The sequence below is a fragment of the Dromaius novaehollandiae genome, chromosome Z (genome assembly GCF_036370855.1).
Source record: "Dromaius novaehollandiae isolate bDroNov1 chromosome Z, bDroNov1.hap1, whole genome shotgun sequence".
Classification (NCBI taxonomy): Eukaryota; Metazoa; Chordata; class Aves; order Casuariiformes; family Dromaiidae; genus Dromaius; species Dromaius novaehollandiae.
In genome coordinates, this window is record NC_088132.1 from 60,942,182 (window position 1) to 61,487,841 (window position 545,660).

The 545,660-nt window shown below is 36.6% G+C and overlaps 9 protein-coding genes and 3 long non-coding RNA genes across 32 annotated transcripts; 7 read left to right on the top strand and 5 right to left on the bottom strand.

The window, feature by feature from the left end:
• Positions 1-15,645: 15,645 nt before the first annotated feature.
• LOC135324729 (neurolysin, mitochondrial-like) lies at positions 15,646-55,284 on the bottom strand. Its single transcript, XM_064501588.1, has 13 exons — positions 55,095-55,284; positions 43,005-43,261; positions 40,388-40,536; positions 34,182-34,289; positions 32,605-32,707; positions 31,710-31,870; positions 30,137-30,272; positions 26,641-27,007; positions 25,045-25,246; positions 21,810-21,996; positions 20,263-20,391; positions 19,631-19,767; positions 15,646-16,150 (listed from the first exon to the last, which is right to left on the bottom strand). Exons 1-13 carry the CDS (start codon positions 55,124-55,126, stop codon positions 16,016-16,018), a joined length of 2,103 nt encoding a protein of 700 aa, XP_064357658.1. The 5' UTR covers positions 55,127-55,284; the 3' UTR covers positions 15,646-16,015.
• LOC112987085 (small glutamine rich tetratricopeptide repeat co-chaperone beta) lies at positions 55,236-102,285 on the top strand. Of its 6 annotated transcripts, none has more exons than XM_064501597.1 (11): positions 55,236-55,419; positions 56,596-56,718; positions 62,036-62,139; positions 62,931-63,000; positions 66,803-66,902; positions 69,359-69,463; positions 72,147-72,285; positions 72,374-72,436; positions 74,474-74,511; positions 74,740-74,823; positions 101,666-102,285. In XM_064501597.1, the coding sequence occupies exons 2-11, from the start codon at positions 56,619-56,621 to the stop codon at positions 101,799-101,801; spliced, it is 939 nt and encodes a 312-aa protein (XP_064357667.1). In that variant the 5' UTR covers positions 55,236-55,419; positions 56,596-56,618; the 3' UTR covers positions 101,802-102,285. The 6 variants fall into 6 exon arrangements, with proteins under 6 accessions (XP_064357667.1, XP_064357668.1, XP_064357670.1 ...); XM_064501598.1 differs by lacking the exon at positions 101,666-102,285 and adding an exon at positions 76,301-79,931 and having other exon boundaries at positions 56,591-56,718; XM_064501600.1 differs by lacking the exon at positions 101,666-102,285 and adding an exon at positions 77,644-79,931 and having other exon boundaries at positions 56,591-56,718.
• LOC135323477 (trafficking protein particle complex subunit 13-like) lies at positions 81,097-106,116 on the bottom strand. Of its 4 annotated transcripts, none has more exons than XM_064501592.1 (13): positions 105,845-106,116; positions 98,993-99,061; positions 97,948-98,047; positions 96,972-97,056; positions 96,135-96,262; positions 95,888-95,960; positions 92,440-92,484; positions 89,839-89,856; positions 87,539-87,672; positions 86,058-86,256; positions 82,590-82,690; positions 81,525-81,675; positions 81,097-81,422 (listed from the first exon to the last, which is right to left on the bottom strand). In XM_064501592.1, the coding sequence occupies exons 1-13, from the start codon at positions 105,888-105,890 to the stop codon at positions 81,315-81,317; spliced, it is 1,257 nt and encodes a 418-aa protein (XP_064357662.1). In that variant the 5' UTR covers positions 105,891-106,116; the 3' UTR covers positions 81,097-81,314. The 4 variants fall into 4 exon arrangements, with proteins under 4 accessions (XP_064357662.1, XP_064357663.1, XP_064357664.1 ...); XM_064501593.1 differs by having other exon boundaries at positions 81,525-81,672; positions 105,845-106,115; XM_064501594.1 differs by lacking the exon at positions 89,839-89,856.
• LOC135324734 (uncharacterized) lies at positions 90,329-91,488 on the top strand. Its single transcript, XR_010386017.1, has 2 exons — positions 90,329-90,555; positions 91,239-91,488. It is a non-coding gene; the product is annotated as an uncharacterized LOC135324734 (long non-coding RNA).
• A 247-nt stretch (positions 106,117-106,363) lies between the features above and the next one.
• LOC112987035 (E3 ubiquitin-protein ligase TRIM23) lies at positions 106,364-137,535 on the top strand. Of its 3 annotated transcripts, XM_064501590.1 has the most exons (12): positions 106,364-106,519; positions 107,420-107,582; positions 116,717-116,838; positions 117,772-118,050; positions 118,645-118,827; positions 119,501-119,716; positions 120,754-120,888; positions 125,083-125,212; positions 125,326-125,436; positions 126,908-127,032; positions 127,374-127,576; positions 137,228-137,535. In XM_064501590.1, exons 1-11 carry the CDS (start codon positions 106,418-106,420, stop codon positions 127,551-127,553), a joined length of 1,746 nt encoding a protein of 581 aa, XP_064357660.1. In that variant the 5' UTR covers positions 106,364-106,417; the 3' UTR covers positions 127,554-127,576; positions 137,228-137,535. The 3 variants fall into 3 exon arrangements, with proteins under 3 accessions (XP_064357660.1, XP_025962475.1, XP_064357661.1); XM_026106690.2 differs by lacking the exon at positions 137,228-137,535 and having other exon boundaries at positions 127,374-130,265; XM_064501591.1 differs by lacking the exons at positions 126,908-127,032; positions 127,374-127,576.
• LOC135324730 (peptidylprolyl isomerase domain and WD repeat-containing protein 1) lies at positions 132,446-146,417 on the bottom strand. Its single transcript, XM_064501589.1, has 11 exons — positions 146,270-146,417; positions 144,990-145,092; positions 144,255-144,355; positions 142,843-142,963; positions 140,392-140,839; positions 139,653-139,843; positions 138,971-139,160; positions 137,388-137,569; positions 134,648-134,729; positions 133,875-134,057; positions 132,446-132,801 (listed from the first exon to the last, which is right to left on the bottom strand). Exons 1-11 carry the CDS (start codon positions 146,415-146,417, stop codon positions 132,658-132,660), a joined length of 1,893 nt encoding a protein of 630 aa, XP_064357659.1. The 3' UTR covers positions 132,446-132,657.
• A 30-nt stretch (positions 146,418-146,447) lies between these two features.
• LOC135324731 (centromere protein K-like) lies at positions 146,448-171,284 on the top strand. 2 transcript variants are annotated; one of them, XM_064501602.1, is made up of 10 exons: positions 146,448-146,582; positions 149,278-149,412; positions 151,705-151,761; positions 154,370-154,442; positions 159,946-159,992; positions 161,415-161,497; positions 161,607-161,705; positions 161,997-162,132; positions 166,548-166,601; positions 169,681-171,284. In XM_064501602.1, the coding sequence occupies exons 1-10, from the start codon at positions 146,580-146,582 to the stop codon at positions 169,837-169,839; spliced, it is 846 nt and encodes a 281-aa protein (XP_064357672.1). In that variant the 5' UTR covers positions 146,448-146,579; the 3' UTR covers positions 169,840-171,284. The 2 variants fall into 2 exon arrangements, with proteins under 2 accessions (XP_064357672.1, XP_064357673.1); XM_064501603.1 differs by lacking the exon at positions 146,448-146,582 and adding an exon at positions 146,595-146,824.
• On the bottom strand, positions 151,831-196,739 carry LOC135324732 (uncharacterized). The gene is made up of 5 exons (XR_010386015.1): positions 196,495-196,739; positions 160,652-160,762; positions 159,006-159,086; positions 158,672-158,921; positions 151,831-154,204 (listed from the first exon to the last, which is right to left on the bottom strand). It is a non-coding gene; the product is annotated as an uncharacterized LOC135324732 (long non-coding RNA).
• Positions 196,740-197,201: 462 nt separating this feature from the next.
• Positions 197,202-361,086, top strand: LOC135325065 (A disintegrin and metalloproteinase with thrombospondin motifs 6). 9 transcript variants are annotated; one of them, XM_064502513.1, is made up of 26 exons: positions 197,202-197,331; positions 197,660-197,806; positions 202,905-203,285; positions 204,064-204,428; positions 211,927-212,095; positions 217,919-218,136; positions 218,687-218,770; positions 219,275-219,420; positions 261,772-261,815; positions 265,293-265,398; positions 276,751-276,897; positions 286,248-286,389; positions 297,307-297,414; positions 303,524-303,669; positions 305,958-306,021; positions 315,491-315,593; positions 316,739-316,872; positions 318,968-319,091; positions 320,426-320,506; positions 325,237-325,400; positions 327,333-327,471; positions 338,108-338,237; positions 343,051-343,255; positions 350,171-350,347; positions 351,635-351,791; positions 358,769-361,086. In XM_064502513.1, exons 3-26 carry the CDS (start codon positions 203,189-203,191, stop codon positions 358,876-358,878), a joined length of 3,360 nt encoding a protein of 1,119 aa, XP_064358583.1. In that variant the 5' UTR covers positions 197,202-197,331; positions 197,660-197,806; positions 202,905-203,188; the 3' UTR covers positions 358,879-361,086. The 9 variants fall into 9 exon arrangements, with proteins under 9 accessions (XP_064358583.1, XP_064358584.1, XP_064358582.1 ...); XM_064502514.1 differs by having other exon boundaries at positions 197,717-197,806; XM_064502512.1 differs by having other exon boundaries at positions 197,202-197,806.
• Positions 361,087-405,473: 44,387 nt separating this feature from the next.
• Positions 405,474-517,470, bottom strand: LOC112987038 (CWC27 spliceosome associated cyclophilin). Of its 2 annotated transcripts, XM_026106693.2 has the most exons (14): positions 517,306-517,470; positions 516,486-516,582; positions 514,736-514,848; positions 513,281-513,424; positions 512,573-512,671; positions 512,255-512,358; positions 511,149-511,218; positions 508,089-508,168; positions 505,401-505,434; positions 503,186-503,361; positions 443,540-443,637; positions 426,916-427,025; positions 423,684-423,787; positions 405,474-405,892 (listed from the first exon to the last, which is right to left on the bottom strand). In XM_026106693.2, exons 1-14 carry the CDS (start codon positions 517,345-517,347, stop codon positions 405,730-405,732), a joined length of 1,434 nt encoding a protein of 477 aa, XP_025962478.1. In that variant the 5' UTR covers positions 517,348-517,470; the 3' UTR covers positions 405,474-405,729. The 2 variants fall into 2 exon arrangements, with proteins under 2 accessions (XP_025962478.1, XP_064358363.1); XM_064502293.1 differs by lacking the exon at positions 423,684-423,787.
• A 149-nt stretch (positions 517,471-517,619) lies between these two features.
• Positions 517,620-525,377, top strand: LOC112987039 (protein SREK1IP1). Its single transcript, XM_026106695.2, has 5 exons — positions 517,620-517,762; positions 519,078-519,125; positions 520,785-520,925; positions 523,492-523,570; positions 525,010-525,377. Exons 1-5 carry the CDS (start codon positions 517,750-517,752, stop codon positions 525,197-525,199), a joined length of 471 nt encoding a protein of 156 aa, XP_025962480.2. The 5' UTR covers positions 517,620-517,749; the 3' UTR covers positions 525,200-525,377.
• Positions 525,378-536,510: 11,133 nt separating this feature from the next.
• LOC135324939 (uncharacterized) lies at positions 536,511-540,229 on the top strand. The gene is made up of 3 exons (XR_010386163.1): positions 536,511-536,576; positions 537,870-537,929; positions 540,160-540,229. It is a non-coding gene; the product is annotated as an uncharacterized LOC135324939 (long non-coding RNA).
• Positions 540,230-545,660: the final 5,431 nt, after the last annotated feature.

A 545,660-nucleotide genomic window follows, 5' to 3' on the forward strand; every position in this document is an offset into this window, starting at 1 on the left:
TATTCAGCAGAAAGGAGATGCCTTTCAGAAAGTCAGGGCAAGTTATGCATATTTTGTAGTAGAGCTCTTTATTCACTAGGGGATTTTTACAGTCTCTAAATACATATTAAAAAATGCAATGAAGAACCCACAGACATTAATTTCCCCTGTTGAGCTCCTCTTTCAGAGCCTCATGAGATCTCAGCAACTGTGGGCTACATATGTGCAGGGCAAGACAACAGAGGTGAGCTCCAGGCAGAGCCATCTGAAACTATGCTGTGTTGCTGGAGATGTCTTGTGTAAGTGAACAGTCCTACTTGCTACCACGTAAATGCCCTCCTGCCTTTAAGCTATGTATTGTTATACTGCTGTTTCTCATGCATCTGGATTTTCAGGACTCTTTAAGACAACAAGTAATTTTCTCAGGGAGCTAGAACATCGCTTCTGTTACTCAGTGCAGGAACTTCTCTTAGAGGCACTGAAATCCAAAGGGTTCATTTTACTCAGCATTGTTGTTATTCTTTGTAGAAATACAGTTGGAAGGAAAGATTATATCATCCAGATGCATTTGTCATAGTCTGTCTCCCTATCTACCACTGTTAAGTGTTTTCAAATGAATGTGAGGGTTAGGCTAAGTTCTTCCATTCAGGGCAAAACATTGCTGTGGGTGGAACACTCCTCTGCTTTCATGATGACGACGCACCTAACAGGCTGGACAGCTTCCTTCCAATAGAAGGCCCTTGAGACATTTGCACACTTGATGTGCACATTTTATCATAGCTAGTTTCAGAGAAGGCTGAGGGTTTTTTCCCCACAAAGACAGGCAGTACGAGAGTGCTGAAGACCTCCAAGCAGAAGGTGCTGGAGGGAACTGTCATGCCACATGACTCCAGAAGGAGGTGCTGTAGATCCTGGGGACTGTTTTACCCCTACACTCAGCTTGAACAATCTCTAAAGGACTGTATATGCAACATATGCTCTGAGAAGCTTCCAAGATTCCTGGGCTCCGTAACTGCTACCCTGAGCCCTCCTGAACACTTCTCCTTCCCCAGAAAAATAGGACAGCCAAAGTGCTCAGCAACAGCTTTACTTTCTTCAAAGTGTATCATCAAATTTCTCCAATAACATCACTTATTTTAAAATAAGTTAAACACATACAAAAAACATGCACTGATTTTTGCTTTAACCAAGTGACTGTCTTTGGCAGTAAGAGGGTTACAGTTGATAAAGAGGTTGCTGCAACCATGGTGTATTTTGTAGGCCAGCAGAGCTACACCAGACTGAGTTCCAAGGCAAGCACTCAAAGAGCCAGGAGGTGCTATAATTAAGGTATATAAGGTTAGGAGGTGCATAATTACATTCAACCATAATTACACCCACTGGTGCAAGTGCTTTATGATATAGTCTTCAATTACATGACCACCTCCTTTCTTCTTTTCCCTATGGGATCTTCGTCTGTGTCAGGACTGTCCTCATGGCACAGTGCTGCAGAATTTCCCAAGTTGCCATTAAACATGTTTAGGATATTGGAAAGAGCAGTAGCATTTGCATTGCACTCCATCCAGGACAACAACCTCTGTGTGAAATCCAGCTGGCGATAGAGAAGTCTGAGGCATGACAAGTCTTAAGGTTCACAACTTAAAATGTTCTCATGCAGATTTGCAAAAATTTACAGATTTGTATCTGTATGCAGGCTTGCAACCCTCTATTATAAACCTCTGCTGATAGGCAGCATCTTTATGAGCTGCTTTCTGAACTATAGGATAGAAAGCCACTTACCGGAACTGAAATTTTTTACTCAAAAGGCCTTATCCAGCTTCTATTTCTGAATAAAATTTTCATTGACTTAAACAGGAGAAGGATCATGTCTCTGGTACCTCTGCTGTCCCAGCAAAGCACTGTTCAATTCAGCCAAGCCAACAGGAGAAACTCTGCAAGAGTTACACTTAACTTATTTTGCAATTCATACCACAAATACATGCACACAGCATGACAAACTGAAAGGCTATTACTGCTGCTTACACAGAAAAAATGAGCTGTTTTTTCAGAGATACCTGGCAAATCTTTGTGTGAATACTGTACAGAAGAATGGAGCACTTATCTTTTACAGACACTCGTATGTCAGCACCATGAAGTAATAATATTTATATTGTGAGCAGCTAATAGCAATCTTTCATAATTGCTTCTCATTAACATCTCCATACTTTTGAAGCACAGTAGAATCATACTTTCAGTGATACTTCTGAAATAACTAACACAATAGCAATGCAGAAATGTAGATATTAATAATCTTAGGCTGTTTGTCTGAAGCAAGTGTAAATAATCTATATAGCAATTACACTAGTGATGCTAAAACACAGTCCCAAGTGACAAGCTAATCTAAGTCTGATTTTTAAAAAGACACCATTAAACTATCAATCTCTTTATCATGTAACACTAGACAACTACTAAACCATAGGATTGGTCTACAGTATAAGTGTACTTGAAAATTCAATAAGATTAAGTTAACTGGATGAAGGATGTGAAAATCTTGTTTTGGTTTACATGGCAGTATAAGTATTTGGCTCCTGAAATCTGAAGAAATGAAAAAACAAATTCAAAATATACATCTGCCTATCAAACAAACATGCTGTACACAAAAGGAGGTACAGACTTACTAAGGAAGTCCAAACAAGAAGAGACCACAGATTTCAGAATTAATTGGTTTTTAATTTGCTATGACCAACTTAGAAACCATCCTATAAAATAATTCTGTGAGGATACTTGCCTCCTGCAGTAGACTATTTGGCATGGCCTTCTTATTCAGTACCACAAGTTCCATCAATAAAATCTTAGCAAGATTATTGGCAGCAGGAACGGAACTACTTCTACCCTCATTTAATCACACTGGGCAACACAGATCTGTTATGACTCAGTGCCCCTGGAACAACTGGAGAAGGTTATCTGATGTATTACGTTACACCAGGATAAATAAGATTAAAGATCTTATATATCTGGAAACAAAACAAGTGTTTTAATAAAGCGATATTCCCTTCCTCTGCTCTCCCACGGCAATAAATATTTTTTAACCTCAATCTCGTACTAATATCCTGTTCATAAAAACACACAACTATAGGTTTTGCTACTAATATCTCATTTACTCTAGTTCATACTACTGGAGGCATCTTTTCATGTTTCCACTTTTAAAAGTTAAACATCATGCTGCAGTCATAAAATCACACTCAGTCAATCAGATTTTACTATCAAGGAGGGATTAACTGTATCACCTCTAAAGCTGCAGATTACATTCACTTTACTGTTTACTCCTATAATTACTACCCACTCAAGTGTCACCCTGCTTTTAGTTTCAACACATCTTGCAATGAAGCACACATTGTGATCATTTGGGAAGCTGCTTTCCTGCCCTTGGCATTAAATATGATGCTCCCTTTTTAGTGTGTGACATCTACATTTGCATCTGTCAGCCTGACAGCCTTCGAGCCACATCTCCAAGTACTGCACGTAGACAAGAAGCCACATGGATACCTACCATACAAATTTCTTGCAGCAGCAGCCTGGTCAGTAATCGCTCTCACCAATAATTGTCAACTCTGGCTTTGTGGGTTTGTTTCTGGGAGACAGTTTAGGCTTCTTCATTCAATCTTGAGCATAGAATTGTTTGACGTAACTGTCTTGAGAGCTTTCTTAACTGAGAAACAGTATCTAGAGATCTTTTAGGTTTTTTTTTTTTTTTTTTTTTTTTACAGCACCATCCACAGTGCAGGATTCCAAGGCTAACTGACAACCTGGAGACAGTACTAACCCATATCAGTTAAATAATATGGGGGCTAAAGTAAATCTAGCCCTTATGCAAAACACAATATATTCTCTTTTCAAAGTCAACCACTAAGTTACCTTAGCAGATACTTAAATATTTATTACCCTCACAGTTCATATATTCTGTCAATGCAAGCTGACTAGACAGCTCAGGTAACATAGCTCCACTGCCTTTCAGCAGAGCTGTGTCAGTGAGTCTCAGGTGGAGATCATCCCACACAACAGCCACCTGAAAACACATCTGATACATATTTAATTAAACCTTAACACCAAGTCTGACCATTCTTTTTATGGTCTTCTGCTTTTCATGAAAAGGAATATTTCTGTGAGCATTTCAGTGGAAAGTCTTAGGGAATTTTTCAACAGCTGACTAAATTCTGAACAAAACAAAAATATTAGATGAAATAAAAATATCATAAAAATCATTTTGTTGAGTTGAAATACAGTTTCAATTAAAAATATATGCCAAAATCAAAAATGTTAAAACACTTTAACCAGTACCAACTCTGACTGCCAAACCATACCAAGAAAACTCTTTCCCCCACTTGCTCTTACAAATTATTTTCTTACACTTAGAAGTTACTCTCTACATGCAGTAAATTGCAGGTTGGGCTTGTAGACCTGCCTGCAATTTAGGTTGCCCAGTACTTCCTATTATAATAACTTGTTTTCAATTGCTTTTAAATTTGCCAAACTGTAAGTCTTTGATCTAAAATTCTTTCTGCACGCCAGATACGCTTCCCAGGCTGGTTTTGAGGAAATGAGGAAAATTCCAGCTGAATTATTTTGGATGCTTCTGAAATCAAAGCAAGTTATTATTTTATTTCAATAATTAAAAATATTTAGGATCCATGTTTTAGAGCAAAGATCTGAAATCTGGCAGAGTGACTTTTGGTTTGAAAATGCCCTTTTCGCTGTTCTCATGAAAATACACCTACATTTATCCAGGTTATATGCCTCTGAAAACATGCAGTTCACACATCTTTAGTAGCAACTTGCTGCAATTATATACCTGAAAGTCTCTGAAATCCCTTGAAATGCTCGAGTCTCCCACAGCTCTTACAGTTGGCTCAGCTGCAAATGAGCCATTTCTCCCAAGTAACTGTGTTCCCTCCAGGCCACAACCACAGGGTTGAAGCTGGGCAGCCTATGATAACAGCTGCTAACCAGTTCAGGCTACTGCGAGATAAACCAGCAGAACCGAGAAAGTGCAGCTTGTCCCTCATGTGCCCTCAGCCACCCATTTCCTGGCAACAGATTAAGGTGGCAGGAGGGAGCTACCCAGTTCAAACGCAGACGGAACAAACTGCAAGGGAACTGACTGAACAATTCTTCTAGATCTTAAATCTAAAACGCAGATTGTGAGCTACAGTGAGTTGTTGTACATAAATCAGTGTTGTAGAAAAGATTATCCAGATAGTATCTCATTATTTCCTTCATGTTCTCAATGGACTGTGCATGTATAATTAAAAACAAAATGTACTTTGTGCCCCGTGTTTCATAATGTAACTTAATCGTGTCCTTGTGAAATGTATTTGAAACAGATATTATTTCTTTCCATGCCAGGGACATTTTTTTCCAAAACTGCTGATGTTTTATTCCGTTTGTGTGGCAGTCACTGGCACCGGCACCAGCACCTAGGATCTGTGGAACTAACAGCATTAGTGTCTGTAAGGCCCAGTCTAAAGGGCCCCAACTCTCTTAACACAGGCTCATCAGCCTCTTTATTATAAGAAAATTCCGTGCCAAAAGCAACATTAATGAATTACAAGGCTTAGAAATTAAGGCTCTTTAATCCGCAAAGCATTTGCTCAAGGGCTTGTTGAATAGGGGTGGACTTGAACACATGTTGGTGTGTGTGCTGAATCGGGCAGACAGCATGCAAAGTAAATCATGCTTTTCATAGCAATTCCTTTTTGGCCATTTCAGTCACCAAATTGTAATAGTCACGACCAAAGAATCTGAAATATTGCTGCCTCCCCTTACAAAAATTACCCTGAAGTTTTATATGCCTCTGTGTTTAATAAATACTAAATACTGACCCTTAATTTTTTATTTTTGAATATAAAATATTTGATACATTCATATTTGTGACTTGTGGTGGAGAGTTACGACTATATAATTCTTCCAGTGAAGGGCAGTTTTACTGTCGTTACCAGTCTCTCCCTATGCAATTATAGATCTCTTGTATTCCTACCACACATCTTCCACTTTTCGGTCTGAAAATCATTCCCTCTTTTTAAAAATTAAATCGTTCAGAGCACTGAAATACAGGTTCTCTAAAGAAAATGGGGATGCTACAATCCCCAATATGTATGGCACAAACAGGCAGGCATTCTTGCTTACATCTGCAACTCTGAGAGACTCATTGCTTGACACTTGTCAAAATACTCACTTTCTCCAGGTCTCATTTTTCTTACATACGAAAAGGGATACTATTATGCATTTTGTAAAATGCTTTAAGATAAAAAATTGTCAGTAAGAGGGAGATTAAAATTTTTATATAGTGTCAGGCAAGTTACCATAGCTTAATTTTCCAGCTCAGTTGAGCTCAGTTACTCATTCTCTGAAAATCATCTTTACTTAAATAACTAAACGTGGGCTCTGTAATTTAACATAAATTGTAAAACTGTAGCCATGAAATGCTGTTAATAAAACATGACTTACACATATAGGAGTTATACTTTGTGCTCAAGGAAAAGTCAGTTGGTTATTTAGACCAGCCTCTCCTTTACTGCCAGCAGAATGAACACACTACTTACAAATGTCAAACGTTTCAAGGTGGAAATAGCTACAGCACAGGTAAAGAAGCTCCACAGGGGCAAAACTGTTACCAGAATACAAGGCATTGCCAGTACCAGTGAGACGACATGCAGGGAACATGTAACCTTCAGGCTCAACCTGCATTTGCAGTTTAAGATTCAGATTCCTTAACAACAATCTGATTAAAAGTGAATACAGAAATATTACTTTAAACTATTCTCCATTCTGAAGGCTCTTTTAGATGTTTTGAAGACAAAACAAAGGACTCATATTTTCAAAGGTGCGCTGTTGCTTACACTAAGGTATCAGTTTGCAAGTCATGTACAGAAACAGTTTTCAAACACAGAAGGAACCATTTAAGAATTCTTAGCCTGAACTCATGATACTATCCAATCATTCATAAAATTATGTACAACACCCAAATCTATTTAAAAGTCAAAAGTAAAATGATACTCTCATACTTTCTTTTAAAACAAAGCAATTCATTTTCATTACATCTATATAAGAAAAGTCTTCTATTTTCTTAGAGATCTTGTTGATTTGTATCCCTGACATACCAGCAGTGTTTTACAATAAATAATGACTTTATTTGTATGTAAAAAACCTCACAACCTCCCTCAAAGTTTTTCCTTTGAAGGTAAGCAGCCTAAATCAGAAGACAGAAAAGCCAATATAAAGTGTGTAATGCCTCAAAATTAGGTATCACGATACCAGTTAGATGCTGAGCTTCTGGGATAACATCCTGAGTGAGACACTAGAAATAACGATGGAGAAATTTATGTTCCTACAACTAAAATTTTCATTCTGAAAACTCCCATTCTGCTGCTGTCTAAAATTTCATATGTCCCTTATTTTTTTTTATGTTAAATTCTAACTATTTATCATAATGCTTCTGAACAAACCCCAAAGTGCCTTCTTTTTAATGAAATCGGCAGTATCTTTAAACTTTTGATGCAGCTTTCCCGTTTAATGAAATGAATGTATCACATAATTAAATGACAGGAATATTATATCAGCACCTGAAACATCTTTGGTTATCTTGAGAAAATCATCTAGAGAGTATCACTACTTTTGCCATGGATGTTGGCCAGCAAAAATAATTAAAAAGTTTCAATATCAATTTTTAATATTTTAGGAACTTTCTTGATAACTAAACAGCTTCTATTCCAATAGAAACATTATGGATTTATTTGCCAATTCATTCTGCAGTGGCATAAGTCATACCTGTGTAGCTTGCAAAACAGAACTGAGACCATATTAATCAAACATCTGCATGAGGCACAATCTTTATTCTTGAAGGTTTCCCCAGTCCAGAAAGCACTTGAAAAGGCTTGAGTTGGCTCTTTTCCTCTCTTCCTTTTCAGACAGGCAGTCTCAATCCCTGCTTTGGGTATGGACTGACCACCAAAGAAAAAAAATTGAAAACAATGCTACTCTTTCACCTAATAAGGATTAGCTATCACCTTATCAGCTTTGGACAACAACAAGAAATAGCTTCTGCTGCAGAACAAATCTGTCTCTTGGAGTCTAGTTAGATATATTCTAATTTCTGGGTGCTCAGAAAGATAATATACAATACAGCAAAGGTAATCACCACTAGTCCAACCTGGGCAAGGCCTGGTTTTATTAATGTTTCATGCAGTATCTGGTTTTATAAAGTTGATTGTATTTCAGATCTTCTGCCGAATTTTGGCTGCAACTTATTTTGGAGGTTGAGCCGTGGCTGGCTTTTAGCAAATAAAGGGTTTAGTAAAAGAATAGAGAGAAATATAAATTACTCGATTCTTTGCCAAGTGCATTCTCCTAAGTTTAAAGCATATGTTTCAGATAATGCATTGACTGAATTTCTGAAGAGAACAACACTTTAATGGAAAGGAAAGGAGAGGGAGAAGACCAGTTTTTGGCCTGGTAGTGACTGAAATCAGGAAGTATTAGCTCTGCAAAAAGACATCATCTGTTAAAGCTTAACTGAAGTCTGGAAATCAGAAGAGGACAACTCAATGAAGAAAACACAACTAACCTTGGCTAGTTAAAAAGACTATTTGTAACAATAACTTGGGAATATTACTTACCACTTTCTACTTCTACAGAGAAGAATACTGCCTTCTGCAACACAAAAACCAAAGCATGAAGTTACCCTTTATCACATGGAGAAACATTTGTCTGCTCAGCTTCCTTATAAAAGTTTGTAGGTCTCACAATTATGCATTTAAAGGAAACCATCTCAGGTTTAAAATTTCCCTTAATTTAGAAGTAAGCTCTACATTTGCTTTTACTTTCAGTAAGTGCTTTAGAAGGCTAGAACTCCTCAGCAGTGAATTACATTGGATAGTTTTACATTGCTGCCCTACAGAAAAATGCAACAATTTTTTTTTTGCTAAGGTAAGATTTATGGAATTGTAGTATTTTAAAGGGAAAAGGCCTGTGAGATCAAACTGATCTGCACTTCATTGGCCACCTCATTTTACCCAGTTATTCTAGATAAAGTCTAATAAATGTTTGATGAAAGCACATGTTCTAGTGGGTCTTTCACATGTCTTGATTTGAAGACATTAAGAGCTGACAACTCTAGCATTTTTCTGAGCGTTTTGTTGCAATGATTAATCTCATTCACTATTAAAAATGATGTTTCCTTTTCTCTTTGAATTGACTGGCCTCGGCCTCCGTCTGATATTCTCCTACTAAAGAACCTTTTAATATATAATAATACCTAGAGACTATAATTAAGTCATCACAGAATCTTTTTTTCTTTTCTGCTAAGCTGAATAGATAAAGCTTTCTAAGTCTCTCTTTGAATGTTGTTTTCTCCAGCTCTCAATAAGTTCTGTGGCTCTGGATCAAACAGAAGGTTGATCTGAACAGTATCCCATCTCCAACAGCAGCTAAAAGCAGATGCCTAAGAGGAATAAGCAAACAGGGCTAGCATATATGATATTTCCTTCTATACTCTTCTGATCACCCTCTACTTCTTGGGGACTTCCTGAATCGGGGGTATTTAGTTACCCCCCATGGATTTCTTTTCCAAGACTGGAACTTGTTGAGTCTTATTCTGAAAATACATAAACTTCTGGCATCTACAGCAGTCTTGGTAAGGATTTCCACAGCTTAACTATATGTTACATACAGAGCCACCTATGAACTCCTAACTACCTTCACTTAAAAATATGAGCACCAAAACCACATGCAATTGCTGTGCCCATTTTACCACTGCTATACACAGAAGTAGTATCAATAACCTGCTCTTATGCAATACTCTTGCACTCATCCATCACGAGATTGTTTTAACCATTTTTCCCATAATCTCATAACAATTTGCATCAAACTGACTACTATAACCAGCCTTTAGATACTTTCAAAAGGCTGTACCTTTTAGAATACAGTCCACCAAGCTGTAGTCATGGCCTGTATTTTTAGTTATCAGATGTGTAACTTTGTCCATGTTACAGAAATTTTTAGATTTAATGCCTCAAGCTCTCAAACAATACAGAGAACTCTGTGTGACTGCTTTTCTGGGTTATTTGAAGATTTTATCACCAGTGATGTTACATTATTTTCAGATATCTGAGTAAAGTATTGAATTCTGCCAGGTCTTCTACTGATCCCTGAGGAACTTAGATCACTGTAGACTGTGTAGACCCTGTTCAATGATAATTTTAAACCAACAAGTACTCTCTGAGAACAGTTAGCTAGCTCTTAATCCGTTAAACATATTCTCTATTGATACCACATAGTGTTATTTTGAAAGAAAACACATAACACTAAGTCAAATAGCCCTTACATCAGCCTTTCTACAATCACCTTTGTCAGGCTTGTAATGACTGTAAATGATTAAATCGGACTTATCTGACAAAAGTCGTTTTCCGTAAAACTACTTACACTGAATTAATTATGCTCATCATTTAATTCTTCAGCAGAAGAACAATATTTATTTTCCCATTGATTTGCTGAAGACTGATTTCAGTCTCTCTGACCAATAGTCACCTACTTGCCCTTTTGGAACAACAGAACTCATTAGCACTGTTCTACTACAATGGCATATACCTGGTAACCCCAAATTAACAGCAGTGTGTGTGTGGGGAACCTACCAATTCTTGTAGGTTTGTAGAGTGCAAGTTATTCAATCCTACTCATTTAAAAATGTTTATTCTTAGTGGATATTGCTTAATATCCTCCTCACTTCATAATGGACTGGAAAGTACCCGATTGTTCTCATATGGTATGCTTACATCATGCTGCTTCTTTCGAAATGCAGAACAGAAACACTAAATGAAGAATTGTCTTTTTTGTCATTAACAATATTAGCATTTCCATCTAGCACAGGGTCTGTAAGACAAAAGAGATTTCCTTGATTCTTACTATATTAACTTCTACATCTTATTGACCATAAACCTTTCATTCTTAGTTTTCTTCTTGATGCCCTTACCTTTATCATTTTTTGACACTTTACAATTCCTCATGTTATATCTATTTCCTACTCCTGACCCCCCATTTCTGTTTCATTTATTTCTAATAGTTGTTTTACTGATAAACAGATTGGTTCTTAGGCAGAACTGTTCTCTTTTAAAGTTGTGAAACTGTGGGGTTTTTTGGCCATTTAATTTTGAAAGTCCTACCACTTCTCATTCACACTTTTTCTTCCAATTAATTTTACTCATTGGCCTCCTTAGCAATGAAATATTTCGCCCTTTTAATCCATCGGCAGTATAGTGTGAGCAAGTATTGGTTGAGTCTGTTCTGTTAATCAATACTGAACAAAATTAGGTCATGATTATTGGTTTCTAGGCAACCACCAACTTCTAATCCAGTAATTAATTTGTCTTTATCTATCCTAATCAGATCTAAAATAGATTATTTGTTGCTTGGTGCCATTTCTTTTCTATCATCTATACTTTTTACACTTGCCAATGATGATTAGGTATATGGGACTGCCAGCCCCATAAACTGAATTTCCCCCATAACATCACATTTTTTATTTCTACAATGGGAAAATATTATTTAACATATATTCATAAAGTAAAAGATGGTTAAAAAAGAAATAATATCCAGATGCCAGGAAGAAGCAGAAGTATTCAAGCAATATGCTGTGCATAATCTCATGTTTCTTGACATGTTAATGAAAAGATAAGGATCTATAGCTATCCAGAGATAAATATGAGCATGTGTTGTTTTTAATTTGTAAAGTAATAAAAAGCATTCAGTAGCTTTTCATAAATCAGTATGCACAGAGATACTGTCTTTTTTCCTTGCTATTTTTAACCCTGACATTCACCCCAACTCTTCTACAGCCATTGTGAAAATACCCCACTTCAACTTCATCCTTCCACCTACTGCTTTCCTCCCTTTTCCTTTGGCATGAGCTACCACATAACCTTACTCCTGACATCTAACCTCTCTAATCCTTCCAGTAACTGGTTCAGTCCTCCACACCTCCAGACATGCAACTCCCACTCACCCCATCCCCAGCTGCCAGCTCTGTCCTTACCACTCCCGGTGCAACCAACTCCGTGCTTTTGGAAAACCCCTCCAAGAATCTCCATTTAACTCAACTGCTACCCACATTTTCAAATGCATTTGGAAATGGTTTCATTTTTCAGAGGGGAAACATAACTTGACCTTGTGATTCATTTCTTGCAGTAATTTTACTTCTCCGATACCAAATAACTGTAAGCATTAGAATTACTTGCTGCCTGATAATCTATTAAAACAGTGTTTAATACAATGGTGTGAAAAACAAGATCAGCAGTTGGCTGACCCTGATTACTGATTAAAATGAGCAAGGTTTTGGTTCCTCTCCCCCAAAATGCACATTATATTACACACTAATATACAACAGAACTATCTGCACAGGAAAACTAATTGTAATAGCATTAGAAGCTCAAGTGTCAGAGCAAATATTCCATTTGATCTCTACAAACACGGACTCTAAGCCTTACAGTTCCCTTTACTGAGTCAGCATATTAACTGAGTCTCCAAGGCTCAGAGAAGTTCAAGACTTTCTTCAGTTACAACAAAATTTAAACCTTTCCTTCAGCCTTTTTACCATTCAGGTTGGGCCATATGGCTTGCAAGCAATCCAGAGGCAGCCTACATGCTGGACCTACATCAGCTGACCAGCAGTAGGGACTGCTGAGACCATCATCTAGCCATCTCATGCCCAACTCATTCCATCTTTTGCAGTGGAGAAGCAGAATGCCTGGAAAGCCATTAGCTGTTAACCACTTCCTGAGTTACCCCTCTGTTGAGTCTCCAATTTTATCCTTTGCCTTTCATTTGAAGCTTTTGTTGTGAAGTCAGCCAAAGTCCAATTTGAGTTTCTGGTGCAGGAAAAAATTAATCCTAAATACAATGGAATTATAAAGAAATAATATATTAACTTGAGAAGGCAACAGTTTGCTCCAGACTAAGATTACAAATTAAAACAACTTTTTCATTTCTTTATTACAGTGAACATAAAGTTGGGTTGGAATAAATAGAAGTTTTAGAAGTTTTGAATTTGAATTGAAGCATGGGTTTAGAAACTCTGAAATAGGCTGCTTTTGCCAGGTACCTACCTTTCAGCATGTTTGAACGAGTATGATTGTTTCTGTGCAGTGTCAAGGCAATTAGCTCTTGTTTCTAAAACATAAGATTATGATAACGTTTCCCTATTTTCTTGGGGGATTTTATTTCACAGCCTTGGAACAGTGTCAGAATAAGCTTGTTTCCTGTATAGACAAGCTTCATGCCTACAATGGAAAGTTTCACTGCAAGAACAGAAAAGATGTCTTTATCCTGGTTATCTTTTTCATTCCAAGATCATGTCTTTGCAATAAGAAATGAGAACTCCAAGAAGCTGATATAAAAATCAGCAGACAAGTTTGATGTGTTACCACATAAGATGTTTCAGAAGAACCTCACAATGTTACCTGTTAACCTTCTGCCTTGAGTGCAGTTTTAGGCATAGATTATCTGGCTTAGTTACTGTCTGATGCAGATTGAGGGAGCTGGCTTTGATAAAAACTAATGGCAAAAAATGCTTTCTATTCTTTGGGACAAGTATAGATCATAATACACATCTGTGGGGCACAACATGGTTTACGTTTCACTTCTCCCTACACACAAGGATATCCAGCTGATGACAATGAAAGTCTATACATTCATGTAGGCATTTTCACATACATATACATATAATACTAGGCATTTTCCTGCAGTTTATCTCAGTTACAATTTACTGCATAACATGCATACTCTGAAGAGCTGAAAAAGGAAGAGCCAGTCAATTAAATTATAATCGTTACCATCAGTACTGTCCTAAGCCTAACTTTTAAATATTATCATGACATAATTTTGTTTACGATTACTGCATTTGCAATTATCTAGTTTAACCTGAGACTTCTGGTTTATGCAGAGAAAGGTCTCCCTCATGTGGAAATCTGCCTAGCAGCTGTAAAAGAAATACTACATTTTGCTTCTTAATAAAACTTCCATTGCTTAGATTTGAAGATTCATTTCTGGAAAGTACTGCTTAGCAGCTTTATGCAACATTTTAGTTCATCAAAACTACCATCATGGTATGAATAGAAAAAAACTCTTTGACAAGACAGGATCACAATAATTTAAATAGCTGTTTAAAAAGAAAGCAAGCAAAATACTTCCAAATCCAGTCAGAATGTAACAGAAATTAATGTAGGCTTTTAATGTAGCTTTTATGATAATCTTGCATCCATTCTGTACAAAGAATCAGTCTCCTGACCTTTTCTCTATAGTTGTTCTTTTGAATACTTACTGTTCAAGAGGTTCTCACTTATGTGACTTTCATACATCATATTTTCATGATCCCAACACAACTGGGTTATAAAAATGTAACTGACTGTGAGAGTTAGAATTCATTTACTTATGTTCTGTGATAAAACTAAATAGTTTATACATTTTGGCTATAAACTTCTAAAGTTTCCTCACATTTGTAACCAGTGTAGTTCGAAAATAAGTCCTGTCAAATTTTCCATTTTGGAACAAAAACTCAAGTGGAAATGAATACAATCTTTTTCTTCCCCCTCTCAGTTGAAATGCCTTAAATAAAAAAAAAAGTTTCAACTTAAGATTCACAGGGTTTTTTTCCCTGAAACACAGAGATTTGACCTCAAGTGAATGCTTTTGGTTTTCTTCCACTAGAAAAAGAGGAAGAAGTCTTTTGAGTTGACCAGGCACATTTTCTCATTTTGTGGTTGAACCAACAAATAAAATACCAACCATATTTACAGCTATGGCTGAAATGTCTAAGAAATGCTAACTGGTAACCAAATGAAAGTTTTGTTCATATGAACGTTGTAATACCAAAACAAGGTATGATATCTGAAGACAGAAATAGTGCACTTGGATCAGCAGTTTTATTTGGGATGTAGAATTGGCTTGTAAGACATTTCTGCTGATCTTTCAGAAAAGCTGCAAAATAACTCCTGGGTTACTTTCACACTCAAACAGCTGAAATCATGAAATCTCTGAACCTTTTTTTTTGACATCTCTGCACACCACACTGGATAGGACCAGTAAAAATCCTGGACTGACTTTTACCATTCACACAGAGGAGTTATTCTTCCTCTTCTCCTTTATACGTATGTGCGCGTGTGCACACGTGTGTGTGCATGCATATTTTTTTCAAAATACTTCACAAATCAACTGAAACCATTATAATTGTTCAAGTATGACTTGTTAGCAATTGTCACCATTGGTATAATTTGGAAAACAAAGATCTGACTAGTGATCATCAACAAAAAAAAAAAAAGTAGTGGGAGAACTGCCAGGCTCATAGATTTTGCCTGTTTCTCCTCAATGAAGGGAATAAAAGGGTAGTTCACATTAGTCTTATTTTTTGTTTTTAGTTATATAGTATAATTTCATAAACAATACAATAATTTAACATGCATCAGAACGAAATATAAAGGTATCACACAAATATCTCAGCTGTAAAGCTGTTTGGGAGAAGGCTCTCAGTCTTGAAATTTGTCGGGAAGCTAGACTGAGCCCAAATCACGATGAAAGCAAATGCACCTTCTCTCCCACACACACATTTGTAAGCCATCAATACCACAGAAGAATAGAGAATAAAAATGCATCTATTTCTTTTATTGCTGGTAGTGCCCTTCCTCCTTCTCCCCCCAAGTTTAAAATTCAATCACAAGACACAGTTTAAATGCATCTATTAAAAGAGAGAGAGGGCAGCAACTCCCCATATTGATTATTTCATAACAATTCACAAATAAATTACCATCCAAATTTATCAGCTTCTGCACATCTCAGAATTTTTTCCAATGTGTTGAATTTTGTAGCCCTTTGCAATTAAAAAGTCACATTATTTTTACAATTAAAAAAAATGATCGAAATGTGACCCAAGTGACCTAGAATGATACATAAGGTGTGAAATACACTGACATTTCCAGCTCATTTCATAATCATATGCCATTACAAAGGAACCATAGTTTTACTGAACGTACAATCCCTTACTCAATAGGAAAGCTCTCTGGCTTGGTTTACGCTCCAAGAAATTTTGAAGCATATCCATCCCATCCAAAGATCCTCCAGGTTTCAAAATAAGGTTTCTGTATTTCATCCCAGCCTGATAAAAGGTAAAACAGAATGTTAGTATTTCTCATCTTGCAAATTGCCTCTTCTCTGTATTTGTTGTGTATCTAAAAACCTACAGAAGATAAAACAGCTTCTCTCCTTCCAGATGCACTTAAAACCAAATCCAGAATATACCACAAGTATAATTGAGATTCGTTGGAAGGCTCAAGACAGCAGAAGTTTAACCTATTCTCTAAGAGGAATACTTTTTCTTGTGGTTCTACAGTTTTGGAAGTTATAATCACATAATGTGCCCAGTTTCTGGCAGATGTTCCAGGTGTAGCTCACACCCACAATCTCCACACAATCTTCAGTAATGGATTATCCCCCTGACTGACAGCCAGCAAAAGGGAACCTAACATCCATACTCTTTTAATAATTTCATAGTTTCTCTGCTGTCTCTTTGGACAACAGATGATAGTTCTTCTATATATAGCACTGTGGAATAACATGGCACATATACACATATTATATGTGTAAACATATCTAACTTCCCTATCAAAGTATCTTAAAGTAATGGAAACTCAACTCATATTTTACATTTACAGGAAGAAACATTACTTTAGAAGGAATGAGTGTCTTTAAAAAGAATGAATCAAGAGCTTCTGAGACAACAGTAAAATATAGGGGCCTTCTTAACAAGTCATACTTCAAAGAATGTACCTGAAGTATTTTGGGCCTCTAAGACATGAATATCAATGAGAAAATATTATTTTGCAGACAGAAGTCCTAAATACTTTTATTTTTTACATTGAAGAAAACAAAGTTTTTCTTTTTAGCCTTTGTATATATACCTATATACTTCTTCCACCTCAAAGGTATGAGATTATAGGACTACACAGCTTCCTGATAGCTGTACTGCAAAACAAGTGTAGGTCCTTTTAACTAATGGACTTCCAAGACTTAATTGCATTTCTAGTTGCATCATCGCAATGAACAGCTGGAAAAACTAAAATGAAACAAAAAATCACTTCAGCATTGCTTATATTTTGCTGATTGCATCAGCTGCCTGAACGTTAGCACAGATGAAGAAACTGTTCCTTTTAATTATCTGAGTAAAACTGAATCTTTGGTGTCGGTAAAACAAGTTCTTCTCCACAGAGACAGCACATCACCCAGTTCTAGGGAGACCAGAGACAACTTCAGACAATGCACTTGAATTGAGGAGTTTGACAGCTGAGGAAGCTACAGAGTTAAGTGTTTGCTAAAGAGTTGTTATAGATACAACCTCAAACTAGTTTCTATATCTGTTGCTCAAAACAGGAAGAGAGGTTTTATTCTAACAGGAAGAGGTAAGCCAAATTTCTAAAAACCTTAGTCATGATACCATAACTGTTTTCCTTTCCTGCTGTTCTGAAAACTAGTCTAAATCTAAATACAATGAAATATGAATAAACAGAAAAAACATACTGGTATCTAGTATTTTTTACAAAAAATTACTTGTGCCATCATACTGGTATCTAGTATTTGTTTATAAAAGATTATTTGACCCATCTTGGGGAACTGTATTGTGCTTAAAGGGAATGGAAGTAAAAGATAACTGATTGGAGAAGATTGTATTGCTCTGAAGAGGGACCTACATGAGCACCCAAGCAGAGAGCAAGGGAGAGAGAGAGAGTGTGTCTGTCTGTCTGTGTGTCTGTCTGCATGTGTGTGAAAGACAGACAGACACACACATACACATGGTATACACACTAGAATAACCATTTTTCTTCCTCACTTCTTAGCTGGGACAGCAGGCTTCACATTAAAAGAGGCACCAGTAGCCTTTTAGCTGAAGCACAGTAAACATCCACTTGCTCCTAGCATGATTAAATTATTCTCAAAGCCTCCCATACAAAGACAAAGAAAGAAAACAAAAACCTACAGAAAATCAGAATAAAGGGCACTTTAATCCCTAGGGAGAAGTAAAGGTCACAGAGCAATTCTGGAAAATGCAGCTTAGGGTTTTGACTACACGATCATTCAGAAAAGAGTTTTGAGGGAAGGCAGTGAAGATAACAGGAAAAAGGTCTGTGATGACACTGAAGGGGGGTGTGCGCACACGCGTGCGCATGCCAGAACAGAAAAGTGACGCTAAGTCCCACAGGCCCAGCACCAGCACCCTACTCCACCTCTCCCAACTGCAAGCAGCTCAAAAGATATTGTTTAACTCCTCCCAAAATATCTTTTTTTAACATCTGTGTCAACAGCAATTTTTCTTAAAAGTTATTCTGTTCTCTTATTTAACTTGCCATTTCTTCTTTCCTCCTCTATGAATGACAACATTTCTCAAATTACTGGGATACGATAGTTTAGTCTAACAAGCAAGGGTGCTTTACCCTCACATGTGCCTGTCATGAATCCCTCGAACTTCCAAATCAACCTTGACCTCCAAATGTTGTGTCACCTCTACTCAAACTCTTCAATTTGCTTCCTTCCTCATAAAACCCCTTTTCCCACAACACTCATTGGCCTAATCACTACCCCCGGTCATCTGGCTCCTACCCCATCTCCTCTTGGGACTCCTCTCTTTGTCCAGGTCAAGGTTTAATCTTGTTTTGTTTCTAGTAGTTTTGGTTGCTGTGATAAAGAAAGAGAGGAATGAGGGCAAATTCCAGGAGAGGAATAGGGAAGTCAAGCACTTTCTACTCTCTCCTCCACTTCTCCCTGTATACAGTTACTGGATAGAGGGAAGGAAGAGCTAGTGCTGGCTGCTGAACTCCAGAAGATGAGTGAGGGGGGCAGGAACACCAAAAGATCTTTCCCATGATAGAGCTGCAGCATCCCCAGTCACAGGTCTAATACTATAATCTCTGAAAAACACAAAAGATCACCAGAACTGGCAGGGCTACTAAGGACACCACTAACTGACCTTCCTTTCTGCTGGCGGCAAGAAAAGTCAAAGGATTACACGGGGGTAAAGAGACCAGTAAATCTAGAACCCATCAACAATTTAAACTTTGAAAGCCATTTGGGAGAAAAATTAAAGAAGCAAAAAAATAGTGGGTTATGCTGTGCTGTGAAAGAGGAAGCTCAAAATAAATCTAGTTTTCTAAATAATAACTACATAAAAACAGCATACACTTGAGGTACTATTATGGAAATAGAGCACTTTTATCATACAGTTTTCACAGTAGAATAACATGCATCTGCTCTTGCAGTGGAAGAGTATGGGTCTCAGCACAAAATTAAAGGCGGTGGCATTGGTCAACGTAACACAGAAAATATGTATTAAGAGTCATAAAATAATTGTAAATATTTGATCTGATGTAAGAATTACATTAAAATCTAAATGGCTCTTGGAAATTTTCAGATGGTTTTCTAAAGCAACAAAGTTACTTATACACCATCTTGTTTTGTTCTGCTGAATTTGAGAGATGCAGTAGAAGTACTTGAGACATTAAACCTATGGATCATGCTGATTGCAATAAATCTGGTTTTAGAGATAAACCGCAACTGAATTCTTGTGTAAAAATTATTCAGCACCTACCTTTGGATTCATTATTCCCTCTTGTTTAAAGCAGCTATAAAAAATGTCCATGGAAAACACTTCACTCCACAGGTATCCATAGTACTGGCCATCATAACCACCTGCCAGATGTCCAAAAGTAGCTGGCATGCTTGTTCCTTAAAAAGTATATTAACATTAATGTACTTAATTTTTTTGTATAGCTGAAGTACTATATTCAACAAAGAAATTACTGCATTTGATTTAATAATGCATCTGTATCAACTGATCTGATACTTCTAACAAAAGGGTCTAAGTATGCCTCTAGAAGTGTCAACTATACTCCACTGCCTATAAAGGAAACCCTGTTTCCCATTTTAGGCCAGTTATACATCTGATGCAGATGTGACAGAACACTTAATGCAGACCCTGTTCATGTCAAATCACTCCAAAATATAATCTGCAAAAGGTTAAGTTTTACATTTACCTTCACCTTCCTTAGGATGAAGAGATCATTAAGATCATCCCAAGTTTCAAAGTAATCATTTCAGGTCCATGAACCAGATTCTTCTATGAAAACCTTCCCCCAGCCCATGACAAGCATTATCGGAAAAGTAAAGTATGTTCAATCAAAGCATTTGGATATGCCATACAAAAGCTTCATGGTAACATACCTGGGGTTGCAGGTATTCCTAGAATCTCCATGCAGTTTTTGGCATATTCATCTGCTGGGTCAACAAATGGCTTTGTATGGAGTGCCTGATCAACCTTGCTCAAAACAATCTGACGGAGAGTTAAAAGACCTAATTGGATAACAGCATTCAATTAATTACCATCAAAGTAGCTGGAGTTTCTTTAGTGCCTTTTATTCAAGGATCTCAAGTCACAACCTGAATTATTAGAATTTTAATTGCGGAAAAAACTTGGGAGTTGTGTTGTTATTCTCTTTTGAATTCTTCAGTTCCAGAAATTTAGAGAGGCATATTTTTAATGCAGAAATTGCCATTACAAGCACCATCTTTTCCTTATTTTCCTCATGGATTAAAATCAAATTAAAGTAGACACTTTAAAATAAAATTTCACTATTTAAAATGATGCTCTCAGTTGTCCTCATTTTCAGTATAGCATTTAATTCAAGCCTCCACAGATGGTGGTAGCATATCAAAGGCTATTACCTGAGACGCTTCAAAAAGCAGCAACTACTGCTGCTGCTGCTGCTTTAGGCTCTGCGTTTTGAAGAAGCTACAAGATATGAACCTTTGCCCAGACAAGATGCTTATGCAGCCACAATGCCTGTACAAGCCAGCAAGAACAGGCACTTCTCATTTCAGGACAGGGAAGCAGAATGAGGCAAACTGCTGTGGGCTGATGAGATAAATTGTACCATAAATGGGTAGGACTATGAGTTTAGGGAAGTCTCGACTATAGGGTCAGAGGAGTGAGAGTGACAGAATAATAATGGGATGAGGGGAAATGGCATGGGATTACAGTCTTGGTGTGGAGATACAGGTAAGGTGGTATGGGATGTGGAAAGAGAATGGAATTGGGACCTTAGGCTGGGGAGGCGGTGTATCTATCTACAGGAAGGTGGGAAACATGGACTTAGGGTTCTGATTCAGAAAGTTAGGGTGTTTATGAGCAGTGTTATGCATGCTCAGTAAACTTGCAAACTTCCATGTCTGTGAAGTGTCATGGGCAAATGAAAGGCAGCAGGCACATGCAGAAAATCTCATGCTTCTGTACTAGTGCACAGTGTCTGCACTGGGCTACCAGAAAACCGAAAAAACAAAGGGGGGAAAAAAGAAAAAAAAGAAAAAGTAACACCCCTGTTCCACCAATCTTACATGAGCAAAGTTGCTGGGTGTTTAAGGAAAAAAAATCACACAGAGAGAAATAGAAAAGTATGTTAGCCCTGTGGATAGCCTGGAAAACCAGAGCTGCTACCATTCCTACATGTAGCAGGATCTGTCATCACAGCCTTTACTAATGGTTGTACACAGGCTAATAAATTCAGGAATTATTCATCCAATGAACTGAACTTCTTTTATTGTAGGGCACACTTAATTCTTCACGGCACTGACAGTGATAATATACACACAGAAGAAGTGTAATTGGCCTGTTATGTTTTACAAAGGATATTATCTTGACCATTTCCTACCAATTTTTATATATCTATATATACACAGTTATACACTGGGGGAGGAAGAGGGGAGAAAGATACCTGTATTAGCCAGTCTAGAGGCAGCAAGTTTCTCAAGGAGAGTGTCTGCAACATGGCTCTCATCTTTGTAATGTCTTGACATTTGTTGTAGTGGTTCTTTTTCCCATACCCAGTTCTCAAACATTTGTGAAGGTACCTCTACAAAGTCTGTTTCCACATTAGTTCCACTAAACCTAGCAAAATCAGTCTAGAAGAGAAAGTCATTGTATTAAATGAAAATAGAATAGGATTTCTAGCAGGATATAAACTTTCAGATGCCAAAACTTCAGTGTTAATCACAACAGAAGGAATCATTTCAAAAGGTCAATAATAAGAAAAAAATACTGAACTTTGAAGAAAAGAGGACACAAATTCAGATATTTAGGCTATTACCAAACAACAAAATGGATTATTCAATGATTATTTAGTGCATTCTCCATCAGTGTGAAATGACACTTCCATTTTTCTTAATAATAACCCTTTCACCTCTTGGGCTATGACAGCAATATGAATGTTTTAGTGCTGTCTTATGACAATGATATAAATTGTTACAGAACTTTGTTATATTACCTCATCAAAGTAAAAAATAAACTCCAATTATACACCAAAAACTGTTTATTGTATTACAGGTCTAATGCACTGATTCAAAGATTTTACTTGATCAACTTAACCTGTTCAGCTCCAAAAACTTTCTTCATTCACAAAGTGTGTGGGGTGTGTGTGTGTGTATATATATCTGAGGGAGAGGGAGAGAATAACACACTGCACAGTTTTTTGAACCAGTGATACATGGCCTAAAATAAATGAATCCTGGCAGCTTTAGGGATGAAAGGTCTCCAAATCTGATATTCAGTCACTGATACGACAATCTTCCTTCTGTAAGCTAATCACATCAGAGCTTTTAAAAGGCCCCCCAGATACTAATTTTGAAGAAAAATTTTGTGCAGTTAAAAATCTTTATAAGATTATGTTCTGAAATAAATTGGTCACTTTTGAAAGCCAGATGTTCAAATACAAACAGAAATTATTTGGTCTCACTCTAGACTTGTCTTCTAATAGCTTCCACCCCCTCCTGCCAACCCAATTTTTATTTTTTTCCCCTTCCCAGTAACTTTCTAACAAAAAATTTCAGGTGCTAAAATAAAAAAAAAATCCCAGTTAATCAAATGCCCTCTGAAAGAGCTGTAAATCTTGACTTTATTTTCTTGAAGGGCTACCAAAAAATCATGTATCATATAGGATACCCACTGAACTGGCAGCTATGCCACATGCATCTCGCTCCATCTCATGAGCAGCAGAAAGGCAAAAAAACATTTGACTTGTTAGTCACCCAAATTCTTGGCTGGAACAGGTTGCCCCTTATTATTATTCTTGCTGAATCCCAGGTAGGAAGAAAAGCTAGGAAGAAACAGCTGGGAAGCAATGGTGATAGAAACGGCTAGAGGAAAAGACAGGAGGAATGCAAGTGTGTCTTGGCCTCCAGATATACTCATCCACCTATCCATAACTGCACCATGCTAACCATAAAAATTAAGATGTTTGTTTCAGGCACTTGAACAGCTCCCCTTCCCCAATGTCATAAACAGATCTCTGCCTTGCCCTGGTATCTCACTTCCCAGCAGCTCCCACTGCCTTACAAGGAGTACCATTCTCCAAAAGCTGACCTTCATCTGCTGCTCACACATTCCCACCTAGTTAGATCCCCCCCATACCCTGGAGGACCCATCCTTAAATGTCAAGTTTTAACACATAAAAAAAAACAAACCAAACCACAACAAAAATACGTATGAAACGAGACACTGTTTGGCACACACTAATTCGAGAGAGGACAGGATGTGCTTATGTGGGGCAGGGAAGTTATTTGCAGATGTGTTTATTAGTCCATTAAATGCTTTACATGAAATACAGCAGCACCAAGCATGGCGCTTACACACACAGAGACCATTTCAGCAGTGAGACAGGCAGTTGAAAGCAGGCCTCCCTGACCTGTTTGCAATTCCACAGCAAGTGAAGAAATACCTAAGTTATTGGAGGTGATGGCTGGGCTGCCCTGAAGAGCAACACATACGTGTTTTCGTTGGCTACCTAAATTCTGTGGTCAATTTTGCACGAAAGCTGAATGTGTCACATTTATCAAGAGCTTCTAGGTAGTTGAGGAAAGAGAACAGAATTTATTTTTTAATTTCTGAGCTCTGAAATGACTGTTTTGGGGTGAAGATGATCAAACTATCATTACATTCCTATCCTTGAAATAATGCAAAATTATATAAAGAATTCTAGCTTTTTGCTCTGAACTTCGATTGAGCATTATTTATTTAACTCCAGATTTAACATAGGATTTCCATGGCCCTATTTCTTTACCCTTTGGTCCCAGTGTCTAGGATCCAGGTCAAGAATTAAAATCTAGTTAATTAATCTAGTAATTAAAATTTTATGATTTGGTACTTTTTTATAAAGGAGATCACAGCAGCACCAAACAAAGGCTGGACTTGTGTATAATGATGCAAATATACAGTTTTGGTGAAAGAATATTGAAACTTGTCTTCTTCTCTGAAACATAAAATTGTCATTAGGGCTATAATAAATTTATTATCGTCTGGCAGAATCAATCTTAAATGTAAGTAAAAATGAAAACAGGAAATTTAAAACTTTTTTGAGGTCTTGATATGAAATCTGCAGCCTAGCTTCAGTTCTTCCTGCCAACAGTGAAAATCCCAAGTGTCAGATGGGAGAGCAGAAAATAAGATGGCTCAGGCAAGACCTGTTTTATGCTCTTCATATCAAGAACGATAACTCAAAAGGAGTACTAAATGCCAAAATGCTTCATGTGAAGGCATAACTATCCAGATTCACGAATCATTTGCATTCCTGCAGACAGCAGCCTTTTTGTTTGTTTGTTTGCTTCTGCCAAGTATGTAGCACATGACTAGGAACAATAAAAAGCCTTCCAAGAGCTGTAACAGGAGCCACCACTGAGCACCTTCTTTACCTTATACATGGTTCCATTCACTAGTCACAGGTATTCTCAAGTACAAATGCAAAAGGGTATGCTCTTATGAAACTTTTTCAGAAGCAATATTTACTGCTGTAGTTTTAAATGAAAATTAAAAACAAAACCAAGCTTCCACTTTGAAGAATTACCAAAAAATGCACACATACTTTACTGAAATTAGAAACCACCAAAATAGACTTATACCTTGCTTTGAGACAGTGGGGAAAGAAATAGGTCTTACACTGGAATAGAAACATCACTAACCTGTGCACATATCTGATGCATTACATGACCAAATTCATGGAAGTAAGTCTTCACTTCATCATGTCGCAGCAATGATGGGCAATCTGATGCTGGTTGTGTAAAGTTGGTTACCAGAGCAGCCACAGACATCATCCTGTTGCCATCAGAGAGAAGGCAGCCAGGCTGGAGACCAAAGCATGCTGCATGCCCATACTTTCCCTCTCTGTACAAGAAAATACATCAGGAACTGTCTTTAAACTATAGCCTGCTCACCAGAACACCGTAAGCCTGCTCACCAGAACAAGAAGCCTATTCAAGGACAGGGATGGTGATGTCGCTTTAAAGGTTTACATGAAGAAACAAGACCTTTTCACTAGAATGATCACATATCATGCTAAGAATACACAGGGGAAAAACAGTATTTAAATCACATCAGTTTAAGATTGACAGCAGCATTTACAAGCATTTGATTTTTATTTGGATATCAGAAGTATATACACTTCTGAAGTCAATTCTATTTTTGAACTACTCATGAACACTGTAACAAGAAGGACTAGGTTCCACCCTCTGAAGCAGTAGCTTTTCTTTTATTACAGGACATAAAAGAATAGAGTTTGCTGCATTTTCAGTGAGATCCAAAAGTTTAAAGAGAAATGATGTGGAAATTCTTACTACTAAAACTGAGTAGTTAAGTCAGAAAAATCCTATTAACAAATATCTTCAGCAATTCATGGGTGATATGGAGAAAAGGGAGAGCAGACTAACAGGTGAAGAAGAAAACCAGCACCTGTCTTAAAAGACCAATTTATGTACTTTTATACCAACCAAGCTAATTTCCTTTTACCCAGAGAAGCCTTATACCATTTTATATTTAAAAAGGTATCAATCAGTTTATAAATTGCTAAAGAAACAGCCAACAAGGTCTAGCTGAGAACAAATCACGTCAAATCAGTCCAGTCTCCTCCTTTGACAGAGCACAGATGATTCTGATAGCTAAAGAAGAGCTATAGAGATGAACCTGGAAGGACGTTTCAAGGTTTGTTCAACAAGAATCTCTTCTTGGCCCCAACCTATTTGATATTTTCTTTAGCAATCTGGACAATAGGGTACAAAATACACCTATAAAGTTTACAGATGAACAGAGAGAAGCTAGAAACACTTGGCAGACTGGACTATAATTAATCTGAACAGACTGAAGTAATGATTCAACACAAATGAAAGTAACAAAGTTAAACAAGGTATTACAATTAGGAGAAAAGTCAGAGACAAAAGGATGGACAACTGGCTAGAGAGCAATATTACAGAAAATGAACAGAGTTATAATGCTTCATAAACTGAGTCTGAGCAAGGAATGCAGTATTACATAACAAAAATAAAGAATCAACTATTTTACTCAGCAAAACTGAGGCCTCAGCTTAAAAATTCTGTGATATTACACTCTAAGGAAGCGTAAACAAACTGAAAACAGTCCAGAAGACAACTTAATGAACACAGTAAACAGCCTTGCCAGTGGGACAAGTATTTACTTCCAATTGCATCTAATTTCCACCCACTCCAGCAACCTGCTCAGAACAATTCCATTTTAAACACCTAAGTAAAATAGTAAGTCATAATTACCTGGGGTAAAGGTCCAAATAGAACTGCCCTAAAGTCTCTCCTGTTGAATTGTCCTTTACGGTATAAAGAGAGACACTGTCATGCCAAACATGAGCACTCTCTACTTGCTCAAATACAAGTCCAAGCAGCTCCTGGTAGATATTCAGTAAGCCTTCTGTAACAGCCTCAATTGGGAAGTATTCCTTCAGCTTCTCTTGATCTATGGAGTACTTCAGCTCTTGTGTTTTGTTCATATAATAATGTAGATCCCAGGCATTGATTCTTCCATCATAATCAAAGCTTCTTTCTTTACACTCCTTTTTCTTCAAATCTAAAATGAATTTTCTTTCTTCCTCAGCCAATGGCTTTAGCTTCTTACTCAAATCATCTAAAACAAAGATTGTCTTTAAATCAACTTGTTTGTTCCTTAGTAATATGTATTCCTACAAAATGCGTTCAGATTTACACTGTATAACTTTAAGCATGTGTCCCAAAAGTGGATGCTGGAGTTTTCCATTTGTTGATTAACAGCAAGCCAACTGTCTGCTTTCTGCCTCAACAAGTTTTAGTTGTAGGCATGCTCCAAATAGCACAGGAATGCACACAGGCCTAGCAGTGCTGGGAAGGGTTTTGGTAAGTTCAGACTTTTTCAAAGACATCAGAAATGTAAAGTGACACTTTGGCTTAAAACCTTTGATTCTACTTCATGTAATCTCAGTTCTCTTGATGTGCTTCTGCAGAAGCAACTCAAGACTGCAATTACTGTTAGTTCCTGGAAATGTAAAACAAAATTCAACCACTACTTTTTCTTCCAGGACCTTTCAAAGTGGCTTCTGATCTAGTCCCAGCTGAAGTGCTATAAAAGAACAAGTAACTGAAGAGTTCTTGCCTATACTATAGCTAGCTTCTGGACTAGCAAAGCCACAGGAAACTAATTCTCATAATCCCAGTGTTTCCAGCATAGCTCTTCTTGGACAAGAAAGGGTCACAGCACTATGAAAGCCCTACATTAGATACAAAATACTTAAGCTTACTGAAGCATCCATAAAGTTCATACTATACCTACCTTCTATGCTGAGTATTTTCGAATGGCCAAACACTTTTCTTTTTCCTTAAGAATTCAGACTGATGTTCAATATTTGTATTCGGAGTACAAACTTCAGATATTACCATCCTATTTCTAGGTAGGCTATAAAACACTATATGCATTTACATGACTAATAAATGCTGACAGTTTATAGCTTACATGCATAAGACAGAATGCTTTTTCTCCTAGTCATAAGAACATAAGATCAACTTATGAACATCAATTTAAAACATAAATATATATGAAAAAGCACAGCAAATGACTTTCATATCAAAAGAACTAAATCAAAGCTGATGATTAATTTGATGAACATTCTCCTTTTACAATAATTACCGTGAAACATGATCCTTGTGAATATAAAAATATATGAGCTTATATTGTAAAAAATTAGAGTAACAACAATTGCTATTAAGTTTTGAATTGTGTCAGTTTCAAAACAAATGAAACAGCACATTGTTGTAGAAGCCCACTTAGAACAATAAAAAAATATACTGGGTAGAAAAAAGTTCAACCTATTTTGAATGCATTTAAAATCAGGTAATTCTAACATTTCAATTATAAATGAAAACTAAAAATAAGTTCATTGACAAATATACAGATAAATGGCACTGCCAAACCAGCAGCCAAACTCACACCATATGAGACATGACAGAATTACAGCTGAAGATGGAGACATATTTGAACTTCTTGACTGCTGTGCAAACACAGAATGCCACCACTACCAAACACACCTTATTGCTGCACTAAATAATTTTTTGGGTGTTTATTTTTATGAAATATAAATACATGATTCTCTTGGTTAAAAAGACTAAGCAGTCTTAGGACATGCTAATAAAGAAACATTAATTATTATGTGGAACTGCAAAATTCCAGGAAGTTAAACTTAACTCTATGCACGTGAATTGACCCAATGAAGTCAACAGGATGACTACACACAAAGCCATGAACTGTGCAGTTCAAAATTTTCAAAATCTCTCTCTTTTCAGATCAAATTCCATTACAGGGCCTTTATCTTCAAAAAGGATTCAGGTCATTCCAGATTTTTTTTTCCAGCTTGTGGAGATCGCATCATCAAAAACCCCCAAAGATCTAAACTGAGAAAACACTCAGATGTTGTTTTAAAAAAAGAAAGGTTAAAATAATTTTACCTTACTACAGTATAAAAGAAAAATCATATGAATGTGGAGAAGGCTGTTCTGTTACAGTGACTTCAGGACTAGTTATATGTAAAAGATAGCTTTTACAGAAGCACATTTTTTTTAAAGCATCAAGTAACATGTGCTGTTTTTCGTATTGCAAAGAGCTTTTGCTTTACTATTCTTTCTCCAAATTGAAATAACTGAAAAAAATTAGAGCAGTGTAGCTGTCAAATTGATTCTGAAGTACTTATTTTCAGAAGTCTTTTTTGCCTTGAATAGAGAGGAAACTCAATAAACTGCGTTCATTAACTAAGCATTCTGCATTACAATTATATAGATGCCGAGCACATATCTGCTTTCTATTAACCTCTCAGTCAGCTCAGGAGTTCACCTGCTAGGATGTAAGATGCTCAGCAACATCAGTTCAGGTATAACTACCTCATTCATCTACTTACATATAGATATTTAAAAACAGCTAGGAGTTATACATCTTTTAAAATATCACAGAATGCACAGGTGTCACAACAATCATACCCAGGCACATAAGTCATCACAGCATAAGTAACTATTCTAGCCCCACAGTCCTCTGTCACTCATCAAAAGATCATGCATGGCCACTTCACTTTTAAATAATGGATGCAAGTACTCTGTAAAAATTTCTCCGCCCTACAAAAGCATCCATCAGAAGCAGCTGTTGTGGAAAAAATCATTGAGCTGCATTGATCAGAATTCCTTTGTACCTCTAACAAAAGTTTCATTCTCTTGTAACCAGAACAGAAAACACTTGCATAGAAAGGCAAATACAGAAGTGGATTACTAAAAAGGGCACTCTGTGCCTTAATGAGTTATAAGCTGCTCCTCTAAAACCTTTTATGACATGAGAATTATCTTTTCTCTTGGAGCAGACTTGCATCTTTTATTATACTTAATGCGGTTCTATCAGTGTACAGAAAGAGATGCTAAGGCTGCAGACACAAAAAACCTGCAGCTAACTTAAGGGAATAAAAAGCTGCAACTGTGACACAGCCTCTTGAACCTATGCTTATGCTGCACATGTTATTCTGCTTCCAAATTAGGATAACTGCATTTTGGGGCAGAGAAAGACATAGCAGTTTATCTGTACTGGCTGCCCCAAAGCAGTTATTTTATGCCAGAACAGAGGCAACAGAGAGCTCCTTTTCTATCTGAAAATGATGCATGCTGTGACCCAATTATGGATTTAAATTAATCTTGGCTGAGAAGTCATGTTGCCACTCTAAAATAAAAGTATTATTTATAAATAAAAACAAACCTAAGAAGGCTGTTACGTTTTCTGTGCTCTTCGCAGTGTTCACTTCCAAGACAAAGTTGGCATGAGTATTATATCCAAGAAGCTCTGCTACTTTTGCCCTTAGTGGAAGCAACTGCTGAAGAATTTGGGTGTTCTCCTAAAATAGAAAAAAAGGCAATTTTGTGAACTCAAACCAGCCAATGCACGTTATGAAAACAATTATCTGAATAACATCTGTAATCATAAAGAACAGCAAATATTTAAAATGAAACACATTAAGACTTACATATATAAAAATATAAGTTTAGCTTGATTCTTGTAATTTTTTGTTGCAGCATTTGATTACAGACAGCTAAAAATCTCATTTTCTAATCAGTCTGGGTCATTATTCTCCCCATTACAATAAATTTATTTCAATTCAATTAAAAGATATACAGTTTCCTTTTAAGGAAATATTTGAGTGTTACAAAGAGTTGATTTCCTTTCTCAATCATTTAAACACATGAAAGATAACAGGGATACAACTTCGAGGAGGCTTAAATTGCTAGTTCCTGCTGAAGACAGACTGCAAAGACTAACGGTAAGGACAGACTACTAGGCCAACACGCAAAGCTTGTTTGCAAGTTTCCTTATTTTGTTCACTCTGACAACAGCAGTCAGAGTGAGAAGGGATAACATTCATCTGAAACACAAAAAACTCAAGCCCTGGCCTAAATGTAGAGGAGGGTCCCTTAGAAGCTGAAAATATAGCTGTGTTATTCTCCGTTTTCTGGAAAAGCATGATTTCACTGGGAAAAACCTTTTTACAAGGTACGTGTAGAACACTAGGTTTGAAGATGGTCCCACAGCTTTAACAGCATATCCCTTTAAATGTGCTAGCTTTCGAACACAGTGTTCAGTTCTTGGTGCCATATTATCTTATCTTGTACTCTTCACATTTCCCAGCACTTTAAGTATAAAAGCTCAACTCTGCCATTGTTCTCTAACGAATGGTTGGTACAATTGCTTGAATGACACTTCTTCTATCCTTTCTACTCTTTTCATTATTTTGTGCCTATCTGGGTGTCTGCTCTCATCAGTTTCAAACAAATTATTTGTGAAATGATTTCTCCTCTTTATAAGACATGTTTCCAGCTATTTTTCAGATAATTAAATGACTTTTTTTTTTTTTTTTTTAAAAAAACAGCATTTATTTCACATTTCACCTGCATTTCATAATTAAAATGTGCACTCAAACAACCCCTTTCATTCTAAAGAATCCCACTTCAGAAGCTACACTCAGAAAGCCTCCTCTGGGAGGAAAGTGCCAACAAGTAGCTGCAGATTACATTGTAGGGAAATCTGGCAACAGAACAAGATCCTACTTCTGTTAACAGCACCAGTGAAACTTTGACACACACACGCAGATCATCAGCTCCTACAGTCTTCATCCATAACAATAAACTGGAACGAGGAAACGTTAAAGACTGCACTGACAGGTTTTGATTTAGTAGTGCTAGACGATATATAGAGCTCAAACCTAACACTTGAACAGCTAGCTCCATTTTTCAACTCTGTCATTACCCTGTGGTAGAACAGTTGATATATGAGGTACCTCTTTGCATCTTGTGTTAAAGGCAGATTCCAATTTTCTCCTGGTTTCTGAAATGCAGCACTTCTTCATGACAGGAAAATAGTGGGGATACTTCAAAGTTATTTTATACTTGTCTTCCACAGTCTTCTCTAAACTCTTAATAAAGTCATCGGGAAGGCCTTCTGTGGAACATAATTTAATAAACCATGTTCACCAGAATTAGCTACCCCCCTCTCATTTTGTGAGATTAATGCATTTGTTTTGCTACAACTCAATTTAACATCAGGAGTCTCCACAGAAAAACAACTCTTCTTTTTACAACTATTTGCCAATACTTATTCAAATCAAAACCAAGCAAAATGAAAATTGGTAACATTTTACTTGTGAGCAAAAGAGAAATAAATGTAGGGCTAGATTAAAATTGAATATGGCTTTTAAAATATCTTCTCTAGTGTTATTAAAGAACATTTTATACTGTGCCCCTCAGATAATGAATCCCCAAGTCCCCTATCACATGAAATTTTTAAACCAGCATTTAAATGATTGAAGTAGCTTAACTATCTTGTAGGATAGAAAAGTTTTTCAGATAATTGTAATGAACAAAATACACACTGGGTTGCCTGATGGCAGAGAACAGACAAAAAGAGGCAGAGAAAAGTAAAGTTATGAAAAAAAGCAGGCCAGATACACTAAATTTATGCAAGGCAAACAGTCCAGGAAGCCGTAGTCTATGAAGAACTTAACTCTACAAAGGGTAATTCTGAACTAACCTTGGGGAAGGATTAACAAGGAAATAGAGAAGACTGGAATGCAGCCAGGATTCCATTTTATCTAACTATCACTCAGTGGGCCAAGAAAGATTACTCTAATACAACTGGAGAACTGAAGAAATGAAAAAAGCAAGTGTACTACTCACCAAGTTCTTGCTTAGAAAATACAAGAAATGTGTTTTCTTCATTCAGGTTTTTGTTAAAATCTATACACAGCTCACTCAATTTTTTCTTCATTGTCTTTATTTCCTAAATCAAATATAAACTGAAACTTACTCGAAAAACAAACTTTGAATGCTTGGCAATTACTAACCTACACATGAATAGCATTTCACTTTTTCTAGCAAGGTTCAGGCTCACTTTTACCTTTTTATTTTCTTGTGGTCCTGAGCAATACTGCTGCCAATGAATCCCGGGCGGGGCTACCATTCCAATAACATTTCAAAACATTTCAAAAAATTCAACTCAGAGGGTACTGACCATGTTAAAAACTTCTCTGAATAGCATTATGTGCCTTCATTTAGTTATTTTCTCATATTTGAAAAGCCTAATTTTGAATATAAAAATATCCACTAAAATCAAGGGGAATCGAGGGAATAAAAAGCATGCAACCAGTTGAAAAGCACTCCTTTGGGATTGTGAATGTAAGACTAAAGGAGGAGAATAGAGCCATGGTGTAGAAGAGCATTCCAAAAATCTTTTCTAAATCCTTTCACTTCTCTGAAACATTTTCTCATATATCTTACAGCATGTCTCTGCCCTTTACTGTCAAGTTCACGTAAACAGTATTTACCAGTAACAACACTACACAAATACAAATTTGGCATAGACTATCATTAGTCAAGATTTTACTTAAATGTAATTCATCTATTGTCTGCTTACAGAGCATTTAAAAGTTCTTCTAGAAGAATCAGCTGCCTTTACGGAATGTAAATACATATAAGACAATGGTCCCACTAACTGAAGGATGTGCATGACGAATGATTGTTTTCAGCAAAGGGAAATCTATTCAAGAGTCATAAATCTAGACTGTTACATAACAGGCCAGAATTTAAGGAGAATTATTTCAGCATCTCAAATGCGAAAACTTTACTTCATGATTTTCAGCTTTAATATGCTTGAGCAAATCCTCCCTTCATGGGGCCAAGATTCTCAGTGCTGCCTGAGCTCCCTTGAAGCTACCTCAAGTTTGTTATCCAAAATCACTAGCATCTTTGAAAATCTTGGACTTACAACGTTGGCTAATATTTGAAATTAAAATAGCTGTGTCTTTGCAATGATCATGACATACACACTTTGAAGCCTGGACTCACAGTTCGCATTTTTGCAAGGCCTCTTGGTTAAGAATCCAAGAAGCTCTTGGTTAAGAGGCCTCTTGGTTAGGAATCCAAGGAATTCAGTAATTTAGGTGTCTTCTCTGATCAGAAGATATAGCAAACTTCTTCCAGATAGTCCTTCAGATTAAAAGAAACCTAAGACAGGCGACACCTTCTCTATCCACTGAGTACTGTGGGAATCTAACTAACTTAAAAACCTTTAAATGATTGAAGTTTAGAGGATGGATGTGGGACTAAGAACAGACAGTTAAGATTAGAGCAGTAATTAAGCAAGCTCCAAAAGAACTAAGTTCAAATATGTGCTTAATAGTTTAGTTACACAACCATAATTTCATCCTTTCAACAATTTTTTCACTTTGCTTTACAATCTAAGAACCCATACTTACATTCTGCACTTCTTTAGGAAGATGGAGTCCATTCCTTTTTCCCATTTGAACTGATTTCTCTAGATATCGCTTTGTTTCAGGCTTTACATTTGCAAGATTGCAGGTTTGCTGAAATGACATTAGAGGATAATGGAAATTTCTTTCACAACACGGTGTGAGAAACATACCTACCAAAAGAATGGTCTGAACAGACCTGTTCTTTAGAACAGCACTACAGAAACAGTGCAGCATCCTGGATTTTAGTGTTTTTAAAAAGTTACCCTATAAAATAATATTCTTTCATTGATGTAAAAAAGTTGTAAAGCAATTTTCTTGTTTCTGACTGTGATATCTAGTAAAAGAACAGAAGCATTTACATGCTGTCATAATGACAAGTCCTTTATGTTTGTAGTACAGTGCACTTAAGCTCTTTCTGTAGCTTTCTTACAACATCATTAACTTGCAGAAGTGCCATAAGGAAACACGGTTTCAGGGCTCACTGCAAGTATCAGATGAGATAAAATTCAAGCATACAAATCTTCACCTTTCAGAACAAATCATTGACAACAAATAATCAGTATTTCTAAGGCTGGTTGTGCCATTATGAAGATTCTTGAACGATCATTTTCTAAAGCAACTGACATTAAAAGACAAGATACTGGTTGCAACAGACCACTAAAACAATCCTGTGAGAGTCTAACTTAAAAAGAAACATCCATTCAAACCAACTGGACCATAACAACTTAATTCGGAAACTTACCACTGTTGTCCTAAATTGAAAATAATGCTCTAACTATTTTAACTTCACCTTCCACCATCATAAAGTGAAAATTTTAAAAAGGTACGAGTTATAGCACTTGTTAAAAAAGATGTATTTTAAAGTTCACCTTAAATGTTGGAAGCTGTTGGAATCAGCTCTGACTTGTCTTAACAACCCTCTCATCAACTTACCTACTTACAATTAATTCTTGACTGGCATCTCTGAAAAGTAAGGATGTTGAAACATGCAAATTTTATTAGAGTTACACAACCGTCAACTAATGACCTGTCAGTGCAAATTATCTCTCCCTTAAACAGAGAGGATGAGCGACAAGAACCCAATTGTACCCTAGAAGAAAATAAAAAATAATAACAACTCTGAAACAAGTATTTTTCCAACTCTGATTTAAAAAGAATTCACACAATCACAACACATAAATGATGCCCACTCTTGCCAGCGCCTCACTGGTGTGATCAAATCTATTAGTGAAGTGTAACAAAGGTTCTGACAACAGAATGAATGCAATCACATAGATATTCCATAATTTACAACAAAGTCTGATGTAATGTCCAGCCAAAGCAGACAGCCTGAGTGAGTACAGAAGTACGATGACGACAGCTGATGACAAATTTATCCTATTTTTTTCTGAAAAAGAAAAAAAATTAGATATGTATTTAACACACAGCTAATACTAAAGTGGCTTCTTACCACCTCCTTTTTTGATGAAAGCTGATACACTGCCATTCTGTAGGCTGGGAGCCAAAAGTATCTACTGACAAGAAACACAGGATAAGCTCAGTGGGACTGCGACCACTGAAAAGCAAAGTTCAAAATACAAGTGACTGAATAATCACACAGAGACTGACCTGTTCTCTCAAAACCTCAAGTGGTCAACTGGAACAGGCAGAAGAAAACTGCTCAGGTGCTAATACAGTTTAGTAGAGACTGAGGAAAACCAGCCACTCCCTATTTTAAACAGTATTTCTGTGATCATAACCACTGGTATTGTCCTATTCTTCAGCAGTGTTCCTCAGTGGCAAGATCTCCTATGTATAGGTGTAAATATAGATGTATATATATAGCCTATATATAGATGTATAGGATAAAAGATTAGTGGAGATGGGTTTTTAGAATCATGGAAGAATTTAGAATGAGTTCAGCTTTCTTTTTGCTCTTCAAGGAAAATAGTTACAAGTCTTCACTCCTGCTCAACATGCAGTGAGGAAGGGCAGAAGTTCAGAACTGCTAAGCATTAGTACAATTGGGCACAATACACCTATGCACAAGAATTTTTCAGTCCAATTAAAAAAGTACTGACAACAATCATTTCACTTTGTGGGAAACCAACTCTTCTAAAGCATTAGGCAGATTTAACTTAGTTTACTGATAATACCATAGTCAAATGATGAAGAATACCTTTTCTTTTTAATATTATCTGTTTACAGGTAATTCTTTTAAAGATTACTTTTTTTTAGAGTTGGATGAGAAAACTAGTGTAGGTCACCACACAGCCGAAGTCAATAATGTACGAGTACTGCGGTTACACGGTGCACTCTTCACCGCGGCTATAATTTTTTTGCAGCTCTGGGCCTCTGCTGTTTTGCTCTCCTAAAGTGATGTAAAAAGATATATCCTTCCTTTCGGGAGGAACCTGTCTCCTCCCCAAGTCAAATCTCACATTTTCAAGCCTTATTTGTGATAAATGCGTAAGATAAACCATACAGAATACTTCCCAACACAAAGAAATAATAGGAATGCTATTATCCTCTTCCCTGCGACTCTCAGACTTCCTATTCTGCTTCCGGCAAAGAGTACACCCTGCTATTCTGCAGCTTGATAAAGTTCATATGCTACCAAGCACTACGTCTAGGATTCTCAAGTAATGCTGTGATATTGAGTAAAACAGTATTTGATATTTGAAATAATTAGAATTTTGATGTATCATTTTTCCACTAGGCAACTCACAATTCCCTTTTTTTTTTCTGGGCTAAGATTGATATGATAGGAAAAGCGTGACTTCAACATGATAGAGGTGAAAAATGTAGATACTGTCATTGCATTAACATTTTTATTGTGCTGTGTTGCAAGGCTCAGAAACAGAAAGGGTCTGAAAAAATGTGAGTCATCTGATCTCTAAAGAGACACTTCTTTTATTGAAGTAACAACTAAGGAGAGAAGATTGTGAAAAGTCTGAGTTACTCAGGTCTTGTGAGGGATTCCCCCACCCTCATCAGACATATTTGAAAATGGAACTGTCACGCTCCCGAACATCTCTTGGGCCTGAACCCAGTAGACACTTTAGGCAGAAGGAGGGGATTCATAAATACTAATTGTAAGCCCTTACAGCCAGTGAACATTGGCTCCTTCTAGAGCTAAGAAAGAGAAAGAGATTCTTTTGAAAGAAAGGAGAAAGCTAATTTAGGGTTCTTCCTCCTCCTCCTGATTACTGTGCATCTCTGCATACACTTTACAAGGCAGCAATATCAAGTAGCTTCTAGTCTTAACAGTAGCCTTTGGGAAGCTTATCTCCATCACAGACATGCTTGAGGCAAGGACAGCCACATTCAAGAGGACTAGTCAGGACTTTAAGGATGAGCAACTGTATAAACTCTCACAGGCAGAGGAACTAAGCGTGCTCTGCAGTCATCTTGTGTCTGTTCAGGATGCTCCATGCCATTCACTGTTCCTTTGATGAACAACAACTGCAACAGAAGTGCTAATTGTGAGTATACTACTACACATGAAATTTTGGAACTTCACAGAATTTTTAAATGGTCATGGCTGATGATTTTAAATACCATTTATATTTGTTTTTGAACAACTATGCTACCCCATTCCATGAAGAAGTCTTGAGGCAGAGTAAGAAGTGAAACCTACTTAGAATATCAGGAAGAAAAACCGCAGCAGCAGCTGTTTACATCAGGCCGAGTTTCCTAAGGGCGTGTGGGTGGAGAAGACTGGCAACATTCTTAAACAAGCCTCTGCTAGCCAACATGTGCAGATGTTAGGAGTGAAAACATTTAAAAGGATAGTTGCACTACCAAATTCACTTTTATTCAAAATTTCAGACCCCAAAGTAAAAGTTTCCTGAAGAATAAGATTTGGAACACATTCAATAACAAACCTAAGTGGCATTTTTCCCTCAATGTGTTGGGAAAATAAAAAAACCACATTATTTCCACATTTTTAAATATGTCACACACTTTCCACCATGAACTATTCTTAAATAAAGCAGAATTCAAGAAGAATCATGAACAGTTAATAACTTTTATAGGTTTAGTCCTGGATAAAGGGAGCAAAAATGTTTAAGATGTCACTGAGAGCTAGGAGATTTAGTCATCATGTAGTGGATTATCTCTACTATAAATAAGCTCCGAGTGTGAGGGGCCTCATTCCCTTTATTGTATTGTAATCTGCCCCTCCCCCTCCAAGACCGTGAAACTGAACTCATGTATCCCAACTATTACATCCTCAACAAGGCTACAAAAAAACCCCTGATTTAATCAAAATGTTTTACTGGTTTGTTTAAAATGATAAAATGACTTCAACAGAACATCTCTGTTTGTGGAGGACCCTTTTTCATCTGCTCCTGGCACCTGACATTTCAACTAAGAGTTTCTAACAGGAGAAGATGAATTAGGCAAGAATTTTGTATTATGATCAGAAAGTAGCAAGACTCGCTTGGTCTTGCACTGTTGGCAATTTCACATCTGCCTTCCTATAGCAAAAAGTGTTACTACTTTCTTAGCTATTATGAAGTTGATGAATGCTCAGATCTTAGTGCAGGTCATACCTCTGGAAAGCTAAGACTAAAACATGCCTGCATGCTGCAGTTCAGCCAGAAAAAGATACCTAAAAAAATTAAATGAAGATTTAAGTAACAATTGTAATTGTTATAAAAGACAGATATTACTGCAAAGGAAAATGAAGTACGAAAGCATCAAATAAAAATATAAAAAATTAAGAGAAAGTAATACTGCTGAATAATAGCAATTGGTTTTCACTACTAGAACTACTTTCACTACCAGTACTATTAGAGATTCCTCTAAGTTAAAAAATAGATAGATACACAGATATTACAGATTATCTCTAACTTTATCTGTGTACTGGGGGGGGGGAAATCACAGCAAGTAATAAATGCATATCAAAATTTAATGAATAGCAACAGATTAGGGGGGAAAAAAACCCTCAACATAAGGCACTATTTCTCAACATACATCAAAAGGTCTTCAAAACGAGACTATGAAATACCTACACGTACGTGTAAACGATACTCAGTTAGAGGAAAACACTTGAAAATGCACCTAGAAGACACAGCAATAGAAGACAGTGGTATTGGAAGGTACTTTTATACGATGCTGCAAACATAACTCTGGCTCCCAGTCAACATTGCAAAAAGCACAATGACTCCAAGAAATAGTGCTCCAATGTATTATTAGCACCACAAGAAGTTTAAAAGTAGGTGAGATGGAAGGGAAGATTCACATTTGGAGCATGGACAGATGCAGGTGCTTCAGGTGTTCACATTAAATAGTTTCTGGGCATTATTTTTAAATTACCCTTCTGAAAAATGATAATTAAATGTTAGTAGATGCATTTGGGGGGGGGGGAACAAAACAAAAACAAAAACAAAACCCCCAAAACAAACATTCTTTCTGTTTGAGCAACAAAATAAGCAGTACAGGTGAAGAATACAACATCCAAGCAGGTGCTCAGTTTAGAAGGGAAACTATGCAACAAAAATGCAAAGGGATAGAAACTTGTTCAAACAGTAAACATATCTTTCAATTTAGTTTTAGTATTATTTTGAGGCTTAAGCAACACGTAAGAAGGAGTATACAACGTGGCTGCCTTATAAACAGCAGATCGGAACAGAAGACTGTGGAGGTCACTCCCAGTTGTATGTTACTAGCAATAACTTTTATAACTTAAAATTTTAAATTCTCAACAACTTCAGAGATAAAGCACAACCTTGGATTCAAATTCAAAAGCAGCACAAGCCAATCAAAATAGAGATTGCTATACTGCCCCTTTCTTTCCTTCTCCACTTGGTGATGCTCCGGGCAAACCAGTTCAGGAAGCTTAGCCAGCAGAAAACAATTCACTTTATTTTTCCTACTGGGTTTCCTTCTGCTGGTCTAGCTTCCTGAACCAGCTCACTGGAAGATTAGACAAATGTCAAAGCTATTTCAATGGAGAGAGAAGGAAACACACACCTAGAGATGGGAGGCAAACAGCAGGAACACCAGCCTAGGGCAGCTTAAGTTTCTGAGGAACTGCAGTCCCCACTTGGATAGCTGTGTCTCCCTGGAAAGATTTGACTGGTACAGGAACGGGTGAAGCAAATGCAGTGATGCGTGTTTTGAAAAACATAGCACATACTAACTTGTTTAGATAAATTCTTTTCACTGCTGGAATTTTATCTACATTTCCACAAGTTATGCACAGTAATGTCCTTGTGATTTACCTGCAAATAAACAATCTTCTGAAATATGTCTTCTCTCATGCTCATCTCCACATCGAAATTAGAAAGCTTTTTATCAGCTTCTGTGCTTGCTAAGCGCACCTCTTTGTCAGGCGACACATGCTGGGGAAAATCCAGCATGCTTCTTTCCACTGTTTAAATAAAAAGCGATGACACTTTAAGGATAAGGAACCTGTACTTACAAATGAACTGTTCTAGTAATTTCCCCTCTCTCCAATATTAATAGAACATAAGAAACAAGTACCCAAAGAAACCTGAAGCTTCAGATCAGCCCTGAAGCTAGTGAAGTGATTACAGCTAAAGTAAAAATGAATTGGTAAAGGGATAAAACTGCATACCATTATAACAAACTAGTATTTTACAGAAACCGTCCATTACCAAAGTCTAATTGTTTCATCCTTGTGATACTTCTAGGAAGTCAACTGAAATGTATATAAATGTGATCTATGATTTTTGAACCATTTGTAAGCAGAGAAGACTGATACTGTTTCATAGCTGGCACAGATGCTTCCCTTTCAGTATTTAAACTGAAAAGCTCTGAATCTTTCAAACATGCCCATCTGTCCTGAAATTTTTTTTACATTGGCATGACAGAACAGTGTCAAACAGTGCCCTCTCTTTCCTTATTTATTTAAGGGGAAACAATAAGGCAACTGCAAAGGATGCTGTCTATGTATTTTGAACTTCTAGAGGTCAGAAGCTGAGTTAGACTATTGTTTTTAAATGTACTTTTGAGATCAGATGAATCCTTATTTTGCAAAGGCATATTGCATCTTTATGACACTGAATAGAGGTGCTAAAATAAGAACAAATTGCCATGATGAGCTGAATTAAGTTATTTCAAGCCAATTATAATTTAATTTTTTGCCCCTCAAAGCAAAAAAAAGAAACTTAGAGTAATAATAATCCTACGATGAAGTTGTAAAGCACTGTAATTTTAGGTAACCTATGCTTTTTTTTTTTTTTTTTTTTTTAAATCAAACACTGAGATCTTCTCAGATATTCCGTTTAGAAACCTATGGAATGCAAGCATGGGCGAACAGTTCTTCTTGAAGTCCACAGGAAACTTTTTTCCTCATGTCATCAAGCCAAGATGGTTCAAAATGATGAAGTGAGTTTTGGCAGCTTTCAAGTGAAACGTAAGGTCTGTTGCAATCTGTGTCTTTTCTGATAATGAGTTCCAATTACCGGGGTAGCACTCTCACTTTCATGTGCATGTGAAAGGGCCATGCGGGACTTAAATTTGAGGTTCTAATGGAAGTCTGCTGTGGTGGTAATATGTCCTTATCATATACCATGGGGTGTTTCAGAGTTAAGTAATGCTAACTTCACATACAGCTTTGAAGATTAGCATTAAAAGATTAGATATGACCTACTATTGCAATGGCATGTAGAGAAGAAAGCACACTTGGAAGATGTAATCTGGATGGTTATGTGGCCACTGATGGCCACTATTTTCTGAATCAAAGAGATTTTCTTTATAATTTAAAGCAGGAAGTTTTTTACTTTGGTGTAAAGGCTTGCAAATAATTGTACCAAATTCACTGGTACATTTAAAATCGAATCTAAGAGGAAGCTGCTTGGATGAAGATTATTCAGTCTTCCTGCCAGCAACAACTCCAGTCAGAATTACAGTTCGGGCACAAACTAATATTACATACAGTACAGCCATTTGTGCTGCAGGCCGCTCATTTTTGCAAGGTGAAGACTCAGAGCTTGAAGCCAAGGTGCTTGCTTACAACACTTCCGTTGCCACCATGGATTTTTGAAAGATTTAGGAGAACCTGACATTTTGTTAGAGATGCTACTTTTTTGGGAGCCATGCAGAATGACAGGGTTTTTTTTTTTTCCTCTCCAAACAAAGGCACCACAATCACATTTTTATGTTTCTATTTCACCTGACTGACAAAAGTTAACTGAATGACCTGTGTTCATCCATTAAACTCCATTTATATGCTGGCATGTCCTAATAATTCATTCAAAACGATCTAGACATGAGTACCTTTCCCTAGTTTCTTCAAGTACTTGCAAGCCATAATATAATAGTGAGCAGGTAAAGAATGCTCTTAAAAAAGAGAATATAAAAATTCCTCCATACTCATCCATGACCTTTTCTCCATTAAGAATTTACTAAACTTTCCATTATTCAATTTGGCTTGCTTTTCTCAGTCAGATTCTACAGTGTCTGCAGAAATGTACTCAGAATGTATTGAATGTATTATATGTATCACAGACACTGTAGTTTATGCAGCTGCACATTGTCCCCTAGTGGTTGTACACAGTAGAGCTTCACATGCAAAAAGAAAACAGGTGCCCAGTGCAGTTCTCTGGATGTGTCAAAAAGATCAGCACATCAGTTTTACTAATCCTAAATTTTGCCTCTACAATAACGTAGCAGAATTTTACGTATGATCAAATTACATATTGTTGAGACTCCCAGAAAAATGGCAATGACTGTAGGACCCTTATGAGACCTCTACATATTCTACACAAGAGCAGCATGGATCAGAATTGTAAAGTGGTAACAATCGTTCCTCAATGTTTTTTAATGGGCGGACAAAATGTGCTAAGTAAAGAATCACATAAAAGGCACACTAACCTGCATATTCCACTTCTATATCTGCCAAAGCCTGTACAGTATTCTCATGTGTTACTTCTTCAGCACTAAGCATCCCAACACTGTCATATACATGCTTTGTCTTCCTGATCAGTTCTTCTGTTCTTGTTCTGATTTGCTCTGGTGACAGGTCCCATCTCAGGAGGTTTTGGTGTGAGGCAATGTAGGAAGAGGCTTTGACCTGGCTAGTAATTTCGGCTCCTAACGTCATCCTCAATATAAGCCGTGGCCCAACAGCCCTGAAAGTATAAAAATGATTTTTGCATACCGAGATTCTAGTTCAAAAGGTAGTTTATAATAAATTAAAAACAGGTAACAGACTTAATAATTAAAAGATATTTTTAGAAGCAAGATGGAAGTCCTTTCTAGAGCCACTGTTTGGCCAGCAGGACCATACACAGCTTTTACCCTTATCAAATAAATCTCATTCTAAAATAAATCAGAGGTCTCTCTTTTACCTGTTCCATCCAGAGGATAACAAACTACCATCTAATATATTTGCAGACAAACATAAAACCTTTGATATTTATGAAAACAGACAGATCTGAGTTACTATTCAGTCTAAGAAAATCATAATCACTGAAACGCTACAAAAACAGAGTTATTTTGCATTTTTGAAGTAAAGAATAAAAACCACACAGTAATTTGTAGATTATAAAAACCAAGAACTGCACACAATACATACACAAGAAAAAAAATAGTTTGCTAGTGTTCATTGGAACAAATAATTTTATATTTGTACTGAATGTTTGCTGCGTAATGGACCATGGGAGGAAAAGCTGCAGTTGTTACTCCCTTGAAAATTTACTCCTTTAACCATTGCAGATTTTATACAGATAGTTTCACTCTATTGCCAGAAAAGAGAGAAAAGGTTATTGTAATTTATATACTAATAATCCTGGTTATATAAATCACCTATATTTCAGCCTTAGTTAGACAGAAGGGTTGTCTTAGTTCTGCTGCTGTGCAAGCAAAGGCTGTCCTTTCACTAATCTTTATGAATATATATATACACACATATACACACACACATATAGTTAAAAAAAAAAAAAAAAAAAAAAGCAACCCAGCTGTTTTTCAGGTATTTGAAGGAGGAAATCCCAATATTAAAAAAAAATGTACCTGATTTTCTTTCAGTTCACTGAAATACCAGAAGAAAGAAAATGCTAGACATAAAATTATATCAACTTTCCTCTGCTTGCATTTTTCCCCAGGATTTCATATCTTTTTCTCCTTTCAGTGTATTTCAGTTACTTATTCTGTCTTTTCTTACCATTTCTCCCATACATTATCCTGTCTTCTCTTTTCCAGCCTTTTCCCCACTCTTTATCCTGTTTTTTTCCCCATTCATTTTGTGGAGATCATCCACTCAAGAGGTCATGCTTTTCAACCGCTACGCAGTTTCTCTCCGTCCCTGCCATCATCCCTTCAAAGTCTCCACATATAATTGAGGTGATGCAAGATCCTTCTCCCTGGTGATCATCTCACTGCTATATGATTTTGAAAGCTATGGTCTACTTATACGAAGATGCCAGAGCAGAACAGGTACTGAAGCACACCAAGCTGAGACTAGAATACTACCTACAACTTACCAGCCCTTTTCCCCAAACCTTTTTTTTCCATGAAAGGAGGGAGTGATTTGCCTTTTTTCCTGTCACCTCCAGTCCAGACTCGCTCTTCTTCGCTCATCTTTTCTCCCTTCGTATACTTGCTCTGTTCCCTTTTTCCCCCTCCATAACCCCTTCTCCTCTCCATGTTAATCTGTTTTCAGCATCAAAAGAATCTCCAGAATAATGCCGAAGCACACCTGCATTCATCCCCAGCAGCATCAGATGATGATCCCGCTTTGGGGGGAAGTTAGGCAAGTTTTGTCAGTTTAATTTGTGGCTATTTCCAATTCCATTAAAGAAGTGCTCCTAAGCTTCCTGTTATATCCAACCGGTAAACTGCACTCCAAATTTGCATACCCCATTTGAACACAGTTACCATTTTTCGGTCTATAAAGGAAGACAGGGCTGCATACCGTGTACAAGCCTCTGGATTTGCATATACAAAATATGCATAATAAAAGAAACCAGTCCTGAAGCTCTGGGGGTGGAAAAATTAGAGAATAGGACTTGAAAAAAGGTTGTATTTTGGAGGAATGAACCCCAAACCAAAGGTAAGAAGATACTGGCATTGGAAGTACCGGCATCCCCACCTCCCCCTCTGCTCAGACAAACCTCAAATTAGTTGTATGAAGGAGAAGGATATAGACTCAGGCAGCTGGCTGAAGCAGGGCCAACATAAACCCAAATAGTCAAAATGCCCATCTGGAGAACACAATACCACCTCAGTTATATGTAAAATAGTAGCTGACAGTGAAAATAATTTTACAATAATTAAAAGAGAGCTTGCATTTGAGGAGTAAAATTTGCTTGGTAGTGTTTAGTACCACAGAAGGGTCAGCTCGCAGCTTCAGAAAAGCAACAGGGAGATTTTAAACATTTGAGCTGCTAAGAACAACTCTGGCAGAGATTTACTATCCGCCTCCCCATTTCAGTTGCACAAGTTTAAAGAACTGCATGTGTTGGTATGGTAAAGTATGGTAAGTTAAGATCTTCGACTATAGCTAAAAATACATAAGAATACACACAGAGAGCTCACCATTAGAGACATTTACTTAACGTTATTTAATGTTAATTACCTATTTTTGTTAACACTAGCCACTGTGGTTGTATAATTTTATTGCAAAATCAGTCTGGTGTGCACATAAATGCTCAGATAGGTTTTGGCATACAATGCAGGGAGCATACATAAAAGGACAGGCAATTTTGGCCTAAAGGAAAAACAAAGCAAGAGTAAAATGCCACCAATCTGGGAAGGGCTGCATGCAGAGCTTCTGTTTAAAGGCAAGACTCTTTGTTAAAAGTCTCCTCTTCTACATGAGAAATTTTCTAGAAATAGCCTTGCCAAGATTATTTTTATACAAGACAAGACAACATTCCTATTTACATTTAATTATGAGGATTTTTTTCCTCGTTACCACAGTTTCTTCCAATCCTCCTATACCAGTCTAGACAGAATGTTTACTTTTCGCTTCTACAGGCACACAGAAACACCAATGCCCGGCATATTGACAATTTTCAAACTTTGAAAATGAAGCCTGAATAAAGAAAATTCCTTCCACCCTATTCTCTCTCTCCCTGATACCAGCCAAGACCTGAGACTAATGTCTTAGCAGCTTCTCCACTGGACTGCTGAAATTTTGAATCTCCTTTAGAAGTTTATGAGAAATGAAGCTGCTTTCATGAAAACAAAAGGAAGCCTAAAAAGTACGAGCATTCTGAGAACGCCTTTGTCTCCCACTCCAAAACCCACTCATCAGCACCCCAAATGTACAAATCCGTTACACGACAGCACTTCATGAGCTGCTTCCCTCCGGGCTGTGCTATGTCATCTTCCATACATTGTTAATACAGCCCTGGTACAACTTGAGGCCAAACCTCCTCAAGACTAGGTTCAAGGCCTCGGATAATATCAGAAAGGGTGCCAAATTGTGCCAAATTAAGGTGAAAAAATATGATTTCTCTCTGTGTCAAGGTTTCACATATAAATGAAGCAGAAGTACAGGAAAACAAGAACCGGAAAAAAGCAAAGGCTGACAACTATGCTATAGTGCAGCATATGAAGCAGATACAGAAAGTGGTAGGTTGCCTTTGAAAAAGAGTAATTCATTATCTTCACCCGGTATGGTGCTATGTGCTTTAGAAATACAGTAAAGAGCACAGCTCTGTCACTGACCAACAATATATTATCAGAAGCAAACACTGAAACAGTCACAGAACCTACTGTTTATATTAATTTCAGCCTGTCAAACAAGTCTAAAAAATAAAGTTGCACTGATTTCAAGAACTTGAATGCAGGGTCCAGATGGCTCCGGAGCACTGCTTTAAAGTAGCAAAAAAAGACTGGTCCACCTGATTTTATTAATATGTTGGCTAGCTGCATTAAGGAATATACATATAAATTTGATAGCTTCATAAATAATTGCCATAAATGTCAGCAAGTGGTTGTCTATATCTGTTAGAGATGGAAAACTGATATAGAACAGAAATTGTCTATTTTTGAAATGCTGATAGCCTGTGTCCTCCTTCTGAACCAAGGAATCAGTCATTTATGTAGATTAATACAGTTGAGAAAGACCTGTTAGTCTTTCTAACTAACCAATTCACAGTGCAATTACCTTTTTCAAACTGCTTTCAAAAACTACGGCATAACATTTGAAGTAAATCACCACATGTAACCATTTAAAGACAGGTTGTTACACTGCTACCAGTCAATCAGATTATACTTTGTGCCAATGTAACTCACAGCAGACTAATGAAAAGCTACAAGCAAGTACAAATATATGCACAGGTGAAGTCTTGACCATTTGTTTCATGGCTTAGTATTTCATATTCTTTGTCTACATAAAATTGTAAAGAAATAAATTCCCCAAACTTCAAGTACCATACCATAATAAAACTGATAATACTATGCTAATACTTCTCTCTACTATACACTGTAATAATACATTACCATAGTAAAGAAGGCATCTGCTCATGGTTCATCCTCTAATATTGTATTGGGACTAAAATCCTGGTCCTTGAGTTCTCAAAAAAACAATACTTACCATTACCCCCTGAGCAAAGATAATCTCTTTATCTCTTTATTTATAATAATAATATCCTTATATATTTTCCTTGTATTTAATTTAAATATGAACTAAATAACTCACTTTGAGCAACTAACTGTTCTTGTGTTTAGCTTTGATTATATTTATGGTTATCTGTATTCATTGCAGACCTGAAACTGGGCTTCTGTGACCAAAAGCTCATCTACCTTTTCCAATTATACTAGTTAGTGTAATGAAACATACTGCCTCTGTTCACTGACTTTGTCTTGTTTGTTCAGGAAGGAAGGAAGGAAAGAAAGAAACAAAGCCAAATGCAAAATTAATGAATGAGTATAAAGAAACAAGAAAAGAGAGCGTAGCTGAAATAATATAACTGTGTCAAAACTGCTCTGGGACTGTGCTTGCGTTGTTATTAGAAAACTATTGTGGTGAACCATACCCCGAGGGAAACTTTAACTTCTCAGATATAAACTGGAAAATAAATTCTATTAATAATGGTAGGAACCAGATACTTCTGAATATAATAGCAACAGCATTCTTCACCAAACAGTAACTGAACCAACAAGAGGCAATTATTATTTTAGACTCACATTTGGTAAATGGCAGCGACATTACAGAAGAGCCAGACATAACCTTGGACCAAAAATCTGAAGTTGGTTTAGTTTAAATTAGACAAAAGGATAAACAAAAGTAGATCTGTAACTAAAGTTATGTGTATACTGCAGTCACCAAAATCAGGGTAAAATTGTCCTGTGAACTCACTAGTTCGTGCTGTTTCAGACACAACACTCAGATTTTCTGCAGTGCACAACTGTTGACATATCTAAAGAAGCCTGAATTAAGGATAAGCACCACGTACAGCAGCAGGGTTGGCTTACAGCATTCCTCTTCTCTCCTGTTCCTCCCTCTGCTGCTCATTTCTGTCCCTGTCCACCCCTCCACCAAGGATGACAGCATAGCTATCTGCAGGGCCACACTTTGAAAAGTGCCAGAGCAGCATTCAGGTGAAAAATGATGCAAACCAAAAAAAAAGGAGGGAGTGGGATTGCAGGTAATCAGTGGCAACATCCATTTGATGCGTGGCTTCAAAACAGTTGTGCTGGCATAAAGGAAGGACCAAAAAAGTACAAACAGCCATTTAGGCCAGAACTACTGCTAGGAAATGCATGTGAAATGCATGGGTTTAGTCTAGCAAAAGAAGAGATTCAGGACGACTGCTGTCATTAAGTATATATAAGGTTAAACACCAGGAAGTGAAAAGAACTATTGATGCTCAGAGGCAACACTCCAGTAAGAACAAATTAGTATAAACTGGTCAGGAATACTTTTAAGCTAGAATTTAGAGACACATTTGTAACAATCAGAGCAGTGAGGTTCTGAAACAGCTGTCCAATAAGCACCATGGAAATAAAAACTTCCTAACTATTTTTAGTTGGAGTTTGATGAACTTATAAAATGGATGTCACTTGGTTGCCTAAGGTAGCACAAGACTAGACTTGATCTCCCCAGTTGCCCCTTCCAGCGTCTGTGTTCCTGTGAGGTTCTTCACAATTAACTTTATTTACCTTACATTTTTACTATGAATGTTTAACTGGCCTCTGTTAAGAGACTTGCACTGCCTCCACCCCCATATATATATATGTATATTTATGAGTCCTATGGGGTCTAATAGTGTCACCGGAATGACATACAGGGCAGACTGGAACACGTTATGCATCGTGCACTGCGCCATCTATCAATGAGACGTTGGGAAGGAAGAACACCGGAGGCTTTCTTTGGACTTTCAATCTACCGCAAAGCATCTAGAAGCAGCTGTTGCTCACCAAAGCAACAAATTATGGCACTAAGTTTCCAAATCCAAAAGCAGGAATAATGAGCATTTCTGCCAAAAGCAGTGTAAGTTGAATAATAACTTAGAAGTAGCTGCTGAGCTTTTACAATTTTTAAGTAGAAAAGAAAGCTTCTAAGTTACAGACTGCAATCAGGTATAGAGATTGCTATTTTTGCCAGAATGCCAGACAATTTATTTTGCCAACAAATCTACAATTTGATTACTTGTTGCTTCTGGAAAATATAAATTTGATTTGATTTTAGAAAGGAGAGGGACCTTTGTAATACTTTACTAGAGCAATACAGTAACAAACTTAACTACTGCAGATGAGCAAAGCAACCAAATTTACTGGCTGATTTTTAACTCATGCATTAAATATTTTAAACATTTACATAAGTCTGGTTTTGCTTCAGAACAATGTTCCATGATAGGAACGTGCCAAACAATCTTTTTTAACAAGCCACTATGAAAATGAAGCTAAAAGACCACAACCTATGAAACAGAATCAGCAAAGGATAATATTGGCTTTAGAAAATGCAAACACAAAAACCTGCAAGTGTGTTCACAAGATGCTCCTGCTACTGATACTCACTCTATAACATGGTCAAGACTCAAGTCTGCCATCTCATTTAACTCTGATTACATATTGATAACTACAGTTACATCCAAGATGCTTTAATGGCTTTATTAGTTTTCAAATTAATCTTCACCTAAACAGTATCACTTACAATGGCAAGTAAGGTTTTAAGAATAATTAAGATGCTATCTACATATGGATTTTTGGGAAACATACATACAGCCAGGTTTATTGTACTTGCTCATAAATCTGACATGTCCATATAGCCATGCAAAAATCAAAGTATATTGGATTAGACAGAAATACTAGAAAACTATATTCCCTGCTGACATAAAAGGTCTGGGACAATGGCTTCAGGGGTAAAGAGGGAGCCAAAGCAGAAGATTAAAAAAGAAAGAAAAAGAGTCTGGTCTCAGATGACGCAGCACTGATCATTTATTCTTCCAAGCTTTGTGCATATTGAGTTTAAACGAAACACAATCTTATGCTTTTTGCACATTTCCAGAAGTCAAAAAGATGATTCTTATCTTAAAAATTGTATGAAAATGTAAAAATTATTTCAAACACAAAACCACCAAGATACTTTGGCATCTTCTAATTTTTAAATAGTCTGAGGGCAAACAGATATAGAGACATTTCTTTAGCTGCACCTCATATACATGTTGGGGGGGGCATTCCTAATGATATATAAGTAAGAACAGATTTGAAAACCACAATGAACACAAGCAATTTATTTTTCAAATAGCAATTTGCTGTATGAAGCTTTGCAAAAGCTGTTAATTTTAAGAACATGAAGAATGAGATGACCATTTTGATCTTTCTATCTTTTGAAATAGCAGATCTGAGTCAATAAACACTTGCAAGTCTTACGGGCTGCAGTAGAAATAGTGCTGCATGCTGAAAGCCAGCATTATACACGCAAAGAACATATTCAACACGTAACTGCAATCAACTGTCACATGGCCTCAACGTTTTGACTCCACCCAGCGGGCTTGTTAAAAAAAAGTCCCATTATGGCAATATAAAAACAGACAGTTTGCCTCAGGACCAATTATTCCATGCTTGAATAATATGCCATATGTTGGCATTTTCCTGAAAGTAAGACTCAAGTGCCACCAAATATACATAAATAATAGCGGACAGGCATAGTTTAAGTAAAGCTTTATAATGGCCAAGCAACATTTTTTTTTTAACTAAGACCTCCTGCAGAAGTTAAAAAGTATTTCAGAAATAAACCACTGTGAGTATTCAGCAGCCTCTAATATAGCGTAAGATGCACTGTGTTCCATGTTCTCAGAAATGGATTTTAAGACAGAAATTATATATACTAAAATCCGTGTTATCTAAATAACCTATTTTTTTGCTTCAATTTGAAATATATCACCACATCGTTTCAGTTTTGACTCACAGCTTCATATAAGTAATTGTTTATTTTATAGGAAAGCAAGTTTTTGAAAAAATCAAGCAAAGTCAATGGAGGGCTGAGTGACATGGAAAAAAAATAAATAATAATAAAAAAAAGAGACATCCAAGACAGAAGTAGCAAAATACAGATAAATCACTTGAAGGTAATGACAGGGCAGCATTAATTTAGCTGAGCTGAAGGAATGGGACCACAGCCCCAAAATTGAAGCCATCATTTTTTTCCTGCTGGACAAACACATTTGAAGTCCTTGTTACACTTCGCCTCTCATCTCTTTCAACTGTTTGGCTCTTGACAGTGTCTGGAACAGCACATACATGCTTTGAATTCTTGGGCCATTTTCCTTAGAAAAGTACTTGGCTCTGTGTCATGACTGCGTTTGGCACAGACAGATCTCACTATGGCAAAGGATAGCATAGCATATTTAGTACTTCCTAATTTAAAGTTCTGTAACTGCCTTTAGAACCTTTCTTTCTGAAGCTTAATTTTTTGGAAATAAAAGAAAATATAGCACCTTTTAACACTAAATTATTAATTTTGTCAGTTCCCTGCATCTCAGTTCACTGCAAGCTCTACGTTGATTGTATTTCTATAGTAGACATAGTTTTGGTTCTTGGAATCAGTTTGAGCTAGACAGAAAAACCGTAGGTTATAAGAACATGTTAAAATCTTTACTGATAAATTTAATCCCAGCAGTGCTACTTCTATGATCTTATCTGGCAACAAATGTTTACTGGTTCCTCTGATAGAATTAACATCAACAACAGCAAAGTAATTGAAGATGGCACTCTGTGGTAACTGATGGAAAATGCAGACCTTAAGTGGGAACCTATACATGTGTGCAACATGTTATACGTGGCACAAATCTCTAGGCAGTCTCCCACTGTACTTGCATTCTCACTTTTTCTTCCCCCCTAGTCTTTAAAGAAAAGGAATTTGGAAACCAGTCTGACAGACTTTCATAAGAGGAGGTGATTTCCACACAGCTGTCTGGAGCTGACTGTATGGAGGAGTCATGGTACTGTTTCTGCAGAGTGTCTGATCTCCTCCATCTCCACTCCTAAAATTGTGGTACCTATGGGTCTAAAATAAGAGCTCTCTAGGACTACTCAGCTGGGCTTCAAACCCCATCCTGTGAACTGAATCCGTATCACGTCACAGCAAACCTCCATCACTGCACACCTCATTTAAGGCTTGTTAGAAAGACCTGTTCTCTTCCTATTCCTTTTCAGCACTTGCACACAGCTAGGAAGTGAACTACTTAATTTACACAGCATTTGACACAGGAAGTGCTCACTAGGGCTATCTTCTTGTTTGGTTCTACCAGCAGGTGAACCATACAATATACAGTGGAAAAAAATATTGCTTTTAAGGCTCTACAGCTCTCTCAGGTGTTGCTGCAAATAAGCATCTATCACATGACTATCATGGCAGCAACATAAACAACAGGTAACGTGCGTATTATGTAGTGCAAACACCACACACTGTTACCATTAAGATAGCCCAGTACTTGAATGCAATCAGCTAATACATGAATGCTGGTTGACACTAGTTAAGAAAAAATTGGTATTGCTGGACAGAGAAAACTATGGAGGAAGGTTTGTAAACACAGACAATTTTTCTGATTTACAGCCACAGTTAATCAATTCGGCCTGTACCATGCAAATGCCCTTTGACTTCCTGTTGATGTTAAGTCTCATACAGTCAAAGCGAAGAGTAATGCTTTTTGCTATCACTAGTTGTTTGGAAAACTATGTGCCTCCACGGCAGACGATGACCTAGTCTCACTTACTTGCACCTTTCTAAGTCATCGCTCTCCTCTGGAAGACAGTGAATCATACTGGGCCATGATCACTTCAGTGCTTGCAAAAATTCCAACCAGTGCTCAATACTGCAGTGCATCTGCTCAACACCACAAATTACTCAAGCAAATGAAGCCTGTTTTCTGTTCCAGCTTTTGAGTGAACAGTGATTTAATAACATTAAATGCTTCTCAGGCTAGTTCGAGGCTATCTAAAAGATTGTTTCAGCATTATAAGTATGGCCAAGACCTTCACTGAGTTGACACTCCACAGTAGACATAAAAGGTGTCTGTATTAAAGATGGAACTTTCTCAGATGGTATGATGAACACACTCCACCAAATCATATTTCATCCCCCCCCCCCCCAAAAAAAAAGCACTCCCCCTACCCTTACCTTTTCTAAATACATACATGTACCAGAAAAGAGCCTCTTCTACTGAGGGAAGTCCTGACTCACAAATCAAGACCAGTTAATATTGTCTATTAGATTTCCAACCATTTTGGCCAAGATCTTCCGAAGAAACTAAGCTGCTGTGAGACAAGAAGGAAAGTCCTCTTATGGATAGATGATTAAAAGATAGGAAAGAAACAGAGAAATAGCTGTTCATTTTTCTGAAGGGAAATAGGTTCTTTATTCTTTAACATATTTATACCTCATCTAGAAAAAGGTAGGATTAATGAAGTGACAAAACCCACTGATGAGAAGATCAATATTTTTAAATCTTTGAATATTTTTGATTCTAATAGGAATGGTATTTAATTGGAAACAACCCCCTTCCCCAAATCTGCCTATTTTAACCAAAAGAATCAAATCCTGAATGTTGTGTTCAGCATAAGACATGCTGCTTGAAACTTGCTGAAAACTGTCATTTTTAAATGACACTTTAAAAATTGCCTCCCTTTAACACGCCCTGGGCAGAAACAGAACATATCAACATTTCCATGACCATTTGCTTAACTTCTGCAAGTTATGAGGTCACTATCTGGCATTAGAAATAACCCCCTTTTTGTGAGACAACTATTTGGGTACACTCAGATGAAAACTGGCAAAAGAATTACAAATCAGCAACCCGCAGCAATCATTCCCAGGTGTATTTACAACAAAGAAGTGATGACAAAATAAAAGCTATGCTTAACAAAGGAAAGAGTTAAGAAATAGAAAGTTTGCAACCGCGTTTCACCAGCCTCTCCATCCTTCAGACACTTGTTTTCCTGCCGTACCCTGCGGTATCTGACGCCTTCCTCCCAGTTCCTCCAGCGGTGCTAACCCAAGCTCCCCATGTCCCCCGCTCCCCTGCCACCGCCTACGCGCCTGCTTCCGCGCGGCGGCTTTGGGCCCCTTCCCCGCCCGCGCTCAGCGCGGAGGACACCGCGCTCTGCCCCGCACCCGCGCAGCGGGCCGGTACCGCGCCGCCCTTGGCGGGACGGGGAACGCGGCGCGGCCTGCCCGGAGCGCTGCTGGAGACGGGCTCCGCCTCGCTGGGAGCCTCGCTGCTATATATATGTGTATATATATGTATATGTACGTACACACACACACATATATATACACACACATATATACATACGGCCTTAGCCTCGCCCTATTGTCTCTCCTACAGTCAGCCTGACAAAGCGGAGCCGCCGCCGCCGCCGCCGCGCTCCCCTCAGCCCCGCCAGGCCGCGCGGCGCGGCCCCCCGGGGGGGGGGGGGGTGGGCAGCACCTCCCCGCGCCGCGGGCGGCTCTGGGCAGGCACCGGCTGTGAGGCGCCGCCGCCGCCGCCCGCCCGCCGCCGCGCCTACCTGCGAGCCGCGCCCGCGCACAGGGCCAGCATGGGGAGGGAGGGCGGCGCGAGGGGAGGCGGGGACGGACGGACGGGCCGGCGCTGCTGCTGTCACGGCTGCCGCTGCCGGCCCGCGCGGCCCCCGGCACGGCGAGGGCAGCCCCGCGCCGCCCCTCCACTTCCGCCGCCGCCGCCCCACGCCCTTCCCGCCGCGGCCGCGCGCGCGCCTCGCCCGCCCCCCGCCCGTCTCCCCGCCGCGGCCGCGCGCGCGCCCGCCCTCGCGCCACTTGTCTCTGCCACCCGGCGGCGGCGCTGACGGGGACGGCGCTCGCCCCTCTCACACGGTAAGGGGGGCGCCCGCCGCGCCGCGCCCCGCTCCGCTCCCCGCAGCCCCTCGGCCGCGGAGCGCCCGCCGCTGCTGGGGTGGGGGCGGGAGCGGGGGGAGCGGCCGGCGGGCGGGCGCTGGGGCGCCGCGGGGTGCGGGGGTGGTCGCCGCAGGGCCCCGGGGCGGCACCGGCCGGGGGCGGGACCGCGGCCGCGCGGCGGGGAGGGCGGCTCGGGGGCGCTTCCGCCGCCCTGCGCTGCGGAGGGCCGCGGCGGGGCCCCGGGCGGCGGGCGGGCCCCGCGCCCTGCCGGGAGCTGCCCCACGGCGGCGGTTGCGCGGCGGCGGCGCGCGGGGGACTGCGGGGAAGGCGGTGCGGTGCGGTGAGGGCTGGCGCTGGTGCTGGTGCCGCTCTGCGCGGAAAGCGCCGCTTTAATCCCCTCTCTTAGAAAACTGGGTGAAGGTTGTGCTTTAAAAAAAAAAGAAAAAATCGAAGCGGTTTAAGGAAGAAAAGCGAAAGTTGGGAGCTGAAATTTTCCTCAAAGTTATGTAACTCCCGGTTGATACTGGATGCAAATCAGACCGAGCCGGCAGCGTGTCGCTAATCACCAGTGTGCGCTGAGGTCACTGTGTTCCAGTTTTCTGTCCAAAGTGAGCATAAGCCATTCAGCAGCGCGGTGACAGAAAATAGAATAGCTTTTATTGAAGCGTATTTTGTTACCTTAGCAGCAGGGTATTTATCAGCGCAGCTTTTAACTGATTATGACTTGGGCTATTTATCAACGCAGCTTTTTAACTGATTATGACTTGGGCAGGTGTTCCTGCTTCCAAGTGCACATGCCTTAGGAATAAAAACGAAAGCTGTATCTTTCAGAAAAGTAAGTGGCTTAAATTATTCTCAGTGAACTCTCCCACAGGAATGAATCTGAGGAAATCTGTGCTCTTTTGCTGATAATTAGAATAGATGATGATAGGAGTTCCCCACTACCCATAAAATTTAATGGCTAGTTTAAAGGTATCACTTTATTGGGCTTTCTGGTGAAGGGTGTTTTAGTGTGTTGTGTGTACTTTTCAGTGAGGTCATTGGGAGGCTGAAATACTCTAGAAATTCAGGATTGGGCCCAAAGCACATGTCCTGTCATATTCTAAAGCTTTTGTTCATTTTTCAAAATAATAGATTTTATTCTTTTTAGGACAGAGGTAAAATTCATCAATTTCAGAATGTCATCAGTCAAACGCTTGGTTTATGCGGTCATCCATTTCTTGAGAGAACAGAGTCAGATGGATACTTTCACTCCAGATGAACAAGAAAGCTTGGAAGGTGAGTGATAAAGGTGATAATACGTACACATGTGTGCACTATACATACAGACATTAAAATGTTTGGTGTGTATTATGGAAAAAAATAACTGGAATGACCTAGTTGGAACTGCCACCAAATACTATCTGTGAATATGATCAAGACATTAATATTTCTGAGAGTATTAATTCAAAAACATCTCTCTTTTTAAAAATGTTATAAAGTTATGAAATTTGTACTACCTTATTTCTGAGCAACAGATATTTGGAATCACATTAAGGTAGGCAATGCCAAAATATAAGCTATGGGAATGATTCAGATATGTTTGCCCCAACTTTTTGCCATCTGATTCTTGTTTCATTTTACTCTTATGTTTGGTTTCTTTCTGTGAACAACACACAGGAGAAGAGCATTTCTGTCAACAGTGATGTTGGCCGGGGGGAGGAGTAAGGAGTAAAACATGAACAACCATATATTGTTTTTGGTATATGGAAAGAACTCCTGTTTCATACTTAAAAGAATTCCATGTAATTCATGAGGCTAAGAGACAATAAGTTTTTGCAGCACTTTTTCCACATGAATAGCAATTCCAAAGAGCTATAATAATGAATATTTTCAGCATGGTATAGTTTCTATTAACAGAAAACATAGCCATAGAAAGATGGACTTCCGCAAGTATTCCTCTGCCAACAGAATAGGTGAAGACATTCATCCGTTAACCTTTGCAACTTTGTAGTGTCTGTCTTTTTCCTTCCTATTGCTGTCATTCCTTTTCCCTGATTCCTAGAGACTTCTTGGGGACTGGTAATCACAATGTGGAATTAAGCAAAAGAAGAACAAAAAGGTTCTTAATTTCACAATTAACTTTCCATATCATCTGTTTGAAAGACCTGTGCACTGTTTCAAGCAGTCTTTGGTTGTATAACGTAAGAGGAGGAGGAATTGCAATGTGGAATTAAGCAAAAGAAGAACAAAAAGGTTCTTAATTTCACAATTAACTTTCCATATCATCTGTTTGAAAGACCTGTGCACTGTTTCAAGCAGTCTTTGGTTGTATAACGTAAGAGGAGGAGGAATTGGAAGTAAAAGGAGGAAACCTAGGACCAGCAGTGCAATAAGCAATATCCAGGCAGAGGACCATTGAGTTATGTGAAATTTGAGGAATGGGGAGTGGACCTTCCACAAGTACAGAAGCAAGTCCTGCTTCTCAGAGGCATAAACTTTAAAAGATAAGCCTGAAATGGTCTTTCTTTCAGTGTCTATTGGTTTTACAGTGCAGTTGTTCACAAATGTAAGCAAGAAAGAAGCACGTGTAGGATGCTATTGAAAGGATATTCCACAGATTTGGTTTTACATCACAGTCTGGAATATTTGTACATTTGAAAAGTGATAGTCAATTATGAATTTAACCTATATCAGTATTTGATGAGGAATTTCTGTTCAGCTGATGAAAGAAAGCAGTGTTTTTAGAAATTATATGAGAGATGAGGTATATTCCTTTTCATAAAACTGATAAACATCGATGGCTTGTGACTTTAGCTGATTATTTGTCTCAGAGTAGCTTTAGCCAGTGTCTGCACAAAGGAATCAATGATTTTAAGATTCTATTTTCTGAAGAAAAAGACATTATAATACTTCAGTTGTGCATAAATACTGATGTAAAATTTAGCATTTTAATACAGTTATGAAATCCTAATTTTAGAGCTTCATCCTGCCAAAAGTATGGTACCATATGCTGTGTGTTAGAGGATCAGAGGCAGGCATTCTAAATAATTGACTCATTTTAGTTGTGCAAAATATCTTTACTGCATGTGGAATAACTGTAGCCCGAATCTCACTCATTGAAGTGGTCAGTGTCAGGTGAAGACATATAGGATGAAAGAATTTGACTGACATTGTTCATTGTTACCTTATGTACCTTCTTGGTTTCTGTGAAAGGATAAAACACTATGATTAAATATCCGTGCCAAGAGGTAATTTAAATTGTTACCATTCCCCAAGAAACAACAAAAAGAACTAGAACATTACAAACTAAAACTGAGACTTTGTCAAAGTGGAAGTCTAGCATGCATTCAAAATTTATTTATATTGATAACCTGCGTTCTGCAAGTTTGATGTATCAAATGATGTCAATGATAGGATAAATTCCTTATAGGAATTTTGTGCTTACATGATGAGTAGAAGTGCATTAATTTCAGAAAGCAGAGTAACCAGAAGGTAGACTGGAGAAATAATATATTCCCCTACAATCCAGGATCTAGAAGAGATGTGTAGATCTCTGGTGGTTAATTCTCAACTCTGTTGTACGAATTAGCAAATTTACTTTCATGCTGTATTTTAGGCAGTGTATTTAAATGGCAGTTGTTTCCCTTCCCTTTTTACAGCTTCTACATTTTTTATGTCTATAGCACCTATTGCTTTGGGATCAAAGCAGAAACTCCCTAGAAAGTGCACAGGGACGTGATTCTTTCTCTCTTCTGAGATCAATGTACTGCAATGAATTTCCCTAAGGCAGTATATCTAAAACGGTGGGATGTACCCTTCAGGCAAGGGATGCATGTAATTCTTGGGATGGGGAAATGTCATGTGTAAGATGAAGCAAGATGACATTGAGTACTAAAGCAGCTTCAGGAGCCCAATCACTCTTCATTATTCAGTGATCCACAGCCTGCATGTATGCTGTGACGGCCTTGATGTTGCTTGCAGCTTGTGCTTGGACAGCAGAAGATCCTGGAACTGTGTGGCACTGGGGATGCTGAGCTGGGCTCCACCGTAGCCCGTGTGCTTCTGTTTCCAGGTAGCAGGTGTTGGTGTGAGCCCCAGCAGTTCAGAAGGGAGGTGGGTGTCTGCACTGATTGGCAAGGTGGTCAGTACAAGCTTCAGCAGCTACTGAGGCCTCACAAAGTGTGTGTGACAGTGGAAGGAATAGGAGGAACAGACAAATTTGGCTTCTTGAGATCAGACACAGGAAAAATTTTGCATTAATGGCTCAAGTGGTGCAGCAAGTCTTTCCCATCTTTCTGATTACTTCTAGCTTGCACAGCTAGAATTTACAGCACGGTTAACAGTGCCGTACTTTGGCAATGGGATGGTGAGAGACTGGCAGTCTAGTCACTTTAGATGCTTTTCAGACAAAAACAAATCTTCACTCCACTGACTTTACTGGGGCCAGGATTTTACTGTGATATGTGAAAACAGGGTAGTTACTGATCTTTTGACAACCTGAAACATCTTCTGTTTTGAAAAAGTTTGAGCTTTGGCTGTGTTTTTATTTTTACATTGTTGTCTTGCATGTTAACCAGTGATTACTATGCTGTAAAATAGTTCTAACCTACTGATTTGTCCCATAAGGGCTCTTAGTTTTGTTGTACCTGTGATAGAGAGGCTATAAGAAGTCAGAGTGTTCCATTTTTCAGTTAAAGGAGAAAAGTAGGAGTTTACTTTAACAATGAATTATTTCATGGAAATGTCTACCAGTAATAATGGTATATTGAGGACTACTTTGTTTAAGCAAAATCTAATCACTATTGCACTTTGCAAAAATCTCCTTGATGATAGAGAGTTGGTGTCACAGACTTAATGCCTTGAGAAAGAAGGAGGAGGTTATATTTTAAATGTATTCAAAATTAAAAATGAGGTGAGAAATTCAGGAAAGGGGTCACCTTCAGGTGAAAATAAGTTTGAGGGAACGATTTAAGTATATGATGGGTACTGCCTTTCTCTTAAGTCATATGGGAAAAGACTAGATATCTAATTTCAGTTATTTTATGATAGGCTTTATAAGAAGTACTATTAATATATAATTCAGAATTCAGAATAATCAATGCTTACTTTACTATAATTAAATTTTCCTACATATCAGTTTAGTGCCAGGAGACAAAGGAATTTAACCGAGGCCCGTCAGTGTTCTTACGCGGTAATTTAGAACCTGGCAAAATGATAAATTTTTAACACTTATAGATCATAGGAGCAAGTTATATGCATATTTAGTCATGTATTCAATCAGTGTTACATACTATTATCATAAATTTTGTATCATACTTGTCTTTTTCGGAATCACTTCTATTGTATGTGATCAAAGATTAAAAAAAAATCTTCCAGGTTTTACTATTTATTTTGCAAGTATACTTTTTTGCCTTTTTCCCAGATATGACATGGAAAACAGGCTCCTCAGATTTGCCTTTTTCTTGTTAACTTTCAATAATTTTACGTTTTTAATTTTGGGTCAGCATTCAGGTTCACTATAATGCAAATAAGTATTCAAATTATATGTAATTCGAACTAAATTTGAACATTCAGTTTTTAATGATATTTAATTTGAATTTGGGGTTCCTACTCATCTCTAGTTCAGGTTAAAAAGTTGTATCTATAAAATAATATATAACAGAAGATTTATTTTTCTGAATGCAAACCAGGCTTTGTAAAGATTCTTCTCTGTTACTTCTCAGTTTTCAGTCTAGGTGATATATCTTAATGAAAATATGCTACTAGATTCTCCAATTATATCTGTATTTTTCCTATAATCTTAAGATATTATATATACATATATTCTGTTAATTATATGATTATATGTAATAGATATGCTCACATATTTTTACATAGAAGTTGATAAATGGCAATTAAAACTTCACTTAGGCATTTAGCTCCACTTTTTTTTAGAATTGCTCACTTAAGAAAAGTTGTGAATGTACTTATTGCAGGATTGGGAGGGCCATTTAATCCTTTAACAACAGAACATGCGAGAGGATATTGCAAGTATATTTCTTTGTACTATAAAGGCTTGTGATTGACGAAGCATTTTATTAATGAAAAATGGCTTCAAATGAATATATTTTGCTTCAAAAAAGAGAAAAATAGTAAGTATTTGTGTGTATCTTGCATTTATTCTTTACAATAAAGATGAGCCATTTTCTTCTAAGTATTATGTTAGGCCACACAAATGGGTTACAGTTTGGTTGTGGTGTTTGGGGGTGGCGTGTGTGACACACGCATAGTTGTATTATGTATTGTGATGCTTTTGTTAAATACTCATATTTTTATGTAAAAAAACATATCAAATGATTGAGAGAACTGAAATAAAAGCTTTTATCTGATTCAAAAGTAACAACAGAGCTATGTATATTTTATGTAGATTTTGTATAGCTTATACTGTTATCTAGCAAGTCAGTTCTGTGGGGATCAGGTAGCCTCTGTTTATTTCTTGATGTGTTCGAAAGAGCTGCTCTTACTAGCTCAATAAGGAAGTGAATCACAGCTTTATAAATAAATTAATGCAATTACACTTTATTGAAAAATGGGTGACTGACTTTTTTTCCCCTCCCCCCCCCTCCTTTGCAAGTTGCAATTCAGTGTCTGGAGACTGTTTTTAAGATTAACCTGGAAGATACTCATCTTGCACCTCCACAGCATTTGATAGAGATGTTCACAAATTCTTTTCACAAGGTAAGCATTGAATTTAGATTCTAGAGTTACTCTGCCAATATGTGATAAGATTTCATATTATATTCACAACCTAAAGAGCTATGTAGGTCAAAACAATGTGGAAACTTTAGGAAAACATGAAAAAAGTGAAATTACCATAAAAGCTGGCAGAATGAAAATCTTTTGGGATGGTGGGAGGAATTAATTTCAGTCAGGCAAGGACAATTCGGTGTAGAATATTACTAAACAGTGGATGTCTCATTCTCACTGGAAGGATTTTATCCAGTTGCAGTTAAGCATTTTGTCAGTCCCAGAGATAATTGTCTGGAAAGTGCTTGAGGTCATCCACAGTTTTCTGATGCTCCTGATTCCCATGTGGAAATAATTGAGTCATTCAGTTTTAAAAAAGGCCCCATGAACACTAACCTTTAAATGTGAACTTTTAAAATGCAGGCTAGTAATTTACATTATATAGAAGTCCCCAGTAAAGGAAGCACAGGAACCACCAGGTGGCAAAGAAAAGAGTCAGAAGTAAGAAAATCAAGACTTCAGAAACAAATCAATTACCTCTCTTCTCCTTGAATTCCTTAAAATGTGTGGTGAGCTATAAGGTTTCTTTAATAGTGGGGGAAAAAAGCTATCTTTCTCTTTTAAGGATGTTTTAGTTTTTTCACGTTTCCTGTGCACTACAGAAAATCTGGTTAATTGTTGATATAATGGTGGAATAATTCTTCCCAGGATGAAATAATTTTTTTTAATATAATCAGGGCTTATATTTTACTGAAAAAACTTTTTTTTTTTTTAATACACAGAATGACATGCTGCCTCTCTCAGATTCTTTACCAGAAGATGTTGAGAAGGCTGACCAGCTGAAGGATGAAGGTTTGTAATTAAGAAGTAAACATGTTACGCTCTTGTTGGCTTCTGGGGATATTGAGATTTTTGGGTTATCATGGATAGTGATAGCATAGCAGCTGGGCAGCAAATCCCACACCAAATCTTGAGTTTATATTCTTTGTTGACTGTCATATTGTAAGAGGGATAAATGATGTGCTCTATTTGAGATCTAAGAAAATATAGTCTATTCTCTGCCTTGCTGCTTATTGCTCAGGAGATTGCTAAAAACTAATAGATAACACATGAAGTCCTGGTCAACATTCTTGAGTAGTAGAAGCTTTAAAGAATGAACAATTATTGTTCAGCATATTATGGCTTTCTCTGTCCACATAATTTCTATACCATTTTTACCTCGTATTGAAAAGGGTATCTCATATCAAGTGTTATATCCTAGCTGAATATTATAACATTGGTAAGGTTACTGTCAGGTAACTAGCATCGGTATTTCACATGATTTTTAAAGCAAATTTGTATACTTTATAAAAATTGCAGAAAAGACACTTGTTTATTTTCCCTTTGATAAGTTTTACTGCAGTGAACATAAGAAAGACAGCTGTATAAAAGAAGTCTTCACTAATACTGACCAAGACCAAGAAGGAATCCATTTTTTTCCCCCATTTAAAAAAAAAAAAAAGGACATAGAACTGATTACTGATATGAATTGGTATCAGATGGATTGATGCTTTGCAAATCACATTTTTAATGACCTTTTGGATTTCCTGACACTTATCTGGGTTTTATAGGAAAAAAATAAATATGTTTCTACTTGCAAGGCAGGTGTAATCCTCTGAAAAAAATGTCAGGATAATGACTTGGAAAAAATCAGACCATATTTGAGAATGAATCCAGTGTCTCTCTTGTTTTAAAATTGGCCATCTGCAGTCATTATGGATGGCAAAAAGAATGCACAGTCCATTACTGGTTCTAAAAACAAACAAAGAAAAAAACCCACAACCTTTTGCTTACGCTTGTTGTTGAAGTTGGTCATTATCTCTTTACTTCCGAGGATATGAGTTCAAACCAGGTTACTTCACAAGTGAGAAGAAGTAAGAAGTGAGCTGCCTTTTGTGCGTGCTGGCTTTTCATTTTACTGTGTGCTGCTGCCAGCTCATGCAGTGAAGAATACCAGCAGCACTCAGTACAGTTATTGGACTTTCTAGTCCAATCCATAACAATGGATGATCTAAATCAGTGCCTTCTGTCTTGTCATCTGCCAACCTTTGTGGGTTTGTGAACTGGACTAAGAAAATGAAGTTAGTGTATGCTATGTGTTAGTCTTTGTGTGGTGTTATAAAACAATTCATTTCTTTGCTGAAAAATTTGAAGGAGTCTGCTTCAACAAGAGGCCACTTAATGGATCAGCCATTTGAGGCATTACTAAGGAGTTCGGAAGTGCTTAAAATGCTTTGCTTGATTTCCTTTAATAAAATTAGAGCTTCCTGTCCTGTTTTGTAATGCTGCTTTTGTCCTATCAATCCTGATTTTCACACATGTGTTATCTATCACCAGTATCACATTTTCAGTTTTGAGTACTTTTCTGCCCTGGGCTTAGGGAAATGAATTAGATAACTTGTTAAAGTCCATTTGAGCCATATCTTTTATAATTCTGTCACTTCCTGGCTTTTATCTGTGTGATCCCTTACCTGTGAGTAGTAACTTCTTTCACTTTTCTTCCACCAGCTTGCTCCTCCTCTGCTCTCAAATCTGCCTTGTAGAAATTAGCTGATGAACGGTGAAACAAAATTAGATAGCTCAGTTTTCTTTCTTGGTCGTTATTTATGAAAACCAGGAAGTAATATAATCTCCAGACTAGTAAATACTTGATTCTGTTTCCCTAATCCTGTGTATCCCTTGATACTTTGTGTTAATCTAAACTATGTAGAGATTGTGTGTGGGTTTGTGTCATATAACAGTGGGTTGATTCTGAATAGAGTTTCTAGGTATTACCACAGTATACATACTAATAATAGTTAGTATTTTCACTGTAAAAAGAAACATGTTCATTTGTAAAGTAAGACTGTTTCTTTTTTCATTTTAAGAATTCTTGCCTGGCATTAGAATAAAATATTACAGTTGCTTTTCCTTTTGTCCCAAATTGCATAGTCTCAGCAGAAATAGTAGGTCTCTCTACTTTCCTATTTTCCTTTAGCCAAATTCTGAGTTGGAGAGAGCAAGATTGGGACCTATTTATACTAGCTACAACTTAGTCCTGGATCTCAGGTCATCGTTGGTTCAGAGCAGTATCAGAAATTTCAACTTTAGTGGTCATTGATAGCAGTTTTGTTTTACAGAAAAGTTAACTACTGCAATCTTATTGCCGTTGGAATATTAGTTGGGCTAAAGATCAATTGTTATCTTTTAACTTCAGTCTTACAGCTCACAAGAAGATATAGTGTGCAGACCTTTACCTTAAATCAAAGGAAAGATGGACTTCTAAATTATGGTACCAGCACAGTTACATGCTGTGTATATATTGAAGGTATATGTGTGATTACAGTTTCAGTTTACCTTCTCATTGACAGAGAGTGCTGAATATAGTTACAGTCTCTCTTACATCACTCTCGAATTGAGGTAATTTTGTATTGCATTGGTGGTACTTAGTTACCTGAATTTGGTTGTGTTTTTTAAGCTCTCCAATGCTCACAAATAAATGCAAGCATAGTTGTTTTCAGTTAGTACAGAAAACGGTTAGCATCTAGGGCTGCTTGCTCCACAGTCTCTTGCATCAGAAATAGCATGCTGCACTGACTGGAACTTTGAGCCTTTGCTTATGCAATTATTTACATCTGTAGCAACCTGTTGACGCTTCCCTTCTCTTGCTTATTTTGGGAGAGGGATGAAATATTTTGCCAAAACACAAGCAAGTCTGTCACTCTCCTGCCAGTTTATTTCTTGACATTGCTGGAGAGCCAAGGCTTCAAGGGTCTAGAGACCAGGGACAACCTTAGGCTTGGGAACTCAGAACTAGGGCTTCATTTTTCTATTATTTTGGCATGGGGAAAGAAAGAAGCTACCTGCACTGCCCTGTGTCAGAGCAGAAAGAATGCAACTAAGATGTATTTTCTTTTGAATTAACTTACCCCAGAATTTTCTTTCCATAGAACAGGTAAATACATTTCTAGTTTTTCACTGCAGTAGGCTACAAAGGTTACAAAATGGCAAACTTTCTTAAGGACGAGAAATTCTGAGTTTTGATGGTGAGAAATTTTACATCTGAATCATTTTAGGCTGTCTGTGCTATACATGCTCTTCATTATCTTAATGACTAAACTATGTGAGAGCTGCACAGAAGTGGGGCTTATATGCTGCTTGGGTGTTTTGTTTTTGTTTAACATTACCATGTCATATGTGTAGCTAGAGGCAAGTTGTTGGGAGATGTGACAAATGTGACCAAAAGGGATTTAACATATAGCTTACTGTAGTATGAGGTTTGCAAAGGTACTTAGACTGATGAATCTAAATTACGATGGAGGTGTTGTGGTTGAATTGCTTTAGAACCACTTTTCAACAAACTAGTCTTTGCTTAACAGCAGAAACTACCTAGAAAGTGTAAAATAGTAAGATGAGAAGGGGAAAGTTTGTGGTGGACTACCCTGTACATAACAAACTTTTACATACATAGTAGGTACTTTTATTTGCATTATTTCCTGCCAATTCTATTTAAAATAATATATCTTGAAAAAGTGAAGTCATAGCTATCTTATGGATGTTATAGTGTGACTGTTTTGCTTTCATACGTAGCACTGTATCTTTTAACTACTTAAGAGCTTTCTGTACTTTATTTCAGGTAACAATCACATGAAAGAAGAAAATTATGGTGCTGCAGTGGATTGTTATACTAGAGCTATAGAACTGGATCCAAACAATGCAGTCTATTATTGCAACAGGTAAAAACAAAATAATGTACCCCCTCCATTCCTCAGACTTCAGGAACATAATATAAAAGATAAATTATGAAGTAGATCAAAACAACATGAGGCTAAAAATAGCTGCTGCTCAGGAACTAACATGTTAAATTTGTAACAGATCTATCTGAAGATATGAATCTTTATCAGAAATGAACTGACTGAGTCTATCTGTATTAACTAAATGTGTAACATGGACTTTAAAGTAATTCAAAACACTTGAGATCAGGTTTTTGTGAGTTAGAATCTCTATATTAAATTGTGATTCCAAGTCTGTTAGAAGTTAGAGAGTAAGAGCCTCCCCCCGCTCACTGTTCCAGTGGATCATCTGCCATCTCTTTCTCTCACAGTATTGACTTTCCCTGGAAAAAGGATCATTAACATGAGTATAGCATTTGGGGGACTTCAGGCATTGTTTAAATACTTAGCATCTTTATGTAGGACCTGTTGAAAAAGTAACAAGACTATGTTATTGTAGTTTCATAGTGTAATCAGTTCTTCACTGTGCTACTGATAATGGGACCAGATGAAGTCTGGTAGAGCATGTTATCCCAAGAGCCAGGAGCACGCACATTCGGCTTTACTGTGCTGAAGGCCAGTACAGAAACATAAGCAGTATAGCCTATGAACCCTCCTGGAAGTGACCTGTCTCTAGACAGTCAGCGTAGTGTCTCTCTGCTCTATACTGCTCAGTGTGTCTGTTACCAGAAGGACTTACCAACTTGAGTGCAGTTAATCTGGCCTTGTGGCACTGTACCTGAAAAATCCACTGATTGTTCTGTGGATGATTCAGTGTTTAGTGACAAGCATAAAGAGGCAGGGAATTCACAGTTTACTAGTATGACATTAAATATTCAAGACAGTTCAGAATGTAAATCATCTATTTTCCCTGAGAAAACAGATCACATAAGTGATTTTAGGTTTTAAATGGCTATATGTGATTCCAAAGCCTCCCAAAATCAATAGAAGTTTCCTTGTTAGATTGTGCTTAGGCACCAAATCTGTAGTTGCCAAAAGAGAAGATACACTTCACTGTGTGTGCAACAACATCACACGCTAAATGGGTGAGGACCAAAATACATCTTGATGTCAGTGAGCACAGTATTGTACAAAGTTATTTAAAAGAAGGACATGCAGTTGCTTGGAATTTTGAGGGTGATGCAGTGTCCAAATAAACATAGACTTTGTTCTTATGCTAGTTTGGAATCAGTGGAGAGTTACTGCCTTCAACAGTATTGCTTTTTATTCATAGCAGTGGGAAGAAGACAAAGCTGAGATCAAAGTTTTAACTGGCCATATAAATTGCCTGCCAGCATGGATAAACATTTTTGGTTCAAACAAACGCAAGAGTAAGCATTGTCCCTGATTTTATCCATACATGTTCACTGACATCTGTGAAGCTGGACAGGTATTTGAAAGATATAAATAGTCCTATTCGGAAGAGATTTTAATCAGAGAAAACATGCAATTCAGAGGGCATCACAGGAGAAAGGGGGAAATATAATGAGGATTTCTGTCATATTTAGCATCCCTAATGAAAAATACTTCACGCAATGGAAATGGTCATTTTTACTATAGTTCTTTAACTAAGGGGAAAAAAAATTAGAATGTTTTTGAGACCTTTCAAGCTGGGAAAATTTTGAGCATTAATCTGTTCCACTCTCCTATTTAGTTTGGGCAAGTCTTCAATCTTAAAGTATAAATGTCCACAGCATTTAGTTGTGTCTCTCTGGTGTAGAGACACAATTATAATTTAGTAATTCAGAGATTACTAAGAAACGCTATCCTCATTTAGCTGTAAGCATGAGTTGCCTCTAGGGAACAACCATGTTCCTGTAACAGAAATATGGCTTTCAGTGGAAAGTTGCTAGTTCCTTTATAATCATTATCCTGAAGCCAATTTCTGTGAGCAAGTGGAGCAGCCCTTACTGAAAGGAAATTTTAGCAGTTCTGATGTTTCAGAAAGCAGAGAAAAGAGCAGTGAAAAATGAGGGCATCCTTTGAATGTTATGAAATGGCAGTAAAAATATACTTCTTACTGGAAAAGGGCAATTGTATAAAATACTTGTGTTTAAACAATGATTCTATGTAAACATTCTGCTTTGTGAGAGTTTCAGTTCTTATAATAGGTTTTGTGATGTATTTTGTGCATAGTTGTGTGCTGGTTCTAAAACAATTTCTTAGAATTACTTATCCTTTGTGTCCTTAAAGGTGAGCCTGTGTTCTCCAAAACCCTAGTCTAGCAATGCACTTAAGCACATACTTAATTCAGAACATTTGCATATCCCACTGAATTAAAGAGAGCTGAGGCATCTTCTATATAATGAATGAAAAGCCATTAAACATGTCTATAGTTAGTCATGGACTTGTGAATCTCTGAGCTTTTTTTCTTGGTGTTGCTTTTTGACAAAGTTCTCTCCCTTTCCACTTTCTTTTAGGGCCGCTGCTCAAAGTAAGCTCAGCAACTACAGTGAAGCAATAAAGGATTGTGAGAGAGCCATAGCAATAGATCCAAAATACAGCAAAGCATATGGGAGAATGGGGTAAGCTAATACAAATCTGAGTAGACACTGAAGACCAAGTGTAAATCACCATAGATTTTCTGAAATCAGTGGAGCTATGCTGTTTTATTTCAGCTGACAATCTTGGACTGAAAATGTTGCAGTTCTCTGAAAATGATACTATAGGGCTATCAGCTTTAAGCTTTATAGAGGCTGTTGATCTCAGTAATTTCAGATCAGTTTTAGTCAGTTTGCTTTTTTTTGCCTTTTTTTTTCCTTTCCGTTTACAAACTATGCCAATTTAGTTTAGGAAGTCAAGATGTATTTTTTTTTTTACTTCCTACCTTATTATGAGTAATAAGAATTCTATGGTTGCAACAGTGAATCTAGTCTGCTAATGATGCTGTTACAGAACAAAATCCTAAAGGTATTGGGGCTTTAGTGCTAACTGGAGTAGAGACTTAATTTTTCTGTTCAATAACTCTCATGAAGCAGATTTTTTAGAAGGACTGTGCTATATCTCATTAGTAACTTTTCTGAATCATGTCTGAGAGATTAACAGTATTATCCCTTTAGGCGGTGGGTCTGATTAAGTGCTATCTCAAACAATAATGCCAGGAATATTCTCCTGAATTGAGTATCTACTTGAGTGAAGAGCCATTCTGTTTGGAGACATGTAGCTTTGCATTTTCAATAATCAAACACACTGTGAGGGTCTGGGCTGAACACTGCCTTAGACTTTTGGCTTTTGAGGTTATGTCTATACTAATAAATTAAAAAATGCTTGGGATTGTTCTTGGGGGTCAGCTGGCACAAAATGGTCCATGTTCATACTATTAAACTCTGCTAGTTTGCATTATGGAGTGGCTGAATTCAAACTGCCTATTGCTAAATTGCTTTGGCCTGTGTTAACTTCTGAACCACGCCCCGGGATCGTTTGGGATAATGCTAGTTGGCCTGGGACAAAACTGTGTCAGGGACCATTTATCTAAGAGTAAAGATAATTGAATTCTATTACCTGAAAATCTTCCCTGACAGAGTTTATTTTACTAGTACTGCTGTAGCCTGATTGGCTTCTGAGGTGGTCTAACCCATAGTTAATTCACTTTGAAATTTTAGAGACTGTTGAATTAGTTTTGTCTTAACACTTTTTCGTTTTGCTTTATGGAGACATGATCTAGAGATCTCCAGATTTCAGTGGGATGGAGGGAAACCACAGGCTGACTTAATTGGAGATTGGAGGTTATTTTAGAGTTTTGGATGTAAGACCAGTGTGCTTTTTGATATACAGTATAAGTAGGTTCATTCTCAGGGGATCAAGTTTCTCTTGTTTGATAGGCTGATATACTGTTGTTACAATAAAGCATATATTTTGAGCTACAGACTGTTGCTTAACTCAGTAGATGGATATAATAATGTAATTTGCATAAGCTGAATGAGGAAACAGTGCTTGTTTAGTAATATCTAAAAAGAAACAAGTGCAGAAGCCACCATCTCAACAAAAAATCCTGTGAGAAAGTTGTGTTCTCCTACTGCATTACAGAGGTGTATCAGTTTTTCTGAGGATTTGAGAGAAGCTTTGTGTGTCTCAGAAAAAAACAAGTGCCACAGAAGAATGCAGAGACGGGAGCCATGTAGACAGTTAGAGATGCCTCCAGCATGACCCAGAGAGACCACTTGTCTAGTTAGGAGGTGGGCCTGGAACTGTGAACAAAAAAAAAAATTGTTGTCTGCTGTTCTGACTCATACTGTGTTCCACGAAGCAGGATTTTACATATTTTCATTGTAAATAAGAATAATTGCATTTCAGAAATACCTGGTTGTATTTTTCCCCTGATCAGAAACAACTATTTTGGCAAGTCAGTGGGCCAAAAGGGAGAATGTTGTTTGAGAGCAACTATTTTAAGGGAAAAAACATAAAAATTGTATGGGTTCCTTGAGGAGCGCAGTGAGTTTCAAACCATTATTGGCATATCTCATGACAGTTTGCAATCACTGAAAGTAATGATGGGCAAGTAACACACTGAGCTCTCTTGTCTGAGATAAAGACTAATGTCTGTTAGCAGCATATATTTTTTCAAGAGTAGTAGATGATCCATCCTGTGCTTTCCTGAGCTGCTGGAGAAGAATCTTTTTTGAGCCACTAAGCAGGTTTCCTTGGTACAAGGGTTTCTTACAGAGTCTTAATGATGATGATACTATCTCATATAACCATTAGGCAAGCTGTGAAGAGAATCTTGCACTGATTCCCAGACAAAAGATCTGCAGGCTGAAACTTGTGGTTCCAATATTTGGTTCCCTGAAGCTGCAGAACTAATATGAAGAGCATCATTCACCGTACTTACCAGTGTGTCCTTCAGAATGATCTCTTGGATCAAAACAACTGGAGGAAATGTTTAGAGGAATTCAGAGCTCAGGAACAGTCAGAGATGCTGGATCTGGCTTGTGCTCTCAGATTAAATCACAGTATGCCAAAGAGTTTTTAACGAATCTTGCATGTATGTGAAACGGACGATGCAAGATAAGTTCTTCAGGGATCCTCTACTCTGCAAAAATAAATACTTACACTAAGCAGTAGTAGTATGATAGCAAATCTTGCTTTAACTTTGTGCTGAAGATAAAAACTAGTTGTGAGATAGTGTTTTACTTCAAGCAGAAAATGTCAGTATCATTATCTTTTGATGCTGATTTATGTTCCAACCAGGGTTTTTTTGTTTTACATTAGGTTGGCTCTGACCTCAGTGAATAAATATGAAGAAGCAATTACCAGTTACCAAAAAGCACTTGATCTTGATCCAGAAAACGACTCTTATAAGTCAAATTTGAAAATAGCAGAACAGAAACTAAGAGACATGTCCAGTCCTGTAAGTTAGCCCTGCATCTATTTTATTTACAGTGGTTTTAACTGGGATTTTTTAGGTAAATTAATTTTCAAATGTAATTTCTTTTTAGACTGGAACTGGACTGAGTTTTGACATGGCAAGCTTGATAAACAATCCTGCCTTCATTAGTATGGTGAGTGTAGCTTAAGCTTTGCATTGTATTGTTTTTATGACTGAATTTCTAAGACCTGTTGTTCAATAAGACAAGTGATTTTAGTGCTTATTATAATGGGCAATTGTTTCATTATACTGAATTTAAACTTTTCTAAGTGATTTTGCACTCATACCACTAAGTGAAACTTACATCTACTCTAATGCTTGTCTGATTTCCAATTGATCCTATACTACTTATGAACAAAAATATGCATAGATTAGCTGTGTTGTTTTTATAGATGGCATGAATGGCAAAACACTGTCAGCAGCATGATGAAAACATCTGTCTTTGTAGTTCCCCACAAAAGCAGTTGGCAATGAATACAAAAAATTTGCCTCTTAAATGGACTGAAGTTGATTCAGATGCAACCTATCCAAAATGGAAATAACCCAATGCACCTTTTTGTTCTTACCCTTTCAGGTTATCCCTGACTTTCCTAAGTGTGCAAAACTTTGAGATGTGCAGATAATGAATACAAAAGGGCTTTCCTTTACTTCCAGTTACACTGAAAACTTGTGGTTTTCTCCCTCGGTCTTTCTCCATGCATGGCTTTCTTAGCAAAATGTTATGGATTAACTTTGAAGAATGGGATTTGGAAAGAAAAAGATCAAAAAATTTTTGTTCCCTTTGAGAACCCAGTTAAAACTTTACTACCTCTCTGGCACCTCCTATAGGACAGAACATTTCTACCAGTGCTTCAGCATGGAATAGCACTGCATGAGAGAGAGATCAATAGATCTGGTCTAATACTGCATTTCAGATAATAGAGATGGTACACAAGGAAGAAATGAGTGAGTTCTCCAATGGCATTAGTGATTAAATAGCGCTGGAACTCCACGTACCACTTTGCTTGCTTGCCACATGACTTATTTAGTCAGTCTGCATCTGTTTAGAGTCAAAAATGTATTCTTTGATGTGCAGCTATGGGGCAAGATTTTTTTTCTATCATTTCCAGAAGATGCATGACAAAGTAAGTAGAACAGAGGCATTCAGCCAGGAATGAATGTGGGGAGAGGAGGTGGTTGTTTTCTTAATTGACTCACTATCTGACCTTGAAAATTACTTTTGGCCACCATTTTGTGCCCAAACTTAGATCAGAGTTGTTGTTGATGCTAGAGAGAACGAAAGCTGAATTTGTATTTTATATTCAACTGTAGACTAAAGAAAACAGTCAATTTACTTTGGAGAGGTTTCATGGAAATATATTTTGATCAATAAAATAGTGTATATGTTTTTTTTACATTTGACAAGATCAGTGAATGAGTAGATACTCCATTGTGCCTGTTAGTCTTGTGTTCATACAGCCATTGATTTCTGTAGGAATTACAATATTAACTTTAAAGCATTGTCTGGTTTATTCTGTAGTATCTGTCCCTATGCACTCTTACCCTATGGTAAATACAGTGTAATTTTTGAGGTATCTTATTAATGAGAAATTTAATAGCTTTGTGCTTACTACAAAGTAAGAAAATATCTAAGTTACTGCAGAAGAAATAAGTTACCACAAAACCATGATACAAAGTAAATCCACAACCTGGTTTACTCTGCAGTATTTTGTTCATGTGGCCATAGCCTTAACAGCTTGTACCCCCCTAGTAAAAATAGCTGTAAAACTAATTTATATAATCTGGGAACCAATAAAACATAGACCTTTCTCAATAAAGCCCAATAGGAAACCTTAGACCCTAGAAGTCTTTTAAGTTAATTTTTTGGGTTTAGGGTACTGGGTTTTTGTGTTTCATGTCTTAATGTTCTGTTTTTCATGTCTGGCTCCGAATAAATGTAATAAATTGTAATTGGTATTTGTTGTCTAAAGTATAACAAATTGTGTCAGAGCTTCATATCCTAGAAATACTTTCCTGTAATGATTTTTTTACTCAGGATTGTCTGTCTCTATGCACATAAACTTAGCTTAAACATAAGATGCACCTTGTGTGGGTTTTTTTTCCACATCTTCCTCAATGATACCTAAGTAGTAAATGTATTATAATTTCAGCTATATGTTGTCTGTTCTAGGCAGCAAGCTTAATGCAGAATCCTCAAGTTCAACAGCTGTAAGTATTAATACGGATTATCATTGAAACAAATGTCTTTAGGGGGTTGAATTAACAGAGGAAAAAGTGGATAGTGCTGTCTTTCTGAAAATGTAATTTTATTTTTGTGTACTGTAAGTAGAACTACTGCAGTTTCTTCCTCTTGCATCTTATTTCCTTCTAGCAGTTTATTGCTTACTCTAAAGGTCCTTACATACCCCAATGCCAACCCTGTGCTACCTGTTCCAGGATGTCGGGGATGATGTCAAATGCCATTGGTGGGCCTGCTGCAGGTGTTGGTGGCCTGTCGGATTTGTCCAGCCTGATCCATGCGTAAGTGTTTTGAATCATAGTTTTAACTATATTACATTTTTTTTAGAAGCAGCATTTTATGGCATCTATTTAAAAGAGTTGATGTCAAGCCAATTATACTGTGGACTCTCCCCATTGTATGTCTAATTATTATTAAAACTGAGAAGTCCAAGACTTACTTTCTACTATCTTGTTTGCTTGCTTTGTACATTACAATGTCGATAGCAGAACTGTGCACTCAGTTTCACTTTGTTTTTCATGCACTGTTTACTTTCTAAATGCCACTCACTAAAAATGCTACTTTAAACCTTTATGTGCTTCTGCATCTTACTTTCAAATTGCATTGATCAAATTACTACCTAGTATCCCAGACACTATTTTGAAAAGCTACAAGTTACTGAGCACAGATTGCAACACGTTCCAAAGTTGACTTCTGACTGACAGTGCTCTGGCATCCTTACACTGAGAGTGGGAGGGCTGCTGTTTCAGGGAACTCAGTATCTAATGAGGAGAGGAGTGGCTTTTACAAAAGCCAGGACCCAGCTCATTTATAATATGATAATGATAATCCATCTGGAACACAGTGCACAAAAACATCTGCAATTTGCTTATATGGCAAGTCCTCTTAACAGGTATGCAGTTTTACTTTAAGTTTTGCTCTTCCAGGGCAAAAGTAATTTATAATTCACATTACGGGAATGAATCCACCCCCACCAAACCAAGCACTGTTGTGACAAAAATCGTCTGCTATGCATTTCTCTCTAAAAATGGTGGCTTTCCTTCAACCTGCACTGTGCTTTAGAGGTGTCTTGATAACATCTGCTACTTGAGCAAAATGCAGGAGTTGCAGAGAATCCCTTGCCAGGCTATTCAGGAAGTAATGGATTCTACTTAATGGATTCTACTGGCTTTTCCTAATAAACTAGTGTCATGCTTATCTTTTACATAGACTTAATTTCACCTATTCATTTTAATTGTTGTAGAGGTGGATCTGTCCTTACTGCAGTCTTATGAGACACATAGGTGGAATGCTTTTCACTAATCACCTTCTGCCCACAAGCACAAGTTGGCAGCAGCATACTTTACCTCTGCAAAAGCTCATAAAAGGTTTCCCTGTAGCTAGAAGAGTATTTTCCTTAAACAACTATAATGGAGCCCCTTGAAAAGAAGGGAGCAAATGACTGGAGCAGTTTTGCTAAATTTTAGTCTTAGCAAATAAGGTAATACTTCTTCCTCAGTGTTACCAACTACAAGTAATAGTCCTAAAGAATGAAAATGAAGACCTGATGATGATCTTGTTTGGAGAGCTTTTGACTAGATAAAGCCAAAATACCACAAATGTCATCTTAGTATATAGTAATAATCTTTAGTTGTTATCTTTAGTCTTAGCTTTCTTATAATGCAGCTTTCAGTTACATTAGGATATCCTATTTTCTTACAAATGTTGCTTGTCAGGTTTTTTTTCACCTGCTGTTTTACATAAAACTGTTCAACACAGGGGGCAGCAGTTTGCACAACAGATACAGCAGCAGAATCCCGAGCTCATAGAGCAACTGAGAAATCATGTCCGGAGCAGATCATTCAGTGGCAGCACTGAAGAGCATTCCTGACTTAAAGGAGGCATATAAATGGGAATGGTATATAACCCCAAAATGCATACCATAGTTAGTAGCAAAAGCACTATTGTAACTCTTCTGCTTGAATAGAAGACAGAAAATTCTTTGTGCGTGTTCTGCAAACGAGAATAAATCTGTTAAACAGATCTATTGCACATAACTTGGAACATATCGTTTAGGTATAGTTACTCCTCTGAAAATTAATACACTAGATAGATGGAGTGGTTTATTAAAATCCCAACATACATGTCATTTTCAGTATGTGCATCAGATTGATCTCCAGGGCTTTTGAGTGAAGGAGTTTTGTGCTGGACTGATAAGCTTGCATAATAGCTTAAGTCTAAAATCCTAGTGTAAAAGGCATATTATTCTGATAGTGAAAATTTTTATGGTTGTATTTCCTGCCAAATGTGCTATTGAAACAATACGTTAATCAGCCTTTCTGATGTACATCTGACATGCCCCATATAACAAGCATAAATAAGTGTTGGAATATAGAGTGTAAAAATTAATGCTTGGAAAGCTTGTTTCTTCAAGACCTTGGCGGGGCTGAAAACAGTAACATGAAACACTTTCCAACTTCATTTGGCAGGAGGGAGGGAGATGATTGCATACAGAGGAGTACCACAAACTGTACAGAAAGAGAAGATACTAATCTTAAGCAGGATAATGCACAGAAACCAAAAGGGAACTTGCTTGGGAAAAGGGAGGAGTGTTGAAGTTCTAGGATTTTCTACTGCCATGTATACATTTAAATCATTATGGTAGCCCTGGAGGTCAGCATTATGGCACTATTTGCATAGGCATGGCAAGCTGTATTACATTTTATATGTATGCAGTATTTAACATAAGCTTAAAATCTTTAACTGTAATGAGCTAAAACTTGTCCCATGACTGTACAAATAATTAGTATTGAAAATTTATCCCAGAACTGCCTTAGAAAGAATGATTCTCTATATAATCTCATGTGATGAATCACTGGCTTAAAAAAATTAAGAACTTTTAAAGTTTCATTATACACATGTATCTTAAGTGATGGTTATGTGGCCAAGTTAAAGCTTTTCCAGTCTTTGGTGTTTCTGTCTCCACCCTGGCGTTTCTTGCTTGCCTAATCTTACTCTTTCAGATACTACTGCTTTCCTGTATTTTTATTTCTTTGCCTGTTTTTATTCTACTTGCTGTTCACATTGCTTTCTGCTGCAAGGTATGTTTGTTTTCACTTCAGGGAGATTCTCAACATGCACAATTTTCTTTTTGTATATCAAAACTAATTTGAGGAGCCTGCTTTGATTCCTAAGACAAAGTGACCTCTGCTGTCTGGCCAGCCTGAAAGAAGTATGGAGAGGAATGACAGTAGAGACTCCCAAATGGAGAAATACACAGAAACCCCTGGCATCATACATTTTATCTGATTCATCTTGCAGTCAAAAAAGAACATACAGAGTAGAAGCAAATGCAAAATTTGAGGCTAAGAAGTCAGGCACTTGACTCTAAGAGATGCTAGTTTCTGCAGCTATTAAAACAGGAAAAAAAATGGAACTGGATTAAGGGGGAAAACAAGAAAAACAGGAAATCCATAATAACATCTGTTGAATAAAGATTTAAATCTTAATAAAATGACTTAAACAACTTTAAGACACTTTATTCAATAGTTTGCCTAAACTATTAAATTCTCATTAAAATGCTGCTTTTTTTTACTCTCTATAGAAATTGCTGTAGCTGCATTTTTGATGCTGTAGAAATAGTTATGCATTTCTAAGTAACAACTGACTTCACTTATCATGACAAAGAAGAGACTCCCTCAACCTAATCCTTTTTCAGAGGTAGTTCAAACTCTGTATATAATCTCTTCAGGATAACTGGTACTCGAAAAGTTAATTCAGTTTCAGCCTGTTCAGTAACACTCAACAGACAGGTTACCCTTTATAAGAACGAACTGTGGAGGCTGTAAGTGAGCTACAACTGTTGTATAAACATAGCTTGGAGGAGCATGTTCTGTCAGGAGAGAGCAGCAGCATGCCTATCAATCACACATGCATCCTGTTAAATTTCATTTTTTCCTCTTCTCATTTATATTTTCAACTGCTTAAAGTGAATTCTAACTTGGATAAGGGGAACCAATGAACACAGGGTGGACTGGACGGTACTTGAGCTATCGCACTCAATTTACCCTTGCTTTCTGAAAGTAATCTTCATGTAGTTAGTTATCTTTCTGCTTCAAACCAGCAGAAGCATCAAGAACCCCTTGATAGTTCCTTAAGAATTGCAAAATATGAGACTAAACAACTGTCTCTAGAGATTGCTCTGTCTTCAGTAAATATACTTTTTCCTCCTTTGATTGTTATTGTTCATATATACAGCCTTATTAGCTTCATGGATTTATGGGAGAACTGTCCCCAAGGTAAAATGGAAATATTGGTTAATTATGCTGCAAACTACTCTTGAGATCATCTTTACAAAATGGTAATTTCCATTTCACATACTATAATATTGTCAAATTTACTTTTTACTCCAGTAAAGATTATACGTAACCAGAATATTTACCACAACTTTGATGGCATTAGCTAACCCTTTAGGAATGTGCTACGACTAACACAGTACTTAACTTGTAAACATCCTGTTTTCAGTATATTAACAGAAAGGGCTTTATAGCCTGAATTAAGAAAAAAAAAGGAAATAAAACCCTAGTAACAGTGGCTGTCATTACATGCTTTTCCATCTGAAGCCAGAAACAGAGGGATCATTTACACTAAAATCTATTTTGCCTTGAATAGGCTAGTTTGTTTCACAAAGTCATGCAATATGTCTTAATCACAGGGTGAGGAAGGAATCTTTTCCTGTGTAATAACTGCACCTTATTTTGCACTAAAGTTTTTCATTGTGGTAGATCAAGTGGTAAACAACAATCCAATTGAACACTGTTTTAATTTGAGGCCAACTGCAGTTTATCATTTAACTGAATAAATAAGCATTTAAACCTTTTTGTATTGTTACTGTTCTATCAGCAATTAAGTGTGATAATTGTTTAGAGAAGAAAATGTTTTGCACTCATGAATTGTAAACTCCTGTAACTAGCTTGCATGGAAATATATTCTTCTAACTGTACCTAATCAGAAAAACGTCTAATTAAATATTCAGCATAGAAATAGTTTCAGTTGTACTTTTGGTTTTGTAATAATTAAAAAGTTAACTTCTCCATAGTCAAGGGTGCAATTGGTTTTATTTATAAAAACTTATGTTAACTGTAATTAATTCCTATAATTTTTGCATAGCAGTTTGCCTGAAAAAATCACTCATTCATACTGAGAAAGAATTTGTCTGTAACTTCTGATGGAAACTTCCCACACTGCTTGAGGGCTACAGATAGTCATAAGTGATACTGGCAAAATGCAGTTTGCCTGCCATTTCTGTCTCTCTCCTACCTCTTACTACCATATGGTTATATCTCCTTTAACTTGTGTCATTTAACTTGAAAACAGATTATAAATAAAGTTATTTACATTTTTTTGTGTGGATAGTTGTGGTTTTGCTCTGTTCTAGTCTGTTGGTGTTGGTTCTTTAATACCTGCTTATGTTGGTTGCTATGCATTTTATTAGGTATGCAGGATATAGTTTTAGATCTTGTTTTCTTTTTGTTTCATATGGGCACATTCCCTTTATCTATCCAATTTTTATTTATCCAATATTTTAAAAATGGGTTCTACACTTAATTTTCCCAGATTAAAAAAAAAAAATCTCTAAATACTTTCAAAACTAAGGTTGCTAAATGCCAATAGGGCAGCTGAAAAATTTGACAGGCCAATGAGTAGAATCTTTATTACTGGATGTTTGTAAATGCTACTTAACAGTGACCAACTTTTCTAGTTTTCTGTATTAAGTGGCTACCTTCGGGTCAAAATATTTCAGTCTTTTGTCAAAACAAAGCTAGGGCAAAGTACATTTCTGTGCTTAATTGAGTCCTGAATTCCTTCCTGCATTTGCTTTAGGGAAGAAACCTGATCTAAGGCAGATACATAGGGTTTTTCCCTCCATGTTGCCCTCAAGGAAATGCCTCCAACGCCTCTGGAGTAGGAGGACCAGTTTGCCCCACACCTCAGTTTAACAATTAAAAATATATGAATTCTAGTACTTTCTTGAATACTTGTGAATAGTGTGCCCTTTTACAGCATGCCCTATTATCCTAAGGATGCACAACTCACATGAAGTTTCTTCACTTACCCTGTGCACAAGACTGCACCTAATTGGGACAGATTTGCTGTATTACCCTTTCCCAGTGACTGAGCCACAGTCAGCAAGAGCTTTGGTCAGTACGCTGCTTTCTTGCTACGAGCATCGCAACAGTGCCAGCGCCAGCTGCTATACCTCTCTCAGCTCATGCCTTCATGCTGCTCTAGTCCTCATGGCTATGCATGTACCATGCAAATACCCTGACACTCCAGCTGCTCAGAAGTCTTCTTTAGGAGACAGGATTCTAGGAACTTGTCTGTGAAAGGTCAGTTCCTTCAACTGAAACAGTTCTGTCAGACCCACAACTTAGTTTTTAAATGTTTGAGTAATTTAAAAATATTTAAAATGACTAACAAAAGTAACACAAAGTACTACTATCTCAGAGAAATTGCATGTGAATATCTTTCTGCCTCCAAGGTGACATTAATGCAATATAACTTACCAGAGCTGCTCTTTTTTCAAAGGCTTTATTTTCAATAGATAAAATGTAAACATCTTTTTAAAAGATTTTAAAACATTCCAAAAATACTCAGAGAAATTAAATAAACATGCTTATGTTTATGGTTATATCAGGGCTTTGTTTTTACGTGTTTTAATATGGTTCGGCTGCAAAACCATAGCGGGTTGGTCCAAAAAAGGCCAGCAGAAGTATTTATAGAACTTTTTTCTTCAGCTTTCTTTTTTGACTTCTGAAGAAATTACACAGACTTGTGCAATGTCATCATACTCGTATGTTCTCTTCAAAAATGTGTCTGTAAGTCTTAAGCCAGAGACACTCTAGAAAGGAAACATCATATGTTTATAAAAGTCATTATTAAAAGGAATTACTAAGTTTATAAAATGGGTATTCTATAACAAAGCTGTGTTATGAAGACTTACTTGCAGTCCCTGCACTGAAGACAATAACGTAAGTGCAAGATGGAGGGATGAACTTGGGTGTAGCTTTCCAAGCTGCCTTCCTGAAACTCCACACCAGTGGATGGAGTTAGTATTGCACATCTCTAAAACCAGATCCATAGTCCTTTCACTGCTAGAGGAAATTGGAAAAACAGTAATAAACCGGGGGGGGGGGAGGGGGGAGGAGGAGGGTTAAGCATTCAAGGACTGCAGACATAAAACAGCTTGATTATTACTCAAGTTATTGTTAATCAAGCATTTATAATTAATTTGTAAGTGAAAGAAGGCAAATAAAAATTATTGTGATATACAGTAATTCAGTTGGACACAGTTTCATCCAATACATGAGTGTTCTCGTCATGGATTTAACTACACTGGTTAGCATAATACTGCTCATATTTTGGATAGGCTACAAGAGTTTCACAAGAAGCAAAGGTATACCAAATACTCTACCTTTAGTCCCTGGCTTCAAATACTATTTATAATTACATTACTTAAATTTCACTCTACAATCCTTTTATAAAGGACTATTGTAGCTCAAAATACAGATAAAGATGTTACAAAAGGCTACCTAGACAATGTTTAGCAGGTATTCTAGCAGTGCTGCAGAATTAGCAGTAAGGTCAGAATAGATAAAAATGGCATCATTTATTCTTACAAAGTTAGTTGGAATTTAAAACAGATATATAGCCACTAATTTTGTTTAAGAATTAAGATGATTTGTGATTTAAGTGTAGGGTGCATCTTACGTGATACTGCAGCCAATTCTATGAACTTCCAACTACGTATTTTTGTGGTTTCCTAAGCCAAACGGTATTGGCAGAGAATGAGGGAAGAACTTTTAAAAATCACTTTACTCCAAAAGATATCATTTTTCTCCGTAAGTTCTAAAAAGATTTACTCCAAAAATCATCAGGTTGATGTTGCTACAACTCATAGTAAACAGCAGGTTTGAGTTGTTTCAGGAGAAAGCATTGAAAAATTAAACAAAATAGCCACAACTTACCTGCTCAGGAAAAAAGCACAAGAGTCACCTGACATCATTACCTGCAATTTGTTATTTTACATGTAATGTCAAAAGGTTCTTCCAAATTTACAGTGTCTGGTATTGTCTCCAGAGAAAGCCTTACATCGCCATAACCAGGAGCCTGAGAAGGTACAAGAATGCATACTTCTCAAATGCTGGCCAACAAAGTTGGAAGTTTTTACTACTGAAGTTTTTGTTTATTGCAACAACCCTAGTATAAGAGGAATTTGAAGAAAGAAGATTGACTCTTCACGCTTTTGATCTGTACTCAGATCACAGCAGTGCTCCATCCACTACTGAATATCATCATCTTGATAGGTTCAACAGTTCATTAGGCAAAGATAATCTGTGTGGGGAACAATATGCTCTTTCTTACTAAGTTTTCCAGATAGTCCAAGTTCTTAAAAGTTTGCATACCCACAAATGGTGCCTGGAAAGATCAAATTTCATTCTAAGAGCTGTCTATTAAAGATAGTACATGGATAACAATTTTCCTGCATTAGTCCACCATTGTTCCACATTCTTAGGAACGGCACTGTTCCTAAGAAATAATTGTTCATTCTCCTTGCCATTTCCATCCTCCAAGCCTCTGCCTAAATAGTTGTTAATTGCCACCTGTTAAAATGGTGCATGATATGAACACTTGTCAACTATCAACTTGTGTCAAGAGCCAAACACATTTCATATGGTTTACTAACAAACCTATGATAAAAAGCTCTAGTTACTACTCACACTGATTCAAGCCAGTAAACTGCAGATAAAAAGCTTTACATTTTCAATATCCACAAATGATAGATCAGAAGGAAAAAAACAGGGAAAATCTGCCTGCCTGACAAGGCTTAATTGTGGGATATACTGAAATTCTGTTGATGGAAGGGTGCTGTAGGAAAAGTTACATTTACAACCTGCTTAAAAAGGTTTCCCCTAAGGAAGCACAAAGCCAGTGACTGACAAGTTGGAAACAGTTTTCACTTATACACACTTCATTGCAAGGCAATCTTAACTTGGACACTAGAGGGATGTCAAACTGATTAGAAGAGGGATTTCACACCAGCAGAGCAACATAACTTTAGAGACTTGCAAAAAAGATGTCTAACTATTCAGCACTGGAAAAGGACAAATATTTTCAGCTGTATTAGATGACAGGAAGGAATCTACTGGAAAAACTAATATCCAGTTCTCTAAACAAGAGGTATCTTGCCTTATACTTCTACATTGAGAGAGATTAAGAAAAAATACAATAAAAGCAGTATTTTATAGAATAATTTAGCAGCAATTGGCAAAATCAAGATCAGAGCAGATGAGAAAATACAGATGAGAAAGACGAGATATACTAGAACAGTACATCTCTGTTGGCCTTAACAATGAGACACAGTGGAAGAATAGATGGCTAGGGGAAAGCCTTATAATGGAGCAACAATGAGGAAGGACAGCCTCAGTAGTATAACAGGGCACAAAGCCAGCTGTTCTAGGAGAAGCTGTTAGAGGGATGAGATCACCACCTCTCCTACAGCTGCATTCAGCAAAAAATTGTTACAAGGTAAACGTGGCAAAGTCAAGGAAATTTTGACAAAATGGAATGCCATGCACTGGTGATAGTTTATCCTCCCTAATTCACTTAGACTACATCTACATTAACAAGTAATGCAGGAGGCAATCTGTACAGCAAAACAGTTGATGCTCATGACCTGCCATCCGTTCCATGTGTGTTCTGGGGTTTTTACTTTGGACTAGCTGTAGTCTAGTCCTAAGCTTAATGCCCATTCACGGGGGGAGCACCCTCAGCATGCTGTGGACATAAGACCATCTAGTTTAATGTCATCCAGAAAGAAAGTCGTTTGTGAATTCCAAGACCGCTCCACAAAGCAAACCAAAGCATGGTAAGTAGAGATGATCCAATTTTTTGTTTCAAAAGTGCATTCCTGATCTGAACCCAAATGGTGATGTAGAGGCATAGTATACGTAAAATTCTGGGCCTACTGAGGGAAACCGGTCATAGAACTAGTAAGTGGATTAGAAAAAAAATCATGGTAGGTGAAAAGAGACTAGAAATGAAATAATGGGATAGCACTTAAAATATCAGAAGAGGGAGCTGCATTGCATTTCAAAGGAAAAGAACAATTCTATGCTGCTTTTTCAAAGGTAGGTGTTGCTCAAAGTACAAAATATATCTCATAGCTCTCAGTTAATCACTAGCACGCAGCAATGATGGGTGAGTAAATAAAACTAATACTGGAATGTGAAGTTTACTAATCACCACTGGATTTCAAGTACAATTCTCAAAGGTTCAACAAGAAGGGATTCAGAATGAGAGAATACTGACTTAGGGAGAGAAAATCTGTCTTAAGAGGGATGATAGAAAAGGTCAGTTGGAAATGAGTTTTAAGTACCAGAAGTTTTAAGTAACAGAAGTACTTGAATTTAAAAAAAGGCCAATTTCTCATCTGATGTGGTTATAAAGAGATGCCTGCCATCTAAATTAAAAACAAAGAAATTTTAGTGACTTAGCTGTGAATCTCCATGATCCAAAATTTCCTTGCCTGGTTCCAACTTCATGTGATTGATTTCCCTACAGAATTGCTCAATTTATTAGATGATCTGGAGGGAGGAGAGTGAGTGAGAGAAAGAGAGCAAGAATGAGCAGAGAGAGCGTGCGCGAGAGAGGACCTGATTGCAAGTTTTGTAAACTAACATGCAATCATCAAAACAGTTTTTACTTCTTTCCTCTCTTCCATCATCATCAACTCAAAAGATGGTGTGAGTCAAGTTTAGGCATGAAAGTAGACAGGTTGGGCAGGTGACTTAAGCGACCCAGACAACAGTTACAACTTACAATCTATGAACAATTTATAAACCAACCAGAAGAGAATAGATTGAACTGAAAACTGTGGATCTGAAAGATAAATCGTATTGTACTATACATAAATATTGTTATTCAAAGAAGCTCATATAAGTATGTATGAATTAGGGAGCAGAGTTCTGTGTCAACAGCTGGCATACTTAAAGAAGCTCTTTTGTCAGTGCTCTTTAGTTTGCTCCCAGATGACATTGAACAAGTTAATTTTACTCTAACCAATGTATTTTGTTACATGGATTTCTTGACTCTGGCACTCATGCGTACAATCTATTAAGTAATGTCGTTCAGAGCTGTGAAAAAAGAAAAAGGCATGTTATGTGCCAGAAAAATAAATCCTCAAGAAAGCCCCCCAAAATGTTGCCATTCACACCATCAAAAGGGATAAGAATCTTTTTGTTCAGCTACACTCTGTCAGAATACTGTTTTGTCACATTTCACACAGCAAGTGTGTACTCAGTATCTGTATTAAATAACTTCCTCAAATTTGCACAAAGTATAAAGGCATGTGAACTCGAGATAAGATCCAGAAAGTAAGCAGCCTGGACTTCTCCTCCAAGTCATTATTCAATTGTTCATTTAGTTACCTTAAAACAGAGACTAACTTAAATGGATGTCTAAGTTAAAGACTTACCATTCTTTGCAGCTGGCTAGTTTGCAACCTTCCTCGTTCACCCAGATTTGTTTTCCATACAATGTCTAGTTTCCCAATCACTGTTACACCTTTTATTACTCCAGCTTTCTCTGCAAATTCCTGCTTTGGCTTTAGGCAGTATAAATATTGACGTGTGTCCATAGGCTGTAAATAAGTCCTTGAGCCAAAAGTAGACGCTCTTAAAAAAAAAAAAAAAGTGCCTTGATTTAAAGTTATTTTTAAGAGGACTTAAAAAGAATCCAACCTCTCTCCCCATCCCTCTACAGTTTTACTACATTTGTGATATTTTATTCACAATAAAACACATTTTATATTTCTGTGCTTTCACAACAGAAAACAACTCTAGAATTTACGTAGAATACTTGAACTGTAATGCCTGTAAAGGAGCATGTTTAGATCACAGCAAGACAGCTGACCCAACTGAAGTAGAAAGAACTGAAGTAAAAATCAGCTTTGCTGAATTATAGTTTATTATCTAACATCTTAGCATTTGGAAAACAGTGCTGGTAATTTTGAGAAGACAATTTAATCTCATTAGTCAAGGTCTGCATACAGCTCTGAAAAAAGTAAAGAAAATATAATTTAGAATAGTATATTTAGATACTGATTTATTTGCAATTCAAAGCACAGCTACAAAGTTTTTGCCTTCAAGAGTAACCGTTCACCCAGTATCTTCAGCAACCCTTAGTTTGGGGCTTTTTTCCACCACATTATTCTTTAATCTCCTCTTCACCATTCTCGCCAGCCTTGATAAGGCCTTTTCAGTGGCTTAGATTCCACACTGTGGCAGCGATCACCTAGTGGAATTTGATCACCAGTGCCAAAAGGCATCTTATACATTGCATTTATTAATTCTCAATATACAATACCAACTCATTCTAAATCTCTCTAAATACTTCTGCTATGCAAAATGCTGTTTGGTTCCTCCCCAGTAAATCTCAGAGAATCTCTTAATTTATTTCACTGTGTGACAAATTTTTATATTCTAAGATCCTGTAAGGGCACTTCACTGATCCACCCTGACTGCTGGCTTGCTGGGTCTTAATTAGAACAACTGAAAATTGGCAAGAGGCTCTTAGAAGGAAGTATGGACAAGTCAGATGGGTCCTGTAAGGACAAATAGGTATAAACGAACAAGTCAGAAACAGGCGTGGGCTAAATTTTATAAAAGTAGTATGTTTTCAATACATCCATGTTATCAATTACTTGAGGATTAAGCTGAGGATTTCTCTACTAAATAGACTTTAGACAAAGTTTTAATAGAAATTTCTATAAAAAGAAAATGGTAACAACTTTTCCAGCTGAATACATCAACAGGAATTTGATCTTTCTATCAAGCAAAGAGAAGTGCAATCCTACAGTTACAGACAACTCACTAATTTTGATCCTTATATCTCATGAAATCATAATACAAAGAGTTTCAAAGTCAAATATCAACTACTCCCTGAATTTGAACATACCTTTCCCCTGCCGTGTCAACTGTGTTCAGTTCTGCAACGTTGTACATAATAGATGGCTCTAAAGAAACCTTCTCCATAAACATTGGAGAGGTGGTGATATTCTGAATCTGAGCTTCCAGAAACACTTCATCTGTCTGAAAAAACAGAAATGCAGTTTCATGAAAATACAATTAGTATTATTAAAAAGACTAGATTGTTCTATTAAAAAAAATAAATAAAACGTGTGTTTAGTTCATGCCTGCAAATCAAATTACAGTAATTAATGCAGGAAAAAAACCCTTAATCCCAACAATAATTAATAGGAGCAAAAGTGTTAGTCAACAGATATCTTGCAAAACAATGGATGTGGGATAATTTTGCTATGTTCTAGCTACTGCTTTATATAGCTTTAGATTACCACTTCCCAAGACTTTCATCACTTCAATAGCAACTCAAGTTTTATCCAAATTGTTAAGAAAACAAACCCAAATCATAATAGAATAAAGGGTAAAGAATTGCAGTGCACATTAATGACATGCCATGCCAAGTTACTAGTGCATCAAGCTATGGAAAAAATAAAATAAAGGTACGTGTTTGTTGAACTTAAGTATAATAGTTCAGGTACATGCTCTGAGATTCTATTATTATTCTGAAACATCGATGTACTGGCTAAAAAGCAAATCAGCCTCCTCTCTTGCTAGCTGCATCATGCCAATGGTTACCAACACTGTATGCATCCACCCATTTAATTGATGCTCTACATTCAAGATATCCTGTAAGATATATCTGTTAAATGAAACTAATGCCTGAAGATGGTATATAAGGACCAATTCTAGTACATGAAGGAAAGCTACGGAGTGTTTAAACTTTACAAGCTAAAAAAATGAAACTAGAGGTGTTTTTGTCTCCTTGTTTCTGTGGAATTATCTCTAAAATCTCAGGGAGGAGTAATTATTGAAGGCTCAGTCTACTAGAGATACAAGCCCCTGGGGAAATAGAAAAGAAAAACAAAAAAGTACCAACTTAAAAAAGAATGATTTAAGTACCAAATCTGCACCTGCAAGAGAGTTACCAATAAATTAGTATGAACCAGTTTAGGTACTTCATCAGGATAAATCCAAAGAATGTATTTTATGGCGAGGGTGGAAGGAAGCTTACGGTTTCCTTTTAATCGGCGTAAATAAGTGACTTCATTATGCAAATGCAATTACAAATAACAAAGTGGGACAAAATATTCTGAAGTGTTTTACTCTCTAAAGGCCCTGCATTAGAGGCAGAAATACCAAATGGCACTGGAACTATTCATTGTGCCTTTGCAACATGTCACACACTAACTAGACAATAGCATATATACGCTGATGGAAACTTTGCAAGTCAATGGGTTTCGGAAAGACCTTGTATTTGCAGAAGGAGTTGGAAATACCCAACTAAAACACAGCTCTCCTAAATAAAACAGCATGTGTGGTGTTGTGGTGTAATCACTACAATGATTATCTGGCTGTCACTTAAATTGATACTGTTTATATCCCATAAATCCATTGCTTAAAATCTCCATTTACCCACATTTTAGTTGTTTTTAATGCAGCAACCAATAGCAGAAATTTAGGAAGAGCTAATTTGAAAGGGGAAAGAGAAAACAAGCAGCATAATGAAAAAGCAAGTTAGTTTAATATTATTCCCAAATTATTTTAATAACATGATTCAGTACTTTACAAGAATGCAGTTCATTTTAATATAATGCACACCTTAACTTAAAGCAAATCAGACTGCAAAAGTATCATACTAACTCATCAGTTGTTACATGCAGTTAGAAGTTTGAAAGCAGTTTCAGCTAGCAAAAGGAAGATAGAAAACAACTGCTGCTCTCTCCTCAAACCCAATGTCTCCACCAAGTAAATATGAAAAGTCCTGCCACAGCTTACACGAGCAGTCTTGTAGTTAAACCTACATTTCAGCGTTTCAAAAAAAGACAATTTAGAAAAAGATTAACTCAGTTTTCAAATAATAACTTGTAAAATCCCCTTGCCCAGTTAAAAATAAAATGTCTATCTAGTAAAATTTTGGTGAGTTTTTTTTATAGAATGGCCCACACAAATACCAGTTTGAAATAATCAACTTTTAGTTTCAACAATGGGTATTAAAGAAAGAGTTAACCATTTAAATGGTTAGCTGCACATATAAAAGATGGATGAGAAAACATCAGTTCATGATATGCAGAACAAACATTGCTTTTCCATTATGCTTTTAAAATAATGTCAACAATAAGCACGGATAGACAATTAAAAAAGCATACATATTTATAAAAAATAAATAAAAATTACCACAGAACTGAGGTCACTCTAATGGGAAAATAAAAAAGAACACATTAGAGAAATTAGAGTTAAATGTTAAAGAAAAAGGAGGCTAACTTTCAAACAAAATGCATTTCTGCATTTTTTGCACCATCTAAACAAGATAGCATTAGTAAGACAGAAATGTAAATAAAAATGGATGCAAACAAAGATGACAACTACATTTCTAATAAGATACAGCTAGTATTGTTACATGGTTTCACGTTTACCTGAAGCTTTGCTTCAGGTTTTACTAACTGCTGTGGAACCAATCCAAAACAGAGCCTAAGGCACACAAGGTACAGATAAGGTACGGTAGAATAAACTGATCAAAAAAAGCAGTTAGTTTCTGAGCAAGTTCAAAGTTTGTCCTCCGTTTAAATCCATGCAATGGGTTGTATATGAAATGGAAAAACAGTCCTTGTCATTTTACAGACAATTTGAATTATCCATATATAAGGCCTAAAAATAAAAATAATACATCCTATCAAAGCTACAATACTGCAGCTTATGACAAAATTTGGCCTAACATAGTAGGAAAAACTCTTTGTCAAACAGATCCCTCAAAAAGACTAACTGTAATCACAAACTATTTTCTTAACCATCTGCATGTTTGTCTCCCTATGCATGTTTGCAGAAACAGAACCTCGACCGAGCCTTTCCAAGGCCCACTGAAGTCCATGAGAGACTTCTCATAGACTGTGGCAGGTAACTCAATCACAGGATTGCAGGAGCTTAGGGTGACAGGGCATGCATTTGTTGCATAAATTTCAGCGATCAACTTGATTTGGATGGTATTGCAATATGAGCAACAAGCCAGAAGATTAAGGTTCAGCATTACTTCCTTGTCTTAGCAAAAATGAAATAATTTTCTGCTAGAAATAGTAATTCACAGTTTTAGTGACAGACTTTATGGACAGATAGTATCACATCTGTAACATTAATGGGAAGAGCTTAACTGGTTAGTCAATCTTTCAAAACTTCTAGTTAACCAATAACTGATATATACAATTTTTTGTTGCTCCCTTACCCCCCCAGGATAACATTCTTTCTTAACATATAGAACGAAGGTCTCAGTGCTTCTGACAGCAAAGTAATATCACATACAGCACCTAATCAAGGACTTATCACTTTTTGTTTGACTCTTGCAGTCAAGACATATAGCAGCATTATTTATACTTTCAGAAATAAAATCATAATGGTAATATACCAATTTGCTAGGCAAATGAAAACCCCTCAGTTAATATCATCCACAATCTTTAAAAAACATTTTTATTATGTGGATACTATGGTATTAGGAGTCATGCCCTAAGCCTTGATTTTTCCTCCATCTAAATAGATTACATGCTATATATTAAATGTCTTGTAATTTACATGCTATTCATTTGCAGGAGAGGAAAAATCTTCATGGAGAACCTCCCACACAACTCTGGACAAGACAGATCTTGGTGCCTTAGATCCTTATTTGTAGACCAGGAATTATCATGTTATTTCTTCCCTCTACCTCTTTTCTCTATATATACTGTCAGGAAGGGAAAGAAATACATGTTTTGCACTTCAGTGGTCATAATCTTGCATGGGGAACACTACACCTGTGACTGATGAAGCTAAATAATCAGAACAATAAAAAAGATTTTGAGACTTTCTGCTTTTCTGCATGCAATTTCATAGCACGTATACCTGCTTATTTAAGAACAAACAGGATAGAAAAGCATTTGCTACTCAGTTTAACACAAATTATTGTCTGAATTATTCCAACCAAACTACTTAAGCATGCTAATGAAAGTTTCCAAACAAATGGCTAGCAAGCAGTGTAATAGTTAACCATATTTCAGGGGCTGTGAAGTAAGATTAATGCTTGTAACAAAACATTTAAAGTATTTTACAAGTATCAGTCTAAACTTCATACAAACAATACAGAATTTTTAAGTTTCCACTGTCTGTGTCACCTTCAAATAAAACTATCCCTTTAAGTAGTCAAAGACAGATGGTTAAGTAACTCCATATAAATATTTAATGAATATATAAGGTCATTTAATTTTGAAGCACTATGTGCCACTGCCACAAACCTAGACATTCAGTTACTTTACAGAGGGACCACATCTACATCAGAGAAAAATAAAATTTTCCACAGTGTGGCAAATTATCTGCATTGAGTGTAAGTAATCCACCTTACGTCAAGTACTCTTCAATCACCCTAAGAATCAAAGCTATAATTGCAAATATTTGAGTTCATGGGAAAGTAGTAAATATACAAAATTTTCAGTCAATTGCATTAAGGTTCTGACATGTTTGCCTTAGATACCATCTCTTCCCCTCTGTTCATTTATGAAAAAGGACAGTGAAATGGATTTCTGATGTCTAAAACGTATAAGGAAATAAACGATACCACTTTTTCCCCCCCCTCCAATAAATGATACATAACCCACCAACTAATTTTTTTCCTTTGGAGAAGATTATGTTTCTAAGAAACTTTGTATTTAAGAAGCTCTTTGAATTTAACCTAGCAATCATCTAATGCAAAGTAATAAGTTCCAAACAAACAAAAAACACACACCCAAACAAGCTCAAATATAAACAGCTCACACTTACCTCAGCATTGTAGAATTTAGTCTTCACATCTAGCGGTTTTAGAACCTGAATGGAATGAAAAAAGACAGATTTACGGTTGCTTTCTCAGTCATCTTTAGAATAAAAAAAAAAAAGTTTGTTTGTAAGTGCTAGGATATTTACTATAGTGTTTTTTTTTCTTTAGGATCTTAAGCAGGAAAGATGCATAATGGAAGGCATGATAGAATCATCTCACCTAAAAACTCAACACAATTCATACTATATGCTAGCTACTTCTTATCTGCACATACGATTATCTTGCTACTGTCTGAATAGTTTTCATATATCGATAATAACTACTCCTCCACTCAAGTACTCTCCTCCTGTGAAAGCAGACAAATCTAGTGCACTGATTATTAGATCAATGTCTTTAAAATAACAGTACATCATCTAGTTTCCTGAAGTGATCTACACTTGCTTTGAAGAGGGAGCAAGAACCATGAAATATTTACAAGTCCCTCAGTATTTTGCAGCAAACAGCTTGCTTGAGGGCTCTCTAAAAATAAATGAAATAATGAAGTATCGGTTTCACACTATTAGCTTAAGCGACAAACAATTACTAGCATTGACTTTCTTCTCAAAAATGCAGTTATTACAATTGTTAAGGAAAAAAAACCAGAACATTTTAATCCCATAAAATCTGCAAGAGAGAACAATTCTCTGATAAAAAGGCGATAATGAAGTATTGGCTCAGAATCACAGAATGGTTGAGGTTGGAAGGGACCTGTATAGATCATCTCGTCCAACCCCCCTGCTCAAGCAGGATCACCTAGAGCACGTTGCCCAGGATTGTGTCCAGACAGCTTTTGAACGTTTCCAAAGATGGTGACTCCACAGCCTCTCTGGGCAACCTCTTCCAGTGCTCTGGTACTCTCACAGTAAAGAAGTTTTTCCTTCTGTTCAGATGGAACTTGCTGTGTTTCTGTGTGTGCCCGATGCCTCTTGTCCCATCACTGTGCACCACTGAGAAGAGTCTGGCCCCAATCCAAGCTTTTGTATTTTGTGCATAACGCCACTACAGTTAACTCAAAATAGTTAATACATTCAATTGTGAAACGGATATAGATTGATGTAACTGAAAGAAGTCATCTTCTATCATACTTGTCAGGAAGGAAACTTAAATTGTCTTGCTCAAGACATATATCTTGCTTCACACAAGAAAAGTTTTCTGCAGTTTACATGTAAGAAGAGGTCAATCAAGATGCAGCACAAAGTTCTGAGTTGTGAACAAAATTTTTAGCCTGAACAAATCAAAGTTAAAAAGGAGTCCTCATGGAGTTTTTTTCATGGTAATAGACACAATGTTCACATTTTTCAAATAATCATAACTCTCCTTAGTCAGGGTGGGGGGGGAAATCAAAACATGAATTTATTTATATTTTTAAAGTATTTTTTTTTCAGTCAGTTCCTTATTAATTTCCCTAAATTCTGATATTTCAACTTCTTTCCTTTGATCTGATAAATTGAGTCTTTCAATTAATTCCAGTAAATTTCAAATAGCATTCCATTAGAAATCAAATAATTATTGTTAGGTTCACAAATAAACCCTACACAGTATCACTCCTTCTCCATGCAGACATAACAGCGTTAATTATGTAGTTTTGGAACAAAAAGGCACTATTGGCCAATATAAAACTATATATATGGTTGAAAAATGAGCTATTTGAAAACAAACTATAACACCAGTGCAATTTAAAAGACTCTGAAAAACGTAATGGCAAAACATGAGTATCTGTCAAACATAAAAAGCATTTTCTGTTATAAAGTATCTGGTGGCACCTCTATCACTAGAGCAGCCATCAATTCCCATTATAAAGACCCTGTTGAGTTTTTTTGTTCTCAGATTTTCCAGCTTGAGTCTCCATGTCTCATGTTAAACTTTTAAAAATAGGAACCAAAATTGTTCAGCTAAGGATTTGTCTAATAATACTTCAAAGAATACTCATATAATGGTGTTAAAGGATATATATTCATTTTGAGACATTCTTGTGCTTCCTTCTTTGAAGGAAGAGCTTGAAATTTGACAGATAAATGGCCTTAGCTGTTTTGAGTCCTGCCATTAAAGGTACCAATGTTTGTTTGATTAAGTTATAAAACATACAGAAATTAAAATCTGCATGCAGACCTCTGAAAACTTTGTCTGCATAAATGCCCACATCAAATGCAGTAAAGGAGACAAGTCCACAGGCTTGAACAAGGCTCTGGAAAGAACAAGGGAAGGAGAGAAGATAAGAACTGGAAGCCTACAGATGCGTACATCAGAGCAATCCAAGAGAGCCTGGAGGCAACAAAGGGACAGAATACTAAACAGCTGTGGCCAAAAGATGGAGAAATTGAGAACAACAGAAGCTATTTTGCAAGGAGAATAAGACAAAACCCAAAGAAATGAAAAATCAGCTTCAGTAAAGATGAAGAAACATTGCAGACTTTAGAGGAGAGTATGACACAAAAATAGGTAGGGATCATCTCCTAAGATCACATGGAAACATCCTGCTTAATCAGTACCTTCCATTTCAATAGCACAAGCACTAATATTACTCTACTATTCTTTGTCTGTGGCACAGAGCAATTTAAGACTAAAATACTTTTGTCTAAATTTAAAGTAACTAGATTGAATATAAGACTAGAAGAGTAAAACGAAATAATCTGTAACTTGCAAAAGACATGTCTAAATGGCATAATGCTCCTGTACTGCCAGAAACTCCACAAGAGTATCTCAAAATGTATTCGGTAAAATGTGTCCCCTAATCCTTCTTTCTCTGGAAAGGGGTCCACAAGTCTCATCATGTGTCTTAGAAAACAAACATCCACTAAATACATGGCTAAAACATACTCTTTTCTGCTAGAACTAGTCTACAGATAGTGGTAATTTCCTGCTTTCATCAGTTACTCTAATCAAGTCTTGAAATCCTTGTCGTAGAACAAAAGCTTTCAACTCCATCAATCACCCGTATGGCTATTAGTAAGATACAACCCATTAGACTTGTTTTCCTAGTCTCCTTTAAAAAACAAACATAACCATTAAGTTCCATGAAAAAAAAAGTTATACTAAAAGAAAACCAGAATTTCAAAATATTAAAGGTTAAGTGTGTCAAAATCAGAATGGATAATACTTGTTCTGTTTAAAAAAAAAAAAAAAAAGAGGCTGGCTGCTATAAAACTATTTTTCAAAAAAAAATAATTTGCATTGATTTTTCTTTTCCAATCAATGAGAAGAGATTAATATTTACTACTTCTGAAAAGTGCATGGTAATTAGAAATCCTCAGTTCATGTAAAGTTTGAAGCAATACTTCTTTCACTGGTTCAACTTTCAAAGTCAAATACATTTTTACAGAATGTAAAAGCATTTTAGAAGTATCCACTGTTTTAAAAATGCCAGTTTTCCAGACCTACTCACTTATTACAAGCACAAAATGTTCTGTACAATACCTGAAATTTGAAGAACTTTCTGAAGTACATCTTCTCTCCCATCTGTGTAGTGTAACTTACTGCACAAACTAAGCTGAAAGAAAAAGATTTTTAAATAATTTTTGAACTATTTTAGATTCCATGCCTCTATCAAAGTAGAAACAGTTTAGTATTCATGTGCTGCAGTTTCATTTAAGCTTGATTATAGCTCTGCAATGATTTAAAAAATTCACAGAAAAACGCAACTTATAAGATTCAAAAACATTACATGTGTGTTCCTATTTCCTTTACTTCATGATGAATCACATCATCAATACAACAGTCAGGTTTAAGTTCTGCCACTGCAGCACTAGAAGCTGAAAGATTCAAGCGCTGAGAACTTGTCTGAAGATCAGCCTGGGAGTAGAAAAACAAAGCATTGGTTATAAACACAGCTACGTAAAGCACTCTAAAGAAAAACAACTTGTTTTGAAAAGTACTAGATTTCACTGAGGATTTTGTACTCTGTATGCTTTTACACATGTACAACAACTTAGACATGGAACTTGACAAAGCTAAAGACAATTTTAAAAAATATACATAAAGAGTCCAGTCCTTCAACATGCAGCTCACAAAACCTTCACTTACTTTTGAGTAAACAGTGTGAAACATTTGTAAGATTTCTGTTCTCAACATATTATTTCTTCAACAAAAAAGCAAAATCTATGATGCAGTGAAGAAGTCATTTGAAACACAAGTAAAATACAAATCAGTATGTGCTTTACAGAGACTTGCTTTGATGATCTCATTGAAAGTGCAACCAGTAAAGAATACACTCCAATTTGTTTTGGCTGGGGAAGTTCTGCTACACCAATTCTCTACAGAAGCTTTACAGCCTACCCATTTTTTTGATACAATCACAACTTTTTATTTTAAAGTTTAAAGATTTTTATAATCTCTTCTATTTTTATGTCTTTTTGTTTCCAGGGGTATTTTCTGGATTAGAAAAAAATGTGACCGATATTTCCTAAACTCTATGAATCAGTGCTAAATGCACCAGATACTGTCAGAAAACACACTCTATACATTTTTTATAAATCTAGAAAGTAGATGTATTTCCACATACCTTTACCAATATGTCCTTGACAATTTGATTACTATCATTATGTACACTAATGTAACTGGAAAATGTCTCTCCCAGAAATATATTTCTGTGTTTGGGGAAAAAAAAAAAAGGTTTATTTAGGAACAATTATTTTAAACAAAAATAACACAGAACATTCCACTAAAACCTCTTCAAGTTCAATTTCTTTTTATCAATTTTTGAAACTGTTCAGCAGCCTTGTCTATATCAATTACTGGTTCCAGTTCTTAAAACGCTACATAGCGGTAGCCTATAAAGGCCATAGAAGAGGTCTACATAGAAGTCACAGTAAACCCTGCTCAGAGCACACTTAGTTGACATAGTGCTTAAATCACAGGCAAGAGATTCTATTACGGGAATCCCATTTGCTATGATTATGGTATGGCATCAGATATAATGATTTAGAACATTTTTCTCTTTTTTATTTTTCCAGTATCCACAAGCCAATAGAACTCCTCCTAAGAGTCAAATGTGAGAACAGCTTAAGAGATTGCCAGATCAAGTCCTAAGGTATACTGGCAATTTCACATCCATACTTCAAACTTTCAAGAGAAACAATTTCAGAAAAGAACCAACAAATCAAAAAGTTTTACTAAAAGATTCTGAATAGAATAAGAAGATGGCTTTCAGTACCCACTAGACTAACTGGAGTAAGCCTTGTTAGTATGAATTGTGGTTTATAGCACTGTAAAAATTCACCCACAGCCGCAAATTTCTCTCAATTTTCAGTTCCTATTACATTCCCAGTCAAGCTACAGACAACGAACATTATCCAGTATGTTTGTATCTTTATTTCATGCTGTAAATCAAGCCACGAGCTTCTTTTTTCTAAAAACCACTGAGCACTTCACTGTATTACTATGATGTATGTTCATAAAAAAAGTAATAAACATATTACTGTTAAATGAATCCTAAACCTTGTATATTATATGTTGCAGTTCTAATAAGTTGTTCTTACCCAAAATTCTGAGGCAAAGTCAGCATTTCTCCTAGCATCAAAGTTTCTGCTCCATTTACAGTAGAAGGATCATCTTTCATGAGCTGGTTAAATAGATTACCTGTAGAAATATGAAATTGTTAAAATCAAAATATTTCCAAGTCTAGAACCATGTCTACATGTAAGTCATAACATTTAAGCACTTATTACATGTAATGTATTTTAGACATATTTGTTTTGCAATCAATGTATCTAGGCATAAATTAGAGATCTATATGCCTGCTTATAAACTATAATTTACTTTCAGGCATCTGAACCCAATAAAGTACTCTGTACACATGCTGAAGAGCCCAATCCCAAAGGCGTTGCTGAAATTAACATTAAACTTTAAGGGAAATTCTGCTTGTAAGAAGCGCAACAGACAACAGAATTAGTCAGCCCTACTTAAGTTTTCTCCTTACTTGCTTTGCATTGCAACAGAATTCCCTTTCCTTGGTTCATTCCTTGCCTCTTTCTTACACTTGACTTCTAGACTGCATCTATTACTGAGGAACAACCCATGAACTTCTGATTTAACAGCTCTCTATACACCAAATATAAAGTGTATAGCAGTGATTCTTGCAAAATCATTTTCCATAGTCTAAGCTTTAATGCATTGGTTCTAACTATCAAGGCCATTTTTCTCCAGATAGAGATGACTAACTCCAAACTTTTGTTTATGCATTTGTCTATCTTACAGCTGCCATTCACATTAAACCACCTATACGCTCCCCACCATGCCCACATGCTACAGGAATATTGTGTCGTAATCACTCGAACTTTGATGTCATATGTTTACAATATACCAACCAAGTTTTCAAAGCTGTAGGTCAAGAGTTTTAGAGGAGCACCTTGGTACTTTCCTATAGCCATTACCAAAAGAATATTTATTTCATATAATATACTGTCATTTCAGATTACAAACTATGGGAGACCATAAGATTCTTGTGGCAGCTAAGTCACAGATGCTTGGATGGCATAGATCTGCTAATATGTAGACAACGACCAGTTAGTAGAAAAGACATACCTGGCAAATCTCTCTCTTCACAAGTCACCGGAATATTAGTGAATAAAGTAGGCTTGGTTAGCCTCATCACTGCGAAATCAGAAAATAAACCAGAGGTCAATGAAACAAGTATCTTTGGATTTTATTTTAAGTATAATTGTGTCTTGCTCTCCCTTCCACAAAAATAAAGTTTTTTTTAAAAAAAAAGAGAGAGAGAGAGAGAGAAAGACAGAGACAGAGACAGAGACAGAGAGAGAGAGAGAGAGAGAGAGAGAGAGAGAGAGAGAGAGAGAGAGAGAGAGAGAGAGAAGGACCAAACCTCAGCTTGAAAGGGGGTAACACCTCTTTGGATCATCCCATTATTTTCAACCTAAAAAATTTCTCTGCTACTGTGAGATCCAAGAGCACTGGTGATGCCATTGCTCTTTCTGCTTTATTTCCTTGACACACCAGTTTTTACTGCTTTCAATCTAAAACGCTAAAGGTCTTCATCTGTTATAGGGTAGTGTTAACAGTTTCATGGCCTTTTGTAGAAACACACTGGTTTCATCTTTTTGTGGACTCTTCTAGGCTCATGACCAATACGGACCCTGTCAGTCATGCACTCCACGATACATGGCATTCCATTTACCGCCTAATCCCCAGAACATATGCAAGAGAGAGTTACAGGTTTAGGATCCCAGATTTATACAACTGTTTTTTCTTTTAGTCATGATTTTAAAATTAAACCAGCAAAGCAATAACAAAAGACTTGGCAGCCCACTTACAAAAACTATTTTATCAATACTGACAGAATAAAATTGAGATTTTACTCACTATTAAGAAGTCCCTGTTCTAGGAAAGTAGAAGTTGAGAAGGCTATTTTAACTCACAATACTCAAAAATACATGATTTTTATTTATATTGCACATAAGAAATGTTGCTTCCTAAAAGAATTCCTTCCTATTCATGTAAACCAATGCTCCTAATCTTGCATATACCTTCAGAAAAAAGCACTCAAATAAAAGCTGAGCATTTGTGACCTTAGGTGTTGATCCGAATATGTAAAAACCACTGTTTATTCTTTCCTTTGAACTTCTGAAATATAAAAACATATATTTTCTGAAAATGAAGTAAAAAAAACCTTGGGATTTCTCTTGAACACAAGTTAATCAACAGCCTTGTGCTGAACCATGTACTGCACTTTTATCTTTATTGTACTTTTGTGGCATCTTGTATCACGCCAGCATTCGCCATTTCCAATAGCATAAAATAATCAATTGTTTTGATACATTTGTGTGTGATGCAACGGGCAGTAGTAGTTCACAATAACTTACACTACCCTAGAGAAGATCTATGCAAATTTGCTAGCATTGACACTAATCGATCTCAGTTTTCAAGTAAAAGCAAATACATTGTCTTTGTAATGGAGAAAAATTGAAAAACACAACCTCTGAAGGCTTAGAACAATGAAGTAAATAAAAAGCCCCCAAATAAACAGAAACAGAGTAAATACAGCATCAGATTTAACACTGAAATTTGAATAAGAAAGATAATCAATTATATATGCATATGAGCTAAGCATTTCCGGAACACTTCAAAATGAAGTTCTGTGATTTAGCCTGTACGTTGCTGCTACCCAAGACTGTAATAATTTTATAAAGAAAATAAATGTGGTGTTCATTTCTTATTACTCTACAGTGAGGTGCTCCCAACTAGCAGTGCATGTACCATTATTAGCATAAAAGCCAACTGAAAGTGGCAGAAAACTGAAAGCTACCACTGGGAAAGGTGACACCGATCACTGCTGGTATTTGGCAAAATGTTTGTTTACCTCTGCTCTGGGTGCATTAAGCAAACAGAATAGGACTGCAGTACTGACAGCTACCTAATTGTATTCAATTCTACAGTAAGCTCATAAACTAGTACTTGCTAACTCTTTCTAATGAAACTGCTGCTGCTCAAGTTTAATAACATGCCTAAAACAAGGATAACAAGCAATAAACAGCAATAAAAATCATCTCCGCATGAAGTCAAAACATATAAATTAAGTATGTAGAATATCTTTTTATCACTACTGAATTAATATTAGAAAATAGAGTATCTTTGCAGGACTGCCTAGCCTTGTTTAACAAATCTTGCTTTTAAGAACATGGACACAAAATGCAACACTAAATAAAACAAAATCCAGATCATGCTGCATTCTACCCCATTACTTCTTTTTAAATTCCAACTGTAAAAAGTAACTTTGTTACTACTTATCTTTAAGATCAGAAAAACAATTTCAGTGAAATAATCTGTTAATACAGCTTTAAAACTAGTAACGATCCTGAGTTACTCTAGCCAGTGCTTCACTTCAGTTTTGCTAACAGGTAATCTTAAATCTCAAATAAAAACCCTGAATATCAATATAAGACTCCTTGAACATTCAGTCAAAGTTTAGAAACACACTCCAATAATCAAACATGAGCAATATCATAAATTATAAACTGCAAAGTGGTAGGTAATCTCTACAATAAAATATTGTTATTCCAACATAAGAATGTCATACAAATAAAATTGCTAGTTAAAGCCTATGGGGGGCTTATTTAGTTTTCACACAGGGGGATCTCCTGAGGTTATACTTATGTGCACTTCAATTCGATGAAACAGTCTTTCTGACGATTTAACAATCTGAGATTACCCTTTACTCGCTATTTTCCTTTTTCTTTGCAGATGCCACAGACCTTTATCTCCAGCTACACCAGAATTATCTGGAGAGGAGTTAATAGGATCCCCTATGAGAAGTACAGACCCATGCAGTTACATGGATACCAGCTTACTTGCTCCACTGACCTTCCAAACATGGTAGTCAGCGTGGACAGCGTGACCTTGAAACAGTTCTTTCTTTCAGATGACAAAAAGTCATACTGAACTCAGCCCTTCACCAAAATACACATTCAGATCCTCAGAGACCATTGCCTTCTATAACAACAACAAACAGAGGCTTACAGACAGAAGCCTGATTCTTAATTTCCTGACTTGCAGGTGGAAGTTAGTGCTTTCCTCTTTCCCAGTATAATTAGAGGCTCCAACATAGGTCACAGACCAAAGACCAGCAGCCTCCGAAAATATATTAGTACAAAAGTCATAAAATAGAAAACAATAAAGATGTCCACTATTCTAGAGCATTCAACTTCCACTGAAACTTTCATTAATATTTCTGCAAAAATACTAATAACATCATTAAGACAGTGTTTGAATGGAATGGAAAGTATTATTTAATTTTTGTATTTGAAGTTTTTATTTAATGTATTTAATTTTAATTCCTTCATAAAAGAACTACTTCCAGGAAATACTCAGATCTCAGCAATCTTGGTGGAAAAAACAAACAAAAAACCAAAAAATCCACTTTACACTGATAATAACAACCCATTTCAAAACATCTTTTCCTTCTCCTTCTAATTTGAACCAAAACAGCACAGCAAGGAAGTACTTGGCTTGACTGAAAGCATAACTTTTATTAGCCAACACAGCTTGCCATAACAGTCTAGACAACAGACTTTTTTCCCCAGACATCTGATGTAGAGAAAAGCTACATAAATGCAGTTCTAAACCAGACAGAAATATACTAATCTTAATAGAAGCACTCATAAGATTCCCAGACAAATAAAGTTAAATAAAGAAAAACTGTAGCAAAATAATATTAAATAGTTTCCTGCTCTTTAATTCATTGGTTGTTCCAAAGTCTGTATTTTCTAAGCTGCTTAAAAAATTCTAGTACTTCAGACAGCAATATTATTACAGAACTCTATCTTAAAATTATAAGCTAAAAATAATGCCAAATTTATGCACAAGCAAATTCATTTTATCAGTAAGGCTTAGCCTTTCCCTAAGAATATTTCTAACATATTCACAGTATAATATATCACAGAAAATCCATATCTGGCCCACAGATCTTTGGATTGTAGCATTGCAAGATGGCAATTCATTCCGTTTGATGAGCCTATTCAATTTTATCCAGATGTCCTCCAAAGTCTGATTATTACAAATAGACTGTTCGATTGTCCACTTTGCTCTATAAAATACATGCAGCTTCAGTCTTTCCAAATTATTCTGCAGTTCTTGAGACAAAGGAAGAATCTTTTCTTTGATCTTAGCACTAGGGAGAGAGACACTCCAAGACCTTTTCAATTTTTGTTTTCCATTAGATGGTGGTTCTTCTTGATTCTCCAAGTTAACTGGTCTGTGAACAGTTTGAGCTTGGATTAAAGTCTGCCCACGTCTCATGTTAGACTGAAACTCGAGGAGATTTTTTGTGCAGTCATAATCAGGAGATCCTACAATACATTCTGAAGCTGTAGAAAGTTGTTTCAATTCTTCGGCTTCCTCACAAGAGATAACTGGTGGATGCCTTTTCGGTTTGAGGGGAAGTCTGTATAAATCATTTGGAAACCAGGGTGTAAATCTTGGTAACTGACGAATGGGAAACTCCTTCACTGCTGCTTCTGCAAATTTTTGCAGTTTTATTAGATCTGTCTGGTGTGGTCGATAATGCAAGACCACCTCCATGCTTGCACTGCGGGTATCCAGTTATTCTTAGTAAAAGGAACAGTCTCTTGATTAGGATTCTCAAATCTAGACTGAAACACATCTTATTTACAAGAATTTCCTTGCCTCGTGCTGCAAAGACCAGTGGAAAACAGGACCTAAAGCAGAAGTATTATAAAGAATAAGATACTACCAAATTAAGAAACATATTGCTAGGATATTTTGTAAAAAGCAGCATGTTGTAAAAATAAACTAGAGATACGTATCAGAACATTTCTACTTTACCCATGCTGAATATTAGTGACTGTATCCCATCATTGCCAGCATAACTTCAATACAAAGAACATTACCTGTACGCACACAGTTTGCTTGATGCTGTCCCTCTCAAGAGTGTTCCTTTCACTGTCACCACCTCATCCTTGTCATCCACCAAAACCCATCATTATTCTTGTCATATCTTTCTGATGGATATTAAAGTGATTTGTTTTCGCAATTAAGGACAACTCAGCAGTTGTCTCAGATCTCAAATTTTCCATGCTAAGGTAATCACAATTCTCTTCTCCCAAAGATTACTATGCACACATATGGCACTATATTACCAACACGTATATCAAGGTATGAAGTGAAAGTAAAACAATTCATTTAAAATATTACCATCATTAATAAGACACAGAATTACCACTACCTATTATATCAGATTTGCCAATCAAATCTATTTAAAGAAAATAAAGAGGAAAACACTATTTTTCACAGGCTAACCAAGAGAATAGAAAGCAGCTATAAAACATTTGGTGTTACAATGAAAAAGTCCTTCCTGAAACAGTACTGACAAGTAAAACTGTCTTTAAAATCGTACGTTAAAGGGAAAGCGCTATGGACAAACAGCACCTGTGTCTGGTTTTTTTTCTATTTTACATCAGAACTATATATTTAGTTTCACTCTTGAAGCTTTTGAGTCATACATGTAACCATTCTTTTCAAATAACTTAAGAACACATATTTTAAAAATATCAACATTATTTTCTTTCATGGGAAAATTATATTATGTTCCCCCCAACAAACACTACTATAAAACATAACATAAAACACATGCACTCTTTTGCTCTCCATTTTTTTTTCCTCTAAACAAGTCTGCAATCCTGCCAGGCTCCCCACCAGGCACCAGCAATGGACAATAATGTTTAAAACAATAAAACAGTATTGCCTAATCATCATACCATCAAAATTTTGCTTAAAATATACAAAATGCAAAGAAATCCAGATGCCTTTCACTTCTATTTGCAAAATCTAGCCTTGACACTGCACTAAGTTCAATACAAGGCCAAGGGTTCTACTGATGCCTCACAACAGCAAAACAATGATATATCATATTCATTGTAGTGGTGCCTGATGCTGTTTCATGTTCTGGGTTTTTGGTTTTGAGTGCATCTATGTGTGTGTGTGCACACATATATGAAAAAATGCTTGTTATTATCTTTGAATTATGATTAACAGATTTTACTCTAAGAGGCAGACAGCACAAAAACTCTCTCCAGGAGCACTATAAAACTAGTGTATTAACAAAAAATGAATTCTGAAGTCATCTACACATGTGCGCTGCTTTAGAAGACTGAATACTCTCACTGATTTAGAATGTTTGCGTAATTGAAGCTGTAACTATTATTCTTACACAACAAGCTACATTATCTTCAAAACAAGCACTGGTAAAAAAAGGAGAAATAAATACATATATATTTTGACTGAAGTAAGGTGAAAGTAGGCTTTTCAGTACTTTGATTGCTAATTTATTGGTACACACCTGCCAGTAGAAATATCAACTTCTTTACAGAGCTGTCTTGATTTTTGCACTAAATTCCTCAAGGTACCTGACAGGCACCTACATTTTTATTTTCACCTTCGTGACACTCGAATAAAGCCAGCAGCTGTCCATTGAGCAAAGGGTTAAAAGGGCAAAAAGCTCTCTAAACTGGAAAGAAAACCTAAAAAAAGATTTCACTGCAACTGCCGAAACGCTTTTGCGAAATGCAAATAAACCGAAAAACCTCAAGGGCCCGACCAGGCCCGGGGCCTGCCGGGCGCGAGGAAACACCGCTCTGGGAACAGCTTCACCGCCCCCCACTCCGCCCGAGGCCCCTTGTGCCCACGGTGCAGGCCCCCCTCCCCCGGCTGGCCCCGGGCCGAGCCCCCCCGCCCCGCGCCCCGGGCCAGCAGCGAGCCGCCGGCCTGACAGCGCCGCCCGCCCGGCCCGGGCCCGCTCCCGCAGGCGGCGCTGGGAGAGGCACCTCCGCCCCGGCGCCCCGCCGCGGCCCGCGCAGCTCGGAGGGGGGCGGGGGGGGGGAGGGGGACGGGCCGCGCTCTCGGTACCTTTCAGAGCCAGCAGGTGCTCCTGCTTGGGCTGGTTGACGTCCATAGCGCTAGCCGTCAGCCGCCTACAGCAGGGCAGCTAGGCCAAAATCCCTCCGCGGGCGAAACACTCACGACCGGCGGAGACAAAATACATATGTAAAGTCCAGGCGCCGCAAATACTCCTGAACCCGGAAACGGCTGTCCCAAGGTGCAACTCGTCACCAACTGCCGCCAGTAGGGCGGAGGCGGAACTACTGTCCCCAGAATGCATTGCGCGTGCCCCCCCGCCCGCGGCTGCCGATGTCGTGGGTGGGACGGAGAAGTGCGCAGCGCGTTTTCCGAGGAAACCGGCCTCCCAGCCGCAGTGCATGCTGGGATATGCAGTCCTTGAGAAGCACAGGGCTTGGGGGGGTCCGTGCCGCGCGGCATGATGGGAACGGTAGTTCTCTGATGCGAGTCGCCGGAGCCTGGCGCAGACCCGGAGGGGGTAGCGCATGCGCCGTGCCCACGGCCGGAGCGGCGCCTGCGGGGCGGGGCGGGCCCCCGCTGGCCCCTTCCGGCCGGTCGCCGCGTGGCTCCGCCCTCCCCAAGATGGCGGCGCTGGGTGTAAACAAGGTCGCGGCCAGCACCGGACTGGAAGCTAGCCGGGGGCTCGGCGGCAGCAGCCGGGGGCCGGTTGGCGCTGCCGTGAAGGTGAGAACGGCTGCCCCCTGTGTCCCGGCGGCGGCGGCCGCCGCGTCGCTGCCCCTGACGAGAGCAGGGAGAGCGAAGGGGCTCCGGGGCCGCTCTCTGAGGCGGCGGGGCTCTTGCCGGGCAGCGCCCCAGGGCCGCGCCGAGCTGTGGCGGAGGGGGCGGCCGCGTCCCCGCGGGCCTTGCTCTGAGTGGGCTCTGTGGCTGCGGCGGAGGGGGCGGCCGTGCCCTGGTTTCTGGGGGGAAGAGCGGCCGCCTCAGCACGGAGAGCTTCATAGCGGGCCCGAGTAAGGCCTGGCCTCCGTGCAGGCTCTCGGGAAGGCTTTTGAGCAGCTGCGGGTAGGGCTGCACCCTGGCACAACTGTCCTACAGATGGTCGTTTATGTAAATGAGGAACAACCTTACTTTTTCATTAATGATTTAAGATTTTCCTGTGCCTCTTGCTTTTTGTTCCTGCCAACTTGCTACTGGGTTTATAGCCTGATAAATGGCTAGTTTAGTGTGACTGACCTTTTCATTTAGATCAGTTGTGAAAAGAAGTTTTCTTCCCCAGCTGCCTTTCTGCTTTGGAGGGGTCTTTCCCTTCATTTCCTTCTCCTTCTAGGAAATTTCTGCTTACTCATTTGTACTGGATGCCCAATGAATTGTTTGTGTGGCTATGCATTAATTGAACTGGGTAAAAACTAATGCTGATCAGATGGCAGTCCAAGGAGTTGAAATGTTCTGTTCTCTTCTGTTTTGTTGCTGTTGTTTAATGGATAAGTATTTGTGCATATAAAAAAAACTGAGCACCTGTGTGCTGTGATTGCAGGAACTTTCATAAAATGTGTTACATGACTTCTTATATGAAGTTTGGCTCTTTTATCAACTTGAAAACAAATACAGTCTCTTATTAAATTATAGGTTCTTGAGTGTGGAGTCTGTGAAGATGTATTTTCTTTGCAAGGTGACAAAGTTCCCCGGCTGCTTTTGTGTGGCCATACTGTCTGCCATGACTGTCTTACCCGGCTTCCCCTTCATGGTAGAGCAGTTCGTTGTCCTTTTGATCGACAAGTTACAGAACTAGGTAAGAGAATGTAATTCTGAAACTCAAAAAAAAACAAAATCCAGACAAGGATACATTGAAGACTCTTAAGTTATAGGAAAAAAATGTGCAAGAGTTTATTCCTGTATGTGGGCTAGCTATACATTATATGCTGTCAGAGCCTTTACAACTCATACCTTTGATTTTGCTCAAAATTCATGAAAAGGGGGCAGGTAGAGAGAAAAGGAAACAAATAGTGGGTGGTATAGGTGTATAGTGTGCAGGAACCAATAATATAGGTGTGCTAAATGGGTCATTTTTATGTGGTAGTCCTTATTAATGTTACATTTCACTAATGATTAATATTTCAAGTAATGAATGTGGAATGCTCATTTGCTTCAGAGAAGCTCATAACACTGTTAAATGTTAGTAAAATAGATATCCTAGTAAAAGGAGGTTATGAGCTTTTATTTCTTCCTGGAACCTGGGCCTACAAGCTTTATACCTTAGTCTTGTAAACTTGTATTTACAAAGTGACTGGTCCGTTTCAAATTAGTGTTGGAGGGTTCCTGAATGGCTCTTGGGTTCCTGCTGTCCTAAATGCTAAACAAACCAAGCAATTAGTTTCTTTACTGAAGTAGATTTGTCTGGATTAATGGTGAATTGTTATTATTGGCCATTCCTTTCTAACAAATCTATCTTTAAATTGTAAAATACTTCTATATATGAAATGGCATGCCACTATCAGTCAGTTATCAACAGGAATTTCGTTACAGTAGAAGTGTCTCTAGAGAATATTTGAAAGAATAAGACACAGCTTTTATCCATGAGTGGGAGTTTGTTCTAGGCAACAGATGACACATGCTTATAATTCCTTCAGAAGAGAAATTGCCTATTCAGCATATGGTTACCAGAAAACACTTATCAGAAGAATTTATACCAAGGAGAACTTGTTAACAGAACTGGTTGCACTAGCTTTGAATAGCACAGGGGAGGAAAAAATGTTGGAAGAGTTCTCAGAGAGGGCAATTTCTAATGCTATAATCCATGAAAGAAATGTTCAAATACCAGCTTAGCTTGAATAAGCATTTGCTTTGTGTAGAAGAGAGAATCTGCTCAAGTGTAGATCAAACTGAGAATAATATTAGGACAGTCACTGGCATGCTTGCATGAAAACTGAAGTCAGAAGAAGAAATATTGGTCTTGTATGAAAGAGCATTTGCGGGGGTGGGGGGAGGGGAGGAGAGGAGATGGTATGAATGTTGAATGAATGAATGATTGCTGATCTAAAAATGCAGCCAGAACAGTAATAGTTGTTTTACATTTTAGCAATGATTGTACAGCTGCAAGAGATTTCTTGAAATAGGCTTTTAGAAGGGGCTCCAATCCTGCTGCTGTTGTGAAACTCTTCTACATAGGACCACTGCTTATGCCTTATCAACTAAAAGCAGACATTCTATACTGTAGTAGGGAACTTGTCATTTCATATTTTTTATTGTGCATTCTTTTACACCAGCCATCTGAAAGTATACTGTAGTCATTTTTTGTGGCTTACAGGTTTAACAAAATCAAAGCTTTATCGAAACATCAAAAATTTCTTCATCTTATACTGAGGTGTTTCTCATAGAAAAGAAAGTGGAATGTTATTAAACTAGCCTAAGGCCTGATAGGGAGTGGAGGAGAAAAGAAAAGCTTCAGCTTTTGTGTCTCAGATTCTAGACCTACAGGCTAGTTTTAGAACTAGTTGCTCAAAAAAAACCCTATTAAGTGGAAAAACTCACAAAATAGCTTGAAGGTAAAAATGCTTCTCTGGATAAAAATGTTCTGCTTGGTCATCTGGGCCAAGACGGGGTCATAGCCACTGCAAGTCTCACCAGGTCCATGTAAGAAGTGTCTTAAACAGTATTGTTTCCAGCATGTAGAAATGGGGTGTTCTGTGAGTATGTTAAGCTTGTGCATTTGTCATCACCTAATAGTTGCTGTTGTTTGAGTCTGCTGAGATTGCAGCTCTGTTTGTTTGGCTCAGGAAGGGAGCTGGGTGGAAGGCATGGCAACTCTGGGGCTTTTTACAAGGGTTCTCCCCCACTCCATTTGAATGTCAGCCTGTGAGGAAACAAGCTCCATTTCCCCCATTCTTGCATTTGCTGTTCTGCCTTTTAATAGTCTCAGGCAGCTGCTTGATATCTAAATCTAAATCATAGTATTACTGTCAAGAGACTATTCTGTTGAAAGAAAATCTGTATAATCAGGGCATAAAGCTACATGGGCTGAACAAAACTCCTTAAGCAATTAAAATATTCTCTTGTAGGCTGCTTATAGTTGATCACTTCACCTATACTATTCAGCAGGTAAACTTGCTTCTTCTCGTTTGCTCTTATCGTTAAATCACTTAGTACTATATGTATTGAGCTTTCCAAAGGGCATACTCAAGGATCTATGAGAAAGCTGTCTTTTCTCCCTTCTAAAATGGGCACTTGCTTTAAATTCGATGGCCTGTCACTTCTGCACATGTATAACTGGGAAGGCAGGGCAAAGAAGTACTTCGTCAATCTGGATGTTTCTGGAAATATGGAACCTGCAGGTGAGAATTGACAATGCTTTGTCAACTTGTTTAGCAAAAAATTCTAATAGCTCATAGAATCTTGCTTTGAGAGAAAATATTTCACAGTGGATAGGTAGGACTAAAGCCTGTCCAAGCAATTTTACTTTGCTGAGCAGACTAAACATAAATTTTGGAGACTTCTTTAATGTGGTTGCTTGTGACTAATCTTCTGATGGATAATTTTAAATGGATGTGTACATGCTGAAGGTATGTGAACTGTCTAATGGCTATTATCAACTGGATTAGCATTCTTTAGTGAAAAAGATGTAATGGGAAAGCTCTTTTGAATTGGGAATTTTCAAACTTTCAAAGCCCTAAATTCTGTATGATGTCTTTGGTAGTATATTCAGGGAATTTCTGTAAAGTGGTTTCTGTAGGAGAAGAGATTTCTCTTGTAAATATCTTTCCTTGAAGGATTCCGATTTGGGAGAAAAGGATGAATCATCTCTTGCTACCAGGTTTTCCTTCTCCCCTTCCTGCAGGAGGTTAGTTTCTTTCAAAATACATAGACCAGAGAGCACATAGAGAAGGATGTGCTACATGTAGCAGCTTTAGAAACTCAGGCTTTTCACTTTAGCAGAGCAGCTCTTCTAAGGTAACCTTTAGCAGTGTGTTTTTTCTCACCCCCCCCCCCCCCCCCTGGTTCCCTCCCTGCTGCCATCATGTTATAAAGCTGAAACTACTCTCTACCTGGTTGTTATCATTAGAACTTGTTCAATTGGCATCTGCAAGATTTGGCATCCTTCGTGGAACACATCCCATTCATACTGTTTATATCTTACATGTTTTTTTGATAGTGCTCAGGTAAAATGTCAAAACATTGTGCAAGAAGATGTGTCTAAACAACTGAACAAAGCAGAAAGAACAAAGTTATAGCCACAAGTTGTGCTTTTATTCCTTATATTTGTAATCTTTTTCCAGACAAGCTTCATGCTTTTGAAAATGACATATTGCTGGCTGGAGTTGGTCTTCACACAGCTCTGTCACTATCTCATTGCTGGCTGACATACTTCCTGCTCTTCATGTCGTCGTCGTCTTTTGAGAAGAGGCAGTCAGATTGTGTAGTGGTTTTTGTAATGAGCACAAACATTCTCTCTAGGTACAAGGATGAGATCTCTAGGCTCTTCCATACTTGTGACCTAAGCAGAATTTGAACTTAAGTCTACAGAGATTTAACAAGTCTATTTACACACCTTGTCTTTCAGTATTTTTTTAATATAAAATAGATACTTGGTCAGCTGGTTGAAAGTATGCATTTTCAGGATGCGATTTTCTAATGCTTTTTTTGGTGTGAAAAGAAGCAAAGTGGCTGTTTCTCAAAAACATAAACTTTATGGTAGATACCAGTGAAATAAGATGTGACCTTCTATATGACAATGTATGTATCACAGGGTGCTTAGTGATTATGAATTATATTTTAGCAGATTAAAAAGTGAGAAGTATACATGTAAGCTTTGTCTGTTTCTACATCTGTGCCCAAGATTGGCAGTGTGCAGATGATCTCTAGTATGTATTACCAAATCTCTGCATATATAATAAAAAGAGAAGGAGTGTAAAACCAGTGTAATTGTGTTGTTCCTGACAGCTTTAAGTTATGAACTATAAAATAAACAGAGAATAGCTATGAACATACCTTTCTGCTGGTTAAACTTCTGTAAATCAGTTTTGCTTTAACTCTTCTGGCTTGACTTTCTCTCCATGCTAAGCATGGAACAGGAGAAGAATTAGCATAGTTCAAATTGGATGTTATTATGTAAACTGAGGGGAAGACTTAAGGCTATTCTATGTTTTCATAAACATGTTAGCCTATGAAAAATAGTTCTATAAGAAATTCTGTAATGATTGAACAGCTTCTTTCTGTTCATTTTATCTAGAGCTTGGTTTAAAAACTAAGGGAGTTTGTTATAGACCTGTTTGACAAGGAAGTTCATTTTGTCATTATATGTCAATATGGAAATTCTGTTATTAATAGCTACCTGCATACCTATGAGGGCCAAGTAAGTATCGGTAGGTGTTATATTGGTGTGTTGTTGATGTGAATATATTGCATACTGTAGTGACTGAAGTTTGTGCACACAGTCATTCTGCTGTGGGCTGGTGCTGTTCTGAATGCTGTAGAAGGGAGCTGTCTAGTCTATTTTCCGCACTCTGCTCCCTGGGAGTTAGTGTCAGTCATCTAGATGTAGCATTGGCAAATTCAAGTCCTGTTTACAAACTGTTTAAACATAAATTCCAAAAATGGATATTGTACTCAGTATTTATTCAGCTTGTAATGAGAGGTGACTTCCTTCCTTCCTCTGTGACATGAGGAATACTGATCCTGCTAGGAATGCTCGAGCTTTTTAAAAAAACAAACAAATGAAAAACCCACAAAACACTGAGCTCTGAAGTCAGAATATATACAGGCAGAAGACTGTGCAGTGCTAGCTATGAAATTGTGGAAGACCAGAACATAATTTCTGGAAACTTCAACATCTGTGTTAAAGGAATACTTCTTGGTGGTGTGCACTGAACTTATATTGGGTGTGGACAGTGCAATCTCTAGCAGAGAAAGCTTCTGCTGTAGAACTGAGAGCTGAAAAGAGCAAGACCATGCCCTTGCTGTGAACCTTGCTTCAAAGTTACCAGCCAATACCTGGTAGGCCAATATCTAGGGAGAGGTTTGCTAAAATGTCCTTTTGGAAAGCATTCCCCTCCTCCTCTCCCCCATTTTTTTCCCTTTTAATAATTAGTGTTGCTGTATACTGGTTGAGGGTGTTGGAGGGAAGAACAGTTAATCTATGCTACCATTTATAGCTGTAGGAAGAGAGTATCTATCTACCTTTCTGTTCTCTGAACTCTGCCTCTTTCTTGGGTATGAGGCAAACAACTTCTCACTGACAAAATTCAAAACAGAATAATGGAGGCAGTGGTTTGAACTGTGGGAGAATATCTAGAAAAGAAAATTGTCTATACGAAGACTGCAAGCTACACAAAACAATATGGTATGTGGTGTGGATCTGTTGATTCCAGTTTACATCCTCTCTTCAGAGGTGCTGTAGCACTGTTGCCCTCACCGTTACCAGCTATGGTATGCATTTCATGGGACTGCTTGTTCTTCTCCTTGTCAGCAAGACAACTGGCATTAGTGTGTTCCATAGATCTTTCATGCAACTATACATAGCAGTATAGTGCAGCTTCACTCTTTGAAACAGGATGGCAAGAAAAATGTTGGCATACAGTAAAAGCACTTGTGTATGTTTCAAACTAATTTTAAAGATTGAAAGCCAGTCTCTTTTCTTGTTTCTTAGCTCATGAAATAACTTCAGTTTAAGAATTATTCTCTTGAAGATAGGAAAACTTGTGGTGGTTGGCTTTTGTGAACTTTTCTTCGCAAACAATATTATACTTAGCTCTGAAAAGCTTTACCTTTAAGTAGTGAATATCTGAGGAGTATCTGTGTAATTCTACAAAGACCCTTTTTAGCAGGATACCTCTCTGTGTGCTGCAAATCCAGACTCCTGTGGGAGCTGAAGAGCCATTTCCTTAGAGCCATGAAAATGCTGGTGATCATCTTGCTGTGTGTACCAGGCTGAGGACCGATGAAACATGAATATTTGGGATGAAAAAGTTAGTACTTCTGTGTTTTTGGTTCTCATAATTGCCTGCTACTTGTAGTAAATGGTGCCTGGCTCTTCCTTTGGGATACCACTTTCACTGTTACAGTGTATTGAAATCTGTGGTGAGTATGACAAATCTTGGCACTGAAGAAAGACTTCAGATCTGTACAGGATCGGTGAGATGACATTGAATTTCAGAAAGGCGAAGAGGACCTATGGTTAGCAGGCCCCCACAGGGCAACACAATGCAGGAGATATGAATCAACACTTGGGAGAACCAGCTGATTCAGGGGAGAATATATCCTGTAGCCTGGTCTTTGTTTTGGGGAAAACATGTGGGATATAGTTTCTGTGAGTTCATGTCTGATTCTGACTCCTGTCAGAAATGAGATACATGGTCTGAAAACGTCAAGAATTTTTAGAGATTCTTTGGAACCTACCTCTGGCTTCAGTTTTTATTCTGCTAGTCTCTTCTGCCTAGAGTATGAGAGGCAGCTCAGTGCTTTTCTGGATCTGGCATTGTTTTCTAAAATTACATGTTTTCCAGATCATGCTTGAAGCAAAACATAAATTGAATAAAGCAGTTACTTGAGTTTAACACACTGTTTTGTGGGTTTTTTCTTGTTGGTGGTGCGTTTTGTTTTATTTTTTTTTTACATGGGCTTTACTGAATAGCAGAACTGTACTAAAGGCTTGGCTCTCATTGTTAGATTGGTATGTTCACATGAAGTATGGAACAAATATCTGAATCATAGAAGCAGTATGCATATGCAGTTTCATCCAGATAGTGTACTGAACACTAACAGGTAACTGCAGCTCTGTTATCTTGTCTGACAAACACAGGTCAAAAGTTCAAGAGTAAAATATATTAATTTCAGGTCATACAGATTCTGTTTAAATGCAAAAAGATACTTTTGGGTACCTTCTTAGCAAACTATGTACGTAGGTCACTACCCCAGGCACCACTGGTAATATTGTTAATGTTGGACCTTCTGACATTAAACACCTTATTTCACTTCCTGAAATTCGTAGTTTAATGTACACTTTGGCAAGCATCTTACAAAGAGATAAATGAAATGCAGAACCGAAGTTCTTCATGTCTTGCCTTCTTTTCACAAAAGGCTGCCTCACTCAGCACAAAAGAAATTCTTTATCCAAGCATTTGGATGAAGCTTGTGATAAATAATAATAAATTCCATTGGGATAAACTGCAATATATAAGCAATTTTGGATGCAATTAATTTCTTGAGCTTGTCTTCTCAGCTGTGGTTTCAAGAGCCATGGAAAATAATTTGTTACAAAAAATCATAGGCATTTATGGGTTAACTGGGGTAATTGGTAGAAAAACCATGCTTGGAGATCTAGTGTGTATTTGTTTGTATATCCCTGTTCTGTGAATCTTGGTGAACTGGCCATAATAAAATCCCTATGGCAACAGCAAAAAAGTCTTTTGAGTTGATCATAGTGTTGAGGCTGAAGGAAGAGTGTATGCATTTTGTTACATGTCCCTTGCAAATTAGGAGTCATTAAAAGTAATGACATCCTGTACCTGGATTGGCATCTGTTGTTGCTATACATGAATAGCCTTGCTGCTAATACTTAGGACTTAAAACTGGCTCCAAAATATGCAGAGATAGGGGCATTGTTTGGACAGTAAACAACTTCAAAAGCTGACCTGCCCCTGAATTCAGTGACACTCATTCTGGAAATTCATGGTGAATTCAGCACTAAGCTCTCTCTCTCTCTCTTTTGTGTTTTTTTTTTTTTTTTTAAACTCATCTTCCATGTTCTCAGATTGTCCAGCTATAACTTATCTTTTTTTTTTTTTTTCAAAACAACTTAGTTGTGATTTAGCAGTGGTGGTCAGCCTATTGCACTTAAACAAATATAACTCTCTAGATATTGTAAATTCAGGGGAACATCAGATTCTGTATACTCCATCCTTGAAGATGGCAGACTTGCCCCATTTGAGGAATATCTGGTCAACGTACATATATATATATATGTGCCACTTTTCTTTATATAACACACTCTGGGAGAAAGGTCCTAGATGTTTTCTGTATAGGTGCTAAGATAACGATTAAAAACTAATGAGACAATGCTCGAAGATAATCATCTTTGAGGCACTTTTACCCTGCAACAGAGAAGATGTCTTTAAATTTATGGTAATGATGTTTAAAAAAAATCAAGGGATGATATCTTCTTGGAAAAGCAGTCATTAGGGTTCTTGTACATATGCTGAACAACCTATGTCCTTAGCATTTAGTAGCAATCATTGGTATGCAGTTCCATTTTTTTTTTTTTTTTGCTTCTCATGTTATTTCATGTGCCTGGAAGTTAACCTCCTACAAAATGAGGATGATGCAGGAATAGACATGGACTACTGCTTTCCTCTAAGGAGTATGAGATTTCTTTTTCACTATATGTAGTAGTATTATATGTGGGTCCCCCTTTCTGAATATTGTTTTAACTTTTATTCAGGCTTTTACTAGGTTGGGATCTGCGATAGGTGCTGCATCTTGTGATTAAGGGAATGCAAAGTTTGTCAGTGTGAGTTCTTCGCAGCTTCTGTTGGCACAGTAGAAATGTTCACTGTATGTAAGTTTGCAAAATATTAAAGACTGACATACATATTTTGTGTATTCCTTGCAGTCTCTAGTAGGATGCTGTTAGTTATTACAGATTATTTTGCAAGTGGCTTTGCTGATGTTTTTGGAAACTTATGAATAATCATGGTAGCTCTTTAGTAGGGGAAACCTGTGTAAATATTAAATAGTTCCATGGTGGAAAGAAGGAAGAGGATAGAAAGTAGTGTGAACTTCCATAGAGAGAATGGTAGTTATATCTTGTTCCAGTTTTCTCTCTTTAGTATTAGATTGTCAGAATCTTACCTGTGGTTTGTGGAGCTTCTCATGATACCATTTGCTTGGATTTCTTCTCTTCTTCCCCTTAATCTAATTCTTCGTTAAAAATAGGAGATTCTGGTGTTTGGGGCTTGAAAAAGAACTTTGCTTTGTTGGAACTGTTGGAACGACTGCAGAATGGACCTGCTGGGCAGTGTGGGACAACAGAAGAGGCTATTGGCCTATCTGGAGAGGTACTAATTAAAAAGAAAAGTTGATTACTTTGTTTAAAATGTATATTTAGATGGGAGAATTATGTTTTAGCTTAACAAAAATGAAAGCTAGTTCCATATCAAATGTGAAATTATCTTTTATTAATAAAGATGTTTTTTTATTTTCAGTCTCAAGTGTCTGACATTTTAATTACTTGCTTCTGCTTCATTATTGAATTCTATTAAATTCTAATATGCAGTGACTAAAACAGAATAGAAAAAAATCATTACCTAGAAGATATACTTTTTCTCCTTTTTTAAGGTTTTAAACTTTTCCAGAAGGTGTTACTCATTTGAATATTGAATATAACTTTAGAGTTTCTAAAGCTTTTTAGTTCTTCCTGAACGTTTGAAAGCAACTCTTTTTCCTAAGTGTTGCTTTTCTGTAGTCATTTGCTATGACTATATCATGTGTTAGAAAGTACTTCATTATTAAAACTGGCTGATTTAATTATCTCAGTACTAACAACTACTGCACAAAAAGTATCATTGCTTGCCATTCTAGGAGTAGATGGTTGTTTTAAGGGCATATTTGTCTATGGATGTTTTGTCTGTCTGTAACTTTGTGATTATTTTTTCTATAATGCATACATTGGAGGTAGCATCTGGAGCCTGAATTATTTAAGCTTTCAAACCTTTAAAACTTCTACTGAAGTTTGGATTTATGGAATTTCTGGACACCTCTGGAACAATCCATTAGAGTTTACTGTAAAGCAAACAAATTTGTATTTCTTTAGGAATTTGATGAAAATTTAAAAGCAAGCTTTGGAAGTATTCTAAATACTTACTAGTGTGTAACTTTTAAGAAAAGTCTACTTTTTAGGTTTATATTGGTGATAACTTTTCTGACTGCTTCCCAGTTACTGGAATTGGATAATAACCACTTCAGTTTCATCCTTTTTTTGTTGTTGCTAGTGTATCATCCGTTGTGATGAAGACGAAGCCCACGTTGCCTCTGTTTATTGTACTGTCTGTGCCACTCACCTGTGTGCAGACTGTTCCCAGCTTACTCACTCTACCAAGACACTAGCGAAACACAGGCGTGTGCCCCTTGCTGATAAGCCTCACGAGAAGACCATGTGCTCCCAGCACCAAGTGCATGCTATTGAGTTTGTTTGTTTAGAAGAGGGCTGTCAGGCCAGTCCCCTTATGTGTTGCGTCTGCAAAGAATATGGGAAGCATCAAGGTCATAAGGTACTGTTAAGAATCTGTTTATTGTCTTGCCATGGGGTAGCTTACATAAATGATACTTACCAAATTTAAGCGCAGAAGATTATCAGGAAGGGGGGTAGATGTTTGATACATCTTTATGAAAGTAACTTCATACTGTTCATTCCTTTTTCCTTCATTTCAGATTACCGCTATGGTAAAAATACAGGGGGGAAAAAAAGTGTTTCTAATACTGCAATAGGGTTATTTGTACATTAAGATGGAAGGGCCCTTTACCTGATGCAGTTCTGAACCTCACTGTGCTGTCTCACTGGTTCTGATAATTGTTATTCATCAGGCAAATATTAAATTTGCCCAACCTAGTACAGACCAACCACCTCTTTATTTTTTTAGACATGATTATGGAAAATAGGCAAAATTACATTTTTACTTGTGTAATTGCTAGATTGCTATCTTAATATAATCTAATTCATGCATTTTAATTTTCAAATTGTTTTTAAATTCTTACTTGCCTTTCCCTCCCCTTAAATTTATATATATATATATTTATGTAATAAGATGGGATGATTAAGGAACATATTTATGCTTGAACTTTGGTATTTTACTTTCAATTAATAGCATTCTGTCTTGGAACCAGAAGCGAACCAGATTCGTGCATCCATTTTAGACATGGCCCACTGTATAAGAACTTTCACAGAAGAAATCTCAGATTATTCCAGAAAATTAGTTGGAATTGTTCAGCAAATAGAAGGAGGAGAACAAATAGTTGAAGATGGAGTTGGAATGGCCCATACAGAACATGTATGCTTTTTTCTCTCCTGCAAGCATTGTGTATTTGTTTTTGTAGCTGGTTTTGTTTTTTCTTAAGCTTGTTTCAAATGAAGACTTTTCAGAGCAGTAAATTATAACACATATGACTACAATGTGTGTCATTTTAAAGGTGTTCTTTGAGAATTACACATGTTTTGTAAGACAAAAGCCTTAAGTTATCTTTACAAAGTCAATGGGACTTGAACGTACTTAACACTTCTCAATATTGAGGCTTAAGACAGCAGATAGAAGGGGAACTTGTAGTCCACCATGATGTTTTTTCTCTGTGAAAACAGAGATGCAATAGGGAGTTATATGATTGCGAATAGAATATTGAAGTACCATGACAAATGGTCCATCTGTGCTCAGGTACTGTGATATTACTGAGGGTTTTTTTTGTCTTGGTCAGTAGTAATTTTCTTGTAAAGTGTGTGTATGCTCACTCACTTTATGACTAAACTACTTGTTTATCGGAATAACTTCTTGGAGGATCTTGGTCTTGGGGCTGGTAAGACACCCTGTGTAACTGAAGCTTGAAATGTGAGCTAGCCAGTCAGATGTGAATAAAAGTTAAAAGTTGGAATAAAATGCAAAATACTGTACTTCTGGGATCAGCTGTCATCCTTAATCAAATTTTCTCTTGATCTCATGACTAATGCGGTAGGTACCAGGGACTGCAGAGAATGCTCGCTCATGTGTCCGAGCCTATTTTTCTGATCTTCACGAAACCCTTTGTCGTCAGGAGGAAATGGCTCTTAGTGTTGTTGACGCTCATGTGAGAGAGAAGTTGATTTGGCTTAGACAACAGCAAGAAGACATGACCATCCTGTTGTCACAGGTTTCAACAGCTTGCCTTCATTGTGAAAAGACTTTACAGCAGGTAGGCTGGCAAGCTGTAGCTTGGGGGGAGGAGGGGGCAGGAGATGTGGGACTAAATTAAGTTTAGGCTATAAACTAAAAAAAGGATGGTGCTCTGCGTTCTTCTTTCCTTCATAATGTTAAAACAATAATGATACAACATGAAGTACATACAACATATATAAATGAATGATATAACCAGTACAATAGCATCGAGTCCTCCCACTCCTGACAATGCTGTGGCTGCAGCATGATTGTGTAGCCTGGAGTAATGTCTAGTTATTCATGGGGTGAGTGGGAAGAAAGAGATGAAACTGAAGCAAAAAAACTACAGTATTTATGGGAGCCATTTTACAGTTGCTATTACCAGTATAAATGTTTGAAGATAGTTGTTATGTGAAACTGATGAAGAAGAATGTGTTCAGGCTAAATAACTTTCTGTGGGCCTTGCAGTCCAGATAGTTCACTATTTTATTAAACATGCAAAGAAAGTGGCTATTTGATAGTACCAGGTTGATTCATTATTCACTTAGTTTGACAGCAAAAAGTAAATAGTATATGCAGCAAACAGTAAATTGAATGTGACAAATTATTAATGCATTATAAGTATTTTTTAAAAATTTATTTAGTGCTAGTGTCTGGTTACTTAGTCAAATGTACATTTAACTGGCACTATTTGACATTTCCATCATTCGTGCTGGATATTAATCTTCCTTTTGTGTTAAGTGTGTTGCTGCATAGTGCTGTTGTATTCTAGCTGCTGGAATGTTGTATGAATGATATAAATATTATCTGTGTATTTCATTACTCTGTAGTATATCTTATTCCTCAAGGACTAAGAGGTCAAAGAATAACTTTTTAAAAATGGCAGAACTTTTTAGTATTTGCTAGTATTGAGGAAGAATCACATTTGTGCTTTAAATAGTATTTTTTGTAAATGTTAATCTTTAACAAGAATATTTAAGATGCTTTATTTGTAGCCATCATATTTGTTTTGGTTTTGGTTGTATTAAGTGAGTTACTGATGGGAGGGGATACTTTTGTTTTTTGTCTGTTTAGGATGACTGCAGAGTAGTGTTGGCCAAACAGGAAATTACAAGACTACTAGAGACATTACAAAAACAGCAGCAGCAGTTTACAGAACTTGCAGATCACATACAGCTGGATGCTAGCATACCTGTCACTTTTACAAAGGTATTGTTAATCTTGTGAAAATGTACCTATCATTTTATGAAGTTCCAAATGTATCTTAAAAGAAAGCAAGAATAATACATCTTCTTTATGATGCCGTATTTGTTGCAGCAAACAAAGTTCAGCATCAGTTACAGCCGCAGTATCTTACCATATGATGAGTGCCATCTGGCATTTGAGCAACAAAATAACTCTGCTGGCATTAGTGTGAGAAATCAACATTCATTTAATGTTAGCTACATCAGTAGCTTTGGAACATAGCTGCTTTATTTTAAATATTCAGCATAATTGTCATGAATTTTAAACACTTTTCTTTGGAAACATCCCTCCTTTGTTGTGCATTCAAGTCAGATCAGGAACCTACCACTTACAAAAAAAGACAAAGATGTGATGCTGTCCTCATTTTCCACACTTCTGCTGAATGCATATTTCTTGAATATTTCACATCTATTTTAAAAACAAACACCAATATGTGTTCCAGTTCATAACAATCAAGATGATGTATTTCTTTGAATTTATCAAATAGTGATTTGTATTATTGTAGTAGGTTAGTAGTCATTGATAGTTTGGACAGCATTCATCTTCTAAGTAGGTTTTTACTTTATTGCTTCAATGTCATTTCAATAGCACATATGCTTTGAAAGGGTTGAAACTGTTTGGATTTTGGTAATGGTGATTTTCTACCTAACAGAGTACGTAAATTCAAGAATCTGAAGAACAAAAAAAATCTTGTATATTCATTTGCATTGCCTCATTCTGAATGAGGGAAGGAAGGATAGGTTTTATTGTTACTGTGGTGAAACTGAGGTTTTAACTACTGCTGTTGAAGCTTTTCCTGTAGGAAATGGATGCTTTCATGTGGATTCTGTTTCAGTATTGTTAGCATTGCTGTCAACATCTGTGTTCTGGATGGCTTTCTGTTAGAGATTTCATGCTATGACCTTGTGGCAAAAAATTGTTTTAATTTTCTTGTTTCCATTGCTTCTGCAACAAAGTACGTAATTCAGAATTAGCGTATATGTTTTCCATTGTGCAGCTTTTCTCCAGATTCATCATTAATTCATGTTCTTAATTACTATTCTCAGAGTAATTAATAATTAGTGTTCTTAGAAGTGCCTACATCTTGTCTTTCAGCATGCAGTTTACTTTAGCAATGCACGTCTTCCAGCAGCATTGTATCAGAAATTCAGTTTCTGCCAAATAGTTTGTTTTGTAACTTCAGTGTGTTTCAATTTCTGTGTAATAATTGCTTTATCTGCCTCAGGCAGGAAGGTGAAGCTTTCAGTCAACAGATCTAAAATTACAACATTTTCATCTCTGCCCTTCCTTCCCCCATTTGGCAGAGGGAAGAGATAATTGGGTAGAGGAGACCTCTGTCTGCAGACCCTTGGTGAAATATAAGTATGTTGCGTATGTGAAGCAGTATGTGCAGCTTTTGCAAAAGATGAATTACATTCTGCACATTCAAGGAGTTGACTGGTGCTATCTCACAGGCCTGAGACTAGCGTGTTCAAGTGCACTCTTGTGCATGCCCTGTCTCTCTCTTGCTCTCTACATATTGCGTGCCCACTCACTCTCTCACGTGCTCTTGCTCGCGCTTTCAATCTTGCTCTCTACGTATTGCACACCCTCTCTGTGTTTTGCTCTCACTCCCTGGGAACTGTTAATCTGACTCGAAAACCTTGATCAGGAATTTCTGAGCATTTGCAAAGAGAACAGTTGCAGCCAGCTTGGCTACAGTAGGAGATCTGAAATAAGCCCTGGCTCAGGGAACTCAGAAGTCTTTAAATGTCTTTCCACATTTCAGCATTCTTGGGAAAGAAATAGGATGTCTGTTGTTCTCTCTCCTGTGATGGATGGGGATTCTCACCAAGTCACATGAAGCCCAGATTCGAAATTTCAAAAGTGCCAAAGCAAATGTCACTTTTTACAAAAATAGCAGTAGTCATGAAAAAGCAGGGTGATAATAGTGGCTTCAGTTCCTTTTTTACTTTTTGTGTTCCCTTACTTCTGATATGGAACTTAAAGCTCTCCTTCTACATGATGGTCTTTCAGGACGCTGTCATGCTGATGCCCACTGTTCAGGGTATGCAGTGAGGCTTGTTGTACCTGAAGGGTCTGTGTCTGGCAACAAGATCAGATTTCAGGCAGCAGTAAAAAGGGATTTATCTTCAGATCAAAAACTAAACTCTTTGCTCTGTTGCTGAAAGGTCTTTCTCAGGATCTCCCATGTGCTAAAGACTGCATCCATCATAAAAAAGGAAAAGCATTTCAAACGGTACCAGATCAGAGAAACATGAGAATTCTATACCTAGTGAAGGTTGTGGAGTTATGGTTTTAAGACTGGGAAAGAAAAATCCTGTCTGCTGTTCAAAGTGAACAGGTTTTAGCCACACTGTTTCACTGATGGCCTGAAAAACATAAATAGTGCTGTTTCCCCCTTCTAAACATCAAAGGGAAATGCCATGCATAAAGCACTGAAAGGAATAAAAAAATTATCTGGAGACATCTCCAGGAAAATATGCTAAAGGCTTTCAAGGAATAGATTAATATAAAATCTTTCTTTTTCAAATGTTAAGATATTGTTTCTCAGAGATGCTTCTTTATATATGCATTTATGAAAACTTCAACCAAGTAAGGTTGAGATTTCTTCATATACTTAGCTTGTTGGCAAAGAAATGGCTCCTCATCTAGGAAGTGTGATCTTTGTTTGAAGAGAGACATTGCTGTTGTCTTCTGGTCAAATTCTTGATATAGTTTGTAATGAGTAGTGGCTACAGGATGTTGTATCCATGATTAACAATTTTTCATCCTAAATAGTTGTCTATGCATACAGGGAAGGGGGTTAATGATAAGAAAACTATACCTAAGATAGAAAAGAGGACTGATTTCCTCACTGCTAAAGCTAGTATTTTGGATACTGCTAACCCTTACCAATGCCAATCTTATTATTACAATCTCGATGTTATTTGCTTTTGCATTATTGTATTTGCATCTTTTTTTTCCTTTCCAGTTTTCCCCCACTTCCTATCATTTCTCAAGGTCTCTTTACAAGGAATGTCTTTGGATATTGCAGTAGCGTAAGGACACTGAGTTAAGCTGTATTGATTATTTTAGCAGTTTATTACTTGGTCTGTGACAGAGGTGAGCACGGAGTTGAGTCAGATCATGATTGCATACATCTGGCTGTATAAATGGATCCTATACATATGTCTCAGGCCACATGATGTGGATGTTTAGATGTACAGTCACACTGGTGCACATCGGTCTTGGACTAGGAGAGGTTGTAGTATTTTGCACTCAAGAAAGAGTATTTCTAGTGCAAGAAGAAATAAAAAGCTGTATGAGGTAAACGCATAGTTTTTGTGTTGCCCAGCACAATGGCACCCAGAACCTCCAGATCTTGCAAGAAAACAAACGTAATGCTGCAGGGTTCTGGTTTCAACTCTGTTTCATCAGGAAAACATTTCTAAGTACTTGAAAGATATGTTTCTGGGACACATGTTTATGCCATTTGTCTTATGGTTTATTCTTTGCTGCTTTATATTAGTAATGCCACTTGATCATTTTGGCCTCAGCGTGTTCAATACTTCTGGTAGCTTGACAAATTATTAGACTACAAATATGAGTTGATTCTCTGTCCTTGCCACAAAGTGAGACTTAAACATTTTTTTTTTTTTTCAACACTACTTCAAGTTACTGCTTGGTGCTGATAATGTTGCTGTAATGCGCTAAAGGATTGGAAGTGGCTTGAGGTGAAGAGGCATAGCTATGGGGCTTCCTGCTAAAAAATAATTCTGTGGGTTTTAATAGTGCAACAAAAGTTGGTGGAAAAAGCTCCAAAACCAGCAGGGAATTCTCTGGTCAGAGTCCTCACTAATTGCTGTGAACAGCTTGTCATAGGATTTGGTTCAAGAATGATACAAGAATTTGAAATTGTTAAGTACAGGCATACTAGCATGAGAGTGGATGTTTTTGTAAAAGATATGTAATAACTCAGACAGAAGTTACAGATTCATTACAGAAATATTGGATATTGTGGCTTATATTATTGCTGGTGATGACTGGCAGATCATGGTGCCTTCTACCTTTGCAATCCGTGCATTTAATCACTTTACAAATAGCGATGAGACGTTGAGCATCTTAACATGTGTTGAATTTCCTAAACTTGCTCTCATTTTTTCCTTTTTCTTCCAGGACAACAGGGTACATATTGGACCAAAAATGGAGATTCGGGTTGTTACTTTAGGATTGGATGGAGCTGGCAAAACAACTATTTTGTTCAAGTTAAAGCAAGATGAATTCATGCAGCCTATTCCAACAATAGGTTAGTAGCAATGACTTAAATGTAATGATTTTCTGAGTGTTTTTTTCTGTAGAATTTGATTATTTCATGCTCATAGAGAATAAGACTATAAAACTTGAATATTTTTATCTTAGGTTTTAATGTTGAAACAGTAGAATATAAGAATCTGAAGTTTACTATTTGGGATGTAGGAGGAAAGCACAAATTGAGGCCCTTGTGGAAGCATTATTACCTCAATACACAAGGTAAGATTAATACAACTTTAAATCTTTTTGGCTCATCTTAAAATACAAGCTAAAAACCAAAATGGTTTATTGCTAATTTATCTAAAACCATTACTATTAGAAATCATTTATAACCGTAGAAAGTCATCGCTATAAAGCAGCATACAGCTGCTAGATTCATAGCCTGAGATATTTTAATCCAGTTGTTTGTAGTGTATGCTGAATAAAGGTGCATTCTTTATGAATCCATCAGACAGTTCAAGGAGCCAAACAAAATTAGAATCTCTGTTAGCTGACAACAGACAAGGTGTGGCATTCCAGAAGTTCCTATAGTGAGAAGTAATACTTGCCAGGTATAAACTTTAAATAGCACTTGAAATTAAAATACTCAGCCTTTAGGAGTCTCTAGTTGGCAACTTAAAACTTCTACAAACTTCTGACTTGGTACTGTAATGTAATATCTAGTCGTAGACTAGTTTACTAGTAAAATTACTTTATTATGAAAACATAGTTCTGGATGATGCTGACTTGGGAATTTGTGCTGTGCTCCTGTAAATGCTCCATAGTTGTTTTCCAATTTAGAAAGGGGTTCTTCAGGAATTCTTTGAGAATTATCTAGAATACTTCAAAATGACAAACATTAGTTGAAGTATTCTATTTTGTTTATTTCAGCCTTCACTGCAAACTTTAACATTTTATATCTTCCTATCTTTTTATATTTTTAAAAAATTGCATTTGGGGTTTCTGTTGTTGCCTTAACTTCCCTATAAACATCGGTAACATTGAATCATGCCTGCCTTGAGAAGAACCGTAAGCCTGAGGTAAAGTCTAAACAGTTAATTTGGTAGATCCCTGTAGTAAGGTGTCGTTCCCCCGCTTCCTGCACACACACATTGTAAAAGTTGATGAGTTTAAATTCTGTCTTCTAGTTCTGCCTCTCTAACTCTGCAGTCTCTCTGGCATCTTGGTTACCTGCTATAACAGATAGTAAAATCTACTGCTGCTATGTCAAGCACTTCATTAATAGGAGTCCACAAACTTCACTGGCTTGTGCAGTCCTCCTATAAGCATGGATGAGAACAGCAAGGAAACTGCACTGATTTGGCTGAAGCTGTAGCTTGTACAGCCAGTTCAGTGAAATTGGAATAGAGTCATGTGGGCGTTTGAGCATAAATGGATCAGGGAATGGTTTAAACTGAGATATTTAATTTACACAAGGTAAATCTGGTTTTGGACATAAGTAATTAGAGTATCCTAGATTTTGTTAGATGAGGCTAAAAACTTAAGAGATTTTTCCTTTTTATGGTGAAGTCTAGGTTTTATAGAAAATGATAGGTACATAAGGCATTTCTCAGTACTCCTGAAATTGAAACTGCACTGCTGAGACACTTCATTTAGAAGACTATGTTAGAAATAAAATTTGTTAGTTGAAAGCTAACACAATCCACTGTTTATATCTGAGTGTCTAAAATGTCATCTTCTTCTTTCTTAGCGGTGGTGTTTGTTGTTGATAGCAGTCATAGAGATAGGGTCAGCGAAGCACACAGCGAACTTGCAAAATTGTTAACAGAGAAGGAATTGCGGGATGCCTTGCTGTTGATCTTTGCCAATAAGCAGGTACTTGTGGGTTTTTCCTCTCCCAATTACTTTTTTTGTCTTTAGTTTGTGCAACAAAACTCAGACTTTCTGAACCCTCTGTCACAGCAAAATATAGGAATGTGGAAAGGATATAATGTAGATATTTTACCTTATGTTTAAAGCTAGTAAAATAAAGATTCAAAAACCAGTTTCTGTTTTATGATTAAAAAACCAGTAGATTTGTAACTGTTTGATTTGGCTTTCCAGCTTAAAAAGTGTCTACATGACTTGCAGCCATTCTCCATCTGAGCTATCAGTTAAAAATGTCTCAAACATACTACAGAAGAATAACTGAGTTTGTGTGTCTGGTTCTGCTGCAGGATGTAGCAGGTGCGCTTTCAGTGGAAGAAATTACAGAACTGCTGAGCCTCCACAAACTCTGCTGTGGCCGGAGCTGGTATATTCAGGGTTGTGATGCCAGAAGTGGTACAGGACTTTATGAAGGATTGGACTGGCTTTCAAGGCAACTTGTGGCTGCTGGTGTCCTGGATGTGGCTTAGTTTCAGAGCAGTCGCAATTAAAGGTTGTAGTTAATTCTTTTGTTTTGTTCGCACGATTTAGGATGTTGTAGATGGGTCTGCTGTCTGAAGAGGGGACTTTATTTCACTTGGTGGTTACAGAAAAATATAAGCCTTTCATCCTAGATTTGATAATTGGTTCAGTAAATTTGTGCAATTGTTACAGTGTTTTTGAAATCTGTTACGTTTACAAGTAATGTGATGGGCTAGTTACAAGGGTGCCTTGAAATTCTTTCTCGTGAAATTAGGCTGTTGCAATTCTTCCCTGATAAGTACATGCATTGGAATTCATCTGATAATCATGACATGCTCACAATAGCTAATTGATACCAGAAAATTTGAGTGATTTAGAAATACTTCCCCAAGAAACCATTCTAAAGTTCCTCTCAAGCTATTTAGAATAGTCAACTCTGGCTGTTGGTCAGAAACAAATGGTGCTACTCTTAATATCTTAAAAATGCATTCACCTGAAGTTGGCATTGAAAATTACATGTCAATATGCTGCAAGAGAAAAGTATCATTTCCCTCTGCCTCTTATTTATTAGCTAACCTGTTTGTTACCAGAAAGAAAGGGAGCATAATTTATTGAGGGGGAATTGAGAATGGGGAACAGTGTCGCACTGCTAGTGGGCTGTGGCATTGGCTAGTGTGTGCGCTTGGTGTGGTGGGGGAAGAGTTGTTTAAAGTGTGCACATGCTAAATTACTTATGGACAGAATATAGTGATACTGAGGTTGAAGCATTTTGTGTATGCTTAAGGACATAATCTGTCTTTAGAGATTAAATTAGAGATTTAAGTTTTGACTCAAAGTCAAATGAAGCTTAAAATTCCTAAAAAAAAAAAAAAAAAAAAAAGCAGTGTGGTGTAACATCAGTCCAACTATGTACTTTTATGTAGAGGTCACGCTTCCAGAATAAGGTGGTAGACTTAAAATATTGAATAACCTGTAATTAAATAACTGTAAAAGCAGTGTACAACTAATTATAACTCTTACTTAGAACAGCAGATGGTAAAATGTGATGTAAACCTTCCGTATTTAGATTCTGTTCATTCTTACTATGTCTTCTACATGAACTGTCACCAATGCCTCTATTTTTAAAGGTAATTTGTTCGCAAACCCATGAAATATGGATGTAGCACTGTTTAAATTTAGAGAAGGTTGGAGTGACTTACTGATGTCTCCTTTTCTGCTGCGCACACAGTTCAGCTAACTTCTCTGTCTGGTATGCACACCTAGTATAGAATCTTCTGGCCCTTCTTCAGCTGCGCAGCCATTGCCAGCTGAAGAACCCATGCCATGCACCTCTGCACATCGGTAGAGGAGTTGCTGTGAGCATAGCCAATAGATCACAATTGCCTATCACCATTTTTCTTCCGGGGGTGGAGATGAATAGGGAGAATCAGCAGAACTGAGCAGTGTTGTTTCACAGAGTTTTTTGCCACACTGAAAAGCCTGTTTATCTGGCAAGGGCTCTGAACCTCATCTGGAGAAGAAATGTATCCCATCATCTGTGGCTATGACTTTTATTGTACTAGTGTGGATTTTCTGACATTTTCCTACTACATACATTAGGTAAAGCTAAGAATGTTTGAACAAGTAATTTAGTATATTTGCACTTCAAGAGGAAGCAGTTGTGGTAACTACTCCCTCCTAATGACAATTGCTTATAGCTTTCTCTTGTTACTTAAATTTCACAAAAATGGTGTTAAATGCAGCTTCAGATTTAGCAAGTCTAATGACTTGAAGAGCAGCTGAAAAAAACACTAAGCTTTAAAGTAGGTATTTGTGAAATAGGCTTACATGCTTACAGACATGTACAGATACTGAGAACAGGTAGTTACTCTTTCTTTGGAAAACACCTGATAACTTTTATACATAGTTTACAATGGCTGAAGGGTGCTTTGTTGCATCATGCCAACTAAAAATTGTTCCTCTTTCCCAGCCTGCAACTTCTTGCACAGTAGACAGTTGGCTGTTCTGACCTGAGTATTTGCTTGGGCTGTACTGCAGAGCTGTTCCAGATCTAGTTAGTGCTGACTGTCCTTTTATAGCTCTATTTTTAAAATAAGAACAAGTTCTGCTAAGTGTGGTAGATACTTTTCTGGAATACTTCTAACAGAAAAGACATGCATTCTTTAGAAAATCCTGAATCTGAAATTTTGTTTTAGTTGGCTCAAGCTTTGGTTACACAAGCCTCTCAGACTGTTAGCCGTAGTTCTAATTAGAACTTTAAAATGTTCAAGGTGACCAGTTTGCTTTTTTTGTAACAGTACATTTGGGGGCAGAGAAAGATACTGACTCATGCATATTTTTGAATACAAAAGAATTGCTTGTGACACGTGTGGAATGCTACCATTAAAGTGTTTTTAAGTGGAACTTATTTAAGATGACTTCAAGTGACTGTGAAAATAAGTGTTGCGTTTGTCTGTGAACTCTTATGTGTTAACAGGTACACTAAGAGGTTTATTTGTATTATAAGTTAATACTATATATAAACTGCTTCAGTTGTAAATTTAAGCTTGTTTCACCATTTTTATTGAACTTCTAGTTTTTAGTGTACTGACTTACACAATGTGCAACTGAAATATTTCCTCAACTAGAGCTTACTCTACATGGATTATTTAAAAGACTGAACAACTTCTTGTAAGATTTTGACTTAAATGTGAACCCGAGTAAATACAGCATTCAGTGGTGGTGTTGTGGCTTTCTTTAATGAATCTTGGTGCAAAAATAGTAAGTCTAACCGAACTGAAAAATAATGCTTAATCACTTGATATGGCAGTACTGTGTGTTACCTTCAAATTTATTGTGGATAGAGTGGTACTTGAGGGTTTTCTTCTGAAGTGGTTATTGTTCTGATCTCTTGGAATAGATGTGGATGTTATGTAGTGATTTTTGGAAAGAAATGGCTCTTTCAGTGGAAACAGTTGAGCTGCTGCAGTTTAGTTGCCCAGAAAAATTAATCTCTTAATAAAAAATCTAAAACCTTTAAAGAACTAACTTTACTAAATTTTCCCTTTTTTTGATTAGAAGCCATTTAAGAATAGAGATGTTTTGTTTAACTTGCTGTAAACATATTCCTTCTTTATTCCTGAAGATATCCCTTATCTTCACTGAAAATAAGTTTCTTAATGACTGCAGCTTTTGAAGGAATTAATTTGATTAGTATCTTCTTTCAAGGAAATGTTATGAGACAAATGCACCACGACCTACTGGAATGATGTGGCTAGACTTATTTCACTTCCTGAAGCTGTAAACAAAACCTCCCCTTTCATTATGTGAAGATGGAAAATCTGATCTGTGTTCTTATTCCTGAAATGAGTTGTAAGTACTACAAAGTCATTCCCTATCAAGCCTGAATTCTACAATAGGAATCAGGCCTCTACTGGTACCCATGTAATTAGTTATGAGCTGAAAACCTGTGGTCTGGGCATTCCTAACCTTAGAAATAGTTAAATAATGAAAAAGAATGTCCCTTTTACAGCTTCAGCATTACAACTGAATTAATACTCTGCCATTATTTGCAGACCTTTGTAAGAAGAAAAAAAATTGCATAATGGACTATATTCTCCTAAAGTAGTACAGTTTAAGCCTACTAATGCTGTTTACCAGTCTCTTGTTTTGCATTTGGAAAGCAACAGTAAATGCTAATAAATGCTTTTCTGTGAACAAAAACTTGAGTATAGAGAAATATACCTTTTAAAAGCACTTGTGTGTTCCTGGCCAGTTTATTTGCAAGTTTAGCATGCTGTAGCTCCACATTCAGCTGCCTTTGGTTGAAGAAAAATGGGATGTCTTGAACTTGGAAGATCATGAAACCTTCAACAATTCTTTTTCTACTTGTCAAACAAGCAAATTATCTATATTGCTAAATTAACTAACTAGAATCTCCTTTTATGCTGCTGAATGAGTGCTACCATTGTATTTTACTTATGGCTTACTACTTCTAAAACTGCTCCAAGGCTACTTCTGGATGGTTAGGTACTATCATGATTCTTAGTTATATGTGCAGACTTGTAGCAGGGAGTAGAGATCTCCACTGCGAAATAAACTGGAGAGTATGAGCCATAATGAGTAGATTTCAACTTCTATTTAACATCTCATATGAAGATGATGACCTGAAGTGATTGGAACACTTGGTTTCATAAATCAAGTCATCACAAATGTGAACTCTTTGGAGTCTTGGGTGCAATGGTCGAAGTTAAAATTACTGTATTTAGAGTAGACTTAGTTACCCAACATAGTACAGGACCATATTTAGCCATATGTTCACTACAGCTTGAGAAGCTGGCTGAGCTTTCCTTGAAGACTGCATCAGAACACCTGACAAGCTCAGTTTAAAATAAGTGATGGCAATGATCTCAACTGAAAAGATATTTTAGTAGAAGTAATGTTTGATAGGACTTCAAGTAAAAACAAGTTTGAAACAGACTCCTAGAGCTAGAGTAATGAGGAAACAAACTTTAAAAGATAAATAACACTTTTAGCAATACCAAACTAGTTGCATGAGACTTTAGGCACTGGCCATTCCAGTAGTTGATTACTGGTCTTTCAGCCTAATGGACATAGAAGACAAACATCAATCTAAAGGACAGAGGTAGATTGTTTTGCTGTGATGTGTATGTAATTTAATCTCCTTTTGGATGCATAAACATATGATTGAAGAATTTCTATTTATTAAGAACTGACTACACTTTGCCACAGCTTTCATTGATGTGAGAAGGGTTAAATGTGAAATTTGGAAAATGCAAATAAAGGATGTTAAGATATCAGCTAGATACTGATATTAATTAAAAACGGTATCAAGAGACATGGTGTAGGCTTATACCTTCAGTCTTGTGTAGGAGAGATACAAGGACAACAGTAGACAGTGTAAGAAACATGCATATGATTTTACTTTAAAATACAAAATTATTAAAAATACAGACTTATGGCACTTTAGGTACCTAAAAAGTAGTAGAACTGATGTCTGCTGTGTCCTAGGGTTTCTTGCATCCAATAATTATCCAGAAAAACTTTTTTCTGGGTCCTTTTGAGTCCCACAGTGCTGAGGCTTCTTTTAAGCTGGAACCTTCAACTCCTAGCTTACTTCACAGTGATATTAATGATGCTGACATCCTCATAGGGTTTGTCAGTTTTGGGATTGACTTTTACATTTGAGATTCTCTGAACAACTTCCATTCCTTTAGTCACCCGTCCAAACACGCTGTGCTTGTTGTCTAGCCAAGGCTGTTCAAGGGTAGAGGAGGAGAAAAAAGTCATTAAAACAGAAAGTAACATGTACATTAAATGCAAACCAGGAAGAAACTGAGCTAGAATAAGTGAAGATAGATACCTTTTATATATTCAGGCTATTAAACTAAATATCATGCAAGTGCAAACTGCTGTTTTAGCAAGTGGAAAAACAGTGCAGCTCATGCACATTCACATGCATTTAAACTCATCTTCCAAAAGATTTTCTTAAATAACTACAGAGGAGACAAGTTCTAGCAATGCTGTAGCATTTCACAGCTTTTTTTGTTTTTAAGTGTAATCTTAGTTTGCAAAAATGCTGTTTCAATACATCTATTTGATGCTATTCTCGCAAATAAAATTTAAGTGTATGCTTGGTTTTTGTCAGTCCAGAATCCTGGACAGGCAATACAGACAGTTTGCCCAGTTAGCAATCCCAGTATAGGCACCAAAATAAACTTAATGAGCCTTCAAGATTATGTAACAAGGAGATGCTTTTTGAGACATGATTTAGAAATAAATACTATAAAAAAAAAATTTATAAGTGACACCTTGAAGGATTTGTTTTGCATTTGTTAGATTCATATACCAAAATTCCTTTTTCTAGCTGTGAAATTGCACACAGTTTAAAGTATTAACAGGGAAGTTTTCCAACTTGAATATTGGTTTCTCTGTAGAGCTAGGAATGGACAATTTTAGAAGCCATCCCTGCACCATGTCCAAAAACATGGAACAATCTTAGCAATAGCCAAGATTCTATCACATATAAACCAGTATATTAAGTATTCCAATAATCTAAAACTGCAAAAATGTCTGCCCTACTTAGAATTTGATATGGCCCTTACTCTATCAAAAGACCTCTTATGATCACAGATGACAGATACCTTTCTTAAAGGAGTATTTCAGTAAAGCCAAGGCAGTGTACATGTGTGCAGCACTTACTTATTTCCAAAATAACAAAGGTTATTTGGACAGTACTATTTTCCTTTTTCACCGTAAGAATTACTGTATGTATTTTTACTACATAGTTAACATCTCAGGCCTTAAACTAAGCCTTTAGTGTTACTTACAGTTGGCACCACTGTTATAAAAAACTGAGATCCATTGGTATTTGGTCCTGCATTAGCCATACTGAGCGTATAAGGTCTATCGTGTCGTAAAGTTGAATGAAACTCATCTTCAAATTCTCCTCCCCAAATACTTTCACCTCCCATTCCTGTACCTGTGGGGTCGCCAGTCTGAATCATGAAACCCTGCAGAGAAATTGAATATGTTACTGCATCATCTCATAGAGTCAGTGAGCAAAAGTCTGATGCCAGGTGAAATTCTCCAGGCTGCTGCGAAAGTCAAACTGCTTCATACTCCTCTACATAACGTGAGTGCTAAAATGAAGTGGATAAGGAACAGAGCATTCAGGATCTCTAAGTCATACTATTTGTCAAAAATAAGATCACTCAGTGGTCTCTGCTAGTGAGGGACAGAAACCTGAACATCTGTACCTCCTGCAAACACTTAAGTTGTATCAACTTGACTCTGTTGCAACAAAAATAAGTAGCCTTACAAGGAATGTCCATTCTGACAAAAAATGCTCAAGCAGGATTACCAAATTCATCTCTCTCTCAAATTTCAGGGTTTTTTCTACCTTGTCAGTTGCAGGACAACTATAAAGCAACTCTACTGAGCGATAAAGCTCTTAAGAAACCTCAGAATTGCTCAGACTTTACAGGGAATTATAAAATCATTCCAGAAATCCTCTGTGCAAAAGGGAAATAAAAGTGTTGACAGAACTGACCTAAAAGTTACATTATGTAAACCAACAAAAAATTCACTTTTTACAAGTTACCTTGATAATACGGTGAAATATGTGTCCATTGTAATAGCCATTTCTGCTGTGCACACAGAAGTTTTCCACTGTTTTGGGGCACCTAAAATCATGCAATAGAAAATACAGGCTACAATAAATATTTACTTGAACTGTGGAAAGGCCATAAAGATTTCAGCTGAGACTGAGATCCTGTTGTACTGAGCCCTGTTTTAACATACTGTAAAAAGGTCTTTCATCAAATAAGTGACACTCCCTCCCCTCCCTGTCCTCCCAACCCAGAGCTGGAAGCAAAGAAACCAAGGGGAGTACCAAGTTGTATGGTTACACAGAAAGTCAGCTGCAAGGTCTGAAGTGGAATCTAGTTTTTCTCTGAAGGCTAGTTCAAGGCACCAGTCATTAAAGGTTCCTTTCCCAGCTTTTTATTTACATACTGAAGTTAGATTTACAAAACCAAACAAGGAATATGTGCTCCCGAAGAAGAAAGTTGTTCAACGTTCTTTTACCTCTGTAATTCTATCCACCCATATATATGTGAGGCATCTACATACAAGAAGTGAAATATAAAACCAGAATGTTTTAGTATTACAGAGAAGTTCTGTAATCACTGTAGAGCCAAACCGTTTTCCTCCTTTGAAACTGCTGACAAAGATTGTTTGGAACTAGAGGGAGCAGGTGGAATATTATTGTTGATGGGATAAAAAAAGCCCTTTCCTTTTCTGACTTCATTTTTTACTCCCAAGAGGGTTGTTACTGGAGTTGCAGGTTTTTGCGACAGCTCTTGATTGGTTTTGAAAAATGGATTAATAGTCAGAGTGTCTCTCTACACAGACAGACTCAGGCAGCCACACACATGTTTTCCCAGGAAACCAGAAAGCAGTCGAGTCCATAAGCTGTACAGCTACATGAACTATGACAAGAAATACTAGTTTGGGCTTACTGACACTCTAAAGCAGCTCCTGGACCAGAGCACCAATGGCGTAACTGTTGGAACGCACAAGATTACAGTCCAATTCCAGCTGAGCAGTACAAAAGTAGGCATCCACAGCTTCATTCCACTAGCACATGGCCAAAGATTTAAGGGGCATACAAAGTTATGTCCCCTTTCCTCTCCTTTACTTATTACATTCATCATGAAGAGATTTTAATTTCAAAACTCAGCTGGAAGAAGACACTAGAACAAAAAAGCACAAACCTCGTAGCATTGTATTTAATCTAAAAAATGCATGCAGAACATTGTAGCGAAGCATGCAGTGATACTATGCCTGCAATTACACTTGACACATGGACATGAGAATTAAAAAAAAGAAGTCAGAAATATGCAGCTTGTTCTGTCACTCATTGGTATATGCTGTACCATTACTGTAATCTATAGGCTACAATTATGAATTCCAGGAACTAGGGCTTGAGGCAAGGAGACATTGGTGAAGAATGCAGTGGAAGACTAGCAGCTCTGTAGGGTAGAATTAAGGTTGTGTTGCATTATCTCTGCTGATGATAAAAGATGAACTTGTGATTACCACAGACTATATTTAAACAGTTTAAGTTTTGATGTATTTACATAGCAAACCTGACAATCTTATATAAAACCCAAGTGTTCCATAACAAAATCTTTACATGTATTAGGTAGCATTGTGAAGGAGAGATGCTGACACATGAACTTAACCAACAATCATACATAAAACACCTTTTCAGTTATACCCCTGTTCTTGGATACAGACAGCACTAATGTCATATGCCGGTATAAATTTTATGTTGCTCTTGAAGGATGAACTGCAGTAACATAAAATGATAGAATACAACAGCTACATTTGGAGACTGCAAACAGTATTATTCCTCTGGCTTACATAGGCCTACTGCCAGATCTTCTACTACTGCTGCCAACATCATCATTCTTTTTCAAGATGGAATGAAACAGCAATGCTTTACAATAATATGTGGCTTGCACAGAAGAACATCATGCCCTATCCATACCAGAGATTTGAAGAAAAAAATAAAATAAAAGGAGTAAATCCCCCAAACCAGAACTTACAAAGAGCAAAATCCATGAAAAACACGTCTAGGGCAAGAGCAAACAAAACACCACAATCACAGAAAGATGGATAATTCAGTCAGATACAACAGTCTGAGCTGTTGTAGAAACACTCTTGAGCTGTTTTTTGATCTACCAAGGTAAACCACTGTTTCCTACCAATACTGTCCCATCTTGCCAAAGCCCGTCACTTAACACAATACCCCTTATTGCCTCCTCCCACCTTCTTTACTAAGCAAATGACAAAACGTATCATAGCTAGCTGGGACTCATGTGACAGACCACTGTTGTCAAACTACAGATACAGTTGTTGAACTTTGTTTCCTTTAGCAGGGCACTAACTCCAGTCTCTTTTTTACCCAGCCTCCAATTATCATGTAATTTTTAGGACTGTAGCTGTCTTTCAGACTGCAGCCCTCCTGCAAATATGGATGAAATAATTCAATCAAAAATAAATAGAAAAAAAATCAAATGATAGGTGATACAGGAAATATATTGTGAATTAGTGGCCCCTCACTGTTACTTAAGACATATTTTTACCCTAGTTTACTTCTTGTTATCACACTCAGGTAGCCTGCTGTATTAAGAAACTGTGAGGAAACAAGGCCAGAAGAAAAGAGGAGGAGGAGGAGAACAATTCCTAGCTTGGAATGTATCTCTTGGATACCGATACTGGAAAACACAGAGGGAAGGAGCAACAGAGTAACAGAAAAAGTACTAAATACATACTCAACAGGAAAAAGCTTGATGTGAATGTCTCCCATGCTTGTGTGGATAATGGCACTGTCTGAAACTCTTTTGGGACCTTCTGCCTGAGTGGCTGCCATGACCTCTTCTTTAGAAGGTTTCTCATTAAACACATCTCTGTCAGAATCTGCACTCTTTGTATCTTCTGGTTCACGTTTAGTAAACTGAAGAACAAAAACCCAGAAGGTTACTGTTCATTTCTTTATCTTACACAGTGCTCTGCACCTGAGACATCAATGTGATCATTCAGCCTGCTAAACACCCAAATGGATTTGAAATGTAGACAGAATTCACAGATCCTTGCATTTCAGCATTAAGTGCGTTATCAGCACGTCCAGAGTCACAGATTCCAATAAAACTACTTGTAAATCCAAGTAACTTTTTCTAATCCCTCTGTCTGTTCTACCTCCTCTCTTTTTCAACATGAAGCCCACACTAGTTCAGCACTGTTCTTTAGAGAGGAGTGGAGAATATCGATGTGTTCCATTAAGTTCAGACTGAACGGGCAGGTCTTTTGGCTTCATTCCAAAGACATATTAAGTTCTCTTATTCCAATACTGCTTTAATATAAAACTATAAACAGAAAAGTGAATTTAACTAAAAATAGGAGAAATCTCAGAAATGATGTTTTTGTAATAGTTCTTAAAGGAGCAAGACATGCAGTAAATATACATGTATTGATGGTTGTGTACTCACTGATATATCAAATGGCAATCACCAGATTTCTGCATGCATTCACTTGCTGCAGAGTCACATTTTCTCTAAGAGTGTATAACATTTCCAGATTTTGTCTCACTTTTCTTTCTCACCTGCACTGTTCAGAGTAGTGTACTCCATTCTATACTATATAGTTACAAAAGCCACAGAAAGTAACTGCACAAATTTTTAGGAAGTATACTATCTTGCTCTGTAACCTAAACCAATTCAAGCACAAATAAGCCAATGGACAAGCCTGACCTCTAACTTCTGCTGTGATCACATCCCAAATTAACCATGAACTACTCCAGAACTGCTTGTCTGTTTTGCGTATTCACTGCATCTCATCCAAAATCTAAATTGTGAAGAAGAAGACAACTCCCGTCTTTGTTATTGGCCCATATGGTACTTCAGTGCTACGGAGTCCTGATGCTTCTCTGAATGTAATTATTCTATGGTTATTATACATTTTATACATATGGTTAATTATTGTTTTTAATTGGTGTACGATATGGTCAGGATTTTTAAATGCTCTTATGTTAGTTTCTTAAACTACACCAAAGCCTATGCCCTTCTCAAAGAACTGTAATTTAGAAAGACAAAGACATCAAAATTTTTTAACAGCTTGAGCAACATAGTGAAAACAAAATTAAAGACTAACAAAGCTCCCTCCAGTCAATTTTTAGTCAGTTCAAGCTAAAAATTATAGAATATACTTGTAATTTAAGGAGATGCTTCTGAAAAAGTTGTGTTTGCAAATGTTCAATACACAAAGCACTGGAAAGGCACAAGGAGAAAATTAAAAAGTAATACACAATGAGAAAACAGCAATACAAGAATGGAGTTATTCAAATAGAAACCACACACACCATATAAAACCTATTTTTTTTAAAAGCTGTGCAGATTACTGTTGGATCCGGCTGGATGTTCTGGAGAACAGGGTTTTCAGATGCCTTCATCTCTATAGTGATTGCAGCACGATGTTTCTTTGCTACTCCTTGGAACAAAGCTAGTTGCATCACCCTGATGTTTTCTTGTTTGCCCAAGATACGAATACACCTGAAGTACAAGATGTAAAAAGGTATAACTACTGTTATTTGCTCATGACACTGTCAGTCTTCTCTCTGACTGCAAGAGACTCAAATCAAAATTCCTAAAGCCTTCTCAAAATGATTTTTACTGCTTGTTTCTGTAGACTACTTACAATGCTTCTCTATTCAAACTTGCTACATAATTTACTAGTCAATCGCCCTGCACTGTAAAAACTCAACTCCATTGATCCACATTCACTTCTTGTTATCAAATTCAGTCAGCCAGAAATTAACTGATTACGCATTTTTAGTATCAAAACCCTTTCCATATTTTCTCCTCATATTATTAAGCTTTATGTGGGAAAGTCTTATCTACAGTCTAATCTAAGGCTCCTAAGCAAAAAAAAAAAAAAAAAAAACTGTGGCATCCACAGTCATAGCAAGTTTTAAATATACTAGAAATCTGAATGAGTATAGACTTTGACACAAACATATTTCCATCTCTCTCTCTAGAACTTACCTGTTAGTCTCTACATTTATGACCTTAATGCCCAACATTGTTCCATAGAGAACGAAGTGTCCAGTTTCATCAAAAACTATATTAATTAATCTTACTGCATCCACCTTCTCCAGCTCACGCTCAACAGCCATGCGTCGGCCAAACTCCATGTCTGGTAATTGTTGTCTCATCTGCTGAAGTTCAGTAAACATCTACAGGAAAAAAAAAATCACTTACAATATGAACATACTATAAACTTTTGACCCAGCAAAGAACCTACACACATGCTTAGGAAATATGGAATTCAAATGAGACTAATCAGCTCTTAAAATTATCCGAAGAATTAAAATATACAACTAATGCTCTTTTTTTTGGATCACCTAATAAGTGTATTGCAGTACTTGGGCCTCAGACAAAGAAAAAAATGTATGTAGCTATCTAACAAAATTCTTCAAAGATCACAAATTTAATTTTTTACATTATTATCATTTTATTTAATAAGGATAAGTCTAGCAATACGAAAATATAAATGAAAACCAAGAACTCAGTTTCACAGTATAGCTAATAAAAATTACTAAGAATTAATTTCTGGCCAAAACAATGTAAAAGCCAAGGAAGAGAACAGGGAAAACCTCTCTGTAAGAAAACATAGCAATGAAGCTCAACTTTCAGAAACAGGTGATAATGTAGATAAATGTGCTGGCAAATAAATTCAAATAGATAAAAATCCTCAAAAAAAGACAAGCAAGACCGAACTCACACTCAGAGATTCATCAAAGACTCTCATGAGCTTCCCCGTCAAGAACCGGAAAATTCTAACTTTTCTGTCAGACCCAAGAGTGGCCATTTTCTTGCCATCGGGTGAAAAACTTATACTGGATGGGTAAGCCTTGCATTTAGCAAATTCGTATAAATCAGTATCTGTTTTATACTCCCAGTTCACATTCTTGGGAAATTTATATTCATGAGGAGTACCAGTCCAGTACTCAATCATTCCAGATTTGTCAGAAGACACTACTACTTTGTAGATAGGGTTCAACCGTATCTGAGTAAGAGAGGACGTATGGAGTTTATCAAAAACATGAAGTGGCTGGTTATTTCCTCGTCCATCATATATGAATATTTTTCCTGTGCTCTTCTCAGATGTGGCAACAGAAGATATGGCATCTCCAGGGCAATATACCCATTCACATTGGCCAGGGTAATAGCTGCAACAAAGAGCGGAAGAAAAAAAAATAGGAGAAATAAGAAGGATTGGCTTTACTTAGGTAAGAATTGAATTATGCTATCAACTCAAAACCAAGTATAAGAAGCAAATTTTGAACCTTATTTATTAGTCTTGCTAATATCTGGCCTGCTAAAATTGAATGGCGCTATAGCCAAGCTGTTCCAAGAAACACAAATCAGTGGATGGATCAGTTAGCCAATCTCTGTTGTTCCTGCATTGTTTCATAAAGAGGCTGTGACAGAAAGCTGATGTAGACGAGTGCGGGTAAAAAAGAAGAAAAAGGACGGAAATCCATACAATAGCACCAGTGGCATTAAAGATTACTACTCAGTTATTATGACTCAATAACATTTCTCTTCTGCCTGGAAAGTGATTAGCACTTCAATGCAAATGAAGACAACCATACTTTCGCCATCTACTTAAGGAAAAGTGCAGCTGGGTCTTGCAAAAAAAATCAAAGCACTTATAAATTTATTAATAAGAAATCAGTCACACTAAGACAACCAGGCTGTATTCTGTATGCGTTCTGAATGAATTTAAGAATGAATGCATTTGCTACTAGCAAAAAATATATGCTATAAATAAAATAAGTCAGAGATATGGTCAATAATCAAAGTTATGTCTGTATTTAAAGAATCTCTACGCAAAGATTCTGAGACTAAAAATTGAAACTAAAACTACATGACAAACCACAAAGATACGATACAAAATCCATAGGAAACTCTTATTTAGTATCCTTTCACAGATCAAACAAACAGTAAGAACTGACAGATACTAATCATTTGGATTTTTAATACTTGCCTGGCAAAAATTCTCAGAAGGGCTATTTGCGGCTTTCTTTGGAAAATGGGTTGTTACAGTAATAGAACCACAACTTTTTAATCAGGTTCACAGAAGGGATAGCAGGCAAAACAATTGCAGTAAGCATGACACCCTATTGCTCTGTGCGCTATTACCCAAATTTCTGCATGAACTAGCCCTTCTCCAGACCACTGATGGAAGCATAAAACTTGGGAATTTTTTCCACAGCAGACAGACAAGAGAGAATCTATCCTTATGGGCTAAGTACATTATCTTCAGATTGTTACTAACACTATCACAAGCAAAGAAGCTAATATAAGCATTTATATAGGGATTCTGAAAGGTATTCAGATATTATATTATTTTAGCATCTTGCAGAGCAGTGAAAGTTTTACCACTAATTCCAGTCAGGAGAGCTATGACTATACTGAACATTTTTGAGTTTATAGTTTTATTCAATTTCAGAATTAGCCAACAAATAGTAGATTACATGGAATAAATATTTTCTGATTTCAGAAGGACTGTGGAAACACCAGATTTTTGACCATTCTTAGTATAGCATTCTTTGATTCTCCCATTTTCCAAATCCACTCTTGTAAAAACATGGGAGTTTATTTTCCTCTGCTACTGATATAATTCCAATAATATCCATTCCTATTTCTTCCAAATTCTTCAGCTACATACTGTATAATTACAGAAAATCTATAATAGCAATACTAAGGAAGACAACAATGTTCTTTTTAAAAGAAGAAGAAAAATGCTATCCCTAAGTCAACAAAGAGGACAGTACATACACTCCAACAGCTCCTGCCATACTAGAACTACTAATTGGCTATGATTTTTAAATTCAGTGCCAGACAGCAGAAAAAAATGATCCTAACTATACATTTTGCAAAACACCACATCTTTGTAGGCAACAATATTTAACACAGAAGAAAGGCATAAACCTCTTCTACTTTTAAGATGGGTACATATAGGGTCATAATTTTTTCTGTTCAGCCGGGCAATCCCCAAGCCACTGGAGGCATTTTGGATAATGCAACTTGCTTAGCTCAGTCTGACTGGAAAGAAAACTCATGTAAAACATTCAGAATAAAATGTAATTTACTTACCTCTTATGCAAAATAACCCCCAACATTTTATAATCCCTAAAATTTTTTTTTCAAGAACTAAGTCACTTACCCAAGCTTCAGCATGTTGATCATATCGAAGTTTACCACATCAAATACCTTCATTGCTTTGTCATCTCCAACTGAACAGAATAAAGCCCCCTCTGAACTAACAGCAATACTCTCAATAACTCCTACAAAAAAAAGTTAGTATACCATTAAGACATTGGAAGGAGACATCCTTCATTTCAATACTCCACAGAAAAGGGAGACAGAGATGCTAATTAAATATATAGAGGCCTACAGCTGTTTCTCTACCATTTTTTAATTAAAAGACCTACATTTTTTAAACCCGCTTTGTATTCTATCACTATTTGAAAGTGGCCAAGAAATAATGAACTGCTTAGCTTCTACATAAATGGAAGATTATAATTACAATGATTTTCATTTTAAATGTTTACTACAAAAACACTGAGAACAACACTATGATACTGTAAAAAGAAAAAAAAAGTCTTTAGGCCTATATCTCTCAAAAGAGAAAAAGCAGCAGAACTCTAGAAACCACTATAGTCATGATATTAATGCACAACAACCAAAATTACTGTGTAAATGAAACTTCTACAAGTTTTTCCACAATACTTATTTTTGCTTGGTAGGCTCCATTCTTACATTTTGTTCTTGTATATACCAAGATGCTGATAGTTAAGATGAAAAACCTACCACCACAATTTTTCACATTAAACAGAAACATTATTTTTATTAATTATTATTATTATTAATCTTTTTTGTTGTTACAGGCTGCATATCAAATTTGTTTCTAGCAGGTAGATCATCATTTCCAATAGCAGTAAGTACCTCAATTTTCTGGCCTGTTTTATGTTTAGCACGGCATAGAAGAGCTGTGTGTACTCGGCCTATAAAATACAGTTAAAATACTAGAACTGCAATTCAACTAATAACCATGCCATTGATGCATAAATTACTTTACAACAATTCCAGAAGAAAAATTTTACAGAAGAAAAAGTCTATATGAAATAGAAATATTCTCCACAGCAAAGTGAAAAGATCTGACTTTGTGAAGAGATGATGAAGGATGAAGGTAGCCTGCTTAAAGTAAAATCTTTTTAATTGTCTTTGGATTGTATGTACCCTGTTCACTTATTCCTAACCCTGTTCACTTATTTCTAAATAGAAACTCTCTCACTGTCTCGGACATTCTCCCCAAAAACAGGGCACAAGGCAATGCAAGGAGGTAGGGGATCTGGACAAGAAGATTCATCAAGTTTTGTTCCCACCCTATCGCTCTTGCAGTTTGGAGCAGGATGCACCAGGACAGGAGAATGAAGGAACCTAGATGGCTATCACTTTATCCCTGACTGCAATAGATGCATCACAAAACTCCTCTCCTCTTTGTTTGCGCTGCCTGTTCAAACCACTAAGCAACGGTGGGAGGGCTCTTTTATAAACGAAAAAGTAACTTCTCACCTAAGTGGCTACGGAAATGTTTAACAAACTCAATCCCTTCTTCTATCTTTTTCCAGAACTTTACATGTCCATCATGACTGGCTGTTATGATAAAATCTGTCCTGCAATTGCAAAAGAAAAAAAAAGGAAGAAATTCACATATAATGTACTTCTACACTTGGTTTTGGGCAGTAATTTGCATCAAGACACTACAATTAGTGCTGTAAAGAGAATGAACAAATTACTATGACAATGTTTGAGTGGGTACTATCAATCCTGAAAAAGCAGACAAGTATTTTAATATACTCTTAGTTAATCTATAAAAGGTCAATAGCCTGAATTTAAGAAATAAATAACACAATTCCGTTTGACTTTGTAGACTTAACTACTCTTTTACGCTTGATTTGACAGTAGTTACTATTTACTAATAAAAATAAATCAATATATATCTTAAAGGAACAAGAAAAAAGCTATTTCCTCAATTGGTGCAGTTCTGCTGAATCATATTTTACTGTATGCACAGTCAATTTCTCTTATTTCTGTACATATTGCAATAAGAATTAAAAAAAAAACCCTTTTAGTCTATTTAGTCACCTTCTTGGTAAGCCCTTTCCTTTATATTTAGTTTTGAAAACCTTAAAATGCCACCTCCAAACATAGTAACTTTCCATTATTAAAGTTCTACACTGAAAACTTCCCATTATATACAAGAACCCATTTCTGACAATAATATACTATGAAAAATAAGAGACTTACTTAGTACATGCTACATGCGTAATGACATCTCTGTGCATGTAACTGCGTTCATACATTGAAGCACTTGGAAGATTTTCGAGATAGACATGTTCAAATTCAAGGACTGAACAGAATAAAAAGAAAAATTAGGAAATTTTGTGTTCATGAAGATATACCTAGCTTCTACTCTCCATTAATTACCCTTGAATACCTTTCATTTTAGTCAAGAAGGCACCAGAACTTTGTGCTAACATAATACAAGGGATTTCTACTGTGGTTTCATGCTCAGATTTCTAGATTTATGGCAGACTAAAGCCACTCAGGCTCTCCTTTCAACCATATAGAGGCCTGCTTTTAAAACAACTATTATTTTGGCTTTCTGAATATGTAAAAAGAATCTTAAAAATACAAATATGCCAAGTCTGTTATTGATGCCACTTCTTCCTTAATAAAGTTCTTGGAAGATAGAGACCTGAAGCATTTGACCTGGGAAATACTTAAGTACACTATTTCTTATTTAAAGCAGATCTTTCACAAATAATCTGGAAATATAATGTCCCTGTTGGCAGAGAATGTTTTTACCAGTACTTTAATAGAGCTTTTACCCAGATCACTGAATACCTCATGGCTTGATTTCCCACTATACAAAGAATCAGATGTTTCTGACATTTCATTATAAGAATCTTTGAGGTACTGTGAGAAAGCAAATGATCAATCACATCTCCCCCCCCGCCCCAAATGAGATTGTTGTTATGATATTCACAGTCCCATTCAGAAATTACAATTTAAATTGTAAGTGCTGGCATATATCCTTTTCACTGTTTAACTGGCCCACCTGAAATGATCTGATTGACTGTTTTGGTCTCCAATCTTTGTATCATAATGGTTAATATTTACACAACTGCACTTCTGAATAATCTGGAAGGACTGCACCTGACGAACACAGGCAAACTCACATTCACACTGCAATAACACCTACGGAGCCCTGCATTGCTGAGCTCATCACTGCTACATGTCAAAACGCAGGTGAGAGGCTCCCCCCACTCGCCCAACTTAGGCCGCGATCCACAAGGCGATGCCAGGTCAGCTCCAGAGTCAGAGGGAGCCCGGCTGGAGCAGATGCTGCAAGGCAGCACCTCACGGCCTCAGCTGTCTTATAGAGCAGGCAGAGACGCGGGGTCCCGAGCCCAAACTCCGCGCAGCGGCGACCTGCGCCCCAGCGCCCCCTCCCCTCGACGGCGGCGGCCGCCCGTCGCGGAGCGCCGAGAAGGGGCGGCCCAGGGCTCCGCTCCTCCCGTTACCTCTCCTCTTCTTCGCCTGTGCGGCTTCCCCCGGCAGAGGCCCGACCCAACGCTCCTCGTCCTCCGCCTCCGCCTCCGCCTCGCCGCCGCCACCCGCTCCCGCCGCATCACGCAGCTTCCTCTTGCGCTCCGATTCCGACGACTCCATGCTGCCGCGCGTCACTTCCCCGCGACGCCACCACCTTCCTGCCCTTCGCGGCGCCCGAGAGTGACGCCACTTCGCGGGCGGCGCGGCGCAGCCAGTGAGCGCGGAGCGCGCACAGACTTGGAAGCCACCGGGCCGGGCCGCGCGGAGAGCCGCGGAGCTGCCATGGTAACGGGGGGGCCAGGGGGGAGGGGCGGCCTTCGCCCCCCGGCCGCGCCCCGGGGCCCCTCGGAGGAGCCGCGGCGGCTCCCGGCCGCTGGACTGGGCCGCGCCGCGCCGCGCGGGGCCTGTCGGCCTCTCCCGTTTCTCCTCTCGCTGCCCCTGGTTCTGGCTTTTGTGGGGGGGAGGAGGAGAGCACCTCACCTCACCGGGTGTCACCGGCGCCCTGCTGTGTGCGCCCCCTCGCCGAGGTGCGCTGTCCCGACTTCCACTCTTTCTTCCCTAACGGTTTTTTCAGGCCTACCATTGCTCTCCTTTCCCATCTCTGAATTTTTTCCAGTATATGGTTATTCTGTATTTGTTGGTGTTAAACATAATTTGCACAAAGTCTGCATATTCCCTTGCCTTGATTAGAGGTCTCAAGTTTCACGGTCTCTTCTCGCCCTGACAGATTACATATTTGTCATTTGCGCACTTCGTTACGTTGGTATTCCTTATTCATGTGTGAAAGAACTTTCCAAAAACTTTGAAAGCATGAAACAAAACACCTTTTTTCTTATGAAAAAATGGTATGGGGGCGAAATTATGGGGGGAGGAGGGAACATGTTTTTACCCAATTATATACCTCTGAAAGGGAGCAAGAAGGAAGATGCATGCAGGGACAAGCGTGCATTGTAGCTCAGTTTCTAATAGATTTACTTCTTGTTTAGTATTTTTATGAGATGAAAAAGTTCTGTGTTTTTGAACTACAATGGGTAAACAAAAAGCTTTCAGGTAAGGAGTGTAAACAGAGACCTAATATTTTGACACAGAAAATCTCTTAACTACAAGCTCTGAGGAAAATCATCTAAACAAATGTGACACTTGGTTATATATACTTTATAAAGTAATTAACATAGCACACTGTTAAGAACTGCAAGTTGATTTGTCTTGCTCCACAGAGGCCTATACTATTTTCCATACCATGTATGTTTTGAAATTTTGTTTAAAATCCTTACCATTAACCTTTCAAAGGTCAGCAATCATAAAATAATTATAATGGTTACTTTAAACTTTTTGATTTTTCTCACTGTGTATTCAGAGATATTTATCTCACATAGTGTTTTTCTTTTGGTTTGACTTTATTACTGAGTGGAGGAAAAGAAGGGGGACAGGAGTTTTCCCCCCTCTCAAATGTTTCCAAAGCAGGTCATTATATTTTGCTTGTTTGTCTCCTCTGGGCCCTGTCAGCTGTACTGCAGATCCTTCATGCTAAATCCATACTACCTGACTGACACAGTGCTCCCTCTAGCTTTTTGCCAGAATTAAAATGATCTATTCAGACTTTTTTTGTTTGTTTGTCTCCTTGCCAGTTTTTAGTCTGAAACAAAAGTTTACATCTTATCTCAAGACTGCCTAGCTTCTTTATTAGCCTTCTGTGGGGGACTTTGCTGGAGGCATTTCAGAAGCCTTAATAAATTATGTGAGCTAGTTCTCTTTTGTGTTATGGAGTCATTCCAAGACTCTTAGGAAGATAATGATTTTTCCTTTGCAAAAACTGTTCTCGTTAGACCTTATCAGATCATGGTAATCCAGATTTTTTTAGTGTTCTGTTTTTAATTACTGATGCAGCAAATTTGCCAGGATAGCCTATTAGAAGTATTGCTACCTTTCAATACTCTAGAATACTTCCTGTGTTCAGTGAGACATTATTATTCTTTGTTAGCCACTCTGCTGCAGCATACTTGAACTTTGGAATTAAATTTTTCATTTGTTCAGTATATCTTTCTCTGACACCTCTTTTTTTTCTGAGGAAGAACAAACAGTTGACTTAGGATTTCTCCATCATCAAGATGGCAAAGTTATCATTTATTTCTTCATTAGATCTTTGTTCTTTACTGTCTCCTTTTAATCTCAAGCTATTTGGTAGGTTCAGTGATATGTTTAAGTGTTTCTAAAGGCTTTCTGAATCTCTTATATTTAGGAAATTCCTATTGGTTGTTTTATCTTTAACATTTTTTCTTTTAAGTGCCACTTTGGCCCTTCTTGTTTCCCCCTTAGTTGCTGTTGTCACTTATATTTCTCTTTATAGACTTAACTAGGATCATGTTTCTCAATATATGTGTTTCTATTTGACCCAACAGCTCCTCAGACTTTTTAATTTTACCTGTGATGATTTTTTTCCTGGCCTTCCTGGCGCCCTGTTCATTCAGTAGCATACATATCATTCAGGTTCTTTTGTTTTTTGCTTTCTCTCATTAATCTCCAAGGCAGTCGAATTCAGTCTTTTTGACATTTATTGGAAAATAGAGCAAAAGTGACTATGAAGATGACCTTTGCAGGTATCTGGAAGAAGAGTGTGGCTTTGTGGATGTACACTATTTCTTTACTGTTTCTTTAGTAAAGTTATCAGAAAAAAGAACAAAAAAAACCCCCCACAAGTGCAGATCATCCATAGTAGTCTTGAAAATTTAAGATTGTGATTCAATTAAAAAAAATAACAGTGTTGTTATCTTGTTTCAAAATTGGCTTCAGTAATACCATTAGCTGATTTTACTGGATGATTAGCTGCTGTCTAGAATTACAGGGGCATTAACTGAAAACTTCATGGATTCAAAGAGTTTGTTCTGTTACGTATTTGTCTTAAAGTAGTAGGTATGATTCAGTATCCTGTTTATATGTATTGTAAATCTTTGTGGTAATGGTTCTATTTGTTTGATAATAGGCTGAAAAATTACCAGAACGGATGTCAGACTACCAGCATGTACCTCCAGAAACTGTCAGTGAGTCAGTGTGTCACACAGATGCCAAAGAAGAACTCTTGGATGAATGTGAGAGTATTTGGAAGCAGATGGAAGAGGTATGGCAGTTCTGAGTAGGAGACTAGGTTTGTTGTAAACTTTTCTCAGTGTTCTGTCTTTCATCTCCCCTCCCTTCCTTGCATCATCACCACACTTCCCCCTGGCCCCCATCCCCCCAAATCCCCACACAATAACACCAACACGAACACCACCTTCAAAGGCCAGAGGTAGAAATTCTGACAGGGGTGAAGAATGCCTTGCAATGTCAGTCTCTGTTTACAGTGTGCTGATGTTATGATTTAGTTAAATCTTAAGTAGAGAAGGAGCATAAACTAAAACTAAGAAAAATATAAACAATTGTTGTTTGTGTTGTGGCAGTACCAGCAAACCGAGACTGAGAATACCCCTCTCTTTAGTCTCATACAAAATGAAGTCAATTGCGGTCTGCAGATACTTACGGTCTTAAACAAATGAGAGACAGGAGGAGATGGGAAGAGAAGGAGAGGCTTAGAAGGGTGATGCATTTTGCATACACTCATACAATCCAACAGTTATATCCTCAAGAATAAAATATGTATCTCTTGACACATGGTCCAGTGTGCTTATAGTAACACATTAGAGCAAGCTGTTTTTATTTGAATATTTTAAGTAAAGCAAAATCCCTGCAAAGATTATCTGCAAGAGAATAATATGCATTCACGAGATTATTCTGGATCTGATGAAAAATCATGTTCTAAATTATGTTTTGAGAGTCTTAATTGCTTTGATTCTATTTTATGTAGTATTTGTTGTAAATACAAGGCATTAAAAATATCAGAAACTGAACAGAATTAAAAATACTTCAAATCTTAAAGTAGATTAAAGCAAAACACTATACCAAACTGAGGCCTCAAATATAAAAAAGTCTATCTCAAAAACAACTAAAATGTTGATATTTGCTATTGGATGAGATAATCTGAACAGTTGTGTTATTAAGAATTTGGCACCACGCATATCCTAATATTGTGGCAGGGAATATAACATAGGAATATACATATGTGTAATTTATATTTATATATATATATGGATTCCTATATTTTAGGTGTATATATGTATATTATAATGTATCATATAACCATATTTTATATTACATAAATGCTGTACATGCCTGCGTGCACCCGCACACACATGTATATATAAAGAAATGAAAAATATAGGAATCCTAGTATAGTGTTAGGGAATCCTGCATCTAGATTATGAAGTACCGTAAAAAGTTAGCAATGGATGTTTTGTTTGCCTTCAGGTTTTTTTAATCTCAGAGGATATAATGTTCCTTTCAAATTTTCAGATAAAAGGGAAGTTAAAATGTTTAATAGCCCCAAAACAATAAAGGAAATGATCATATGCAGTATTTTTGGAATTTGATAAAACCAGTTAGGATTTGTATTATTTTTGTGATTATCGCATCATGGATGCAAACATTATGTTTCACCAGACAATTTTAAAGAACTAATAGCTGTTGAATTACCTCCTCAGGTTACGTGGTTTATGAGGTAACGTTCCAATTATTGCATCAGCATTAGCACTTTTTACTGGAAAAATCCTATTTCATGTGTTTATTTCCAAACATGAACAGTAAGGTTTCCAAATCACTGCTTAGTAATACACTCAGTAGAATGCATCCTGTGCTGCAGTGGGGCAGGAAGAATTACTGTCAGCATAAACGGGTATAAAAAAAGAAAAAGTTTAGCAGATGTCTCTTACTAATGCCTTGTACATCTGTGGTAGCCTGGATTTCAGACTCGGTATACATCCTGTTATGGTCAATGGGATCTGATGTAGTGCCCTTCTAAAAATCTGTCCACTTCTGAAGCATACAGTGTATTTCCCTGCTAAATAAGTTAAAACAAAAACCAGGTATTATAATGTGATTGCTCTGTTTGCAGAGCCAGAATAGTAGTACCGAGTTGTGTTAACTTCATACCAGCTTCCCTATTCCATGTCCATGACTCGTCTCCTGCCAGTTTCTTATTTTCTTTTTCTGTTCAGTGTCTGTTTTCTTATAAACCTTTCCCCCATAAGTTGCACTTTTTTTCCTCAGATCATACTTCCTCTCTTGCTAGTTGCTGCTTTTCTACTTTTCAACAAGTTCCACCTTTTTACTGTAGTATAACTTCAAAATATGTCTTTGCTGTTTTGGGTCAGGCTCTGAAAGACTACTTGGAGCCAAATCAATTCCCACCCTTCCCTCCCCCCCCTCCTTCCCCCTATAGTAAACAATTTTTATTGGAATTTTTAACCATCACCTTTCTCTCCTAGAAAAGAAAAGAGAAAGTAAATGCTGTTTTTTGTTTTGTTTGTTTTCTACCAAGTGTCAAAGCAAACTAACACTTCTAGGAACAGAAACAGTGCCAGAATCAGATGCCAAGGTAAGACAATATATTTTTTTTATTCTCCACAAAATCTTTTCTCTAAAGAAATTATGTTTTCAAAATAAGCAAACTAAATCATCTTCATTTAGTGTCTAAAGCAGTCAGCTTTACTCTTCTTAACTTTGATTTATTTTGAAGTACGTTAGTGTCCAGCAAATGCTGAAAAGTTGCATTTACATATAGCAAAAAAGGTTACTTGCAGTCTAGCCATGCAACCTGATAAATAACCAACATTAGCAGCAAAATGCAGCGGCATCTAACTTCTAATAGCCATTTGGACTAATTCTTAGTCAGTGTATGTGTCATTTGTGAAACTGTATATAGATACCTTTAATTTTACTCTGAAACGTCTTTCTTGGAAATGACTGTATTGTTTTTCCCCATTGGTGGATATCATTAGGAAACTTATGTGCTTGAATTAGAAATGAATTGAGCAACATTGAGTGCATGAACTTGAATTCCTGGATCCCTCACATTTTTGAGAATATGGAAAAAGGCAATGTTGGCTCACTCTGTAGGTGTGTGTAAATTCTAAATATGAACCTGTAAAATAAAACCTATATGTGCACCCTGAATTTGGAAGAATATAAACAATCAAACTTTTAGCTGGTTAGATAAAATTGTTAGGTTTTATAAATTTCCATCTTATGTGACTTCAGTAAGCATACTGAGAGAGTAGATTCAGTGTATTTGACTGAATGATTAACAAAATTACTTTTCTTCAGGGATGTATCTGTTGAATACATTCAGATATTTACCCATTAATTACTAACATTAATCTCTAGCTAGTAATAAACTTTTCTAAACCATTATTTACTCTAAATAAATAAAAAATAAAGATGTATAATTCAAATGTATAAAATACAGTATTTTTCTCTTTTTAGAACTCTGAATGAAATCCTAGAAATAGAAATAAATTTTGTATCATTTTAGTTGGGCATAGACTCAGGATTTTTTGTTTCTTTGCAGCTTTACTAAAGCACATTGTACCATGTAATTAATACTCTTAAATTCTACTGTGGAGTTGTGCTTTTCTTGAAAGCTGTCAAAGCAAGACAGTGATGAAATGGAGTTGGAAGGTCAGATTGTACTTCGTGATAGAAAATAGGGAGGAGAGGAAAAGGTTGTGTTAGACCCACTGTCAGCACTTTTGTGTGATCATATTACTGTCCTAACAGTCACATGTATTTTATTGGAAGCTGTAGGTTTTTCTTTGCTGCAGACCTTGTCACCAGTGTTTATCCCTTAATCACTTGAAGATTATAATCATGCAGTGTGCTCTGTGTGGTTTTATGCTTTACATTTGGGGACTGATTCTAGTCTACAATTTAATGGTATACATAATAAGCAGCATATTTTCATGGGAATATATATAGGGTATAACAGAGATGTCTGATATACTTTTTTGCTGTATGTCCTTTCTGTTGAAAAGAGTGTCCTTGATTTAAGGTTGCTGAATGGTGGTATTAATTTATTTGTATGTTTTAAGTCCAGTTATTGGAATATCCAAAACATTTTGTACATACTTTTACTATACAGTTTAAAGAATGAGCTGAGGGTGTTCTCAGAAGTAGTGCTGTAGTATTACAGAAGTGTTGACACTAGCTGATATAGAAAATACAAAATATTTGATGTTTAATTTTTTTTTCTTTTTCCCTCTCTGCCTAAAACTTTAAAACTTTTAAAGATGCACTCTTAAAAGTTATTTTGAGTAGTGAAAAGCCAAACTATAGTTGTCAATTCTTGGTGTTTTTTTATTTTGAAATCCTGCATGATGATTCTTAGCACATTTTTTTCTTGACTATTTTTTTTTTTAGGTGGCAAAAAGCCAACTGCAATCTGCAGTACCTTTTATGGAATGATTGACCATAAAAACAGTACACTTTTAATTAAGCATGCTTCATTTCTTATCAGATTACTAGTTTGTAATATGTACATGTATTATATAATCTATTTAAAAAATATTTTGTAAGTATAGCCCCCAATTTCAGGAAGTGGAATAGTAATAATGCGTTCTTCTTTCTCCAGAATTTGTTAAAATATTAAAGTAAGTACTTTTTTTAAATCAAAGGTTGTTTAGGTTTTTTCCTTTGATAACCCTTCCTGGATTGGTGTTTTGTCTTATTGCTCCTGTATTTTCAGTGATTACAGTGAGTTAGAGCAGTAGTTCCTAAGCATTTTTTTGTGGAGTCCACATATGTAGTTTTGATAGGTATCATCTTCAGCTCTTGGTTATTTGGAAGATAAGCTTTTGTTTAATCATTACACACATCAACTGAAGTCCATTTAACCTTCAGCATGTATATCAGCCATACATCTAGGAAGGAGTATGTGAAGTATTGTCATTGCTTCTAGTGGCTCATCTTCAGTTGCAATTGTCTGATATTGTAGAGGAAATGAAGGAAAAAATCCAACTGTGAAGGCTTCTGATTTACCCCTTCTGAAAAAAAGAACAAATAAGTTTTGTGATACCTGTAAATAGGTGCTCTTTTGTTTTTTGCTGTATAAAGCTAATAAATGAATTTTTATCCCATTCTACCTCATTTAACTCCAACGCAACTCAGCACACTTCAAGAGAAGCTTTTTTTTTTTTTTTGTTATACAGCTTTCCTTGTTAATGACGCGAGTGAAAGCTTTAACAGCAGAGTATAATCAATGGCAAAAAAGAAGTCCTGAAAGTAAGTTTTCTGTTTCTTTTGGGGTTTTTTGTTTTTAATATGTATTACAGCTTAAAAGTTTATGAGTATACCTTACATTTACAAAGTATCTTTCATCTAGGCATCTTAGACTGAACATATGTTTAATATATTTGTTGCTCATATTATTATGCAATAAGTACTTAAAAACAAAATGAAATGCTTCCATAGTAGCAGATATGTTTCCTTTCTGGTTGTTACACTATATTCTTTGAGCACCTCAGTCCTCGAAGTGAATTATCCTATGACTTAATCCTTTGATTCTGGACAAATGAATGCATAATTCCTACCATTTATCAATCAGTTAAAGGGAAAATAAGTGCTGGCAGATCTCTGAAAACATTTTGTCCTAAATCACAGAAGTGCATTATACTGTTACTTTTCTTCAGGTTTGTCCTTTCTGTGATTGTTTCTTCTCCATCTTTTATCTGTTCTTCCTTTTTAGGATAGAACTACCTTGGAAAACAAACTTGTCTTTATGTTGTCTTTTAAGAACCCAGTATACTTTTAATTTTTGCAAGTACTAATAACAAACTCAACAGTAGTTCACTCAAACATATTTTTATCCATGCTTTTTTTAAAAAAACTAGTATTTCACAGAAGTGTGTTGTATTGTGATGTGCTAGCTGAAACTTTCAAGTAAACCTTTGGTGGTAAACCCACTACAGTGTAATAAAATGTCTAGCTTGGATTTAACAGGGTTCAGAGATTCCAGATCAAGAAAAAGTGATAAAAGACACTTCAGCATATTGTAACCACACAGGAATCCAGATCACTTGTTCATCCTGAGAAGCAGAAACCGCTGAGACAAATGATAACTCTTTTATAGTTGTCAGTCTCATCAGTCAAAACATAAATTCCTCAGTTCTTGAAGATGCCTTCTATACAAAGCATCAGTGCTAACTGGTGTTGCTGCATTGCATGACTGATGTGTCCAGGCATAGTGAAAATAAAACCATTCAGAACTGAAGTGCAGGTAAAGTAATGTGGTCTTTCAGGTGTTCCATTTGGAGACTCATGAAACAGTTTATGTTGAACTGTCATTAGTGTTCTAGCAGTCAGTTCTATGTCTACTGTCAAGGACCCTTTGGCATCTTTCAACCTGGCAAAATTTATTGGTGTAACTCTACTGTCTGCGTATCCATACATTGACCCATTAGAATGTTTTTGTGCCAGAATCTTGTCCTTTTTAGCATTTCCAAAATGATAGGAATGTGACAGAGACAGCAAATGGAGATTTCCAATATTTTGTAACCTGGCCAAATTGGAATGTGTTTTCAGAGGAATGTTAAAGTTGCTTCTCCAGCTTCTGTCAAAGTTTATCTATGTGCTACATAGCATATGATCAAATAATAGGAGTTGAAAAAAATGTAAATATTTCTTCTTTCTTAGAAATAGGTATTGCTGCTTTGTTGGAACAAATCTATAGTTCACATGCTTTGTTAGCCTGTCTCTAAGAATGGTCAGTCGAGGTGTGTAGACCAAAAGTATGAAATTGAATTTGGAAATACTGTTTGACTGCTGTTTCTGAATAAGCTGCTGACTTACGAAGCTGCAGATGAATCGAAAGCACTTGTAATTTTTATCTGGGTAAAATAACTTCAGATGTTGCGTTTTGTTACTAGAATATGTAATCTGTTTAAATTTTAAGCTATTTGCTTAAAAATATTCTTGGGGCATACCTATTTTTATTGGCTTGCTGAGTTGCTTGGCTCAAACATTCTAATTTGTTCCCAGGTAATAAGATTTATTATTAGAAATCTTAATTTTATACTGGATAAATGATCTGTGCATATTATGATATGAATAATTTATCATTTTGCAGTCAAAGCTTTGTCTTTATAAGTTCTCTTTTTGGCTACTTTTCTGAGGGAAAGAAAACGAGGTTCCTTAAAGAATTTGTATGAAATTATAGTGGTTGTATGAAAATGGAGAGTCTGATGGGCTTAAATCTTTCGTGTTGGCTTTACATCTTGGCTTTTTTCTACCTATTGTTTGTTTTCAAGGAGGAGTTGCTTAATTGGAAACATTGTCTGAAAGAACATAAATAGGAATAGTAGAAATATTGGTTTCATACAATTTACTTAGAGCATGAATGTCAGGCTGTCTTGCTACTTTGGTTTCTGTTTTTAGTAATGGCCAGTACAATTCTTGTAAATGAGAGTCTGTCAGCATTTCCATTTTAAACCATATTTTCAGAGGTTATAACTTGGCAGTTCTAAACTTCATTGGGCACAATCTTGGCAAATGGGCTTAAATCCACAATGCGAATTTTTTTTATTTTTGCAAAGCTTTTACTTTAGTCTTTTGTTCTTTCTCAATTTCTGATACTATTTATGTAGCTCTAGAGCTGCCAGATCAGCTAAAATAAAACTTTTTAACAAGCATTTGGCTCTTAAAAATAGAATTTAACTTTTACCTTTGCAGAATAAAAAAGTGGAAGCAACCTTTTTTTTTTTTTTTTAGCTTTATAAAACAGTTGTGGTCTCTGTCTAACTTCTGTTTTACTTCGCAAACTATCAATATTCTGCCAAATTCCTCTTATTTTAACAAGTAGGAGTTTCTGTGTAAAGACATGCATAGTAGTTGCTCTTGTATTCTTAGCATCTGGTATTATTTTGCCTAGTAATTGTACTACGTATCAGTAGACTATTTTTCGTGACATTCATTCGATTTTTGCAACCTACATTTGCAAGTGTAATGAATCATAACTGAAAAAAAACTTTAAATGATAGTAGATACAGCAGCCTGTGTACTTTGCAGTAGTGGCTGCCATAAGTATACTGCCTCAGCATCTTATGATCTGCACTGACTCTTCACTGAAGTAAGTCTTGGTGAAGGGATCAACTCTGATACTGATATTCTAGCCGCTGAAGAGGCTGCCTTGACACCTGTAACTGACAGAGCTGGGAACCAAATGAACATAACAGGGTTAATGATTCTTTCCTGGGAAGATGTGCCTCCTAGTCTAATAGTTTCACAGCCTTCAGTATTACTGGGGATCATATGCTTAGAGCAAGCTATTTAAAACTCAAGTGTTAGAAAATAATAGTGGAAATTCGTAACTTAAGATAGTGATGGTTCGTGATCATCACAGGAAAAAAAGTTTTATGGGATTCTTCAGATATGCCAGTGACTAATGCAAATATTTAATTTACTCATTATAATTATAATATACATTATAATAACATATTAATAATAGCTCTATTTAATTTGAATAAAAGCCTATCAATGAATTTGATCCCGCATATATAGGCTATTAATGTCATTAAAGAAATCTTGCTGTAATAATAGCACTGACCACTACTTCCTGTAGTGCTTAAAAACAAGCTGATTATGAATACTCTACTCAAATTTTGTGTTAAGATTTAGAGATAGTAATTTTCTGACTAAAAGAGGTTTTACTCTCATTGTTACATGTAACAATGCATTTTGAGCTCAAGTTTCACCAGTTTTCATCTCTGAACAAACAGTGCTGTTAAGACTATTAATTTAAGTTTTCTCAAAGTTTGTGGAGATTTAAAACTACTATAAAATTACTTCATCAAAAATGGTACTTTTATTGTTCTTAGGAAACCTTTAATACTTTATATGAAGGTTAAGGATTTTCCTTTTTGTTAAAGAGAGTTTTTATCAGTAATTGCTTTTGTTAAGATTAGATATTTGAAGCCCAAACTTGGATAAAAATACCCCCATGATGTTAAAATTTAAATCTGTTAGAGTAGCTGTTATTCTTTTAATAGAAAGATTCAAATGCTTCACTTTTTCTGAAGTCATGCATTTATGCAGATGCTGAAAGTTGTCATGGGTTTCAAAATTGGTTGAGAAGTGATTGGAGTCCATTGAAGGCTATTAAGTACAGCAATTCATTTTTTATTCAGAAAGTCCATGAGCTAGGTTCTGCAGAAGCATTCTGCAGAAATATCACCACATGCTCAGATAATACAGTATTTTCCCTGGAGTACTGCTGTTTTCCAGGGTTGGCCTAGCTGGGCCTCTCATCTTCTTACATATAGCTGTTCTTGTGAATAGTGAGGATGGTGGTGTACTTTGTCAATTCTTTGAATCTGGTGGGTTTTACAATTCTTTTCAAGCAGTGGAGAAGTGCTGGAGTACTGAAACCTAAGACACTCACTTGATCTCTTAGTTTTTAAACAAAAAAAATCCACATACGCACCCCAAACCAACTCTCTTCTTGGAATAACACTTACCTCTTTGTAAAATGTAATGTATTTTTGTTACAAATGAAGTCTTAAGTAAGAAGGTCAGCAGCATCTTGGGCTGTATCAGGAGAATCATCACCAGCAGCTCAAGGGAGGCGATCCCTCCCCTCTGCTCAGCACTGATGAGACACATCTGGAGTGCTGTGTCCAGTTCTCGGCTCCCCAGTACAGGAGGGACATGGGTATGCTGGAACGAGTCCAGTGAATGACTGTGAAGATGATTAAGGGCCTGGAGACTCTGTCAAATGAGCAGAGGCTGAGCAAGTGAGGATTATTTAGCCTGGAAGGCTCAGAGGAGGATTTTATCAAAGTGTATAAATACCTGATGGGAAGGTGTAAGGAAGATAGAGCCAGACTCTTCTCAGTGGTACCCAGTGACAGGAGAAGAAGCAATGGGCACAAACTGAAAGACAGGAAATTCCATTTAAACTTGAGAAAACATTTTTACTCTTGAGGGTGGTCAAACACAAGCAAACAAGCAAGCAGATTTCCCAGAGAGGTTGTGGAGTTTCCATCCTTGGAGACAGTCAAAATCCAACTGGACATGGTCCTGAGCAACCTACTCTAGGTCACCCTGCTTCGAGCAGGGGGTATTGGACTAGATGATCTCCAGAGGGCCCTTCCAACCTTAGCTAGTCTGTGATTTTGTGAAATTCTGTGAAATATCTTGCCATCTATATGACTTAGATTTGAAAATATTTGCAAAATGTTGGCATCTGGACTGTAGAAAACGTGGCTAAATTTTCTGATCAAATAAGTTTTAATAATGTTATGAAAGTGTGGATATGCAATGAAAAATTGGTTTACCTCAGGTCACAGAGAAAAGTGGTATTAAAATAATACTCATCCTTCTCAGTGTTCTTTAATCATTTGATGAGCCTGTTTTTATGAGGAATTGCAAGACTGGTTTAATTTCCCCCAGTGATAATGTTGATAGAATCCCTTCCACTGAAAAAATCAGGCTTGCGTATCTTGTTAAATGTAAAGTATGACTGCACTTTATATTTCAGCACTACATACCTGAGCTAGCTGAGGTATAAAAAATAACCCAGAAACCTTAACACAGCACTTTCAATTCAGTTTATTTTACTGGAAAGTGACAGTAGAGTAGCCCAGCAGGACACCATGAAATATGGTTAAACTGCTTCTGATAGCCAAGCTGGTTTTTTAGGAGCTACGTGAGTTTGTCTCTAACCATACTGTTTTTCAGTATAAACAAGTCTGTTATACAATGCAAAAAGAAAATTAATTTTATTTTTCAGTAATTTCTACCAATCCAGATGTACTGGTAGCATTAGGAAAAGAAGAGGTAAGTCTCTTTTTTTGCTAACGGATATTAATTTTCTGGTTTTTTTTTTTTTTTTGAAAAAGCAAGAAAAGTATATACAATTCCTGTATTTTTCTATTACTTAGCTTGTGATGGGCTACTGCTAAGATATTGTGCATGCTTCTTTAAGCTTTGTAGTTTTTTTAATGTTTTTCTTCCTCTGAATTATGTTGTAATTACTAAAGTTTCCTAGTTGTAATGAATGACTTTTTTAAGCAGAAGTTTTTCTGTATTGCATTTCATACTTCATATAAAATAATGTAACATTATATGTTGCACAGAAGAGTCGGTATTCTTAGATCCTAGATTTCTGTGGGAGTAGTCAGCAAATATTTTGTTGAGCTCTTCTAGACATGGAGGAAAGGGCAAATCAAGACTATATTAGCAGTAGTGTTACATTATATTGGTTGACCATTGATATGTAACAGTAGCTGAGAATATTCGTGTGGTATGGTATTGAAATAGTCATACATAGGCCAATAAATGAAGATACATTAAGATTATGAGCTATTTAAAAATAGTCTTGCTTCACTTACTTTTTTGGTTTTTTTCATAGCGGCTTTCCTCCCTCTAGAGTCATTCATATCAGGGAACCCAACTGTTACTAAAAGCCATTGTTAACAAGGTGATTGGTTACATACTTTCATCCGAGTCTGTTGCCATGGCGTGTGTTGTCTGCTGTCCCATTTTGTGACTTAATTTGTTGAGGGTTCCAATTTTTTTCAGATATTGCACGTATAAAACACATGTTTCTGTAAAATATTTTCAGAATTTTTATTTGTTTGAGCAAAATATAAAGCAGTTCTTATAACTTGCATAAAAGGAGACAAAATATGCCAAAAGATTCCGAATCACAGCAGTATCCCTAACTCGTTAGAGAGACGTAACCTATTAGGATGAAAGATCCAGCCCAATGAGGTGTACTTTCCCTATGGACTGCTTTTGGCTGCCATAGTCTCAATGTATTTCTCCCTCTTTACTCTCCGAGTATGTTCATACTAGTGACAGTCACTTAATTCATGAATGCAATCAATTTTTCCTTGCAGCATCTTTGTTTTGGAGTGCATTTTTTTTGTTGTTTGTGCTGAAGGTTTTTCCTCCTCAGTGGTTCATCAGATTAGATGAGCAGTTCATGTGAATGCTCCGTAATCTGCTTCAGCTAAAATGAGCTAGGTTATGTTAAGGAGCCTCAGTAAGACATTAATGAGCAACTGGGGACAGTAATATTTAAATTTTAAATTAGCGTGTTACTCTATAGCAATATTTTCTTAGGAAATTACAGATAATTTTGGCTCTCTTTAAAACTGGCTTCATATATCAGATACAGATATAACCTTACATAGCATAAACACTAGAGACTTAGCTATCTGTAAACTGTAGGTTTGTTTTTCACTTTTTTTATAGTTGCAGAAAGTAAAGAATGATCTTGAAGTGGTGCTGTCAACAGTTCAATCAAAGAACAAAAAACTGAGAGAAGATCTGAAAAGGTAATACAATAATTAGGATTTATAAATGCGTTAACCTTTTTTTGCAAAGTATTGTTTTGCTTGTCCAGGAAAACTATCCGTTCTATTTCCTACTTTTCATGTTTCAAAGAGAACAGCAGTGGCATGAGGAACAGCAGCAGATAGTAGATGCTCTTAATGGAATTGAAGAAGAGATGAAAAACCAAGTTGTACAGTTTTCTGAAAAAAGGTATTTCTATAGGGTTGAGTTTTTCCTATTGAAGAATTTAAATATTAACAGGAGAAAATAAGTAGTCAAAATCTTAAAAACATACTACTTATTTGGTAAAATAAATCAAATAACTCAGTAATACATATTTGAAACGTATAGAAAATATTGCTACAATCTGCTTATAGTCTGTGATTCAAGATGTTGATCTTAAAACAATAGAAAATACGGATTTTTTTAACTGATTTTTTTTATTATTTTATTGGATTTGATGTTCTGTTGGTATGTTTTCACTATTATATTGGATACTAGAACATTTCAAGAACTGAAAAATAAAATGCTGAAACTAAGGACATATAAGGAAGAACTCTTGAATGCTTTGGGTGAGTTCCTAGAAGAGCATTTTCCCCTTCCAGAAGAAGATGGAAGTGCTAAAAAGAAGAAAAAGGTACGTTTTTTCTTTAAAAAAAAAAAAAATATATATATATATATGTTTTTTAGAGAGAGTGTGTGTATACATACATATATTAAAAATTGGAATATTCACTTTATTTAATTAGATGTAATACTTTTTTAAAGCCACTGACATAGAAACTTCACTTATATTTTGAAATAAAAGTAGTTCTTTTAGCTGATCCTTTATGTTTAGTTGATATTTTTCAAGTTTGTATTATTTAAGGCTGTTCCCAACTGGATATTTTCCTTTTTAATGCACATATCCTTTACCCAATAAGATGCATAGCAATGTATTGTGTTTCTTACTGGACTCAAAGTTGTGCCAAATTTAGAAATGGTGAGCAGTTTACTCTAAATTGTTCCACATTTTTTCTTACTGGACTAGTCAAGTGGATTCATATTTTCCTTGGCAAAGCAAATTTTAATTGTCTAACAATGTTTCTGGAACAATAATAAGGACAAGTGTTTATAATTAGAGTGTAGTTTAGAATGTTAACCATCAGTTTCCTGTTCAGGCAAACTGGGCCAGAAACTATCTTAAAACTTTAGGGAAAATAGGCAGCCAGGGAGTATTTTGCATAATAAATTCAAAGTCTGCAGTAAAAATAAACCTTTCACCATTACTATTTAAAAGAGTAGTTACAAAAAAGCTGCAGAAAAGGTGGGATTTGATTTGGCTTTCAGACACACTTAAAAACACAGGACTGAAAGGATGTCTTGAATCCAGTTCCCTGTTATTGCAGACAACCACATAATATAATTTCTTTAATACTCTGATTGAGCTCCATTTAAAAACTAAATATTTTTTGTTACTACTGTTCCTGTTGGAGTTTTAGGGCCTCGGTACTCTTGTTAGAAACAGTCTCCTAATTTCCAGTCTAAATTTATTCACATCTAGCACAGATCCATTTATTCTTATGCCAGTATTGTCCTTAGAATAGTTCTCTTTCTTGTGTTTACTCCTCCTGATATAATTATAGACGGCAGTCATATTCCTTCTCATTCTTTGCTTTGTGAAGTGAACTAGCAAAGCTTTCCTGTTCTCTTCTTGTAAGATAGCTTTTCAATTCCCTGCATTATCCTAATGCTCCTTTTCTGTATTTGCTTCCATTTGAATTCATCTTCTTTGGAAACTGGAAGAAAGCAGTATTATAAACAAAACATTAGTACCTCATAGTTTCATAAACAGCTAATTGCACTCCTGTATTTTTCTTCATGTTGTTTCAACTGATGAACCCTGAACTTAAAATAAAAATACTTATTTTAAGGGGGAATTGCATGATCTTGCACATAGAAACATCAAATGCAGTCTTAGAAATATGACATCCGTTTTTGAGGTCATTCCCATATTCCTCTATTTCAGTTCTTCTGAATATCAGTGCCTCCCAGTTTCCTGCTGTTGCTAAGTATGATCACCCCTACATTTTGTGCCATTATTAAATTTAAGAAATTAAAAATTCAGGGGCTTCATTAGTAGTCATTTTTCAATCATGTTTCCTATTTTTTAGCCCAATTTTTACCTTGATCTAGAAAAATCTGTTTAGGTCATTTTTCTTCCAGGAAACTATAAGGCTAGTCTGTGATTATCAGTTTTTTGTAAACCTGTTGCATTTTCTGCATTTCAAGCAGTTGTCCATTTATTTCCATATATGTTGTTACTTTCTTTAAAAAAAATTCCTTTAACAAGATACACCAATTCATTTACTACTATATCTGTGAAGTCATAGAAAAATTTAGGCTGGGAGTGACCTCTGCAGGTCTTCTGGTCCAACCCCATCATTAGAGTAGGGCCAGCTTCAAAGTTAGATGAAGTTGCTCGGGGTTATATTCAGCAGAGTTTTAAATAGGAGAAGTGGAGAATTCATGTATGTGCTTCAGAATGCTGAAATAGATTGCATCTCATTTATCCCACCCCAGCCCCAAGCAAAACAAACTCTTTGATTTTTTTTTTTTTTTTTTTTTTGTTTCCCTTGGCCTCAGTTATAATGACTGACTGTTAGAACTTCTTTCTTATTAGTTGCCCTGCCTTTATCTTTTTCCATGTAATTTTCCTTACTAAAATCTAAGGAAAAAAATAACTGCCCCAGGTCTTTGAGATTAATCAACCCTTACCCTGCTCACAGTAGCTCACCATCTACAATTAAAATAAATTTTACTTTTTACACAAATCAATTTGATAAATTTCCATGCCAGGTTTTTACCTTTTGTTAGTTTTATTCATGTATTTCCTGAACTCTAAAACATAGTTTTATTTCTCTGATCGGTGGTCTTTTTTTTCCTTCTAAACCTTGTGAATTCATAGCTTCTTCTATCTCTTTTGACTCAATTTGATCTCACCTGCCTAGCAACAGGTCCCCTATGAACTGCATTTAAAGTGATTAGTTAATCACTGGGAAGGCAGGAGGGGCAGCCTTTTTTAGCCACTTTTTCTTTACCTTAATGTGTCACTAATACAAATTGTCTCCATTAGCAATGAGATTCACTGCTACATTGATTCAGAAGAACATATTATTCACACCCATTATCAGCTAGGTGGTCCTTGATTCAACATAACAGTGTATGTTAGTAATCTTGTTTCACCTTCAGGGAAGCTTCTGGTGCTCTGAATAGTTCTGTGTGAATGGGAATGTGCTTCCAGGGTGGATGCCCCAGTTCCATCCCAGTGCAAACTCCACCAAGCCTGGCTCTTCTGGTTCCACCCTCCTTTCAGCTGGTGCAGGTGTCCCGGATTGGGAGTTGGAGGGAAGCCTGAATCACAGCAGCCCAGATTAGTTTCTGTTGCCATGACCCTACCCCTTTGGTATAGGCATTGACTGAGACAGGAGTTATATTGCATTTTCAATCTTAGACAGAAAAAGACATGTTTTTTGAGATAGGAAATGTGGAAAGTCAGATGGTAAGGAATATTCTATATGTAAATCAAACTGTCCTGTGGAAGGAGAAGAAAGGTGCCTTTCAGGTAAAATAAATAAATAAATCAATGCTGACCATCCTGACTTTATACATGTTGGTTAAATTGGAGATACCTATTAAATCTGTGGCACTTAAAATATGTAAATAATGTAATTATATAAAACACTGTATACTATAAACCTAGCAAGACAATTTTGCCAGGTCTGTGAGAGTGCAACCTCTCTACACTAATATCCTTGGGATTTTAGTCTGTGTATATTTGCTTTAATAACTACTGAAGGTCACAGTCTAATTTTACCTTTGAGGCACAAGTATTGAACCCGCTACTTAAGTTATGAAGTAGTACTTTTGGCCTGGGAAATACAATAGCCAAGGTTACAAAGTATCTTCATAACTGCTCCATGGAAGCTTTTGTAGCTTCTTAGTGTAGCCTCTACTTCCTCTGCATGATATCAAGATAAAGGCACAAAGATGCACATTATTGAGCTAGGGCTCAATTGTGATTTGTGCAATGAAATCTCCTTGGAGCAAGCAGTGTGTCCCCCTTGTAGCTGTCTGAAGTTGAGAGTACGCAGAACTTCTGCGGTGGAAAGGAGGAGCCAGACTTTGCCTTTCATGAATTCTTATTTATTGTCTTGCTTCCTTGTCTGTTCCAGAATCAGAGCTTGTGTAAGGTGCTGCCCATCTGTTAATGTTTTAGGACTTGGGTCAAAACATTCAACAGCAGTACTGAGTAAACAGCCACCAGTGCTGCATTATCTCCTTTATTTTGTTGAGTGTGAATGGATGGTGGAAACTGATAAAACTGAAAAATGAAAAAATCAAGTTTACCATGCAACAGCATGGTTTTGCTGGCATTGTTGCCTAAAGAATTCATATCAGTTTAAATGGGAATAACTTGATTTGCTTGCCATAAATGGAAACCAGTAATTGTCTAATGGATCACTGTAAATGATATTTTATCAAGGAAATATATTTTTTTAAACTCTCTGATTCTATTTCTTAAACTTGGCCAAGTTTTTTAAAGTCAACAGTAACAGCAAACAAATACTCATCTGTAACTCATGAGAAAATATTAACTAAAGTCTTAAGCCTTGCGAGATTTGCAGCTCATTGCAAAAATTTCTCTAAAGTTTGAGGAAAAACATTATTCTCCTAATAAATAATATTCACAGAATGTTTTCTACTGTACTGTGTTTATAAATACAATATACTTGTTTTTATTTAAATGTAGACCCATGTAGATGTACTAAAATCAGTTAAGAAGGTTAATCTTAACAAGAATATTGTTGCATTTAAAGTTTGTGATATTGAGCTGATGGATGAATGTATTTGTATTTGTAACTTGTATTTGTACCATGACTAAATGTATAAGTAAAATTTATCAGTTGTGTACTATGCAATTGTGTGATTGTTTTTCTTTGTCAATTAAGATTCTTCCTGACTATTTATTTTTGTTTTTTTAACTTGGCTGTGTGGGGGTTATCTTTGCAGAACTCTTCTGAAGAGCCAGCTGTACAACTTATAACACTGCATGAAATTTTAGAGGTAAGATGGTTTTGTTATGTAGAGATTTGGGGGATCTTGTAATACTCAGATATGAGCACAATATATTAATAAGATAAGAGTATATGATATACAGTTAACATAGTTAAATCAAAGTATAGTCTTTAGGAATGTTACATCATATTTTTATATTAATTTCTATCAAACAAAAATCCATTTTTTTACAAGAATCTTGACAATAGTTTAGCTGTTATAGACTGTTATAGACAACAAACTGAGTTGGAGAGTGATTATCTCTTATTTCATAAATAGTCTTTAAACTCTGAATTTTACATTGGTTATTAACAAAAAAAAGTTTTATGAGCCTTAGTGGCTCACATTAGTTGAGACAAATGCTGTGGTTTAAAAAAGAAAAAAAAACCCAATAACAACAAATATGTTCCATTTCAGGCTATGTGTTGTACTGTTTCAGTACAAGTATTTCTGAAATGTAATATAATAATGGTTATAGGAGGCCCAATTAATGTGCAGTCTCTTCAATTAACAGTATTATTTTATTTCATATGGGGGAAATAAACAAATCTGATTAATGTATTTCTAAAGGATTTTATAATGATTCCAAGATGGATTAGTGGGTATTTTTAATCGCATTACAAATTATGATTTTGAATTGCATAGCATAATTCTGAGGGAGACATAAAAAAAAAATAATCTTTTGAGTAGCATTGGTTTTCCTTCTTGTCCTAAGTACAGTATTTGAAATTAAATAGAATTTCCCCTTCCTCCCCCATCCCCAGCTTTCAGATAGCTATAAGGATTTATATGTAAGACCTCCTTGAAAAACACCTTTTTATTTATTTTTATTTTTATTTTCCCTGAGGGGGAAACTTGATGAATAACAACATTCTGGTGTTAAGATGCTAAGATCTGGTCACTATGACATTGTTGTGCTTTAGTTTAAAGTCCAGACAGTGAATCTGTACTTACATCATCAAATTCATTTTACATGCCTCAAGTATCTCAGCGTCCCTATTAATGCCAAATTAGGCAGAGCTGGAAAACAAATCAGAATTTAAAATAGCCATGTTCCCTATGGAAATAAAATTTTAAAGTTCTCTTAATACTCTAGAAGCGCCCTTCATATTTTTCTGATAATATTAGTCTTCTCCAAAATACAAACGTATCCAAATAATGTCTGATTTCAATTTGGAAGAACAAACTAGTTCCAGAAATTCAGACTTATTTTTAATTTTAACTATCTTGGCCTAAACTATGGACATGCTTTATCTTTGTTTTATGTTGTTTTTCTTTTTTTTGTTGTTGTTGAGCAACTTGGTTCTAGTTTCAAGTGCCTGTTAAATTTCAAAACTGTTTTCTTGGATACAGATAATAGTTCCTTAAAGAGACAAATGCAGTCTCATCTTTGTATTACAATTACAGATTTAGGATTTATCGTTGTTTAATTCATATCTAAAATTACAGTCAGTGGATGTGTTCCTAACCACGTCTCCTTAATGCCCGTGTGTTTGCTTTTTAAATAAGAAAGGTATACATTTTAATAAATACACTTTGACCAGCTGGGTGTATACATTTATATTATTTAGGGATATTGATACCTTCTTCCTTAAATTCATGTAAGATACGACAACAAGCAATAAATTCCTTTTTCATGCAAACCTCAGAATTTTTATTATACTGCCTTTTATTCCAGTAATGAGCTATATTTTTTACAAAGGCAGTAATTCTTTTCCTTTTAATTAGTTTGAAGATTATTCCTATCAGACTGAGAATTTAGGGAAATAATTTAAGATTTGAAACAATGTATAGAATAGAAATATATTTAAATAAGTGCTGGTTGTAAAGGCTATTTTGGAATACAAATATCAAAAAAGAATGAGCAACAAGTGATCTAAAATAATGTATTGGAGTAAATATTAAGAATTGGGGCAAATGAGTATAAAATAAATAAACTGGAACAATTCTTTGGAATGTTCTGAAGTGCAGCAGAAGGGCAGCATTTTTCTGAACATACAAATGGGTGAAAAAACAGTAAGTTTGGTAATGAGGATTTTGATGTGTTTTTCTGTAGCAGTAAGAAGGCAGGCAGAATATTTTGTACCTGCTAACATTTGGAGAGCTAGAACATGTAGAAGCTCTGAGTAGAAAGATTTAGTATCCAAGATGAGTAGAGAGAGCAGCATGGATGGGTAAGATTTAATCATCTGTAGATGTCTGCAGTATTTCTCATGAGCAATATTATGAGGGCATATGGTCTCAAAGAATAGGAAAACAAGATTGATGTTTGCTTTTAGTTTCATTAACTGTATTTACTTGAGAAAGGAAGGAGAAGTAAGGAGGTAGTAAGAGAAGAGGAACTGGTGTAGGGTGGTCGTCACGCTAAAACAAGAAGTGATATACACTTACCACTTTATGAGGCAAGCAAAAAAATGTGAAGAAGCAGTGACCTTGTAAACTACGACAGTGATGTTTAACTTCTCATAGGTGTAAAATTGTTTATTTTTAACACTAGCTATAGTAGGACAAAAATGCAGAAAAAAAAATCTTTCCAATCTAAGAAGACAGAGGGTTATTATCTTATTGGTGAGAAGATAGTTAAAATCATAAGAATGGGCATTCTTCTCTGATAAAATCTGAAAGAGTAAGATTATTTGTTGGCAGTAAGTCATTATGGGTTTGAGGTAAGTGATTTCCAAAAATGTAGCTTTCTCTCTTTTTTTAATACTTGTAACCCTATATTAACAGACACTAAACATTAATTAAGTTAGGATTTACTGCCTTCGTGTTCAGATTATTTAGGTATACACAGTTACACTATCTAAAATCCCTTTAGAACTTTTGATAGATGTTGAAGAACTTAGTCTGAATAAAAGGAGAATTCTAGTTTTAATTTTTACATCAGAAAATATATAGGGAAGTTAAATTTAAGTTCTTCATTTTACTTCTACCTTGAACAGATCTTGCATTTCTCTTGTAGTCTTGTATTTCTTAGGTAGGCTGTCTAAACCATGATTATTACAATCCTGTCTATAAATTTAATTAAAGGAGATCAAAATTGAGCTGCTCTGTTCACATTCTAAATCTCATGCTTTTGGTCTTCCAGATTCTTATAAACAAATTGATGAGTACACCACATGAACCCTATTTAACAATCAGTGACTCGTTTTGGCCACCTTATATTGAGCTGCTGCTGCGATACGGAATTGCACTGAGACATCCAGAAGATCCAAACAGGATACGCTTAGAAGCCTTTCACCAATAGAGAAAACTTCATTTACTTTAAAACAAAACGCCAGTGCTCTTACTTACTGGGAAGATGTACTTATGTTTCATTGTAAACTTTTTTTCATGTCAGCAACCTCTTCCTGTTGGATAGATTTTCTTTTTTAATAAAACATGCATTTGGTAAGAGTGTGAAATATGAAAAAAGACAATTTTCAACTTCAGCTGCTCATAGCTACAATTGTTTTTCAGTTTTATTGCAAGTGATGCCAAGATTTGCATTCTGATTTTTTTTCAGTTGCTTAAATAAGATGCAAATTGAGATAAAGAAAAGTAAAGAAGTCTAACCGTCCTTTTGACTTTAAAGATTGTATTTTACATATGACTTTTTATATTCATTTCTTAGATTGAGTTAACTCGTCTCAATTTCATTTAGTATTTTGTTGCACTCAGAGAATCAAAACTCCCCCATATGAGGCCTTGGAGACATTTAGAACTACCAGTGAAGTAGCATCTTCAACAATATGTTGTTTGCAAAACCTCTGGAAAACATGACTTGGTTTCAAAATAAACTTTTAGAAGAGCTGACACATCTTGCTGTTCAAAGAGCTGAAGATGTTCAGCATGCAGATCTACAACCATATGTTTCCTAAACAGACCCTTTTTATGTTGTGTTATATTGCCTAATAGCATGTGCCTTTACTTTCAGAACTGATTTATCAAGGCTTACAATACATCTTTGTGTTCTGTAAATTTCTACAGTTTGTAAGTTAGATCAGCTGATAGTTACCTTCTGAAGGCATTCTATTGTCCCCTTAATCTGCTTTTGTATAGATCTCATTATTGTAGTCCCTAGGTGCACAGATAACAACTTGCCTAATTTCACACAAGTAGTCTCCAATTAACCCTGGAATTGAAGCTGGAAGTTCCACTCCTGCAGATCTGCATGGAGGATAACCTTAGGAAATAAAACATGCCTTTCATTAATCAGATTTCAGTTTAGCCAATATTCAGTTTTCAGGAAGGGGTATAAACGTTATTAATTTTTCAGTTCATAGAAAAATAAAGGGTAATACAAGAAACTAAATGTGCAATGATTGAAGGGAAATTAAGCTGTTTGTTGCTATGAAAGACTACCTCCACAGGGCTCAACAGAGTATGTCATGTGAGGGCTTAACAGATGATACAAGGACACTTCGGTGATGAAGGGGGAACAATTCAGTGCAAGTTCTAGCATAATTAACTTTTTTAAGCCTTACTAAATGTTAAACAAAAAATTCACTGTCTTGTGTTTTTTGAGTGAATGCAGTTACACATTTATCTGCCAGTTTTGTTACTTAATTATTCAAATAGCTAAGGGTTTTTTAGCTCAGCTTTCTGGCATTGTCTCTTTGGATTTTTTTGTTCTTCATCTGTTTTAAATACTTTGTATTATACTACCTTTTATCTTATTACTAATATTATAAAGCTCAAGTATTTCACTGACCCTGGATGTCTGCTTCTGTGGTGGGGGTGGTAAGTAGGAGAAGAGAAAATGTTAAAAACAAAGTAGTTTCTCTAGTGTTTTTAGAAAGCGCTCATATATATTTATGTGTATATATACATATATATATGTATGTGTATATATGTATATAAAAAGAGACCATATAAACAGTCTATAACAGAGTGCTGTAGAGAAGATGAATAGGAAACATTCATTATTTTTCATAACACAAAAACTATCTTATCCAAATAAACTGTCAGAATAGGCCTATAAGAAAGCACTTCTTCATATAAAGCTTTAATTTAAATTGTGGAACTCCCTGCAGTATGATGCTGTGTAACGGTTAAATATAAATCTTCCAAAAAAGCAGACTTATGGAAATTAGGGTCATGAGTGACTATTATACAAAATGGACAACCTGCGGTTCTAGAAATCCCTATCCTGCTATTTGCTGGACCTTAGAGGTATATATTGTGAAGTATAGCTCTACACATGACCTGATCCTTATATGTTTCCTTACACAGCTGTGACAGACTCCTTGAAGATCCTCATATGGCTACACACCGTCTTACTGTATTCCAGAAAGCCTTTCTGCTCAGGCCTAGGGCATGCTCAGAACCCAGTACTTCCATGTCGAGTTGTTTCCTTAGGCTCAGTTAAGTCCTTCTATTGCAAAAGAAAAGCTCTCCATAACCTATTTCCTCTCATTGCTGAAAATGCAAGTTCCCAGAAGAATCCTGGCAAATAGAGTGAAGAATTTCAAGGCAGTAATGAAAAACAGATCTTCCTTATGAGGAAAGCCTGGAATAAGATCTTCCATCAGTAGGTTCAACCATCAGGAAAGCTGAGGAGTAGATCTAAAGACCAAGTAGGATAACTTTTTTTTCTTCTTCTTCTTGCTTGTCAAATTGACAGTTGTTTAACTGGGATTAACACTTCTGTAAATGCTGATACTGGACTCTATGATGCGTGTTCTGTGAAATAAGGGTTTGTTTTCCTTAATGTTAATTTTTAACTCCTCAAAGCTAGCTTAAAAAAAAAAGACAAAGGTTGATGAACATTCAGAGCTACCAGCCTGAGTAAGATTTGACTGTGATCTTTTAGTGGATAGTTCAAGTATTCTGTATTGTTAGGTTCAATTAGTTGGACCCCTCTGTCACTTCACAATAATTATTTTTGTACTTGGCCTCAGTCAAGAGCCAACAATAAGCAATCTGCATTTACCTTCTTTATACAATTGTATCAAATGCATTTGTTAGTGTAGAAATTAATACCCTGTTAAGAAACACTTCATATTGAAAAAGCCACAAGGGATCAGAGGAAAGAGGTGAGATTTTTACCCATCATAGTAAAACTAAGGCACTAGAACAGCTTAACAGGTACTTGCTTCCATTTATCTTGCAGGTTTCCAAAATGAAACAGTGTTCCCCATTTCAGCTACGTGGGCCAGGCAGAGAGCCCTGTATTGGGAAAGGAAGATATGGCTTGTCATGACTATTAATAAGAAGTCTTTAACTAAGCCTTCTAACCATTTTTTGAATCCTTGTTGTTGGTTTTTTTTTAATATATAGAATATCCTGTGACAGTTTCCCAGTATAACTACCTATCATGTGAAGTAGAATATCATTTTGTTTGCCAGACATGATACTGACCAGTCCTGGATACGATCAGTAGACATTTTCTGTTAGCACTTATTTTTGTATAGATGAATTATACCGAGCAACCTGCAGTATAGATGTCTACACAACAGATGTTCCTTTAGGATGCATTTAATATCGCTTTTTTTTTGTGTACCATATTCCGTGTTCCCCAGGCTTGTTTTCATATTTCCTACTGCTTAGGATAAATTGTTGTGGTGCTATGAAGCATCAGTAGAGAGGACAGACCTGTAAAGTGGATTTAAATCTGCCATAGAGTATTACATCTCATCTTATTGCTTATTACATCTACATCTTATTGCTCAGGGCAAAGAGCCACAATCTGGATCAGTATCTGGCCTGTTCACTGTTTCATTAACTAAAAATATCCAGTGAAAAATATTCATTTAAAAATAATGCATTTCCAGAAACAGGATTTTAGGTACTTCCTCCCCCAAATAAGTTACAGAATTCTCAGCCATAGACCCAGATGCTCCCCCCTCTTCAGCTATTGTTAGTGACAGGAATTAGTCTGCCATAAATGTTTCATGTCGTTAATCAACAAACATAGCAAATGTATTTCTGTCCGAAGAGAGGACACGCCTCTGAAAAATGCTACAGCCATTGCTCTTGCTCTCTTTACACCTGAATATCCAGACACAGCTCTTAAGCTACTCTTATCACTTCAGCCAGAATTTAGGAAACAGTGACCCTTACAACAAAGTCAGACATCTGTAATTCCAGTGGAAAGCAATATAAAAGGCAATGTGACTTGATGCCAACATGTCTATAATTAGTTATACTTTGGAGCCTATGATTTTGACACTAATCTCATTAGTATCAACTCTGACAAAGAGATCATGTCTTCTATTTCACACGCCCAGTGCTGTATTTATAAAGCAGTACAAATACATCCAGCTTGAAAAAAATTAAAACATTTGTGGAACATCAACAAAAAGCAGCAATAAGAAAAGCAATAAAAAACACCTCACTGTTGAGACCAAGAATACTAGCATGGATGAACAAGCCCTTGCCTGGTCATGAAGTATGTCTTTGAAAACAGTTTGTTGATCTTAATGTATCAGATACGGCAGTAATATCACACACCAAAAATAAAAATCTAGAAAGCATCACATAGCGAGGTCCAAGACATGAACAGCAGCACATAGACCACCTGTGGATTTCCATAACTATGCTGTAAGTCCTGTGGTTTCACTTTTTCCTAAGTCCTGGACTGAAGCTTTGTCATACATCTTGGGGGGGGGGGGGGGGGGGGGAAGGCATTTACAACTACTTACAGGTAATGTTTATCTAGGTAGTTTTTACTGCATCTAGAGTAATTTCTCACTGGAGTCAAGGATGGCTCAGGAGAAAATTAATTCCTCCTCATCTCTTTTGGAAATCTTCATCTTCTACACATGTATTTGTTGTCTTACAGGCTGCCAGTAACTTACATGTCTTCTAAAAGTGGATTTTGGAGAACTTAGAGCATTTGAAAATAGATAATAGATAATAGAAAATCGATAGAGAAACTGAGAACTTAGAAGTTCAGGCAACAGTGATCCAAGAGAAGGTACCCAGGTTATTCAGACCTCTATTCCCAGCTCTTTCATATTCACAAGAATTCTGGTATGCCTGCTTGATGCTTTGCTAACAGTTCAGTCTCCTATTTGGAGATGTCTGGGATGCCAGCTGAAGACAATGTCTGTCTGTCCTTAAAATAATTGATTGCCTTGTCTGTCTGGTTTCGTGACCTGAGCATGAATCACCTTAAAACTGTCCTGAAGCTGACTTTTGGAAACCCCGTTTCCACAGGACGTAGTCAGAGATCATAGCTGACGCTTGAACAGTGGACCTTGTCAGCAATGGCAATCATACTACATTTTATGCTCACATGGCAATTTTTGCACACCAGTTGTCAATAACTCTTTTCAAAGAGCTTATTATAAAAAAAAATGGTTGCTTTGATTTACTTTGGAGTTGTAGGAGAGGTCATACAGAAACGTAAGCAAAAATTCTTCTTATTTTCTTATTCTGAAAAAGAAAACAAAACTTTTTAATATCCTCAGTCAAAGGAGACTGAACATTACATATGCTACCACAGATTCTAAATGGTGATACTTGTTTCTGTCTTTCTAGAGTCAAGTTTTTGGCTTAGAGGCTATTTGTATCATACTGCTATCCATCTGAGCTATGAGAAGTATACCTGAGATGCACAATTGCACCAGCCTAGAGTACTGTCCTAGGACTCTCATTGCTCTGAGAAATGGACTGATCCTAAAAGGACATTCTTGAGAAGTGTCAGTCAAGCCTCTTGGTAAGCCACAACAAATCTTTATTTATTCTATAGTAACCAATAGTGATCAAGATACATGCCATGACAACAATGAAGAGTGTAATAAGGACAGATTTTTTTTTTTTGACATTGGTCGATACTGGGTAAAACAGTATTGCACTTGGCTGGGTTTGCATTATTTGATTAGGCCCATATGTCTGGAGTTATTGACACTGCTTAAAAACCCTCACAGCTCTGAGACTCAGTCTCCTGACTGAGTCTCCTGCTCAGTCTCCTTTGCAAAGCCTCAGATAAGCAGTAGGCTTATTGTTCATCTAATTCATATTCTCCATCTTCATCTAATTCATCTTCATCTAATTCGTATTCTTCATCTAATTTATATTCTCACAGTATTGAGCTGGTGGCTGCACCTTTAATATTGTCAAGAAAATGATATCAGTCACAATCCTGTCACCATCCAGGACATTAATCATGGATAAATAATCACTTGCTAATCAGAAGCCAAATTTGGGAAAATGGCGCTTTAGTTTCTGATTGATTCAGTGAGAAAATCTCAATTTGAGGGAGTGCTACTTGCCATTCAGCTTTGATGGAATCCAAACTGACCTAAGCGAAGGAGAAAACATGATGTATTGTACCGTAACAGTTCTTTAGGATTGTGCATACAGTGTAGAGCCCGTGATTCTCTCCTCCCTAGGCACAGTTCTGACAAGCTTCATATTGCAAAGAAATTGATCTGGCAACGCAAACACCTTCCTGTAGGTACTATTACAAGATTATAAGGAAGCACAGATCACATCTGTTTTGACACACTCAACTATGCAAAAGATTGAGACTGGTACAAATTTTCTGTTATCCTTTCCTAGCAAATTAATTATATTGCTTTGGTTAGTTTTGATGGTGGCTTTATAATTAGCTGTTGTATTTGTCTGCATTTTGCTGCAACAAAAGTCATGATTCGAAGAATCATGATTTCAAAAGACTGGCATAACATTTCTGGATATGAAGTTCCTGACAGAAACATAGATGAGCTTTTTGCTTTGTTTTTGAGAGAGAACAGGTGATGCTAATGAAGAGTGTTATAACTAGTAACAGGCATAAAACCTTGGGAAAATGAGTGTACCTTAAATCCTAGGACACTCTGTAGCATTTTGATAGAACAGTACTGCATTTTCTTTATCTTAATTGTATTTGAAGATTTTTTTTAATATAAAATAAGGAAAGGTCTGATTAACAGTAAATAAAACTGAGTCCTGGAAAGCATTGGTACCTTGCACCTGTTTGCACTTTATGCCTCCAGTACATCCCATATCTATCATTCTTTCATGAAGGATAGCCGTTTTATGTGCTTTCTGAGAGAAAGTAATTCTTTTTAGTGTTTTGGGGTTTTTTTCTGGGTCTGAGGCTTTTCGTTATTGGATTTTTATTTTATTTGCTTATTTATTTATTTTGCTTCAGAATGTTTTAGCATAGTATCTTTTTGATCGGAATGCTTTCACTGATTCCCAAAGGCAAAATTTTAGTGATTGAGCCAGTGAGACTTTTTTTGTGCATATTCTCGGGCAATACTAGCACTACGTTTTAGTTCAGATTGTTTCCAGGTTAAACAATGAGCATTCCAAGGTACCTCAGCAGTGCCGAACTACTCATAATTATAATCAGCCATGGTTACAAAAAGTTCTTTGTTCTGCAAAAGTTTAAAATTCTGTACTTTACAAAATTTATTGTGTCAAATGAAACATAATCTTGCCTTCTCTATTTGGCAACAAATACTGCTTGCAGGTGCTTCCAAGCGAGCTTTTGGGTTATAGTTAGCCAAGATAAATGTAATTTTGGTGGTATTTCTATTGTAATTGTAATTTAGGTCGCATTTATATGAGTTGCTGGAGGCTGTTTCAGGCAGACATACTTTCAAATACAAATTAAACTAGATTAATGTTGCAGTTTACTTGATAAATACGTTTACTATTTATAATATATCATTTCCCCAACAATCAGTTGCTCAAGTTTCCTGAGGATTATAAAACGTGTTTGCTTTGTTTTAGCAGAGCCCTGGGGAATTCTGACTGGTGCTGAGGTAAGTCATTGCCCTGGGTGTCCTGCTCTCCTAGAGACATCTTTGCCAGAATTCTAAGTTACCCCCAAAACTAATTTTAGTGTTTAGAATAAATTGATATTTTATATACTAGTTCAGCTTTGGTACATCTTTTGCTTTTATTTAACAGAACTGTTCAGTTTTCTGTGTATTTGTACTGACTGCAAAGCTCTTAGGGCTAAATTACTGCATTAATACATTTTTCTGAAGAGCAAGTGTTAACTTAGAAAGTTAACTTTGTGTGCGTAACCTGATGCAGTTGCATCTAGCTTTTTATTTAAATATGCAGTATGCTTTTATTTTAGTATCATCCCTTTTCAGAGTTGTGTCTATTTTACTATTAGAGGGGTTTGTTTTGGGAAGTCTGTATTTTCTTGAAAGCTGTATTTTGATTAGGTCCAGGAACATGTAACACTGAACTGCAACACTGCAAAACTAGCTAATGACTTCGTTGTGTTTAAGAGAATAATCCAAAGGCTGAGGTAAACATGTATAAAGTTGCTTAATAGAAAGGAAACAGGTGTGTGTTTCTTCACAGAAAGGTGAAACTGTTCAACTGAGCTGAATTTAAAGTTAGATAATCTGGCCAAAATAGTCCTCCTACCTGTTTTGCAAATTAAAAATTGAACTAGACTTTTCTATCATAGTTGAAAACTTTCTAGAGAGGAACTCTTTGTTACGGCATGTTGGTTGCATTTCACATAGATGTATAATCCTGTACAAGTTATTTTTTATTATAATTAGACAAACTTTATTATTTCCGGTTATATATAATATTTTTTAAAAAAGAAAATGGAGCTATAATCTGTCATAATTTGCATAAATGAGATACGGAGTTTAACCCAACTGAAATCAATGATATTTTTCCTATTCCCTGTGGTGTTTCTCTTCTTTTACTGAACACACAGAAGACCTGCTACCTTTTGAAATATCGGCACTATAGATATAACTCAGACGCACTCAGATGAATGCTGACTTGACTTAGTAATTGCAGTTACTGTAAAAATCAGGAAACAAGTACACATAATAGTGTCACCCAATTAATGTTTATCAAAAGTGTATGATCAAGGAGTTTCCCAGCTTGCTTCAACCTTGCAGAGCAACCCCTGATTGTAAACAGGAGCTTAGTTTTGATGTTCTTGGCGTACAAGGGCTAAGGCTGCACAGTATTCTTTGCCTGACTGAGTGCAAGCTTGACAAAAATAGTGTAACCTGATCAAAGTCCCTTGTATACGACAGGATTCTGGCAGCATCACATGTAGTCTATGATTTGTGAAGATAAAATACTGAAGAGCTGGCAAAGGTATAAAAATAGTTCTGTAACTGCCCGTGTGAGGGTCTCAGCAGAAATCTGCTAACAACATACGAGTTCTTATGTAACTTTCCTCCTACAAATAGGGCTGACGTGGGCAGTAACAACAAAGCTGAATTTAAAAAACATTTGCAAGTCTCTTGACTGCTAACTTTGAGATGATTAACTCAGAAAGCAAGCTCTCACATATGGGTTACAGTTCAGTAACACTGGAACTGACCTTGAGAATAACAACTCTGTCTTGACTAAATTAGTCAAACAGTGACTGTTCTACATCAAGAAAAATGTAGCTGCAGCAGTGTTGACGTTTTATAATGTAACACAGATACTAGCTTTATGGAATATTACATCTCTATGTCAACCATGAATTATCACAAGAAAAGCAGCTCTTCTTTAGAGAGCCAAAAGTCACCTAAACTAAACCACAAAATTGGGAGAGGGCAAACAGGCTCCCAATAGGATCAATCCATAGTAAGAGCAGTCCTTAGAGCGGGAAGCCTCCGACACCGTGCCGGAAACGCTCTACAGAGAGCAGCTCACTCTGTCTAGAACCATCAGGAGTTAGATGTAAACCTTCCTCTTAAATCCAGAGAGAGTTATTTGCTCAACCAAGTTAATTCCTGATGCAATTCTTTTCCACTAGGGACAGGACTGCCTGTGGGGTTACACCAGGGATGAAACCGTCCCACCGGATTACTGCAGCAGCAATATTTATGAGCCTAGTACAAAAAAACCATTGTCATGAATGTTTGACAATATTCTCTTTGCAACATTTAGCAAGGTTTTTTTCAAGCGGTGATTAGTCAGAAATCCAAATCTGCAAGGTAGTCAGAATGCAGTTAATCCTGGGACAGAAAACAAACTCACTGCCAACTTTCAAAAGTAGAAGCACCTAGAAAAATTTAGAGAGCAATATGATCAAACTGAAGAAGTTCATGTGTTTCATTTTTAAACATTTAACATTTTAAACATAAAAATTTGTAGTGGTAAATGACATTTAAGTTATACGAGTATGTGGTTTTAAAATAAATATGCATATATATGTCAGGGATAAGTTTTATGTGCAAAAACATTATCAGATGTGGGAGCTTAGCAAATTGTTAGCAAATTACATAATTGTCCATAAGCTACAAATTAGTCTGAATCAGACCAAATGCAATTATTTCTGGTATATTAATTAGGATGTTATATTTAGTCTTGAAAATGTATTTTGAAGATTTATGTCTGCTTTTTGGATAGTTAAGGAAATCTTTTGCATAAATTTACTGACAATGCTATGATGTTCAAAATGTCATAGTTCATTAACTGCATATTTTGACTAAACTTAAGCAGTCAGTAATCATCTGAACACAACTAATATTCTGTATTACAGCTAGATATTAAAATAGAAATGTTTTTGTTTATAATGGTTATTCCTTTCCAAAATGTTTGATAATTAAAGAAGAAGAGAAGATATGTTATGTTTTAGAAAGAGGTTGTTATTCCCATTTTGGCATAGTGATACATAATTCAGTACAAATAGCATGCTACTGCTTTTATATACTAATCAAGATATGAAAAATTTATGTATATTTAATAGCCTAAATACAAGAAAGACACTTGTTACAGTATGCACTAGGTTTTTAAAATCTCAGTCAATTTATTTGTATCTATATTCAGTGGTAAAAAATACCATTTTATTTTGGAAAGAAGTGACTTTTATTTTGTCTTTTTTTGCTTCTGTCATGTTCACACCATTAGGTCATACCATTTAAAAAATCTTACATTTTTTTGAGAGATTTTGTGTCTATCTTTTTTCTGTCTCCCTCCAAGCACATTTTTAAGTTTTCTTTCTCTATATTTTGTTCTTGACTTTCTCTTTTTTATTTTCTATTTCATTTCTTCTATTCTCCTCCCCATATCAGTACTTCCCTCAGTACCTTCTAGTTCAAGCTGTATTCACATCGGGGTGTTCCCGAGCCCTATTGTAACTGAAAACAGGCCTATCTTTGGCTCTGAGCCAGGCCTTAAAACAGCCTCTATCCAGACTCTTCCTTTGTGGCACAGCTTGCTCTGAAGATTTTCTTTTCAAAGCTAATACATTCAAAAATTTTTTTTATTTGGTTTCTGAGGCAATTCTAAGGGAAGCACTTTTTTTTTTTTTTTTTTTTTTTTTAACAGAAGTGTCCAGAGGAAGTTGAAGGTCAAGAAATGGTCCCTATTGCATACCTCTTTTCCATCAAGGTTACCAGAGTCAAAGTTTTAGCTGCACTGTGAGCAGGTCGCTGCCAGCAGCAGCCTTTCATTCAAATTAATGAAAAATTCTCAGTTCAGGAAATGTTTTTCTCTGCAAAGTTTTCCAAAGCCTTCCCTATAAACATGGAATGATAGGTACATGAATTATTTCCCAATAATACAAGTATTACCCATTCACATTGTAAAATTGTAAAAGAAATTTTGCAGAATCCCACTGAATCATGTTAGAAGGAAAAGTCCTAATATAAAAATTAAAAACAGGAAAGTCTATTTCTCTCCTAGCCCATTAGAAGGTATATGGGAAGAGCATGATTCTCCAGCAGCTCACTGTGTAATGTATTAACCAGTGGAAAAAGAGAGAGCCTTGTAACAGACTGTCAGCTCTCAGGAATCATCTGGGGTCCATCATCTAGCTACCTTCTCATTCCGGGCAGTCAGCCCTCATCTGATCAGGATGCTGCTGCAGAGAGCAAGGAGGGAAGATGCATCTACCCTTCTCCGAATATATTTCTTTCCATTTCCAACTTCCAGGAAACCCACAGGACCTGATGAAGCTCCATAAGGAGAAATGAACAATTACATTCCATGAAACTATGCAATCTGTAAAATTTTTGATCCAGACACAGTACCAACATCTTTGGGGGAGTTAATTCTTTAGACTATGCATCTGCCACTTGCTGCTCGCTCCAGAGAAGCAAGCTGCCAGTACAAGTATCAAACTCTTTGTGAGGGCTGCTAAAGTGGCAAAGAGGAGTTGTGGAAGGAGGCAAAATGCAGATAGTTTGGTTAGCTCTGCAAATCATCCAGCTGTCCCTCTTCCATTTCCAGTGGATCACTTGTCAGATTAGCATATGAAACTGATAAACCAGAAGATTCTTAGAAAAAAAATCTTGGAAAAAAGATGAGGGACAGCGAACTCTGATAATCATGTATCTGGACAGGGACTAGAATCTGGACCTTGCAGGAGAAGCCTGAAGCTGTATGAGTAAACATGCACTCAAGTCCAGCTGGAAAATGCTAAAATACTATAAAAATGATTCCCACTGAAGAAGGTTGTTGAACTCTTTTCTGAATGGCCTTGGGCTCTCTTACGCCTTCCTTCCTACTAGCCTACCACTTGCTGCCAACCCACTGGTAGTGAAAATGATTTAAGAAAAAAAAGACTGTGCAAGCGGGCCACAGCAATCCAGGTCATTGTTTACATCAGGCCTTCCAGGCCTTCGTTCCCAGAACAGAATTCCGTCAGAATTTCTTTCCATCAGAAAAGCACATAATTTTCTCAGCAACAGATTTTGGTACAGGGCAGCCTCTGCCACACACAAAATTGGGAAGGTGGAAAAAGGAATTACAATCAGAAAAAATATAGTTTGTTGTAAGAAGTTGGTCAACGGCATTGTAGAGGCAAATTATAAATCGATGAGTACTTACATCTGTATTTAGTCTCTTGACTAAGTGACTGGATTTTTAAGCATGCTGAATGTCTAGAGCTTCCATTACACTTTCTATACCAGTAAGATCATGCATCTCGGATCAAGGGTGTACTAGGTACTACATTTCTATTTGCAGTGTATTTATTACTGTTAACTATCCTTAGTTGTTTTTTAAAAAGTCCTGTTAAATGTATTTGGTAAAAAGAACAAGAGGTACACAGGGATTGCAATCTCAATTCTGCCAAAGGCATCGGAAATGGCAAAGCAGCCCCAAAACAAAACATTGCTAAGCAATAGAGTAACAAATTCTTTCTCTTTTTATCGCCTTACTTAAGCTGCCATGGAACATATGGAACCACAATTCAATTATGACTTAAAAAAAAAGAAAGAAAGAAAGAAAGAGCAAGAGAGAGACGTTTTTATTTGTGAATGCTGATTTCATATAGGCTCTGTATGGAACAGAAAAAGTCATCTCTCCCATACACGTATACCTCCTGGTTCCTGAAAACTGTTTGACAAAAACAGTTTGAAAGGGAGCATCTTTTCTTTACATAGGTTTTCTAGTTTGCATGCTGATTAAGAAAAAAAATAAAGCTCTGCAGCCATACTGACATTCTTGAGTCCTGGCAGGTCACTGCTTTTGGAGCCAAGTGCAAATTGTATTTCCTCTCTTAAGTTTTCTGAAGAGTAAAGACGCTGTGGAAAATAGCAACTTTTCAAAAAGTTGAATTTAGAACAAGTTTCTGTAAATGTAGTGATGGAATAGTTGGAAATCTTTTAGTCATTGTTCTTTTTTTTTTTTTTTCCTCCCTGTAATAGCTATACTCCATTGGAGGTGGAACCAGTCAGGACTTTTTTTTCAGTTTTGTGGAAATTAAAATCCAGGCCATAGACTATTGGTTGTCATATTCTTTTTTCTTACAGCATTCATTGGAAAAATTTCTCAGAGCTACAAAAGATATTCTGGCCAAAAAGAAAGAAAGAAACCTACCGCAAAATACCTTATTAAGAAGGGCACTTAGATAGTTTGTGTAAAACCTTGGTTCAAAGCAAAGGTATGAACCTCAATTTGTGTTATTGAATGCCAGGACAGCAAACTTATTTCCCATTCTAGCATAGATCTCTCCCTGGTTTTATGTTAAATCAGTTTCAGTTACTCTAAATAATATTGATTTACCTGAAGCAGGGACTTGAAACTGGGTCTCTCACATTTCAGCTGAGTGCCCTGACTGTACGGTTTAACAGAAGGTCGTGGTTTTGTCTCAGTGTTAAATGGGAAGATACGTGATTTTTTTTTAATTGAAAATCCACTTCTTTCTCAATTTTGCTGTTACTTTTCCTAAACTGTCGAACTCAAAGAAGGAGATGGAAGCTGTGACCCACTGTTAGAGATAAATCGCTGGTGGAAAGCAGCTGAAAGGTATGTTCTCTAGGTTTTTTGCTTTTCTACTTTGATTTGGGGGGTCTTCACAGCCCCAAACCAAATGGTGTGTGGGATGAGAGGGATGGATCAGCAGCAGAGGCAGTGCAAGCTGAAAAGCATTTGGCTCATATAAAGATTGTTTTCTGCTAAACCATAATTTTATTCAAGAAATATTGGCTCAGTTGGTTCATCATGTGAAGACTTAATATGGGGTAGACATTAGAATATGAATGTCATACAGAAAAAAGATCCCAAAGCTCTGGGTCTAAAAACACAATGGGAAAATCTCTCTTTATTTTTTATTTAATTTAAAGGATATGCATAGAGATTCTGAACATCTGACAATCATTTTCTTTTTCTGACAAGTTAGTATACATTCATCTCAATGTTCGTATACATACTAAGGCAGCCTGTAAGATGTTTTAATGGGCAGTACCATTTCACCTCTGCATAAAAGGTTTGTAGGAATATTGGAAGCTGGAGACAGTTACAGGATCCTATGTGTCAAAGTTAGATTAATGAAAATAAAGAAGCCAATCCTGTTTTCATTGAAAGCAAACAGAAAATTACCTTGATGTAATTGTTTGTACAAGTTAGAATCATGTAGGTTGGAAGCGATCTCTGGAGGTCATCTAGTTCAATCTCTTGCTGATTCAGCGAGTGACAAAGACAACGTGCTACTTGCCCCTGAGCTGCAGATAAACCATCCTAATGTATATGAATTTATATGGGCATTTCTATTAGAGTACCTAGAATTTAACGGGTTGGCCAGGTGTGCTATGTCTGTATTTCAGTTATCAGTTCTGCTTCTGTAATAGTTATCTGTTATTATTGACATGTTAAGCCAGAGTTCTTCATATGTATTTCGTATTTATTTTTCTCCTGCCTAGTGCCCAGCAAGCTTACAACATACATGGCTAGTTTATAATATAATCTGATTTGAGATAAGAAAAACATTAATTCTGCAATTAAGTTTTCTCTAGAATAAATGGCATCAGAGAACTCACAAACACATGGGTTAAATTAATGTCTGCCAAGTCATAGAGCCAAAATTTGTTCAGTTTAGTGGCACTTGTTCTAAGCAATTAGAATAGAGGGATACAATGATTCTTCCATATGATGTTGGATGAATCTTAAGTAGAAATCTTAGGAACAACTGAGAACCCTAACTAAAATCTGTTTCCATTAAGTAAGAGTGACTAATGAGCTTACTTCCCTCTTCCATTCCTTTCTAGAGAATCTGCATTCAGTTCAGATTTGCTGGTTAAACTTGCACAAAGCTACAGACCATAGTAATTCATGAAAGAAATGAAGTAGCACAATTGAACATGGACTGGCGCAGGTAAATAGAGCCAAAAAGATTGTATATGGCATGTTAGGTTGGCTAAATCTGCCACTTTTTCCATCGCCCTGAAACTTCCTTTTAGTACAATAAAGGCAAGGAAGGCATCATTTTCACTAAATTTATGGATAGCTAAGATCCCTTTCTGAATCCAGACTGCCCAAATCATTGGAGTTTAGTGCTGAACCAGATAGAAAGCTTAGTATACAGGTGTAGGAGGAGTTTAAATTTAGTAGCTGTTGTGTGCCAAGAATATAGTCATTTTTCTTCAGCGAATTGGTTGAGTCCAGCACATTGGCAATGGGGAAGGGGGAAACCATTCTGCCTCCAGCTGGAGCCCATCTGGGACTCTATATCTCAGAGGCTTAAAATATTACGCTGCCTGACAGGAGATGATTGCCTGATGACCAAGTGTGAAGTTGGGAAATACAAATTACCTACTCTGACAAAGCTGTAGTATTTTTAGGGAGGTCTTCAGCTTGTTATCAGTATTATGAACAACAAAAAAAAGTTTGTTTGCTTTGGAAAAAACAAAGGGGAGAAATATGGGTAAGAAGTCTATCCAAAATAAACTACATTTTAAGAAGGAGGATTCCTTTTATTTACATCTGTTTTTTCCCCAAAGGGTAAAAGGCAGTGTTAATCATGCAAATTATCTTCTAACTATACAGTTAATTAGTCTAAGATAAATTTGACTTAATTTCAAAAATATCATTTGGATAAACTATGCTACTTTTATTGAACCTCAGAAGCTGTCAGGTTCTTGCTGTGAGGGCCTATACACCCCTGTGAAAAGCTGAATCTGAACCAGATAATCAACAATAGGACAGCCCTTTCCCTGTTCTCAGTTAATTCTCATGGCCCAAACCCTTGAATCTTCCCCTGCCATTATGCTTTATGCTCAGCCTGTGAAGTGAAATATAGTCATGAGTATTAAGAACTTTTTAATCTCATATCCACAATGTTTATATCTTCAGTATTATCAAAATGTCTGCTTCAGAAAATGCGTATTCAAACACAAAGTTGTGAAAAGCTAAGAATCTGAGTTTAAACCCAGTACCTTAGCCATAAGAAATGATATGTTTGTTTTTTAATAGGACAGCATTATTTTATGGAAATTACAAAGGATTAATTTGAACAGAAGACCTGCCCACCCTCTCAATACTAGCATGATCAGTATACATGTTCACGTTCTACACATACATATTTTTATATATATGAGACATACATATTTAAGTCTATATAAATATTCTTGAATAAACTAGTTTTAAAATACATATTTAAGTCATGAAACTTACATGACCTTGCCAACTAATACACAGTAATCAGCTTCTCATTTGTTAAAATATGTTAAGTGAGCTAAGAGAGAATGGCCACTAACTGCATATCTTACCATCAGTATTCTTAATGCATCTCAGAGGTGAGGGAGAGAATTGGCATTCTCTCTGAATAGGATCAGGAAAGGAGACAAAAGTAGGATAGCCCTAAAATCTTGTTGATCCCTGTTGATGATAGTTTGTTGTCAAGGGGAAAAGCACAGCATTCAGTATTGTTGATCATAGTGTCATGTCACACTTGAAAACACTCCAAGATTCAATGAGTGTATATTTTATGTTTAAATGCTTTGTAACAGAGAAAACACAAAAATAGTGATGCACACCTTTTTCTACAGCTTTTTTATACTGAGTCATATGAGGTTCATTCCTCTGTTCCATGTAAAATGTCTCTATGAAGCAACTGGAAGAAATCCTGAGCTGCTTAAAGGCCTAAGTGTTAGCAAGGGACAGAAGACACTTTGGCAGCAACATTTCTACTTAGGCACATTTATTAGGACATGTGTAATGTTTAACAAAACAAGCATAATGAGGTTCTTTGAGAAAAGCAATTATGCAATCATACTGTGGTGGGCATTTGTCACAGAGAGTTCTGTTCCCAAGATTAAAAAATCCTTTTCTGCACATCATATTTTTCTCAGTAAATCCCCAAATTATTGAACTAAAAATCAAGAAAGCACACCTAGCCACTGTCCACCTCAGCTAGGGAGCAGTGATTAAACAAACAGCTGTGCAAAATATTTTACCTTCAAAACTACAGTTAGGCCTCAGAATAATTATAGTAATGTATTTGACACTCCATCTTTGGTAAGAAGCCATGTAGTTGGTAAGAGGTTTGTGTGTAGTTCTATTGTAGAGTAGCGCATGAGGAATGCTGGGCTGCCCTGCCTCTTCCAAAAGTTTTGTGTAACACATTTCAAGCTTCTGAATCTCTTTTTCCATGAAGTCTTAGAAAACAACTTTGCAGAGATAGTGCACAAAGTGAATTCCCTGGTATTCTTTTGCAGTTAATTTGTTTCATCCCCCAAAAGAAAGCCCTCAATAGAAGAGTATCCATTCATGTGCAAAGCCGGGAATCTGGGGTAAAACAAGAGCAAAGGTTTGCCTGGTCCCTCCCCCCAGGCCTATTCAGAGAGAATCCCAGTTCTCTTCCTCACCTCTGAAAGTCCCACATTGTATCTGGGGACAGAGAAAGAGAATGGCCCAGAGACAGCTATTCAAAAATGAGAAATAAAAATGCCCTGAGTGTAGACTTTAAATAGAAATGACAGGACATATCCACAGGTGATGCATAAAACTAAGGATTTTACACTTTAATAAAGAGGTATGAGCATAGGCTAGGGAAATAAGGTTTGGAAGGGCAGAAGTAGTTGTAAGTTATCGCATTTTTATAATTACTGAAATGTACTTGGGCCTGATCTAAAATTTGTACCAGCTGAATTGAAGGTGTGACAATGTACAAATTTAGTTAAATTCAGTTATGCAGATTACAGATCCCTGAATTATAAAGTAGTTAATGCTTAATCACACTTAAGTCCCCTGTGGCTCCATTTGATCTCTTAGTAAACACCAATCATATTTGGTAAAACACAAAACTAAACTTTCAACTTCTGCACTATTCAAGATGGTCTTTGACTGCCTTAGAAAATGGTGGAAGCCTTCCTCTCTAAGTCCTCATTTTCCAGACAGCATGATAAATTCACTGTAGATACACATTTTCAGATGGGATATCTGCATCTGTGTTTGTACTCATTAAGTATGTACTTGACTGGCCTTGTAAATACACTGCTAAATTATGATAGCTGTAGGTATAGACTGTTAGCTGAACTTTATACAGACTGGCAACACTGCAAGAGTAGTGTTATGTTTATAATTAAATCTATGCACAAAACTGCTGGTGCAGTAATTTATATCAGAACTTACTCTAATTGCCAGACAACCTAATCTGTGGATGAAATTGTTTAGTTAGATTTATAGATGGCTGCAACTGTGGTTGCAATAAGCTAAAAATAAGTGTCTAGCATTTTCTTCAAATATGTAGATTTCTATAGCTGTTACTCCATTTGTTTTGAGCACTTCTATCTTCTCTGCCAAATTTCTTGATATACTATTAATTACAAAGTTTACAGAATATAATTACAAAGTTTACAGAATAATACTTAGAAGTTACCACTAATCATTGAGTTTCAGCCATGGTGGGAACACAAATAGATTGATGTTAGGAAAATTTAGTCTTTCAGGAGTGAAGGTTGCTGCTAGAATCAGCTTGAATCCCTTTCGCAATTTCCAGAGACAACCATATGGAGGATGACGCCTCTTTTGATCTTGGCTAGTCATGTAAGTAGAAACTCAGAGACAAGTTGCCTTTCCCTCCTCTTTTGCCCTCAAACATCTGTGAACAGCCACACACCAGCATCATCTTATCTCTGGATGGTTACTGTATGTTAGAATGCAAAACTGGTATCATATATTGTACAAGCCTGTCAAACCATAATATCAGGCTTCCTGAAAGTTTTGAGAACAACTGGATCTGATCCTTTTTCACTATAACTTGCCTACTGATGCAAATAATCATTTAATGGCTATAGCAGGAACAAAAGCATGCTAAGTCCAGTTCACATTTCAGTTCACAGATTGTGCCCAGAATTAGACCTGTAACTAAAAAGTGTAACCTTTTAACTCTATAGAAACAGAATGTTGTTTGCCATTTTAATGCATAGTTGATTTTGCAGCTGGAAAATTTATATTGTGAGCTCTGGTCTTTTATTGAAAAATCCTTTGTTTTAGTTTTGTCTTTAGAATATAACAGGATGCTTTACCAAATAATAACCTAAAATGTGTACACAACAGTTAAAACATTTCAAGAATATTCAGTGGAATATCAGAAAATTAACAGGACTAAATCCCTATCAAAGGGTAATATAAATTGCAACCATCATGATGTTCTTGCTCCCAGGGTTTGCAAAAGTTGACGAGGGCTTTGATAGATTCATTTAACAAATAGCTGCAGTCATTACTAGGGGATCAGTAACTGTTCTTTGGAGTTCTTTTTGTTACTGTTCTTTTGTGGGAAATCGCTGCTTCCACAGCAGAGCAGCAAAATGCAGCATATGCATGCTCCTGCACAAAGTCCAACAGCCTAACTTAAGATCTAGTGGAAAGCGTTTTTAAATTAAACCACTAGAATTTGTACTGAAGAAGAGTGCTCTTAAGAACATAAAAATAGCTGTACTGAGTCACCCCAAAAGATTCATCTGGCCCTGGATCTTGTCTCAAGGAGTGGCTAAAAGTGAATAACTAGTCAAAGAACAGGGCAAGCATATATGGCTGTTCCCCTCTATACTCTCCTGTCTCCGGTTTCTAACCAGTTCTATGTTAGGGACATACATGAAGGTCAGAGCCCTTACTGCCGCACAAACTGTTTTCATGCAAAACCAGCCAATCCTAAATAAGTTGTAAAAAGAGAATGCTGGACTTTTTAAGGGGGCTCAATGCAAACAAACTCCTTCAAGCAGAACACTGCTTTCCCTAATGAAGGAACTGCTACTGCTGCAATAGTCCTGTAATAACATCAAATATGAAGTTACTTGTGAGATAGAAGGAAAGGTATTTACTTACTGCATTCACGTAACACTTCACTGCATTCACAATATGTTGTTGTATTTTGGGGGGATAGGCAAAAGTTGCAAGGGGACGGGTGAGTATTATTTTTTTCCAAATGTTCTTTAATCCATCGGCCTAACGGCTTTCAGTAAAGATAGTTCCACTTATGAGCTGTTGCAAGACACTGTGGTAGAAAGAATGCCAGAGAGCCATCTAAATTAGACCAAGTTGTAATCTGTGTCCAAAGCAGTATGCACCATATGCTCTAGAGTCTTTAATAAATCATTTCCAGTTATACAGTCCAGGAATACAGAAAGTCCAATTCTTTCCATTCAAAATAAATCTGTGCACATTTCAAGATCCAGTTTTGAAATCTCTGACATTAGTACATGCTTTTATATAAAGCATACCAAGAAGTGGGGGATCACCACTTATTTCAGCAAATGCTAAATGAGGAGTCTATGATGCTCATCAGCACAAAAACTGTAATTCTCCTCCAATTCAGATACTGAAGCAGTAAACTAGGTTCTTAGACCCAGGCGCCCGATTCTGAATTGGGAGTGTCATTTTCAGAACTGAGTGCCAGATTCCACAGCACTGCAGTGATCTGCATGGTCATAGCCAAGTCTTCTTGTGAGTTAATTCCAGATTTTTCATTCTGAAATCAAAATAACTGAATTCTTATACCTTTGCTTAGAATTTCTGCATAGTTTATATATGTTTCTGACTACATTAATCTTTGAGGAATATGGTTTTCCACAGAGATTTTCCACACACGTTTTCCACACATTGTAGCATTTGTCTCAACTTTGTTCTCCATAAATCTTACAGATTGTTCAGATCTTACTGAACAACTTTCTCTGGAAATGAAACTTACAAAAGAAGAATATATATACACATAGAAAAAACAGAATACATATAGGTGGAAAATGACCCCTTTTAGCAAACTACTATGCCCACTGAGATAATCTTGTTTCTGGTATCTGATTCTTGACCAGAAAGCAGGAAAGAGACAAAGCAGAAAAAGATACTTTCTACTGTCAAAATAAAACAACTCCCTATCCCTAGTCTGAACAACCTCTTCTTTCCCCCTTATTACTATTCTTGTTCTTGTATGGAGCTGAGTTAATTTTTCTATACTTTTTACTTTAATCATAATGAGGATAGTATGAGCTTGATCAATTTGCCTAGAAAATTTGAGGACAATATCAATTATGCTGAAGGGATTCCCTCATCAGCTTGACTAATGCAGTATTCCTAATTTCCGGTTTACTAGAGAGATCTCTAATCTTACCTCTCCTGCCATCCCCCCTTTCCATTTTTTGAGCAAGCTCTGAGCATAGTGACCACACTTCATATTCTCTAATCTCTCTGCCCTGCCTCATCTGTGTTTCATCAGGGAGGAAACCGTCTGGTACATGATGGAAGATGCCAAGTGCATGGGAACTGAGTTTCTCAGTTTTATTCCCAAATTTTATGCTAAAATAATTGGGCTGGTCAGATTCACAGGTTCTTGGAGCAACAAGGAGGCTCAGGTGACTATAGCCCCAGTATCAGCATCACACAAGAGTTGCTCCAAAGAAGCATTCTAGAAAAGGAAGCTCTCTCTTCATTCAGGTCATTGGTACGGCTCTCTGTAGTTAAACGAAGACATTCTTAGCAATATCCACTTGCTGGGTAGAAGCAGCCTCAAGGCCACACTTGAAGCAAATTCACTGATCTGAGTTTTGTTTGAGAGGGCCATCTGAGATAATCCAACTCAAAAAGGCTGCATTTCCCAATTTAAAGTGCACTCAGGATATGCATTCTGTTCTTTGTGGCAAACTGAAATACAATGTGCCAGGCACAATGGCCTCTGCCTCTCTCATTAGCCCTCACAATGATGGCAAGTGATTGATATGAGGCTGAACACATGGCCTAGAGTCATTTCTAGAGATGTTCTTAGTCTCTTCCTGAAAGGGGAGATGAGATTTGTTAGCAATCTGAATTCAGGCTACAAAGGAAATGTCAGTGCGAGATACTGGACCTCGACAGCACCATTGCCTTCAAGCGCTTTTAGAATCTTTTAGTTCAGGGGAGTAAAAATGAAGCACTTATGCATAGCAACAGCTTTTCTCCTTGAGCCTATAGTACAGATAAATGCAAGGTCACTATGTAGTATTTTTTCAACTATATGGTTGACCAAAGTATTTAGTAAGTATATCCCATAGTCTATTTCATACCTCAAGAGCTATTCAGTGAAAGTTAATAGTAAAAATTATTATAGATTACGGACACTGCTAAATCCAGGAGCCTGAATGGCATAACAGCTCATCTGCTTGTGTGAGTACATTTACATGGTCCTGGAAATTATGTACAATAGAATGGGAAACTATACAGGTTGTTAATGTTGTCCTGTTAGCTTCTCCAGAGGCAGCAGAAGTATGCTGTCCTACTCTGGAGAAATCTTTTAATCTAATTTGATGTAGCAGGTTGTCATAGTGAGGAGACAAGCAAACAAGCCAGATGTCTGTCAGATTTTCTATTCATTCTAAAGGCCAGACTCCAGTTTTTTCCAACCCTGACATAGGAGTAGTAGGAGGATGAATTTCTAATTCCTTACATGGAATTTACCAGATCAGAAATGGTTCAGGGCATAAATTCTTCCAGTTCAGTAAAAGCTGCATGACAATAAGAAACAGTAAGACATCTAATCCTAAAATAACATATCTAAAAATTAACTTGAGGCACGCATTTTTATGACTTGCCTTCAATAGTATTTTCAGAAGCAGAAGAGCACTTACAGTTTCACAGAATTACACATACATAATTAACACAAGTTTTAAGTCAAATGGCTTTTTCTCTATCAGTGGAATATTACATAAAACAACCCATGCCTTACATGTCAGTGTACATACTAAGCCATAATCACTGCTGTAATTGTTGTAAAGGACCCAAAGGTTATTTGTAAAACTATTCCAACAAACATTCCCCAAAAAGAGTTGATCACATCCCACAGTGTCTCGAGTCCTATGTTGTAATAAACAGACATTCCAGCAAGCAATTTTTCTTCATCAGCCAAGTCAGTAAGTGCTGTGGCACGTGGACTGCCTGTAAGACCCACTTACAGAGTAGCCCATGCTTCTGCAAGGAGCTGACATGTAACATCCAAGTTGTGCCAAGAATGGCACAAGCCAGACATCAAGAGTCCTGTTGCCAGTCTCTGAACCAGCAGAAGGGCCAATCAGGCCATTAAGGCCACAGTTTGATTTAAAAAAAGGAACAGGAGAAAGTCATGAAAGACTACAGCGAAAAAATTGTCACAGGGAATTAACTATAACATTTACTAAGCTCATCATGGGCTCCCTTGTTTAACTGCCAGCTGCCGGTCCTGTACAGAAAACAATATGGAGATTCCTTAATTGTCTTATCCTAGGCTTAGAACAAGAGATTATGCATCAAACATGATTAATTTTGTGCTGCTCAATATCTAAAAATATTATTTCAAAATGTCCTCTGTAGCATTCCCTAAATGCTTATTGCTACTGTATCTTTGTTTTTTACTGGAGGAATTTTGCTTGATATTTCTTAATTCACGAATAAGGGCATTAATGGCTTTCTTTCACTTAACTATGCATTTCAAGCAAAGTTATCAAAGAGAAAGGATAGAAAAAATAGTCTGATGAATCATGCTAGTCCCATACATTACAGAAATGATGTTGTTTATAACGTATCATATTTATATATATCATTTTATATTTAATTTCAAAAAATGATTATTCTCTCCCCAAACACTGCTAGGATGTCTTCAAGATGTGATAGGATATTATCCCCAAGCCTTCACTGACTAGATCAAGAGAGAGAATATATGTGTCTTGGAAAAAAATGTATTTTCAAGCATGTTTAACCAAATGTACAGGGAGCAAGAATCTCATCTTACAGAAGTACACTGCACACCAAAGACTTGTAGCTCCCTCTTTTATATTCATTTCACTTAATAGCAAGATTCCTGGGATCAACCCCAAATACCTCTGAATATATCTAGCAATGTTAAATTGAAGTTTAATATAAATATTTATTTAAATGAAAAAGTGTTGCCAATCTTATCAGTTGTTGACTGACAGACATTTGAAGGCTTAAAGTAAAGTTAAGAGTACTTAAAGCTTTAGCAAACTACTTTTATGACAAGCAAAAACTAACAAAGACATGGACTAATGTACTCCATGCTCAATAAATCTGTAATCTTGTCCAGGACTTCTGATGGCACAGTTGCCCAAATGGTTTTAAGTACTATCAGCATTCATAATAGAATAATTATCTCTGCTATTTGATAGTTCAACAAAGATTTCTACTTGCAGCAAAGATAAATTTATACTAAGGACCTGCATACTACTTTCTGTGCAAGTTTTTTTCCTAAAAAGCTGTAGATCATCAAAAACATATAAGTATTACTCAGGTTGTTGAAACAAAAATAGAAGTCATCAAACTCACTATTTTCATCTGAACGAGGTTCACTGTGAAAAATGATTTTACACAATAAAGCAAAAAAAGAGAAAGGTGAGTCAAACTGCACTGGGAATTCTGTCAGAAAATCTAATTACAGCTGGTCAGGAATTTTTAACTAAAGCCAAAGCATTTCCTGGTAATATACCACTTTTGACAAAGCTGTTAGTGGAAACATTTTCTCAGTTCCAGCAGTGGGTGTAGGCAAGAAAAAGTAGTTGTCTGGGACAGGGAATAAATAACTTGTTGGTCTGAACAAGCAGCTGGGTTCTGCAGAGCCCATGTTCAAGTCTTTGCTTGACTGCTTGATTTAGAGCAGGGAGTTGAACTCATGTGAGCGCCCTAACCAGACAGTGATAATCTGTCTTTCTTTTTAGCTTGATGAGTATTTAATCAGTTATACGCAGTGGAGAAGCTCCAGCCACGGAGGGCACAGTCTTTCACACCAGAATAGCCCCTCGGTGAGCTGTCAGACAGCAGCAGGAGCATTCCTGAGCCTGATGCAGGCAGCGTCTGGTTTGAAGGCAGGTCTCCCAATTCCCCCGCGGATACCATGAGCATGAGGCAATTTGCTATGGTAGGTGTCTACTCAAAAGGTTATTTTTCTGGTCCTGATATGAAAGGGGGGGAAATAGACTCTCATGGTAAATCTCTCTCCACAACCTATCCTTTCCAAAGCATAGATTCTCCCAGTTCGCCATACTGCTGTATTTGAAGGAAATGGTGAGCAGAAGCGGTCGCAACGTCTGTCCATGGAGACAGATGATGTGGCTAAGGTGCACCTATCTGCATTTGTTGCAGAGCTTGCTCTATGAGCATAGGTTATTAATACGATCATCGTATAAATGAATTTCCAACAGAAGAAGGAATTTGGGAATATTAACAACAACAACAAAACCTTGTCCATACTCAGCATCGCTTGTTTCCAGTAGGCATAAGCAGAGAATCCGCATAGATACAGCACCAAGTACAACACGGTATCAAGGCACCGGCGGCACGTGCACGCGTGGGCGCGGCGGCCCCGGGGTGGGGGGTGGGGGGAGGCCCCGGGGGCGCGCGGAAGCCCCGGGGGCGCGCGGCGCGGCGCTGCCCCGGCACCCGGCCGCTCGCCTCCCGCCGGCCGACGCAGGATGGCGCTCTTTGCATGAGCAATTGCACCCCGGGCAGCAGGTTGACCAGCATTTCCAGAAGAAAACATTTATCTCTGTGAATCCCGATGCTACTAAGGAGCATTTGTGTCACAGCTCAGGCGTTGGATACGCTGCTTTGCCATTACAAATGTAACATTAGTTTGCCTAAGAGCGTAAAAGGACCTCACATATAAGTGTTCCTTATATATTAAAATTGAGAGGGAAGTTTCAGCATGACTGATGGCAAATGTGACTACCTTTTTAGGGGCTTGTGCTTATTTTGTTAGAGTTACCGTTGATAGAAACTTCACATATTTGTATGTAGAAATCCAACTCCACTCTAGCAGCGCTTTATCTTCAGAAATAAAGCATGCAGCTACCACATGCGGTGTGTTCATTTGGAACAGTAAATGCCAACCATGGGACTGACTTCCTACATTTTATATGGCATGCACCCAACCGTGACCGTTAAAGTTACTATGAGGACTGTCAACTCTGCAGACTGATGCTGTTCCCTTTCCACCCTCAAGGAAGAACTGGAGTAACTGTATTTTTGGATGTTTCCAGTCTGAATCACTTCGCAGTTCAGCCCACTATTATAGATTCACCAGAAGAATTACACCTACTACCTCCGGCTCAGGATGAAAACACACACTTACACGCAGAGAAACCATTTGGGAAATACTGTTAGCAGAAGCTTGAAACCATCAGAGGAAGGATTTTTTTTCTCTTTTTTGGCTATCGGAAATTAGCTTGGCAGCTATGCGAGCGAGGCTCAAATTCCACCCCCTCCCTCCCTCCCGCTACCAGCCTCTCTTCCCCCCACATCACCGTTAGCTTCACCGAACATAAATGATCCAGCAGATCGCCCCGCTATCCTGCACCATTTTCACCTTTCTCCCGCTTCCGATGTGCGCGCCAGATTTTGCTGAAGATCCCACGACACGGGAATGTACTTGGGCTCCCCCGCCCGCTGCCACCCGGTTTCTGGTTGCAAATGAAAGCGAAAGCGCGGCGCCCACGCGCGGGGCGCCCCACGGGCCGCGCCGCGGCAGTCACCGCGCTGCCCGCCAGCGGGCTCGCTCGGAAGCGGCCTCTGCAGCACCGGCCACTCCGCTCGCTTGCCCTCATCTGGAAATAATGGGTTTTTTCCTTTTTTAAGGAAAGCCCATTACACCGCCGCGGCGCGCGCAGAGCGGCTCCGCGCCCGGGGGCGGCCCCACGGCAGGCGGCTTCAGCCCGAGGCCGCGGCGGCACGCTCCCCGCGGCGAGGCCGGGCTCCGCCGGCGGTGCGCGGCCCGGCCCCCGCTCCGCTCCGCCGCGCCGCGCCGCTGGCAGCGCTCCCCTGGCTCCCGCCTCATCCCGCGACACCGCGCCGGGGGTCGCGCCAGGGACATTAACTCCTCGGCGGCCGGGCCGGGCCGGGCCGCCCCCCCCGCCGCCGCGGCCCCCGGCCGCCCCCCGCCCCCTGCGGAGCGAGGCGCGCGCCGCGGCGGGTGAGTGGCACAGGGCTTCCCCGCCCCCCCCTCCCGCGCTGTTTTTCGTTACCCCGACTGTACCCCTGCCCCCCCCGCCGCCACGTGACGCGCCGCGCATGCGCAGCCGCGCCGCCGGCCGGGGCACATCTGCAGGCTGACGTCAGCGTGCTCCGCGCCGTTCCCCGGGCGAGGCTGCCAAGGCTCCCTGCTGCCGCCGCGCTCGGCTTGGCCGGGGGCCGGCAGCGAGAGGAGGTCTGGGGCTACTTCAACCAAACTTTCCTGAGTCCTTCCTGCTCTGCCTGCCTGTCTTCCCTTTCCCCCTTTCTCTCGCTCGCTCGCTCTCTCTCTCGCTCCCCCCCTTCCTCCCCCCCAACTCAGATGATATTCACATGGTATTTTGCACAGAGGAGGCTGTTCAAGAGGAGGGCACCCACCCCCACCCCAATATAAGCCTGTTTTTCCTTCCTTCCTTCCCCCCCTTTTTTGTTGGAAAGACAAAATGTGCAGGGTGATAGGTTGGGTGAATTGATGGCATCCCTCCTCCTGCCAAGTCAGTCCGTTTTCTAAAACCCCCTTTTAGGAAGGCTAGAGAATTTTATTCTGTTGGAGAATATAACCCTGATGGTTGCTTGCACAGAGGGGAAAAGCAGAGAGGAATACGGGAATCGTCCTGTGCAATCTCTATTGTTTGAAACTTACTTTATATCAGAAATTGAAGATGAAAACGGTAAGGAAGATTTCACGCTATTCAATGAAACTTTTGCTTTTCTTGTGTCCCGAATAATGGTGCGTTGCAGGGCTTTGGGGAGCGGGGGAGTTTTATATTGCATTAGGCGAGGTGGATTTGGAGTAATTTCAGAGCGAAACCTTTGAGGTTTGAGGATGGGGGAAGGGGTGCGAGGATTTTCAACTGAAAAGAGTAGTGATTTATGAAGTACGGTCTTGAATAGTGCAACTCTTTTTCAGAGTTTCTCTTTTTTTTAATACTAAATCGTTGGTAGAGCGAAAAAAAAATAGGTGAAAACCAAAGCAGCCCCCAAAACCCAACAACAACCCACAACTATTCCAGACTGCCGTAAGTTTAAAAAACCCAGCGTTTGGTCGTGTCATGTCCAGCGTCTACTTTAGCGGTCAGACAAGTGCATATTTTGTGCCTGAACTCAGAGGGTCCGCGCGAAGCCGAAGCTGCAGCCCTGATGCTCGCGGAGATGTTAAGCTCTGGCCGGGCTCATCAGGAAGATGGAAGCGTGTGGTTTTGATTTACTTGGAGCCGCTTGGGGTTTGCTAGACTCTTAACCCCGCGGAGCCCTGTTTATCGGCGCGCCCTCGGCGGCGGGGCTCGCAGGGAGCCGCGGTGGTGGGGGGAGGTAAGTGGGCTCTCGCTGCCCGGCGGCGGCAGTGCGGGTTTTCGGGGCTTCGCTGCTTGCTTTCATTGTTGTACGAGAGGGAGTTTTTATTTGGGCTGCCGGTGCAACGCGTTTGGGCCAAACGCCAAGTGTCTGGGTCACACGCGTTTTATCCAAATAGATTCAGCGCTGCTGTCTGGAAATGGGCTGCTGAAAGTTAACTTTAGGATCAACTCCACCACAGCAACCAGACTCTTCCCTTCAGCCTCTCTAGGGAGGAGGGCTTTTTTTTTTTTTTTTTTTCCTCCTTCTGAATTTTCTTTGAGGGATGTGTGTCTGGTGACCTCCAGCTTGCTTCAATACTAGTATTTCCCGCTAAGGTCTCTTTTTGTTGTTGTTGCTGTTAACGTTTTCGTGTGCGTGCAGACGCGTGTCTGTGTACATACAGTATTAGTGTGTATACGTGTTGGGGTGTGTGGGTAGATGCATATTTCTAGCCTGTTGGTTTCGGGGGGTTGTTTTCTTTCTTTTTTTTTTTTTTTTTCGTTTTCAGAAATACAATGACAGCTGATCCCTTGGCAGGGCTCGAGGGGAGGAGTGGGGCAGACGGAGGGGAAAGGCTGTTCAGAGAGCGGCAGCCCTGTGCCCCCGGGGGGAGCTGGCTGCGGGTTACATTATGGCACACACAGCAGCACTCTTTCTTCACGCTTCGCTTTCTGATGAATAACCGGGAAGGAAAGATCTGTCTCCTCCCTTTGTACTTGCCCTCTCATTTTCCCCAGCCTCCCCCCCGCCCCATCTCTTTTCAACGAGCCCCTTCACAAACGAGGTCTGCGTGCTGCTATTTACGTCTGCGTGGCTCCCGGGGGCACGGCTAATCCCCGGCTTTTGAAGCCGTGTAACGCTTTTCACGGCCAGCCCCGATACCTGTAATTGAATTTGTTTTGATTGACTCGCACCCCCTCCCCGTCCCCTCCCGCCCCTCCCTCCGCATTTCCTTAGCAACCACTCGTACTGCCGGCGCGGCCGGCCGCCCCTGGCCGCGCGGGGCGCGCCTTGGCGCGGCGCTCCCGCTCCCCGCCCGCCCGCCAGGGGCGGCGGCGGGAGGCGGGAAGGCGGCGGCGGGCACCTCGCGGCCGCGGAGCGCGCCGCCCCTGCGGGCAGGCGCGGCCGGCGGCCCCGGCTCGTGGGGCCGCGCCGCCGGAGCCGACGTCGCCGGGGAGCGCGGGGCCGTTTTCCGTGCGCGGCGCGAGCAGATGCCTTGACCGTTCCCCGCGGCTGGTCACCAGCACGCGCGGTCCCGCCGCGAAATGTGACCCGCAGTCTGTTTATCCCGTCCCGCGCTGTTCCTGCCGCTTCTGCATCGCGGCTGCTGCCGCGGGGCGCGCTCACGGCGGAGTGCCCGCTGCGCGGGGGGCTCTGGGGGGGACCGCCGGCGCGCGAGGGTCGTCGGCTGCGACCCGGGCGGCGGCGGCCGTTGGGCCGGGGCGGCTGTGGCGGCCGTGCGGGGGGGAGGGGAGCAGCACCTCTGCTGATGCTGCCTCTGGTTTGGGGGTTATTTGCCCCTTAGCAGCTTGCTGCGATAAAGCTTCAGCTCCCCTATACTAAAACTCGAGGGACAGTAGAGTTGCCCAAGGCTCCTAACCTGCGTCCCTTTGCTACGTGGAGAGTATCAAGGCGACTGGTCTGAACGGTTTGGTTAGCTGCTGCTGCCAGATAATCCACGCTGTGTCCCAGAGTCTTGTTGCATGTGTTTAGAGCCTTTTTTTCTCCTTGTTGCTGTTCAGGCAGTAGGAAGCCTATGGTGCCGGTGAAAGATTGCCGCTCTATCCTTTGTGCTGCCACAGAAACTCCGATGCAGGGCACCGTTTTTGCCCTCCACGTTACGGATTTTGGAGCACCTCGTGTAGTTTTTCTTTGCTACTCCAGCAGAGCATTTAGAATGGGGCAGAAACTATAGCTTTGGGTAAATGTCAAGGAAACAGAGCCATACCCTCTGTTACCTTCAATAAACACGTAGTTTTGGCACTAGGTGGAGGAAACGCCTTTTGTCGTAAGTTTAGCGCTGATAAAAGGTACCATCTTGACCATAATCAGAACTGAAATGCTGAACACTTATAAGTAAAGATAGAAAGGAAGTATGGACAGGGTATAGACAGTGGAAGCTTTATGTTCCTACCCAACTTCATACTGGAAGTACTGTATCTGGAGTTACGCAAGTGCTTTATCCTTCACATCCTTTACTAGTGCTCTGAATTAAGGAATAGTAACAGCTACGAGTGGTCTATTGGTGTTCAGGCTGCCTACGATACTTTCGGAAGGGAGTTTAAAAATTCCATTGAAACTTCTAGCAAGCTTAACATTAAAGGGGATTTTGTTGTGTAAGTGCTTTAAAGCGTAGAATGAGGGAAACCATTTCACACAGATCCCTGAGAAGATGGGGATGACTTTTGGGCACTCTTGATCAAGGCTTAAAATGGGCCAGTGATGCCCACAGTTACTTCCAATATTCTGAGCTACCAGCTTCTTCAGGTGCTACAGCTTCAGGAGATCTTAATGTTAGGATAATTTATTATCAGTGTAACATGAGCTCCCCATTATGTTTTTTTTTTTGGCTAAGTAAAAGCTGTGAGGCAATGTTACCTCTATATATGGCATTAATGAGTCATTACTGGAATATTGTGTCCAATTCTGGTGTCTGTGCATGAAAAAAGATGCTGACAAATTGGAAAGGATTCAGAAAAAAAGCTGCAGAAATAATTAGACATCTGGAACTGTATTGTACAGAGTGAGGTAGACTGAATAGATTGAGTTGCTTATCAGAGAGTCAAGAGGTGGTTGTATCAGATTATAACTATGCATTATAACTAACCGCATTAGCAGACAGAGGTAAAGCAAGATGTAGTGACTGGAATTTGAAGCTGGACATACTCAAATTGGAAATAAGGCACATTCTTTAATATGCTAATTTAGCATAAGAGTATGAGATTGGTTATGTCTCTTCAGAAATTAAAATAAACATTGGCAATCTGTTTAAAAGCTATAGTTAAATATTAGCCAGATAATAAAGGCATTAGTTAAAGGCCAAGTTAGAGATTTTATTAATACCCTTTGGGGCCTTGCTGTAAGTGAATGGCATCACTAAATCCTACTGCTTCCTCAGGAAAAAAAATGTTACTAAGCCCAAGCCATGCTTACAAAATATTTATTTCCTCTACATACCTAGTTAAATCCTGTATACTATCTTGAAAGTTATCTAAAAAGCAAATATTGGAATGATCAGATTAACCTCATGTGCATAGTAATAATAAGATGCATTTTAAATCGGGAAGTTCACTATGATGTTAGTAAATAAGATTTGCTTCATGTTGATTTTATTGAGATGAATTTGATATAGAAGTTGAACAGTTCTGCATATTACAAATCTTTAACCTTAACAAACAACCCACTGACTGTAGGGGTATTATGTGTCTGAATGAATGTTGTAAATTCACCTTGCTAAAATTGTGAGAGTACCTTATCTGGTGCATGTAAGTAACTTTGTATGTTGTTGGTCATTTCTTTTTAAACAGTTTGCCCTTCTCAGGTGTTCTGTTTTGACATCCTCTGTCTCTGTAGAAGCTGCTCTAGGCACAGGTGTGCTGGGAGTGTATTAAGAGGACTGATTAGTACCAGCTGATGTAACACCTGGTATAGTATCCTGTACAGTATCCAACAAACTGCTGGGCAGCTGCATAGACCTTCCATTTAACCCCTGGCCAGATCTAGGATTGCATTTTAATAGTACTGCAATAGTATTTTAAATGTAGAAAAATAACAGGTAACATGTTATTCACTCAATCTCATTGCCTCCAAAAGGAGAATAAAAATATATTCTAATACATCAAATGGTGTTTTATATATAGAAAACATTTTTACAACATATTAAAAAACTTAAAACGTGTGACGAATACTTTCAAATACTAAAATTCATTCTTTGGTATTAGAATGTGCAGCATTCCCATTTAAGTGAATGAGAATTTTGCCTGCATAAGCAAAACTCAGGCCCAAGTAATAACAAAATACATGCTGCAGAAAGATCAGATAACCATACTCTGGATTTTTTCCCAGGTTCTTCCTTTGTCTACCAGTGTATTGGGTTTAGTTATTCACTGCTGAAATCAATGAATACATTGCATTGATTATAGCTGGAACAAGTTTGAACACAATATTTGAGCAACTTGAAACTTTAATTTTATAATTTCTTGCACCTATTTAACTTGAAGTGTATATATGCATCTCAAGCTGTATGGAGCTCCTTGTTCAAGGTTAATGGTACTTCATTGTTTTTATAAGATCGTGACCTTGGACCATAGAAGTAGTAATGGTTAAATATTACTGTAAAATGTTGTGTAGTTATTATAGTTGCTTAACGTTTTCCACTATCGATCTGTTTTCATAGAAGGAATTTGCATTGACTCATTTTCTTTTGTTTTTCAGGGAAAGAAATGGAGAAAATTCACTAACTGCCAAGTCTAACGTCTTACAGATAACTTAAGGAATTTTACAAATGCTTATTTTTGCGTTGAGAAAATGACTGCTGATATAGAAGAAAGTATAGGTTGTTGGAAAAGAATACCTGTCAAAAAGTGGAACGTCCAATAGTTAATTTGGGAGTAATATAAATGTACTTGTTATGGTGCGATTCTGGAGTGGAGTTAACTCTATAGCACACAGGTAGCCCTCCAAGGAGAAGAAAAAAAAGCTTTCAGTTTTTCTAAATTATGGAAGTTTTTTGGAAGACGTGGACATGGATTTTGAGCCTAGTCGTTGTTTCATCGGAATTTCACAGTGACAGCAGGCTTTTGTATAGTTCTCAAGGTAGGAGTCTGACCTCTGTAGCTGCAAGAAGCATGGATTTTTGTGTTAAATGTGGGTAATGTTTTCTAAACCATGTTTATATAATTGATAACATACAGGCTCTTAGTTCTGTCATGATTCATTATCATGTAAGCTTAATTATGGAGAATCTGATTGAATTGTTGTTTTAATTTCCGTCTACTTTTAGCTGTAAGAAAGCCTTGCAAATTAAATCCTGTAAAATGTTGTACTGGCTGATAGTTTCGAGACTTGCCAGAACCTCATTAACACTTTTTTTAAAAATTAGGAAGTAAGGATCTAATCTTACTTTGATCTATTAACATTTGTAGGTTTTTAATGGAATGAAGAGCTATTTACTTGTTTTTACAAAGTAATACTTCTTGTCATTACTACTGTTTTTATTTTTGCAGGTGGATCTAATAGCTTTTGGCTTTGAATGGTATCACTGGGAAGAATACGTCCTTCTTAGGTAGAATTTAGCCCCAAATGTTTGCATATTTTGGGTATACAGGAAAAGATACGTAGTTTAAAACTTTGGTATTTCCAGTGACATCAAATTAATAGGAAACCAAACACATTTTGTTGACTTAGAAAGAAAGTATATCTTACTTACTAAAGTTCTGCATCTTAAATTTACCTGAAAACGACTTTCACTCATGAGGGTGATGAGATTTAGCCAAATATGGTTAATGTTTATACTACTACTTGTTGTTTCCTGTTATATTTTCTTCTCTTTTTATGCCCACTCCCTGGACTGTCTTACCTTGTGATTACAAAGAGGAATTCCTGTCTTACCTTGAACACTACCAGCTAACAATCCCAATAAGGGTTGATCAGAATGGAGCCTTCCTCAGCTTTACTGTGAAAAATGCTAAACCCTCAAGGAGGAGGAGGAGCACAGACCCTTATGATCAAGAACTGGCAGCATCTAAATTATTTTTTAAACTTTCTGCCTATGGCAAGCACTTTCATTTAAACCTGACTCTCAACACAGATTTGGTATCCAGACATTTTACAGTAGAATACTGGGGGAAAGATGGACCTCAATGGAAGCACGATTTTTTAGACCACTGTCATTACACAGGATATTTGCAAGACCAACATAGTACAACTAAAGTGGCCTTAAGCAACTGCAATGGTCTGGTAAGTGCATTTACATGTTCTGGTATAATAGTGTGCTTGTCCCTTTTAAAATAGAGAAGAACTTAATTGGCTTATCTTTCAGTCTTTTGAATTCCTACAAGAAGCAAGAAGACAGGAAGGTGCAAAAAAAAAACCAAACCCCAAACAGACCTGGGTCCTGGGGGAAAAGTAGTCATCATTTTCTTAAGCTTATTTGTAAGTACGAAGACCCAATTTTGTAGTTCTTCAGCAGGCAATATTTTCAGTGTTTACAGTGTCTGCTTTAGGGCTGCAAGATTAGGTCTGTGGTGAGATTATTATAGATTATTAAAATTCTACACACTCAAGGGTAGGGGGAACACTGGATCCTGTAGGATGCTCAGTCTCTCCAGTGAGACACTGAACTGAACACTCGCTTGCCATCTCTGAGAATTTGGGTATAGAAAATTTGAGTAAATAACAGAGGAGAGGAATTGCTTGTTGTAGAAATAGTAATTCCTATAAATCCAAAGAGGAAAGAGGAAAGCAGATCCTTTGCATGTGTCAGCATCAGAAAGTAACTGTTTATATGTTTTTAGAATTTTTTTGTTTACAAATCAAACAGTTGTATTTAAACTAAAAGTAGGATTAGAAATTCTCATCTCTACTTTTTTTTTTAATGAACTCTTCTCTTACTGTTGATCTCTTGATCACATAGCAGTAATACTTCAATGGGAAAAAGCTACTTTTATTACAACGAAAATCTTAAAAAACCACCCCCCAAACTATTGTGTTATAAAATACTGAAATAGAGGGGCATCATTAGGAAATAGTAAATCAAGAGTCTACTAATTACTGTAGTAAAAATATCTGTATATATTGTGGTTATTCATTCTGTTTTTGTTGTAGCAGAATGCCAGTCAGTCATCTTGTTAGGCGTAGACAGATCTAATTGCTAAAGGAAAGAAAAGATTAAACAGAATTGCTGAAATACATCCTTTTTATCAGTGGAAGTGCTATAAAATAATGCATCTTAGGACATGATTGAAATCAAAAGCCTGCAGTTTCAGAGCTAGGTAGATTGCAGTACACCCAGCTGTTTGCGACATCCCTGATAAAGTCTAGGTTAACACTTTGAGTAGTCTTGATAAAGAATTTAATTAGGATTTCCAGGGGTAAATGAACATCCCTAAAGAAACCAAGTTAAGATGGAGCTCTCTGAATGTAGTATCACAGTTAATGCAGGCTTGCAGCTGCCTTGTCTTAATTTAATACAATTTTAACTTCAGTTTTACAGTTCTCCTGTAAGAACATTTTTTTCACTGCTTATTGTGCCTAACAGCACGAGGTGGCTATTAACACCCCTGTTCTGTGTTTTCTTTCTGTCCACATTCTCATTCTTCTACTGCAGCAAAGCCTTCTATTGTTTTGTGGTTCCAGGTGTTAGTGCATTAACATAGTGTTTGTAAGTTAACTTTAGTTTGTAATGCTTCACAAGTTGTCATCTTCAGAGTTTTTAGCCATTAAACATTTCTTCCAGGTATTCCCGCTCTGCATAAGGCAGTCTTGGGTGCCTGGGCACACCGTGACTGGGACTCTGGAGATCTTTTCCATGGTCATGCTTCTTACCTGGGACTGCATGTGTCAGGCGCCCACTGTCTCTCCTAGAAAGACCAAGTCTGAAGCATGTGAGGCTCCCATCATGCTCCAGAAGCAGCAGTGGGGTGACACAAGACTCTCTCTTGCTTCTTCAGTGAGACAGGGACCCTTTAAAGAGCTGCAGTGGTGGGCTGGACTCAAGAAGCTCCTCTGCCGCGCAGAAGCTCCTCTGCCACGCAGTGTTGGCAGGGCCTTCCAGAGAACTGAGTATGGGAGTTATTACTCCATTCAGATAAATCCGCCACAGAGTTACTTCTAAAATGATGATTCCTACTGAGAAGCATTTGGTTATACAGCTGCTTGTTAGAACATGCTTAATAAAGTAATTGGCAGTGAATATTAAAAACACGATTGTTTGTTTTAGAATTGATGATAATTCAGCATATCATAGATTCATGCTTAGGGCATTTGTTCTGTTTTTTCCAGTCTCCTTGTTGGTCTGTGAGAGATTGCCAGTTTTATTCTACATAGTCCTTGATCCGCCTCTGTCCAAAGCCTCTGGTTTTAAGGTTTCAATAATTCTAAAACAAGTAATAGCACTGAGTGGTACTTCCTCCATTTTGGCTCGCTTTATAATTAGAAACTTAAGCCTTCCATTTATGCCAATCATCCTGTTAGGTTTCAGTATTGTCAGATGAGTCAAATTTCCTCCCTTATCAATGTTTTGAGTTCCTCTGTTTAGTTATTCAGGGTGGGTGAGTGAGACTGTGGTTTAATTAATGTAGATTGTATGAGTCTGAAGAACATTTGTAGTATCTGAGATGAGTTTTAATGCAAATAGGGTTTTCAGTTTCATTATGATAAATTAGCATCAATCAGTTCATTTCCCTCTCACTATTTCCAGTTTCAGCCTCTCCCTCCATATTCTTTTTACCTAGTGCTCCAGAACTACAGGCTACTAACTTACTGAGTCTCATTCTTGTACTTTCCATCTGCTGGGCCCCAATTATTCTATAAATTATCTGAAATTGTAAGAAGTGCTCTATAATCCAGTGAACAGTCATGTGAGGGAGTTGAAGATCTTGTCCAGGAAGCTTTTTAGCTTCCAAACTCGTATTTACTTCAATGGATGTTCCATTTGTGGATGGATTGCAGGTTTGGCCTTCTCATGGAAAAGCCTGCAAAGAGCAGTATTTTGGGGCCTTTAGATGTTGGGTGCAAGGCAACAAGGCTGAGGCAGAAGTAGTTGAAGTGCTGAGGCATTGTCTAAGCTGGGTACGTCATACTGAAGCAAAGAAGAAAAGAAAGTGGCAGGCTGGCAAAAGAGTGCATTTCATCTTATGGAGAGAGGTTTGTCTAATTAGGAGTGGAACAAGTCTTAAAGATGAAAAGTTTTGGAGCTGTTGGTAGTGGAATAAAGCAGAAATCAAACTTTTCCTGTTCTTATCTACCTCCACCCCCTTCCAGGTGTCAAAACTCTTATTGAATTCTCAAGCAAGTTTTCCACTGTAGCAGATTTTCTCATTTTGAGCTGCAAAGCCCAGTAGCAGGAAATATTTTTAAAATTTATAGAAAGTGATGTATTATTAGGAAAGTGATTTGGGGGTTAAATCTCATTTTGAGACTACTGTGGCTCCAAGGAAATGTTTAACGTAAAAGGCCAAGTATTTCCATGGCATGTAAGGTTCCATGTACTGTGCTGGGTAGCACAGATGTCTCCGTCCAAACAGAAGTGGTTAAGAAACCCCAAGAAGTAGGTTGTAGCTAAAAGAATGACCTTTACATGTCATTCTTTAGTTAAAGGAAGAGTTATTTTGCCAGAAGACTTCATGTTCTTTTCATATATTCATAAATTTATAGTTTTATAAATTGTTCATAACCTTCTTAAATTAGCTAATTTGAAAGTTGATTATACCTTAAAGAAAGCATCTACTTTTGTAGACTGTAGATTGCATATAATGTGATATTTTGGGTAATACTTTTAAATCATAGGCAAAATAATTTATAGTTTATAAAATTTGGAAAGATCAGAAGTGGTATCAAAGGCTGATCTAGTATTCTGGTTTTTTTCTGGAGTTCTCTTTGATACTAATATGTATTTGCAGTATGGACTTAGTATTCAGAAAATCATGTATAAGCTCTTCCTAGTTTTAAAGTGTTTAACTAGATTCCGTGATGTACTGGTCCAGTCCAGATCACTTTTTTCATCCTTGAGAATACACTAAGCTAATACAACCTGTTTCATCAGTCATAAAACTGCACAGAAGCAGAGAACCAGCTGTAGTGATACTGAACAGCACTGACAGATTTTCAGAAGTTTCCATGACTATTATTTTGTATTAAAAATAGATAAAGCATAATGTCTAGAAAGGTGCAAAGCAGGGAGGAACTTTGGAAAGCAGCAGTACTGTGTGGAAAAGGCACTTACTTGTCCTCTGTAATTCAGTTTGATTCTGTAACTGAGGGATGTCTGAAGTATGGTGAGGCCTAGCTAGACAGCCTGACACAAAAAAGATTGCTTTTCACAAATTCAGGGGAACTCCATGTGGATTCACAGATTTGTCTGAGCATGTCAAGCTGCTGGATCCAGACCTTATATATGTTAGCAGGAGTTGGCAATCTGTAGTGGGATTGGATAATACAGGACCTCAAACAATCTGCTTTAGATAACAATCTTCGGAATGTTGCTTGTAGTAACGTATTTGGGACATTCAGCTTATTTCTTAAATTCATGATATTTTTATCAAAACCTTTTGCTGATCATTCTTGTGTCTTAATGATATCCCTCATGCTTTGGAGCAGATGTTTAATTTACAAACTTAAAGTTCAACTGTAAAAGCAAAGCAGAAAGAAAAAACCATTTAATTCCTTTAAATACTTTAAAATGCATAATTTCAATCTCTCTTTTTGAACTGAAACTTAATTTTGGCCAAATAGTAAATGATTTAGAATGCTAATTTGCATGTAATTGTGTAGTTCTTCCTATTAACCAGGCGCTGCTGAATACGTATACAATGGAAACATCTCTAATCCCATGAATCTTGTAAACTCAGAATAAATGCTGTTTTTCATTGGGGTATTGCCTATATACAGGATTTAGAGTGCTTTTAAAAAAATTCATTCACTTTGGTTCAACAAGATCATTTGCACCAGTTTAACATTGGAAGAACAGTCTTGTTCGCAAGCTAATTTAATACCTCCTATTTAAAATGGTATACATATGCAAGGCTTATAGACAGGGCAAGTGACTTTCCACTGTTTGCCAAATCACTCAGCTAGCTATAGAAACCGATCGTGCTCATATCCTGACTACCTGGTGGCAGGTGTAAGTTAAAACTTATCTGCTGTTCCTTGACTAAGTGGTACTAAAATCTTTTTGTTAAACCCCCGTACTGTTTGAGTAGATGAGATCAGATATTAACTAGGTATAGAAAAAATTTGGTGAAAATTTCCTGGCTGCCTTTACTGGTAGTACCTGAATGAGCTGTGGTAGTAGTTTGCAGATAGTCATGGTAGTTTTTGTTTCTCTTGCACACAATTTATTTAGAGAATTAATGTTGCAATTAAGTGTTGTTTGTGGCATCTGAATTGACTTGCTCCCACTGAGGTCACCACCTCTTAGAACTGTTAATTTCAGTATTTGATAGAATTCACTCAATTGTGCTTAGACTTGGTAGCCTGGCTGGACTTGAGTGCAGATGTGAAGAGTGTGCCCTGGAGTAATCAGATCTAGGTTAAGGCCTCTCTGTTGCAGAGACAGGGCCGCAGTACGGATGGTACTTCTGTCTTCTCAGACTTGGCAAAAAGCAGATGGTGTTGGCCAGAACTACTCTGCAGGACTCTTTTCCTCTGGGAACATTATACCAGAGCTTATAATGGACCAGGATTCGCTTGAACCCAGATGTCTGACATCTAGACTGGATGCAATCCAGACTGTCACGGTTCTTTCTACACATCTGGCAAATCTAGTTGTAGTTTGATTTATACTTTCAGGACTGTTCAAGCAGCAGTGTACCAGTAAGTGATTTATTTTTAGTGACTTCTTAGCTTCCAAGTAACAAGAAGGCATTGTGAGAGAAATTTTGTACCTACATCGTCCAAGTGAATGTAGACCTTGATGTTGTTTTCTTTAGTAAATAATTGAGTTCATAATGGAAAAATACTACTGAAGAGGAACATTAATTGTTACGGTCACTATGTAAGAAATGTGTACATGAAAAATGAAGTGTGTTCATACATACATTTTCAAAATATATAGTAGGGGTATATTTAGAAAACAGCTTTATTCCTGAAGTGTTATACAGGATTTTTTTATTTTATAGGTTGTATGTTGTTATTGAAATCCTGTTGTTTTGGGAGAACAGTGGACAGTTGGTACGTAGAGCAGCAGTAGGAGGAGAGTCTTGACCAGGAGTGCGATGGCAGGCCCTAATCTTCTAAACAGCTTTGGGTTATTTAAAGCAGATATGGACCAAGTGCTCTACAGTTACTTATATCTTAGAGGTCTCATTGGAGAAATACAACCCATTTAAAAAAAAAAAAAAAAGACCCTTGCATAAAACTTGCTTTACAGATAAAAAGCAGCAGGATTAGAAATATACAGCTGTATTAGCTGCTGCTTTAAGAGGGTAATCTTTACAACCTTTAGGAAGTACCTTGAGATGGGCTTTCTGCACACATCACTGATTGCAGAGCTTAAATAACATATATACTAATTCTTGAAGATGTGTGTGTTGAGAATGAGATGCTGAATAGTCTTAAATCCTCTTTAATAATTGGATTAAATAATGATGAATTCACCATTAAGAATACTTTCTTCTTTTGTTACCTTGAACAGTCTTTATAGTGGCTTTAATGGGATCTAGATCAGTTTGTGAGTCATCAACTCAGGATGTGAATGCAGAATTTCCAGCTTCCCAGTCTCCTAACTGATCAGTATCTCTTTCTCATAGTGTAGAAAGATTATATGTTCAGAAATTTCTTGATACAGATACCAGAATTTATAAGTTAGCAAATGTAGGTTTTGGAGTCTGTCAGGGCTGTTCCCCAATATTTCTATACCTAAAAGGATCCCAAAGCTGGATTGTTCTTCTAAAGTTCAGTTTTAATTGCTGAAGATTCAGGAAATTGCATAGTTGGTCTGAAATCTCCCCTTTCTTCCATAAACCACTTCCTGTTTGGAAGAAGCTGAGTTCACAAATGTGAAATTATGAGATCTACCATTCTGCACTGCAGTATGAGGGGAAAAAATGTTCATTTGTTATGGGGAATGAGGTCTGGTATGTAGTTGGCAACAACTCTTATCTGCCAAAGGTCTGTGGTGAGACCTTTTAAGGAATAAATGTTTTGTAGATAGTGTAGCTTAAGTTAATACTAATAATTTGATTTTAATAACTCTAGTTCAGTTTTGGAATTCAGCATCTGGATGTAGAACACTGAATGTTTTCCCTGACTAATATTTTCTAAAATAAATCTTTTATGTAGTTTTCCAGCATGCAGTATGCAGCATTAAGGATCTACTAGTATGCTATCACAGAGGCATATGGGGCTCACGCTTTGAATGAGGCCATTTTGGCTTGGCATCACTTTTAATGGATATGAATCATGTAGTTTTGGAACATCTCTGTGAGCAGATTGTTTGTCATATACCAGGAATATCTCTTGCTCTCTTACCACATCCACCAAAGATGGTGGGAAAGAACTCCAGAAGCAGGGCAATATTTTTTTATTTTTCTCTTACTGTGTTGCATATAGGGAATTGCTCCTACTCCCACTGAAGTCAGTGGAGGAGAGCTGGCTCATACACTGTTTTCTCTGGTGGTGTATTGTGGAATTCTTCACAGAAATAAATGATAGTCAAATGTTACTGTAAATTAAACTTACTAGAGTCTTATATTTTGTCTTTTGAAGTTTTTATTTTCTTTGTTTTTTCCCCCTTAAGCATGGAGTTATTGCTACAGAAGATGAAGATTATTTTATAGAGCCTTTGAGGAATGTAACAAAAAATTCCAGTAACTTCAGTTATGAAAATGGTCATCCTCACGTTATTTACAAAAAGTCTACCATGCGCCAGCAGCATCTCTATGATCATGGTCGCTGTGGAGTCTCAGGTAAAAAAGTATGAATGTCAATTATGTATGTAAAACTTACAATTTAATTATAAAAATTATAACAAGTTGTATTTTAAAATCTTTTTAGTTGATATGTAAGATACAGTGGAGATAGTTGCAATAGGAATTTTCCTTCTGGAGGATGTGATGTGCCCCTCTGAAAAGTAGCTTTGCATTTTTTTTCAGATTCAGATCAAGAGTATAGTGCCTTTTGAAGGATAAGGTACTGGGAGTAAGTCTTGCTTTGTATCTGTGTTGTGCACAGTGTAGTGATGAGCACAGGCTTCCTCAAAATGCATGATAGATGTGCTTCCTTCCCAAACTGGAAGGCACTACTTGAGTGAGTAAGTGTTGCAGCTTGAGTGACTAAGAGTCTCCAAATCTTCCTTGCTTAAGGTGGTTTAGGTGTTTTCATACAGGGGTTTTTTTTTTTTTGTTTCTGTTTTTTGGTTCAGTAAGTTAAGGTTATTCCATGACAGCTGAGTAGGTGATTTACAGGTGCCCTACAAGAAGGACTACATAGTTTTGATTGAGAGATGATTTCCTTTTAAAGCACAGTTTAACCTCTGCAAAAACACTTTTCAAATATCCTTCTTCTGACATGATTTCTACTTACTTAAGCCAAAAGCTAATTTCTTGAGTTCTTCTTCGTGGTGTAAATCTGGCAAGTTGTTTTAAAGCACTAAAATGTTTTTTACGTACTTGAAAAATGATCCAATCTTAATGTTTACACTATTGCTCTCAAGAAGAGCTTGTTCTTAAAAGTTTAGTCCTGGACGTTAGTTTTCGATGAGATTTAGTTCATAGGACAGTTTGGCAGATATTAAAATAACGTCATTGCTTGTTGATGTTGCCTCTTTCAGCTTCTTTTGGAAGTTGTAGCTTTTACTGGCACTGGCTGACTGAACTTAAAACACAGATTGTCTACAAAAATCCATGCTTGAGGGGAAGTTTTTCCTGAGTGGTTCAATGAACTGTGTTTAGACTCATAGGAAATGTCAAACTTTCTGTACCAAACTTCTTGAGAGAGTTATTATGTACATTTTTCTAAGGATTGCAGAACAAGTCTTCTGACTATTACTGTGTGCTACAAGATTTGGAATGGGTGACTAACTGATTGTAAAATAAGGTATTATTGTATGTGGGTGCTCCAATTTATGCATATTACAGTGCTCTGTGGAGCATCCATCTTTGTCTTTCATTCTATAGGGAATGCAGGCACTTAAACCTCTTGAAGCAAGTGAAAAGATCATGAAACGTCTGACACTGCAATTTTTACTGTTGTAATGTCCCTAGAAAAGAAAAACATTGGCCTGTGTCAGACGTTACCTTCTAGATTGATGCTTAGGAAGTCACCCTTTTCCAAGCGAGGGTAAAGCAGTGGTGGCTAGTTGATGAGATTGCATCTAACCGTTCTGGTGGTATGTGTCTCATGGATCATAGGTTGATCAGAGCTTTGCATCTTGCATGCATTCTTTATGAAACATCCAGTAATTTTAATGTGTATTCTTTTGCATTCTTGATGCTGCCTCTGTCCTTGGAAGCTCCTCTGCATTCTCTGGGCTTTTGTGACTGTCACATTCTGAAGTCTTTAATCATCGAAATGCAAAAGTTTTGTGTCTTGCAAGTGGAAGATTATGCTCATACTCATTTATCTCAGTTTCTCCTCAAAACCTTTACCTGATGTTTTCTCTACTTCCACTCACTGAAAATTTCTGAAAACCTTTTTTGCTTCCCAAAGCTGCAAGGTCTTATGTTTTCAGATGAAATACTATTTTAATGTTCTCTTCCAAGCTACCAAAACTCTTTAAACTCATTTTCTGAGCACTGTATTAAACCCTTTATCCCAAAGAGACATGGCATCCAAAATATCCCCAGAATATCTAAAAGATCAAATAATAATTTCCAGTTTCTCAGCTTTCAGACCCTGGGACTGAGGCCAGATTTACAATAATAACTTCCTTTGCTAGTAGAATGAAGTGTGTTCAGCATTTGACTGTTTTTAGAAGTTTTGAATACTCCCATTTTGTGTTTGTTTTCTTTTGTTTGTTTTTCACCAAGCGTTGTAATGCAATGTAGTTGTAACAGAACTGTTACTGCGTTTTTGTCAGAATATCATTTACTTAGTACGGGAAACTGATTTTAGCTATCTGTCTGGAACAGTTTTGCCAGTATAATATCCTGGGAGCAGTCTGCTCATGTAGGTGTGCCACTGCTCACATCCTGACAAGTTTCCCCTGCTGTAACCTAGATCTAAATTTATCGTGTAGCTGCTCTGTGTCAAGATGTGGTCAGGATTTTTGAAACAAGAGACAAGGAGAATATTATTTCTGACTGTGTGAGAAAAATTGCAATAACTGACGAAGTGGGGCAGGGTGTTTGAGAGGATGATCCAAATTTGTTGGGATGCGCAGGTGATAAATTACTTCACAGTGCATAGTAGAATTATGGAGGTCCATACAAGAGAAGAATTTGACAGACAGGGATAAAAATATTTCTCTATTTGACAGATATTTTAAATTCAGGTAGGAATATAGGATAGAATTGTGGCCAATTTCCAAAAACTTAATGAGATTTTAAGCATTTAGATGTAAGAATGTTTTAAAATCAAGAACTGTTAAATTAGTATTTCAAGTATATATTGTCATCAAGTTAACTGTCTTATTAAATATAGCTGAAATCATTAAGACCTTGCTAGGAAGTTGTTCAACTTCAAATTCCAGTTACTTCAGTGGGATATGAGGCCTTTGGGGCATCTTGCAGAAGCACTCAATGCTTTGTGGGGTCAAAAGTAATGTACCTCCTTCAAAGACAGAAAGCTGAAATCTTCTATCATTGTTTGCAACAAAGATTTTATTATGAACTGCTTTTGATGGTATTCTTGTTTGGCTATAGTTATCGAAATATTTATTTTGACAGATGCCTAATAACATGTATTATGTTACAGTTGCAAAAGAAGTTCCATTATCCATTATTTTTGCATTTGCACAATCTTAAGAAATACACTTTTTTGCTGAAAGGCTGTGTTCTTGTATTTGTGACTAAAATTGAAATTTGGCCTAGTTGCACCTTTTTTTTTTTTTTTTTTTTTAACAACTATACGGACTACTTTGGATATGATTCAGAACAGATTGGCATTTGAACCCTGAAAAGTGGCAAGTGCATTATTTAGAGATGGCTCCACTACATGCTGCCTCATGTAGCAATTTTGCTCATGCCAGATCTTATAATGTATTCTAAAATGAAAAAAAGCATGTATAAACATTAACATACATTGTTAAAACACTAAAAAGCAGCACATAATTCTCGTAGTTGTATTTAGTGCAGGTAATTTTCTATAGTGTTGTGAGATCTTGTTTAATTGTATTTATATGTTGTCTTCTCCCCTTCTCTTCTCCCTACCAGCATCATTAGAAGACTGACTTAGGAAAATGTGGGTACCATAGTTGTAAACCCCGTGTCTGCACACATTTGGATTTTTTTTCAGTTGTGATTTAAAACTAAATTTCTTGCTTTTTTTTAATATTTACTTTGGAGATAACTACAGTGTTTTTTCTGATTTTGTTGTTGTGTGTGTGTGGTTTTTTTTGACTTACTGATACCGATGTTCAATCTTAATACTAGTTTAAAGGGATTTTTTCAACTAGGAATATGGAGGAAAATGACATAATTTGCCCCCAAAATATTTTAAGTATGTTGCAAAGTTTTGTTGAAATGTTTTAGCTTTTTAAAGAAAATTCTATATCAGTTTTATTTAGCATGTTTAAAATAAAAGTATCAACAGCTCATGGAGTATGAGGCTGAGTACTCAGGAGTATTTTCAACTTTTCTGTTGCTTATCAAACTAGCTAAATTCTAACTTTCTCTATTTGAAAAAAAAAAAAGAAAAGGAAAAATGTTTGTTTTTGTGAAGTCTTCTCAGACCTTTGCTTGAAAGATGCTATCAGGATGAGTCCAAAAGAATGGTATTTTTTTCTGAAAGATTTCTGCATGAGCTCATCAATTTTTCAGATCTATGAAGCAGATTTGCATCTTTAAAAGTGAAAAATTATGAATGAATGTGGAAATAATATTGTGTTTATAAAGTAATTTTAGCATTGTAGGAGCATCAGAAGTCCTCAAACATCAACATTTGTTATTTGAATATGGACCAAGTGTTCTTTTTTATTTTACTACAGAAGTTGTAAGAGAAAATTCCAGACATTCCTAAATAACTGCTTTGGTGAGATTAAGATCTTTGAACAATTAAAGTGACTTTGGAATTCCTAGAACAGAGATGAAAAATAATGGAAAAAGCTATTGATTACAAAATCATCAGAAGACTTAAATACCCCATACTATTTTTTTAGAATGTGTTTAATCTTATTAAGGCTTGCAGAATGATGAGGATTTTTACTGTCATTTTGTCAATTACCTGGTTTATTTTAATTTTTAAACTTTCCTAAAATACACAGCTTTTGAAGCCAACACTGTGGACTTAGAAATTATGAAACAGCACTACAGTGGGAATGATGAAGCTTCGTATACAGAGTTTTGACCTGAACATACACCCTTTGTACTGTAGTTATTGCCCTTTGAAAATAGGGTGTGTAGCTGAATTGCGTAGAGCTTTCGTTTTTCACAGAAGGTATTAGGCCTATCTCAGCCGGTTCTTAATTGAACTGGCTTTAGTAGAGATAAGGATGTACCTCTGGTATTAGTCACATGAGTAGTCCTTATTAAGCCAATTTAAGAATATATTTAACTTGTAATGTTCTCATGTTCATTCACAACTAGAAAGAACACGTATTTTGTAATCCTACTTAGGGAAAGGGGGCCTAATTATGTACTTGAATACACTGAAGCTTGAGATCAGTGTGGATCTGTGTGGAAAATGGGTAATAAAAATGGCAATAAAAAAGTCAGTTTTGCAGAGGAGGAGGGAGATTCAATTGTGTATTGAGGCCAGAAATTCAAATAAAAATTTATAGAGTTTTATTTTGCTTATAATTGTAACTGTTTGGATTTTTCATATTCAGTCCACATACAAATGCTGATTTTTCTATAGCAAAATATATTTATTTGAATTTTACAAGTACAAGAATCAATGTGTTTGAATTGAATTTAATGTTAGAAATAACTATAAAATTATCCTGTGTTAGACCATTTAAAGTTTCCCGTTATAGTTAATTCATGAAGTAAATAATATATAATTGCTTTTTAAAAAGAAGTAATAATTTGTTTGGCCAAATACTATTATGCAGTAATCCTATTTGGCTGATAATTGTATAATTTCACAGCAGGGAAATAGCTTTTCTGGTGCACTATCAGAATGTTTAATTCCTTAGTATGTTTTGATTCCTTTTACCTTAATTTTGTTTTTCTGGTTTCCAGTATGTTTTTTCTGAATATTGTAGCAGTCTTGTTCTTAGCTTTATAATCCTGAATTGTATCATGCTTAACTATAATTAATCTTTAATATTAACATAGCTGTGCAGGATCAGATCTTTTAAGAGATTATGTTGATTTATCACCCTAAACCATACTGAGGAAAGCTGAGAATGAAACCCTACCTTATAACAAAGATTTTTTTTCCCCATTATATGTTGTTTTAAAATCAAGTGTATATGTGCGTGTGTGTGTGTATTTGTGTGTGTGTATATATATATATATATATATGTATGTATGTATATATATTTAGCAAATAGATTTAATTTTCCCTTGCCTCAGGAAAGGCTTGTTGTTTTCATAAACTTTAAGATTATAATCTCAACATAAAACAGCTGTATTTGCACTAGTTTTAGTAGGGACCCGTCTGAAGTGTTTAATTATTTTGGTTCCTAGAAGACCTCACAAGAAGCAGTAAGCCTTGGTGGATGAGTGATGCATCTGCTTTTCCAACTTCACTTCCAGTCAATGACACATTAAGTAGTCACAGTCGGCAGAAGAGATCAGTAAGCCTTGAACGGTTTGTGGAGACGCTGGTAGTAGCAGACAAAATGATGGTGGGATACCACGGTCGCAAAGACATTGAGCATTACATTTTGAGTGTAATGAATATTGTAAGTTTGATCCCTCTCTGTGTTTGTTCGCTCTCATGCCTGTAATTTGCATGTTCTGAAATGATAAGTAACTATACAATGTTGAGTTTATTTACTGGCATGAATAATGCCTTAAAATATGTATCAGCTTGCAGGAATTAATAGTTGAAATATAGCAAATACTAGTATTGTGGAAAAAATGCAGTACTGTTTCTGTCAAGAAGTGTGCTGTGATGACTTTTAATTTTTGTTTGTCTTTAATTTTAAATTCATATAATTACATTGAGAGATTATACAGTTTTATTCTTCTGTTTAAACTGAGACCCTAAATGCTCCTTATCATGGATGAATTATGAAACAAGATAGAAACAGTTTTTATTGAAAGAGATGATGGAAAAATTTCGTTTTACCAAATGGTCGTTTGTTGGTCCAAAAAGAGTTCTTACTCAGATGGTAATGATAATTAACATTATGAGATTATATTTAGCAGGAAGATAGATTAATTTTTAGTCACGAAACGAATAGTGTTTCTTGTCTGACTTTGTGCCTTTTCTTATTTTCTGGAGGTCAGGTTGCCAAACTTTATCGTGATTCCAGTCTAGGAAACGTTGTGAATATTATAGTGACTCGTTTAATTGTCCTCACTGAAGATCAGGTAAGAGTTGTTGTGCTTACATTTTATATCCCTGGAAATACAAGGCACTCTATTGCATAATATTATAGATTTCGTCTAGTTATTGCTTGAAATGGCTGCATTTGTATATAAAAGCTGTCTTATAATCTTTCACTACTTTAATCAAGATAAAACAGTTCGAAGGAATATTTCCTCACGTGCCATCTCAAAGATACCTGTTCACTACTTCAGGTGAATGTTAATACACCTTCAGGGATGTCAGTTTTATTTTTAGCTCTGTATCTTGATATTCTGAATTTTTTTGTATTGACATAATCATTATTAAAGTTGAAGCAGAAAGAATGCCTGTTCAGTAATACACAACTGAACTTTGGGTCAGATTTTACACAGATAAAATTTGGCAAGAAAAGGTTATTCCTAGAAACCACTGCTTCTAATTATAGTCCCATTTTAGTCTTCAGAAGGCTTAACAACTGACCTTAGTAATTTGTTTGGAACATTTCTGGTATGCATGTTGTATTGCAGCCAAACTTGGAGATAAACCACCATGCAGACAAGTCCCTCGATAGCTTCTGTAAGTGGCAGAAATCCATTCTCTCCCACCAAAGTGATGGAAACACCATTCCAGAAAATGGGATTGCCCACCATGATAATGCGGTTCTTATTACTAGGTATGGTCATTATAAGTATTGTGTTTATTTTATTTTCTTTCTGTAGTTTTGTTTTTACTTTTATATGGAGGCTAGTTTTAAAATAATATAATTGGTAGGTAATCTTATGAGGAGATTAAGATGAGAACAGTCATTTTCAATAGCTACTTTCAAAACCTGAGTATGTGCACATTTGCCTGTACTCCACTGTTACTGATTCAACAATGCTTGCTCTGTAATCTTGCAATCCTGGTAGACATCAGCGTATTGCTGTTTATAGTTGTGGGTAAGCAACGGTACTTTATTAGGAGATTTGTTTTCAGTTGCTGAAGGACAGTATTCTTTTCTTCCTGTACATATTAAAGTGGCAGTAGGTGCAGCAGCACAAATTCGGGTTGGGATCTTTTTATTGTAATTTGTTTTCCAGGAAAATTTCTGTACTGCTCTGTATGTGACTTGTCTGTGGAATCATTATGTTCACTGCAGAAATTTTTAAAATGGTGATTAAAATAATCAGTCTTTCTTGGAGTTGTGCATAACAGGTGTTATAGTGGTTGCATTTTTTGGGGTGGTGGTGGTTTTTTTGAAAGGAACAATTTTTTGCAATGGAAAGGAAAGCTAATAAACTTCTATGTATTTTTATGTTCATATTTTAAATATAATTGTTACTATGTAGTGCTAATGACAACATATAATAACTAGAATGATTAAATCTCAGAGTTTAGAGAGCTGTTTTAATACAGTAAGCTTTTTTAAAAAGTCTCAATATTTTAAAAAAATGGAATAAAATTCAGAATAAAATGCGGTTACAGTCTAAGGTCTTGATTTTTTGCAAAGACCTCTGTTCATTTTTATGCATACAAGTAGTCCCATTAACTTCACTAGGGCTGCTTACATATTTGAAATTAAATAGATGTTTACAGCTGTGGCTACACATCAGACTTCTACTGGCATAATTTAGTCCCAGAGTGAAAAATTATAATCTGTTGGTGGTATGACTGCATCTGAAGCTTCCCAGTATATATGAGCTGCGTTGGTAAAGCTGAATTTCTACTAGTGTAGCTGAATAACTTGAGATTTAGTGTTATTCTGGCACTGCAGAGCACAGTTATTTCTTTTTTTTCCACTGTTCTGCTCAAATGTGTTTTACTACCAAATATTCTATACTGACTCTCCTGTTTTGGTAGGATGTTCCTAGCACCAATATGAACAGATCTGTGTTCCAGGTCATGGCTTAAATCAATGTTAGTATGGCCTTTAATTTCCATAGGAGCAAGTTTCCAGAATGTGTGAACAATTTCCATTGAAAGTGATAGTTTTTCAATGATAAGGAGTGAATATTAAAGACCTTACTATGGGGGGGGGGGGCTTATTATTTAATTATCTAGTGTGCTACAAAGTTTCTGAAGGAGTTGTGTATGCTAATTTAAAGGATGTAAGAGTTATAAAAGTAACTGTTTACACTTCTAAATATATATCTATTTTAAATAAACAAAGCCTCTCAATGCAGTAACAACAGATTAGTAAAACTTGTGTTTGAAAGCATTGCTGGACTTTTAAGTTCAGTTATATTTGCTTTCTTGATGGAATGTTTCTTTCATTTATTTAGTATAATTATTATTAACTTAGGGAAATAATCCCAAAGGCTGCATGAAACAATTTGAATAGAATAATCACACTCTTACTGAAATTGTTAACTATCCTGACTCTACTAATAAATTGTCAGCATATGTCAAAAATGGAAATTTTTTTGTTTTGTTTTGGGCTGGAATCAGTGAAGACATCAATTTTAAATAAATCAAAATGTAATAGTGGAGAAAAATTGATTCCATTCTTTTTTGGACATCTACGTGATGAACTAGAATTAATGCATTGTAGGTACAAGAAAAGGGTGGAGTTAGTGCTTTAAACTCATGACATGTTGGAGAGTTCTTCAACAACCTCTTCTGTTTGAAGGAATTTGAACCTATATTACCAAATTCAAGATTATTTTTTTAGCCACTGTAATACAGAGTTTTGAAAGTAGTTTGCTGAATCTCCTGTTGATGCTGCTCTGCTTTTGTGTAGTATTTACATTTTCATTGAATTTGACACTGGAACCGTTTTTGTTATGGTCATTGTATATGTTACTATCTTAAGGAAAGTGGGGAAGTTTCAGTTCAACTTTACGAATAGTTCTGTGTTGATCAGAACTGTATTTTTCGTAAGTAATCAATTTATATGAAAATGTTACCTAACCTAGATGAGTACTTTAGTTCCCACTTGTAGTGGTCTTTATCTGAAATTTGGTGCAAAGCTGTTCAGAAAAGGAGTCAGAGTATCTTCATACATGCAAATAAAGACAACACCTCAGCTTTTCTTTGCAGCAGATAGCTTTCCTATGTGGTACTTTCAGAGATGGTGTGCTGTAATCTGGGAAAAAGTAGCATTATGGGTGCTGATGTCCTGTGGGCAGTTAGGGTACTTCTGTAGTCCAAAGCCAGGTAGCTTCACTGGCATGGAGTTGTGCCCAAGTGACTGCCCCCAGTCCCACAGAGACAATGTTACCATGCCAGCTGAGCCTCTGGTCTCTGAACTAGAGCCTACCAGGCAGCCTGGTGTATGGGCTTGTGTGCCATAGTCCTGCAGAGCCTCTCTTACGAGGTGGCTGGGGGACTGCAGAAGACTTCTTAGCTGCTTAAAAGACATGAGGCAGATAAGTGACTGGTCCAAATAAGGGCTAGATTCCCAATTAAGAGAGCAAAAAGGATAGTATTACTTGCACAAATACAGTAACAAAAATAACTTGCATTCTCTACTTGTGACAGTGAATTTTGGGACTGTGGATTTTGCTTTTTCAATGCTGCCAGTGTTATGCTGTAGGCAGGAAAAAAAAGATAATTAGAGCATTTCCTGATGCAGTGGCAGCAGAACCATCTTCCTCCAGTTTTACTGATGAGCTTCTGAGCATCTCTAAAATCAATAAAAATTAGACATGTTCTGATAATGTGAACCAAGGATAGGTAATAGGCCTTCCATAGGGTGCTTATTGCAGAGTCCTAGGGTATGCAGTGACTCTGTGTAATATGATGAGCAATTACCCAGAACACCGATAATACTTTTGTGAATGATGCTCTGCTTCTGCCTTTGTCAGCTTACTTCAGAACTTTTGTTTGTATTTTCTGAGTTTTAAATCAAGTTGAATGTCTTATGTGATCACAATGTAAGACTGTGATTGAATGAAGGTATTAAAACGAAGAGAGCTGGATTTTGTTTTAGAGCTCATTATTTGAAATTTCACCTGGACTTTTTTGTTAGAGACTATATTTAAGTCTCAAACATTAGATAATTACAGGGTAAAATATTAAATAGGGTTCTTGGGGGGGGGGGGAAGGAAAGCGCTAAACTGACAAATTTTAATTAAGAAATAGGTTAATACTGTAATGCTGTTTGGACAGTGTCATCTTTTTTTCTATGAAGTGACTTTAATTTTAAGTAAACCTAGTCGATCCTTAAACTCTCTTTGATATTAAAACGATAACAAAAACAGGGTGAAAACGTATGATTCTCTTACCTCTTCAGTACCTTGGTATACAAAAATTGATCTGTGTATTTGGTCCTGTACTGGTATCACAAATGTGATAATCTCACTTTTTATCACAATGTCAGGTTCTCTAATTTGTCACTTTAAAACTTGGTGTAAGTTTTGAGAGTGTGTATCCCCCCACCCCACCCCAAAGTACCAGTTTGCCAATTTAAATTTAGTTCTTGTATATTTGTTGATTTTATAAAACCTTGTTTGATAGCCTCCTGACTGTTCTCTTTCTTCAGAAACTCCCTGGGAAATATGGTCTAAATAGTTTACCTTACAAACACAAAACTTCAGAGGCCACAATATACATTATAATATGAAGAACATTTATCCCAGCTTCTCTCCCATTTCAATCGATTGATTCTTTTACTTGACCCTAAAGATAGTAAAGTAGGAAAACTGCTAAAAGCGTACATCATTTTATGTTCCTGGTACTTTTAAATCATGGAATTCCTCAACAATGCCTCCGTTAATTTGTAAGTGCATATATTACAAACAAAACTATTTCTTGTCATGCACAATGGTGAGGGCCAAAGGTGTCCTCTTGCTTTCTGCATTAGTTTGTAATAGGTGGTGGAGGATAACAAAATTCAAAAACGTGTCTTTTCTTTTACACCCTAAGGGATCTTTAATATTTCATTTCTTTATAGCTCAGGATGAATAGTTTCTTCTGTCCAGGTACTAAATAGCTGTTTTTCCAAATAACATATGTGACTGTATAAACTTTGTGGAGGTAGACTCTTTTCCTGCTGGGAGGGAATATCCATAGCTATTAATTTTACTGCTGGTATGTCTGCAGACCAAGTAAAAGGCACCAAACAGCCCATAGAGAAGAAAGTTCCAGGGGCAAGTTGAGATGCGCATGTGTATCTTAAGGAACCAGTTGTGCCCCTTTTAAGATACCAGTGTTCTAAACAGAAATATTTGGAACTTTACTCATTTAGAGAGAGAGTGCTGCTTAAAAGTAATTGCATGAAATCTCATCTCCTGTTGGTAGTATCACATATCAAAACTTTATTTTATCTTTTTGAAAAAAAGAAATCCTCTGTTTTCTGCAAAAGTATCAAGATGTCTGAGGGAGCTTTAGCGCTTTATGTAGCGGAGTAATTGATTCCAAACCTCCCAAAAGACTCCCCAGGATTTTCTTTTGTAAAATTTTGATTTTCTTGGAGACTGTAAATTTTTTCCTCCTCTGCTATCATGGTAGTGATGCTCTTTTGTAGATACAACTTCTGAAATAAATGACTTCTACCTTGAACTGTAGAAATGTTTAACTTGGATTGGACTCTGCTTGAGTTAGCTTTACAAGTAGCTTACTGCTTCAGCCACAATTTGTTCAGCAGCCCTATTGAACTGATGGCCCTTCTTTTGGGGGGGATCACTATTTACATGAAGAAAGAATTGGGGGCATAGTCAGCTTTTATTGGTTAAGCCAAATACATTTTGACTTGTAGCTTAGAGCAGTGTCAGTAAAAATGGGTAATGCCACGGATGGTATAGTTTTATCACAGATGGTATAATTTTGCTACTTCTCCAGTTTCAAATGGGCTTGTACGTGTTTATTTTTGTGTGAGACAGTGAATGAGCTCTCTTAATACAGACTCCTACACTTTTGCCAGGTACCACTGTACTTAAAATTCAGTAAGTGTATTGCTAAGCAGTGTGATATGGCTGCTGTTAGCGTTAAACCATATGTATACAAAAGGTATTAGCACGCATCGTATCTCTTGCAACGCTGCTGAAGTCCGTACATGAGGTATTAGCATAATTATGCAAGCAGTGGATTTTTCAAATTCTGAAGGAGAGAATTTACAGAGCTGGCTGATGTTTATTGTACATGGATGAGATTCGCTTCCTGAAACTTCACGATGCTTCAGTTAGTCATTCCCTTGTTCATGTGCCCTCAGAGGCAAGGTGTACGCTCTCTCTCTCTCATATAAGAGCATGAGGTGTGCTTCCCCAGCACAATGCTTTTTCCAAGGGGGGAGAATGAATATGGCAGCAGTCCTAAACTCTTGTAAATCTTGTGGTCTGTAATCTAAAGAACTGCATTGTTTTTTGGCATCTCTGCAGAGGTTCAAGAGAGGGGCAAAAGGTTTCTGGTTTCATTTTGCATACCTGTGCGAAGCTGACTTCAATCATGCCTTTCATTTTTACATTATTTAGGGGTTTTAGGCAGCAGGCGATGATTTGGAAGTTACATTGTCCCAAAGTAGTCCTAAAAGGAAGTAGGCTTTGTGGGCACAGTTGCTCTTTTGCATGTCAGTTGCTCATACATAATATGTGCTTATTAGTTACTCATTAGTAATTTCTTTTTGTTCTGTAATAACAGATAACGTTTCCCTATTAGCTCCTGTAGTAGTTAAGGCATTTGTTAATGATATACAGCCAGAGAGAATTCTGCACGTTCCTCTTCTCCTGCACGTCCAAGGTTGTCGTTTTCTGAGGCAGTTGTCCTTTTCTGAGGCAGTTTTCCACTTTTGCTGGGCTTCAAAACTTGTTTGCAAAGACTCTTCTGTACAAAGGCGCTCTCAAATTGCTTGGTCAGGACAGTTTCCTAACCTTGTCTGATAAATCTGAACAAACAAAGTATTTCTGTTCCCGTGAAGCCCTGTCTCAAATCCTCATCCTGCAGTTCTGTACTCCATTAATGAGAAAGGCTCTGATCTCAAGAAACAATTCTGTTACCCGTTGTATCTGTGCTTCTTACCTCATTGACTCTTAGTCCATTAAGTGGTATTCACCCTTTCTTGTGATGCAGACTCTCAAATTTTTCTACTGGAGATCTTTGAAGTGAATTTAAGACTTCTGACAGGAGAGTGTCTCTCCCCCCCCCCTTTTTTTTTATGCTCAATCTTAAAATTGTCCATCAACTTACTGTCCTGTGGACTGCAGGTGTGAGACTACTCCTCTAAGAAAGAGCTGAAAAGCAGAGATGGATCTGTTTTCCTTCATTCTTGTCTCTGCAGATATTTAAAGTGCAAGGAACATTTCAAGCACTCTGTGCAGATAATAACACTGGATTTCCCATGCCTCTGTGTTCTCAGGGAACTGAAGTGAAAATCTCTTTGCATATACAAAATTGATTTATTTCTGGGGGGGAAAAAAACCCTTGAAGTGGTCTAGGACTCTGTTACAGTGGATTGACAAAAGTCAGATAATTGATCCTGTTTGCAGGGTGCATCACATAACAGGAATGTCTGTCCCAGTGTTTCTGTACATGCCGTGTTCCTTGTACCCCTTTTCTCTTGACATCTGCTACCAGCCACTGACAGAATCCATATATTGGCCCTAGATATACGCCCAGCCCCACAGTTCCAACATTCTTACTGTTGTGTCAAAAACATTTTGTAAGTCTTCACTATCCTAAGGATATTCCTTAGGTATTCCTTTGGAATGACTATTTTAAGATTGACAAAAGGGAAGCTGTGGCTGAGAGATACAGCGTAGTAACAACTGTGAGCCATTACAGCGACACAGGATCTTCATGTAAATGACTTATTTGGTTTAGATAAAATGGGTTCCAAGATTGGAAACCTTGCATGTTCAGTGTGGAAAAAAACATATACAAAGATAGCAGCATAGAATTTTCCCTTATCAGTTTTCTGTATGTGGTTCTGTGAGCTGAGAGGCTGTAGGCCGTGAAACGATGGTAGAAAAATAAATCAGTTAATACAGGTAACATAGAAAGATATTAGATATGCATTAATAAAATCAATCAGCATATTACATAATTCCCGCTTATGTGGTAGTTTTTTTAATATATTTTTCTTTCACACATTAACAGGATGAGGCCTAAAATGCAATTCAAGTTTCTACTGTTAGCTGTGAATTTCTTTGGGTTTGGGAGGGAAGAGATTGGTGTAAATTGTATCTTTAAAGTTTATTAATAGATTTTTGTAGCTGAAAGGAATCAAATAGACTTGGGGGTATTTGAAGGAACTGGCATGGAACAATAAAGTAGCTAGAATGTGAATCTGAAAAACTGCTTATTGCATGGCAAATGTCAGCCAGCAGGTGATTTGAAACTAATTAACAAGCACACTATGTGAGCAGAATGTTTTCTAATCACTAAAAAAAGCTGTTGTTTTTAATTTGTGATGCAGTTAGCTGACTCTGATTTACAGTGTTGGCTGTAACCAATATTGGTTAGCAGGTGTGTATTCTTATTTACTTTATAAAGTTCGTGTTTGTGAGGGGGAAAGGGAGGGAAGGTATACCCAGAGTTTGCCTAAACCATTCCAGATGGGCAAGATGTGTTTTATTTAATGCCAGATCCAGAAAGATGACAGTTTCATGAAAGTAAGCTTAGGCTTTCACATTTTGACTGGAGACAGCTCTGAAAGCTGATTTTTTTATTTTTTTTAGGCATTAGATGCACTGAAATACTTAATATTGAGTAAATAGAAAAAAACATTCTTTCTCAATTTAAGACAGAAATTTTGAGTGTACTCCCACAAACATCTCTAAGATGTGCTCACTGAGTAACAAATGCACTGAGTGGAACTGATCATAATGGTTTCCTGAACTGGAAAACTGAGAATATATACAAGCACGCAATATGGGCAGTACGAATCCTTGCTGCCCCTAGTTTAAGGCTTTGTCTAAATGACCCAATGAAGCCTTCAGTAATTTAAAAGTGCATTGGGATAAGTTATCAAAATAAGCTATATTTTCTGTTGATAGGGATGGTATACTAATGCTTGCTGTCACTTAGAAGTAAATGTTTTCTTTTTACACACTAGGTTTACTGCAGAAGAAAAAAATCAGTGAAAAACACTTTTGTGTGAGTTTATATCTATATCTATATATTTAATTTCCCTCTTCAGGCATTTACCTTCTGACTGAGTCTCACAAAGGGTCATAAAACTATTCAAATGATAGTTTTTCCAGGAAATGTTTGGTGGTAATAGTTTGGGATATCTGTTAGAACACTCAGTTACTGCTTGGCCAGATATCTGAGAAAGGACTTTGTAGCAGTTCAAAATGTCATATTTGCCTCTTTTTTTTTTTTTTTTTTTTTTTTTTTTTTTTTTTAATACTTGTTTAAAATCCTTTCATTTTTAATTTTTCTTAGTAGCCTGAGTAGAATCCTAGCATTTCTTTTCTTTTTTTTTTTCTTTTCTCCCCCCGTCCTTTGCTTGAGTACAGCGTCAGTGCTCTTTTTATTTTCACAACTTACAATGACTGGCAGAATAATACATATGCAAGTGAGTAGCTGTGCTCCTCATTCTCAACAATCCAGAAAAACATATTAGGCCAATTTCTACCTTGGATTTTCACCAACTTTGGATTTTGTCTGCAATCTGTTGCATAAATTCTGTCTCTCACCACGCATGAATATATACTACATTTTCATGTTTTCTTCCTTTTTTAAACATCAGTCTGGACTATTTAGCTCAACTTTATGGCTAGATTTTATTAGAATACTTCTGTATAAGAATACGTTTAAAGCATGTGTTTTTAATTAAGACACAAGTTGTAAATTAATTTTTAGTGGCAACATCATATCCATTCAATTTTAGTATTCAGTATTCTTCAGTTTCTGCTAGTTTAGACAAATCTGTCCTAACAAAGGACAAGATTATTTATGCTCTGAGGTCAATGGCAGCATGCCCGTTATTTCAGTAGGATCTGGATAGGATTGAAATTTGAGTTCATAGCTTGATCATTGTAGTTATACAAATTGGCATGTAAAAGCTAAAATGAGCACTGTTTGTTCCATGCTACTTAATAACTTTTAAAAATATTTTACACACAGTTTTAAAATGTGGATTAATGAAGTACAATAAGTGTCTTGAGCATTTTTAAATGAGAAGTGCTATTTTCTTTGAATTTGTGTCTATTTTTTATTAAATTCTCTGCTCTTATAAAGATCTCTTATGTGTGAAGATAGATTACTTCCTAACTAATTTTTAAGTATATTCAGCATACTAGAAGTACCTTCCAAAGTGATTAGCACTACTTACAGGTAAGTGTTTTTGGCTTGTTTTATGAGTGGTTTTACAGCAAAGAGGTGACTCTTTAATAGGAAATGTCTGGAAGTTTTTTCAGTCAAAGAGCAGGTATGCGTAGGCAGGAGCAGAGGTTATTACAGAATTGTCCTAAGTAGAGAAATATCTTGCAGTTCATTGCAGTCAGCAATTGCGGCTGTTCAGTTTCACTCTTATAACGTATGATGAAATGTAGCTTAGAAGGCTATAAAGATTCTGAATGATAGATGATAGAGGTAAAGTAAAAATCCAAAGAAAGAATTCCATACTCAAATATTTTGTAATTGCCATACTGGCATGATTGCATATGCTCAGTTAATTGGTACTTAACTTGATTCTGAAATCAGATCTGTTAAATAGTAGATAAGACTCTTGCTTTAAACTCAGATCCCAACATTTTTTAATGGATATTTGATAAGAACATGACAACTTCTGATCCTGTAACTTTTTTAGGATTTAACTTCAGAAGAGATTTATTTTTAGCTTTTCTAATACATAGGAGTTAGCCTGGAATTTTAGTTGTGGTGTATTCAGAATGAAAATATCACCTGTGTTACATTCTCAATTATTTTCTTAACGGACACTGAGTTTTCTAAACATATATTTTTCATATTCTTTATTGCATGAAGTAAATGTACATTTGTTGAATTACAAATGAGAATACTGAGAGCTAAATGAAATTTTGGTCAAATGACTTCTTTTGAAACAACATGAAGGAATGATGGTCTGGCTGACTGTAAAGGACTGTGTGGAATTGTTTGTTAACACATTTAATAACCAGTAAGTTCTCTGTGGATCTTCTGTTTCGTGTGCTGTATTCTGACTCCTCGTACCATCATCTTGATTTCTCTTCTGTTGCTGCCACATTGACCATATATTATGAACAAGAGAAATTATAACACATGGGAATATTCCAAATGGGAATATACTTAGCAAATTTAACAACCTCTGCATTTTTTATGCTTTTTCTTTCGTTTCTATCTTCTGTTCTTCATGTTTCTATATCTTCATGTTTCTTCGCGTTTCTCTGGCTCATTTGCCACAGTCTATGTCATGTGCTTTCAGACTGAGCCTCTGGAATGCTAAGGCCAGTTTACACCCCTCTGACATTGCTGAAACTCAGCTCATATTAAATAGAATTGATACAAATTAAAGCCTTTTGTGGGGGGAAGTTATACATTCTCAAGGAGCAGGAATTTCTAGAAAACCATTCAGTTGAAAACTGACAATTTTCTCGTGGCAGTATTACTATTTTAATCTTCAGGTGCAGTTTTATACAAGTGTTTTCATATGCTGAGAGGTGAGGAGGTTGATTGACTGACGAAATCTACATTGCTTTGGTTGGATATCTGAGTCTGTTTAGATCTTGTTGCTCACTATCTAGGGTTTTGTATGTGCTTTAAACTCTTATTTGTATTTTTTTCATCCTGTAGTAGAAATTCTATGACCACGTCCAGCAGTTATAAAATGTTTTTTTAATACAGAACTAAATATGGAAATAAAACAATAGTCTTAAACAGTTAGCCTTTTTGTACCATTTTCATATTCCATTTAATTGATTTGGCTTCTCTTATCATTGCTAATGTTTAACTCATCTTACGGGTTGCTAGTGAGGGGAAGAATTTAAGGAGGGATTATTACCCTGCAGCAGCCTGCTAGGGGTATTAAGGTTGAAGCTGAAGAGACAGACAAAAGTAGGTGATACAGCAAAAAATCAGAGGAAGGATGATGTAAAACAGGGGGGATAACTGCTCCAAAATTTAGGGTTCCAGACTGTTAACTGGTCTGATTAAACCTAAGCAACCAATGGGAAGGGCATGGTGTGCCCCTCAAGCAGTGTCTCGAAGGATGTATCTGCATTGGGTGTGCCAAGATGCCAGTGCAGGCCCTCGCTGCATGTCCGTTCAAGGCAAGAGACAGGTTAGTGGCACCGTATATAAGATACAGCACTGTACCGGAGGTAGTAACCCCTGCTGAGAGGGCACAGGCTTGCTCCCAGCCTTGGCTAGGCTGCTTCCAGATGTGCAGTGATGGATCTAAGTATGGTTTCTGTGTCCTATGGATTTATAAACTTGAGTCTTTGCTGTATCTTGAGTATCTCTATTGCAGAGCATTCTGAGGGAGTAGATATGTCTACAGAGAATTAGCTGTAGCCCAGAGATGGTGAAAAATACTGTGTGAATCTAGGTAATTTTGAGGAAGAAGGTTTTAAAGCTTGTTACCATCAATTATAGGGGTCTTGGACTAATGAAATGTGGTGTGTTGGAGAATGAAGGGTTTTCTTGTTTTAATAAATCTGAGTATTTTAACTGGTGAACTAGACTAATCAAAGCATGAAGAACAATGCAGAATCTGAAGCAACAGACATCTGATATCGGAAAAGTCTAGATCATACTACTTTATGCAGGAAAGAGTGGCATCTGCAACAAACAATGTATCATGGTATATATCTAGCTCTCTTTTTAATTAAATGGCAGGCCAAGTTAGAGTGGTAGGAATGCAAAATTTTGCTTACTCATAGCAAATACTGGTGCCTCAGAAAATGGAAAGGAGAATCTCAATATGTGATAACTTTATTAAATCTAAGAGCAACTGTTTTCTCAGCCTGCTTGAAATGCTGGTACTTGATTATATTTTCTACTGGAGGAAAAGCAGCAAGAAGATTAAAAAATTACATGCTTATTTGTGAGTCAGAATTAATACTCTTAACAAACAAAAAAACACCACGTCAGTGTCTAGTCTACTTCTGTGTAGTTAACTCTGAAAGGCAGGAAAGAATAGCTTTTAAAAGTTGTCTCCTATGCGTGTGCATAGCCAAGGCCTGCCGCTATCTGTACTCGTGATAGTGGTACCACAAGCTAATAAGGTTAACAAAGAATTTAAGTAAATTTGCAGATTATGTGCAATTGTCTTAGTTTGAGTGATGACGGCTCTCTTTTAATAAGCAGTATTCTCTACAATATAGCACTTTTCTGTAGTTTAATGAGTCAAAATGTTCAGTTTGTCTTACTATTTTAATGTTTGGTGCATTGTTACAGTACTGCCTAGGTACTTTGTTCTGATTATTTCACATGCTTTGCCTCTTTTCTATTTTACAGCAAGAAAGTTCTGTTTCGGTTTTTGTTTGTGGTGTTGAATTTGACTTGCAGAATGGTCAAGATCTGTTTCAAGTACTTATTCACTGTGGATAGGAAAATACTCTCTATATCAATTTTTTTATGTTGAAGTTTCTTTATATTTGGATTTAGCATATTATTTGTAAAATGAAATTCTATGCAAGTGCAAGAGACTTTAAAACTAGTAAGGATGTGCATCCTTTGTTTTAATGAGTATTATCTTACATAGTTAGGAAAGAAGATTCCAAAAATGTAGTAATTAATAACAGAAAATGCAGGAACCAGTGAAAGAAGTCCCTTGGATAATGTCAAATTAGGATGCCCTATATGTTACTTGAGTTCCTATCCTTATAATTTGACTTGAAAAAATTCCCCTGGCAGTCACTGAGTTTTGAGTATATGTTATAATAGTAAATCTTTTACAATCATTTTAAACTGATGCTATGAGAGTTATTCCAGAATTCTTTCTCAATTTTTCTGCTTTTTCAATGGAGGCAAGCTGAAAACCATGATATAAAAATGATTTTTAGGTTGATTTTTAAATACCTGTTTGTGTTAGCAGTTTCACCTCAGCCTCAGAATGACTCCTCAGACGTACTTTATTCACTTTTGCATGCAACGAAAGTAACCTCCTAGGCTTTCTTAAATTCCTGCCAAGATGGTCTTAACCAGCTTTAAAAAACAAACAAAAAAATAAAACATAGAAATATCTTTTCTGTCACCTTTGCATCTGTCTCTTCTTGACTGCTTTTTATTATTCAGTATGGTGAAAGCATTCTTCAGTTAGGACCAGAAGTCCTTCTGTACCCTCGTCTCTGTTTCATAATGGTTGGTGGATGCTTTCAGTTACAGTAATTTATTCAAACAAGCACTGAATATATAAAGTGTTTTAAGGTGAAAATATGTAGTGGTGAACTTGCATGCTTTCACAGGATGGGAGGTATTTTTTTGCAGTATGAACTTCACGTTCACATCTGTTTCATGTTCTTCACTATTTGCCTGCCTAATCTTAAGATTTTGTTTAATGTGCATTATACCACCTTATGAAATGTTTTTAACTGTAGCAATACAGTGCAATATACTGTATTCTAATTGCAGGAACATCAGTATTTTGAACATCAATAGTTACATGTAGCAGTTTTATTTCCATAAATTAGACATGTTTCTTTATGAATAATGAAGAAATTACAGTTGTTATGATAATTATAAAAATTGAGTACATATTCTAAAAGGCCCTTTAGCTGTTAGATATCAGAGACGCCTTATACAGTGGGCCTTCTCAAGATGTGTAAGATTTTGATCCTTCTTAGCCTAGCCAAAAGACCTTTTTGCCATCAGAATAATACACATGTTAATCTTCGTTTTTCCTAAGACCTCTTCTACTATGACTTCTGAGTCGATGGTTCTGTTTAGTGAGTTATCAGGAGAAACATTCACTATGGCTGCAGCCCTGCATTTTGATATATGACAAACTTATGCTTATGCCAAGTGCCTTAAATATTAACTCGGCTTTGCTCAATTATAAAAATCTGCATGAGAATATCATATTGTAGGATTTGGGCCATACAGAGGTCAGAGTACTCCCTTTTTGCTCACTGATAACTAGATTTGGTGAGTGGAAGGGAGGTAAAGAGACAATAGGACTTCGTAGAGGGGGAACAAAAACCCAAAACCTCTTTTCCCTCTGCACTCTAAAACAAACAAACAAAAAACACTTTTATGGATTTCTCAGGCCCAAACCCTACAGTGTCACTTCTTAAAACTGTGGTACTTGTGACCTCTTTGTGTAATGCCACAGTGTTACTTTTAAAAGGTGTTCATTCTCTCTGTTGCTTGTGTTTTTCCTGCCATGGTGGTGTTTTGATTTTAGTTTAAGTAACATGACTTTAGTAGAACTAGGAAGGAAAATAAGAATGTAAAAGTCAGCAAAATTACCTCTTCAGTTTAAGTTATGCACTCTGGTAAAGGTCACTGTCACTGTAACATACTTACATGTTGCAAATGATGTATGCCATAAGCTTTTCTTTTACCCTTAAGGTTCAGGTGCATCCTCTGCTCCTCTGCTGCATGTTAAACAGATTGTTCTTTCACACAGATCTTGCATCACTTGTTCCCCAAGTGTCCAGTGCAGCTGTATGGAAGCATTTTCTATTAGGTGGTCTGGAGCAGCATTTTGTGGTGGTGGTGATACAGATGTGCTCGTGTCCTATTTCTAAAATTACCTCATCTGTAGAAATAGAATGCGCTATTGTTAAACAGTTACTTGGAATTGTAGACTCACAGCGTTCTAAAATAAATGTGTACTTCTAATTTCAAAATTAAAATATAATAGTTATGTGATAGTTAGTACTTGAATTAATTCCAAAGGTATCCGTCACTTCATATGTATCAAGCTGACAAAGCTGAAGAATTCTTTATGGCCCTTTGTCTGAGAGTTTAGTTCCTGAGCTACTCTGTCTTCTCATAAAAGATTTGGCAGTGGGGACCTATGCTCTGTCAGTAGGGATTTTTCTTACTCAAAGCTCTTCCAACCCTGTAGGATATTTTATTAAGGCATTTCAACCTTTCTGCTGCTGGACCATTATTTTCATCTTTGAAAATGACGGTGTCCCTTTATTGGACTTAATCATCAAGTGTACTGTCTGTAAAGTGTGTTCAGAAGCTCAGAGGTAAAACACTTTCTTGCTTAGTAAGACGATTAAAACCTCACTTTGAACCTGCTTCATCAGTATATGAACTTCATTTCATGCAGACTTGCAAATTGATGAATTGATGCTTGTAAATTGCAAGTGTATAATGGAATTCATCAATGTGGTTTCTTAGAGACCAGACACCTTGATATGATAATAGGCTTGGGATGAGCTCTCCCCTCAGTTGTCTTTTAGTCTTACTGTGACAGTGTATATTTTCTTACAGTTTAAGACAAAGTACTTAATATGTAAAATCAGTGTTTCCATTGTGTGAAAGTATTGAGATTTTTATAGATAATTTAAAATATGTTAAGATGCTTGATTGAAAGCTGTTAATACAAATTAAGGAACAGAATAAAATGAAGAAAAATCAAACATTTTGATATTAGAGTATCAAAGATACTTGTGGATCTGAAGTAGAAGTTTAGTGTAATATTTGATGGAGAAGGAAATACATCAGGGAGAAAATGGGATGGAAAATTTGACTTTAATAGAAATACTTATATAAATCATGGTTTACAGGATCAGATGGTTTATTTTGTAGTCATTTTTCTTGGCTGTTAAGTGTGTAAGCTTGAAATATGTGGAGAAGAGAATGTTTCTTCCTAAATCACTCGGCTGGGATACTTCTGCTTTTCTATTGAATATTATTGTAGTATAGTATTTTAAAATATTTCAAAGTTTCTTGCACTTCTCTTTCTTTGGGCTGGTGTTCTTCTGGTTTAGTACTGTTTTTTTATGGTGTTAACATAGAAAGCTCCAAGTTTTTGTGATCTTAGGACCCTCACCGCACTCCATCCTTTTCCAATCCTGAAGAAAAGGATTTTAGATTAGAAGGTGCAGAATTACTATTATTTAAGCTTGTATTTCTCTAGGCAGAAAACCCTAGAGTTTGGTGTTGTATGATACCTTTTTTTAAGCACTTAAGGAACTGTGTGTAGTGTAAAAATATTGCAGTGCTTATGTGAACCTTTCAGACATAATGTGCCTTTTCTAATTTAGTTGTTATCATATAGGAGTGCCGGAATCTGTTGTGATCACCTCACTTAAAGTAATATAACTGAAGTTGACAGGCTCTGCTAATTACTTTTTGATTGTAAGTGTTGACATAACCTACAGGTATCTTAAGCACTCAGTTCCAGATGCTTTGCTTTGGGTATCTCTGTATTGTATGTCTATGACCTCCGCATTCACAAACAGCAGTCGATTCTGCTCCCTTCTCAATTGCCCTGAGTTGAGATAGACCATTTTCTTCTTGCAGTAGGCCAAGCCACCCTTTTCCTAGGCAGCAGGTTATTTTGTTATAACCTATTTCACTTTATCAGTGTCAAGACATTCACTTGCATAAGACTAAACTTATGAAATCTCTACTGCTGCTTGCCTTCGTGGCTGAAAGATTTGAAGTAACAGCAGTTTTAATACAAAAATTATCAAATGGATGGTGGCCTATTGAGATGGGCCTTGTCTTTAATTTTCAGAGCTTGTCCTACCCTGCTTGGTTTCGTAGCTTTATGGAAAAATGTTTCCACACCTGGTTTCTTTAAGACAGGCATCTGAGTTCTCTGCAGGCACTGGATGATTGTTTGGGATGGATGCTGCACTGGATATGCAGTCACTGTTACCCTGGATCCCAGGAACCATCTCCATTGATTTAGTGCTACTTTTTCCTTTATAACAAAGAATACATGTATGTTGACAGTTCTGCAAGAAAGAAGTGAAATTGCTACAGTATCTAGTGTCATTCTAGATTTTTGTTGTTCATGCACTGCCTTTTCTCATTCTCCTTTCTACTTCCTTAGAATCTCCTGACAGCCTGGATTTTAAGGATGAGAGAAAATGGTGTGTGCTCGGGGGAGTGGAGGGAATCATACCATGGTCAGTGCAGCGCAGGAAGCAAGATAGGCTGTCTGTCAGTACTAAGGCAAAAAAAAAAAAAAAAGTCCATACTCAATGCTGATTATAGGATCAGTTTTGTATAAATGTGCATCTGGACAACCTAGCTTGAAGAACTCAAGCTGTTGGTAAGAAACTTCCATTTTGCTTGTACAACATAACAGAATCCCTTACCTTTTATTGAGACTGTCATTTTGTCCTTAGAGCTGTCACAGCATATACTGTTCTTAGCAGATAAAACTGAAATAATTCCTAAAACCTGAGCAAACAAGAGTTTCTCAAGCTTGTGGTATAGACTCCCTGAGTAGTATACAAGAGAGAATTACTTACAATATTTAGTGACTCTTAAAAGAAAATCTTGTTAGTCTCCTGTTCCACACATCTATTTTTCCCACATACTTAGCAAGTAATTTCCTGTTACATCTGGTGAGGTCAAATCCAAGCGTGGCAGCCCAAGCTTGCTTCACATTTTTAAGTACAGCTTTCTGGAGGAAACATAAGAAACAAAGTCAGATCTTTCTGAAGAGAAAGATGAGAGAACTAGTCTTGCAGCCTTTGCGAGTTTTACTGTGGAGACAAATGAACTTTGGAAACAGCCTTTTTTTTCTTTTTTTTTTCTTTTTTTTTTAATAAATAGCCATCATAAACCTGCTGTTGATTATTCTTGAATAAAATGCCATCTGTCTGTATTTGAGTGTGTTTTCCTAAGTTAGTAAAACATATAAGAGGCTGAACTATTTGATTGAAAAATGTAGCTAAAAAGCTGAAAGACTGAGAAGAGAATGCTATACATGTATTGTAATCAGTCTTCACACAGCTTTTAAGTTCTACAGGGGTTCCTGTAAGGCAGTTTCCCATTGTTTTTACTATGCTGTTTGTACAGTAAATATGTGAAAGGTTCCAAGCGGAGTTCTTAAAAACAAAGGCTCGCTAAGCATCAGATACCCAATTGGAGCACAAGCATGCTGGTTTTAAAAATTTTTCAGCGTGTTTCCATCTCCATTGAACTTAATGAAAGTTGTTTAGGGCTGAGCACCTTTGAAGTGTATTTCTGCTTTTTTTTTTTTTTTAAACACTTACATGGAAGGTTTTATATTTCGTGTTCCTTATTCGCAGAAACACTGTTGACAGATAGGAAAGAAGAATTGTGATTCTGTGAAATATGCAGGAATTAAATTTGTGAAATCCAAAAGGAGTTTTGCAAAAGCAATTGGGACATGCTAGAGCTACTGGTGTAGGACTAGATCTAAGCCTCATATCCAGCTAGTTGTATTCTTCAATTACGGAGATGTGTTCTTTGTGGAACACTGTCTCTAAGGAAAGACAGGGCATGTGAAATAAGTGCTTTCTTTTTTTTTTTTTAATGTCTAAAAGCTTGTAGAATCTAGATTATGGCTAAGATTCTACCCTAGTATGTTTTCCTCTGTGTTGCTTGTTCACTGCTAAGTATTGTATGGGAATAGAAAGGTTTGACTTGATGGGGCATAGTGGTTTGGGGCACTTAGTGCACTAAAATAATATTTTCTGTTTATTCTCTTAGATGTTTCAGCATAGCAAAGTATCAGTTGGCTCATTGTACATATTACCTTTACAAACATCACAGAGGCAGAGATGTTGCTTTTGAGAACTCGTATGATATGATAACTTACTACTTTATTTAATCTGTTTACTGAAATAGCTTTAGTGTGTTGATGAATATTTTTTAAGGATGAGGTAGTTTTGAGAGTAATTTTAAGTGAAAAATCAAGACATGCCCATGCTGTTCAAAAAAGACATTGTCAAGGCAGTTTAAGGTCCATTTCTAGTAACTTTCATTGACTAAATTTCAGATGTGTATCATTCACTGTGCAAATGTATAAAGAGCACAGCAGGAGCTGGTTTGCAAATACCCAGAACTAATCATGTGAGTTCTACAATTTAAATTAAAGAAGCTGGAATCTAAATAACTAACATTCTTACGTATTAGGCAGAGAGTGAAATACAGAACACATTAATGGGTTATATACTTCCTTTTGACGGCTGTACGTATTTCTGAAAGTAGTTCATTCTTCTGCAAAGGTACGTTTTCTTGTGTTGCAGGGTTGGCTATCAAAAGTCAAGTAAATTAATGATATCTTCAGTAATAAATTCTTTGCATTTTTCTTTTTAATTAAATATTGCTTTCTCCAACATAGCTAAGCTCATATTCAAGAATCTTAAAGGGGGGAGGGTAAAGGCCTACATTTCTGAATGTAGGTGTGTAATTTTGAGCATCGAAATGTTCTGATGTCCCAGCTGTGAGGCATTTTAAAGAGGCAGGATATTCAGAAATTGACATCTTCCCTTTGGAAACTGAAATGGAAATTACTTAAAAATAAAGGCATCAGAATCATGAGCTTTTCAAAAATAATTTGGGTGCAAGTATTTGACTGAAGCACTAGCCTATTTGTTCAGAAACATAAAATGGCTATCACATTATATAAATTTCAGTAACATTTTAAAATTAAAAATCTGAAGATGCTTTTTTAAGGGGATGGAAGTCCTTTAAATATCACTTCAAACTTGCCATTCTGTTTCAGGACAAATATGTGATCTGTTAGTTTTATTATAATAAATTGTTGACTCAGTAGGTGGCACTCTTCCCTCTGAGTCACCAGGGTGCCTAGGTCATCTGTATTTGAGGTGCCCTTTTTAAAATACAACGTAGAATAGATCCTGTTTCTGCTCATTTAGGTCGAGAACATCAGTTTTGATATTTTGACAAAACTTCTGTTGAAGCATTACATTCTTGTTTGTCTCAAGTTTTGCTATTGGTGCTGCTGGATAATACAGTTTTTACTCTGAACTGTTTGTTAGTGTTGAAATACACACACTTTCATGGATGATAGCATTTAAACAGGTCGTCTATTTTATGTTCCTTGTTCTTGATTATTACTATTGATAATTCTGTAACAAATCTTGCGGAATGACTATCCCCTATTAGCTATTCCTAGCTTTGTTGGAATGTGGCTTATAATTAGTACCACACACGTGTGCACACGCATGCGTGCGCACATGCACACTTCTTACCTAACATTTGACAGTTGCAAACTATACTGAAGGCTACAAAGTATCGGGGCCTCATCTTCAAACCTTTACTCGCATAAATAAGTCTTCTGACATCAATAGGATAATTTGCATGTTAAGGTGAAAATTACCTGTGTAGGACTTGCGGGTCAGTTAACTTTGAGTAAATTTTAATGAGACTTTGCTGAGGTGCGTAGTTGCGCTGATGCTTTGTGTCCATAGTATTCAACTAGGATCTCTTGTCATGGTTTCTGAGCTGCTTTAAGGTCTGATTCTGCAGCTATAGATGTAAATGAAACTCACTAGTAAACCACCTTAACTGTAAGCATATACTCAGACTTTAAATGAATGTTCTGAAATTGTTTAATAGAGAAATTCATTTGAAAAATGGATTTTACTGCCAACATACTTGGGTCTTATAAAATTACAATCTTATAATTTTGACTGTCGGTACCTTTGGCCATGCCATACTGTGGATGTCTGTCCACATCCCCTGAATCCATGGCACCAAAAGGAAGTGGGCTTCACTATGTCTTTCATTATTTTTGCTGCTTATGCCAGAGTCCCAGAGCTTTTATATGATACAATAATCATGTACACCATGTACTTTTTGTTTTAGCCTTTTAGGTGGCAGATTAGGGTAGTCCAGAGCTTTCTGATTTTATGCAGCTTGGGAAACAAAACCACACAGTCTCCATATCTTCTCTCCAGTTTTCATAGTAAGAGAACTCAGCTAGTTATGGATGGAAATAAATGCCAGGGTTTGAAATCCACCGTTCTTGTAATGCAGCTCATTCTGTGTAGTGATATGGATTTGAAGTGGCATTACTATACACATCCTAGGTGGTATTTTCTTTTTTTCAAGAAGACAGAAAAACCAGGGAAGCCTATCTTAAGCCTCTAGTATTCAGTGAGAGCTTCCTCAAAGCAGAAAAACCGTGCTAGCTTAGCATGGCATCCTGTGCTATTCCTCCTATGATAGGCTTACTCTTTAAGGAAGTAACATTATTCATGGAGTGAGTGTAAGTTTATATCCTTCTCCTTGAGATGTGGTAAGATGAGAAGATAAATACTCGCCAGCTTTCCAGACAAAAGGCAATGCACAACTTTCTTGTGTCCCTGTGATGTGTTGTTGCACTGTGGTTCTGATACCTGTGAAGCATTCTCAAGCAGCACCCCACAGCTGCTCTAATACAAACAGAAAATGCCCCCACAGCTTAAGTCCATGACCTTATGGAATTGGTACCTACATGGGTCTTTGAAAGCTTGCTGCTAGTCTGCAATCCGAGTCTTCGTCCATGTGATATACAACTTGCTAGGAAGATATACCGTGTTATAGATTCTCAGTGAAGGGAAGGGGTCCTTCTACATGTGCACTTACCAGCATATTTTTCAGTTAATGAGAGATCATCATGGCATTTTTTTTCCCATGGTTTTTCATTGAAAGCTCTTGAGTTACCCTTCAGAAGATAGTTGCCATTCAGAACTATTCTCTGTGGCTGAAGTGTGAACTCTATCATTAGTTTTTACCCAGTTAGAAGGAAACCATCTGTCCATGTAACAAAACTCATCAGGGTGACTGGCATTGTTTTTTGCAAGCGGACTACGCAAGCATATTAATGATCTTTGATACCTGAGTCTTGTATCAGTTTTGAAGGTCTAGCCAAGTGAAGACCAAGGCATAACCTTCGGGTGTTACGAAAAAACTTGCGTTGACATTGCACATACTGAGCCTGTTCTGTAGATAAATGGAAGACTGTTTTCCTGTAGAATCAACTCAGTACTTCTTCTATCTGAAAAACAGGTTCGATTATGAATACTTGGAAATACAAAAACAAAAAAACCTGAAATCTTGCATTGTTCCAGTTACCAAATAACTCTCTGATTTACTTCCTGTTTTAAATTATCTAAAGAAGCAAAAGATCAAGAAGTGTTTGCAAAAAAAAAAAAAAAAAAAAAAAAAAAAGAGAGAGAGAGAGGTTTTGATCTGTTATTGTTAAAAATAAATGTCGGCAGTAAGATTTTGTTGTATTGCAGTGAGATGTAATTCTGGTAGTCTGGAGTTTGTGTAGCCTCTAACTAGTTGTACTCTAGGAAGGAACTTAATGACTGCTGTTCCTAAAAAATATTTTAGCTATTAAAATGTCATAATGTCAGTGAGCTCTTTTAGTAATGGTTTGAGATTCTGTATAATGATAAGACTGCCTGAAGTGCCAGCTCAGGGACTTAGGCCTTGGATGGAGAAGGAAGAGTAATCACATCATGTAGTTAAAATACATGTCTTTTTCATGTGTTTTATTGCTAAGTTTTTTTCCAAAGTTGAGGTGTAGTTTTCAGATGACTTGCAGTTAACGTGTTTTGGTGTTTTGAAAGCATGCATAAACTCTTAACTTCTGTAGAGTAACACTGATGGCAGGTGAACATAGGCTTCCGTATAATAGTTTAGACACACGAACAGCTTACTGCATAGTACTAGCAAGATACTACAAGTTAGCTTAGTCCTCTTTTGTTATAGACTACGATAACTCAAATTACCTTTCATATTTCATAAGCCCAGAGTTAGAGTTACCATTCTGGGGGAAAAAGATGCTCTACTGGCAAAACTGGAAAGATAGCTGCCAAAGTCCCTTCTCCCTCCCCTCCTCCAGTACTGATGTCAGAGGTAAATCTATGTTGAATTTATGTATTAGTAATATTATACTGAAGGCATCAAGTGCTAATTATAAAATGGTGTTTTAGGGGTGTTTTAGGGGTTCTTTTTTTGCTTAAATTTTGTTGAGGTTTTGTTCTGAAAGCTGTGGAACTCAATATTTTATAAAGCTGATTGTTTTCAGCCTCAAAATGAGTGCAGTGCTTGTATAGACCTTTTAAGAAGATGGCTCTTTGGGTAGTGTTGAGACTACATTTAGATGGCCTTCACACTGCTTCAGCCAAACCCAGGGCAAATCTCTCATTACTCTCAGCAGCTTGAAGAAGGGAGTGCTAAGTGATTGGACAAATAGGGGAAAAAAAGGTACAGGCAGTTCTTTAGCTTGCCCATTAATTTAGCTCTAATGAAAGGTGTGTGCTTGCATGTGATTTTAGGACATTTAGTCCTGTTTAAAAATTGCAAGATTGTAAGTAATGCTGACAAATACTCGTTGTCCCGATTCTTTTAGAAGAAGGGTCTGCCCTATTAGTTCTTTCAACCACCTGCCAAACTGGAGTGAGATATATTACGCAATTCTGAACAATATATTTGGAAACACTGAAGAGCAAGGAATTGTGCTCCAAACACTAGAAAAAAGGAATTTTTTTCAGACATCTGAAGTGCAATTTGTTAAGCCCTGAAAGTGTTTATGGATTTTTGTCCAAGATTGTTTTTGAAACTGTTCAATTTTAGTCATATTTTCCTTTAGATATTGGCTAAGAGTTAATTATTTAGTAGTTAAAAAAAATCAGCAGCAAACGATAGCAAGAGATGCAACTGGTCAGGAGGATGTGATGTTTTGTAAATCTATATCTGGGCTATGTCTTGAGTCAGTTACATGGATTGCTTGGCAATCCACAATATTTTTTACTGTGCCTGACCTTCTAAATAGTAAAGTACTATCCTAGGGGTGGTAACTGTGCTGAAATGCATGGCTCTTATTTGTAGCCTTTGCGCTGAATTTGGAATCTCTTCCTGGATAGCTGGAAGGAAACTCTGTTCCTTTAAGTAGCTCTCAACCTTAATATACATTTATGCATAGTCCTGTTTTTGCATTTTAACTAACTGAAAAGTATATGTTGACTTCAGATTTTTTGCTTTAGATGGCTTTTTATTTTGGATTTTTAGACCAAGTTCCTTTGAGGAAAAGTTGGAATTCAGTTAAAATATTTACAAACAATTGTAAATGATTTTTATTTGTTGACTAAAACTGCCCATAGCATTAATAGAAACACTTGTTAAATCAACAAATATAAAGGTTAATACACTTAAGAAAAATGAAATAGCAGCATTTTCTCCATGTTATCCAACCTTTTTCCAAGCATCCTTACTTTATTGCTTGAGAAATGCAAACTTCCATATCGGACCTTGTGCATAATTTGGGTGGAATTTCATTCGGGTGGAAATTCATTTAAATGAATAGATTCACTAATTCTGACCTACATAATGCAGTGAGAGAATTTTATGATTAAAACCAATGAAATTCTCTCTATTTTTCAGCAACAATGAAATGCAGAAATATTTTATTGGACATTAAGTCTTCTTGTTTTTAGATCTTATGGTCGATACTTGTGTTGATTTATAGTGGTATAATTGCATTAATTGCCAAGACTTACTGAGCTGGGAAAAATAAGGCTTATTTAATCTTCTTTCAATTTGAAGAACTTACTGGATCTTTTACAATTAGTGTTTCAGCCAGTCCTGTCGGTGCTGCAGAAGGGGATGGGTTTTACAGTACAACTTCAGAAGCTTTAAAATCTTAACAACCAACTAATTGGAGAGTATGGTCCAAGAGTTTGGACTCTGTAGTTGTTAATATGAGTAGGGCTATTCAAAGTGAGAGTAGGCATGGAGGAAAGCATACCACTTATTTTTTCTGATTTCTATATTGATAAAAACATTTGGACTACAATAACTGTGTGGCTATAACGAACCTTCCATTTTGCATTTTACTTTACTTTTCACTGAATATTCTGAAGAGTTTTGCTAAAACATTTCTGTTATTCTGTGCTTATTAAATAAGCCCTGTTAAGATTTTCAGATGGCATCTATTTAGGATCCATGAGATAATTCAGGTGGAAGCAATCTCCAGAGGTTTTTAGTCCAATGCCCTGCTCCAACAGCAGGGTCACCAAGGAGGTCAGACAAAGTTACTCAGAGCTTTATTCAGTCAAGTCTTGGAAACCTACAGAGATGGAGGCTGCACAGCCTCCTTGGGCAGTCTGCTTCGTTGCTTGACTGTCCTCATGGGGAAAAGACTCTTCTTTATAGCTGGTCAGAATATTTTGCTCAGCACTTAAAAATTTATAAGACTTATGGGAATGGAATAATTATCTTAATAGTCTCATGCTAATATTCAGTATGTGATAAAAATCAAAACCATCTAAGCTCAGGTCATTTTTACTACAAAGGAATAGTTGGTCATTAAAAAAAAGCATTATTCTTTTGAGGCATCTGATGTAGAGGAAACCAAACTAGTTTTGGAAATAGAACTGCAAGTGCTTTAAAAGAAAAAAAGAAAAAAAAAAAGTAAATGCCTAGTGGGCTTAGTTTAAGTACTGAAGAGGTGTTTATTTTCATACTTCAAGGCAGATCAGCTTTGAAAGACTAGTTTATAAAATTAAAACTTGAATAATGTATAAATGCTAATAGCTTATGGAATCAGTGGGGAATTCCTTTTGAAAATCAGGTAACTTATATATGGAGTTAATTTAAAAAATCCTTTATACTTTCCAAGGATTTAGCTGTGCAGTTACAATTTCTTTAGACAAATATATGCCAAATTATAACTGAGCTGGAAGAGACTGTCTTAAAAGGTGGGGTCCCCATTCCAGCTATAGCAAAAACAGGCACAGAGATTTTAAAAACAGAAAACCCAGAGAAGTGGGGTAAGGGCAAGTTCTGTGAATCTGTTCTGTCACTGCACTTGCTTGAGGAAGAGATCAGCTCTGTTGACGACCTCCCACAGCTTAACAAATGGATGAAGAAGATGAGTGGTGGGAGAGGAACTTCAGGCTTTACCGTAGCGCAGCTTTCTTGGATAGTTTCTCTGCTTGGTTGAAAGAGTGGGTGATTCCACATTCTCTCTATGCAAACCATGTCAGTGTTGCATCTGACTGCCAACGGCAGATTACTAATGCTCGTACCATATGCTACTACTTAGCAAGAATCTAGGTTGGAACCAGCAGAGAGGCTTTTGATAAAGGGCAGGAAGAAATGAACCACTCCTTTTTCTCAAAGCTGTCTAGTGGAGAGAAGGTATGCTGCTGAAACTGTTATCTTGGACCAGCAGAGTTTGAAGGCTACTAGAGTAAAAGCTCACACAGTATCTCCACAGAGATGATTGAAATAATTCTTCATGTATATGATGATGGCTAAATGGCTGACAAAGTTAAATGCTTGGCCACATTTGAGCTTTTGTGTTTGACTTTGACAACCTCTAGACCTTGATTACAGAATTCTACTGTTTCTGAAATATTAGGGGAACTATATTGTTGTTAGAAGCTTGCAGAAGAAACACCTATGTAAGCAGGGGTGTCCTGATGCTGCAGTTTAAACAGGAATCCTGTTAGCAGTCCCTGGACAACTGCTTATTAGACATGAAGTGGCAGTAATTATTATGGGGAGTCATTCGCAAAGGAATTGAGCAAGTGCATCCACTTTCAAGACACATCACCGTGTCATAATGCAGTCCACTTTCTTTCCCAGCTAATACTGGGTCTTCTAGGATTCTTTATTGGTAAAAGTACTGAAAAAATAATTAGGCTTGCTCGACCCTTTTGTTCTTTCACATATGGGGAACTAGGTACATATGAGTGCAGGCACAGCCTCAATAGATGCTGTTGGCTAATCCCAGCTTGTGTACATATGCATAATGTGATTCTGAAGAGCCATTGTTGTAAGGTAAGTAACTGTTCCCATGGTATTTAGCCATTTATTCACAGCAGTTGGTTGCAGCTGTCATTAAAAAGATTTTTTAATTCTTTTTTCTTTAATGAATAGGCTAGACAGAAAATGTATGCCACACAGACGTTTTCTTGTCTTGGACAGAGCAAATATTTCTTATTTCTTGCTGTGTACTGGTTATTGAGAAGAAGACGCAACCAAGATTTATGTGCAGATTTTGGATTAGAAGCATGGGTTCCACTCTGTCAGAGTCCACTGCTCTCTGACCAGTTTCTTTTAGATATTCCACACATGGAGAATGTAATGTTTCATATGAAAGTTTACTTTGATGGTATTTGATGTTATATGGGATTTTTGATTTAGCAGAGTGATACAGCAGTATACTGAAATTGCAGTACAAGTGCATACACTTAGCAAAATATAGCAATTGCAATATACAGTTCAATCACAATACCAGTGTGATCCCCATTATTGATCTCTATAGTATGCTCCCATCTCAACACTGGGGACGCTGGGCGTCCCCAGTTGCCAGAAAGGAACAGGTGGGTTGAAGCCAGCTCAAGCCCCTTGCTCTCTTTGAGATTCTTTTGTTAATTGTTTGGGTTTTGTACTCTGGGTTGGGCTTGCCCATGTATACACTTTCCCCATGTTGGCCTGGCTAACTCAGGGAGACATTCACACTCTTTTGATAAACTCAGGAAAAAACATTTACACCAGTTGATCCACACACCTGGGGTGTAGTCAGCTGATCCACTCAACTGACATAGCTGTTTATCTAAAACAAAGGCCACCCTCTGGTTCCCTTTGTGTTGAGATAAAGTCAGTTTTCTGTGTCACAGCTGTGGTTAATGAGTCACACCCCACATTATTCCTGAGCTTCCTGGGCACCTCGCCCTTGCCCATCTCCTCTGACCCTTCTCCCATTGTAGGGGTTTATTGGTGGGTCACACACTCTTAGATTTATACAGACTTCAAAAGTCAGTCTGAGGTGCAGGTATTTCATTTGTCAGGACATAGAAAGAACAAATTATGTCGCCTTTTGTCTCGATATATGGCAAGACCTAGAGTAGATGAGCTCTCTCAGATTTGGGCAAGGTCTCAGTTATGTTGTTCCTCCTTTAGATTTGTTCTCTGTTTACCTCTTAAACTTTGTCACAACAGTTAACTGCTTCTGCCTCCATCTCATTTTGTCCCTCTATGTGTTTTTCATCTTTTCAATTCACAGTCTACAGAATTAATTAGCTTCAATATTTGTTGGTTGTAGAACAACAGAATCTGTTTAGTGCACTTCTGTGCATAAGACCAGGAGAGCTACCACAGACATTCAGCTCTTGATTGTCTTTGTATTGTTTTTGAGCACTGGCAATTGAATTAGTCACTGTATGATTTCTTGAAGAGAAGAAAGCTTTTTATTATAATTGTAACACACACTTAAACAGAGATAAACACAATTTCTAAAATATGTTGTTTTGAGTTTGTTTTTGAAACAAATTTCTTTAGGTACTAGTCAGAGTTAAAATTATTTGAATGGAGTGATTGTCTGTGTTTTTGCCCTTAAAAAAGTCAGCAAATAAAAATTCAGTTCTGTTTCTTTCAGTTCTATTGACTGAGAAAGGTTTTAGTTAGCATGTTTAAACTACTGAAATATAGCTGTCTATGTAAATAAAACTCTATGGTTACTCCAAGTACCTTGTGTGATTGTTCAATTGGGCCCAAGCAAAGGGCATGTTGTTCTCCCCGTACTCAGGAAAAATAAGTTTAACATTACATGCTTAGAGTTTCAGCCCTTTATGGAGGACTTCTTGTAAAAAATATCAACCAGAAGTAACAGAAAAATCCACTGCTTATCCTTTTCCTTGATTCATTAGCACAGGCACAAAACTGTTACAAAAATCCAAGATAATAGTATAATATGTTTTCACTGAGAATATTTGGGCTATATCCAAAATATGTAGTAAAAATCCAACTGAACTTCTTGATACATCTCAGTGCTTAACTCAAAGTTTTTAAAAAAATAAAATTGCTGGCTAATGAACAGAATCAGCAGTCTTTAATATACTTTTGCAGGGGTGTTATCTCTTGCTATTTAAACTTTATTTTCTTGAAATGGCTTCCGTTTAACATCAGGCTTTCATTGATTAAGTAAATATGTCTGTAGTTAAATAAAGTCACAATGTGAGAGTGCCATGTTACAACTGGTAAACAAAATCCGTAAAGTATTTCCCTACTGAAAACACCATATAATGAGACAAAATTCTAGGAATATATTGATTTAAAAGAAGAAATCAGGAAAATATATTTTAATAAGATTTTGTTTCAGAAGAAAAGATTTTAATGCTTTATTTAAAAATAACTTTGCTTAAAGAATTGTGTTACAGTTTTTGTGTTAAAGCATTTTACATAGGTTGAATTCTGAAATTGTTGGGAAGATTCAGAGTGGACTTTGAATAATAGCTAACTATTGAAATAAAACAATTTCAATAAAATGGCTTTTTTTAAGAAATGGAAATTCTAGTTCTCACATTTCTCTACTTTCATGTCTCTGCAGTTTTAATTTTTCATATAAAATGAGGTATACTGAGCTGACCATTATTTCTCAGCAAATAATTCCATGGAACTATTATCATAGCCACCAGGATCTATCAGCTTCATGTTCATCAAGCTGTTACAAAAGCAAATTAAGTATTAGTAGTTATTAGGAAAGGAATAAAGAACCTTATTATGCCAGTGAGTAAACTGATATGTATACATCTTGAATACCTTTTGTTATAGAAGAATTGGAAAAGATTCAGGAAAGAGAAACAAGGAGGGCCAAAAGCATGGAGCCTTCTTTCGAAGGAATGATTAGGTAGAGGACTGTCTTACTTGGAAGAGTCATATTTGGGAAGGATATAATAGTGGCCTACGAAATTATGGACAGTATGAAGGGCATGAATAAAGAACAGTTGTTCACTATCACTTCACTTCAGGAGCTAGGGATGATCATATGAACCTAGCAAAAGAGAGATGGAGCACAAGGAGAAGGTGGTGGTCCTTTATGCCAGGGTTAGTAGGTGTTGAAGCTACTTGTCAAGTTACTTTGCAGAAGCCAGATATTTGCATGGATTGAAAGGTTGGCTGGGCAAGTTCACAGAATAAAAATCTGTTGAGGGTTACTAAATAGCTGGAAGCACATCTGTCTCAAAAAGTCTGACCTGAAAATTACTGAAGCTGGGAGAGCGTTGGTGCAACTGCCACTTTATGCTTGCATTCTTTCCTAGACATTCTCTTATGGTATCCTGAAGGCAGGGTACTGGGATGAGGGAACTTTTGGTCTGGCCCAGTGTTGCAATTCTTAAATTCTTGTATTTGTACCAAGTTTGATTCATCTTCCTAATGAGGTGCTATTCTTTAGGAACTACCGTTAGCACCAAGACTTTTATCTCGCATACATTAAGGTGTGTTAGCACTAAAAATGAGACTGGAAACTGTGGTAATTTCATATATTGGGGACGGGACATTCATATAGTGCAGACAAAAAGGGCTTGCCTAAGTGATTTAGGAGTTTATGCTTTTTTGAAAGCCAGTGGGACTTCAGCTCTAAGCAATTTAAGCTCTTTTGAAGACTTGCCACAGAAATTTCAATGAAAGCCAAAGAGCTTCCAGTGCACTTAGCTGTTGCTGTTATAGACCTGCACCTCCTCATCTCTCTCTGTGCATTTCTCACTCTGGTCTGGACAAAGCACCAGCATTTGTCGGATCCTTAGCTCAGCAGTTCTGATATCTTACTCACTTTTTTAAATGAGTTACATTGCTGCTGCCTGAACTTGCTAAAGTAGCTGAGTTTGAGGTATTATGGGCATTTATGGGCGTGTAACTAACAAGGAAGAGGTTAGGAATTCATTACTAGGAGTCAAAGGGTAGGTAGAACTGTGGTAACTCATGGGTCATTTTGGACTCCCATGCAACTTTTAGTTGCCTAAACTGCTTTCAAGTACATGCTCCTAAGTCATGTAAGCACCTTTGGAGATTTTTTCTATGTGTATTGGAGTTGATGGCTTTATACTAATGTATATTAGCTGATATTTAGGTCCTAAAGTGATGACTTTTGGTCTGTGTATGCATTTTACACCTAGACATTTCTACCTATTTTTTAATAATGTGTTTTCATGACAATGTCTAACTAAAAAGCATTTGCAAGACAAAAATAAAAAATGTGAATGTATTGCTTATTTAAAAAAAAAATCCAAAGGCTGCAGAAGATAAAATAGCTAAAACATACGTGATAAAAATGTACATAATGTGCGTACATGATAGGATTACGTTCATAACACATTAAATCTTCTAATTGCATAATTCTGAGCCTAATCCTACACTCTGGAGTTTACTAAAGTGGTTTTTGAGTTTGGGAGGTTTTTTCTACAGAGGTATTGTAGAATGAGACTCTTAAGCGGACCCTTAAGTAGGAACACTTGCAAAGTATTATTCACTGGGAGTAAGGGCAGATAAACTGGCCATTTGTGAATGAAGACATGTCTGATCCCAGAGAATTGTCAACTAATCGTTTGCAATTTACTGAAGGTTAGAAGGGGAGGAAAGGCCATAGCCACAATAAAACTTGTAAATGTATTTGTAGTCTGTTGCTGCTATAGTGTCTCCTTTGTTTCTGTACAACAGAGCTGAAACTTGGTTAGTGGTCATAGCTGCTAACTGTGTTTCCCTCCTGCCAGAGGTCCAGACTAGTGGCTTCCTATACATGATTTAGCATAATATTTTCTGCTTTGTGGCAGGATGCCCCCAACCATGCTTGTGTAATTGGTGTTGCTGGTCTTACTTTTCTCCAGACTTTTTTACATTAGAACAGTTCAAAGAGCATTGCCCTACAAATTGCTCGAGCAGTTCTGACTGAATGTCCCTTGAACAAAGGCTTTATGTATTAGTTGCCAGATTTCTCCCAAATGCACTGATATGAAATGTGTCAGCAATGTACTTGGAGTAGATATGCAAACATTGCTATTCTGTTCTTCAGGCTAGCTTTAAGCTAGGTCACATTCGTGCAGCTCCTTCCAAATTTTGGCTAGGTACTGAGAATACAATAAAATTGTGGAACCCAGTTTTGAGGAACAGAATGCAACAAGTTAGATATTATCTACGTTCTGGTGACAGTGTAAATCCAGAACCTCTCTGTGGTCTCTGAGCAGTTATAAAGTCATGCTTGTCACATATGTGGATAGCTCCAAAATTCTGATACATTTAGTATAAATAATTCTGCTGCGGCTCAGGAGCTATCCCATGGAAAGAAAATGAGAGATACCATGGAAAGGTTTTGAAACACTGCTTGCAGTTTTGCTCCCTTTAAAGTCTCTGATTACTTCTCTTGGTTCACAGTCTCCAGCTTGCAAGTCTTGTGCCTTACAATCCAAACTAATTTTCTGTGTTCAGATTTACATTATACAATTTTGACTTCCAAATAAGGTTTATTCAAAGATGTACATTTTTTTTAATGCCTGATTTTGTTGAAAGTGCCTCATAGAGGAGTCTCAGTGTCAAAGGGGACCTAAAGCCTAACTTAGCTTAGAATGAACACATTCTGAAGAAGATGGGTGGATTCGTCTAAGAATGGGATAAACCAGCTAGAAGGCCTGGACCTTCTTCTGAATGATGGCTTGTGCTGTCTCTACTGCATACTGAATATACTGAAGACATACGCAAACCTCTTTAAAATAGCTAGGTTGGGTGCCAGTACTTTTAAGTGCAGAGGCACAGAACTCATGGCAGAGCGTAAAAATGGAAGGATGCAAGCTGGATCTTAAGGTAGCTAGCCTAGACTGAGCCCATTGATGCTGCTGTGATTGCAGTGTTGATATCCCTCAAAATTATTTTTATAGTAAGACAGGCCTACTTGTGGAAGCCAGCTAATGGTCACTTGGCTTGGCCCAGACCGATCGATGGCCCAATCCTCCTAAAGCTGTGGAGAGGGAACTGTGATGGAACTCATGTTCACTGAAGATCACAAAAGATAATATATGGAGGAAGAAGGAATGAGATACATCAGTGAAGCTGTACCTGCTGGATATAGAACAGAAAAAAAGGAAGAAATTACCTCTAGTAACAGACAGCTGAAGGCGGAGCAGAGAGCAAAGTGACGCTGCCAGTCCAAAACCTGCAACGTGCCCCTCGCAGATTTTGGAACCACAAGTGCCAGGCTGTTTCTTTAGTGCTGGAATTTGCTTGTAGAGCTTATATCTAGAATAATTCTAGAGTGGATATTGTCAAATAAAATAGTTTAATATTTTTTAGAATGTTCATATACCTTCATGTTATAGTGGATGATCTGACACTTCCCTACTTTTTAGTCATGTATAGCCTGTAGAAAAGTTCTGATTGCAAGAAGGACATACGGAAGGGAAGTATATTGTCTGTTCCGAAGTTTCACGTGATGTTAATATGTCAGTGGACAGCAAGGAAATACATCTGTATTTTCAAGCTACCTATTTTCAATCAATGAAAAGGACTTTCTTAGGAAAAAGGCTGTTAATGAGTATCGCTCCTGAACCAATTAGTAGAATTGGTACTCTTTGAATGTCTGTCTTATACCAGGAGAATGTTGACCTTGTCCTGTTAAGCTACTTCAGATGTCTGCCTTAGATTCTGATCTAGTTAGGTACCTAACAATTTATAGCACTCGTTATTCCATACTTTCCGTGCTCTGACTTTTTTTCTCATTATTTGATATTTGCTGTAGCTGGTAAGGGCAACTTGCTGTGTGAGAAACACAGCTAACATTGAAAAAGGAAGATAACTAGAAAGAGTTAAACCTGAGAAAGTGCCAAACTCTACATAAATATAGAAAATCTCAGAAATCTCAGAGAGCAGATGATGGCTAAAATCTCTAAAAACTCTAATCTCTCTAAAATTGGAAGATTTTTGAGCCAGTCCTCTGATTTTTGGACTGATGACCTTTTATCAGTGATTTGAACTGGTATAAGAGGCCTATGCCTGGTCTCTAGCTGAGCACTCTTTCTGGGTCTGTATCTTATCTTTAGAACTATTTTTTCCTTCTTTATAAACTCATCTGTGAAGTCCTCTATTTTTATCTAATTAGTATCTTTCCCGGTAGTTCTACTACATGCTTACGTGACACATCATGACAATATTGAAGGAAAACTTCTCTCTTGATGTATTTTTCATGAACTTAGTTGAAAAATGTATTTTTAGAAATTTTAGGTTTGGGGTAAAGTTTATGTTGCAAGAAACTAAAATCAGCGTCTCACAATCAGCTATGTACTGGTGATGTTCTTTGAGGTTGTACAGCTTTCCCAAATACGCTGATAATACCACTGATTATGGTAAATTTGCAGCTGCTATTCTAATGTTACATTGTCAAAACTGATGAAGACAAATGAGAACATGAAAAAAAGAGGTTGTTTCAGGATGGAATTTTTTTACTGTTGTGGGTGCATTTGCAATTTAGAAAGCAGCAGTATGTAAATGTTTCATCTATAGTGCAATTACCTTAAATATTTGTTTTCATATAAATCAGAGAATGAGAGCTTGTAGTGGTAATATTTTTCCTAGCTGTAACTCAGAATTTCATTTATCCACCCAAGTTAAGTATCAGAAGAAAGTCCCATACAGCCAGACTTTCGTTGTCTGTGGCAGTTTTAAAGACATGGAAAACTAATAATAGAAAAAGCTATTTCTGTTGAGTGATATGTAACTTGTATATTACGCTCTTCCTTCCTTGGTTTAAATAGCTCTTTTTGGTTTGAGGTTTTTGAGGAAGAAACGAAATAAGACGTGTACTTTATTTTAAGGCAAAATGCTGTTGCGGTGTACCACTTTCTATAAGGCTAAGCAGATGCTATAGTAAAGCTTTTAGAAAGAAGTCAAGAAGTATTGTGTCATAAGGAGTATTGCTGCTCACAAGCTGTGCAAATCAAATGAATGATCAAATTTTCAGAAAAGTGGTGAACTGCTGAAGAACTGTGATAAAAAGCTTATTACAGAAACTGAGTAAATCTATTAAGTATTCATTTTATAGCTGCTTTCCACACAATTCTTGAGTATTAGCTACATTGTTTGCACCTATCACTTCTTTTATCCTAGCAAAGTAGATGTATACAAAAAATTAAGGTGAAGCTCCAAGCTACTCACCATTTTTCTTTTTTTTTATTTTGTGTAATTTAGAAATAGGAGCCGGAATTGTCTGATAGCTCAGTGAGCTTTTTAATCTCTCTAAGAGAAGGCAGAGGTCCAGCTCGGATGCAGCTGTGGTTCAGCTTATAGTTTGTAGTTCTAGGTATTGGAACTAGGTGAACATACTTTTTTTAGAATAGTTTTTTTGACTGGAATTTAACAGTTAATCAGATACAAGACCTATATGATTAGATGCAAAGATAAGTCAAGATGCATAGCTTAAAGGAAGAAAAAGTAAGAAGATCAGATTCTAATGAACTAGTTAGGTTTTATCATTGGACAAGTGTACATTAAAGAGAGAGTCCTTATTTGAGCAGTTTATGGTCAAAACATATTACAATAAAAAAAAGTGTCAAAAAGTAAGATCTGATTTAAAACAAGTGAAAAATAAAACCTTCCTTTAAGGGATGATGTATTTGGAAATGTTCCCTTTAGTTTCCTTTTAGTTAGGACGGAGCCAGTCCTTAGGTTTAGTTTTGTTTTCCGACAACCTTTTCAAGCAGGTTTGTCAGCAAACCTTGTGATATTATATATATATATGAAGTGTATGTGGAGCTGTCTTGAACCTATGATAGAGCTTTATGTCCATTAGTATCTATCATTCATATGCTCTTTACATTTATATTGTTGGTAATTTTTCCCTCACATGCAATTTGCCATGACTCTACTCTTTGTTTCTTAAACTCTTTCATTAGGAAATATTTTTTCAAAAGTCTCAACTACTTGTGCTTTTATCTACCTCAAGTATTACTCAGGTGATTTTGTAGTGGCTTATGTGTTTATGAATCATTTGTATGTTCATAGTGTTTTTGAACAGTTTGCAATTCTAACAAAAGTTTTCATGCCTTCTTCATATATCATACTTTAGGAAATATATGCCCTGGTTGTTCCTGTTGATTACTTAAATTCTTTAATTTTAGCCATTACATATATTTGTTCACAGTGCTAGTATTCTTATATGTTTCTAATCCTGTTACAGGCGTATGCTAGTGCCAATTTTATGCAGATAGTTCTTTCTGGCACAATGGATGTTTCACAGCTAGTTACAACAAATATTTATAGAGACTTTTTTCCTTTGGGCAATTTCAAGTAATCAGAGTGATGTAAAAGGCAATGGTGTCCTTGAATGTATAAATATGGATTATCAAGTGAGAATAGCTAATTGATTTTGCCATTGTATCCTCTACTGCTAATCAGAAGAACTTTTTGAATTGTAATGCATGTGCTTCAAAAAGTTTTTAAAAAGCCCTAGAGCTCAAAAGGCGGCTACAAAAAGGCCATATTGTATTGGTGGGACACTGACAAAGCTCAGTTTATTCATCTTGGTTAAGATAACATTAGCAAATGACTTGATCATGGAAGAGATCTCTAATGGGGCAGAAGGACTCAACTTTGCTGACAAAGGCATAACAGGATCCCAGAGATGAACACTGAAGTTAACTAACCCAATCTTGAAATGACTGGTCTTTTTCTTAGACTGAGGGGGAATTAACTCAGCGTTAGAAATACTAGAAGAAAAATCAATTAGGTACTAAGATACAAACTCAGAAGTTCCCTAACCTACAGAACTGGAAGGCTATATCAGGGAAAGTACCTATGCTTTTCTACTCCTATTATTCCTGTAAGCACTCACAAAGGATTTCTGCTGGGGGAAAGACAGATGAACCTTATAACCCAATGCAGTTGTTCTTGAATTCTTATGCTGAAAACAGCTTTTAATGTGAGATGAAATAGCTTTTAATGAACTGCTTTGATTTACCTTCTAGGATAAATTACTTGCCTTTTTATGCAAGGGATAGGGGGAGATATGATTTAATCATTGCCATGATGCTTTTTAGCCTTCAAATCTGTGAATGTGTCCTTCCTTTTTTATGGCGGGAACACACTTGCTTTTATGTGAACTTCATAGTTGGACAATTACATGCATTACAGCTTCAGCTGACAGCTTGCAGGGATCAGGAAGAATCCTCCCTCCTCTTCCTGCAATGTACAACTAGATGGGAAAGAAGGTCCCTCTTCCCCTAAAGCATCTGATATCTGCCATAGTTGGAAGTAAGTTATCTGAAAAGGTGGATGAGTGCTTATAGTATTTGCAGAGAACCCATCTTTCTTATGTATTTGACTTGTGTCTTTCTTAAGTGATCGGGATCATACCAATCGTCAGATTAGCAAAAGAAATTTTTCCACAGATCAACTTTGCTGAGGTTTCTTCACTGAAGCCTCTTCAAGAGGTAGTCCATAGCTTACCTCTATACTAATAAATTAAATAAACATGGCTGTGACGGTTCTCTTGTACTGACAGCCACTGGCACAAAATTACTTATGTCCACACTATTAAGCTGTCTTCTCCAGAACAGGCTGCATGCAGTTTGCCTGTTTGTGTGGCCAACTTCTGAGCTTCTCCTGGGAATTTTTGAGATTATTAGTTTGCATGGGACAAATCTGTGCAAGGGACTATTTTAACAATTTGATAATGCAGGTAACAGTATTTTGTGAGTGGTCCCTGTCACTGTTTAGTTCAGTAGTATAGACCTACCCTGCACGTATGTTTTAAAATGGTCACACTAGCACTTCCCATCCTTCTGTTTGGTTCATGGCATGACAGGAATTACAACCGCTCCAATTCTTGACCATCCTGTTGAGTTGGAATAATCTGTCTTTGCAGTTCTCTTCTGGATGGCTTTCAGTCAGCCTTATCAGTGACAGCTGTCCATCCATCATGCATTTCCCTCTTGTCTGATGTGGCTCTTAGGCTCTCTGCAGGTGTGCCTCATCTGCCTCATCAACTGACTTCTGGTCCATTCCGGGTATGAATAGATACATAGTGTACAGTCTTGTCTCTTACCTCTTTCCACATCACACTTACCCAGCATGGTCGTATTTCAGGCACAAATGCTGCCACTTTATCAGGAGGCATACGATCTTCTCTTCCAGCTTGGGTAAAGGATTTACTTTGTTGCGTCCAAATGAAGAGGCTGCCATCTCATCCTGCTTTTCTGCAACCTGAGTGTCTACATTCATAAATCCAAATTTTGTGTTGAATCAAAAAGGAAATAAAGTCCTATGTTGCAAACTGTGAGATTCTTGTTTTTGTATAACTCTGGCTGTTATCTTTTGTTTTAATGGTTGATTGAGATCTTTGTTGATTTGGAGATTTATCCTTTTTTTGATTGTGGTTCCTGAAGTGTTTATGAAGGTCTTGGCTACAACTCCGACCCATCTGTATTTCATATGAAATAGGGATAAGTTCCATCTAATCTCACTGATTATCTGGAAGATTTGTCATTTCAGGGGTTTCTTGGGTTGAAGCTACTATGTGGCAAGTATTGACTTTGTCATCTCCCCCATTTTGGAACTGTTTCTTCTCTAGAAAGAGGCATATTTCAGTGCTCCCATGAAATTTTTTTTCTGGTCTTTCAACTGTGAATTCATACAGTTTACTTACCTGAATGGGAGGGCATCCACCTGATGGGTGTGATCTGCTCAGCTGTTTCTTCAGCCTTCACAATTTTTTTTTCTTTGATTTGATAAGCAGGAAAGGATCCATGGGACAATTTTCTGTCATGGTTGGGAAGCTCATTTGGATGTTTGCCTGACTTAGAACTAGTGATCTGCAAAAGAACAATCTCTCTGTAGTGTTTCAGAGATTCAAGCAAGGTTTTTTTTTTTTCTCATCTTCAAATTTTGCATGTTTTGCTGATGATGCACAGCAGTGCCTCACACTGTATAAGCAAACAAGGGTGAACAGGGCTCCTTTCTTCTGTCAAGAAGCAATGAAGCGGTGGATGTGCAGTATCGTCATAGATATTTACTTCCTGGCAGTTCATCTTCCTTGTATCCACCTCAGGAGGTCTGTGAGTATAGATCAAGCTGTGGCAGAGCTTTTACTCAAGTGGTGACAGCTCAAGAAAAAATTATGTTATCAGGGTCACCAGGAATTTTCACAGGTTTGTCTGAGGCTAGACTGAGATTTAGGAGACCTCCCAGATGTTCTTCTCTTCCCATGGAGGAAGGTATTCTCTATACTGTTCCTCTAGCTCTTTTACTTAAGGTTTTCTTCAAAAGTGCACTAGGACAGGATGGTGATGTTTCTCGTTGTTCTTGCTTGGAGTTCTTGGAAATTTTGTTCTCTGGACCTAATTTGAAACTGCTCCTTTTTTCCCCTAGATTTGTTATTCTCAGAAATTAGGTGGCAAGCTTCATCTACTTTTGAAACTCTCTCTTTATCAGGATGGCTGGATAGTTCTCTGCATTCATTTTTTTTTCTAATCGAGGTGATTCTTGGCAACAGGAGGAAAATACTAATTAAATGGATGCCATCCTTACTCTTTCACCCAATATTGTGCCTCTCCTGAACCATTCAGATCTTACTCAGTGTTAGATAAGCTTACAGTCATCATTTGAGTAAAGGGATTTTCAGATGCTTTATAAAGTGTTACTGACAAAGTAACTGATAGAAGTCACCCCTCTTAAAAATGTATATGTGTAATCTTTCTTCAAAAGGGAAAGCTTAGCATAGTAACTCTCAGATTTTGATATGTACAGTCCACATTTATGTGTGTAGTCTACCGTGAGTCTCTTTCAGGTAATATTCTTCAGTGAGAGGAATTGATGTAGACATGCTTCCTCTTTCATACCCTGCACTGAACAGGAAGAAAGAAGGAGCAAGAGAATTCCCTCCAGAGATAATAAAAAGGAAAACTTTATAGTGTCATATGGCCAGCGTGAGAACTCCCGCAGTTAAAATATACATAAGGACTACACTTCTCAGGGACCATGACATGAGTTACTAGCAAAAAAGCCCTCTCTTCTCGCTATTTTGTTTAATTGAGATTTGAAAGTTAGCAGTGTGAAAAAGAACCAAGTAGATTGGTGGTTGTTTTGGCATTAAATTCTGTGAAATTATGAAAAGCTGTCTGTTGGGTCTTCATGGTTGAGTGGATTCTTTGGTAATTCAAAATAAAGTTGGAGGAAGTGGAGTCAAAAACAGAAAAGACAAATTAGGCTGATTTGATTCAGTCATATAGAGAAGCAGATGATAGAATTGAGCTGTTCAATACGTAGAAGTAATGTGAGTTTTGGAACAAATCACAAGCAGAAACTAACCAAATGGAGGGAAAAAATGAAAAAACGGAGCTTGAAAGCAACAATGTGAGCAAAATAAATGCTTTGACGTTGAAAACTTTGAGGTTTTTCACCTGTTAAACAGAAAAATAAGAGAATGTATGAGTCTGCTTACAGGAAATTATTATTGGCTATAAAATTTAAATATTTAATGAAGCCGTTGTTCGAATGCTGTTACTGTTTTGCATATGTTCTTGTAGAAATAGTTAGAGCTTATTGGAAAACAAAACAGTATTTTCCTCGATTTCATTTAATTATCTAATTTAAATTATCTAATTTAAGTTTCATTATCACTTAGGTTTCCTTACCAATGCTAGGCTATGCATAATGAAGAATACTAGCTACCCACCACAAAAAGGAGGGTATGGTAGTCTTGTTTTTTCAAAACTGTAAGAGAAACAAGGAATTTAATTCATATAACTTTCTTCTTAAACATACATTTTATCTAAGGGTATATGACTATAATTGTTTTTTCTACTAGCATTAAAAATAAAAAAAATTAGAAGAATAATACTTCCTGCGTATTGCACAGACTGCCTTTTTTTTTTTGAGTTCAAAAGTAGGTATTAAAGGAATTCAGGGAAGTTTAGTTTTTCTCATTCAAATATGCCTGACCCCTGTCTGCTTTCCTTGAGAAAAAAATTTGCTTCGTGAACTTCAGTAAGGTTGAGTTCAGACTCTGTCCTCAATGCATAAATTCTATTTTTTTTAAGATGTAAGGGACAGGAAGTGTACTCTCTATCTGTGTTGTCTTACAGCTATGTGACCTACCAAACCTAGTTATATTCCAACACATTAAATAGAAGAATGCTGATTCGATGACCTCTCCCTCCCCAAATAGCAAAGGAGAAATCAGTGGGAGCTTTATGTGCATGTAGGATGACACAGTCTGCGCCTCCTCAGTGACAGCAGTGTACATGAACATTTGAGTTCAAAATTAGGACTTAACTCAGCAAAGTGCTCCACACTTTTGTCCATTTAAAATCATAGGGATTCCATATGGCCACAGCAGTCTACATGCGCAGAGAATTTACTGGATTTGATCCAAATTTTAAGCTTTGTTATTTTGTCCATGGATTTGGCTTACAGACAGAACTTACTGCGTTAGCACTGAAAGGTATACATCTCATGATCAGGCTTCTAAATGAAACCCTCTTTGAAAACATTCATTATATGTTGCTTTTAAAACAAGTATCCGGTGGTCTGAAATTAGTAAATATTTGGGTTAAAAATTAAAGCATAAAGCATATCTTCTCATCTTTGTTTTTACTCACCATTCAAAATCACGGGAATTATTCTGAAGCATCTTGCAAGGAAATAATTTTAAATGCTTGAAAATCAAAGACATTGTAATTCTTATACCACTAGCTGTATCATAGGTTTTTGTATTCAAAATGTGGAGTTATAATTCATTGACCACTGTATGTGTTATTAGATATGTAACAGAAAACATTTTAATTCCATTTTCAGCCTGGGATACTTGTGTGTTAATTACACAGAAGCTCATTGAACTTCTGTATTTGGAGGATCATATCCAAAATGATGGAAGTTTTCCTTTAAAGAAATTACTAGTTTTTGGCAGGAATGTGTTTTTCATTTTCATTTGTTATGGTGTATTCTTAGGACACATATAATCATTGGAAGATAATGAAAAGAGAAATCTAATACCAGTTTATCAGATTTTTGATGATTTTTGCTGCAATAATTGAGAGTTACAGTTTTTAATGAGAGTCAAAGTTTGAGTAGTAGGAGTTACAATTAATATTGTTTAGTTTATAAATGCTATGTGGGACTCTAAGAGAATTCCAGTGTGTTCAAAAACTGAAAGTTGTTAAACTTGAATCGGTAGCAGTCTACAGACATGCTGCTGTAACTTCATAACAGCATGGTAGACTGCTTTATGGAGCCGGTGATTACAAAGATCCACTTTAACCATTTTTTTCTTACTGGCAGGTGTCCCACTGGCCTGAGGCCAGCGGCTGTGAGTGTACTGCAGCTTGCGGTTTACACCAGAGTGTAGAAAATGCCGACACCAGCTGGCTGCACATAATTAAGCTGATTGCGGTCTGACAACTTGAACTATGATACAAATATGTGATAAATACACAAAATATCCTACAGCTTTGGTTCTCTGACATACTTTATCTACTTTTTTTATCCTTAACAGGTACGATATCTGCACTTACAAAAACAAGCCTTGCGGAACACTGGGTAAGATTATAAAGAGAAATTTCAGCTTATATTTACTGTTTGTTTGCTTGCTTTAATCTCAGATACTGATTTATTGGCTGATTAGGCATTTTAACTTTATACTTTCAAAATTTTGCAGTTCTATAGGCATGAACAATAAAAGGTAACCTAGATGGGTTTATGCTTTGATAGATTACTGGAACTCTAAATTAAGTGAGCTGCTGTTGGGCATTCCTTTTCTGGCAGCTGTAATGCTGATAAAACCTAGCAGATGACTCAAACTTACCAAGCAATAATTAGAGGAGAGGACTTACTGTGTATTTCCATTTAATCTGTCTCTATGATCTATTAAAAAACACAAACAAAAGACCTCAGGAAAATTACAAAACCAAAAACTACAAAAGAAACAGAAATAGACTTTGAGGTTTATACTGTTGCTGTGTTGTATACAGAGAGGTGCAGGCTCAGAGTGCTTCTTTCACAGACTTAGGGAAAATTAACACAGTGATAAAAATTACAGTAGTATTGGAATTCTGCAGTGCTTTGGCAACAGAGAAACACACATAGCAACCTTAGGTGCAGGATGGAGAGCTATTGTTCTCTCTAAACCAAAATTTTTCACCAAAAGTTGTACTTACTGTATGATAGTTATTACCTTTAATAGTGCTTTAAATTTATGAAAGAAACTTTATTCAGAGACTAATTTATAATTTTTTTTGGTTTGGATCCTTTCATAAGCCTCTTTCTCAGCTGTAATTAAAATATAATTCTAATTCAGCTAGTTCAGTTTATTAATATTTTGCTCATAGTCAGAACCCATCACTGTACTTGCTTTGTCTGTCCCTCTACCACTGTATGCTTTGACAGCCTTGATGCATGTTGATTTTTCTACAAGTGGTCCCACTCAAGTCAGTGGGTAACTTGTGGCACAGGGAAGTGATTTACATGAGAAATGGTATCACAGTTTTGCCTGTTGCAGATATAAGCAGTATTCACAGAATGTTTTAGTATACTACAAATGCTAACGATTATTTCTAAATTTACTAAATGCTTTAGTGTGAAGTCTGCATGGAGGATACAAACCTGAAGAGACTGTCTATACTATATCATAGAATTGGCTTTGCAAGTGTTAAAAGAAGAAAGTTTGAGAGGGAGTGCATTCATGCACGAATTATTTGATATTTATATGTGATATTTTTAACACAGTTCATTAGTATATTAGTTCGCTGTATTTGGCATAAAGGCAGATTCTGCTCCACTTGAATCCAGCATAACAGAGGATAGACTTTGGCACATGCTTTATTAAACAAAAGGCTTGATTTTAAAAATTTTTCACATGTGGTATCAGTTCCAACTCACTGTTACTGGACCCTTGGCAACAGAACCACAATGATTTATTTGCATTATAGGCATTGAATTGGAAGAGAGACAAAGCCCTGTGGCCCTTTTGCAGCAAAGGATTTAATATACTTAAGTTCCACTGACCTCCAGTAACTAAAGCTAAGCATGTGTTAAAGGGGTCTGGTGAACGAAAGTCTCAGAGAGGTCTCAAAATGTCAGGAGAAACCTGGATCATTCGTGTTCAAGGGATAAATAGAAGTAAAGGATTTACTGTGGGATAGATGTCTTTCTCCTATTCCAGCTTCCTAAAATAAGGAGTCTTGTAAGGAGATGTTTAGAAAAGATAGACCTCAAATGTCATCTGCGGCTCTGTGGCTGCAGTGGAGGACAACTTCGTTCTCCTTTAATCTGAACTGTAGACTGGCTTCTTGGCTTGATCTCTGTCACTTTCTACAAGCATGGTAGGAATTATAAATCATTAATCTGGTCCTACAGTCATTAAGCAAGTGCTCAGTTTTGTCTTACAAGATGTGAAGATAGAGATCACTTTATCACCAAAATGGGGCAAAATGTGGAAGGGAACATGACGATTGTTATATAAGTATTCCTATGTCGCCTTCAGAATGTCTTACTCAATTAGAAAAGCATAATTTTGGCAGGTGGACTATAATCATTACATTTTTTACAGGTTGTACACTACAAACAATGTTCATATTTTTCTTAATATCTAGTCCTTTTTATTCTGACACTTCATCCTCTCTCCTCAATAGGTGTGTCTATTTTAGTGATTTGGTTTAGAGCAATTTAAGGCAAATCTTACAGACATACAGTGTTGCCATTTGCTGCCTGTTGGTTTGGTTATCAGAGTAGTTTGGGTGTGTACAAGATAGGTTTGTTTTGGAGAAAACAAAAGTTAGAACATGCACTCCCTAAAAGTCCAAATGCCCCTAAATGAGAAGGTAGGTTCTGAATCACTGCATGGGCCGTATTCCAATGATATCCTCTAATATTTTCCCTTCAGAAAGCTTTGAACTGTGTGTGTAGGGAATATGTTTGGCCTAGGGGATTAAACTGTGACTTGTCCAAAGTATAGTCTCCAACCTGCATACAAAAATAAGCGAAGAACTTTGATACCAGTGCTTCACTCTATTGACCATCTCCTCCTACTGCTCCAAATTACCTGCTAATGTGGACGTAGCTGGTAAACACTTCTCATCTTACTACTTGCTTACTGTTAGCCCAAATAGAATAATCTGGAGTGCCTGTTTGAATAGGAATATGAATTTTCTTTCCACAGCCAAAGTTACACTTTTTCCAGTCATTGTTTTGTTACAGAGTAGTCAACTGAGCAGGTAATTTCTTAGAAAAAGCATTAATGCCTCTTTCAGACAAGAAACTCTAGGGAAGAATACATAAATAAACTGATGTTTAGAGCTTTCTCTAGTGGCAACAAATTGTGTCTGCAATATGTTGTGTCATGTACTGATGCTGAAGAATGTATATGATACAGAAGAGCCATATTCTGTAAATGCTAGTGGCTTGCTTTCTCTAAAAAAAATTTTTAGAGTACTTGTAATACAATAAGGTTTTAATTCCAGAAGATGATTGGTGATAAATGGAAAAGACTTCCATGGTTAAATGAATGCTTGTTATTAACATGTCTCCTTTCTCTTCATTGATGCATTCAGTTTTGTTTTTACAGTCTTTTTAACATACCATGTGGGGCTTTTTGTAGCTTAAAAAGTTGCTTGTATGTTTTTATGAACCCGCTAAACTTAAACAGATTTCTTTAGAAAAATAATGTGGATACATTTTGCTTTCTTCAGGCTCAAGAATGTTAAAATAGAAATGCTTTCTTGAATTCCCTCTCCTGGCTCAAGTTACTAGGTGGTCCCAAGTTACCAGAAGTAAAATTTATAAATCTAACCCCTAGTCTAGACATTTTCCAGCACTGACTGCAGTTCAAAAAATATTAATGTCTAGCCGGGAAAGTGAAATTCCCCCCAGTGATTTTGCAAATGACTAGAAAGTTAACCTTTTGCCAACTGCTCCTTCTGTGCATAGAGGTTATTAAAAAGAATCCAGGCATTTATAACCAGGGCTTTTAAGACTGAAACACCTTGGCATGACCCTTTGTGTCTCCTTCTGTTTATTCAGGCTTGGCCTCTGTGGCTGGAATGTGTGAGCCTGAAAGGAGCTGCAGCATTAATGAAGACATTGGCCTAGGTTCAGCTTTTACCATTGCACATGAGATTGGTCACAAGTGAGTGAGTTTAAAAAAAGAATGAATTTTACTGTATCACCTTTTTAATAATAGTTTAATAATAGATACCATTTTTTCTGCTTGGCTGTACCATCTCTATTCTGGTGCTCTGTGTTTCTGTATATAGTATTCATGAGTGGCAGTGTATTTCACTTAGTATATATTACCAAAGGCTTTAACTTTAGAACTGAAGACTCATTGTTTACCCTTTGATTTCAGATTCCAGTTTAATCTGTGCTTTTGAGATTTGGCTCACAACCTTCCTACTCTGTTTCATATTTTTAAATATTTGGCTTTGAAAATTGTCTTTTTTCCCTTACTTTTGTCTGCCTTTCTTTGTGAAACAAAAGCAGTTAAAAGATAATTTTTTTGCTTTTCATTATTTTATCTTAAATATAATTCAGGCTATTTTGATGAAGACATTGCTTCTGTTTTCAGTATTTGTACATTAGGAGTCGTCTTTCACCCAAGCATGAAACACGTAAAACAGTCATAACATCACTTGTACTTTTGAAGCACCAGCATATCATTTTAAAGAACTTGGTGTTATAAAACAGTCCTAGATCTCAGTAGAGATTGGTCTTAAAGTATTTCGGGTCTTCCTTTGAAAGATAGTGCCATTAGTACTTTGTGATGACTATAAAAAAAATAGGCAGCTTCTATTATGATTCAAGAGGTTTCCTTTGTTTACATGGGTTGACCAACACTAAGTTATGGATGACATGTTTTTCCAATCATTAGCTGATGCAACTACTAAAAGTTCCAATGCAGACTGAAATGGAAACTATCAATCTGCTGATCAAAAGCAGGAGTTGGAAGTAAACACTTATTTCCAGCCCACCTATCATGCGAGATAATCACTGGGCAAGTATGATCTCATTTATATTATGTATGAAGAAAACACTGTAGTTGCACTGAAGTAGATGAATGCTATAATCCAAAGGCAATTGTGTAAGATCTTAACAAAAATAATTTAAAACAGATGTAATTTTCTTGATCTTCATTCCTCCCCTCCTTTTCCTTTACTTGCATGAGTTGTACAAGATAGGATAAGGGAAAGTATATTTCCACTCTTGAGGAAATAGCTCCTCTGAATAGCTAGTAGTTGTGAAATCCTTGCTTATTATTATCTTTTATGGTGATATGTGACCTTGTTGTGAATTGAAGTGACACATTTCACAAGAGAAAAATGTCTTCCAATACTACATCTGCATTCTAGTCTGTATGTCATACAACTATATATTTTATGTCAGTTATTTCACATATAAATGAACGTAATTTAAATGGTAGCTCATATACACAGCTATTTTATTATGCAAAGCTGGTATGATGACAACAGTTGCTTTACAGAGCTTAGACTTTGATTAGAATCTGAGAAAATATAGCCATAATATACTGTGATCACGGGATCTTTTTACTGTGTTTTCACTACTGTCTGTATCTTTTGGCTTCTTATACATAAGAAATCTCTGGTCTTTGAGACCTTCACCTCTTCCTGTAGCTTGCATGACACGTCAAACGCTGTTTTGAAGAAAAAACAGAAATGAAATTCATTAGGCTTTTTGTGATAGACATTGAATAAAAAAAGTTGCACTGCAAGCACTATGTTAAAAATAAACATGCCATGTAGATATCTTCAGTAAAGGCTGGGAAGAATATGTGGGCAAAAAATCCTCAAGCTTTATAATATTTTGAGCTATCCATGCGTCACTTTCCATTACCCAAAATGAGACTAAAAGCCCCTGTGATTAAATCAAGAAAGTTATTATTTCCTCCTCACTTCCTCCTTATTTTCAAATTGAATAGGTATTATTAATTAATGAACTAGAAAGTGCTTGCCTATGTGAGTAAAAAAAAAATGATTTCAAGGAGCATTGTAAGCTTTTTTTTCTGCGGATACACACAGTGATTGCTATTCTCTTCAGACCTACATGGGAAATGGGGAATTGGCTTTATTGTCAAATGGAAAATTGAAGCATTTAAGGGACATGTCTAGACTGAATATATACCATACACCAAAAAGCGCTAAATTAAATTAGGATGGGAGGAATGCTCTCGGAAAGATTATGTTTTTCTTAATTATATATTTGCCATGAAATACTGAAGTTGTAAAAAAAAGTTGAACTGAGGAATCAGATTTTGCGGTGATTAAAAGAAAAAAGTAATGATAAAACATATATTTTTATATTATCCACAGTTTCTCCAAAACTAGATTTGTAAGATTTCTCTGATGGAAGTATGGCTTAACTTGTTATTAGTTTTTAGCAGATTATTAAATTTTAGAGTGATGAGAAATCATTAGATCATCCCATCTGACTTTTTGTATATCATAGTTTATTAAATTTAACTCATTTACCCTTACGTTGATCCCAATAACTTTTATTTAGTTAAAGAATATTGTTCAGAAAGCACTTAGTCTTGAAGACTGAAAGAGACAGCTAGAGTGTGATTGTAATCATCAGTCATACTTTCTGTTAAATACTTAAAAGTAATTTTTTAAATATTTGGCTTTGGTTCCTCACCACTGGTAGCTCTCGTATGTGCATAATCCAGTTTTGGTGCAGATAAGCTGTGTGCAGTCAAAACTCTTAGCCTATGTTTGTTAAAGCCATTCGTATACTGTGACTGTCTTTGTGTTCCTTTCCTGAGGGTATAAAGGATAGTGTTAGACCAGCAGTTTCATGATTGTTTCTCCGTACTCATGGTTCTGAGAACAGGCTTGTGTTACCTTAATACTTCTATTCATCAGATATAATTCAAAGCGAGTCCTTCAGTCTTCAAAATAGTGTCTCTGGAAAGTTTATTTGTGATGCTTGACTTTCAGGCTGCTTAGATTCCTACCATCATACATTTTACACTGAAGAAATACTTGAGATTTCTGGTAAGCAAAAACCAAAACCAGTGTAGATTTCCCTTTTTGGCAGGACTGAGAATTGAATGGATATGCCCTGCATCTTGCATGAGTGTTGCAGTCGCTGAGTTGCTGCATGAAAAGGGACAGCTCCCTTAGATTTTCTCTTCTTAGTGAAGAAAGTGACTTTGCAGGCTTGCATATGGTATCTAAACCTCGGAGAAGGGTAAGATACAAGATCCATTCCCATCTTCAGTGTTTCCCTGTGGTTTGAGTTAGGTCGCTTCCCACTCAGTGTGCTTTTTTTGTGCATTGCTTTCTGAGCTGTCTAATGTGCGCCATGCACACTACTGGATGATTAGCTGAACTGATACGGAATTCCAGGTTCCATTGAAAGGGGTGTGTAGCTAAGGGTAGGTATTGTGGCCTTTGTTGTTGTAGTCCTATGGAATTAGCTGAGGTCTGGAAGCAAAATGAAAAAATGAAAAAGAAGAAATGAGAGAAAATAAAAGGAAAATATTTGAAATTTCAAATCATAGGGATTGTGGACAAGGCTTAGAACACAGACCTGGCCATAAAACTCAAGGAGTAGAGGAAGAGTTTACTAATGATAGATAGTTATTGAATGCTGTATGGAAGCAGCAGGGAGAAAAGGCTGGTGGGTAAAGTAATTTCTGAAAAATCAGCATTGTCTTGACTAATAGAAGATGTAATGAATTGAAATTCAGAGGGGTTTGGCAGTCATATCTCAATGGAAAGAAAGTTAAGGAAAGGCTATGGTCTAATGAAGTAAATTGTCTTAAAGATGAAAAAGAGTAGTATTTTCTAGCATGTATTTAGTTCTGAATTAGTTCATACAGCTAGAATGTGCCTGCAATTGTAGCATTCATTTTCATTCTGTATGCAAAGCAGGAAAATAACCTGAGTACCCCTGCTGCCTGTATGAGAAAGCTAGTGTTCAGTGCTGGAGCTGAAATTTCTAATCTAGGAAAATGTCTTCCTAGAGACATTTTCAGGGAAGCTGATACCCTTCCCTCCTTCTTCAGTAATCAGTGAACTTCATCTTCGATCTGTCAGACCTCAGCTGCATTTTAGGACCTCAGTTTTAGAATGATTTTTTTCCTAGAAAAAATGCTTATTCAAGGAATGTATGTGTTGTATAACCGGTAGGAAAATACTCCAATCTGAAATATTAGGCACACATATTTCAACCTTCAAAATACTGATCATAACTAGGATGAATTTTGCTAGCAACATTTACCATCAGGTCTCCCATGACCGTCAGGTCTCCCATGAACAAATCCCCAGTTGATGGTGTCATCATTGTTTTATGCACGATGGTGACATCTTCCATCTTTACAGCAAGGTTGACAGACCATTTCAGACCTACAGTGTGTGAGCACCTCAACACTAGAATGGCCAGCTTAGAAGCTTGCGATGCTTCAAGTTACTAATGTGCGAGAGCAAGTTCTATTCCAGACTCCTTGACTTACTGCCAGCTCAGTCAGTAAGAGTCACTGAACTATGTTAAAACTTGTCCCTGCTAAATACCTAAGGTCCATTTGGCTTTGGTTTCTTGTCCTGTTATATTTAGAATAATCCCTTTAAATTTTAGGGACAGTTTAAGTAAAGTTAAACAGGTTTTCTTTTTTTGGTTAAGAGAGTAAATTGACTGGAAAAATCACATAGGACCATATGGTCGTATCTTTCCTCTTTTGTTTAAAGGAACATTGTTTTATGTCTGCCATTGTTATATTGCAGGTATAAAAGCATGCAACTTGTATAAATGTAAAAAATCTTCATTGGGACTTTCATTTTAATAATGTATTGTGCATATTGCCTGAAATGTCATAAACATGAGGCTAGAAAAACAATTCTGGTTTCTGTACTGTGTTTAGGTTTACAATATGAAGTCTAAATATGTGGAAAATACTACTTGAAATATAGAATTAGCAATACTAAAATCATTTGTCTTATATTAAAGCATTCTAATCAAGGAAAAGGAATGTAATAACATTTCACAGATCCTAACAAAAGTGTAAGTAGAATAAATGGGGGTGAAGAGGAAGGTTACAGTAACCTTCAGGGCATCATGAATTTCTGAAGGAAATCTGAGCCTCAGAAGTTTGCTTCCTGATTAGAGGCAGTACATTCCACTTTGACCTATAGTGTTCAGCTCTGTTGCATTCAGACTCCTGCTTTGTGTAGCACGGAAACATTACTTGACGTTACTCTTGTGACGTGAAAACTGAATAGCTATGGCAGTGTTAACCTGGAGGAGAAATTTGTGCTCTACTTTTTTTCCTAAGATTCTCATAGAAATCTGCCATTTCCCCATAATAAAGTTCAAGTTTCTGAATCAGCTGTATTTTTTTCAGTAAATTGAAATTTGCAGTGTTTTGAAGAGCTTCAGAAGTTATTTAATACTAAATTATGTTAATATAGCAAAATTGTATTTGATTGTGTTTGATCATCAGCCATACCTCAGAAGAAGAATGACATAGAAAGTAAATGTGAGAAATGTTAAGATAAAAGAATGCAAAAATTATGTTTAATTTCATGGCAGGTATGCTTCTTATAAAGCTACATTATTCAATAAATGCTTCCCAAATTTTCAGAAAAGTAGTATGTTTAACCAAAAGCAAAGTTGGGAATTCTGCATTGCTTCAGAATAAAGGATTAGGGATGCTCCAAACCATATAATGATCTCCAAATACAGGAAATCAGCAGTTAAGGTTAAAATCCACACTAAGACATGGAAATACAAAGTGAAGTAGCGAAATAATCTTGATCCCTCCCTTGAGGGGAACAATGCAATATGATGTAGTTATGATAAATGAATATCAATGTTTGTGGTCCCAAGTTAAAATAATCTGATTTTCAAGACCATACTTTTTTATTCTTTTCTTCGTCATGTCATTTAAAAGTGAGTTGCAATTTGCATGCAATTATGAAGCTATAACCAATGCTTTTATAACATTGGCTAGAAATACAAGTAGGTCTTTTAAACAGAGAGAAAGGGGAGAACAGTCTCTTATGACAGTGTGTGGAGGATATGGTTAAAAAAAAAAAGTTCTGGCCTTTTATTACTACAAAAACATAAGATATGAAGATAGCACTTTTTCCAAAAAACGTACCAGTTGATAACATCATATCAATTTAGAAGTATTTATCTACTAATCGGCATGAAAGTAATTAAGAAAATTGTCATATTTATCCATACAGAAATTGCTGCATGGGTTACGTGAAGTTCACGTGTCCAGTATTGTAGGAAAATTTCTTTATTTGTTAGTAGTAGATTTTGTTCAAATTATCACTTTCTTGGTTGAACAAGATTAATACTGAATCTCTTTCTAATCCTAATACTTCTTCCTTCCACCTTTGTGTAAGTTCTAATGTCACTAAGAAAAGACAATTGAAAACTATAGATTTTTACAGATATAATAAAGCTGACTTTGGTAGTTTCCTTATGTTTTCAATTTAGATTGTGAATAGACTTTCAGTGAATAGATATTCTAAGCCATATGAATATACTCCTTATTAATCGTTTAATTAGATAAAATACCAAATTTCTAAAGATTTAAGTGACATCATTTAATAGTTACTGGAACAAACACAAAGTAAAGTAGAAGTAAAATGAATATAGAGTTTATGAAAAAAAGGATAAGTCTTGTCTAAGCAGTAAATTTAAAAGCTGGCAGTTTTTACAAGCAAATTCTTATTTGCTCCCTAGATCATATATCTAATGTGCAAAATACTTGTTCAAGCATGCCTTTCATCTTACCACTGTATTAGAGCTTTATTGTTAGAAATTTTTAAAGGACTCTTCACTTGTGCACTTTTATGTCCCTCCCCTGACTCTTGCTTCATTTTCTGTAAATCTTTCAAGGGCAGTGTGTCCAAGTGACATGCTGAAGCAATCAAGGAAGATCTACAAACATACCTGGGTCAAGATGCTCAGCTTGAAAATGATTCATTTCACTCTTAGTATATATGTTTATTTTGTCTTTTTTTAGTGCAAACACTTAGTATAAAACTTCTTAAGGTTAAACTTTGTCTCTTTTCTCCCTTAAAAAGAATGGGCTCTTTTTCAAAAGAGTTATGGGTAGTTATACAACTGTAAATTGGTGTCAGGTAGTGGACAAGAAGATCAAGAGCTTGATTTTACAATATTTCTCCTTCACTTGTATTTTTGTAGCTTTGTTGCCTCAAAGAGGCATCTTGAGATGACTCAAGATTCTCCACCTCCTGTACTTTCTTCCCAACCCTGTTAAACAAGTGGCAGAACAAATTAAGGGCCACTTTAACAGGATTAGGCCAGATTCTCCCATGCCTACTGTAAGTGAACAAAAATATGAATGTCCCCTATTGTATTTGGAGAAAAGAAAAATTAGAGACCGCTGCAGTTCTTGGTGTTCCAAACTGTAAGAAAACTAGGAAATGGCTTGATACACAAATCTCTAGCACTACAGTTGGAAGGCAGAGATAATTGATTGCCTGCAAAGAGTGAGAAAAGCAATTCACATGAGTAGCACACTTCATATAACTTCAGTGCCAGAAAAATACTTGATATATAAAATAAACCTCTGTGAGCAGTACTGAGGACCATTCAGATTGTTTTGGATCTGTCTTCTCTGAATCTTAAGTGTTTAGGTAATAAATCAAGACAGAAGCATCCTGGCTGTCTCACAAAAATAGCTGCTATCATTTCAAATGCATAAGCAGTACCTCTTTTGGCAACTATAACAATCAGAATTTAGAACCACCCAACAAATCAGCAACCTCATCTTAGATAAAAATGAAATTGTCGGGACTTGGGAGAGAGGTGTCTGCAGTATTGTTGTTTCACAAGATAAAAGAAGGATAAAGGAGAAGTGTACATTCCCGTCCTTCACTTTTATCCCAGGGTCTCTGGTTATCTATTGCCTTTTTATTCAGTGCAGCTGAGACCAGTTACCTCCTCTGTGATTTTTGAGGTCAGATCTTAAGTTGGATGTGTAGTACAAATATTTCTTTCAGATACAAGGCAAAACAGATTGCCAAGAAAAAGGAATCCATTCCATTGCAGATGCTAGTAAATGAAACGGACATGCAGCACTAGGCAGAGGTGCCACCTTCTTAGCATTTCTAAGAAAGATACCAACTACAGAGAAATTTCAGGAGAGTTTCAGTTATGATTTTAAAGCTCTTTGGGCTGCTGCATTGCATAGTTCTTATGTAATGTAGACTCTCTTTGGAAAAGAAGAGCTATAATGCTTGAAGAAAAACAGTGGTTCAGGGGTGCTCTGCCAAACACTTTTCCTTATAGTTTCATGACATGGTAGGCAGAAAGATAGAAAAACTTCATAGAAAAACTCCTGTGTATTACTTAAGACTTCTGACTGTCTCCTTGCTCATCTGGCTGTTCTTTTAAAACCAGAATTGTACTGTTAGTTTTAGACAGGTTGTTTAAGCCAGCAAAAAAAAAATACAGTCTGCATCTGTTTAGGCAGTTTGAAATAGGTAAGTAAATTATACCAGTGGCTCCATAAGGAACATTTTGTGTTCCCACCTTTCTTCCTTGCCTTCCCACTCGAATCTAATTGCAAACTTGCTTTTGTAAAAGAGGTAGCCTGAGTGTAATGATGACCAAATATAAATGACATGCTCTCATGGAAATAAAGCTGGTACTTTGGTCAGAAACATGTTTCCTCTGCAGTCATGGCCATAAGGGTGAAAATTACTGGACTGTAATGGCATACTGCCACTACCATCTTTGGAAAAAAATGACAGTAATTGCAAACCCCCTTTCCAGCCATCAGAAAAAATTACCTGCACTAATCATCAGTTTCGTATTAAATTCAGAAGCAAGAGCAAATGGAAGAGCCTTCTCAGAAGTGAATAGATTATTTAGATGAATAAATATTCAGAAAAAAAGAAATGAATCTACCAGCAGCTTATGAAAAGGCCTTGAGTTCCTGTGCACATCAGGAATAGCAGCTTCCATTTGCAGACATACTTTTTATGAGACATACCACTGCTACCATCAGCAACAACATCTTTTTCACAAGGAAAACTTGTAGAACAAGGAAAGCTATTAAAGTATAAAATCTGTTCATTTTTTGATAGGCCCAAAGGCTGCAAATCACATTTGGACTCTTTCATTTCCAGACAGTTGGAGTCTGCCTGTGTTATTTCTTTGACAGTTGAAATACATTAGCTATGAATATCTGGCTATCAGAAATAGTCAGCATGATCCAGTTCAACTCTTTTCCACTTCCCAATATGCTCATTTATATGAGACTCATTTGCAAAGATTGTTAAAACCTGAGGTTTTCTGTTTTAAGAAATTATACAGACATAATTCAAAAGAAAAGGTTTCTGTTTGAGGCATTCCTAATTCTAGAAAATGATGGCAGCTGAGAATTAGGCCAGTAAGCTACTTTTTCCATTGTAAAATTCTGATTCAGTTTGTTGCATTGACATCCAACTCCTTCCCTCCCAATATGTATATCGATATTGAAGAGCGATTGAATAACAATTAACAATGGTCTGAAGGTTTCACTACAGCATGTATGTTGCTCAGATAGGAGTTGTGTTTAGAGCTGTACATTTACTATATGCCAGGGAGTATTCTCCATTTATGGTGGTAATAACCTAAGATGTCAGTCAGACCTTTCTCATTTATAATACAGCATATGGTTTCCTGTATTTATGAGACACCACATGCTAGACTGGATGCAGGCAGACATTGCTATAGACTTTGTATTCCACAGGGAAATATCCCATAGGCATGGAAGTGATGCTTTTTTCGCTGATCAGGTCCTTCCCCAACCTAGAGGAAACCTCCATCAGATAAATTCACTGAGGTTCCTTTTCGTTTATCAGTGGTATTAATGATTGTTGGGAGGAACATTTTGGTATACCTCGTGCTTTTAGGTCGTAATGGTCAGCTAAAGAGGTGGAACAGTACCCAGTGTCTTGGAGCTCAGAGTAACATGCAGGTCTCATGTTTTTATACCACATTCTGGAACAATAGGTTCAGATTAATTTGACAACACTGTCACTGTTTTCAGTAAAGAAAGTAGTATGAAATACTCTTTTGTCTGTAGAGAGATAGCCAGCCACTAATGTACCATCAGTTGTGTCTTTTGGCGATCAGCCTTGAAAGTTTCTAGAAGATCAGAATGGACTGCCTCAATACATTCTTGTTCCTGAATGATGAAAAAGAAATCAGGGAATCAGTCTTTTTAGCATTTGTAATACGGAAGGCTCCAGAGACTGAGTTTTTTGTAAAACACATAAAGAAGTGACAGTTTCACTGCTCCAGGTGTGTAGAAGTTCAGTTCTGGCATTTGCTTTGACTGCTTTTTCATCCCATGGTCAGGGAAGCGTTTATGTGTCTCACTGCCTGTCCCTCTAATTTCGTAAGTCTTGTGCCATGTTTGGAAAGGAAGACCTAATTTGGTCAATGGTTAATATTTAAGAAATAGGTTATATTCCCCCAATATAGATTGATTGAGAGGGAATTCATCGAAGGCAAACTAAGAAAATGGAATTATAAAAACGTATGCTATAGAGAAGGTTCTCATTGTGCATATTCTCTTCAAGTGCTTCATTTATGTCAGGTCAGTCAGGCATATTTCATTGATTGTTTAGGAATAATGGTAATAATTTCATTAAAGATAGTCTTACACATGTAATGAAAATCTTTTGAATTAGATGCTCAGTGAGTTAACTTCTTGTTTTAATTTGATTATTATATTGGCCATCTATAGCTCCAAGGGTTTATTTCAGATTCCCAGGGCATAAGGATTCTTTTGCCATATTTCTCTTTTCAAAGTCATATCATCTTTGTTGAAAGTTAAGAAATTTGTCGTCCGGAAACCTCTGTTAGCCAAATGCCACCCAGAGATTTCTTCCTGTGTATTCCACTGATCTTAAGTCTCCTTCACTCTTAAGTTCCATGATGAAGGGGACTTAAAATAGAAAGGCTCCAAGTCTCATCCATGTGAGTGAATACATAGAGGGAGCATGCATATAGAGCATGGGCCTGGGAATTGCAAAACCCAAGTTCTCCTTGAACTTTCATTGGCTACTGTGTGCAGATACTGGACTATTACAGAAACATCACCTACTCCCTATTTGTCTCTGTTTACTAATCCAGGTGCCTCAATATATAGTCCTTATTCAGGTAAAATACCTAAATTAGGACCAACTTCCTTTAATTTATGTTGCAAGAATATTGTGAAACTATTTTTAAAAAGCTTTATAAGATAAGTAAAATGCTTTCAAAACTCTGGGAAAAAAAAAAAAAGAAAAGTGCCAAACAATTGTGCAGTATTCTGAGATCTGACTAAACTAGAGTTTAATTGATCCTACTTCTCCGCTTACAGTTCTGCTGTACTAAGAGTGTTCTTTTAGGTCCAGACGTGACCTTTGTAAAAATCACGTTAAGTTTGAAGAGATGCCTGATTCTGCAGAAAAGTAATGAGCTGTTTTTCTCCTCCTCTTTTGGGCAGTTTTGGTATGAATCATGATGGAATTGGAAATTCCTGTGGGACCAAAGGTCATGAAGCAGCAAAGCTAATGGCAGCTCATATTACAGCAAACACCAACCCTTTCTCTTGGTCAGCCTGCAGTCGGGATTACATCACCAGTTTTTTGGAGTAAGTAATCTGTCAAGAAAAACGATAAATTCCAAAAATTCACACCTTTCAGAATAAATAGTTGGTGGAGCTACAGTGACCTTTTCTAATAGTTTACAATTTTAGGATGAAAAGACAAAAGTGTAACAAGTCACTTCAGATTTTCATATTGCAAAGTATTTTTTCTATGTAATGGCAAAAGCTTCTTCTGCTGCATTCTTAACCTCACAGTTCTCATTTTTGATCTATTCAAAACATTTTGAAGTGCTGACCACGTTTCATTACTTCATTAATCTGAAGGTAAGAAATAGAAAGGGGAGGAATATAGAGAGTATTTTGTTAAATACATGCTCAATGTGAGGCAATCTGTTTAAGAGAACATGGTTCTATCCCTGTTCCTCCTAAATTTCATTTTCCTGTTTTGTTACTAAGTCTTCTATTTTTTTTTTCAATCAGTGTCCTTTAATACCCCTCGTAAGAATATGAAGGTCAAGAAGAGAATGGGATAGATTTTTATATTAATAACTTAAAAATGAGCTAAATTGTGCTAATTGTGTGGTGATTTTTATCCAGAAATACATTTTTGTTTTTATGCTACCGGGAAATTTTGCTTCTATTAAAAAAAATTAAAACAGTCAAAATATGTTAGTCACAAAAATGTGCTGATTGGTATACATTGGTATACATGATGCATAATGAAGCCTTTTTATGTAATTTACATTGTGGAAGACAGACACCAAAGTACTGTGACTTCACTGAGAATAGATTCATAACAGGAGTTTTTTAAATGTGTGTTACATAGGGGCTTTATGGAGGTAAACTGCAATTGTTTGATAGGCTCAGTGTCATCAGTGCAATCATTCCTTTAAGAAATAAAGGTTGTTTAATAATTCAGTTACTTACTATGTTGTAGGAGGTAGACTTAAACTAAGCCTAAATCAGTGGTCTAACCACTAGACTACAATGAACAAAATGAGCTTCTGCTCCTCTTTTAGAGATCTAACTTCAGAATAAGGTGCTGTATGCTCAATCTTATCTGGACCCATCCAAACCAGTAGTATTTGCGCTTTATTGGTTCTAACACAGCTTCCCACGCACTGTACAGGAGCATCAATTTGTTCTAAAGAGGTGCTTAGACTCCATAAAGAGTCAGTGGACAATTTCATGTTGATATTAGGCGTTGTTCAGATGAATGTACTTCTTTTCAGTTACTGTTATCAGTTTAAGGCAGTTTGTATCACCCCACTGAGCTATCCACTGGCATTTTGTGTACTGCAGTGTTTGGGATGACTGCCTAAACTAAAGTATGCTGACTAAATCATCCTACATATATTTGTGGTACATGTTTCTCAGAATATAAATCAGTTTTCTGATAAGAAATATATATGCATTCATTTAACACAGATTAAAGGAAAAACTAGACAAGGTCATCTTGTTTTATCACTGCCAATCACTTCTGTCAATGCAATGCTGTCTATTCCCTTTAGTATTCTTTCTGGTGTCTTATGCAATTTAGTTTTAACTATGACCAAGAATGGGATTTTTCATCTCTTCTGGGAGATTATTTCCCACCTTAGTAGTTCTGACTATCAGCTTACATTTCAACTATTTTTCTTGTAGTATTTGGAGGTTTGTTTCTCACTATAAGAGTTCTATTATTCTCAGTCTTGTCTTGCCTTTACTTGTTGCTCTCTTTTGAACTCCCTTTTGAACTCATTATTGTCCTGAAAATATCTTGTCTGTAGATGAAGATGTTATTCCACAGGTAGTTAAAGCAGTTGTTTCTTATTTATGGGTTTAAAGAAACACGTGGTGAAATTCTATGGCTTGCGTTATGCTGCAAACAGAACAGGTCAGAGCATTTGATCATAATGGTCCTTCATGGTTTTAAATTTCAGTCTGGATGAACTTCCTTGTTACTTAGCTTGATGCCTCTGTGTAGGTAGTGATCTTTTAACTTTTTACTGTATCAGTTTAAAAACATGTTTAGCTTGTGTCTTTACTACTTTGTTACATTTAATTTTTTATGTGTTATTTACTCTAAGTATCTTCCTTATTCTTTTCCATTACCCATGTTTGATTCACTATTAAGTTTCAGTTTTAAGTCAGTGAGGTTCCACTGAAATTGTAGTTACGCTAGCATAAAGGCATAATAGTGCTCTGGTGAATCTGTTCCCGTAGTTCTAATCTTGTTAAATTTTTTGAGATACTTCTTTATCATTGTCTGTGTTTGCAACTCTTGTCAAATTAGTACCATCTGTGAATTTCATAAAAATCATTTTTGAAGATACTAGATGATACTTGAACCCTAGAAATAATTCCAGTAATAGGTTACTTTTTATGATATTTCAGTTATGTTTTTATAACCCAGAATACAGATGTTATTTTTTTTCAAAGTCACCTTGGATAAACATTGTTTTATGCATTTCAATTATGAATGGATTTTCCAATTGCATAAGATACATTGTTATATAATGTACCAAGAGCCAGAGATACTTCTTAATCTACTAATTTTATAATCTATAAAAAAATTCTCAAAGGTGATCTGTTCATTATAAATCCATGCTGCTTATTGTTTGTGTTTCTAATATCCTCTAAATGCATAGATGATTTTTTTCTTAAAATAGTTGTTGCATTACTTCACAAAGTAGAATAGTCTGCATCAGAATCAATCTTTTTTCCCCTGTAAAACTATAGTTTATTTTTCCTAAGTTTCTAGTGCTATGCCTCCCCAGCTTTTCATGTAATTTCCTCAGTGACAGCAGGAAGCTGTTAAGATGCCAGTTACACAGGTACCTGCAGGAAGCCAAAATCAATTCTTTTTTACCCATTCACATCTTTCCTTGCGGCAGAACATCTTTTAGAGCAGAGGCTTATCTATTGCAAGTCCTCATCAGAGAGCAAGAAGCAAGGAAAGAAAGAGAATTTCATGTGGTAGCAATTCCCTGTCTGCCCCCATATAGCAGAACAGTCTGCATCCAGAAAGGAAAAATGTTTCCATTTTCTTGTAATACTTCTTCATAATTTAGCAACAGATGAGGAAAATGCTGATTTAGAGCTCTAGAGGCAAAGCCTCAAGACCCTGTCATTTGTGTCTGCATATGCTTAATCCCAGATGTGTTAAACTCTGCCCTCTTTCCCTCCATTTTTCTCAAGAATGGGAAAACAGCAGAGACAAGACTCAAAAGACCACAAACAAGGATGACAATTGCTTTTTCTGTGCACAGTGGGTATGGCTAGTTTAGGACTCATTTAGCTATGTCTGAAAAGAAAAGTACAGCATGGTGGAATGAAATGCAGAGATGACCAAGTTAGCAGAAACCTGAGCCAGTGAGTCTGTATGACATATCACAAGAGCTTTTGGATTTATCGGCTTGGGTCTGGATGTAGTCCAGCTAAGTTAGGGCAGGGCTGTCATGGTGCCAGGATAATGCAGCTGGAATGCATTCAGCCTGAAGCTGGTAAAGTGTTCACAATGTTACAAGTAAGGTAGATCCATGCAGGTTTACCAGTTTGGGTCACCACTTGCTAAGGTATTTTTGCACAGTACACCATTTCACAGGATAGACAAAGCCCTTCTGTACTTTCTCATCATGCAGAAGCATTTTGAAACAGAACTCATCCTGGTGATACTCAAAGGAGGGCTCAGCTTCACCTTCCTCTTCCTCAAGACTTTCTAAAAACTGCACCCAGATGTAAATTTTCCAGACTTAGGACAAACAGAAGAAATTGAGGAATAGCCATTAAATATCACTTGGAAGATACCAGTTCAGTCAGACGCTGCTTAGGAAAACTGTTTATTTTGCAGGATGACCAGGTAGAGGATGGAAGTGACTGTAAGGATAGTAATAAAGGCAAAGCAAAGCTGTGTATTGTTAACAGAGCTATCAGAGCTCCCAAGAAGGAAGACCAGCCAGCACAGGTTTGAAATGGCCATATTTTGTAACTATGGGAAAGACTTTTCTAAAGCAAGTGCCATTTTTCTGGGAAAACCATTTATTCTAGCATATAATACGTTGTTGTCTGTCAACCATTATGTTAGGGTGGAAGACTGGCAAAGTGCTGATAAATTCTTTACAATGGCTTTACATTTCTCTAACCTTTTATGGAATTAAATGCAAAAGTGCTCACTGAGAATCAAAGGTTTGGTGAGCAGTGTCAGAGGACAAAGATTCCTGTGAGAATGGTAAAAATCCTCAAATATAGTTTATAGGAAAAATGAATGAACCCTGAAGATACTATGTGTGATGTAAAACCAATCATTTTAAATTTCATTCTGTGCAGCATATATATACTTATATATGTATGTAGCATTCTATATGCAAAATGTATTTAGACAGTGTGCCTATTATAGCCATGCAGATCCCTAGACTTTAAAAAGGGAACTTTTTACTTAAAATTCTTTATTCAGTTACTTTTATATTTTGTAGTACCATAATTTGGATGATTTCTGGAATCGTTGCTTAATTTTGCCTGAGCCAGATAGGAGAGTGTGTTACAAGAAGCCAGATGGCCAGCTCTGTCTTTCAAAGGCTGATTGTCTTTTGAAGAGGAATGGAGAAGAACCAAGAGTCTTCAAATAAGTAAGATTTAACACAGGAAATTCTTGGAGAGTCTCTAGGATTACCATACAGCAGGATTTAGATCTCAAAGACTACACCTTTCTAACTCTGGAAAAAGGAGCCAAACTATCTGTGTCCAAGCAAGTGTGTATAGAGAATATCAAATATGTTCCAATGCCTGTGTCCAGGTATCATCTGGGCCTTAGATTTTGGACATACAAATGGATATGCAAGATAAATAAAGGATACTTATATATTTGCCTAATATGCTGCCTATGGCAGATTAGCCAATCTCCAGATTCTCCAGATACTCCAGAGATCTAAATTAACTTTTAAAAAGTACAAACTAAGACTAGTTTTGTAAGGTCACATCTGTTGTATCTAAATTCCATATCTCCCTCACCGAATCACTGCAGAGAATTTACTATTCAGTGTTACCTATTGACCTATACTTCAGGTTATAATTTGCCTCTTTTTTCTTTTACTTTAAAGCTTACTAGGAGAATTTTTTAGCCAACAGTTATTTTGGTAAAAAGGATACATTCTCATTTATTGTAGATTCCCAAACTTCAAGAGTCAGTATTTTGTTTAAAAGGCTTCCTAATTAAAAAAAAGAGAACCAATTTCTGTAAACATGGGCTCACAATATGGTTTTGAATGTTGACTTGGCAAGTAAGAGTCTTTGTCTACCTTTTGGGTTATTTAAATGTAAACAAATTTCAGTGAGCCAAACCAACAGACAGCTTCCACTAACTTTTTTGTAGAAATGTTTGATAAAACTAAAAAAAATCCCGACAAATTGGTCCAGTATTTTATAGCTTAATATCTCCCAAACTCTTAAGGCCAGATACGTTGGTGGACCAATAGACTTTTCCTAATATGGCTCCTGGATAAGTATTCAAAAAAAAAAAAAAGGAACACTTTGGATTGCAGATCATATTGGGGAGAGAAAACATCATTAAAGAAATAGCAATTTTTTTTACTACCAAGCAAAAGAAAAATTGATATTTACAACAATATTGTAGAAAATTAAAGAGTCTTTGAGGTGAAGTAGATAATCAGTCATAGTGTCAGGCCTGCATAAAAGATTGGAAGCAAGTACAAATTATCGTCAAAGAGAGAGATTCCTCAATCCATATCTATATTTGAATTTCTCTAAAGTTGAACTCAGTATTCAGTAATCCTATTCTGGTTCATTTTAATTTTAAACATACCACCTTAAATCACAGTTCCAGTACTCAAGCCCCGATTCCACAAATATTTATGCATTGTTATCTTTAGCAAGATAACAAGTGAGCAGTCTCAAGAGTTTATTCCTTAATGTAAAATTAAATGAATTTTTTAAACCTGTGTAAGAATATATCCTGGTACTCACTAAAAATCAGTTTTTACTCAGGAAAAATATGTAGTATGAAGTAAGGATTCTAATAGGAGCCAAATGTTATATATGCACATACAAATAATGCATATTTTTATATGTGTATGTGTATATATAATGCACCATATTTATAGTTAATATATTTTACTGTTGGTATACGTGAACATAACTCAAAAGATAAATGTAACATATATGAAATTTCCCACATTTTTATCAGTAATTCTGTAATAGAATTAAATGTATTGTATATAGTCTATCTGTATGTTTGTACAGCTATAATAGATCATTAAAATATTTACAGTAAATTTAGTATGTGATTGTTAGTCATAGTTTGCATTGTATTCCTCATCGTTATTATAAATGAGCCAATTTTTTAGCATTTAAAACCTACTTTCAGTGTCAGTGTTCTGGGATATTTTCCTCAACCATCGAAGGAGTTATGTTCTACTGTGTATGTTGCTGAGATATTTGGGAATAGGTATATTGTAATATGAGCATAAACTATGGAAGGTCTACATGCATAGTTTTGGCATTTTTTCTTCAGAGCTTTGACTATAGAAGTGGTGTCCTCACAGATGCCTTCATTGAGTCTCATCAGGATTATCTACTCCCTCTTAAAAAAATGTAAATGCTCTCATGGGGATATCCTGCAAGATCTCTTGACTTTATATGTGCTACCTGCATAAGATAAAATCACAAAGTGCAAAACTGATTCCAAGGAAAAATTTTCTAAAATTGCAGAGATGAAGGTGTTGGGGCATTCTTTCCCTTCTCGTTATCTCTTTTACATCTGCACAATGTTTGGTTTTTTGTCTTTTCACTTTCATATGCCGAATGATTACTGTTAGATCTCAGTTTAGAAATGCTCCAATATCTTTATTCATTAGGTACCTTTTTGCTTCATTCAAGATTTAGCAGAAATCTTTTCTGAAGTATCTGGGTTTTGTGTTGGTGGAGCAAAGAGAAAGGGAGAAGATGAGGGACATAGACTCAAGACACCATTTCTGAGTCCAGTAGAAATTTTCTGGAAAGGTTGTAAAGATCCTCACTGTGTTAATCTTTTGTGCGCAGATTTGGTGAGACACTTGATTGCCAGTGGGAAGTCCCTGGTTTCATGACTCTGTTTTATAACATTTGCTATTTCTTTTCCAAAATACTTCAGTTCACACAGTACAGTATCAGGTTCTTATACTAAGTTTGTAAAATGTGTTGATTTTGTCCAAGTACCTTGAGAGAAATAATAGAACGGAAGCAGAAGGAAAAAGAGAAACAAATTTTCAGTCTGGAAGATGGTGACGTAATATAGTCAGTAAGTGAATGACCACTTGCTAGTCATTTTCTTGCTTTTTTACTACTATAACAATATTTCATTTTAATGAAAATGGTGTCATTAGAGCAGAGCAGGCATTTTTTTTCTACAAGGATTTTGACTTCCATTTTATGAAATTAGCATTTAATATTTATTTCTACAATTTTATGTCTCGTAGGGTAGATACAGAGTTAAGTTTAGAGGTTCAGTGCATTTAAAGATTAAGATCTGATTCTGTAATCTAATCTGTGCAGCGATCCATATGCCTATGGAAAGAGTCACTGAAGGTAATGAGAGTTTTTAAACGCTGTGTCCTTGCCTACCTGTTTACAGGAATCAAAATTTACAGACCAAACTCTGCACTACTGGAGTCTGTGGAAATATTCCTATCATGTACAATACTAGCTGGAGCTCTTGTTAAATGCTATACTTTTCACTGCTTGTTTAAGCAAAGTTCCTGTTTGCAGTTTGGTCTGAATAATGCAGAAGGATCAGATTGTATTTGAGTTACTTCCATATTGCAGTTATTAATGTGTACTCTTCATACACAGAAAGTACAGTGCTGAAATATTTAGATTCAAAAGAATGTAGAATAGTTTCCCAACTTTTGCCATTTTAAAAAATGTTTACAAGAATAAAAATTGGAATAAAGGGGAAAGTACCTTTTTTTCTTTCCTGAATTACACATTTGATATTTTAAATTTCAACACATTTTCAACATGTGTTGAAACATGATTTCAACATGTTTTATGCCCTGATTTTAGGAAAAAAATGTGCAAGAGAATAACATTAAATTCATTGGCATTAGTAACTGAATATCATAATTTTTGTATATTTACCTGATTATTGCCTTGGTTGCTGTATTACCTCTTCTGAAATGGTCAGGATATTTTTTTGTTTGTTTATTTTTCCAAAGGATTTGTTGTACTATTCAGAAGAAATGAATAAAATAGGGTTAAAATTGAAAATACGAAGTATATGGTTAAAGGGGGCTTTTTGCTCTAATTGTCTTCAAATGAAAAGTATTGAAAATTAGCGATATCCAAAATAACAGTGTAGAACATTCACTTGTGAAATTATGTTCTTTTGGCAAGGTGCATGGAAAAGATTTGGGAAAAAAACCATAAGTGCTGGCAAAATTTGTAGGAATGTTGGAAAAAAATTTAAAGTGTTGGCATAAGAATTCTTTAAAAATCCTCACTCGTTCACATGTGAAATGAAAGTAAAAAAGCATCTGTCCTCTTTTATGCACACTGACTAAATAAAACTGAGTACTTATATTTAGCAAAATATAAAGCTTTCTAAACAAAAGAACTCTGTCAGCCTTTGGCTTTGTCTGTTTGTTCCACTACATGAAAATATCATGTTTGAATGTGGGCATATTTTGAAAAAAATAGTGATTATAAAAGAATATGAACTTTTTAGAAGATGCTGATAGTTAAAATATGAAATTTTGAAGGCTAAATATTATTAATGCAATGGAAAAGATCTTGGGTCCATACAAATATAGGTAAATTTAAAGATCCTGGACAGTTTTGACCACTGTAACTATTTTGTTCACTCAGATAGAAGAACGTACATTAAGGTCGTGATCTTATAAACACTAGGGTGTGTTGAAATTTAAATGTTCATATTTTTCTATAAGCCTTTTGAGCTTCTCATTATCCGTAAGATTGTAAAGTACATAGATGTTGAAGGATTGAAAGGGTTGTTAAGAATTATAGACTTCATTTTTAAAATTTGCTTAATTTGTTTGTTTTTCATTCTGTGACCAAATGTAGTTATTCTTCAGTGAACACAAATAGGAAACTTAAAAATGAAAATCAGTCTTGTGTGGCTCAGAAATTATCGTACTTTTTAAAAGGATGATATATGAAATCTATTTCACAATCTAAAATGAGCATTTTTGTTTAATAATAATAATGATGAAAAACTACTTTGGGCTCTTAATTCCCTCTAATTATATTTTTTATCATGGGTGTACCATTTTACTGTTTGTTTATTGCAGTCATATTTGTTTCACACCCAGTGCTGTTAAAAGTAAGAACTAGATACATGATATCGTTACTGTGATTAACAGTCAATAGAATTCCTAATTCCTTTGGTCCTTTATGTTGAACAGTTCAGGCCGTGGTACTTGCCTTGATAATGAGCCTCCCAAGCGTGACTTTCTTTATCCAGCTGTGGCCCCAGGTCAGGTGTATGATGCTGATGAACAGTGTCGCTTCCAGTATGGAGCAACATCCCGCCAATGTAAATATGGGGTAAGAAGTCTTAATCCTTATGCTGAGTGTTCTGCTTAGTCATTTGTATATATTCCTTCATAACATAAATCTTTAGTTAGATGCAGTGGTGGGTTACAGATTTCCTACAGTATTCTGTCTGGTGCCGCCATGTGTAAGCAAAGGGTAAATTTTAATCTTTATGCTGCATCTTTTGCTTGAGTCATTTGTGTGTACGGTACTCCAAAATGTGTGGGTAACAATGGGTTGGAGAAGCACATTTTAATGTTAGGAATAAAAAAAAAAAAGAGCCCATAACACTTGATCCTGCTCCTTGTAAAGTGAGCAAGATTCTCACTGATTCCAGTTAAATGAGATCAGGTCCATCTTGTATTAATCTTGAAACGTGAAATTGGTTGTGTTGGCTTTGACTTTCCAATTTAAAGCTACATTTTGAAGTTACTTTTGTACTTGTATTGATTTGCCAGGTCTGTTTGTTTTTACTTTTTTTTTTTTTTTTTTTTTTTTTTTTGCTGGCACTGAGGTTATTGTTTCTCACATTATTCAGATCTCTTACTGAAAAGAGTAATTGGGTATGGGAACAGAGGAACATGATGCTAGATAGCTGAAAAGAATACTGAAGAGCTGAGTACTAGCAGAGTTTTGGTTGCTAGTACCGGTGTGCAGTATTTAACTTAAAGGAATTTACAGTAGAAATAAAAACTTGCACACTAATATTTAGGCCATTTATGCAATACATCTTTAAATATTATCTTGAAGAAAATCTTGCCCAAAATATCTAGTAAAAGGATGCGTTCTGTTATGCTTGTCATCAAATTATCAGCTGAGACTAAATTAAATATACCTTAAAAATATGTCTAATGGTTTAAAAATGCATAGTTTTAGTAATATTTTAATTACTGGTTATTCGAATAAAACAGTGTAATCATTGAATTTGTTCTAATCGCTTTTCTAAAGGCTAAGTATAAAGGAAGTCCATATTTAATATCCCTGGGGTGACAAGTACAATATTATTCTTGGGATGGCTCTTTGGCAGATCATACTGTACAAAGGATTTAAAAGCTGTATATAGTTGGCTGACTAGCTCGCTGGGTCTTCTATTCTTGATCTCTCATCAAACTTCTTTTGGCCTTTATTATTTCTCTTTAAGATCTCGCTTCTCACCCCGGTTCTTTCAGGGCCCTGTTTTCTGTCACTACATCTAAGGCATACTCTTCTTTTTCCTTTTTTTTTTTTTTTTTTTAATAAATTCTCTGCACACACACTATTTTCAGACTAAGGAAATCTGCAGGTATTTAATCCATGATTTTTGGAGTTATACTGCATTTTAAATTAAACTGGAAAGTTAATAATGTGCAAAACCTGGCTCTTCTGCATGTATATTATTTTTTCAAACTCTGTTCAACTATATAATCGTTGTGATGTCAAACTGCACAGCACAGTTTTGTTTTTAAACCAGTATCTTGGCCTTAAAAATGCAAACAATTGGAAGTAATGAAGATTTAGGTAATCTTGGCTTTGTGCTGTCTGCTGTCTTTTCATTCTGAGGTTTTTGTTAGGATTCCCTTATAGTTACAAAAAAGAGGCTGAAACTTAACCGAGGCACTAGTTGCAAGACACTAAGTCTTCATGTGACATCACCAGTCCTCTGAATTGATACGGTGTATTGTGTTCTACCAGTGTGCCATGGAGCATGACTTAAAAATATGGTTTTTTGTGAGGCACTTAATAACTATTCAGATTGTATATATTTACATAACATGACTGTAAAAGTCTGGTAATAGCCAATCTAAGAAATTATATACATTTAAAATATTGTCTACATTTAAAATATTACCTGCCATAACCATAATGCTTGGAAAATGCCGTCATGATGATTATGATGGCACATATTTCAAGTGATACCTTTGAAGGGAAGAGAAGTGTTTGCAAGTGGATAGTGCAGATGGAAAATATTCGAACAAGAAAGATCTACTCCTGTAAAAAAGGATTTTCAAAACTGAGTAGTGGAACTAGGTCTGAATACCCACAAAGTTGAATATTCAGTTCTGCTCTTTCATTATCAGAGGTAAAAAGGCCTTCGGTTCAATACTCTGGATGTTCCTATTTGACATAGTACTCACGACAAAATGCTGTAGTAGTTTGTTGATCTCTAACAAATATATGTGCAACTATGAACAGACAGACATAATGAAGATCCCTAATTAACAATGGAACACGATGGGTACACTAAACTCTTGTTAGCAGTCATCTGCCTCTGTATTGAAGTGCCTCGTACAAAAGGGGCACTGTAGTTTTTCTAGCATGGTGCTTAGTGACCCAGAAGGAAGGAAATTCTAAAACAAAGGGTAATCTCAGAATTAGTTGCCCTCTCCCTTGGTTGTATACTTCACTGATTTGTGATGGTGACACATGACGAGAGAAATGGTCGAACTCTCAAATCAGAAAGACAGAATCACAAGTTTTATTTAGGCTCTGGTATAACTATCTAGATTGAGTATTTTTTAGATTTTAGTACTTCGACCTAGTATTTTCAAAGCGACTTAGAAATTTGTGCGGCTCTTTCTACTTTAAAATTCTGTCCTGATGTGTGTCCTTTAGAAAAATTACCTTTTTCAGCCATCTAACTTTGATGGTAATCTTTGTTCATTGCCATTTCTCTCCTATTTCCTCATGTATTCCCTCTGTGTGTTTATTTCAATTGTTTATTGCTTTTGATCATAAATTAGGTCCTAATCCTGTAAAGAATTTTGCACATTTAAGTGCATGAAGCCTTCTTTCTCCCTTAGGAACTTAAATACCTGGAGAGGTGTTTGAAGGATTAGGGCATCAGAATGCAAGTACTGAAGAGTCTGCAAAGCTCTGCCTTTCTATGTGTGCATAGTGAAAAGGAGCTTTGCCACTGAAAGGAACCCTGTGGTAGTTGTACAATAATTACTGTTAGAACAAGACCTAAATATGTGAGGGCAAAAGAGATCTATCCGTTTATTCACTTATGGACTGCTCTAGCAGAAGCATTGCTGCTATCAGTCACATTTTCCTATGTTGTTCAGCACATGAAGTCAAACAAGAATTCAAAGAGCTCAGGTTTAGCTAAGTTATCAGTAAAACCATGTGTTTGTAAGCAGTCATCCTTCTAATGTCACATTTGCGTTTTTCTTTATACTTTCCACCAATCCCTGGCAATTTTAGGGAATTTAAATTAAGCAACAGATACTTTGAGTCAAAAATTAGAGGAAAACTTGTCTCAAATACTTAATATATCGATACTTAAAACATTGCATTTTTAGGGTACACTTTCAGATTCAGGGGAATGTTAAATTTAAAACTTCCAGTAAGCCAAGTAGTAATTGTGGAAATTTTGCTATATAATATATATGCACAGCTTCTTCCTAAAGTCAATATGTACTTTCAAGTATCTGACTGGATTCAGTGCAGTGGGAGAGTCTGAGGTTATTAGAAACGGTATGAACAGTGCCGGTTCCCATTCATTCATGTAGCTACAAGATATATGACATCTTTGTTAGGATGATGCAGTGTGAGCTCTCCTCTGCTGGTTGTCAAGCATGGCTCAGTTCTTCTCTGCTCTGTTTGTGTGCCAGTTCTCCTGGTATTTCAGAAACTTTTTCAATCTTTTTATTCAGGTGAGTGCAAGGAGAACATTTTTCATGGAATCCTTCCCTCCTTAACCTCTTGAGCATCTGCTTAATAATAGGGCTGTTGGCTCTGTCTGGGTTAACTTGGGAAAAAATTCCAGTCTGACTTTTAATTTCTCTGTTTTATGAGTTTAAATAGTATCTGGAATATGCCTGACTGTAACTTAGAGATCTTGTAGTTCAAAATAATACTTTGCTTTAGAGCTGGTCCCCACGTTTTTAGGACAGAGGCTAAAACCCCAGACATTTTAATAGCAGTTAATACTTTATGCATATGGTTGATATTGCTGTGGTGCATTTTATGATCTTTGAAGCTGCTGGCTGCTAGCATGGATTTCAGAGATAGTGCCTAACAATTCTTTGGTATATTTAGTTGCATTCTTTGCTTTTCGACCTCTGGTGGCGTCAGTATATGCTTTGAATAGATGCATAAGTGGACAAATTCTTTCCTTTGCATACATGACTACCTACACCCAAATCAGCAGGAGCAATCTATTCATATTTCACACTAGAGTTTAATACATCAGGTATTGTATTTTAGCTGATGACAGGTAGCTCTCTTCTGTGTCATGGTTTTATGTTTGCAGTTAAGTTCTATGGCTGGTTTGCCAACTAAAATAGCTTAAAATTCAAACATCAGTTTATACTCACATTTTGTTAGTGCATTTTGGAAAACAGTTCAAGCTGTGAACTTACTGCTTATGAACAGGCAGAATGGGGATATATTCTCACAATGAGGAGTCCTCCTGCTGCCCTCAGTAGGTCCCTTGCTTTTGTTGTCTCTGGGAAGCTTTTTATGAGTTATGGAGAATGCCCGCAAGGCTAATTGCCATTAAGGGAAAGTTACTGGGAAAGTGTTGACTACATAAATATACCTTCATTGCTTCATACCTTCACTGCTTCCTACTTTCCCACATGCCAACTCAGAATAGTCGAAGTAAGTAATGAGCTCAAATTCAGGACAATAAACAGATTTCTGTACGCAGTTCTGTAATATTTCTTGTAGGGTAAAATAGCCTGAAATTACAATTGACCTTTGTAATTAGGTGATGCAAATTTTAATGTTAGGGAATAATGCCTTTTAATATAGTATACTTTTTATATAAACAGAAATGATTACTGTTGCAATAGCCACTGTTTTCATGATACATTTATGTGATTTACTTCAGTTTAGGGGGGGTATTTAGTTTGACTTAGGGCTTTTAGGAAGGTGAAAGCATGTTCTGGGGGCTATTTTTCAAAAAGGAAAGAAAGAGAAACCACTGGTGTATCTTTACCCCAAAACTACCAGTTCTGTTCTGTTCCCTCGCCTTTTGATACTATGGCTCATAATGTACATTCAGTTGAATCTGTACATAATGCTTCCTAACTCACTGAAAAGTGACCCGCTCCCCAGCTTTTTTTCACAGCTAAGTCTTTTTATACTCAACGTTTTTTAGCAGAGCGTAAGTAGTTCAATGAGAGTTTGATTTATATTATGTTGCTCGCAAACTGCTGTTAAAGTTATGTGTAGGCAAAGAGGGGAACTGAAGATGCTGACATTGCACTCTGTCATCTTTATCAGCCTCTCCAGCATTCTTTACTTTGTAAGGTCTTGCCTGTCAAGTGCAAAACCTCCCATCATTATCATGCAGGCCTTTTGCATTTAGAATGATTAAATTGTCTGAGTTTTCTTGTACAAGGACTTGCATGATCATGTTCTAAAAACTGTTTGAAACCCTTTCAGCTTTCCTCCAATAGTGAATTTTGGTTTCTCTCTCTCTCTTTCTCTCTCTCTCTCTCTCTCTCTCTCTTACTTTTTTCTTTAAAGGTAGATTTGCTATAGCCAAGGAAAATCCCAGTTGTTTTCCTCTATCTGAATCCTAAAGTGGTTTTACATCCTTTTTGTATCTTGGTTAAGTAAATTTTCACAGGGCCAATGCCATGTACCAACCTGATACCACCCTATTTTCCTCACTTCTAACATTATCTTGTCTCTCTCTCTTTTTGCCTCCCTCTCTTTTGTTCTCCTTTTCTCTTTCTTTCCTTCTTTCCCTCACTCTCTTTCATTCCTTTTTCTCTCTCCCCCCCCCTCTTTCGTGTGCTCTCTCTCTCTCCTTCCCTCCTTGTCTCCCTCCCTCTCTTTAGCTTTTCTAAATGCACAGCAGAACATGCAGATGTTAAATGTAGGCATAACACAAAGGTACCTGGATCTAATAAAACTGTTTAAAAAGTAGGACAGGAAGACAGTGATCGAAGTGGGAGAAGTGCAGTAAGTATAGTGGGAACAATGGTGACATTCTAGATACTGTTACAGGGTTTGGATAAAGATGGGGTGGGGTGTGTTGCATGGGTTTGAAAGGGAAGATGCTACTTGTAGGTGGGTGACCTCATGGGGCTTCTGTAGTTTTCATAAGGTTCACATAAGCACCCAATATTTAGGAAAGTTTGATGGTAACATAATATGAACATATGACTTAACCTTAAGGATTATATTTCACGTTCCTTCAGCATGTTGTGGTTCATAACATGCTGCACCACTTAACGAACATTTTTATTGGAGCACTAGAATGGTAACTTTTGGGTGCTTATCTGAACTAAACTTGTCTTTGAACTTTCTGAAGTTCACCCATCATTATAATCACCCTTCTGGTTTTAAGCATGTTGCCATTAGTATTTCAGCAATGATAGTGAAAATATTCTAGGTAGATGCTTTTCAGATCTGAATTGTAAGTCACAATTCAAGTTAATTATTTTAGTACTCTATTCTGGCAAATGTTCATCAAGAGGTGCAGCATATTATAGCTCATACATGCTGAAGGAATGCAAATCCTAATTAAGATTTTAAAATTTTATGAAAAAATGAACTCCCCAAATTACCGTAGTTTAATACATGTGGTGAATATATCTCCCATCTTATTTTTTTAATATTATGGGCCAAACTGCTAAGTTTTATTTGAGGCTTTCATTAGTGTTTGAAACATTAAGAACAGCACAAGTGGATCTTTGCTCCTATTACTGAGTTTTCATTGTGCTGTACTGTTACCATTTTGTGATGATGATGCTATAGGATGCTTAGCTGTTACATAAGTTGAAATGCCTATATGTAACTCTGCATGACACGACAGAAAGAGGCTCCATCATTGATAACACATAGGCAAAAAGAAGATAATTTGATTTGCTGTTTTTTTTCTCTAGATGGGTTCAGCTTTGTTTAATTTACTGCAAATACAAGCATCCGAATTCCAAACTGAAGTCATGGAGCCCTAAGATACACCGTTACAGGTTGTCATCTATCTTGTCTTGATCTTGTGAAAGGCCTCAGCTTCAGTTTATGTTTCCTGGATTTTTAAAACACTTTCCCTTGTTTCCTTTAAAAATTAATAATTATTAAATCCACACACTCAGAGGCTGACTTTGAGGTCATTGATTAATTTTCAGATTATTCTTAGTTTTCTTAGTTTCAGTAAATTACTCACACAAATTTGATGTTGGAAAAGGATGTGGTAACCTCATCTTATGTCCCCAGTGAAGGAAAGGCTAACCTATGGAGTCACCTTATGTTGGGGGGGGGGGGGGGGGGTGAGAAAAGAAGTATAGTTTCTAATAGTGGTTCTGGGCCTGACCTTTCCATGGCAGTGCCTTGTATGTTTTTCAGACTGACTTATTAAAAACAGCTGCTTAGAGATGTTACTGATAGGATAGTGGTAATAAGAAAAAAAACTTAAATCAGTAACTGTGAACCTAAGGTAGTACCAGGCATAGGGTTGATCTGGAGAAGAGAAAGCTTTATGCACCTTCATAAGAATTTTTCCAGCTTTCCAAAATCAGCTGAAAAGAAAGAAGGCATACAGCTATTTTAATACCTGGTATATTTCCATTTTCATTTAATAGAGTAACAGCACAGATGGATTTTCCACCTTTTTTTAGATACCTGCCTTGTTTTCAAATAACTATTAATGTTATTTTTCATTTCATGTACAGGGTGCTGGAGAACATGCTTCAAATTCTACTCTTTCTTTTAAATGTAGTACACCATGTGAAAGCAAATTATCTTTTTAATAAATGCGATTATATTTTAATGAAATCATAAAAATACATTTTTAATATAAATTATTTCTACAAATTGATACATTGTGTTATTTTGGTTAATTAATCCTCAGTGTTTCCCATAGTTTTCCATAAAGAAATACTCTGTTCATTTTGGGTTATTGTATGTCATAATTCTCAGACAGGACTGCTTTCTGATTTAAGAAGAGATTTTTGCTTAAATATTAATATATTGTATGATACAGCCCATAGTAATTTTACATTACTTTCATTTTGTCTTTAGGGATTTACTGAGGCAAACTTCTTCTGAAATTAATGACAGAATAAGGACTACCAGGACATGTTAATAATAATACCTAGTTTTTATGTACTGTTTCCCAAAGCAGTTCAGGAAGAAGGAGAATATTTTTCTCATTTTATGGAGTAGGGAGGTGAGCTGACTTGCCTAAAATCATCCTGCAAGCAGATGGATGAATAAAAGTTTTAGAGTGCTGTATCCACTAATTCACGCAGTTCGGTTGATTCCTAGTCTGGAATTACAAAGTATGGGAGACATTACTTAAGTGAATTTGGAGGAGTGTAGAGCTGCAAAGCAGCTTGAGTATACAGAAAGAATGTTTCCTGTTGACAGGAAATTGTTAAATACTGTATTTTTGCTGGCAATGAAATACATGCTTTAATTATTACTTTCCCTCTTATGTTAATGTATAAATGATGTACTTCTGTAGACAAATCAAAAGTGAAATTCTGTAAGTAATCCCTGGAACATGAACCAGAATTCTGAATTCAAATCACCCTGAAATATAAATGTTTTCAAATTCCAGACTGTGATCCGGAGCTCACATTTTGCTTGTGTCTTTGTATTGGACTGATTGAAATCTTTGTTACCCAATGCACTTGAATTTTGGGCTTTTCAGAGCACTGATCCAAATTCTGCAATGTAAGCACAGTTACTAATTTAAACATTTGAACTTGATTAGATGCAAAATAAACAGTGGGGTCACAAGTAGAATTTTATCACAGTCTGACACTTTCAATTACAGTTTGACAATATAAGCCACATATGAAGTAAATGAGCAAGAAAATTAGATTAAAAATAAATAAGACAGGATTATGATAGGAGCACCTCATACGGTGTTTGAAAGAAAGCAACTTTAGATTTTCATTTTGAAATCAATACTAGATTAAAGTTTGGATTCTTGGTTGATTTAGAGCTGAATTTTGAAGCAACTTAATGATTGTAAAATTTATAAATTTAATTAGAGAGTTTTCAGTAGTATTTGTGATGTCTTCTGTGCTTTCCCTATTCTATGTGATTTTCTAAATCATGTATTTATTTGTGAATGTGTCTCTATGTGAAAATGTCATCTGAGTGGCAAAAGCATTTTACACAGAGATTTAAAGAAGTAAAAACTTGCACTATTTCAGTACTTCATTGAAAAATAAATTGTAATTTGAAAAGTAAGGTGGGTTCTACATTGGTTGCAGCTACGCTTTTAGGCATGGCAATATTTCTCCGAAAAAGTGGCTCAATTATGTCAATTAATTTAATACATGATTCTCTTAAGTTTTTGTAGAGCCATCCACCAAATAGGAGTTGGTGCATGATTTAATATAACTAGATAACTTAGACCATATTGTCAAAAATAGGATGGAAACTCCAGAAAGCCTCAGTACGCATTCTTCATCGTTTCAGACCATTCTAATATGGTGTGTCTTTTAATGGATTTTTTTAAAGAAATCTTACTTTTAGCAACAGTGCAACTAAAAACACTGTTGCAATATTGATGCTGATGTAATGCTCCCGCTGATTTTAGACTTAGAACAGAATTTTGCATGCAAGTCTACCTCTAAATCATCATTATTCAAAAAAGCTTGTAGTGTTGGACTGTTACTACAGCTACTAGTGAACATATGTAAATGCATTTCCATATGCAGTACAATGCAAGAAACATGAATCTTGGCTAAAACTTAAAGTTGCTACCGTTGAGATGTGTAGAAGACAGCCTAGGTGCCAAATACTCATTCATTTCCTCAGAGAAACAGTGAATATTACTGGGGGGACCTAATAACTTTATTTTACTCACAGTGTCTTTTCCTTTTTGCTCTTCATGCAAAGGTTCAGCCACAGAATCTATGAGAATCACTTGTAGGGTATGATTTCAAGCAGCTGTTAAATAAAATGTAATAGTAGTGACTATGATAGTATCATTTTAAAGAGCCCTCTGAGTATTTGTCTTTCAAATTTCCAAAAATACTTTAAAAATTGAAAATATCTATAAGCAGGTTGTGAACTTCTTATACAAATCTTGGAATAACGTAACAAAGATTATCGTGCAAGAAAGTTGTTATAAAAACAAATAATCTCTGATTCCATTCTGCAAACATAGCCCAATCCAAGGGTAACTGAAGTGACTAGGAAGATTTCCAAAGTGTTCAGCCAAGTTTGGACCATGTCCCACATTATGAATTTCAATCCTAGATAGTTTTAATAGTGAACCACTAATGTCAATAAAACTGGCTTAATTTAGATGAGTAACTGTGCAAAAATAAATGAGAACATATTGTAGGAAAAAAGATTATTTGAAGCACTACGTTTATTTAATACTGACAGTATAAGAAATTAGGATAGTTAAATCATTTATGAAATATCACCTACAAATCTAAAAATCCTAAAGGAAATATTTTAATGTGTAGTTTAATTAGTACTAAATACACATGCTCTGTTTTAGCATGTGTTTCAGAAGAGGAGTGCAAGTAGTCTGAGCTGAGAAACTTCTTGGTTTAACTAATGGAAACAAAATCAAATGTTGCTGTTTCATATTTCAGAATCATTAGTATCCTTTTACCATGGATTTTTGAGGCAGATAAGTACAGAAAGGGAGATGCTGCAGCACATCTGAAGACTTGCTTTTAAAACAACACCAAAATATACCAAGCCCATTATTAGCACTGATCCAAAAATCCCCCCACAACCTACGACAAAACACCACTTCTGTGGAAGCTGTGAAAAACACATTTTTATAGTCTACAATTTGATACTTCCAGATCGTTTGTGGCAGAATATTCTTAGGTAAAATATGGTGGCTTTGAAATTGCTCCAGAGCATTTTGCAACCCTCTGTGTAATTATTTCTCTAGCTCCATTTCTTGTCTCTGTTCAAAACAAATTTGTATATACATGTGTGTGTATGAGGACTGGAAACAATTTTAGGCTGTTACTCTGAACAACTTGCTTCTGCCTTCTTTCCTAGGAAGTGTGTAGAGAGCTCTGGTGCCTCAGCAAAAGTAACCGCTGTGTTACCAACAGCATTCCAGCAGCTGAAGGTACTCTTTGCCAAACAGGGAGCATAGAAAAGGGGGTGAGTACAAACAATTTATTGTTTGAAGACTACAGAGAGACATAAAAGAACTACAAAATGCAGTTCCTTATGAGCCATTGTGAGAGTGCAAAAGAGGTATTAGTTCAGAATACATTCACGTCCTAATGACAGAGTCCTACAGAATTTATTTAATGATTACTTTATATATCTAACCTAATAAACAATTTGTCCTTGCTATAAAATTCTAAGCCTGGCTCGAAAAAAACTAAAGTACTTTATGTTTTCTGAGTAATTTCTGTAAAAAAAACTGTTAGTTTCATCTTTGTTAAATTTTATAGCACTCTCCTATAATGGACTGTTGTAATTCTAGATCTGTAATGGACTCTGAAAAAGGTCTGACATGTATCTAGAGATTGATATCTGTTATTTTACTAGAAGATAAAAGAATCTTTATTCCTTCAGATTTAAGCAGAATCATATACGCATATTAAAAAAAACCTTAATAAAAGGATTTCTTAAGAATCCATATTTCTCAGTGACCATTCTGTTTTGACTTTTATTCCTTTAATATTCAGCTGTGTTTGCGTAACTGCTTAGCTTCAAAGGACTTTGATATGCAGTCTGATAAACTTACAGACCTAAGGTATAAGTGCAGAAAGTCAGTATTGGAGTGGTTAAGTTTTTTTTTTGTTTTTTTTTTTTTAAGTAAAAGTTGTGTATATATCTGTCTAGACATGTGAATTTTGATTTAAAAAGTTGAGTATCTCAGTAGTTTAAGAAGAAGATCTGAAAATGATTTTTGTATTAAGAAAACTAGAAAAAGGTGTCTCATAATTAGAAGGCAGAATATATACAGAACAGATCTTAAACAGGAAAGAGGGAATAAAAAATACACTAATCATTGATTTACAGGATATGTACCGGAGAAAAAGTAAATTCCATATGTCCATTTTTAAGATAATACAATACCTTTTATGCAGATTTGTTCAAAGTGACAAGATGACAAGAGTTTATTATATAAAACAATTTCCAACAACTCTCTTGAGGATTGCTTCATCTGTCCTTTAGATTTACTGCTCCAGACTGTTTTTTTTTTTTTTTCCTAACAATGACTACTGTCATCTATTCTCTGTTCTGATTCTTGCCATGCTAGCTGGGCTAGTTTCAACAAAGATTACACTGCGTTTTGACTTGCAATCTGATGTTTAAATAAAGAGCATGAAAGCTTTTGGGCAGCTGTCACAGTTTATTAATCCTTGCTGACGACTTCATTCAGGGCCCATGACCTAGTGCCATTCTGATGGCTTTTCCATGCTGAGTTTGGAAATATTGGTAAACCATGTTAAATAAATTCATCGAAGGGGTCATTTAAAAAAATGTAGTGCTTATAGTTAGCCAATAAAAATAGAGAGACCTTCACGTTTTACCAAAGCTGTTACCTTTTATTAGAGTAACAGAAAATGCTAGGAGCCTTATTCTTAAATCAACAGTCTAGGTTTATTTTGGAACCACCACTCCTTGTCAGTGACAAGGAGCAATTTACTTCAATTTATATTTTTTAAACCATGAGACTACAATGAACAAGTCAAGATGCTGTAAGACACTGTTGCTGTGTCGCGTTGCCAGAGGCTTTAATCACTTTGCTCTATACCAGACATCTCATCCAGTCATCAGTGTCTTATTGCATCATTAGATATTAGAGAAGTGAGAGAATTGGTATTATTTTACAAAGGTAAACTGTCTATGCCTCTAAACAGCAGAGAATTGTATCTATAAATTGTGACTTCAAAGGTTCTTGTAAATAGTTCCTGATAGCAAAAAGCCCATAAAACACAAGTCCTTTCCAAATATGTAGTTCTCTTCACCACATGCTAAGGAGAAAATGATAGCTTACAATTCTATAACACTTTAGTATTGCAATAATAATAACATTTATATTGCAGTCACGCCTACAAGCCACAACCAAATTAGGCCATATTTTGCTGGGCTTTGTCCAAATATATAATAAATGGAGCATTCCCTGCTCCAAAGGCCTAACAAGATCCTAGAATACTTTATCATATTGGGAGGGTCGGTTTCTGCTTTTAGCTACACTGATATAAATTCTATGTAATTATTAACTCAGATTTGAACAAAATTTGATGCATTAATATCTTTTAGGCAGAGTTAGGAGGGATTTCTGTAATTAGAATTGCCTAACACCTTATTATAAGACCTTCTGTTCAGTTGCTTATATAAACCTGCCAAATTTTAACTCTTTGGGTTGAAATTTTCCATAGTAGATGTCTGACTAAGCCTGAAAGTTTTCAGAGTATTTTCCATAAAAGCTATTCAGCTGTTTCTGCATACAAGGAAGGAGAATAGTGTGTTGTTTTGCTATTGACGGAACCTGTACATCTGTCATGATTTGAAGCTTTAATACCTTCTTGCTTTGATGAAAGGGCTTATGTGTTAGCTGAGGTCAAAAAGGTTCCCCTTTTTTCCTATTCCTGTAGTAATCAGTTCAAAAATAGAGGAGTCTTCTCTAGTCATATATACTTAGAGATTAATTTGTGAAGATGAACTAACTGGTAGGTTTAAAAAGACACTGCTCAGGAGATGCCGCAAATGAAACAAAAAGATGAAACTGATAGGAATGAATTTTTGTCTTTAAACTTCAAGTAATAAAAATTAACTTTTTATAGCATCATCAGTATAGACGTGTGCCAGGGTTATAAACAAGTGGCAAATGTGCAAAAAGTGAAAAATCAGCATACTGAAAGAAGAATTTATAAAGCTGGATTATCTAGTGGTTAATATTCAAGTTATTTTTGGACATTAAGTTTCCTAGCAAAATAATTGTAGAAGCACTGATTGAAAATCCATTTTTAGAACTGAGATGGCAAACTTAAATTTAATTCATCTTGATTTTTCTCACTATTACAGTTCTTGCTCTATGGGTACAGAATTTTCTAAAAGGATATCATTATAAATCTCTTAGTTTGGTTAAAGACTGCTCACATTATTCAGAGTTAAAAGTTTGTGCACATTTTATATACAAGTGTTTAAATGCATTACCATCGTCTTTCTAATTGAATTAATTGAGAGTTACTTCTTAGTGGGAGAGAAGAATAACGTTTCAGTTCTGAAACTTCCATGAAGAGTTGTTCTTTTCAAAATAGATGACGCTTTCTCTTGTCTTCATATACTGGTTACTCGGTAGTCCCTACCTCATTCCTGACAGCAGGTGGGGTTGCTATAATTCATGGAGGAAACATGCTTCTTTTGTCACAGTATAAATAATGAAGGGTTTGGCCATTTTGAATTACTCTGGAAGAGATTTTATGCATCACTAGCCTCTGCTGAAAGATTAATTTTCAGTTAAAAAAAAGCAGCCAAAGTGAGCACTAAGTCCTCAGAATTAATTTCAGTGGAGGAGAAAAAACAACACTGAAGAAGGGGTAATATGGGAAGTATAAGAAATAGATGTTTGTATGGTAGAGGAAATTGCAGGGATTTTATTCTGCTTTGGAAAGTAAAGCAGATAAAATACACCTGACTTGTACATATTCACAACGGGACAGAGTTACGATTGTTTGCATGTTCTGTTTGTACATATGTGGTGTTTTGGGGGTTTCCTTTTACTTTGGTTTATAAACTTGGGCTTTGAAGTGTTTATACTATTTTTATAATGTACTTCTAATCTAAATTGTTAGCATATATTTTTACTCTTAGCAGCATTTTAATTTTTAGCTTTTGACTCTAGCACTAGATAATCGTGTAATCCTGTGGCCTCTTTAACAGTGTGTTGTAAAGGGATTATTGTCTTCAGTTAATGTAATTGTTACCACTTAATTTATAATAATAATTTAATATCACTATAATGAAGAGAAAAACATAAAAATTTAATGTCTCATATAATTCACATAAATTCACAGTTTCCCCCATTGTAATTGTACCATTAGAGGCATTGCAAAACACTGTGCCATATATGGATGTGTATACACATATGGATGTATGTATACTAGCTCAAAATACACAGGTTTACTTTATGGACTGCATTATGTGCTATACAGACATTCAATAATAGTCTAGATTTAAGAGACATTTCATATGAGGGATACTTTCCTCTAACAGGTACCTGTTTATTGGCATAAACCTCAGAGTTGGAAATGTAGTGGAACTGCAAGAAGGATAAACCATCCTTTCCTAAGTAGAACTCCATGAAACATTGTGTCTGTGTTGGGTTTATTGATTTGTTTTGCTCTTTTCTTTTTTTTTTTTTAAGAAAGGCAATGCATTTTGAACTTGAAATTTAAAAATTCTGCTTCATACGTTTTCTGTAGGCACACATGAATGCTGCTTTTTATTTCTGTGTTAGAGGATGAGGTTTTATAACCAGAAATGTGCTGGAGTGTAATAGCTGTCCTTTGAAACAGTTTCAGGTATAGCACATACAGACAAACAAGAAGTCATGGAGGATAAAAATGTTTTGAGAGAAGAAGCCATGATGAATGTGACTAGAGAAATAATACTAGAGGTTTCACTTATCTTAATGTTAAATGCTAGTATGTATTTGTATGCATAACTATTTTGTATCTAGGTACATTTGTTGAGAATAAGCTACATAAATTTATTATTAATACAGTGTTTTAATGTTCGTTCTTTAGAATTGTGCACTTAGACTCTCTTCTGTTTGACATGCTTGATGATCTAGAACTGACTTGTTATTAAAAATGAAATTTCTAATTAGAAATAAGGGATTTTTATTCATTTGCTTTGACTAGCAGTGTGTAATCATTGTTCATGTCAAATTGCTGTTAATTTCTTTTTTTCTGAATAATGACTGAAGGTTAAATTCTGTTTTCAATTGCTTTCATAAAAACCTGGAGTAATTCAGGTGATTCTCAGTGACTGCATTTACACTATCTTTAGCTCTTCAGACTAGAACTCCTCTCATACACACTGCTGGGACTGAGGCTTTAGGTGAGCCTTAGGACTCAGGAAAGAAAAAACTTGGCTTTGCTGTACCAACTGGTATGAACCCAACACTGAGTCTGTCAGTAGTATTTATGGGTTTATGGGCTGGACAAGGACATGTCTACTTGTCCATGTCTTCTGTGCCTGTCTCACAGTGTGTTTTGTCAAATTCATGTGGCTGATTTTGGACACACAAATTGTCTAGGCTGCTTTATGGAAAAGGTCAATGTTGTGTCCATTATGGGACTTCTAGGCATTTAAGCAACGGATGCCCACCTTTTGGAAGTGAAATATGCAGACCCAGGTCAGAGCAAACCTGCGGCCATGCTCTACTCTGTGGCCTAACCCACTAGTAACAGGGTGGACATAACTAGTACAACTACTCTATATTTTCAGTGATATAATAGACACCAGAATGTGGTTGCAACTGTGGACTCCAGGATTGTTTCTGAGTGGTTTAAAAAAAGATTTCTGACTTATGAAGTGAAAACTTACTATAACACTTATGCAGTCATAGGAAATGTCTGTAGATTTGTATGTCTGGTGTAGGTAACAATACTGCAAAGGTTCAGTTACTGCATGAATAAAGTACACACCCTCACTCTGTCCCTAAACAAATGGCCAGTCACTATATAGAATGATTTTCTGTACCATGTCTAATGCCTGCTACTGCTTTTATTATGTCTGTAGTGTTAGTATAGACAAAGTACTGCAACAAATTCTTCTTCCATTGTGACCTCTTCCAGATTCTGGTGTGGGCAATTTTTAATTTTGTGTAACGAAGCTTCTGCGTGAATGATAACTGGAGGGTGTTTTACTAAACTAACCTCGGAAAAGGATCTTAATGTCTAAAAGAATGCAAGCAACTTGCAGTTCCCTTAATGTGAAATAATAAGAGGGATGTGTGAAGAAGAAACAAAATCTTTATTTTAAGCTTACTTAAACTTCTGGTGCGTATTAGGGATATTAGGGATTTATAATGCAGGATTTAGTGAAGACAATTAACAAATCACACACGCCCTTACCGGTGTCTAAACATGGCTAGAAAAAGTAAAATACTAGTCTTGTTATCTATATAGAGAATGCTAATGCCTATAATTGGTCATTGCTTGACCCTTATATTTTTGTGTCCTGATAACTCTATCAGCCTGGAAGCTAATTTTGTGTTTTTTCTTGTGAAATCTTTCAGTGGTGTTATCAGGGAGAGTGCGTACCTTTTGGCACTTGGCCCCAGAGCATAGATGGGGGTTGGGGTCCATGGTCAATATGGGGAGAGTGCAGCAGGACCTGCGGGGGAGGAGTCTCCTCGTCTATAAGACACTGTGACAGTCCAGCGTAAGTAGCTAAAGTAAGCCAGAGCCAACAAAAAGACACACTTGGAAATTATTCAAAACTGTGGTTTCACATGTTATCTGTAAAAATGTTCTGCTAGTGTGCCAACATTTGTCTTCAAAATAGCAGACAGAAACAGCTACACAAAAGAAGCTCATTAGATATACTTTCAGTATTTTTTTACTGTATCTATTATGCATGCACTGTAAAGATAGCCAGATTTGTATTTGGTAGTAACTAGAAGAGTTTTCTTTCTGAAACTTGCCATTCATGCAAAATATACTTAAATTATGCCTTAGATTTCTTACTTCTTAAAATACGTATTGTCTGTGAAACTTGTCTAGGATATAAAATAACTATTGCCAGTTATATATTGAAAAAGCTACACAGAATATTTCAAAGATTTTGCATACAGCTTTTTACATATCAAATGTACTTAATATTGCTGTGCATACAATACATTTATGCCCTATCACATCCAACGCTTAGTTGTGACTTCCCACTGACTCTTAAAACAATTCAGCTACTTCTCTCCCTGTCACTACTACCTCTTGTTCCATCTACTCTCAAGTGGGGCCAGCTTCTCCACTACAGCTTGGTCTGTTTTGTGTATCCATACTGGTCCTGTCATCTCTCTCTGCTTCCCAATGTCCTGAACAGTGTTGCAGAGAAGGTCTGTCAGGTAAGTGCTCACCTCTCTGTCATTCGCGCTTCTCAGATCAGGAACTGGTATTTATTTCCATTGCTGTACTTTGCTGAGTGAATCGCTGCTTTTTTCTGTTGCTGCTTGCCCTGTGCTGGTTACCTCATCACAGCTATAGGTCTTTGAGGAAGGATGTTTTCTTGTTAGTGCACTCTTTGTTCTAGTCATATCTCATACTGTCTGTTTCCATGCCCATAATTAATTTCAAAGACTACTTTCGTTCAAAACATCAGGCTTTTTTCTTTCTTTCACGAAAATCATTCTGCAACTTCTGTCACTTCTTTCTTACCTTTTTCTCTCTGTACACTAACTACTGTTCTCCGTACAGTAAGGATCTTTGTTGCTTGTAGCCATGTTTTCCAAGCCAGGCTTGCACTTCACTCTGCTAGACAGATGTTACTGCTGTATGAGGTGATCTGTTCACCTCCTAGCGTTAGCAATAACTACCAATCAAATCTGGCAAATACCACTAATTATTGAATGCATTCAAAGGCAAAAATTATCCGTATGCATAGATAACATGGCAGACTGTATTACTGTGAGAGAATAGTAAATTAAATGCATTATTTTTTTCACGGCAATAGAATGGGTACAAATACTAGTCTGTTTGAAGCATCAGTAAATTCCAAAGATTTTTAAAATGTTTTTAAATGTTCCTGTCTCCCTGTACATCAGTGGTTTTGTTGAAAGATAATTGGATCCTAGGTGCTTTACAGTGCAGCAAGCAACTGTATTTTTTTTTGATATACCTCCTTTAGGAAAAAATACCCCTCAATTTATTAATTGAGTGTTTTAGGATAATGTTATCTGGCTAAATATCTGTAACATGCAAAATAGTTTTGGTTTTCATTTTAGTTAATTGTAAATTCTTCTAATACTTTATTATAGAAAAAAACAAGTGTTTTTCCTTCCTGCTTTCAAATTATGATCAAAGACCTCATGTATGGTTAATCTTCCCTTTAAGTCAATGGTATTTCATTATTTGACCTCTGTGGAAGATAGATAAGGTTCGTGAAGAATCTGGGAACTTTAGGAGCAAATTTTGGCTTAATCACACTAATAGAAACCTACTACTCTGGAGTTGCTTCAGAGTTAATAATGCGTAATTTAAATCAGAATCAGATTCTTGAACTAGAAATTGCAGTCTTTGCTACTGACTCCAGTAATTCAGCAGGCAGTGTTTTGCATTTGGTTATATTTTCAAGTGTAATAAGAGAAGATTTACAAAAAAAAGAAAGATTTACACACATTTCATTGTAGTTTAATAAATCAAGGAAATAATTAAAAACAATACATTTTTGGTGCATTTGAAAAGTAATTTGTATAGTTTGGAATTTATTCAAACTGGATAAATATTATGTGAGTGAAGATGTTAAGGTGTTCCGCTCTGTTCTGCATCTGTTCCAATTCAAGTCAATGCTAAAATACTCATTTAATAAAATGTTTGAAAATCTCACCTTGAAACTTCATGGGGAAGTTTTGTACACTTGTTCACATTTATTTTTATTTATATGTTATATGATATATAAACACATCTCATGAACTTGTGTTTTTACTAATACAACACATAAAACACATGTTTTTGCAGGCCTTCAGGAGGAGGAAAATATTGCCTTGGAGAAAGGAAACGGTATCGCTCCTGTAATACTGATGTAAGTAAATTATGTTTCACTGTCAAAGTATAATCAACTTGTCTGGGGTTTTTTTTGACATCAATGGATGCGTTTATTTCCAGTTTGGAAAAGGATTTATGAAAATTTGAATTTTGCATTTTATTGGGAAATCGTCCTGTTGGGCACCTCTATTTTGCAGGTTACCTACGTGTCTGCTGTATGTCAGGGTCCCTGTCTCAACGTTATGCCCAACTGCAGGCTTCACATTAAGGCCTAGAAAGAGTTTGACTTTGGCAGCCATGTTTAAGGTGATCAAAGATCATGTGAGTTCCCATGCCACATCAGACCAAAGATCTGTCTAGCCCAGTGTCTTGTGTCCCAACCATGGTTAAAAGCAGGTGCTTAGGGAAAAATTATAAAAATGATGGCAGCCAAGGCATGATTTTTCTAAGGGTACACCTGATGAACTTCCAGAAACCAAGTGTTTGAATAGTTCCTGAGCTTGGCGTTGTATCTCTACCATCCTATCATCTCTACCATTGTATCTGGACCGATCCTCCCTCTAACCTATTTTTTATACCTTTATAACTTCCACTGTTAATATGTTATACAGTCCTCTTAAGTATTCTGTGAAATGTACTTTTTTGGTGTGTTTTAAACCTGCTGCCTTGCCATCGGGTATCCACTGGTTCTAGTTATCAAAGTGATCATGCAGTTTCATTTTAGTGCCGAGCCCATCAAATAATGAGCTGCTACTGAGATGAGTGGAGCAGTGTAGACTGCCACATGCATAAAATCGAATTATATGAATCAAAATTATAAATTCAAAAAAAGTTAAAAATTCAACCAGACAAAAGTACTTGACAATAAAGAATTTCACTAGCAGGTTTCCAGGTCAGCTGTAGCACTAATTTTTTTTAATCTTCAGATTTGTTTAAGTTTTCTTCTAAAAACAAGAAAGTTCAAGGGGAGATAATGATAATGAAAAAGTGCATTATTTGAAAAGGACAGCTAGAATATTGTAGGTTACAGTTTGCCTGATACCCATCCAAGGGAGAATTGATATACACAACTGCATTGTGTTTCAGCTGTTAATCTTTTGATACAGTTCAGAAAAAAATAATTCTTAAAAACAGAAGATATTTTCAAGGAACCAGAACATTAACTACTAAAGATAGTTATGAATTATCCTAAGTATTAGTTCTGCAGACTTCCTTGTGGAAGTTATGCTCGTTGTTAGAAAGTATTACAAATTTCCAAATTGAAAAATACTTTCCTACTCCTAGTGACAGCTGCTGTGTTCACACAGCCAAGAAGTATGTTAGGCCTTTTTGCCACAGTGTTATAAGAGAAACTCATGCTGAGCTGCTTGTCCAGAATGAGCTATAAAACTTTTCCAGTCATACTACCTTCCAAATTTCAGTGTACCATTCTGTAACTTCAACCATCTTTCATCTTTCCTTGATGTATATCTTTGTGTTTGGCTGTCTTTCTGCAATTTTCACTTGAGGGAATCTAGTTTACCAGGTGATACTGTATAACTAACTTACCTTCATCTTCATTTTCACTCAGCCAGTCTGTGTAATTGGAGCATGTTACAAGCAATGATTTTATTTATTGTTCCAATTCATAAATGAAACTGTTGAATAACATTGTACCTGTTTCTCATCCTTACAGGTGATATGAAGTTCACCTTTAAATTCAGCAAGTAAATCATGATTTCTGATTGTCTTCTCTCCTTTGAAATCTGTCAGTTAGTCAATGTTAATGTATGCTTTACTAAACAAGTACAGGTTTGGTTCTGTTCTTCTATTCAGGATGTTTTGCACTACAAAGTGAAATGGTGTATAAAAATCTAAGCATGTTTCATTATCCTTGTAATTTCAACAAAATGTGTAAAAAGTTTAAGCTGATAACATCTATTCTTGTATGGAATAGTGACTTGTGTTACTTATTTACCTTTCTTTTAAACGTGTATTGGTGGAGTCTCTACCAACTTTCCTATTAATTTGGGATGGATATCAGGCAAACTGTAACCTACAATATTCTAGTTGTCCTTTTCAAATAATGCACTTTTCCATTATCATTATTTCAGGTTGCATGCATAATCTAAGACTTGTTAAAATTCACATTGGCAGATCAGAAACCTCCCTCCTTAACTTTTTCAGAATTCTTGAGAGCTAGTTGCCCAGGCCGCCTTATTTAAAAACGTTTATCTCCAATAGAAACTACTTAGCATCTGCCACAGTAACTAGCACACAAGAAAGTTTACCTAATATATAATCCTGCTGCCTCACAAATACAGAACAATTTTTTAATGCTTGATTGTTATTAACAGTTGTACCATATCCACCTAGTGATACTGCTGCACTGTTGCTAGAATTTCTTTTATTCTTACTATATTTTATTCCATCCTCTCAGACACTTACTTTTCAGACGTGGTTTTCTTCCTAGTCTATTTTGCTTCCCATACTTTTCCTCTGCTTCTTCCTTATTACTGCGATGAAGCTGATAGTATTGCAGAAGAAATATCTGGAAAGTACCCGAGAAGGCCATTTAGGCTATTCCACTGCTGAAAGGCAAAATCAACTGTCATTAAACTGTTTTCACCTGATGGTTAGGCAACTGTTTGATCTGTTTCTGAATACCTCCAGTGATGCGGATTTCACTATGTTAGGTGAACTATTCAAATCCTTAAATATCCTTACTGTTAGAACAGTTTTCCTAAAATATAGCATGAATTTTCCCTTCATTTAAGGCTGTTAACTTACGCTATCCCTACTGGGATATAGAAGAGAGCTGATCATATTCCCTCTGTGGCAGTCTTTTACATGTTTGTAGATCACTTTCATGACTCTGCAGTCATCTTTACACTAGACTAACAGCTGTATTTCCCGCAGTCTCTCTCTCATCTTCTTTGGGATCCCACTAATGCACATCTTTTTGAAGTGTAGTACTCAAATCTGGACACAATACTGTAGCTCTCAGAACTCAGTAGCAAGGGGAGATCGTGTCATCTTAGTGAAGAGATTCTGTTTGTACATTTCAGTATTGTGTTTGCTTTTCTTAAAACATCAATAACATTTATTCAGTTTGTCTTGCTCCATAATGTCCAAATCCTTTTCTAAGAACTACTGTTTAGGAAATTGTTCTTCATCTTGTACTTGTATAGCTGATTGTTCCTACCTAAGTGTAGTAACTTGTCTTTATTGAACTGCATCCATTGGTTTATTTCAAAGCAGTGCTCCAGTGTGTCAGAAACTTTTAAAATTACAGTCTGGTATTCCAAAGCACTTGCTTCCTACCTATACTCAGATTTCAATCAATAATTTAAATAGGAAATTGGAAAGGAAACTTGCATTTCATTTGAAAACAAATAGGCTGACTCAGGCCAGACAGTTTGGAAATGCCATTGTTATGGTTTTACTGTGAAGCATTTTTTTTAGCATACCTTTGTGGTATGGTTTTTCAGTGCATAAACATACTGTGACTGACAGTTTAAATTTACTATCTTAATGGTTATAATGATTGTAGTCCATTTCTTTTATAGTACTTTTTAGGGTTCTAAATAAATAAGAATTGCTGAGACTAGTAGATTTTATTTCAAAATTTATGATGGTCCTTATTGCTTGACATTTTTAATGGAATGGTATGTTTGATTAATGTAAGTGTTAAGAGCAAGCAGATCTGTCATCATTTCTATGAAAAATGTGTTGTTTGTACATCTCTTCTGTTGAGGGGTTTTTTTGCAGTGTCAACATTCATTGTCCGTCTGTAATTTTAAAAGTAGCACTCCCTAAAGCTCCTACTATTCATAAGTAAAAAACTCCTTCATTTTGACTTCATTTTTCTTTCAGAGATGAGTTAGTTATGTTGCCCTTTCTTATGACCATTTTCATTCTTTGGAAGCAGCACACACACTCCTACTAGGCATATTTTTCATCAAAGATTTTCAAAGCCATATGACTTCTTAATTCAAAAGGCATCTGCTAATGGAAACATTGAGGTCAGCAGAAGAGAACATTAGCTAATGAGTTCTGGAAACAAAAGGGTGGTAGAAAGAACACAATCATCAGAAATTTATTTTCTAACACCAACCTCTCTGGCTCTTACAAAAACATACATTTTTTTCCAACCAAAGCACTTTTATTTAAAAAAAACATGTTTATAGAGTTGCAAGACACATAATAACTTAGTTAAAGTCTGATTAAAACATATATAGAATGTGAAGCTTAAGTCTTCTAACTTTTTTAATACAGTGAAAAAGGTTCTGTGAATGCTTTATTCATATAAAAGTATGTATGTATACATATCTTCAGAAGATTCCTTTTCTTGTGCCTTTTCTCTCAACAAAATGTAGGTAAATGATTTTTGTTAGTTCCTTCCTTTATGCATACATTCACAGACATTGTTCATTGCTTTCATAATTCTTAACATTTTCAAAACTTTTTTTTTGATTTGCATTCATGTGAGGAGCTACCTGTTGAGATTCAGCTACTGCTTCAGCTCTCTCTCTTCTGTCTGTGTTTCTCATCCTCTGTGATATACAGTATAGTCCTTTGTTGATAAGAAACCTGATGACTTCAATTACTGGAGGCTGCCTGCCTTGAAGCTCTGAGATGCATAGATTTTTGTGAGATCAGATGTTCAATGTTATGTCAACACTGATTCAATGATTTGTTAACACTCTTTAAACTATTTTTGCTTCAGGCTTAAAAATTTTGATACTCTTTCTAAATTGAATTTTTTTTTTCACTCAAAATTTGAATCGTTTCATCATGTTCTACTCAGGACCTTCTTCAGACCAGATTACAAGCTGCATATTTGTTGGGGTCCTACCTCATATTTTGCAGTCTCCTAAGAGAGTTTGGAAACACAAGCAGACTGTTGCTTCCCAGGAGTTATCCATATGCATACTGTACCTCGTGCAAAATGAGAAATAATTTACCCAATAAAAAGAAGCAATTATTGCCCATTTACCTTGGGGAAGGAGTACATGGGGAGTCAGTACCCAAGAGCTGATATTTTGTAAATGCATGTTGTAGCTTGCCTTGCAGTAACCTGTTTGCATTTCTATACCTGTTGTTTTTGAATGCATTTTTTGAGTTACTTGCTCTAGAGTAGTAGTGAGGTAGTCAAAAAGATCGGAAATAAAAATATGCAACAGAAAAATTTCTTGTAAGTGTAGGCTGCATTTTATACTTCAGACTACAGAATGTTTTAGGCTTCAGACTATTACGTGGTAACTGTGGTCTTCAAGAGGACTGTCTGAAAACTTTAAATCCAGCTGAAAGTGGGATTCAAACTAATAGTTCAGAGTGTTCACATTAGTGATTCAGAGGAAGAGCAAGATCCTGAGATGAGTGCTAGCACTTGTCAGTATTCATTGAAAGGACATGGCCACCAAAATGGATGGGGGTTTTTTGGTTTTTTTTTGTTGTTGGTTTTTTCTTTACAAAGATGATGAAGTCTGCCTACAGATTAATGGATTTGTGTTGTTAGACCCAAAAGCTTTGATATCATTAGTGTATGAAACCGATTTAGCTGTGCTCACAATATAGTAAACAAGGATTTAATCTGCAGGACTACAGAAACCAGAAAAAATACTGAGAAAGCAGGAACACTGCCACACCACTATCTACAGTGCTTTCTGTGACTGTTTATTGAGATCTCTGGGTCTGTTCTCACCCGCTCAAGTACAGCATTTCAAGACATATTCAGAGCTCTAACTGGTATTAATATACGGTGTCTAAATTATGTCCAGTCATTTCAGTTTGTAACTAGTTAGCTCTGGAAATGACAGTGCCATCATTAATTCATAATCTGCTGATGCAGGTCAGAGCTGAAAGAGCTCTGCCTTAAGAACAGGTACCTTAGTGTAAGTAAAACCAGTTTCCCTACAGCCACAGAAACAGCTTGTGCAATAAGACTTCCAGAATGAAAGTGACATTCAATATCAAAGCCTTTGGTATCATTACTCTTTTTGATAAGGATCTTTTTGTGAGTGATTCCCTTCCAGGACAGTCTCCTCATATTTATTTAAGTATCATGAAGGATCTGACCTGTGCCCATTATGCCAGAAGCGTTTTCAATCTTCCTTGTTAGCCCAGGTGGTTGATAAAAGGTTTTCTCTAGTAGCATTTTCTCCCATTCTGTTAATGTTTCATCATCCGCACATCCACACAGCCTCGAAGGATCTAGGAACTATCAGTGAAACTGGTAACACTTGCATTCTGTGCTGCCTTTAGCTACCGCCGTGATTGTAGAATTTTCCACACTTTTTTTTAATGCTGTGGCCAGAATTCTTCTGACGTAGCATAGTCACATATGAAAGGACACATGACATGTGCCAGAATCATGGTTGTGTCTTGGATACAAAAGATAATTTGAGCAGATGAAGCTGGCCTATCGAGTATGAGGAAGGGACATAAAATATTGGTGACCAAATTACAAACTTTACATCGTCTTTTTCTGGGTTTTGTTTTCCATTATACCCTCTCTTTTAGGGAAGGAGATGAAAACATATTAAAATCTTGCATTCCTACAAATTATTTGTTTTTATATAGGTAGTATTTTTAGGTCATACAGAGATACGGTGGTTATGCGGGGGTGGGGGAAGGGAGAAAAGTTTGACAGTCTTTCAAGTTGTCTCCTAATCAGACATCTTACTCTCTCCACAAACTTTGCTGAAGCAATACTTGGCTTTAGAAAGTTAAGTTACACCTAAGTTCTCAGTGCTGTGGAACATTTCAAAACAAAAGCTACCCAAACTCTTTTATTTCTTGAAGTTTTCTTCTTCTTTTGTCCTTCCTCCTTTAGTGGTTTGGCTAACGGAGAGTATTGGGTTTTAGCTTTTGTTTTCCATAGGAAACAAAATATTTCTAAGGAAAAAGGTTAAACAAATAAATACTGCAGTATGCCACAGCAGTAGCCTTCCCATCATCTGTCTTGTGCAATTGCAGTGATGATCCTCTTCAACAGCAGCTACTGTTTCTACAACTTGAACAGCAAAACTTTTACTGGAACCAGTAAGCTGGAAGCTGGGATGTTATTCCAGAGAAGTATGGCCTGTTAGATCCTAGCCTTGATCATTCAGCTCAGCTCTTTCTCACACTGTGGAAAGTGACAATTGCTCCTTGCATATGTGGTGCTTTCAGGAAAAGGGCTGCTTCAGCCCTGTTTGTCAGTGGATGAGTCACCGGAAATGTGATTTCCTGTACCTTCCCCACTTCTCTTTGAAAGCTGTTATCTCAGTGGCAACCTGAGAGAAGTAGGAAATGCTGGATGCAGAGATAGTAGTGTTGAATGTACAGGAGCCCCCACCCTTGCTGTATATAGTATCTTCGGAGTGGAGCATTCATTCAGCAGCTATGTGTTTTGTCCAAGTACGGAGAATGAGTAGCTTTGCTCCCACCATGGCTTTAACGGCTCCCGGGTGTGCCCAGCCTTGCCCCCTGCTCTTGTCAGCAGCCGGATTCCAGGCTGAGCACGTCTGTGCCGAGCTGGCCTTGTATCAGACTGTCAGAGTTGTCTTCAAGAAAAGAGGAGACAAACCGTGATTTTAAGTAGTTTAAATTGTGGCAAAAAATGAGCAGTATTTAATAGAGTGAAGGAAAGACTCTGCTTTGCCTCCCTCAAAATACATCCAAGAGCACTGTCAAAAAATAGAAGTAAGACTGCATCCGAAAGAGCGATCACAAGAATTTTTTTTAACATTATAAATATGGAAGTCATGATCGTTCTGTACTAATCTTTATATTTTATTGTGTTGTCCTAAGGTAACTACTTCAGATAAGGTTTTGGTGATTTTGGGGGTGTGTGCTCGTGGTTTAATTAATTTTTAATGGTAGCTTAATGCAGTTTAAATACCAGCCTTGTAAGTTAGTGTGTAAGCATTTGGGATTGAAGAATAGGATGTAGTGACCCATATTAGATTTAGACTTGAGCTTTGAGATAGGTCGGGGTGATCCTTCTCCTGCTTGGAGAATATGATGCAAAAAGGTGAATCTAATTGGTGATACCAATTTCAAAAAGCAAATTTATGGTAGTTTATTTTGTTTTTTTCAAAAATTATGTTATTAATTAATATTTAGTAATTTAAATAATTATTAACAGACAGTTATATTTTATTCTCACTATTATGATCTAAAGGATTATAGAATTAAAAATATTAACACTACCATTGTTTACTGGTAAACATATTTAAAATATATTTTTAATTAGAAAGGAAAGAAGAGTATTTTATAGAGAAAATTTTAAATTGCAAGATTGTCTGATGTCCAGTGTTTTTGATTATATTACACCAGTTTTAAAACTGGAAAAAATTCTGTAGTTTCTGAATCACAGTGCAATGGGCTGGCTATGATAGGAGCTTGATTAATGTATGCTGAGAATTATAATTATTATGTTAATATTTGCATTATGCAGTAAATTTTTACTGTGAATGTTTATACAGACCCTTTCACTTGAATGCACTTCAAATTCCTGAACAGCACTAACTGGCTTAGATATATAGGAAGACTAGTAAAAGTGCCATAAAATGGACTCCTCTGTTGCTCATAAAATAGTAATATTTATTAACAACTGCAATTTCTGTCAAACAAGTTTTCTCTCTTTCAGTCTAAAGATGATTTTAATCTGTATTTCGAATACTTACTCTGATGAAGCTTGCAGTTACAACAGCTAATTAAACATTGATTGTAATGTTTAATGTGCTATTTGAATACTATGGGTATTCAAGGTTGGTTGCTGTTACTCCTACAAAACTAAACCTGCCGATGAAAAATGTGAAAAAGTGCAGAGAATTCAGTTTCTTCTGTAATTCTGTTCTGAGATGAATTTCATCTATATCTACCTTTATTCCAAACAAGGAAGCTACCTTCCAGATTTGTAACTGGTAATGAGAGGTAGTAAAAATATAAATGAAAGCAGTTTTGATTTCTTTACCCTTGGAGACTGCCAAGAATCAGGACCAAACATCATATCTGGTCTCATTCTCAGCCTTAAACAATGCTTTTTTCAAAGCTACGCGTAAACAAAGGTGATAGTAGGCTGCAGCTCTCTAAAAAGTGTTTTAATTTTGATTATTTATGTCTTAAAAACAGATCTCAGTATAGCTGTAACAACAGAGCCTAGAGCTCTTACTAAAATGATTTTGTGTTTTAGTTTTTCGGCTGGTTTTTATGTGTGTTTATAAGAAGATACCTGATGGATTGATTATGAAGTGTAGTTTGACAGTATTTTGACTGTCGAGTTACATGGATACGGTTGTAACACTTAACTTTGTTTAAGTTACTTCAGTTATTTCATGCCTGCCGAAGATTACAAAATGGACATTTCAACCTGAACACCAGTTGAAAAGGAGTAAAGCAAGTGTCAGAATCAGAGCCACAAAAATAAAGCAGGGAACCACCATAGTAGGCTCTTGCGCTGTTTTATTTTTAATATAAGCATTTCCTTTTATGTTGATATTTACAAGAAATTAACTGTTTTATTGTTATGATTTTAGCCGTGTCCTTCAGGGGCCCGCGATTTTCGAGAAAAACAATGTGCAGACTTTGATAATATGCCTTTCCGAGGAAAGTACTATAACTGGAAACCCTACACTGGAGGTAATGTGTGGCTTTTGCAAATATACTAACATACTTAAAGTCTTTGAAGTCATATAAATATTGTCTAGAAAGTAGTATCTGTCAATAGAATGTTTTAATCAATATACTGTGAGCTAAGTTTGCTAACCTTGTACTTTTGTCAATAGTTGAAAACATTACAGACGAGCCAGCTGTATTTTGGCAATGTTTTGTTTTACTCTGAAAGGGAGCGAGCATCGTTCTAGGGACTCTACTCTAAAATATGGAGCCCCTTTCAACCTACAGTCACTATAGAGCTAGGGATTTCATGGGTGACCTGTAGGTGCCTTTGATGCTACAGTGATGAGTTCAGTATAAAAATCTTGATGAACTCCTTGCCCGAGGTGAGAGTATGAGGAAAAGGAGAAAGGAGAAATAGTAGTTATCAAAGTCTCTAAAGATTACTTCAACTATTGAGTTATAAATAATTGCAATGTGCAGGAAAAGGATATTTTGAAACAGGGGAGACTACTGTAAGTTTTCTTCTTCTTTGGGACACATTAGTCAAATATAATGGAGTTTCTGTCATTTTTTGGAGTTCAGAGGTTGCCCTTTGCTTATTTTGTCTTTTTATATTCTAAACTCTGCATGAATAAGTCCATGGCCTCCTTTGAGTTTTTATATTTAATTGAATTGAATGATTTTATTCTTAGTTTTTTAGATTATGAGCCCAAAAGGACCATTGTGATCATCTGGCCTGACTCGTAGTATAATTCAAGTTATAGGACTAGATTTCTAACTGAAATAGAGTCTGATCATGATTTTTGAAACTTACGCTGACATGTTACTAGGACTACGTTCTTCTGTTATTTATGTTTTTCAAATGGTGAAGTGGTGTCTTTATTATTTTAAATTGTTCAATGATCATTAGGGTTGTATTAACATAATGGAATCGTTATGGAGCCAGCCAACCTTGCCATATCTTACTATGAGCTGAAATAATCTTTTTTGCAAGAAAGAAGAGTCAAGTAGAGAAATCAATAAGGGGAAGTAAAATAAAGTGTATACGTTATATATGTCAGGTATGAGATAAGATTATAAATTTCAGATCTGATTGTGTATCTATTTTTTAATTATTAACTTTTCAAGAATTCTCTGTTATTTTTTTCTTTGCTTTTATTGTCTAGGTGGGGTTAAACCATGTGCATTAAACTGCTTGGCTGAAGGTTATAATTTTTACACTGAACGTGCTCCTGCAGTAATAGATGGGACTCAGTGCAATGCTGATTCACTGGATATCTGTATAAATGGAGAATGCAAGGTTACATATATTTTATAAATTACTTATGGATTAGTTTGTGTTTGGTACTTGTTGTCATGCCTCGTACATTTGGTACTAGTACTCACTTGTTACCTACGTGGAACAAGCTTGTTTAAAAGTCAAATTCTTAATGAAAGGTTAAGATTGAGACAAAAAGATAAGAAAGGTATTTGCATAGATGAGACAAATCATTTGAATTTCAGTAGCTTCTCTTAGATATTAAAGCAGTTACATTTAACCATTTACCAGTTCTGCATTTTGTCGTCTTTGTCTTGTGTTGCTTTGCAGTCTTTGTTGAAGCATCACTGGAAAAGGCAACAGGAGACAAACAGATTCCTTGCACGCTTCCAAAGCCTGTTCCATCCTTCCAATTAGAACTCCATTCTGGCTGAAAGACAGTATATGTGAAAATTTTATCTATTTCTAACTAGTTCATCCTGTTGCAAACAGCTCTACTGATAGTGTAATCAAAACAGGAAGTTGTCACTGTTGCTCTGCAGTTCTATGACAAAATTGCATAACCATGCAACTATTTTCCCTTTACTAAAGATCTGATTATCTTGTAAGCTTCCTATAGAACTGTATTACATGAATTTGAGGAGAATTGGAGGTCTGTGCCATATTTTTGGTTATATTCATCCCACTGCTGCTTCAGTTTAGCAGAGCATTTAATTATGTACTTAAGTCTAAACATCTGAGTAGTGCCGTTGACTCTAATTATTTGATTTCACTGAAATCTCTAGCGTACCTGAAGCTGAACCCTATGCTTGAGTGCTTTGCTAAACTGAGGGTTGAAGATTCATGATTATTGGATAACATGTGATGAGATCAAAAGCGTTTGCCATGTATTAGCAAACTAGCCAAAGCAAAGTATAGGAAGTAAACTGTGGAATTCTGATGTACTTTATGCATAAAAAGATTTTAGTATTTTTGAGAAATCTTTTAAAACTGATGATTATTTGCCGATATTATTGACAATTCCACAAAAATGGGTGCAGTGATAATTTGAATTCAAGAGAAATTTAAGAAAGATCAGAATTAGACTTTGCATATGAATTGCAATAAAAATATAAATTTAAAACAGAAGTTTTTGTTTTCTTGTCATTAAAATGTTTTTTATTAAATTGTTAGAATTTATCTCCGGTTGAGAATGAAATATATAACAAAATCAGGTCTCTGTCTTCTTGGTGAATCAAAAAGTTGAAACGTACGTGGTCTGGTTAGAATATTAATTTATCAATTAATTAAAGTGTTTTAACTTCTCTTATAACCGATGTATTTTCTGTTTACAAGGTGGTAAATAATATTGCTACACAATTAACCCAATTAAAACCAAGTTTATAAAGCTGCCATATATCTGTCTAATGAATCAGTAAGTTATAGGAAGTTAATCATTGCTCATTGTACGTAGATTTCCCAAGTAGATAATCGGAAATGTACTGTTTATGATCAGTTACAGAGCTCTTCTGTTTTTTTCAAAGGCTTTCAAATCCTATGTAAAATAGTATGTAATTCAGCCTTTCACTAAGCTTCATTCTGCATTCATTCTTGCAGTGAAGTCATTTACCCTTTAAATTCAAACTTCTTATTAAAATAATTAGGATTGCATAGAGTAACTGCAAGTTTTGCCTGCAGGATGTGGAAAGATGGTCTGTGAAGCTGTAAATTCCTTTGGAAACAAACGTACCATTTATGTTGCATAAATGTTTAAAGAACGCACAGCAAATATTTCCTTTAACAAAGCAATATAGATAGAACAAAATTAACTCTTGTAATATTAAATAAAAATTGCACAAATCATTTATTAATAACCTAATAATTACATTATTTGTGAAATGCAGTGAGATTCTTTACTGAAAGTCACTGTAGAAAGATAAAGTATTATTAATCAAGATTTAATTAATAAAATGTGGATTGTTCCGCTTCCTGATTTTCTTCCTCTGGTAAGTGGAAACCCACTTACGATAACAGCTATCCAAAACAGAGCAGATAAAGAATTGAGTATCTCAAACTTGAGAGAAACCATTCAAAAAAACTATGAAGATAATGGTGCAAAGAAACACCATCCACAATATTTGTTCTCACCTGTTCTCAGCATGTAGGTTGTGATAACATTTTGGGGTCTGATGCAAAGGAAGATAGATGTCGTGTTTGTGGAGGAGATGGGAGTACATGTGAAGCCATTGAAGGTTTCTTCAATGATTCATTGCCCAGAGGAGGTATGCATATATACATCCATTCTATTGTACAATGTATTTGATGGCTGTTTTGCAAGTACAGTGATCAGCTGATTTCCAGCATGGCATTGCTGCTGATCATTCTTGCAGATGTCATAACTGAAGCTATAGTTCATTTAGAAACTTCGACTTCCTTTAGCATAGTTGGATTTTTTTTTTTCAGTGACAGTTTGGATTTATGTAAAATACAACAATATATTTAATTACTCAGTACTTAGTTCTCTGAGACTTTAATGCACTTAAAAAGAAGTATGTAGTTTGTCTTTATTCATTAGTTATGGTCATATGTTAAATGAAACTTTGTGTACAATTTTAGTGTGTATGATGGAATCTGATATTTAATCATACATGAAATTTTAGGATAGAAAAAATCCAGAAGCATCTCTAAGTTCATGTTATTAAGATCTCAGGAAATGTATATGAGCACTTAGTTGAAAGCTTAGCTCATAGAATGCAATATTAGTATCACCATCTTCATATTATAAATAGTACTATTGCATCTGCAGTACGGTGTCCAGTTTTTGGCCCCCTGATAGAAGAAAGATATTGATGGACTGGACTGAGTTCAGGGGAGGCCACCAAGATTGTTGAGGGCTGGAGCCATCGCTACCACTTTGAGGAGAGTCTGAGGGAATGGGGTTTGTTTGGCCTGGAGAAGAGAAAGTTTGTGGGCTCCTAGTAGCAACCTTCCAATACCTAAGAGGAGATCATAGGGAAGAGAGAGCCAGGCTGTTCACAGTGGTGGGTGCATGGTGGGAGGATGAGAGACAATGGCTCTAAGTTGAAACAAGAGAGATTCAGACTGCATATAAGGAAAAATCTTTTTCCCCATGTAGACAGTACAGCAGTGAGCCAGGTTGCCCAGGGCGGTTGGGCAGCCTCCATCTTTGGAGGCTTTCAGGAGCCAACTGGATAAAGCCCTGAGTAACCTGGTCTGATCTCCTAGCAGACCCTGCTTTTAGCAGGAAGTTGGACTAAGTGACATTCTGAGTTCCCTTCCAACCTGGATTATCCTGTGAACCTAAGGTCAATTTGTGCATTAATTACTTGTGATTCACCGTTGAAAAGACATTATTAGGATTAAGAAAAAATAAATAAAAGGGATTCCTGACTCTGTGTTAAATTCTTGATATCACTTTCACTTTTGTGTCTGAAATTTAAAAAATTTTCCTTTATATCTTCTGAAAGAAAATGCTCGAGTACATTTGAATCTCAAATCTCTTACTAATTGTTAGTAGTAAATAATTTATTGTTAGTTTCATGATTTAAATGTTATTTCTTGTTGTTACCTTAAACCATATATCTGTATCTTACAGGCTATATGGAAGTGATTCAAATTCCAAGAGGTTCTGTGCACATTGAAATAAAAGAAGTGGCAATGTCGAAGAACTACATTGGTAAGAGGATGGTTTACGTAGCAGACTGTTACTAAGATAAACTTTATGAAGTGATTTGAAGGTACAGTTTTCTGGTTTGGCCAAACACAAAGTAGTACGCCTAGCAGAAGCAATGGAGGTAATGATAGTTTAGATGGCGGTCAGACAGGTGCAAAAAGAGCAGCAATTGTTTAGAATGTATTCTCCCGAAGTAGAGCTAATGAAGTGCAGCATGTGAACCCTCCTTGTCCACGTCTGTGAAATCAGGTAAACTTCCCTACTCAAAGTGTCAGACATTGAGCTGAAGTGGATAGGGAACTCTTACATGATTTGCGTTCTCACTCTGTGGGAGTGTCTGCCACCTGGGCAAGTCTATGTGGGGGGGATTGTACTATTTTAAAACACTGTGTTATTCTTGGAACAATCTTTCAACAACGGCCGTAGTTACTCAGATGTTCTTTTAAATAATGCTGTTTCTCTATCGTAACATAGTTTAATGTATTAATTTCACAGTTCTTCTGTGTTGTAGGGACTTAATGCTGTTCCTATTTTATAGATAAGGGAAATGAGGCAGAGAAAAACTCTATGGCTTAACTGAGATCATTGAGGAAGCCTGTGGTAAAGCACAGAATTAAATTTAGATTCCCAGATTATCTTTCCTTTCTTTAAAGATTGTCTTAAATTTGCCTTGCATTTTTGTAATACTAATACGTACTAATCGGGCTTCACCAAACTCAAAATACGCATTTCTGAAAGTTTTTGTGCCCTGACATGCACAGCATTCAGTTTACAGTAGTGCAAGAACGCCCATTTTTCAGTCATAAGTGGCTCAGAATGCTGATGAGTTGTACAGCAAACTAATAGATTAACATTACCAAAAGCTGTTACTGGTTCAGGCTGAACAGCAGTTGACTAGGCTACTTTGTGAATCTTAGCTCCATAGGAACAAAAATATACATATGATTTATCTATAACATTAATGTGTTGGAAAGGATGATGCATGGAAGTGTGAGTTTGAAGGGCTGTTACCCTCCTAGGTACATTAATTTCTAAATTGGTTGTAGTAATGATGGTACCCGCTACTTTCAGTTGCCTACTTTTCTTTCTGCCTGCCCCCACTCTCCCATAATTCAGCAGATTATCAGTCTCCCTCCATTCTGCAGGAATAATAACATCCACTACTCCAGCAATTAAGAGTGTTTATTATTCTTTCAGCATCACGCTTCCCCCTGGCCCCTCCCCCTTGTCAAAATATACTGCTGGTAAGGTTGCTTACATATCCTATACTTGACTTGTCAATCAGAGGCGGTGGGAGGGAGGCGTACAATGCATCCTATCATAGTCATTTTATGCTAAGAACCACATTGTCAAAAGGCCATTTGTAGCTTTAAAATCTATAGCAGTATTAATGTTATATTCAAATTAAGATAGTTGTTTTTCTGATTCCCTGGGTACCTGAAAGTCAGAATAAAGGAAGTATTCTTAGCTGCTACAGTTAAGTTTGTTTTTCTTCTAATGTATAAGCAAATGAAAGTGATCTGGAAAAGCATTTAGATTAGCAAATCTATATAAAATGAAAGAAAAATGCCAAATTATTTGCTTAAGTAAAAAATACAGGCGGCAGCATTGGTATTTAATCTGGCCACAGATTCAAAAATGTAAAGTCACAGAAGCCCTAGCTAACACGAATGGGGGATTCCTCTTTCTCACTGGTCCTTGTGTTTCCGACTTACAGTTGAGCCTTTGCATCCTAGTGAGAGATGGTCTTACCGAGTCTGAGGGGCCAGTTTCGTTTTGTGTGCGATGCGTTGTACTATGAGTGTGAACCAGTGTTGGATCACCAGTTCCTGGGGAAAAGAATGCTTATAATTTGTCTGTTCCCTTAAAAGCACTATACAAACATGATGGTAGTTAAAAATGTGTTTATTTTGTTAAAACAGGTACCTCAAGGGTATTATTTTAAAGACATTTCTTTAGTGGCAGTGTCAATTTCCCTGCGCCTTCCTTATCTCTGTGGAATTCTGTCTGTTATTCCAGGCCAGCTGTTTCTGTGGTCACTCTGTGAACCAAATTAGGGAACTGATTCAGCTGAAAATAACCATTTAAACTTATTCTTATATTTGGTTTTCTATGCACTGCTACCAAATATGTGAACACAGTCTAAGAAAGCAATTGCTCCATTTGGAAATACACAAAAATTGATAACAACCTCCCTCTGTAGCTCTCACACTGGCTTCAAGGTTTCTTTCTTCCTTTCAGTTAGCAGGTTGACTTGTAAGAAATACCTCACAGTTCATAAGCTAAGATCCAGTTCTTTTGCAAGCCCTGGCCTCACATTTAGGCTGCAGTTAGACAATTTGGCAACTTTATTAGCTAAATCAGCACCTGTCCTCCCTCCCCCCATCTCTGGCTGCTCATTTCTGCACCAGTATCACTCCTTGTGTTGTTCCAGCATGAGTGCATGTTTCTGCAGCTGCATAATAAATCAGTTTTTAAACTGATCCGTCCAAAAAATAACCCAACAACAACAAAATTGCCTGTTTTCACTGCCGCTGAAAAAACGTTTTTTGAGCAATGCTGTTATCTTCCCCGAAATGGATTTATCTGGGTTGACATCTTCCCTTACATCCTCCTTAGGCAACAGTGTTGAGTGCTAGTTTCCCCTGGGTTTCCTGCATTCTCAAGTTCTTATAAGTGATTTGGTTAGGATATTAACGTGTTTCTTCTGTCTCATATGCTAATAGCATTATGTCAACGTATGCTTCAATGTTGTCATGTAATTATATTATTGGAATGCTGCTCACAGCTGTGTGAACTTCACCTAGGCATAACAACTGACATTGAACAAATCTATTTACACAATGCAAATGCATTTTTCTTTGGCAGGCGGGCAAGGAAAAATGAACTGCTTCACTTTATACATTAGTTTGAGTACATATAGTGTATAATTGATAGCATATAAGGTCAGAATGATGAATTATGTAAAAACATGCATGAGAACATTTTGTTCTCCTGTGTTCATTTATATGTCTCATTTGTTCTCATTTATATGTCTCAAATAATGTAATTCAAGAATTCATCATGTTATTTGCTGTTAATAGAGACTAGACATACTGAAAAGAAAACATCTGGGAAAAAGAGAGTGGTGGAATAAAAGACACTTGAATATGTCTTGCTGGCTTTGAGAGATCCTATGGCAATTCTATTAATTGAGCTAGATCTTTTGAAAGCAGAGTGGATAGAAATTTTGGCTGTGTGGCAATGTGACATCACTAATAAAACAGAATATTGGTGTTCAGCTGTAATGTGTTTATTTCATATACCTACTTAAAATAGTTAAATAGTTGGAGTTCTGTTCCTTTCTTTTAATACAGTACTGCCTACAATTTGTCTTGTTCTCTGATATTCACTTTTTTTACTACCTACTTCTCTTGTACTACAAAACCCATATAGACTTAAGGAATCTGAATTATTTCGAGAATCCCAGATAACTGAATGTGTCAGAGCTAGTTTTCTTCACCCGAAGCACATGTGTGATTCCAGAGTAAATCCAGGGTACTCAGTGGAATTAGATTTATGCTAAGGAAAGACATTCTTTTTCAGACTTTAAGGTACTGACAGAAATGGTTACTAGCCCTGGCTGAATGTGGCTGTCACCAGCAGAATGTTACTGCTTCTCCAACTGTCTCCTCTTTACAGAAATGCTCTCTAATCTATTTTAGAAAACTTGAGCATCATTTATAAAGACCATTTTCCTAACTGTTTAAGCTAAGCCGTCTGTCCACAAAGATGTAGTTGAGAATAAACCTTGATCTTAAGATGTCTTATTCCTTATGATTGTGATGTAAATTCCCTGTCCAGCAGTCAGAGTGTTTTGTCTCAACAAAGACCACATCTCCATTTAATTGCATGTTTTCAATCATCATTTTCCTTCTAAGAACACATTTTATTTAAAGTAAATAGGAATGCCAAATAATCTAGTAATTTTCGTTATTACCTTAAGAACTCAATATCTAATTAACAGAATATTCATATTAAGATACAAAGTCAGTTTCATATTTAGAAACTTAATCTAATATGTTTGGTAAAATATCAACAAAATCTGAACAAAATCTGCCTGTCCAACCTACTTAGTCAGTTTACTAAGAGATTTGTATTTTACCTGCAGTACTTTTGTGGTTTAGGGCTGTAAATTAGGAATAATAAGACATCTTTGGAGGTGAAATAGCTAGTATTTGGTCTTGTGTTGAAAATATCTTGGATTTATGCTTTGAGAAGGAAAAAAAAAAAACACAGGGCAAAGGAGCTGTACTGACCATGTTTCAGACTCAGTCTTCCTTCTCTCTTTTTTTTCTTCTCAGCTTACATTTCCTACACCACAGAATACATAATCTGAAGGTTAAATTGTTAGCTGATTATAAATTTGAGACCTACATACATCTATGTAGAACAGAATACATTGCAGATGGGCTCAGCTTTAGCGTTGAATACATGTTGCACATTGCATGTGGCATTCTCTTTTATTGCTCATAGCACGTGCATGTTGAAATCTGCAAAGTATGCCTGCCCATTGAAGATTATGATAAAGGCAGTATTGTCAAACTGCATGAGGAATATTTTGACCAGTGCTAAAGAAAAGGTTTTATATGTGAAGTTCACATACGTCTGACAGATTAGTAGTTTAATTTGCAATGGCTTCTCTATTGTAAATGCTGCTTCCAATTTTTAGGTGGCTTGTATTTTTTTTTAAGCTTTAAAATCTGAAGAGGATGACTACTATATTAATGGTGCCTGGACTATTGACTGGCCAAGAAAGTTTGATGTTGCTGGAACAGCTTTCCATTACAAGAGACCAACAGATGAACCTGAGTCTTTGGAAGCCCTAGGCCCTACATCAGAAAATCTCATAGTCATGGTAAAGTTATAATTGATATATTTCTGAATTTTTAAATATGTATTTATATTCTGAGGAAAGATGAAGCCATGAATGGAGTAGTGTTAGGTACCAGTAGTAGGTTTTAATATAATTTTAATATTAATTTAATATAATATTAATATATAATATCAATATATAATATTAATATATGATATTAATATATAATATTTTAATAAAATAGGTAGTGTTTAAAAGAGTATACAGCTTGCCAAGTTCTAAGACTTTGCAATAATTTTTTAATTCAACTTTCTTATCTTTCAAAAATGACAGGCAAACATTGTGATGAAAAAGGGGGATAAAGTCAGGAACCCCCCAGAAAATCTCACTGAAAATACCCCTGATGAGATTCCCGTCTGTGTTAAATGTGTTGCAGAATAATGGTAGCATAAATTGTAAATGGGATGCATATTGTATCTCTGCATGCTTCTGATGCATGAAAGTGTTGAGAAAAGCATATAGCAACTGCATCAGCCTGTGGTGGTGATGTGTAATATCTACAGAGTGCATTTTACTTTCCTAACAGATCTGTAGATACCTGGTTTTAGACATGGCCTGAGGGTGAAGTATACCATATTTCTTACTGTCCTCCTTATGGATACTCAAGAGTATGGAGAACGGATACTTAAGAGTATCATGATTGGAGCTATATTAAAGTATGTTGTTTTGACAAATGTTGCTCCTAATGGATTGTACAGAACATGAGAACGTCACAGAGGAAGATGGGACCAAGCTCCTTGTACCCAGTGTCTGACAGTAGGCAATAGTGAGCCTACTGTTACACTGAGGAAGAGTATGAAAACAGGGTGATACTTCTCCAGTATATTCTGTCAGCCTCCAGATTTGCAGCTCAGGGTTTGTTTGAGCGAGACATGACACTTCTGTGTAAAGAATGATTGCTCCCTGGGTATTTACATCTTAGACCATATTTTCAAACACCTGAATCCATTTTTTCTCTGCTGCAGCTGTGGATAAGCTAGAGAGTCCCTATAAAATGAATTACATAGTGATTATAGTGCCCTTCTCATTCAGTCAGTGCCACTGACTCGCTTACCAGAAGTTTTCTGCTCTTATGTCCAATAGAGATAGGTAGATATGCTCCTGCAAAATGTAACAAGGTAGAAGGAGATGAGAAGTAGCTCTAAGCTGTATCAGACTGCTGCATCTTAACATACATGATATATAATAGTAGGAACAAAAATGTTTGGTAGAGAATCAAAGGCTAGACTCATCAAGAGAGCACAGTGTTGGACAGGTGATAGATGGAAAGGCAGTTCAACCGTGAGGATAACCAAAAGCTCATAGTGGCTAGTGTTGCTAAAGCTGCAGTGAGAGATAATGATATTCATTAAAGGCTAATTCTCTTTTTCACCAAGTTAATTCTGTTGGCTAATGCAATAGGGGAAAATGACCTCTGTTGTCGTTACTACTATAGTTACGAGAAGTGTGAGCAAGGTCAGAATGTTAGGTTCGCAACTGCTGTGTGGGTAGTTCCTCGCAAGATTTCAGTTGCGACTTAGTCATGTTGCATTTTTGCGCAGTAATGTCCTTAACCAACTTTGACCTCAAAAAATTATTCAGCTACCAAATTATTTTCCATTACGACATTAATTTCATGAAAACTAGCTTTCTAAAATTATTATTTCAAGAATAAAGAATTGACTGAAGTTATGAATTTGTGGTAGTAATGGGGGGGAGGGGGAAGAAAGCTCACCTTATACAAAGGAAAAGTATTATTGTGTATGTTTTAAAAGTTAGTCCAGATTCTTTTGAAAGTACCTGAAAGAACTATTACAGCTTGCTTTATTACCTTTTTCCCTTCCACAAGGCATAACACATACTTAGATTAAATGTCACTGTAGTTGCCCTCTGCTTGCCTGTTTTAATGGTATAACCAGTTGTTTTCAACTACAGATTCTGCTACAGGAACAAAATTTGGGTATAAGGTATAAATTCAATGTTCCCATCTCTCGCACTGGCAGTGGAGACAATGAAGTTGGCTTTGCATGGAATCATCTGCCTTGGTCAGAATGTTCTGCCACTTGTGCTGGAGGTAAGACACATACCAGGCAGTCAAGCTAAAGGGTAAACTGAATTGCAAGATACACATTATTACATAATGATGTGGGTAACTAATTGAAAATATTTCTTTCAGATATGCTTCAAAACTTAATTTAGTGAAAGAGCATTTATTTTTTCACGTTGGATTTTGTTTGTTTTCAACTACATTTAATATGTTCAGATTTTTGTGTTAAATACAGCATATCTTGGCACAGTGTGTCTCTGGCTGCTCATGCTTCTCCTGAGATTCTCTTGAAGCTGGGATGTTTGCTTTTCACAGGAGCTTTCTTGATAAAGGACATCTGAAGTTTTAAGTAAGGAGATAAAAATCAGAAGGCAACTATAAATAAGGGATGTGTCTGTGTGTGTATGTATGTATGTGTACTTCATGTGATCCTAGTCAGCCCTCCTATCCTCCAGCCACCAAAGTTCAGGATGCATACCAGCAGCTCTTCTGTAGGAGATGATAACAACTGGATTATACCTCCCAGCCCATAGCAGTATCTGAGAATTGTTGCCTATTGGCAGTGGTGGGGGATTTGTAGGTTGTCCCATGTGATTTCATCATGGGTGCCTTTTGCCCACAATTTACTGTATTCCTAATCCTCCTCCCTCTAGTGGCCACCAATGCAATTCTTTACCTCTGGCTGGGAGAGCAGGACAGTTGGCTTCCTTCAAAGCCAACACCATTGCTGCTGCATGGACTGGTGAGTAGAAGTGCTGTGTGAACAGCATCTTTCTTCTCTCTGGAGACTGAATGCATCATCTCCCTGGCATACCTCAATTGCAGAAGATCAGGGAGAGTGCTTTAAATCCACCTCAGAATTTCAGCTTTCTACTGTGCAGCACATTGTCAGTAGCAAGAGGAAACAACTGTTTTTATTTAAAGAACCTTCAGACCAAATATATATATATATATATATATATTTTTTTTTTTTTTTTTTTTTTTTTTTTTTTTTTTGCTACTGGAGGTGGTTATGTTTAGAGACATCTTGACTCATCTTTCTGCTGGATCCTGCTGTGGCTGTTAAGAGTTGTTTGCTGTTTAAGTACTGTTGGTTTGCTTAGCTGTGTGTAAGACACAAAGCAGTATAGTTTCTCTTTTGTGCCACTAAATAAAGTCTTGAAACAAATAGAGGCATGTGCCAAATTTGTTTAATTTTTTTTTTTATTATTGTTCATTTGTTGGATTCTTGTAACCACCTGTGTGACGGACTGCTTTTTTAACTAATATTTTAACACTGGTGAGTCTGGTAGAAAAATTAAAGTTTGAGAGAAGTAGAAAGGTAGAGGGGAAGTGTCTGTCTCATAGCAAAAGACAGTTCTAAGTTTCAGAAACTTACAAGTACTACCAAATCCTAATTTTATGACAGCAGCCAGTTAATGAATTGACTTCTGAAGTCAATGGCAAAAACTCCCACTGATATAGGTAGAGACAGGATTTTGCTATGGACTTTTTGTCATGCAAATCATTGTCGTGTCACAGATTCAGAACTATAGAGAGAAAATGATTGAATCTAAAGGAGTAGGCCTCTGCCTAGATAAAAACATTTTGACATAATTAATTAACTTTTAAATAAAGACATGTGAATCACTGACATTCACTGTCTGTGTACATTTATTACTCATTTGAATTTTTTTTCTATTGGAAGATTTTCTTAAGTAGCTTGTGGTGACTAAACAGTGCACTTTTCTCTCCTTTCATTCAGCTTAATGTGAGGATATACTGTGGTAACTTATTAAGATCTGTGCTCAGAGAATAAATGTTTCATTGTAGCTATAATGCATGTAAAAACTGTATCTGTTTTCTCCATATGAATACCTTCTATTCCTCCCAGTTTATGAAACACCTTTTACCATATGCCAAAAGAAGACACAATTCTAAAAAGGAGCTGAGTCAGGGAAAAAGAAAAGGGAGACAGAGATTGTAGACACAGACACGGTAACTGGAAAAGCTAGCTAATATAAATATGAAGTGTGAGAAATTTTAGAAATGAAGCCACTGCCTGGCTTTGTTTATTTCTATAGGATTCTTTATGAAGTCCAGTACTGAAATTCTATTTATTTGAAATCTGTCTTTAGAAGAGAAATTTTGCTCAACATCAAAGGATAAAAGCTCAAAAATTAAAGAATTGCCCACTAAAAGGGTTTTTTTTGTTTAAGTAATGAACATGTGTGAGAAATACTAGTGAGGAAATCATTTTTTATTTATGATGTTGAAAAAACAATAACATGATTTGGGTACAGATTGTAAATAGATGAAAGGCATCAACATTTCTCTGCCTCATATTGTAATTTGTACAGCTGGCCTGTAGTACAAAGACATTAAAGGTTTGAAAAGGTTTGAGGATATGGTATTCCATCGTCATCTAAGAAAGCTGTAGATGAAGTCTAGCCAGATACACTTTTATATTAAAGCATAGAGCAGCTGAAGGCAAATCTAAACTCTAATGAACATATTTAACTTGTGCCCATCTCTGGACATGTGTGTGTTCTAATGTTATGTCTTTTTGTCTAGGTGTATGTTGCACTTAAAAAGCTATCTTACCAATGTACAAAAGTTACCTTATCAACATACAGATTTGCAAGCATTTAGAAGCCAGGAAATGAAAGATTTAAGGGTGACTGTGAAATCTTATGTTGTTTGCTGTGGCTGTTCTGTGAAACACGCACCAATCGGCCAGGGACCGATCTCTCATCCTGAGGCTGTGTTACAGACTACCTCCTGTTCACATCCATGCTACTTAGGCCAGTCTCCTCTATATCAGACTGACTATATTGTATCACATAGCACTTAAGGCATAGTTATTATTTGGTGTATGTTTTTTGATTCAAAGTAGTTAAAAATGTGAGGACTTGCAGCCTACCAGAGTGGTGTTTCTGTGTTGTAAGCTTGAAGATGTGTGTTGAATGTCCTGAAGCAGAGCACAAAGGCCAGATACTGAGCACTCACAGTGAAGTCCCTGGGAACTGCATGAAGTTCATCATCCCATAAAGTGTGTATAATGCTAAGTGTTCTGAAAACTCAGTTTGGCACCCAAAATTAATGGATTCTTTTCAGAGCAGACATTATACCCCTTCTCCCTCTGTATTCTTCATAGAGGAGTCTAGAAGATAAATTAAAGTTTGTGAGACGGACAATAGCATATTTAGATTGCATCTGAAAGACCAGGAGGGAATTAGACTTTTTATAGTAAGAGAACATAAAGAGTGTGTATTTAGTAGCGTCATGCGTATTAAAGAAGAAAAGAATAAAATATTTCGTAGTTGCTCTGCAAGTGAACATCATTTTCTGTACAGTGAACTAAGCCGAAACGTAAGACAGGGAGAGGAATAACTTAGGTGCATTCAATCCTGAATTCTATTGTAATTAATACAAAGTTTCATAGTAAGCCTCTTTTCTGGCTTTTCCTTATTTTTCACAGCTGTGTGGCATTAAACTGGACCATCATGCCTCCAAAATCTGAGTTTTATTTTGCTGTTTTTTTGAGTTTTACCAAAAATAGGTTCTTCTGATTTACCAACTACTTAAAAAGCATGCCTGATAGCAGGCAATGCTTTTCTTTTCCTGGATTCATGCATTTCTGTGTAGGATGAGAACAGAATTTCATTCATTTTTAATATCTCACTGGACCTGTCTGTCTCTTTGTATCTGTTCTTAGGCTTGGAAACGCAGAATTGTAGCTTGTCTTTTTGTACACTAGAACAAGCATTTTCCATGTGGAAAAACTTATCTTTAAAATTCAGAATCATTCTACCTGACCTAGTTCTTCATCTCTGGGAGCATTATGTAGCACTGAACTACATGCATTCTCCATAATAATTTTGGATCTTTTTCCTTAAATTTCGCTGATAACTGTTCTACTCTGAGTAAAGAGTTTTAGAAAGGAAAGGTTATTACTCTCTTGTTTAAGTATTTCCATATTTGATACAAATTAGACCTTGCCCTCAAGCTTTACCATAGATTCATTGTTAGTAAAGAAAAAGTACATTATTTTGTGTATAATACTATGTAGTCATATTTGAAGGGGAAACCTTTGTAAAAATGCATGCCTGCTCAGATCTGTGAAATACAGATGAAATAGAGAACAAGCATTTCAAGCACCAGTGCTACTCAAAGCATCTGTTAGGCCTGCTTGCAAATTTTTGTCTTTTAACTGTGTATTTATCATACTGTAGGGCTCTGTAAAATGGTGGTAGATTTAGACAAGACCACAGGAAAACAGTACCAGAGGATAGCACAATATACAAAAGGGAAGGAAGTGAGGGGAATCCTCCCGTTTCCTAAGGAGAAACTTGAATACTGAGAAATAGGAAATAAAGCTTAATAGAATGCAGGTTGGAAGGAGAGGAAGAAAGTACTGAGACAGAAAAGGGCAATATATATCACTTACAGATCACTGAATTATAGTTTGATTTTCATGCCTGTCTTTCCTTTTATCTTGTAGCTTTCCAAGGGCAAGTGTCTGACTTCATTCAGAAACATGAGTATTCTTAATAAGGCAGTGAGCTGCTACTGGTATTGTATAAAAAAATCCAACAACTAAAGGAAAAAGTCTGTCTGTGTAGTTTTATTTTTGTAGACATTAAAAATGGATTACAGTAAGTGCACATCCATTATGTTTCTTTTGTATCCCATTCTTAGTAAAAGTCTAAGATGAAAGCCTCATTATCTGGAATTTATCAGGTATCCTAAGCATTGGTCTTGATTTCATTTCGTTCCATTAGAGTTCATCTCCAGATAAGTTAAATATCTTACATATTTGTGTGGGTGTTTAAAATATTCAGTCAATATATTATTAAAAGTAATTTGATTGCTGTTTACTTTCCTTAGCTGATCAGTGTTGTACCAATGGTGTCTACTGTGTTTTTCTTTCATGCCCTCAGATGAATTATAAAACTGTCTTTGGACAAATAAAACATATTTGTCCTCATCAAGGAAAATGTAAGTTTGGCTCTGTGATGAGTATCTTGTGATCTGATGAGTGAGCTCAGAAAGTATGTCTGGGTTAACCAGCATGCACTAGTTTTAGTGATGCGAGACTCACTATGTATTGGTACTGGCATCTTTATAATTAGCTGTTGCAATTGCAAACCACAATTTTGGGGGGTTGCTTTTAAAAATAGATACAGCATTTACATGACTGTGATTTTAATTTAAGAATAAAATGTGCTCCGTGTAATTTTAAATTTGGCTGCTGAAAGTCATGCAGACTATTTATGAATTGAAATCTGTAAAACATCTCAAATCTCTAGGGAATATGGTCACTAAACCACTGGAGTTTTGTTTTCTGTTAGAATTGCATTGACCAGTCATGAGGACAATTTATGTCTTTTATTATAAACTATAAATCTGTAGATTTGAAAGCAGAATGTTTCTGTCTAACTGCTTGTAATTATTCCCCCAAGAGCTTAAATGAACTTGCTTAGCTGTGCCTTTTAGATTATTTTCAGAGACCATATACTCAGAAGAGTTGATACTTTAAAAAGATTTTTTCAAGGCCCACAGGGATAACTAAGTTCTTAGCTGTTTTCTGGGTGAAAACAGTGTTGCTAGTTTTTCTCCGTTTATTTTTTGTGTTTTGAAGTTAGAATCTGAATTCTGTTTATGCAATATTATTTTAAGTAACTCTGTAATTAGACAGCAATAGTTTAACATTTACTTAATCCATACTTATGTTTCTTATATGACAAAACACATACTGTATGGCAACATGCTGCAGAACATCTTAAAACTGGACCAGCATGTCCAACTGGCATGGATTAAAGAATCTTCACTTTGTGAGTGAATAGTGGTGAATGCTGTCTTATGGGCGATATGCTACCTGACCTGCATTCAGTAAATATCATGGCTGGTATAAATTTTTTTGAAAACTGAGCACAATAATGCTTTGTGTTCATAGTACCTGAGAGTATTTTCTTACTGCGTAGCTCTTCAGAAATGAATTTCCTGAGGCTGCCAGGTTTTAGCCAAAGCCTGGAAGGAAATGCATATGATGCCAGTAGGAATTTTAGTGAAAACATAATATCTAAAATATCCCATAAATGTAGTTGATAGAATGGCATACATTATTAACAATGTGTATGCATAATTTATATAATTTATATAATTCATAAATAAAGTATGCATAAATTATTTTTAAGCAATTGCATTTGAAGGAAACTTCATTATGGGAGCAACATATTGTTATATCAGTAACCAAGAGAATTAAGCCAGCTTGTGTTGGAAAGGATAAGTGATTATTCATCAGTCAGAGCTGAACATAAATTCTCTTGTCAGCTAGCAGCACCATGTTACTGGCATCAGTGTTTGGCTTGACCGTTTTTAAATACTCTTTTTCTTCATGGTGAAGTGTGAGTAGAGCAATGCAAAAAAACCCACCTTCTACTCAGGTGACAGACTTGTCGTATTTTATTTTAATTATATTTTAATTATCTCATCTGTTGCCTCTACCTTAAAACTGTAATGTGTTTACATAGGTAATAGAATTTCAAGTGAATCATCTTGTCACAGCTTCCAAGGCATTTAGTTCTCCTATATATTTCTCAGGAATCAAAGGAAGAGTTTAAAGAGGAGAGCCTGACCTGGTAAAGTTTTGTCTCCCCCCTTCTTACAGTGATTTATATGTTTTTCTCTACTAAAATAGTAGTAAAGGAACAAAATAAAGACTTGAAGAAAATTATGTCTCACTGTATGTATGCGTATATATATTATATATATATATATATAAAAAATAACAGCATTGCAGTGCTGACTGATTTGATATTTTGATGAAAACTGTAGCTAAAGATCTATTAAAAATAATAGAAAATTAGAAATTAAGTTAGAAATTAATGAGAAATGAGATAAAGTATGACATGGTAGGTCATGCTTGACTAGCCAGCTATCCCATTTTATTATGTAACTCATTTTCTAGACCAAGGAAATGTGATATATTCATTCAACTAGACTTTAGTAAAGTATTTGTTATCACCTACACCTAATAAAAGATTAGAAAAGAGTAGTAGACTAGAGGTGCTTTTAAAATGTATATTATTGGGCCAAAAGGCAGTGCTAAGGAGCCCCTTATAGATCTGTCATGTGACTCATAAGACTCTTCAGGCTTTTTTGTTCTGACTGTATTAGAAGTATTAGAAAATAGAAAGTTGCAATGAAATTTGCTGATAATGCAGTGCTAGGAGACATATAGGGAAGGAGTGGGGTATTATTCCGTAGTCATGATAAAGGCAAATATGATCTCAGGATGTATTTCTTTGAACATTTTTAATATCGCTGGGTAAGGCACTAGTAGAATCTCTCTGCAGTACTGGGCAGTTTGTATTGTGGCTGTAATAAGCGTGAGCACGTGCACAGAAGTGCTGTGAGGATGACCAAGGGAGCTGGCATATCTAACTTCCATGCAGGGACTGCAAGAGTTGGCTTGATTAGCAAAGCGAAGTTATTTAAACTGAAAGAATGTGTTGACTTAAGAAAATACTATAAATTGTGTATTAATACATCTAGAATGGAAATTAGAATGCTTCTAATAGTCAGAGTTGTGAAGTTCAGGGATGAAGAATGCACTTGGGTTTAAGAGGGAGCTTGATCAGTTTGTGAAGAGGGTTAGATAAAGTGGTTCCCAGTGGTAGAAGGATGTTGTTTTTAGTTGTATGTTCTTATGTTCCAAGTTTATTTAATTGCTAATATATTGTAAGATCTCACTGAATTTAAGCTTTATATCATTTTTTATTACAAAATATTAGGTGTGGGGAATGCTGTGAATGGAATATCTCAATGTGACATTGTAATGTCCTTTATACCTAATGGATGAATATCTTAAAGAGAATATCTATATGTTAACACAGCAGCTGTGGGGGACAGGTCCTCCAGGCCCTTGAGGGGCCCCCATACTAGTGATTAGGGTTGTGTCTCAATTCCCACTGGTCTAACAACTAGCAAAATACATTTTTTCCAATATGTAAATCACATAAATAGAAAATTTGCAAGAAGTGGAGGTTGAATGTTGTTCAGAAATGGTATTTTCTTTTTAGTTTGTTTATGTATATTTGTGTATATTAGATTCAATCAGAAAACCATCTGACAGGCTTGTGCACTGTGTTTAATGTTACCTCCAACTGTCTAATTTGGCATCCAGATACATGCATAAAGATAAAACAAATGGAAGATACTCGTTGGTCTGCCCGGCTTAACTGTAGGACATATGCTTCATGTTAATCAATATATTTTTCATAAATAAAGCTTACTTTAAAATGTTCGTGGTATTTATGGATAACCTGAGATATCAGACATTCGTGAAATGATTTACAACCTGTTCTAAAGCGCCTGCTTTGGGAAAATTGTATGTTGCTATACTCAAAAAAAGGAGATATCTCTCCCCAGTAGCAGAGCTGGGACTCTGAATTTAGATGCTTCAGAGGAGTCAGGACTCCAGCATTAGGCACTTTTGGTCTCAACATGGTTAACGGAGGACACATGATTTTGAGGGCTGACACAACATGACTCACACGCTAAACAGGAATCTGCCTATAGGCAGCCCCTAGCCCATAAATGGTATGTTGAGTGATCTCCTCTGTTGTCAGGAACATACCATACACATTTGAGATGAGGCCACACGTGAAGGTAGTTAGGATCCAGACTGTTGAGTTTTCCTGAGAGCAAGTGTTTAAATTAACAGGGCTTACTCTAGGGGGTACGTAGGGGGTAATATCCATATTTTGCAGGATGCTGTGGTGGTTATAACATACTTGTCCATAGCAGTTCCCCATTTCAGTTTGAAGAGATTAGTACTGGAAGTACATCGCCAGAAGAATACTCTCTGTGCTGCAGAATTGTTGAGGAAACTAAGAGGGTAGGGAAGATGAAGATTTTCTAACAATCATTCTTGGCCACAGTGCAACCAGGGATGCAAGATTCGTGGAGCCAGGGGAAAGAAAACAACGAAGGGACTTGATGTGTAACTAGTGAAAAAGGCATTCATCTAGCACAGGCAGCTATGGTTTTTGATCCTTGCTCTCAAGATGGCTTGTACATTTTACATTAGACTGTAATTGCATAAAAAATCAAAATAATCTACAGACTAGCAATAACAGTCTTGCTATTTTAGCTAAGTTAACCACTGGATTAGTCACAGAAGTTACTGTATTCTCAGGGGAGGTAGGAATCCATCAGACTGAGAAAGGATCAAACCTGCTACTCATGTATTTGCAACCTCTTAGAGGGTTTTCCAAGGCTATCATGCAAAAGGAAGTTACCATTTCCCTATGTTCTTTGCACTGAACACCATAGGGACGTTTTACTTGACTCACTGTTGGAGTTAAATACCTGAATTCCATATAGGTGTCAATTTAGGAACCACAGTAGGAGATTTGATTCTTGTCGTTAATGACTAACGATGGAAACAATTAATAGGTAAGTTGCTTAGCTAGTTTAAAAAGAACAAAAAGACTAAAAATGTGTGGTGAGAGAACATCACATTCTTTTTAGTGGGATGTTAGTGTCTGAAAACATGTTTATATAATTAATATTATTACTGCAAACGTCTATCTCTTATAAAACTCTTGTCTTAAAATGAAGAGAGAGAGAGCTGTAAACTGGAGTTGGCTGATATTTTAAGCCAGGCTGTTTTAATTCCTATGTATTTGTACGCATTTCACAATTTGGAAAAAGTTAAATAATTGCTTTTGTTTTTAAGAAGGGTTTAGGGCTTTCTGCGACCTTTATGATACAAATAATCCCACTATTTCAGTATTATGACTACTCATGTTCAATAAGAACTGTGTATGAATTGCAGATCTGAAGTCTGTATATCCCAGCAAACATCACACAGCTTGTTCTAAAAACAGAGAAGGAGGCCATGTGTACCATGTTTACAGCAATACTCTGAGCTACACTGTTGTCATATATCAGTGGTTCTTTAACACCTTTCTTTACATCCTGTTTTTTAAATTGGAAAATCTGCTTAAAGTGTTACCTTAAAATATTGTCATGGCTGTGATTTTTCACTGTGTTTTGGGAATTACAATCAATTCTGAACTGCCTGTTGATGGCTAAATAATGAAAGAGGAGCTGGGAGTGCCAGACATAATAAGCATCCACAGAGAAAAGCTGCATCTTTCAGAATGAATAATACTTCTATTATTTTAATGAAGAAAATATTTACAGGATGACATGTATAAAAATGCAACATTGAATCCCAGTATTGCTGTTTTATTTTATACCAGAGCACATAAACAATAATTCTGCATTGAAGTGTGACCACATTCTGTTTGGTGATATTTTGTTTGGAAAGTGGAGTGTCTTTTACAAGGAAAGAAGGATAGATGGAAAATAGATTTTGTGCAATATACAAATAAAAACAATCTGTTAGTAAATCTATAAATATATTCCCTTTGTTTTAGGAAACAACAGCAATTTAAAATTCTCTCTCAGTGGGGTGGCCTAGAATTGAAGGAAAATGAAAAATTATGTGTGGTCAGGGGGCATTCAGTCCGTTCAGGCAATTCAGATACCAGGAACAATTCAGCCAATTAAAGTTGGTTAGTAGGATTAATAATCAATTGGTGAAATACACTTTTAGTCAGTACGTAGAGGAGTAAGAATTATTAATGGTGTTTAATTTCATCCCAAGGTGTGCAGAAACAAGAGGTGGTGTGTAAAAGGCTGGATGACAACTCCATTGTGCAGAACAATTACTGTGATCCAGACAGTAAGCCTCCAGAAAACCAAAGAGCCTGCAACACTGAGCCTTGTCCACCTGAGTAAGTTATTAATTACTAAGATAGGCATCTATTTTGCATGGATAGAAAAGTGTCTGTAATGTGTAATAAATACCATTGGCCAAATATGGTATAAAATTTTGATTTAGCATTAAGGTCCTGTCTTATCGGATAGGATATTTGTTTCGGGGTTTTGGTTATGGTTTCTTGTTCCTCTGGAATCAGTTGTGGAAGATCAGTTGTGACCTAGAAAAGGCTTGATTTGATTGAGGAGCAGTATTGTTTGAACTACAGAAAAAACTAGCGCGGTCGCTGTAAGTAAAAAAACAATACCAAACCAGTTTGTTAAGATGGAAGTGTCAGGTGTAGTGAACAGAACTGGAGGCCATTCTCGAGGCACTAATGACAGAAGAATCTTGAGGTGAGGGAGGACTATGTACATTCCCATAGATGCTTGCATTACATACTAAAGGCTGTATTTTTAGGATACATTACATTAAAATTTGGCTTGAAGTTTTCAAATGGGAATTAGTAAACATAGAAACTGCTTAGCAGGCCAAACCATCTACTGATAGTAGTTTTGTCAAACAACTTTCTCTCCCAGATTCTCAGTGCTGTAGAGCAGTGCTGTGTGCCTTTAGGATTAGGTGCGTACTTGGTTAAGTCGTTTTGCTTCTATTTTTAAAGATAGCTGGGTGTTACATATTGAAAAGATAATGAGAAACACAGCAGCTCATTTGTTCAAAAATGACATTTGGCAAGGACATATACTGTAGCTTAATCTTACTACAGACTGTTTAGGAACAGCTGTGATATTTTGTACTAGAAAATAATTTCATCATATGTGCAACAGCTCCTTGTGCTTTGAGACAATTAAAACTTCTGGAAAAAAATGAAAGAGAGAGTAATGATTCATTCATTCACTGGTCAGTTTAAGTTTGGTGATATTCTGTAGCTATATTCTAATATGGCATGGAAATCATTAATATTGAGCAAGTATAGATATCACACAGTAAAGACATACTGCAGTTTCTTTTAAATGTCTCTTTGAAACTGTAAAACTAGCATAAAGGATACCAAGAAGAATGAGACCAGACTTTAATGCCTTAAAATCCAAGAAATCTTTATGACACCAGTGTCCTCCTAGAGTAGCAACTGCTTCCCTTGACCTGGTGAGAGGTTGCATGATGTCAGAGCAGTTTCTTCTACACTTATTCCCTCTATGTTATATACCATATTCACTTGACAGTAGGTAAACGGAAGTGAAGCCACACTTCCACTTCCACTGCTCTAACCTCGAGTATGTTCGAATGTGGATGTGCTGTCCTAACAGATGGGTCTAAATCGTTGTCCCCACAGTCTATGCATAAATGTGAGCTTATGCTGCAAGGATAGGAACTAGGATTCTGTTTGGATGACACTGCTTGTCATGGCTATATGTGCACTGACTGAATTCTCTCATCCTGTAACTGAGAGCAGAACGTGGCAAATGACCATGTTCAGTCAGTACCTTTTTACTAAACACATGCCTATCCCTTTCCTTGTGTGAATTAACTACTAGCAAATTAGCACTTTTTAAATTAATGTTAACATAGTTATTTGAACATGGTTAATTTTTATTTTTGCACTGACATTATTAAAAAACAAAAAGCAAGACACCTTTTTGGATTCTCTATCCACTACAGCAGGGACATTGATGAATATTGTGAAACCCAAGTCATCAAGTTTCAGAGAGTTTCCTTCATTTGGCTGTACTCGCTGGGTAGCGCGTATTAGTAAGCAATTGCTTTGAATATATCAAAGCAGTTCAGTCCACATCTCCATTCTAATGCTCCCTACAGGGTGAATACAAAGTGCCAAACACCTGAGGAGGGATCCTTGATTCCTAATCTTGCAAGTAGTCTAGAAAAAAGCTGTTCAAATACCACCTTTTGAGATAATTCCCCAAAGACATTCGACCTTTTTTGCTGGAAAATTTATCAGTCAGTTAGGCTTTCTCTTTAAGCAGAGTGGCCAAATACTTCCTTTCCTTAATTAACACAATTGTGTTTTCCCTGTGGTGGTTACCAAAAATCATGACTATTAAAAGTCTCATATTTCTTCTTCTTACTGAATGCCGGTAACATTACACTTCAGGTGCCTGAACAGCAGCAAGGACTGTGTTCACTTACATTGCAGTCAGTAACGCCTGAAATTCCAGATTTCATGAAAAAATATTGGTAACTGTCTCTGGATCCTATGGATTGCTTCATGGCTCTCTTTGTAAAAGATGCATAATACTGTATTGTGATACAGTAGAAACATAGAAGGTACCTGAGAAGGCACTTGAGCAAATCATGGTACCAACCCAAAGTTCTACACTTCAGCATCTCCAACACTCTGGAGAGATTCTTATCCTCCCTACCATGGTAAAAGCATAAGTTTGGTGGCAAACAATCAAAAAAATGAAACTAATGAGGGAATAGAACAAATTTGTTGGCATCCCTCTGCCTCACTGGGCTCAAAATTAGCAGAGAAAAATTACAGCATTGATCCAGGTTCCTCCTGCAGCGCATGATACATTCTGTAATACATGAAAGCATAGCAGCATGTCGTCTCTGATGGATATTTCAGAAAATGACAGATCTTAGGAGGCAAATCCCAAGCATGCTTCCAAGAACAGCCACGATGACTGACACGCCTGACATTTTCTGGCATGTGGCAGCATGCGATAGCATGATAAACTTCAGCTTAATACTTTGCAAGGATGATTCAGGTCAGTGTATCTAATCAGCATATGCGATATTGAAGACCAAATGCACCACATAGGGTATGGTACTTAATAATCCCACCCATACTCATTGAGGGTAAAATATGCATGACTGTTACTGATCAGCCTTTAGGGGAAATTCCTTCTTCCCCCCCTCCCCGACTAGCGTATCCACTTGCTTGTGAGTTCAAACTGTTAGGTAAGTTTTAGTGCAGCCTGCGAAGCAAATGTCATCGCTGTAAAACTAAGCGGGAACTTCTGTTTTCCTGACCCTGAGCCAGGAAACATTGTTGTCACAGTTCCACTAATTAGCCTTGTCCACTCTAGTTAGTGGGAGATACCAGTGTTTTTGGTTATCTTTTTCTGCCAGACCCTTTTAACTTGGTGCTGACTTTCTCTGTTCCATGACAATTCTCTTCATTATATTCATTATACTGCAACTCAGTTTAATTTGCTTGTATTTCAGAGTTAATTCTTTTATTTAAAACACAGTAGTGATAACAACAGCATACTGTTAGATGTCTGCAAAAGAATGTGGCGAAATAAAACTGTCTAAAAAACAGTCACATTTAATGCAATCAGAAGCCATAGACAAGCTGAAACAGTGAATCCTGCTAGCATTTCCCCTGCTCTAAGGCAAAAGAGTAGAAGGTAAGAATTCAGCTGTGGACCTACTTGCTGGATGCTACAGTACATAACTGAACAGCGTTTGCTGTAACATGATCGTCTGTGTATCTGGGAATTAAGTGTTGTCTGTATTCAGGATGTTAGATGAGAAAGGATAGTATATATAGGAAGGAAGGAGTCCTTAATGGTTCAGTCTTGGTTATATTACTTTATGTTCATTCACAGAACATGGTTCCAGTTATGAGATGCCACTTCATTTGGCTTGAAGGTAGCTTAACCTTAAGTGCTTAATATCTTGTAGAGTAGGCAGCATCCAGATAGGGTAGATATCTAATGAAAACATTGTATATCTCAAAGAATGCCTGATGCTAAGAGAGTGCTTCAGCTTGTGATTGAGGAGTTAACTCTGCACGTATATACTCGGCACTTTCTTTCATACTTGTTTTCTTGTATTCCATATTAATACTTTTTTATCTTGCAAATTACATGACAGCAGAGCTGTAGTGATGTCTTGATATCCTACCTCACTGTGTACCCTGCATAGACAAAAGCAAGTTGATGATGGAATTCTCTCCCCCTACCTTTTTTTAACCAAATGAGGTTAATTCAAGGCATCTGGGGCAGGAGATGCTATATCACTCCAGATAGCTTCCTGCTATTGCTGCGCTCCCTGTCCTTCGTTTAAAACTTTCCTTGATGCATGCTTTTATGGGTACTTTTTCCATCCTGCTTTTGCTATGTAGCCCTGCAAAACCAAAGAAGCCATTACTATAAGATATCATATAAACATACATTTATATTGATATGATAACAGTGCGAAGAGATATTTCCACTGAATGGAACTGCATTAAGCTTTCGTCATTAAAAAGACAAAATTTAAACTTTACAGCCAGTTTAACAGCTGTTTTAATCTCCTCTGCAGCAACACTTAAGTAATCTAAATATACTGCACATCTCTTGACTTTGCCATTTACACACAAATATTTGGAAGTTCCCTCTAGCTATCATGCAGTGATTTAAATCTTTTAAATATTTGTCGAGGTCATTTTTATATCATGAATTATGTTTTAGTAGTGTTTGCATTTCTTACTCTAAGACATAAGAATGGTTTGCATTTCTATTTTGCATTCTATACAAAAATTTATAAATGTTTCGTAACCAGACAACATGTGACTCCAGTGCAAATCCACTTAAATGACTGAAGTTTTTTTCAGGCTCAATACTCATCTACTGTAGCCTTGGTTGGAAACTGTTGCCCTGAAAAATACAAAATACTTTCTTACTGGATGATACTACTGCAGTAAGGCATAAATCAAAATGTACCATTGAAAAGGTCCGTGAGTTTCTCGCTAGGACTTACGTGTATTTTTAACATTGATTCAGGTTTAGTAATTTGAACTGTTTGAATTCTTGGGTTGTGTAATTTTCTTCTCCATTTCTGAAATATATTAACTGAGTTTCCTAACTTTTTCTATCCAGATGGTTTATAGGAGATTGGTCAGAATGCAGTAAGACCTGTGATGGAGGAGTGCGTTCACGAACAGTTCTCTGTATCAGAAAGATTGGACCTTCTGAGGAAGAGACACTGGAAAATACCAACTGTCTAACGCACCGGCCTATTGAAAAGGAGCCCTGTAACAATCAGTCCTGTCCCCCCCAGTGGGTTGCTTTGGACTGGTCAGAAGTAAGGACATGTGCAATTTTAGCTCATTGGCAATAGTCAAGACAAGAGCTCTAGCCACTGAATATTAGTACATTTTCTACTACTTCTTGACAAGTTAAGGATTAATGAGAAGTTCAAAACCCAATTGATTTAGAGTATAGAAGCAATTTTTGTCATTCGTATTTCTTTTTTCACCTATATTGTCAGTTCTGTTATTTTGTCTAAGAGATTACAAGCTGTTGTTATTAGTCATAGTATAACAATAGTAAAAGTAATTGTCTTAAAGAAAAGGCAGTTTTCATTTTCATAGGTTCTTGAACAGGCAAATAGTTGGAGAGAAGAGTTGATGGTTTTATAGTATAAAAAGTCAGAATAAGCTGCTAGGGTTTTCTTCAAGTAATCACGTTGATATAAAGAATTGGCTTCCTTAGCAACATGCAGTGAGAGGCAGACCTAAAAATTGGTGTTCTCTTTATTAAAGAAAGAACATCTTTTGTTAAATATGGTGATATCTGTTATAGTACAAACCAAGTTGTGACTTTATGTTGATTCAAGCATTAAATTTGAAGGACGTGAACTTGTGCAGCAGAGAGGAGAAGGCAGATTTATTGTTGGTCTCTGATGGATTTGAATAGAACTGCATCACATGCCAGTCTGAGGGCAAAAATAGCTGTACACTTTTGCAGTTCCTTGCTATCCAGGAGTCTTATCTCACCTGTTTTATCTCAAAGTAGCCTTTGGAATACTTCAAGCTAGGATTTCCTGAGTCTCCAAATTCCACATCCCTTCTGTCAAATGCAGCCATATCATATAATTCCTTTCATAAACTGATCAAACTTTGTCTTAAAATTAGTTAATTTGGAGGTTTGTTTGGTTTTGTCCTGCTGCTTCTTGGAAAATTCTTCCTGAACTTTGGTCTTTGGATTAAAAGAAACATTCTAATTGCTTGCCAGCTTATATCTATTTGCTTTTGTTAGCTGAAACACCCTTCTTCCTTTCCAACTATTATTCCTCAGAGAGGAGTTAATCTTGATCAGACTATTATTTCTGCTTTCGTGTTCCAGTTTGAATGTTTCTTTTTGGAAATAGATGATCAGAGTTAAATGTATATGTTATCCCAAATGAAATTTCACCTGTGCCTTGTTCTTTTTTTATTTCGTGCATCTACTGAAAATACCCAAAAGCTACGGTGTGTCAGTATACCTTAAATAACCTTTTTCAGCTTCAGAGCCATCCCATATTGATTACTTACAGTTATCTTACTTTCTGTTAATATATCCAGATCTTTCTCCTCCTCTTTTCATTTCAGTTAGTGATCTCCCAGTTTGTAGTACATTCTTGTTATTTTTCGGAAATACATGACCTTGCACTTCATACTGCCAAATTTCACCTCATCTAAATTATTCTTGTCTTCAAGATTGTCCAGTTCTTTCTGTAGAGCATACTCATTCTTCCTCTGTACTGCTAAGTTCAGTTACAGTTACTGGTGTTAGCTGCTAGTTTCAGTTACACTCTCCTACTTTTCTACCATATCATTAAATAGACTATAAAAACAAATAATGAGATCAGTTCCATGACTGATCCTAGGGGGACTCTGCAGGTAGCAGCATCTCTCAACCCCAAATTTTCCATATTCAGGATAACCAGTTGTCACCTCCCTTTTCAAATGAAGCCTAGAGAGAAATGTTGTACTTACTTTGTCTAAAAGAAAGTGAAAGATTATCAGAGTAAACTGGAATGATCTACCAGTGATATACCCACAATTCATTGTGTCCCATTTTCTGTATACTGCTTGCCTTTAAGGAATCTTTCATTTAAAGTACTTCGTATTATGCAGTATGTCATAATTTCGGATTAATGTCCTTTTAGTTGCACAGAACTCTTCTATGCACAGATGCTTTTAGCTCCAAAAAATTGTTACAACCTCTGGAAATTCAGAGTACATACAGAAGGAAGCCTACTAACCTCACTCTGGTGAGTGCGCATAGAAGTGGTATAGAACATCTCTTACCATACCTTGATAATGCAGGTAGTATAGATAATAATACAGTCTAAACATTATAGCAGTACTTGAAGCAGTGATATCTGCACGTTACATTACAGTGCTGTGAGCTGCCATGGACATGGTCATGGCTCATCCCCTTGGTGTCTGTATTTTATGCCTATATAATCCTCATCTGTTCCTCTTAGCTGAAGAAAGACTTTTTTGGACAAACACATTTTTTTCCCCAATATACATTATTTTTCCTTAAACAAAAGAAAAATATATCAATTTGATACACTGTTCAACTATTTGGTTTTGTTCCATAAGGAATTATGAATTAAATGTCATTTTACTGAGCTTTTACATCAAAGAAGATTCTTTTAAAATATAGTGAGAACATCTGAAAAATTTTTGATTTTCATTAACTTACTGTGCTAACGCTGTTGGTTGTATTCTGAATTTCCTGATATTGTACCATGTTTTAGAAATAATCTGATATCATAAGACAGATAGCTATTCACGAACTTCATAGCTGAATCCGTCTCTAGTTCTATACAGTTTTAAGATAATAGATACTTTTTGGAATCTGTTTTACAAAAGGTTGTCTGCTTTATATCCTGAACCCTTAGAAAAGCAGCTCCCTTCAGCAACTTCTCTTAATGTAGAGCAGGACCTGAATAAACACAGAAACAAGATAGTGAATTTTAAAATATGCGGTTTTACATGCAGAACAATATTCTTTTATTCCTCAGCTGTTAGCTGCCTTTTTGCACCAGAAGTAGAGCACCAAAATCAAGGCAGAAAGGTTTTAAATAGTCCCTGTCCCTCCCTGAAAAGGTAGAGTATATTCCAGCTCTTCAAAAATGAATCTGTGACTTGGAAAGAATAAAAAGGAAGGGAGCAAGAAGGAAATAATGGATGAGTAGAAAAGATTGTTCAGTGGAAGACTTCTTTCGTATCATGTCTGGGTACTGATAGTTTGTAAGCTCTTTTTGTCCATTATAGTGGTACTTTAAGTCTGATTGGAATATGTAGGCATCATCTCAGTACTAACAAATAATACTGTCCATATGACAAATTATGCAGCCATATATGTTGACTATATATTATTCTCCTTTAGTTACCTCCTCTAGGCTTTGCTCATTAATATATCATGCTTGGAGCTGTCAGCATTGCCAGCCTCTTAAGAAGATTCAGTAGCTTTTTAAGGCCTTCACATCCAGCCTTTTATACAGCACAAGTGTGTTATAATTTTTAATATAAATTTTCTTATCTAAGGCTTCAGTTCCTGCTGTGATTCTGGTTGCGATTGCATTTTGACAGGATTGTGAACAAGTGTTAACTTTTTTCTGGTGTGAATTTTACCTGATACAGCTTGGCAAAGTGTTTTTACTGCTGATACCGTTTTAATATAATGAGAAATTGTTTCTTTTTTTCTATTCAGTGTTCCTAGAAATATAATGTATATCTCTATATAAATATGGTATATGATTTTCTCACGAAAGCATGAAAATGCTGCCTCTGATATATTTGTACTGAAAACAAGAATGAACTCAAAAAGTAGAAGAGTTGAGTACAGCTTCCATTGAAGTCAATGTCAAATCTTGCTACTTTTCTCTGGAATGTAAATTCTGAAGCTTTGTTTTTATACTGAAAGAAAGCAATACGTGATACAAGTTAAGCAGTTTTAGCGCTTTCTCTTATGTTTATGTACTTGTTGAACATCAAGATAATTAGATATTTTTTAGTTTTCAATGATCAGGTATGATTCAGGTATCTTTTAGGTCAGATAAACAAATACATTTTGTAAACATAGAGATGAATTAATATACTTAGGAGACTGTAATAGTATTTATATCAAATAGTAATTAATATTAAATGGCTTGCCCAGCAGAATTTGATTATTCTCAAGTAACCTAAATTTTGCTAAAACAATTTTCATGCTTTGCAATAGATGAGCTTTGACGGAATGACTCCCCACTTGTAAATTGCTTATTTTATATTTTTTCCAGGTAATATAATAGAACAGCAGAAAACAATACAAGGATTTATTGGGAAGAGACTTAGCAGAATTTTGAGACAAGCGTTTTTACTTTGCATTCATACTGCCCTTAGTCATGATTTCCAATGAGCGAGTCAAAAATTCTAGAAGCATCTAGTAATGGAAGAGACTATTTTCTTTTTTTGTGTTTATATATGTTTATATTTATGGGCATTTTATCTTTCAATTATTTTGGAGACATACACTTTTTGCTAAATCCTACTGATGCTTTTTATTTATGGTTATTCAATATCACTGTGGGCAACCTGTTTCCTTACTTCATTTTAATTGCTGGGAACAGGTGTAGTCCAACTGATTTAGTGGAATTTTGACTATGACTCCAAAAAATGTGTTTTTTGAAAGGATATTTTTGCTGCTGCTGCCAGTAGCTAAAAGAACGTATTTCACAAACAGTGACTTACAGATAAAAAAAGTGTCTTAAATAGGATTAGAAAATGTATGCACCCAAATTTCTGATTTGCTACCAAATTCTAGAGGTTATGACCCTCCACAGGCACATTGCTTTCTGACATTTATTTCACTGGTTATCAACAGTTCTGCTTCTTGCATGTCTTGACACAGAAGAAAAGCTGAGTGCCAACATCTTGCCGAAGCAAGTGATTCACCCGCTAGACAATCCTCCACGTACCCTCTCCGAGGGCCTCAATTTCGAAGGCATTCTTGGAGCGAACTGAGCTCCCTGTGAGATAGCACAGTAGCTACTCATTTATTTTAAGAGTCAGCTGCTGATAGCTTTCTTTTTTGCATCTTAATGTAACATTTCGGGGTTCAGAATGCCACACCCAGAGTTGAGAATACGATTCTGTGCAACTCTAAAGAGGTGCAAGCCTCTGCCTCCTCTGATTTTGCAAAGTGAACGGATCGCCAATCTGTAGACCACTCTGATGATAGCAGGATGGTCTGTTCAGCCTTCTGCCTGTTGTCTGTTTGCTTTTCACAGAACACTTAAAAGATTAAATGGGAACAGGAGATCGAGTACAAGTGATTTTTAAGTGCTCGGCTAGGCAGGGGCATCTGCTTCTATTTCCTGCTCAAAAGTCTTAGCCATTTTATATGAAATATTTGTGGGAGAAAATACATGCAACATTCCTTCGAATTTGGACCAGAACTGAGGAGTCATGATCATGTTGCTGAAGACCTGATGTACTCGTTGTCATTCTTTTTTGGTCTCTGTTTAGCATTAAGTTCTTCCTGCGTAGTGGTGTATTTTCTGCCACAGAGGCAGAGAACTTTCTTCTCTCCTTTGTCCCTCCTTCCCCCGTTTTCTAGTAGGCAGGTACTTACCGTACTTTGTGGAGGAGATCAGCGATTTGGGGTTAATGCCCCAAATGCCTGAGGAAGATTGAACCTGGCTATTCTGCGTGAGAATTGTAAACACTGAACTACTGTAGATAAGGAGGCAGTACCTCTATTAAAAAGCAAAGAACGGTTTGATTTTTTTTAAGGAAAATGATTATATACCCACTTTGGAGTTCTGGATTATAAACCCCAAATGGAGGACAGTCCTCTTTGCAGCCCACTTTAGGATTCTGAATCTAAGCAGAAATAAGATGGAGCATAACTCTGTCAGTTCTTCATTGACTAGTGTAGGTGACTCCCACCAAGAGATTCTGTTCTCATGGATCTTATTTTGAGGTGGGTGAGTATATACATAAACATTTGCATATGTACAGGGAATATCAATACCTTGCATAGTACTGTGGAACTGCTTTAAAGTGTCTTCAAGTTAGACAGAGATGCTTCAGAGTTGGGCATGCAACCCTGAAGTTTGGATTACTGAAGTAATTTTCCAAAAATAAATCTTAGGTGATTTTATTTTTTCCCTATTATGTGGATGTGGAAGGTGTTTGGCGTTCCACCTCTTGAATTTTGCTTCAGTTCCACTTCCCAGATAATATTATGTTTCTGCAGCTGCTTGCGTATGAAAGGCAGTTGCACTCTTGACAGTTTTAAAATAATCTATGTGTAGGATTTATAAGTTGACTCTGATCCAGATAATGCAGATATGCAAGCATAAAGGTGAACATGCTTATGAGGAATTCTAATACTATGCTTGCAAAATCTCCAGCTCAGCTGTTACAGAGAAAGTGGTTTGGGGGAGGTCTTGCGTTTTTATTTCGTTAGCGCTTTTCTTCTCCCCATTATGCTGTTGTGCTAACGTAAATGAGAGTTGGTTGGTAGCAAAACAGGAGGAGAAGGGGGGAAAAACAACATGAAGAAAGAGGGAACAGAGAGGTCCTTAGACCTGCCTCTGTTCAAATTACTGTTTTATTATCTGCTTCCTAGTAGAACCAGCAGAGCAGTGATAGGAAGAGGAAAAACAACAGCTGTGAGAAAACGGAATTAAGAGAAAAAAGCATTCATGGTAGGGGAGGGTGGAGTATTTCTATCTGAACCAATAATCCAGTTTCTATACAGTCCAGTAAAGCATTCATCTTTCCATCTGTTCACTGGGGAAAAATGTGTTGCTTACAGTAATCGGTAAGGGATGTAAAGAAAGTCTGTACTAGCCTTATGTAATAGAGAGTTCTGCTTTAATCACTGAAATGCACACTCAGATTTGTTTCATGGTAGTGGTACATGTCTACTTTACAGCAAAGTACTCTTCTTTAACCTGAAAGTTTTTTAAAAACAAATAGTAATATAATACTATAAATAGTAAAGGAAATCTACTTTTATCAAGTTAAGACTTATTTAACCTAAGGCAGTCATTAGCCAGCTGATTTGTGTTTCCAGGCATTTAAAAATTATTACCATCTTGGGAAAATGGTGATTATAATTTAGTTATAAGACCATAATATAATCTCATATTTTTCCATAATATTAATTTCTTGGGGCCTTTACTGACTTTTTACTGAGATTTTAATTGTTTGTATCCATATTTTTGTAGTGCACGCCAAAGTGTGGTCCAGGATTTAAGCACCGAATTGTTCTGTGCAAAAGCAGCGATCTTCTAAAAACTTTTCCAGCTGCTCAATGCCAAGAAGAAAGCAAACCTCCAGTCCGCATCCGCTGTAGTTTAGGTCGATGTCCTCCTCCTCGCTGGGTTACTGGAGACTGGGGACAGGTAAGATAGTCCATATAAATGTTATATTATTATAATAGTATTATAGTAGTATTATAAACAGCAACATATATTGCTGTTAGTCTTCTACACACCAGCACCTTCTAAGGATAAAGGTCTAGTGGAAACCAAGACAAGGCATTTCTGTGACTTTTCTTTCTTTTCCCGTTTTTGTCTCAGATTGAAATGTGAGGCAGAATGGTGGTTGTCTGCTGGACTATAAGACAGGACTTGCTGACAGTAAACTGGTTTCTGTAGGATGAGTTTTCATATGCATTATTTTTACATTAATTAATCCTTATTACAGTTTTTGTGGAAGGGGATGTCGAGAGGCAGCAATGTTGGAAGGTTTAATATTTTTAAAACACATTGAACTCAGCTGAGGAGCATGATGGGAATATAAAGCCAATTGCCATCTTAGTAAATGTACAAAAACGTATGCAGCAGCTCTAAGAACATTCAGAGAACTATAAGATTTTACATAAAATATGTTTAATTACCAGATGAGGATCGAAATTGTTACAGCAGCGGCTGAATGGTGTTGTGCACAGTGTTTCTATACAAGTTACACTGAGTTTCTCCCTATCGTTCTGATTTAGCATCTGAAATATGATTAGTGGCTTGTTATTAAATAATCACTTGATATTTCAGTTTCTAAGTCTGATGAGTAATTTACCACTAATGGAAATACCTTAGCTTAACTAATCAAGGGACAATCATCTGTGGTATTACAGTGTAATTGACTTGCGAGCCATCTTTTCTTTTATGCTAGTTATCTGGATGCATATTTATCTTAAATCGATGCAAGTCTTTAAATCATTGTTTAGTTACAGAAATAAAATTTTTTTTGAAACTGCAAACTACTTTTGTTTGAAAACTACTTTCCCTTTTCCTTAAAGAAAAAAATTTCTAGCAGATTTGAATTCTTCTTGTCTTTGGATTTTTTCTTTGTTCAAAACTAAGATTTCCCTCTTGAAATCTTAAATTCACAGATGATACAAGAAATAGTGTAAATTATATTCTCTTATTTCAAATATGAGCTCATTCAGGGAGCTAATATTGCATTGTGTTTTATTTTCTTTGAAAGACAAGTGCGCTTGTATACACAGTCAAAAATGAAAAATTCTGAACTATTTTATGAAAAATATTTTTCTATTCACCAAGTATCCTCGGATGCCTGTGCTTTTTTGTATTTGTGCATGTGTGCTGCTCGTGATTGTTCTCCTGTTATCTTGCTTTGTATTTAAGAATTGGATCCAAGTTGTTTTACGTTATCTGTCTTATCTTTAGTGTTCTGCACAGTGTGGTCTTGGGCAACAGATGCGAACAGTACAGTGCCTCTCATATACCGGACAAGCATCCAGTGAGTGTCCAGAAACACTTAGACCTCCATCAATGCAACAGTGTGAAAGCAAATGTGACAGTACTCCCATTTCCAACACAGAAGGTAAATTTGCCATCTTAAAATAATTTATTCTGAAAAAACAATGTTATAGCATCAATTTATTAACAAAACATCAATTTATTAACAAAAGCCTGTGTTATATTATCTCTCAGACTGTGCTTTTTTTTTTTTTTTTTTTACAATTATTTTCCAATCAGTCATTGTAGTTCAAAGTTGAAGTGAATAATGCAGTCTTCTTTAAAGACATAGGTTCTTAAAAAAAAAACGTGGGGGGAAGAAACCTATATTGCCTAAATCATAGACAAAATGCTACCACTTTTTATCATTAATTTTCCAATTTCTTTGTTGGTACAATATGCACTATTGTGACAGAAGGGAGAGCATGATATACTACTTATGCACTGAATTTGTACATGCTCCAACAGTGGTAGCATAACACACAAGAGGCAAAAATAGTTTATCACATGTTCTTTGAAGAATCAAATTAGATTGCAAATTTAATGTTAAACAGTGCTACCATTCTGTTCTTACACTTTAACTTATTTTTCAGCTTCTTCTGATTGACTTTGAATGTCCTGTATTTATAATGCTTGTTTGGAAATAATTACAGTATTTTTTACATGATACAGCCTAATTTAATCAGACTGTTAACTAACTGCATTGTAAAATATTTTATTTTGAGAATATATTAAATAATATTGTCAAAATATTGATGTTTATGAAAGGCTCCAGTTGTGGAGTCATGAATTCCCGAGGTAAGCCCATTGGGAAATGAAGAATTCAGTTTTCAGGGTAGAGTTCAAGTGCTAGACAGTTAAAACAAACAAACAAACTCATCAGGTGAATATGTTCCATTTTGCATATTGAACAAAAATATTGCAGGCCAAAGGCAACTCAGGATTACCATAATTGGTTTTTTGGTACATGCGTCTTAAGACTACACAGCAATTAAAGTTCTCTTAAAACTGGTATTCCCTAAGATTTGAGTGCTTGACTTTGCAATGTCACTAATACTCCCTTAACATAACTTTTTTTTCTGCAATATAGAGTGGAGTATCTTTTGCATAGGTTCTCCAACCACTTTGGAGTTTAATAACCTATTTATATGGAACAAATACTCTCTATTTATATGCAAAAAAGACAAATTTACGCTACAGTTTTCCCTCATTTGGTGTTTATTTCATACTTTCTCTATCCATTCAGGTTCACAGCATAGATTCAAAGTTGTTATGAAAGTTGGTCAAATAGAGTTGTCTGTAATAAAATGGAGCATGCTAAAATCTTCTGAGAAATATGCTAATGATTCTCCATAAGCACTGTAATTCATTGCTTGGAAGTTTTAATTTTAAAAAGACGCTTATCATCCCATGTTGTCATTTGAAAAGCATCCTTATAATAGAATTTTTCTTAGTTATTTTAATTTTTATTTTTATGTTAGTGCTCTTAAGTAATCTTTAGGTGATGATTATCAGTGTAGGAAATCATCTGCCCTTTAAAGCTCAAACGCTAACTGTTATTTTATTTCCAAACACAGATGGTGTCTTTTTCCAAAGAAAGTAAGTTAATAAAGTACTGTAAGTGGGCATGGTTTAGTGTCAGCCTCCTTTTAATTTCAAGATGAAAAGGTCATGTCATTATTTATAGTCATTACACTAGTAATTCTTTAATATTATCAGGAAAATATGATGATCTTCTACAGATGTGGACACCATCAGGGGTTTTGTGTGTGTGATCTATGGACACTGGGTGGCCATGGACTACTTTAAAGTGGAACTGTGCACAGTAACTATGAAAAGCGAGCTTGTTGGCATTAGTGTTTTCCAGGGGCCTACACCTTCACTGGAAAATTTTTGGGATCCACAAATTGAAAATGTTGAAAACCACTTACTTGCACAATATTCCAGATGGACTTCAGCTCTTTGGCCTCCACTCTGAGTTGGCCAGGCATGAGCCAGCTTCTTACTGACAGCCATGCAACCTCATTAGCACAGTACATTACTTGAGCTAGTAAGTCCTAGGAAAAAATAAGACGAAAAAGAGATAGTACAATCTCTCCTAATAAATACAGTTCCCAGCAGTCACATTGCCACTTGGCACCACATTTTTGCTTTTGTCCACCATTGAAGATATTTACTGGAAACCACTGATTATTTGTAAGCTGTTAAGCATGGCTTACAAATAAATGTATTCTCCAAGTTAATTTAACAATTTAAAATACATGCATCCTTTGAGAAGAACCTGGCCACAGTCCATGAAATATTATAAGTGCTCTATTCCAAAATTAGACAAAAATTTTGTCTTTGAGGTGGGGTTTTTTTTAGATATTTTTGCAAATATTTATTAAATATATATCCTAGTTTGTAAACATTTTATAGCTCCTATTAAATACTGAATATAAGTAGTACAAACTGTGAGTGTATGCAAATTAATGTGTATGGATTGCACATTTTCTGCTTACACTTCTGACCTTAAACAAAATCCTTCTAGACACATTAGGAGCTGTCATCTCTTAAATTAACAGGTCAAATAACTCAGTCCTTGGAGTCTTCCTGACCAAATTGCTTGCATTAGTAAAATGTTACCCTTTAAACAGGGAGGCACACTTTTTGCAGCATACCAGAGGTGATGGCTTTTTAGGTTTCAAGAACTAACTAATCCTAAAGAGCACAACTGATCTCAAGTCTTTATTATGTAAAAATCTGTTATTTTTGGAAAGATCAATCACTTTTATTTTATCTGAAAGCACACTCAGTTGCTTGGACAATTCCAGTTTTATAAAGATATTTTTTTTCCGCATTTAAAATGATAATTTGTCTCTAGTCAAGAAATGTTCGAGTTTTTGAGTATGTTTCTGTTACATACCTGCAAGTGCAGTTGATACCACTGCAACTTCAGACACTTGTGTTTGGCAGCCTGGACTAGGGATGTGTGTAGAAACCAGCTGACAGCAGCTATAGCTAGTGGATGGGATGGGGAAAGTGAGAGTGAAAATGAGTCCAGTCTCTGCAGGGGCTTGTAGGATTCCCCTTCTGTGTTTTGGGCTACATGGGCCAAGACCCTGTGTTATCAGAATTTTCCTTATTCAGTTGCAAGTGGGCTTTGCACTCAGTGGATCCTTCCTTACTCTCTGCCGAGCTGCATAATCATGTCTGAGCCTATTCTTTTCCATCCTCATCTCTCTCTCACTGCCTCTTTTTGTCCGTGTGACTTACCAACACAGGAAGCACCATCCCTTTCTTCTGCAGCGCAGTGCTGAACTTCACTCGTGCTACTAGGCAAATCCTAGTAAGGACCTGCTGGCCACAGGACAGGATACACACTACTGATGCAAGATCTGTGGTCTGTCCCTCTGTGTGTGCGCGTGTTTCATGTTTCTGTGTCCCCCTCTCTGTGTTGTGGGATGCTTCTGCACTTATCTCGTGCATTTGGGCTGTGGAATACTGGAAAGTTCAGTGCTGCAAGGTGTAGAGAGAACATTGCGGTATTTCTTTGTAGATGTATTTGTGAGAGGGGTATACTGTGTCTGTGTGTGCATGCTTCTGTCTCTCCTCAGGTGGGGGAAAATGCCTGTCTGAAGTGTCTAGATGTCAGGGAAGGAGTCAGGCCTCTCCAAGGAATACACAGCAGAATATAAGTGCTTGCACACAGAGCTTTTGTCCACCTGCCACCTAAGAGCACTGCCTTGTCCATGAGGCCCCACCGTGGGGCAGAAGGAACTTCAGCAGCAGATTGTGGGCTTGCACCAAGGTCAGGCTACCTGAGAGGATTCCCTTCCAACTCCAAATCCCAGCAAGCCTCCTAGTTCCCTTCACTCACCAAACTCCAGTGCTCCCAGCCTAATGCCTGTGGGCACCATTCAGCAATTTCTGGAGAATTTAATTTTGCTGACCCACGATAAGAATATATATGTTCTTGAGGAACCTTGAGCTACTCCACAATATAAGGATCACATTGGTAAAGTTCAGAAGTGCTTTCTTGGGGAAAGTGTAGGTTGTTTACATGAAACAGCAAAGTCAAAATTCTGGGGATACAGAAGTAGTAAAAGAAAGTTATGATAAATCTTGTCACATTTAACATCTGCTTTAGCTCTTTGTTTTCTGTGAAACAGAAAACCTCTGTTCATTCTGTCTTCATTAGAGATTGAGTATTGTAGACAAGGTTTTGACAGGCTGCCACTGATGAGGGTAGCATTACATTTGCTGTTGGAAGTGAACTGCAGACAGCATGTACCATAGGATTCGATATATTACTTAGAGTGATTTTATTCTTTACATATATATGGCTGCTGAATCTAGACCGCTAAAGGTCATCTGAAACTTCACCTGAAACACTGTTTTATCTATTTTTATGTCATTTCAGTTTTCCTTGTATTTTGTGTGGTATGTTGTTGCACTCTCTTTAGCTGAAGGCACAGTGACGTTCTGTGATTTTATTACTACAATGTGATACTTAATATCATGGTATACTTTGATCTGGCCACAAAGTTCAGGAAAGGAGAGATTAATACATGTGGTTTATTGAAACTTATTAACAGTAGTTACTAGGAGTAAGAATAGTTCTGCTAAACCTCTTCCATTCAACCACCGTCTTATGAAGAATAGGCTATTTCATCAGTCACCGTATCTATTTCAAAACTGATTTTTAAAACAGAAGTTGTGGGCAACTTCCAGAATATTGTGTCTCACTGCTATCCTAATGGCGTGGGCTGAACAGGGTCCAGTTTTAGTCAATTGAAAGAACAATGTAAATAAAAGTAAAATGGAGATGATTTCAAATCCTATTTTTAGTAAAAATACAGTTAGTAGCTTTACCTGTATTTAATTAAATACAATGTATATGAGGTTTATTTTGAGGATTGAGTGAGCTTTTGCTTCTCATCAAGATCGAGTGAATCTTTTTATTCCTCACATCATTTATAATTCACCCCTGTCTCTCCCGTGTTCCTAGGCCTCACAAACTCAAGGACTTTAAAAATTTCTGGAAGATATTTGACCTCTTTGGGGATATTTTTTGAGTTAAAATAGGGACCTTATGCAATTGCTGGTAGAGGAATGTATCTGTGCCTTCAGTGCCTGTGTTTCAATCCACTGCCCCCAATAGGTCTTTTATTCCTGACTTCCACCTCTGATTCCAAATTAAGATTAAAAAAAATAGGAAGTTAGTGAATAAAAATGTTGGGTAGGTGGAGTAAAAAATTACTGTGAAAGCATTGTATTTGCGTTAATGAAATGAAAGCTTAAACCACTTCATGCCTCTGCTTGTCCAGCTAAAAGCATGCACATTGCCATTATCAGAAATACCATTCAGTACAGACCCTGAAGTTCAGGTTCTCACTAATGCTTTCCTCAGTTCAAATACTAAACATTCACATCTGCACATAACTTGCTACTACAGTGTGCTTACACCATGAGCTCACTATCCATAACTACCTGTACTGGAGGAAAAATAGTGTACTAAGAGATTGTATGTAGAAAGAAGACAGATAGGAACAGTTGAATGATTGTACTTGCTAATTGTGGTTGTTTCACCATTACTTTTTGCTTTTCATACCTGTTTGGTATGTCTGTCTGCTGTCTCTTTCATATTTGGCTTACAGACATCTTGGAGCCATGGACTGTTGTTCTATCATGTCTTGGAGCAACAGGATCCTGGCCTCCAGTCGTCTTCACTTCTAGATATTAGATCAATGCAAATATGATAATGTTCAAAGTACTGCTAGTTCCTTTCCTTTTTATTCATATTTTCTTCACAGCTGTTGTAATTTGAGAGAAATTGTAGGAGGAGACCAGTGTCAAATGCAGTCCTATAAGAGTAAAAACTTAAAGCATTCTTTTGAGAAAAATTAATTTCTGGAAAATTAATCTGATTTCTTTCTTCCCACCTCATAGTTTTTGCAATTCAAACTTGTAGGTTTTGCTTTTTCTCCGTATACATCTCTTCCATCTTCCTACACATGAAGCAAAGCTGCTTGCCAAAGTCCTATTTTAATATCAGCCTGGAAGAAAATGTCCAAGTGCTTCTACTGAAAACATAAATCCCCTATCAAGCACCCATCAGAATAGCCACTCCAGTGCAAAGCAAATCCAAAGTAGCTACATCTGAGCTGTAAAACCTGAGCTCTCATACTACTGAACTCTCAGATTCAGCTGTGAACTCCAACTATATCAGAATAAGAACTGGACATGGACCAAATTATTCCATTCCCTATTCCCACCTTGTTTCTTCAGAAAGGGAACTGAGCCGGAGGACAATCACAGCATACTCCAGCAGTGTTGTTGTAATGTGCAGCCACAAGTCACTTTAGATACAACCTGTGTGGGATGGAAAAGAAGGAATCCTTATTCCATGTGGCAGAGCTCTTGTTCTCCCTTCCTGGGAGACTTACCTGCCTATATGCAGTAAGCTCAATATATAGGGAAAACACAAGCGTAAAAAAAAACCCACTTACATGACTATTACAGGCATAAAAATGCTTTTCCTCCTGCATTAAAGAAAGTGTTGATGTGTGGAACCAGGCCTAAAATAAAATTGGCCATGCAGTCAAGTCACACTGTTTATTCATAACACTCTTTGTTTTCTCCATCCCTGTTAGCTGCAATGCGTATTCTATTTCAAGGATTTTTACAAATGCATAGGCATAGTACCAAATAGTGCGAATCGTGTTAGATTTTGGATAACCTCTCATGGATGAATAAAATAACTCCTGAGAAAGAAGCTATAAAAGTATTATAAGAAAAATGACTCATATTTCCTAGCTGTCTAAAGTGATCATTTATCCCAATAAATGGTAATTCTTTCAAGATAAAGTGGGCACACTTCTAAATGTCTGGGAGAGAAGCCCTGCAAACATTTTTATTGCTTTTTGAAATATATTGTATGTACTAAGCTGGACTAGAAAGAGTAGTTACAAAGAGGGCAAGGTGGACGGATAGAGCAGAAGCATGCTAACTCTCAATTTTTCTTTGTACTTTAACTTGTATTTCTGATTTTTTTTTCTCTTTAATGCCCTCAATTATTAGAGTGCAAAGATGTGAACAAAGTGGCATATTGCCCACTGGTGCTGAAGTTCAAGTTCTGCAGTCGAGCATACTTCAGACAGATGTGCTGCAAGACCTGCCAAGGACACTGACCGACAGAAAGCATGAGAATGTGCCTTGTTATTATCATTGTGGAAAAGTGTCCATCGAAGAGAGCCACACAGCGGAATGAGATTGACGTCCTTGCAAACGCATTACCCTGTGGAAAACGTAACCACTGGTCAGCCCCAGCTGACAGGATTTCAATATTATTTTAACTTCTGTGAAGTGGGATTTATTCATCCAAAGTGCTGGACACAGTATGAGGAGGGCATGCCAAATTGGAAAGATCCACACAACACATATAGAATAGCTTACTGTGGAACATTTGTGTTCTTTTGACTAAATTCAATAGTCTGTTTACCTCCTTGGACCATTAAAATAATTTTTATTATGGACTTAGCAATGACACTGAATCCATTTGTATTTAAAACTGTTTAAAATGTAGCTGTTATGACTTGGTCTACTATGGAAGTAAAGAAGAATCAAAAAAATGTTAAGTCATAGCTTTAAAATGTTAACTATTTTATCTCACGACACAGCACCACAATTTAAATTATAAAATGAGTTTGGAAATGTTATTTAAGGAGCAGAAATAAAAATATTGTATTTTTCCTTCATTCCACCTAATTCCCTTTGGAGTAATCCATATTTCCTGAACACTGCTGTGAGCCATATATAAAGCTATACTAAATAGAACAACCATGAGGGACTTAGTTTTAAGAGGTGCAACAGTTATTGCAGTGGTGCATGAAATACAAGTGTGCTATGAAGTGAAATGAAATCTGTGTTGCAGGTTTATAGCCATCTTGCCATTGTACAAGTGAAGCTGAGATTTCCACTAAAAGGGAAAATATTTCAATATTACAGAGGAGGCAGGCTCCAATAGTGGTGAAGACTGTATTGTCAAGTCTTTCACTATCACTGTACTGGTTGCCTAAAACTTAACACTTCGACTCCAGCTCACTTTTGTTTACATCACTAGCCACGAAGAAGAAACAGCTCTGTGGGCATCTAGTTCTGTTTTACATGTTACTTTTGACTTTCCAACACCAAGGACTTCCAGTGCAAAAGAAAAGCCTACTATGTAATAACAACAAGCCTTTGCAAAATTTGCTAAAAGTTAAAATGGATTCCAGATGTTCCCATCTTTGATACTGTAGTGGGAGGGCATTTGTTTGTAAGAACGAATATGTGAATGTGCAGTTCAGGAAACCGCAACAGAGTGGATAAGGATTACAACCAAAGAATAAAAGACTTGTGGAGATATCTAGGCTCTGTTCAAATAAAAGGTCAAAAGTGTGCCTGACCCAAGAGGCCTGTTGGACTGGCAGGAGTAAGGCACACTGGAATAGGTATGGCTGGAGTGAAGTCTGGCCACCTTGACCTAAATGACCAGGTATATGTATAAAGCTGGATCTTATATAAAGCTAGGGGCGGCTTTCAGTGTGAGACTGGAGCAAACTCATGCCTCTGGATTTGTAGTTAGATGCCGTAACTGCTCTGCTGCCATACTCCACTTATTTCATATTACCATATTTTTAATGTTCACCAAATATTTCGCATTTAAATGTGAAACCAAACTACTTAGGCAAGTCACATTCAAGAATCTAGCATAAAAAGTTAAATGTCATGCTCCTCTTCCCCTTCACTTCTCAATAACAGACTCAACAAGGAGATAAGGAAAGTGGGTACTTGTTTATATTAATATATTGTACTTGAACACTTGCAGTTTGCAGCAGGTACTTGATGAATGTGCTTTTGTGTCCAACTATGCCTCCTTTGTTGTAGTGCAATTAAAATTATGTGAACAGTAACTTGTGTTAAAAATTCTAACTCAAATAGCACTTTCTTAAAAGAAAAAGTACTCTCAGTGAAAAAAAAATGTTCAGAAAACCATGTGAGATTGAAGTGTATCAATGTATTTAACCAATAACAAGCCAAATGTGTTGCACACTATTTACTAATGTGAATTAACATGGAAAAATGGATATTTTTAACAGGACTTGTACTATGAATCCCCCTCAGCATATTGACAATCTGTATATGGGGTTTTGTGTAGCCCTCGTGTTCATGATCATCAAATTCCAGTCATCTGCTACCTCTTGCTAGTGTTTTCACTTCCTTACACCTGTGACCAGTGGAATTCATTTTTGGTTGGCTTGCATATATTCATATATGCTTATCTGCTGATCTCATCACCATGTAAGCAACTCCTGTTAAAACTGACACCAGTAGAACAAAAAAAACAGTCTTTGAGAGTTGCGTATATGGATTAATGGCAGTATTAGTCCTTCTCTGTTAAGCGAATCAGCTTTTGATATCCTGTTGACAAAACACCTTGGTGCTAGCATGCCCTGGTTAGGTCAAAAATACGATAAAAGGGAAAGGGGTTGCTATGGCATTCTCTAAGCAAGAGGCCTCTTTGTATCAGGGTCTGTTTTTCTCCAGGGCATAACTGTGTTTATCAGCTAATGTGTCTTCTCAGCTAACAAGGAAAGGGGTTTTTTATGTATTCAAAAAGAAACCTTTTTTTTTTTTTTTTTTTTTTTTTTTTTTTTTTTTTTAACCTCATTTAGGACATTAAAATTGTAAGGAGTGTTTCCAAAGACACATTTTGCTCTCTTTACTGGTGCTAGAACACTAGGGAGTCTGATGTTTACTCTGCAATGTAACAGCACTGAGGTTGGAATTTAAAGAACTCCCTGGAGCAACATTGAATTGTATTGTTAAAGGGAACAAAACACAGAATGTATTTGGATTTACAAACTAAGCAACACTTCAGACTAAGACCTAAAAGTGAAACCTAATTCAGAGAAAAATAATTGGTTTCCACAGCACAGTTCATTGCTGCTGCTACACTGTAGCCATCTATATAATCTAAGCTAAATAGTGTTATATTCCTAAATAGCGACAATAGGACTATTTGTATAGGCTATAAAAATGACAGGCCTAGAATCAAATAGTAGAATACTAAATATGCAGATCAGTCTGGTGCCAGTACTTCCACTGAGCAATGCTACCAGCTAAAGAAGATCAAAACTGAAAGAAAAATCTCCAGATTAACCCTCAAGGTATATACACCCCAAAATAGTCCATTTCATTAGGAACTTTATAATGGAGTGAATGTCACATAGATATCCTTAATAATACAGACTGAAATTACCTTTGTATTATTGTGATTAGTTGCTTATTATTTTATACTCAGTATTAATGTGGTACACTGTTACTTTATTATTATTATTTTTTGCTTTTGTAAATTATATTCTAATTTATTGTCATGTTTCTTAACACTTGTTCTACGTGCATTCTCCTGCTTGTAATGAAAACAAAAATATTGTAACACTTGATGCAGTGAAATTCCACACCAGGCACAGATTTGTTTTAACATAGATAATTTAGTGAAATAAAACTGCAGCTTTTAAGAATGATTCCCATGGTACTGTTGTCTCCCTGACTTACAGTTGCTAGAATTCTGTATATTTACGTTTGCTTTATCAGATGCATCAAAATACATATAAGATGTTTTCTTTCAAGTTACATCTCTATGTTATCCCAGAATTCTGTCCTTGACAGCAGCAATGTTTGTCATATATAAGGAAAAGAATAAGGAGAGGGAAAAGTCAAGAACACGATCATGAACATTATTAGGTAATATTTTAACCTAAGCAATACATGCCAAAGTAGATCAAGAATGAAGTTAATGGCAGCAAAATATCCTGTGCTGCTTGGAATGATTTCACTGACAGCCAGACAGTAATAACAATAATAATAAAATGTCCTTCTTGCATTGAGCTTTTAAGGTTTTAAAGTTTATCTAAAGGCATAATGTTATTAAGTGTAAAGAGCAAAGTCATTTCAGAAGACTTGATGCTTAGGTCATTGTTGCTGAGAGATGCTTCCCTTCTTACCTGATATGGTAAGAATAGCCTGTATTGAAATTTCTGATCAAGTTCTGGGAGATATTTCCTGTTTCTCTGCTTTCTCTGGAATAACAGTTAAAATCTATTTTCTGTTTTAGTGAAAATAATCACTCTACTACTATGTGTAAGATGTCAAAGAAAGAACAGAGAACCTTAAATATTTTGATAAGCCATTTAATAATTTTGGTTATTGTTTCTTTTGTCTTCTTTTTACTCATGAGAACTGAAAAAATAATTCCATGTTTCAAAGGTACTGATATTCCCACCTATATGTTATAAAGAAATTTTATTGCCCTATGGAGCAGAAATTAAAGATGGAATAGACTTAGTAAATTACATAGTCTAATGATAGTTTTCTCTGGGACTCCAAAACTGTTGACTTTTCCCCCATACGTTCACACTACAAATTATTACCTGATAGGTTTTCTACTGTTGTTCAGTTCTGAGTATTATTGTTTCCTCCTTGAGTAATTGTGTTTTAGATTACGACAAACTGCATACACTGAGACAGGTGGTCTTATGTTTCCATCTTTCCATTTTTCATACTTTTGCTACCTTATACTTAACATCATCCATGCTGACTGTAGAAGTCCTGGCACACAAAACTCCCTTCAGTCTTCTAAAGTGTACTCTGCCTACACCTGAACTTCCCTCTAGAGCAAACTCTGGTATTATAATTCTGAGTTATGTTTTTTCAGTTCATTCCTTTAAGATGCTATTTTTCACTAGATTCTGTTTTTACCTGTTAGGCTGAAACTAGCAGATATTGGAGTCTGTGTTTACTTTCTGTAAGATGCTGCTTATCCATTCTCAGATTTCCCTTGCTATACCCCAGAATTGTTTCTTCATCAATAAACTATCTGGACTTCATGAATGACTTTTAAATATCCTCTGTAGAATGCTGAACAGGCCTTGATTATTTTGCTGGCTTCTTTTTTTATTATTTTTTTTTTATATTATTACTAGGAACTAAGATCCAAGACTCTTCTGCAGACTTTCTCTGCAATAGACTTTGGATGAGTCCTGGGAGTCTCATCTGGAGTAAGTCAGTCATCAATCTGAGAGTCTTAAGAGAAGGCCATTACTAAGCTGAAACTGTCATTGTGTGTGAAGCGATGCCCTATCTGGCCGCCTTCCCTTCACCACAAACAACAATTAGGTGGAACGGATGGATCATTGCTTCTGTGTGGTCCCTCCAATCCTTGTCCTAGACAGAATGCAGGAGTGCTTGCATGCAGTGATCAGGATGGAATCCCAAACAGATTTACAAGGACTCAGTCAGCCACATAAACTAAGGCTCACTACAACACTAGTGACTTGGTAGCTTCCCAAGTATATTTGGCCCAGCTAAACAGAGAGGCTGTGTCCAGATTAGGAAACTGAGCTTCTCAAAATGCAGCATGGTCTGCATTTAAGAATACTGCATTCCATAAATTGGCATATCACCTAAGCACCACACGTCATTTATTTTCTTCTGTTCCTGCGCAGGACTGACATTTTCATTGAGCTGGATAGGCTATGGGACATGTCTTTTACGCTCATCAGAGGTCATATAGCTGTTAGTCAGAAAGGATGTAAATATGTATTTCTACATTAAAGGTGGGAAGATCTTTCTAGAGAAGACATAGCAAGATCACTAGATAAGTAATCTGATTTTTTTTTTTAGTAATCTTGTTTGGAATTAATTCATCAGATCACAGCCTGAGATAGAAAAGGAAGTGTTTTGGAAGCTTGAAGTAACAGCTCAGCCAGAGGACTCCAGGCTTTGGTTGCTATGACCACCCAGAAGAATCAGATTTGGCCTTGCTGGTAGGGGCTAAGCCACGGCTTTTGGAAAATGGTTTTCTTCAATGCTCAGCACATCAGAAGTCAGTATAATTGTTTAACTCTCTCCACTTCCCTCCTTACCTCTTCACATCAGTGTCTTTGTAACTGTACACACTTTTTTGCAATGTTTATAACATGGCATAAAATTATCCTTCATATTTTTTGAAAACCCATTTCACAAAATGACATCTTTTGTAAAGAAGATCGATCTTCTGTGTAGGATTAAAGATCTTCCCTTGAAAACAGATTAGTACTCAGTAATACTTCATGTGCAAGGAAGTTGAGGGAACAGTTCTGCACGTGTGGGAATATGTCTACTAGTTATATCTCTATGGAAGGACATGGACCTGGAGTTCCAGGAGACAAGCTTCATTTGAGAATGCATGTTCTGTTCTAATTACCACAGCACCCTTTTTTTCTGAGATCAGCTGTGCTTTATAAAGCAAATCATTTTACAGAAGTATAATACACTTAATAGAACAACTGTATTCTGACATCTTTAAATAGTGATCAAAGACAGTCAGGTCCTAGTACGGGCAACAACTACAGGTTTTTGAAAAATTTGCAGTCCATTTCTAGAAATCTTTATTTCATTCCTTGGAATCCAGGCACTGGGATAAGACTTCTCTTTCCTCCATGATCTTCTTCCCCCTGTTGACTGCTTCATCTCTTTCTCACTGCTTTCTCATTGCTCCTTCCTTGTCTGCAGTCCCATGTTTGATGTACAGTATTGCTATATTGGATCTGATACCGTAATGTGGGAGTTATAATAGTCTTCACATCTGAAAGTTACCACTGTGCTGTATGTCAAAAATGCCAATTTTAGACTGTTAATTCTTTTTGTGAATTTTGTGCTGAAGAGTAAGGGCTAATATAGAAACTAAATAAGAATTTCAAGAACAAAATGCTACAGACACATTAAAATGTTATTACTTGCTTTCAAATAAGATAACAGAAAAGGAAAAGATAATTTTTCATTATTTTCTACCACGATCGTTAAAGCCTCCCTCAAAAACCTGTTTCCTACTATGAAAAACAGTAAGTTAGAAACAAACATAAACAGAGGGAACTGAGCCTCCCTTTTGGTCCCTCAGATTCTCTTTTCACATTTAGTCTTTGCTATTGAAATGTGCTATGAAAACAAGACCTTCTGCAGCAAAAAGGAATCTCAAACATCTCATTTGCCCTTTCTGGCTCGAAGTTTCCTTAGAAGTTTATTTACCCAAGATAAGGTTACATTGTTGAAATCATCCTGTCAATTAGCAGATAACATTTGACTTCAAATGGATTATTCTTCACAAGCATTTCGTCAAGGATACTGCTGGTAACCGAGTGTCTTGGGAGGAGGGGAGGTATGACAGCTGTAAATTACACGTATCAGTTAACTCTAGCTTGCTTGGAGTTGTTACGAAACAGAGTGCAAACCAGTGTATTTCAATAAAAGAGAAAAGAATATTTTGTACCAGCCACAGATGGAGAATACAAGGAATATAAGGAATAGCTCAGAATTTTCAATGAGGTTTAAGAAGTTAGCTTAGCTTTGGTTACTCACTGCAGTCAACTGTAAAACTGCTTATAGTGCTGAAGCAGCATGGCCTGCATTCTCTTCCACACCATCCTTTTTCCCCCCTTACAAACAAAGCATGTTTCTGGCGCTGTGGACTCGCGGGCTGCTCCTCAGCACCCCAGGCCCCGAGCAGAGGTGCTGCGTGAGGCTGGTGGACGCAGCTGCTCGCTCTTCGGGGACCTCTGCCTGCAGGGCCTGTCACAGCGCCACAAATTCCTCCCCATGGGGCTTGTCGGCACACCACCTCCTCCCTGCGAGCCAGGGCACGGCACGCGTGGCAGGGAAGGGCTGGAGCCAAGGGGCATGCTGAATCCAGCTGGCAGCCACCCTCAGCCAGGTGCCCACCAGCCCTTTCTGGTAGCCCAGCGGGGGCTGATGGGCCACACCTGGTGCGGAGCTGCAGCCGGCAGCAGGCGCGCGGGGCCTGGCTGGAGTGTGGGGTGGGCTGAGGCGCTGGTGGGAGGCATGGAGAGCTGCAGAGCTCCTTGCTGTGTAACACATCCCCTCTGGCTGTGGCCAGGACCTGAGGGGAGGCCGAGAGCGGGACACGGGTCAGCTTCACCCCGGAGAGCCATGAGGTGCGGGGAGAGCCCTCGGTGACGAGCCAGCTGCGCAGCCACACTGGCCTGCAATCACCCCTGGTGGGGCAGCTGTGCAGTGGGGCCTTCTGCTGGTGGCAGGTAGCTGGGAGCAGGAGGGTGGGGTGGGCCAAGCAAGGTCCCCCTCCTCACAGAAGTGGTGCTGCCGTGGCTGGGAGTGAGGGGAAGCTGTGCTGAGTAGCTGCGTGGCCCTGAGGAAGGAGTCCTGGGTGCCAGCGGAGGGCTGGAGCTGCGGTGGGACGGCGTGTGAGCCCGATGGGTGGCGTGGGGACGGGAGGGAGGCTGGGCACCAACATGGAGTATGGGGCCTGGGAGGGAGTGAGGGGCTGAGGAAGCCCCCCAGTAGTAAGGGGATCCCGGGAGGTAGAGGGGAGAAGATGAGGGCTGGGTGAGTTGCTGAAGGTGCCTCTGCAGAGGAGCAAAAATGGCTCCTGCGAGTAGGCAGCGCATGCAATTCGGGGAAGGGCCTTGTGCCCCGAGGGGCCGAGCTCGGGGTGGGAGCGGGGGGCCTGGGAGAGATCCTGGGAAGAGCCCACACAGCGACTGTGGAGATGTGTCAGTTTAAACCTTCAGTTTAAAGCTCCTGAAATACACTGTAAAAGAAATAAGCAGTGACTATACTACTCTGTACCTCTTTTGACATCCTATCTTAACTGTTTATGTTGTATTTAGCAGATGACCGAACTGCAAGTGATGATGAAAAGCAGCAGTTACAAAGATGATGTCCATAAATACGCCTGCCCCAGAGACAGCAGCGTTCTTTAATGCCCAGTGCTCGCGGAGGCCTTGCAGTTGTGCTGAGCTGGTGAACGGAGGTTTTCAGTGCGTGTCGCCTTGCAGCTGGTCATCGGGATAGCAAAGAGCTGCCGAGAGGTATGTTGCTTGTTCACGATGTGAGGCTTAAAGTGCTTAAAAGAGTAAACCTTAAATTGCCTAAGAAAGGATAAGGGAGTGGTCATGTGTGCTTTTGGTAGACTCTGGACTGAAATATTGATCTTCCATCTGTGGCTTGAGCAATGTGCTTACAAAAGCAGTCACCTTGCACAGCGTGTCCAGAGTGTTGCAAATGGAGTTCTGCGTTTAAATGTAGCATGTCAGTGTGATTTTGCTTCTGTTTTACTTACTCTATCTTGTGTGTCATGCAACAGTATATGTTTATTTTTGTCAAGTTCATGCTGCTCTTGAAGGTTGCTTTTAAAGGCCCATACTCATCTGAACTTACTCTGTAGCATTTCAGGAAAGGATGCACAGGTAGTCAGCCCTGGTGCTCAGATCTTGAGTCAGGACTGAGGGAAAGAAAAGGCCACGAGACTATCTTTGAAAAAAACAAAACTCCAAGTTATTATTTTCTTACTAACCTTTTTCTAAGCCTTAATGTTTTAGTTGTACCACACACCCTCTTCCTCCCCCCCCCCCCCAATCTACTGAAGAAAACTAGAAATTACTTTTTAAAGGGGAGGGGAAATGAAAAGGTAGGAAACTGAGCAGCTGGTTTCATGTCATTGCAGAAGTCTTTCAGTACACAAGTGTTCTGGGACGTGTGGATGCTGCATTCTGATTTAGAATGGAATGATCATCGCACTTTTTAGGAAGTGTAAATTATGCTTATCTTTCTCAGTGAACTGTTTTATAAATATTTTAAGCTTCACTCCCCATTTTATAGAAATAATGAACTGACTTAGTGAAATGCTACTTCCTTCTGGGTCATTTTAAGGGATCACCTTCAAGCTGGAAACTGCCAGAGCCCAGAATTACTCTACCAACACACTCTCTTTGTCCTTAACACATATGATCTGCTACAAAAGAGAAGCATGTAATGCCACCTATACACTAATTAGTAAATCTTCGACAACAATTGAGCAGCATGATGTTTTATGTGTATTCCCTCTTTTTATGGTGATCTTGTAAAAATGCCCACGGAACCTGAACTGGTGCTCTGCTGAAGGACTCCTTGGAGATTACAATGGTAATGTCCTCATCCTACAGCAGTCTTTCTATGCCAGAGAATGTGAATCTGGTTCAGAGTCAGAAAGCTGATAATTCAAAACCAGCTTTAAGTACACATATATAAAACTAGGGCCTTTGGCTTCTTGCTAGTCCCTCTGTATTGATCCTAGCATTCTCATTTGGGCTGTATTTTGTTCTTGTCCAGTTATTTACTTTCTGAAATTAAGGATGCAAAAAAGGACCTTCTATGTCTTTGTTATGTCACATATATATACAGTATGTCACAATATAATAGCCCTCCTTCCAAACAGACTCATTCCCTAGTCAAGTTACTTGCACTGTAGAAATTTACCCAGTTGAGACTGCAGATACATCTTCTGTGAATACTTGCAGAGCAGCATGAAGCCAACATTGTATTGTTCCCAATCAATTTTTATTCTGAAAAATGTACTTTTTATTAAATGATTGAGAAACAGTGAATTCTTGGACATCAGTATATGTAATGAGTAAAGTATGTATAACTAATCATAGTAGAATGTTTATTACGATGCAACAGCTAAAAATCTTAAGAGACTAAAAAAAAATTCAAAGACAATTTATAATCATTTCTAGTAAATAAGCATGGAAAAAGCCCCTCAAACTAAAACATCTTTTGCTGTTTAGAGGCAGATAATCCATTCTTAGTCCAGTGCACAAATTTGATTTACAGTGTATTTCAAAATATTTATCTTTTTTTAGGGTTTCCATCACTGCCTAAGCCAATAACCTGCTGTGTTTGAAAATGTCTGGGCAGTAATTGTCATTGTTTGCAAAGCTATTTTGGAAAATAGTGAGCTTCGTGGTATTTTGTAGAGTTAAGGAATGCAATTACCAACATTGTATACATAATCCAAGTGACCTTCTGGCTTCAGAAGCTCAAACCCATAGAAAAAAAGTTTAACAACAGCAAAATGTTTGTTTAATTTTTCTTCTGTAGTTGGTCAGTGGTAGAAGGATTATGTTATAGTCAGTTTGGCAAAAATATGATTAGTTTAACAATTCCATATAAGTACATAACAATGTTGAAGTAAACATACAAGGAAGAGTATGATTTCTCTGGGTGGGTATTCTGACCCATTTTCATACATAAGTATTTGATGAAGGACTCCAATGATATGCTGATAGCTGGGTGCTCCCATGATTCATCCAAAATGACTAAAGAATAGTGGGAAGGCTTATTTACTTATGTAGTTGTCTGAATCATATTAGAGTTTTCAAAAAAAAATATGCTGAAGTCTTTGTCCTATATCTGAATGTGTTTGATAAGGGACTGAGTTTTCTTCAGTGCTGTTAGTTACAAATTGATAGAGAACTATATAAATAACATGCTCAGTGTCCCCCTTCAGTCTCGCCTTCTCCCCTCTCTGACTGATTTTTCCTCTCAGCTTCCACTATTCTTCAGTAGATCTTGATGCATTTACAGAAATCAGTTAATGCTTTAGAAAGTTACCAGCATTCTCCAGCTCTCATGTAAAATGAGCATACTGAGGCACCGTTTAGCCACTAATGTTCTAGTAAGTGTTGCATCCATGTTACACACAAATTTTAGGAATTCCCAGCTGTATCTTATGCTACCTAGTCACAGCTAATTTTTTCTATTTAAGGGAGATTTCGGAAGAGCAGCTTGGGAGTGTTTTTGTGCCAGAAATTACTTGTCATGGTCTTTTTGAAAACTGACCATCAGCTGTCATGGTAAACCATAAAAGCCATATGCATTTTATTCTGTAAGTACCTGGAAACAAATGCCAAAGGATGTAAGTTGCATGTTACGACATTTATTTTAACACACTTCTCTCTTCAGACTAGTTACAGCAGGTTTCCTGGCAAGAGCTGATATAGTGTTAGAGGTGCATTTACACTGCTTTCTGGTTAATGTGAAATGTATTTATTTGGACAAACATATTTTAACAAAAACACTTTGTCACAGAGGGAACTTGTTTTAAAATAGTCTATTCAAATCAACCAGACTATTCAAATCAATCAGTTCAGGTTGGGCCACACACTTTTTAACTTCATGGTCTTATATTAAGGACAGGCTTTTTCTTTCTGAATTCTCCCTCCTCCTTAAAAAGATATAAATCTCACTCTTAATGCAACTTCAGAAAATCTCTATCAAAACAGAGCTCACCTTCCTGTTTCTTGTGCTAATCAAAGAACCTGCTCTAGGCATGGCATGACTGTGCTGTATTTCTTAAGTACAGAAATTGGCAGAGGCAACCACAGAGGTAGTGATGCCATTGAAAGGAGGGAATGCACATGTAGCTAAGGGTTTTCAGCCTCAAACCACCTTTCTTGTTTCATGAAGCTATGAGACAGTAGTTTTATATGACTAACCCCAAAAGAATATTGCAAGTAAATTGATAATACCTGTGAGATGCAGTACTGTGTTTGCTTAATTTACAAAAGCTTAAGATGTTACACTGAAATAGTCTCTGTGATATATTAGTCTGCCTGATTTGGTGCTGTCATCACAACTGTGAGAAATTTTGAACTATGTACAAACTGTGGTAATATTATAAAGTCAAATACTCATACAGTTGGAAATGATAGAATCCAAAATGCTTGTGCAATAGAAATAGTGTTAGAAGTTTTTTCCTGTGAGTTTCTGTAGGTGCTTCCTCTACTACTTCACTTATACTAGGGAACTGACTTCTTCATCGTCACTCCAATCCAGCAAAGGATTGGAAGCACATGGAGATTTGAATCAGTTTGGAAATTATCTGTGAACCCTTTGCTGAGAGTTTTGAGAAACCATTAGTCCTAGGTAACCCCAGACACCTTTTTAAAACTAACACAAGTACCTGTCAGACTGTGAAGTGGGCTGATCTACGGCTCTTATAGTTCCTCTCAAAATTGCCTGTAGGCAGGTCTTCCTGATGGGAGGATTCTGAAGAGGAGGTTAAGGAAGATTGTTGATAGAAGCTTTGATGCTTCCTCTGTGGTTCTGAAGGGTATTTCTGGAGTTGCTGCCAGAGCAATTCTGTCTAAAGGAAAACTGAACCTCTTGATTGTGTTCCTGTGACTTGGGATTGGAACATATAATTCTAGTTGGACAGAAAGTTGCTCCCAAATCTTTTTAGAGAAGTCCTTGTGCTGCTGTTACAAGTTGATTTCTTGAAGTGATAAAGCAGTCCATAGGGATGCTTGGATTTCACAGGACACGTCTGATGTCTGGAGACACGAAGACCAGCAAACTTATGGAGCTCATAGGGATTTGGTGTGGACCAAGCCACTAGGTTTAGTCAGTTCTGTATTACTCAGCATAGTTGGTTGAGGAATAGTAGCAAGGCACACAAGCAGATCCCAAGCTGGCTGTGATGTGGCTGAATCTTATAATCTATGAGCTATATATGCATTTTCTTGCTCTTCTTCTTCTTCTTCTTCTTTTTTTTCTTTTTTTTTTTTTTAATAACAATTAATCTCTTATCCTGCAGGGCATTCAGAAAAGGGTCAAGACAGAGGATGACTGTTATACAGGATGATTGCTGTCTGTAATCTCTTTCTCATTACTAAGCCTACAGAAGATCTTCAGTGCTAATGGTACCAAAGCACTCGGAGCCAACAAATCCTCTGGTACTATAGTGGTTAGCGATGAGATACTCTTGGTTTTCGGATAGTCAGTGCTGTTTTACTGATGTTGTTTTGCATGGTGACAAGGGAGGTCAGTCACTTGACTACTGTGAGAGGCAACAGGTGTTATTTGTTATTTGATGGAAGTCTACCTTTCAGACTTTGGTGAGGTTATGCCGGCACTGGCAAGGGCAAGAATAAGTAGAAAAGTTTGGTCTCTTGACCTGACTAACCAGGTTCAGGGATGCATGCTTGTATCAGGGTCTTCACGAGATATAGATCAGACTTGAGTCCTGGCTTTGAAATCGAGCAGTGCTCTGGCATGTGTTCCTCATCTGCATATAGGAGGCAATTCAGTTGGTCGTCACTGAGCTTTGTTACACTCCATGAGAGTTAGAGGTTACATTTGTGTGATTAGCCATTCTGAGCCGCCTTGACAGGGGTTGGGAGACAGAAACACTGTCAGTGCTCTGTTTTCACACAGATCTTCAATTTATTTATTTATTTATTTATTTTTTAACAAGCTGGTAATGAATTAAAACAACAGTAGCTTTAATGTTGCTAGTTAGGATTCTTGGAGGTCAAAGAATATGGATGCTGCAGGAGTCTGTTAGCAAGCCCAGGTGATTAAAAACTGAGAAGTATTTCTGTCTTGGTGGGTTTTTCTGTTTTGTTTTTTTTATTTAACGTCAGTTAGGGTGACTGCAAGAGTTACAAGGGCACAGCTCAGACAGACATAGATACTTTGCTATAGCATGCATAGGTACATGTGTGCCAAAAATATGAGTAGCTAATCCTTTGAAGAGCAGGGTGTTATAACAGGGAGTTTCTAGTAATCTTAATAACAAGCACTGCTACCAGTCAAGCTTACACTGTTGGTTAGAAATAGGCAATTATGGTTTCTCCTTACCCTATCTCAGGCAGCCTTAGGCCAAAGTCAGTAAAGTGAGATCCCCTCTTTGCCTGTTCATAATCTGTTCATTGGCCTCCCTATTAATATGAAGCCAAAATCCTTTGGTATTACATGCTGCTGAATTTATACTGTGTTACTGAACTCCATCTCATTCTAAAAGCAGTAGAAGAAACTGAGGTGCCAGAACTTGTGAGCTCTAGAAAAAAAATTAAACACTTGGCTCTAATCAGACCTTCTGTGTCCAAGTGTGGTTTCACAATGGCAGTATTTGAAACCCACAGTCAGAATGTGTATTTATCCCATCTAATGCTAGTACTTTTCTCCATATTTCTGTCACTTGCTATGTGATGTTGAATCAGGCAAAAGTTGTATGAAAAGATGAAGCTAAGCATGGGTAGATAAACTCAGGCGATATATAGATCAGTGTGCTCAGAATAGAGCAGCCTTCTAAGATCTGCCTAGCAAGGTAGAAATATGACAAAATAAACAACAGCAAGGTGCAAAAAATAAATGCTACTTTCCTGCTTTTAATTACTGCTTTATCTCCACTTTACTTCTTTTGCTTCCACCAGTGTTTTTGTAGCTGTCAGTCATTACAGCTTAGGACTGTAAGGATAAATGGAAAGCTTAAATTGTAAATATCCATCTTCTAGATATGTTATCACTCTCTAAATAGCATCCTGACAATTTAAAAGCCCCCCCCCCCCCGAATCTATTTAGCTACTTATTTATTTTTACATCTATGTAACCTTAAGGGCAATGGCAAAGGTGAAACTTCCTTTGATTGTATCAAGTGAGCAGCTGTCAATGGAGGTTAGTGTGGAAATCCACCCGAGGCTTTGTTTAATAATCTCAGGAGAAAATCCAACTTAAAAGGCACAGGTCTCAATAAAGGAAGGGACTGTTTGTGAACAACAGCCCACTGAAGCAGCAGATAAGAGCTGACACATAAGTCTAGTGGCTTGTTTTGTGTCTTACCTGTCCTGGATCTGTTTGTTACATGTGGAAAAGAGAATTGTGAGGCATGAAGAACAACCCTAGAACTGTGTAAGGAGCAGTCACACAAGCAGCGTGGCTTGATTTAAATGTCCGTGTTCAGACATGGTGGCAGAAAAAAACGGAGTTTTCTGGACTGCTCCTGATGAAGATAATGTGTTGGAAATCTGCATTCTGAACAAGCTTCTGCTAAAAGGAAATTATGTTACATTAATTTAAATTAGAAGAGGAGTTTTTGATTTCAGAGCTCTGAAAATTAGACAACAGTATGTTTTCTGCATCTGTCATATAAATAGTGTCCGCCTTGCAAGATGAGATCTGTTCGAATAAAGTTCTTGAGCCTGGATTCGTGTGACCTGTGTTCTACCTGAATGCCTGTACCTCGTGTTTACGTAGTCTTTGATAAGCTGGCTGTAGGCCTTGGCAGACACCTGTGCAATAAGAAATATGTCACAAGAATTTGCATGGGATTTATGTCCTGTAAATCTTGGTCTAGCGCTGTCTGTTGAACTTTGGCTTCCAGTTTAGGGAGAAATAAGGTGTAGATGCACTCAGGATTAAGGACAGTGAGGTAGCAATATATTACTGCAGGTGTAAAGGAGAGACCAGAAGCTTATCAAAATAACTTTGATTTTATTTCTCTTTGCCTTGTAATCCGTGCACGCAGATACTCTGAGTTGGTGACAAATACCTATTTTGTACTTTTTTTCAATCTTGAATCAAGATGAATGCTTTGGAGAGAAACATTATACCATGTTATAAATCGAGACATACTTTGGGAGATATTTTGAGCATCTGTAAAAGGTCTGCCCATCATATATTTTAGAACTGTTCTTCATAAGGTAAACTGGTAGTATTGCTGGTGTTGCCAAGATAGGAAAGCTTCTATTGAAGGAGCATTTATCAAAAAACAGCGTTCTACATTCGGAACTAGCCACGTGGATTTTTACATATTCCGTGTATTACTTTTCCTTCCTGTGCCTTGAGGAAAGGAGGCTGCCTAAAGTCAAACATAGATATGCAGATTTTGAGGAGTGGGAGGGAAGGAAAAAGGAGTCCAGTACAAGACTATTAGCCAGATGTTTACCTCCATGCTGTAAAGTGACATCTGCAGATAAAACACAGTCCTGTGATTATAACCAATTACCAAAGCATGTAAAATTGAGAGATGAAGAGCCATGTCTGAGTCAGGGATGCTGTGTACAAGTTTCTTATACCACTGAAACTAAAGAACTAACCTGTACTTTAAGCCAGAGGCTTAAGGCACTCAAGTAAAACATCCCAATTTCTATGTTTATCATTTGATGTAAAGGTAACGTTTAAAATATACTAATACCAAATAACTTTTAAGCTCCGAGTAGATTCGAAAGCAATCTGATGGCTCTTGGTTTCTGAGATATAATCAATGTGTATTACATTTACTTAGTTACTGAATTTAGAATTCCAGGTAACCAACCTCAATCAGATTATTAGTGGTAAAGAAAGTCAGCACATAAAAAGGCCAAGAACATCTACTTCCCCAAGTGATCTTAAAGGTCTCCTATATATCCCACCTGGTCTGAGAGAACAAAATGGTAGCAATTTCTCTGTTTCTCTTAAAACAGCTTTGACCCATAACTTATCTTTCTTCTGGCCACAGTATCCCAAACTAAGCTAATGGATAGAAAATGACAGGTAAAGTTAAACTCTACTGCTGTTCAGAAGAAGGGCTTTGTAACAGAGTCCTCTCTTCAATATTGCACTAAAGTCTAGACTGCCAGGTGTGCTTCATTTTCCATCCTAGCTTAGCAGAGGTGAGATGTGTTCTTTTGACTATCCTAATTATTTTGCTCACAAATAGACATTCTAGGATTATGAGCCTTTGACTGACAGAGAAAAGAATATTCTGGAACTGAGGATGACTTTAGAATGAGTCAGGAAGTGTCTATAATTAAGCACTTTTAAAAGTTTCATAAAATGAAGTAATTATTTAAGTGAAGTAATAAACTATTTGATATAAAAAAATTATTTGGGAAAGTATTTACATTAAGCATGTATCAGACTGCACAAGCTCTTTATTTGGTTATAGCAAATTTGAATTGTAAAGAGACTGAGGAGGAAAAAACTTCTTACTTAATTTAATATCTTTGCTCCAAGTCTGGGTCCAGACCCTGTTCTATGTTTTGAGACTTGGCAATCTTCACTTTTTAAATAGGTTTACCCTCCTGTTCTTATGTGAGCGCAGGATGCTATGGTTGTGCAGCCAAAACTGCAGGTTCTAAAGAAATTATTTAATTAATTGAGCTATTGTTTAAATAAAACCTGAATTTCAGGCCAAAATCCTGAATAGTCAGTGACTTTACTGCTTTTAAAAAAGGGGGAAAAAAATCTGGATCCAGATTCCTGGATCATTTTTTGATATGCCAGCCTGACTCTTACTGTCATTGCTGAGATGGTTAGGTGAAGTTCATGTCTCTTTAGGAAGAGCATTTGGGTCATGCTTAAGGTAAAACTGAAGTAAAACATTAAAACAAAGCTTTTGTTTTATTGTCCTCAGAGAGCTTGAAGGCAGGGATATTTGCTAGATGCCGTCCTGTGAAAGTCACTGGAAATAACTAAGCGTGCAATAAACTTCTTTTAATCTAATTCTTTTATAAATCGAGAAAGTAGAATATGAAGGGAAGGAGGAATGGGAGTGGAAATAGTTATACAACAGCAACAGATAATTGCCTTGTTCTTCTTCCTCCATTTGGTCAGCCTATCTCTTCCCCTCAATTTCATCCTGTGGATCGTATCTAATCCTTGGTGAGCAGCGTCTTGGGGGCAGGAAGTTAGAAAAACATTCACTTATGTCGTGTGATGTTTAAAAATCTCGCTGTGTTCCATCACTGTTGAAAAAGCCTCCCAAGATCCCTTGAAGACCTGGAATATGTTAGTTACAAGCAATCCTTAATAAATGTCTCCTTAATAAATCTCCTCCTTCTGGCTGGAGAGATGAAGCATCTCTTAAGTCTGTGAACAAGCACCTGAATGAAGGACCTGCCAGCTCCTCAAGCAGCATGACCAGCCTTTAGGTTTTCTTGAGTCTATAATTCTGAGGTTTTGTTGGGACAAAAGCTATTTACATTATCCAAGCTGTGGGTCTGGGCCAACATGGATGTCCAAGAAACAGCTAGGACACAATATTATGGATAAATAGTCAGATAGTGACTTCTGAAGAAAAAGATATGAAAGAAGGAAATGGCAAGAATGTAGAATGCTCATGGTCTGTCTTGAGTGAATGAATATAATTTTATATTACAAATTACTACAAAGTATTAATAGACTTTCTTTCTGTAGTCACGACGTATCTCGTTAGTTTAGAGATCTATAGCTCTTCTAATCTCCCCTCTCAAACTGAATTCCTTTGAGGTTATTTTTATTTTGATGATTCACTGGAGTTGTCAGGGTTTTTTTGTTGGTTTTTTTTTTTTTTTCCAAGGTTTTAGTACCAATAATCAGGACAATATTCTGGAGAACACATTAAAGATTTTATTTCCTTTGCACTTTCAACACTTACAAAAGAATGTATGTGTGATCACCTGCTGGTTAATGATAGCCTCTTCTCAATGGTTTTCCTTACTTTAGCAAAAAAAGGGGGATTAAACAATACTTTATGCAAATGGAAAATATCTCTTTAGTATGCAGAGCTTCTTCTACAAGTGTCAGTTGTGCTGTGAGGAATTATGAGGTTGACATGGTCTCTATATTGCAGTGAACTAGCTTAGTGCTATAAACTTGATGCCCAGAGGGATGCTCGTTTCTTCTTCCTCTCAGTAACGTATGTTGTTTTCTTTAACAGCCGTGTTGGCACTTATTTCAGCCAATAGATGACAAGGAGGCATTTGTTTCCTCTGCGTTAATCACTTATGAAATTGCAACCTCAGGGTATGTCCATCAAACTAGGCCACACAGGTTACATTCTTGAATTCCTGATTATACTCGCTGTGCAATAAACAGAAAGAGGTTTGAAGTAGCTGAGAATATCTTTGTGTGTAATGGTTAAAAATCCTCTACTGACAACACATTTGAACAAAATTTAAAAAGATTATATGAAGATCATAAATGTGACAGATTGTTATTTTGCGTCATATTCATTTGCTTGGCTTTTTAATGGGATATTTCATATTTTAGCAGATGAACTATTCCATTGCACTTCATTTTCAGCACCTGCAAAATATTTCCATGCTATTGCTTAAACATTTTCTTCTGCCAGCATGAAATAGGACTAAAGATTTTTGCATAGCTTATCTGTACAAAGACAAAGATTTTGCTTTTTCAAAGCAAATTTATATGTAATCTCGAATTTGTAATGGATTTTTCTGTAAATAAAATAATCTGGGGTGCATTGTCATTTCTAGAAAGTGACATCTAACCTTCTCAGATCTTCAAAAGAAGATGACAAATAAGATACTTTCAAATATGAAATGGTGGACAACTAACAGCTATTCTATTAAATGCCAATTTCCAGAATATGCTCAAATGTTGAATAACTTCTGAGCAATAAAGAAACATGCTAAATCATAATCATTAACCTTGTATAAAGAAAAGTTTGCTATTCTGTGCAGTCTAAAAGAACTTTTTTCCCTTAATCTAAGCCAAAACAATGATATTCATCCAGAAAAATTAATTCCTTATATGTATCAAATTGTTCATATTGAACATGGATATGATGGGTTGATTTTTTGTTTTTTGGTTTTTTTTTTTTTTTTTGGTCAGTCTAGGATTCTGGTAATTAAGAAGTACTTCAGACTAGACTCAGCAAGAAGCTTCTCAGAATTTTAAATGTTACCACTAGCAGGCATAGTAACAAAAGCAAACAAAACATACCTGCATTTCTCTCAATTTTTAGGGAAAACTTTCCGAATTATGGGCAGCCTGCAGTTCATTATTAGAAAGAGAACTTTCCTCTGTCATAGCCAGTCCAAAAACCAAAGCAAGGAAGGTATGAAATATCAAGTAGGCATAATATGTTGCAGTAGGAAAAAAACAATTCGTTTTAAGATGCATCCACGTAGGAAAAACACAGCTCTCTGTGAAGAGGAGAAAAATGACAAGTTAATTATGTAATATCTTCCAATGATTTTTGGAATATATGTAGCCTGACGTCCTGTGGTCAAACCGGTATCAGCTGAAGGGAGTTTATTATAAAGAAAAAGGAATAAAAAGTAATCATTTGTTGACCATGTAATTGCTTGTCAATTTTTGTAGTAGAGTTCTCCATCTCTCTTGGGCCACAAAAATGGAGGGCACCTTCTCTCCTGATGAAAAAGCTTTATTGCAAACTACTGAATTTCTTCTATTTAGTATTACTTCTTTAGAAAGTTTAACATTTTAGAAAGTTTTAAAGACTTTTTCTTTGAATGGCATTCTTGGAAAAAGAAACTGGCCTCTAAGTAATATTTCATTGCTCTGAACTTTCCATTAATGGAGTCCTACAATACAAGGTAGGAAAATGCTTCCTTACAACGTAAAGGGAGAGGAGTTTTCTGTATTTAAGATAAAGAAGATTGTCTTACATGCTTCAGATATTAAGCTTTGCACAGAGTAAGAGCAAGTGGGCTCTTTGTCATCTTCTAACACTTTGATTGTTAATTATGGCATAAAAGTCAGATCTTTCTCCCAAAATCTCCTGTTATTTTTCTGTTTTAGAAATCGAATTGTGCCTAGCTATGATGACTCTGGTAAGAGCAAAACTGCTAATAATTCTAGGCTTTTGTTAACGAAACTCAAGATTTTTGCCATATGTAGTATTTTTGCATATGTTGTCTAGAAGGGATTGATGTATTTCGCTACCTTTATTTGCTTTGTAACCTCTGCATAGCATAACTGATGCTAAAATAACAAGCAATGTAACGTCCAGCTTTGACCATATTTACCATGCATTCTTAAAATCATGCTGGGCAAACAGATTTATTAACTGTCATCAGACAGGTTTCTTATGTGGCAGTTGCCACAACAGTATCTAAGTATTCTGAAATATTAGGGTATTTTTTTCTCAACACTGTCAGCAGATTAAAAGGCATCATAATTCATAACTTAATAGATTAGGATTAAGTTGTGAAGAATAAATTCAATGCAATCCCTCACTTTGGTCAGGGATTGCATTCCAGCAATCCCCAGCTTCAGAAGCCTTGGAATGACTTTTTTTCCATGGGCTTAACATTCTATAGCACTTCATATAACTAAACTTAATTAGCCTCACATTTAAAAAAAAAAAAAGCTCTGAGAGTGTCAGGTCCAGAGAAAAATGCTCCAGGTTATCACTTAACAGCCTTGACTATGGAACCAGGCTCTTCTTTCTGCAGTTCCCTGCATCATTCAAATTCTCCTAGCTTTGTGGCCAAACCTGAGCACTTGCAGAAGACAGCCTTTTGTCCTACATGCACAGCCTCGATTCACCCTCCAAGTCTGCAACACACTGAATGGGGCAGAGGTCATTCAAGAAAAATTATTCTGTGATCGTTAAAGTATGCAACATAACATCATGGGCAGACGAGGGGAGCGAGGGAGTGTTGCAGACTCACAGGGAGTGTCCTGAGGTTCAGGCTCTCCCTGCTGAAATGCTGTACTTCCCTCGGTTTTAGGAATTGCCATGTTCACAGGAAAGGAATGCAGTGGTGTTTGGTCACTTAGACTGAAATCACGCTTGCACAAGAAAATGTTAGATGTTGAAGTAAATAGCTATTTACTCAGTGTTAACTCAGCTTAGTATTAACTCCATAGTTACCAGGTCAGTGACAGCTACCCTGAAAATGATGCTCAGATGAACCCCAGGAATATTTTTTCTTCTTTCATCTGGCTAGTAAATGGTGAGGGCTTTTGTACATCCTCAAAACTAAGATTGAACCTTTTGGAAAATAGAAGCACATTCAGAATTCAGTTTTAGTCTTCACACTTCTGCTGATGGATTATTGATAACCCCCATCTGCCTTATTAGAAATATGGAAATCAGAGCCTGGGGCAAGGCACCTGACAGTAAGCAGCACCTTTTAATGACTGTCCTGCTGCTGAAATATAAACAAGTTGTTAAAATGTTGTGAGGGGAATATCAGACTGGGGGGGAGGGATTTTGTCTAATTGCTTATGCACCGAAACCTATTTTTCATCTAAATGAACTGACAATTCCATATTTGTGGAAAAGCGTGAACACAGCATTGCTGCTTCTCAACTGAAACTAGACAGGATGGTACCTAAGTGATTTTTTGTATGATAGTGGTTTTGCAGTGAATATTACTAGCTCTGGCTTTGAGAAATGTCTTTGTAAAGAGCTGATGTCCTTTCAACCTCCTTCCCTGTCATATCTGACTTGAACATAATGCATATGTAAATGGGAAGCTGTGCATAACCAGGTCTTAGTTTCATTCATTTGTTACTCTTGAGTGCTTGAATTGAGAAAGTGTTGCTACTTTCTTTAAGGGTGTTTCCCCCACCCTCTTGACTTTGAATTGAACTCCAGTACTTGAAATGATGTCGATATCCAAAGGGTCACCAACAAGGTTGAAATCTTTAGTCTATCATACAGAGGCAATCCTTTGAAGTAATTGGCAGCAATAGTAAGTTGTCCTATATGTGAATCTCATATATTTTAGCAGTGTTTTTCATAGATCTTGTTAGTAGGGGAACAGGGAAGCTCAAAGGTGCTAAATCTTCCTGATAAAATAATGATTTCTTTTTCTTTCTTTCTTTTTTTTTTTTTAAGCAGTGTGTTTTTTCTAAGCTTTTTCTTGGAAGCAGCTCAGTCATTCTGCCTGGCATGTTAACTGTGGCCTGCTTGCCTCCGAAACAGACGTTAAACCCCACTCCTCCCAGACCTCAGCATTGCATTACTGTCTTCAGATAGCTGTAAAACAAATTGGCAAGGTGTGCGTCTTTTACCCCTACAGACAGGGCCACAAAATGAAAGCCAGTCTTTTATTACTACTATTAGCTCAAGTCCTAGCAAAGTGCTACAGAGGAAAACCTCCTAATCTTGCTGCTTACTATATTGCAAGCAGGCATTTTTGGTTTTAATATAGTTCAACAGTGAAAAGTTAAAGAATACCAAAATGAAAGCTGCCTATGGTGCTGAGCTTGAATTCTCATATCCTACTGCTGAGCAGAGTTTATCATGTGAGGCTCGATGATGTGCTAAATGCAACAGTATGGCTTTTCATTCAGAGCTGGCACGTGTCCTGCTGGCTCAGAACTTGGGCAGTATTTTCTTGTGCCTGCCTGCAAAATGCCATGTAAACAAATGCTGTTGGGGGAGTTTCCTATAGTATGTAATGGCTAGATATACAAGGGAAGGTTGTCTCCGTGTAATGGGATATCTCCCTTTAGTGGCGCATGTCTTCACCACCTGGTTAAGGTATCCTGTAGCTTGATGTTCAAAAAAAAAAAAAAAAAAAAAAAAAGAAAGAAAGAAAAATTGCATAGGTGAAGTATGGATTCTCGTCCCCAAAGGCACCGACCTGTGGTCTCCCACATCTTGGATGACAGTCTTAATCACAGGGTAGTAGATAGCAATGATGTTTCCTTTGTGTCTTGTTGCTGCGTGGATGTATACATGGTCTTGCAAGTATACTTGCAAGTGAGAAAGAGTCAACGTTTTTATTTTGTGAGTGTGGGATAACTTAGCCCCCATCTGCCTCATGCATCTCAAGCGGCGTGTGTTTAGGTATGTAGGTGCATAGTGACTTTGCTAACGCATTATCTCCAGGGGAATGTGGGAGTTTTCAGGAACTAGGTTTTGACAGACATGTACATTGAAGCAAGTCTTGAGCTTCCTTATGAGCCTAATATATCAACCTGCCCTGCCCTGATTGTAGCCATTAAATAATTTAGTTTTGGCAGTTTATTTTGCCTGAAGTCAGATCAGGCTTATAGTGTGTTCCTGTGCTTATACTAATTAAATGAGATTATGAATGAGAAAAAACTTTTGCTTCACTGCAATGGAGAGCTGAAAGTTCTTGGGAAACTTATGCTGTCTTCAAACAATGCCAGATACTGTTTTAATTGGGATAAATTCTGGGGATAAGCATTAATTTGCATAGTTTTTGACTAGCCAGAATATAGTAGCTGTTTTTTTTCTTTTGTTTAGCTTTTTTTTATAATGCTTTTCCAAGTCTCAGTCTCTCTTTCCCCTCTAGAGTAAGCTATGCACTTTAGAAGCTTGGAAGGGAACAATAAGATTTGATGCATGTTTATACAAAACAATTCATTTAATAGCTGAAGGGGATGGTTCTGTAAAAGTAGCATGATTTATTATGCACAAGGTCAGCTTTGGAGTTTTTGAAGCCTTAAGCAATGGATGATTACAGTGCACCAAACTGGATCAGAGATAGCAGAGTTTGCACCTGCAGTTGCTTTTTCAGCCTTTGTACTCTGTGCAATTGATTGCTCCAAGGCCCTTGCGGCTGTGTGAGATGATATGGTCTGACCTGGTAAAATGCAAAGTCAAAATAGCAGGTAAAAAAACAAAAAGCAAAGAAAAACTGTCTATGCAGAGAAGCTGTCAGAAAAGTTAAATCAGTTCTTAACACCTTGCTGCTGTCTAGCTATTCTGTGTGGAGTCAAAAACATGATAGCTCTTATTTGTATTTGATCATACTGTATATAACCAGCCCGTGTGCTTCTGACTCTTGTTGTGTAGCACTTACAATGTCAGCTGTGTTAACTTCTTTGTCCAGTCCATGCTTTGAAAGGCAGTGAGAAAACCATAGGAATAAGGAGTTGAGAGCCAGTCCTTAGAGTGTTTTAGCTTGTAATAAGATTAACTGTGTAGTTAAAGTTACATATATAAAGTTACATATATCTGGCACAGACACATCAAATTGAAATAAATTAAGTTGACCTTTTTTATTGCTTTTAATAATTTACTGTTTTTTAACTTGCAAGGTAACTATTACCAGTACACTTTGACTCTGAACACATGGATATTAAATACTGGATGATGAGTATTCAGAATGAAGCTATGAAGATCTGTCCCTATAAAATTCAGGAAATGCTAATATGACTACTTTTGTTTCTCTTCTTTTCAGAGCCTTCACATTTGAACAGTAGTTGTTCTGAACCCCCAGCATTCTTCTTACCCAGGTGTCCCAACTGTCATAGTTTGGTGCATTTATTCTTTTTTCCCATGCTGCTTTTGTTATCCTGTATTCCAAGAATTCTTTTCTGTAAATGTATTTCTGCTGATTTTTTGTGTTAATTGGTGTGTGATCTTGTTATGAAATCTCTAGCTGTGATCCCAGTAGGTGGGGGGTTTAATACACGAATAGTTCAAGTGCCTTTTAGGAGACAAATAAAACGTGATGTCTGACTCCAGGGTGGAACTAGGTTCTAATTCAATGGTGCTTGTATGAGCCTTTTGAGCTCCATGGTAAATCTTTTTTTCCCTTTCTTTTTCTTATTTTTATTTTGGGGATCACAAATATGTAATAAGCTCTTTTCTTTTTTTTCTTTTCTTTTATTTTTCCGATCATCAGAAATGTTGGCAATAAGAAGAGGTGAACGTGATGATTATAACAGCTAGGAGAAGTGCCACTTAATGGGCTAAATATCTCACTGAAACTAAAAATAGTAGCATTTCTTTAAATTGTTTCACACCAATGAAGTGCACCAGCCTTTTAACAGTGCTTCCCACAGAAACTCCCTCCCTCCTTTAGAAAAGATAAATCGTGTGACAAACTCTGGACCAGAGTGTGGACGGGCTTGCTGATGAGAAAGTTGAAGGCCTGTGAAGACTGTACATTTATTTAAATATAAATGCTATCTTGCGGCTCTGCCTCTTCCCGTAATTGTGGTTATGCTTTTTATAAGCTTCAGTTTGTTGCAAATGTTCATAGCTTCAGTTCTTGGAAAATAGCCTCAGTTTATTAATTATATAGTATTTCGTTCAACTTACAATGTGAAACAGTATGTGGGAAGATCTTTGAAAGCATTAGTGGGCTGATTGACTACCTGACTGAGCTTCACGTGCCAATTCAAGTTATGACAAGAAAGCTCTAATTTTGCCCTCAAGAATCCAAGTGCACAAATAGAAAGGTGTAAATAGACATTTAAATCTTCTGATCCTAGAGATTTTGCTTCTTTTGAAGTTATTTATAAATAGAAAGTACAAATTAAAAGTATAAATTAATTTTCAGAGTAAATTAATAGCATAATTTAGAGGGATTCATTTGGCAGAATGCTCGTGTGTTTGGGGGGAGAAAAGGAACGGAGTATTAAAAGCATCCATTTATTGCTGTTTGTATTTTGACCTTAAATTAAATTAATCTTTTTAATGCTTTCCCCTTATATCTTGCTTTGATCATGCACATAAGTTCAAATTGTGGTGTCTGCACTTATAAAAGTGTTCACTTATTTAAGGGCACGACCGAAAGCATCCCTTCAGTGTTGAGTTGTGACTCACATGCCTTTCAGTGCAGTTCTGCTGCCTGGCTGTATTCTCTAAAGGATTATTTACATGTCTTCATTCCTTGTGGCACTTTTGAAATTGCTCTTAAGTGGTCGGATGTGTCTGCCCGGTTATTGAATTAACTTCTGCTCTGCGAAGCTGGAGCCCATCACTGGAATGAACACTTTTACGCTCTACTGCCTGATGCAGCTGCCTGTGCTGGATCCTTTATCAGGAAGAACTGTTCTCTTAAACTAACAGCCATGAACACAGATCTGGAATTTTTCTGGGTGGGTATTCTCCAGCTGCATATTACATTCTTGCCTCAAATCCAGCTAAATGGCCATTACAAAATATGCTCTTTCATAGTGTTAGGTGATCAATACTGAAGGTGAACAGACATGCAAAGAAACCAAATGTTTCTCACATGTGTATTAACTGTCTTCCCCTCTTCCTTGTTATTTACATATCTCATCTCAGCCTCATAGAATTTTTTTTATCTTTCCCGATGAATATTTCCTATATCTCTTCCTGAATACACTTGCTCCCTGTCTCCTTTCTCCTTTTATTAAATGTGGTAACTACATAAATTCTTTCTCCAGTCCTTCAGTAATACCCATTGCTCAGTAGGCTGTCGTAAATCTTTTCTGTAAGATTTCCTGTTTCCCGATCTTCCGCTTTCATAATTTGAGGATTTAAGTCATCTGGGTCTAGTGCTCTGTTGGCTTTCAGTAGTTCTAATTGCCTCCTTATCTGTTTTATGATGAGGGTAAAGCCTTTCAACAATTCACTCCCCCAAGCCTAGGAAAACATGCCACAGTCCCTAGCATGTTATCTTCTTTCCTTTGGTGTGTAGCGATGTGAAAAAATAATTCAGACCTGCAGCATATTAACCATCTATCACTAGTTCTCTGCTTTGATCCTCCAGTATTCTGCCTGTATCTTTTCTTTCTGTTTTGATACCATGCTGATTTTATTATTATTATTATGCTGTTTCTGTTTTTGCTTTCTCCATTTAGGCATTGCCTTTGCTTACATTTTATGCTGTTTCAGTTTTGTCCCATATTTATTGTCTTTATCCTTCTCTGGGAAACATGAATTTTTGATAAACTGTTCCACTCTTCCCTTCCTTGTTCATACTGCAAGACTCTGCTCTTATCCAGAATTTTGTCTTTTACTGCTGCATGTTTATTGCAAAATGGCCCACTTGCAGGCAACTTTTCCTCAAACACCTAATAAATGAGGATTCATAAAATTTCACTTCCAGCTATTTCAGTTATTCTAAATATGCATTTCCTTGCCCAGTGAATATTGTTGATACTTTTTAAAAAGTTCTCTTTACTAATTGCCTAGAACTGTAGGGCTTATCCAAAATCCCATTTTTCTTGTCACTGTCCAAACAAAAAGACAATCCACATTGCTTGCAATTTTAAAATCTCTCATTATATGCTCTAAAGCTGGTGTGTGGTGTGTTTTTTGTTTGTTTTTGGTTTTGGAGGTTTTTTGCTTTGTTTTTACAATGGCAGTGGTGTTTTGGTTGTGTGTGTGGTAGCACTTTGTTCAGTTTGGGAGGGGGAATGGAATGAAAATTGGCTGAGTGCAAATGAATCCCCCAAGAGACTGGGAAATGCAAAATCAAACTAAATGATCAGATCAGATTTAGGCATATGAAAATGAGCTGTATGCAAAAGCTGAATTGTGAACAGTTTAGTTGCATTACTTGTCCTTTTCCTCTGAGATCTCTCAAATGATGAATAGTAATCTGTTACTTAAAGATGAAATGAAATGATTTGATTTCCAGACACTTTCAGTAACATATCCCCTTTCATACGTGCTTAGTGTCTGCGTTTGCTCTGCGCCATTTCAGAGTTTGCTTTTCCAGCTTCTGTTGCAAATTTTTGTAATCCTACTCCTCTTTGGCCTGGAATTCTAAAATCAATCTGCTCTTCCCCAAGAGAGAGCTACGTCTGACCGCAGCTGAGCTTTCCTGTGAGAGCACTGTCCTTGCCTCCCAGAGGTTTAGTCTTCCTCTCTGTTCACCCTGTCACAGGCTGTGACAGCACCCACGGCTGGTATGCTGTGAGGATGAAGCCTTGGCAGCAAGAAGCCTCGGCTTCCAGTTCTTGCAGGGTATAACGCTGTGTAGTTTGTGCAGCCTCTGCTATAGAGCTCCTCCTGTTCGCTGGTGTACAGCATGCGTGGCTGCTATGTCACAGCAGTGCACTCAAATGCTGTGTTTCCGGCACTTTACAACATGCCTCTTCAAAGCTTGAGGCATTGGCATGATGCAGAGCCCTCTTCTTGATTAATATGGTACTGAAATGCCTATCTTGTGCTGATGCACTTACTGCTTGGTGAGGAGAAAAGAGAGGTATAGCATGGCCCCACATGGAGCAAGCAGACAATTTCTGGAAGGCTTCAAGAGCCACACTGGTGTGTAGATCACTGCCCGTATGCTTCAGCTGGGATTGGAAATTATTTTGCTGGAAAAAAAGTTTAACTGTTGAAGCACAATCTCTGCAAGGCAGAGAATAGTGATATCCTATTGTTCGTGTCTGGGTCTTGAGATGGTATCAGGAGGGCCTGAGGAAGGAAGTTGCCACTTAGCTTGTGACTCTGAAAAATGCCATCCTTGTGGAGGGAGACGTATCCTTCTCACCTGCTGGGGAGAGGAGGAAAAGCAATGAGAGGACATCCATGCCTCCAACATTATGCTGCTTCCAGACTGGGCGATGGTGAAATTTGGTGTCTCCTCTTAGTCAGGCTGGTGATCTGATTGTGTGCTAAGGTGACCCTGTGGTGGTAGTAGGGTGGCCTCTCTTCCCAATAGGTCTGTTTTGTATGAGGAACTATCCGGTCCTAAGCCTCCAGGTAGTAGGAATATTCATGGGCCCTCCTTTAAGGCTCTCTGGCAGTAGGTATCACTTTTTCTGTGAGCATTCAGGCTCCAACTGGTGTTGCCAAGCATCTGCCATGGGGTTTTTGGGGACCCTCAGTGTGGACCCCAAGGACCATGCTCTAGCTCAGAGTGGGAAGATGCTATTTTGAGACTGGGCCTGGAATTGAGCTTCGCGATGACCATTATCATGCACTGGGCATCAGGCTAGGGACAAAGTACGGGACAGGGTCGCTGCTACGGGAGCTGCTGACCATGTACAGGGCTTCAGCATACATACTACACTTGCCTAGCAACTTGCATGTGAGTACAGGAAGGCCCTTTGGCTGGAGGAGCAAAAGGGTGAAATCAGCAAGGCAGACTTCTCCCACATTTTCTTCAGAGGATCATCTCACAGTCTGCTCCAGGGAGCTTGCATCACCTAGGCTGTAGATGATCTCTCTCTGAGGGAGAAAACCTGTGCTGAGCTTTATGTTTAGGAACTCTGCTCCTTCTACAGAGATTGTGGGGAATGCAAAAACTGTCCAGGATTAGGAGCAGAGGATTGAATTCAAGCATTGTTCTTTGAGAGACCTGTCCTATCCTCCTGCTTTTGGGTTCATGCTCCTGTGAGCAGCTGAAAGGGTGCTGGGTGAGTTGTCCTACCAGCTTGGAAGCCTAGCAGGGCTACTCGAGAAGAGGGCACCTACTGCATCCATTACATTAGCACAGGAGAGACTGAGTAAAGTTGTTGCACTGGTAGCTGTGCATGATGGGAGTGAGTAGCTGTTTGTCACAGGAACCTGTAGAAGCACTTAAGGAACAGTAAGTCATGTCTCCTTTTTTCGTTGTTCTTTTTTGTCCAAAAAAAAAATAATATTGGGGTCCACCTTCTAACTGTGAGGTGAAATACTGTGTTTATAATATTCTACAGAGTGTGATAATGAGCATGTTTTACTGAGCTCCTGGGCAGACAGCCCATAATTTCGATTTGAGATCTATAGTTAAATGGCAAAAAGGACATTAGGCCTCCTCCCAGGACAAGGCAGCACAGCCCTGCCTTTGGCAGCCCCTTTGCAGACCTGCTGCAGTGACGCCTCTCAGCTTTCTCTTTCTCCTAACCCTAACCCTAGAAGTTTTTTCTGGCCCATGGTGGGACTAAATGCTGCATTGCTGGCCCAGACAAGACATTCCTCCCAGGACAGGTCTCTTGACAGCGCAGCCCTTCCTTTGGTGGCCCCTTTGTAGACCCACTGCAACGCTGCCTCTCAGCTTTCTGTTTCTCTCAACTCTAATCCTGACTCTAACCCTAGAATTTATTTCCACCATATGGTGGAGATAAGCCCCCATCGCTGGCCCAGACAAAAAACTCTTGACAGGACAGGTCTCTCGGCAGCACAGCCCTTCCTTTGGATATATGTTGATGCCTGTTGATAGGGATCAATACTGATCATTATTGACACCTGTTGATAGGTATGGAAGTGGACAGGCCTCAGTAAGGATCACTGTCGAGAGCTGTTGATGTCAATAGTCATTGATGCCTACCGAGAGCAAACTGGGTCTGAAAGTGAAAGCTGAGGTATGTGTGGAGATGGAGAGGTACTGATGCCTGTGAGTAGGGCTGGCTATCTCTAGATGTCGTTCCCTAGTGTTGTGTCTGGTAACTGGTACTCAGCGCAGCCTCTCAGTGTTGTGAATGGTCAACTTTGATAGTCACCAGTGTGTCCTGCGAGCAGAATCATTGCAAGAAGGAAGGCTGTAGACGCCAGTGGAGATGGAGAGTTATGGACGGTGCGAGAGGCAAAGCTGTAGATGCCTGTGGAGATGGACAGGTATCGATGCCTGTGACTTCTGTTTACTGTACTTATGCAGTACGTTTGGAGTTACAGGGGCATTTTTTATTTCTCAGCTGTGTCTAATGGTGCTTGCTTATGTTCTGCATCCTGTGAGTCATCTCCCACTGTCCAAAGCCAGGAGAGGGACTACAGAGGTCCTTTATACCGGATGGACTCTGAAGGGATCCAGACGGTCCCATAAAAAGGGGCCTTTCTCCCAGTGGTTTGTGCCTGAACTGTACCTAACCGGGGGGATCCTTACAAGCCAGGGTGGTTCATCTAGCTGTGATAACTCGCTCTGAATTCTGCCCGCTTTGAAATGGTTTAACCATAAGGAAGTTGGCCTCTCCGTGTGCATTTTGGTCCTAATCTGACCAGTGTGAAATGGTCTCAGTGAGAAGGTGTGCCTGTAAATAATACAAAATCTCCTTAACAGCAGCTGCTTTGTGTGAGGCCTTTGCCATCAGCTTGCACTCTACAACTTGGAAGATGGTACATACTGACGTGCTAATGTCCGATTTCTTGCTGAATATGCTTGTACCCTGACACGTGTATCATCCAACTAATTTTGTCCCCAGATTAGCAGTATGTCTGTAGCCTCCCATGGAAGAGAAGGTAGCTGGAGTTGTGTGTCAGGGAGGATATAGGACAGGACCTTGGAAAATGAGGCAGTGGGAGGAGGAAGCTAGACGTCTAGAGTCTCGGCCTTGGCAGTAGTGTGTGGTGTCTCAGCTGGCTCGTCCTTAAGAAGCAGCCCTTGGCTGGGAGCTACGGCAGTGATATAACTTTCTGGGAGAAGGCTGAAGGGATGGTGAGGTGTGAGAACAGCTGATTGGCAAAGTGTTTTCTCTTGCCCCAGCAGTGTCCAGATCATTTTTTGTAAGAGGCTTCTAGGAAAGAGAGAGATTTTTTTTGATCAGAGGAGACACAGCAGTTGGTTGGAGTCAGGCTGCTATTTTAACTATAGCAAGAGAAGATATGCATGTGGCTTTGCAGGGAGAAAGGATAGAAGAATCCTATTTGAAAGTAAGAAAAATAGAGTGAAAAAGGTGTTTTAAAGAAATTCTAGAAAAGATGTAGGGAGAGAGAGGGAGAAACTGAACTGTCATCTGATATTTTTTGTCTCCTCTTTTTTTTTTTTTTAATACTGTGACTCTAAATAGACCTTTTATACTATGAAGAAATCTAGTAGTGACTTCAGAATTAAGAGTATGTTGAAAGGTATTTTGAAAGAATGACTAAGCCTTATTTTCTCTGGTAAAATTCATATTTCATGCAGTAATCATTTTAAAACTAACAACTTTGGGGTCATTAAGCCTTTACAGGGGAACTGACTTTGCATTTAATATTTTCTAATAAGGGAGAGAGAGAACAACTCTTTTCTAACAAAGTAATTTCTTTATTTTAGCATAAATATAGCTGGAAGGGTGATTTACATAAAATCTTGGAGGACACATTGTGTAATCCTTTTGAGAGATTTTCTGTCCATTTAGCTTTTTAGGCATGTCTTTATTTTACTTCAGAGAAAAAACATTTGTATTTCATACAGTTCAAAATTAATTTTGTGCAATACTAAGCACTAACTCCATGATCTCACCATAATATGGTGAGAAAATCTAAGCATAACTGTGGAGAGGAGGAAAAAATTTTCTCTAATCTGCCAAGAGACTGTCTTCAGCAATTTCCAAGCTGAGTTCTTTGATAACACCTTTTCAGATAGTTCATGAATGAAGCAGATCTCTTAATTTATTTTAATGGCATTTGCATTCAATCTATTTTATGAATCTAATGGATACACTCGATAAAAATCTTCCCAGAACTCTGCTGAAAGGGAATTCAGTAAACAACCTCTAAGCACTGTGATAATGCATGACTATAATTTGTTTCAGGGTTAGTTTACTAAATATACTACTATTGTTTATATACAACTATAGTTTACAGTTTCTAAGACTTTGCCAGTCTTGAACTCAAAAGTACCTCAGAACAGCTTTCATCTGAATGTTAAGGTCTCTAGCTAGTCTAAAACTAAAGTCTTGAGCTTGAGATCTAGTTTCCTGGAAACGCTGGATTGGTGCTCGATACCTAAAACTTTCACATAGTTCTGCGTGGATGTGGAAAAACAGCCAGAGTTCAAGTACTGAGCAGGAGTGTGTTCTGATTAGATCCCAGTGGGATGAAGTGCTGTCTTCAAGCACTTCATTTAATTTTTATTTGTGAGAAATGGGCCAATATAGCAAGAAACTACAGCCTGCATATTTTGCAGGAGAGTTGAACTGCTTTCAAGCAGCAGTGTACCCATCTGTCTTCTGCCCCGCTAATGCCTCCCTACAACCTAGGAGTAGGTTTAGCATAGGCGCTCTTGTAAAGAGAAAAATTTCACATTAGTGGAATCCGTGCAATAAGATGGAAAGTTTGACATATGCTTTTCTCTTTGATCTTCCTCCAAGACAGTGTTTGGCAATAACAAAATGTAGTTCTAGTTAGCAACATAGTAAGAATAACTCATGCTATCAATTAGGTAAAAATGATATCCTACTGGGTAGAAGAGAAACAATTGTTTTGCTGCAATCAGTGTATAAAGAAGCAGTGCTTTGTAGTTCTAACTCCTACTGCTTCGCTCTAACAAGAAAACAAATTTTCTTTCAGTGCACAGCATCAAAGCACAAATGAGGTGCAAGCAGACAGAGGAGATAAGTTAGCACTGTGTCTGAAGCAGCATGCGAGTGTCTCTAGCTGAGACAGACTGAGACTCTGTAACACGCTTCTCGGGAGCGCAGCACAGGCCACGGCGTTCAGATGTGGCCATGTTTCGTCCAGCAGGTTCTAGGCTTTTCTTGGCAGGGGAGGAGGCCTGCCGTCCAGTCTGACTCTCGTTCAGCACTGATGCAGGACTACTCTCATTCAATTATTTTTATTTAAACTGAACTTTTAACCTTTCCCTTCAGACCTGAAAAGAAGTTCCGTGCTATGAATCTTATTCTGGAGGGTTTCAGTCTTGCTTACTACATTAAATTCTTCTCATTTTAGAAGAATGAGTGCAGCACGTGCCTTTTCTAGGGGACATACCCTTGACTGTTGTTTGGCTAGCTGTTTCTTATTGTCCTGGGGACAAAAATTTGGAGATCTAAGGCACAACAGCTCTCATGATAGTGACCTCTGTTTTGATTAGGTAACACTCACCAAAAAAGAGTTGTTGAAGATATCCAGAAGTATTCATTTAGTCAGACGTTGTCTTGGTTGGGTCTGAGGAAGGCACCGTCTCTCTCTGTTCAAGAAGTGTCTGGCTTGAGAATGGTCAGCCTTTGGAGCATGTGATGGGATGGTCCTCCAGCAAGCAAGTCAAACATTGCTCCATGGGCAAAACTTTCAGGCCTCGTTAACGTAGACAGAAAACGTAAAGCGCCAATAGTAATGCCTGGAGCATTAAGGCTTGTGTTGATACCAACAAATAGCCATGTTCTGCTAGCAATACGTCCTGTGAGAAAACTGTTACCCTTTTTCACTTCTATGTTGTAACTGATGGCTCTGCTGATTTCCAGAACTAGAGCAGTATACAGAAACACTACTGCTCCAAACTATACTAGTATACCAGTGGGGAAAACAAAAGACGATTGCTTTCCAGTCCAAAAGGGTTTTCAAGAAAATATATACTGTTTCCCTTCAGTTCTATTTAGTGAACTACCAGGCCTGGAAAGATCACCAAATCCAGCTATCTAAAGTCTCACTGATGTGCATAGAAAAATCAAGGTGCCAGAATCAAGGGCTAGGTGATAGTGGGGACTGTGTTGCTAGGCACGGAGCAAGGCAGATACAATTGTACGTGCTTAATCACAACAATTGGAATAGAAGATGCACCCTGATCACCCTGATTGTGTCCAGTTATTTCAAAAGATAAAGACGATGGATTCTGTTTCCTCATGTGACATTGGGGCCTTCTTAGACCCCAATTCCTGTTCCCATTATCTTGCCTTAAGCCCAGTTCGCTTTCACAGAGGTAAGATACCATTTTATATTCACAGTCACTACTGGAGTACCCACACACTTAGTATCTCCGTTATCTTCTTTCTCTCTATAGCAGAAAGGCTTCCTCTCTGTGGCAGTACACTTGACTAAAGTGTAAAGAACCATGCGGAGATCAGTCTAAAAGCAATTGCTGGAGGCGTGTCATTTCCTTTTTGTAGATGTGGCAGATCAGTTGTGAAATGACAGGTAAGGACAGTTGTTCTACCTTCCTCTTTGCTAGGCGGAATTACAACCATTCATGTGAGAACATTTCAGAAGTGAAATTTTTCTCACTATTTTTCCTAGATAACAGAATTTGCCATGTCAACATAGGGAAGAGGCCTCTACAGATTTTTTTTTTTTTTTTTTTTTTTTTTTTTTTTTCCAGGAGCTCTGTCCCCTTCCTGATCTGAAAAGCTTCAGAGAGCTTGGTAGTACTTACCTCTGTCATACCATCTTTTCAGACCAGCAACTGGCTTTTGATTCAGTTTTACACATTCATCCAGCCAATTGAAAGGATTTGAGGTATGCATATTTTTGCAATCTGCAGCCAGAGTTTACTTTGTTATTGATAATGATGCACCTGTGGAAAAGAAATGCCCATGTCTGACTTTAAGCCTCAACTGTTATGTTAACTTGGTTTGTAATGCTGGATTTAGTGACCTATGAGAAGTATTCTTTATCTTGCACAGACTATATAGTATTAATGGCAGGCTAATTTACATTTCAGCTAATATTTTTTCCTTCCATGAGATAGTTTTTTCTCCACTTCCTATTATTCTTCATAACATGATGAAATTACACTTACCTTGATAGCATGAATTTACTTTGATTACCTAATTTCCTTCTAGCACATGGTAATAGGGCTTGTAGATAACAAAGAAGTAACGTAAGTTAACTAGTTTGGCAATTTGACCTATCTCGTATGGCATTCTTAGAGCAATCTGGAGAAGTATGGCCTAGGTGAAACTACAGCCAGAAGGACCTGCAAGCATGCTGGAGAATGAGACTGGAACTCATAGTGGTTGTGACTAGCTAGAGAAACTTCCTGATAAAAGTAGGATACAGTTCAATACAGATGAATGCAAAATACCACTTTGGGGAATAATCAACTGAAAAAATACAGGATGGGAAATAGCTGCTAACAAGTAGCTCACAAGCAAAGAATCTTAGAATTACAAAGGTTCACAAGCTGAACATGAGTCACAAAAAGTATGTCACTGGGAAAGGGGGAAGCACAGCCCAAGCTTGGGTAAATAGACAGGAATCCTATGAATTAAGTTTCCTTCCTCTTTTTATCACTAGTGGGGCTTTGATCAGAATGCTGCGTCCATCCTTTAGGTACCACAGCTAAAGAAGAGTTCAGGCCAACTGGGAGAAAAGCTAGAGAAGATCAGTAAGAATGATTTAGAGATACACAAAACATGACTAGTAAGGAATGAATTAAAAATTTGGGCTTGTTTATTCTAGAGAGGAAAAACTTGAGAGGAGACATGATAGGTCTTCACATATGTAAAATACTGCTGCAGAGAGTAAAAGGAATAAATTGCTCCCCATATTCGTTCAGAGTAGGACAAGAAGATACAGACTTAACTACAGCAAGGGAGACTTCGCTTAGATTTTAGGAAAATCTTTCTAAAACCAAGAATTGTCATGCATTGGAAAAGACTGCATTGGGGAGCTGTGTAATATTCAGGAAGAGAGCTTAAACAAACCTCTGACTTAAATTATGTAGGTACATTTGATTCTGCCCTGTCTATTCTGACCTGAAATCACGCTTAGTGGCTATGTAGTTGTTTGGTGAGCTCTGTGAAAAGAGGCTGCACTATGTAAGTACCATATATTAAGCACAGAGCCAAATACTATGAAAAGAGAAGCTTAAGAAATATTCGTATCATAGGAAGCCCACTGTGTTTTGGTGTAGGTTTTGGCACTAAAGATCCTTGACTTATTCATTCCTGTTAAATGACTCTAGACTTATCTTTTGTTCAGGTTTGACCTTTGCACAATATCAGCCTTTTTTTCATCCTTGGAGTTGTTGCCTGTATTCTCCCTTCCTAATATTGCCTATATTTCTGAGAGGTATAATGCATATTTGTTCACTTAGTCTGTGAACCTACTCCATGATAGGATCTCTTTAAAGCTTTTAAATCTTCTTTTGGAATGTACCAGCTCAGCCTCAAAGCTGTCTCTTCAGATGTGTTCCTATCAGCCAGAAAACATGCATTTTAGGTATTCAAGGCAGAAGTCTACAGATAATTTGAGGCATTGAGTCTTTGCGCAAGATGTCTTTGGAGCTGCACTTCAGCCAAGTAATTTAGCAGATTTTTTTCTAAAACTGTGTTCCACAGTGGGTGACCAGAAGCTACAGTGTGTCCATAGCTGCTTGATATTATGACTTGCTCAAATCTATCAGAATGCTCTTAGTCTTTTCTGTGCTCACAGGTGGCCACTGCAAGGGCCACATGGTATTATTGCAGAAATAACAGATGGTCTGTCATGGTCAAAGCTCTTTCCTTGCCTTCTCCCCCTCCAGGCTGGAATCTGAACAAAACCTTTGATCTGAAAACTGAGAAGCTTCAGGCTGGGACGGTATTCTGATACTTGTGAAATGCAGATTGGATATAAGCATTTGAACAGCCAGATATGAGAGAGCAATACTCTATTGTCTGGTTCCAGTTTCAGTAGCATAGCTGTTTTGACTGACAGTGCATAAAAACATTCTGAAAAGCAAAAGAATAGTTGCTTACTCTTCCGTAGTTTTTCTGAGATGGTAAAGAGCCCAAAACATCTGCACATTTGGGAGCTGTCGTAAGTGTGGACTTAAATGGCACAGTAACAGAGGAAGAATGGCAGCTATTCCACAGTTCTGCAGAGTAAATTAATGTTAATTTTCTATATTGAATGCAGAAATGTCATAGAATACTGTGGTAGATATATTAGGTATTGTGAATCCTCTCATGCCATGCAATTTTCCTTGAAATGACTAGCTAGGTTTTTTTTCCATACCTACGAACCACAGTTGCCCGCCTAAGTTGCTTACACAGTTGCACCATTTTCCCAGCTCCTCTGTCAGCCTGTGGGGTCTCCTCCTGTGCTTCCGTTTCTCCAAATCTTACAGTATCCTAATGCCTGATACACTGGGATTGTTTGCATGCCAGTGAATTTTCAGTACTATAATATTATGGTGCATGTGGCAGTGCTTTTCTGTTGTGGATTTTGTAAACTCAGTCTCTCGTGAACTGAAATCAAAGTCGTCCTTCTTGGCTCTGTGAAGAGATTCTGAGAGTGGATGAGTGGATTTCCTCTAAGCTGTCCTGTCGGTGTTCTTGGTAAAAACTACGGTGTGTGGCAGCAACAAACTACTTTGTCTGTTTTTTTTAACCACTGAGGTGTTTGAATAGAGAAGTATTCAGCAAAAACCTATTTCAATAAAATGTCATATCTCGTGAATAAATTATCCTTTTAAACAGCACGTTACAGGAATCAATACTGATATCTGAATAGACTTTATACCAGAAAAATACATTGCATTCCCACCATAGCTTTAATCAGTAACAATGAATTTGCAGTACAGACTGGTTTTAGACTTTACCTAAATTGTTTGCCCCTGTGAAAAAAATGTAGTTTACTAGAAAAACTGTTGCAAATTGACTAGAAATAAAGTCTATGGGTCAAACTTGTCTCCTAAGAAAGGAGCTTGAGAAGAAAGAAATGCGCTTGTTTCATTTTACCTTCTAATCTCTTTCTGAAACTGTTGGGTCTGGTACTAATTACTTCGGATATGAAGAGTGTGTTATCTTCACCTAAGTGTTCATAAGAATCATCTGTTGGTGTTCCTGCCATTCCTTTTCAGTCAGTTGCCTGTTTTAAGAGTTTGTGTAGGAGAATATGCTGTCCTGTTTGCTTATGAAGTCATATGCTACAAATTTGCTTCTGAAAAATCTTTTTCATTTTGAATATTCAGGTAGCTACTGAATTCAGATGTGTTTCTCAGTTGTGCACTCATATTTCTGGTTAAGTTTAAGAATTCCAAAAATAATATCAGAGAGGAAAACTCAAAAGCTCATTGCTTTTGTGGCTTTTTTCACTGAGGCCAGTTTTAGGCCGTGTTTCCAATGATCAGTCTGTACTCTCTAATTCTGTGCTATATACATAAGCTGTGTCTGCTACAAATGATGTTTTTTTTAGCCTCTCCATATAGCCTATTAAACAGTAGTTGGAATATTTCCAGCCCTAAGGAGAAACCTTTGGCATAAATAATATTGTCATTTGGATAGGCTAGACATACTTTTGCAAAGTGACCTTGTAAAAATATTGTCTGAGGTATGACTGAGCCTAAATTATATGACAGTGAGGTAGTATATTCTGGTCCCTCCTGAACCACCTGAAATTAAACAAAATACAGGAGAATGCATCAGATTCAAAGGCTTAAGAAGACTGTTTATTTGGTTGCAGACCTTTATGTAAATTTGTTTGAAAAAGCCAAACATTGCTCACTGTGTTTTTTTCTGTCTGATGATTTTTGTCTTGAAATAAAATGTTAGGAAACACTGGAAGGAGATTCTTCTGCCTGCACTGTGAATGTAAGTGTGGCATAGCTGGGTCAGAATAATTTTTTCCTCTCCGTTTTACAGCTCTCTCAAATGTTTTTCTGTGACATTCATTAGCAGGGAGAACTTGACCGTTTGGGTGCTTTACATGATGATAACAGCTTGCTCTCTGTTGAAACATGCATGTTTCTGTTTGCCTTCAAGGGTTGATCTTAAAAATTTCTTCCTAATCTGTAGAGGAGTGATAAATATTATAGCTAAATATCCCATTTACTTACTCATCCCCTGAATCATTATTCAGTCTTTAATGCTTACTATATCATCTTGCCAAATTTATTCCAATTTATAAGAACAAATGAGGCCAACCCACTTACAAACTTAAATGTAGAAATACCTATCTATTTTCATATTGCATCATTAGAAATAATTCTTTTGCTTATTGTGTAAACTTTTGGGTTTGTATATGCTAGAAAAATAAGGGAGAGTGTAGTATAGTTGTAATCTTTTCTAAAATGACTATCCGTATATTGAATTGTACTTCTGTTTTCTTTAACCATGTTCATGAAATATAGCTTGCAAACAGTAATTAATAATTATGGAATTTTAGGTTTAGAAATTACTGTTACTTTCTGCCATTCCAGTGAAATAACTTTAGAGATGAAAGAATCCTATCCCTGATAATATAGGTCAGTTCATAAAGGTATTTTGGTATAATTAGAAAAATACAGTGAAGCTGCAAAAAAGAAGAATGGGAAAACACTAGGTTGCTTATAAATCAGTATCTCTCACTGCTTGCAGGGAACATGGAGGGGCGCTCGCTATAAATGGGTGAAAGAAACATTCTTTGAGTGCAATGTTGTATTGAAATATGTTTGACTCAGAAGTAACTTCTGAAGAGAGCATACACTATTTTGGAGCCAAAATTTCAATACCTGCTGCAAAAATGTAATCTTCCAGACTGTGCTCAATTTAGAGAGTTTCAGCTTTTAATGCTTGGTTGCTGCGAGAAAGAAGCTGCAAAAAATTAAAGGCTAATCTAAAGCTCTTCTGTCACAGCACCCTTTTAATAGTAAAGGGGAGCAAGTGTAGACCTTAACCTTATGGATATTAGACTGGACTTTCAAGTTCATAATTCTCATCGACTGGGGTATATGAATGTCATATCTTGCTGTGTTCTGTAGCCAGGGCCTTTCATAAATAAAAATAGGGACCATCATAGCAACTCTTTATATAAAAAATTGTTTTCTCTTCCACGTGATCTTCTGAGTCAAGAATACTAGATTTTCCCTGTAGCTTCCCCACACTGCAAAATTCCTTCATTTTGATTCTGCAAGTTTATTCATAGAAATTTATCTTTTTTTTTTTAACTGAAGCATTGAGAATTTCTTTTCTTTTTCAAGAGATTCTGTCTTTTGTGAAGTCTCCATCCAAACTATTAAGGTAAAGTCCTTATTCTCCCCCTCCACCCCTTTTTTTTGTCCTATTGGAAAAGGTTACTCTCCAATATTTTATATCTAAAAAATGGAGAAGCATAGGTTTGTAAACCCCCTCCCCCCAACTAGCTTTCAGATGTTTGTACCATTTAGGAATCCTACCAGTTGCCCATTATAGGCTGCAGTCAGAATATTCTCATTCTATGTTCAAATTTCCTGAGTAGCAGACATTTCATAGTAAGTCAAGTAGTGTCATGTTAGTGTAACAGTCTGACATATTAATCACCTCTAGCAGCTTCTAGCTTTCATCTTTTATGTGCAACTTAAATAACATGATTGAGAGTGAACAGAGAAAACGCTTTCAGTGTGGTGCTATTTCATTATGGTTTTCAGATGTTGTAGAGGTATTTTTTTAATTCATTACTTTGGAAGTAGGGAGGAATGTCTTTGGAGACTTTATTACTCAGCTTCTCCAGACAGACACCCAGTACTTTCCTATCTGATATGAAATTGTGAAGTGGTGACAGAACACATGCTCTGATTTGTATGAAGTATAGGTCTGCTGTTTTCACAAGCCCTGCTCGAAAGAAAAAGGACTAACTCAGATAGCAGTCAAGACACAACTAAAAATGGACCCAGCTGCAGGGGGTGAAAGGGCTGGAACGAGAGCAGGAAAAGGAAGGCCAATGTGGAAGCAAGAACAAGATTTTCTTTCTAGTGTGTGGTCTGATTCTTTCAGAAAACTAATAAAAAATAATAATCTACTTATCTATCACTAGTCTTCAAGTGGTAAGCATGTATTAATCTGATATTCTGATAATCAGGTTCAAAGGTGGCAAACTCTCTTCCTTGGTGACAGCGGGAGACGGTATTCCAGAGTGCTGTCGTCTCGGGCTACATCTGTCTATAAAACTTTCTGGCTACTAGAGTCAAACTGAAGGATTAATTTATGATATCGATTTCTTCTGCAGAAGTCCCAAACTGTGTCTTTTCATTATTCAAGTCTCTTCCTCTTCATCTAGGCTCATTCGGTACCTTAACTCTGTGTGGTATGAAGTGGATAGATGTGAGCTCATATTTAGCCACCTGAAAAAACTGTTAGTGGAGCACTGAATCCATGTTGTAAGACTTTATGAAAAGGAGGGTATGATGCCATGCTTACCTGGCTGCATGTTTTTAGTTATCTATCTATCTTTGAGCCGATGGAGTGGATTCTGTGTGTTTGGAGCACAGATGGAGGCAAATAAGCATTTGTTTCTTTAAATGGAATAAACCTATTTTCAGATGAAGCATCTACAAATGTGTTCTGCCATAGGATGCCCTATGGAACATGGTGGTTGTGACACTTGTTTGCATTAAAAGTGCTTGACAGAATGACTCTTCAAGAGTGTGATCTTTAATGGAAGTATTATTGCCATTTTTAAGCTGAACTGCAGTCTGTTAGAGTATAGTGAAATGCAAAGTGACTGCATTAGGTGGTAGATATATTTCTGATGTTCTTAAAGGGCTTCCAGGCAGCTAATGCTTTTTAGGCTAAAATACTTTTAATGCTGTCCTTTTCTCTGAAAGCAACAGCAGCTTCATATCTGCAAAGCTTTCTTCAAGTACAAGTCGTCATTAAATCCATTATTCTTAATTTATCCTCATTTTATATATTATGCTGTTTATTGTGAACTTTTTACATGTTGGTATATCTACTTTGTGGAAGAAGACCTTGCTTGAGATAGAATTAAATCTATCAGGATATTGGGTAAGAGCTATGTGTTTCTGTACATACTACAAATGAAAAAATATCTGAAGTTAAAGTTTCAGTGAGCAGGCTTATAATTGAAAGTTTATTATGTTTAAAACATTTTCTCTGTGTATCTTTTTTTTTAATTTCAAAAGTTATTTGGTTTCATACTTAACATATCTAATGTGACCTACAGGGTAAAGTGTAAAATGTAGCTTCCACTTAAGCGTGGCACATGAGTACTTACTCACCTGGAGACTTCTAGGTCTGAGGTGCTGCCTGAGGAGGAGGATGGTAAATTGGCTGTTGAGGTGAGCTTGGGTAACGTGGCTGCTGGAGGCGGGGGGAGCAAGAGCAGCCACAGTGCTGAGGTAAGGCAGTTCCTCTGACCCACCCTGAATGACTTCAGATCTACTCTGATTAGCAGGGAGAAGTGGGGACCTGGAGGCTTCGCTTTGGGGTAGTGATAGTCCTCATCAGCACACCAGCATCCTATCCAAGGAACTTGAGTGCCATCTCATTCCAATGCAGGTGCTAGCTGTGTGATGTGGCCTGCCTCTGTGTTTCAGTGGAGCCCTGTGGTAGATATTCCTGGTTAGTTGGACATTCTACATCCAGAAATGTGGTCTGAGTTTTGAGTTTACATTCTCTGTGCTATATATACTTCAGCAGGAAACTTGCTTATAAACACAAGTAAGTGTAGCCACTGTATGGATCAGTTCATGTTTTGTTATTGAAGGATGCAAGCACATATCTACATCTTTCACTGCAGATATACATGAAGGCGTCCCCTCGCCTTCTAAAGGCCTGCGTCTTCTGTCATCATGTCAATAATGACAGATGTACATATATCTGCCAGAATGAGGCAGTCTTGAAATGTCCATTTTGTCTGATGTATTTACGTTGCCAAAACTTAACTTTGCCTCTTGCAAACTTGAGGTCCTCTAGACAAAAGCAGACAAAAGTGTTGTGTTGTTCTTTTAACCATTAGAGTTCAGTCATCCTTTTAGTGGGGAAGGGAGACAGTATGGGAACAACCTCTTCCCAAACCCAGTCACACTGCAATGCAGCATTGCTCAGGGAAAGCTACGTATCATGATGTTGTAGACTACACCCCTTACAGCACAGGCGTCTTGGTTATTTGGCAGAAATAAACCAGTGTCAGTAGTACAGTAGTATGTCAGTGGTGGTTGGTTAGTTTTTTTTTTTTTTTTTTTTTAAGCTCCAAAACAGCAAGGGCACGTTGTAACCCAACTAGCTGTTGGCCTCATCACCAGGATCTGAGGCAAGCTGTTCAGCCCTTCCTTGAGGATCTTGCTAGTACCAGGTGTGACCTAGAAGAACTTTATCTACTTTAAATACAGCTGGTCAGGAAACAAGAATTTGAATTTTACCAGAATGCTCTGTGCACAGATTTATAACCCCCCCCCCCCTTTTATTCAGGGTAGTTAAACTTCTAAAGAAGTAAGAGGTTGTTACATTGACAGTAGGCATGACTGGAAGGTAACCCTGACCTTTGTGCTCTAACTCAAAAATTCTGTCATAATTTGGACTTGCACCATTTTTAGCTTATTAATACAAGTGTACTCAAAAAAAAAAAAAAAAAAAAAAAAAAAAAAAGGCAGGTGGAGGATACCAGATCATACCCTACAATTTTAAACAGTGGCCTTTTTCATGGAAACTATTTACATATCAACACTGCTGTATGCATCTTCAATCTGGGTGAACTGTGGGCACAACTAGTATTGTTTAGGAGAGTAAATTTCAAAAGCAAGTGCTAAACACTGTTTTTTGTATTAGCAGTGCATAGGAAAGGGTCTTATATATTACAACTATACAGAAATCATGCCACCTATGTTTACACATATAGGCAAGGTATAGCCACCAGGCAGCATGTTTCAGAGAACTGTAGCAATCTCAATCTTTTTTCTTAGAGGTTTGTATTCTTTGGTTTTGAGTTTATGGAGCATTATTTGAATGCATGCTTTTGACATCAATTTTATATAATTTTGTTACTAGAGGTGTCTTAAGTAAAATGCAGCCCTGCATTTGTCTTAGTGAAATGAATAAAAGTTCGACAATTTACAGGAACTGATGTGCTCACTTGCAATAATGACTATTTCAACTCAACTTTTGTCTACACACAAAACAATAAATAGGGATGCCTTAGTATTTGTCAGAAGATGTTCTTGGCTTTAGCGATAGCAGCCCAATACAAAGGGATTTAATGATTAAATAACTTTGACTCAGTAGCTTGTGAATGGCAGTGTTTAAGAATGTAACCCCTCTTAACTTCTCTACACCATGGTACAGTATAATTCACTCAGGCTGAGAGGATAATGACAGCTTTATACAGGAACTCACTTCACACCTCCAAGTTTTCTTCTTATCTCAAAGATTACACAGTACATTAAAGCAATATTCTACATTAATCTAACCTCTGACATTTGGGCCGCATTACCCCACTGATGCAGGGTTATGTATCTCACACCTCAGCCCCTATCAAGAAACTTGGCAGTGGCAGTTTGATAAGGACACCATACTTTACTGAACTTGTTCTAAAAACAACATCAGCAAACCACTCTTTGGTCACGCTTTTTAATGACCTTGCTCACTTCTGTCCCACTTCTTTAGCTATTGCACATATGGGTAGTCCATGTTTCTGTAGCATCAGAAATGCTGTAATAGCAGAGCTTTGAAGCATCCTATTTTCTGCAAAAAGATATTAGGCCCTGAAGGGGGGAAAAAAAAATCTGTAGAAAGACTTTAATCTTCTTTTGGAAACTTGAGATGTTAATTTTTAGATACTAAAATAATTGTTAAAAATAGGATTTAAGTAAGCTTTTAATGGGACTGATCAGAATTTTAATTTTGTACTGGACTCAATTAACAAACTAACCTTCATTACCAGTTATTTTATAGTGAAAATTCTGCCAGAGGCATGTTTATTGTATTGCAGCAGTTTAAGCAATCATTGTGGTACATTCAAAATCTCTTTTTGTTAATGCAGTAAAGTTAGTGAAATAACACTCAAAATTGTGTATTATCCTGGCTTCCATACTAGCATTGGAATCTGTATTTCAAGACAAGGAGAAATTAACTAAATCCCCAAATTAAATTTATTTTGTTTCAAGAAGGTAAGGCTCATTCTGAGGACTGTGCTGAAAGTTTGGAATTTTGCAAGTGTATCATCTTAATTCTGTGATAGAGTGGGTCAGGAAGGCAGTGGTTACTGCTAAAGTGTTTATACACCTTATCAAAATAAATAAATATTTAAAATCATAATTTCAAAAAATTTCAAAGGACTGCCGATGGGGTTTTATCTTCTAATTTTATGCTTACTTAAATGAAATTTGGTTCATTATCCTGAAAGCTTTTTGATTACCATATACTTATTAAAGAATGGTAGCATCTATTTTAATGAAAATACAGACCAAAATCAATTTGGCTGTTTTATTAAATACACAATTCTAAAAACCTTTAAAGAGAGAGCTTGGATAATGCACTGAGAACGCTTTCTTTACTGCGCAACTGAAGAAACAAAGGATAGCTCTGCTGCAAAACTAGACGACAGGTTTTTGAGAGATTCCTTTTCACACTTACTCAGTGATATTTTTAGGAATTAGAGTTACAAGAGAGCCAGTGCTTTACTGCAGTCACTTTTCAAGTCAGCCCTGGCTAGCTTTACATTCATTTTATCTCCTTTCCTTTTTTTCTCTCATTATCTTTTTGCTTTCTTCTCTTCTCCTCTTATTTACAGGATTCCTTGGATCATAGATCTCAAAAGTGTCTTCATCCTGCATGCTTGCATCTTTCACTTTTCTGCTTCTATCTTCAAATTGAAGTACATGTGACATCCTACAAAACAAATAAAACATAGCTCAAATACAGTGAAAAAAACTGAACATTATGATTTGTAATTATATGCATAGAAGGATTTTAACATCAGGATTTCTTTTTTTATAGAGCAGAAAAAGTTCTGACTTTTTCCTCAGTAGAGCCTAATATTATAGTGTAACCACTCTTCTGAAAAAATATTTTGAAAAATACAGCTAGAGTTTGTTCTGCTGGGTTTTATTTCAGGTACTGAATTCTCTTGTCTTGCCTTTTTCTATTTAGTATATCTTCCCTAATGTACTGAATAATTTTCCCAGGAACAGGGAGTGTTTCTCAAGTTTTCCTATTAGTCACTTTGCACTTCCCTTCATGGCTATGGTTAGTTGCAAAACGGGAGAGGAGCTTGCATGGAAAACTCCTAAAGTAGGTACAGAGAAGACCAAAAAGGGAAGGCTTCAAGTCCTTCTGTTCCTTAAAGTGGTTCAGGTTGTGCTTTTTAATTCTCGGACAACAGACTGAACTAATGTTTTATTCGAGCCAAAGTTTTTCTGTTGCTGATTAGAAATTTTCACCATACTGATATTTCCCCATTTCAACAAATTTCCAATAGTCTGAAAACATCACCATAATCTGCAGTCAAAAGTAGTTTGTTTGCTGTACGTAGTGGCAGGAAAGCCTGAAGCCGGTCAGCTCTGGCCTTATTAGTAGGTGACCCTGAGGGGAGAATTAATATGGAAGCTGTCAGAAAACTCCCAAGTTTTAGCCTAGACATACAAAAATCTTATAGAAAAGGTTCAATTATTTGCTCTACTTAAAGAAAGATGGGAGAAAAAAAAAAAACACACAGATGCTTACAAGTTTACCAACTGTAAACCTATTGATCTTTACTGACAATTCAGATACTTTTCCGTATCACTGGCTGTGGTTTTATTTTAAGTACTTGAGCTTGGTTATAGGATTAACACTTTTCACCACAGCTGTTATATTTTAAATGAAAAAACCACTTGACTATTTAACAAGACTGTTGAATATACAGTAGTAGTAAAGCTGCTGCTTATAAACCACTGGCAGGAGAACAAGTATAAAATTCATATGTTCAATCAAAAAAAAAAATCTATATTCAAGATTTTTCACTGAATACAAACATGCCTAGTAGAAAAGCCCACTTATATTTGGATTCTGTATCAATTAACTGCAAAAATTTCTTTGACTGTCTGACTTTAATGGGACAACTGAAAGTAGTAAGAACTGTACTGAACTGAATCTAAGCATATCAATATTTATAGCATTAAATAATCCTACAGTTTTTGTGAAATAGAAAATCTGGGGAAAAAGCTTTGTCACAAAGGAAATACTGCTTCATCAGTCTCTAGCAATAGTTAAAAGGTCCTGAATTAAACATTTTTTTTCCAAGGAGCTGAAGTGTAAATCTCCATATATAAAGAAGGCAAAAAAAAGAACAAGCTCAGTTACTGTAGATTACAATAACAGTGCTATTAAAGAAATCAGATAAAACTGAAAGCTATAGACTGCATGGGATCCATTTGAATGCTTTGGAAAAATCTTAAAAACAATAATTGTGATTTTTTTTTTCAGTGCAATCAATTCCTGACATGTGGGTTTTCATAAATCTCTTACTAAATGGAATCAGGAGCATGCCTGCATATATTACCATGTCCTATAAGAATATTTCTTAAGGTTGTTTCCAGTATATAAACTTCAGTAGTTTATAATCCTGTACATGCTAGTAACACCAAAACTTATTTTCTTAGTCATATCTACAATTCAGAACAACAAAATGTACCATCACAGTGACTCATGATTGCGTATTTGTAGTTTAATTATAAAAACATTATTTCACAGTGGAGGGACTGAAGTAATTTATTTTAGTTAACATGCTTTCTGCATTTGTCATATTCTTCTGAACTTATTAAAGATGAGCATTAGGGTTTTTTTTTTTTTTTTTTTTTTTTAAACGATGCATGCCAAATCACACTATTTTAGTATGAATTAAACTAGAGACCCAAAGAGGTGGAGCTGTTCTTTGGTGAATAGTTTTACAGTGTGTATGTGAGTGTATCTAGAAGCGTACTCACACTTATCCATTTCATCAATTTGCATTTTCAAAGAACGATACAACACACTTGCAGGCTACAACTAACAGGAATTAAAAATAAATACATCTCCAGTTCTTCAATCGGACCATACAGTGTCCCAGCTAGTGTGGGAATTGGATGCAGTAGCTACACACTAAGCAAGGTTTACTCCTTTCCCAGAGCTGAAAGAAGCCACAGTCTCTGACTCCTATTCATAACTTGCCATTGAGGCGTTCCCAGCTGTGATTAAAAATAAGCCAATATTAAGAAAATTTTTGGTATTCCCAGAATGAATTTCAGAAGCAGAATCTCATAGGTAAAGCAATAAAAACACAGACCCTAGTGAAGATTCCAAAAATATTTTCCTGATGTAAACTTAAGCTTGTTTTTGCAAGTCACACATCCTCATGGGGATACCCATTTTATTTTCTTCTTTAAGGAACATAGGAAGTATCTAATAACTATTTCCATGTGAATTTATAATAATTCTACTCAAGCTCTTCCAACAAAGCCCTGTACCACTAAACCTTTCACTTCTGCAAAAAATGCAGGTTGTCTAAGAATCTTCCTGGTTCAGTTCCTAGCTCTCTTCCCTCCCTCACACTCAGGGGCTCAGTGGAAGTGGGAAGCTGCCCAGCTGCCTGCCTGCAGTCCCAGTGCTGAAAGCTCTGACTTCATCTCCTGCAACCTGGTATTTGAGAACCTACTGTGTAACTTGTGCTTATCACCAGCTCTTGACAGTTCATTTTATGCTAAAATGACACACAACTTTAAAATACACTTTTTTCAAAATTTAAAGGATGAAAGGTATCAGTTCTCCTATAAGAGATTCTAGAAAAAAAAGTTTTGTGGCTTAGTATTTTTTGCTCAAAAGTAGTTTTAATAAAATATTCTGGGCTTAAGACTCTAGGTGCGCCAATTGTTGACTTTCTTTAGAAGAACAAAATAATCACAAAGCTATTTGCTTAACCTTTTTAATTAACAGAGGTGGCAATAGGGCCAACTTCATAGTGCTGCAAATCAGAATTGGCTATCTTGGCATAAATTTATTGCTGGACAAGGCTCATTTTTACTCTGTCCAGACAACAGTATCATATAGCGTAATTGTTGCTCTATACTGTGTAATGGGAGAGCAGCTGTACCACCGCACTGCCCTTCTTTCCTTCAGTGTTACTAAGGATCGTTCAGCATTTGGCTGTCTTCTGTATTCCAGAAATTAAATGTTTTCATACGTTTGGCTGTGAAATACCTGAACTCATCTGAGCTGGTTTTGGAGACAACATAGCCAAAACCTAAGAAAATTCAGTTACTATACTTGCCAACTGTATAGCAAAGAATGAAGCCCACCGACATCACTCTCCAGGCAGGCTCAGCCAGTTTGTTCAGGAGATGGATCAGGTTCTTTTGAACTGCTCTAGGGAGATGGTACTTGCAAGAAAAGATATGATACACAGTAATCCCAGTGATTTTGTGATGTGTGAGCTGTGCACTGGATCTGAACCATATGCCAACTGCTGACAGGCTGTAGTCACATTAAGTGTAGCATAAACAGAAGTCTAGTATCACAGGCGCTGTGGCCTTTCCAGAGCTGTTTGGGAGAAAGCAACACAGCAATCAGTGAACAGAACCATTCTAAATCTCAACAAGAGCAAGGAAGCACTATAAATATTTTTTGCACTAGTGATGAATATTTCATCAAAATACACTGCATGAGTCTGTGATTTTTATAATAACTGAATGAAAGTGCAAAGCTGCATTGCTTAATTTCACACTTGCTTATCAAACCAACACAGCTGGTGGCTGTTACCAGCCCACCTGCTGCCCATTCAACTGTCCTTGCAAAAGTTACTGTACACGGCATGGCCTCTGGTGCCTCAGCCCCTTTGGTGGAGAGCCCGCGACATTATCTTACTCACCTATGTCAGCATTTTAAACAGCTGAACTTTGCAGTAAATCATCAACAGGTGTGGACAAAAGTTATATTCTGCCAACTCTGCTGTGAGGGCAGTAGCTTTTGGCAGAGAGGCAGTAACAACTTCAGCGGTTTTAGCCAGGATTCACTTGGAGGTGCCTGCATAAACATGGCAGCTGATGATAGGTCCTTTGTCTCTGCGACCAGCAGGCACCAAGAACAAGTACCGCACAGCCTTTCGTATTCTAATCCTCAGTGCTCCAGCTGCAGGGCTTCGTGTTACTAAACACACACCACTTATTTAGAGACAATACATCTAAATCCATACCCAGAACTTGGGCAAAAATTACATACTGCTTCTAAAGTCAGATTAAATGAACTAAGCAAATAATTAGATTGCTTTAAAGTTTCTACTACCAGAATTTTGAAAATTTTTGCTACATTTTATGAAGATTATTGGTTCTCTCCATTAGGATGTTTAAAATGGACAAAGTGGAAACAGGTATGTGTGGAAAGAAATTCAGTGCTTTCTCCTGTGTTGTACAGGCTGTCTAAAAAATAAAAAAAAATGCGGTAGAAACCAATATGCATCATCACTACCAGTACAACTGATTTTGAGTTCAACACCACTTGCAGGTAATGCGCTACCTTCTTTCTCAATTATGAACAATGCTCAATGTACTTAAGAAATATACTAACCAACCTCAATACACTTAAAAAATACTGAGAATTACTCAATTGCTACTGCTTTCTTTAAATTATATTCTATCTGCAACTTGCATTTTCCTGCAAATACTGTGAATAGGTATGTTAAACTATAAACATCAACATAGAAAATGTTACAGTATTTTCCTCCCTTCTCCCTCCTGATACATAGGTGGTAGATAGAAATGTAGCTTGTGAACAGATGAGAAAACAGATGAGTGAATCCATAGATCAAAGCAGATGATGTCTCTCTCCCAAGGAAAAAAAAATGTTAGCTGTTCTGGAAGAATGAACTCACTGGCACTCTTTTCACTTCCAGCAGAGTAGCGGGTGGCACAGGAAGAGGAGAGACAGATGAGAAACAGAGAGACCAAAAAGAAAAATAAATGGAGGAAGATAAAGAATAAAAAAGATAGGAACGAGAAACAAAAACCAGAGAAAAAGAGACTGACCAAAATGCAAATAAAATGCAGAAAATCTCAAACAACAAAAGCAATCAAAAATTTTAAATTGAGGCAAGAGAACAAGAGTAAGAATACCGGAAAAAAGAATGCCAAAGCCATAAAACAATGAGAATCTTAAAGGAAGAAATAAATTAATAAAATCTAATCTGGTTTCCACTGTTTTTCAGAATTGCGATGCTGCGACCAAGACTCTTGGCTCAGGCTGCCTTCACCACTCCTTCCCTAACAGCATCCAAGAGTTTTACAAATAATTGTTTAAGCACAAACCAACATGAGAGAGGAAGTATGTTTATGTCTCTGCGATCAACAAGCACTAAGAACAACCAGCATTAAGTGGTTTGTGCAATACAACCCTTGCAGGACAGTTTCTATATCGTTTTCTCTGTGTCCTATTTCACCATTCAGCTTTGTTTTTACTTTAGTTTAACATAATCCATCATCCCTATTTCCACACAAAGCAATCCTGAGAAGCAAACTTCTCTCTCTCATACAGGTCATGAAAAGGAGAAAAGCTGTTTTCCCAAGTACTCAAAAGAGGTTCGGATTCTGATAGTAGTGAGGGTTGCGTGGATTGCATGAGTGCTGTTATAGAGAAAGTTTCAAACCTGGATTCATCTGTTCTATTCTCAATGTTTCACACAAGCCACTGCTATCACAAAAAAGATGTGTACAGGAGACAGGCTTCCAATGGTGTGTTTTGTCTCTCAGTAATCCATTAGTATCTGAGCTATGCCAAATTACTGACAAAAATCTCTACCCTCCTGTAGCACTTGGTACTTAAAACCTTCCACTGTATCACAAACTGTTCAAGAAGTCTGGGCCTAGTTTGCCGAACCTGATATGATTTCATTTCAGCAAAGTTTTATTATATCTCCTAATAATAGTCTACTGTCATCAGGAGTCTGCTGTGATTGTTGGTGCTAACAGATTTCTCTCTCCTTCTTGTTTTGCTGCTTGTTTCTGCCAGTCCATGGTCATTTGTTCCTCTTTCCCCAACTCCTTTTTCCTAATAATTGGACTGCTTTTCCCTCCAACTCTTTGTGCTTTCACAAAACATTCTATTTCTCAAATTTATCAGCTTGCTATTTGAGAAAAGAAAACAAGATTTGCTACTCAGGTGTAGCCAAATTCCAATCATTAGGCATTCTATGAAAGTTATTAATATAAAAAAAAAGTGAGAAGAGTATTGAGAAAATTATTGCTATGTATACAAATATTAGTCATATTAAAGTCAACTTCACAAGTATTTAATTCTACATCAAGATAATATCTGTTTCAATCAATTAGCATTAGTTTATGAATATGGCATGTAGCACACATTTTAGACTGAAATTTAAGAATCAATATAGTATTCCTTTCTCACTGTTGCTATAAATACCACTTATAACCCACTTCCCCCCTGCAAAAATATAAACACTCTTGCAAGTTCATTTCATTTCTGCAAGAACTGAAAGCTGTATTTTCAAACTTTTGGATCAATGGACTACTAGTAGGCTACAGCATTTCAGTATTCAAATGGTAAGAACACTTAACATGTTATTGCTGCTATTGCACAGAGCAGAAATCACCTCAATTCCAAGTAAGAACAATGGATAAAAATATAATTTTAAAATATCCTGTAAAGTCAGACTGTAGACTTTGGTCAACCTTGACGAGCCCTTTGAAATTGTATTACAAATACTGGAAAATGAAGAAAGTGGCTTCACTCTCATATATCCAACAATCTCTGGGTCCTCCAAAGTCCAAAAATGAATTGTATATATTTTTTCTTGGTGTAGGCCTACAGCATAAAATGATCAGAACAGCACTTTTGCAGATATTTCTAACATGATACTTTCTTGAAATATTTTATTCAAATGTCATATTGTCAGTTTTACCCCCAAATATTTGCTATAAAAATAGTAAAAAAGGAATAGTTTCAGGAAGTAGAGGATACCCAGGTTACAAAAACAAGTACATCAGTGTTTGCAAAGCTAACAACAAAATAAGCTTTTCTTAATAAGAGTAGTGCAATAGACCATCCTTTTCTTCCACTGCTTAACACGTTGCTAAGCATTTTTTTTCTTTTTAAGGGAAAAATCAATTTAACTACAAAAAAGATCATCCAATTCAAAAGAAGATAAAATGATTGGAGGAAAGTGTTCTTGGTTGTGTTACACTAACAGAATCAGAAATACATTATACCATGATGACAATGCTTTTCAGCAATTAAATATTTTTCTACACGAAATTCAGTTATCCTATTTCTATGTCCTTCCTGTTCAGTAACAGTTCACACAAACAGTATATTTACAGTATAATCTTCTCCTCTTCACAAAAATATGTTAAATAGTTTCATGAAAGAAGCTGGGTGCTTTAAATAGACAACTCTTCCTGGTAGAGTAGGTTGGTATGGAACAGTGTAATGCAAATTCCAGATGCTGTCCCAGACAGCTTACCAGCATAGACAAATTTTACACGGCATTTGCTCTAAGAACATGGGAACTGCCATACCGGAACAGACCAATGAGCCATCGCGTCTAGCATCCTGGTGCTGGCAATAGCTTGTACAATAGCTGATACTCTAGAAGGCAGCAGATTGCCTCCCCAAGCTAACACAAACAGGCCGTTTTGTGTCACCAGGGCACGGAGCAGGAGCTGTGGGCAGGCAGAGGAGAGTGATTCCAACCAAAGGCTACTTGGATTTTGACAACTAAACATTCAATATTTTTTGCACACCCAGCCTGATGTTGGGGGTGCTTAAAAATGTGCGCAGACACAGAGGAAGCTTAAGCTAGCAATTAAAGATTTAGAAGATTAGTTCTTTATCCTTCACTAGGTTGGCTGGCAATAAGAAAAAACAAGGTTTCCAGACAGTAAATGAAATACTAGATATCCCTTGAGTAAAGCACAGATCATCTCTAAATTTAGGTCAAACAGTAGTTGAAGGCCCAGACGTCTAGTCCAAATAAACTTAGACACGGAGGAATTAACAAAAAACTAAACAAAAAAACCCACGTGCGCTGAGTTTCTCCATCACGCAAAACAGCTGAAGACAGTAAATACATATGCAAATCTCCCTCCATTCCTAAATATCTCTCTCCCCTCTCTCACAGAAGAACAATTTTGGTAATTTTGACTGTTCAGCAGTGGGCTAGCAGCTACGTATCAAGGTCTGACCATATTCTAGCAGTGGGGGGTGCAGGAAGGGTGAAGGTGGAGAGAGAAAAGGAAAAAAAAAAAAAAAGACTTACAGAAGGATTTTTTTCCTTCTTCCTTAAATGTTACTGGCAGTACTAAGACCCAAACAAACACTTACTTTTTTGCCAAACAGAAAAGAGACCCCCTTCTTTCCAGTGTGTTTCTAATACAGACCTCTGGTATTCATTTATTCTTTTAAAGGGTTCTGTAACAATCAAGTAAATATTTTGTCAACTTTTTTTTAATGTAGTTGGGTAAATCAATGGCCTTAGCAGGAGAGACCTAGTATGGAGCCAGTTTTTCCAGACTAGTGGAGGAACGCTGGCTCAAATCTCAGTGGGAGGGGGGAGAAAACATGGCTTTAATCCATCTTTGTGCCTCACTGGCATAAATTACAGCAGCACTTTTTCTTTCGTTCCCCAAGCTAGCACTGGCATGTGAAAAAGACTGCTGCTTAGTTTTCAGGAGCTTACTGTGTTTGTCACAGTTAAGCTTCTGCGACTGAATATGCAGAGATCCTAGTATTAATCTTGAGGAAGCCATATTTCATAATCATCACTCCAAGGTATTATGGCACTGAAAGAGACTGCATTTTAGAAAACATGTATAAAGAAGATTGTTAGCTTTATGAAAGAAATAAACCCAATATTTTAGGTGTTTATGCAGAAGAGTTTCACACTGCAAAGTTTAATAACGGACACTATGTTAAATGAGAAATCCTAAAAATAAAATGTGGAGGACATTAACAAATTTGCATAGAGTATATATTCACAGTCTGCATCACTGATTTAGTTCTTAATATAAATGAACTCTTGTAACATAAAAAAATAGGTGGCAGACCAACATTTTTCCTGGAATTCCTGGAATTTCCTGGATTTTTTGGAATTGCTATTTTAATTAAAGTAATAGTAATAATCTTAACCTGCTCTCTATAGCAGGTGCTTGAAAGGTAGCGCCTCAAAACTTTTAGACCCACATCTCTCTCTCTCTCAGCCACAAAACCTTTTACTAGGAGAGTACGAAATAAAGTACTGCATTCACACCAAATTTCTCACTGAAACCAATGCTAAATATTCTAAGAGAAACTGTCCTTGTACTATCAATAAAAACATTTTTAAAGATGGTAAAGGACATAACTACTGACACTGGATAGAGAATACTTTTACTGAATACACGGATTTACTTTTTGTTTGTTCTGGAATAAAATATAACAGTTTCTACTGTTGCAGTGAAGTAGCAATGAATGTCCTGGTAAAAAGAACTTAGCATTAGCATCCAACATTGTCAGAATATTTAACTGACCTCAGCAGGGGTTTTGCAAAATTCAGGACCGGCAGCAGATTACGGGTTTTGACATATATAAACCAGGCTGCACTTTAAACTGTTAGCACTGAACTTCAGCGAGATTTTTGCTCACAGAAGGAACAAGTTAATGAAACAGATCCAGTCCCTTTATTTTTGGCTACCGTCGGGTCATCAGATCTATGCATAACATCACTGAGCAAATTAGAATATCATTTTGTGAGAAGGAAGGAGATATCTTTAAAAGTTTTCTAAGAGCCACAACATTTTGAACAGTTCCATTGAATTTCCACTTCTGTTTTGACTCCTTGCTATCTTAAATGAAAGGTCAGTCACAAATAACAAAGATGACAACAGTCAAGCCAACATTAGTAATTTCACAAAATGCATGAGACACAGTCTATTAAGCAAGATACAAAATGCTTTTTTGCTTGAAAAGGAAGACCTTTACTTCTATAAAATTTTCACAATATCCTTTTGACTGTGAATTTAAAGGTACTTCAAGGCATTGGCTTATTCGCTTTGATCAAAAAACAAACAAAAACAATAAAATCCTATTTTTCCTCTCCCTCAAATATTACTCGACATAGATATTAATCAAAACTCAGACTCAGCAAAGGTAACCAACCATAACAGAATTTTCAACTGCAAAAACCATGCCGCCTCATTCCAAGTTGCCATTTCACTCATTCTTTCTTGTCCCACAGCACATCTGAAAGCTGGATGGATTTATGTTATTTCATATCAAAGGAAAGAGTAAGTTTCAGAGTCTGGACATCCTTCCTGAGAATACTTAACTGACTATCTCATTTACACTTGCGAGTGGTTGTGAGTGAATCTCATTATTAGTTACAGCTATGACAGTGTTCTACGGGGGAGAAAAAAGCTAATCTTGAAAGATTAAGAAACTTTGTAGTTCACACCAACACCTTTGATTTCACCTAGGGAATACTGCAATGCTACAGCTACAAAGCACTGATATCATGCGTTATTAATGAAATGAACTATGCAGCGTGCTGGTGTGACTCATGGTCCAATTCAAAATGGATGCAGAGTGCATTGCTGAGAGCAGCCACAGAGACCAGAAAGGAGATCTGAATCCAGAAGAAACCATAAACTTGTATGCAGGTGCAGAATGAAGAAAAACATTACAGGTCTCCACTGTAATACAACATCTAAAAATCAACCTGAGATCTGCCTACTGCCCTGAATTGTGAACTGATGGCATTAATAACAGACTGGGATTAATAATAGAGGGGATTAGTAATAGATAAAAACTGTCTATTGAGGAAAACTGATCTTCCATCAAAACCAAACTGAAGGAGCAACAATGATGCAAAACCACATTTATCAGGGCTCAGATTATCATAATGGAAACAGGTTTCAAGCAAGAATGGAATATTGCAATGTTTAGTGTATACCAATACCTTTTGGTGATCGTTCAGTGTTTGCTGCCCACTAGTTATTATATACTTCAGCAGAGAACTTAATTTGTCTAGAAAAAGTTGAATGGATGGATCTTTTCAATCAATCTACAAAATAAATCATTGAGATTATCTAGCATATGTGGTATCTAGCTTATGTTTCAGGTAATATAAGGCATCATAAGCTTGGTTGGTTTAGTTTGTGATATATTTGTTTTTTAGTGGTATGGTGCGCTGCTCCTCATAAGTTGTGGGTAGGCTTTAAATTCCAGAATGGTACCAGGCTTGGTCTGAAAACATCTCGTGAATTTTATGTGTGAGAACGCATAATGAGAAGCCTTCATAGAAATACGTTAAGTTAGTTTGGTGAACAGTGAACTTTTTAAGGGAGGAAAATGATGGGGGGGAGGGGTGTTTCCACAAAAAATTCTGTCAGCTCTAAAATTGTCAAGCCTGTAAAACTTCTCACAGGGTCAGAAATGCTGAAGTATGTCAATAGATCAAAGAAGTTTGAGGAAGCGTCTGTTTGGTTTCAAAGATCAGATAGAGAAGAATTGAAGACATCCCAGAATTTTGGCTAACGTTATTTTTGTATATTAAGGTTGACTTTCATAGCAGAGAATATGCAACTTCCAAAGAGACCAATATTCCTTCTGGGAAACAGTAGGTATCAGATTTCTTATGTTTTGTAAGGATATAAGGCTTGTGAAAATTACCTGGAGTGCCTTATTTAAGGAGAATGTATCTGTAGTTTAATGTCAAACTAAAAAAAAGAATTTGGTAAGGTTGTTTTAGTTGAGACTTACTGAGGAAGAATACTCTTACAAACATACATGGAAAAATGAAGTTTTGTAAAGAAGGTTTTTGAAAAAAAATCACATGATTTTGGCAAACTAGAGTAGTAGTATGAAAAATAGGATACAATTCAAAAAATGCAAGGACTGAATTTCAATAAGAAAAATCAACGGCAAGACAGCACAGAGACAGGTTAGGAAACATTCAGCAGAAAAAAAGATTTGGGGCTTAGAAGGGATTGGAAACTGGGAATGGAAGAAGCAATGACAAATGAAGTAATTCTTCCGCTCAACACTGACAAGTCTTAGCTGAGTGCTGTACCTAGTCTTGGATTTCACGCTTTGAAAGAGAGATGAACCAAAAGAGAGATAATCCACTCAGAGAAAGCTCAGGAGGAACAATCACAAATCAAGAAAGTTGATGAAAGATTTCCTGAACCTCTGAGAAAAGACTGAAAAGCTTTTTTCTTTTTGTCCAACTAAAAGAAATGCTCTTATGATTATTTTCAAATGTATTACAAGGCAGCCTCAAAAAGAGACAGTGAACTGTTTTCCAAAAGCCACTGTGGATTGGATGGAAAATATTTGGTCTCATATCATAAGGGAGTCTAGATATTACATATAAATATTCCATACCAGTAGGAACAGCTAAACAGTAGAATAGATTGCCTGGGGAATTTCCATCACTGGACGTCAGGAACAAATTAGACAAACATTAGGATAACTGCAGACCCAAATGATCCTTTGGGCTATGGAGAAGAATTATATTACCCTTGGAAGTCCCCTTCAGGTGCCTGTCAGCTGTGATTCCCTGATTAATGAATATTTCTGGTCATTTCAGAAATGCAAACGCAAATCAACTGATCATCAGTAATACTTGATAGCAAGAATAAAGAGGCATTTCTTAGAGAATGTGTTACCTGGGAAAATGATTCACTTCTCAGCAACAGAAGATCTAATCCTCTCCTTCTTGGAACCAGATAATAGAAAGTACAGTGAATCATCCTTATTATATTGTTTAACTCATACTCATTTTTCACAGGAGGAATGACAAGCTGGAGTTCTTTTAGGACTAAAAGAACTAAGAGCTAAGAGTCTAACAGCCCGTACCTTACTGTTTGGGATTATACATCACTGCCTGCCAATGCTGTATCTTTGTTACATTCTTCTGGATTAGTGACAATGATAAGAATACATAGATGACATTATGAATTTTTCTAGTATTTCTTTTTGGGTAAACAGTCATACTGGGAAGGGGATATGGTTTATTATATTTTTTTTTAATTGCAGATTTACTTGATCAGAGGGTGTTTCAGAGTACTAAGTATCATTCTTATCCCATTTGAAGAGGGAGGTTTTGCAGTGATTGCCTAAAGAACTCAGTCTTTGAATATACTTGAAGCAATCTGAAATTTTTTTCCTCGTAGCTGAATTCTCTCTATTGAAGCTGTCTGGTGTCCTGTTCATAGGATCTGCATCATCAGTTTCCTATGCTGTGCACTGCACAGCCTTAGTGAAACAGAAGAAAAAAGTCACTCACTGGATTTTCCTACATGGACTGTAAACAAGTAAATAGCACCTGACAACCAAGCAGTACTGAAGACATCTGACAAACTATAAAAGACACCTAGGCAATGGTTCTCAACACAAAACCATCAGAACAATAATGGCAGTCTCAATAAAAAGCTCACGTGTGCACCTGGAACAATAGGGTTGACTCTGAGGTACTTAGATACTGTGAAAATTCATGTCTACTTGTTTGTAGACATTTTTATTTATGAATACCCTTTCTGACAGTACATACAGTATTTCATTATGTATTAGAAGTATTTCAAATTTCATGCCTTCAGTTAAGTACCTGTTTACAAAATTTGGGATACTTCTGTCTTTTGTAGGGGAAACTGGATTTTGATTGCTGCAGACAGATACACATAAACATTGTCACAGAGCAGCAGAGTATGCAGCAGAATGTCTCAGCAAACATTCTGGTATTTCATGTTAAAACTTTCTATTACGTATTTCTCTTCAGATCTCTTCAAAACACTTCCTCAGTTGCTTTGTTAGACAGTAAAATCTGGTAATAATTATCAAACACCATACACACTGTTTACAATAGAGTCATATTTCTTTCGTCTTTTTTTGCATAAAAAGTAAAATGTTGCTGAAAAGTGCCCAAACGTCTGCTATGCTCCATGCCAATACAGCAGCTCAGCCAAATATGCAGAGAAAACTTTGCCAAATAAAAGAAAACATAACAAATTGGTAATGGTTTCTATCTTGACAGAAAATGAAAATTATACCTCGATGTGTGGCCACTCATGTGGACACATAAAAATGTCTTAGAGGCAATCATTTTACCTCAGATAACACACCCTGACAGCAGAGCAAAGCATACTGGCTGGCTTTCGCTTCCCATAAAAACAGCAACCATGACCTACAAAATGGTCTGGAGGAATCACATAATTTGCGTGCATCATACATGCATACACCCTGCACTAATAGTATTTACTATAAGCCATATAAATTAGAATTGTTGTCTTTTGAGGAGTGGATTGGAATTAAGATGCAAAGAATTTTTAATATGAACTTGCAATAGTTATGTTATATCATCCAATCCAAGACAAGAAAAGAAGAGCTTAAAGAAAATGTAAGCCCTTATCCCAAAATACAGTACAACTGCATTGTAGTATACAATAAAATAAAATTTAACTCTCCAAACCACTCTAACAGTCATTAACAGCTTTTAAAAGATTTCATCGTTTTGTTAATGTAGTATGTGTTTATATCCAATTTGCATAATATGTACATTTTACAAGTTATTTAGCTTCAATGTAAACTCTTTAAAGAAGGACCAAGACTCATTTGTCTGTAAATTTAACGTATACATTTACTGCTCTGTAAAACTAATAATATGATAATGTTAATTGTTAGGCTCTTGAGTGGTTTCATATTATTGTAAGTTTTCAATTTAGTGCAATTTTGATTGTAATGTTATTTTCTGAACAAAAACAAAAGCAACTCTAATTTGAAATGGTAACACTCTTCCCTCAGTACAAGCTACATGCAGGGAGAAGAACTACTGCCACCAATTAGATGTCAATAGGTATTAAAGGAACAGCAAAGATGATGACTAAACTCTATAAATAAAGTCCTTCAAAGACTGGTTATATTACTGTGACACGAAAATATCTGACACAAAGACCAGTCCTTCAGGTGTTCAGAGATATGGAAAGGCTGCATAATTCTTGGAGGACTTTAGAAGCACATCTGTACCTTAGAATGACCTCAATGTACCAGTGAAACCAGAAGACCTCATAATTTATGCTATATGTTATCCTACACCCTCAAAAAGCTGCATCATGCCTGAGATAGGAAAAGACATAATGAAAGAAGACTATGTGGCCTAAAGAAGCAGCCAAACAGATGGACAAAAGTAAAGTCAAAATAGCAACAAATTACTAATAAGAGTTATCCTGAAGGGGCAAGATTTAGGAAACTATTTTCTCTGTTTTCAAAAACAAGATCCACAGCAACGAATATTTATGTTCTGATTTATCTGTTAAAACAGCCAATGAATACAAGCAAAGAAGAATGTGAGGCTGTATTTCCTCTTTTCAATCCAGATAATGGAGTTAACACAAACTAAAAAGAAAATTTAAGTTTCAGAAACCTGAACTACATTATTAACATATTAAACTACCACACTCAGCTCTTCTTAGGTCAAAAACAAAAATGGTTTTGGTGAGATGCTAAAGCTATGAGAAATGCCCTGTTCTTCCATGAGAAAAAACAAAGAAAAAATTAATAAACAATAAAAAAAATCAATAAAATAAGCAAAATGATAAATGATGACATGTTTGAATTGCTGTTGTTTTGAAAGACTATTAAAAATCCTGTGATTCTACTTGATAACACATTTTTTTTCATTGATGAAAATTAAAGACATCTGTTAAGATGAAAGCAGACCACTAATGCCCACAAAGAAACACAGAAAAAAATAAATACACTCATTAGGCAATATTTATGAAAAAACTTCATTTTACAAACTGAAAAGATACTACAATGAGTGTTATACTACCAGTGCTAGTCTTTCTGCAAGTACATACGTCTGAAATTTTCTGCAAATCCTAGAATTTCCCCTGTGCGGTCTTAGCTCTATTTGGTGAAAAGCAAGAATGTTTGAAGGTAAAGCTGCAGAATCTGTGCAGCTTTATCTAACTAAATTAAAATAAATGGAGTGATGCATCATGTATACTACAGAAACAAGCAAAAGTGATCTGTTTACTAACCTAAAAATCTTACCATCATCAGCACAACTGATCAGTTGCAACTCAGCTTGCTGTCTTTTTTTCAAAAACTCTTACAGAATGTACCTTTAAAACATCTAAGATTTTCTGATTTAATATATAAAAATAACATTTTTATAGTATAGGTTATTGTATAGTAACATATGACTTCTAAATAGTTGAAGTATTTCCTTTCTCATTTATTAATATGGGGAAAAATTATGAGTTAAGATGTCAATAACATTTTTTCTTGCATATAGTATCTTCCCTCCTACTCTTTTTTTCTCACTTCAATAGGCATGTCTCTTTCATTTGTAGAAGGACAGTACAAGAAACTTATTTAGACAATCTGCACCCCCTACAAATATTAAATGGCTTCTCATCTGAGAAAAAAAAATACATCTTACATGGTTATCTTACAGTTTTCACTTAATCAACATTGAGTTATACCACTTATATTCTATTTAAAAAGACTGTCTAACGTATTTTAGAATATTTTTGTGTTTTTCATCACTGTAATTCAGGTTTGGGTGTTTTTTTAAGTTCTAGTTACTAGTTTGCTAATTTGGGGATTTGGGGACAGGTAGAATATACTGGAAACCTGGGGGCAAGTTTCCCTCTCACAAGAAGGGAGTCTTTAGGAAGACAATAAGAGTAATTTTCGCTTACTTAAGTTATCTGAGATATAGAAGTATCTGTTGTCTTAAAACACTTGCCAAGAGCTTTGTTGAAGTTTCTGTTTTAGCAGTAGGTTTGTTGTAGATCTATTGGTTTAAAGATATAGCTAAAAAAAAAAAGTTGTATGCAGAGACAGCATATTTTATTAGACCAACTATATTGCTTGTCTTATTAAAAATGACATGTCCTTACGAAACATCTTTGCCTTGTTTTTCTAATAATTTTATGCACATATTTTTATTATTATCTAACAGCTCCCAGTCAAGGACTTCAAGATCACACTCCAAATCACGTTGATTTTTCCCCTCCCCTACAAAAGATGGGTTCTTCTGATGGAGCATTAACATCCAAAAACATGGTATAGGCTGCTTCATTGACTGGGAGTTGTTGAGGCTGTAATTTTTGTAGTGCTTTGTTAATTCCAGGGCATCATCATTTCTTGAAGAGTCACTTCCTATTTAATGTGAGTCTATCGTTATTTCAACCATCACTCTTAAAATAATTCCCACTCCCAATATGGAGTTTTAGTATGACTTAGGACTACTCACAGCAACACATCTTCAACTCTCTCTCCTTATTTTCCAGAATGCTAATAGTATATTTTAGCTGACTCCTGCTTCATCAATTTTTTCACATTTGGTGATTTTGCTACTCCTTAAGTTCAAGACTATGTTAGTGCAGTAGGATTTCAGAATTGCACAGTGATATGTAAACAGAAGTAGAAGAATAATTTTCAAGGCAGGGGATGCTGTTAACTCCTCTTACAGCTTATTCTCTGCTGGAGGTGTAACTAAATGTGCCGCAAACAAGTGAAATGGTAGTAAATAGATTTAAAAAAGCAAAAAAAAAAAAAAAAAAAAAAAAGATTGACTAAACTGAAAGATGACCCTGGTTTGCAAAACAAATGAAAACTTACTTGTCCTCAAACTGACGAACCGTAACAAACAAAAATCAAAATCCAAAAAACTTACCATCCTTCATCATTTTCTCCTTCAGGTTCAGAAACCTCATTTTCAGGAGTTTCTTCAATTGCCTGGCTTAACTTTGATTTAAATCGGTCTAAGAGTGCTAATGTCTGAAATTAAATACGTGGTTTTAGTGAAGGTATTTTTTTTAAACAACAATAGCTGTACACAACACCTTTAAACTAGTATTACTTTGAGAAATAGTAAAAGGAGATGGAAGAGAAATCAGTTCAATTTCAGAGAAATGGTTTTGCTAAAGAGATGGACAGACAAATATATATATACACTGGTTGAAGAAGATTTAAATTAATCACATACATGATCAGGTACAGCATGTCAACTGTGGGCATAGGAACCTTCAGCTCAGGTACAGTGACTAAAAACTGGGACTGACTTTTTAAACTGTACTGGCTAGATATGCAAAAGCATATTTGTCTACACATTCTCCTAAATATTCCTGGTTCCTGGTTCTTCCTGGAACATTTAGCTGCAGAACAAAATTATTAATTCTCCAGCAAAAAAACCACTCTTTAGAGAGCTTGTATTGTTAGTATATTAACAAATCTTATGTATACTCATTTTAATGGAATACGAGAAATTTTCAGCACAGTAGAAACAATTATTGTGCCCATGAGTGCCTGTATAGCCATCTACTGAGATCAAAATGCATATTTAAGGAACAATTACTTGTTGCTATACTTACAGAATAAAATACCTGATAAAACAGCGCTGACCACTGTCAACAAATTTTACTGTTTTGACCTGTCATTTTCTTCTAGTAAAGCAATCCATTGCATAAATTAGATGATTCAAGCTTGGAAGACCTAGGTTGATTGATATTTATATACTTCACATTGCTGATCTTTTAAATTCCATATTGACATTAAAAAAAATCCAAAGCCGTTGTCTTGAATACAATGAACCACTTAAACTAATTCTACAGATACAGGTTCTTATGCTGCACACACCAAGCTCATAGCAATGTGTATCTGGTATTTTATTCTGTGAATGACATTGCCTAGTCTTCCAGCTAGAGCAAAGCTCACTGCATCTCAGGTGCCACCTGAGGATCATGAAGTATGGCTTGTTTCTCCTGATCACCTGAGAGGAAATTTAGATTACGTGGGAATTATATGCCTACATCTTGTGATGGGAGAGGGGTCACAGGGCTCTTCCAAAAAAGGGTAGACTGTAAGAATAATTTGCACAGCCCACAGCTTTTTTTTTTTTTTTTTTTTTTTTTTGCCAATATTTGAGATGTTCCTGGAAAGGAAAGTGTCAGAGAATAGGTGCTTGTCTGAATTTATGTGGCAGACTACATTTGATCTGCAGGCGATAGGCTGGCCACCTATATTGTAAAACACCTCTATATAGCTGTTCAGTTTTGTTTGGTCAAGTTTTTCAAATTTAAAAGAATAAAAATCAAACAAGAATAGAAAACAGAAATAGGAAATACCAGAAGTATTCACTGGAGTCAAATTTCCTTCTGGAAGCAATCTTAACTTTAGGAGTTTCCTGGCTTTTGAATTCTTTCAAAAACATATTTTAGCATTGCCAATAGTGGGTTTTGGAGGTTTTTTTGCATTTATTCTTTTTATTTCCTGTTTAATCTTCTGCTTAAGATGGGGGAGAGGAAAATTTCAAGAATATTTTGAGCCTGCTAATTCTACAAATTCTACAGCTTTCCATACTATTGCAAACAAACCCCTTACTTCCAACATCTGAGATGGCCATCTTTGCCTAAGCCATCAGATGAGAACAAACTAACCTCTTTCACATAAAATTCTGACCAACCAAAGCCACAATCCATGTGTCTTGTCTATTTTTGTCTGGTGCCACACTCCTGTATATAGACCTGACTATAGAAATAACTTTGGAATATCTTAGTAGGTGTTTGTACAGTGGGTGATCAGATGCCATCACGAAGATCACATTTCTTTATAAATTCATGCTCGTAATATTATAAGGTTAGGACTTCCAGTGTCTGAAAGTCCAAGGAGACACGTACCTCTCCTCCCCTCTTGTACAGAGGGTGGAAAATAGTATTGTGTTGTAGAACCTGGTAGGAGAGATGTAAGGCTAAAAGAGGCCCTTCGCAAGCGAAATGGAATTCAAAGAACTAGATTAATTATTGCTGAATAATTCCTAGCTGGGCTACATAAATAAAACTATCATCTACTAAAAATATACTCCTGTCATCTCGTCCTGTTTTCCTCTGATATCCAGGACAGGGCTAATGTAAATTCACTGCAAGTAGTTTTAAGTCCCCGATCCAATTTGCCAACAGAGGCTTAGTATCCTTTGATTCAAAATTAATGGGTTTTTGAATTTACAAAGTTTCCAAAAACTTCTTAGTTTAGAGCTAAATCAGCTTGCTACATGTATAAAGGTTTGACAACCCCTGCTGTGAAGTTATTAAGCCTCAAGTTTCCAAACTCTTTCAGCTTCAGCAGTTGAATGTGAACATCTTCACTGCTGAACTGACATGCTCTTATAAACATATGCATCAGATTTTAGATTAATGCTATTTTCCACTTCCCAGGCAGTTCATACACTTAATCGGTCCAAACTTGGCTATTTTAGAAAAAACAAATGTTTATATCAAACTTACCATTGCTTATATTTGCACACTAAAGTCTACACCCATCCAAACTGACTTTGTGATATAAATTTAATTAAATTTTATAAGTCTTTCTAAAGTATATTTAGAAGCTTTTTTTGTTGATTTCATAACACCTAAAGATAGGGATGAATTTAATTTCTTTAAAATATAAGTTGAAATGTAAAATACACAGCTTTTTCAGAAAGCATGCAAACTTCTGTCCCAATGTTATCTTATGGAAAGCTGCAGAGCCAAGGAAAGCACTGTATAGAAATGCAAACTCCTGGTAAATGTAATCAAGAATAGCTCTGCATGGGCAGCTTTTCCTTTTCAGTTTTAATGACTAAACTGATGGCACTTTCATGTATAAAAATTGATAGGTTTTGGTCAGGAAACTTAGAGCATAGAAAGGTCACTTACTTGTGTACCTGAGTAATTCAAACAGGGGATCAAAGAACATATAACATCCCTCCCCCCTTTTTATATAAGAAATTATAACAAGATTCTTTGTTTTATATAAAATGAAACATAGGAAACATATGAGATTTTTAAACTTTTATACAATTGAAGAAATAATAAAACTTTTCAGAACTCTCTCTTGGTCTTTTTTTCCTCCTTAGTTTGTCAAACTCTTACCTGATCTTCACGAGAGACCCCTTTCTTTGGCTGCTGCTTCCGCTTGTCTTCGTATTTTCTCTTCTCCTGAAGGTATTCTTCAACAATACTGTTTGGAGCAGGTTCCTCCTCTGAATAAGGAAACACACTTTGTTAAACAAATTAAATTGGGTTTTATGATATAATATCATTTTGAAGATTGTGTGTGACTTCTGAAATACCAGGCAAAACACTTCCTTAAAATCTTTCAGATGTATTAGGTTCACAAGTAGAAAGATTTGCTACTTTCAAAAAAAAAAAGAAAAAGAAGAGCGAGAAAGAAAACACATGTTATTGGGCAGTCAGCAAGTCCAAAAATTTGTGTGTCAATTTTATTTTACTAGAGAGCCAGTGAAAGCAGGGTAACAGAAATAAAAACTCTGATATTAAGATCCAAATTGAGAACTACTGATATTTTTTTAAGAAATTTACCTTAATTTCTGATCACCTTTCTTGAACAGCCAAATTAGTTTGCCCCTATGAAATGACATTTATTACAGTTGATTTTAAAGAAACGTTTCTTTTACCCTATGTTGCCTCTGAAAACTATTACATCACTATAGCATGGGAAAGGTGCTATTGATAAAAGTTTACTTTCATAGAAAAGCATCTTTGTTCCCATCTGCTTTGTACATACACAAAGATTACTCAGTGCAGTATCTTGAAAAGGAGATTTCATGAAGTAGAAAATTCCTGCTGTGTGAATATAGAGTTCTACGAAAATATCTTCTGGATTCTACTGAGAAAGGGCTCCTTGCTGGTGCCCATGATAATTGATTCTTTTTTCTTTTATTCCATTTCATGTGGTGAATACACATCCATTTGCAATAGCAAAATTTGTCTTATTATAGCTGTATCTCCTATAACAGGATAATTCCCACACAGATGAAGTGGCAGATGTCATCTATCTTGACTTCAGGTGTCTGACACATTCACACGTGACGTTCTCATAAGCAAGCTACAGAAGCATGTTCTTGATTAAAACTACTGTAGAGTGAGCGCATAAGTGGTTGGGAAAACATACTAAGAGAGCAGTTAATAAAGGTTCACAGTCAAAGTAGAAAGAAAAAAAACAAGTGGGGATCCCCAGGAGTCTGTCTCAGGTCCAATATTATTGGTGTTTTCAAGAATCACTTGGAAAATACAATATAATGTACCTCTATTAACTTTGAAGGCAATATCAAAGCAAGAGAAACAAAAGGATACAAACAGACTGGGGAATAAAACTAGAACTCAAAAGATCTTCATGAATTAGAGCAGTGGTTTGAAATTAAATTGGTGCAGATGGTTGAGTAAGGATGAGCACAGAGTGCTATACTTTGGAGCAATAAAGTAGAAAACAAGCTGGGGAATGTCAGTCTAAACACAAACACTATGGGAGAGGATCTAAGGAGGAATAATGAAATATTATCAACTAAGTCATAAAGCCAGTGCCATACTGAGATATTGCCTTATTGAGGCCTCAGAGCTGGTACAGCCTCCAGTATTGAGCACTGTACGTAGAGGAAAGTGTAATCTTTTGTTTCCTTTTGAAAATCTGTGTATTAATGTCATGTGGTCTATGTTTTCCAGAATTGCATGCTTCATTTTACAGCACTTTATATTCAAGTGATATAAAATCAAGCATGCTACAGAAGTGACATAAATCATCACTAGTGAATTAATAAGGCACCATTAATAATTGAAATCATAAGGATTTGGGTAAGAAAGTGGATGGTGCATGCTTTTGTACAAAGCTTTTTTTTTTTTTTTTTTTAAAGACAGTTGAAGAATTTATTATATAGGGAAACCTTTTGTTGGAACTGCCACAGTGGGAAGGAAAACATTAATACCTGCATCACAGAATTCTGTGAAATTTGCTTTGAGACCTTATCTGGAATTAACTACTACTATGACATTCAAATTATGTCAACATTCAACTGCACGGTGTGATTTAAAATCACGCTAGATACTTTATGAATGCTCTGTGAATTAAAGGGTGTATTTAAAACGATCAGTTTCTTTATTTGGAGTCATTGTGGCTGATGATCACAAAAGTAACTCATTAAAATACTTCAAAAGTCATTTTGCTATTATGTTCATGAAATTATCTTTCCTTTAAACGGACAAAGTTTTAGTGTTTTAAAGTTTCTCCCCAATATAAAATGTCCAGATTATACTGGACATTTATTTGTCTCCATCTTTAACTTAGAAAAGACAGTGGAAAGAACAAAGTAGTTATATTTAGCTATGAAATAATACTATAATTAAAATTGAGATATGTATCTCCCTAGCTGAGATATATGATGGGCTTGGATATTCCCTAAAACTAATACAGAAATTAATTCCTAATGTTAATTCTGAATAACAAGATTAAAAAACCAGTGATATTAATTTAGATTACAAGTGAGACAGGATGAGGAAGGAGAAAAGAGTTTCCTAGGTCATATATGAAATAAAGGGTGATACCAGAGCTGTCTTATCAGACAGGGATAAATGGCATCATCAGCACCTCCTTCGCTTTACACTGACCAACACCCTTGCAATCAAAGGGATTTGGTAGGGGGATGTGTGGAAAGGTAAACACATGTCATCCTGACCTCTAAACAAGGAACTGGCATGAGAGCCAAAACTTTGTTTTTGATGGCATCTGAGGTGAATAAGTCTAACGTAGGGCATTCACGATCCTGGAAGATAGCCTTGAGAATATCAGAACAGATCTCCCATTTATGACTTAGCTGAGAGGCCAACCATCTACAGAGGTATGCAGAGTGCATAACAAGCAAACTACTACCAGATGATTCAAGTTTCTGGTAGTTTGTTGCTGCTTGGCAGAGTAGTAATGACTTCAGACCATCTGACTTGTTGAGGAGGAACATCATGCTGGCAATGTCCATCATGATGACCCTGAAAGGGCAGAGCAGAGTACTCTTCAGGCATTTCACAACACCTCTGGGTTCTGGAACACTGATTTATAGTTTCTTCTCCTGTGGTGACAGGTAATCCTGAGCTCCTAGGCCACCCATGTGAACTCCTATTCCAGGAGCAAACTGTCCATCACAGCTGTCACATATGGAAGGAGGACAACAGAAACAATACTCTCCCATGGTTACCGAGCAGATCCTTCCACCAAATTATGGGTCACACAACTATCAAAGCAGTTGCCTCCTGCCAAATGAAAGGAAGTGATCTAAGGAATAAATAATCCAAAAACAGGCCATAAGCTTTGGATGGACAGGCTAGCATGAACTGTCAGCTACAGCCAAGAAGTTAGGAGGGTATGTGACAGAGCTGTAATTACATCCTCAAATCTACACAGAGCAAAGTGGTGAAGAAGTAAGATCTATCAAAGACTGAAGACAGCTGGCAGTCTCAAAGGCAAAACAAGGGGGCTTTTAAAAACAAGGGGGCTTTTAAAAGCCAACTCTGGTTCAAGTGATCTACTACTTTTTGATTGCGGTCCCAAATCATGACTTTTTTCCTCCCACTCAAGCTGCAGTATCTGCCAGAAATAACGGGTGGGGAAATTAAAGGGAAAATATAAGAATTTCAAACTCTTGCACAACTGGCAGTTTCTGTATCTTTCTGTTTTTCTGAGGAAAGAGTATTTCTTCCCGAGCATCTTAGCAGAGCCCATGATTTCACCCATGATCAGCTGATGCATTTCCAAGAATGTATACCAAGTTTTTGGAAAGTTTACTCTCAGTTTTCTGGGGAACTGTCTTTGCTTTCTAGCAAATATGATTGTCCTTACAGGCAACAAGAGCTGATCCTTCTGAATGCTTGGAAATGGCACCTTGGTGGCAAAATAGCATCTGGAAGACTTCTATACCTCAGGAGCAGTATAGAGATGGGCACACTTGCCAAGATACAAGGACTGAAGAATGGGGGCTGTTCCTTTCATGCAGACTGTGTAACTAGTCCAAATAATAGGTGGCAAGTCCTTTGATGTGATTGACAGATTTTAGCACTCAAAACCTTTGTGCTACAGAACTAAGAACACTTATGAACATGCCTTACTCCTCCAAGGGAGGCCTCTGCCAGAAGAGAAAGAACTGGAGGAAAAAAGAAAACCCAACAACTGTTTCCATCCCCTGGCTCTTTGTTGAGGGAGGCTGTTCCTTACATAGGGTTATACAAGACTGACCCTAATGAGTGGTAAAGAGTGGCAGAAAGCCAGACAAACAAGTAAGATGGAACATTCAATCTGCTCTGGCAGATCCATGATTAAAAGTGTTATGTAAAGTACTATTAACATGCTATGGAATTAAATGACAAACACACTTTGTATTCAAAGATCTTGTTTTCTACCTGTCACCAAAACTCCACATTTTTGTTGCAATCTCAATCACTTTTTCATTTAGTATCAACTTTTTTTTTTTTTTTTTTTTTTTTTTTTAACTATAAACTATTTACTATTCCATCTTGTCAATCAGGAAAGGACTCTGTAGTAACAAAATATATCTGTACTAGCCAATGGCTACTCTCATTTATCTTCAAGTTTCCTTTTCACAGAATATCCACTACTATGATAAATTAATAATTTAAATAAATTTGAAAATTGATCAACACCTTCCTTTCCCATTTTCTTCTTCTTGAATGGTATTAAATACATTTCACATATCGGTTTAGTATACTTGAAAAATATTTACAGATATTTACAAGACTGTTATTCCTGATAACAAACAGAAGAATAAACCCTCCTTTCTGCCTGAGAAACAACTCTCCAGATATCCATTCCAAAAGATGAAAAACTAAGTATTTACGGAGGAAGTTGGTGCAACAGATTTCAGGATGTACAGCCTGCTGAACTATAAATTTAAATCAAACCCTTTATCAGTTTTTTTTAGATGACAGCTTACAGCTATACAGAGAAAAATTTACCCTGGAATCAGAAATTTTATCTCAGTTTTTTTAACGCTTTCTATAAAGTTTATAGACATGGCATGTCAGAATAAGAGGAAATAAATCTGTAGTATTTATATAATTTTATAAATAAAATATCTTATTAATTAGGATATATATGTTACATGTACATATTTAAAGAATAACTGGGAACACATTTTAATAGAATATTCACAATACCACACAGAGCTGTCCCTCCTGCCCTGTTTTCCAGTTGGCATACTGGATATAACAGAGACTAAACAGAGGATTAAGAGCAATAGCAAGATAAGGAAAGAAAAAAAAATCTTCTAGAATGGCCAGAAAAATATAAAAGCATATACACAGAAATTCAGGAATGATTAAACAGCTGCATGAATAAAATAAAATTTGCCATAAAATCTCATGCATCATAATACAGGATGAATTGAAAAGAATAATGAAGTACAGTATAAAACTACAAATCGTAAAGGCTCAGCTCCCTCTTCCCCTCAATTTCCTCAGCCTTTTCTACCAATAAAATAAAAAAAGCATTCTTAATTCAAGACCAAACCCTTGTGAAGACAAACACCATAGTTTTTGCATAAACAAGCATATCCAATCAAACTTGTTGACAGATGGAAACAACATAGTGCCTTGTTTCACTAATGTTTAGCCTTTAGAGAAATAATTTGAGCTACAAAACCACCAGCTTTCCTATGGAAAACAATTTTTCAGATATTTACCTGAAGGGAGGCTTTGAAAAGGATCTCAACTACCTTATGATAAGGAGTATAACTGTAACATTTTAATGACAAAAACAATCTGTGTGTTCTTGAAAACTTATGCAAATGCAAGTCTCAGTCTGCCCATAAACATTTGAAGTCTGTGATCCAAACAATACACATATGCTGAAATTAAAGAAGATGTGATCCTCAGTCATACATCTTCTTTGACTAAGTTTTTAGTCCAGTCTAGTCCAGCTCAAATATAATTCTCATACAAATAGATTAAATTCCCATAAGTAGGGCACCTGTGTATTTTTATCACACTCAGTTTTCACTTACTGCTAACACAAATAATTTGAATTTCAGTTCAAGCTTTCTCTTAAGATCATCGTTCCTTGGGTCTCTCCTGCCAGGGTTTTCCTAGTCCTGCACTTTACTCTGTCTGCCTTTTTATAAATCAAATGAAAGATAATCAGATCCACCTGAGTTAACTTCAGAGTGAGTCAACCAAAACAGTTAGGTACTTGTATGCATCATATTTCTGTACCATTCATTAAAATGACTTAAAGACATGCTTGTATTTCTCCACGAGGTCTTACAACCTATTACTCCACATTAAAAGCAAGGAATACAACAGGAGGGATTTTCAAGAGCCTCTAAGTCAATCAGTTTCTAACACATTTCAAAACTTTTGAAAACTCCACATAATAAAGTAATTTCAAAACCACAAGTATATAAATATATATATATATAAAAATAACTCATTCAGCTTTATTAAGTAGCAAATACTTTGATGAAATTATTTTGTGTCTACATGAACAAACCCAGACAACTAACATGCAAAATAAAACACCTGGAATAGACAACCATGTAAAGGAAGAACACTTTAACAATGCAAACACAGTTTGGGTGGCTACTACTTCATATTTGCCAGTCAGCACCTCCCATCCTCTCCAAATTTTTTGCAAATAAGTTCAAAAAAGAACTACAGCACTGTATGGACTTGATCTTCACATCAAGGTTAGTTAACTCACGTTCAGCTTGTTGATCCAGCAAAAGTGTAAGATTACACATGTATTAAAATCTTTAAACTCCAAAACACCTGAATCTCTAAGGATTTATTGAGATGAAACAAAATGAGAAAGTGGCATTGCACAGATGCACGGCATGGAAATAAGAATGATATGCCTTTTTTAAGTACTGCAGGATGCTGAAGATGCTAATTTAAATCAGTTACAGGGATCTTGCACACTTTTGCCCTAGAGGCATCTCCTCATGAATTGTAAGTAGCCTCAGGCAAGGAAAGATTTCTTTCCTTCGTTTGAACAAGTTTCTTTTTATATTATCTCCTCAGGGAAGGTGAGAAAAAACAACCTTTCCTATTGAAAATACATTTAATCCTACTTATAACAGAATTTCTAAGTATGTTGCTACTTACCTCAGCTAGTCTGAGTTACTGCCAAGAGATCCTTCATCTCACTGTGACAAAAACTTTAATATTTGAGTAATTTATTTTCTTTCAGATAGATTCTGCTATTCTGCTTTCCTGAAATATTCCTTTAAGGGGTAACAGATGCCAGGCGTGACAGTGTAATCTAACCTAAAACATTGTGCTTGAGACATGGTTTCCAGTGATAGTCTGGAACTAAGGAGGAGATTCAGAAGTCTTTAAACCAGAAAAGAAGAGGTTGATTTAAAAAAAAATACAGAAGGGTTTGTTTTCCTCACACTTAAATTGGGAACAGTTCAACTGAAGTCAGTGTTTAACTACAAAATTACAGAAGTATAGCAAAGATGCAAGAACTTGATCTAAGGGTATTGAACTGGATGGCAGTCTTTTGACAGTTTGGAATCAGACCCTAAATAGGAAGTGGAGCAGATAATAAAACTTTATTTATGATAAAGGAGTTTTAAGCTTAATTCCTAAAACACCTGATAAATTTAATAGTGTAATTAACACAGCAAAAGTTGCATCAGTCCCCCTGTATTTTGAATACTGCAACTCAATTTTACCTCCATTTTATGAAAAACACAAAAGATTAGTTCTAGGCCTGCTGACTGTGACAGATAAGAAAAATACGATCATTGTTCAGGCTGATGTTTACATTGGCCTTAATGGTAGGACTTAATTGCTAGCATTACAGGTGGGGCTAAGCACATACACAGAGAGTGGCAATGATAAGGTAACAGTATTTTTGAGCCAAATGTATTACAGTATGCAAAGAAGGTTCCACACTATTAATTTTCTTATTTTATCATTTTGTTATTTGTATCAATTTTGACAAACCTTGGAGTAATGCCTGTCCTCATAATAAAGGAGGTAGAATCTGTATAAAATCCAGAGATTTCTTCTTTTTTAGGAAGAAAAAATGAAGTTATGCATAAAACATGTGCTGGAATAACAACCAGTTTAATTTGCTCAAAGTATTACCAGAAACCCACTAACCTTCAGAAGGCAGGAAAGAATATGTATTGGGACAGAGAAAAACAGAGTTCTGCTTTATGTTTTTTCTTCAGTGATGTACAACTAGAATGCAGATTTTTAGATGAATAGACCAAACCATCTTTCACCACAAAACATTCCTGATACGCTGAACTTCACAAAAGTAATTCTATAACTCTCGTGATGCACTCTGCATATATAATCATGAGTTCATGCATAAGCGAGGTGAGAAAACAAGGAGAGTGCACAAAGAAATCTGTACAAGACCATCCCTGTTTATTTGTTACAGCAGACTTTGTATACATTTTAAAGAAGGCAGATCAAGTAACTTTTGTCAGTATCTCTATTGCAATCTTTAGTAACGAAAATGACACATTTGATATGACAAAAGGTCATATCAGACAGACAATCAGACAGAAATATCAAGAAATGTAAAGGTAAAGGTGATAGTGATACTCAGTTAATACTGCATTATTCTGGAATTATAGATACATGCAGTATTGATTTTAAAAATGTTAATAAGATTCAGATCTTAGAAAGAAAGAACAATTTTTTTGAAAAAAGGATTTAGGAAACAAAATCCATATGAATTACAAAAAAATTCTGATATGCCTTAATATTTTGAGAATTCAAATAGAATTCCTGTCAGAAGTGACAGATGCAGAACACAGTGTGTATATCCATAATTAAGACCTGAGATAGATAACACACTTCTTCCAGAATAAAGGAAGACTTTTTTCCAGCATTTTTAAGTACTACCAATGAAAAACAAAAACATTCATTTACTGTAAAGTGCCATAAAAGTGATAAATATACCAGATATGATATGAATTAATATATTTATTTGAAAGAACTTATAACATACTTTCCAGTACATTTATGTTTAGCATAGTCTAATATTACTTTGGTTTTCTTCACACCTTTAACTATTATTCAGTTATTGCTATCATAGCCCTGGCCTGCATTAGACCCTGAAGAGCCAGAGTGTTGCCTTGAAGAGCTTACAAGCAAGAATCTGGACATATTTACTATCCATGAATAACCTAATACATTTGTTTACAGTATCAGCGTCCAAGGTTGGATTGATTACTGGATTTTAAAGTTTGCTATAGTGAAAAAAACAAGAGTTTTCCTAAAATAAACTTACTAGTTCATTTAGTCAACTCAAACAATATAATCTTAGAAGTAATTCCTATAGCCTCAAAACACTGTTTGAAAGAGCAGAGCCTACTGACCTGTGCAACTATGTAGGTTTAGTATGCGACAATGGAAATCTCCAGTGAATCTTTTCTGAACTTTGACAGCTTTTAGGCTGTCCCAGAAGTCCCAGTCTAATATGTGATTAATTTTCTAGTGTCAGTTGATTTTGAACACATGCTTAGGATTACCACACTAAAACCAAAGCTAGCTTACTACTAGGCTTTTGTCCTCTTTTGCAAAGAGAAAGATAGAGAAAAGCATTCTTTTTACCAGCCACAGAGAGAAAGAGACTGACTAGGGATGCTGGGTATTATTTTATGAGAGATTAATTGAGGAAAAAATAAAAACAGAAATAGTGGAATAAAACAGAAGACTTTGCAAGGATGACAGATTCAAGATACACACTTTGATAAAAGTACAACTATATATATTGCAAAATCTTCATCCTCATACATATTTCTGCTGTGTAGTACCCAAACCATCAAAATCTGGATTTTGGAATTTGCATGATTCCTCAAGGGTACACAATTCCCTTAAAATCTCTGACTTCAAGAAAGCATCTTTCTATGTAAGACAGGACCTAAACACATCTTTAAGTCCCACTAAATTTAATAATAAAATAAATCTTAAGTTATTAATCAATATATCAATTAATTAATATAACAATCTTAAATAGGGATCCTTGATACATTTTGAAGGTTTTCTAAACACTTCAATCATTTGATTCCCTTAAATTTAAATTTATTTATTAAAAATAAAGTAGAAAATACTTCACGCCTCAGTAGGATTCTTACATTTTGTTGTTAGTTTCTATGCTAGTTGTTAGGTTTCACGGCTCAGATAGTATTTTGTGGCTTTTCTGTTTTCTCATGTGTGGTAATTAAATTTCATCATCCAAAGATTACCAGACTGTTTAAAAATTGCTCTAACAAGAAAAATTAAAATAAATCTTTAAAACTATTTAAAACTAACATATAGTTAAAAACTGGCCAGATGGTATTTGTCTAAAGTAAATTTCATTGAAAGAGATTCACAGGTTTACACTATGAAACTCTGAAAAATGTATCTTTTTCAAATATTTGATTAAGCACTTCAAAATGCTGATGTAATTCAGCACTTAAATTATAATGTTTGATGTAATTTCTGGCATCACAACAGCAAATGTCACATAAAAGAAAAACATCTTATTTAAAGTAAGGTCATGACAGCAGTCTGGCACAGTCAACAATCTTATCCACAAATTGGAAGGCTGGTTATAATCAAACTTGGAAGGAGCGAATTCGTTTTTTCTCTCCCTCCTCTTTAAACAATGTAAACACTTAAATTTTCACCCCCAATCCTCTTTAATGCTCTGAATTTGGGAAAAAACTTAAGTAGGCAAATGTTTAACATGAACAATTTCAAACAGTGATATTAAATGTGATACCAATATTAATAAAGATCTGCCAGTAGATGTAAAATAGATGTCTTGCCACCACCCATCAATTAGCCGGTAGCCTCAATGCAGAATTAGCCCCAATTCTGCAAAAGTTCAGCATGACCTAAGCCTTATTCTCACACTGCTCTATTGTCTTTAGTGAATTTTTACCCTTATTGTTGCAAGTTTTGGCTGAAATGAAGTGTTTATTAATCAAGCACAGGGTCATATTAATGCAGTTACATGGCCTCTGAACTAGCATTTTTTCTAACCCAGCCAACTCAGAGCATAAGCAGACACTGCGCAAGTGTCTGCACCATCTGCGTAGACATACCCGATAAAGCAGGTCACAACTCACTCTCCATCCCACACTCCCCCAAGAGGATAGCGAGAGAACAATGGAAAAATCTCCTGCTACACACAGTTATTTCCTGATACTAGTCTGTTTTATCTATATACAATTTTTCATATCTAAACTAATGTGGACTAGGTAAATTGTTATATATTCTGCAAGCTATCCTGCATGTTGGCAATCCTACTGCATCAATGAAAATTCAGGCCAATAAACTAAAAATGATGTGAACTAAGTGAGATGTAATAAATGCTTTGAACTTTTGGGCAATCAAAATTACTTGCTCAGGTGCAACACTTGGTTTTATTAGTTAGATTTTATTATATTATACTCAAAGTGTCTCTAAATTCTTTTCTGTTATTCAATTATAAATATGTGTGACAATAAAGGTATACTTTTTCATTCCTTATGTTTAGCATCTTTAAATACTTAAGATGCTAGCTCCCATCCCACGTCCTACCTAAATTACACACATTGAACTTTTAAATAACTCCTAACAAATAAGTTTGCCTAGTCTTTTATTTTTGTTTTTTATCTATTTCCACAATCCATTCAATTGTTCAGTATCTTTTTTTTTTTTTTGCAGTTTGATACTTCGTCAAAATTTATATATCAATTTATTTCCAGTGACATTCTCACATCTTTTGCTCCCTCCACGTACCATTCTCTTTTTATAGTTTACTTCCCCCCCTCTAGAATTTCCTTTATTAGAATCTAGCATTTAGTGTGACATTTACTTTTGTTCCTTGATGATTAATGAATTCATAGTTTTCTAATACTTTTTTTTGCCAGTAGTCATAAGATCCAATATGAATACTCAGACCTGTTTTCATTCTGTAACATACCAACCATAAAATACAATGTAGTGAGATGACTCTACAGAGACCAAAGCCAAGTTTAAGATACTACACCATGCTAATATGACAAAAAGTTACAAACATTTACATGCTTCCACTAGTGCTTCCACAATTAATAACATTAAGCAAGTTTAGAAGTCCTTGCTAAATCAAATCATGCTTCTTAAATTACCATTCCAACATTGCTGTAAGACAGGAGTATTTAAGGTTAGCAGTCATAAGCTACTTCTTAATTGTTCAAACATATATCCTAAATTTTAATCTGCATCTTCTTCAAAGCTGATTATTCAGAACTGAAATGTTCTATAAGATTATAGAGAAAAATATGAATATTTGGCTAGAATGAAAAGGGGAAATTCAGAAAACTACTTTTAGCTCCATTTGAACCATGATGAAAACAAAAGCTATGCTCTAATTGCAGCCAGGCTCCAACATTCTTAAAATTCAGGCAATTAGATCTGGACTTCTTTTAAATTTTATTTTGTGCCTTTGGGCCACTTCTAGTTATAAGGCTGAAATTCACAAAAGACAGAAAAGCCTTAGCTACTTCAACATTAGCCAGTGATACTGTGGAATAGGAATAAAACAGTTCTGCCAAGGCCCTGACATCCTCACTACGTATTTTGGGAGTATTCTGTTTTGGACTACCAGCAGGAGACCGTTAGTGTGCTCCTCGAACATATCTTCCAGTGTAGCTTCATCCCAAAGAGCACATCTGATCTGTGGTAAAATACTAATGTAGACGTACCTTTTAGTTAATATTCCTATTGCAATTTTAACTCTCTCCTACTAATCTTAAGCTCTGCAAGATCTTTGGTCCTTTACAAGAAACTGCCTCATCATGCAACTGTACTTTTTCTTTCCATACAAGTTAGAAGCTTTGTACAATTCAAAAGACAACAAGTTGATAGACTTGTGACTGACATCTGAAAAATATCTGAAATACAGTGGGTAGAATACAAAAGTCAAAACTGATAATTTAAAACTCTGTACTAATGAACTTTATATAAATCACAAAACTAATCAGAAAGATGGCACTATGGGAAAAGAAATCTAACAAGTGTCAATTGATACTGCTATCAGTTGCCATGCTATTGACATCAGCTGAAGTCTTGACAAAAGCAGCCAACAGGAAGACTGTACATAGTTTCATCACCTAATTATTTTAGTATTCAAAATAATTTAAGCATGTTACTTACTCATTAAATGTTAATGTTTGATAATTCTAGGTAGATTCTGGTTTAGCTGATATTTTGATTAAATTTAATTTATTTTTAAATTTTTAAAAAAGGCTTTCCTTTTCCTTGAAAAATCTAAAATGTATTTCTAGAATCTTAGTTTTTCCTGTATGTCACAAATGTGGACACAGCATCCCAAGGCAGAGAATACGCTACCATTATTCCTGTCGCAGTAAAGGCAGAAAAATTACTTACTAAAGTAATACCTTACTGACTAATTTCAGCAGACCTACAAAGCCATTATTTTAATTGCTTGATTTAAAGACTCATAGTGATAGAAAATATAATACTTTTCCAGTAATTTTTCCATCTAGTTACTATCATTGTTAAAATTATGCTCAGTTTCTCTGCCCCCATCAAGACCTCTCTAGAAGTCACAACTTACCTTTCTTTTGATTTACTAAATAGGTTGTGCTTCACAGAAACTTGACAAATAGAACACCTAAGCCCATCTCTGCCATAAGGCAGGATCAACTGTTTCTAAACCAGTCCTAAGTAGTATTGGTCTAATCTGCTATTAAAAATTCCACTCATGCTCTAGATCATCTATTCCAATACTTAATTATACTTATCTTCAGGAAGTTTTCCCTAACATCTAAGCTAAATCTCTGTAGCTGCAATTGAAGCCTATTATCTCCTGACCTCTCCATGGGGATTACACAGAATAATTCCTCTCCATGGTAGCCTTTAACATTCTCAAAGATTGTTAATATGCCCCTTTACAAAGTCATCTCCTCTCTAAACTAAACAGTCCCAGTTCTTTCAAACTTCAAATGTTATGCTTTCTAGATCATCAGTCATCTTTGCTGCTCTCCAGTATGCTCTCTTAAGGTGCCTCATCTTTCTTTCAAGTGCAATGGCCAAAACTGGGCAAAGTATTCAGGCAGAAGCCCTGCTCAGGTTGAACAATAAGTCTGCCTTGCTTACAATGTGCCTTTTTTATACATTTCATTTTAACCTTTTCAAAAGCATGGCACTGTCAACTTGCAGTCAGCTAGTTATTTACTGTATTTCCTAGATTTTAAGCTGAATAAGTGGTACCTACCATCTTGTGTTTGTGCAACTGATAATTTCTAAGCAGAAGTTACACAAGACAGGATAAGCCAATTTGCTACAATAGAAAGAGCTCTTTTCACCCTTGAATCTTCCCCTTTTCCATGTCACGTATTCTGTTTACTTTGACCTGGCTTTTCACCTCTGTGAACTGATTCAATCCACTAACCCGGTACAAAACTATTCCGGCAAAGAAAAAAATGAACAGTTTTTTTTCCATGTTAATAAACTGAATCAGATCAACAAATGCTCCAGTGTGGACTAGGGCTAGCGCAAGGGAAGGCAGTGAGCCAACCAGCTCTTCACTTGGACAACTGCTTGTGGAACTCCACCCTTAGCATGCAAGTTTGCATTTTTCTTTCTTCTTTCATCTTCCCTTTCCCTGCCCCATATATTTTCTGCAGTCTGCAAATTTAATAAAGGTATTCCATCCTGTTTCCCATATCATTAACAACAGACTCCTGTGAACCCCACTTTGCAGTTTGATTATGAACATCTGATAACTACTCTCTTGGAGCATTTTGTAACCGTTTTGTTAGTGTCAATATCTCTGGGACTCTTTTATCCAACTTGCTAATATGCTTCAGCGAATTTCATCAAGTTCAAATGATTTTAACACACCTAACTTATCTAAATAGTCTCTAGTTTGTTTGCTCTGTACCTGACTGCTTGCTTCTATGTCACCGATTGTATGTAACTATATGATCCAAGCTGACCACTATACTAAAGACTGAGGTAAAAGAGGCATTCAAGCTTGTTTCCTCTTTGTTTAGCATGTGAACAACTCTTTTCTTGCTCATTCTTCTCTTGTTATTGTACTTAACAATGATTTCCAGTCATAATTTTGCCCTTCAACATTTGCATCTCATTTATCATCTTTTTAATTTTGTCTTAAGTTTTAGCATGTGCTTATTTTCAGATTTTTTAATTAAGTACTCCAAGAACTTGTTGAATAGGCTCTTTCCTCTTTCCTATATGTTTTTCTCCACAGGTACTAGAATAGACCACATCCTGAGCTCTAACAACACTCAAAAAAGCAACAGTAGGGTTACTTTGACCATTAGATGTTACCTACAGATTTTCAGCAGGTTTATCTCCTGTTACTCATTTCCCAGAAGGTGAAATGTCAGGTGAAAACCTGACATATAGCACTCAGTTTCCTCCTTTTTTCTTTTTTCCCTACTTCCTGGCCTTGAATAAAAGGTATTTTTCATAACAATACCATAGTATTAACTATGAGTATCGTCCAAGTATGACTTTAACCAGTCACTGTGCTGGTAGATTTCCTCTAATTATGCTGCAATATCTCCTCTGAAGTAACTGGCACCATAACAGAGATAATGTTTAAGTAATGGTACTACAGTTGCCATGTATTACTATACATGTATCATTTATATATTCATATATGTACATAACATCTTCTCTCTTTCATTTCTATGCTTCTACTTGCAGTTGTTTTTTTAATATGTCCAACAACTGTATTTATTGTCTTACCAATGAGAGCTTGCATTCATTTAGTGACTGAGCATGATTCCTAGAACCTTTTTAGAGCCACTACTTTGTGAAACATGGCTCTAGTTTTCATACACAAGACCCAGATGTGGCAATTTTAATCCGTCAAACTGGTCGCTGTTGAAGCTCACCCATTATTCAAGGGAATCCACGTTATTTTCTAAAAATGATGTTATACTTTCTACCACTCTTTAAACTGTGTGTCAACTACAATTTTTTCTGGCAATAAATTTGTATTTTCTTCCAGGTTTCTTATATTGTTGAAAACAGGACCAAGGATCCACTCCAGAAATGAGTCCAGCAAATCTGGAGTGCCTGAAAATTTGCCTATTTTTTCAGTTCAGCTAGCACAAGGTGTTACATCTTCCTACACCAAAATATGTACCTTACATACCATTACAGACATAGCAACTTGGGCATTTTTAGTAAGAAATGAAATGTAAAATTTGTCTGACTAAAAAGGGGGCATCTACAGATCTCATTTTCCTAAGGTTTATGGAGAACATGTGAAACTGACTTTTTGAATTTGAGTCATTGACTCCATTGGAATCATTCAGAGGAACTGTAAAAGTCTTAAGTCAGTAACTTCGTGTGTGCGTTTAAGTATCTTTCCAAGTCAGAATGTCAAGAAGGTTTTCCAAGTCAGAGCACGTATGTCCCAACCAAAAAATAAACCATAACAGTATTTCAAATCTAGCAACTTGCCCAACTGCACATACATAACTAAAGAATGTTTGAAAGAACAAATGCTATCTGTATAGCTTATTTATATAATAGGATCCTTTCATTACTATCAGTCTACAATTTTAAGGAAAATAACTTTTTCTTTCAAAAAAAAAATCTACTTTTCAACAATATAGTGATCACATTCATCCACATATTTTTCTGTTAAAAATACCAAACAACTTTAAAACTGGAATGTTAAGTGGAAATCTACACATCACCTGCTATAATATACTCTTACCTTCCTTTTCTTTAGATTTTACAGCTCTTTCTTCTTTTCTCTGCTTTGCTTCCAGCAGTTCACGTTTCAGCTGTCGCACTTCTTTCCGTAGCTCCTCACTGCAAAGAGAACAATATTTACACGAATTTAATCTTCTGGGAATGTAAAGCCACTCAGGAGAAACAGAATCAAAGTTAATGGGCAGTACATCTCTGCTATAAACAAAGGGAATGTACTGACTCACTGATGCTAGGAACTTGGCTTAAAAATCAATTAGAACCTAGAGAAAGTTCATCTTTTCATTAGCAAAGAAAGCAAAAGAACATAACAAATGACTTATTTTAAGAGCCCATTAGAAATATGTCAAGGACACGAATAATAAAACAAAGAACCCCATTTGTATTTTTAATTTAACATTGTATTATCGTAATATTTAACTACGAAAATCACACAAAAGAACATTTGAAACAGAGATGTTGCCAAATAAATATTACATGTATTATAAAATTTAGCTTACTAAAGTAATAAATCTTAGGATCTTGGATTTCTTAGATGGACAGCAAATGCAGTTGCTGAGTGACAAATTATTACATATGAAAATCAATTTAATTTTTACAAAAAATGATCAGCTAATAACATTAGAGAGAAGAAACCAAAAGGTTGCAAGTCAATGTGCCAATATCAAATGAAACATCTATCTTACTTTGTTGTATTGTTATATCAAATAAAATGCTGTTTTATTAGGGGAGGAGCTATTTCTTTGCTCTTCCAATGGTAATGAAATTCTGTAGATGTTAAATAGCTGAATGTCTAAAGTTGTTTAGAGAGATGAAGTATGGTGAATCTATCTGCTTTTCTGGTAAATTATTTGAGTGCAGGACTGATAATCACCTCTGCACTGTTATCTCAGGCACTACTCACACTTCTCTTTGGCAAACCACTTAGATTACATTTCTTAAGTTCTTCTGAAAGGAAGAGACGTTCTTCCATCTTATATCACTTTATCTACTTCTTCTGAACTTGCGGCAGTATTTCCAAAGCCCTTTTGAACGTGGACCTCAGAATCAGGCACTGAGTTCCAAAATTCCAGTAGTGCTTTACTGAGGGTACACTTGGTATCTTAGTTTTAATTCACCAAGGAATACAAAGTCATCACTGTATTGAGTGCTTACATTATATTTCACAATGACTCTAGATCCATCTCTCAGCCACTTCTTTCCAAGCTGTCACACTACGGTTGTTATACTATCCTGCAGCTACAATCCACATTTCTGATTTCCAGTTGTATGACCTAGCATTTAGCTGTATTGTAAGTTTTTTTGTTGCATCAAGGCCACTTAACTATTCAGTTCAAATTATTTGCAACAACAGTCTGTCTCAGATACCCTATTATCTTCTTACAATATTAAGCTTTTCAGGCTTGACTGTTTTTTTAATAAAAAGAAGAATGCCAATGGCTTCTAAATTAATGTTTGATACAAATCTACCTGCACTATAAACACTGTACCAACTCAGTTATTTTTATAAATCAAAAAACCTTCAACTCCAAAGCCTTTAAAGCCCATGTCATCCCCTCCCTTCAACAGTCATCTACTACCTATGAAACTACACTGTCTGGCATTAGTTATGACACTAGTCTCTCTCTCTCTTTTTTTTTTTTTTTTTTTTGCGTTGATGAGCATCCTGAATTAAGCATTCTGTTATTCCTGGTTAGGACTGAAGCTAGGCTAACTCTTTTACATCTCTCTAAATCATGCCTTTTGCCATGTTTAAATACTGAAATTACACTGGCAGTTGTACAATTCTTTATACTTTTTTCAGTTTTCCAAGGCTTATTAAAAATTAATATGAGTAGAAAGCATTTCATTTTACTGAATTTTTGGATTTAAGTTAAGTAGGCCTCTTAACTGGAAATGTTTAATTTTAAAAGATGCTGTCCAACTTCCTCCTTTTTAATGGATGTGAACTTTTTATCCCACTCACAGTATATATGTTCCACATTTCAAATACAGAACATAAATATCTATCGAATAATTTTTCATTTTCTATATAATGATTTTACCATCTTATTACCTTAGATGACTCAATATATAACATAGGATTCCACCCGTCCTTTTAAGTCTCAACTGTTTAAGAAATGCCTCCATGCTCGCTTTAAGCCCCATGGTCATTTCATCAATATTTCATTGATTCTTCTGGCCTTCCTTGTTGGTTTCTGTATTTCAGTTTCACACATTCTTTACCATATCCTTTTCCTTTTTCACTGATTTCTTATTTCTTTTAAAGGGGGATGTTTCCTTCCCAGGGTGACTTTATTTCACATCCAAAATGGGTATTCTTGCACAATTCTTATATTTCGATAATACGTTTTGTCTTTTAATTTTCCAACTCAGCTATGCAAGTTAAATGAAATCCAGTCATGAACACTGTATGACTGCTAATTTCTAGGCTAGCAACAGAGTAGATCAACGTACCTCAAACAATTTAGCTCGCACCTGATGGTCGAGAATTACCCTTTCTCACTTCAACGGAGTACAACACAGCAGAAGTACCTCTGTGATTCATTTGCAGTTTTACGTATTTCATGGTGCAGCAAGTCTCCAACACTCAGAAGTATTGGCCTGGAAAATCTTTTGAGGTTCCACTATTTTCTATGATCCCAAGGTTAAAGAACTCTTTTCATTGATTGTTTCAATACATAACTTGCAAGAGTTTCTTCATTCCAAGACTTAGACTGTTTCAGATATTCATACCACATAGTCGTATAAAGTAAAAATGCTCTAGAAACCTAGAGTCATCCATACGGCTGGATAGCCTCCACACTGAGGCTGCTGGAGATTGCTTGATGAACTGTAACCCTCCTAATGAATTTGAATGAAAGTGGATGTTTGTGGATCAAGATCCCATCCCTATGAAATGCAATGGGAAGCAGTAGCTTGAACACAAGACTGGAGGCTAATAACTTAACTCTAATCTTGGTTCTGTCTCTAAGGACCTATGCACAAGTGGGCAAGCACAAGCTTGTTTATCACCTGTGCCCTCAGCTGATGAGCTGTGAAGAAGCATAGATCCAAAAACTCACGACTGCGCTGATACGGTGTGGAGTTTCAGCACCTTAGATCTCTTATTGATTTAAGGTAATTTAATTTTTTTGTTGTTGTTTGGCTTGCCTGAGTTTGAGTAAAGCCCACTTGTACTGCTTGTTTCTCATGAGAGATCTTCCATCTCTCAGCATTTACGTATACCAGTATTAAAGCTTCATGTATCAATATACTTTTATCTTAACAGTGGGGTTTTAAACAGTTATCATTATAAGGTGATGTATCCCATGCTTTAGCTTTCTTTTTTTTTTTTTTTTTTGTATTTTAAATCAGGAATTAATAATTAATAAGGAATAGCGTCAATTTGAAATTTAGTCAAATACTGTAAGTTTAAACAAATAAATTTGCTTCTAAAGTAAAAAAACACTGAAGGCGTCTTGCTGCAAGTAGTAAGGTATCTTCTGAATTTACAGAGCCTAACTGCCTAATTCAGAAAGGAGGAGCTCTATATCAGACTTCATTTTGGCGGAATAAAGAGACCTGATGACAGAACTAAACATTAATTGTCACTCAGTGTGCAAGTGATCGTATGATTATACTTGCTGTGCACAAACACAAAACTCCCCCCCCCAAATACTTGTCTATGTTTGTGTACTCATGTGCCCATGTATATAAACACAGTAACTAGCTGTATTTATCTAAGCATATAAATCTATAGCTAATATATATGATACACAGACACAAATAAGACCTAGCAAGGCACAGTATCTTATTAAAACGTGGTTTAGGAAAACGGTAGTTGCGTATACTCAGAACTGTAATTTAGACATCCCCACATCCTGCGATCATGAAGCCCAGCAGATACCAAAATTCATTTGATGCCTATATTTTGACCACAAAATGCTTCAGAATTCTGAACGTAGCTTTCCACACACACTTAAATATATCCCAACTCGAGTCTAAATTCCATCACAATTCAGAGGAGACACCACTCCCCCTGTAAACACCGCTTAAATCCCCAGAAGGGCCCAAACTCCATGAAGTGAGTCTAATACACACGTATTTACTGAACCTGGTACAAACAATATTAACTGTGGCCACATTCTTTCAAAACTCAGTTCCTCAGAGGGTATACAGATAGCTTAATACTCAGACAATTCACTCAGATAAAATGTACATTTATAATGGAGAAACTATTTAGAAACTGAACAACTGACAGAAGACTCTGGTATATTCTCCATCACTGGACTTGGTGTTTTTCTAAAAGGTATGCTCTAGTTGAAATGCGAATTAATTCAGGGAAGTGCTGTTGTCTGTAATAATGAGGATTAAATTAAATAATTATTTTTGATCTTATAGCATCTTATTTTCCTTCCCTTTTTACATGATTATAATTACATTATTGTTATTTTTTTAAAAGGCCATTTCCTTTCATTTTGCTTTTATTGTTTTTTCATTCAGCAGCAGCAGAGGAAAATGACTAACTGAACATCCTTAAGAAATGGTAAAATTATTTAGTAAGTGTTGTCAAAGTAAAGAAACAAGAACAAGAAAAGAGGAAATGCTCTTGTTAATTTTATGAAGTCATTTTATAATGTTACAAATAATAAAAGCATGTCAAGATTGTCAGATCAAGTTTAGTTTTTACATGAACAGCATCCTTTGACACCTTTTCTCAAATAGTTTAAATTTTCCCTTACACTGTTCTCCAGTGTATACTATTCTAGAAATTATATACATATGTATATATGATAAATTAATAGTGAAGTACTTCAACACTGTTCATGTGAATTCATAGTGGAACGGATGCTAATTTAGCTAGTTAAACCAAATTAAAAACAAACAAACAAACAAACAGAAAAAACAAACCGTAATACAACATCATCCCTTCATAAAGTAAGCTATCTGAGTGGAAGACCACTGGCATTCAGTCTCCTCCTAATACTGGCAATCACATTCCTTTTTCTAAATTTATTAATTCCATTTGCACATTCCATATTCCACATTTTGCATTCTTTTTCTTAAGTTTAGTAATGATAATTTTCAAAGCCTATTATATCATTTGTACCCATGATTTATAAGGCCATTCTAGAGCTAACAATCACATACTTTAGCAATATTAAGGGATGAGGAGGAAGAATCCCTATTAAGAGTGTAGTTTTTAATTTCTGTAAGATACTCTTGAAAAATGCATATTAGAATCTCTCAATTTGAGAAATAAAATTCTAAGTTAAAATACATATAATATTTAAAAATAGAGAATTTAATGATAAAACAACATAAAAACAGCATGTTTGTACAACTAGCTGATATGCAAAATGTGGAAGAATCAAGGGAAATGTTTGTTTCATAATAGGATAGCTTTGACGTCTTTTATGATATTCCCCCTCTTGCCTATTGGGGTACCTGTGGAACATACAATTCTTGGCATGGATAGCAAATTCTCACATTTGGCATGCAGATCTAAGACTTTTCTAAGGTTCAAGAATCTTATTTTATCTGGATTACATTACCGTTCATCTCTGGCACTGTAAGAATTTAAGAACTATAAATATGAGAATGAAAATTATGGGTTTGGAATATGCATGGCATCTTCCTGCCAGCCTGGTTTTGCTGTAACGGTCTGTCTTCTGCAAAAAGTACATCACAGTCATCTCTCAAATAAGATGATAGTATAAAAATGGTGGAGGTCTTGATATTGGAAATTTATAAACTAAACATTTCAGTGTAGCTGCTGGGCCCTGTATGTACACATGTAATAGGCCAATTGTTTCTTGACTTTAGCAGTACTTGGTGTACAGCAGTCTGCAACCAGTACTATAATATTTTGTTTAAAATCTTTTGCACTGAAAGAGTTTATGGATGAATTGCCAATATTTCAATAGTCCTGGTTAAAATATATAAAGATTTCAATGATGAAATCTAATGTGATTGGCATGTTTATTTCAGAGTACATTGGAAACCATTACTGTCTTTCCCTTTCAAAAAACTTGAGCATAAGTAAATGGATTACATAATTAAAGCATCAGATAATTGGTACTCTATTTTGATGTAATTATGTATACTGGTCTATGAACTGTATGTCAGCAATCTCAGTACTGAGCAATGAATTCTCACCAGCTGAAATAGCTTAAGAATGTTATCATTTTACTCTGCTGGGAGAAGCTTAGCAAAACAGCAAGGGCCTGCCGGGTTAGTGCAAAGTACAAATACTCACAAGAAGCAGCAAAGTTTTAAGGGAGAGGCAATATCTTTCGTCAGGGCAACTAGGACAGCTGGGGGGAAAAAACCCACAGGTTTCAGGGCACATGAGCTCTTCTTCAGCTAGTTTATTTTTCTTCCACAGTTAGCCTAATAAAAAGTATTAACTTTCCCTACAAAACTTGCTTTACTTAAATTGTTCAGCCACTAGTTACACTGCCAGAAATGGCAGATGTATGCATTAAGACATGTATAGAAGCATATACCATAGTTTTAGCTTAAGGCTGTGATTTTATGCATGGTTATACACTATCTATACTTCTGTTTTCCCAACAAATTCTGGAACAGATAGGAACCTAACTTTTCCCAATGAAACAGAAGAACCTAACTTTGGCTAATACAGGCAACGTTGTTAAACTAAACAGAATAAGCAGCAGAAAAACACCAGGAGACTGCCAGCACCTCTCATCCAAAACAACAGGATGTCTATCTCTATTGCAAATGCCTAGCTTAATGCATGAGAGAAGTGCATTTGCTGTTTCTTTTTTTTTCTTTTTTTTTTTGAACAGCACAGCACATTGATGGTTCACTATTGTTCTGTGATTAACAGGTTTTTTTCCTCCTCTGTCATTTCCAAATGATGCCTTGCAGCAAGAATTCTTATTTTAGTCCCTTACTGCATGATCTTATGATTTTTATTGTTAAATTTCATCTGATTTCTATCACTCAAGCTTTTGAGATCATCCAGTTTTCCTTCAGATATTTCCATCTTTAAGATACTCCTCTCTTGTTTACGTTACTTTCCAGCTTTGTACTATCTACGAGCTTCATTTAACAAACTTCTGGTGGTTTTTTTTATATATTAAAGTATTACTGAAAATAGAAAATAAGATCTATCCTAAAAAACTTGACCCAGATGAATAGCCGCTCTTTCACTATAATTTATGCTCTCCTTTAACCAACTCCTTACCTGTTTTACAGGTCTTGTTCTAAATTTCCATCTCCTCCAGTTTAACCATTTTCTACGTAACATCTTATCAAATGCTTCTTTTTTTTTTTTTTTTTTTTTTTTGCAATCCAGATTAAATTCTATCACATGTATTTAGTCTAGAAAAAAATTGCTTAGAAAAGACCTAAAGACAGGTTAGTTTGGCAGAATCTGCTTTAGTAAACCAGTTGAAAATATTTTTCTATTTTCCACTACTCTTTGATTATTCATACTTTCAAATCTAGACACTTGTATTGATATTGGTCTACCAGCTTAGAGAAGGAGAATCGTAACAACCAGTCATTCAGAAAATTTAAATGGGTGGTTTCACCAGATAAGTCAGAGAAGTCCTAATGTCAGAGATAAAAGTCCTAAAAGCTTTAGGAGCAACATGAATGCTTCCTGTAAAACAATAAAAGTCTCAGATGTTATGCAAAGCTCACAGAAAGGGGACCAGAAAGCATGGGACGAAAGAGCATGACTAAACAAGGTGTAAAAGGTTATTCAAACCAAACAATTTCATACCTGCAAACTTAAATCTAGGGCTGCCAGTAAAAGAGAGAATAAATTGTAGAGGGTATGTCAGATGCATAAAAAGGCCTAAGACAAGTTTTAAAAAGGAAACAGGGAAACAGCTGAAGGTATTAAAGCTAAAATGATTGAACTAGCTAAAACAAGAAAACATAAAAGAATGAAAAGGTCACCAGTTCACATGGGATTAAAGGGAATAATAAAGCAAAACAAAACCATTGCTGATAAGGGAAATGATTTATTTGTGTCAGCTTTCACAAGAGATGATGCTGGGGAGATAACGCTCTAAGAAACTGCTCTGATTTCGAGATAAAGATGAGACAATACCAGAGACAGAGGTGTCAGAAGAGATACCAACCTATTAAAAAGTGATAAAGCTCCAGCAAACATCCACTGGCAGAAGCTCAAGAATATAATTCCACTAACTCACCTAAGAAACAATGTTGCATCGGATGATCAGATAGCATCAAATATTGTACTTTTGGAACAAAAGGCTATGGGATGACTAAGTGATATATAGTAAACTTCATGGCATCTTCCTGTCAATAGTTTTAATTACTTAACAAAATAAACACCATCTGAAACAGCGAATCTCCATGCTGTCTCACTAATCAAACAGTTTATTTCAATGTGTTGTGAACGTGTGGGTGAACAGAGTAAAGGACAACATGCTGAATAGCTTTAGATATTCAAAAAGCCTTTTACAATGGGCTTTTCAAAAACTGAGAGAACACAAACAATGAGAAATGGATTGAAAACAAAGCACGTGCTAGGGAAAACAGCTAAACTAAGATGAGAATAAACAATTTTCATTATGGAAAAAATGTGATACTTAGCTTCAAGTTTAATACTCTGGAAAACTGAATGAGAAGTATGATGGCACCATACCATTGTGGATGGTGGAAGATGCAAAATCAGGTCAGTCAAGCCCAGACAGAATGTGGTGATTTCTCATGGATTTAACTCAGGAATGGTGAGTGGAATAAATTATCACAGTCTGGCTCCCTGAAATTCTGATGAAATTCTGCTTAAAAATGGAGACTAAGAGACCCTTAAAAGAGAAATCAAGTGACTTCCATGCCTTACACAGTTCTCACATAACAGAACAAGCTCAAGAAAAGCCTCTGAGCTATTGACAACTCATTGACAACTACTCTACTAATATGCAGCTATGGAAAGAAATAACATAAAAGGTAGTACGTATGAAATAGTAAGGAGAATAATAGGAAAAGTATTATAATGGCACTACAAGAGACAGCAATATTGCTTAATTTAGAGTACTATATACAAAACTGGTCAACCCACATCAAAACAGCCAACATAATAAAACAAGCTCTAAAAAGGATGATAAAGATTATTCCCATCATGAACCATCTCCTCTGACAAGACATACGGAGAATATGGATTATCTATTTCAGAAAGAAAATCAGTTAATGGAAACATGAAAAAGGGCAGAAAATAATAAGACCTACAAACTTCTAATATCTGAACACAGGAGACATTCAGTAAACTAAAAAAAAGAAATATTTTTCACTCTTCAAATGAGACAACACATATCATTTGCCCATTGATCTTTTTGCAGTAGAAACCTTCATATGATTAAAAGAATTTCTGACATTTACATGGAAAACAGGAATATCTGTTTACAATTATTAATGCTAAAAATGAATTTCAGAAGAAATGTTCATTCCTTGGGACTGAAAACCATAATCTAATTCCAAATCAGCTCATGTCCATCTTGGGTGATTCCCTACTCCCTCTGAGGCAGACAGTGGTGGCCACTGGCAACCAACTGAACTTGTCAAATTCTACCCCATCAATGGAGGCAAAACCATTTAGGATATTAGCATATGCCTAAATGAGGCTTTCCTCTCCAAGCCTCACTCTGACCCTCTATTTTATGAAAACTGTCATCAATGCTCACAATTACAATTTACTGCAAGTACTAAAACATGCAAATCAGCATCAAAAGAAAATAATGTGAGCAAAAAAGAAATAACTTTCTCTATATGTTATTAATGCCTGAACAGCATAATACATTTTAATATCTAAATGGACAGATTAAACTAAAAGCACAATATATGCCAATTACATATCGCTGTTTCTTGGAAATTGGATAAAACACTTGCTCTGAGTTTTGCCTGCTGTTTCCCAACATCTGATAAAAATTTATAACAGATGGAAATGATTGCAAAGTGAACAGCACTCCCTTCATGTTCTCCATTCTGCTGATTTAATCACAAACACACTGAATCTGATAGTAATGAAACAATAGACTTGTTGTTGATGAGATCACCAAATGGCTTCCATAAAAACCTATCAGACACTGTAAAATAGGCACCACAGATGTACAGAATCCTTTTCTGACTTGCCATATCACCTGTCTATACAAAATAGTAAATTCTGTCTTAGAAGCAGGCTTCAATAAAACAAATAGTCTACTTCACTTAATTCGTAATTATTTCAAAAAGCCAGATTCAAAAAAAGAAAATCTTGCCAAAAATGTTTCACAGTTAGTTGGCCTACAAATTTCTAAATTTCAGCATCTTTCTGTTACAAAATGGCAACGTTATTCCCAAGTGAGTCTGCTCTGCAATCTCTATATAATGCATATTTTAAACAAACAAATCATATTCAAATGCTCTGCTACTGCAGACTACTACTGAGATGTATGTTCTAGCACACAGCAGTGCTACCAACTTTAAAAAACACTCAAAGTTAGGCATATGCCCAGGTGTTTGCAGGATCAGTGCCAGATCGACTGAAAGATCAGTGAAACATTCTACTGAATCTACCTATTCTATTCCCCCACAATAAGGACAGATTCTTTTTCTTTTCTTTTTTTTTAAACTGAGAACCAAACTGAACAGATCTCTGAAGAAGAGAAACAAAATAACTTAATTCTTCTAAAACCTCAATGTTACATAAAATTGCTTTTCTATACATAAAAATGTCATCAACTTAATGTCAGTTTAAAACCTGATTTGCAGAATGTTTCAAGGCTAGAAGCAATCACTGTGCCTCATTCAAAGCTAACAAAAACCTCCGCTTTCCAATAGTACTATTTTAGCCTAAAAGGATCCAACAGGGTGATTCATCCAGCCTGAAGATCCTTCCTGGCTGCTCCCTCTCCTAGGGGCTCCTCTGATCCAGACAAGGGAGAGCAGACTGGAAAGAATTTTTCTGGCAGCAAGAAAAAAAACCTAGCTGGAGCTCTGCCTTCCCCAAGTCCTCTTTTGTCACATGAAGGGACCACATGTACATGAGGTGATGGGGGAGGGATGTGGGACTCTCAGGGGAAGTCAGAAGCCAGGAGCTACACTGTCAGAACAATTTATCTGGCCTGCATTGTACTTCTTGTCCAGGTTGGAGGGGCTCCTGAAGGCAGAGAGCTAGGTAGGGGCTGGATGAAGCAGTCTGGTAGCAGCAACCTGCTCTGGTTTAAGGCAGAAAATGCACGCGCAGTAAACGCAGCACTTCAGGGAAATAATCTTCAGAGATGTACTGTACAATGCATTCACAATAAGCCACGTAACATTACAGGAAAGGATTACTGTTTATGATTGCTTTCTCTCGTTGGAAGAACGATGTAGCCCACTCACCAGACAAGGAACAGCTCAGCGTAGAACTGCTTCTGTCAAAGGGGGTGGTCAAGATGACATTGTAAGCACCTCTCGCCTTATTTTTCTGATCCACTCTACCCAGATATGCTGATGGAAGGAGTGGAGCAGACCACATACGATTAGGACTTCAGTATGACTGGGCAATCAAGGCCCTCTGGCTGTCCGATGAAAGAAGAAGAGATCCCTCAAGTGTCACCCTTTCTGAAGGCTGTTCCTGATTCAGAATCCAGTGATCAGAGATTGGATGTGATTAGAGAGATTGAACGTGGAATTCTCATACAGAAGGCAAATTAGTTTATAAATTCTTTTCCAGCAAGTAGAGGGAGATCTGGATGAGCACAGAAATGATATATAATCAAAATGCAGGACAGTAATGTCTTCGGCAGAACTTGAGCTACAGGAATTAGTTACTGTTTTTCATAAGCCAAGGACTAGAGGCTGTAAAATGAAACTGTAAGACAGCAGATTTCGAACAAACAGAAGGAAATATTGTCCACATTACCTACAATTAAATTGAGGAATGTATTGCCACAAGATATCATAAAGGCCAAAAGAATGAATGGATTCAGAGCAACTAGATACATTCACGAAAGAAAAATACATTGGAAACTATTAAACACAACAGGCCAAATTAATTTTCTGAGTAAATAAGCCCTTAAACTTTAGACTGTTGGAAGCATGGAAAGTTCCCCAGTAGTATCCTGCACCTACCCTGCTTCTGGCCACTGTCAGAGACAGGATATTTGGCTAAAGAGAGCTTTGATCTAATCCAGCACAGCTTATTCTTAAATCAATTATGACTTCTGAAAAACTGACATTTATTACTTTGAATTAGCAGTATATAAGCGTGGAGCAATATTTTCCATATTGGAGGGGTCCATGCTTAAAGGTGCACAAACAGACTTGGGTTTTTTGCTTGAATTTTGGATTAAATATCACTTACATAAAAATATTCCGCAGAGAGAGTGACCTGTCATTTTATGTTTTTGAATGAAGAGAGCGTAAGCTTTTTTACAGTTCTAATAAACATCAGTCTCTCTTTCAGGTAACCGGGAAAGCTTCATATAGCTTTGAAAGCAACAGCTGTTGTATATATAAAAGCAAAACAGAAAAAATACGTTTCTAATTTTTATATAAGGCATGAATAGTTAAATAAGGTAGGCGTTTAATATGCACTAAGTGGACTTTCACATATAATCAAAGCCTAATACAGTATTTAGTACCTGGGTGAAGTTCTTCCACAGTGAACATGTGACAGTTATGCTATTGCTGATGTGGACTTATCCAAAGCAAATGCCTGAAGGCTACAAAATTAGTTACACTGATGTACACACAATGAAAACTCCTCCAGCTTCCCCCAGTGTGCACGTATTTCAGTGTGTCTAGGATATTTTGTGCATCTTATGTTTTGCTTTCAACTATAAATTAGTCACAAACACAACTAGCATATTAGCTTCATAATAATACTACTAGAAAATAATTTAGCAAATTAAAATGATAGTTCCTATAGTAACTATTAAAATTTGTTAAGTCTTCTAAAAGTTACAACAAGTAAGGTCCAGAAGCTTTGAGGTATAACTCAGTAAAAACAAAACATATTACCGGGGAAAAAAAGCTTTAACTAGTAAGAAGCACAATCTGAGCTCTAGATTATTTTACAGTAGAATATTTGAGTTGATCTGCTCCTTACACCAGATGGATTTCACATTTGTGTGAAGTAGCTCCATCTCTAATCTCTTCCTTTACCCATTCCCTTCTCACTTGACAAAAGAATGTCTTTAAAATGCCTCTTACTTTATTATGCCACATCTGTACATCAATTAAACATGGACAGTATGTGAGCCAGAAAAAACATTTTGGGATTTCTTTAGACCGAATCAAAAGTATTTTTAATTCAGCTAAAGCAAGTCTCAAATGGAAAAGATATTTTATTTTTGCAGTAGATCTTAAACTGGACCCGAATCATATGACATAATTAAAGTCCACTTCCCATGATCTTCTCATTCCAACATGTAATTAAGAACATTTGCGCTAATTTAAAAAACAAAACAGGCAATTCATTAATACTGAATACTATCTGTATTAACTATATTTTATTATGCTGAACATTATCTTTTATTCTAATATATACAACAAAGAAATAACAGACTGGCATAACTAATCACATTAATGATTTATTTCCACTATACGTACAGTCTCCAGTCCTGCAAGACACTTTTGTATCTAGCTTTACATGTAAATAATTGCACTGTTATTCAAATTACAGTTTAATTTATTATACCTGTATCCCAAAATGAAATAAAATATTAAAAAACTTTGGCAAGACTATTAATGGCGGCTTATATAGACTTAAAAATTTGAGGCCAAAAGTTTAAAATCTGCAAACACTTGCAAACAATTAGCTGTGAGCATACAAGTAAAGTTAAGCTTGCATTTGAGTATTTGCAGGAGAGGTGCAAGCTGACCTCTCAACCTATGTGTTTTATCTCACGTGCAACTGTGTTTCAACCAACAAGTATCTTGAACTCAGAATTTTCCTCCTTTTTTAAATTCCAGTCAGTCTATCAATTTTATTTTGTCTTTAACAGTCTAAATTATTATAACATAGTTGCCTAAATGTTATATTTAAGATGGCATAGATAATATTTTTGCATTTAATATCACAAGGATAGTTCTTGTAACAATGCTACCAGTGACACTAATTTGGTAAGTGCTGTAATCATGTGCAAAAATAAAATACAGAACTAGAGGGCACTTACTTGACAAATATAAAGATTTTATTATGCAAGTAATATTTTTACCAGGTGTAAGTATCCTATATGAATTTAAAAAATCTTCTGAATAATGCCACTACTTTACTATTCTTTAAATAACATACTGTCCAAATGTTGATTGTTTTTTTACATGCTATTTTACACTCTATCAAGTAACGAGAATTATTCTTAGCACAGATGAGTTCCATTAAACAGACAGGAAAGCCAGATCACCTAGAATACTAATAAAACTGTGGACTGCTGAAGATGGTAACTGGAACTAGTGGATTTATTCTTTTGACTTTTTATTGATTCTATATATTTCAGATATTATATCTGGGGAAGAAAACTAATTATCCCATCCTAAATTCCCAGTGAAAATTTTTTTATTTTCAGTTTCACTGACTAATCCCACCTGACAGAAGTACCTATGGTACAGGATTCCTTTGCACAGTTGTGAGAATATGGCACTGTCTTTAGACAGCATAATACATCTCCTCATGCTTTATCTCAGATGTTTTTCCACATCTTTCTTCCTGTAAGAAGTTCCATTTATGTCACAGCTGTTATTCACCACTAGAATAACAAGTCACTAGAACACAACAGAGAATGGGTCCCACAGCTTAACAGTACTTCTCATTTTCATGAAAAAAATTCATCTTAAATAGTATTTCTTCTTTCTACCAAAAAGTGCATGCATAATAAAGTAAATAACCATACACATACAGTAATTCAGCTTTTTTACTTAAATATTGATACGTACTAACAGAAGTATTAGATATTTCTCTTTGTTCACTGCTAGCATTTTGGCATCTGGTTTTCACCTGTTCAGTGAGTAAAATCCTATTCCTAGTTCCACTGAACTGCCAATGATTATTATTAAATATTCTCAAATAAGGAAAGTCAGTTGAAATTTTATGTAAAACTTTCTTATAGCTTTTAAGTTACCAAAAGTCAAATTCACACACAAGAATTCTCAGAGTTCATCTATTTTTTTCTTTTTAAAATTTAAAATAGTTTGATGGCTGTAAACTAAAATCAATAGTCATTTCTCATTCAAGTTATCCATACCAAAATTTTATCCTAAATACATTAATATTTGTAATATCCATGTATTTTCCCCAAAACACTTAATTTACATCATTTTTCTTAAGATGTCAGATAAGTGGAAGGATACACGTGTTCCCTCAAGAGTTCATATTCTGAAGAGTTAAACACAGATAAAATAAGGGAACAGTAGATACGAGTAAAGTAAATTGAGTGATGACAGTCACTTGACTTGAAGAAAATATAAATCAAATCCATGGATTTAAGAAACACTTCAGAGTTAACAGATTATTGAGAAGAATGGAGAAGTTTATTCTTGAAGTTAACCAGTAAGCATTAGATGATATTCAAAGTGGGAGGATTTTTTTTTTAAAGAAAAAGTTAAAACATATGTGGCAGAGGGCCCCAGTTAACAGGCTGCAAAAAGAGAGCAGGGGATTCAGCACATATTTTTATTAACTCAATTTTCTTTTTAGCTTTGCAGTTCACCTTTAAAATAAAAGCTTAGATTCTGCTGAAAACAGCAAAATTTGTGGAAAATCCATGGGGAGACTCCAAATCCTTGGGATTTGTGGATTTTCTGTTTGAACAGATTTTTATTGTTCCTGTTGATTGCCCTAACACTCACTTTCAGGCACCAGGCAGCTTGAGTTATGTTATCTATGGGCATTTAAACAGTACCAGCAGGTAGCTTAACTTTCCAAACTCATTTTTCCTAGAAGGTACAATGCCAATTAACTGTTTGGAGAGACATGAAAATGTAAAAAGAATGATCTTATCAGTTTTGTTAATTTAACTTGGTTTAATCATTGCCACTGACTTGTTAGATATATTAAGTTATAAAAATATTTTTATATGGACTGACACCTCTATTTTCATTCTTTTTGTTATTGCCTGGTCACATACTATAGGAAAATGGCTATGTCTGGGCTAAATGCCCAGAACATTTGAAGCATCTCATGCTGAAACAATAGTGGTCTTTGTTGGACACCATCTGCTAGCAGAATTTTTTTTTAAATCATTTTGTGTCTGCTAATACAGATGCATTGCACTTTCACAAACTGAATGACATTTATGCCCAGACTAAATAGTATTCATGTAAAAAGTGTTTCATTTCACATTATGACTGAGCTGGAGTTATACTGATGCAACACACATGAGATAAGCTTGTTCATGTGGCCAGATGACTTCAGAAATATTTGATTTTTCCTCTTTTAGCTCTTACACAGTCTGAGATGCTTTTAGTAACACAAATTTAACTTTAGGTAATCATCCATGTTTTAAATTTGTTAATATTGCTCATCATTCTTTATGTCTCTTCACTAGCTATTACAGATGGATGAACTGACTTGGCTAAATTATGAATCAGACAGTAAAAAACACATTAATAAAATCTGCAGACACTAAATAATTGTTATCCCCAGTAAAAAAATAAAAATGCATTAACAGACTTATAAAAATTAAAAATATGGGCAGAAATGAACTCTGTCTTGGAAAGTGCAAGAAAAAAAAACATCTGGGAAAAATAGTTAAAAGTACAGATAGTCAATGGGAAGAACCAAGTAGTAATGTGAAACCCCCAGACAATGCAAACAAGCCTAATTAAATCCAGCACTATGGCATTCACAATTCCCTTTAATTTTTTTTTTGTGAAATTAATATTCCAGTTATTACACTCCTGGCTGAAATTTCAATATGAAGAATGATATGGCAAATGCTAACCTCATTTTTGGAATGGCTAAAAAATCCTTCAAATTTTGCAGCAAAATTTTTAAAATCTACAAGATACACACCAGTTTTTGTGCTCTTAGTTTAAGCATCTGAAACAATCATTTCCTTATGTTTCATAATTTGGAAAATATTTCTGATATCCAGTTAAAACATTCTGTTTCCCCTTCCTTTTAATATCTCAAATATTTTCTGTTCTTGTTCTTTAAGAACTTTTGTAAGTAACATGCTATTTTACACCACCAGACATGAGGAGGTACTAAAGCTTTAGGATTGACTGCGTATCACCTGACCAGCTGTATCTGTATATGTGCTCTGACAATCACAAATACAAAGTCAAGCATATTAAACTTAAAACTCTAAGTGTCAATTAAAGCAGCTCAGCTGGAACTAATCTTGTAGTTTCACCATATTAATTCAATTCTTAACATTTTTGAAAGTCAGCCCACGTGTTTGGTTAAGATTATATTCAATTGTAGTTCTAAACTGAGTTGAACCAAGAGATAACAAAAGATGCACAGGCACTTTCCAACCAGATTTGTACACAGATTAGCACTCAAAATGCAATCAAAAATTCTAATGGATAACTGCCTCCTTTTGAGGTTTCCTCATTCCTAGCAGGCATTGTGCTGTTCAAAGATGAAGAAATAAATTAAAAATGCATATTTGTAAGGAAAAGCTGGACGTCTGTTTTCATGGGGTTATAAAGTTATTAATGTTTCTAGTGAATAAAAATTTTCAGAAGTTTCATGATCTACAATGGTGGGTGGTTATAGCCATTTTAAGACAAAAAGGGTAACAAAAAAAGTATTACAAACCCACAAGCCCACAAGGTACTCTGGAAGTAGCACACTAATATTCTATATAAATGTCTTCCAAAACATACTCCCAAATGGCTATTTTTAATATTTACACCATCTATCCCTAAAATTTTGTCTTTCATGACAAGGATGGTCTTCATCTTTCATATAGCTTAGGTGAGCAAAAGGGTTAGTGTTTACAGTATTCTGAAGTAAAGTATTAATAAGCAGAGACTACAACCCTGTAATTGTTTCGCCAGTAAAATATTACATTTTTTTTAAATGCCCCGTATAAAGGAGTAACCTCACTTGCATATCTCTTCTCAGAAATGATCAACAGTCATGAACCATAGCACATTTTTGTTTAAAATAAGTCTTACAAGAACAAAACATAGAAAGGAAAGATAAATAATGATTTATATTACTGACATTTATATTGCAGGAAATTTCACAATGAGTAAAAACAAACTCTGTTAAACAAAAGTTCATGACAAAGCATTACACACAGAAACTATCCTGTAACTCATTACTTTCCAAATAATTTCCATGCAAAACAAGAGATTTGCATAACAGGCAGTACTGTTTCCAAACGATACAGTAAAGCTTTTACTATAATAGAAAATCTCAATAGTTAAAATCTGGTAAGTATTTTTTCTAATTTTCTGTGTATAATGCCAGGCCTTAAAAAACAGCAATATTTTATTGGATTTTGGTATGAACAATCAGGGTATTCCCAAAACCATAAAAACATGAAACTATTAATTACATGTTCCTAGCATTTTTAAAGTACACTACATTTAAAAAGTGTACATAGAGCGTAAAGAAAAATTGAACTGCATGCTTATGTGGAAGCTGCTGTGCTGAAGTGTTTATGTTCCACAGCTGCATAAATCTATCTTTTATACTGGTTGCCTCCATATGCTTTTTTTTTTTTTTTTTTTTTTTTTTAAGTTTATTCACAAGTTGTTTTGCAGGCCTTCTTTCCTCAAAAATGTATTTTCTTCTGATAATGAAGCCTGCACTAGGCTGGCTGCTTGCCAGCTACTTTCATGTACTCTTTCTGTAGGTGCTTAATATCATTTTCATGTGGCTTGGTTAGAGAAAAAGCACTACTCTATTTTCATCAAAAGAGTCACATTGATTGTATTGTGTTAAACTGCCTTCTGTGTCAGCACAATTGTAAAAATCTGCCCAACCTTTCTGTTGCACTGAACTGTTAGTAGATAAGAAAAATAACATCAACCAGATCATCTTTTACATCATTATTTAGAGCCCAGAAAAAGATGAAAAATTAATACTGAGACAATCTAATTCCAGCATTTATGCCAGGTGCAGAAGTGCTTGATACTTACTTGGTAACTCACCACAGTCAAGTGCTAATGCATTCGATGCCAAATAAAAAAATTTGTCTTGTGGCTCATTAGTTTTCCAGCAGTTACTCTTGCAGTAGCTTTTCTCCACTTTCTATCAGTTATTTCTCTTTTCAATCTGTTATTTTATCTACTACTTCTTTATAATAATTCACCTTCATGCAAACTATTGCCAAACATTGCCTTTTGTATATTTGCTGCACCTTACTTGCAAGAAGATTAAGCACTTATTACAAAGAATGTGATGCAATCTTATCTTTACAAAATATTGCATAATTTATGGTATGGTATAATATATATTGAATAAGGAAAAGAAATGTTATTAACACATTCATTTAAAATTTATGATTGGTATACAAGATACAGAAGAGCCATACTGTTTATGCTTTTTTGAATGCCTTTATTAAAACTATTTTAACAGTTAAAAAGAAGGGTTAATTCATTAAGATCTTTTTTTTCCCCCCTAAAGCTAGTTAAAGGTATGCAGAAGAGTAAAAACAGCAAGATCAGTAATGAGTTCTAGTGAAGCACAGCCATGTTTTTCTCTTGCCAGGCTTCACATCTGCCCTTCCCACCCACCTCTGACACTAAGCAGATATGCCAGAACCCTATGACAAATGAAAGCAATTTCTCTAACGTTCTGGGGAAAGCAGTAAAACTGCTTTAGAAACTAAGGCAAAATTAGTAAGTATATTTTATAGGTGGATATATAAAGATTATTTCTTAGCTACATTTTATAAAGTACATAATTAGAAAAGGAAGCAATCTTCTGGTAACTTTTCAGTTAATCTTCCTGCAGTTCAGGATATTCAATATTCTCTAGATGAAGGATGGATTTAAGACTAACAGAGGAAACTGCCTTAAAAATTTAAGGTGGTAAACTTCTATAGCATATAAAGACTGTAAGGGCAAAAACAGGAACAGATGTCAAATCTCACTAAAATAAAGTATCAGATCTATTAAAAAAACAAACAAAACAGAGAATGCATTTGGAAAAGTAGAAATATTGGAAAGCAGAAATATTAACTACAGATCACAGCTCTGATGTGTACAGTAATGGCACTACCTTGACATTCAGTAGACTATTTAGGTATAATCTGCTGCAGAATTGGGCCTGGATTCATAGCTATCCAGAAACATTTCTGGAGCATTTCTATGGCTTTAGGAAAGCAAAGATAAGTGGGTATACTTGACTTTGAATTTTTTTTTTTTTAACCTGAGTTTCAAAGATGCTTCCTTAAAACAGAAAATTGACGAGGTTTTTCTTTTTGGAAGAAGAAGAAAAAAAGAAAGGAATTTACTGCTTCTGGAGAGGACTGATGCCTTGAAGTTAGATATATTAAAAAAATACTAGATTTGAGAGAAGTAATATAATTTCAGAATAAAATTTGAACTACGCATTGATTAAAGTCTCATCTTCCATTGTATGACAAAGCACAACACAAGGAAGTAGAAAACATAATGTCAGTTCTTATTATTCTTTCTCCCAAGAATGTGCTAAGTTGCATTACAGAAACACGCAGAGACTGCCTTGGGTGTAGGTAATACAAACTACTAGTTCAAAATGCTGCCCTAGCAGCAAGTTCTCATAAATTAAAGGTGGCAACAGCACTTGTTTGCTGCTGATCACTTTTGCACTACAGGAGATCAATCCTACACAAGCGCAGTACTTTGACAGCAATCAGATCATATGAGTACCAGGAAGATGAAAACCTTCAGGCAACTGCCTTTCACGTAATCTTTGTTAAAAGAATACAGCTAACCCCCTCCCCACAAACTTCACATAATAGCTGCATCTAGCTCTGAAGATAAATACCTGTCAGCTCCTCCCCTAAATATTATTTTGCCTTCTCTTATGTCTCAGCTGCATTTCCTGATAAAATCCAGGCAGACACTAACATTTCTTCCTCAAAAGCCTTCTGTTTTACTGCTTCTTCCTCAAAAGCCTCTGCCAAAATATCTACAAAACCCAGACTGTTACCATGGGTAAACAGATGTCGGTCCATGGCTATTTTCTGTCCTCTCTACTTTCCCTGCTGTCTTTCTCTGCTACCAAAACAGTACACAAGAAAAGAGGAAAACTACACTGCTCTCTAAAGACAATCCTATTTTGTGGTGCTTATTATTTGTATCCCGCATCTATACCCCATCATCCCTACTTTTCTGCGTGCCCGTATCTTGTAAGTACTGTGGGTCAAAGATTGTCTCCCTTCTGTGCTTACACAAAATCTAGCCTGAAAAGACCTAAATCCAGCTACGTTTTGGTGGCATCCAGATACCCTCACTGCCAAGTCATGAAGACTATCAAAACTAATGGAGAATAAATAGCATTTTTACAGTAACTTTGCCAAATGCATCAAGATCAGCAGAAACATTATTTCAGAAATCAAGTATCACGTGGACACCTTACAAATGAGCAGTACCATTCAGCTGCAAAAGATGAAGAATAACAATTTACAGATTTACTGTTAAAAATAAGCATGTTCTACCAGATTATGGTTTCTTAAATGTAAATAAAAACACATACACACACGAATAAAAGATAGGTGCTTTGTCTCTACAGAGTTGTACTGCCAAATGCCTTCAATTATGAATAAAACAAAAATGCCATATTTCTCCAGAGTTGACTACATAAAGGAAAAAAACTATAGTTCAGATGTTCACCACAAAAGTTAGAGTTGATCTGAATATCAGTACAGAGCATAAGTGAATACAGTCCATGGGTCACTCTACAGGAAATTACTTCTGGGATAACTGGCAATCTTGCTTTCCATGCCAGTGCAAACCAAACTGGTTTATGCAGGCAAAGAATGGTTTTAGGACTCCTGTAAAATTACTCTAGATGAGGAGAAAAACAAAACAAAACAAAAAAACCCACATAATTTTGAAAAAGATCTGCCTAGCAGATTATTGTATTGGTTGTTTATAAGAATGAAGTCAAGTTATTTTTGAGAACAGTAAATACATATGGAATGTCAAAGTTGCAGTACTGAGGGCCTCCCAAGCCATTCTTCATTTTGGCCTTGAACCACAGGAATCAGCTTTTAACTATGGTAATTTCGGCACATAACCACAACCAGTAATAAAGAGCAAAGCCTGTAAACACTGATTACTGGCTTCAGTAAATAACCTCGATCTGATCAGATCCCACACAGACAGATCTAGAGTAGGGGAAGCATCCTGCAAGGGCAATAAGGGCAGAGAAAGCTCACCATTGTAAGCACCCTTGCTAAAGGAGACTCTCCTCAACCTCAAAGTACTTACTGATCTCAGAATACTTTTCTGAGCCCCTAAGAGAGTTAGGAGTGGAAACAGATTTGCTATGTTGAGAAATTCAGTAATCAGTTTAACTCTATTGCTTGTGAAACTAATAATTGCCAAAGTGGTTACTAACTGCTTTACATCCAACCAGAGAGGCTAGTGGACAGAAAAAAAAGAGGAGACAGTACCTGCTCTGTAATATGTATATAACATTTGCAAATGCTTGCATATTAAATGATGGGAAGAGGCAAATTAAGAACAAAAGGCAGTAATTCATCAAGCAGTACTTCCTGAGTAGTCTGACTTCCAAATATGCACAGAGAAGAGATTCAATAAGATATTTTGAGAATAGTTTGCTATATATGCATTTTGAACTCACGTTTCAGGGTTTTCTGTTTGAGTGTTTTTCTTTTTACATTTGTTAGAAGTATTAGCTACTACTTATTACATATTTGTTCAGGAATATTTCAAGATCAATGATATCATTGGCAGGTGAATTTTACTGCTTGGTGTCCTCCTCTCTGTTCCTAAATCTAGAATCTGCAACTTGAACTAAATTAAACTGCAATTACATATTTATTTCTTTAAAATATAGAAATAAAGAAAGAAACCATTTGCTGCTTTATTGTTCACGAGACTTCAAAAGCCCAGGAGGATACCTAGGGAACTGAAAAGACAGTATAAACAGTAGTTATTTATTAGCTGTGAAGCTATACCACCACTGTACTGACTGGTAGTGCATGAAGTGCTGGGATCAAAAAGAAAATCACCCACTATATTTTTAAGGTGCTTTTTTTCCATCATCACTCAAAAAAATTCTCAAACTCAAAAACATCTCCGGTACCATAGTGAAATGGAAATTAGTGCTGTTTTGACATTTTTGACACTGCATGAACGGGCTAGCAAAGTTAAAAGGTTTAGAAGTAAACCCTCTGATTTTACACCCCGAGAAACAATGCCATAACTTAAGAAGTACTTTGGACCATTGATAGTACATATTGACAGGAAAATAAAATTCTGTGGATTTGTGTCAATTTGTGAGGATTTGCAAGAATTATCTTGAAATTAGTAACTTCTATACTTCTCTACACAATTTCCTACTAAGTTTTGCTCTTAGGAAGGTTGTTTTTTGGGGGGGAGGGTGTTTATTTTTATTTTTTACACCTGCTTCATGCATGAATGCATATCATTTTCAAAGAAAAATCGGAAGAACTTTGTCAACAGATACGCCTATCCCTTGCTCTATATCCAAAATATCTATTTCCTGACAGCAATCATTTTTCTTAAGGAAAGGTAAATAAAAGGTTACAAGTCAATCTCAGTGACTTCTTTATATACTATTCAACAATTATTCTGTTCTATGGGAGAGGAAAGAATCCTACTCAGTTGAAATAGCTTGATTTAATGACAAAAAAGTTCATTACATTTGTACTTCTGAATAATTTTTGCATTTTTTCTTTATATAACACTAATAAGCTTGAGAACATTGTAATTTTATGAGAACATTATAATTTAGCCAATTAAAATCAATGCGATCACTTTTAAAGACAGGCCTGTCCTTGTATTTAATACAAGTGTAGCTTACTTCCATACACTAAATATTTACACTAATTTTAAAAATAGGTCATGTGTACTATGTGACCAGAGGATTAAAGACCTAACATTCAAATAACTAACATTCAAATTTCTTATGTACTGTCCTACAGAATAATAAATGTGAAATGCTATCATATTAGAGACACACATCCCTCACTCTGCTCAACAACTCACCTGCAATTCTGAAATACTTGTTTTCTTGCTTAAAGAGTAAATGTTCTTATATGTATGTCTTTATTGTTCTTGGTGATCAAATTGCCTGTCATGCGTAGCTTCAAGGTTGTCCATGTTCCTTCATATACCAGTTTTAGATAACTCTGTATCACATACTTTTTTCCATGATATCTTTCAATACAGATAGGCAAGAATAATACACAAAGAACTTCTCAAGTCACCAACCTAAAACACAGCAAACCTAAAATCTGATTCCAACTTTTCTAAAATAAAGATGAGAAATATACAAAACATTATGTTCACTGTTTAAGTAAGCTTTATAAAAATGGTCTGGAAATGTGTGCAAAATCTTGTTACAGAATAGTGAATGTTAACTGTCTCGCAGCATTGCTCAGACTCACTCCCTTCAGCGTTAGCAGTCATTTTCTGACCACACCTGTCCCATAGGAGTCTCCAGTGGAGAAGTGATGTTATGTTTTCGTCTCAATTCATGAAAAGAAAAAAGCACCCTTTCATCTGCTTGGGGGGGCATATGAAAGACACATTTCCAGCACACATAGTGAGTTTTCATTAAAATGCATCCTTTCCCTATAACTTCATTTCCTTGAGATACCTCCAAACTCCTCCTCCCAGCTCCATGCTCTGCTACATGTTTACATATTTCCTAAGAAGTTCTAAAACTTGAAAACAGCTTTGTCTGTCTCCTGTTTCAGCCTTAACAAGCCTCTCCTCTCACCCCATAGCCCAAAGCCTAGCCTCCTTAGTTCAGTGAGTCAGCAGCTTTTGCCTTCTAGCAAGAGGTCTGCACAGAGCATCCTAGGTCTCCACCAAAAGGCAAACTGTATACACTACATGGAGAAACAACTATTAAAATAAAAAAAGGCAAACGAAGTCATTATCTACCCATTTAAGCTGAGTATTCAAAATACATTTATGGGAACTCTCACCTATTTTTTAAAACTTAAATTATTGCAGTTGTACTATTGCAGTTCTTCACCGATTGCTAGTGATAAAACATTCACAGAAACTGCAAACTTTAAGCAAATTCAATGTCTAGCACCAGAGCAGAGAAACAAATTTATGACCAACTATGTAACTTCTCATTACATCAAGGTTTTGCACCACAGCATTCATGACTGAGCTATAATAATTAACAACAAAAATTGTAATTGTCTAGACACTGTAAATAAAAATTTGGATCAAGAACTAAAATGAAGAACATTGTGATCTGACTGCAGAAAAAGGAGAGGAAAAAAATATTCCAAAGATGAGTATGTGAAACAGCTTTCATCCATGCCCACATAGGTATTTCAAAAAAAAACCTTTAAAACCCAACTTTTTAATGAAATATGATTAGATAGGTACATGACCCACATCTTACTCTTCAGGAGCATGAAGATGACAGATTGACATAAAGAATCAGTTCACCTAACTATTCAGGATCAGCAGTGAGAGATTCAGTGAAACTAATGCAGTTTGATATTCTAGTGGAAAGATGGTGGCTAAGACATGCACACTTCATTACAGAAGAGTTCTTGGTGAGTCAGTGGAAATAACAACCAAAATTTCAAAAAGGATTCCTGTTTGGAAGAATCCATATAAGCTGGATTTTATGTATAAGCATACCAAGCTAAAAGTAGAGTAAGGCACAGAAATACAAATATGCAACTATTCTGCTGAAACAGTTCTGCTTGACCGAGAATCTCACTAGTAATTTAAAGTTGACAACCAGTTAATAATCTAGTAGGAAACAAAAAAAAAAAAAAGAAAGGAACTTTTTAATAGCAATAAAACATATTTGCCTGGGGATTAATTAAAAGAAGTGATTGAAGTGCTGTTACTCTGAACATTTTGTCCTGAACACAAGTTTAGAGAAGTATGAAAGAGCATAATCCTCCATTGATGAGATGACAGTTTAGATGACTTAATACATCCCTTTGGCCTTTAGAGTATATGAATTTAATTTCATGCCTTTACTTCTAGTGGGAATGATCCCGCATTCCAAGTACCTAGTGAGATAACACTAATTGGTATAATTGGCTAACTGATATAATTGACATTAGTGAAACCTAGTGGGTCAATATGCGTGATTGGAATGTTGAAAACTCTGGGCAGAACTTAGTAACCAGAACTTGAGTTAAGAAAGCTAGTCCAGTCAAAGTTGTTTAGAGAGCAAAACTAACTAAAAGTACTTTTGGAGCTGGAGATATCTTCAGGCATGCAGACCAGACTGATACCTTATGTAAAAAGCATACCTTGAAAAAGGAGTATTTGCAGATGTTTTCTTAAAAAAAAAAAAAAAAAAAAAAAAAAAAAAAAAAAGTACCTTTAAAATCACCTGTTATTAAAACATGGAAATAAAAAAATGGAAATCATATTGGGAAAGATATAAGCTCCGCTGCAAGCAAAGCTTAAGGAGTATCATGAACTTGTAATACCTTTAACATTGCATATAACAGTATTTTGGACTTTGCTGTGAAAGATGAAGATCAGTCAGTCACTGAAATGTGACTGGTTTCTTAGAAACCACTGATAACAAACTAAAAAAAGAGAAACTCAATTATGGCTATATGTAAGCAGAGTGACATTTGAACTAGTTTTCCAATACTGATTAAAAAAAATGAAAGGTTATAAAATTATTACAAAATTGTGAGTAATAAAAAGCACAAAAATTGTGACTTCAAATTGGAAGTCCTTAAAGACAGCACTGTAGATGGTCCAAAGTCACAATGCTGCAAGACTGAAAAAGGACAATTCTGCTTAAAAGCACAACCAGATTCACTATCAAAGTGAAGGCAGCAAATTAGAAATGAAAAAATGACATATAGAGACTAGAAAGATGAAACAGATACTAACAAATATTTCTTTCTCTTCAGAAAAAACCAAAATCATCTAATCGTACCACACAAGAATGTTGCAATATGGTCCACACCACTAGTAATAAAGGAAGTTGTTAAACATCATCTGCTGGAACAATAATTCTATTTTAGTCTGCAAATTTCTATTTACATTTCTAAAAGACTTAGCTGAGAAAGTCTCCGTCTCCTCATCTTCCAACAAATTTGTCACATGAATATTAGAAGATGGCTAATACCATGCCAGTCTTTGAAAAGTGAATTCAGGATTACCTAGGTGTTTTTAGGTTGTTATCAACATACTATGAAATAAGAAAATAATAACTTATTTTGAAAAATAATAAGTAGTAAAGTTTTAATTGTTAAACAAGTACTATATAGGAAAATAACTGGTGCCAGCTACTGCAGTTTATGGAAAATGGGTCTTACATAAAAGTGTAATTTTGTAGGTAGTACAGGAATGGGCCAAAAAACTTCCTCAGCCTTCGGAGAGAATGCCTTGGATGAAGAGTGAAAGACTGCCAGTTCAGTCTTTGGACAAATTTTTTTTGAGAAGATGAACAACAGAAGTCTACAAATGAAAGCACAGGAAATAGTACTGAGAATGGAAAAGGTCCTAACTTTACTAGAGAAAAGCAAAAAGAAGTATTTGCTGGAACCAAACTGGGCACAAATGTTTCACAAGAGGTGTAACTAATCACTAGAAGAAACTATGAAGTTAAGCAATACATTCTCCACTTATCTTCACATCAAGACTAGATGCTTCTCCAAAAGATATCCTATAACCAAATACAATTTATATCTTTATCTAACAGAAATTGCTGGGCTCACAATAAGGGTAGCTGGGACAAACCGTGATATACAGGAGGTCAGACTAGATGATCTAATATCTCCAAAAATCCATGCTACTTTTTTCTATTTCTAGTTTACATGATGGGAAGAAGGAGAGATTCGTATGTTTCCACACTCTTAGCCAAAATAAACATATTTACTTGCCAAGCATTCAAAAATCTATAGTGCCCAAATTTAACAAAGATTCATAGGGCAGAACACAGATCTTTGTATAAAATTTAAATGTGTAAGCAGTAGACTTTTGAACAGAGTCTGCATCACCTACTTTTCTCTTAGAACTATCATTAGTACAAGGGTGACAAAATCAGGCACCATTTACTCACTTATTCATGAAAACAGCAGAATCTACTCAAACATTGTAGTTTTGGATAGTTCCCTCCAAAGAACTAGAAAGAAAGGATGGAGAAAATCCTTTGGAACTGCTCTAAGTTCCAAAGCAGTTTTAGAATATTTGAGCTCAAATATTGAGGCACATTTAACAACCCCCTGTTGAGTTAATGTCAGAGTCATGGCAAACCAATGAAGAAACACACTCTCTCTTCCAGCCCACCCAAAGGTTCTCTAATCTGTGAAGGATATGTGCAAAATATTTGGCCCTACAGTGGTGAATGAGAGTCAATTTCCTTTGCTTAAATGAAATGGGAAGATCTCACTCAAAGCTACATATAAGCTTTATGAATGCCCGGTAGGTTTTCTTTTCTTTTTCTTTTTTTTTTTCTTTCTTTCTTTCTTTTTTTTTTTTTTTTTTAAAGACAGACACGAACTTTTTAATAAACAGATAAAACTCCTCCTGTCCTCTTCTGCACAAATCTGACTTACTTGATGGGAGAAAATACTTCTGTGTCCAATGGTTACTCTTCTCAAGTCAAAGACTACCACTAGGCTATATGAAAACAAAACACTGATTGTATTCAAAAAACAAAAGAACAAAGATAACTGCAAACATAGCAGCAAATTAGGAAGAAAATACACCTGCTTCTTTTTATGCCCCCCCTCAAAAGTTCTTGTTCTTATGATATCTACAGTCTAATTCACAGATGTCAGAGTAATATAAATGAGGGATAGAATGACAGGCTGGAAAGAAAGCCTAGCAATCTACCTTTTCAGATACCCTGAAGAAGCAGAGTAAAAGATAGCTTTGTTAGGGAAATGTTACTTAGGGAAAGGGAATGCAGCCAGCTGTGATGTTTTTAGATTAAAATCTCTGAAAAAGCCTAATTACAAATAACTACATTCTGAGAGTAGTCTAACATTTTTCTAGAAAATCATGTCCAGGTAAAACTCCGATGTGACCAAAAGAAAAATATCCAGATATTACAGTGAAAATGTACGTACACAGCAGGTAAATCTTGATAAATTCAGGAAAGGGATTGTATGATTTGATATCTTCAATAGCAGAAGCCTGTTCTGAGCTGGGGTGGGGGGGAACATCTAGGTTCCTAGATTCCTAAACACTCCTCTGTAAACTGAATGAAATAGGCCTTCATTTCTCCAACAATCTCCTGGCAGTAAGCGTATATTTATGAAAGTCATTTCCCACATGACAAAAGAATAAGCACAAACTTTGCTATCTTCAGAACAAAGTAGGTCTTGTTTTATTACTCATTAACAAATAAATGGACCTCCTTTTCCTGCACAGTTCATCAGCTTCAATATTTTTCCTTCACAGTCTATCATGAAGAACATAAGGTTCGCAATCCTTTTAACAAATGTAAGACATCTGCAGTTCTGAATTAAGACAATAGTGATAACCAAATATGATGCTACACAAACAAGCACAAGGACTTTTTCCCCTACTTATATACAGTCTGTTGGAGTTCTTTTATAGAATCAGTGACTGAAAAAGAACGGGGACAGAATATCAAAGGGGCTAAGTCACTCTCAGCTAGTTTAAAAAAATCCTTTCTGTCAAGTCTTGAGATAAAGACTCAAAATGACTGTCTGACTCCACAGGTCAGACTGAAATGAACTTACAGGAGCTAACCTTCTAATTTTACAGACAAGAGAATACAAAACAAAACAAAAACAAAACAAAACAAAAAAAATCCTTCATTACGAGAAAGCATGCATGCGTTAAAATAGTTCCTGATTAAACTTAACTGGTGTTGCCTCTCTTTTCAATCATAGGCTAGATCACTTGAAACAAAGATTACATAGTGCCACAGACTATCAAAAACAAATAGAGTTTAATATAAGCAGTTCATGCATGTATGTAAATATCTCTCTTCAAGACAAATCTGTAATACAAAGCTTACTTGCATATTATTTTTGTGTGCTTCTGAAAGCAATTTTTTCATCCAAAATCTATTAGGTTTCAAATTATAAGGCACTGGCACACGTATATAGACAAGTGAGAAAGATGGAGGCATTTAAGGCAAAAACAGCTTCAATTTCTAAACCATTATTTAATCCAATGCAGTCTTAATTTATGTCCCTAAAGTTATTTGCAAACCTTAGTCCCAGCCAAATTCAGGAACCACAACACCCACAAACTGAGTGTTTTTGATGTTTTAATTTATATTTTCAAAACGGAATAGAAAATAGCATTTATTCAAATTGATTCAAATGTTTATAATCAACAATCATGTATAAGAGCTCTTATTTAGGTACTTTTTAAAAGCTAAGACCATACGCTGGAAAAGGTTAAAAATTCTAGAACTGCGGTGCGAAGTGTCATAAGCTGTTGTTTCTCACACCAAAAGTTAGAGTACTTGACTCCACATAAAAAAGAAAAACAAAAGCCAAAATGGAGTTTGCTCTGAAAGACACAGCCTGATCTGAAAAAGGAACTGATATATAGCCAGTTATTGACCTTTTTAAACAACAATATAAAAAAAACCCCACCCTTCTGAGGAAGTGGAAGCATAACTACCTCTGGAAGAATTAAAGTTCTCACTGCGAGTTCACATGCCTAATCCTGTGTGTCACTGCAGAACTGCTGCTGAGCTCCTGTTCTCCACTTGCTTCCCAGGGAGCTCAAAGCTTAACTTGGCAGCCCAGAAAGTTCTCACTGAAAATGGTTCAGACTGTTTACCATCACATCCTCCCACACACATGCAAAAAACCACAATGTCAAAAGTCATGGATATTTTTTAAAAAACATGAAAATCATGGAATCCATAACTCCTATGACAGCCATGACAAAAATGCAGTTTTAATGATGGGTCGGCAAAAAGTTCATGTAACCCTAGACTATTCTGTGCAGGGTGAGCTGGAGGGCATAACATGGCTCATTTTGCATCCTGGAATTTCCTCCTATTTTATTAGCTAGAACTGCTTAAAACTTGAAAAGAACCAAGCATTGGCTGCACATGAATTCCATTTTTGACATATTTTTTCAAGCAATCAATATGAAACAAATCAGGTTTTAAAACCTCCTGCTATAAAGAAATTAAAGCTACAAAATTAACGCATTGGTAATATTTATGTTTTACATTTAAAATCTTACTAAGTCAGTCTAATTAGAGTGGCTAATACAACCTCTCAACCAACCAACAGGGTGGGGAGGAAAAGAGGAAGAAGAAAGAAAAATCAATCTAATTTGTGACAGTTTCTGAAGCAAAGTCAATTCTAGGAGGCAAATCAGATTGAAAAAAGAAGTGTTAACAACAAAATAAAACAAAATAAAAACAGGAGAGGGAAATTAACTATGTAGATATGAAAAAAGTTAACAGGAGTTTAGACTGCTCAAAACTCAAAGGCCTACAGCAGTACATATGCCACACAAGAGAGAGCATAATTTTCAAGTAGTCAGTAACTTGTTTTACTTTGCTCAAAAAACTTTAAGGGAGAGGGAAATTAATTTTGGGGGGGGAAAAAAGTCCTCTTTTATTCATTTCAAGTGCACCTGAACTCAGAGTGAGCAGAATCAATACCATGTAAGTCACAGAAACCGTATCTGAAGAAGAGAAAACACAAAGGTGTATTTGAATTAGCATGACAGATCCATCGTGTAAAAGAATGTCCCAAGGAAACAGCGGGAAGAAGCTTGCTGTTCTGGATCAGGATGTCCTCCTCACTATTGCGAGAATGGGCTCAAGTGTCTCTAGACAAGTGGCAAATCTTTGACCACAGAAGTTTCACTGACATACTCTTTTATTCATACTGAAGTAGCAGACTTTATAATCAGTAACATGCTATGAAAGAATGTAAAGCCTCTCAAGTTCTTAAAGAATTTCCCTCAATTTCTAATGGTAATAAAGAAATAATATTTGAAAGGACTGAAATATAATACTCCCTCTACCCCTTTCTATTGACAAACTAACCTCTTCTGTCTTCCCCAGCAAATATTACTATATCCTACCATTGCAGAACTGGAAGACTCCGTAGGGAGAGAAAACAAAACATCTGATCTTACATAGTTTGTTAATACAAAAATAGCTTGTCTGGTATTCCTCTTCTTTTCCAGTGTGGGTACTCCAATAGCACCAATGCTACAGAAAGGATACTATTTCATATTTTTTCCACCACATATATCACAATTTATTACCCAAAGGTCACAAAGGACATCACAACGATGCTCATTTCTCTTTCACAATTAAGTAACATCTCTGTTTATAACAAAGATTTAATGGGAAGGTTAAGTTAAGAAAAATCGGAAGATACTGAATATACTTTAATACAATCTGACAGCTGGAAACCATCGTGAAATAGTACATATACTGTTTGGGATCTGCCAATATATGTAGATGAAGGCTGCATGAACAGCTCATCTGATTTAATAGTCTACTGTCACTGAATAAAGGTCTTGTACTACCGCTCCCTCGTAATCTGTTCCTCCTTCCTCTACTACAACATCTAGCTAGGTGGCACTAGTCCCTTTCTTGTCACTCCGGTGTTTGTTGACCCCTTCCATAAGCATAGTTGTCTGCCACAAAAAGTATCTATTTATTCTTTTGCTCAGTTAATTTTCTTACAGGATAGTGAAATAAGTCAGTGGGGTTCTGATGAAGGCTGGATCAGGAGATCAGGGTAAATGATAGAAATGTGCAACCAGGACTTGAGGGTACAGGGAAAAAGAGCCATCATAAAGAGTTAGGTAAGCTAATACTGTCTCATGAAACTGCAGACTTGCTCATTATTTTACAAGGAATTACCAAATAAATTTTCATATTCAGTGAGTAATCTGGTCACCAGTCTATTATTCACATTTTAAGTCATTTTTCATGTCCAACAAGCTAATTTATAGCATATGCCAGATTTGTTATTTGTTCTGCTTCTGTGTGCCTATATAGACTATAACCTTTAGTATAAAACCACAAGAATCAGAGATAAGAAATACACATGTTTAATATTTATATAATGAATTTATACTATTGGCCAGTTCATACACTTACGTGTGATTCCCATCTTGATTTTAATAACGAAAAAAAAGCTTATTTTCCAAAAATCCTTTCTTTTCTTTTTTCAATACATGTGAATGACCACTCATATCAATGGTAAACCTTAATTTTAGTTCCCTATAATTGCAAGAATAAGTTTTTCTACTCTTCACATCAGTGCTGGCATAAAACATATTTCTTGAATTAATTATGAGAAGAAAAGGAAGGACAGATTGTTGGAAAAGACCTTAAGATATTTCACAATATAACAGAATATATTTCACATGAACCACAGAAGCTGAAAGTTTTACTTCTTTTGAGAACTCCTTAAGACACTTTTCTAACAACAACGGTCCTCCATAACTCCATCTAAGTACCCATTTTGAAAACAAGTTTTTTCTTTCCTCAACAATCATAAGGTTCCAAACTGTAGAGTAATACAACTAAAACCAAAATTAAGCACGGGAAGAAAGTGCAAAGGAGCATTCTGACACAAGGAAGAAAAAGGCTTGGAAAGACTACTACCAGAGGCTGTGTTAATTGACAGAATTACCAACTAAAGATCCTGTGGCAAGATACTGGCTCTTTTGTCCTAGTGGCAGATGGAGCCTGCATATGTCAAGAACTTTTGATCGTTGTGGACAGTATGTATTGCTGAGCTTGCAAAATTTCAGATGACTGACCCTGCCCTTGCAGAAGATGCTTCATAGAAAGAATCTCAGCTGGTATGCTTTTTATAACTCTTTATGAACTTTTATAACTCTTTATGAATCTGAAGTCCTGTCCTCTGGCAGTGCGGGAACCTGCAGATTTGAGGAAATTAGGTCAGAGTTCCCATAACTGCGGCTTGGGAAAGATTCTCTAGACAGATGGAACAGACTTCCTCCATTCCTTGGGTAAAGAGATGGAATGGGCAATGAAAGTTTGGTCATTTAAAGCAAAGAATAGCAGAAAATATTTTACACACTACTGCATTCAGAACAGTTTTACAAGTTGAAGAAAGACTGAACTGGAGCGTTTATGAACTTCTGTCTGCATAACCAGAAAAAGAGAATTAACAGATTATGCACAAACAGTGTCTTAATCTACAAATGACCACTACAACTACACCAAGGTATATTCGCCACGTGAATGCACTCACCTTTTTTTTTTTTTTTTTTTTTGGGGGGGGGGGGGGGAAGGTAAGTTTTCTCAAGGAAAAGCTCAAATCAATTCCAAGTAACTTAAGATAAAACCAGGAAAAAAAAAAAACAGTTTTAGTAATGTAAGAGTAGCTCTCTAGAACACTGTTCACTGCAATTTCTGTTAAAAGGTAACTTTCATTCCACTCATTCAGATTACAACACACATTATTTGGATCTCTAAAAAGGGCTAATCTCACAACCTTGATGGAGTTTCACAAATGTAACCAAATAAACGCCTGTGAAACTGACTGCACAACCATAATAGGAATTTAACACAAAGAGATCAATTCTGTTGTTCAGAGTGGTTGTTCATTCTCTGTGACAAGAGTTTTACTCTTGAAAATTTGCCCAGGCACAGAAGGGAATGGCTGTAGTTCACCAATTTGAGTACAATATATACTTACTCAATTTTTTTGATAGAAACAGTAATTACTGTGTGGTGATTTTACGTAATAAAGAAAAGCCCTCAAGATAGAAAAGGGAGAAATATATGGACATTTATCATGTCTTCTTCTTCAAATACATATGAATCCTAGAAATGCACCTTTAAGAATTATGTCAAAATCTGAGTTCCTAAGATTTTTGAATTTTATCTTGTGCTTGTGTATCTGTGGTCAAATTAACAGCAACAACATTTGTTATATAATTTTTAAACATCTATGTTACTGTAAGGCAGAAATATCAGTTTCTGAGAACTCCAATCTTCAGTATATACTAAAATGTTTCTAGAAATATACTGAATATTTTATTCCAGGAGGTGTAAACACAGATAAATAATCCTTTATCAATCACAATTAATAGCTAAAATCTTATAAATGCATTTAAATCAAGCTAAGTGTCTTTTGGAGTATTTTAGCAGAGCTTGATGAAACAATGAAGGCACCAATCCTTATATACAGTTAATTTGCACATAAGAATTATACTACTCAAAGATTTGGAGCTATGAGAGAGAAAGGAACTCATCATTTAGCCTTTCAGCATATCAGTTTGAGTGCTGCAAAAACAGTTATATAATAAACTTTACGTAACTTCTTGCACTGTAAAGATTAGATAGTGCCTTAAACATTCTGGCATCTAAAAGGTAATATATGAAAGCACAGAGGCAGAAATAAAACCCTATGATTTGTAAATGTTTCAAGATTTATTTTATAAAACATAATAATACAAATAAACAAGGCTCATTGTGCAAGATGCATTTAGAATTGATGATATTTCCTAATATCTACTAATGGATGAAATAGCTTTTAAATAAGAATTCGGCTGAGCAATATAGGAAGGATAATGTAGCTTTGCCCACTCTCAGCCCTTAGGGCTTTTCATACTGTCATAATTTATCAGTAAGTTATTCCCATGAACAGGAGACAACATTGTCACTTTATCTTAGCAGGCATTCTTGCTGATCCTCTAGCCAGAGGGCTCTAATGTTAATAGAACAATAGCCACCATTCAAAATCCTCCTTTTCTGCCAACAGGCAGGAACTACCATTTCAGCAGTCAATGAAAAAAAACAACAGAGTGAGCCTAAAGGGTACTGGGCAGTGAATTTGTAGAGGAAGTGCTTGAATGAAAACACAGACACACGTGAATGCGTTTTTTCAATATTCTACAACCTTATTGATTACAGAGCTATGAAAACAGCTACTTAATCCTTTAAACTTTCCATCAGAAAATATCAACAATTACAACCCTAAAAAAGCAAATATTTTGTATGACTTTGTACAAGTTAAATATGCTCATCTCTTCCCTTGAACTTTTAGAAGTGGGAGAATCCAATGCCTATTTACCTAATGGTCAGGATTAGATCCTATTTTGCCACACCACTGGAAATTTCACAGGAGAAACTTATCATGCAAATTGAGGAGTGGGATTTTAAGTATATCCCACAAACCTGACCTGAAGAAGAATCCATATTATGTGACTACTAAACACTCAGCTCTGATCAAGAACACAAATCTGCATCTTAGAGGGCCAAAGAGTTATCTGTTTTTTTCCTTGCAATCTCTTTTTGTTTGGGCGAAGTAACAAAATGGCTAGTTTAGATACTAATATCTGAAAATCAAAACCACCAGCAACCTGAATATATCTAAGAGAGAGTTCTACAGCTATTTGTCCTAGCCTACCGTGAATAAACAGTAAATTGTTCAGTGTTTAATTATAAGGAAAAATAAGGAACACACAAACTATGAAACACTCTGAAAGCCATATGACATCTTCCTTATACAAGAAACCAACAGAATACTCCAAAGTAAATTGTAATTAATATCCCTACATAAGTCCTGAAGAAGCTTTCAGTTTGATTCTTTTGTAATCAAGAAATACCCATTTAAAATGACAAAAAATTGCAGTTCAGAGGAAGCGGAACATATTAAGTCCATCTTCATTTTCTGAAGGTCATTATGCAACTGCTGACCTCAATTTACAGTGGGTTTTTTTCCATTTTGTGTTCTGTTCTATAAAAGTCATTCAAATTACTTGCTTGAGAATGCTATCTTAAATATGAGAGTAAGGCATGGATGAACACAACCATAAAAATTAACATGAACCCACATGATCTTCTACCACAACAGAAGTGGCTACAAATAATTCCATGAACCAACTGAATTATACAGACAGTCTAAAAAAGGATATCATAATGTCATTTCTGTTACAATGACATGCTATGTTTAAAGTTACAGTTCACTGACTTTTTCAGAATAATGAATCAGAAGCATTGATATTATGATAGTATCTATTATGCTGGAATACTCTCTGTTTTATATAGAGCCAACCACTTCCAAATTAGACCTTACCATCTCACAATTAATATTCAGACTTGAATTCCATCATGAAAACACTGCCAACTTATTCCCTTCTCTGAAGGAATATGATTTATCTTCCCGTGTCCCTTGGGGTCAGGAGATATATCTCAAAACCACATATGCTAGAAAGAGAATGACATTAAGCTCATCCTATCTTCAGTCAGATTCTCTGCTTTCTCTATTCCTTCTCACTCTATCCTTCCAGTGACTTGAATTTCCTTATGCCTTCTTTCACAATCCTCCTCCTATCACGGCCTAATTCTGCTGTTCTCATTCTCATACCTCCTACTGCCTGGTCCTCATATTCTTTTCACATCTTCAGTCTTCCTCTACTTTTGTCTGCCATGTCCTTCGGACTCCTTGGTTTCTTGTCTATTTCTGTTGACACGCACCATCCCTTAGGTTTTGTTCCCATATATTCTTCTGTCCTGTTTTCTTAAAAGACAATCTAATTTCAACTCCACTGGAAAAACAGAGAGGTGACATTTTTGACTGGGGCATCTTCACTTGGAGCATCTACATATATTAAGGGAAAATGGGGACCATTTTGGTTAGATCGGGCTATGGCTTTAATATTATTTACAGTGACAGAAAGTGGCAGCTAATCTTGTTCCATAAAGCATCACAAATTTGAACAAAACCCACAAATTCATACAGAAAAGCTTATGGAAAAACTACAAAAGCTATAAAGAGCCTTTAGAAAGGACTGAGCTTGTCCTATCCTCTAAAATGAAATAAAAGGTTTTACCTATTCACCCAGATAGAACTCTTTCAATTAGTGGATTAAACAGCACTATATTAAACTTTCAAGGGAGGTGGTCAAGGCACAATATTTGAAGGCTATTCTGATTCAATTTGTATGCACTAGTTAAATATGACAATGATCTATTGTTGGCCACCTGAATAAAGTATAACTGTTCTCATATACTGCAGTATCAAAAATTTCTGTGAATTCTGAACATCATCTAACACTATTAATGCAACGTATTCAAAAACAGAGGGGAAAAAAGGAACAAGAATCTAAACAAGAGTTACCAGACTTAGCGTTCGGCATGAGCCAGACAAAATCCAATGTCTATTAATGTATATTACACTATCATATCAAGATTTTTAGTAACAACATTCCTATGTCATACAGAATGCTAAAAGAGACTCAGGCAAATAACGCAAAACACCACTTATTGCTTGCTTGTTTTCTTGGTAACAACCATCAACAGCAAAATCATGTTCTATCATTTCTGTTTAGTTGTGGTTGTCCAAAATTTACAATAGAATAAATGGCAAAATATATGTAATACAAAATGTTATGAAGTTTCTAAACTTGCAGAAGTCCCATTTAATGGTATAAGAACTCTTTCTGTGTAATAAAAATTTATATTGCACCAGTACTCTGAACATAACATGATCCAATTAGCTTATTCAAATTGTCTAAACAATTATGTGTGTGTGTGCATGTATCTTGTATGGACTTTATATATATATATATGTGTGTGTGTGTGTGTATGTCAACTGTAGCTAAATATATTTTTTGTGGTTACATGTAAAATAAATGTCCCGAACTGAAAAGTGACGATTTGAATTTAACAAGCACAACAGGTTGCCAAACTAAGATTACATCCAACAATGCTCCCCGGTGCAGCGAGCACTTTCCTGCTCTTGCTGACCTTTCAACACGTGGTTCAGAGACTATCGGATTATAGCTGTTAACAAGTGACAGGTGCAGCCAATTAACCAAGCAATGACGTAACTGCGACTTCCAGTCTTAAGCATGGGACTTGTTCAGAAAATGGTGCTTTTCCATCAATGAGCTCAGTATGGCTGCTTATCAGCCAAACTTAAGAACTTCAAAAGCTCTGTACTGCTGATATACTTCTCATTAAAAAGTGATTTTGCTGTGAAATTATCCAACTGTGACTATGGTATGCTTTGCTGTTCTCCAACTTGGGAAGTTGTCAAACAATGCGGATTAACCCTTTTACTTAGAGGATCACAAATTTTCAAGCACACGAGTCAAAATGAGAACTGATGAAAACAGTAGTGAGAATTATATGTCAATTTAAATCCATCCAAAAAAGGATACAAGAAACAAAGTAGTTGCAATATAGCTGAGTACTTATTTAGCGATAAGCGTATGAACAAAGTATTTCAATATCACAATTCAGAATGCAGTGTTCAATTGACTTCAGCTCTTCTCTATGATGGTTCAAAGTACTTTTAGATACTGTTCAAAATTAGATCAATCTTTAATCCTATCGGTAGTCCTTTCCTAATATTAGTTACCACACAACCTGTAGCAATTAAAAAATCCTCTGCAATTTTGGAGGTCTGCTTATCTGAGAATGTGTCAGTATCAAATTCGCCCATCCAGATCGCTGCTGCTTCATCTTCTCAAAGATTCTCTTTTGCAATTACCTTTCCAATTCAGATGACCTTCTTACTTTGTATTAATCTCCATGTCGTATGTCTTCTTATATGAAACTTTAACATCTTCAAGATTGATACATATTTTATTTATTGATTATTTTTCACAGAAGACAATATTGCCATATAAAGTGCCTAGGTAGCAGTCATCAGACCTGGGGCATGGCATAACTTAGTCCAACCCAGCATCAGCTATAGTTGACCTGAAGAACCATATGGATCCAGCAGCAGCTCATGACTATAAAAACCTAGCCAGACAGTACATGTGTGGAGACAACAGGCTAGCAAGCCTCACCTACAATTTAACAATCATCTCCAAAGACAGACGACATCTGGAGAGTCAAGAACTGCTCTAGTGAGATATGGAACAGGACACAAACTCTAACAAGATCTGGTTTGATGCTGAGCCAGGCCGGTCATTTCTCCAGTGGGTTCCAAGCACACAGAAACTTGGTGCAAAGACACCTGACTTCATGGCATCAACTCAGGTCCAACACGACTTATCAATTCAACTCAGCATCAGATATACTGGGCCAAGGCTGGCTCCTGAAGAGACACTTGTGTACCCTGGTGCTCTCCAGTGTTCTGGGAAGCCTTCTTAGGTTCTTTGCCAGGTAAATAAATGCCACTTTGGTTCAGCACCCTCCAAACAACCCTCCATTCTGGAAGGTCAGGAGCATTATGCAAATACACCCAGCAATTCTCCAGAAGCTGGGTTGGGTGCAGCCTAGCTGTTGCAGAAACGGACTCGATAAGCCATGCTGACCTGACACACCATATGATCACAAATGGTCAACTCCATTGCTCTAAGAATATAGTGCAAGAAGACACAAGCTGCCTCCACGTGTCACGTGTAAGTTGGGCAGGACTTACTAGCTCTGATTCCACATTGCAGTAATGTGGTTTGAACAACTTTTAAAATAGAGTCCGCTTTTTGCAGAGACTTAAGCCAGATTCCTGCAGCACTGCACAAAATCCACTAAAATTCAGCCTGCTTTCTTATGCACTTCTACAGCAATATTTTTTTCCTCTGTAATGCCCCCTATATTTCCCATACTGCATTATTGTCATCTGCCTGCTTCTATGACCCCTCCCTCTCTGACATCTCAAAGCAATTCCCCTAATTTTTTGGAAGAGACAGTGCCACTTACTGTCTGAGCTCTGGGACCCTAAAGAGCTTGAAAACATACTGTGAGGACATCTAAGAAGCTGATGCTAAGATGAGACAAGTAAAGTCTGACAGGCTAGAGCTAGCTCCACAGAACTGCATATTCACTACTGCTTTCCCCATTGCATTCAATGGTGCTATCTGTATTACCAGGGTTCTTCCCTCATCTGAGACACTCTAATGTCCTAATAACCCTGAGAGGGAAAAGCTGACTGGATAGCCATCCTCTCTTATTAGTCCAGCCCTTTTACACCTTCTTGGTAAGAAAGGCAGTCTCTATAGTATGCCATCCTATACAGAGGATGACAATACCTGATCTAGTTATTAGTAAAGGTACCTTGGGATAAAGACCATTTTACCATGATGTTTCTCCAGAAAAACAAGAAAAAAACTATATGAATTTATTAAATCAGCTGTCAAGTGTCCATTCATAGAGAGACCTAACTTTACGTATTAGAATACAACAGAAACACACTGGTTTTTTTAGTAACTGTTTCATATAAAAGATGAGTTAAGAATATGGGGGCATTAGGCCTTGATGTTATGATTTTACCACCTTCTTTAATCCTATAGTCAAGGCCCACAGAAAATAAAGAATAATTAGCTGTACAGGGAAAAGTGCAAAGCTGATTATTTGTAATTTGCTGACGAATGATGGAATAAAAGCAGATATAAAATAGAAAAAAAGTACTTTTCTTAAATTGGCCTCAGATGTTACTGTAACAAGGTAAAGATATTTTCAAATAGAAAAATGGTAACTAAATAAATGTTGGCCATTTATTATGATAACGGACATAACTAAAGTTATAAAGGTAGGTATCTTAGAGTATGCGTAGAAAACCACATTCCTAAATTTGCTTTTTATGTTAGGTATTATAGTCCCAGAAATAGAAAAGAGAGAATTAACAATGTAAAAAAGAAGAAAAGGATTCAACAGCTCTTTCTCTTCTGAGTAGGAGACATACGATCTATGGAGATGATATATATTTTTTTATCTTCTTGAGTTACTCCCAAAATAGAAAGAACAGCTACTAAAATTAAGTAATATAAAAAAGCAATGCATCCAGGCAATTTACATCCACGGACTTTTTAAAAGACGTTTAAAGAGAATTTTGAACCATTTGGAATGCTGGTTTTTAATAACATAGAACACTAGGGAAATTCCAGAGAAGTGGGGGGGAGGGAAGAGGAAAAAAAACCCTTAATGTTATATTGATATTTATAAAGAGAAAATAGAAATTAGATACTTACAAGCCTGACCTTGATAAACTGATCTTGAGCAAAAATAACAGAATCATTAACACAAGACCAAGAAAAATTTAATTTAATTTAACTTAAAATGGACATAAAGAGAAGAGCATCTGTCAAACTAACTTGCGTGAAGCAACAAAACATAGGATTATTTCCAACCACGTTTACACATGACACAAAGACTGGGGAAGCAGTGAAATGCCACAGAAGGAAAGGTTAATGTTCAATCTACTTAAGTCATCAAACAAAGTTCAAGGGTGATTTGGTCACAATTTGCAAGTGAATGTAAGGGGAAGATGGATGTGCTAACAGAACGCTAGCAAACAAATGTGTAAAAGGGTCTAATGGCTCTAAGATGAAGCAAGCCAGTGGCAGACTGAAAAGAAGAAGAATTTTTATTTATTTAACAAGGCAATTAACCAAAGAAAATTTTAGTAAAGGGGGTATCTTTCAGCAGAAATCTCTGCATTAAAATGGGATTTTTTCCTCTGAAAGATAAGCACGAGATAAAAGAATTTAAGTCTTGTGTGCTCTATTAGGTAAAACACTGGATTAAATAATCACAGCAGACTTTTCAGCCTTATCCCCTGAAAGTCCAGGCTTTTTGGATGTTTTCCATTTTCACTAGATAAACAGCTTCTTCTCATCAGAAGCAGATATACCCTTATAAGGATTCAAATTGGTTTTTCTTTACTCCTGCCAACACAAATTCTGTTCACTATCTTGTTTAATATATCTTAAATCTTATTTCAGAAATAATGAATACAAGCAGTTTTGATAAGAATTTTCATGAACACATTTCTGAAATAAAATATCTAAAGTAGTTTTTCATGCTTATGATTATTATGAAACATTATTATGAAACTCTCTTCTCCATGCTTACAGACAAGTGATTGCAAGAAACAGATATCTTTATGGAACACACACACACACTGAAATTTGTTAAAGTTATAGTTGCTAAATAAAACAAAAAAAAAGATCCTGATTTGTTTACATAGCTTTGCCTTAATTATGTGCAAAGGATTCTGATCAAAAAGGGAGTATTTCAGTTTGCACATATTCTTTACTCTTCACCAATAAAAAGTCTGTCCAGTAATGAACCTCAAAAGTTTATTCTTCAAAATACAGTTCCTAAAACTTATTATAATGCTTATGACCATGTTTAGTCAGTTTACTGAATTCAGACTCAGTGAATTAATAAGACTATTAGTTACAGAAACCACAGCACTTACAACAAAAGCTTGCAGGATCTAGCCTACAAAGTGCCACCCTTTACTCCCTTGTTCTCAAATATGTTTCTGTATCCTCAAATACACATAAATTTGAGCTGCAAGAAATTATGCAATTTATCACTCATTTCAAGCAAGTAATTTCACAGAAAGCAAACTGAGGGAAAAAGAAAACAAACCCCCAAATTTGTTACCAAAGTGTACTCACAAGAACAATAGCAAAGATATATTCATGAAGAGAAAATAGCAAAGGCTTAGAATTGTTGAAACATTACTATATTATGAAAATAGTCTAAATATATTTTGTATCTTTACTATGACTATAGATCAGATTTATAAACATGTAGGGTGCTGAAGTGTGTTTACGAGCATGCAATTCATAGATATAAAATATAAAAATTCAGTTTACAAGGTTATAGCAGAATATTAGTCATACTTAACATCCTGTCAATAGTCTCAGTAAAGCTGCCTCTCAATACAATGAAAGTACGCTTTCAAACAGAGACTATAGCTTTTATTACCTCTATGATGATAAACTCTACATACAAGTGCTGCATCTTGAGATCTAATACTATTTATTAGTCATTCAATATAAAATCCAACATAACAACACTAAGAGACAGAAATCAATAAATATTATCAATGGTTCCAAGTCTCTGCTGAAAACAAAGTTGATCAACTAATACGAATGTAAACAGTTACATGTTTTGTAAGTAAAACAGTTCACTCCTCACTACACGGAATCTTAACCAGGACTGCATGCAAACAGAGACTTGTCATTTATATCCCAAATAAATTGGAAATTGTGAAATTTAACAAATAATGGAAAAATGATTGAACCTGAAGGATATTATCAATAGTATTACTGCTATTAGCTACCTATATAAAGGTTTAAATTATTCATGTCGAAAGCACATCATGTCATATAATACCTTTCATCCCCCATGCCCCTCCCCCCCCCAAGGAAAAAAAAAATCAAAATAAGTATCTAAATTGAACAACTTGAATGTGTTCAGAAAAGCTTTGGGGGCAGTGACACATGAATATTTAATATTTTTGGAAAACCATGATCCGGTAATAAGATATTAACAAAATACACACTGGAATTGCAACCACTACTATTTAGAACAAAAAATAAGACAATTTATGGTAGAAACTATAGTATACACACATTGCTTTAATTTCCATAGATTCTGGTATATAATTTCAGTTCAAAACATTCTATGCCCACATTCCTCAGAAATGTGAGATAAAAAATTACTTATAAAATGAAGATACAAATTGAAGGTAAATTATCCAGATAAAAATACATTCACAAAAGTTAAACATACTTTTATACAGTAATTCACATTATTATTGTACTTAAGGACGGACATTATTTCACTTAAAATTTTCAAAGTGATTTAGAAAACGTACCATAAATGCAATAATCAACCATTTTATTCTGCAAAAAGAAAATCTTATTAATCAGAGTAAATACTCTGCCATAGATTTAAACTGTACTTTAACAGAAGGCTTCCAGTCACATTTACCCAAAACCTTAATGTCAATTGTTTTTGTGAGGAACAATCAGCAAAGATGAATTAAAAATGAAATATTTAGAAAAGAAATGGGAATGCCAGTGATATTCAGTGGGCCCAACTGTTGAGTAAAGTGATACTGGACTGAAGAGAAGAGTAGAAGCCTAACAGTAGGGAAAGGACCAAACAATTTTGTTATTTAAAATTCAGCTGGCGGGAAAGAATGAAGAGAGGATGCTGCTGTACATGTACAGCTGCAAAGGTAGTGTCCTGAGAAAGGTCCTGTACAATGGCTGGTTTTGGAAAGGCTGCCTGTACACCTGTGGGAGAACAATGCAGGAAAGGGCAAAAGAGTGCTTTCAACAAAAGATAACAGAGAGAGGAGAAGCAAAAGAAAAAGTTAATTAACCACTACACTGCTCTCAGCAAGAGAGAGCTGAGGTCCCCTGTTGATCCAAGCAAAAGAAAAAAGAAACCTTGATAAAATAAGCTGAATACCCATGTTGATTTATACTGACATCTACCTCAAGCTCATCACCAAGATAATACTGTAATCTTTGTCTAAATGCTGCTTATGCTTTGATTAGAAACGGGGATATCTCAGCCTTAAGGGAAAATGGTCTTAAAAAGGCAACTATTTCTTAAGATTCTTCCAAAGAATGAGAGAAAATCTATTATCCGACTCGACAACAAAAGATCATAGGTGGGCTCACAGACAACTCGGTGAAGACCTCTACTCAAAAATGACCAAGATATTAAGTGTTATAAAACAGAATGGAGAATAAGATGAAACATGCCTTTTTATTAAGACAGTGTAGTAGCTACAACCTCTGAGGAAAAAATAGGAGTAATTAACTCAGTAGCAGTTATCTTTACCATCCGAAAGACTTCCAATCAAATTTTCCTCAGCTCATAAAGTTGGTCATTTTATTTTGTTTTATTATTACCAAGCAAATTGCTAACTACTATTATCTGCTAACTGTTACTATCAGAACTTAACACACTACTCTTTCAGGCAAAAAAGGAATTTTATTCCTTTTTTTATACAACATTGCTAATTTAACAGATTCCACAAGCAGAATTTGATAAACAACATATCTTACTTGTTCTACACTATTTTAAAAACACCTATTTCCTATTTTTGCTCTGTAATGCTTTAAGGCATGTGAAATATTAAAAATATAGTAAGTTATACTATGACTTGACTGTCTAGACACAAACAGCAGATGGGATGAATAAAGAAAATGTCTCTGAACATACTGGAGTCATCCTTCACGGAAGTACCACTTTAAGATGCACTGTTCATATTCAGAAGAAGTGTTTTCTACAATAGAAACACAAAACCTCAAAATGTCTCTTCCCATGCTACTCAACTCTCTTGAAACAAATGAAGGAAATGGAGCATGAACATTTAGCAATTAAAAAGTACATGGCTATACCACTGTTAAATCCGTCCCGCTATGTTACAAAAAATCACATGTGCAGCTAAACAACTGAGAGTACTCTAGTGCTTTGAAATGGTATCTTGCCCACAATACAGTGCTAACAATTCACTGTATAATAAGGATTACACATTCTCACCTTCCATCATGCTAACTGCATTTTCACGGGTCATCTACGCATCCTTTTTTCCAGGTGACTAGACAAATGCACATACAAACTTCACCTAAAAATACACTGACTCTTGCCAAGTAGCAGCAGGATGAAATATACCACAGTAACAATCCAGTCTTTGTCCCAGGCTAACACTATACCTATTAACATGCTTTGATGTTTAGCCAAGAAAAATCTCAGTGCTGGGATTCTGGGTTTTGTGCCCAAACAATCTGGGTTTGTGCTTAATATACTATAGTCTGCTTTTAAGTTACTGCCAATCATTAACGCTACAAAGACTATGTCTGGGGTTATTTTTTCTTTAAAATGAATGCTGTTAAGTTAAAGAATACAGAAAAATCTACATTATTTTGAAAAGAACAAATGAATCATGCAATCTTTAGCAGTAAATGGTCTTATTCAGAAAAAAAAGTATTTCTAAAACCAATTTGGAAGTAATCTTTATTTCCTGTATGTCAGTTACAGATTTCGGAAATACTGGATTTCTTGAACAAAATAAAAAAAGGAAAAGGAATGCACTAGCTACTTAAACGTACAGACAACTGAAGGACCATTTTTTCTTACCAAAGGAAAAGATCATTCCTTCCATTTTCTGAAGTAATTAAAAGACCTTATCAGTTAAAAAGCAACTAATCAACTTTTTTAAACTAGGATCTTACACTTACCTAAATCAAATATTTTGCTTTCCATAATGAATATTAGATAGACTGAAGTATGTGACCCCTTATTCTTTCGGACAAAAGAAGCCTTTAAAAGAAATGAGAATAATAATAAAGTGTACTTTAAAAGTGTTGGTATTATGATGTTACTTACCATGAAGATGAGAAAAATCCTAATAACCGAATGACTTGCTAAAACGTATAACATGGATTAATACAAGGCATATCATTTAAGGTTCTAATCACACTGAGACTCGTTCAGTCCCTGACTCAGACTCTCTAAGATTGATCTCTATGTATTTTTTGCAGTTTGGTTTGGGCAGAAGGTCATGCACATTTTCTGTAACATTTAAACTAGCTTAAAAGTTTCTCATTTCTGACAGGGCTTTGTAGCTTACTTTTTACTGCGACTGTATCGGATATCCATTTTACAGGGAAATCCATAAGCAACTATAAAAGTCTGATTGAAGCAAAAATGACAAGAAAAAGTGACCACGGGGAAAGGAAAGGAAGGCAATAACCTCTTGAGACAGTCTGAAAAAAAAAATAGTTACTGAATCCCAAGAGTAAGGGCATTCTCTGTCATTTTAGCCAAAATATTCCTTCCCCTCCTTTGTCCTTCATACCACACAATGATTGTCAGATTCCAATCCAAAGTAATTTCAGTGGTTCTCAGGCTTGTTTCTATGAACTTTACTTAAATGAATAGTTTCACTGGAATCATTGAGTCATGTAAGCACTTGTAGGATTGAGCAACTTCCATATGACTGTGGATAAATGTCAATTCATAAATTAGTACTTTGATTTCAAACCCATATTGAATTTATATGCCATGATAAATCACTCAAACACTAAACACACACAAGTTAATGTGGAAGTACATCAAAACAAATGTCTGACATGTAAGCAGGTATGACTGCAAGGGATTACACGGCTTGTAGGTGACTCTGCACATGGTATCATTACACAATTAGGATACTGCTACCAGAATAAAAGATTCAGAAACAGTTTCCCTTCTTTCAGGCAATCTTGAAATATATAGAACAAAACCTCCTTCTTTCTCTTATATCTAAAGTGAATATTTGTGCATGTGATTTGCTAGTTTAACATTAGCCATAGTCAAGATCAAGCAAGGAACCATAAAAATTTCTAACATTCCTTTTCTGGGAATCTAGTTTATAAAGACACCTCAACACATAGCACTAAAAAAAAAAAGGTTTGGTTTATAGATTACACAAATTAGCTGTGTGTAAAGTTTATATGTTTTAAGTTATTTTTCAAAAGGCAGAAGTTTAAGACTGCTATTACATCTGTATCAGACACACACTCAACCATTAAACTGGAAGAGAACTGCACTAACTTCGAAGAACACATCAAAATAAATTTCTATATCAGGTTTTTTCACAAAGGTCACACTAACTCATTCCCAAAATTTTATGATACCTAGCCAAAAAATTGCCGCCAATTTTTGTCTGTCCTTTTTCTCAGTGCTGCGGTAGGGACTTTTCCGTTTTATATCAGGTAGCTCCAGCTTATCCACATCTGCTTACCACGACTGCAGCAATAAAGCACAACAGACGTTCTCTCAAGTAATCCAGACTTAAAGTATTTGGGATTCAAAAGAGCTCTACCCGCAAGGCCATAGGAGTCATATGTAAATTAGAATCAGTACAAAGCACTTTCAGGGTAAACTAGATATTATGCTGTCCAATAACATTCCATAGGCCTTTACCTGTCATATACATAGAATCTTGTACATTTCTGATATACTCTATAAATTCTCCAAAGACAGCGACCCACTTAAAGCATGTTGCAACTCCGAGTTCAGCTGAGTTTTGTGTATGTGTGGTGAGGAGTGTTGGAAAAAAGCCTCTACACTTACAAAGCACAAACAGGAAAATGTTGTGCGATCTTGTGGTTAATTTAACGTGTAGTAACTGCTTTGTGTACTCTCATGCTATAAAGCCAATTCATAAGTAATGGAATAATCAAATCCCTCCTTCCCAAACAGTTGCACCAAAACCTTCATTTCTTTATCTGGGCCAAGTCATGACCAGGTTCCCACAAAGTCTTCCGCTAGTGGAGGAACATTATCCTCATGTACAATGAAAATATATAGATAGGTGCCATCTGCATAATATAGAAATTATATCTCCTATGTCCTTGCCACATTTTCACAGCCAAGTTGACATACTTGAATTAGTACCGTCACAAGAATTCACGTGATGAACAAGCAGTTATCCTTCAAAGGAAAACTGTCACTAATTTAGCTAAAGTGTTCATAACCTACTGTATCTAAAGCAAATAACAAACCTAATGAAATTCAGCTTGGACATAGGTTGATCAAAATATAGAAAATAGGAAGACTGAAAATACTGCCATACTGCTTTATCTCCTCAGTAGTTCCTTGAAGTGGAAACTTCATCAATTTAAAGTCAAAAAAAACTTTGCATCACAACTGATTTTCTTAGCAGAAGCTTCATCCATATGTTTGATATACCTGACTCTTTCCATTAGAGATGTACTGCACCTCCAAAGAAATTTTCAAATGGCATTTCAAGCCAAGATTGAAAGAGAATATAAGAATCCTAATATATTAAAGTACCTAAGAACAAACAGTAAAACACTCAGAACACTTCTGTTTAGTTTCTTTAAAAGCCACTAAAGGTTAGGATTTAAAAGAAATATTCTGATATTCTGCATTAGCACAGGACTGGCACAAAAGATCTGCTGTTTATGTGTATAAATGAATTTCAGCATGATGTGAGCCTTTCCATTTTCCAGAAAAACTGGTTAAAATATTTATGGATTTTGAAATAGATGTTCTACTCTACTTGAGAAAGGGGTTGGGGGATGGAGAAGGGAAATTTCCCTGAATGTTTTGAAGAGTAAAGTAATTTCCTTATCCCATCCTTGCAGAGTTTATAGGTTCTCCTGCCAAGACAGTATTTTCAGACCTTTCTGTCAATATATTATTGGACAAGATCGCATAAAAGTAAGTAAGATTAGAGAAGATAAGAATGAACTTCTTTGATCTCTAATGACAACAATTTCAGTATAAAGAATCCTCCCTTAACACTTTTCAGTCTCTTCCAAGCCACAAGAGCTATAAGGTCGAAGACGTATAGGTGGCCCCTCAGTATCTAGCTTCCATTCTAGTGTTACATATTCCAATATTTTATGTATCAGACCACATTTTAATACATAACATATAGTACCCTAACAGATGGAGCTCTGGAGATGTTATCGATACACACTGGCTAAGTACCCAGCAAAATTTCCAATATGTTGTGCTGATTATATTACATCTAAAAATCAGAACTCGGAGGGCAATGGGAGGAAGGCTAGAGACTGCACAGTAGAAGTTTTATGTTCAGAGTAGTCTTGCAAGAGAACATACAATATATCTTAATGCTAGTAAGCATGGAACAGCAAATTAAAAGTATCCAGAAGCTGAGATTTTTTTTTGTCACAAAATACATTTTCTGTAAAAAAAAATACAGACCATAGATGTCTTAAGTAGTGTCCTGTTTTAAATATAGGCTACACAAAACACAATGAATTCAAATGTGAAGTGTTATAACTCTATAGCTGCCATTTTATAGCAATACATTACACAGAATACCTACCTAACCTAATAACTACTTCCATCGGGTATGTTAGGTAATCATTATTACCCAGTCTGTTTTCAAACCAAGACAGACAATGTATTTTGAATACATTCCTCTATACCTACCAAAGCAGAAACACGGGAGAAAAAAATCTACTTTCATGTCACTACTCACTTAGTAATTTTTCTATTACAGTAAGTGATTAAACAGATACTTTTGCATGAAATTAGAATTTTTAAATTTAATCTGTTAGATTGTTTAAAATACGTTCGGACACTTACTTTAAAAGGATGGAGAGTAAAACGGTGCATTTCAAGACAGTTAAAATGAAACAACAGAAACTGTACCAGTGCTGGTTTATAACCATGCAGGGCTCTTATTTTTAAAAGACTACCGATAGAAATGGAGTGCAATATCGCACACTGAATGTCTGTTTTGAAGTACAGAATGAATGATTTTGAATAAAATACAAATATTTACAATTAAACTTCCACTGTCAAATGAAATGCAGGTATCACTCTAACGCTTACTTGTATAAATATGTAGACATTTAAAAGTTCGAAGAAAATTAAATTCAAAATACCAGGCAGCATAATAACAGACTAAACAGATCTAAAAGTACTAAAGCATGCAAAAATACAAGTGCACGAGAAACACTGCAAGCGTCAAGGCAATTTCATGCAAAAGCCTTTTGTAGTAGTACAATAGTTCTAGAGATATATTTTAATCTGGTTTTGGTCTCATCTGGCACAATTTTCTTATTTAGATTATTTAACAGATGTTTTTCATTAGTGTAAAACCTGCCACTTTGTGGACTTCAGCATAAAAGACCTTTGTACCCAAAGTTAAGAAGGGTCATGATAAAAGGGCAACAGATTTGTCTGTAGGATAACCAGCTGCAGCTAAAGATATTAGTTTCACTATGTTCCCCCAAATGAAAACTAGTAAGTTTAAATACGCTCATCTCTACGTTTAAATGAAATAGATGTCAACTTCACTGGCAATCTCTCTCTCTGTCTCTCCTTGTACTGGATTAATTATACAAAAAGTGTACTTCTTGAATCAGGCTAGTGCAAAATAATCCAGTAATACTTTCCCACAGGAAAAAGCATACTTGTCAAACACAAAACATTTCAAAGGAGCGTGTCAGTTCTGACATAATGCTATCAGATAGTTTCTTAGTAGAATTCAACATGATTTCCTGCCTCGTTGTTAACTTGGCTAATTCCACACTCAATCCAAATGACCTCTCCTGATTATATGAAATCAGTGAAACTGGCTTCCCAGTCCTTTCAGTTAAGAAAGTCAAATAGCATTGTGGTCTGAAAAGCCAAATAGCCAGGTACCTGTAGGGTGAGGCAATGTTACTGTATAGTCAAAAATGTTTAACAAATTAATGCTGTATACACAAATGTTGTGTACAGCAAGATATGAAAATAACAATCCTAAAATCTGTAGTGTTATGTAATATTTTCACTCTCTCTCATTTCCATTACATTAAATACTGATATTTGGCAAGCTATGACAAACCACAAGTTGTAAACTCTACCTATTTTGGATTACTGTTTGAACACCACAGACTTACGGCACAGTGCAAAAATATTACTCTGTCACTATGAAATTTTTGATTTCACAATGTTTTATGCATGCATCAATGGGACACCACTGACATTACACGCTGCTAGAAATAGTCTTATCAAGAGACTGATGAAGCATTCCTCAAGCCACTGATAAACTAAAGGGGATGTGAAACAATATATGATAGCAAACAAGCATATTTAAAACCAACAGCATGGACAACCTACGCCTAAGAATTTTCAGAACTGACTGAGATGCTTATTTGCCTAGTTTTCAGAGGGTGCTTGTTTCTTCCTAAATAAGTACCGAGAGAAATGGAAGTGGTTAATACTACACCAATGTTCTAAAAGGATATATATTCTGATCCTGCTGATAACTTAGAGGTTAACTAGCCTGAGATTAATTCCAGACAAAACTATAGAAAAATGACATCAAATAAACTGATAAAGGAGAGGAAAATTTAATGTAAATGACTTCATTACCCTTTATCTTTCTGCAAGTGGAAGTACGACTCATAAATAACTCTATAGCTATGGCATTTAGGAGGCGGTCTAACTGGAATGTTTTCAGGTACCACAATAAAAAGTCAACAATAGAAAACAGGCCAAAAGAACATCTTCATTAAGTAAGAATTAGGTAACAGAGTTATTGATCAAAACACCTGTCAGTGAGATACTAACCACGGACTGGAAATATATCTATTCACTCCAGGGAACTCAGCACTAGACCCACTACTAGTGAATGACACAAAAAAAGTTGTAGCTCTCTGTATATAGCACTAGTAACACTAATAAGAGGCTACTGATCAAAGCCCTTTAAAGAATGTTGAAAAAATGGAACAAAAAACTTGAAAAAAAGTCTTACTGTGAAAGACTGAAAGACCTCAATAGATATAGCTTACCAAAAAGACAGAAAGGACTCAATTAGAATTCAAGCAGTTGATATAACAGAAAACAGGATACGATAGTGAACTTCAGAGAAAGGCAGAAGAGAAATATTCATTGGCTGGAACCGAGACAAATTAAAATTAAAAACTAGATGGGAAGGTGTTGGGATAAGTACCAAGGTATCTAAATCTAAACATGAGAACAAATTAAACTCTGCAGTCAAATACAGACCAAACTGTACTCTCTTGATATCTACAAATTCTGTCTAAATGCCTTTCCTGAACAATACACTGTAGTGAAACAGTGCGCTCAATACAGGGGTAACTGGGGGTAACTTAATGGCATGAGATATGTAATGAGTAATGAGTATGAGGCATGGGTAATTTATCTAATGGTCCCATTTGGCTTAAAACACTATTAACAGAATCTCTGAATTTATTATACAAAATATTAGCAGTTCTTTAAGAATAGCAAAGTTAGTTATTATTCAAGAACTCCAAAGCCACTGTTATTAGTGTACAATTTACATTTGCTGACACCAAACCGAACAGCAAGGAGACATACTGTATTGCTGGACAATGCCTGATCAGTTATTTCTGGTTTAAGAAAATGCTAGGAGTACTAGAAATGTAGTTAATAAACATTATTGCACAGAAAAAGTATCACAATTCTATATAGAAACAGACACATTTCCCATTCCAAAGTGAGTAAGTACCTGTAAGTATATAGCATTCACAACACACACTACCAACTACTTATAAACACACAAACAGCATTCACAAGAAAGTATAAAAGTATTTTCATGAACGCAGCAGCATGAGACTCTGGATTGTATTTAATATACAGAAGCATAAATAAAATAGCAAAATACCTGTACAGGTGTCTTAAAATTGGAAAAATACAAAAACAAAAAAACCTCCACACAATTAAAGAGCTTCTAGAGTTGTTACTCCAGCCCCCAGCAAAGTCCAGTGGAAAACAAATAAATAAATTAGATGACATCAGCATTCAGATTGCAAGGAACCTCAGAATATCATCTGTTCTAGCCTCATGCTCAAAGCACATGACATCCACTGTTCTCCCCTCATCTACAGATACAGTCATTATATAAAGCAATCAGGTTGGTCAAGCATGATTTACCTTTGCTAAATCCATGCTGACGCGTTCCAATCAACATTTTCTCCCTTCATGTGCCAGGATTGGCTTCCAAGTGCCACTCCAAGATCTCCTCCACAAGCTTCCCAAGGACCAAAGCAAGGCTGACTGGATTACCTTCTTGCCTTTTCTGAAGATGGGTGCAGCACCTGCAACATCCTCCCACCACAGAGGAATTCCGCAACATTTCAAAGATGACAGACAGCAGCAATGACATCAGCCAGCTCTCTCAGCACCCTCAGATGCATCCCATCTGGTCCCATAGATCTGAACGGGTCAAGATTTCTCACATAATTCCTGACTCAGTCCTCTTCCACTACTACTAATTCCTCTCTTCTTCGAACCATGCCTCTAGGCACAAAAGCCTAGGAGACGTCATTCAGCAGCAGGCCCATATTTTTCTGTGCTTATTCTTTTACTGTTCATGTAGTGGCAGAAGTTCTTCCAGTTGCCTTTGACTTACCTTGCCAATTCCAACTCTAGCTGAGCTTTGGCTTTCCTAACACCCTCTCTGCATGTCCTGACATTTCCATATACCTCCTTTATAGTTTGTCCTCACTTCCGTGTCCTCTACGGACATCAGTCATGAGTTCCTTGTTTAGCTAAGCCAGTCTCTTGACACTTCAACTCCCCCTCCCCACCCCCAGCTGAGTACTGGAAAGGACCATTCTTCTATTTGGAGGAGACTGCCCTTAAAGACCTGCCAGGATACCACCTACCAGTTCCTCAAATAAGACAAAGTCTATTCTCTTGATATTCAAGGTCTGTACTCCGCTACTTGCCTTCCTCACTTTGCACAGGAACCACAGATGATAGCAACACAGAGATAAAGGATTACTACTGTCCTCCTTAATCCATTACTAATCTTTTTTGTTTTGTTTTGTTTTTTTTAAAAGCAAACCACTGTTAAAATACAGGCATCTGAAATTTGGTAGAATAGCCTGCTGGAAGCCCAAATTAGAGAAGTGAATTTCTGAAGGTATATCTATCAGTAAATATGTTTTCTGAAGGATAGTATTTAATAAATATACTTTAATCAAAGGACTACATTAGATCACAGATATTTAGGGAAAAAAAAACAATGGGAAATACAAACTCATAGTTGAATTTAAGTAATGTTAACTACTCAAAAAGTCAGCATTTCTTCCTCAGCAGTTCAGCTACTCTAGCCACTTACTTCGTATCTCCATTCAATAGCATATCCATCATAGGGAGGCAACTAAAATTGTTGATGTACAGTAAAAAAATATTAAACATCCCAAAATACTATCTGTATATAGGTGTGACATTTAGAAATTATCCATAAATAACTTCAGTACTTACATAAACGTAGTCATCTCAAGGTAACAAAATATGCTATAACTACTTAGCACTGGAGAAAAACTAAATCTTGTAACTCTAAAGTAAAGAACTTGGGTCAGGCACCAAAGCAAACAATCCTACTTGCTCTAAAATCATTGAGATCTTTAATGATAAGAACAGGTAGGAAAAATAATTCTAATCCTATTTAATATTCTCTTCAAAAAGGTGCCCAGATACATATAGAAATCTTCAGACCCTTCTAGCCAAGACAGTTTAATTTCTTACAGTTCAGCTAACAATTTTTTTGAAGTTTGGAATGTCTAGAAATATTTCTACCTATTTCTATCCGGTTTTATCATTAATCAATGCATTTATGCAGTAATTTCCTTATTTGTACTCTATTTGCACACTGCATGTCTTGGCTACAAGGGGCAGTGAAAATTAAAAAATGCTAGTAGCTACAAATGTGCAGCACCTGAGTGCCACCTACAGGATGAAAACAAATGTAAAAGGAATATTTTTTAATTACTAGGCTAGAAGATTGTTCACTTTGAAGAATTTGGCAGATCACTCCAGCCACTGACATTTTACAAAGTGGATGTAATGCTGATGAATTTGATTCCTATTACAATGATGGCAAATACTTCCTTTATCTGCATGTATTTTTTCATTTAACCATCTGTTCTATACTTTCAAGTTTAGGTTTAACCTTTCTAAAAGCAACAGACCTGTGGAATTTCTCTAACAACTTGCCAGAATAACTGGGAAATTCTTTTTCCTGAGGTTTCCTATCTAATACGAAATTGGAAAGCCTCTCAAATTATTTTTTAAAAACATACACAAAAGGTTCAAATACATACTGAAATCACTAAAACTAACTTACTTCATCATTCTGAGCCTCCAAGTATGATTGCATATAGAAGTGGTGGTGCCTGGGATCTCAGTACCATGAATTTGAGAAGGTGTCTATTGTTTCCATACTGTTTCTCTGAAACAGATGTGCAAACTTGACTTCACAAATGGATTTTGTATTAAAAGAAACAAGATACAAATGAATACAGATTTGTTGAAAAAGTTATCCTTGTTAAAAGACATTACTCTAAAAAATATTATTAAAAGTTCAATTATTCTATTTGCAGATTTAAATTTCTGATGAGATGAACAATTTTGATAGATATCAGATGTTCCTTGGCCCTCTGACACGTTACTCAACATTCCCCTTCAAGCTATGCCTAGTGGATCCAACTTTTTGTTTGGTATTCACACCTCCTACACCTATGTCTGCTCTGATCAACACCACTTGGACTACAGTGGGTGGTAAAGTCCCATGAGAACATTATCAATCATCTCCAGTGCACTTACAAAACAGCTCAGTATTTCAGATAATGAAATGGTCTGCAAATAACAGGCTGCTTATCTTACTTCATCTCATCAGACCTCAAAGTTAATACCTACTCAGATCAAACAATGCTATGCCTTTGATTTTCATGTCGGAGGATGCCAGACTATCATTTGGAAAGTAACAGATTCTAGAAGTTGATGTTACTTGTGATACTAAGTGGTGGCTCCCAGGGCTATGGCTCCCAACTGTATAACTGGATCTAATAAATAAAGCCCTCTTCTGAGATAAGATAGCCCATAACGCTACTGCTATTGCCCTGTAAGACTGGAATAACCACAAACACACAACACCCACCTTCTGGATGAACTGCCAACAGCTTATGGAACACCTACACAAACGTTCCTGAAAATGTGAAAAACACCATGCAAGCTTGGACATAGAATACCTCATGTATTCCAAAGCATATGCTCAGATTTGTGTCTCCTTCATGCCACAGACTTGCTGTTACACCTTAAGCAAGTTTGGTTCTGGTAGCCATCCCTGAAGAACCCAATGGACAGTTAAAGATTGCTGGGCAGACTGTTGGACAGAGGGATAGTAAGTATATACAGAGTCAAATGTCCTATTTTAAAGATTTTGTTTGGCTTCCCTATACTTCAGGATACTGTTTCAGAAAAACTTTCCTTGCAGAATTTTTTTTAATTTCTATGTTCTTCCCCTTCACAATCTGATATAGCTATCTAACACCAATCTTTGTCCAAAGCCCACCATACAAGAACCTAACCTAGATCATTCCTAATTGTTCACAAATTTGAAAGACTGACACACTTTTATTCAGACTTGCGTCCATGATCAAGGACAGCATGTTGACCCTAAGAAGGTTATATTTTTTTCCACATAGGAGAGTATTATAAATAACATCAAAAAACATTATATAGGTGCAGGATTAATCTATCACTGAAGACAGAGTATTGAAAAACAGGAACTGCTTCTTCCCGCAGTTAGAAAACTGCTTCAGTGCAATGTTCCGGCAAGATCTGAGACAGAAAACTACCTGATGTATCCTTGCCCCACACACTGACATATGATCATTTTTACTGACACAAGATAAATATTCATGCAGTTTATCACTGGGATTTTCCATGGATCTCAACCCTAGGACTAATAATCAGCTTTTGAGATCTAAGTTACCCATCATCCTCCTTGATTTCAGTTTACTTTGCTGCGGACAGCTGGTCCACAACAGAGATGGCACAGCCACCAACTTCCAAAGCAGCCACACAGCACAATATCAAAGATGGCAGAAAGGAGAATCAGCGGACAGATTTTAAAGGATGTTTTGCATATGTCCTCTGAAACAACACCTGGTTATATCTAGCACAGCCATCAAGACAAATGTGATTCAAATTATGAGGAGATCAAATATCTTCCCTCTGATAAACATGTTTTACTCACCAGATGTCTCCAGGCCCTTCAAATCCACAAAAAAGCAGGACCTTTAAATGTCATATAGTGCAACTCAGGTGCATTTACAGGGAAAAAAAGAACGAGCAACAGAAAGCCAATGCTCAGGAAATCAAGTCTTATGTACATAACACTACAATTCTAGGAAGAGATGAGATTTACGTATGGGCCAAACAGTAATGGATTACCATTAATTCACAGATCTGACTACACATATCTTGTTGACTCCATACAACTTGCCACAGCAGAAAAGTTAGTTGCTTTTAACTAAAAGTGAAATCATATGACAGATAAAATGAATGCTCATTTAAACTACAGATTTTGTTTACTGTATCTTTTTATGCTGAATGTTTGATGTCAAGTGTTCTTGCTCATTTATTTCCAGCTATTTAAATATACTGTGTCTCCTCTTCTCCTCTTGTGAACACAAAATTACAAGGAGCTTTGAAATCAGCACTGTCATCTGGACCAGGAAAAGAACTGCCTGGAACCTACTCAGATTTGCTCTAAATACAAAACTGCTGTACTCTCCCTGGTGTGCTTTTCAGGTTCGAGTCAGTACTGGAGAAGTTGCAGAAAAGGACACTGAATTTCCTGCTTAAATCCCATAAGTATTTTACTTGCTGGAGCTGCTCACACTTAAAGTGGTTAATAAAAGTTCTGTTCTTGGCAGTGTTCTCACGGGGGCTTTCACTGTTCCAAAGAAAGGTTAGACAGCCAGCAATACTTAGGGTTGTATACTAATATTAAAAGATTATCCAAAATAATGCAAATGTTCCTACTTCTCTAAAAGCACTGCCTGCTTTTAAACACAGGCAACACAGGATTAACCAATATTATCTGACAATGAATGCTCAAAACTTGTAATGATGTTGCTTTTAAAATAGTATCAAATTCTTAAAAAACATCAAATCAATATTCATCAAGTTGCAAATATCAGGGTACTCTGTTCCTTTTCTCTTAATAATCCAATCTGTCTTACAATTGAGATAATGGTTGACTGTCTGCCACAACTGACAACAGTCCCTTCTTCAATATGATATAGTTATTATTACTTTTACTAGGTATAAAGCCATAAAAAATGAATAACCTGAAAGGGGTGCAAGTCAGATATGCGTATTTCTGGTGACTGTAAAATAACAGTTGATTTTGAGTTATGCCTTCTCTTTTCTAATCAACAGTTTGAATTTGTATTTTATCTCAAAGCATATAACACCATCACAACAAATGTATCTTCAGATGTCTTAGTCCAAAGCCTTTGCTTCACAGATATTGATACAGAGATATTTTTAATGGAAATTTTGAAATCTCTCTTTAAAGCATTTAAAGAAAAAGATACTTACCTACGACTAGTTGTTTTCTTTTCTGCCTTAGTTTCCTCCTCTTGAAGTGGCAATTTAGCAGTTTCATTTGTATCAATTTTCAACTTTTTTGCAATGCGTTCTTTCATTTGAAATCTCTCATTGCTAGTGACTTCACCTTCTACACTATCAGTATCTTCATTATGTTCCTCTTCCTCCTTCATTGATTTAAAATCAGAAAATTGCTGGTTTAGTTTTTTTTTTTTTTTGAGTACAGAATTTTGAATGTGGAAACTTTTTCTTACAAAGATTATCTTTCAAAAAAAATGTTAAATTCTTTTTTAATTGCATGAAAACAAATCTTTCTAACTAATATCTCCTTATTTGCCTCAGAAGAACACACAAATTAGAAACACAGCAATAATTTTTTCATACACAAATTACATCTTTTTTGTATCACTTAGACAACTTCATAAGAAACCCTCCTAGGTCTAAAGAAGACCACATAACAATGTTGTACCTATCCGATCATTGTTTCTGGATCCTATATTTGATCAAGGCAATACATAAAACACTTCCTTAATTTTCCATTAAAAAAAAAAGTCCTCACTACAAATATCCTACTATGAGGTTATTATACAATCATGACAGGATGGAAGAGGTTTCTCTCTCAGTCTCTGGGAAGGAATTTACAAATGCCACATTGATCAAAAGAGGTTGTGAAAACCTGTAAAAATCAATCATCCCTGCTTGCTACAGAGGTACTATGTTTCCCAGCCTGACAGAGGAAGGCAAAAGGGGATAAACCACCTCAGTTCAAAGATGATTGGGAGGGAGAAATAAATTATTCCTCTCAACAACAAAACAGCAACCTGAGTGGACCAAGGGATCTAAGTTTGACTCCTGCACATCAAAGCTTCCCTGAAGAAGGATGTCTGCATGAATCTTCACAGAAAGATGCCCACTCAGACAAAAATCAGATTGCCAGCTCTTTATATTTATTTTGGAGTGGTGCTAATTAGCCGAAGAGACAGCATACGATGCTAAGTGATGGCAATTTTAACCACATGCAGAGATGTGACAGTCTCAGAAATGGTATTCAAGAGGACTGTACAAAACTCCAGGAGATAGCCAGGATGTCAACACTTGGAAAGCAACACTCTAAAGAGAATACACACATTTTGGGTGTGACTTGGAGGTGGGAGGAGGATCATGATGTCCATGTCCACATATACGAAAAAAAAATACAAGAAAAAAAAAGCAGCAAGAAGCATAATTTGGGAAGGGAGGAAAAAAAAACCCCACAAGAATTGGATTTTTAGATATTGACTTTGAGTCACCGTTTAGCAATCTTCAGAGTATCAGGCTTAGATATTAATTTAGACAACAGAGGGCTATTTGAATATCTGAAAAATTACTAGTTAAATGTCATTCTCAGAAAGTCTCAGAACCCTTCCAACACATAAATACTCCTGTACAGCAAGAAGTACAATGGAGAAGAGTACCAGAACCTAAACTCATACTACGTTTTGTGGCTGGAAACACAACACACAGAAAACAGGCTGGAAACTGACAGTTTTCTTTTCATTTATGCAAGGCAATGGGATAGGTTGGGTCTTTCCTCTGTTTCCACAGGGCATGGTAGGTGCAGTACATATGCATGGTAGGTGCAGTACCTATGCATGGTAGGTAGATAAGGAAGACAGAATCCTTTTCAGCATTCGATTTGGGGAATGGGGGTTGTATTCCCAGTCAAAAAAAATACATCCCTGTCCTCTCAACAACAACTCAAAGGGCTATCCCCCAAGACCTATGGCTTGAGGCAAATACATACTTCAGCTGGCAATTTTATTCTGCGCAATATATGACAACCTCTTTGTAACTAAAATAGTCTCCATGTTTGGTTGTTTGTCCATTGTATTACTGCTTGCTTATCCAAATTTCCTGTTTGCCAGAGATGACATTCTCCCTCAATACTATTTTTAGTGAGAGGTACTTACTGAAATTTTGTTTTCTTGGAAAAATCTTTCCAACAGGATTTTCACTCCTACAAAAATTTCCCCTCAAAAACTGGAGTTTCATTAACAGGGTTTTCTTTAGTACAGATTGTTTTTCCTTAAACATGGAACATGTTTTCATAAACATTTTTTTTGTCATGGAAGCAGGGTTTAGAAAAGTGGTATTTGTTTCCCCTAAGAATATTTAATTCACACACAACAAAAAATAAAGATTTATTTATTTAAAAAATGTTACTGACCTCACTTGAACCCCTTTCTTCACCTGTTGCTTCACTAGAAGAAGAAAAATAATCATTACTACTTTGAAGTACTAGAGGAAGATTAGAATAGTATTTAAAATAAACAAAAACACACCAAAAAGCAGTACTTGAATTAAAAATTCTGTTCGGTTACCTACTTGAAATTTCAGTCAACGCAGTCATTTATACCATGCTCACCTTCATCCTAACAGCATTAGTTAGTAATATTCTCTATCATTTCTAAATAGAAGTGTTTAAAAATCACAGGATAAAACAATAGGAAAACTCTATGCTGTCACACAGTAGATAAATTCTATTATTAAGCATATCTTGAGCTATCCAGACAAAACAGTGTCTCTGATAAGATAGAGAATTATTACTATTTTTCTTTTTAACTTTAAACCAAATATCTTGATTCAAGAAAGTATGACTAGGCACATAGATAAAAGACTATAGGGTAGTTGTGGAAATCAATCTGCATGAAAATGTAGACAATCAAGTACTATGACACTGTATACGTGCAGTATCTTACAAGAATAAGTACCAAAAAAATAAACAACAGTAAGATAATTGCGTCAGACAGAATACACAAGTGAGCATGCCATCATGTTTTTGACTACCATTTACATTGGACTGAAGTAAAACAAAACAACCCCCTCAAACAAACTTAACTCACTCTGCTAGGACAGATGTTTTTGATCTCATATTCAAGCAATCCCTAGCATTTCACTGTAAACATTCTGCATTTAGGGAAGCCTTTTTTATATACATGCGCTGTCCTGGTAACTAGGCTTACCATCAACATTTTCATTTGTTACACACCTACAGTTTAGCGTACTAGAAAGGAATCTATTTGAAGATAATATACTAATGCTAACCTATCTACTGTTAACTGTCACAAACTAATAATAAAGACCCTTGAGGATTTTTCTGTCACCAAAAAAAAAAAAAAAAAATTAAAAAATTAAAAGTTATAGTAGAGAAACAAAGAAAGAAACATTGAAGGAGTCCCAGAAGTCAAAGCTCTGAGGTGCACTCCAACCCATCAATAAATAGCCAAGGTCACCAAAGAAACAATAAATTTATTGGAACCAATAATGGCATTAATTTCTTTTACAAAAATGAATCCAGAAAACTGTCCATGGAAGTAGTTGTTTCTTAGTAGAAGATTATAATAACAAAATTCTTCAAAAAGTATCAAAAAAAAAGATTGGGAGGTATCAGGTTTATAATTCTGATGCCTGTGCTGAGCAAATGAGTAGATGCCATAATAAAATGTAAAATAAATAGATGCCTGGAAATAATGATATAACTGGGATTTCTAACATGGCTTCTGTAAAGTGAACTGCCTTTCCAGCTTCTAGGAGTTTTCTGAAGGGGCTAAATGTGGGTGATCAGCTTGATGTATTATAATTGGACCCGCACAGAATGTTTAGCCAAAAATTTTCAAGGAAACTAAGCATCCCTTGGGTGATGGGAATGATTAAAAAAAAAAGTTAGGGGCAAACGATGAGCTCTTGCAATGGAGGGAGATCACTAGTGGTGCTCCACAGGAGTCTGTGCTGTGCCTTGGGCTGTTCAAACTCATTAACAAAGTGGGCAAGCAGCAAGGTCACTGAGTTTCTTGATAATACGAAGCTACTCAGGATAGTAAGAACAAGAGAAGACTGAACAGTTGCAGAAAGACCTGAGTGATGAGTCAGCAAAATGGCAGGTGAAATTTAAAGTAGATAAAAGTAAAATCATGCACGTGTGAAAAAAGGATCCCACATACAGAACAAAGAGCTCTGAACTGACCATCACCAATCATGAATAGATCCTTGGAGCTGATATGATACTTTCTACACAACTCTCTCAGCTTAATACTCAACAGTGATTAAAAAAAGCAAATTAGAAGTTAAGATTTGTTAAGGAGGTTAAGATTTATTAAGGAGAAATGAGAACAAAACAGACCATGTTTACTCAAGTGCATAAATCTATGATTCACCCGCACCTTTAACATATTGTGTAGATCTCAAAAAAGGTATTTTAGAACAGAAAAGGGTTCACAGAAGAGCAACAATAATAACCAAAGGTACAGAACAACTTCTGTATGAGGTAAAGTTGAGCAGTCTTTAGCAGGTCAGGCTGGAAAAGAATGGCTTAAGAAGGGATAATGGCAGAGAGAGATGGACGGGGACGGACTGCTCACTGTCTCTTCCAACAGAAGAATTAGAGATTATCAGAGGCTAGCAACAGCCAGCTTCAGAGCAAAAAAGGGAGGTACTTCTTCCTGCAACCGGCAGTAAACCCATGGAACTTCTTACAAAAGGATGCTGTAAATGCAAAAAGCATTACATGGGTTCAAGAGCAGACTGAGTAAGTACTTTGAAGAGAGACCTATTAAGGATTATTAAACAGATGAACCACGTACATCAAGCTGACAGTCCCCTTAGCTGAAAGCAGCTGGAGGCTGGGAGACTAGTCAGGGAAACATCATGTTTTCCCTGCTCTTATTCCTTCTTAGGCATCCACTAATGGCCACCATCTGTGACAGCATAATGGTTTAGAGGGACATTCGGTCTGACCTAGCATTGTCGTTCTTACTTTCTTAGAGAGTTACTGACAAACAATGAGTACACATGATGCTAACCAGGTCTAACATTCTGAAAGTAAATCTGTTTTGGAAATTGGAAATTGTGTATTAACCTTTTGACAGCAGGAACTGAGCTTAGGTGGGGGTCATCCTTCAGTAGGTCATGACTACTTTTACTTTTTCCCTTCATGCTCTGTTTAAAAAAAAAAAGAGAAAAAGGTGTTATAAATATCAGTATTTTAGAGAGTGGATGGTGAAAAGAGGTAATGGTAAGAAAAAGATCATTTCTTTCTTGCTATTTTCAGCCTAATCATTGAGCATAAACACGTCTAATAGCAGAAGAACAGAGAAAGCATCTTTTTTTCATGTCACTGGTTCCAGAAAGAGGAGCATCAAGCTGATTCCACGGATTTACATCTCTTTCAGCAATAACAATGCAGTTAGTTCTAAGATGGGGGGAAGGAAATTGGCCTATTACCACAGTTATTACACATCATAAAGATACCAGATACAGTACATATCTACCTGAGTGAATGAAAAGGTAAGACCTGACTTTCCAATGATGGCATACAGCAACTCAGAATTAACACGTACAAAAGTAGTACTTATCACTAGATCGGACATACTGTAGAGGCCTCAGAAAAAAAAAAAATAATAACCTGCAATACATCTTGCAGAAATCATCTACAGAGGCAAGAAATCAAATCAATCTAGTAACACACCAGATCATCAGGTATAAAGACACCAGTAAGAAAACATTTCCTGTGCTAATCCAAGAAGTACATTGAAATGTTATTACCTCTGTTATGGAAATACTCTGTATTGTGACTCAAAGGTCTCCATTTCAGCTGCAGCTTATATTCCCTTAATAATAATTCTGCAGATAATAAAATCACACTCAGACTTATAAGCACCTTCAATTTATTATTATGTGGAAAAAAGACTAACACATTTAGCAATGTGAAAAATTACTTGCTTCAACAAGCAATTTCTTTGTGCGTTAGAGGTAGACGGAACATATGACAATTGCTGAGTATCTTTGTGAACTGCTTGAGACAAGTATGGACAATTAAAAGAGCAGCGTGGATACGGAAGGCTTCAGTTTAAATACTAAGCCACAACCAGCAGGGGCCACAAGGCTCTGAGTGTAGTAATAGGTGTTAATGACCCTGAGGAGCTTCACCCGGGGTCTCCACCCCACAGCCCTCTGGCCATGAGCTCTATTTTAACTCAGGCCTGCAAACCCACTCCTTATCTGAGCTGTTAGAAGTCAACCTGTCTCTAGCCCTGTTTTGTGAATGGACCCACCTGGACCCACATTGTAGCCTTGTCTCTGTGTCCTGTCTCTGGCCCCATGTCCTGCTGCTCCGGACTGGGTCACCTGAACAGATCCTGGGCTTGGTTCATCACTTGCCTCGCCTGGGACTCTATGAACCCTGTTACTGACACCTGGCTCCGCCTGCCACATCCATATCCTGTGGGACTGCACCCCATCGGTGAGGGCACTACCTGTGCTGAGATCACCCTTGGCTTATTTTCCCAAGCTAGAGGCCAGCCCTTGCTGCTCCCTGATAGTTAGCTCAAGTCTTCTCGAGCTCTGAGCCAAACTGTGGACCCTGACCCCATGGCTCCTCCTGAGTGATCATCCTGGCCCTGGTCTCTGATCCCCCCGCAGTGCTAAGCTCCTGCCCACCCCCAGACTCCTGAGTGAAACTCTGTCCCATCCAACCTCTGGGGCTCCTCAGTGGCAGCCTGACTCCTTACCCAACCTCCTCCTTCCTCCCAAAACCCACCCAGCCTCCAGGGCTCCTCAGCAGCATATCCAGAGCAAAACAGTGTCTAGAACTATGGAGATACTGACAACCTATTAGAGAAAAACAATCAGGTTAGGAAAATAATTTTTCATTCTGTTATGAAGAACAAATAGGAATTCTTATAACCAATTGATACGGTTATTTTCCCAGCTACAGCTAGTCTAGAATTTATTCAGGACAAATATGAGGATAAGATCTTAAGATCGACTTGGAAGGCAGTATGCTAGTGTTGAAACTGTGTTGGTGTGGGGGATGGAATCAAGAGTCTGCGCTTAAAGATAAGTTCTGCTTAGGTCATTTAAAACCAAAAAGCAAATATTTAGCATGAAAGGGAAGAACGAAGCAACAGAATGAGATGCAATATTAAAACACAGATGTATGTTGAAAAAAGAAGGGCAATGACACGTTGTTAAGGTAAACAAGTACGGTTAGTCTGAATGGGTAAGCCAAAGCAAGAAACAACATCAGTTAAAACTACTGTTGTGATAAATCCCTGCTATCACTCTGACTGATGCCATCTCACTGTACCATTATATGTCATCGCATTCACTGCTTTCTTTTCTGTTTTACCATAAATCCTTAGGGCTGAGGACCACCTTTCAGTTTATGTTGGTACAGGACGAAGCACAATGCAGTCTGATCGTTAACTGAAGCAGCTAGGTACCTGAACCACATATACAAGCTAAAAAGCATACAGCCTTAGTGAAATCATTGGACAGCAGCAGAAATGAGGATGACAACTTGCCAAAGAAATATTTAACCAACCTTATTTGAGAGTCAAAGTCAGGTTAGGAAATGTTAGATCAAAGACTATCTAAGCAACCCTAGTTATGTAAACTCAGACAATTCATAACAGTGTAACATTTAATTATATGCTAATGCGCTATTTTCCCACACTATCACTGCCTCATTCTGGGCACAGGATAGATATGTAAGAAAATGGGATTAAGGATGCGCTGGCAATGAATAATTTGACATATGTCAAATTTCAAATAATTAATGTGACCATCATATCCCATTCTTGTAATTGAGGAGATGAAGGAAAAATAAAGTACACTCCACCTCTATGAATTCTAAACAGTAGAAATAGCTCCAAATTATGAAGTGTGAAACATTATGTTTAAGGAAATATAAAAATTATCATGCAGTAACTGAAGTCAATCAAAGTTAGAGAAGTTAAAAACTTCTGTTTACCTACACATCAAAATAGTAGAACTGTGAAAACTAAAGTAATTCCTAATATTATTGCTCAAAGCTCAGAAACTCATGAACAAGAGTAACTTTATAGCTTTTCACAAACATGTAAAAAAAAGTTAATTTTAAGTTGAAAAGAAAAAACGGAAGGATTAAGTATATTACCTGACTAACTCTATTGACTTCTTCTTCTTCTTCTTCAGCTTCTTCTCCAAAGGAAAGCAGGTTAAAATTTCTTTAAAAGAGAAAACACGTACTTTCTAGCAACTCTTTAAACACTATTTTATCAATAATCCAATCCAATAAACTTTAAACATATTATTTTTATATTGTGATTTTTTTCCAGCTAAATGTACCAACTTCAAACTATGACAAGTCATTTGAAATAAACTATCAGTATCTAGACAGTATTTAGATGTTTCTACCCTCTTCCTGACAATTAGTATAGTTAAGCATCACTTAGAAAGTGTTAAGAGGGAACTTAGTGAAATCTGCGCTTGATGAACTTCCATGGACTCAACTGCCCGACAGCGCTGCAGAACTCTTTTTTTTTTTTTTTGCTTTTACTTTTCTCAGTACAGCAACATTCAAGTACAAATACAATTTTTTCAAGATAGGACAGTTAAGAAAGGCATTGAATGCAGACACGTATTCATATAATGTAGTTAAGAGAAATAATGATCTTTAAGTTCTTTCAAATTTTTTTTTTTTAACTATGTTGGATACACTTATGCAACAGAACAGACACCATAGATATAGTTTAAATTTCCTATTACTTTTCATTACATGTTTATAACTATCAAACTTCATTCACAGGAACTGAACTTTTCCATGTCAAATGCCTGGCTTTTGCTGAATATTTTAGGAGAGAAGAGGCAGCTAATAAAGTAAGTTCAAAATCTCAAACAACTGATCTATGATCAAGTTATCAGTATCCAGTAAGTTCTGTATCACCTTAGTCACAAAAGAATGATTGCATATTCCTGCCCACAGGAAAATGGCTTAAGCTACTACATTTTACCTCCCTTTGCAATAAACCATACATAATACAGTTATCATGGCTCAGCTGATGCACAGTAACTATTTCAGTTACAGTAACTGGATTTTTCTCATCTCTGAAGAGACAGAGAAGGAGGTTGTTTTGCCAATATCAGAGAACATTCTTGTGCACATCTGGTTAAAGCCTTATGTTTCAAAAGCAGAAACAGAAAATAAGGAAGCTGTAAAATAAGAGTTGAAAGAAAATTAACCACTGCTTATGTTATATTTACTTTGTGCCTTTTGATTTGGACTTTTTAGCTTCTTCTTCTGGTTTGTCCTTCTTCAGCTTTCTATTTGCTCTTGGAACGATGTCATCAAATGGATTAAACAAAACCTATTGAAAATTAATATTTTAGACACATCTTTAACAGGCATCTTGTTGTAATTAAATGATTGAGTATTTTAAATCAGCATATACAAAGACATGTATATTGTAGATAATTATAGATAAATGTGTGCCAAGTTTTCAAATTAGAACACAGTCGTCTGAAAACTATGAACAAACAAAAAATCTTTAAGTTGCAAATTTCAAAACAGAACATACCTACCTCGCTACTTCTTATTTTGTGTGGACTAAGTGGTCTCTCTTCCTTGTCAACTTCTACTTCAGCCAGTCGCAACATGTTATAGATTGTATCCCCTGTAACCTGGTATAGAAAATATCCTAAGTGCATAGCATTTTTAAAAGACAACAGGTACAGGGAACAACTTTTTAAAAATTTAACAGTGGAGTTTAAAAAGTTAGCACAGGTAGCTAAGACTGCACTTTTGAGAGCTTGAGGAAGGGAGAGTGTCAAATTCTTACTGGGAGCTGTGAAAGAGGAAAATAGAAACACTGTGGAATGTAGAAATAGTTGATTTATTTCTTTCAAAAACCATGATAGTGGCAAATCCATCTTGTGGCTTTCATTTTCCTGATTCTTCTTGGGTGATTATAATTTACAAATGGAATTTTATAAAAATGTTACTATTATTAAACTGATTTATAAGACACAGTCATAAAATTTTAATTAAAGGAAGCACAACACTAAAAAATAATTTAAAAGAAAGTCAACAGCAATGCAGATAATTATAGAAATTACCAACAGAAACATTCCTATCAGGCATGGGAAACAAAGAGAATGGAGACAGCCTAGAAAGTAGTGAAATAAATTTCAAAGGTACACAGCAGAAAAACAACACTAAAACAGCCTTTGAATAAAGAGAAACATATAATTGCTTTTGCCAAACTCAAATGTGTAGCCTGTGTGGCAGACCTTTCCAAAGATTGTGTGCTTGTTATTAAGTTCATCTGCACGACCCAACGTAAAGAAAAACTGACTGCCATTATCATGGGGTCCGGCATTTGCCATAGCAACAAGTCCTCTTCGATTAAATCGCAATCGTGAGTGGAACTCATCCTGCCAAAGAAAAAAGACAAAGGAATATGATTTAGACATGTAACTTTATTTTTTTCCACTTCTTTAGCCAATTAGATTTACATCAATATATGCACACACAAAAAATAAGTTATTAATTATTTTTCTGACAGTAATAAAACCATTTGTAACTTAATGCCACGATTATATTTAATAGCTGCTGTTCTCAACAGATTTTATTAAAAAAAACTAACCAAACACTGAAGAAAAAATACTGTATCAATAATATAAAAAACATGATTTAAGAAAAACTGTAACTTCTGTCTTTTCTAAAGATTCTGTTTTTCCAAGCATTGTCTAATTATTAGTGTTATTCAGTATTTTTGTTAGAATTAACTCTCCCCCCAACATTAAAAAGAAAAGACACTTCTCAAAGCAAGTAACTGCAACGCATACATTTCTTGTAAACCTATCATTCTTGTTAACCACTACATTTTGGGACAAATCTCAATTCAGGTAAAATAACTGGAAGTTCAGTAACAGACTGCAATAGTTCAATATTGAACAAGTATCATGGTCCCAAAAAAGTTCTTCCTAGGTAAGACAGAGCAGAACTACTTTCAAGGGAATGTGAATTGATGATTAATATATTAATAGCATGATAGTATCACAATTCTAAACACTGCAATACTGAATGATATCACTAATTTTAAGCAGTAGTGCTACTACAGTATTGGGAATATTTGTTTTGTGCTCTGCTTAGGTACCAATCCCCTCCATAAACATTAAGATTACATGCATGAGTCTACTCTAGCAGTAGGAGAGATAGAAGGCCCAGAGACAGGCTATGCAGCTTCATCCACTAGCTAAAGGTCTTCCCCACCGTGTCTGAAACAAAGCAATCAAGCAGAATAGAATACAGTGTGTGTGTGCGTGTGTGGCTTCGCTCGTGATCTGAGGCTCCTGGGTCAAGAAATGAGCTGTGCCAGTATCAATAATTCAAATGAATGCACATACAACATTCAGGGACCTTCGCCAAGACATAAATATACATAAGTAATGTACATTTCTGAGTTTGCCTTATATAAACACCTACTCTTAACTCTTCCCCCCTTCTTTGTGCAGTTCATGCTAATAAGGTTATATATTTATAATATCACAACAGCTAGATTTAAGAACTCTGAATACAAAAATGCATATTCAAAAATACTGAAGCAACATGTTAAAGCAATTAATGTACACAACTAAAGTTACATTTCTTACATGAGTTTTGCTTTTTTGCAACCTAACTTATTAGGAAGGCCAATTAGTAGGGAATAACCAAAAATTAACACACAAGATAAAGGTATCTACCTTGAAAGGAGCTCCATAGATTGAATCTCCACCTGACCCAGTACCAGTGGGATCACCACCTTGCACTATAAAACCAGGCACAACTCTGTGAAATATTGTGTTATTGTAATATTCTAAAAAAAAAAAAAAAAAAAAAAAAAAAAAAAAAGAAAGAAAGGAAAATGGATATTAAATATGTTTAAATGGTCTCACATTTACACTTCCATATAGATTAGGCAGAGATATCCAGTGACTGGAGATCCAGAAAACAAGTACTGTAACTGGGTTCTGCTCCTTCCACTGTGTTTCCTCCTCTTCCACTGTCTTGCTTGGTGTGACTGTATCTCATCTATATTATACGACTGATGACACTTATGACAAAAATTGTGGTGTGTCATACACTTCTGCTGCAAAAGGCACTGCACATCACTGATAAGATGATATTGATAAGTTACTTGCTTTCCAGCTTTCTAGTATTATCATTGTCCCAATATATACCAATTTAAAAGGAGAGCTAAATCTACTACACTTTGTCCCAGCTCACATGTATAGTTATCCATACCCATACACCAAATAGTTAGCATCTTCACTGACCAGCATGAAACACAGGTGTCATCACTTTCACCTGCATTGTACTTAAGCTGATGATTTTCACAGAGTGAAATACGTGGTACAGTTTCCTCTCTAAGTTACTTTCTCTCTGCTCTATATACATCAGATAAGATCATAAGGAAAACAAAAGGAACCAAAATTTAACTCTACTTGATATATATTTGTTTTTTGTTTTTTTAATCTGCAACATGCTGCAAGACAAAGCAAGATCTATAAATGTTACAGCATAGCTAGGTATCTTCATGGATGGTCATACCCTAGGGAACTTACAAGGGAAATATTCAAATTTATCATAAAAAACCACATGATCCTACACAGCAGTCAGACAAATTCAGAAAGGATATCCTTTAACCCTGAGGGTAACTCTCAGGACTTGCCAATGGCTGAGTTGTCTTACCTTTGCAAAAAAAATCTCCACATCAAGATTAGATGTAAGAAACCAACCAAACAAGAAACAGACGTGTTTTGTGCTGGAGGCACAAATCCCAGACTGCTATTTTTCCTGAACAGAAGAGGGCTAAAAGAACTCTTAGTCACTCCATAAATGCATAAATGGGATAAGGGCAGCAGCTAGAAAACACATAAAGGCAAAAAGTCCTTCATATATTCTTGGTATAGTTCTCCCAATAGAGAATTTCTCATTCTGGCACCTGCTATTTCAATGATAAGCATTGCAGAGTTTCAGCCAACACAAAACTACAGTAAAAGATACATTAAAAGCATTTGTGAATAAATGGAAAAGTAGCAAGGATAGCAATAAAAAGAGTAGCTTTCCAGAGGATGTCCGAGTTTTGCATCATTTTTATTTCATACATTCATTAAATGAGGAGTTATACTTTATAGTGACTTATCAAAAATAAGTCTTTGCCTAAGTCTTTGATGTACATCAAAGACTTTTCAATAAATACTATCTCATCTACTAGATTTGAGAAAAACATCTTTTTTTTAATACTTTTTTCATTCAAGTTCTTTTTACAAGACCTTGAGGAATATTCTTTTTCTGGATACTATTTAGTATTTTTTACTATTTTAGTATTTCTGCATTTCATGTAACATAAGGTAAAAGCATAATTATGACTCTATTTTACAAAAAAGGCATAAAGATATCAATATTGTACATGAAATAATTTCAGCAACTCCAATCCCATTTAGTCATTACCTTCCATACAAAGCTGGATGAAATTTCGACATGCTTTTGGTGCTTCCTTTGACCACAGTTCTATATCAATATCTCCTGCTGTTGTTCTCAGCAAGACCTATAAAAGCATGGATAAATACATCATTAGTTTCCTTGCAACTTAATCACTGATTAAAGAACATCGCTAGTGAGTTAAAAAAGAATACTTCTAAATTCATGAGGTTAGTAACAGCAGGAGATACTCTGATGTGCTGGGTAGCAACTGTGAGCCCCACATAGGATTATCAGTAGGCAGAGTTTTCAACTAATGGTAAGTAAGGTAATGCTTCAAGACTAATGACCGGGTACCAGACACATGACAGACGAATTAGATACTCTTCATCCACATCCACAGTCAAGCAACACAGAGAAAGAATAATTATGCCTTAAAACTCCAAAGACACATAACTTTATCACAGGTGTAGCACATTAGGTTCAGTGGGACATCACGATAATATTAAGGACCTCAGATTTGGTCACAGAACAGGGGAAACAAGACCTAATGCTTCAAGGACTACTTTGTGTTACATAGCACACGTTGTTCCTTGGGTCAGGTGATGCCTTTAAGGGCTACAATACATCAAGCACTAATTTTAATCACACCAGCGCCACAGCACTGAAACTATCCCCACACGCACGCAGTGCACACTCTCCTCACCCGCCCCCCGAGTACTCCCACAGCCCACCCCGGCCCCTCCGCCCCCCCAGGCGGCCGCAGGCGCCCCCACTGCACCCCCCGCCCTCGGCCGGCTCCCGGGGGCAGCGGCCGCCGCCCCGCCCCGCCCGGCGCGGCAGGCCTCACCTTGCCGTTGGTGGGAGGCTCCTGGATGTAGATGTTGCTCATGGTGGCGCGAGGGGCGCCCCGGGACCCCGCCAACTGCCCCGGCGCGCCGTGCCGCTACGCTTCGCCTCCAGAGCCGCACTACCGCCGCCAGCCTCCCGCCATCTTGGACGCTCCTACCCGGCCCAGCGCGGCGGGGAGGCGGCTGCCCAAGCCGAGGGGAAGGAGGAAGGGATGAGTCCCCGGCCGAGCCGCCGCGCGAGTCGATGAGCACCAGCTCCGCCTCAGCAGCACCTAGAAGCTCTCCCGAAACCTCGCGTCCCGCTCCTCTGCTCCCGCCCGGCACGGGGGCGGCCCCGTCCTCCCTGCGAGTGGCACGGTCCTGCAGTGCGCCGCGCAAAGCCTTCCGGCGGGGAGAGCGGCCGCTGCAGCCTGGGCCGGCCGGAGCGGGCCGCGGCCGTCTCCATGGCTCTGCCGGGTGAGGCGCGGGGTCGGGCCGCGGGAGGAAGGGGCAGCAGCAGGCGGGCCGTGGAGCGCGGTTCTGGGAAGGGGCAGTAAGCTCAGGGCCGATAGAAGACTACGCGTCCAGCCGCGGTGGCCGCGTGCGACTGTGTTGCAGCGTGGGAGGGGAGGTCGGCGGGAGTCTGTAGCTGGGGGTATTTTCATTTATTACCCTTCTCTTTCGCACCTTCCTGCTCGCTTAGGTGCGTTTGCAGGTGGCTTTTATGTGAGGAACGGTTTGTGGTGCATCTCCTAACCTCATAGGGGCTGCGGGTAGGGAAACGCTGCTTTAGTTTAGAAAGCTGATTTTCTAAAACGGCCCTAGTTTTAGGAGCAAGAGAGAGAGGGAAACTTTGGGGGTTTCAGGTAATGGAAACTTAGTTGTGACTTCCGTTATGAATAGGCTTAGCTGATTAAAAATTGGTCCATTTTTCTTGGGTTTCTGGGGTTTTTCTTCTCCTGAGTCCTGTTTTACTATGTCTGTATATTAACAGTTAACTGAGCTCACAGAGGTAAAGAAAGTGTCTGGTTTTCCCCAGATTTACACTGTTCTGGTCCTTCTTCCTGCAAAATATCTGTTGTCCTTTCCCTTACTCTCTTCACTTTATTCTCCATCTCCTTTCTTGCACCAGTTAATTCTTTGCATGTTGGTGGTTTGTTGCCTGAGTTCAAGGTGGCTTTGTTTAGCTAGATTTTTTAAAATTATTATTTCCATCTGTCTTTTTGTCTTTTTTCAGGAATGATTTATTTATATCTCTTTTAATTGCCTTCTTAGACAGTTCTTGCAATTAAAATATACATCACCTCAGAATTTCCAGGTGTTGTCTGTCAACATGCACACACTGCAAGAATTTATAAGTACACTTGTGGTGTGCAGTTATGGATCACTGAAATGTTCGGTGACTATTAGCGTGTCCATACTGTAACCAAACAAATGCATGAGTTTTTGGAGAAACGGATTAATTATTAAAGTTATAAGGTCAGAAAAAAATCAACAGAGGATTTGGCAGTAAGTTACATGAAGTCGAATGATCCATACCAGTTTATACTAGCCAAACTTATTCTGATAGAATACTATGCAGAAAAGTGACTTTAGAAATGCAGTTTGTCTTGCTTTTCTTTACATTTGTGTCAGTCTTCCTGGTGACAAACAGTCTGAGATCTTAGTGATCTTAGTATTCTGAAAGGAACGCTCATTCCTCTCTGTGCATTGACATTGTCAAGTCAGATTTAAAAAAAAGCTTTAAGAGTTCTGTTTCATTACACCTAATTGATGGAATTTTCTCTTTCAGGTGGAAATAAGGATAACATCAGAGCGGGATGCAAGAAATGTGGCTACCGTAAGTCTGTAGTAAGCAACGTGAAGATGCATACGATACAGTGTTTTCTTCGATTTATGATGTCTGACCTGCCTTTTGGAGAGGAGAAAACAAGTTTCCTCCTTTATTGCCCAGACATTTCTGTTTAAGTTACCGTATTTGTTTTTCTTTTTTCCTACTCATTCTCTGTTCCCCCACGCTTATTGCTGCTTTCAAAAACCCTTGAGTTTCTTCATGAAAACAATATGCTACTGTATTCGTATATGCTTCATTTGCATGCAATTAATTTAAGACCATGCTTTAAATTCAAAGTTTCCTGATACCTAGCTTAGTACTTACTGAGACGAATAGAACATCATGCTTCTTCTGAGCTGTCGTATGAGTCTCTCTGCAAAACTTAAGCAGACATTTCTGCTCAAGTTATGTCCGATGCATATTTTGAAACAAAAACTAGTTTAAAATTTGTATGACCTTCTACACTAAGAAAATCTGCTTCTTCATGCAGTCTATTTCAAGAAACAGGTTTTTCTTTTTCTTTCTTTTCTTTTTTTTTTTTTTTGCAAGTTCTCTAGCTAGTATTTAGCTCATGCTTTGCATTATGCTGTCATCATAAAAGCATGTCTGTTCTGTGGCTACTCTCCTGCTGAACAGGGATTTGTCCTATTGTAGAATTAAATTTTGTAATCACTAAGGCTTATTTTTTGAATAATAAGGGGAAAAAAAACCCCATTGTTTTAAATTAAATTAAATTTCATTGAACCTGTAATATATGGATTTAAGTTATGTATTTTATGAGCATTATGTGGGAGTGAAGGGAAAAGAAAGCTTGCTTGCTTCTTTTACTGTAGACTTTGCCTCCAACGAATTTTGTCAATGAGTTGCTTGTGCATATCAGTTCTTCCAAGGGAGCATGGATATCTGTAGTGATTGATTTGTAGCTTCAATAGCAGCAGCTTTCTGGAAGGGGAGGGAAGTTGTAAAGTCACTCATCCTGTATTTATCTTCCTAAAAGCTCTGTCTTCAGGATGTAGGTTTTTTGATATGAAGCAGCTGAGTTTGTTTCAGTTGCTACTTGAATTTCTGTATTTTTAGCAGTGTCTCTCCCAAACTATATCTTCAAATTGTTTTATTTTTCTGTAGTGTTCTAATAGGTGTATATATAGCTGCAAGGTTTCTGTTATTATTATTATTGAGATGTAACTTAGAAAACTGAAAATACTAGTTAGTCAGGTAGTATTTTAGTCAGTATTATGTACCTGGTCTTAAAGATAAATTATATCTTATAAGGAAATAAAATCCTTGTATTTTGCTAGAGGGAGAGAGAAAGAGTAATATAACACATATGGTCTAGTTTTTTAAATATTTCACTCCTTGCTTTTAAATGCTTCTTCAGGAAAGAATCTGAGACCATTAAAAAAAATAGAAAACAAAGGTTGGATGAAATCTTTAAATTCACAGAAATATGAAGGGAGGTCATAAAGCACCATTAAATGGGATATCTTTGCACAGCCTCAAAATTCTTCAATACTTTTTTAAAGTAATCTTTCTCACTCCCCATTCATAGATCACAGTCTCACCTTTTCACTTACCAAACTGAATAATACTAAAATGCGTGTTTCTTAGCTTCTGATATTATTTGGTAATTTTAAACTTTTCTTTCTGAATATTTGTTTTGTTCAGCTGGTCACTTGACATTTGAATGCCGAAACTTCCTCCGAGTGGATCCCCAAAGAGATATTGTTTTAGATGTTAGCAGCACTAGCAGTGAAGACAGTGAGGAAGAAGAACTACAAAGATTGCAAGCCCTGCGTGAAAAAAAGAGTATGTTTGTTGTTGTGGGGTTTTTTCTTTTCTTTTAAGAGTAAATCACATAATGGTCCTGGAATGATCATTTTATCCTTTTTGAAAATTACTATTAGTTCTTCCAATCAGTGCTTTAAAAGAAAGATTTTACTTCATGTGTTCAGACTTCAGAGATTTGATACACCTAAGTCTTTTTTATTATAATTTGGAACATCTCAAAAGGAGTTCTTAAATACAAAAGATTGTAAGACTGGTAGTAAGCAGCTTAGAAGAAAATGATGTGGATGTTCCGAGTTAATCTTTTGATTATTGCATATGGTTTAAGCATCCTAAAGTTGATGGTAACTGTTAATGACAAATAAGAAAAGTGAGTGTCTCTCCAGTTTCTAAGTAGTATTTTGACTGAAAGAGCTAGTGAATTGAATTTGAACATTCATATTTGGAGAGATACTGTTCCCTGTGTGGAATGTTTGAACATCAGCCGTGTGTCAGACGGAGAATAGGTGGGTTAATTAGTTACCAGGTACTTGAGTTCATTTGAACTTGGGCTCTGAAAAGGCCTTTCCCCTAAATATGAAGAGGAGCTTGTTCCACCATAGCAGGTTTTAAATAGATTGGTAAATCTATAATGAATTTTCTTTATTTTTTTTTCCACATGCTTGAAACATCACATCTTTTTCTATCAGTCTTGCGTTCCAGACTCTACATTCAGTTCCTACCCAAGACACTATTTAGGAAGGAGAAGGGATAGAGAGGCCCCGCATATTTTTGCTGTAACACTTCAGAAGAAACGCATAGTCTCTGCATGTCAGAGTGCTGAATTGGATCTACAGCAGTCCTTTCCTGCAACAAGTCTCCTTGGAAAAACTTGTTGCCATTTATTATGTACTTTCGAGTGTAGAGCTTTCTCTTTTTTTTTTTTCTTTGGGGGGGGGTTCTCCTAAACAAATTAAAGATGGATTCTGCAGGAAAAACAGCTGTTTATTCGATCTTGTGATATTCTTGTCTCTTTCATTTTTCTTTCTCAACATGTAGCTGCTATGTGTAGTTTAAGGCCATCTGTATCTTTAACTCATTTAGAGGTTTCGAGAATGTTTTTTTCCCCTTTTGCTTTTGATCCTGCCTTCCCCTTCCTTGTTTAGGTAAACCTCAGGACACTTATAAGAAAATAAGTAACAATGTTCTCCTATCTGAACCTGAATGTTTATTTTACATTGAGTTTGTATTGGTAACTGTGTTCCTATTGGCTTTGAAACAAAGATACAATCCTAACTGCAAAAGTGATCTCTGGCCTTAATAAAGCTAGGGTTTTCCTGAGTTCTGTTCCTGGATGGTGGAAAGAGGAAGAAGGGTGGCAGGTTTGTTTAGAGGACAGTTCATGGTAGAAGCCTGACTTCCAGTTGCCTATTAACTGAAAAATTTGCCTTCCTGGGCAGAAGATGCTACTCGTTGTTATCTCTTCCATCCCGCTCCAGCAGCTCCTAAGTCATTGCTAAGTAGAAGAATCAGTTCTGGTATAAAAAATCTGTGCGTCTTCAAACCTAGCCTTTTGGATGAGGTTGTTTTGGACAAATATCTAGTTAAATTTTTAAAGCAACTCATAAAAATGAGTTGGTGAAGCAATGTGATTTCACAAACATACTTAAAGTTATAAAGGTAATTGACAGGGAAGTCTATAATGGTAGAAGATTTAGTTATGTTTTGTTATATGCTTGCTATGCTAACTGTCCCTCAATAACATAATTCAGAGTCAGATATTAAGGTAGCTAAAGATGTCTTTTCCATGGAAGTACAGACAATACTTAGTGTTTGTGGAACTCAATAGCGTTTGAATATTTGAATATTGTTGTCACATCGTTGGTTCAGTCTCTGAAGGTTTTCTTTCTCGTCATAGAATTCATTCAGTCTCAAAGTGTGGTCTTGATAAAGTACTATTGGTGTCTTTGCAGGTGTTTCTCTTTAGTCATAAATGTATCTTTACTGTAACAGTAAGAGCTTTCTAGCTGTCCCTTTCTTTAGTATTAGTGTTAAACCATATTTAGGTTTTATCCGACTGCACATGGAAAGTAGGGATAGGCCAGAGTGGGAGTGACTTTTCTAGCAATTTTTACAGACAGTATATTAACAGTTAATTGAAAATTTGTGTTAGTTATGACTTAACTATTTGCACATGAAATGAGGCTGTGTGCAAGTAATTCAGGTAAGCCTGAGTGAATATACTTTTTTATTATTTGATAGATTTTGTTTACATGACCTGTTTTCAGACTTGTGCAAGTCTTAAAAATACAGAATAATGGATATGGAAACCCAAAGTTGATGTAAATGTGAAGGACAAGTCACAAATCTTGCTACATTTTACAGGTATTTCTTCACTCAATCTTTAAATAAAAGTCCTTGGAATGTAAGTGCTATAACAAGTTCTGCTGCTCTGCAAAATATTACTGGAATTAATTTACTAGGGAAGGAAAAGGAAAGCTTTTAATGAGGATTTTATGCTAATTTTATGCTGTTGCTGAAACCATTCTTTTAATGCTAATAATAATTCAGAACTGAAATATTTTGTAAACTAACTTTTTATTCACAGATTTAAATGAGGAAGAAGAAAAAAAGAAACAAAAAAGAAAAAGCAAAGAAAAAACAAAAATAAAGAAAGCAAGAAAAAGGTAACTCTCTCACACACCTAATTTAATTTCAAAACAGAACTTTAGAAATATTCCATGTTGTTTTTTTTTTTCTTCCCGAAAACATTTTTTCTTTTGATCCAACATGTTTTGCTAAGTACATCTTTGATTTGAAAAGCTTCCTGTATTCCAGTGAAAACTTGTCTGTTTTCTTGAATGGTGGTAGTGTCACCACACTTTCTGCTATAATGTTAGGACCATGAAAGTCTTGAAAATCTAGCAAGGCAGGGAAGTTCTGAAGGCCCGCAGTTCTGAAATAGCAGTGCTCCCACTGATTGCCCCACACTGAGGGATCCCAGGATGTGGAGGGAAGAGCAGAACCACCAGAACAAGTCAGCAGAACTCTGCGGTTGGCAGCCCCGAGATCCCCAGCTTAGCCACATGAAGGGGCTGCTCTTGAGTTCACCGACCCTAAGATCCTCCGTTGCTCCTCTCTCCCTTGTTGAGTGACATATAACAGTGAGTAGGAAAGCATTTTTGCAGATTTACTTAAAATGTGCTGAGTTTTAACACTCCTGTTGCTTTAAAAGACCCCCAAATTGTTACTCCAGTTTCAAAAAAAAAAAAAAAGTCATAATACACAAATTTACTATGAATCCGAATTTTGTCCTGCTGACTAATTTTTAGATGAGACTATCCACTGATTGTCTGTTAGGACTATGGATCAGATAATCTCCTAGGAACTGCACTGAGAGCCAGGAAATGTGTAATCTGTTTGGATGCCACAACACCACATTTTTCAGAAACAAAATAAGTGTAAAGAACCAGGATTTAACACTGGTCATATTGGCATTTTTCCCCTTCCTTATTTACGTAATGTAACTCTAACCTGTACTTTTAAAGACAGTACAGAGGAGTCAGACTGCTTGCTGTAGTCTTTACATGCAAGTAATAGTAAATCTTGTAAACAATACCATAAAACGGCACTCTTGAGTAAAATAAGCAGGACTTTCCTTTTATTGTCATCTTAATTCTTGTATGTATATAATCACTTCCCTCATCACTCTTTGTTAGAGACAAATGTTATGAGCTGCAAGAGCATCAAAGTTGGTCATACCTGTCTCTCTCAGCTTTTTTATATGAGAAATACATTAAGATTTGTCTAAAGGCATTACTTGTAGTGTTTTTATTGTCATGCTTTCACTCTGTTTTCTTCAGGTCTGTTTCTTTTAAGGTTAAAAAACACACAACTTGCCTATTTCACTGTGATTTATTCAGTATTATAAACATACTGCTCTTCCTCCAAGATCATCTAATTAGAAAAGTCATTGTTCAGTTGAATTTATAGCCTGAGATGGTTATAAGCTTTCTGGTGGATACTACTGTATGAACTGTGCACCAAAATAAACTTGTGATATTATATAGGTACTGGTTCATTTTTCCTCCTCTGATTACTTGTCAATCTGTATTTTTTCCACTAGATCTTCCTCATCAAGTGCAGCTGAAGAAGATAAACCAAAATCAAAAAAACAAAAATCACAAAAAAAAGAAAAGAAAAAAGAAAAAAAGAATAAATCTAAGAAAGGAAAACATCACAAGAAAGACAAAAAGAAGAGAAAAAAGGAAAAAAGTTCATCTTCTGATAGTTCAGACAGTTCTAGTAGTGACTGAGGTGCTGGCCTGTTTTTGCTTCCACTTCCATAGAGACTAGAATGCTTTTCCTTTGAAATATAACCTATTTATGCTTTGCAATGCTGTTGTTTTAAAATGATACATATATATATTTTTGAAGAAATGTATTTGCAAATATCAGTGCTTCAGATTATTAAATGGATGATTTGGAAAAAAATCTACTCTTCTATTTCAAGTTTATTACTACCCAACCATGCAAACTGGACTTGTTTTTGACTCTTAGTTCAGTTTTGATTACTTGTATTTTGAATCCTTTATACTAGGATATGGCAAACTTCAGTTTGCAAGTAGTTGTGTAGAAAGGTTCAGACTTAAATATACTTTCCATTGGAACTGTTAAATCAAATTTTCAAATTTAAATAAGGCTTTTTGTTCTTTTATTCTTTAAATAAATGTTTTGCATAACACTTTCTAGCTATATACACTACGCAAGAAGTGCAAATGAGGAATAGTTTAGGGGGTTGGGAGAGGGGAAAGAACAGGAAATAAGGACCTGATGGAGATTGCTCCTTCAAAATAATCTTCTAAAACTGATCTAATAATAGATTTTGAAATATACAAGTACACATTCTTTTGGCAGGCTCACTGTGTGAGCAAGCTGAAAATAAAAAAAGCAAACAGAACCTATGGAGCTTTCACAGTCCTTTTGTTCTGCCTAGGTTCTGTTCTTTTGCAGTTGCAGTTACCTCATCTTTGTAAGATAGGTTTCTAGTGTTAAGAAGTGGCATTTTATAATCTATGTGGCAAGACTGTTTACAATAATTCAAGTGCTGTATTAATACAGTATGTGGTGATTAATGCCTACACAAATCTAAACAGCACAAACCCAAAGACTGACACTTAGAGTGAATACACACTTCAAGATTCTCTTCAACACCGCCCCCCCCCCATTGAAAACTTTTTTTTCCACTTGTGTAAATTGAACAATCTATCCTGTTGAAGTTGGTAACAAAATTTACCATTTGCTATTAGGGAGTTAGGGTAAGAATGTCAAAATTTTATAGGAACTAGATGCCACAATGTCCAATTATCTTGCAACAGGATAGGATAGATTCAAAAAGGACTGAGACACCTAAAATCTGCTCACCTAGAATGTGTGATCCTATTCTTAGGATGCGTAAACCTCAAAGTGCCTGTATTTACAGTTTCTTGAGAATTCCCTTCATGCCTGTGATTTTGTTCTTTGCTTAGGCACAAAACTATTCCCACCTGAGCAGCTGGGTGTATAGCTGCTGTTTAAACCTCCCAGGGGTCAAAAGATGTGGGAGAATAACACCTAAGCTTTCTTGAGAATGAAACCCACTGCTTACATTTTTTAAAATGGGATAAAGTATTGAGTTAGTACAAAAAGTTCTATGGTGTTTTAGTGCATTTGGCCTGAAAGTGGGGTACCTAGCTCTAATTCCTTCTTTCAAACTGTATCTCCCAGGCCAGTATCCTAATTATTAGGCAATGCTACTTCTGCTGTTGAACAGCTCTGATAGCGAACCTCAAACAATGAATGACTCATGGAGGCTGCAGAACAAAGAAAAATAACCTGCAACCTTCTAAGTAGGTCTCTCAGTAGAGGATGGCAAGAGTCCTTGCATCTGTTCTTTTTCTTTGATCTAATCTCTAATTTTTAATGTTATCACCATGATTTCTTGAGGTCGGCTTGGATAATATAACTGAATAAAGATAGACTCCTTAATTAGCTGATGCCTGTACATAAGACAGAGAAGGAATAGTATAATGAATTTTTCTTTCTGCAGTACTAGTTTAACGGCTTCTGTCACCCTGTTCATTCTAGTCTCTTCTTAATGTTGCTGTGGCTATTAGTGGAGCTACAGAGCAGGTAAAAAACATCGTTTATTTTTACCTGGATTAGTTCTCTAAACCAGTCATTCTGTAGAAGGCAACAGGATAGTCGTGGGCTACTTAAGCCAAAGGAAATACTTAATCAAGCCACAGCTTAAGATGCAACTTAGTGTATTTTTCCCCCCAAAATGCTCCTTACTTAATGGTATTGGAAGGGTTATTGGTGTTAGGGGAATTCAGAGCTCCTATGTAATCTCCCATGATCTTATGTGGGCCTGTCTGGAGAATGGGAGTTTGCACCTTACTTGATTTTGAACGCTTCAGATGTTTCATCTGAAAACAAGGAACTGAAGAGTTTTACTAAGCTTTAAATAGCAGAATGACTACATACTAGTATGACGAAAGAGTTTATTAACCAAAACTTATTACAGTTAGTATGCCTGTATGTATCAGTATAATTTGGATCTTAAATTATTTTTTAGTGAAAAAGAGAAGGGGTGGGGCTTAAAGTTCAGAAAAGTAATTGGTATAAACTTTAGTAGTGCTCCTTGTGCTTCTGTGTAGTTTTAAATAGCCATTTTAGATTTTAGCTCTGATTGTTGAATCGAAAGATTACCTACCTAAATGATAGTGCAATTATCTTTCATGTAACATTATAGCAATTCTAGTTATAATGATATTTTGTACAAAGGCCTAAGGCATGAATTTCAAAGTTCAGGTTTTACCACTTGTCAATAGCATACATATTTTCATATTAGAAAAAGGCTTTTATAATATGAACAATTTAAATACCACTATTCTGTCAATTCATGTATTTATGTAACAGCAGAAATAGTACCACATATCAACTTATTCAGGCCATATTCCCATTTTATTTAAAAATTTGTATGTTAAAGTCAGTAAACTTTGCCACAGAAGTAAGGTGCTCAAGATTTGAGGTATGTTAAATGCTGTATGAAGGAAGTGCTGCAATGAACAGTTCTCTGCCAAATTAATGTTTACAAATCTTTAAAAAGTGATATAAAAATCTGCATTCTGTTGTTTTTCTTGTTTGATTTAGCCATAACTTTTACTGAGTCTGATGCATTGTAACAACATTGTTTCACCTGAGTCTCAGCCTGAAACTGAAGTCCTATTCCAGTTTCAGAAAAAGAAGTGACATTCAGCAGGTTTAGATATCAAAACAAGACTTCTGGTTTTAAAACTCAATCATTTCTTCACTCCTATCAAGTGTTATTAGCTTCAGTTTTCACATATCACATTTTCAAGGGCAATGCCTGACATAACTGCTACTTTTTCACAGTCCCATGATATTAATTGTATGCTTACTCCCAAACAAGCACCAAAGATCTTACAATATGAAAGTGCTGCCAGTTACAGAATACGGACTGTCTCCTCTTGTCAGTACAGACATATTTTCAGAAATAAAGACAAAAATAACACATATGAGCAGACCTTGGTATGTGGAGCAAGATCAAGAAATGAAATGAAGAGTTAACAACCTCCATACTCCTTACAAATAAGTTCCTGAATGCAAACCAACATCTATCAATATGCAGCAGAAAACAAAGCAGATGCCTAGTGTTTCTTTCAGTCTTCTACCCAGATAGCAAGAGGAAAATGTGCATATCTTCTGCTATCCAGTTACTGGCTGGGGGACAGATTTTGTGGTATAAAATGTGCCAATGGCTGGATTCACTCTGAGGTTTTTTTTTAAATCAAAACTGAATTAAGCTATCATCTTACAAATAGACAAAGAAAATACACATTCATAGCACAAAAACAGTTTCACTATTCTCTGCAGCACATGAGAGACTGTGAGAAACACACTTTAATTTATGATGTTAAGTGTATGTACTTTTTTATGTATGTAGAGAAATATTAAGTTAATTTCCACATGATCAGATATGTTTGCATAACATATCTTAATTTGGATATACTTCAGACTAGCAGGTAGGTTTTTGAACAACAATCTGCAGCAGTCTTTTTCTATTTAGACTTTGCTAGTGTTATACCTGCATGCTTAGGAATCATCCTGATCTGTAGAGGCACTTTATCATCCAGAAAATACCTCTTATCTTCATGATCTCTTAAACTTTTAAAGTATTTTAGTTGCTACTAGCATCAAATTATGTACACAGCACTAAGCCTTTAACAATTTAATACCGGTTTTCTATACCAATCTACCAATATTAACAAATAAAATTGTCTTAATATAAAAGTCTATAATAGTCTATTTAACAGAGTTCATTTAAACTCGTCATAATATTCAAAATGTAAGTAACTATTGTTTACAGTTTTCTGTATAGGCTAAATATTTGTCCTACTGAAAAAGTATACAGTACTCCTTAAAAATTGATGAGTAATGATTAATTCTTATTTATCTGTTAATAATGTTAATTCATTAACCAGTAAACAAAACTGTCCATTCAAAGGTGGGAGCAAAATCTACTTTTAGTCTGCTTTCCACAAGAACTGTGCTAACACAGAAGTTCTCTGCTGTCTGTGCTCTAAGAATATATTTGGCTAAGTGTCAGCTTTGGGCTGATTTAAAAATAATAATAATAATAAAACAGCATCATAGCTAGCTTAAGTGGGATTCTTATTGTAAACTACTAAAATGTTATTAAGCATTTATTATTGAAGAATGCTTTTTAAAAATAGCCTAGAAACTGTATTTTACAACAAGCCTATCTTCCTACAAGTCAGACAATTCATATGAAATGAATGGAATCTAAATGAAAGCCACTGAAAGGTATATGCCTTAAATGTAATTTTGTAGGAAACCAAAAGCTCTCAGAATTCTTCTCTTGCAGAATTTCATACATGAATAACTTCTGACCATTTTAAGAATCAGTCTCAGCATCTCCCTGGTTAATAAGAACATACTTGTTTCTTTGCAGTATCAGTGACAGGAAGACCAGATACAAGGGAAGAAACTTGCAAACCTCTTCGATACCTTGTTCAGGATAGATTACTCTTCCTCCCGTATTCTGCCTCTTCTGGTAAGGTTGCTGTCAGCTACAACAGTTTTCCAAGTGGAAAGCTGAAATGCCAATCAAAGCTCCTGTTTTTTGTATTTCTACTCCCTCTAAACCAAATACTCTCATGCTTGGGAAACAAGAAAAACCTCTAGCATTATAGTCTTTCTCTCTTTAAAGTCTCTAGGTGGATGAGGAAGTCAGGAATATATTTTTACATGTAAAGCAAAACCAGTATTTTCCCATTATAAATAATAGAAGAAATGAGAAACAATCTAAATAATCTATATGCCATAATCAAAACAGCTGTATAAAAATGGCAGTTATTATACAAAAGCAAAGCCATTATGTTTTTCAGACAGAAGCATATATGTTTTCGTTTCTGCAATTATAGTATCTTACTATATGAAAAGTGACTGAGTGATATAAACTACCAATGTTAAGTTTTGCAAACACTATTTACATTTACAAAATAAATAGTATAAAGGAAGCAGTGGCACATCAACAGTAAGTGGGATGACATCAGCTCATTAACATATGCCTGGACCAGAAATCAAATTCCAGGTACCTAATTATAGCAGGATGGACTAAAAGCTATCATGCCAAAAGGCTAGTATTAAACCAAGACCATACAATGGGACAGTATTGTGTGTGTGTGTGTGTGTGTAAAAATATAAATATCTATATATTTTCTTAAATCATCCAAACAAGATATCAGATTTTAGGACATAAAATTATAGACTGAATGTCAGACATCTGTTCTCTTATCAAATCAGACAAACTCTTTAGCTTGTGTCTCTGAAGACAAGGTTTGGGAGATTGTGTGTTTAAACAAGGAAAACGAAAACAAAACACCCTCTGAGAGAAGAGCTCAAATTGGTAATGTAGCAGCTCACAGGGAGAAATGTAAATTAGGTAAAAAATTCCTAAAAAAGAAAGAGAATCTGCTCATATATTGTGGAGAAATAGTGCACCCTTGCTGAGTTGTATATCATCTTATGAAAATGATCCCTGTTTATTTTGGGGATGACTCCATCACAGTAATTCAAAGTTGAAGACAGATGGTCCTAAGACAATGCAAAGAAGAACAGCTGATCAACTTCAGCAACAAATTGCTATATGTACATCTATTTTAAAATACTTGATCTTAAAGTATTTAGTATCCAGACCAGATCTGAGGAGAGGGGAGTTTCAAGACAGTTTGAAATGTAACAGAAATACTAGTTTAAGCTGTGTTCCATGCTTATTTCAATCCTGCTGATTACTCATTTTCCTCTATTTTAAGTCGCTTGTCATCTTACAGAAAGTTCACTAAAATCCATTAAAAAATACTGTTTCTTTAGCCAAAGCAACCGTGGGCTATTTTCCAGACTTAGGAAGCTAACATAAATTATTTTGGTGGTAGTGGCAACTCATGTTTTAAACAAAGTTTTGGTGCTCTGTTCTGTGGGAAAATTTGGTGTCAGCTCACAATGCTACAATTATGCCTTAACTGATCCTGGACTCCTTACATTCCAAAGGATAACACTGACTTATACATTACAGATGTTTTATCACTTACAGATGTTTCTTATCTTTTACTTGTTTGCAAAAACAAAAGCATTACTCCCATCTCTCTCTTCACTTAATCATTCTTTTCACTCTTATCTCCCTTTTCTTCCACTTGCAGAGAAGGCATTTATTCCAAAACAGATGACCTCCACTAGTTATTCTAGTTAGTCTGAAAAGTACGAGTTTTCTGTGATTTGGGCATCAATTTTACTTGTTCAGAAAACAGATTAAGTGCAAAATTATTTGGTCCAAAATCCCAAATACTAATTTGGCTGAAATACTACAGATTTAAAAAAAAAGAAAAAAGAAAAAAGAGAGAAATAAAAAAGGACTCATGGCAATTACAGGTAGACACAACAACAAAAACCCTAAACTTGTAAAAACTATCAGTCTACTGTCATAAGGCAGTGGTTTCATTTTCCTTATAAGTAAGGAGTGTGGGTACATGTGACCATTAAATTTACTGTGCAGGCTTCAGTTCTCCATGTTTATGTTTAGAAAGGAGAGAGTTAAACTCTTGACTTGGGCTTAGATGAGAAGTCTCTGGATATTTATACTTGTAAAACCCTGGGTTTTACAAGCTTTCAAGAATTAAATGAGGTAATTACTTCAGGGAAAAGAAAATCTATTTTTGAAGACAACAGGAAGCGTCAAATAATATACATTAATAATGAGCTGTCCAAAGTTGGCTTCAGATAATTTGTAACAGAAACCTTTTAAAGAAAACTATTAGGCACTCGGATGTTAAGTGCCTCAGACCTCAGAAATACCTGAGTGGTTATCTTAAACTTTCCTAAAATGGCATTTGACTAAAGAATTTTATTTCTCTATTTAGCTAACTAGTATATTCTGGTTTGCTATAGAAATGCTGAGTAGCCTGGCAACAATTATTACAGGCATACCTAAGCTTCCTTTTGAGGATCTTCCTCAATTCAGACCAGCTCTCTGGTGAGGTACTAGAATTAAAGAATTTACTGTGTTAGTGAGCCCAACGTCAGAATAGAAGAGGTCAGGAAGATGAGGAGGATAGAGTTTTGCCTCTAAGAAGAGAATTGGTTGCTTGTGCCAGGGGCTAGGAATGCATAGTACTGGAAGGAGGCTGAAACATGGGGATCAATCAGAAAAAGTTTTTTTATGGATTTGTACCAATGAGAACTTGCATATTTATTTCAAAGGAGAAAGAGCAGACTCTTAATCCTCTGTAAGATACAATTTTTTAGATGTAAAACCTTGAAATCCCCAAGGAAATCTGTTCTGTTACATTTAAATTCTACTAATTTGCTTTGCCAAACCCTTCCAAATCTCTAGGGCTCAGAACCTTAAATAATGCTCTGTTTCTACAACAGTTGCCATACGTGTTCTGTGTGCAATTGCTGTTTCTGCTGTTACTGTATCTTCTTCTGAAAGAGGTTAATGCTTTGAATCTGGAAAAAGAAGGCCAAATGCAGGTGGCTCTTGGGATCAGCAACTTTCTCTCTCTCTCTCCTTTTTTTATTCCTCAGCTTCTGAAGCTTTATTATGTTTTCTTCCGAGTTGTAGCTCAGAAAATATTAAAAAGCCTCTTTTCAATGCTGATAGTACCAATGTTTTCTTTTCCTAGATGTCTAAAAAAATTCTCTAAGTCAACCCTTAGAAAACAGGATCTGGGTAAATTAAAGAAAGAAAAAACAGAGAGGAAGAAACATTTCTCTTGCGTTATAAAATGACTATATGTGTAGATTACCCTTCATTTGATGGATCAAAATGAATAAGCTATCCCTACTGTGAGTGAAAAAATCTCACATTTCATATTATTAAAGTTAAGGGTGGTTTTGTTCATTTCCAGATGCTTTAAACTAGACCTCTTGTATTCCCCAACAAGGCCTTCATTTAGTAAGTTCTCCCCACCCACCCAAATTTGACACATTGTACTATTCCTTGTTTCAATAAACTGTTACTGAAGGCACTCAAAAGCAGAAGGATGAGGAAGCAGCCTTCGAGGGGAAGATATTTTCATTCCAAAGATATTGCCATAGGAATATTTAAAGGGAACAAGAAAAAAAATTGACTTTTCACCTAGCAAAATGCAGGTTGATAAGGCTATGGCTCTTCCTAAGTATTAGGGAGATACGAAGTAGACAAACAGCAAAGATGGAAAACTTAGAAGAAAACATACAATCAAATAGGTATTAGTTTTCCAATTTCCGGCCTAAATTTATTTCTGGACAAACTTTCTATATATCAAAGGATAGAAGTTCCAGAAGAGCAAGAAATAAAACTTCCTAAATATGGAGCTTGGTAAGTATAATAGATTATATAAGGATGTGGTTGCATGAGACAGCAAGAGACTGGACAAGCAGAATCAGACAGTCTTTTTGAATCCAGGATTTCTGCTACTACTGATATTTAACTTCATTGGAAAAAAAAATCCAAAGGGATATAAATACAAATAAATAAAATTAAATGAAATAGACAATAGGAAATAAGGGGAAGTCTCAAGTACTAGTAAAAATGAAAGGAAAATACAAATACACTTGAAGAGGTCAGAAACAACAGCAGAAATGAGTCAGAGATTCATCCTAAAAACTGAAGAAAATCAGCCAGTTTGTGCAGCAGTAAATCTGAAGGAAGCTTAGCTGTGACTCAGGTTTACAAAGTAGGCACAAAAAGCCTACACCTACATCCTTAAAGCTGTCACATTATGGGGAGCGAAGTCATTAGTGTTGCACTCCTCAACTCAGATGTTGTGGAAACAAACAGTGCAAAAACTGGAAGAGTTCGGAGAGCCAAATGAAAAGTGTCTGAGACTAGCAACGTGAGGATAGAACTGGACAGCAGATTATGTCTACACTGAGAGCAGGATAACCTGGAAAAAAAATATTAGGGTAGGTAACCATCAACTAAGCATGAAAGAGACACCTTTTACTAGATGCATGACTGAGGTAGTAATTGTGATTTTAAAAACAGTACAGGGAAACAGAATGCCACGGAAAAGATTTCCACTTTTCCTATAAATCATTCAGCTGCGCAAAAGCTTAAAGCCAGTATTTTCAACCTTTATCACACTGCAATCCTTAAAAACATGTCCCATTCAGCTGGCTTAGTCTGGCTCAGTTCTTATTGAAGCAGAAAGGGAAGGTTACACGGTTTCTGCTGGCAAAGGATAAGTGTTGCTGCCTGTAAGTCTGTGTCATCAAGGTCCAGAAACTTGAACAGGACCACACACTTCACAAAACTATGCTAGAAATCTCTTCCACCACCAGAGCAACTCACAGCTGAAAAACTGCAGAAATAAATCAGTCTCCTTAGGTTCTTTTGGCCTCTTGTCCATGAAGTTGGACAATAGGTATGATATCTCTTATGCAGATAATAAGGAATATCACCTTTAAACTGACATGAAACCACCAGGCATTTTAAAGAGAGACATCAATGTATCACTACCATTTATTCTTGAAATGAGATACAAGGTGGTTATTTTCCAGAAAATGGGAAAAAGACACAGATTTTATATTTAAAACACAAAATGAAGACAAAAGTAGGATTTTAAATTTCAATTTACACTTTCTTTACAATGGCATAATAACTAGTATCACACCTAGTTCTGGGTGAACAGCACTAGCATTATTAAAGCAAAACACAGAAAGTCCACATAGCAGTAATACTATAGCACAGAAGTCATAAACAGCCATATGTGAAACGCTTCAACCAAGACGTCTTTTCCTGGCTAAGCCCGTGACAGCTCTGTGATTCTGCCTACAAAGAAGCACTTCTGTTATGGAAGTAACATCTGCATAGAGGCAATTGCTGAGCTGATTGACAATAAGTTGCATTGCCTGCAGCAGCAGTTCTAGCTCAGCAGCACTTGTAGGAATTAAAGAACTGAAATTCTGAATATGAATGGGAGGAGTCAAAATGGAGGGCTATGAAGATCAAGGCACTGCCAGTGGCTTCAGCGGGGCAGAAGATGGGCTAGAGTTCTGGTTCATGCAGGAGGGAGGCTTACTGACTGCCACGCTTCCCTGCTCTCATCACCTTGTTTGCCTCCCAACATGCAGGTCTGCTGAGGTCCCTAAATGCAGTAACTGTGGCGGCTTATCCCTCTTGACTTTCCCTATGGACGTGAAGTTCGTTACAGCATCATAAATGTTGTGAAGGCTACTTGTGCCTTGCCCAACTGAAGCACACTGCTAACACTGCGGGATCAGATCAGCTGTCCACACGTAGGTGCCTCGTGCCAGCTGAGATGCTCTCAGGTACCTCGGGCGGGTCTGCCGTGTGCCAAACCGCCCTTGGGAAACCGCTCTGCTTCGCCGGGTCCACACAGGGGACTACCGCACGGCAGTCAGACAAGTCCGCATAGCGGTGTGTAGGCAACCGAACCAAGATGGGGGAGATAAAACTCTGCAGAACAACACGACTTCTGCCTGCCAAAGAGAGAAACAAGGACGCGCAGGCTTCGTTTTTCCTTTCAAAGGCGGGGCCGCCCTCCCGCCTCGGCAGGACCCCGCGCCGGCCCTGCGCAGCGCCCTAAGGCAGCGCCGCCGCCGCCCCAACGGCCGCCGCCGCCCCGCCGCGGTGCCTCCCCAGCCGCGGGGCGCGCCGTGCCGCCGCGGCAGCCCCCGCCTCCTCGCTGCCCCGCAGCGTGGGGCCGAGGGACGGGCCCGCGTCAGTGTGGCTGCGGGGAGAGTAGCCAGTACGGGTCCGGCTGTGGCCACTCGCGGTGGGGGAGAGCGGAGGGAGAAGGAGCAAGAGGGGCAGGCCCCGCGGGGAGGGGAGGGGAGCGGAGCGGAGCGGAGGGGAGGGGAGGCCCCCAGGAGGGAGGGAGCCGTGGGGCCAAGCAGGCCTTGCTCTTGGCCGCCCGCGCTTCCCGTGGCGGTTTCCCCTTTCTGCCCCCTCCTCCGGTAGGGCGGGGGCGGTGTAGGGGCGGGCACGGTGGCCTTCCCGCTAAAAGAGCGGCTGCGGCTGCGGCTGCCCTTAGCAGTCCTGAGGGGTTTTATTCGTGAGGAAGCTGTGGCTGGGGAAAAGCTTCTTTTGTACTGGACCTCAGGGTAATTTGCTCACTCTTCCCTGTAGTATAGCGTTCAGTACTCTCCCTGTAATTTAGATGTTTTTCTTCCACCAAAAAGAAATAATTTTTGTTTTAAACTTTTTTCATCATCACACAAAACAGTGTTCTGTATCAGTCTAGAAAGGTCATATCACAGTGGCATTGAAATTGTTAGTAATACATCTGATCGCATTCTTTGTACGATCCAAAGAAAACTGAAGCAGCATGGAACAGTGACATGACGTGGGCTGAAAAAAATCAGTATCACACCTGAATTAATTTCTGCACAAGAAAGGATCTGATTCTAGATGACAAAGATGATACATTATATTACTTGATTTTTTACCCAAATAGAAGGCCAAATTCCAATTCCAGCTGGTTGACTTGTTTAGAAGAAAAGAATTTTAGAAAAGAAAATCTTCATACAGAATGCATGAACATCCAACATAGAAAACTCAAATGGTAGAACTGTTCCTTGCTCACGTAGCCAAGCCCTTTTCCAGTCAGCATTTACATCAAATGCTCTCTGATTCCTTTTCCACCAGGAGCAGAAGCTTTGAACAAGTTGTCAGTAGACATGATTTCTTCAGTCCTTATTAATGGAAGGTGTTTTAAGGCTTCATCTATAAAGAATCTGATAGCAGTCTTACTTAGAAATTACCAAAAAAAAAAAAAAAAAAAAGTTCCTATCAATTCAGATATACCTCTCAATTCTCCGGTAACCAGTTGTCTTCTTTCAGGAAGCTGCATGAGGGAGTTGCGTGGAAACACTCCTTCAGCCACAGAAGTGTTTAAATTGTAATATGGAAATAAAATATGGGAAGGCAGCAATAAGGATTATAGTATCATTTGTTAACAACTGTTTTCTCTGTGGGAGGTAATAAGGGTTCATGGCCCTCTATTACCATGTATGTGCATTGAAAGAGGAGTATTAATCTGTTTTTTGCTCAAAAACTGCTGATGAGGCGGAAAGTATTCAGGAATAATACAGTGAGCTTGAAATGAGATTTTGTTCTTGAAAGACCACACAACAACAGTAAACATTTATTATATTTAATATCTAGCCTTCAGTTCCTGAATCCACTGTGTCCAAAGTGACCTCACATGAACCTTTGGTTCTGTCCAGGTTCTTCTCTCACTGCTGTCACTGTAGTATCTGAGTGCCTTTCAGCTGAGCGTTGAACACTGTGACTAGAATTCCCTAGCGGTTTGGGTTTTTTTCTCTTATGCTTTCCACTGAGAATTGCAGCCTCAGTGAAGTGTTCTGATCAGGATTTTTGCTCTCATATTTTAGAATCTTCATAAAAGAAAAAGCGAGGTCAAAGGAGTCTGCCTTACATTAGAAGAGGAAAAGGTAAGATTTTGTTTTATGATCCTCCACTACTGTACAAGAGTTTGAGTTGTGTGATTTTTGAACTACAGCCCAAGAAAATTTTTTCTCTGATAAATAATTTGTTCTCTGATAAGCTGTGCACCTAGTTAAATAACCCAACATGAGAAGCAGAGTTTTCAAGTGCTGTATGGCCTTTTATGCTTCTGTTATTCCTTTAGATGTGTTCAGAAAAGATCATTAAATGCTTTGAAGATAAATACCTAGAAACTTAGAGTAAGTTCTGTAGGAAGCCAGCATATAGGAAGATCAGGTCTGAAGAAGTGCTGTAGTGGTCTGATCTAATTCCAGTCCATGACCAAATGGCTTCATAACTGGTTTATTACATTCCTGCAGATAGTCAAAAAGTAATGGCCATGATGGTAATTAAAGCCTGCTGGGATGGTGTGGGACATAGTAGACAGGATGAGTTATTATATGAATGTTGCTATGAGAAAGCATAGCAGTAAGGACACTCCTGAATGACGGAATATATACAACAGTTCAGTGAAAAGCAGGAATGATGTATAGGAGGTATGAAACCTTATCTCAGAATTAGAGTTAAGATCAGAGATATAATGACCGCTGTCAAAGAAAAGCTGGGAGTGAAAGTCATGGACTTTCAGCTAATATTTCACTGAACATGGGATTATTTGAAGAGGATTATTAGAGGAGTCACTCTTGCTTTTTCCCTATGCATTGCCTTTTTTACCTGCAAAAGACCCCATGAATACAGTAACTAGTCACATTAATTCTAAACTGTCTACAATTAATTCCAAACTGTCCAGAGTCTGTGGCAGTTTTGTTTCTCCATTCTTTAGCTCAGTACAGACAAGATGCCACTTTCTGTTTTTTTGTAATAACTAGATCAGTCTCAACTGGGGTACGAGTAATCAGTTATCAAATGGCTGATCTGAATACTGCTTACAGAGGAAGTCATATTCCAGCAGTTGCTTTGCAAATTATGTCTAATTTAGAAAAGTGGGCAAGAGTCTCAAACCAGAGCATAACACATTTGTCCCACTCTCTCACATATAGACCAGATCTAAAATATTATTTAGTGGATCTTAGGCAAATTTAGGTGCCAAAGTCTAGAACTTCAATTCTGAAAACCTTCACTGAGCAGACACCAGAGTTTTCAGTCCTAAACCACTCCCCTTGTGTCTTATGTTCTGCTTCTGCCTGTGCCATTCTTAGTGACAGGACTGAGCAACTCAACTCCTGTTTCACACTACCTTCAGGTTTTGGGCTCAGTATCTTTTATATGGCACTTAAGTACCTACTTACGGGATTCTAGATTATACTTTGGGAGCCAAATGTCTTGAGCTGTGCACTACAATACTCAGTATTGTGAGAAACCCATCTGTTTTTGTCTGGTATTCCATAGAAGAAAGTCAGGTTAATTACTTTCTAAAAGCAAACAAATGAAAGTTTCACTGACTCCCATTGAAAACTGTCACTTGTTCTTAGATTTCTAAAAAGGGTCCAACTCACCTTCCATTGAAGTCAATTTTTTTTTCCATTTACTGCAACTGGAATTTGAGTAGATATACTCAGAAATGTCAGAGGTTCCATATTAGCTGCTTTTGTTCTATTAACAAAATCAATTTGGTGATAAAAACTATTTTATCATTAAGAATTGAGAAATGCTACAATTTTCTCAACCATCTGAGTGAGTAACTCCAGGCTCGTAACAGAAGGGTCAGACGATCATTCCCGGTCTGTCTCTTCTCCATCTCACCATTCCCCAATGTGTAGATGGGATTCCACCATTCTGCATATTCCAGGAGCCTGCATACAGGTACTTTTGTATTAGCACTTCATTCTTCATGAATTTCTAATAGCAATAATTGGTATCATACTGGAACATTTAGCTGAGCGTAAAAGTCTTACATATTGTGGTTCTAATTATAGTGTAAATCGTATCAATAATTTAAAATTGATTTAGAGCTGTGTTATGCCAATACACTTTTGATGCAGATTTTGCATACTGTTTCAAAAGCACCTACACAATTTATGCATTTAAACATGAATAATTATGCAGGGTGTTTCTGGAGCATACATTATAAATTATAATGTCAAAGGATTTAGACACAATTGCACCTGCATTTGTGGAATACTGATAAAAAAGCTAGTATAGTGCTGCTTTTACAAATGCCTGCCAGGTTATATGACAAACATGTTGTACATAGAATTTCCTTGTCAATATTTGCAGAACACCACCAGATACTTCTAAATTGTTGAAGTGTTTATCTCTTGCTGACTGCTGTTTATTTCTGACACAGTAAGTAAGTGGAAGCATTCTTTCCTTAAAGTTTCATTAAATTGTTTGTGAAGTCTTGTCAAAGCCTTACAGCTTTTTCTCTTTTTTCTACTCTTACCTCCTACTATATATCCACTTGAATAACTCAAAGCCTTGATACTTTTATGTTCATGATGCTTGTTGGTGTGTGAAGAAGCCAATGTCTCATTACAAGTTGAACTTCCCTTGCTGGAGTAGTAACACGTTACTACCAGGGTTTAAGCAAGTATGATGTAGCTGCTCAACAGAAAAGGTTTGTTAAGCTTGTTGTGTCCTCTAACATTTTTTTCATGTCTTAATTTTCATTTAGCTCCTTGTATTCATTCCAGAGATTTTTTTTTCTTTATGACTGGAGAGAATCTGCATTGAGTCAATCAAAAGAAATTTTGCCCTATGTAATAAATGTATCTTACAGTAGCCCTAGCATTAGCACAAATAGTCAAGACAGCTATTCAAACTCTTATTTCCTTTAATTTGTGGTTAAATATATATCTTACATTGTAAAAATTAATGTCTTTATATTGTGTCTTGTCCCAATTAAGCCTGCCCTGGGTTGAATAGGTAGGTAATATGACTTACTAGTAAGAGAGAGAAGAGTCAGTAGACTCCTTTTCATAGTAACCTGTAATAGCTGTTTTACAGCCTTTTTCCTTATGTTTGTATTTTGCTTCTGCTCTGAAAACTTTACAGTGGACATAGGCAACTGACTTTTTGGACAGGCATTTTGTATGATGTGAAGTATCTGTGAAAAGAAGAAAGGTACTACAAGTGCAGAGTGGTTTTAAAGGATTTGTTTTTGCACTGAAAAGTTTTGCACTGTTTTTGCACTGTTTTTGCACTGAGCTGCACAAAGTTTTAATAAAAAAGGGTTGGTGGAAATTGGCATATCTGGTGGGCAGATAAATTATGCTTCTTGTTTCTTACCCTGCAGAAGAGTAATAGTGCCTTTATCCTGTTACATTTTGAACTAAAATTTTCAAACTCCAGATCCTTAAGGAAGGATTTAGAGAGCAAGTACTGTTTTCCCTAGCGTTTTCTCTAAATTGCTGGTTTCTGCGCATTTAAGCATTTCGTAGCATAAAGTTGTCTTTTTTATAATATTTGGAAAATGAATAATAGAATGGCTTGCAAATCATTTCAAAGTGATTTGTGTATCACACTGATGTGGATCATCTGAAAATTTTATCCCACATTGCCCTATTCCATTAAAGTAAAATGTAGTAATAGCATTAATATATATACTTCTTAGATCTACATGTTCTAGGAGGTAAAAAAAAAATAAAAAGCTTTTCGTTTTCTCTTTTTTTGTGCATTTTAATGAATAATAATCTTCTGCATTCCTAGCTAAGCCAGTTTATCCCTTAACACCTCTTCCATTCAGATACTTACCAGGCCTGGCTCATGGCCACTATCTTTTAAAAGATAACTGGAGGATATTCCATTAGCCCTTCATTACCAACATTCCTTAACTGGCCATAAAGCTGGAGAGTTAAAGCATGTGTCCATCAGGATTAGTAGATGATACAATAAATACAAGGAGCTTGAGAGAAGCTGAAAAATTGCTTACTATGAAAAGGCTTCAAAATGAGCAAAGACTAAAAGTTTAGTACTGTTCAGTTCAGAAAGAAGAGACACATCAAGAGTTTGCAGAATAATAAAAGGTACAAGAATGTGCATATTACTGTACACTAAAATGGTGAGAACATAAAGGACTTATAACCTTTAAAGACAATATGTAAATCTGTTTCCATCTCAGGATGTGCTAAAATTGTGGAACTCACTGCCATGAGGTATGATTGAGGTCAAGAGCTTTGCATAATTAATTAACATGTTATACATTTCTGTGATTAATGTGTGCTCCATTGCAATAGACACAATAATACAGAAATATGAGCTGTCATATAAATTGGCATTTAACTTCCATGTGGTGGTGTGTTGGCAGGTACTGCACTGAGGCATGCTTACTGCTTAACTTCCCAGTCTTTGAAAATAGTTGTTAAAACAGACATCAGACTGACCTGATATGGCAATTTCAGTGTTTGCACCAATATAACAAGAATTTAATGAATCAGCGTGGTATGCTTTTGTCAAAATTGTATGAATACTCTTTTCTTTCTCTCTGCTTTCCTCTCTCTTGTCGTGTTGCTGCATATACAGCCTTGGTTCATATACTAATGGCTGGTTTTTGGCATTCATATCTACATGATTAATAAAAAAAGTCTGGCTTTTTAACTTACAGCGGACTAGAATTAATTGATTAACTGTAATTACAGATCATATTCCCAGACACTATTGGCATTTTTTTAATATCTATTAGGCATCAGGAGTTCATTTTCCGGTTTTCACAGTTGCAAAACCTCTTGTATCCCTGTTGGTGGAGCTATAGAGCAAGCCTATCAGTTTGTAGATCTGGGTTCAGTTTTATGACAGCGTATCAGTGCTGCCATCTTTTGGACATTCTTTAAAAATTCATTAGGCAGAAACTAGGACCTGGTTAAGTCACTTTAATGTGGACACTGTTCATGAGGAAAAAGTATTCTATTATCAAAGGATTAATTTAGAAGAAAATCCTGCTATGGTCTTTGATTCCATGCTTCTTAAATATGTTTTTGTGCCCACAAGTGCTCACTCTTGGCATGCTAGATGCTGTGCATGTACCTTGAAAAATAGTTTGTGACCTGAAAACATTAAAACACATTGCGGTTACCTTTTTCTGTGCTACATAAAGAATATTAATGGTGCTTGCAGCTATATGTTCTTTTCGTATTTAGTCATGCATTCCTCAGATGGAACTCATTTTGCATACGGAAACCCACCATTTCCATGAGGGCATTTTAGATGCATTTGTTCTCATTCTATTTGAAGTATTTATTTGGGGGCCTGGTTATTCAAAAATATATTCACTCTCTGTGAGACTTAAAGATGAACAGGTCAGTACAGCCTGGGAAAAAAAAACCAGTCTGCTGGATCTGAATGAAAAGAAAAAGATCCTTCCAGAGAAATGCTGAAAGCTCCGTTATATGATTTCCTAAAACTGAAATGGTGTGGTTCTGACGTAGGCTTTGACCACCCTGGGCTTTAGGCCAATGAATTGCATGGGAATTGCTCCAATTTGTGTCATTCCACAGAGCAAAGTCTAGTCTGGTCCACATCTCACTCCTTGGATCTTTTGGATCATCTGTGATCCACTGAATGTGGGCTGGCATGGAAATACCTTTTTTAATTGAATTTCAGTTTGTTGTTTTGTCATCTTGTAAAATTCCATTGGTTTATGGTGTAACTAAAATGAAGAGAGTAAAGTGTTTCAGTAGTGTACATAGTGCTTTCAGACTGCTTTGCAGGGTGCTATAAATGCTAGTATCAGGTATTTATTCACAGTATTACAATCCAAATTCGGTTTATTTCTTCCTGTTTTATGGTAGGTGATTCGTCTGACACGCATGTAGTTTTTAGGGTGATGCTCTGTATTGATTAATTTGTATGGCTAATCTTGCTGTGTTGTATTTCATATCCGTTCTCCCCCCTTTAGCCAGTGACGCTTCAACAGACTTCTAGCTGTGCGGTCAGAGAAATCTTTTCAAATCCATCCCAACTTCTACTCATGTCATTCCCCCCCACCCCGCTCTCCTTAGCAATTCTCCCTCAGCCATATGCGTTTTACTCCACTGATTATTAGTAAATAATGCTTACTGATGAGGAGCAGGGATGCAGCTTTCCTCGCGCTGATTGTCCCTTGAAACACCATAGCCAAAGCGTGCACAGTGCTGCTTGGCCTACCTTGGGATGGGAAAGAGACAGATGTCTCCTAGGTGGAGGGCTGGCCCGGTGAGCAGAGGTCCCTCCTGCCTGTCTAGGTAGCTACATGGCAGCTGAGTACCTTCCACTCAGGAGATAAGCGCATTCTTGTGGACTGGCCAGCCAAAAACGTGGCGCTTTCAACTGGCTGCTTTGCTTGCCACAAGCACACAGCACCTCGGTCCCTCATTGCATCTGTGCTCTCATACTCTCAATAGGCACATGTTGTGCAGGCCTAAGCTAACTTGACTTTGTGTGATACAGTTGCCTTTTCATCTTTGTAGCTGGCTTTATATGGTCAGATAGCACTTGTTTGGGTCTTTTCTGAACTCAGATGTCGAAAGATATTAGTAAGTCAGCCTTTTTGTTTTCTATGACAAAACAAAAACAAGAATTAAAATGGTTGCCATATCGCATTTTCCAGCTTCATTTCTAAGAATTTTGCAGACGTGATCTGCAGATCAAATGTTTTTTATATGCTGTACAATGTATGAACATTGTTTTTAGGGCATTTTGTTTGTGAAGTAAGAACTCCAGAATTTCATTTCACCACTTAGGATATACACGATGCCTGTAGGCTGTACCATCGGTGAAGGACAAAAGAGGTTGCTGTGGTAACCCACATCAGTGTTCAAATAGGTAACAGAGCTGCTGGAAACAAAGCATGCTTGAGCGTTGTTCTTATTTACATGCCTGGATTTTTTAAATGGACAGAGGAGAGAATCTTGTTTTGGGAGTAAGGTCTCAATAGTACATTGGCAAATTACGTATACCATTCTATGGGCACTGAACAGAAGGCATTCATGCATACTGAAATCTGGATCACAAAGACTTTGCTGTGGTGTATACTTATGCATTTATGCTACAGTTCATTATAGCACCTTTTGCTGTTTGTGTTTGTCCTTGCCCTAAATATTCTTGTAAAAGGGAATTCAGAACGTATTTCAATCATTTAAACTGCACTTCCAGTATGAATAGAGAATGTAAATACTGTATTGTGTGGATTCACACAAAAACCTATGCCTAATCAATAATAAAAATATTTGTAACAATGAGCAGGGAAACTGTCAGCCACTGCAGGGACATATATTGGGCTAAGGAATGCTGATGCTGGTGGGCTTTTACAATAAAGGTCCTGTTGCTCACTGGAGCAAGCTGGATTTTGGAAGACGCACACACACACACACACTCTCTCTCTCTCTCTCTCTCTCTCTCTCTCTCTCTCTCTCTCTGTGTCACGCACATATATATATGTATATGTGGGTCAGAACATCACATGCAAGCCAGAACAACCCAAACTTGGCAAGGATGCATGTATCAAATACCCGTTCAACATACTGGATGGTGTGTCAGCTTCATCCATATGCTTTGTTGCCAATTAGGTCACAACTTTTTCTTACGGCATTTTGTGAGTGTGTATTTTCTGCTCATAGAGGATGTCCCAGTTCCCTGTAGCCAAAAGGGACCGACAGAGAAAAACAGATCTTGGAACTTTGCACACCTTTGTATTTCCTCATCGTTGCTGAATTTTCTTTTGGGCCTGTGGAGAGCAGGATGATGCAGGGCTGCTTGCCTTTGGCACAAGTAGTCTGAATGACAGATCAGAGCATATTTCTGAG

Coding starts and splice junctions, on each gene's coding strand:
- LOC135323477 (XM_064501592.1), bottom strand. CDS start 105,890: ATGGACGTCAACCAGCCCAAGCAGGAGCACCTGCTGGCTCTGAAAG. Junction 92,485..95,887: donor GAAAGTTCTTCAAATTTCAG/GTATTGTACAGA, acceptor CATTCCATTCAG/GTTCTAAAACCGCTAGATGT. Junction 82,691..86,057: donor CTAGCCAGCTGCAAAGAATG/GTAAGTCTTTAA, acceptor GTACCTTCTCAG/GCTCCTGGTTATGGCGATGT.
- LOC135324731 (XM_064501602.1), top strand. Junction 161,498..161,606: donor CTGAGAGAAGATCTGAAAAG/GTAATACAATAA, acceptor CATGTTTCAAAG/AGAACAGCAGTGGCATGAGG. Junction 161,706..161,996: donor GTACAGTTTTCTGAAAAAAG/GTATTTCTATAG, acceptor ATTGGATACTAG/AACATTTCAAGAACTGAAAA.
- LOC112987039 (XM_026106695.2), top strand. Junction 519,126..520,784: donor ATGCAAGAAATGTGGCTACC/GTAAGTCTGTAG, acceptor TGTTTTGTTCAG/CTGGTCACTTGACATTTGAA. Junction 523,571..525,009: donor ATAAAGAAAGCAAGAAAAAG/GTAACTCTCTCA, acceptor TTTTTCCACTAG/ATCTTCCTCATCAAGTGCAG.
- LOC135325065 (XM_064502512.1), top strand. CDS start 203,189: ATGGAAGTTTTTTGGAAGACGTGGACATGGATTTTGAGCCTAGTCGTT. Junction 303,670..305,957: donor AGACACTGTGACAGTCCAGC/GTAAGTAGCTAA, acceptor ATGTTTTTGCAG/GCCTTCAGGAGGAGGAAAAT. Junction 316,873..318,967: donor GTATAAATGGAGAATGCAAG/GTTACATATATT, acceptor ACCTGTTCTCAG/CATGTAGGTTGTGATAACAT.
- LOC112987035 (XM_064501590.1), top strand. CDS start 106,418: ATGGCGGCGCTGGGTGTAAACAAGGTCGCGGCCAGCACCGGACTGGAA. Junction 116,839..117,771: donor CTATTGGCCTATCTGGAGAG/GTACTAATTAAA, acceptor TGTTGTTGCTAG/TGTATCATCCGTTGTGATGA. Junction 127,033..127,373: donor TGATCTTTGCCAATAAGCAG/GTACTTGTGGGT, acceptor GTTCTGCTGCAG/GATGTAGCAGGTGCGCTTTC.
- LOC112987085 (XM_064501597.1), top strand. CDS start 56,619: ATGTCATCAGTCAAACGCTTGGTTTATGCGGTCATCCATTTCTTGAGA. Junction 62,140..62,930: donor TCACAAATTCTTTTCACAAG/GTAAGCATTGAA, acceptor TTTAATACACAG/AATGACATGCTGCCTCTCTC. Junction 72,437..74,473: donor ATCCTGCCTTCATTAGTATG/GTGAGTGTAGCT, acceptor TGTCTGTTCTAG/GCAGCAAGCTTAATGCAGAA.
- LOC135324730 (XM_064501589.1), bottom strand. CDS start 146,417: ATGGAGTCGTCGGAATCGGAGCGCAAGAGGAAGCTGCGTGATGCGGCG. Junction 140,840..142,842: donor ATCAACATGCTGAAGCTTGG/GTAAGTGACTTA, acceptor TCTTTGTTGCAG/CTATTACCCTGGCCAATGTG. Junction 137,570..138,970: donor AAAAAAATAGGTTTTATATG/GTGTGTGTGGTT, acceptor TTTGTTCTTCAG/TTTACTAAACGTGAACCAGA.
- LOC135324729 (XM_064501588.1), bottom strand. CDS start 55,126: ATGCTGGCCCTGTGCGCGGGCGCGGCTCGCAG. Junction 34,290..40,387: donor AGAAGATTGTTTATTTGCAG/GTAAATCACAAG, acceptor ATGTCATTTCAG/CAAACCTGCAATCTTGCAAA. Junction 31,871..32,604: donor ATTTTCTAAGCAAGAACTTG/GTGAGTAGTACA, acceptor TATGTTCCACAG/AAGGCCTTCCCGATGACTTT.
- LOC112987038 (XM_026106693.2), bottom strand. CDS start 517,347: ATGAGCAACATCTACATCCAGGAGCCTCCCACCAACGGCAAG. Junction 516,583..517,305: donor AGCCTCCCACCAACGGCAAG/GTGAGGCCTGCC, acceptor ATGCTTTTATAG/GTCTTGCTGAGAACAACAGC. Junction 405,893..423,683: donor GGAGAAAATGATGAAGGATG/GTAAGTTTTTTG, acceptor TTTGTTTTGTAG/GATGTCACATGTACTTCAAT.